At 42.6% G+C, this 428,005-nt stretch overlaps 7 protein-coding genes across 23 annotated transcripts; 4 read left to right on the top strand and 3 right to left on the bottom strand.

Annotated features, from left to right (window-relative positions):
• The first annotated feature begins 17,678 nt into the window (after positions 1 to 17,678).
• LOC119153002 (leukotriene C4 synthase-like) lies at positions 17,679 to 22,586 on the top strand. The gene is made up of 5 exons (XM_037398856.1): positions 17,679 to 17,961; positions 19,240 to 19,339; positions 21,054 to 21,124; positions 21,359 to 21,440; positions 21,827 to 22,586. Exons 1-5 carry the CDS (start codon positions 17,904 to 17,906, stop codon positions 21,951 to 21,953), a joined length of 438 nt encoding a protein of 145 aa, XP_037254753.1. The 5' UTR covers positions 17,679 to 17,903; the 3' UTR covers positions 21,954 to 22,586.
• Positions 22,587 to 30,775: 8,189 nt separating this feature from the next.
• HNRNPH1 (heterogeneous nuclear ribonucleoprotein H1) lies at positions 30,776 to 49,277 on the top strand. Of its 11 annotated transcripts, none has more exons than XM_037397234.1 (15): positions 30,783 to 31,705; positions 32,303 to 32,413; positions 40,069 to 40,128; positions 41,101 to 41,238; positions 42,119 to 42,274; positions 42,476 to 42,619; positions 44,107 to 44,245; positions 45,260 to 45,438; positions 45,661 to 45,732; positions 45,812 to 45,945; positions 46,118 to 46,253; positions 46,426 to 46,509; positions 46,644 to 46,694; positions 47,822 to 47,914; positions 48,389 to 49,277. In XM_037397234.1, the coding sequence occupies exons 1-15, from the start codon at positions 31,162 to 31,164 to the stop codon at positions 48,454 to 48,456; spliced, it is 2,109 nt and encodes a 702-aa protein (XP_037253131.1). In that variant the 5' UTR covers positions 30,783 to 31,161; the 3' UTR covers positions 48,457 to 49,277. The 11 variants fall into 11 exon arrangements, with proteins under 11 accessions (XP_037253134.1, XP_037253131.1, XP_037253129.1 ...); XM_037397232.1 differs by having other exon boundaries at positions 48,377 to 49,277; XM_037397230.1 differs by having other exon boundaries at positions 30,788 to 31,705; positions 45,833 to 45,945; positions 48,492 to 48,981.
• Positions 33,072 to 40,043, bottom strand: LOC119152248 (deoxycytidine kinase 1-like). The gene is made up of 7 exons (XM_037397244.1): positions 39,054 to 40,043; positions 38,231 to 38,346; positions 37,616 to 37,809; positions 37,207 to 37,354; positions 36,583 to 36,698; positions 34,910 to 35,009; positions 33,072 to 33,370 (listed from the first exon to the last, which is right to left on the bottom strand). Exons 1-7 carry the CDS (start codon positions 39,151 to 39,153, stop codon positions 33,347 to 33,349), a joined length of 798 nt encoding a protein of 265 aa, XP_037253141.1. The 5' UTR covers positions 39,154 to 40,043; the 3' UTR covers positions 33,072 to 33,346.
• A 1,027-nt stretch (positions 49,278 to 50,304) lies between the features above and the next one.
• Positions 50,305 to 65,842, bottom strand: RUFY1 (RUN and FYVE domain containing 1). Of its 3 annotated transcripts, none has more exons than XM_037397241.1 (18): positions 65,487 to 65,842; positions 61,998 to 62,171; positions 61,552 to 61,669; positions 60,795 to 60,896; positions 60,342 to 60,465; positions 59,852 to 59,910; positions 59,169 to 59,234; positions 58,457 to 58,526; positions 57,409 to 57,510; positions 56,846 to 56,962; positions 56,036 to 56,203; positions 54,437 to 54,534; positions 54,019 to 54,138; positions 53,161 to 53,290; positions 52,272 to 52,366; positions 51,794 to 51,842; positions 51,536 to 51,613; positions 50,305 to 51,035 (listed from the first exon to the last, which is right to left on the bottom strand). In XM_037397241.1, the coding sequence occupies exons 1-18, from the start codon at positions 65,752 to 65,754 to the stop codon at positions 50,892 to 50,894; spliced, it is 2,082 nt and encodes a 693-aa protein (XP_037253138.1). In that variant the 5' UTR covers positions 65,755 to 65,842; the 3' UTR covers positions 50,305 to 50,891. The 3 variants fall into 3 exon arrangements, with proteins under 3 accessions (XP_037253138.1, XP_037253140.1, XP_037253139.1); XM_037397243.1 differs by having other exon boundaries at positions 50,886 to 51,035; positions 65,536 to 65,754; XM_037397242.1 differs by lacking the exon at positions 65,487 to 65,842 and adding an exon at positions 62,437 to 62,621 and having other exon boundaries at positions 50,886 to 51,035.
• Positions 62,818 to 323,805, top strand: ADAMTS2 (ADAM metallopeptidase with thrombospondin type 1 motif 2). Of its 2 annotated transcripts, XM_037397227.1 has the most exons (22): positions 136,671 to 136,948; positions 137,895 to 138,256; positions 205,091 to 205,250; positions 262,280 to 262,479; positions 274,404 to 274,487; positions 284,999 to 285,155; positions 285,957 to 286,062; positions 287,717 to 287,860; positions 289,741 to 289,873; positions 291,329 to 291,442; positions 298,371 to 298,516; positions 299,943 to 300,118; positions 304,153 to 304,286; positions 305,076 to 305,199; positions 305,825 to 305,905; positions 307,352 to 307,515; positions 308,697 to 308,856; positions 309,529 to 309,661; positions 311,912 to 312,119; positions 313,391 to 313,520; positions 314,563 to 314,652; positions 318,987 to 323,805. In XM_037397227.1, the coding sequence occupies exons 1-22, from the start codon at positions 136,861 to 136,863 to the stop codon at positions 319,445 to 319,447; spliced, it is 3,555 nt and encodes a 1,184-aa protein (XP_037253124.1). In that variant the 5' UTR covers positions 136,671 to 136,860; the 3' UTR covers positions 319,448 to 323,805. The 2 variants fall into 2 exon arrangements, with proteins under 2 accessions (XP_037253125.1, XP_037253124.1); XM_037397228.1 differs by lacking the exons at positions 136,671 to 136,948; positions 137,895 to 138,256 and adding an exon at positions 62,818 to 62,880 and having other exon boundaries at positions 318,987 to 323,729.
• A 7,654-nt stretch (positions 323,806 to 331,459) lies between these two features.
• Positions 331,460 to 336,159, top strand: LOC119152934. The gene is made up of 2 exons (XM_037398739.1): positions 331,460 to 331,792; positions 333,181 to 336,159. The coding sequence occupies exon 2, from the start codon at positions 333,183 to 333,185 to the stop codon at positions 334,170 to 334,172; it is 990 nt and encodes a 329-aa protein (XP_037254636.1). The 5' UTR covers positions 331,460 to 331,792; positions 333,181 to 333,182; the 3' UTR covers positions 334,173 to 336,159.
• Positions 336,160 to 347,093: 10,934 nt separating this feature from the next.
• CNOT6 (CCR4-NOT transcription complex subunit 6) lies at positions 347,094 to 382,486 on the bottom strand. Of its 4 annotated transcripts, XM_037397086.1 has the most exons (13): positions 382,320 to 382,485; positions 380,238 to 380,561; positions 367,283 to 367,396; positions 364,534 to 364,720; positions 359,162 to 359,247; positions 358,054 to 358,158; positions 357,897 to 357,965; positions 356,261 to 356,418; positions 355,597 to 355,751; positions 354,522 to 354,676; positions 353,363 to 353,593; positions 351,868 to 352,070; positions 347,094 to 351,178 (listed from the first exon to the last, which is right to left on the bottom strand). In XM_037397086.1, the coding sequence occupies exons 3-13, from the start codon at positions 367,392 to 367,394 to the stop codon at positions 350,966 to 350,968; spliced, it is 1,674 nt and encodes a 557-aa protein (XP_037252983.1). In that variant the 5' UTR covers positions 367,395 to 367,396; positions 380,238 to 380,561; positions 382,320 to 382,485; the 3' UTR covers positions 347,094 to 350,965. The 4 variants fall into 4 exon arrangements, with proteins under 4 accessions (XP_037252983.1, XP_037252981.1, XP_037252980.1 ...); XM_037397084.1 differs by lacking the exon at positions 380,238 to 380,561 and having other exon boundaries at positions 358,069 to 358,158; positions 382,320 to 382,486; XM_037397083.1 differs by lacking the exon at positions 380,238 to 380,561.
• Positions 382,487 to 428,005: the final 45,519 nt, after the last annotated feature.

Here is a 428,005-nt window from a genome sequence, read left to right as displayed (position 1 = left end):
GAGAGATGTGCTCTGATGTGTTTAGAACATGGCAGTGCTGCTCAGGCAGTTGCTTGTTTGAAGGCCTTGCTGTAATACCAGAAGCTTTAAGCCACGCTGTATTTCCAAAATTAACATAATGGTTTTTTGTAATGGTGAAATGCTGTGTAAACACCCAATGTTTAGACATCGAACAAGTACAGAAGTATGGGGAAATGCAGAAATAACCATTCTTGCTGTACCGATGGGGAGAGGCCAAAGGAGGTCACTGGTTTGCGCAGGACCATGGGAGCGACTGTTGGAGTGAGATGAAGCTTCAGGAGTCCTCCTGCTGCATATGTACAGCAGTGTGGGATGGTTGTGAACAAGGCCCTGTGATGAGGAAAGCAGGCTCCTGTTACCCTATCAGTAATACCACTTTTTAAGTTTTATCTGAGCTGCTCCAGCTGAAAGCAGTTAAAATGAAAGCTGTATCTGAACTACCCAGTTTAAAGCAAGCTCCTGCGTGGTCTGTGGGCTGCAGCCTGCTCCAGCAGATAGGAGGTATTCTGTAGGAATACCAAATTCAATATTGCTAGGAGGAGTAGGAAGAAGGAAGAAAGAAAAGGGGGGTTTTTTGCAAACATAAATCTGGTTTGAGTTGATGCAATGAGTCAGCAACATAAGTCTCCCCACAGAGAAAATTCCACCACGTTAGGACAATGCAAGCAGGGCCCCAGCATTCAGAAATAAGGCTCAGCATAAATGAAATCAGCAAATCCCTGTTTACACTGAAGTTTGGAATCAAACGCTCGCATTTTTCCAGAAAGCCACGAAGCTGGCTCCTAAACCTCCCTGTTGACTGAGCTACACCGAGAAACCAAACAGAAGATGCAGACAGGCAGGGAAACAACCACAAACAACAGGCAGCACAGGAGATACCAAGTGCTTTAAATAAGAAACTAAAAACACCACAGAGGAATACTTTAAAGGGTAACAAAGCACGATACTTCAGCAGGCTCCCTTCTCAATCTGGGAAAAATCCATTTTTCCACCAAGTATCTTTCAAGCTCCTTTCTTGAAACAGGTTATTAACTCCAACATAACTCGCAGGGCAGCATTAACACCACCACTGCAATCACACAAGCACTAGGAAGTCAAATACACACACAGAGGCCTGTCACACATGCTTCCCCTTTCTCTCCCACCCTTTCCCAAAAAAGAAGACATTCTTTCCTTTTACAACCTGCTGAATCATGGCACAGGCAGGCAGCCCTGAAGCCAGCTCCTGCCTGTGCTGCTTTGTGGTCTATGGGAACAGAACAGTGTTAAGTTACAAAAAAAAAAAAAAAAGCTGCTAAAAGCATATCCTGCGCTGTGATTTTCAACATGTTTGAACTTAGATAAAAGGAATACAAAATCAACACAAAAGAGACAGATAATCCAGAAAGAAATAAAGAAAAAAAGAAAGAGGGATGAAAGGAACAGAAGAAACATGCACAGAGATTTAACTGCTTTGGCAGCTGATAAGGTGATATTTTTAGATTATAGAGTGCCAGGGCAGGGGCAATGAAAGAAAGAGGGCTGGCAGATATGACACAGCAAACGTGACATCGTCAAGCAAAACCATTTAGGTGTGTTTAGACTTTGCTGCAGGAGATTTGTCTCATTCCAAATGCTGTTCTCTGATTTTGGCAGTAAATTTGGAAAGGCAGAAAACGTGCAGTGTGGCAAAGCTGCCAGAGCTTGAACACTCAGTTCAGACGTGAGAGGCAATCCTCAGTTTACAAGTGAACCAGAGCTTTGAATAATTGTCTTTTTTGGAACTTTTCTTGCCCCGACTGTTACCAGACAGAGAAACCTCCTGCACTTTCAACTGGTACTGTCCATTCTTGATTCCCTCTAATCTCAGTCTCTGAAGAATTCCTCCTTCCTTAATCCCTGCAGGGCATTGCCACATCACTGGCCCTCTCCTTGCATTTCAAGCATTAGTAGTACATCTTTTCAGACTCATTCTCCTCTGGAAAACTGGCAAGAAGTGAGTGGAAAATCAAGCAACTCAGAGTGGCGAGACATTAGTGACACCATACTGACAGATAGCAGGCAGTCAAGGCAGATGACCAGCAGGAGAATGCTGACTTTTGCTCTTTCAAACTTTGAACCGCAGGAGGGAAGGCAAGCTCTCATCTCTGTACAGGGCAATGTCCATGCACCCTGGTATGCTTTTCAAGGAAAACACATTTCTTTAAAATGACATCTCTGGAGAACAAGCCTGAGAAAAGGATGGAAAAAGAAACATTGACATCAAAATGAGGGGAGCTAAGCATCAAAGCAAATAATAAAGTCCTGCCATTTTCAAAGCTTATAAATGTGAATGTAAGAAGTGTTATAAATTAATTGTAATAAGAGGAGGCAGATAAGTGGAAAAAGGAAGAAGCAACAGGGAAACAGAGCAGAGCACTAGCAGATGGATGGAAGGAGGCAGGGAGACCAAGTACTGAGATGGAAGAAGATAACCCATCCACCTGATAGCATTCACACAAGCTAGGAAGTGCCCCTGGGAACAGGAGCTTTACAGAAAACTTTTGGGACCCAGAAGCTCAGAGTTACTGAAGACAAGCCAACAGGTGCAAGTCTGGTCTGGACATAAGGTAGGGAATCCTGATGGTTTCCATGGGTTGTACACAGCTTTTGTGGCTCCCTTAGGCATTGCACCAGTTTGCTGGGCACTGTTTGGTTCCCACTGTGCCCCTTTCTACCAGTTCTTTCACCAGACCAGATGTAGGTTTGCTTGAGAGTGGCCTTCAAATATCCCCAAAATTGTGTCCTTCCTGAGGGTCTCACACTTGAGACATTTTTATCTGAGCATGGTTGCAACTCATGCAACAGGAGTTGCTCCCTCACCAGGGAAATGCAGATTACCCTTCACATGCAGACACAGCATCCCCCAACTAGCAATAGCAAAAAGCAAGACTTGCCAGCAATAGCAACAGGCTATCACCACCTTAGTGGCCTGAGTGCATCAGCAATGCCCAAAACCCTTTGCAAAGAACAAAATGCTCGTTCCACACAGCTCACTGAGTGCCAGGGCACAGGGAGAGGCTGAGTGTTATTAGCAACGAGGCCAAAAGAGAGAATGCTGTGCCGAAACAGAAAGTCTTTCCGCTTTAGCTCACGCATTTCAGATCAGCTGGAGCCGATAGTGACTGACAATAGCTCCTCTCCCCCAGCTGCTCATAGCTCCGTGGTAATTCCTCTAGGACTGGTACAGCAACTCGCAACTCCCCCTGTGCATTTGTACCGCCTTGCAAGTGACCAGACCGGGGTCTGTCTGGCTCAGGGCTTGTTCATTTATTTGTTTGTAAGCAATTGTTTTGCCAAGGAAGCTTTTTTGTTTGGTTTGTTTGTTTTGAAGAACAAAAGACGTTTTGCATTCTCAATGGTCAAGTTTCCAAATGTCTTAAGTTTTGATGGACTGATTGGGTGTAATTAATGGCAGTTGAAATGCCATTAAAATGTGAAATATCACAGGGTGAAAGAAAAGAGGTGAATGTGTTTATTATTTATGGGAGAGGGGCAGAACAACATTCAGACTGATTCTACAAAAGAAGGAAGGCAGGAAACCTCTTCCTCTCCCATGCCAGCATGTGATTCCTCCAGGGCAGGGGTCCTCAAACTGCGGCCCCCGGGCCGGATACGGTCCCCCGGGGTCCTCAATCCGGCCCCCGGTATTTACAGAACCCCCCCACTCCCCCCCCCCTGCTGGGGGTTGGGGGGGGGAAACCAAGCAGCCACAGATGACTGCCTGCCACTTCATCTGTGCGCTGGCCCCCTGGTTAAAAAGTTTGAGGACCCCTGCTCCAGGACATAGCAGGTCCCATGGCCAGGATTGCCCAGGAGACCCCCACCCACTCCCCACTCACCCCTTGGCTTCAAGGGACACAAACACCTTCAGCCCTGCACGAGAAGCCAGGCATCTGGGGCCAAATGCAATCCTGGGGTAACTGAGCTGGCTTTAGCACAGTGCTCTCCAACAGCAGCTGCCTGCCTTCCCCACTGCATCCTCTTCTCAAAAACGTGCAAAAATCGTGGTAGAGCAGCTGCATTCCTGACATGCCATGTAAACAGCACAAGGCCACCTCGCACCCCTGGCCCGTCCTAATCCCAATTTGCTGAAGTCAATAAACAGGGAATTAGCAGCACTTAACTCGGTGACCTCTCCAGACGTGCCACCCTCCCGCTCACAGCCATCAGCTCCTGGAGCTGAAGAGGCTGGGTCGCAGGAAGCAAATATTTCAGTAATTTTGCCTTTGTGTCTGACCAAAACCCTCATCACTCTCTTCTTTTAAGGAAGACAGAAATCCTGATGTGGTTGTTAGTCTGTGTGCTGGCTTTTGAGGTTTGGTTTTTTTTTTACTCTTCTGTATTGTTTTCACTTGAATCTCACACGTTTCACACGGAGCCCGTTTCTCTTTATATTACCAGCATGCCACCCTCCATGTGGCTTGCTCCTTCATGCTCGTGTGGCTGTGCTATGGCTGAAGTCGGGTGCCTGTCCTGGCTGAAAGCAAATCAGCTAAGAGACACTTGGTTTGATCTCAGCTGGATTAGCAGCATTGGCCTTTTTAGGAGCAGCACAGATGTAGGTATACTTGACCAATTTGTGAAACTGTATCTCTAACACCCAATGTAATTGCTGATGAAGGTAGGTTTGTGCTGAAATACTGCACTATCAATCAGAATGGCCAAGGTGGGACATACGTCCTATACAGTTGCCCTTGCTATGGAGCATCATCTTTTGATAGATGGCCCAGGTGGAAGACTGAGCTTGGCAACCTCTTAAATTGCCATTTAAATTGCTATCAAGACGTCTGTACGCTCTGAGAAACAACCCTCCCAGGGAAAAATTCCTCCTAGAAACAGCGCCTTCCTGCCATGTGTGAGGTGCGAGGAAGAGCATATGCCCACAGAGTGGGTCACAGCAGAGCTGCAGTGGCTGCAAACAGCCAATAAGGATTTCATGTGTGCTTGCTGCGTCCCTAATAACGCCTTGGTCATACATCAGAGCTGCAAGGCAGTGACTTTGCACATCTAGCTCCCCCTCCAAAAACAGTAACAGTGCTGCTCAGGAGGGTGATCCGTGCCAGGGGTGGTCCATGCCTGTGCTCACGGCAGGAAGGTTTCAGCAGATGGAGAGGCAAGGTAAGTCTGGGTGTGCTGAGGATTTAGGCCCATATGTTAGTTAGAACGTAAAATTGTCATTATTCAGGTGGAAATATTTCCCTGTAAATTGAAATTACTTAAGAACCATTCTCTGATGCTAGCTTCCAACTAAGGTCACAAACCCACTGGAGCCATTACAGAAGCTGCAATCACCAGAAGCTCTGGTCCTTGCACTTTTCCTTGGCCTGGCCAGTGGTGCTCACTCCAAGCTGCCTGCCAGAGCTGGTTTCAGATCCCTGGACTGCAGTGGTGTCTGTGTTTCCTTCCACTGCTTGGGGAGTTCCCTGGCTTAGCCATGCCTGGCAGGAAGGTGACCTGTGCAGCCACAGAGATGGTCTTCCCCAAGGAGCATCTGGAAGGTCTGTGGCACAGCCATCCCAGGCAGGCATCCCTCCCTCTGCAGGCAGGACACTGCTTGCTGCACCAGGGGGGCTGCAACGCTCCCAGCTAAAGCACCACCGACACATTTGCTGCCCCATGGCTGCTTCTGCATCCCGGCCCCCGGGGACCATCTGCATCTTCCCATTCTGATGGTTTTTCCTGTCTCGTATAGCTATTACACACAAAAAAAGCTGATGCACATTTATTTTCCAAAGAAAATGATAATGAGACTCTTTTTGCAAGCTGAGGTCTCCTGTGCTTTCCTAAGGACAGCAAAGGGGGCTGAACGAGAGAACTATGCCCAGGCACAGCGGAGAGAGGCTCTTGTTTCTCCCATCGGAAGGACCAGCTGAACACCCACTGTTCCCATCTGCAGCTCCCCAGTGCCTTCTGGTGGCAAAAATGCATTAAAATCTCCCTCCCAGACTTTGCTTCTCTCGAGCCGGGGCCAAACACTTGCACTGGGCGTGTGGTTCGGGGCCCGTCGTGCCCCATTCCTCACCACCCCGCAGAGTCCTCTGAAATTCCTCCTCTCTTCTGCAGAAAAAGGCTCCATTCTGTGCCAGAAAGGAAGGTGGGGAATAAGCAAACCCTGCCCTTCTAAGGGTCCAACAGCCTCTAGGGGTGAGACGTGTCCCCAACATGTATTTCCCTGCCCCACAGGGGCTCTCAGCTCCTGGCAGCCCTTTGCCAGTGTCCCCAGCAAGCGCAGGCACCTCCGAGTCTCGATCCTGCTCCGGCTGCCCAGCGTTAGCTGGTCAGGAGTGGTGGACGGATTTCCATCCCTGGTTGCCCGGAGCAGAGCAGCCAGGAGTGAGGAGTTTATAGGATTTGCTGCTGCTTGTGTTTGTGATAGTCATCTCCCAGGAAGGGATTAGCTGCTGGGTCGGGAGGTGGTCCTGCGCCTGCCCGGCCTCTGGAGTCCAGCAGTAACAAAGGGTGTGCTAAGATCTTTGTCACTGCTGGAGTGACCGGCTTGCCAAACCACACTGTAACCAGGGACGGCAACAAATTCGGCACGGATGTGGCAGCAGGACAAAGGAGAGGACCATGGGTAGCCCCTACTTCCCACCCGTTGTGTGGAGTTGTGTGCAGTGAAGGTGAGTGACCTCAGCAGGTCTAACGTGGCGGTGGTGGTCTGCCAGGGTTCTCTGTGGGAATACGCTGCATTTTCTTGCATTGCTGTGGCTGACAAAACCAAGATAATGTTAACAATGATGTATGCATTCCCTCCCTCATTAGAATGGTTACAGAGGAAGATTTCCTTTCATTCACTTGTTCTTCACAGTCTGAACTCTTGCCTGAAAGCATCAGATAATGGGCAAATGTGTGCACTATGGAGAGGAACTGGAGGTTTCTTTCATGAGAAAATCTATGTTTATATTGCACCTGAGCCAGCTGCTCCCAGGAGCTCCCCAGAGTGTAAGGTGAACCTTAGATACAGCCTGTGGTGTCCGTATTGTCTTTGTAGATATCTGAAAACCCTTTGGATGGGAAGCCAGGGCTGTCCACATCACTGGCAAGCGCCTATGAGAGCTCTGCAACCCTCCCCAGTGTCAGGCCAAAGGCTCTGCTTTGGAGCTGCTTGTGCATGACAACGTGGAGACAGAGGGACTTGATGGCTGTGTTTCTCCTTGCATTAACACCAAACATTTCTGGCCATCCTGACTCAGACCAAGGGAATAGTAGAGCCTGTCTCTAGGCTTACCTGCTGAGTTTGGGTCTCGCTGCTGCTGCTGTTCGATTACGGGGGAATTAAAGGAAATGATGCTTAATGTTATTTCAGAAATCAAACCCCTTTTTTAAAGCAGATCTAGGCAAGAGCATGTCAACCAAAGAAGATGTGAGAATCCGGAATCCACTGAGTTTTTCTTCCAGTTTGGAGTAAGGAGAGTGATTCATGTGGCCCTAAGAGTGTGATATTCTCGCTGTTCTTTACTGTCCTGAGCTCAGATTCACCCCAGTTTTCAGTGAAGCTGGCTGAAAAGCTAGAATTTGTTAAAATACCCTGAACATGGCTGTTCTAATAATGTTTCCAGGGAAAATGGTGAGTCATGGATTGGAAAGCAGCACTGTGGCTGTGTGGAAGTGCAACAAGTGGTGCAGTATTCTCTATAGAATTAGAAGGTGCAGGTGCTTTCTTATGTAGAAACCCAAGAGAGTGTGGGGGTGGCAATTTATTGCAGAACTGGCTGGCTATTGAAAAATCAAGCAGAAGTTGGGGGATGAGAAGTTTCCTTTGATATATAGGCTGATAGGACAATGAAGGTCATCTAGAATCAGTTGCAGAAAATGTCTGCCTGGCACAAGAGTGAGAGGAATGGTTAAGGTGACACAAGTGAAACATGACAACCTTTGCTTGCATTTTCAAGTCAAATAGCTTAGAGTTAGATCTTATCATTTAAGACCTGAATTAATCATGGGGGGAGTATTATAACAGAAAGAAATAGATCAAATTATAAAGGCAAGCTGCTACCAAGCATTTCAATGGAAACTCAAAAGAATGAGGAGGAATGAAGAAATAGATCTGATTAAGACTAATAAAAATATCAGCTGTGCCTCAGGGAATGCTGTTGTTCTCAAACACAAATTCCAGAGTCAAAAATATGGTGCTTTAGTTTTCCATCAAAAAACAGGCTAGGTGAGAGCTTGAATTCTTTCAGAGCGTGCTAACCCCACCAAGATGAAGAGGCTCGCAGCTGAGTTTGCCTTTGCAGAAACTGTGGTTTATAACTATGCAGTGCATATCAGACAAGCTCACTATGCTGGTTTTACATTTCCAGTTCGTTCCTTTCATTTATTCTATGTGTTTCCTCCATGAAACTCTCCTCTTTGCAAGTGCATATATGTGGAACTGGAATCAGTCACTGGCTGACATAATTAGCTTCTTTTGCAGTTTTTGGATATTTTGATCTAAGACTTTGTCCTGTGAACAGGTACATTTTTAATCTGTCTATAACTCTGTGACAAGGGTCTTTCCATTTGTTCCTGCTGGGCAACCCCCATCCAAGGTAAAAGTGGACTGAGCTGCGAAGTTTCTGTAATCCTAGATAGACTTTTGTTAGAGGTTGTTTTCTGATACCTTTTTACAAGGCAGCAAAAGGAATCAAAGAGATCCTCCTCCCTTCATGAATATAAAGATGTCGATCTGAGGCAAACTCAGAAAAATCCTCAAAGTAAATCTAACTTGAAACCTGTTTCTAATTGTTTACTGATTTTTAAACTGATTACAAAAACAGTGTCCGCTAAAGCAGCTCTTCATAGATTTTTTTATATATATACACACACACGTATATATATTAAAAATCTGTATATGTATAATAAAAATTGATAGGTAATAAAATACACATATTTTAAAAATCTATCTGTATGTATGTAGTTAAGAAACCCTGTATTTAGGGTTAAGAAGATCATTGGTACAAGAAATGTTAAATACTGAAAGGGTTGATCATTAGAGGACTTTGGGAGGAATTTGAACTCATTTTCACTACAGTTGAAAAAAAAAACAGTGTCCTGCAGATAGCAGCTGAATGTGTGAATATATTGGATTAACCTCTGGAAATTATGGGTGGAGATTTTTTCTGTTTGCTTTAGTGACAACCTAAGCACTGGTCCCTGGTAAGTCCTGTACCAACAGACTGGATTGTGTATTCCTGAACAGCAACATCTTTCTTTGACAGAAGTTAAAAATTCCAGAAACTAGTAGTCTCCTAATAAAATCTCCCACAAAAACTTGAATTAAGGATAACAGTGCAAGGACCTTATTGTCTGCTTGACATCCACCCTGCTATTTATCAGACAAAATAAAAGATTTTTTTCTTGAAGTGTAACCTGTTGGCATTTCTTTATAGAACAGGTGAAACTGATCCTTAAAGTCAGCTTACAATAAAAGCCCTTGTAGGTGGGCAGATACACTTTTCCAAGTGGAGGTTCAAGCTGACATCCCAGTTCTCCTGCCTGTCCTCACTGCCACAGGTAGCTAGCTCAGAAGGGATTTTGCTTGCTTGGTTGGCTGTAGCCAGTCCCATAAGCTCTCTGGTTGCTTCATAACCATCACTTCTAGTCTTGCCTGCACTAGAAAGTCTGGCAGACAGGCAGTTATAGACAGCAAGCAGTTACTGGTTTGGTGAGTCAATGAATTGAAATCCCATTTGGCTGCCTTGGCCCAGGCAATATCCTTATAGCACTAGGCTATATCAGCAAATGATGAGCAGTCACATGGGTTATTGTTAATTCTCTTTCTGTGGCACATGGCTATTAAGATCTTTTAAATAGATTGTAAGACACCAGTGCTCGTCTTGGGGGCAATTGCAGGAATTTGAGATTGAGCTCCCTTAAATCCCTTTCTTGTATATTCTGCTTTTATTTTTAATTTCTAGTGCTGTTATTCCTGCTGCCAAAGGCTTAGTTGTCGCACAGATACCAGAGCTCTTTTTTCCACGCAAAGGACAAGGCAAATTGTTCTTTGGTATTTGCAGAACTATAGCAACAGCCAAAAATTTAAGAGGGGTATTCAGGAGAAGACCAAGACAGTGAATAAAGTGCACAAGCTGTTACATGTAATCACTGAAACTGTACAGGGCATAGCATCCATTTGGGATCTCTGCAGGTGCTAAACAAAAGGACTAAATTGTGATGTAAAACTGCAATGACCAGCACTAATGTCAGGGCTTGCAAATACCAAAGACCAAGACCCTCTATGCTGTGTTCAACTGTGCTTTGCCATGCCAGACACTGGATAAAAGTCTACTCTGATCATGCAGAGCTAGGGGATGAATGCTGTCCTGCAGACAGAAACCTCTGTAGCCAGGAGACATCAAGCACTGGCTTGGGCACTGAGAATTTTCTTAATAGAAGTGGCTACTATCAAGACATGCAAAATTATTAGGCAGCATCCCAGTCCTGTGCAATGTGGAGCAGATGGATGGATGCTGGAAATTGGGTTTCCCTAAGTGTGATGCAACAGGCAGCGGGATCCGCATTCCAGTACTGTCCATCTTGCTTATAGCCGTCACAGGCACAAATCAAAAAAAAGTATGTCTATGTGGTTTGCAGACAATGTATTGAAAGCATGATGTCTTTTGAAGGGTTGTATCACTAAGAAAGCAGGTTTGCCTTAAAACAAACATTGAATGCACCTCACTGTAAGAAGGCAGTGGAATTACATGAGGAAACTGGAAGTAGTGGAATACTTCTTGTGCAAGGCCTACAAGAAATCTTCACATTATGGCAGGTCCTCTCTGCCTTTTTCCCCAGCAGAGCTTTGGGGTACTGATCATACAGCTCTAATCAGGAGGTCAGCATCTGCCTGGTATCACTTGGTGAATCTTCTTGTCAGCGCACTTACAGGCACCATCCATCCCACCGCCAGGTTTTGGGAGGCAGATAGTCTGCAAAGTAGCATGACTTCAATTGCCATTTCAGCCTCCCAGTGGTTAAAAGCAAGGCTGTGCAGGCAAGTTTGGTATTTAGCGCTGTTTCTGGTCATTCTATTCTTTTACACAATTGCATCATGCAACCACTTCACACCCTAAAAATAAACTCAGCTGGTTTTAAAGCAATTCCTTTGTCCCAGTGTGGGACTGAGCATGGCTTTGTGATTGCTGAGAGGCAGTTTCTCACATTTTTCAAAAGCTCCCAGTTCTTGATGAACTCATCAGCTACTTCTCAGAGGCCTCTGGGAAGAGCAGGATTTTCTAACTTGGAGCACCTGTCCGTCTGTCCTGGCTTCCCACAGCACAGCCCCCAGCTGCCTGCCTCTGTGGGCCAGCACTGCCGTAGCTGGAGAGGCTGAAGTTGCTCTGAAGATGCTGGAAGATGACTGATGTCAGGATGGGTGCTTGGTCCCAGTGTCACCTCTGGGACCACTTTTTGCAAGACAGGAGCAGGGAAAAAAGTCTCAGAAGGAGAATCTGCTTTTGATACCTTAAGTGGTGTCCCCCAACTTGAGACGCTGGGAGCAGGAGGTATCTGTCCTTGCTGGTGGACAGCAGAGCTGGGGCAGCCTTCATGCAGCATCCGGGCTCCACATGAGGCTGGAGGAGTTGTGTTCCTGTGGCACCTCTTCCCAGGGTCTGTCCCCAGCCCCACTCTCCCTATGGCTGCCACCATCGAGTATGTGCAGGTCAGCTCAACCTTGGCCAGGTTCTGACATGCAAAAGATACAGAAGAAAAAAATAAATAACAGCCAGTAACCAGAAACCTGTCTGTTCCCAAACTCACATCTTGCCCCCATGACCTGTAGCTGCAGCCATCTTCCCGGTCCTGTGCCAGCAGGAGGTGCAGAGGCCAGCTGTTGAACCTCTCCTTCAGGGATGGGAGAAGGGACAGAGCCCATTTGAGTTTCTCTGGGCTCAGCTGTTTAAGTGACCCAGGCAGCCTCTCCACACTGCTTGTGCTGCATTTGCAACCTCACAGCAGCAGCACAGTGTGTGTACTGGCAGCGCTGGTGGCATCCCACTCGGTACCCAGGCTCCCTTTCTTGTCTGGCTGCCCTGTCCCCTCAGGCACATCACTCAGGGCATTTTCTGGGCACACAAGAGCAAACGAGCTCAAAGAACAGCAGTCCAAACAATGTCCTGCTCTTATCCACAGTATCTGCCTTTGGTTCTTTCCAAAGATGTATTTCAAAACCTTCCAATACTGCTGACACCAGAGAAGATTTACAGAAACATCCGTCTGTCTTCTAACGCATCTGGCTGTGCTGCTCCCAGTACCTTCTGCTCTTGCATGAGCTCCTCTGCAGGCCTTGTTACTTGTCCCATGCTGATGGCTGGAGACTCTGCGGTCTCACCCTCCATGCTTGTCCAGCTCAGCTGTGGTCCAGGTTGATGGATAGGGTGACACGGAGCAGGACACTTGGCAGGACACAGGCTGCCATAGGGTGCAGTCCCACAGCGCCAAGCAAGGAGAGCAGAGCAGCTCTGGTGAGGATGACCAGGACAGACACAGCCCAGAGATGGCTGTGCCAGCCTATCACAATAAGTGATGTCCAAGGAAGCCAAGTTCAAGGGCAAGGCATATGACTGGACACAGGTGGCCATGGCAAAATATGAGTGGGACGGCTTGAGGTTAAATGCAGCTCCCGACCGAACCAGGGAGCCCCCACAGAATTTCTCTGCAGCTCACATTCTCTTCCCAGCCGTGTGGTCCCCACTTAGAGCTGGCCTTGAGCACGGGCAGCCCAGCCTGCATCTCCATCCACATCACATTCCACCTACTGCAGATCTCCCCCAGCACCACCTCCTTTGCCTCCCTGACATTTCTCCTTTCCCCTAACCCCGTGTGGGAGAGGACTTTGGTGTGAAAAGTGACGGTAACAGCAGAAGGACCACTGCCCTCCCGACTGCCCGTCCCTGTAGATATGACCCTGCAGAGCAACACCTCCCCAGTTCAAGCAAATTCCCCCCACGCTTCCCCCCTGCCTGGCAAGCTAAGGGTCTCACCTTTGCAGGAGACCTACCAGGAATGCCAGTCTCCCCCCTAGAAAATGTCCCCTCAGAGCTGCCCTCGCTGAGCCCCTCTCTGATGCCCTGCCCAGCAGTGTCTCATAACTGGGTAGTGCTGGCTGCCACCCGCCTTTCTGCTCCAAACAAGATGGAAGAGCTACATGGCTGTATTTCTTCGCCCCTATAATTTAGGAAAAGGGAAGCTGCACTCCATGACCACTCTTCAGCCTTTGATGTATTTTGATGTGCCCTGTAGCCTTGCAATTTTTTTCCCCACATCATTATAGGATAATACTAAGTGTCTGTTAACATAAGAACTGCCACAGATGTTTGAAAGGCTTGTTTGTCCCTCTGCAAAGGGAAATCCTCCCCCTCCCTGCCATATGCACTTACTGCTCCAGAGATTCGTTCTTCTTTGAGCTAACCAGAGATGCATCTGCCTTTCTGGCTTTGTTCTTCTTGTTTATTTGCTATTTCTGACATTCTGCTGAAAAAGTAGTAGGAAAATTGGCAAAATACATGGACAGGAGTTTCCTCATATGACAATAACACAAGACAAGGCAGGACAAGGAAGGGGTTTAATTTGCCTGTTTTAATATTTTTAACAGATGTTGACCATAAAAGAAAGGGTATTATTCATTTGCATGTATCAGTGCCTTTTGATGATGGGCTAAGGGGAGGATATTGGCATTGCTTTTATACTCATGTGCCCTCTAGTCAGATTTAATATGCGTACAGATAAAGCTCACCAAACTCCTTCAGAAGAAATCTTTAAAAAAAATTCTCCAAATTATCCCTAACTAACCAAATTAGTATATATACTCATTTATGTAGTTTCTCAAAGACTCAGCTTTCCATCTTGGTTTTTAGAAAATGGCTTTGAATGTTTTCCCCATTTTATCTTCAAGACGAAGCCCTTCACCTTTACTGAGATGAGAAACACTGTCAATAGGAGCGCTTGGCCACGGTCCTGCTCCATGCAGCGTCATTCAAGCAGAGAGCCAAAGCAGCCCAGAGATTTGTTTGGCCCTTAGAAATTTTGCTGTTACTAATGATTTGAGAGCATTTATGTGACCTCTTTGATATGCCACCAATATAGAAATCTCAGGATTTGTAAATCAGTCTGAAATCTGCCTAGATTAACAGGCTAACACACATCTCCAATATATACTGAGTTTGTACTCTGAGGGATGCTTCACACGGTGCCAGCCTGGATGTTGCTGCCGAAACCAACCACCTGCTATTTCACTTTCAGAAAGGAGAAGCCTCTGTATACATTCACATTTTAGGAAGACATGGTAATTCCTGTCATGCAAAGTTTTTATGGTTATTGCAAAATGCAGAACCCAGGACACATTTCAAAATTCTTAGGAGATCTGAGTCAGCTTTTGCCTTACTGGGCCTTGGTGGGAACCGCAGAGCAGAAATAGACCACAGCTGTCCCCATTCCTTGGAATGGCCCCATGGGGCCAACTGCATCTTTGTAAGGGATGAAATGCTCAACTGGCCTTTTCTTACCATATTTTTAGCCTGTCCTCCCACTTCAAGCTGCAAAATCCAAGAATTCCAGGAAAATCTCAACACGTGTTGGTTTAAGAGAAGCCTCTGCAAGCATGGGAGGTGAGGAAGGCGTGTCACCAGCCCCACCATCCCAGCCTGAGGGAGCTGCTAGTTGAACAGACTGAGGTGCTTGGGGCTGAGCTCTCTTTCATTCTCTTGAACTAGAAAAACTCTTTTTCTCTGTGTAGCTTTTAGTTCTTTTGAAGGAAAACCCCTGTCTTCTTTTCTATGTGGCTGTTAGAGTGACACTAAATGTTCTCTCAAGCTGTTCCACAGCCACGGGTTTGAGTGTGCTCAGTGGCTGCAAAAGAACGCAGAAAGAGAGGAAACACAACTGCCAACTACATTAGAAACTACTTCCATATTTTTACAATACGATTGGAAGGACGAGGAACCTGCATGCTTCACAGCTGAAGGGTAAGTTGCTGCAAAACGTTCCCCATTCCACTAACAGAAAGCTCTTAGCCCATGGTACTCCCATGAAATACATTTCTAGGGGGATGTTATTGCATGTAAATGGTGCTGGACTCAGTGCTGCTGGCTTCTCCTTGCCCCACTGCTCCTGGGGATTAATAGGTGGTGCAAACTCTGTGGATGCTTAAAATTCCTCCAAGCCTCTTGTGTTCCTTGTATTTCTTCCCAAGATTATTTTAATCTCAATTGGTGTTGCAGTCCAGCTCACAGTGTGGCCCTACGGTGGTAATCAGGAGGAAGAAAGGATTAATGGCTGCAGAAAGAGGTAGCGGAAGCAACCATGGGCACAGAGAAACACCTCTAGCAATGACTCAGTGGGAGGTGCGAAGAATATGGACCGTGCCAAATCCAGCTGCCCAGTGATGCAGGGCCACATTCACATGGTGTAACCTGGAGAGCAGAGTAACCACCAGGGAGTGGCAGAGGGGGACAGCTTTTCTTTAGCTGCTGCTCAGCAAACGCATCCTGAGGTGCGCCTGGTACTACAGGACTTGGCTTTGCTTAGGAGGAAATGCGGCCGTGTCAGCCTTGGAGGGTGAGGTTTTGAAATATGCTTATTCCAGTGTCATTGCAGGTGGATGATGACAGTGGTGACTCCTTGTCCCCACCTCCCTACCCTGGCTGTCCTCCTGCCCCTCTCCTCCCGCAGAGCCCAGGGATGCGGTGGCCATGTAGCCAGCTGGGCTCACCAAGCTGCCTGCAAGCAGGTCTCCCTTTGCTTGTGGACCGGGAAGTTTTCTGCCTGATCAACGGTGTGATCTGAGTCACCGCGTGGCTGCCGTGGCTGTAGTTGTTAGGTTGGATGCAAACAGCAGGGAGGTGGTGGAGGCTGTGGAGGGACGAGGGGGACCATGTATGCTGGCTGGAGCCTGCTGTGGCATCCCCTACGCAGGGATGCCGGTGGTCACTGTGGTCTGCAGGGTGCTGAGGCTGTCCTCTGGTGACAGTCCCATCATCAAAGGGCATTTAGTACTGGGAGGAGGGTACCTGTGTCTGTGTCTTGCAAACACTGAGTGAGAATGGAAAATAAGGAGAGTTCTGATGGTGACAAACAGGGACAAGAAAAATGTTGTGCCCTTTAGGAGGTAAAGACAGCTTGAAAAATTGTGCTTATGGGGGAGGGAGGAGGAGGGGAGAGACATCTGTGCTTGTTTATTCATTCATGTTTCTACTAGTCTTTATTATATTTAGACTACGCTAGATGATACTGGAAGTATTTTGCATCTAATGATGACCTGGGGAGCAGGAGTGCTCTGGGGCAGCCTTTACAGCTCCTCCTGGCCCAGGTTTCCTTACACATATTTGACACTTGATACAGGTTATGCTGCACTGTCATCTGATGGGGGTGTAAGTTTGGATCTTTTTTGTTTGATTGTATTGCTTTATATTTTCTTTTGCTAGCAGGCTGTAATCAGACAGGAGCAGAGGGAAATGAAACATCATTAAGCATTGCGAGACCTCTGCCCTTTTTGAGCTGACACAGGAAAGTCCTTAATTTCTTTGACAACTAAATGGGAGAAAATGAAAACACAATGTTCCTTGTTTTTCTAAACAGTTGCTGCACTGAAAAAGGATAATTTCAGAGATGAAAGAATTAATCTTAGAGCTGTTGGTTGAGAAGCGGTGCTGTCTGGTATTTGGAGAAATACTAAGCTGGGACATTGTAATAGCCTCTTCAGGTGCCTTTATCCCTTACAGAGAGGCAGAAAACTGGAACCAGTTTATTGCTTCTTAGAAAGTCTATCAAGGAATCAACATACAATGTAATTTCTGTAAATTGCTTTAATCTGATCTTATTTTCTATAATAGTCATGTTTAACGACCACTTTGTCTTAACCCACTTTCCTTTTTCCCTGAATGGAAGGCAAAATTCTTCAAACAAAGGAGAGGAAGGAAACAAAGCCAGCAGTCTCAGCAGCTCACAGCCGTGCCAGCTTTGTGCTGTTAGACAGGAATTCGCTGAGTGGGGTCTCTCCTGATGTGTGAAAACATCATTTTCCTTTTGCTATATCCTGATGAATTCTGCAGTTTTTGCCCACACAGAACTCTCTCTGTGTTTACGATGAAAGTTAATTTGGCTGAGGAATGATCAGAAACCTTAAGTGCACAGCTCCCAGGCTTTCCAGTACAAGGCTGGCTCTGAAATGCTTGCAGTGTCTGACAGTCATTCTGCAGGACCTACGCCCAAATGAAGCATCACTGTGCAAGACAGATCTATACCTTTTATACTTTACCACATCCTGTCTTATCGTTGCAGTGGGTTTTCCACTCATGGGCTTTATTCAATGCTGTCTCAGTGTCATTCTCTGTGCCCAACACGTGCTTTGCAGAGTCCATGCATGCAGTGATATGTACCATGAAAAGCCGCCTGTCCTGATGCTCAAGTGGTGCAGAACAGCCCCAATGGGGCTGCGGTTTCTCATGCAACATCAGCCAGAGGGATGTGCCTTGGCCTTTCTTAGGAGCGGTTTTAAGACAGATACCCCAGGGCGAGCACATTGCTGGGCTGTTGAGATTTCTCCCCCCCCCCAGTTCAGCTGCCAGTTCCCCTCTCTTATCTCTCATGTTTGCTCTCTGCTGGCTTTTCCGCTTCCTCATAACTCATTCCTGGAAAAGGGAGGGTGGGAACAGAAATATTCCATTAAGCTTCTCTCTGCTGATTCACATCTGCATAATGCACATGGTAACAGGCAAACCAGACTCCTGGGTTTAAGCACCACATACAAATCTTCGCTGTTTCATTACAGCAAACCTATGCTACCAGCTACCACCACTGACTGCCACATCAGCAAGGACTAAACCGGGGTAGAGGAGCTTCTGATCAAGAAATCAGATTTTCTAGGGTCTGGAACAGTCAATATGTTGGATCAGATTCATCTGCTGGCTGCCGTGACAGTCCTGGGAGTCCTGGAGCAAGGTAGGGACCATTGGATGCACATGCCCAAATGCTTGCTGGGAAGTCTATTGTATGTACCTCCACTGATTTCCTTTCACTTCCACATTTCATTTCTACTGTTGCACTGGCACTTGCCTGCTATTCGGACAGTAGACTGGTACCTTGTCTGGGTTTTGAAAAGTACTCAACAAAATGAGTGCCTGGGAAGCCCTTCACTGCAGTGTGGAAAGGTGGAAGAATGGGCTGCGATGGGTCTCCCAGCCTTGGTTCCACACTGCGTGACAATTTAATTCACCATCTGGGTGACTTATCAGTGGCATCAGTTCCCTCCCTATTCAGCTATCAGGATTTAGAAGGGGAAAGAATTAGAGATTGAAAAAGTCCTTGAAATTGGCAGTAGCAAAGTGCATCTGAACTGTGTAACAACTTCTATGGGTAAGAGATGATCTGTTAATCACATAAGAGAGAAAGCAGGTATCCACTAGTGGCATGTTACTGCATCCTCCTCACTTTGCTGTTGCACTGGGTCATTCCTTCTCCTTGCCTGAAACTATCTGGGATTTTCATCCAGCTTTCTCTGCTATGTGGGCGTGAAAGGTTGGGAGGAGACAGCAGATCTTTTGCCCCTACCTCTGGCAGTCTCCTGACCCCACCGTGCCCAGCCAGAGCATTATCCCAAATCTGGGTTCTTCACACATCTTCACCTGGTGTGCAAGAGCAGAACCACACTCAGAGCTGAAGTGTATGTTCATTGCATGTCTGCACAGAGATGGGTGCTAGGCTGTAAACCCACACAGCTAGCACACCTCTCAACACATAGTAAAACTTTTGAGCAATTGTTTATATTTAGTTGTGGTTAATTCTCATTGGTTCTTACAAGCCTCGGCTCCTTTTGAAGATACAGCATTCTTGGTTTTCACCACCCATGTTCTGTGGGGAGGGGGCTTTCTTTGCTCAGGGGTGGATCTCTTAGTATGCTAATTAGGGTAGTTCACACACAGTTCCAGTAATTTTCTGTTTGGTCTCATTAACCATTTGGTCCTCCTTGAGTTTATCTTGTGTCCCAGCTTGACATATTTGTGGTATCTACTCCTTCTCCCATGATCAGTTTTGTTAACTGTTTGTAAGGATTAACTCTTTTTTGTAAGGAAAATCCTTGATTTTCAAATTCTTTCTTGTTTTTCACTATAGATATTTATATATCTTCCCTTTCCCCTCCCCTCTTTTTTTCTTTTTTAAAGTAAATAATTCTTGTATCAAGAGGACTGACCACTGTTACTTTTCTCTCTTTTGCCGCAGCCTACTTCTTCCTCCAGGTCATCTATGCTAGGAGGGCATTTGGCATTTCTCCTCCAAAGAGCTCAGGCCCCCCTGAATTTGAGAGGATCTTTCGAGCACAGTAAGAAGCTTCTCTTATAAGATGCATGCCAGATCTCTTGTCTAATGGCACTGCCCCATCCCTGCTTTGCAATTCGTTTCTCAGGACTGTAATTCAGCTACTCGCCTTCCTCGGAGTTAAGTTAATGGGCTTAAGAGTTGGCATCAGGGCTGGTTGGCTCATGAGTCCTAAACACAGCAGCCAGCTGCTGATAGAACTCAGACGGGAATCTCTGCTGTAGAGTGCAGGGCTGCTAAAGACAGTTGTTGGTGACTGAAACTTCAGCTGGCTTCAGCCAAGTGGTGTCAAAGCCTCAGGCAGCTTTGTCACCAAAATCAGGAATAAAACCTCTTTAACACCACCTCAGGCACTCCTTTACTGCAGCGCTGGGTACTCCGTGGCATCTCCACAAATCAAGTACACCTATGCAGATTTCACTGTTATATTTATACACAAAAATTACAAGGTTGTACACTCCCAGTTACAATGATTGGTTAGTAATTTGCATATAATTATAATATCTGCTGTGTCAGCCTCTTCTGTTACTACGCTTGTGCAGGGGAAGGATCTTCACCTTCACAAGGGTCTGCTTGACCTCTGGGTGTGTTTGTTAGTGTTATAATGAAGGTAGTTCACTTTGGGACACCTTCAAAGTAAGTTTTGTTGCCAAGTTGGACAGCTAGATATCGGCCTTGCCAAGCTGTCCAATAACTCATCCTATACACAACAGAACCTAGGTTGCTCTGGTTATGGTCTAGAGAGTAAGCACTAAGGTTATTATGGTCTATAGGATAGGGACTTCAAGTAACACAGTCTTGGATAACAAGCAGCACAGCAACCCATATGTCATTGCTTAATAAGTGCTAACGTAATGCTAACATGGAGGTTAACTCCTTAAAATCAAGATGTTCCTATAGCTAACTTTCACAAATAAACAGAAATATAGAAAGATTCAGTAAAACTTTAAGATAATCTGCAACAGTTTCAGCCCTGCTCGGAACCCAGCTCAATGGAGAAGGGCAAGCTCCCAGAGAGTTCTCACCTGGGGCCGGGCCGGGATAGCCACAATCCAGCACCTCTGCTGTGACTTCTGTGCTAGGGCTGCAGTGGGGAGGGAGGCAGAGAGGGAGGAGGCTTCCACTTTTGGTGTAGCTGAGCACTGAATAAAAAGCAGCCGGGCAGCAGGAGCAGGATCCCCTCAGCCGTCCCCTTCCCTGCTCCTTTGCCAGCCCAGCCCAGCCTCATCCTCATCCAGCATCTCTTAGTCCTACTACTTTGTCTTTGGGGGGGACAGGGCATGGTGTACAAACAATCCAAACAGCTAAGTAATCCCTCCTGCTCCTGCACAAAGCCCAAGCTGTTCTGGCCTTATCTGCTTAAGATGCACTTCATCCTCAGCACATCCCTGGGGCAGACCTTCCCTGAGGCTTTGGGGCTTGTACAGCAGGGTTTAAGCTGTAGCACTTGGGAAGGGGCAGTGGGGCTCGTTCATGGGGTCTGTCTGTGCATGGTCTGACCTGGACATCTTTTATTTAATTTCTGGTGCCTTGGAGACCCAGTTTCTTGCACTCTTTAATTCCTGTGAATAAAGCTGGGATGGGAACTGCAAGGAAAGTTTTTTGGTGACATCACCTCTAAGAAGTGAAAGCCTCCAGCCTCTGGAAACTGCCAGGGGAAGCAAAAAAGAAGGATCTTCCTCCTTTCCCTTGTTTATGACATTCCTCTTTCCTGCCAGGGTGAACTCCTCTGAGTATTTTCCCATTTTCCTGGCACTTCTGTGGCAGGCTGGCCTCTTCTTCCATCAAGGTGAGAATAGACTGTTACCTGGTTTGTCACTGGATCTGTTCCCCTGAGTGCTGGCTCAGTCCTCAGGTCTTGCTCACCTTCTGAACAACAAATCTGGCAGTAACTCTGCCTCTGATGGGAGGGTAGAGCCAGAGGACACAAAGCCTCTGTTCCTTCACTTTGGGCTGCCTGCTTGACTCCAGGTAGCAATAAAAAGCCTTTGGAGATGGTCACCGTGATCTCTCTCATCTGCAGGTGTGGCTGCAGGCTTGGGTCTGCTCTATCTCTATGCCCGCTACTGCTACTTTATAGGATACAGGACATCATCCTCAAAGAGGTAAACACCTCTGCCAGCCTGGAGTATGGGGTAACCCCTGGGGGTTTGCATTTGGGAACATAATGTGTTTCGGGGAAGCTCAGGACTCCTGACTGCTTTGGGGTCTCTGTGTGACTCAGCCTTGCTGAGCTGGCCCCGACACATAACGTGGGCATGGGTACCGGGCTGGGGCCAGAGACTAAGACGTGGGGCAAGGCTGGAGCTGCCTGCAGCCCTTGCGGGTGTGTGTGTGCTCCCTCGAAGCAGGAGCAGGGCACAGGACCCCACGCGGTGGGCAGGGGACAGCCAGGGGCTGCCTTCCCACCTGTCCTCTGCAGAGAGGGAGGGACCACTCCCAGGCAAGAGCAGCAATGCTCAGTCTCAGCAGGCTCCCTCTCTCCCACCAGGCTCCCCGCAATATACTTTGGCACTGGAATTCTCTGGATTCTCATTGCAGCATCAGCCCTGGGCATCATTCATTTCTTCCTCTCTCACTACATGGGGCTAAATGTCCTCCAGCTTCTCACAGTATGAACCACCCCTCTGTACCTCATCAGTGTCCTTGCCTTTGAGTCCTGCTCCCTCCTGCCCACAGTAATAGACTGGCTGCAACTAATACAGCCCCCAGGGACAAATCCACCCTCACCTGAGTTTTCAGCACCTCCTTCCCTGATGCCCAGCACAGCCATGAACTGCTGAGTTCTTCAGGAGGCATTTTTCCACCATGGCACTCTTTGCCAGCTGCTCCATGCCTGATGTGGAAACAACAATGCTCCTAAACAAGGAGAATTTTAGGAAAACTGAACACATGAAAGAAAAATCATTGAAAACTCATCTCAGCCTAAGCTTCCCAGTGAGCTGTCCCAGGGAACTGCCATGTGTTCTCCTTCCTCCAACAGCTTGTGCCAGTTTTCCAAGGCCCACACCTAAGAAAGGCATTTGTTTGAAACCAGGTGTGGGCTGAGGCATAACAAAAGAGCCAAGGGGTAAACAGGAGCAACCACCAACCTGTTGTGCGAAAGTCTATTAGTGCCCTTGTGATGGTTATTAGCTGTTTCCTGTGGGCGATATTGTAAATCAGACTGCGCAAACTCATAACCACTACTGCATGTATAACTTTCAATACTGCTGAACGACAATGTGCACAAATAAAAAGGCACTGAGCTTGCTGTGCTGGGTGTCTCCTTGTGGGTCTGCAATTAGCAGCGAACAAAACCATGAGCATTTTAGTGCAAGGCAGCTGCCTTGGTTTCCCTGCCATGCAGTGCAACCCAGCCTGCAACCCTACATCCCACAGGAGGAGAGCTCTGTGTAGGGAGAAGCTGATTTTCACAGGTGCCGAGCTGAGCTCCCAGAAGGGCTGGATTTTCACAGGACCCAGCATCCACAACACCGATGCTTTTGGCCATTGGTCTGCTCATGTTAGCAACAGAGCTTAGAAAACGCCAGCAGTGCTCTGTGCTGTCATCACAGGGGGGTTCACACCAAACCCAGAGAGCAAAAATAACTGCATTAACATGCTGCCAGCCTAACCACATTTTGAAGCCCACCGTCCTCCCCTCCCTTCCCCAGCAGTAGGCATATCTAGACTGTAAGAACAAAAGGCAGGTGTTTTTTGGAAGAAGTGATTAATTTTTCACATTGTTTCATTTCCTCGCCTGCATCTTAAATTGGCTTATCCAGTAAAGCCTCTAGTCTGTTTCCCTTTGACCTCTCCTGCCTTGGAGTTGCACTGCTGTGTTGCGGTTGGCAAACACTGGAGGAGAAGGCTTAAATCCAAACAAAACCAACGGTACAACACTTGTCTCTGCAAAGTTTTCAGTGCAGTGGGGCTCCATCCTCACAGCAACTGCCAGGTGTCACAGCATGATAAAAAACTAACTTTTTTCCTAGCATCTTTGGTAATACACTTTGGAAAAAGCTGAGTGTCGATTAACCTTGCCTCAGCAAGGCTGGGCAGGAACAGAGATGCTACCTGTCCCCAGTGACATTTTAGTTAGACTTTACATTAAAACATCTCACCATCTCTTGAAGTTAATTCTCAGTCCTCACTTTTTTACCAGCGTAACCAGTCACCTCCCAGAGGGTTAATACAGAGGGACCAGCCCCAGCTGCTGGTGCAGGTCTTGGCTCCTTGTCAAAACCCTTCTGTCTCGGCTTAGTCCAGGTGGGTGCTCACCGGTTCTGCAGACACAGCTTCCATCTGCTACCCTACAAACAGTTTTCTAACACCGCTGTATCAGCCTGGAGCCACTGCCCACCTCAGCCTCGCTGATCTCAGCTCCGTGTGTGACAGGGCTGCAGAATGACTCAGTGGATGGAAGTTAATGATTCAGCAGCGAGGCCGTGGCAAGCCAGCATCTCCCCTTGGATGCACAGAGGACCATTAAATACCCTGGTGCAGCACAGCTAGGCTCTGGCCCCAGCTGCTTGCCATCGCTAGTTCTGCCACAGGAGAAATGCCCAGCATGTCACTCCCCTCAAACAATTGTCAGAGGGGTCGTTCCAGGTGCCTCTAGCAGCAGGAAAGCTCCTCCATCCAGGGATGCTGTCATCGCTCAGCTACTTCGGGGAAGCTCAGGGCTCCTTCGGGGTCCCTGTGTGACCCAGCCGTGCTGAGCTGACCCCGGGGCACAAGGTGGGCATGGGTACGGGGCTGGGGCCAGAGGCTAAGATGGGGGGCAAGGCTGTATGTATGCTATGCGATATAATAACTGTAACCAAGGGAAATCGCTTTGCACCGGACCAGGGTTCAAAGATACCGTCGATGGTTTTACCCCATTCGGACACTAGAAACGCATCTAATTCGTGTTTATATTGATGCTACAAGGAGGATTTATGCAGCCGGAGCCGCCGCCGCCGCGCAGCGCGATGCCCCCCGGTGCCGCACGGAGCCACCGCGCCACCCGCCCGCTGCAGGGGGCGCCGGGGGCTGCCGGCGGCGCGGACGGGGCTGCCCCTCCGCCCACCCGCGTCTGGCCGGTTTAACGGCGCTGCCACCGCAGCGAGACGAGGGTCCCCATGCCCGGCCCGGCGGGGCTGGCCCACGACGCCGGCTCCGCTCCCCGCTCCCCCCGAGCATGTGCGTCCGGGCTGAGCGTTCCCGGGCCCGGTGCGCTGCGGGGCCGGGGCCGGCCCGGGCGGGTCGGGGCAGCGGAGCCGAGGCCGGGCTGCGGCGGCCGCAGGCGCAGTGAGCCGAGCCCGCAGACCTGCCCCGGCCCGCCCGGTGCCGGCCCGTCCCGGGCTCCGGCCGCGCCGCTCGGGAGAGGGCGCTGCTGCCGCGCGGCTGCAGCTGCCGGGCCCGGGGGGGTTCCGGGGCGAGGGATCCCGGAGGGGGGTCCCGGCAGCTCCCAGCCCGCCGCCCGTGCCAGGGCCGTCGCTCCCCGGGAGGTGCCCCGGGCGTCCCCGGCCATGCCCCGGGCGGCGTCCACGCAGGCACCGGGCACAAACCCTCCCGCCTCAGGTGCCACCCGCGCTGCGCCGGGCCCTGGCCTGGGGGCTGCTGGGTGGGGGGAGGCCTGCAGCCTCGCAGAAACCCCTGGAGGTGGCTTACTAAGGGCCTCCTGCAAGCGTCTGACAGATTCTCGAGCTCCCTCCCGCTCCCTGCCCTCACAGCCACCCCTCCGCATCAGCAACGGGTTGGAAAAGTTTTGGCGTGAGATACGTGGAAGCAAATCCCCCCGATACTGCCACAGCCCCCCGGGCGAAGCGCCCAGCCGGATGGGAGGCCAGCAGTGAGCCAAGGAAGCTTGCAGAACCAGCGAGAACTTTTTTTATCACAAGAAACGTAGAGGCTGAACTTGTAAACAAGCCTCCTTTCCCTGATGGGGCTGGTTCCTATGCGAGCAAGCGAGTGACAATGACAGTGTGCAGCTCAGTCCCCAGATGAAGCAAGGTGCCGCCCGCTGCAAGGATCACCGGCATGCACACGTTCCCTTTCCTGTGTCTATAGGAACCTAGCCACCTTTCCATAAGGCTTTCGTACCACAAGGTGCACAAGGTTGTAGCTTATTTTTATCTTGGGAACTTCAAGGGCATCCACGTGTACTTTCCTACCGGTCATGTGCAGGATACATGCACAAACAGGTATGGTGAGCAGACAATGGCGGGTTTACACTTGGTCCCCAGCACAGAAATGCTGTGCGCTGGGACCGGGGAAAAAATGCACCCAGGCACCCAAGCCCAAGGAGGAGCGCCCCGCTCCCTCTGGAGCATGGCTTGGTGGGCCGGATGGAGCACACCCTTGAATTTCCCCTGGAAGCAGCACTGGTAACTTTCTTTAGGGTTGTGTTTTGGAGGGAAGCTCCTGTGGGGCTGGGGGAGGAGGGTGCAGCTGGTGGCCCTGGATTTGTGGCACTGGCATGTCACCCAGGTTTCCATAGCACCATCATCCATAACACAAGGGGCCAAAGGGAGGGAAAGAAGTAGGTCAGACAGGGCTAACAATACCCAGACATGTCTATCTACGGCTCAGCCTGATCCAGGAAAGGGGGTGAAACAGAGGAGTGAGAGAGAGGGGAAAGAGAAAAAAAAAAAGGAAAACACAAAGTGTCCATAGTTCGAGCAACGCATTTCTTTCCCTCAGAAAAATAAGGACCTTTTAAAGCCACCTTTGTGTATCAGTACCGAGAGAGACGGAGACTAGCACCCACCTCCTGCCCATCTGACAACAGACTACAAGGGAATTCAAATGCTAATTTGGAGCCAGACTTCTCAATGGGTCTTTATTCCTACCGCAGCTTCAGGATCAGAGTTCTGGGGAACCAGCTGGCTGGAGCTGTGAGGATGCTAGCCTCCAGACCAGTACTGCGGGGCCCTTTCCTTTCCCCTCTCAGTTCCTCACCCTGATTTTGTTACCCCCTTGTCTTAGTTTCACTTGTTTACATGCAAGTGACTTGAAAGGCAAGGAGAAAGAAAGGCAAGCATGCTGGAGTTGTGTAACTGAAATAACCACAGTAGTGACCCATTTTATGTGCTGAGTCTGCAGAGGCCTCGCTGTCAATATTGCTGCATTTTGGTGCTCTCCTGCTTGCGGAACGTTGTTTTGAACTGTGTGTCCATCAATGCCAAAACTGAGAAGAACATAATGGGTAGTAAGATCCGGAATCCTCTTGATCCACGTACACATATGGACAGGGATCTGCTGGGTGTGTGACAGGGCAAGATCAGAGGAAGGAATGCTTTGCTCAGGGGGAGTCGGAGGGTGTAGGTGCAAGAGCACAGCCCTCACTGGAGATGCTGAGATGGCCTGGGGTGAAGAGTGTGACTGTGGGTGACCTGTGTCACACTTGTGATTTGACAGCATCATGTCTGGCTGGAACGCCACACTGTGGATGAAGAGATGCAGCCGTGGATGGAGTCAGACAGGCCTGTGAGAGCAGCCCCTGCCCGCAGGCAGATACTCCCTTATCCAACTTAGTTATCCAACTCCCACAGCCCTGTGCAGTGAAAACTATTCCTTGGTCAGACAGCAGGGTAAAATCCAAGCAAGATCAAAGCTATCTGCCACTTTATATGTTAGCTGATCCAGACAGGGAGGCTAGGAAAATTCATGCTCCAAGGTTATAATTTGCCTCATCTCCACCAGTTCTATACCTCCCAGCAATTATTGCCTACAAGAGGGCACTAAGAATTCACCTTTGCCCTGGTACAGGCAGAGCCACTTTTTGTACAAGGTAGACAGGGCTTAACATGCCCTTTTGGGAATGCCCTCCCTCCAACGGAAAACTTGCACATTTGCTGTGGTAGCTTAGGAAAGTGCATGCCCAGCTCCAGCCCTCACTGATGTTGTGCCTGGCTGTGCTCAGGGATTTCCAGGGTCTAAGAGCTAAAGGCAGACGTTGGGTATGAAGAGCAGAAGTAGGGTCAGAGCTTAGGACTCACAGAGCACTCCTGGAGTGAGCAAGTAGAAGAGCAGGTGCATCAGCTGCATCGCATTGACATCGCACTAAGTGACAAGAGAGGGCTGGGTGACCCCAAACAGGGAAGGCAACATTATCTGCAGGGCGTGAGAGTCAGGATCGTCATGTAAGCAAGAATGAAACCAGTGAGCTGCTGTGGTGTCTGCTCCTGAGCCTGCAGCTGGCGAGTGGCTAAAATAGGCTCCATTTCATGAACACAGGTGGCTAGAATAACAAGAGCTCAGGCAAAGCGTTATCTGCCCCGATACAGATACTGCAGCATGCTCTCCCAAGACTGGACCCAGTCACCCCGCCGTAAAGTATTTACAGCTTTACAGCTCATGCTCCTTCTGGGAGGGTGTGAGGAATGCAGCAGGCTCGTTGCAAGGGATGCAAATGGACACACGCCCTCTCTCCTGGCGGGTACAGGGCTGAGCTGCCAAAGAGCTGTAAATGTTCTGCCTGAGCGAAGAAACCTTCTCAGAGAGCAGCCTGATGAGCTCAGAACAGCACTGCACGGCCAGATGGCTTCTGGATCAGAGCTGACTCATGCCCACCTAGCTCAGGCTTAGGCAAAACATGCCGTTACCTAAAGGATGCTGGCAAACGACACCTCTTCCACTGCTGTAACTGCATTCGCAGCGTGGCAGCTAGCTGTATCGGTAAAAAGCAAATGGTATTCTGCCAACTGCCATAATCAGAATGCTGCAAAACCAAAATGGTAACAGGCCTGAGTTACACTAACGAACAGAAAAAGATCAGACGGGTGAACTCCTGAGCCCCTAGAGGATGTGATCACTGAGGGAGCAGAACAGAGGCAATTATTCCATTTTTGCAGTGACAAAGGATGGTGAGCACAGCCTGTGGATAAGCTGGTGGTATAAAGGGAAGGGTGATAAATTAAAACAGGGCAGCAGTGGCCTCGGAGAGGAGCAGGAACTTGAGTATCTGCTTTTCACTAAAGCAGTGGCTATCAACCTCTCCAACTGGTTTCCAGACCAGCTTGGCTTCTTAGTGAACTACAGCCTAGGAAAGCTGGGAAACATGAGCTCTGCCCAGTCCCTGCTGCAGACCATCATTTTCAGAGTGATGAATAAAGATTAAAAGGTGGAAAGGAAGAAAGTAAAGGTGAACTGTCAACAAAAAGCCTCTTAAATTGGCCAAAGCAAAAGTGAGAGGGAGGGCTGCATTAGCAAAGCTGTGAACTGGCAGCATTAGCAGGTGATGAACATGGCCATGTTATCTAATATGGTAGAACACACCATGCATATTTAATAGCATTATTGAGCTTGTATTTGTCACAGCATCACAGCTAGAGGCTGTTTCTAAAGCTATATATAGTGACAGAAAGGTTCTAACTGAATTCTAGAGCTTTTGACTGGATGTCACACATACAGAGAAACCTACAAAGCATTGGTAGTATAAGACTTCCATACATTCCCCGTTTCCAGACCTCAGATGATAAAGCAAGTCAGCTACCAGCAGTATTTGTTGAGAGTTCATCAGGTTTGCAGATTAACTATGAGATTCTGAATTATACATGTTTATATACAAATGGGAGGAACATGCAACATGCATAGCTGAGGCACGAAGGATGAAGCTTATGACGGAGGCAGAACAAACGGATGACATCTGGGTAGGAAAGAGAAAGAGAAGGTGCATAAAGCGGTGGGGTCAGGATGATGGATAATGAGTTCTGTCATCTTTTCAGAGTGGCTACTTAAATTCTGAGCATGGTTCTCCCTGAAATTGCAAATTCTGACGCTAAAAGAATTATTGGTGATTATTTTCTGCATTGGAATATCACCTCCAAAACCTGCTTAGAAATCAGCACCTGCATCACTTCCAGACATGCAAAGTGTGTCCATATGCTTAGATGCCTATAAAACCCTTTGAACTAGAGCTGCAGATTTTCTTTATTATTTTCTTGCCCAAGAAAGAAACTTAAGCAAGCTAACACAGATTTATGGCTGGTGCCAAACAGGAATATCCTGAGCAGGTAGCAGGCTTCAAGGAAGAGCTGTACTCTGGTCCAGCTTAACACCTTACACGTGTCGTTGCAGATGGGGCTGATGCTCATGCTGTGCTGCTGTGGGTCTCTGCTCCCAGCCCGCTCACCGCAGCATAGCAGAGACGTAGCCACAATATAGCAACACTGTAGCAGAGCTCTAGCAACACTAGCAACATTGTAGCAGAGATATAGCCACAATATAGCAACATTGTAGCAGACACATAGCCACAATATAGCAACATTGTAGCCAAAATAGTCCCACAATATAGCAACATTGTAGCAGAAATACAGCTACAATATAGCAACACTGTAGCAGATATACAGCCACAATATAGCTGAGGGAATCTGGGGACCTTGCACAGGGATGGACTGACCCTCTGACAAATAATGTCTCCAGCAGACTTCTACCCAGGAGGCCACCTCTTTGCCCATTTTCTACCAGGTGGACTACGAAATGCAGCAGGCTGGGCTCGGCTTAGATTACAGCCCTCCCCAGGCTGACTTGAACAAGGAGAAATTTATCTTCTAGGAATGCAAGTGGGAAAATGAGAGCAGCTCCTGTCCCCAGCAGTCTGGGCAGCAGGTGTGCCTTTCCTCTTTGCAGGAACAGGCCAGTGAAACTGAAGTAGAACAAAGCCCTTTCAGAGAACAACAAGTACCTGAAGCTGCAGTGTGAGTTGCTGACAGACGTGCTGACAGACACACTACCGTTCAGCTGTGGCTGCTGGCGGGGAAGGTACAGGTGTCAGGCTGGCACCATAAACGAAAAAAGCCAGGTAAATTGACAATGCTGGAGTCCTAGAAGTCTCAGAATTGAGACCTGAAGTTTACATGTGTAAAATACATACGTACATAGTTGTTTCCTTGCTCAGGAAACCTGATGAAGTCCTGCACCAGATGTTTCCAGCAAGATTTTTATTCCCCATCTCATCCTTTTTGAGTGCTGACACACCACAGGGCTACCCTTCCCTGCAAAAGCATTTCCCAGAGGTGGCCCCGGAGGAACAGGGCTGCTGCTGTTAACCATAACTCCACTTGAATTGTGAATTATTTTCATCTTTCAAACACTGCATATATGTTGGCTAATAGTGACTCTTCTGATAACTATTTATGTCTTTGTTTGCTGCTCAGAGTCACATTCTTCCCCTGGAATTGGCTGTACCCAACTTCCTGTTGATGTGTCAAGTTTCAAGGCAGGCAGGTATTTTGCTGACGCTGAATAGCAATTACATCTTTGCAAAAAAGTCATGTGATCTTTCTTCTAACGCTGGAGGAATATGCACGCAGCAGAACTTCTTGCCAGTGTGAACACAGGATGATTTTAATTTGCTAACAGACCTCTAAAGGGAAAACTTCCATCAGAATGCTGCTTGACTGCAATAAACACACGATCAAGAAAATGTTGGGTGAACCAGGCTTTATTTATCACTGAAAATTAGATAGCAAGAATTCAGGGTACAGCCCACTTCAAAGCCATGAAGTCACGTGGACCTTGATGCATAAACAACAGACAACCCATTTCCGTCATTATTCAAATGCGGTAATGGGGACTAAAAAGACCAATCAGACTAATAAAATTATGTGTAGTAAACGTACCCCAGTGTATGATTATTAATATACATTATAAGGAGAGAAAAAATATAATTACCATACTGCTGGAAATGCAAAGGCTTCAAGAGGGATTAGCAGAGGGATTTGCTTGACGCTAACTGCTGGGTCAGTAACAAAGCTGTGAATAGATGCCGCACCTCCACAGTCCTAAGGTCACCGCTTATTTATTCAATCGCGCTGGCTCCCTTACAGCTATTTTAATCTAAAGTTCTTCCAGCTAATGGTTCTTTGTACCGGCGCGCTGCGGAGGGGCTGGGCCGGGCCAGGCGCGGGGAGCAGCGGGCAGGCAGGAGTGCGGCCCTGCCCGGGGCCCTGCCAGGGAGCCGGGGATCCGGCGAGTGCCCCTACCCGCCCCCGAGCGCGGTGCGGCGGAGCAGGGCTGGCGGCTGGCGGCCGCTGCCAGCAGCCCCGCGGAGCGCGGCGCCGGGGCAGGCCCTTCCCGCCGCCATCCCGCCGCGGCGCCTCGCTCCTTGACCCGCCGCCTCGGGGCCGCCAGCGCAGCGTGACCCGCCCCCCCCCCGGTGCGGCCTGCGGCGCCGCACAAAGCCTGCGGCCCGCTCCCCGGGGCAGGCCCGGCCAGGCCGCCCGGCGGGAGGGGGCCCACGCCCTGCCGTGTCCTGCCGCGTCCGTCCCGTCCCCCCCCCCGCGGCCGCGGGAGGCGGAGCCCGGCGCACCTGACGGCGGCGGGCGCTGCTGCAGTGCGCGGAGCCGCCGATCCCCGCTGGCCGCCGGAGCTCCGCGGCCGCAGCCCGCCGTGAGCGAGGGTGCTGAGGGGGGGCGAGCGGGGACGGGGCGCCACCGGCGCGGCGGGGAGGGGGTGGGGGGGGGAGGAGGGACAAAGCCGCCGCCATGTTTGGGGCTGGTGTAGAAAAACAGGCGAAGGCGGGGGGGGGTGTGAGGCCGGGCCGGGCCGGGGGGGGGGTGAGGCCGGGCCGGGGGCGGGCAGGCCGGGCCGGGGGCGGGCAGGCCGGGCCGGGCCCCGGGGCGGGGGCGGTGAGCGCCCCCCGGTGCGGCCGCGGCGGGACCCCCCACGGCGGCCGCGCTCCTGCCCCCCCCCCGCGGCGGCCGGACGTGACTGGCTGGTTCAAGTTGTCGCGCTGCCATTGGCTGGCGGCCGGGGCAGGAGCAGGGGCGGGCGCGCCGTGACGTCAGGGCGCTGCGCAGCGCGGCCGGCGGGTATTTATAGGGGGCGGAGGGCGCTGCGCAGAAGGAGCAGTAGGCGAGGTGGGCCCGGGCAGGCCGGCAGCTTCATCGGGCCTCATCCTCTGCGGGAGTGGGGAAAAAGCGACCGAAAAGCCGCGATCCGCCTTGTCTGGAGCGCCCCTGCGGCGGCCGCTGAGCTTTTGTTTCCGTTCGCGCAGCGCCCGAGCGCCCCCACCCAGCTTTGTGCTCTCCCGGCCCCCGTGGGGAAGGCGCGGCCAAGATGGATCCTTGTCACACCGAGGAGACCGAGGGCGAGATCCCCGGCTTGGGTAAGGCCCGGCGGCGAGCGGGGGGGCCCGTGGGGGAGGCGGGTGTCTTGAGGGGGAAGCGGGTGGGGGTGGGGCGGCCGGGCCGCAGCGGGTGGGGGAGGGGCGACTAGGCCCGCCCGATCCGGGTCCCGGCGCCGCCGGGCCCCCGCCTCGGCGCCCTGCTGGCGGGGGTGGCCAGTGGGGGGGGGGGGGGCCCCGCGCTGCCGGGGCCCCGGGCAGGGTGGCCCTGACGGCGGGGGCTTGGCTCGGCCGCGTGCGCTGCTCCCCTCCCCCCCCGCCGCGTGCGTCGTGGCGGCCTCGGGGCGGGCGGGGATCGGGGGAGGGGGGGGTGGCCGGGGCCGCGCCGCCCCCTCCCTGCCGGTACCGCGCTGCTGGGGGGGAGTCAACAAAGGTGCGCGTAAACTGCAGTTTGTTCCAGGTGTAACCCTTGCGGCTGCGGTAACGTCCGCCCTTACGTAGCGCAAAGCCCGTGCAAACAGCCGTAATAAAGCAGAAGTTGAAAGTAAAGGTCTCCGGACGCCATAACAGCCTCGTCTTAAAATGGTGAACGATGCCAGTTATTGCAAAACAGCCCTGCCCAGCGCCTGCTATCTGCTGGGCTGCCGGCCGCGGGCAGCCGGCTCGCTCCTCCGTTGTTAATATTAATAGTTAGTCACTATTAGCTTAAAAACCTTTATTAAACGGCAGAGAATATACACAGTACGTTTCGGAACACGCCACATTTTTAACTATACAGAAAATTCTATCAAACACACGGAGGTCAGGCAGGCAAAAAAACCCCAAACAAACTCAAAACATTTTGCGCTTCAATCCTGCCTTAAAATAAGCTATACAGGTAATGCATTCAGCTAAACTGTCTTAGGAACACATGGATTTTTTTAAGCTTAACTCTTGAACTTCAGGAAGTTGTCATGGAAATTAATTTTCATCTTCTTAGGAACTCAGGAAAGACTTGACCTGTAAAAACAAAACGCGTATATTTCATGCATGAAAACAAAAGCTAAATCCATTAGGCTTTTCCTTTTTTTTGGGGGGGGAAACAAATGGTTTGTTACAGGCTCCAATGCTCTTCTGCCTCGTCATACAATTCATGACCTGAAATGCTTTGCAGTATAGCAGATGGCTGTGAACCCATGATTTCTAACTTTGTACTAGGGGTAGAATTTAGATAACTTAATTACTCAAAAATAGAAAGCACTTACGAAAGGTAGCTTCTGGAATGCTTTACAGAATGTTGCTTTGTCAAAGAAAAGCAAGTTTCCCTCCATTACTTGACTGAAAAACAGGCCAGAGATTTGGTAGCACTTCCAGCATGGTGCTGTACCCGCTATTGTGAGCTGAAAGCTGAGCTTTTCGTATGCTGGGTGGTGAAGGGAGTTTGGTGGAGATAGAGCTGATGGCCTTTCAGTGGGGCAAGTTAATGAGAGAGCATGGATGAGCGTAGTCTTGGTTCATAACTCTCAAGCTGTTAATAGCTGGTTTCCACGAGGCTGTAACAACAACACCTCCGCAACGGAACGTCGTGCTGCCCTCCAGTTTATATAGAGCTGTTTAATTGGGAGAACTAGGCTTTACTGAAGAATGACTCTTCAAGCTATCTCAAACTCATGACCCAGAACGAGATGGAGAAAATGGTTTATATGGTTTGATAGGAGGGCACTTCCATCTTACAAGAGCAGTCTTGTTGGGGCAGTGGGGGGAAAAGAAGGTTAAAGTGTCCCAGCAAGTGGAATAAGTTACGTTAAAGCTCTGTTTGGCAGGTTAGACATGCATCCCTTGTGCCTTTTAAGTACTGGCAGGGGTTTTTGTTGCTCCCCCCCCCCGCGGACTGGGCACACAGCACATTGCTCTACCAGGAAAACTTCTTCAGGCATTTACTTCCAGAGTAAGTCTTGCCTTAAGCTGGAATTGGCAAACATCATTTTGACTCAAGTGACCTGTTATCACCTTCTTTCCTCAAATGGCTGTTGACTTTCCCTCCCAACTCTAAAGTGTCACTTAATGCATTTAGAACTGTGTACAAGCTTTAGTCACCCTCTACATTTGTAAGATGTGTTGTGCTTTGTCCAGGAAGAGCCTAGAATGCAAGGGAGCATAAATAGCTAACCTGACTGCAGGAGTTTAAGGACATCATGGCTGACATAAATTGGACAGTATCATTCTGTGAACTACTTAATGAACTGTATGGCAGCACAGAATTGGCAGAGTAGTCTCACTACTCCAGTTGCTGTGTACTTGCACCCCCCACAATTCCTCCTCTTTCTTCAAAAACACCCAATTTTCCCTTGCATTATGAGGCTAAGGGGGTGGGGTTAAGTTACTTTTTTCTAAGGAAAACAAAAAGCATTTTCTGCAGCCATGTAACTTACTAAGCCTATGAAGGAGGCTGATTCTACCTGACCCCAAACAAGCACTTCATGAATTTTAAGAATGTAAATTGATAACTTACTGCTGTTACTGCAGAAGAGCAGATATGAGGAAATACTTAATACTTACCTGGTCAATCAAATACTCCTGTTTAATCTTATCATTCTTAAAATCTTCATCAACATCCAAAACTAGGATGGGAATTTCTTTAAGGTTCTCAAAATCAACTCTGTTAAATGGAAGAGCATAATGCTAGTAAAAACAATGTAAGCCACTGTATGAAAACAGTCCAGCTCTTCAGTTGCTTTCCAAGTCACTCTAAGAGTGCAGCCTTACTCAGATTGCCATGTGCACCCGAGATGCTAATGGTGATGCCCCTGACTTGTGTAAAACCCAAGTCTGTCCTTAATTGCTCTTGTATAACACAGTCAACGTTGTATCACCATAACTTACGTATTTTACAAATTTGGCCTTTTAATATGTATTTTTATTGTACAAGTAGGAGGGGGGGGAAGATAGTTTAGGCTTATTCTTAATTCTTTTTAGTATGGAATCAGTTGTCAGGAATGTGACTTTGATGAAAAGGGAGTATTTTTATTTTAAATATCACTTGCTGGGTGGCTCTCACCCCCTTGTAGTTAACTGCTAATCCACTTACTAAGATGCAGTTTTAAAGCTTCCTTTCATGGGGATGACCTCTTTAACAGGTTATAAGACTGCCATTTAAAATGGCTCCGAGATAAGCAAGGCCGCCGTTTTGGCTACAGATTAGGAGCAGATGGGAGCAGTACTTGTGAAATTTGATGTATTGTTCTCTTAAAGCAGTAGTTAAGCCTCCCTTCCTGTGTGTGAAAGCATTTCTACAGTGTTGAAAGTGTGCTGAACAACACTTTAACTTGTTTGCAAACCTAAGTGTGTTTCTATGAAAAATACAGGAAATGCTTGCTCACAAGTTTGGAATGAGTACACAGTGTAAACACTCCGAAAATGCCACAATCTGCAGTGCCTTTTTGTCTCCCTGAAGTGTTTGGGCCATCCTATGTGAAACTTGAGAAAGATGTGACTGATAATGTACTTTTTCCTGGAATTGTTATGCTTACCATTCGGCAGAGTGTTTCAGGCTCCTCTAGGGGAAAATTCAAAGTCTTGCTTTTCTACCTAGAGATTCCTTAGGTGGGAGTAAGCTAGTAACCGTCAGTAAGAAAGTTGGGGGGAAGGTATGCAAAGCTTACTTAGTTGCCAACTGGGTTTCTTGTATGTTAGCAGTGCCTGCCAAAAGCCTTTCTGAATTATTGTTTATTTTTCAACTAGGATTAATATTTAAACCTTGTTGAAATACAGTCATACCAGTGTAAAGGTAGTTGGGACCTTGCCCTTCCTTGCATTGGCACTGGAAGCTGCTTGGCAGGTAACTTGTGTGATCTGCCACTGAACACCACTTCAGCTGTGTCCTATTGTCCTGTGTACTTCCCAGTTAACAACATTGATGTCCTTTCTAGAGTTGGGAGCTACATAGCTTTCTAGTTGAGGCCAATGCTTAACAAAGGCTTTAAATTTGAAATTCCATCTCTTGGCAATTTTTACTTCCCTGCCAAGAGATGACCTTCCCTCTACATAGAATCTAATAGCCTCTGTGCCAAGGAACCTGGAGTGGTGGGTCTAAGGAGAAGTCCTTCCATAACTGTGCCTCAGTGATGCTAGACTTAAACCTTATATTTATCCCTAATGAACTTTAACATAAGGTAGGAAAGAGGCTTGCCCTCCTGTAAGGTGAAACTCATCTACAGAAAATGGGTTCATACCTCATAGTCCTTTCATAAAGCCAGGCTTCATGTTTATTGTGGAGGTTTTCCAAATACTCAAGTTCAATTCCTTGTTCCTCTTCTCTTCCCCTCATCTGTAGCCTTTCCTTGCATTTCTGAGGTGGGGGTGGAAAAAAGGCACACACAAGTCTGGACATTAATCACAAGGCTAAATCAGCTAAACAGATCAAGTGGCCCTTAAATTGGAAGGACTAATGCTAGACATTAGCGAGCATTAATTTTAAATGCTTGGCTGAACATAAATAAGTTATTCTAGACTTAACTCATTTAAAAAAAACTTGAGCCACTTTTAGCTAAAATTGAAATATTATCTTTAGTTTGGGAAGTCAAACCTGATTCAGAAGTCTTTTCAGTCTTGCATCCTTCCTGAGAGTGGTGGATGCCAGCAACTAGTGTTTGCTGACATCAAAATAGTAGCTCAGAAGGGAGGGTTTTTAATTCAGTCTCTGAAACCTGAATTTGACAGGCTTCCCATTACGCTTGGGGTGGGGGGAGCTAAATCCGTGTTAAGTCATGAAAGTATTGTAATTAAGTTCTTGTACCCTCTTAAACTCCTGGAAACTGAAATTGGGGCTGAAACATTTTCATCTTTAGTGAACGTACCTGAGGTGTGGTTCTTAGGTAGATCATGCCATCCAGTTCTAGGTCTGATTCAAACTGATTCAAAAGCCACATGTGCCAGTCCTGATAAATTGTCCACTCAGTTTCATTAATGTTTCCAGACTCAAACAGGTTAGAAGCAAATACGTATCTGCAATGAAAGACATCAGTCATGCCAGGAATGACCAAAGTGAACTACTAAAACATTTCTCTTGAGTCAGAATTGTGATACTGGAAAAAATGGCTGCCTGCTCTTACTTTCTTAATACCACCCTGCTCTCTCACCTGCTGAACCAAACCTGCTCCTTGCAGATACTAGTTTAGTATCAAGTGTTTCCCCAGCTGTGTGTCTTTGAGCATAAAGACCTGGTGTTGTTAAATCTGAAGTCTTGTTGTGTTGAGAGTTAATTACCTGTCACTGTACACAGATCTTTCAAAAAATTGCACTGGATGTTCTGCTTCATGTAGCTTGGCTGAGATGGGTTTTAATTGCGCTCTTACTCTGCTCAAGCAAGCGTAAGTCTGAAATGTGTAAGCCCATCTTGTGGGTTTATCATACAGCATTTTAAGTAGATTTCCTCCGTTCTTCTGAGATGTTGAAAGCTCCTAGGGGAGAAGAGAGAAAGTTAATACTAGCATATTTGCAGGATTTTATTCCTTAATCTAGAGTTCTGGTATATTGAAGTAAGAATTCATGGGCTTTTTTTTTTTTTGAAAATGCTTAGGGATAGGAATAAACATTTGCTTCTCAGCTGATAGTAGTCTTGAATAGAGCATTCACAGAGTTTCAGACTTCAACGTGATTTTTGTAGAGTAGGGGGGTTATTGGGAGGCCGCATTCAATAGCGCCTTCCTGAGTAGCCTTCACCATTGCTGAGCGCCTGCCCAACTGGTACCATAGTGGGGACGGCTCTGGGATGCTCCAGGCTAAGTATAGCTGAGTTTTGGCACAGCTCCCTGGTGGGTCACAGCAGTTTCTCCGGTGACCCATCTCTCCCTCCAAGCTTCCCAAATCCAGCACGCCTACCTCGTACTCGTTGTCGGCTGTTTGGACGTTGCACCACTTGGCGATGGGTTCAGGGATGACCTCCCACTCGTCACTGTGTTTCTCCAGCAGCCTGACAAACGTTGACTTCCCCGCAGCTGCGGAAGATGCGAGAAGCTGGCGGGGGGTGCAGGCGAGACGGGCTCACCCGCAGGGCGGCACCGCCGGGCTCTGTGGCGGCGCTGCGCGCACCGCACCCGGGCGCGCTTCGGGGCGCTCGGAGCTGGGCCAGGGCCGGCCGGGGCCGCCTGCCCCGTGTTGCGGCACCTTCCGCGAAAGCGGCTGTAATCTGCGGCGCCAGAGGGCCGCGCCCGGCCCGGGCGGGCGATAAGCGCCGCGCCGCCGGCTTGCCTGCGCCTCCATTTTAGGAGCGGGCGGCCGGGCGCGCCGGGGCAGAGCGGCCGCGCATGCGCAGGGCGGGCGGGTTGGCGCCGGCGGGCCCGAGCGCGGGGCGCGGCCCCGAGACTCGAGCGCCGAGCGCGCGCGCGCACATCCCGCGGCAGGCGAAGGGGTGGTCGGCGGAGCCCGCCCGGAGAGCACGGCTGTCCCCTCCGAGCCCACCCGGGCGGCGGTTAGCCACGGGCGGGGGCCCCGCGGCCTGTAACGCGGGCGGGGGCGGCGGGGCTCCCCTCCCCCTCCATGGCGCCTATTTCTGGGTTTCGGCCCGGCGGCCCCGCCGCTCCCTCGCCGAGGTGCCCCCGCTATCCTGCGGGGCTGGGCGGGCCGTCCCGCACCCGGAGCGCCCTCCGTGCCCGCTCTCCCGGGACCCCGGCCTCCTCCCTCCTTCCCCCGCTGCCGCGCTCACCGATGTTCCCTTCGATAGAAATCTTCTTGAGGCGCTTCTGGAAGCTGAAGTCGAGGGAGCCGGTGGGGCTGCGGCAGTGCCGCTTGGCCGGGGTGGACATGGCGGCGCCTGAGCGGGAGCACGGAGCTCCGGCTGCTCCCGCTCACTTTAAACCTCCCGCCAGCCGGGGGGCGGGATGGCCGCTCCCACTGCCCGGAGGAGGCGGGGGCGCCGCTCCTCCCCGCCGCGGGGGGCTGCGGGCCGCTCGGCCCGGCTCGGCTCCTGCCTGCAGAGGCTTTCAAAATGGGCCCTTGGCGAGTGAAATCGTGCGGAGCTGCTTTGTTGAGGAAGTTACCGTCAGACGGTTCCATTTACTGATTTAATTTGCATTGACGTAAACTGGTTCTCCGTATTGCTTGATAACGGGCATAAACTTGAGAGTATCCATTTTTCCCAAAAACCTGTGGCTTTGGGGGAAGATGGTTGTTACAGTGGCGCAGATTGGTACCTGTTACACAAAGCATTTTGCGTAGTTATACAAGAGTTGAGGCCACGTAGTTTTGCAGTCAGCGAAATGGCTCAGCCTAGGGCTGTCGTTTAGGCTTGGTATTTGGAAAGAAAACGCGCATGGCTGACGGGTTCGCTACCGCTCTGAGCAGCGCTGTTTCCCGGCTCCCGAGTTCCCGGGCCGGCGTTGGCATGCCTGGGGCTTTACAGTCAGCTCGACTCCTGCTGTGGGTTCTCTGCCACCTGCGTGGGCAAGTTGAGACATGAACTGCTTGTCCTTCTCGGGGATAAAGAAGGGGATGGAGGATTCTTAGATGATAGTTCAGTGCTTTACGGGTGCAACTCTCTGAGGTCTTGCTACTGTAGTTACTCCTGTAACCTCCTGTTGCCTCTAAAATAATGAGATGCAGGGTGAAATCTAGTTAGGTCTGGTGTGTTTGGAGGAGATGGGAGGGAGTTATATTTTCCTTTCTTTTATGATAATTGTGACCCGTGTCTCTTCTTTCCCCATCTCCTACAAACACACCAGGCTTCAGTGACCGAAGCGAGCAGATTGTTTCACGTGGGGTAGCGTCAGCATTTGAAGCTGGTAAGTGCTAGTTCCCACACACCTCTCTGTGCAGCCAGACTCCTCGCTCTCCGTGCAACGCGTGGCGTGCTGGTGCGGGGGGGGCAAGCGTCGGTGGCGGGCACCGGCCCCCCCGCGGGCACCGGCGGGAGGAGGGGAGGGGGGAGCCGCGTGCGGCCTCCGGGGCATGCGCAGTGCGGCGCTGAGAGGCGCATGCGCGCAGGCCCGTCCCGCGCCGTGCGCGGGAGCCGGCGCCGCGGCTTTGTTCGGAGGGGTAGGCAGGCGACGCATGCGCAGCAGCGGGCGGGGGGGCGGCAGGACGCAGAGTAGGCAGGACGCATGCGCACCCCGGCGGGAGCGGCGCGGGCGGGGCGGCGGAGCGCTGCGGGGCATGCGCAGGTGGGCCTCGCGGGGGCGCGGCGGGAGCCCGCCGGGGTGGCCGCGCATGCGCCGCGCCCCGCTCTCGGCCACGCCGCAGCCCCTCTCGGCAGCCGGCGGGCAGGCGGGCTCCTCGGCGGCCGCTCTCCTGCTGGCCGCGGGCGCTGTGCGCGGCGGCGGGGAACTGCGCGGCGGCGGGCCCTGCAGGGCGGTGGCTGGGCCCGGGGTTCTTTGTGCGGCGGAAGGCCCGGCCCAGCGGAAGCGGGAGTACCCGCCGCCATTTCCTAGCGCGCTCTCGCCACAGGCTCGCCCGCTCGCTGCCGCCTGACTGGGACTAGGCGCTCTCCGGACAGCGGATCAGGCTCGGAGCCCTAGAACCACCGCGGAGCCCCACCATGTGTGCGTGCGGGGACGGGGGCTGGGCGCGGGCCGGGGGCGGGCAGGCGTGCGCCGGGCGGGAGCGGCTCCGTGTGTGTGAGGCGGGCCGCGGTCCGAGGTAGAGGAGGCTCGGGGGCGGGTGGGCGCAGGCCAGGGGGGCCGCCGGGCGCTCTGAGGGGGTGCGGGTGGCGGCCGTGCTGGGTGGCGTCTCAAAGGGCCTCTTCTGGTCTTGTCCAGCAACCACAGAAGCCGAGACGGAGCCGAGCCTCACCCCCAACGTGATGCTCAACACAGAGAGCAGCGAGGGATATGTGGTGAAGGTCAGGGGGCTGCCTTGGTCCTGCTCCACAGAGGAGGTGCAGAGGTTCTTTTCAGGTAAGCAGAATGGGGAGGGGGGGTAGGAGCCTGGGAGAGGGGGCCGGGCTGTGTTAGGTCTGGGTTCCTCCTGGGCACGCTCTGGCAGTGGGAGTGTTGCAGTGAGTGGTTCCAGAAAGCATCTGGGGTGCTTCAGTAGCTAGTGACGTTTCTAGTGCAACAAGTGCCTCAATTGGGACCTGGTATGGAAAGCTATGCTGTTGCTAGCAGGAGCTAGGCAGAAAGGAGCTTGATCTGCAGGTTGCTGGTATAGCCACAACTGCTATGGCTTCTTGAGGAGCCAGAAAAGAAAAGCTTCTGTTACAAAGAAACTTCACAATTCTTACTTTAGGTTGAAATAAATTTAGTCCTTGGGGTTGTCCTAATAGGCTCCTTCTGTTAAATGTTTATAGTGTGTTGCGTACTTCCCCCAAATTATTAGCATCCTGCAGTAATAAATGGTGATAGTTAAAATCTCCAGGCACTGAAGAAAGAATGTTAAAACTGCCTCAGGAGTTTGGGGTACTGAGCTTGGCTGGGATTTAGTTAGTTAAGCTTAGACTGGTTGTTACTACTACTTACTTAGCTTCATGCTGATGAGGAAGTCTGGAATTGGTTACAGTCAAAAGCAGATTGCATGTTCAACTCGAGGCAGCAAAGCTTTGAAAGTAGATAGCTAATTTGCATTTATCTTTAATGTTTTTCTAACCTTCAGACTCCACAGGAAGGGTAAGTTATTTAGTCCCTTAGTTTATTGGTCACTAGAAAAGTTAAACACAAGAATACTGCTGGTTTTGTCTTCTTGGTATAGCTTTGATAGTTGTTGTTAGTTGTCTCCTTTTAAAGGCACAGTGTTCCTGTAATAATGAAACTAATCCTGGCATTCCTGTTTCATTTTCAGATTGCAAAATTCTAAACGGGGCTTTGGGTATCCGTTTCATCTACACCAGAGAGGGAAGACCAAGTGGAGAAGCATTTGCTGAACTCGAATCTGAGGAGGATGTGAAATTGGCACTGAAAAAAGACAGAGAAACAATGGGACACAGATATGTTGAAGGTTTGACTCAGTTGGTCTAGTAGCTGATTAAATGTGTTTGTGCTTGATGGGTTTTTGGTTAATTGTTTTTCTGTCTCTTTTAAAATGCATGTGAAAGGACAAATGGACTTGTTTGTGTATCATAAGTTGGCTAGTTTCAAGGCAAATGACTTTTAAAACTTAGATATTCCAGAATGCATTAATTCTAAGTGCCTTTTACAGTTTTCAAGTCAAACAACGTTGAAATGGATTGGGTTCTGAAGCATACTGGTCCCAACAGCCCTGATACGGCTAATGATGGTTTTGTACGTCTTAGAGGACTCCCATTTGGCTGTAGTAAAGAAGAAATTGTACAGTTTTTTTCAGGTATGTGGGATAAAAGTAGTAGTTATAGCACTATTGGTCTATGCTAAAAAACCCAAACAACCACGGATTGCCCAGTAGTACTTCCAACAGGATACTGATGGATATTAACAGTAAATAAGCGATTCTTCATTAGTTACCTGGGATCAATTCCTGAAGTACTTGTTTGTTAAATGACAGAGAACTTCTAAAAGCTGCTCTAATTTATACTTAGTGGGACATACTGTTCCGAGTGAGGACAGCAGAAAATAAAGTGTCTTGCTTTCTAAATTAAAGCGAACATTTCAGCTGGGAGGATATTTCCACCCGCAGTCTCAGCTGGTTCACGGTGTTCAGTGAAGGATGTTGAACACTCCTTAACTTCTGGGTTCAGTGCAAGAAGCAGGATCTGAGGAAGGGCGTGCGTTGTACCTGCAGTTTCTTAGAAATGTAGAGTTAGTATTGAATAAGATTCCAGAAAAACACAACCTGCTGAGCTCTAGCCAAGTTACAGTTTTTCCCTCGTACACTTCCTAGGGGGGAAAATGCCCCTTGATGTTTAGCTTAAGTTTTTTAGAGATGAAGAGATAATGTCTTGTATTGACTCATTTTCACTTTTTTGCAGCTGTTGTATGTTTTAGGAACTGGAATACTATTATAAATGCCTAAGAATGAAATCTGTTGATTTATCTAAGATTTAACTTGTTAGTATTTTCAAAGTAGTAGATTTCTAAATGTGAGTGTTAAAATTAGCTAGAATGTTTTGCTATAACAAGATATGATTGAGCTTACTGTCTTGGTTTAAAATACAGTAGAAATACTCAGATTTTACAACTTCAGCACTTGTTTTTGGTTTTCTGAATCAGTAATAATTGTGAACAAGAGCAATTCCTAAGCATGTGCATTTTTAAGTTGTTTCTTACATGGTTAAGTAATTCAAGCTTTAAAAAACTGTTAATGTGCTTAATATACAAAATGTGCCTCTTCTGTTTGGAAACTAATACTTTTGAAGTTACTTCATGATTTTTTCTTAATTAAGCACTCCTAAAGATAAAAAAATTAATGCTGAAACTTGATGTTTGCATAAGACTAATTATTTTACCTGAGTGACTTCTAGTAAAAATAATTGTTATATATAAAGCTGTTTAACTTGCTGTGTTTTAAGTTATCTTAAAAAGTTCGTCTTAAATACTTTCACAGAATTGAAGAGGTTTGTAATAATATATGAACTTCTTAACACACCCTGCATTAGATGCCTTATCTGAGGAGTCGTCCCTGACACTCAGAGTGTTTCTGAGCTCTGCAGGGTGGGTTAAGAATGTAAACTGAATGGTATGTGATCGTGGATCTCTTTGTTGACATGCTTTTTCTTCTAGTGTTCTAGAATCAACATACCATTCACTTACAAGTGTTAAAATTCTGGTGTATTTAAAGCTATAAGAAAAACTCATGACTGGGCTTGTGATGTTAATATTGCCCCCCTACTGGGGTTATTTGTCCTTGGGTTGAAGGGTTGGAAATCGTGCCAAATGGGATAACATTGCCGGTGGACTTCCAGGGGAGGAGTACGGGGGAGGCCTTCGTGCAGTTTGCTTCACAGGAAATAGCTGAAAAGGCTCTAAAGAAACACAAGGAAAGAATAGGGCACAGGTGGGGATGGATGGTTGGTTGGCTATGTCACTTTTCTTATGGTAAACAATTAAATCCATATTCTCTCTTCTGAAAGTGTTAATGTCCAAATAGAAATACTTGGTCTCTAACTTGGTGATAAGTAATGGTATTGCTAATGTGTGCATGGCACAGACTGTTTGAATCTACCAAAACCAAAAGATAAAATTGGGCTAAGCTTAAGTTGTGCTTTGGAAGCTGGGTGATGACGGAGGTGAGCAAAACTGATAGCTTGAAAGCAACAAAGTTGAGAGACTATGGCTTTAACTTCTCAAATAGCACCAATTATGCCTTTAGCTCTAAAGACATGCACAGTACTTTTACTACCATAAGAAAATGTGATACTTTCTAAACTTGTTTTATAAGTTGAAATGTAACAAATTTACTTACTGTATTAATCTTCAACGTAATAAGCATAGCTTTCAAGAAATTGTCACAAAGGGTTTTTATATTCTATTTTACTTGTGACTATTTTTCATTGAAGCATGCACTTTTTTGCCTACGCTGAATCACTGAAGCATAGGCTGGGTTCACTAGCACATGCAGAGCTTTTTGTAGCGTCCTGATGGGTTAAAATCCTGGTGGAGGCTGGAATTTTAACCCTCTGTTTACATTGCCACATGAGCAAAACAGTGCTGAGTTGAGTGGACATCAGTCCCTCCTATTTTTTTTTTTTTTTTTTTGACTAACACTTTAAATTGGGGGGAGGAGGGTGGGGAAATCAATATTGCTCCCCCACCCTTAAGGTTGGGATACTAAGAAGTATGAGGAGCATGTAAACCCTTCAGTAATTGTGATTTCTTGAAAATACACTGATTTGAAAGTAATGTAGTGCTTATAATAGTATGTCATTGCCTATACATAACGTAAAGAAACCTGGCTTAAAATACACTGCCAGTTTCAAGGCTATGACTAAATGGCTTGTTTTAATGTGAAGTTGTGAGGTACTTGTGGAAGGAATTAAAGACTGACTTCTCTCTGTGGAAACACTTCTAGGTACATTGAGATCTTCAAGAGTAGTCGAGCGGAAGTGCGCACTCACTACGACCCTCCACGCAAGCTGCTGGCAATGCAGAGACCCGGTCCTTACGACAGACCCGGTCTTACGCGGGGATATAACAGTCTTGGTAGAGGAAGTAGCTTGGAAAGAATGAGGCGTGGAGCCTATGGGGGAGGTAAGTATACGAAGTCCAAGAGGGAGCTGCTCATCTGAGAAGCAGCAACACTTGGACATGGTAGTGTCTTCCCTGCTTTGTAACTCCTGGTTTGTACGTGTCCTTGGCTTTATTGCTTCTGGAAGAAGTGAGGCTTTGTGGTTACTGGTTGTCTGCAGTGTGTTTGTGTATATTTGGATATTTCTGTAGTTGAAATGAACATGTTGTCCGATCTATTCATAGGTTATGGAGGTTATGATGACTACAATGGGTATAATGATGGCTATGGTTTTGGTTCTGATAGATTTGGAAGAGGTAAGATTTCTCTAATAGGAATAGTAACTGAACTTACAATACATCTCAAAAGAAACTAAAATACATCTGAAAGACCTAGAATGGACTCTTTTCTCTGCAGGAATGTCGGACCACAGATACGGCGACGGGGGATCCACCTTCCAGAGCACGACTGGCCACTGCGTCCACATGAGGGGTCTGCCTTACAGAGCTACGGAGAATGACATCTATAACGTGAGTTCCAAATCTGCTTCCTCCTAAGTGCATGGCTTTAAGAGTCTGTGATCATTTTTGGACATGCCAACTGCGGTGCAGTTGACAAGTGTTCCCGTAGAGAAAATGGCTTGCTGTAAAACTGAACTGTTGCATTGGTGCGTTTTAATCTCTGTGACTGTTCCATGTGTAGTTCTTCTCACCTCTGAACCCTGTAAGAGTACACATCGAAATTGGACCAGATGGCAGAGTAACTGGAGAGGCAGATGTTGAATTTGCTACTCATGAGGATGCAGTGGCTGCTATGTCCAAAGACAAAGCAAATATGCGTAAGTATGACTGTTCTGAATACATGGCTTTAGGGAAAATACAGCACTGTGTAGCGTACTACATCTACTGTAACTGGAATGCTGAGGGTTTTATTGCAGCTGTGCTCGCAGTGAGATGGGCTGTTGTGGGTTTGGTGTGAAATGCTCTCATGGCAAAATTTTCTTCTTCCAGAACACAGATATGTAGAACTCTTCCTGAATTCTACAGCAGGAGGAAGTGGTGGTGCCTATGGCAGTCAAATGATGGGAGCAATGGGTATGTGTAAACAGTCTAATGCACTTTTAAACAAGCACTTGATATTTAACGAAGCTGGCTAATTTTATGCAGCTCCTGCTTATTCTATGCCTGGCATAAAAACTGAAATCCAACATTCTGTCTTAATCACACAGTCAAGGAATCGGAAGGGGTAGTCCAAGATTGGAACACTAGCACATTGCCAGGTATATAAACCTTTTGGGAATACATTCAAACAGTTAATAGGTTGAATAAACTGTGGTGCTGAATGTGGTGTGCGTGGTGGGGTGAGTGGCTCCTGGGAGTGTGGTGGAGGTGCGAGAGTGAAGTGGGAGATGCCTGTCCTTTTGTTCTCCTTCCCCCTGCTCCCTTCTGGGTTTTTTTTTTTTGTTTGTTTTGAGATCAGAACATGGTCTGGTGATGGAGGGTGTATCTGTGGCATGTGACCTGGCCTTGGTGGCAAGGGAATAATCTTGCTTGGAATTTGGAGAAAGAGTTGCTCTAGCAAACTTGAAAACTGCTTGAAAATCTAAAATGTGTTTGCAGCACGTTTCTGAATGTCTGCCACTACTGTGTCTATAAAGCAGATACACTTCTTGATACCTGGCTTGTCTGGCTCTTTGGAGATTAAGGTGGTGGTTGTTTTTTGGGGGGGAGGGGGTGTGTGGGGGGCTTGTTTCTCGAGGGTGGGGGGGTGGGGGTGTGTGCAGATACACTGCTGTTTTTATAGCATTTTGATGATAAAATGTTTGATGTCTAATGCTGATACTTTTAACTACAGACCAGTTTTGTTGGGAGTACAGTCAAGTTGAGGTGAAGAGCAGTAGTTAGTAAGCTTAAGTAGAGGTCTCCTGTATGGCGAGCCACGGCACTGCTGTGCTGCACAACCAGTCTGGAACAGGAGTGAGTGTGTCAGGACTGGGCACCAGTGAGGGACTCCCATAACGAGTCACGCACTCCTCGTGGGCAGCGGGCCCGTGTGGGGTCACTTACCACCAGCCCAAGTCTCTTGTGGGGTGTACGTTCTAATAACAGCAGGTTGATCCTGCCGCGTGTAGTCCACAGAAACTGCAAAAGTAAAAACGGACAGAAGTGAGTCACAAGAACTTGCTGTACTTCTTCATGTTCTTGTCGCTGTTTGGTGGCAGGGATGCCTTTAGAACCCTGACCGCTTTGTGGAGCTTGCTTCCCTGTACACTTCAGAAAGCTCCCTAGGTGAGCGAGTGAGCCAGTGCCAGGGCGCGGGGCTGTTAGTCACGTGAGGGGTGGGGGTGTTGATAACGAGCGGACGTTGACAGGTGAGCTCTTAACATCTTTATCCTTAACTTAAAAGGAAGCCAATCCAGTTATGGTGGTCCAGCTAACCAGCAGTTGAGCGGGGGTTACGGAGGAGGATATGGTGGTCAAAGCAGCATGAGTGGCTATGGTAAGAGCATTCCTTTACTGGTTTTAGCTGGGCCAAGTGCAGCATGTTTACTGGTGTTGAAGGGTCGTGCTACAGACTGGGCAGCACAGGCCCTGAGCGTTAGAGATGTGGCTGTTGGGGAATTTTAGAACTAACGGAGAGCTGGAAGGGGAATAGACTTTAAAGCAGGCACTTGGAGCTGGGGGTAAATGTGGGAAACTATTCTGAAAGGGGTAGGAAAGGCCGGTCGCCAGGCTTCTGTTAACTCGGATCGCTTTTTTTGCTTAGTATGGAAGCTGGAGAGCAATGCAGTTTAAATGCTGTATGGAAGGGGGGGGGGAGGGTATGTGGGAGGCCGGGTGCACTTGGCTTGGCAGAGCGGTGATAGCACTGAATGCAGAAGGGGGGCAGGGCAGAGCTGGCTCTTTCATTGAACAAGCAATAAACTTTCTGGGTATGGAGCTGTAAACTGACACTTTGCAGCACTGGGCACAGTAGACGGTATTTACGAGGTGGCCCAGCAAGGACAGGCGTTGGGGGAAGGATGCTACGAATCGGCCTGAACCAGCTGTGAACCTGCTGTCGGTTTCCCCCCCAGACCCCGGGAGCCAGGGCGCCATGAACAGCAGCTACTACAGCAGCGGGAACCGCGCGTCCATGGGAGTGAACGGCATGGGCGGCATGTCGAACATGTCCAACATGAGTGGTGGCTGGGGAATGTAACCAATCGCTGACTTTTGGTCACATCTTTTTTAAAAAACAAAAAAACAAAAAACTAAGTTTAACAGTTTTGCAATACGAGCTTGTGATTTATGCTTTACTGTAAGTGAATTCAGGATTGTTATTTTAAAACCTTTCAGGTTCAGTATTTTTGAACATACAGAAATGAACATTCATCTAGGATGTAATAACCAAGTTGAGTAAAGACTATAACTGTTAAACAATTTTGAGCGTTTCTCAAGTTAGTTTTGTTGTAGGAGTGTATTTAAGCAGTAAGCGTATTTAGGTTAAAGCTGTTTGAATTACGTTAAATGTTGCTCTTATACCATATTACATCCAACACTGTTTTGAATACATGTTGAAAGAGACATGCTTTTTTGTAAAGAGACAATATAGGAGCTGTGTCTGAAATTAAGTGAACATTTGGCATGTTAGTTCTAGTTTATTTCTTTTAATATCCTGTAAGGCATGTTAAAGCTTTTTTTTTTTAAGTTAATGGGGGAAACATGTTGAGATGCAATATGGCTACTTTAGGATTTTGGTCTTGGTGTTCGTATAAAATTCTGAGGCCTTGATTTAATCTTTCATTGTATTGTGATTTCCTTTTTAGGTGTATTGCGCTAAGTGAAACTTGTTAAATAAATCTTCCTTTTAAAAACTGGAACTCATTTCTTCTTGATCTCCAGTACCGCCTGCAGTAGTGCTGCTGTGCTCCTGTGGCATGGGTGACCCTGTTAGGGTGCATCTGCCATGGGTACTGTGAGTGTGCCCCTCGGGGACTGTCACCTGAAAGCTGCCCCTGGGGGTTGTGGGGGACATGTGGGGAGCAGCAGCACCTGTGGCATGTGTTGGCCAGGGCTGCAGCGTGTTCTGTGTGTCCTTGTAGTGCTGCATCAGCTCAGCACCGCAACAGTGTTTCAATAAATTCAGCTTGTCAAACGTTGTGCTGAAAGATGTGGTTTTATAAGCAGCTCAGTTACAGCTGCTGAGCGCTGGAACTGCCCCTGGAACGATGGGGAATCTGCTTCTGGGCATTTGCCAGGGACAATCTATTTGCCTTTTCTAATTAACTCTTCTATGGTGAAGAAAACCCCACCGTGTTCTGTAGCAGTGGAGCTATAAGGGTTAAAGTCCCATATATAAAGGGTGCAGCGTGTCCCAGTCCACCTGCTGGGTTCCTGCTGGAGCTGCAGGGAGCAGTGATGCTGCAGGCTTTGTCCTGTTCCAGGTGAAGCCTTTGCTGAGAAATGGGCTGTGCAGTCACCAGCTCGTGTGGCTGGGGAGCCCTTTGCTGCTCACCCAGCAGAGCAGGCGCTGCTGCAGGCAGTGCTGCCTTCACCACTGTTACTACCGGTGTAATGCTACTGCTTGTAGCCTGACACACCACAGCGTATCACAAACTGGTGCAGAACAGGCCTGGCCCAGCCTCAAAGCGGCTGCGCCAGGGAGAGGGCAGAGGCCAGTGCTGGCTGCGGGGCAGTCACAGCAGACATCGTGCTGCGCAGCAGCAGTTACTCCTGCAGAGCACTGGCTGCACCTGGCACCTTCCCTGAAAAGCCTGGTGCAACACACGTGTTGGTCAGTTACTCCAGGTGCATTTTGGCATCTCTAGTTTAGCCCTCTGTGCGCACAGCCACCCCTCTTCCAGCATCATCACTGATGGCTGTTAAAAATCAGAACCGGTCTTGCTCTCGTTTTTTGCAAAAGGCTTTATTGTGTAACTCCCACCCTGTGGGCACAGCAACTTCCAGAACAAGTACAAGGTGTAGCTTTTGACTCTGCGGTGAACAGAAGGCACATTCATTGACACTCATCATAAAGCTCTTTCTATAGGTAATTCATAGATTTGACTTTTCTCCGTACTTAGAGCAAATACAAAACTATACACTAAACGCGCCAGTGAAACAAACAGCAGCACCTACCGTGAAGAGGCAGAGGAACTGAAGTTAATGTGTGGCAAGATGGTGATGGCTACATGGATCAAATAAATTTAGAAATGCCATATACAAATTTTAATACAAATACCTATAAAAATCAGAAAAGTGAACTTGCATTTCAGTTTTATAGAGAACTTTAAGGGAAATTACAGTCAATACAGTTTTCTTAATTGGTATTCCAGTTGGAGACACATTAGCTTGCATCATCCCTAGAAATTATTTTACAATGCTCTCACTAGAGACCAGGCAGTCGGCTGCCTAGAAGATACCCGGAATTCAGAATTAAAAAAATAATGGCTACTTTCCAACATTAAAGTGGTCCTGTCAAGGGCATGAATGCCTTAGGAGGAATTAGAGGAACAGCGCTGAAGAAGTAAAGTGTGACAAGTATCGCAAACACGGACAGGTTTAGGATACGATGGCAGTGCCAGTTCGTTACTGGAACAGGTGTTGCAGAAGATGTCCCCACAGTTTCTGCAGTGATGCTACAAACAGAGTGAGATGAGAATAAGCACAGCTCAGTGAGCATCAGGGAGAGAAACTGGGCCTTATAAAAGCTTTCAGAGTCTGCTGACATCACCCTCCCATCGCCAGCGGGCCCAGCCCTCCCTCCTGTGCCAGGGCTGAGCAGGGAGCCTGTGTGCCCTCCGCACAGGCTGGGTCCAACCCGGGGCAGGAGCCAGCAGCATCCCCTGCGATAAAGGCACCGCGCAGGGCCCGCAGCATGCGGCCCTCAGTGCCCACCGTTCCACAGGGAAGGGAGATGAACTGCAGCACAAGAGAACACAGCCCGTAACCACTCCCTACCAAGGCAAGTGCCCAAGCAGAAGAACATTTTTAGGATGGGAAATGCCACATTACTTCTCTGTGTAATTACCATGCCAGCAAGATCTGAATTGAAGTAGTGTCAGTCTTCCCTAGCAAGATACGCAACAGTGCATTTTTGTTATCTGTAATAAAGAAATAAGCCACTGAACACCACTACCTTCCTTCTTGAGATAGAGAATTCCTTTTCACATTGCTTGCAGTGTGTTGCTTCATCATCCTTCAGCCAGGTATGACCCTAGAAAATTGAAATGAAAACCTCACAAATAAAATTCATAAAACAAAATTCAAAAGGCAGTTTACCAACACTGTGGATATTTTTCGAAAGCCATCTTTTAAAGTAGGAAAATCATGGTGAAATTTGAAGGTGTTAAATGCATATGTTTAGTCAAAATATCCAGGAGTACATGTAGAGTACCTTTAGCGCTTTATTTACTTCTTTAATATCTTCCATCTTCAACTTTGATCTGGGGAGGGAAAAAAAAAAATAAATTCCCTCCGCATGACTTTAAATTTAGTTGTGTTCGGTTTTACCTGGCACTCCACTGCCCAGCCACTGAATCTAAACTCTAATTAGTCAGGTCCCTGTACAGCTCCGAACCACTCCGTACCGCCAGGGAACCTGGTCACCTGGAGGTCTGCCCCAAAGCACGGTTCCACTGTAAGAATGAAGCATTTACTGTCGTGTTTCCTATCTCAGCCAGCTTACTCATGCGAGGACCTTCCCTCGCTTTCATTTCATGTCTGTTTCGTTTCCCATACATAGTAACTGCCTCCCTAAGATTCTCAGGTTTGCTGATTTTTATAACTAGATGCATTTTAAAATTATTAACATTAGTTTGATACTCCATCCATCAGGTTATGTCACTTCCAGGAGTTCAGTTCCTAGAACTTACTGGCTGAGATGAAGTCCCATTTCTTGAAGAGCTTGCTCCTGCTCCTCGCAGACCTTCTCTAACTGCTGCTTCTCATCTTGCAGTTTTCTCAGCTCCTATAAAATCGAGCACAAAATAATTTTTTGTGTGCACTGTCTGACCTGTAACCCAGATCAGTCTGTCCCAACTAACCGAGCAGTTCACAAGAACGAGCTCCTTTACAAAGCTGCCTTTTTCTAAGGCTTGATTCTTAGAATTACATGGGTGAACTACCCATGGGTTCTGCGTACACAACAAAATCATTTAACCACTATTTACCAGAAAGTGGAAGAAGTTTTTCAGGCTTTAAACATCCCTGAGCATAGCTAGAATGCAGCAGTCCTGTGCCCACACACGAGCGTATTAGAGAGATACTGGTGTGCAATTGTCTTCTGAACTGCTAGGTACACAGGAGCAGATTCTCTCTTTGGGTTAACAAGAATGCTTGTGCTTAAAAAATAAATCACATTCAGTTGTTCTGAATGCTCAAAAACATGTTCCTATTTTATGACAACAGTTGAAAGACTTCACACAGTCACTGAAAGCCCCAAACTTGCCGTCTCCTACCTGAGCAGGGGTAGCTCACCATGGGACAGCTGATGAGCTTCCCAACCCCAGCAATCCCACCTCAGCTTCAGCTGCTGACCCTCAGGCAGGGCAGGGAGCCAGAGGTGGCTCAGGAGGCTCCTAAGCCACCGTCCTTGCCTGAGCCCTGTACTAGCATTTCACGTGCAGACCCCTTATGTCAGCTGGGCTTTGGAACCCCTCAGGACAGTGGTACACGAGAAATACTTCTACTCCAGAGGCAAACATCACTCTCACTCTAAGTCAGCTTTAATCCTGAACATGGAGCACTGTGCACTGTGCATACCTTTTTCAGTCCTTCCATTTGCTGCAATTCTGTTTTAAGCAGAGTGGTAGCATCCTTCTCTTGGTGCAGTTCTCTTTGCAAAGTTTGTCTCTGTTCCTTTTCAGATTTTAACTCCTTTTCCAGCGTTGAGCTATTTAAAAATAATTCATTCTAAGAAAATATATAGCAGAAAAATATCCTATAGCACTTAAGGATAGCAACAGTATAAGAAGAAACACTGTCCAAAAGAGGCCAAAAACTAGAGTGGTGTACTGGGAAAGGGAACAGCAGGGATGTTATAGCAGGAGACAAAAAACTGTATTAATACTTTCAGGTCACAGAAAACAAGCAGCAATGAATGGCTAGAAGTAAAAAGAAGAAAACCCAGAACCCCCCCAAAAATCCAAAACCAATCCCCACAATTATGTATTTGACTACCTGTGATTAAACAGCCACATCTAAAAATTATACTGTACCCTGAAGTCTGAACAGTCCCCAAGGACACACCCCTAAACCCCTCCGAAAACCCCAGTCCGTTCAGATGACAGTCACTTATGTGTTCAGCCTATGAGCATGACCACACCTGGCTCCTGATTTAGCAAAGAAGCAACTGAAAGCTCTGCTGCCAGCCGGAACAGCCAGATTTCTACTGGCACTCTATGCTCTAAATGGAGTGTTCTGAAAAAAACATCTCAAAATCCTCATGCTGACTGCACCATACAGAAGTGTCAGGCATCCCTAGGCCTTGCATAGATCCATCAATACTCGCTGGACCCAGCTCAGACCTACCCCTCTTTAGACTTCAGCACAAAAGGAGTAGAAGGCACTTCTTAAAGAAATGGCAGAAGGGAAGGAAAAAATCCTGATCAGATTAAATACCATTTGCTGTCCAGTTGGGACATCTGTTGCCGACAAGTGTCAAGCCTGCCAGCAAGCTCTTGCTTCATCTTGTTGCACCTTTCTTCCGCATCCTGCCTCGCCTTTTCTGCATGCTGCAATCTACAAAGTAAGGAATACATACATTTCATTGTCAATTCACATGCTCCTTACCTACACCCTCCTGTTCTGTTCTTTTAGATTTATCATACTGTTCTTTATAAAAGCTTGAATTGAAAATGCTAGTGGAGGAAAAAAACCCCAAACTTCTGAAAGCGACTGTTTCTGCAAAAAACCCTGAAAGCAAGAGTCAGACCTGTTCTTACACTAAAGTCAGTATGTCTTTAAACCTAAAAAGGTTTTTTCAGATGGAAACTTTCAACAGACTTCAGTGTTGGCGATTTGAGTCTGTACTTATTACCTCTCTTCCATTTGTTTCATAGAGGACATCATCTCATTCGTTTTTCCTTCAAAAGAGGATATTGCTTCAGTTTTCTGTTGTAATGAACACTCTGCATTCTGTAGGAATAAGTGAATAGATATTCCAGGGTAATACATTTTAGTTTTCTAAAGCACAAAGTGTGTTTAATGAAAGTCTGCCACTAGATAAAGAATGTTTAGCACGTTACAGGCCATGCCTGGGCCGAACTGGAATGTACTGGAACGTACAAACAAAATGCTGATAATGACAGAGCTGACACTCCTCCACTTGTTTTGTTAAAAGCTCAGGAAAAAAAGCTTAACTGTAAGTTTTGGCCTACATGATCAGCTACAAGCCAAAAATCTTCTCTTTAGAAATGAGCTGGAAGAAAGAAATTATCAAATTAAATTGACAGGATAAGAATCTAAATTATTATTTGAATGTATTCACTGTACTCAGTGGGCATGGAACCAGGAAGGCACACCCCCGCGCCCCCCCCCCCTCCCCCCCCGGCAATAAATACTGCTTTTGAAAGCAAAGCTGTACCTCAGCACCGGGGGCTCCCTGGCCACTGCCTTGCAAAGGCCTGGATAAAGCCTGAACAGACACTGAGAAACAGTCCATAAAAACTGAGAGAAATCCCCTCTAGATTTCTGGTACCAGGTATGGGAGGGGAAGTCGTTAAACTTTTATTTCATTAATGGAGACAAGCTCTGTGTGTTTTGTGTGAACACTACTACTCCATCACTTCCTTAAACCAACACTAAACCCACAACCCACCCAAACAAAACCCCCCACAAAAACATCCCCAAGCCTCTGCAATAGATATGACATGAAGGATGGAGAAAGTAAACTCTAAAAACTGCCAGGGTAAGGCAAAACCAAGGAAGGGAGACAGGCCCAGAAAGCAGAATGTTTTTCATTTTGCTTCCCTAACCATCTTGCATCTGGAGACCCAGGTGTTATGCTAAAGGGGGTGCAACAAAATACCTAAACCACTCCCACAACTTTTTGGTGGCTCCAGAGGCCAGCCTGACCACAGAGTTCCTCCCTTCCCAAACCAGTGTTGCCTTTCCACCAGCTATAGCACTCAGCTGACCGTGTGGGTACAGACTGCAGGAGAGAGACAAAAATAACCAGTAGTTTACTATTGGTTTCTTATTGTTGGTTTCTATGGTAAATGGTGTTAAATATGGTGCACATGAAAGACAAGACAACACAGATGGGAAGGAGAACCAAGACAGTTCTTGGCTGCTGTAATTTCTTAAAGGACTAATCATTCAGCAGTTAGAACAAAGGACTCTTGCAAACACCTTTTCCCCTGAGGGAGCTCTCCATTTGTCTCAGTGTTTGTTGCACGATCCTGTCGCACACTATGTGGCATACTCAAAGAAACCCCCTTTCCTACCAAACATATCCAATAGCATATCAATAATGGAAGCATAATAAAAAAAATTAAACAATTCTTCCTCAGTTTTAAAAAATACATTCTTAAGAACATTGTTGCATCTAAGTGTTATTTCATACATCCCCGATACATGATTAACATGTAAAGACCACCACTACAGCTACTTTTTCTATTCTCCACTACGTACATACCTGAGATTTGTGAAACATCTGCAAGTTAATAGCCTTCACTTCTTCTAACTGTTGGCGAAGTGCAACTAAAGTGTCTTGTTTTTCATGAGTATCTTTTTCCAGAAGTTTCATGGCAATTTCCATCTCTGTTTTCATTCCAATTTGTAGCTCCAACTCTTTCTCTAGTTCCTTACAAAGAGATTTCCTAGTTACTGCTATGTAGTCACGTGTCAGGGATAAGCATTTTCAAAACCCAAATAACCCCATACAGAAACTATGTGTTACTCTAAGATAATACCAAACTATGATTTTACAGAAGAACTAGGTCTCAATATTTTGTAAGTAAGACAAAAATACTGTTTCAGCTCTACAGATCAGGGCAAGGGTGCAGACCAGCTGTCATGAAGTGTAGAGCTCAGCATTTAACATATGAGCCTGTCAAATGACACATTTCTCCTAGCAGTTGGAGTTGGGTTGACTTAGGTCACTAATGAGCAGTTTACTGTGCAAGTGACTGTTGTGCATATACTGTATTTTCCTCCATAAAGACAGTTGCCTCTCTTTGTGTTTTGATCTTAGTCTCTGCCGTAATAATGCTGGTAGGTTCTTAAACAGGGGAAGATCGTTTATTTTTAGCATTCCAAAAGCCCCAATTTCCAGTTCTTTACGGACACTGTTAACAACCAGCATCCAGCACCCTGCTTGCAATTCCTTTATGAATTCTGAGTAGCAGCAAAAAGTGTACAGCATACATCTTATATTTGCAATGCTGCTTCAAAGTATGCAGAATCCCGTATCTTTCATTTCACTTCTATGGTTAAGTTTCCTTACCAGCCTAATTTTTTTTTCTTCTTTCAACTGCTTCCAAACATCACTGTACATTTCATCAAGACCCTGGCGCGACTGCTTGTAAGTATCCAATTCTACTTTTGTATCCTCTTTTGTTACCTGCAAGAAACATCAGCAAAAAAGCCACATAAGACCACAAAGCTATGTATTACCACAAAGCTATGTATTTAAAGTAGGCCTTAAGTTCTTGTATGCAACACAATACTTTTATATGCTACTTCAAGTAAAATCCTACTGTTTTACCAGTAATAAGCTGGCAAACGTTAATAAGCTGAAATTTCAAATAACATAGTAAAAATAAAAAGAAAACATGCTAACACTTTCAATGCTTTTCCCCTTAGGCAAGTATGTGTTTCAGTGTGTAGTAAAGAACAGCAAAAACTAACGCCTGTGCAGACTGTACACATAAACAGCGACCTATGCAGTAGCATGCTGAAGTGTGCTTAGCATTCCAGTTCAAAGTGCTTTTGAGAGCACTAACTACAGCTGATCAAAAGATATCATTGAATTTAAGGATCCTCATCATCGTCAAATAGGTGTCCCACCTCTACACTTTTTTCACTCCGTTCACGAATTAATTCATTTTGTTGTTTCAACTGCTGCTGCTCTTCCTGAAGTGATCCAATTCGGTCAGTTGCTGCTGCAAGCTGTTTACAAAGAGAATGTATCTGTATTTAATCACTGTACAAGCATGCAACATCTGGAGGAATTCTAAAGTTAGTAGCTCAGCCTTTGCAGCAGGTGTGCTGCTCACTTCCCTTTTCGTCCCTTTCATTCTCCCCAGAAGCTGCCTGACCCTTCTGCAGCCACACTCACTGTACAGCCTAAATTAACAAGCCCACCAACATTTGTTCACTTTACTCCTCCTCCATGCCCTCATCAGTTATTTTTAAATATTAACTGTGCAAAGAAATGCATCCTAGTGTAAAAGGCTAAAATCCTCCACAGATAATAAGATCTGTGGTATTCTTTCTGGTATAAACTAGAAGTTGTATGGCAAGGCAGGGCTGACATTCACTGGTAGAACCTTATGGCATTTTCAAGTGAAGCTATCCCCAAAAGTATTGGAAATTGGACTACATAGATACACTCTGAAATATCTATAATGTGTGTATATATATATTTACGTAAAAACCCACCACCACCAAACCCCAAACCAGCAGTATCATGCATGCTGCTGGATTCTATTTCAGTTCCCAGCTAGGAAAGATTTCCTAATTGAAGGTTCTTTTTCTTTTCTTTTTCTATTTAACTCACATGACAAATACATACACGCATGTATGTGGAGAAAGAAGAGGGATAAGTCATGTTCATTATAGTGGTATGATTACTTTTGGGTGGAGCCACCACTGCAAGACAAAAAACTTAAGGAAACCTGTCTACCAAATACGTGCCCAAAAGCATTTTAACAGCTAGCATAATGTAGAAGCTTTGCACAAAGCTTTCCCCATGTGCCAACTCATGCCAGTCCTACCAATCCCCCACATTTCAGCAGTTTCAACTGAAATATTTTAGGTCTAAGGTATATTCTTAGGGAGTTCTGCCTCCGATGGAAAAGAGCTATGAGGAATGTTTAACAGACCAGACACAAACCTCTTCCTGGAGTTTTGAATTGGTCTTTTCTAAACAGTCTATTTTGTTCTGAAGATCTGCAACTGTGCAACTGCAGCAAGGAAAGAGAGATGCATAAAAACAGCAAAAGAAGTGCCAATGTTCCAACATTTATTCTTATCCTCAACCATCACCATCTTGCAATTGTTAACATTGAAACACTTTGGCGAGCTTGCAAAAAACCCAGAGGAAGGACACCTGTCCCTCTTAAGCACCGAGAGGACCGTGCATTTCCCTACAGCTGACAGCCTATCGCATTAGTTGGCAGCTGTGTTCTAGTTTGGGTTCTGCAGACTTAACACCTCTCAAGTTCAAGAGGGTAAGTGAGGCCTGCTCCTGTCACTGAGTAACCTGTTGGGGAAGAACAGAGACTCTTCCTCTAAAGAATGAATTTCCAGATGCACTTGTAATAGTTTTTTCTTGAAAAAGTAGCTCCAAAATATTTTGTTAATCACTAATAAGTCTCAAAAAAGTAAACTGTTACTACACAGACTTGTTTTCTGCATTGCATCTGCCATCAGAAGAGTAAGATTACAAAATGAAACTAAGATTTCTAAGATTTTGGGAAATAATCAGAAAAGGCATTTCAGTATCAGACAAAAGTCTACAATACTGACACCAGAGACATTCAAAGCCATACTGGAAAAGCTAAAGAGGATGAATGTTTGTATATTAGAACAGATGGAAATCCCACCTTAGATGTCGGTTCAGCTCTTCCACATAATGCTTCTGGTCAAGGACAGCTGTAATCCCTCCATCTCTAGTTGTAAAAGTGAGAATTTATTGGTTAAGAAGAAACTCCTTTATTCTAAAATGTTTGTTTGTACAAGGGTCTTCTGCACAGACATGCAAATGGAGCTGAAATCTTTTCTCCTTTTCTTACAAAAATACTTGTGCCTGAGCTAGACTGGAAGCACCAGGGAGATGAAGCAGCTGTTCAGCTGCTTCTAGATACACTGATGCCAACAGTTGCAGTCTCTTGGTTCACCTGACATTTCACCTAAAATTACTTTTTTTCCCCTCCATAACTGATCTCTCCCACCAAGACAGCTATTTAATTGAGAGCATTTCTGAAACAGTGCTTAGAAACTGTGGGTGATCTGGTAGATCATGTCTCCTCAAACCAAATAAAAACACAAGTCCAAAACTTTTGGTGCTCTTAATTTGGTCCCAGTTCAAGCCAGAAACTCTCAAATACCATGGGCTCAACCTCTGAAAGTTAGTGCTTCTATGTAGCTAAAAAAATCTATTTCAGATTTTCTTTTTTTGGATGGTTAAAAGAGTTTGAGATCTCTAGCACTCATGAGCTCCCACAGACTGGCAAGTGTGTCCTACAAAAACCATAACAATTTAGAATCACTAATTCACCATACGTACTGTTTTCCATCACTGTCCTGTGTTTCCTTAAGGTACAAGGAAAAATCGATCACTCCAACCTGTAAAATATATTTAAGATATTAACACACGTTCACAGTGCAATTCTGAATAGTAGCAGGCATTACTTATGATTTTTTGAAATACAAAGTTTAGAGAGACAGATAATACCTACATTCTTCCCAGCTGAAGCAAACATACAAGCTAATGTTGTCATAAAAGCATCAAAATAACCATATTCAGTGTGCTCAGTTTCCTAGTAGTTATTAGTTTTGACAGCTTTTCCATAAACTGCTACTTAAAGAGATGGATGCTTATGTGTGGGTTTTTTTTTTTTTTTTTTTTTTTTTTATTCAACGTGGAAAGCATGACAATCTTCAATACAGGACATTCTGGACAGAATTCTGGACCCATCTCAGTAAAGTATTTATGGATATGCTTAATTCTACTAGAATCTTTTATCTATTGATTTTATTTAAGTTTTAATCTTCACCTGGGAATCCAGGTCTTCTCCTTTCAAGCAAAGGTTTGCATCAATAACATTCAGTCCAACTAGCAGACCCACAATGACTGCTCCTTCCTCCTCCATCATCAACGCATCAGGTTCGTAAAATTCACTAGAAGAAATATTATAAGGCATCACTGCACATCAAACAATGATAATGGTACTTTCATCACTGAAATCATATAAACAGTAGTGTAGCCCTTATAAGGCTCAGCTGATCAGTCCCTTCTAACTCATGTATTGCACAAGGCAGAAGATGCAGAACTCTCACGGAAAATACTCATTCCTCTGTAAGATCACTGCAAAAACAATTAACAACTTGCTCTTCTGCAGGTTGCAAGAACAAGCTTAAAGTTAAACTGGTTAATTGATGACCTCTTACTACAGCAATGCAAGGTTTCAGTGATTCACTGAACACAACGTACACACGCCTGTAGTTACCTTAATAGATGCTTATGGTCCAAGAGTACTTTGAGATAATCTGCCAGTTTCTTTTGCATGAGTGCTAGATAAAGCCAAGCTCTTCCTCTTCCCACAGCAGTCCTAAAATGAAAAGTTACGTGTTTTGGTAAAAAAAAAAGCGTTTTATTAAGTAGATTTGTGCAATTCAAAATTCTCCCTTAAAAAAGGTACATGAAGGTTATTTACTAAAAAACCCAATAATAATAAAAATCCCTGGGGAAAGGAAGCATTGTCTCCAGAACACAGAAGCATTAAAGTATATCCACTGCTTTAGCAAAGGGAAAGTATATGTGAAGTCTTCCCAGCTTCGAAAGACAGACATATTTTCAACTACCACCATAAATCAATCATTGTTCCATCCTACCACTAAAACTAGTCTACTTCTATCATCCTGAATTACCCAAATTAAATACTACTAGCACATGCACAAAATGCCACTAAGTCATAAAAGCAAGGGGAAGAAGAGGAAAGAAAATATCTGTGAAGATTTTACAGTTATTTTTAGCAAGGTTATAGAAGTTTCCAAATGCTGTTTTCAATCTGACAGCATTGTCTGAATCAGAAGCCCTGAATATTTTGAGATATCCTCCTTATGTCTTGGAGAAGTCAATGCCTCCTACATACCCTATTTTTTGCTTTGGGAACAAGACCTCATTAAGGAAGGTGGGAGACTACACAAATGATTCTTTCTCCCAGCAGTACAGGTGAAATGCATCATCCCCAACAATCGACTTACTTCAACTCCGGCAGATTTTTAACACTAGTTGTTACATTTGACGCTTCAGGACAAAGTTTTTCCACTAGTTCCAAAGGACCAAAAAACGATTTGTTCTGTCCAATAAAAGTCTTCTTTGCTAAAAGGAGCATACAGAGAAGTTTGTGAGGGAAAGTGACAGGCTTCCAACTCCAGAGTTACAAATTTTAGTCCACGCTTTACTTTGTCTTACTGGCTCCTAGCATGTCAGCGAAAAGGGGGCATTAAAAATACTTTGACAGTTTAGGAGGCACAAAATACTGGGTATATGAGGAGGCAATTGCACAGCTATGTCGGTAATACTAATCAGCATCGCAGGGTGTACGCAATGGGTATTAACATCAAGCAGAAGTCACAGAGGAGACACGGCCAGCCACGCCAGGGCCTCGCTTCGCCGCCCCTCCTCACGCAAGGGAGCGGGTGCCCACCTTTCAGCCCGTGCTTGAGGCAGTGCTCCAGCACCACGAAGAACTGCTGCAAGGGAGGGAAGTCGGAGTCCAGGGTCCGGCCCAGGCTCAGGGCCGACTGGATGAGGATTTTGATACTGAGCTTCATCATGTTCATGAGGTTGGCGCGCTCCTCCATGGCGTGGTACCGCGCACCTGGGGGGGATGACAGAGGTAGAGAGAGAAAAGCTGCTTTTAGACGCGCGCTCCTGCTGACACCCTCACAGAGCGCTGCCTCCCCGCCGCGGGCTCCATCTTGCGGAGGCGAGCGCCTGAAGAGCTGGGTATGAGGCACGGCTGAGTCCCCCCGCCCCCAACACGCTGGACCCGCGGACCGAGAGCTGGCTCCGGGGGGAGCGAGGCCGCGGCGCCCCCCCGCCCCCGGGCCCGGCGCCGCCTCAGCGCTGCGCGGGGACCGTACCTGGGCGGCGGGGCCGCAGGGCAGCCCCCGCCGCGGGCCGAGGCGACCCCTCCCCGCCCGCGTTACCACGGCGACAGCGCACGCAGCGCCGCCGCCCCCCCAACTCTCGCGAGACCGAGCGCGGCGAGGGTGGGTCCCACGCTGCGCCGGGCGCCATTTTAGAACGAGCCGAGCGCCCAGTGCAGGCGCCTACGCGCCGCCAATGCTGGGCAGGCTCGCCGCCTCCAGACCTGAGGGAGGGCGAGCACAAACAGGCGGCCGGCTACCGCTCTTCCTTCAGTCAGCAACAGGCTCTGACAGACGCTGCCAACCTCAGACCAGTGGCCGCCTAAACACCCTTACGAGCCAGCTCTGTTGCGTTAGGAGGATCCTGCTGTCACCTGTGGATCAAACATGGTCACACTCTCTTGCAGAATAGCAGTGCAGAAGACCCGAGTCTATAAGGTAGAGCCCCTGCGTCAGTCACATGCAAGCTTGTTAACACTAACACCTTGCAAAAGTCTCTTTCACTACTAATTTTCATTATTACCTTCCTTTCTGTGCACGTATGTTAATCTACGATTAAAACCAAGCAAACTTCTATCCATATCAGGAGAGTGAAAACAGGCAGTCATTCTAATCAAGTTGATCTTAATGCAAAGCACACAAAGTCTGATCTTCTCCGTAGGCTATTGTATCCATGACTATAGTCAACGTAGCAGATGCCTCAAAACTGCATATAATGTCTTGAGACTGAGGATTAAAATGGCTGTAATGTTTTGAATTTATATGCCAATATTATTAGGTTACACATCAGGAACAAGAAAACACTGGCTGCACAAACAGAATCAGTGACTTTGAGTATTGGGATGTTTCAGTAGCAATGCTAACTTTTTTTGATGGTTTCCTGAATTTGAATTTTTAATTTATTGGGACTACTTTACTTGTAAGCCTTGCTCAAGCTACACACTGTATTATCCACAAGCCTTAGAAAAAAACCCACAAAAAAATCCTAACAAAAAACCTTGTGAATGCAGTGTTCTTCACAAACAGAAACGTAAACTCAAGTGTCTTCATAAGGTTTGTATTAAGCTAGTTACTTGAACAGTATTTTTTAGACTGTTGAGAATTTACAGTCAAGTACATCTTTTGCAAAACTGTGTACAAGGTGGTACATGCAAAATAGGCAGGTATTAGATATATTAGCCAAGCCTCAAAGATTAGGAATCGGGGTTACCTAAGTGCAGATGATCAGACATTATGCTGCAGTCTTTAAGAATGCAGTCACACAATCTCACATCTCATTCAATTCAACAGATTATTTTTTTTAATGTCTTTTTGAAGCCCTATGCCTTGTTAGCACACTTCAAGTCAAAACACTGAAGCATGAAGAAAAGCTAACTTAATTTTTTGGTCTTTTAAGACTGCAAGTCTTGATTTGTATTCTTTAGATTTGTAGCTCCTGGCCTTCTCTGCAAGGCAGGACATAGTTTCTTCAATGGCAGACACCATTTTTTACGATGCATCTTTCTATATGTCCAAATATACGCATAGTGTGCAGCACTGTTTACATGTGATCAACAGATCTGAAATAGCAGGTAGAGGTTATAAAATCTCTGGAAAAAGATGGCAGCAGGGAACAAGGTGTTAGTTTTCCACAAGTGGTCCTGCAGGCCTCAGCTTATTTCTTAAAAAAAACTTTTTAAAATTGAATTTATACAGCTTGGTCAAAGGTAATAAATTAATAGGTAGAATAGGCAAAATAGTTGATTTTGTGTCTGTTCACATTTCACATCTAAGTCATGAACAGATTTTCCTTAGGCAATTTTCTATAAAACTCATCAACGTATTATCTGAATACTTGAACAACTTAGGAAGATAGTGTTATATTCCCTTACTTTACAGATAAGAAGCTGAAAGATTGTGGTAAAAATTCCATTGAGTGTGGGAGCTCCATTTCAGCCAAAAGAATGTTTTATTCTCCAACCCTTGCTAAATACTGTATGTTGTTTTGAATTACATCTATTCACAGCATTGTTCCAAATGCAACTGAAGAAAATAGGGTATTCTGCCCTTTGTCAGGTTAGCTCATCCTCAAGATGAGCATCCAGGAAACAAATCTGTGAGAAGCTTGGTGTGAGACTTAAAGATGCAGGGAAAAACAAAAATCTGATTTTTTTCAGGACAGAACTTATCTTAAACTCTCACTATGCAACGTTGAGGAATTTTCACAAAAAAAAAAGTTCATCAGCAGTAGCTTATTACACCATGCAGTCACAATTAATCCCCACAGAATTCCAGTTTAAATACTTAATATTAAAAACAAAAAGGTCAGCACCGGTTAGCAAATGAGCTGCGTTGCTCCAGAACCACTCAGTGCTAGTTCCAGACTCTGAAGTTCAAGACTCCAGGCCCAATTCCTTCTACATTTAGATGTTTTTGTTTCCATGTTACAAATCTCACTGAGATTTAATTTCAATATTAATTCAACTAAAGCCCTTTTGATTCGGTTCTAAGAGACCTGTTCCACAAATCTGTATGGTTTCTATATCTATGAATACAATGTTTAATAAAGGAAGCTGTGGTTAAACAGAAGGCATTTTTAGCATTCTTAAAAAGTAATTTATAACAAATCTGTATCTTAGTTCACTTGTCCACTTTCTGGCACAAAAGCTATACAAGAAGTACAGTATAGTTCCTTCCCTGAACCAGGACCCTAGGAAGGATAACAATTTGGTTATATCACATACGAGTGTAGTCAGGCTGCTGCTGGGGTGAACTTTAAGGAAGAGGGAGAAAAGGAATCAAATAAAAGCCTACTGCATAAAACTAAAGTAAATTTCCCTAATTATATTAAGAGTTTAGGATTCTTCTGATTATAGTAAATTTTTTTTAAGTTCTGCATCCGTGTTGTTTTTTAATTTTGCTTAAATAAAACCCTGCAGCATTAGATTTTAAAAAATAAAGTCAAAGTATTAACCACATATCACTGACACTGATCAACAGCACTTACGGGAGCAAACTTATTTGCGCACCATAAAAGCAAGTTTACTAAATAAGCATAACCATACTTGTTTTTGCTGTGCTGTCATTGCTGACTGGTTTGGATATGAATCCTACCAAAGATGCAGACTTCAGAGCGCTGCCATAGCTCAGCGCCAAGTTTTCCGAGGCTTTCTTGGCCAGTGACAAGATCGGAGCGGACCACCTCGCTTCCTCCGTTTTCTCTTTTTCCTCGTTTTTCAATTCAGTCGCGTTAGGAATCTGTTTTTTGTCGATAATCTCGAAGTCTTCTTTTATTTCCGCGGCAGATGCGGTGCGGCTCTCCCCTTCGGCCATCTTTACCGTGTCATATGACACCAGTCATGAGCAATGGAGCCAGCCGGCCGCCCCCCGCCCCCGCCCCCGCCCCCGCCGCCGGCAGGTTGCAGGGCAGGTACCCGGGAGCCGGCTGAACGGTTTTAAAGCTGCTGCTTGCATAAGCAGGGTTGTAAGGCAAGCCCTTCCAGAACTGAGCACTTTTGATGTTCTGAGTTAAAGACTCGGGGGAGGGGGGGATTGAAGACGAAGGAAGAATTTACTTTTAAACAAGTTACAAAAGTAACAAAAATACACTTTACAGGATATGATTGCTCTCAGTGTTCCCAAACATTCTTTTCAATTAGAAAATTTGTAGTATCTTTTGATAACCCAGATTTGTGCAGTTAAGTTGTGACAACGTAAAGAGATCTTTATTAGTCCGCCTACAATTCAATTCATTGTAGCTTGATTAGAATGGTGGATTGGTATGACAGGTTCACCGTTGTGAAAAGTGCTTGCTTGCATCACTGACATTAAAAAATAACTGTAGTCAGTAAGGCTACTTCGTTACTGTATTTGGGCTGTGTTTAGTAGAAGAGATCTATCATGAAGGAGAACTGAAATCACCCTGGTACAAAAGTTCGATCGTACTGGGTATCTCAAATATTGATGTAGCCTACTAGTACGTGACTATTACCTGTTTTTACATCCAGCAACTGTATGTGCTTGAGATATATCACTCATTTAGCCATGAGATAGTAGGTGCTGCATGCTACCTTTCTTTGCTACACCAAGTTTAGGTTTTGTGGTTTTTTTTTTTAAGAAATGTGAGAAGGGGTTAGGAGACTTGAAGATCAATTTCAGTAGTCTTGCAGCAAAATAAATCTTCAGGTCTGTATCTTATTTGTTCTCCTACTATAAGCTACTTTAAGATTTATTCAGTCTTCTTGGCTTCTCAGACACTCAAACTTTAACAACTTTTGTTCCACAAAGCACAGGGAAGCTCTTATATTTTTGTTGAGAATTCAGAGATCAGCAGCCTCTTACTCACCCACAATTCATAAGAGCTAAGTGTAGGCTTTAAGCTACTTCTGTTGAATAGAGATAAGTTTTACTCCATCTTGTGGACTCCAGCAGTATTTGGTTGTGTTTATAAGGAAGTAGTATTTAATAGCTTTGTAGGTTGCTATCTTGCAATTGACTATATGAATAGTGACTTTCTCTGTGACTTGAGAAAGACTTGACATTGATTTTCTGTCTTTTACTATCCACCCGGTATTAAAGTCAGGGCAATACTGGCTAGAGAAGCAAAACAGAATTCTAAGCATTGCTATATCTTTTCTTTTCAATACATCTGAAGACTAGGGCATAAAAGTTTTGTGACAGAAAATCAGAGCAATCCAAGACTCCTGTTTACCTCTCAGTATGGTGCTCCCATAAGATAATGATGCATCAGACTCCCTTTCACAGCCTTATGATTAGCTACTTTGTAAAAATGTGAAGTGAAACTACCACATAGACTGTGATCATCTTTTCTTATGCTGCTGTGACAGAAACATTTGATCATTTTTTCAGCTGTCTACTGAGATCAAATAGGAAATTTTATACTGTACATAAGAAATTTGCTAAAATTTTTGTGACACAGCCATGCAATTTAATTGTGCTTCACATATTACTGTTTGGTCAAAATGACTTAAATGTTATGAAGTCAGCCACTGATGCATTAAATGCCCCCTTCCCTCACACTTCTTACTTTAAAGCAAGAAAGAAGTCTTGTAACATTGTAAGTGAGCCCTAACTTAAAGATGTTTGGTTTGTTTACAAAGTACAATTTCCTGAGGAGTCATTTGGGGCAGCCAAGGAAGATGCAGTTCATAGGGTATATAGCTTTAAGCACATTGAAAAAAAAAAAAAAAAAAAAGGGAAAAAAGTGGTGTTACTTTGGTTTTGATTCACAGATTTATCAAGGAGGGATACCATTCACTTCTAGCTTTGAGACTGGGCTTATTTTTATTTCTGTCTACTGCAGATAATAATATTTCACCACTGTAGACTCTTTAAAGACCACTAGTCCAGCTCTCGCTACTCATGTGAAGATGAACAGTGTTTTCTTTTGAAAGCCCATTATGTGGCTTGACTGGGCCTGCCAGAGTCCATAAACATCAATTCTGTGTGATCACAAAAATACTTAAAATTGCTAGGGCTCACTGAAAAGTTAGTCAGGGAATGAAGTGACTCATTCACTACTATTTTTGCCTTTCCTAACCATAGAAATCAATAAGGTGCTTCTAAATTATGGAGCTGCCTGAGCTAAGTGAAATTCAGTTCCTTTTCCATGCAGATCTTGCATGGCCTTGTTTGGTTTTACTGTGTCCCCCCTCTTCTTAACAGAGAGGGAAAACAACAACAACAACAGCTCACATTTGAAATATTTAAATAATGGTGAATTCAAAGTACAGAAAAAGATTATTCTGAAGGATTCCATTTTAATCAGGAAACTGTACATTTAAGACAAAAGTCTGGCTAGCCAAAATGGAAGATAGTTAATTTTAAAATAGAAGAAGCTATATTATTTGAAAAGAATATATATTATATACATATTTTATTGAAAGGAATGTTAATTTTCATGCAGTAATACTTAGCAAGACAGTTTATGTAGTTAATGGCTCTTTATCTCAGATTTATTGTTTTTGAGGTAATGTTTTAAGAAACTTTGTTTGCCATTTAACATTTCAAGTGAGTCACACACTTTAAATATTTTAAGTCAGCAAAAATGCCACTGTATGCTAAAGGCTGAACATTTGTTATTAGCTGTCAGTTATTCCTTGAATTCCTGTAACAGCTTCTCTCAGCAAAACATAGATTAAGTTGCAAATGAGCTAGTCAAATTTTTGACCTTTAAAAAGCTAGTAATAATAAATACCAAGTGTAGCTATAGTTGGAATAACATAAAAAACCCTCACACCCTGGCTCATTGTGTGTTTAGCAGCATATTACAGAAAATTCACTGAGCAATACAAATCACAGTATTCAGCGAGAAGAATTCAGTCATTGCTGAGTAAAGCTGGATCTACCAAGATCTGAGCAACCACTTTGTGTTAGCGTGGTGCCAATAGGTATACATGTATGTAGTGCAACTATCAAAAGTAATCTTACAGTGATTAAAGCAGCATCAAATACAAGTATAGGTTTCCTTGCTTGCATTGGACTATTCTCTCCCTTCCCATTCCTTAAACCACTGAATCATTCTTCCCCTTGGGCACTAGGGTAAGTGAATGCCATTGGAGGAAAAACAGGAAATGGTAACATTTTCCTCTAGGAAGTCATAAAAAAACCAGCCCGAAACCAACATTTAAAAAAATTACACAGCTGTAAATAAACTCCCCCATTATAACAGTGATTCAGTTATTAGAGGCAACAGTTTTAGCTGTTGTTCTACCTCTAGTGCAGCTAATTAGCTAACATCCTTTCCAATCACTTCTAATTAGAGTGATATTTTTAAAAAAGATTATTTCCAGTTGTGTCATCACACCTGTATTGAGTCAAAGCAATTGTTACTTTTTATTTAAAAACTACAACTTTATGCTACCTGATTCGAATGTACCAGCTAGTGCTATCCTTTAAAAGAATCCTCATTGCTACTGAAAGAATCAGCTGTTTCATTTCAAAGGTCATTAGAGTCACCGAGTAGAAATGGAAATAGCATTAAGGGGAAATGTGTGCTATTGTAGTAAATAAAGGAAAAGCTATAGCAGAATATTGAAGAGAAACTTGAGTTCAGATATTAGCATGGAATCAAAAGAACAGCAACAGAGCTGAGTATATATTTAAATCAGCTGGTTAAGACCAAATATTCACCAGATATATATCGAATGACAGTCTGAAGAAAAGTGTAGTATTTGCATTGTTTTACTCTGAACTGCTTTTTTGGGGAGGGAGCAAGCTTTTGATAGCAATATAATGGACTGGAATGTGCAATATCAGAAAGCAGGTAAAAACAATAAACCAATTTTCCTTTTTATTATTGAACGTTATTTGTTGTACCGTAAAAAGAGAGGCAGCAAGCAGAACTTCCCACCAGGTGATGCTATGCTACTACTTTATCCGTGGAGCTGCGTCCAGCATACAGCGGGGACGCACGGAGCAAGTAGCGTGTTGTGAAGCTACTTGGGGGAAAAACCAAATAGCTCACAAGGTGTCACCTTCCCAGCAGGGGCTGTAAATACCATATTTTTGTGCCAGCCTTAAAAATCATGTAGATTTTAGAGACCATCTTTAAGTGGTCTTCTGTTGGAAACAGAACTGAGCAACAACACAACGCCTCTGTAAAAACTTTCTTGGAACAAAGTTTTTAAAATAGGAAAAGAAACAAGCTAAGATGCTTACCTGAGCAACCCCTGAAGGTGTAGTGCTCTGTAATGTAAGCTGTGCTAACTGAGGCCATTTGGAGAAAAAGTAGTTGCCTGACTAGCTTTTATTGGAGGTTCAACTTGTCGCTGTTGAGTATGTGTCCAGGAATATTCTCTAACGTAATTCTGGCTGTTAATGAATTCAGGGTCACGTACCAGTTATAGTTTCATGTGGGATTATGAAATGATTAGTATTTTACATAAGATTTCGGTCTGTTAAAATTTGTTACATAACATTCCAAACACTTCACAAGAATTGGGATGCTTGGATAAATGGTATAATTTGGTCTAGAATAATCAGAAATCAGAACAAATCTGTTTGAATAGTGTAATTTATAGACTTCATAACCTGTATGGTTTTGGGTTACATTTTCCACATCTTATCTGTTGTTGTTTTTTGTTTTTTCTTTTTTTTTTCTTGGCTCTTACTAGCTTGGCTTTTTTCTACTATCGCTTGCAGATAATTTTGTTTCAAGTATAATTTTGAAGGTTTTAGAAAAATGGTGTAAATTGACTCAGCTGAGGGGCTTAGGGTCAAAGGAATTATAAACATGATTACAGGCTGAATCCTACTAAGATATGAATGCAGTATCCTTGAAATGTGCTGACATTTTTGCTACTTAATGCAGTTTCCAACTAAGACACATGAGAATACTTACATGTGACTTAATTAGCTGAAGAAATGGGCTCATATTATATTACTGTAACAGAAATGTTGCAAATTGCAGAAGAAAACATTGTTAGATATTATATGATAAGTCAATGAAATACATTATATAGTTTGCAGACAAGTCTAGAAAAACACCTTTATGCTACACAAAAACATTGTTAGTTATTTTAGTTGTATATTTTAAAATAAAATATTGGAAGTTCATAAAAAAAATTAATCTATTATACATGAAGGTTGAAAGAAATTCAGACTTCTACTTAAAAGAGAATTCCACCCACCTCCAATAACATGGGATGATTTGCTATGTCACGGCTACAAAAAATCATGATACAATCACTTTATCTGTGGTGAGCAGTGCCCAGTATTTTTCTGTCTTTCTCTTCTTGTCCAATTGCAGATGCAAGTTTTGTTGTTCTAGACTACACATTTTCTGAAAAGCTTTGTGAATTTGCAAGTTCACTGTATGCAACAGAAATCTATGCAAAATTATTTTAGAATTACTAGACAATGGTATTCTAAGAATGGCAGAGTTCTAGAAGAGTTCAAAGTTTTGCAAAGTACTGCACATATCAGATAACTGAGTGTTTTGCTGCTCCAGTCAAAAAGGAAAAAAAAGAAATTAGGCAAAGGATATTAAGCTTCCTACAACATATTTAAGTGGTAGGTTTCTTCTTCAATAGGAATACTAAAATAATCTTGTTTCCATTTAAGATACTAAAGAACATTTAGGTGCTTGCACACAATTCTGGTGACACTGCAGCTGTGCACCTGAAGGCAGATTGTGGCACAAACTGGTTAAGTCTTCTCCACAAGTAACTGAGGTCTTTTAACTGAGCTGCATCTGTGAAATGCAGTAAACCGTTAAAAAAGATTGCAACAGGTACTGTGAAAAATGCAATTCCTGGCTTTTTGGTTGCCTTTGATTGTCTCTGTTTTCTGGTTTCTTTGTGAATGCCACTGCATACTAATTAGTAAGATCTCTAGAGAGCCTCAACCAAAAGTGAAGTAAAAAAAATGTTTAGCTAGATTTTTGTTTTGTTTTTAATAGAAACAATATCTTGTCTCTCCCCTCTCTTTCCTCAAAGGTTTTATACTTGCAGCGCTGTAACTGATAGTTGGTTTGCCACATTTAAGGGTAACTCCCAGAACCTTTGATTCAATAGGAATTCTTAGGGGGGGGAGGGAAAATATGAACTAGGTGTTTTACAGATGTGCAAAAGCACCTTAATTACCCACAGAAAAAAAGGGAAACCCAAGCTTTTGGATAATGCAAGTGTATAGCTCAATTAGCTTTAGTGTTTCACTGTTATCAGTTCCCCTCACATTACAAGTTCAGCTAATTTCTCTTAAGGCCTTTCCATGCTTCAAGATTAAGATGGAAACTTGAGTTGGCAGGTTAGATGTTAACAGTGAGATTGCTTAGCAATCTCTCACCAACAAACCTTTAGAAATATCTTTGCTACTCTGTTCGAGGGAATCAATCATATGTAAGCATCTCATCTTTGGAAACAGAACTGAAAAACATAGGGCACTAGTGACTCCAGTGGCTTAAACTAATCTAAACTGGGCCACTAGAGTGCTGCTCTTCTCCTTTTCCTCCAGCTGTGTGTTCCCACTTCCTTACAACAGAACTGCTCCCTATCTGACCTCTTGATAAACCAATCAAAGGTAAAAAATGACAGGAAATTAAGGCTGTAGCTCTCTAGCAGCCTAAGGCAATCTAACTGCTCTCTGCCTTGTTGCTATCTCTTGCCTCTGGCCAAACCCTTTCCCTGACTCCCTTGGTTATTGGGTTGCTGAGCCATTTCAGTGCACTGAGTTGGCAGAAAACTAATACAACGAAAGTGAATAGTTTTTTTGCTAATTTAATGCACTGAAACAGCTCATATTTTCCAAATTATGTGTTTGAAGAATTGCTTGCTATATGGATGTTGTGTTCAACCCCCAGTTTTCTGTCCGCCCTGAGTTCTTCGCAGGGACTCCACATGGCAGATTAGTAAAACAGATGACAGACTTACTACTGAAGTGCTTTATCTTAAACGTCCTTCTCATCTTTTGTCAGTCATAGGGGCTCCTGGCATCATACCAGCAGTAAATGCATAGGGAAAAAAAGACCAGAATTAGAAAGAGGTAAATGCCAAGAGCTTCCAGTAACCAATGGATTAGGGACTTCATGATTAGGAGTTGCTCTGAAGTAGCCATATTTAGATAAGGAGAATGAAAAGAAAACATGTTCCGAATCTAGACTGAAAGCTTGTATGCCCAAAACAAAACTCTCCCCAGAAGCCTTCAAATGATTCTTTCAAATTTGTTCTATTTAGAGCCTCAATTTATGCTGTTCCTGACATATTTTTAACCTTGAATGCTGGCGGTATTGTCATATGGGCATATGTAACTTCCTTCCTTAAAACCTGAGAAACAGAGCAACCAAGGAAGCACTGCAAATTTTTCAGCTAGAAAAATAATTAGAAGGGTCTAATAATGCCAAATATATTTAGTGTGCTACAGGTGGCATTAACCAGAAGTGCAGACCATGGCAAATTTCTGTTGACACCTCACCTCATGTAATACAGATCTCTTTAAACTATCTCACGTGATCAAGAGAGTTCCTTTTTATACAGAAGACCTCCTTCTTAGGGGTGAGCTTTGAAAGCACACAAAGATGAAAGTTACAGAATTTATCAAGTGGTGCAAAAGCCGTAATTTATAATAGCTAGGGTGGCAATAAAGAAGCACAATAATGGCTTCAATGAAATGAAGTGGAGAACATTAATCTTTTTAGGTGAAACTTGTTTAAAATTTTGAGCTGTGTGAAAGGAAGAGATTTCTAATTGAATTGCCACTTTGTGCAAGTGGGGAGACAAAGACACCTCCAGTAGATGGCTGTGTTTTGTTAACAGAGAGTAGTAATTGGCATCCAGCTGTTAAGATACAGTGTCTTGCCATCTTTTCTTTTCCTCTTTATTCTATTAATTCCAGAAGATTTTCCACATTGCTCTGACTGCTGCTTGGAAATACAGTATTAGTAACTGTAGCAAAATTTTCTAGACCTGTATTTGAATAATATCCCTCTTAAAAACCAAAAGAAAACCCCCAAACTCTCATCTGAAAATGACCCTACTGACTGAAGCACAGAAGAAAAATGTGAGGCCCTAAAATAGTAATAAATGCTGAAGTTAAACAGTTTTGTTGTTTTTCCAATAAACATAAACAAAATGTTTATTTTTAAAGTATAATAAGAACAATAAAAAATCCTGCCATTCTCTGCCAATTACCATTTCAAGCGGTGATCTTGTCAGATTTCATAAGCTCCAAACTCAAGTACTGCCAGGATATGTTGGTATTGATCTCCCTTGAGTCAATGCTTTATAATGGTTTAGGGCATAAGGCCACCCAAGGTGCTAACTTTCACGTAATACTGAGGCCCTACTTGGGTCTTTAACCATTTCAGGGTTGCCGTATGCAGTCTGTAAATAATGAGAGAAAAAATCTCTTTTGTTTCACAGTACTGTATTGGTGTGTTACCATTGCTGTCTTGGAACTCTTACAAAAGGATGGCATTTCAGGTGCATCTCCGTAAGTTCCAAATATGATGGTTCTTGCCAATCAGGCATCCTTTCCCAGGATGAGCAAATTTCAGTTTACTATTAATGTTTTCTTTGTTTCTGAAAAATCCACAAGTAGTTTCAGGTAAAAGAGAAAACCAATATGCTGCTGAAAAAGATGAGTAAATGGGATATAAAGGCAGTCACAGCTGGCTGCATTATAGTTGTAAATTGAAAAGTCATTAAAGAGTTGCATGGTGTCAAAAAAATAGTTGGTTTTGCTTTTTGGAGAAAATATGTTTATATGTAAGACAAATACTACTTGATTATAAAGCTTCACAGTTTGATTAAAAAACTTCGAAGTTCAATACTAAGTCATACTGCATTTTATTCATAAGGAGAAGCCTTATGGCTAAGACACTGGAGAGGGACTTAGAATATCTTTGTTCTATTCCCAAATCTATGGTAGTTTATTTATGTCCTAACACTTACGTTGTTCATGATTCAGAAGTTTGCCTTAGTTTTCTTTCTACAAAATAGTCACTATCTTCCTTCATTTTGTCCACTTAGACTGCAGGCTGTTTGGAATGGGAACTTCCTACTGTGTTACTAAATGCATTTATCATTCCTGGCACAATCAGAGCTAATGTGGTTTGAGTAAGTAAATATATATTAATGCTATTGTTTTAACAAAGAGATATTGTAAAGTACTGCGGTAGAACTGGAGTGCTTGCAGTTAAGGTTACTTTTATGTCTGGTCATAGAGAAAACGTTTCACAGTGAAAGCTATAAATTTTCATTAACAAAACCAACTAAATTTGCCACAGGCTTCTAACTTCAGCTCACAACGTGTCTTTGAAAATAAAGTATCTTAGTTATTTGTTATTTGTAGAAACTGAGCTGCAAAATCCATATGTGCTTAAGAAATGATACAGGTATGATGGATCCCAAAATGAAGAGGAAGGAAAGGAAAGACAGCAAAGTTTTGACTGGATATGAGAGAGGATTTTGAACATATTTCAACTTTTTGATAAGTAAATTGTAGAGGACTAGGACTGTATGATAATAGAGGAAAGTTTTAAACTTTTTTCCTTATATGAGTGACTTACGTTTTTTTACCATTGTGCCTGTGTTTTGTAAAACCCAATTTAAGAAAAAACAGTTTGATTCCTAATATAGGCATTGCCACGATTTTAGCATAAAAATAACTTTTTTTTCAAGCTAGTCTCCAGTTAGTGCAGATACAAAAAAATAATGGATCTAGGGACCTAGGTGGCAAGTTAACTATTTATAAAAATAATCTCTGATCTAGATCTCTCTTCATTTGACTATGACACTCTGTAGAGCTTCCTAATTAGCCAACTTTTTAATTTCGATTTTAGATCAGAATTAGAACAGTGACCTCTTTGATTTCTGATTTTACTTTTTACGTAAAGTTTCACTTCTAGAGCAGCTCTGAGACCCACTGAGCACAAAGTCCAAAGGAAGATACTTGCTTTGTGGCTAAAGTGTCTCTGAAATTTATTAAAACCAGTCTTGTGATAGAGTGGAGGTAGTGCCTAGATCTGAAATTGGAGCCTCAGAATACTCTGTTCTCAGTTCTGCTTTTTGTAATTATCTCCTTCCTTATGTTACCTGAATGAGCAGAGTTGATGGTGTCATGATCACGTTGCTTTCTTAGCTAGACTTTTTATTGCTTCATAAAGATGAACTTAACTAGCATTAATTAAAGATATGATCCCTGCTTTTAGAGAAGGAAACAAAAAACCATAATGTGACCAAGTGATTTTAGATTTTGCTAATTGAAGTTCCAATCTCCACAGTGAATAATCGATAGGAGATCTGAATCTCTGTGAAGTAACATTAGTTTATACTTATTAACAGGACAGAAGCCACAGAAAGCTGTTAAGAATTTGCTTTGGGAAGTTTTGTCAGGGTAGGGACCTTCTTCATGATCACAGTTGTGAGTCTTACTGTTACTTTTATTCAAAATTCCAGAAAACCTTTATCGTCCAGGGCAGATGTAGAGTACATAGGTGCTGGTAGCTGCAAAGTGGAATGTGACCAAATATAACATACACTGTTCTTAGGGAGCATAGGAAGCAGAGGTGGAATTAGCACTGATAATCATTTGTAGGAAACAAAATATCCTCAGATGTTTTCCTGCACAGGTTTGTGGGAGTTCATTTTTTGTACTAAATCTTGCATTATGTCTGAGCCAGTGCAGTAGCTCACAACTTCCAAGAGGGCAATGCAACTTCTTACTCCTTTTCCGTGGCCTCATTCCCAGCAGCATGTTCCTCCCTTCATCTTCCTTCTGTTTGGCTCAGGTACATCTGACACTACCATGAGCTGATTCATCAAACTAAATGACCAGAAAATTACCCCCCCCCCCCCCAAAAAAAAAAAAAAACCCCAAACCAAACCACAAACCCAAAAAAACAACGCCTCAGTATTTTTCTGCTAGTTTGGAGAGTTGAGTGAGCTCACTGAGGGTCAAATGAGTGGCAGAGTCAGTGCAAGGATAAAAACAGGTAATTGGGAGAGGGGCCTTTATTCTCCATGGGAAATTACAAATTACTTCAGTTGCAGGGGAGGAATTTTTGTTTTTTAGTTAAAAATTCAGTGCACTCCTTTTTATTTTTTAGTAAGTCTCTCCCTCTCAGAATTAAAAAACCTCTTTAATTTTCCCATATGCATTATTTTTAAAACATGTCAAGTATTAATTAGTTGGAATTTTACATTTTTCTTCCCTGTTTATAGAAGACCATCAATACAGAAATCTAATCTTTGTGAATTGTGCAAGCTGGCAAGCACATCTGTATTTGCTTCAGTTTGAGAAAGCAATGTTCTATAGGTGGCACTTAACAATATACTTAACTTTAGCATATGCTTCATTTTGCTGACTTATCTTGCTTAGGAATAAAATAGTCAGAATTTGATCCTTGATAACACAGAAAATTAGGCATCCGCAGAAATTATGTATTGCCAGTTTTTTGATTAGTTCTCGTTCTGTTTAGCTGGTTAGACCTGTTAATGAACAGTCTGATTTGCATATCACTGTCTACGCAGACATACTTGTCTTTTTCCTTTGACTGTGATAGTTTCCTACCTGCTATACTGCAGAATTTGATGAAAATTCAGCTGCTGGGAGAAACATGTAGCACCAGCACTGCTGTGACTCAATAGCTGGCAGGTAGCCCTATGTGTTTGCTGAGTAAGCTGTTTTCCTGAGTTTGTAATTTAATGGCTTAAATTTTGTTGAAAAAATTAATATAGTGGTGTGGTATTTTTTGTGGCTTCTTTTTACTTAGCACATTTCTCCTACCTACCATTTTTCTGTTGTTTTAGTACCAGCCTAACATAAGAATTTAAAAGCAGTTGTTGCTTTTTCGATACCTGAGAATCTCATGCACTTGTTTTTATGAGGTATTTCTGACTGCTACACTGAATTCTAAAGGACAAAAGAAAGAACCTCATGTTATGTTTTTTTGATGATGACAATAGGAAGTATTAGGAAGTAGGAACTATGTCTTTATAGAAGTAGCAGTTTTTGCTGGATGGAATTCCTGTCTCTCAGAATTCCCAGACCTTTCAGTCTTAAAAAGGAAAAAATTTATTTTGTACTACTTGCAGAAACACTACATTGTAAAATAGGAAGTAAAATACAGTTTTTACAGGGTTTTACATTTTTGTTTACCCTGATACATTCAATTTTTATCTTAATTTTGAAATGTTGTAACAAGGCATGGGATTATCTTAAAAGAGCTCATTCTGCTGCTATCTCCACATTTGCAAAGGAATTTAGGAAACCCAACCTAAGAAACCTTATTTTAATACAGTTCTGAGTGTAGAGTTCATTATTGTCACTAAGACACTCAGATTTAGCTTGACTTAAATGTCAGAAAATATTATTCAGGTGTGGAAGGCACCAAAGATCACAGCTGACTGGTATATTGAATCTTAATTTGCAAGGAGACCATATAAAACTCAGAAGCTTTTATGAACTAAGAAAACAACCCTGACATTCTCTGTTCAGCTCTGGGTATTTGTTGCTGACTTTGATCTCCAGTGATAATCTCCAAAGAGCTGTGATTCTGGCTTGCTTAAAAATTGGTGTTACTTTCAAACTTTGCCTGTTAAGTCATTATTACCAAATAACTCTGGAGGGACTAGAACCTCATAAAAGGCACTTTATTTCCCATTATGAGAGTTAGAGATTAGGCAACAACATTACATAAACCAAAGCTTGTTTCTTCTCTGCAGCTCATTTTACTTAGTGTTAAATACATTCTGTGCATTGAAACTGTATCCTGTTTTGTTAACAATCAGCAGGTTTTGTGCAGGCCCTGTTATTTTTAGAAAATATCACAATATTTTTAAAAGATATAATAAACAAATAGTTGTGAAATGGACTAATGCATTAGACTAATGCATTATCCTTTGCTTGAAATAAGACCACAGTCCACACCAACGTTAACAGGCTCAGCTGGCAATTGGGGGCAGGGGGGAAAGCTTTATTCTAGCTTTTCTTCTCTGATATTTGTTCTTGGCAATATTATTTGTAATTAGATTGTTCCTAATCTTAGAAGGGATACACACAGTGAGTGAACAAGCAGACCTCGTAGATCATTCATCTGAACTGCAGCTAATAAAGTGCAGACTCTCTTGCTGAAACCATAGCTAAATTTAAATTTTTAAGGAGTCCATTATCACAACTAATTACACAATTTCCCTTTGTTATATGAGGACATTATGGGAGCAATCTGTGAAAGACTCTGTATCAAACTTCAAATTATTTTATGGTTAAGTTTATGAATTTACAGTGTCACCTTGAAAAATACTTAAGGCACTCAGAACTCTGAGATGAGTTTAGCTTTTGAGACAGCTCTGTTAAATGTTATACATACTTATGTTGTAATTTTATTGGCACCATATCTTTTGTGTTATAAAAAAATATTGGGATATCAGAATTTGTTTATTTCTTCCTGACACTTCCAATATTATGAAAACCAAAGCTGAAATCTCATATTAGAGAAACTGGAAAATATGCTCATGTCCATATTTAAACACAAACAAAGCAACTCTAATTTTCTCATTTTTACCTTGAACAACTAAAAACCATTACTAGTATTTTCTAGGCAGGTATCTACCCAAATCAGTGAACTAGTATACAAGTTTGCATGAAGTGCTGCAGAAAAAATGCCTCAGGGAACATTTCTGAATATTTACATAAAGACTCTGTTGGTATGCATTCTGTTGAAGTGTTATGTTGTGCTAGGACAAATGTGATTATGATTAACATTTGCTGGATGCTGAAAGTGATGCTTGGAGGGGATGAGATCAACTTATCATTATAAAGTTGCTTAGTTAACAGTTTGGTTGGCTGTAGCATACAGAACTTGATCGTTTTGTGTTACTGAAGCTTATGTTTATCACAATGCAGAAATAGGTGTAGGAGATTTCAGTCAGTGCTGAATTGACATTTTTATGCAGAATGGAGCTGATACAAACTTGTAATTTTCAGTCTGTAGGAAGTTCTGAATTAATTGTTTTGTTTTCACCTCAGGATAGGGAGCAATGCACTTTCAAAAGCAAGTTCTTAATGCAGCTGTGTTTCAACTGACACATTGCTGACAAAAATTGCCTGTGATAGTGCAACATAATTTTTCCAATGGTTGCTTTGCTATGTAAGACTTTGTTCTGTTCAGGTGTATTCTGGGCACTTTCAGATATGTAACTACACTCCAACTACACTCCTCTGTCCTTTGGGAAGCAAAGTAATAGCATTGTCACAAAATACACAGGACATGGATACTGTTAGTTTTACTTCTAAGTAAAAGGTTTAGTAACACAGTTGTAAATCGTCCTTTTACCTTGGATTTTTTTTATCACTGTCTACATTTTGGCATGTAGACTCTGTTTAATGGCCAGATTCTTTTATTTTCATTGCCATTTTTCCAATGCTTGCAGGAAAACATGTGGGAGTGTAAATCTTGGATCATAACCCCACTCTGGTATGTCTGTTCTCGAACTGAAAGAAAACAGATCTTGTTCCAGAGCTCATCATCTCTTTGTGGAGTTGTGCTGTGTTGTGGCATCAGTTTGACAGAGGATGGTCAGTCACACTTTTCCTGTTATAGCTTAGCTGGATATATAGGTTATCCATTTCTGTCTGGGCCCAGCTGTGTAAAACCTGCTGGAAACTGCTCCCCACGCCCCCCACCCCCACCCTGGTATTTCTCTGATATATTGTCATGTGTAGCTCTTCAATATACTTGGGCACATCTAGAAGCCCTTATGGTTTGAGTATCTGCGGGGGAGCAAGTAGAAAGAAGTACTAATGATCTGCATTTCACTCAGCTCAGAGCAAACACAGACTGGATACTCCAAAGGCCTCTAAGCAAGTGTAACATAACTGTGAATGATTTACAGAAAGGTTTGTTAATTGTTTTCCAGTTAACTGGTTCCAGGAGATGCTTAAAGAAGATGAGAAATCACACTATGTGTTTGCAGACCTCAGCTATTTCCATGGTCAGGGGAAGGGGCAGGCAGAGAAGATGGCAAGAGAAGACAATTGGTTCTTGATCAGAAGATGAAATTGTGTCAGAAATACTTTTGTGTGGTTTTGTATCTCGATGTCAATATAGCTTAGTAGTTTCACCTGGTAGTGCATGGACTGTTTTCTGTGGACTATTCTAAGAATCGACAAAAACAACCTGTTCTAACTGTGCTGAAACTCATTCTGTTGGGTTTTACAGCTCCATTGTGAAATGTTTCTGTATTGGAAAAAAGCTTAAACCATTATAACAAATCAATATTAGAGTGTTATTAGTGGGAAGGGTGGGTTGGGAAGACCCCTGTGTCTGTATGAGATGACAATAAAGAAGAGAAAAAGACAAGTACATAGAAAAAAAATCTAGGAACAAGCTTGACAAGGAGCTGGTAGTCCAAATCTGAGAAAAGCCCAGAGGAAGAGTTCATGTATCTCGATAGCATATGTAGTAACTAACCTTGCTGTGTTACTTTCAGTTAAAAAAAAAAGAAAAGCCTTTGATAGGTATGGCAATACCAGATGACTTCAGACAATGAAGCGAAGATGAGCACCAGGAGGATGCCAGGTGTGTTCTCCAACTCCTTGGAGTCTGAATACATTTCCAGCCAAATAAACAGTCTTCTGAATTTTAGTCTGGAAGTTAATATCCTATTTGTGATACTCTGTGTGATCAAACAGCTGTTCAAATGTCCTTTAGCAGCTCTTAACACCTTAAAGAATTTCATGCTGCTGTCCTTACTGTTGGCTTTGGCTACTTCCTATTTTTTCTTTTTGCCTGGCTTAGTTTTCTGCCACTGGCTGAATTGAATGAGCTTGCAGAGGGGTTAGAAATACACCTGAGCCAGCATCAGTGCAATGTTTAATTTTCTTAGATTATTAGAGTAACCGTGGCACTTAAATTTCGCAAGAATTCCTGAACAAACTTTCAAAGACACATTTGAACTATGTAAGTCAGAAGTGTAAGTGAGGGTGATTATCAAAGAAGAATGTATATCTGTATTTATGGCTCCCTGAGCTGTATGAAGGTCTTGCTGCAGTCCTTAGTCTTGCTTTCCTTAATTGCAGACAGTTGCAAACAACTCTTTGTTTGTATAGAATTAGTAAAGAATGGACCCTGAGACATTTTCATCATCTAACAGTGAGTCAGTCATAAGGCTCAAACACCAATACTTAACAGTATGGATTGCTCCCTATTGACTTTGGTAAATACCAAGATATTTTCATTTTCTTCAAGGAGTCTGTTCTTGCTGTCAGTCATAATAGAGCTAGAATCACTACTTTCCAAACAGATGTTTGCAGGACTGCCTGTTTTATTGATACTTGATAGAACTGAAATAGATTTCCCTATACATTTTTCTCTAATATGCCGTTGATATGCATCATCAGCAATCCCTGGTCTATGGAAGTAATCAGGAGAATACAATAGAGGTGGTTCAGAGAAAGTTAATGCAATAGGATTGTGGACAGTGTAACACTGTTGTAAAAGAATGCAACTTCTGACTTACAGAATTTAAACTTGATTGAACTAGTGACTGCATTGGATTCTTGTGATCAGATTCCAGCTAATGCCAGTCCGTGTCACTCCACTGAAACTGACAGCATGTGCCTTGGGACAGACCTTCAGCTCAACAAAACCAGCCCGATTCCACTGACTTCCCTAGAACCAGCGGCTGCACCAGCTATTAAGTGGCCCATTTGTGCGGCTCTATTAACTATCTGTTGTCTCTGCACTTCCTTTTCACAATGACATAGAAATCCATAGCAATATGGCTTTTCATTACAGGCTTTGTTTTCCTACTATTGCGTATATTAATTTTTTATTTTCTAATTTCTGCTTTTTATTCTGTCTGTATTTATAGAAGAGGTCATTACTTGTAATCTGTGACTGACAATTCTTCCCTTCAAAAATAGATTATTGACCATTTTCTAGTGCCTTTAGTATCGTAAAATCTTTTTTCTGAGTTTGCTGTTGGTGAAGAAGACATTCAAAAATAATTTTAGTATGGTTGGCTAAAGCCCGTAAGTCACATGCTATTTTAGCGTTTTATTGAATTCAGGAGGTGAAAGTGACATAGTAATGAAAAGTCAGAAGGGGGAGAAGTGGATCAATATATTGCTAAATTCTTATTGAAATTCTCATGCTTAGACTGTTCTGGGCAGTTTTATTTCTGCTTAACATTTGCTGAGTAAAAGTCATTGCCCTAGAGATGCAAGATTTATTGACACACAGAGATGAAAATGATTAGCTAAAAGGTTTCTGCACAAAGAGAATCAAAATCAGCTGAAACACTACAGGAGGCTGAGCTATCTCAAATAAGTTATTAATGTTCAAAGCTAAAAGCTGAGCTTGTTAGTATTATACCAATTGTTTATTCCTTGCTTCCTTTGCAGGGACCCTAAAATTCTGAAAAAAGCTTTCAGTTATATATATGGGTTTATATATTCCATACAAACACACACTTCGCTTGTTAGAGTTCATAAAAGCATTATTATACTTTCATAGATTTATTTTCTCATTAAGTACATGTTCATTTGCAGTTTCCAGCCTTCAAGAACTGACTTTATGGAATGTTCCTACAGTCCTGAAGCAGGTGAAGCTCTATGACAGTATATTCTGATTCATTAAAAATCATGCTCACTCATTTTCCATTTGATTTCATGTGCCACAAACTAGATGTATTGGTATACTGTATTTAGCTTTTCAAACATCTGAAAGATGGTAGCATGACTTGGCTTACAGTACGTGGGAGCCTGCCAGAAGTACTAGGCAGAACTTTTGCTTTTTGGCTTACTGAAGAGCAGGTTGTGTCTTCAGACTTAACTTTCTCTTGACTTTGTACAGGCAGAGCATAGCGAAGCCTGGAAAGTTTAATTGTCAGGCAGATCAAATTGAAATACAGCATGGTTCAGCGCTTTCAGAAGTCAAGTGTAGGGAAAAATTCATTCTTTAACTAGGTGGCATTCAAAAGAATTTTTTAGTCTTACTAATGCCGCTTACAATTTCAGTGTCCCTAAGTGATAAATTCTAGCAGGCCACATTTGCTTCCTTCATCCAGTTGCTGAATGGAGGAGTCAGCCTTACACATGGTCCTGAAGGAAATTTGTGGTACTCTGTAAGAACACTCTGTGTTCCCATCCTAGCATGCTAGCACAGAGCTGCAAGGGTACTTCTTGTTGCAGAAGCTGGGATAAGCACAGAAGGTGCTTGAAGCTGTTTTAGTGTCCTGGTGGTCCTCAGAATCAGAACTGAGTTTCATGAAGGAGATGTCTTGCTGTTCATCTTGTCTTGATCAAAGGACAGGGCTTTATCTTTTCTGTTACTGTTTCTCCTTATTAAATCTGGAATGTTCTAAGCAAAACCTACTAAATAAAAAAGATTAAGTACAACTCACAACTCGGAAAAAATTAAATGAGAGATTACTGAAAACCAGACAAACCTGGAAATATTGAATAATTATGTATATTGTTGCAGGAAATGTTGTATGAAATTTAATTCTAGGTTTCATGCAGGTTTTAAAGCTCTGAGCAGGTTTTATTTTCAAATAGAAATGATTAAATATAATTTTTCAATACTTTTACATGATTAATGCAACAGGCTGATCTTTCTTTGAGTACATCATAAATACTATCCACATTGGTGTGCTATATATGAAGAGTTTTATTTCTGCAGTACTTTATGAAATTATTTTTTGGAAATTATAGATAGTCAATGAATAATTCAAGGGAAAGAATAACCCAAAATCTAATAAACTCTGTGTATGATTGAACTTTGACATTATTACAGTAATGTGTATATACAAACCTTGCTGTTATTCTGGAAAAATGATTCAAGCAGAGCTTGATTTTTATGAGAAGAGATGTTTTCACACTTAACTTGTCTGAGAAGGAAAGTGACAATTATCAACTAATTGCTAACCTGAGCACTAATCGTATTTTCTTCTGTTTCCACAGAATTAAAAAGCAAAATATATAAAAGATAAATTGTTGAGGAAATACAGATTATTGCTAGGGATTCCAATCATTATAACAATTCATGTGAGTCTGAAAATACTCATGTAAATCAGAAAATGAAAAACCTTGAGCTAAGGCATGTTTCACAGGATTATAACAAAAATTCTGTGCTAGGCACAAAGTAGTCAGAGTAACAGACATGGAAGCCAAGTACACAATGGTCCAGCTGGAATGAGAAAAAGGAGTAGCATTGTGCTAAAAGCAGTTTTACCTTTTTCTCCCTTTGCTACTTTGGAGAAAGTAAAGGGGTGAGGCAGAGGTGGCTATGAAAGGTAGGCAGTGGGAAGAATGGTGTGGTTTTGACTGAGCTGGGAAAAACTGGGGCAAGTAATGACAGAGACTGAGGAGGTATCGTATTTGTGTTTCCTTTTGTGTACAGCTGCAACACTCAATTTCCTGTCTATACTAAATCACTGGGGTATGAAAAATACTTCATAAACTAATACATGCTTTAGACTGGTATGATAGAGTCCCTGTCACTAACATCTTGTATAACTCCTTACAAGAGGGTAGGGTAACTAGAAAGGACACAGAAGCGTACACCTAAAAGCTTAGAAGTAGCTTTCACACCTTTTTACAATGCCACAGTTGTAAAGGAAGAGGGAGCAGGGCTTCCTTCTCCAGAGGGTTAAATCCCAGTTAGCACGAGACTCCCACTCTGAACTGCCCTTCAGGACTTTGTGCTCTCTCCCTAACTGCACAGGTGTCCTGCAGAAGCTGACCTCCCAGCTTAGTATAGAGGCGATATCAATGCCTCTTCATTTTATGCAAGGTTTGGCTTCAGAGACATTTACGCAAAAAGCCACATCATTTCAATAGTCCTTGAGCCTGGAAAGAGACAGAGTCAAAATCAGGCCCACCTTGTATTTCAAACAGCTACAGAAGTTTCAGACTCTCCGTGTTAAAAAATGAAGTCCTATGGCTCCCCTCCCAGCAGTTTCCTACAACTATATCAGATCTTTCTCTTTTCTTTGTTATATATAACACCACAGTACTTCTTCAGTGGCCGTAAATCAAAGCTAATGCCATTGATTTTAGTAGGAGTATGTGAATTTACTCCAACTGGTGGGCTCATGATTAACTTCAGTGGTCCCGGAGAGATTTATGTTAGCTGGACATTTAATGCACTGATTTCAGTGGAGCTGTCCAACTTACTCCACTCTTAGGTGGAGAGCTGCCTAGCTCCTACTATTATTTCTTTCAAATTTGTTAAAAAAATTGATCACAGGACACAGAACAAAAAAAAATTATGAGCTTGACATGTTAATGACTGTCATGGAGTTTCCTTAAGGTGAATGGATCTTCAGGTTTAGAACTGAGTCTCACTTTCTCCTTATTGTAGATCCCCAGCTCTTAAGTTTGTCCCTAACTTGAAGTAAATGAAGAATCTGACTGAAGCAGAGTTAGATATGTGCCGTAGTACTGTGATGCTGTTAAAATCCCTCCACTGAGGACTGTTGACACAGTACTCTAACGTATATGAGAGTAGGATCAGGTCTTTTTCTGTTTGCCTTTCCTTTGATTAGAAAAAGAAAAAAGGGAATGGTGAAAAAAAGGTAAGTAGTATTTTCATTTGTCTGGAAAAGTAATGAGTACTCTTCTGGAATTGCCTCCTGGATTGTCATGAAACTCTAAAATTTTAATTTTTAGCTTATTTTCATAACTAATCACAATTTCACAACTATGGAAATTTGTAAGTATGTGTTGCAGCACAAGCAAGCTATCAGGCTGCAATAAGGCTTTACTATCGGTCAGATTCTACTATCTGTGCTCTTTCTTTTTTCTCCAGAGGCCAGACCACACTACTCCTCCTCCATCCAGGGCTCTGTTCTCTCTGCTTCCTTCACCGCTTCCAGCTATCTCCATCCCATACTCCTCAGTGCTATTTAACTACTTAGCAGTAATAAGCCACAGCTGCATATTACCAATATTAATTAACCTGCCTTCATTCCTCTCTAATTCTTCTACAATTCCTCTGCAAGTATGTAGGAATTGATGTACGCTAATTTTTGTTCTTTCCCTTGTTCAGTTTGAGGATCTGCATGTTGATGTATTTCTTTTGAGTTAATGTTTATTTCAGTAAGCTGAGGCAATTGTTATGATTATTGTGAAAGGACCTGATACATATGTAAACGAAATGCAGTGAAGTAGGAGAAAGGAACTAATTTGCTGTTGGAATTTGAGAATAAGTTATCTTGGCCAAAGCTTCTAGGTAAATATTATTTCATATATCAGACCTGCTTCTTCCTTGTCTTAATGAATTCTTGTATTGTAAATTTGTGTAAGGGAAATTGATTTGGAACACCAGCATTAGTTTAATCACAGTTACCTTATATGCTACTGGAATATTTTCAATTACACAAAGTGCAACATGAGTCCACCTTACTTTTAAGGAATCTAGGGAAACAATTGTCCTTGTTGTCAATGCATGATGCCTGGATATTTTAAGACTCCTGTCTGCAACAAAATTTGGATTATTGTCTAGTCTAAACCTTCCTTTGCCTGCAGAGAAATGTATAGTCCTTCTTAAATAGTTTTCAATACTTCTGCACCTGCATTGGGATAAGTAGCAAGAAACAGTGAACAGAGAGTATTCATAAAGCAATGTTACATTCAAATTTATGTCAGTTTAAAAGAGGGAAACTAGTTTGATCGTATCAAATTCAGTAGTGTTGATAGCAGGTTTGAGTAAGACTGATACTCTCTTCACAGGGACCAGCTGTATGTAATAAAAACATACTAAATCTATTTTTAATGAAAAAATGAAATATACATAGATCAAGATCCTGAATATTTGAGGATACAGTACATAATCAATCTGTTTCCTTCCTGTTTTTTCCTAATTCATAGGAAGGAAACTGAGGCAGAAAAATTGCAGGAGTTAGTTTGTGGTGCACCTGCCTCTCAGGAAACTGTGAATTCAAGTTTCCTGTGCCAAGTCATCTAATGTACCATTTCTCACAGCAAAAGTAACTTGAATACTGAGAAAAAGACTTAAGTATTTATTAGGTATTTCTCCTAAAATGTTTAAATGGGCTCTTGAAATGATATTGGGTTATGGGAGGTGGCTGATTCCTGTTAACTCTAGTGAGCTATGATGGGTGAGATAAAATAGTTACTGTGATAAGCTGAAGATCCAGGTTTTAAAGTGCAACTACTTTTTATTTCACTTTATTTTGCTTGCCAGGATTTTACATTGATAAACTGCTTAGAAATGTGGTGTTAGGAGACTTGGTTTTTTAGTTATAATATAGGGAAAGTGCATCTTTTTTGTTTGGAGAAAACTTGATTTTATGTGAATTCCTTTGATACTTGCAGTATATACAACACACAGTGGGATCAGTTATCAAAAAGGTGACTTTCTAATGCAAGTTAAAGGCTGAAATGATGAATCCCACATCTGTTAAATAGACTTAATTTCTGGTGACATTATAAACTGAAAAGGGCAACAAGCTCCTTTATCATCACATGCAGATCTCTCCAAAACAGATTACAATTTAGAATGTGTTCAAAATTGAATGTAAAACATCCCTTAGTCATTGCTAAATGATCTGAAGAATGCAAGTCACTCTGTTAGGGGAATACTTGCTGACTTTTTAGGATACATTTTACCTCACTGTGTTGAAAGATCTTGCTGGATTCAGTTTTACAATTATAAAGATGGACTCTTGGAGTAGATCAGGGGTCCTCAAACTACGGCCCGCGGGCAGGATACAGCCCCCCAGGGTCCTCAGGCCCCCGGTATTTACAGAACCCCCCCGCAGCCCCCCCACCAGGGGTTGGGGGGGAAACCAAGCAGCTGCAGATGACTGCCTGCCACTTCATCTGCGCGCCAGCCCCCTGGTTAAAAAGTTTGAGGACCCCTGGGTAGATAATAGTTATCAGTAACTTTTTGCGGTAGCAGGAATTATATGTTACCTGGCAAAAGTTAGTCTCGTGCTCTGGTAAGTTAATCCACTGTATGGCTGAAGGATACAAACATGAAAACCTTGTATTAATCATAATATAGCATTGAAGGACATAGTCAAATTCTGAATTCCTTATCCGATGATAGGCTGTGGAATTATTGCTGGTGTAAAATTTGAATCAAGCATTGATAAGTCATAATTGACTCCATCACTTTTTATACATCTGTGTCCAAGGTATAAGAAAAAAATTGCCTTTTTTAAAGGATGCTGCACAATGAAATACCTGCAGGTTTGTAATAATTACAAAATTCTGTAATTGAAATGGGACTTCCTAGTGCTTTATGATTTCTTTTCATGGAAATCTGCCCCATCTGTTTCACACATACTTTTTTTAGTCCATTTCCCTCCCAACCTTCCTTTTCTCTCTTAAAGGAAGTGATCCTAGATTTACTATTTCTACTTTTCTGATGAGTCTGTTATGGAATGCATCTAATCTTTTTCCTTTCTTTTTATTGCTTGGAGAAGATGAGATATATTCCACCTTTGCAACTAAAGTGAATTTGGAAGATAGTTTTCATAGCTGATTATTATTATTATTATATGAATTTCTAAACTATAATCCACATGCTATTTGTTAAAATACTTTGTCATGGATAGACTTCCAAGACTTTGGTTTAGTGATATTTTCAAAGAGATTATGATTGTTCAAAAGCTTTCTAGCAAAAAATACAGTTATGGAATAGGCTTAGGCCATTTGTTTATCTTGTGGTTTATATAATCTGCACCAGCTCTGTTCTGCATTTTCAGAGATTTTTTTTTTTTTTCTCTTCCAAAAGGAACTGTTTGTTTTACATAAGAGCCAGCTGTAGGCTCTGAACCACTGGAAATTAACAAGGTAGCATCTGTGAAACAACCACACATCCTCTTCAGTGCATTCATCTCAGCTGGTACTGTTTTTCTGAACTTGGGGAAACACAGGTCAGGAAAGCATGGTTATAAAGGCATCACACAATTACCTTTCCAGAACTGCATAGCTGAGGAGCATAACAAAAGTTTGCAGAATAAATGTTCTTTTTACTGCAGTTCTATTAAATAAAAATACACTGCAAAGTCAGGGCTAAGAAAAGGATAGAAGAACTCTAATTAGAGTAGCTTACTTATTTTCTAACATTGATATTTTGTAGTTCTCCCACTTCATCTCAATGATTTACAACATAACTCCACATCCTCACAATTCCTTTTGTAAATACCATAACTGATTACTGTTCAGTAAAGTGTGATTTGTTTTTGACATATGTAGCTAAGGGCTCAGTCATGGGCCTGGCCTTGCACTGATATAAAAACAACTCCAAGTGGCTTTGAAGATTGCAGCAAACACATCCCAACATTTTGAGAACAAAGATTCAAGAAAGTTCTAGTATCACTTAGAAGAATGTGCTAAGATCTTTGTGCCTTTTGAGAATGGGAATGTCAATAGTGGGGAAATCTGAGGTGTCAAATCTTCAGCATAGTATTAGTTTGATCATAGATTTTCCCTAGGAAATGATTTCTTCCTTCTGTTTTTTTTTTCTCCTGAGGATATTAGTTCTGCCTTTCACCTTACACTTGTGCCTTGTAGATTTTAATTAAAACCCCTTTCCCAGAATGGAAGAGAAATTATAAGTATGAAATTTTAATGAAATGCTTATTTTTATGAAATATTTATCCTTCTTCGTTCTAATCTACATTTTTCTTTGTCATTTTGGGACAGCAGGTGCTTGAAGAGCTTTTGTTTTGTATTTTCGATGAAAGTTTGATGTTATTTGATGTAAATAGCTTCTGACAAGCTAAGGGTATAGCTGGGTCATACCAAAGGTAGTCACCCAGAGGACAGGTTCACTGAGAAGTGCTGTCAGACTTGTTTCTCCTGCAGCCCATCATTTAATAGGCAAGATGGTATCACTCCTGTTTAATAAAATGAGTTTTACATTGGAGAAGCAGCAACGAATCTTGCAGTATTTGACATTTACTTTTAGGACAGAGAGAAGAGTAATGCAGTTGTCTAGTGTCTGTGTTATTATCACCAGGTGTCTAAGAATCAAACATTTTAGCAACAAGTTTTTTATGCAGTCCTAATAATTCTCTTTCAACAGCACATTGATGAGCAGAAGCTAATGTCCTTCTGTTCAGGTGTATGTTTTAGAGTCCTTAAGAGTTTATTTCTGAGAAAGTCTCTCTTTTCTGTTTTCTAGTAGGCTGATAAAATTTCAGGCAGTTATGAGTTTATAGCTCATTTTAAGTATCCACTTAATTGTATGTCTAGGAGGAGCAAGAAGGGTTTTATGTGGAACACAATGAGGTACATGATTAAAGAGGGTCTCTTTCAGGCCAGCTGATGGGAAGACTGAGGTCTTGTAGCCAGCCCCACAACCTGAGTTCTGTCCTCAGGGTTTGTGAGTAGAAGTACCTTTACACTGTTTGTCCTGTATTTTGCTGTAAAAATCCATTAGTATTAAAACCGACCAAGGCAGAGAAGTTTGCTCCAAATCGTACTGGATTACAAGTTGTACGTTTTGAGTTTGTGTAATCAATGGAGATGCACTAGTAGTCTGTCATACATGCGGACTACAGTATGTGTTTATCATAAAGTATCCTCAGAGCTGTTGACATAAAATTGCACTGTTTCCAAAATACGTTTTTTTTATAAGCAGCCTTACAAGTGAAGTCTGGTGTGCAGTGCTCTCTCTTCTTCATACAGGTCTAGCTGCTCAGTTTTCAAAGCACTAAGTCTGATTCTGTCGCGTGTCAATCTTTGTTGTTTCTTAAATCCTGTCATGCCTTCTGTCATCTAAGCAGTCTCAGTCTCTCTTGCAGTTGTTCTCAGTAATGTCTAAGAGTAGTAGAAGGGATGGCTGAGTAAAGAGAGATAGAAAATTATTTTTCTGTGGAATTTTTGTATGTTACATAAGAAAGAACACCATGGAACATTTAGCCAGAGTGACTTCCAAATGAAAAATCACAATACTTGTCTTTTAAGCAAAAAAGGACTCGCCACTTTGATCAGGAATAAATGAATGGGAGAGTTGCGTCTGTGGGACCAAAGCAAAAGTAAGGCATGTGTTGTCTAAGACATCTTCTCCTTTGAGAGCATTGGATTTCCTCCAGTTCAGGAGAAAGTGTAGAAGTCTGCATTCTTATTCAGTCCTCACTTTGGCAAACACTCATCCAAGCTAGTACCAGAACTAAAGTCTTCAGCCATAACATTGCTCTCAAATTCTCATAAAACGCACTACTTTTTTTTTCTCGTCATATCATATCAAGACAGTGCAAACATCAATGCCATTTAATGAACTGTGGTGCCAGCTCATTGGTTCCAGGCAGTAACTTTTTACTTAACTCTATTATACAAAGATTAATATTAGCATGATCACTTCATCTGATTATTATTTTTTAAGCTGTCCCAATTTTATGGGCGTTGTATGAATAAATTGTATTTATTTTTTTTTTTCTCCTTGCAAGCACAGTTCCCTAATATTAAATCTCCAACATCCTGCATCCTTTCTATCAGGGTGTGCTGTTGCTGAGCAACACCAGATTTGCTCTTTAAAATTATCCAGGTTTCTTTAGCCAGCTTTGTGAGTTGATGCAGCAGGGAAGCAGTGATATGTCTTAATGCTTTAAAAATATATGTATTTTTTTGTTCAAACTATTTAATAATGTTTCTTGAATTTGGGCTGTTGTACATGGGTATGTGGCTATACATTTAAAAATAATACAGTTTCAGATCATTTTTAAATTCTGCTATGGGGATTTTTGTAATTATATAATTGTACTTGTATAACATACATTAAGTCCTAATGCAAAAGTGCAAGAAGAGAGAAAAATTAAAACATATATGTATTTAGGGAAGTCCTTATTAGAAAGATTTTTAATTGATTTTTTTCCCCTAAAGTATATGTTTTTCTGCTTTCTGAATGTTATATGAATGCGGATTCTTTATAGCTGGAGCTTTAAGATGATTCACCTTCTCCTTAACCCTGTTAACCCTCAACTATCTAGGTATCATATAAGTTGGCAAAATGTTTCTTTTGGCCTTGTAATTGAGTGCTTTAGGAATTATTTTCCTGTAGATTAAGTGCTATTAACTGTTTCAACATGGGCTGTAATTTTAAACCATGACCACAGGACCATGTAAATCCTAAACATTTTATTCTTCAGTGTCAATTTTTAATGACAATAGTAAAAAGTTTCACTTGTAATACTTTATTGATCTGTTCCTGTGAATAATATGGCCATTACTAGCAAGGTGATAAAACATACGTGTAAGATTTGCACATATGGTCAACAGGACTCTGCTGACCCTGTGATTTAGTAAAGGTGTGTCTGAACTTGAAGAGTCTGAGTTCACAATGTGGAAGCATCTTTAACTGCCCTGGACTTGAGCTTTTGTATAGAATGAAGCATATGCAAAAAAGAGAACTCTTCTTAACTGGACCTAAGTTTTTATAGGATTTGGCATTGCAGACTTGATGTTGCAGCACTGTGGCAGAGAGAGTTAAAGGAAGCATTTTCCTTTGACTGTAATGGGAGCAGGATCAAAGTAATTTTAATGGTAATTGCTAATTTTGCTAGAACAAATGATTGCTGTTCATTTTAAAATGACTTTTAGTAAATATGAGGTCATGGGTTAGACTTTATTATTGAATCCTTTGCTCTGATTCTGTTGAAAGCAGGATCCTATTGATTTTTATGGGAGTAAACAAGGGTTCTTTCTGGCTGTTAGAAGGATTTTTTATTGTTCGCCACTGTTTGCAGTAGATGATTTTTTGATTATGCGTTAAATCCAGTTGATCACTTGCATTTTCTCACTTAGCTGGGAAAGAAGTGTAAGTGTTGCAATGAAAGTCAGTGGTTCCTGTGCTGTTCCTTTTCTAGGACATCAAGATAACAAGGTATGTGTTACAATGTCATTAGAATCAAATAACATTGTCAGTGTATTTTCTTATGGATCAGCTTTTAGTCACTTGCTTGGGTCATGTGGTTACTAATGTCTTCATTTTGTTGGGAAAGCAGCTAGGAATCCTCACACTGAAGAAAATGGGAAGTTAATTTAATTCAAACATCTTAAGCAGCCATCTGCTGAGCGTGCCAAACCTGTTAAGCCTCATGCACCATGAGGCACGTGGCCTGGTTCTCTCCTTCTATCTCAACCAACACTGATGCCTCTTCGTGGTTCTGTATGCCAGACTGGATCTGCTTGACCTGAGTCAGGGCTTGCATCTGGCTTGTGGGATTGCAAAGCAGGAGAGAGGTCATGATTACACGGTGGAAGCTGAGGCTCCTAAGAACCCTAGTGAAAACTACAAACCTCAGCTACAGCAGAGGACGTTGAGTGCCTTCCTCCTCCTGTTGCATGACTGAACACAGGGGAACACTTTGAGAGATGAATCTTGAGCAGTCTGCCCCGTTTGCACATTGCTAGAGAGTTGTTTACCAGGAGCTGAGTCTGTTTGAAGCATGTTCTTCCCTATGTTCAGCAGGAAGTAGTGTTAGCATGAGTTCAAACTTCTAGAACAAGGAGTTGGGAGAACAAACCAGTAGCAATAAGCTTGGAAAGCTGCACTTCCAGGCACAGAAAGGAGGAGACTAGGCTGCAACATCATACTTGCGTTCAGTTGATTTTCAGGTGACTGTTGCTAAACAGAGCAGTATCTTCAGCCCCTGCACTTCACCCTTAGCTGTATATGTCCACTGTTCTCCAGGGTTAGTGCTTGTAGAGCTATGCAATGAGTTGGATCAGGGAGCTAATATGACTAAAAATGAATATTTGTGTGTGTGGGGGTTGCTGGGTTAGTTTGCAGTTGCACCAGTTCCCTTATCATTCTTGCTGTGCAATCTTGGGAGAGCTAAAGCCAGCATCAGAGAGGCAATGAGAAGGAGCAGTGCCATAGAGAGGGGAATTTAGAAGTACCCAATTTCACTGGCAGACTGGATTTATGCTGGATTAAAGCAGCTGTGTAACCATGGCCACAGATCTCATAGGACAGCTAAAGGGTTTTACAGGTGCTCTCTGTGCTTTTCTGCAAAGCTTGTAAATACCTGCTTTGCACAGGAATATTGCTGTGAAAACTTCATGTGTGAACTTCTGGAGTTTTATGGAACTTTTTCATTGTTTGTATGATAAAAGATGAGGGAGTTCTGGAAAGAGACCTTTGCATAAACCAACAGTATAGCCATCAGCTGAATGTGTAAGTGGAAGAATCTTGCCTATTCTCCATCACAGCTTCCTTTTTTGCAGCTTCTCTTCTTGTGTGCTCAAGACAATGTAACAATGAGAGATCAGTTTTAAACTAAAAGGAGAGAATATTCAACCCCCAAGAGATGAAAAGAAGGAAGTACTTAAATGCAGAACACAGAAAGCTAGAAGAAATGCTTTGGCAGTCATTGCAGAGGAGGCAAGGAAGAAGAGCACAGGAAATAATGATAAAAAAATGTTGATTACCACATTTTTTAAAGCTGTGAGAGCTCCTTGAAAATGTTGACCCAAGCAATGATTACACCTAAGAGAAACAAAGGTAATTACTTAGGAGTTAATAAATCCAAGACGGAAGACAAAAATAGTGTCAGGGGAAAGTGTTAAAATGATGTGCAAAGGATGAAAGGATATTTTAAGTCCAGATGTTCCTTTATGAATTTATGGGAAATGAGCTGCTTTTGAATACCACTTTGAAAGCTCTCCAAGGAGAGAAAAAATGCATTTTCCAATTCTGTAATTCTAATGTAGCTGGGAGAAGTCTTTTTAGTAATCAGGTCTCAGAAGGATGTCCTCAAATACAACTTTGTATTTCTCTTTAAGAATCTCATTTCCAGTGATGCTTGTAAAAAAATTGGCTGCAATTAGGTTGTTGGTGTACTTACACCACAGTTTATGACACTAACAGGTAGTACCTGTATTTGCTTGCTTCACTGTGGTCTGCTTGTGGTTATTTATGTTCACCTATCTCCTATCTCTTTGCATGGATGGTAAGCTCTCTCTGGACAGAGATAATTTTTTGGTTCTGTGTTGCTACACACGTTGCATGGCTGGGTCCTAGCCCTTGGCTAAGAATCCTACTTTGTGGCACAACAAGGATAATGCCATTCAAATACTGCTAAAATTTACCATGTTTCAGAGACTTCTGACCTCTAACCTGTGCCCAGTACAGTGAATTTCTGCTGCCATTTCTGGGCTAAGTTTGGCTGCTTTGGACTCCTTACCCTCACTGACCCAATTTATCAAGCAGAGTGACAGTAATTCCATTAAGTCGAACAGCTAGTTGGAGAAGTGTAGAACACTAAAAAGTGAACCAGAAAGACTCAAAAAGCATTAAAGCAAAGGAAAATAACTCAATGTTTATTTCTGAAAAAAAAAAATCTGATTTTTTTTTTAAGTCAATCTCTTTATAAGATACTAAACATTAGCAAATGCTATATGCTTTGCTGAATCATAGCAGCATGAAAAGAAAAAAAAAAAAAAGCATAAATCCATGCAGTGGACCTGAGAAGTGACATTGGTCGTGTTCTTCAGGGTGAAAGACAAAGTTTACTGTACTATCTAGGTTCTAAAAAAGTCCCAACTTGTATTTAGTTTCCTTCTTACTAGAGCATTGAAGGTACTTGCCTATGACCAAAATCTCAGTCAACACCTTTCAAAAACTTACAATTTTCTTGGTGTCCTTTGTTCACATTTACATTATCAGCATACAAAGCCTTGAAGAAAGATCACGGTAACTGGAAGAGTAAAATGAGAATGGAGGAAAAGGTTTTTGATAAATGAGCCTGTTGTTCTTTACTCAGTTGTTAAAGGAATTCAAAGCTTCTGGCATACTGATGCACAACCTTGATCAGGTCAGGAGTGTAGATTGCTAGTTTTGTCTAGTGTACTTAAACTCTTATAAAATCAAATTATATCCACACAGCTAAGTGAACTTATGTTTAACTTAAATCATATTGCAAAGCATGCAAGAAAACATTTTTTTCCCAATCACATGAAAATGAAGCTAGCAAAAGGCTTGAACAATGAAGGATTTTTTAATTATATGTCTGATATTTCAGAATCTTTAATTTCAGTTTTTGAAAGTCACAAGTAGCTATGAATGCTACACATCATTATCTAAAACAAACAATTCATGATTTCCCTAAGCACATCCAGGAAAGAATGATCAGTTGCTGCCTACAGAAGATAACAAACAACAAATATTGTACTGTAGAAAGAATGAAATTTTGCACTGATGTGCTTACCCTATGCCTTTTTTAATTTGCACATTATTCAGATGGTATCTGAAGAATATTTATTTATACACCAAAAGTTAAACTCATTAAAAAGCGCCACCACACAGACAAGATATATATTTATTTTCCAAAATCTCATTAAGCTTAGGTATGTCTTCTACATTTCCTTTCATAATAATGAAGCACATACAGAGTTTCTTTCTGCTAACACTGAACAAGGAATTTTTTAAAACAAGGTGTACAATTCTTATAGACAAAACTGTTAGGACAAATGTATTCCGCTTCCCTTTCTTCTTTTGCCTTAGCGATCTGCAAAGAACTCCCTTCAACACCTTGCGTGGTCCCCTTCTTCAGAAGTAAGTACAAGTTGAACATGTTGTAAAAGTATACATTATTAGTAGTTGGAAGGGAGCACGAGAAACAATAACAAAGGCTTCAAAATATAAAGCTGCTCCCAGTAATAGTTTCATCTTAATGTGGAGTGTTTTGGGGGTTTGTATAATTCAAAATGGCACTAGATCACAGAAAAGCAGGTTGAATTTTGTCAGTCATATTACTTCCTCAGCAACAGCAACATTTCATCACCCTGCCTGGGGTGTGTGTGTGTTTGTCCACATGTGTCTGTAACTGCTTAGCCGTAAACCTGCAAGTGAGTCAGCTCATAGCTCTTAGTGTTGCACTAAACAGTCAAAGGCTCGGAGTTACATTTCAGGGCTCGAAGTCCTCACATTCTTATTTGGGAAAAAAGTGCTCTCTGATAGAGCAATTCAGCTGAAATTGGCAAAGTAAATGTGGTCCTGAGGAAGGCTTCCAGATTCTGTCCCTTATTTTCTGCTACTTATCTTTAGAAATGGTGAGACCTTTGTTAGATTTAGATCTAATCGTCATTTAAAGTATGCCTGTTAATCACGCTCCCCTCATAAACTAAAAGGGAGTTTAAACTGTGAAAAATTGTCTGTTTGGTTACTGCATGTCCTTTACTCCTAGTGGAGTAGATGGAAGATAGTTCCTAACACATTAATGTGCATGATTTTTAACACATGGAGGATCAAAATTACACGGAGGAGATACTTTTACTGGGCCTCACTTTTTACCTACTATCATCAGTGGCAAAGTTCCCTTAGGAGAACTGAGCCTCAGATTTCCTAGTCACTTATTATTCTTAAATACTTCTTAAAAACATCATACAAATCTGTTAGTGATTGAAAAAATGTATGATCTTTACATACTTGACTTATCTAAATGCTTTGGCCTATCTTCAAAAGGCTCTCATTTTTCAAAGTTGTTTTAAACTGGAATGACATTTTGAATTCCTCCTAGTATGAGTAATCAGCCTGGCAAGTATTTGTTACATTGCAAAAAAAGGTAAATAAAGGATGCAACTTCAGAAAGTTTTTTCTTTTTCTCTTTCTCCTGAAAGATTCTGTAATTTAATACAGAGAACACCACCAAAGAAAAAAGTTGTATCTGTCATCTCTCCTCACTTTTAGGGACTTGTTAATGTGCTGGCAATATTTATTTTTGGCTTCTTTAATTCTCTGCAGAATCACCTTAATGTTCGTTTATGATAGTCTTTTGAACAGATGTACAAAATAAAGCTGCTTAATGGAAATGTGTGATTAATACCCAGGTCCACCCAAAATGTCCTGGAAAAGTCTAGTGTCTGTAACTGTGATTAAAATATCTCTGTAAGTTCTATAGCAAGTTTGCCAACATCCTTATAGCTCAGTCTCCATTACAGGGGGGGAGTAGTCGATTAAATAGTAGGAGTTACACTTCTTTATTTTCATTATTGTGATAAAATGTAAGTATTCTTTAATAAGTATGTGAGGATGAATTCAGCAGTAGGTCTTGGAGACTAATGAAAACGCTAACTTTATAATCTTCCTAGAATTGCCATTTCCATATTCCAAGAATACTTAATCAGGACCATTATGGCAGTTCCCGATTCTCTTTTCCCAAGGCAAGTACCACTAGCTGACAGCACTTTCTGAAAATTTATGGAAAAGGTTGTGTCATTATGTAACATGAATGTCCTTTATCGTGACCAGCCCAGCATCTGTGCAAATGTGATGAAAGTGTACTTTGGCTAGTGAATTATACAGAATATGATGAAGCATCAGAATATTAACAGAGAGCTGTCACATGCACAGGAAATGGCTCTTTCTCCTCTAGATTTTACTCCCTACTAGAATGAGAGTGACTTAGTTTTATGAAGATCATCAGCTTGTAATAAGGACTTAGTGTGCAGGGCTTGTGACCTTTGCTTTAAAAAATGTTATTGAGTTTCTTTCTAGTGATGAAGTATTCACTGCTGAGGAACAATCCTGAGCATGATGATGAAATATTACAAATGCCTAGCTGAGGTTGTACATCTCTAAAGGTGGTATTTTTTACAGCTGAAATATATTATGCTAAAATACTCCCAGTTGGCCTAATTAAAACTGAGAAGCAATTGAATGCCATAGTTGCCATCTTCATGTTCTCATGCTCTTAACCTGTATGATGTGCATTTATGCTTCGATAAAGTTCATTAAGGACCACATAACTTAAATATGAATGGCAGAACTGGTAATCATTGGATTATAAACCCATAACAGTATTTTACAGTAGTTATAATGAATTTCAGAAAACTCCTTTCGGTAACTTTGGGTTTAATCCAAAGGTATCATAAAGCATTAAATGGTTCTTTATACTAACAAATATTGAGATTTTTCTGTGTTGTTGTACATGTGAGGTACTGCATAACTAGAGAATCTTTTCTGAAGGCATTAGAGTGAACTAAAGAGAATTGGTGATCACACATCTTCATCTATGTGTTTTTCCTAATGTGATTGCTCTCTGTTCCCATGAGAAGTCAATTCAGAGATGTGAAAGTTACCATCTCCTCTGGTGTGTTTCCAGCTTCTTATGACCTCACAGAGACATGATTTAGATTTAGTTCTATGACATCTCAGGAGCAGCATGGTGGCACAGTTTTAGTGGGCAGATGTAAAAGGGAGCAGAGGTTGCTGTTTGCAGTGCTATGTCATTTGGTCTCGAGTGGAGAAAAAGGATGTTCATTCAACATCTTTCACTGATCGATATGTTTTTAAGGGAGGTGCAGCAGAACTGACCACAATGACAGTAATTTTTGGAGAGGCTGAAGGGGCCAGAGGAGGGCACAGGGCACTGTAAGACAGCACTATCATCCTAAACAGATCAAACTCTACTCTTTCCCCCAGGAGGAATGACTTACAGAAAATTCCATATTGAGGCCTTTCCAGAAGGAAATGGCCTTGTCCGTTTGTCTTCAGTGCAGATGACTGAATGCAGTAGTCCTTGCTCTCCTGTTTGGTTTGCAACTGACTTTCACATTTCCAGTCCTGGCTCTTACTGGATGGGGACACAAGAAGTCACAATCTTAATTTTTATTATACCCTCTGTACTCATTTAAGGCATTGCTGTCTGATTCAGATCTCTTGCTGAAGGTATGCCAAGAGCTGTCTTTCAAAGCTGCAAAACACTCATCAGCTCACTGATTTCCTTCTTAATTACTACCTCTTAGTTCTCAAACAGCCAGTTTATACAAGCCTGCTTTCCTGTTTCAGGGGTATCATGCTATGGGATCATGTAGTCATCAAAATAAAAAAGATTATTTCATTGAAAAGAATTGATAATTATTCAATAATTAAAACTCAATGTCAAAAAGAGAAGCATTTGAAAGACAATATTTCTTTGGCCGAGTAGTTTTCTTAATTATAAGACCATCTACTCAATACCTTACTGGACCTTTAAGAACAGATAATTGTCATATTCTGATAGGTATTCTTCATTTTTCTTCATTATTTTTCAATTTTCTACAGGACTTTTATATCAAGAAGGTTTTTTTTATTGTTGATTTAAATAATGGCTTGTATCCTTACTGTTTATTAGGCTTTAAAATGCCTACCTATTTGTGTACAACATCTTGCTAAAATGAAATTGTAGCTAATGATACGTCATAAGCAGGACAGTGACCTCTAATGGTAAGTAAGCAACTCACATGATGAATTGCTAAGGCTTTTCTCATTGTAATTGTAATGAAACTGCATTTTCTGTACCTTTCTTCAGGGCTCACAGTGGGCATAGGCAGAGCAGTAGTCACCTAAGGCAGCAAGACAATTAGGGGCAGCAAAAAACAGCCCCGACCTACTGCCAGAGCACTGGCAAGCTGGCTCTTGATGCTGCCTAAGGAGAAGCCAGTGTAATAACATGGTCAGTTCAGGTGTGAGTGCAGGAAGCCCCTTTGAAAAATCTGTCACCCCATGTTATTTCACCTCGTCCCTTTGAACAATGTCAGAAGCAGCCAAGTTTTGCTCCCTTTCCAGATCTCTGGCCAGTTTCCTCCCCCTTTCTTCCCCTTCCTGGGAAAGGTGTGACCTGGTCCACTTTCCCTTCAGTTGCCAGTGTTTCTTGCTTGTATTGCTGTGCTGCGAAGCCCTGGGCCAGTTTTGCCTTTACTAAAGAGGCACTGCAAGTGCTTTACAGGAGCGGGTACTGTACAGCTGGGAAACATGACACAGACAATTGATCTGCTCGATGCCAGAAGAAGACGAGTTGGGAAATGGAGCTCTGGTAGCCTTTCTCTTTTTTGTGGTTAAACATGGCAAAACTTTTACCTTTCTCTATGCAAAAATCTTTACTAAACACAAATTCTACTCTGAATCTAACATATAGAAATAGTAGCTTGGTAACAATTTTTAACTTCAGATATATTTCCCTTTAGTCTTCGTAATACTAGATAATATTAGAAAGTTATCTATTGCTGTTTGAATTGCAATAATGCCATTATGGTAGATGATGTACAGATGTACTACATATGGATCTTTCAGCACCAGTTGCTACCTGGTGCAGGCAGTATTCAGCAGTGCCAACACTAACATGGTGTCTGTTTTGCACTTGCGGAGTATAATCATCGGCTTAAGATGAGAAACATTTGTTAAGGTGGAATTAGATCAAAGTAGCACATTGCTTCCCCAGTGTAATCCTTAGCTTTCTGGGCAACAGAGTTTGAATTTTTCACTTTTAGCTGTGTGAGAAAGTGGAAACGATTTGGCCAGGAAATTTCCCAGAACACCCTGAACAGGACTGCTCTGCTCTTCAACTTCTTTGGTGAAACTTACACTGTGTCTCAGGAATTTCTTCTTTTATTTGTTGCTGCAATTCACATCTTGATTATTCTTACAGTTGGTAGAGATTTTATTTTGCCGCTTAGTGTATGAAACAGATATTGGCTGCAGATCTTGAAGACACCTGGGAACTCAGAGTTTTTTTCACACTTATTTCCAATATTACTGTATTTTTTTGTGTTTCAGGGTTTGTTTTTTATTTATTTTATTTTATTTGCATAGTACTAGCATCTAGTTTGTTTTTAATTAGTACCAGGAAGGCAGTTATGACAAGAAAATCAGTCTTGACACCTTCTGATTTCATCAGTGAGATACTCAAACTCAGAGTGAAAATCTCAAATCTGTCCCTGAATAATTGATTCTATGCTGAAGTCAGAAGGGTTTTATTATTCCAAATTATTTTGCAATACTTGGTCTTGAAGATTTCTAGCATTCTGGGTCAAAACCTTAGGAATTTTTTTTTTATTTGGGCCTTAATTTGAAAATGGATCTCAAAGAACAGACTGTTTCCTGCACACATCGCTATATAGATAGGCCACTGAAAACAAGTCAAAAGCTTACACTAATATTTACGTCTGATGTTTTAAATATAAATAGGGAATCTAGATGCACTAGGAACTGACAATCAGTAGACTGGAGAATCTTCATTAAAATAGCTAAATTTCTCTACTGGGTTTGTTTTTTTTTTCTGCAATAGCAATAATAATGTTAGAGGTTGATGGTGACCTACCAAAAAGAAGAGACTAAATTATGTGAAATAATCTGTGGCATTCCAGATTAGAATTATTCTGTTTAGCTTGATTAAAAAGGAATGCACAAATGTGGTGTGAGGTTCTGAAGGATGGGACTGGAATGTGGCGAAGTTCATATTTAACTTACTGTTCCAGTTAGGAAGAATCTGGATGCATAGCCAGCCTCTCCTAAATGTCCTGATCATGGAGTTTATGTAACTTCTTACTGCTGACTTTGGATTAGTATTGCTTGGTTTCTTTCAAAGCACTCTGAGTCTTACCCCTTTTTTTCCTGAAATTTTCTGTCCGAGATTAAAGATACAAAGACACTGCTAATCTAAAATAATTTCTTATATGTTTGACTTATTAAATGTGATTTTTCTCTCTCTTTTCCTCATTGTTTATGTTTTGTGTTCATGTTTTCATGCTGCCTCCACTGCCACAGCCTTTATAATTGGTTGAATAATTAGGTCTTCAGGATGTTCATGGATGTAAAACTACCCACATTTAGAGTCTTTCTTACAGAGTAACAGCCCTTACATTTAAAAATAATCTGAAAGCAATTATTTTAAGTTATTTTGCATGTTTAATAAAGTTACTAAAAATTTTCTGTGATAGGAACAGAGCATAAACCAAAATTACCTAATAAAATAAATCTTTTATTTCTGGAAAAGGTAAAGGAAATGAACCTTATACAAATAAATATTTGGTGGATGGTGGTTTTGGAAGTAATGTTTGTTTTAGAATTAATTTATACAGTCTTAAACTGATGTATTCCACAGAACTGTAGCTGACTTAGTAACACCAGTTAAAGGAGAAGGTAGCAGAGTTTATGACTTCCTAAATGTATTTCTTGGTGAAGCCAGAAGGCAAAATATTTTACGATTCATATGATGGCAGAGAATAGATTGTAAGTGTGCCAAGTATTTGACATTGGATCAGAAGGGATGGATAAAACCATATTTTAAACTGTTTCAGTAGAGTTCAAACCAATTGCTGAATTACCTGTGGTAGAGATCATGAAAAATGTACTTTATTGTTCTTTCCTGGTAGCTGGAGTATTTCTTTTTGTCAAAACTGCAATCAGACTACATCCCACTCCAGGCTAACATTATAAACTGAGATTTAAGGAAGCACAAGCAGTGCTGTGTGGGCCTTCCTCATCCTTGGTATAAGCATATTAAACTAGAGTGATTATCTCTGAGTTTTCTAATCTACATTAACTGGATCATTTTGGGATAGAATTACAGTTATTTGATATGTCATCTCACAAATACCAGAAGACTTAATTTAACAAATAAACACTTTGTGACAATTCCCTAATACTAAGAAAATCCAATTACTGTTTCATAATCCTGTAAAAAATTTGCAAAAGGTTAGGTTGTCAGACAGTTAAGTGGAATTTCAACTTTAATGTGAGCAATTACATTGAGTACTCTTGTACAGTCTGTAAAAGAAGATAGAAATATTTACTATTGCTCAGCTGCTGTTATTTAGTTCCTTATAATTTTCTACTTTTTTTTGCCTCCATGTTTCTATCTTTTTATATAGTATATGTATATGCCAGATAGAAAGAAAAGTAATAGAATATAGGAATTTTGGAAATTAGTACATGGTTTTCTATAATGCTGTTTCTGTCAACTCCTATTTAATTTTTCCTGCTTTCTGCTCTAAATACATGGTGGACTTTAGAAGTATATGCTGGAATGGACTATTTATACCTTGCCTTTTAAATCCTTTGTGATAATAAGTGATACGGAGAATAATACTTAATTTAAAAAAATCTAGTTTTGGTTCATAGAGTTTTTTAGATGTGATATATACAAATATATTTTCCAGATTTGTGTTTTCACATCTCTGCAAATTAGAAATGATTGTTTTATCAAGCCATAAACAGCTAATAATATGATAATAATACATTTCTTCTCTGTTATGAAATGGCAATCAGTGGACAATCTGAAGCTAATAACTGTGTAGTGTATTTGGAACGTCATAATTATTTGGGGATTTGTAAAGTACCCATGGGCTTCTTTGCAGTCACTTCTGGGGACACTGATGGGTGTGTTCAGCAATGGCAGAATGAAAATATAAGAAACTGCTGAGTATTAGCCTGTAAAAACTTGTATACAAGAATATTACAAGTATTGTAAGTGACCTGACCACTGAGGTGCAATTATATACTAACTCTGGTGGATTTTTAGAATTTCCTGTATGACTGTATTGATCCAGCTTAAAAGTGGGCAATGGGAAGAGCAAACAGGAAAGCACTGTCGTAGATCTAGCTATGGATGCATGAGTATGTATTTGAAAGGCTGTATGGAAATAGTTGGCTGTTTGTATCCTGTCTGGTGCTGCAAGCCTTGTTCTGTAGAAGCTCAGAGCCTAGAAAACAAAAAACCCTTACCCAGTTAACACATGCAATGAATGAGAGCCTTAAATGGCTATGAATTTTCAGAAGGTATTTATACTTTTCAAAAGCCATTTTCAGAGTTGACACCCATCACAATGAGATGGAAATAGTGTCTGTTATAACTGCAGTGGCCTATCCAGGAGGCTAGCTGAAGCCGTGGTGCACTCCTGGGCACAGTTTAATACACCTCTGTGCCACAGTGTGGAACACTGTGTAGAATGGTGGAGCACAGCCACAGTGTTAGGAGTGTGGCCTGTGTTCCAGCTGCCACAGATCACATCTATTTGCACAGCACACAAAGTTGGGACTATCTAGGAAAGTTTACACAGATGAATTTGCTACCCAATACCACCTGAATAAAAGCACTGCAGGATCATATGGTGGCCTTTCAGTATGGGGACACTGTGCCCAGGATATCCTCCTGTGTCCTCTGTAGTAGCATGAATACGCAGTTTTCTCTTCCCAGTTGAAGATGTGGCCTGCTGCAGTGCGCGTACTCAAGGAAAGCTGCTTCCTTGTTTTGGTTTTGCAGTCACTTCAGTATTAATGACTGTCACGTCTCATGAGTGGCCCATTCTTCGGAGCTTGGGGTGCATGTGGCTGTAGAGTGGGTCGTGCATGGTTGCCATATGAAGCTGTGCTCAGGAACAAGCAGTGGAGCTGTGCTGATGCAGCTTGTGCTGTTACCCTAACCTGGCTGTGGGAGAAGACCAGCAGTTGGATGGCCAAGGATACTGACAGTACCAGGTCTCCTTCAGAGCTAGCTGCATGCCACCTCCTGTCACCTCTTCCCTTCATTACCCAAGATCAGCCCTGTGAAGATTTTCATGCGGAGTTTGTAGGATTGGCTAATTTGCAGCTGTCACTACAGTCTTCTCAGAAAGGTCTTCTCTGTATGGCAGAGGGCTTAAGCGTGTTTCTTCTGTATAGGCTTGTAGGGTGGTTTGGCCAACTGAGTGCCTGATTGTGCTGGATCCAGAGGAACCCTTCAAACTGAACTTTTCTTTAGTCTTTTTTTGGAAATCAAAGTCCCAGTGAACATTTGTTGCAGACAGTGGTATCTAATTTTTAAATATATTTGCTATGAAGAAACTTAGCAGAGGAAGCAGTGTCTCCTGCATTTGTTCTATTAATACTAGAAGAACTTCTATACATATCACTGATTTTGTGGTAGATGATGATCTCCTGTAAAGATTTTATAATGTGGAACTTGAAAATTCACAGAAGGTATCTTCTAAAAGAAACTAATTTCTATGAAGTGTTGAGACTTTAAAAGTGTATTTGTAGCCATTGAATTATACAACAAGCAAAGACACAAATCAGTCACAAGATATTATTTAGGCAACATTATTTCAGCTTCAAAGTTCCTGAATTGGAAAGTTTTTATATTGCAAGCATGTCTATGCACTATTTAAAAGACAGAGAAAAATAATCTGTGATAGAACTTTTGTCTGGCTTATGCCTTGAACCACAGGTTCTGAGGACAGCACATACTTTTTATGTGAAAGGGAAGAGAGTTCAGATTTAGGACACTAACCACTTGGAGGCTTAAACAGTCTAGATACAATGAAATTCTGCAATTAACCTTAAAATCTGCCTCTGTAGAACTGCAGATTAATCAGTCTTATATCTCAACCATGAACAAGCAATATAGCGCATTGAACAAAAGAATAGGAGATTTCAGTATAGCAATGAGTTGGATTCTTAGTGTATCTGTAACAGGAATTTTAATCCTGTAATTCCTCTGTGTCACAAGCTTGAATCTCTAGGTCATAGTAAATGATCCCCAAGAAATTCTTAATCTGTTCAAAACCCGTATCAGATAAAATGGGCATAAATACCTTCTTTGACAAGTATATATTATTTAGAAACACTTTTTACTTAACTGTAAACACTGTATGGATCAAAAAGGAAATATTGGAATAGCTGATTATTACAGTGTCACTGATGGGCTGGAAAAACTGTTAAATTTGTCAAAAGCACTCTGAGACAGATTTTAATTTTCTTTTATTGGTACATGCATCAGAATTTCAATTGGAACTGAAAAAGGAACTTGATTTGCTGTATTGTGGAACAGTTTCATGTGCCACATTGTCCCCACTTCGGTCATTGCTCAGGAAATTAACACTGATTCACAAAGGAACCAATAATTGTTTTGATCCTCATAGTAACAGAAATTCAGGAATGATGACGAAGGACATTTGGAAAGGTCTTTCTTATTGTTTCCATTCTGTGATTTAAAAGTTTGTTTGATATAAATGTGCAGAGAAAGTTTACATTTTTTCATTAATGACATCTAGATGCCACCTAGCATGAAGTAAGTATAAAACACAAAGGACAATAGTAAAATGGAAGCAGTAATATGATTCTGCCTCAAATAAAGTGCTGATACAGATGTCCCAAGCAGTCTTTCTGTGCATTTCTGGAATCAAGCTGTGTAGTTCAGATAAGGAAATCTGAAGTGTTGCAACCTAAGTACAAATATAATGGCATTCTGTGCACAGCAAAGCTTTTCTACTGGTTCCCTCAACAGCCTAACTGGTGGAGTTACGCCCATGGTTGGCAAATTATGCCTTTTAGTAAAAAGCATAGGTGTACAGCAAACTGTAAAAAACACGAATCTGCTTCTGTCTGCCCCATCTAGTACCTCTGAAAGCCTCCTTGACAAAACAAAGGGATCAGAACACCTAGTAATGCAGGTAGATAAAAACCTTGACAAAAAAATTGACAAAACAGGGAAAAGATTTTTTTAAAAATAGTTTACAGGAAACCACTGTAGGAGCTGCAGTTTAAAATATATGCAGTCAATAATTACATTTTTATATTCAATAACTTTGAAATTTTATTGACTTTGGAGGTGATGCATTTAAGGGTTAACACTGTGCAGCATATAATGTCCACTGTGGCTCTCAAATCAATCAAGTATGAATTTGTATGTCGCATGCTGAAGGATAAGTACAATGTGTTGTGACTGTTTTTCTGCCTTTCTTCTTGAAACAACCAGATTTATTTGAAATGGGTGAGCTATTATATTCGGTCTGTTCACAGTGGCTCTTTTCCTACTTTCATACTTAGCTGCCATTAACATTAATGAGACGTATGCACAGAGAGAGGAAATTAAATGTCTTAATTTTCTTGCATCTGGTAGACAGCTGTACTTTAAAAGCACGCCATACAGGAGAGTGAGTAAAGGATAGCACTTCCTTTTATATGCTGATGCCTACTGTAATAAATACAGGCTAGGGAATGGAGTATTATGATATCCAACTACTGCTGAAAATTTTACAACTAAATCCTTGGACAGCATGTTTGACAGAAATTAGCTGTATTGTATCCCCAAACCACTATTTTTTGTTTCTGTCTGCAAATTAATGTTCAAAACTCACTGTGGAAAAATTCAAATAGTACATGGCAGCTTGGGAACATCCCAACTGTACAATCAGGCAGAGTTAGTCTGGGAAAAGATGTTCTTTCTCTAGTCAGTGCATATTTATGGTGAATCCATGGTGTTTATTTTTTTTTTCTGAAAGTAAGATAGCAGCATCATTTTCCTAAACCACCTCTGTACCCAAGAATCTAAAACTAGTTCAGTGTTATTAAGCATTGCCTGTGACAGTATCAGACTCATAGCAGCAGGAATCAAACCTGCTGGTTCTTAGACAAAACCAGGTTAAACAGTGAGTCAGTGACGTTATTAGCTGTGACTGATCTGCCCACAGTTGGTTCAGAAACTTTGTACGCATAGCCATGCAAACATATATTTAATTTATGATCAAACACATAGTATAGATCAAAATACAAGTTAACAGGGTGATCTATGACCTGTTGAAGTTAGTGTATACTACTGATACTGGTGGATCCAATGTTTTACTCAGGATGCATTTCCATGATCAGATTGAAATGATCTGTGATGAATTGCCACTGATCTGTCTTAGTCTTCAGCCAGCCCAGGACAGAAGGTGGGATGGAGCTTTTTGGTGACACTGCAGTTTTAGATGGGATTAAACTGATTATGAAACCACATCCTTACAAAGCAATAACAGTATAACAGGGATGTAGAAAGCAATTTATTGCACTATCATATGAATGAGCAAATTATTTCATTCAGTAAAGATACCAAATTGCAGTTTATCCTAGCACATGTCTTTCCATGTCCTGCAGTCTACCATTCACCATACTAGTTGCAGTGACATTCCTAATATCCCTGGCTGTATGGGTGTATAATAAAACTTCTCTTTTACCCAAAAGACTGCCATATCTGATTAGGAAAAAGTAAGCTTTAACCTCAAGTAATCCTCTTCTTTCAACTCCTCACTCAGATTAATATGTGTAAGTTCCTTCACAGAATCCCTAATTACTTCTAAATTTTTCCATCTGTGGATACAATTTTCTTTCATTTCAGTTTACAGCGGAAAGCTTATTTTGGTGTCTGCATTTTTAGTATGCACAAATAATCCTCATTACTATTCAGTTTCTGTATGCTTTTGAAGAATTGCCAATTTACAAGTGGTCAGTCAGACTGCTAATTCAGACAGTAGTCAAAGTGTGCTATCTAGTTGACTATGGTCTTTTTTGCAAATTACGCTGTATGAAGATTAATCTAAAAGGGAAAGCGTGCACTGACAATTCCTCAGAATGGCACGTGGTTATTTTTGCTTTGGACTCAAATAAGCTGGTCCCTCGCCACAGTGGCAGATGTATCATCTGACTTACATAATAAATTTGCCACTTTTAATTTTATTTGGGAAGATTTATAGAATTTAGGGCTTTTATGATTTGGAACTCAGTCTGTACATAGTGTTCTTTTCGCACAGAGGGAGGAACAAAAGGTCTTGTTTTATGACTTGGCTGGTTGTTCTGCCTGTGATAATTTTCTCCATTGTGAGTGTTTTTCTCTAGTAGCATTATGAATGATAAAAGTGAAACAGAAGTAGCAAATTGCCAAATGGCAACTTGATTTTAAAGACCAGAACTGATAATGAACGAACTGAAAACTGTTTCTACAAGCATAAACACCTAATTCTTCTCTCACATGGGTGTCAGTCAGAATAATTCCAGTGAAGCTGTAGTGATTTAGATTAAAAGAAAAAGTATTTAGCAACATCAAGTTTTCACTGTTTCCAATATGATGCTGTGTTTGATGGGACATGGTAAGTGATGTCAGAATTAAGTGGGTAATGTCAAGAACTGAATTTAAACAGAAGTACAGCCCAGAAATGTCTTGTTCCATTTAAAAGATGTGATTCTTAGTGCATTTAAGCTTAGCTGGGGAAAATCCAATTATTATTAAATAAATGTTTACTGTAAACATACAGTTTTGCTGCAGCTAGTTTGAACATCTTTGAAGCAGTTCTCAGTTGACTTTTCTCACTTTTCCTTGTTTGCACCACGCATTTTATTGTCCCATCCTGTAGTCTGAGAATCACAGTCAGCTGACAGAGATTCCTGCTATAAACGTAACTTTTTTTCGTTGAGTTTCCAGAGACTATAGCGCTTCACTGCAGCAAGAGAGACCTTCCTAAAGAACAGGGCACTGCAGAGATCAAGAGTATAATTGCTCGACTGCTGAGCACCTGAATGTTTCTACAGGGATTTCGAATGCCTTGACTTAAGGTGGGGTAAAACATAGGTCATGTTTACAGGGTGTTATTATTCCTTTGTAATGATGCCACCGTGCCTCTGCTTTCCTGTGGGAATGCTCTGTTCCAGAATAATCCTTTAAATCCTTTATTCTAAAATAAAATGTCTGCAGAAAGGAGATACATGGCAATACTTAGGGTCTGATACTTGATCATCTGTTGTTATCCTGGTCAGTATAGCCATGCAGACAAGATTTTAAACAGTGTGGAAAAGCCACGTGGCTTCACATGTGGCTTGACACTAAAACCTTTTGAGGCAAGACTGGTTTTTATTCTATATTTGCATAGCACATGGGTAATCTTTCCTTGCACTCCAACTACTGCTGTCATATATATTTTCACAATAGTAATGAAGAAAGGTTCTAATACTCCAGAGAATACAGAAAGAGGAAGAAGATGTAGTTAAAAGGAATGACTGTAGTGTGATGCAGGATTTATACAGACTGAAAGTAGAAAGATGGAAGAATATGCTGGACTTCATAAAACTCTGGTGTTGTATAACTTCATACAAATTTCAAAGGAGTGTGAATTTATGTCCATATCATTATCAGATCATTCTACTTTATTATTCACTTTTAATTAAAAAAAAAAGCCCCAGAAGAGTATGTTTATCCCTGCAGAGATCTTTCAATAAAATAAAAAGAAAGGTAACAGCTAAATCAGTATTCTGTATCTCAGGTTTATGCTGGTCAGAAAAAGAAAAGAAAAAAGGGACAGAGTAAAACTCTGTCTGATCTCATTTTACACTCAAACCTGATTAAGATTTGACATAAGATGATAAAAGTCACAGTCACTCTACACAAATATAATAAAGCTAAATACTTTTTATGGGTATAATAAGGAGACTTTTTAATTTATATTTCAGTCTAATTTAAGCCACTCTCACTAAAAACATCCCCCTGACTGAGATCCACTAATACAGATTGAAATCTGAAGTAAAATGGGTAGAAAATAAAATTAAAATAGTGATTATTGCTGTAGGATGGAACAAAACACAGTTCTTTCGAATGGATCGAAGTTGCTATAGGGTTGTGACTGGCTCCAGCCAGGAACAAGTGAGCAATGTTCATTTTCATTGGACTTCACAAAACAGATCAGGGAGATCATTTGAATCAGATGAATCCATCTGAACCCAGCTCTCCTTTTTATCCCTTGTGTTAGTAAAAAAAGAAAAAAAAGTAATGGGCTGAAATGAAACATTTTCAATACATTTGCCATTCTGATTCATGCCCTCTCTAGAAGAGGAAGTGCCACAGGAATAAGAAAGCCCTTCTGCTGATCCCTTCACACTTTGGAGGCTGGAGGTAAAAGTTACTGGCCGTGGTAGGCAAGATTCCCAGAAACTTCACTGAGAAATTGATTGGGTTTGAGGAGAAAAAATGAGGACAAGACTAATTCCATAGGAGTTCTGTCACTGCTCACTAAACTGAGCAAATAAAAGCAGTCTTTCAGTTGACTTTCATTAAATTTTGGATCTGGCCTTATAAAAACATAGTGTTTCATCTTGGTATCACAAAACACTTAACTAGATCTGTCTTTGGGAGGATTGTTTATACTGCTTAAAATACACTACTGACAGAAATACAGACTGAATTATAGCTGGCTTAAATGAAAAATTTTCTGCATCTTATCTCTTTCCTTATGGAACCATTTTACAACCTTAAGTGAAAAGCTAATCTCTGTAAGGTTTTTGAAACATCTTATAAATTTTAGTGAGGAATTATATCCCTATCAAATTCCATAGAGAAGTTAAAAAGCCCACTACAAATGTAGAATTCTCCGGCAAAATCAATAGTTCACCAAATATATTCTACACAGTCCAATAAAATTTCCATGAAATGTTGCTGTTTCATCCTACTTGGAAATCTTTGGTTGCTCAATTAACAGAGCAAAACTGTTTCACAATGCTTGTTGTCTTTCTGGTAACTGCAACCTGTAACAGAAACTGTTGAGCTCCAAGGTGGGAATAATGGCATGAAATTCTAAAGGCTTTTTTTATGGTGGCTGTGAAAGTTACTACTCCAGTCTGCAAAGCTCACTCTTCTGTATGAGCCTGATCCTACTCCTGATGTATCTAATTTAGCATTTTTATGTGTTGTTCTGAAATGTTTCACTGGCTATTTGAGGTCAAGCCTCCTGGATCCTAGGTTCTGATCTACTTAAATTCTTACGGAAAATTTATTTCTATTCATATATCTTCCCACTGCTACAGCTTAAGATGCCAGCTTGGAAGTAAAATTTTGCAGCATTTCTCCAGGTTTGATAGATACTGATTTGCCCAGAACTGAAGCAATAAAAACTGTCTGCACAACCAGGTGTCCTAACTGAAAAGGAAAATAATAGAACATAAAATACATAAAACTAGGTTGTGCTGTACCACAGCTTTGAAAATGACGCAGTAAAAATCTATTTTAAGAGACACTTTGAAAATGTGATTAAAAGTTATGTCATTTATTTAGTTTTTGTCCAGGGCCCAAATACAGTTATACCTGAGTGTCACTCTAGCTCTGCTGTGATACTTTCTGTAAAAATAGTCATGGATCAACTTGATCTCTGGTATAACTACATGGTGTTAAACCCTGTCAAATATTCTTAGTGCACACATAAAAAGGGACAGGAGGTAATTTGTGCTATCAAAGCTTTATAACATGCAATCCTGTGCAAGGGATTGTTATTTTATAAAAGTGATGATTGTCTCTTCAATAGCTCTTCTCTCTTCTAGACTTTTGGTTGAAGCATCTGAAGTAATTCCTTGCTGGGCTCAGTGCTGTTTATTGACTGGGGGGCTGACTGAGCATGCTGTTGCTGGGAAACTGGGAGTGAGAGGCAGAAGTCAAACACGGCAGGTGGAAGCAGCATGTGGCAATGGTGGTGTTCCCTTTTGTTTTTAACAAGACTTCCCTGATTTGTTATTAATATGTATCTGTTGTAGCAGTCTATCAATAGACTGAGGAAGGAGGTACTTGGCTGTCGTTGGGAAGTTAAGAGCATGCTCAAAGCACAATGAAGTGAGATTTCAAATAAAATACTATATTATTGCCAGAATATTAGGGAAGAAAATGCTGTACATATTCCAAGAGCATGACAACTGTCTAACTAGTGATTTTGTATTTTCTCTGCTTATTTTGGTAAAGTTGTACCATTTTAGTGGTCTGTGATGTATGAAAAAATGAATGAAAAAAAAAAGAAAAAAAGGATAGACTAACTTGGGATGGAGAACCTTGTTTTTTAATGAGAGGTTTATCAAGAAAATATGAACATCATTCCAGACAGAGGTCTGCAGATGCTACTGGTGCATAAATAAAAAATAACAGAAAGATAAAAATGAGGAACAGAATACGTACAGAAAACTATTTATTTTGCCAAGAGAAGGGCATAGTGTTTGTACATCGTGTTTTTGCTAAAAGAACAAACATTTTTTAAAAAAAGATAGTAGGAGATAAAGATGACAAGAATTTTCTCTTGGAGTAAATGTGTATATGATAGCTGGCATCTTGCTGTGGGATAAATCAAGGTCCTCCAGAGTGAAAAAACTAAATAGATTTGCCTAAAAGACTAAAACACCCTGAATGAAGTCATAGGTTCTATGTTCTCTGTAGGCTGATTCATGTTCTCTATAGACACCAAGGGAAACCTTTAAAACATATTCTTCAATGGCAGAACCCTACATAAAATGGCAAATAACATTTCTGGGTTAGAGCCAGCTGAGTTTTCCTGTCAGGCCCCCAACTAATGTAGGATCTACAGGGAGTATGCTAAACCTAGAAGTCAATACATTTGTTGCTGCATTTGGAATAAAACCAGCAGAGAACTGTAGCAAGGATAAACTTTAATTTTAGATATTCATTCCAAAGATAAAAAGCTTTACCATCTTCCAAGGGACAAACTGACCTAGGATGTTACAGAAACTTTCCTCCTGGTGGTTTTTTTTTTTTTTTCCCCAGTACTTACATAATAGGAAATGAAATTTTCCTGTTTCAGTGGTGGAGATTACAGTAAAAGAGCTGAGAACCTTCACATGGGAAGGAATATGTTAGAGCTATTTAAATATACCATGGCTTCCTTCATGTACCGTCAAAAAGATAGGCTGTTGTTTTTTGTCTTCTGAGCATGACAAAGTAGTATGAGGTAAGCTGGCTGCTGTAATGCATGGCTATGGTCAGATGATCTGAGACACTATTTATGCCAACATGTAAAATACAGATGTATATAAGAGTTATACATTGAACTATATAATTAATATTGGAAATTAAGGATGTGCCACTGAAACGAATTTAAAATTGCTTCCCAAATTAATAAGTGTATCAGATGAAAAAGACAAGAATACTTCTAGATACAGTATCAAGTAATATTGGAGGTACAACTGATTATATAATAGGGGAATCATTAAAGCAAGGCTCATAGCAGCAATAGATTTAGGATTAAAACAAAAACGAAAGTGAGAAGTACACTGCCAAATAGTCAGACTTGGAAAAGAAGAAATGTGCCCTGAAAACATGCTGTGCTTTATACTGCAGAGCTTTATTTGAAGGAAATATCTCATTAATGAAGTCTGGGGCAGAAAAATGGTGAAATAGGCCAAAGATGACTATAGTAGGCAATAATACCGAGAGAATAAGGGCAAAACCCTGCCTCATGGAAACCAGTGAGCTTTTGTCATTGATTGAGTGGGATCAACATCTTTGAACAGAAGTCAGTGGGAAATAACTAGGAGAAATGCCCAGATTAGATGCATTGAGGAGATTTACATTTGGTTTGAGAGGAGGCAGATCCTCCTTTAAATAAAATAATTGTTAAACATGACCCAATGAATATAAACTAAGAACGGCATAGCTGTCCATCTGCAGTTGCTAAGTCCCCATTCTGCCAAACTTATAAAATCAATAGGACTATTCAAAGGGCAAGGTACTGCTCATCATAATGCAGTAGCTTGCTAAAAGACATTAGAAACTGTTTCTGGGGGCCTATTTAACTTGTGCAAGGGTTGATGACAAATAACTTAGTGAATAAAATGTCATTTTACATACATTTACTTGAAATAATTCTGGTTTTTAAGCTTCACTTAAATGTAGAGTTTCTATGATCCCCTTGGCACATTACAAATGTGAGTATAGCTTAGCTAGTGTAGGTACTGTTATTCAAAACTTCCATTACTCTACACTAAGAATAACTTCAAAACAAGATAATGTCCAAAATTCATGAAACCTTATGAGGTCATATATATTTGGAGTCATGCCCAGTATATGTATTGCAAGCTTTCAGTATGTTGGAAGTGCTAATACATTTTAAATATATTCCATCAGATTCAGCCAAGGCATGGGTATGAGCACAGAATGATGCAAAAAGAAGTATGTGCCAATTAAATCTAGTAGCAAGTCACTTCAGTCAGTGTAGGCAGTGTGCTGCTTTCTTCCAGGTGAAAACCCAGCTGAATGACATATCCACAAGTCATCTGCTTGTTAGAAAGTATGGCAAGAGGAAATCTGGCTTGTGTTGTGTTTTATTGGCAAAATGTCTGCAGAAAGTGAATCAAAGTAGCATAGGCGAGCATTAATGGAAACTTTCTGAGTTTCTTTTGCTTTGGCTTCTGAGCCATGTCAAGGGAAGTGTATCAGAAATGACATCGTACATGACATGGAGTGGATGTAATACTGCGGTACCTACCACCTTTCTGTGACGGTTAGCAACACCCTTTAGAGAAGGTGTTCCAATAGAAGCTGCAGTGCCAGGTTCCATGCTGTGTCCCTTTCCATGTCCTGTGACCCCGAACACAAATGTGGCTGGCAGGTGAAGGATACCTGGGGTCCAAGAGTAGGACAGAGGCTGTAGTACCATTGCTTGGAGTTGCCCTAGCTATGGGAGAATCTTGGTGTGAGGCTCACAGTCAAGTTAGGTTAGCTGGATAGATCTTGGAAACTAACTTTTATATTTAAATGAGCAGGTATTTGAATGGCAAATATTTATGCTCTATTTTGGGAGTTGAACGTATGTTGTCCTTTTCAGATGGAGATAGCAAATACTTGTGAAGAAACTTCAATTATTCAGCTGTAGGGAATCAGAAGAATTACACCCAAAACTTGCAAACAATAGGTTAGACAAAGTCATAATCTTTTTAGAGAATATTTTTAAGTAGTGGAATTTTTTACCATGGTGTGTAGTCTCTCAGCCTTGCATTATTCTTTTAACAGAAAATTTCACCTAGAAGCTTTTGTAGGTAAAAGGTGAGAGAGGAAATAACTCTGTCTACATTTTGCCAATGGAAATTTAAAGAATAGAGCTCAATGGCTAGATTTGCAAAGTTACTTAGTTAAAATCCCCTGGAGTCAGATGTCCAGATGCCCATAAAAATCTTGCCTTAAGTGACTTGCCTACGGTCACAGGGGAAGTCTGTGGCAGAACAGGAATTTAAATTGGCTATCTTGACTCTCTTAACATCATATTTCCTCTGAATTAAACCATACTTTTTTCAGCTACAGATTGCTAAGCGTTTCTGGTTTTATGAAGACCCCAATTCTACAGTAAAAGGTGTGTCTCCTTCAGCTTCCTATATAACAAAACCAAGAGCTTAAGATTAACCCATTCATGCCATCCAGATTTAGATTTTTAATTCAGTTGCCTGCAGTAGGACCTCTGAGTCTGCATTTAACCAGGAAATTATACTGCGAAGAGAGTTACATGGTGAGGATGCTCTGAATTTCCCTCTCCAGGCTGCATTGACAATATTGGGTGTCCATATTGTTGCCTAATGTTAGATAGCTGCCTAAAATGAAGAGTCATTGGAAATGTGTGAGTTGTTATTTGGGTCTCTAAGAAAAGTGAGTCAGAAAGGAGAAGAGATGAAGTCTTAAAGTGAAATAGTTTTTTACTCAGCATGTTTTGGAGGAGCTGCTTTATTTGCCACAGTCACTATTCAAAAAGGAAAGAAAATCATCAATAATATTCAAAAGCTAGAAGAGTTTTATAAGTGTCACTTTGTGAAGTCAGGCTGAAAATCAGTTAAAAGTAAGGGCCATTTTTATTAAGTAACTTCTTTTATCTTAGTACTTATTAGAGAACAATGTATTTCAAACTAAACATAACTACCACAGTAAATCATTGAATAAAAATGACGAGGAAAAAACCACCTCACGAAATCCCCTTTTAACACTACAAAGATATTTATTTTAACATATAAATATATACATTTGTTACAGATGGGTCATTTTAGGAGTTGAGCTCTATCCACCATCTTTATGTATAGGTATGCCATACCATGTACTGTGCTTTAGTTAGGGTAGGTGATTCAGTTAAGTGATCAGTCAGATAATTTATTTATAAAAGCTGTTATCCAAACTGTGAAAACTGAAAGACATGAACAATTAGAGCTTTTTTTAGCTATTCTTTAAATGCTCTATTTTTGAATGAGGACTCTGCTGTTAAGGGCATGGTATAATTTTTCTATTTTGTCATTAAAGGGGACATTATACACATAGTCCTCAGTTCTTTAATAGTCTGGATTCTACGCTTACTGTTGTCAGTGGATCAACATCTTTGCCTAAATTTACTCAGACCATAATTGCAGCCAGTGTAAAGAACAAGGGAGGGGCCCTGACTGCTTATTGCGAGGCTGAGAAAGGGCAGGGTGTAGGCTTGTCCGTCACAATTACATGGTTCCAAAAAAAGCTCCTGACAAGCAGTACTCACAGCAAATTTTTACACTGAAGTTTGCTTTTTATACATCTAAGGTTTTATTATGGAAGAGATGGCAGCTGAAATTACTATTGATTAGAAAACCAATTTAGTAATTCATATTCCTGTTTAGATTAGTAGATAAGAAAAGTGGCATAAACCCCCAACTGACCATATTCTGAATAAAATGGATAAATGCACATTTTTGGGAAGACATTTGTTGAAGGCAGTATCATGAATTCACTGAAAAGCCACCTCTCTTCAGAGAGAGCTAATGTTCATGTTTTAAACTGTAGACTTTACTCAAAGGTAGGCAAAATCACTGCACTGCTAGGTGGGCTGCTGCTTGCAGCTGGTTAGATGTAGTACCCAGTAAGTCACATGTATAGAAACTCAGTGCTCCCTGGAGGTAGCTGTCAGTATTGTAATTTAATCACCCTGGGATCTGCCATGGGAAATAATAAGACACGAGGAGAATAGTTAATTCTATGTAAAATGTCACGGAAAAACCGAACATTAGGCTCCAGATAAAAGTTAAAAATTCTCAAAGGGAAAGGAATGTCTGTACTCAGCGTGAACATAGTCTCCCAAACTTTAATCCCCATGCTTCCATTTTGGAGTTAAATAGCACTGGAATTCAGAATATCGATACCAAACTTACAGGCTGTTTCATTTTTTTTTTAAAGTCCTTAGTATCCTAAAATGTTTTAATGTCTACAGAGGAGGCGGGAAAAAAAAAAAAAAGGTGTACTTGAATCATGGCTTCAAGGAACTGTCTTGTAGTTCAGCGCTCCCCAAAGAGGAGGCACTGGGAGGATGCCGAGGTACACCTGTGTTATGGGCATATGCCAACACCCGGCAGTACTCACTGGGTAATGGAGAGGCTTCAGATCCCTTACGCCCAGGTAAAATCTCACTTGGGCAACAGCAGCTACTTCAGACAAAATGATGGCCACAGTCACTTTATGTCTCTGAAGCAACACTGTATGCCTTTCATCTGCAGGCAGATTAAGCACTGGCTCAGCTACACCTGTTCCCAATGCCTTCTCTCTGCCATGGGTAAATTTTCAAAAGTTTAAGCCCGCTATTGCTTGGAGTTTCCCTAGGGCAGTGTGGCATTGCTTGCCCTGCAGCTGCCCTGCTTTCTAATGGTGCAATGATACGCTAAACTGACAGGTGTTGCAAACCTAAGTGAGCAAGGAGAAATAATAAAAAGGGATCTAAAGAGCTCAGAAATACGTGCAGGAAGCAAAATGAGATTCAAGCTGGAGAAGTGCAAGCTAATATATCTGGAGGAAATAATAAATTCAGTTCTGGCCAGCTCAATAGCAAAAATGTGAAAGGAATTTAGAGACAACCAACAAAAAAGATTAAGAGGCAAGACACAGTAGCTTTGCAGAAAGGTGAATAGCACCAAGTGGGCAGTCCTGAAGCCCTTACTCAGCTAATGTTAGGTGATCATGGTATTTCAGAACCTATTCCTATTCTCAGCCCAATAAATAATATAATTAGTATTCAGATGAACAGGTAATGAGGACAACCCAAAGGTGAGGAAGGTTGAAAGATAGGAACTGACCAAGCTGAACTGCAGGAAGCCAAGTGAGACACAGTATTTCCCATGGAACAAGTCTGCATCGGCATCAGGACAGTCTTAAAAGAAAACCACACTTTATCTCTAGTTTCTTATTCCATAGGTGTTTGGGCTGCTTGTGTGTTGATCACCTAGAAGTGACTTTGTTGAAGTGACTTTGTTTCTAGTGGCTGGAAGAGATAGAGGATTGATTGTAAGTGCTCAGGTAAAAGAATGTAAGGGAAATGTGGGGGTTTGAAACAGAAGGCAGAAGGTTCTCTTGCATATATGATTAAAATGGCTTATGTCTGTTTGACTTTGATTGTAAGGTGTTGCTTGTATGTGAAATGGTCTAAGGAGATTACTACATTTATATTTGAGCTCAGATTAAAATTTACATAAATTCTAATTTCTCATATTGAAGCTAGACTATATTTATAAAATGTTTAATAAAATTCAACACAATAAGCGTTTCTATAATCTTGTATATTGAGTAATCCCCTATATTTTAAAATTGCATATGGGAAGTAGAAAACCAGCTGCTATGGTCATTGTGTAATTCAAGACAAGAAGTTGGTGAATTGAAAGATAACATTTTCCGGGACACCTGAGCCTTGCAGGGTATTTAATTTTGAAAATTCATTTATAGCTGGTACTTTCAGTGTATATTTCAGTATGAAGTGCATATACTTCAGAATTACATATTTTTTCACTATGATTATATACTTCATTCTTGACATTTGTGTCCCTTGTCATTAAAAACATCAGCAATTCCATATACTTTCCAGCAATTTCTTTACTAAACACCTAGATACAAAAGTAACAATTGCCATCTTGTATGTTGTGAGCTATTTGAATCTCTTAATGAATCTGCTGTCCATGCACAATGTTTTAAATACAGGCAGCTAGATATAAATCATGCATTCCTGGAGGATGATTTTAGGTGACTAGGAAGCTGAACATCTGTTCTGTAAGTGAACAGAATGGCAGCTAATCTCATATTATCAGAAAGGCAGTGTGTTTATTCCCAAACTTTTTGTTTGATGCTTGGCTGTGCCTCAGTGTGGATGATGCAAATGACATCTTTTGAGAAGTAAGTGCACATAAGTTTTTGAAACATGGGCATGTCTGATTTAAAATCCTTTGCCACAAGTCGGTCATGCCAGCTGTTGGGAAGTGCTCACCAGTAACCATATGTTGCAATCAAGACAGGCAATTACTGTATGTCATACATGCTTTAAATTGAACAGGAAAAGCTTGTGTTTTTAAGGTAGAACTCCACAGGAACAGTACTGTGCCACTCAGTCTGTACGCCAGCTATTAGAGGGCATTGATGCTAATAAATACCAGCAGCACTACTTTGCAGTCATACTTCTTAGTTTGTGAGAGATCACTGAGCCAAATAACAAAAAGTCATTGCATACCCTTGGGTTACAATTCCACGTCTCTGCAGGAATAATTTACCCCAGCAAGAATTGGATTGGGCTGTGTTTCTGTTACTATTATTTCCGCTTCACAATTGTTTTAATTGTGACTGAGACCTCAGCCATTTGTTAACAATTTGGGTTTTTGTCAAAGGTGTGGCAGTGAATGTGAGTTGTTTTGGAAGAAAACAGTTGGAACAAATTACTTTGATTGCTCTATAGAATTAATCAAGATGCCAATAAAAACAAGAGTCCAGATTCAGACTGTGTTCCTACAACAGTGGGAGGTACGACCAGAGTGTCTTTGTGGAAGTTTTCTCCATGTTATTCTGTGAAGTTGGTGAGAGCTGTGTGTCTCATGCTGTTGCTCCATCAGCCTCCAGTAAAATAAAGCACAGCCTCGCTTTGCTGATTCCTGCTGTTTGTGAGCCGCTGGCATCCTTTACCTTTACATGAGTTTTAGGTTCCCTCTCTTGCTTTCATACCAGTAGTGCACTTCTGATAGATAAAATGAAATGTTCTACTGCAGAAAGAAGAAACTGTACAGAAATGAAATGCAACTAAAAAAGAAAATAAATCTCAGGGGTATGTGTGTGTTTACAGCCAGTCTTCCCCTGGATGTCCCTTTCATCTAATGCAGAAATGTAAATCAGCTTCATGATAATGTTTTGAAGGCCTTGAGCAGCTGCTTGCAGGTGAGAAAATATGGAGAAAGTAACATTCTGCTTGCTTTTAATAAGAAACGTAGGATTTGGGATTGTAATGTGGGTTGTTCTGTATAATAGAGGATATCTAGCAAGCTTCCCAGTAGCGTAATTTTTACAATAGCTTCCAACAAACAGTAGAGACTGTGAACAAATTGTTTCTGTAAATATTGTGGTATGGCCAATACAGAGGTTTAAGAATCACTACTTGGTTGAATGCCATTGCTAACAATTGATGGTGGAAGTGGCTGTTCTTATCCTCCCAACCATGTACGTATCATCTTTGAGCTAAAGGAGAACTTTGTCTAGTTAATATGCAAAAGCAGGCACACCGCTGAGTTGCCTTTAATATATCTCGTGCAAGGCCATGGGTCTTGAGGAGGATCAATGCAGTAAATACAAGCTACCTTCAAAGATTTGAATGACCACACGATATAGTTTCAGCTACTGAATTACATTCAGAAGATGTATACAAGGTGTTTTTATTTTTGTGTGTGTGCCAAAAGAAATGTACAAAATCACTTTAAGTGGATTAGTAAATACTGATGAGACCTTGTGGTCCATGAGGAAGACTGTGAAAACTCATGTCTTTTTTTCCCATAAGTGGTGAATATTACCCCCTGCAATAACTATTCTTTGCGTTTGGTGTATGGTAAGTTTGGGACTTGTTTATAAACCAGCTCACAGAGCTGTTGAATTTTGTATTTTGCATTCACAGCATTCTTAATTTTGAAATAATCACCTTAGATATTCAATGGATTAAGGAGGAAACAATAGCTTTTCATACAATCAAATACTATGAATGGGTATTTTTACTGGAGAGGATTGTTTGGGGGCTGTAATCAGTCAGCAATGCCTGGATTTGTTGTGTTTTGATGAAAAGGAATTGGATTACAAAGCAGCTTGCCATTGCCTTGGAGAAGGCTGAGAACATCAGGGTGCTGGACTCCTCAGAAAACATGGTTATTCTGCCGAGACTCTGAAATGGGAGCTGAGCTATGCTGAAAATCTAGCTCCCTATGAAGATGTTATGAACTCTAGAAATCAGTGCCAAAAAAGTCCCCAGAATGGGGACACATTCTAATCATAACACACTGAACCCCAGCCATGATCAAATAATATACTTCTGAACTCTGATGTGCAGTCCTGTGTTACTGCATCTGATTACATTTTATCTTGAGGCTTCAGATAAGCAACTGCAGAACGATTCAGAATGAGAAGCTAAAAACGCTTGCATTTGGGATATCTCAAAAACTATTTTTAGATAGCTACAGAAGAAATTCCTCTCCCACCCTTCTGAAATGTGATCATTACAATAACATATCTTGCCAAAGAAAGCATCTGTATCAACACCTTCTAACGTAAATGAACGGAAGTACTGACTTTGCCTATTATTATTATAAAGGTTGTTAGTACTGCTAATAAAATGTTTCTTAAGCTCCACAGCTAGATGGGTTTCCTGTGGAATTGTCTAAACCCTTCCAATGCTAACTGTTTTCAATATTAAGAAAAGTATTTGCAGTACTGCTGTACCAGAATAAGGCCACCTTTCCCAGGAAATACAGCTCCAGTTACAGTTGTATTGAAAAAAGGCCAAAAAGGCCAGAGCAGAGCACTTATAGACACATTTCCTTGTCATATGTGGAATGCTAAATTATTGCTGACGTGCAGCACTTGTGTTTAGAATTGAATTTGCAACGGGAAGCTTACTGAAGCAGGACCAAAAGGATGCCAGCAAAAGTGCATGAAGACAGAGTCCTACACACTTTTGCCACTCAAAACCTTTCTGCCCCGCATATACAGAACACTTTATTTGCTCTTGGTTTCTTGTCTCTTTTCCAAAGCCCACAGGCTGCCTCGCCCTTCATCTTCCTGGATTCTTTACCATTTTCTGGCAGCCATCTGCTGCGTCTCAGTCGGAAATGTCTGCTCCTCTGTCTTAATTGAAAAAAACTCAACATTTTCTTCCAGTTCTTTTGCAGTGGATAGCACATCATAGACTTGCTCACAGTAAGCTGTATCTTTGTCTCAATAGTGTGCACAGAGAGAAAATGGGCAGATGCAAGATCAGCTTGCAGAGTAAAAAGTGGATGAGCCTCCAAACAATCTTGTATTCAAACCCAAATTGATTGCTGAACTTTCAGATCAATTTTAATTTCCCTTGATGCCTTATTCTAAAATAAATATGCAAGCTTTTTTTCATCAGTATTATCCAACCTTCTATTACTGCCGTTGCCATGATGTTCCAAGCAGCCATGCGGTATGTGTGTGAGAGATCTGAATACCTGCAGATTGGTTACAATAACAATCTCTCTGGTCCCTCAGTTTAAACAATTTAAAATGTCATGTCAGGAATGAAAAAATATGAACCCCTGCGCAGCTAAAGAGTTCCTAGGAAGAAGATGGAAACTGTGGGTTCAGAAGCCTGTTGAATGAGATGGGGATGGTGCTGAGAAGGAGATGACCTTTGCCTTGAAATCTCATGTCAAGTTCGCATGATGGCAGATCCTGTAGTTTCTGAGTGCAGGTCCATGGAGCTCAACTTCTCTTTTGTTGTGAAGAGAAACACCATGTAACATGCAGGAGCATTAGTACATAAAGGGTAATAGCTGGGTATTTTGGGTTAACTTAAATATTAAACTAAGTAAAATAGTTTCATTATGAATGTGACAGTTTGACTAAGCAGCATTTAATGATTATAACAGCAGCGGCCAATTTTTTTCTTTTGTAATTAGCCCTATTAGGGTGAAGGCACATGGCTGACCTTAAAACAAGAATCAATATTTTTTTTTTGCTTTTCTCAGTGTATAAGTATTTAGCATATGATGTGTACGTTTTCCCTTTTTCATTTCTTGCCTCATTTAAAATACTGTTTGATCAACATCTAATGTGAAGTAATATCTAAGAAAGGATTGAATGCAGATGTTTAATGTAAGTTGCATGTTCTTTCACTGTTCTGATGTACCAAATTACCAAATCTTGTAACAGTGAACAAATGTTTATCCAAGTGAAATGCAGATTCATTATGGTAATGTTAGATTATGTTCTGAGGTAATGATTACATGGTCCATTGAGACTTGTATTCTATTCTTGATTTTTCAGCTGACCTGCTGTATGAATGTAGGCAAGTTATACCCTCACTCCCTGCCAGTGATTTTCTTACCACATTTATTATGTCTTGTTTATGTAAACAGTAAGATGTGTACAAAATAGTGAGTTGTTTACTGTATTTAATAGGATTTAGCACAATATTATCTGGTCTTGTTTGAATCTACTTGGCATTACAGTGATTCAAATAATTACTTATAATCGTGGCTCTTAATTCACTGCAATTGCCAATGGCATATTTTCTTTAGAGAATCTGTACATTAATCCTCTCTAATACTGATATTGTCATAATCATATTAAAGTTGTAAGAGGTTGAACTGCAAAATTCAAATCTAGTTAGTTAATGGCCTCAGAGAGCTTTGAGAACTATTTTCAGTTAGGCCTTAGTAAAGGTCAGAGCCATGTGAATATCAGTTTATGTAGTAACACTGGTCACCAGCAGCTCAGGTTGCACTGCAGTCCTCCCTTCAAGTTTGAGAGCAGAATTTTTAGGCACTTGCCAGGTACTGCCCATCCTTCAGTTACCATTAGATTTGCATTTTGTTTTGAAGATTATTTCCCTTTTCCTCTCGTGCTTGCCATGTCCAATTAAAAACAGGAGAGAATATAAACTTCATGAAAAGCTTTGAGCTTGTACGATATCATGGCAATGTCTGTGCTAAAACTGAATTTAAAGGATGAAGCCAGGGAGAGCACCATCAGTAAGCAAGACAGGTGTAACACTGAAATACAGAAAATTCTAAACAAACTTGGAAAAGAATGAAGCAACTCTTTGTCTTAGTAACCTTGGAAAAGAGAAATACTTACTCAGACTGGTTGTAAGGAGCATTTTCTTTTCTCTCTTCCAACAGAACTTGGCAGCTACTAGCTACAATACAATGCCACCTGGGGGAAGAAATACTGTAGATTTCTTGAATACACTAAAAAGCAGCTGTTTTTCCCTTGTCCCTCAAAATCAGAATTGCTCATATTTTTGATGCATACATATCCAGTAGCAAGTAATGTTTGAGTAACAGCTTAGAGTGAAGGGATGAAGGAATCATGGAGATGGTATTTGTAACTCTCTAAGAAGATTCATTTTTCCATGTAGACAAAGTCAGATTTGTGTATGGTTTGTGCTACAACTGCATTTCCACTTTTGTTTGCTCTTGATGTATTTTATAATCAGTATAATTTACTCAGAGTTATTTCTTCCTAAGACAGCCAGTCAGGAATCTAAAAAACTGTTCAAACACTACCTGTAGTATGGCTCTGGGGTTAAGAAAAGAATTGTTACTGATGGTAGTGCCTGAATGGTTTGTAAGATCCCAGAACTACAAACTATGGTGAAGTCTGTGCTTTTGATTAATTTATGTAAAACAGGATAGAGTTTGGGCTTTACCATTATTAGAAAATGGCTATAATACTGAAAACTGTAAAGATTCTACATACATTTTAGCACTCTATGTGAGATGTCCCATGATTACTATTGTACTAAATTATTAAATTAAGTACTGCCAGCTGACATGATACACATAACATTTCTATAGATTATTTCAAGCGTGTTTCTAAGAGAAGATATAATTCAGAAGAATATTTGGCTCTTGTTAAAAATTTTAACCAGAGTCACTTCTAGAACCGAAGGAGTTGATACAAGTTTCTTCGTTTGTGCATCTGTGTTTGTGTGTACACAACCACCCTGAAGGCAGGTTTTACAAAAGGAAGGTACAGAGGTTAAAAACTGATTAGTTTTAAGAATCCTCCTCAGTATCATGCACATCAGTACGCACATATTCTACAGAACATGTATTTCTTGCAAAACCTGTCAGGCACAGAATGAAATCCCTCTTATGAGGACAGCTGGAGAGTTATGCAACTTCAGGAGGATTATGCAGATGTGTATATGCTGTGAAGTTGCCTGATGGATTACGAGCCTGTGTAGGTTTGATTTAAAAGGAAAACCAACTTAATTCTCTTCTGTAGTGTATGGAATGTTTCCAGAGAAGGCCGGAAGCCTGGAGTCTACAAAACTGATAGTCTGACTGATTCATTGGCCTGTTTTGGTGCCTTCAGTCTGACCAGCAATGACAGACCGACCGTGTTTAGGCAGGGTGTGTGTTGTTCTGTACTCTATTCAACAGAAGTTCTCAGTCTCCACAGAACTTGCCCAAAGTTCAGTGTAGAAAGCTTATTTATAATTTAGTCCTGTTTAAATATTTTTGTAATATGTCATCTAATGATGATGGATATTTTACAGTTTTATTAAACTGTAAGACATTAGGTAGACATGTTCTATCAAGAATTGCATCAGTTGTAATTAAGAGACAGATGTCATTTTACCTACTGTTTCATTGCAAGAATTTGTCATTTTAGTACTCAGGCACTTCCCTAGCAGGACTGTGTGCAAGAATAATCAACAGTTGTAAACAGGAATGCTAGAAGCAAATATGCAAATGAAAGGCACAGCTATTTCTGGTGGCTGATGGCTCTGTCTGCTCAACCAAAACATGCCTTCTAGCTGCAGAAAGCTGCAGGGAGTCCTGCAGGTCTGCTGTGCTGTTTTCAGAAGTGCTTTGGAGAAATGAACAAGCCTCACACTTGTGAACATAGACAGATCAGAAATTAAAGAGTTGTTCCTGCTTTTAAAGAATTCATCTTCGACACAGACAAGATACACGGACCGCTTTTGAAGTTCAGTAATTCATGTATCACACTGCCTAAAGAAGACAGAATCCAGAAGTTACGATAGGTGGAAAGATTGTCAGGGAATGCAAAGCATATGCACTTTGATCATTGATACAGTATCCCTTATGTAGTATCACATCATTACTGTGAGAATGAAAACAGATTGATAAAATACTACGCTGTGGTTGGTTAACTATTTTGAAACTCAGGCAGCCCCAAAGCCCCCAAATTACCACATGATGGCTGAGGAAATAAACTGTGGGGTATCACATTTAGTAGACATACTTCATGTTTTTCACCTGCTTCTGTGTTTAGGGATTCTTTGCTGTCTGACTATGAAATGCACGTTAAATAATTGTCAAAACCTACATGTTAGAGGCTGGGATGCTATAAGCACAGCAGGCTGAAATAATTCAAAAACACATTGTCAGTAGGTGATTCTGATTGTATTAACATCCATTTCACATGAGGGTCACAACTCTGAGTTCAGTGAATTTACTCTTGATTTATATGTCTATAAAGGACAGGAACAATCATAAGATACTCCCTGTGATACTCTGAAATCAATACAAAGAACCAAAGAACAAGGAAGGCTGCTAACAAGCTTTCAGGTCATGGACTGAACACTGCAGTCTACTTGTCAGCTATTGGTTGAAAGTGGAGCAAAAGCCAGCTATAAATTTGTGAAACATTAGATATCTGTTTGAAAGTGATTTTATTACATTTGTGAAATGAAGAAGGTCATTAGAAACATCCAGATTTTCCCTTTGTTCCCTTGGGGCTCTGAAATGCCTAATGTATGATTTGCATTTGCTGCACCAAGCCAGCTTTCTACAGCTTTGAATTTTCAGGTGAAAATTGTTTCTTATTATGCTTTCTGAATGTGTTTCCTTAAATTTCCATTTCTGTGAACTTGCTTTATTATTTCCACTAAACTGGACTTTCTTAAGCTGCAACAATTTTTTGCATAACCTCGGCTTTATTAGTTTATAAGGCAAACATACAGCATGCTTACCCAAGTTAGAGCTATTCATATTACAGACTAGACCCTATCATGTCATTTGAAGAATAAGCTGAAGAACAGCCAGAAACATTTGGTTGTTTTACTGCATGTGTTTCAATAATAGCCCTGGGCTTACTAGAGATTTTCCATGCTATTTTCTTTCAGTGCTGGTGTGACACAATTTATAGTACACTCTAGGAGTGCCAACTCACACTCGAGTAAGTTCTGTTCTGGGGTTAAAAAGAAGGCAGTCATAGGACTCAATTTCTGCACTACAAAGGTGAACAGGAATTACTCTAGTCTTAGTCCTTGTCTTGAGTTTTTCTCAGTGACAAATGATGCAAGAGGCTTGCTTTAAAATATTCCTAAATAATCCCTGCCCTCATTTCTTCATCTGAATGACTGAAGGATGAGGCAGAGATTCCATGCGCAATGTCACATAATTTGGCAGACTTGGAGACTGGAGCTAGAGGAAATGCAAAATTCACAACTCCAACACAAATCTCCTATTATAAAGGTAGAAAATGCACATTCCCCAAAATTTTCCATCTCCTGACTGCCTGAGAAGTGTTTTCCTCTATCTTTTAGGCTCTGTGATTGTGACCTTCCCCCTGAGTTGGCAGTTCTCACTGAGTCAAATTCCATGAACCTTCTGAGCTTGTTTGACTTGAGGCTGCATATTCCATATTGGACAAGATCCCAGTAATCTCCTGTGCTTTTCCTTCTGAGTTACTTATATACTTAAACGGCAGCTACAGAAATTTTATCATTTTTGTGACTGATGAAAAACCTCTTAGAATAAAGGATTCTGTATAGCAGTAAATTTTCCTTAACCTAATTTGTAAAGACTTTTCTGATCAAGCACAATGCTGGCATATGAACTCAGTATTTCTGCCACTGCTTAAAGCTTAAACTCATCTCTGAAGATACAATTATTTACGGTTTTTGTCCCTTTCAGCTTTGTAGCTCCCAGAAAGCATGATTAAGGGAGGGAAAAAAAAAAAGGCTAAGTTGCAAATGCATGGCATCTCTCGAGGTGGTAGTGTAGGCGGTGAGAAGGGAGAAAGGAAAGAGCTTGAGACTTCTGTTGTTAAAGGTAATAATTATTCAGATAAACTGTTTATAGACATAAAGAATAAATACTATTTGAAAAGTGTGTCTACAAGTAATAGATAAGGATTGCGGGGGTGACTTTTTGAAAGATTATACCACCTGTCGTGATTTTGGTATGAAAATCCTTATTTTTCTACTTGTTTCACTGAACTGCTGCACTGAACTTTGTACTTAGGCAGGTCACTTTCTTCACTGTCTTAGTAACTCAATAGAGCTCAGTCTCCACTGGGCCTTCTAGGCACTACTTCAATACGAATATACAAATAATGATTCTGAGGCTGGAAAATCTCCTGGTCTCTTTGAAATGGGTATTTGTTTTTAGTGAAGATATAAATTACTAAGATGTCCTATTATCAGAGTTACAGCTGTGAAATAGGCAACTGGAAAGCAGAATTTGTTTTATTTGAAGAGAGAATTGAATCTGAAGATCTTATAAGGCTTAATTTAAAAATTTCTCATGTTTCTTAACTCATGCATTTGGGGAAAGTCCTGCTTTTTGTCTGTACTCAATTAGATTTATATAAAAATATTTCAGAGGCATTTTCTAGCAGTTGTAAAGAATATTTTTGCTTTGTTTCTTAATGTATACTCCTCATGTGTATCCTTACTCACTGAAACAATGCTTAGACGGAACAACCGATTAATGTTGTCAGCAGTGGGTGAATCAGTGAAAATGAGTGGTGTGGTTTTTTCTGGAGGGTGAAGAAGTCTGCATGGCTGAAATGCTTCTGAGATGATTTCTTTCTAGCAGAACAATTTGTAAGTATGGCTGGTTGAAACTGCTCCGTCAAAATTCTTTCTCAACAATAAATTAATATGTTGACTAGAAACATGTTTTTCCTCCAGACATGTTTCTTCTGGAAGATGTTGATTCTTCTCCTTTTAAAAAGCTGCAGTGCACACAGCCAAAATATTTCGGCCAAACTTGCTAGATGTTTTTCAGGGAAAATTACGTATAGCTAGATTTGCACTGGGAAAAAAAATCTAAACCGCTTGATTGGGGCCTAGTTGTCCGCAGCTTTCTTTGTAGGTGAAGCTGACAGTTAAAGAGATGCCCAGAGGGTGACAGATCTTAGGGCCATCTAACTTTTGTTCTGTCTCCCAGATCTTGCACAAATCTGAATGTAGTGACTTGCCCAAATTTGTGGCATAAGATGTTAGATAAATTCTGTCTTTCTTTAAAGGCTGAAGCATGTTGACAGGCAGAATGGGAATGCTTTATTGTCACTGACTGTGTATTTGATGTTTCTGAGATTTGAGACCTAGGAGAGTTATTTTGGCACTGGATTGACATGAACAATATGAAGAAGGGTAGAACAGTATTGAAAAAGTGTTTGGTTCGTTCAGTGACTCTATTTTCTCCCCTCAAAATAGATATCTCATAAACTGGAAAGGAACTGGTTAGTAACAAATGAGAATTCTTCAAGAGGGAAATCAAATGTCCCAGTACTAATTAGTTGAAATTAAGATCATTCAAATATTTATATAGGGAAGGCAAGTATTCCGGGAACATGCTGGGATAAATCACATGGCTGGAATATTAATAGCGAGGCAATAAATCTGCACAGAAATAATCAAGGTGAAAACGTAGGGGAGGGATTGTACTATTTATCAAAAGACAATTATACTAGCAGTTAAATACAGATGTTTAGTGAAAGAAGTGGTAACAATGAAATTTTATGTGTTATGCTGACAGAGAAAATGTAAAGGGGAATTAAGATGGAACGTTTACTGTGGGCCACAAAATCAGGACAAAGTGGCTGAACCAAATACAAAAGAAGGTAAAGGAAACTTGGATCCCTACTCCTAGGTTTTTTTACTTCTTCCCCTGCCTCTGAGTGCAAATGAACGTGTGCATACAGTTCAGCTGCAAGCCTGTAGTCAGGTAGGAGCTTTGGGCCAGTGCAGAAGGAATCTGAACCTGTTCTATCAATGAGCACAGACCCACGAAGGTGTCCACAGCTGGTCCCTATATGGCCAGCATCTGGCAGATTAATCTTTTAGCCCGTGCAATTTACAGGCAGCCTGATCTTTTTACTGTCTCAGGCTGCAGGTATCCTACGTGGGCAGCAGACACACGGAGCGAGGTTGGGAAGAATGCCTGCTGCTCCTTACTGTCCTGGAAGGCTGTACACTTGAATCTTAGATAGCTAAAGGGAGAGTTAAGTCCCATTGTCCAGCAGCGACAGGTTTCAAAACTACCATGTAACTGCTTAATTTTGTCAATAAATTTCCTTAAGCCACTGAAGTTCTGGGGCATGTCCTGTGTGGCTTCTGTCTCAGCAGAATCACCCAAGTCTTCTGACGACCGGCCTGCCTGGGCAATCTGGTGGGGGCTAAGGAGCTGTTCCTCAGAAATCTCAGGATAAGCATGCAGAGAAGATGTCAATCAATATTCATACAATCAGTAGCTCCCCTGTTGTAGGGAGGATTTTGTTAGTTACCAATTAAAGATGTACATATTTTTTTGTAATAATACCATATTTCTTACTCCAGGAATCAAAGTGACTAGCCTGGGTATTACTGCTTTAATTTAGTTTCTTATAACTTTTTTTTTTCCCTGAGAATATTTCTTTTGTACTTTCTTAAAAAAGGAGTGGAACTTAAATTATTAAAAAGAGCTTGATGATTTGGTAATTTATTAATTGTTACATTGGTCTGTTTTTTCTGTGATGGATTGTTTCATTACTGTGCTCAGGTAAAGGGGGGAAAAGGCAGGACTGTTCCAGTTTTAGTTACTGCTCTTTAGCATATGCTGCCTCAAACTTAGCATTAAATACATGGTTTTTTTTATAGGTAGTATATAATATTGCCATGTAATGGCAAAAGGGTTCAGATAATATAGAGCCTGGAAATGTCAAGTGTAGAGGAAGTGAACTGCCATGCTCTTTTAATTTTTATTCTTTTTTATTAATTTTTTTAATGTTGCATATTCAGAAAGTAGGCATACCACTTCAGGGTGAAATCAAAGACAATGATCTGCATAAGAAACAATGCAGGCAACTTACAGTCCTTTTGCAGAAAGGTATTGTACTCCTCATAAGGAGGTCAGAAATGAGAACTCTCCTTTCTGGGGAACCTCTCATGTAAAACCTTTGGAACATGAGGGCTGTAAGCAGACTCTTACCTGTTCAGGTGATGGCATGCCCTTTGGAGAACGCACAGTTCTGCAGTCCAGCGTCTCCCCTCACAGCCCCACTAACATTGGGAAAAGACGGATTTTCCCTTGAAAACAGAGATCTTGGAAATCTCAGCTACAAGGTTGCTTGTTGCAATGTGCAGTTATACGTGTGTTGAATACTTCCATAGCAGCAGTTGGTGATTTAAGCTTAGGATCTTTTCATTTTACTAAGCAAAATTAAATGTTGAGAGAACATCTCCACAGGGAAGGTTTGACTGCAGTTTATACAGATGTACCCTAGCTAGAACAGGAATCGATAGCACAGACTTGGTGTGGACTAGAAGATCTGTAAATCCAGGTAAATACTCAGATAGTCTGTGCTGAACTCCATGTTGGTTCAGTTATAGTGCCGTTCATGCCTCAGCTAGCTTGTTTAAAATAACTTTGGATATTTCAGCATAAGTTGCTAGAACACCTTTCCTTCAGACTAGGTACTCATTCAGGACACATACCATCATTTTCTCCTTTCTGTATGCCTGTCTCCAGCAAAGGCAAGCATCTGTGTGATTGTAGTCATGTTTGGCAGCAGCATAGGCATACCCTCAGATCAAACTATCAGAGCACAGTTACAGTATCTAGTCCTTCTCCCTTCATTCCAGTAAAATAAACTTGATGTGACTTCATTCATACCAATTAATTTAGAGGTTTGTGGACTATGAGTAATGCAGCAGTACATACATTTAATGTTGAATTTTTCTAGTTAATTCTAAAAAAATTTGAAGCATCCTGCTGGAGACAGCCATGGCATGGCCCTACCTAGGCAGCGACCTTGACTGCCCATGTCAAGAATCCTGGGCAAATAGTTTAGGAAATGGGCAAGAACTAGTTCTGAGGAGGGTATTCCCCTGAATTTCTCTGCTGTAGTAGTGTTACAGTAGGGATGTAAGAACTTACAGTAGGGATGTAAGAACTTGTCTTCTTGAATTTTACTCATTCTGGGCTCTGTGGTGGTTGGCATGCCTTGGACCACCTCCTCAGGGTCAAACACAGATCCATTTTTCCTCTGGAAGGATAATGGGGTCATTGCTGCACATGTGGCACATCCTCAGTTGGTCTAAATTGGCATTGTGAATCCATTGCAGAAAATCTTGGCTCTGTTGAAGTCAATGGCAAAACCTCTCACTGACTTTAGTGGGGGATCAGGATTTATTCCAGTGAGTTCAGTGGAAACACCAACTGCAGATCTGGTTGTTTGACACTTGTTCTCAGTTTGGTTTTGTTTAAAATCTTAAAGAAGGTTGTAAAACAGCCCCACCAACCCCTGGAGCCCATGGAGCTTTTGGGTCTCGTCCCGCCCCCCCCCCCCCCCCTTCCCCTCGATAAGATAATAACATGCACATAGAACTTGGTTTCTGTATAGAAATAAACTACATGAAGGCAGTTACTGATTCTTTTTATTTGTATCATTACTGTGCAGTACAGCTGTTATCCATGTTAAAGCATATTTTCTAACCTCAATTTTTTTCAAGATAAAAATTCATCTTAATTAGTAGAACTATTGGCTGGGTTGTTTTGTGTTTCTACAATATACTGTCTCCTTATTTTTTTCTAGATGCATCATATACAAATAAGAACTTGGATTTCACATACAGGGCCAATCCTTCTCCCTTTCAAGTTTAGAAGCAGAAGTTATTTCAATTTGAGCAGGATGGGATGGATGGAACATAAAAAAGCCACATCATCAGCTTAAAATATAAGTCCAATAAAAATGAAGTTGGAACTTTACCAGCTATGTACTGAGGAAAGTATATGAGATTTTAAGTAAGAGAAGCTGTTCAATATGGACTCACAAACAAAACAAAACAAAATACAAGCCGACAGAAAAACAAACCAAAAGGAAGAACTGGGAGAAGCCCGGTGCAGCCAGAAATCCCAAGCAGAGGTAATTTGAAAAGATAAGTAAAGGGATGTTTGAATGTAATATAAAAAATTATCTACTCCACTATTCAGAATAATCTTTCCCTTTTAATCCTTAACCTAAAAAATGAGAAAACCAAACCAGAACAGCAAACCAAGCAAGCACAAAACCACATACTGCCATAATTAGGCTTGGGGTCTGTAAAAACTAGTCACTGGCATTGAGCAGTACTATCTAGCTGTTACTGTTCTATACCCTTCACTTGTGTTCGTAATATAGGGGAGGAAGGTAATAATTGGACCCTTAGTTGTAAAGGAGCAAGAAGAGTGAAGGATACCCAGGAAAATTCCTTGGCAAAGGACCAGCTTCCTGCAGGAAGCCATTGCATACAGATTTCCAGAGGGATATCCATGCAGATACAGTGCGAAGTGGCCTGTGGTAGTTGGGGCCATGGACTGGCGAGGACAGTGGGCGAACAAGAAGAGCTGTTAGGGTTCTGCAAGGTTAGAGTGGTGAAAACAGCAAATGATAATGTAACAGCTGAGTAAATATCTACATTATCTGAAAGGAATAAGTGGTATGGCATTTATCCTGGCCATATGGAAACAAATATAACTTGGTTTTTTCCATAAGGGCCACTCTTGATTATTTAATTATTTTAAAGGCTCTTTTTCTATATTGTATTTATAGTACTCCTGAATGCTTTCAGGGTCTGGCTCTCCATTTGCAGGATACTTAATATAAGGTTGCTTTGGAGCAAGTAATTTCAGTCTTATTAGCAAATAATCCAAATGATTTTTCCCTTGAAATGGCTGCTTGGAGTAATTTATTCGATCAGACGAAGATCTCTGATCGCGGCTTGTCTGCGTTGGTGGCACTTTTTCCATTTGGTCCTTGCTTTCAGCGGGAACCCAAGACTCCAGCAAAACTCACGCCGAGGTGCCGTAAGTTTGCCTGGTTTGGCCCTGGTCTCCCTGGACCACCAGTTCCCTGGGAATTCGCAGCCCGGAGCGGGGGCGGCGCAGCCCGCGGGCCCCAGCAGCGGGGCACTGGTCCCAGCGGCCGGCGCCGGGGTGCCGCTTCTCGCTGCAAACCGCGCCCGGCCAAGCCCGATCGCCGCTCCCGGGGCCCGGCCCGGGCAGCGCCGCCGGCAGCGGCAGGGTCCCGGCAGCGGCAGGGTCCCGGGGGCGGCGCGGCGCTCGGGGCTGCCCGGCGGGGCGGCAGGGCGGGCAGTCCCCGCTCCCCTCGGCCCGGCTGCGCCGTGTGGCAGCGCCTCTGTCAATCAGCCTGACTTCACTCCTGCACGCCCTGTGTTTCCAGTATTATACCCCCGCCGCCTCCTGGTGTCTCTGCTTCGCTGCGAGCCGGGAGCGCGGCCGCCACTGCCGCTGCGGCTGCGGCTGGGCGAATGCGCGGGCGGCGGGGCGTGGGGCAGCGCTGAGCGGCGCGGAGCGGCGCGGAGCGGCGCGGAGCGGAGCTGCCGCCTGGCCCGCCCCGGCTGCGGGAGGCGCGGCGCTCGGCCGGCTGCGGGCAGCCCGGGCGCCGGCCCCCGCGTCGGGCCGGGACCGCCGCGATGGACCCTCCGGCGGGCATCGCCTGCCTCCTGCTGTGCTGCGCGCTCGCCCTGCCCGCCGGCGCCCTGCGGCGCCCCGGGGACAGAGGTAGGTCTCTGCCGCGACGCCGCGGCCGCCCCGCCGCCTTTGGGCTGCTCGCCCTGCCCTGCCGCCGCCGGTGCCTCGCAGCCCGCCCGTCCGAAGTGGCGGCTCGTCGCCCCGCGGCTTTCCGCTCCCCTTGAACTTCTTCTGCGGCTACTTTTGTCGGGTTTCCAGTTGTTTCCTGCAAGCGGCAGGCGGGGACGGGGACGGGGAAAGGGACGCGGGAGCCCCGCCGGCGGTGACAGCGCTGCGCCGGTGCCCGCGGCCGCCCGCAGCCTGCCCCGCGGAGGGGGCGAGCCCCGGCGGGCGGGCGGGCAGGGCTCGGTGCCTGGAGTTCCCCGTGCGGGATGAAGCACATGGCAGGTCGTCTGCCTCCTCCTCCTCCTGCCCCGGCCATCGCCGCCGTCCGAAACTCCGGGGGCTCCCGCGGAGACCGCTGCCGATCGCTGCCCGTGCCCTCCCCGTCACCGGCCGGCTCATCCCCGCCGCACCGGGGGCAGTTTGAGGGATGTGCCGTTCTCTGGCAGGCTTGCAACCTGCATAGCGAGCCCCTGCCCCTGCCCCTCCGAGATCCCGGAGTGGGTCAGCTGGCCACCTGGGTAGCCCCAAAGTCCCCGAGGTGACCCGGCCACTGACCGGGTTGGGTGGGGGGTGCGGGGTCCCGGCTGGGTGAGTAAAGGGTGGTGGGACCCTGCGGTATGGGCAGGAGTGCGGGGTCCTTGTGGTGTGGGGAGGCTCCCGCTGCCGGCTGATGTTCTGGGGAGCAAAAGGCAAGTTTGAATGAACTCTGCACACTTAGTGCTGGTGAATGAAGTGCCTGTACAGAGTGCAGTGTCCATCCGCCTTATGTAAGTGTCTGCTGCGCTAATGAATAATGGAATAAAAATCCCGCGGCATCAGGATGTGTTTAAGTTCTAGTATCTCTTTCCTCTCTTGCTTTGTCCCTGTAAAGATCCAATTCTGAGGAATATAGAGGATTACAGCCTTGTCATCCCCACCAGCACCGATTCAGAGGGCAGGTTCCTATCCCACTTGGTGTCTGGACCACCAAAAGCACGCTTCAGGAGAGCTGCGGAGGACTTGCAACATGAAGCAGCAAATGAGCAAATATTTTACAATGTCACTGTTTTTGGAAGAGAGTTTCACTTCAGGTTGCGGCCAAACTCCAGGCTAGTGGCGCCTGGAGCAACAGTTGAATGGCAGGAGGACTCTGATGAGACTCACATTGAACCTCTCTATGGGAATTGCCTCTATGTTGGGGATATCACTGATTTGCCAAACGCTTCAGTCGCTATCAGCAATTGCGATGGACTGGTAAGTTACTTTTGTTATTTTATCAAAGATAATTACATTAATTTCCTACAGTCTTTAAATATAAAATGTGTGGACTGTCAGAAACTCACACCTCATATGGTAACTGTGAATGCAAATTAAGTAATGTTCCCTGGTGTGGGAATAGCTGCGCTGCACCAGGCACTTCTTTACAGACAGTGGCACTACAAGTTTGAGCACATGCTCTGTGGCAGCTACTCTGGAACAGAGCAGCTGAAGCCAGGATTTGTATTGGTTTGTGGTAAAGTTACTTGAGGTGTCTGACACTTTGAAACAGAAGATGAAGTGGCACATGCTCGGCATCCGCTTCCGCTTCTCACTTCCAGTCTGCAAAGGGAAATTTTACAAGAGTTAATCCCAAATAATGGGCTGGACTTCCCTGGAAGCAAATTTGGTAGGTAAAGCATGGTTTTTTGCCCTGGAAAATTTTTAATTTATTCAGTCTTTTCATGGATCTTTCATTCGGTGAGTTTCATTGCCTAATCCAGTGATTGATGGAAAGTCACAAAAGAGTTTGAGTTTTACGAGCAAAACAGCTCCCTGTGATACATTTTGTGAGACTGTGTGTTTTACAACTTGCTGCAGTTCTCTGTTCTGGAGTGCATGGTCAGCAGTCAAATTACAACTGTTTGTCCCTGACATCCTAAGCTGTCATACTGTCATTTGAACAGTAATTACTGCACGGCAATTTGTTTAGTGAGAAAAGGGCTATGTTTTTGATCATGAACAATTTATCCAGCCAGTATTTTCTTGCTCTACCCTTGAGAGTTCCTAATTTTGAGATTACTTAATTTTAATGCATTCTGTTCTCTGCATAAAAAGCCAGGATGAGTCAGTTGTATTTCTATTTATTTTATCATAGAAAGTTGTTAATTTGCTGTGCCAAGAAGATAACATGTATGGAGATAGTATGTCAGCTATCCGAGAATGGAATGAAATCAAATGCTTCTCCCTTTACTCTTTCCTGTGGTTTCTCCTAGCCATGTGCATTCCTGTTTTGAGAAGCAGGTTTTAATGTTGCAGTTGTTTGATGTGGACAGCTGGCACAGGGCAAGAGGCACACCAGGGCTCAGCAAGAAGAACAATTCAGAAAGCAGAGAATGAGCCTGCAAGCCTGCCTCTGGTAGGGAAGCAGAAGTTCTTTGCTCTCCCTGTACCTAGCACTGATCGTTTTTGACTTGCTCTGGGCATTGCAGAACTGGGTGGAGCCAGAGCCCTTCTTCCTTGTTGATCTCTGCTGAAAGGTGGAGGAAGATCCTGTTGACAGCTGCTGTTTGCCTTGTGCAACCTCATCAGCACAGGTGTGAACTGTAAGGGCAGTGGTGAAACTTACTCCTTCCTCCCCGTGTAAGCCGGAGTGTGGACTCCTTATATTTGGAGAAGAGAGTTATGACAAAATACAACAGGAGTTAAAGCCAAAGTATGGATAAGACTCAAAAGATCCAGCACCTCATGTTACATGTATAAATGACAAAGTGTTTATAAAGCTCTGCTCTTCTCACATTTTGTAACTTCTCAAATGCAAAGGAATGAAACCAGGCCTCAAATCAGTGGCACTCATAAATGGCTAGAGTCCAGAAAGCTACCAAAAGAATTTTAGTTTTCAACCTATATCTACAACCTGTGTGCCTGCTTCTTTCCAGCATTGTTGTTTTCATTAGGAGAAGCGGGAGAATTCGTTTAGTGTGGGAGCTGCCATGTTCTAATCTGGATGTCACACTGGTTCTCGAATGGCACTGCAACTTCTCTGGTTCTGCTAATACATTTGGAAATGTCTTACTGTTTCTTCCAGTGTGTATCTACATTGTAAGTGTTGCAGGGCAGAGGCATGTTTGGTTTTGCCTAGGTTACTGAAGCTGTTCTGCAGGAAGCATTATCTCAATAACTTTAAGCATCTGGCCATAATGATTTCCCTGAGATTGTGCAGTAAGTCTGTTGTGGAACAACAAATTGAACTTCAGTCCCTTGGGTACTATGTTCTGTCTCTGCCCATTCCCTCCATCTCAGCTTCTTTCTTTCTGGTGGGGGGAGAGTTTAAAAAAGGTATCAGTAGAATTACACGAACTCCAAGAAATTATACTAACGTTTTCCCAAAAGCCACCGGTCCATGGACAGCGATAATGAGCAGCTAACCCACTGAAGTTAATACTGCGCTTAACTGTCTCTTCATTTACCTTTTTATTTGTTGTGTTTGCAGGGAGTATTGAGGAGTCTCTGGAGCAATGTATTACTAACAAGACATTTTTAGAGACCACTGGGCTGTATGTTATTCTTGGGTTTATTGGTATTTCAGATGTGAATGAAGACATGGACAAAGTTATTCTCGACTCGTTTTCTATGTCCATCTTTTTCTTCACACCTAGTTTACTTCAGTGTGAAGTAAACTAATTTCTCAGAGGAGAAATTCCATAGTATCATGGATTTTCATTCAGTTGCCTAACAATACACACACCATGGCCGATGTTTCTAACATACCCCAAGTATTTCCACCTCCTTTTCTAGATGACTCTGGAGATAGTGATGGTGGAGCTCTCTGACAACTGAGTTGTCAACTGAAAAGTGTTAGAGTTGTTTGTTATAAATGTGCTTTGTTTAAATCCTAGTATTTTCTCAAAGTCCTTGTGTCTGAAGGTGGTTTGACATCTGTCTGTTCTTCTGATGGGCTTCCAGCTTTTGCATCCAGACATTAGGGCTGAAATAACATTTGAATTGAAGTTTCAAAGTTTGATCTTTACATTGCAAACTTTCGTTGACTGAATCTGGTTCAAGTCAGTGAATGCATCTGCCACCTTGCCAACTTCTGATGTTATTTCCTCTGAACATCCCCTTTGGTTTGCACTTTACTGCCAACTGTGTCTTATTTTCTAATTATTGTCTGAGAAGGGTCTGTCTGGTGGTGTTGGTATTGCCAAAATGAGAAGTTGTTGGAAGGAATTTACATGAAAATAGTAGCTCTGCAAACAGATTTTTGAACTGTACTATAAATGATGAAGTTTTTTAATCTGCAATAATTCTAAAAAATCAAAAGGTACAATGAATGCATATACAGAATTATCTCCTGCCCTGACTGAGGAGATACACAGTTAGTTTGGGTACTCTCAGCTTTCTGTAATGGAAGTCAGTAACAAAATTAGTTGTGTTGACCTAAAAATCAGATCAGAGACAAATGAAGAGAAGTTCTGAAGTATGTAGTCTAGGTGTCTTTTCAGGGCTGAAGCGGGTCTTTACAAATCATTGGAAAGTTAAAGCTAACCAGAAGCTTTTTTAATGGCTGTCTGAATTATTGATGTGATTTTTACCATATTAAACCAAAAAGTTTTGTGAAACCTTTCCAACTTAAGAACACCCCGGGCAACTTGGTACCATCTTGGCATGGTAGCATTCAGACTAATTTTCCACTGGGTGGGAAGAACCAACATGGTCAGCTGTCTGTGGCCTGCAGACTGTTGGGGAAGATACTGCGCTTTGAGTATGTTCTTGGTCCTTGGCCACATCCTTACTAGTGGATGCAGCTGGAGGATGAGGGAGCTGGTTGTCCTCTCCAAAGATTAGTTGTGAAGGAGAATGGAGACTGTAAAAATGCCATAAACCAATAAAGAGTTAGGATTATGGTAGTTCTTCCAGATTATTGCCTGAATTATGGGAACTTGCTTTCTTCACCCCAGCAGATGAACCTGATATGCATCTGAATTTCCTATTTTGTTAAATACTTTTGCAGTTCTTGAGGCAGATGTGCCAAAAATGTCTTCTTCAGGTTGACAGGATGGCAGTAGTTGGTTGTGGGACTTCAGAGACATAAATTCTCTCCCAGTCTCCTCATAACATTCATAGTCTGTGGGCTAGAATGTGTGCTTAAACAGAAGCAGATACAGGAGAAACACAATATCAGCACCACATCTGGTATGGGTAATGAGCACATGATTAAATTAGGCTGCAGTGCAGAGTCAAACTTACTGACAGGATCCTAAAAGACTGAGGATCACAGCTTCATGTCTAATAATCAGTGTGATCTAGCACCCACTGAAGCAGAGGAACATCAGTTTCAGTAACACAACATGATGTCTTAGCTCTGCTTCATTAGTATAATCCTCTTCCTTTTTAAAAAGTTAAAATATCATCTGTCCAAAAATTTCACTATCTTATCATTAAAATAGAAAGTTGTTAGAAGTAGACATATAGAAAGGAAGCTATTCAGGACATCAATGGTTGTGTGTTTTCTTACGGAACTGTAAGCATTACATGTCTTGGGGTACCAAGCCATAGTCACCTTGCAAGTATAACGGACATAAGCGTTTCGTCGTATGTGATGAAATAGGCAGGGTTTGCTGTACAACATTTCAGCCTTTACTGTTTGCTGTAATAAGTCTTGCAGACTGAGAGAAGCCTGGTGGCTGGCTGCTTGCCCAGTTGCTATTTCTTCTAGAAATGCTTAAGACGCCAGCAGTGCTTTTTAGACTCATGCCCAATACTAATAGTAACTGTAGTACGGGGTTGACCTGGGTGGGTTTGTGGTGATCCGTTCACTTTACTGGCCAGTCATGAATCTTCAGGAATTAACCAGTGCTTTGGCTGCTGTCAGTGTAAGTGCATGTCTGTCAGTTGTCCCAGGACTTTGTTATGTATTATTTGTACTATTAGTATTTTCTTTACTATTTCAAAATCAGATAATGGAATATTTTTATTTTTTGCAGTCTTTATTTCACAAGGGCGTATTCATATGATATAATTTGTAAATTGTAAATGTAGGAGCTCAGGTTCCAGATTCGGTCAATGGCGTTTCCCAAGAGTAATTCCAACTATCCGTGTGAAATGCCCACATTTCACCTTCCAGGGGGAATACTCCCCCCGTCCCTCCTGCCACGTTCTCTGCATTCCTGAAGACATTTAAACACCTTGTGAAATCTATCCTTGTTTAGTATAATTCAGCTTCACTTTGAGCATGAGCTTGAGCTTTTTGAAGTAAGTGAGTTTTAGGGTTATATTCTTAAATACCTCCCTGACAGAGGTGCTTTCTTGGAATTGGCCACAGAGCTGAAGCTGAATCTAACTCACCTTAGGTGGATCATGTAATATACCTGGATAAGAGGATGAAGGATCTGCTCACAACGAATACACCAGAAGACAAACATGCTTATATAACTGTGTTATTTTTCGTTTTAGACATCCATCTCCTGCTTTCATATGGATTTACAATTTAGTTTTGTTTCTTTTTTATCTGGTTTTTGGATTACACTAGTTTGTGATGTAGCAAAAAAGCAGAACTCAAGGTAGCACAATATTGCCTTCAAAGTCTGGTTCAGGTTGACTGCCTGACAGTTAAAACAGATGCCTGCTACAAATTATTCCAGTAATTCTTTTTTCTATGCTAAGTTCTTAGCATTTACATTATGATCAGGTTGCATCCATTTTTAGTGGATTAAAATTTGGCATATATAATCTCTTCAATTTGGGAGTATTTTCTCTTTAAATTAAACCAAAATCAAACCAAAGTTGCCATCTGTTTTTTTGTGTAATGGCAAAACCCACTGTGGGCTTTTTGCTTTTTGGACAAGTAGAACTATAACACAGAGTTAGAAGAAATGCAAATAATCCCTGTAACACAGTATAGAACAAAATTTAAAAGCCATTCTCTTTAAGAAAACAGCAGCCCCTTCCTCTGCAGATGGTTGGAGTGGGATCTCCATTAACCCACACGGTCTTTTGAATTTAGCTGGGGTTTCTGTATGCTTAAACCAAGCATGTATGTACTTTTTAGCACAGTCAAAATCTGACTGGACATCCACATCCACACACATGATATAAAAGACCTGCGTGACAGAAAGCAGTGGAGCTATTTTGATGCCTAACATCCAAGCATATCCATATATTTTCACAGGACAGAGACTTTGCTTCATAACCCATTCTCTGTGTTTCTGCTGTTCATGTCCCTGGCCAACATCAGCCACTAGTTGGACAGCCCCTTCTGCTGTGTAAATTGCAGAGACTTTTCCTTTTAAAAGTTACAGTCTGAAACACAGAGACTGTAAACACTATGATTCAGCCTGTAAGTGGAGTAAATTATCCTCATTTTGCTGTCCTTAAAAGAGACTCCGTCTTCAGTAAGTGCTGTTTTTTTCTTTGTATCTTCTGTGCATGGATCATCTCACCTACATTTTATCTGAGAGCAGAGTAAGTCGTTTTCTACATCATACAGGTGGACACCATCTGGACAGAATATCCTCAGGCAATCAAAACTGGTATCTTTGTGGTATGTTGTAGGCCTTTGGATAAAAGATAGGTATTTCCTTATGTCCTATTTGACCTTGTGTTTCATTGTCCTCATTGTGGTAGTATCTCAGCTGTACTATTCTCTTTGACCACACAAGAACTAATTTTCCAACCAGAATATTAAACCATGTGCGTCCAAGAAAATGTGCTTAATGGCTTCTTCTACTTTCCATCTTGAAAGATCCAAAAATAGTAACTAATTTTGATAGGATCGTAATTACTTTCTGGGGTAAGCAGAACATCTATTTTGAGAAGTCTGCCCCCCTTCAGCTTTCAAAGGTGTGTCCCTCGAATAATGCTATTAGCTTACTTAGCTACCAGCTCACTGCTTCCTCATGGTGCAGCAAGGTGTTCCAATATTCTCTGAGAATTTAGCAGTGCAGACTCCTGCAAATGGCAAGACATTCCCACATTTTGAGCTAATTACATGTTTACCTTTTGCTGCAGAAGGTTGGAAAATATTTTTTTTTGATCAACCAGAATTCCAGCTGTTGCATGGAGCAGGACCTTTTTTCCACAGACCACACTAGTATTTTATTTGACCTACTTGTGAGTACTTTTTATTAATGGTGACTGTTGCTTTGTAAGCAGGTCATGCCATTACTTAATTGCACACTAGGACGTTTCTCATATTGGCTCTGATTAAAACAGAGAATCAGGGAGCAGGTCTTCAGCATCTTGTGGGGGGTTGCACAACCTTGCATTTGCTTCCTGTGAATGGCTCTGATATGCACACCCTCTTTTTCAGATCACTTTCTCCCTTTATTGCTTTCCTTCTTCCAAAGTTTCAGTAAGTTCTTGAACGCATCACATCTGGTTTCTTTAGCCCCTTTATCTGTGTGTGTTTAAGATTCATCTTTGTTTGCAGAGTCTTGACACAGCGGGTTCCCAGTTTTAATAGTCTGCAAAATGAAAGGCCCACATTTCACATGCTATTTTCAGCACCGTTCTATTAAACTGTAACATTGAAAAGAAGAGTGTCCTCTTCAAGTGCTGAAGAGCACGTTGCTTCCTCATATCTCTCTGCTATAGATCTTCTGAGTTATTCCCAGGTCTTAAAATGTCTGGTACTTTCCTCAGATCTGGAGTTCCTGGAGTCCTAAGTGTGAACCTCAGCATCAATTTTTTTATTTTTTTCTTCTAAGTAACCATTTTCTCTTTAAAGTAAGTGTTTTTAAGTAAGAGTTTCCCTCAAGGAAAAGACAGAGATGCAAGCTGTGGTTTTTGAAGTCTCAAAAATCAGCAGGCCAGTGAAAATCATCCCAAGTATGTTGTTTTGAAGGTGTTGTTTTACAGAACAGATGAGTTTTGTCTTAACACCTCATTGCTGCTGAGAGAGGGGTAAGCCTGTTCCCTGGGCTGCTCCCTGTCCGGTGCTCCCATTCCGCCCCTGCTCTGGCACCCTGCTTGTGTCACTCCACCATACATTAGTTAACCCAGTGAGTGGGTCAGTGGCCAATCCAGTGAACTGCTGCGTGCCAGTTTAGGTGCTTGAACTGGTTCTCTGCGGGGTGGGATGGACGTTTTTATAGGCAAAGAAATGAAAGTGGGAACACCCTCAGTTGTGCTTGAGGAGAAAAGTGAGATTCCTCCTTTGGTAACAGATTTGTGAGCTGTATTGTAAAACCAGACCCTTATTCTCATGATTTTGAAATAGGTCTGTTTAAGGGAGCTTTACTTGTGCCTTTGAGTGTCAGAAATTGGAACTCAAGCTTTGGACAAACTTACTATACTGTTCTGTGGGTGATGGCTTTCCACTTTGTAGCTCCGCTTGATTTATTTATTTATTTATTTATTAACTTTGCAAGAAAATTACACCTCCTTTGGAAGGCAGTGTTATGGGATCAGAGAAAGGAGTGAAGTTTGCTGCTGGGGAGAGAGGAGTCATTTTGATGGTGGAAGGGAGGGTGGGAGAAGCAGGGGGAGGGAAACCCAAGTTGCTGAATGGTAAAAGTGAAGCAAGAAGTGGAGATCTCTTCTGTCTTCTGTGTACTTCTAAGAGAGTTTGTCCACTGGCATGTGTTACATGTGGCATGGGCTGCCTGCCCCTAAAGTGGAGAACATTCAGTTGCTGAACATGGTAACTTCAGTATCATTTTAGCCTCTCTGATGCCACAAAGAAAACCTGCCCTGACCACTAATTTAATACTTGCCTTTCCTCCCCCCGCCCCTTCATGTCCCTTGTAGGACTGCATCTACTGATTGGTTTGTTTTCCGAAACTTTTCCTTGCTAAAATTGAAGTCCCATTTGTACAACTTGCTGTTACTCTTTGGTCTTGGTATCCTAAGTGTGTTACAGTTTATCAGCGTTCCCTTCAGGTTTATATTCTTTCTTACTCCCTTTGTATTGGTTTATGTCAAATTTAATATTTTGCCTCTTTATTGCTGCACCTGTGAACTTTATCTTCAAAATAAATAAATATAATTGATTCTTCACTTGTGCAGTGCTCCATGGAAAATTCAGAGGTTGAAATTGCCCAGGGTCTGTGGTACTTTCTGACTCTTACACCTGCAAAATACAATATTATCACTTTTCTTTTGATATGGTAAGCTATAAATAAAGCTACATTGCTTCCTTCCTACAGTCATTCCCTTTAACTTTTCCTTTAGTTGCCACCTCTGTGTTTGAATTTCATTATATGGTCAGATTACTTTTTCCCAGCATTTAACCTCTAGCCCTGTGGACCTCAGGGGACAGATTACAATCTATTTTCCACTGAAATTAAGCATGAAATCTACTAGTCCTGTAATGAGAAAGTCGGTGAACATCATTGATATCTTTGTGGATAAGAAGAGCTCCTTCTGCCTAGATAAAGCTAATTTAATGCATTTAAGTTATTTCTTTTCAGTAGGTGTACATATATAGGTAGCTGCTGTTATTGCTCTTTAATGAAGGTGAACTATTTCTACAAGATTTTTGAAGCAAGAAAACTAGGAGGAAATACCTGGCATATGGTCAACAGTTAAACTGGTCTTTAAAAGACATAAAAGCAAAATACCTTTTTGAGGTTTTAGGACAGCACAGTGCCACATCTCGCTGTAGACCCTGAGTCTCTAAGCTCTGTGTGGCTAACTAGCAGGCTGGCCAGCAGCTCTTCCTGACCTCTGTTCTTTTACCCGATCACTTACAGTACTTAAAAGAAGCAGTCCATGAAATGGTGGGAGAGATTGAATTTTGTATCCAAACACAGCATGTTTCTGCAGGAGCCCTGAGCATAAATCTCGGCCTGCTGTTGTGCCTGCTTCCCAGTGTTGCTCGGTAGTCCCTCTATTATGCCTTCATTCTCCCTCTGTGCCCTGTGGGCTGCTGGGCTGCAGCAGCAGCTTCCAGCACCTCCAGTAGGAGCTCTGGGCATGTATCAGCCCCCTTGGGCAGAGCCATCCAAAGGCACCTTCACACTGCAGGCTCAGGACAGGGACTGCAGATTCACTGCTGCTCTTGCACAATTTGGCCTGTAGGAGGGATTTCTTTTTGAAGTTGTGCTTGTGAACATGTGGTTTTTGGCATGATGTAGTGAATATCGTAGAGCGTAGGATGGAGAAAATCAAAATACTATGGCAAGTCCAACAGGAAAGAAAAGGCTTATTAGAAGTATTTCAAAAGCTAAACTAATACAAATACAGTAAAACGATAGAATTTAGAAGGGAAGAGGGGAAAGCACAGATTTTACCTCAAAGACTTGACAATTTTGCTGGTATTTCCCGCCATAGGCAGAAGACAGCTAACATTCAATACGTGTCCTAAGCAGATGTGTCTTGTATGTTCTGATGTGGTCAAGTGTGTGTCTCCCAAGCCTGATACAAAGGCCAGTGTCCATGGCCATCACGTCAGTTGAAAGGCAGACCCGTTTACAGGACAGAACCTGTAGTTTGGAAGTCAATAAATAGCCTGCAGAAAATGCAGAGATTAACTAAGGATAGGTGGCAGTACAGGCTGTGGTTACTGTTTTAATAGTGGTTTCATTTGTTTTAAATCATGACTTTTGAGTAGATCATGTTCATCCAACATGCATGCAGAAGAATATACTTCTTGATTCTTCAGGGTGTTAACATTGCTAGGCTTTTTTCTTTCCCCAAGCAGAGGAGCTGTGGAAGGAATGTGAGAGATGTTGTTTGGAAAGCATTCTGCAGACCGGAATGTATTTAAAAACAGTCTTTGAGAAATAAATCACTACCTGATGATGAAGACAGCTGAGCTGTGCCAAGAGTCTTTCACGTGCCAACACTCTCACGTGACAGGAGTTATATTGGAAGCTGGCAGGCTTTGAAGCTTGAAAGGCTGAAAATGTCTAAAAATTTTCATATACTTAAACAAAGTAAGTAATAGCTAGATAAAAATATGGCTTTGAAACTTTTCAAAACACCTCTTTGTAGAACAGTGTGAACCTACCTAAGGTCACAGTCTTTTACCTTTTGGGAACAAACCCCTCCTCCCAGAAGCACAGATTTTACACCACCTCAGTTCAGTACCAATAAGGAGCTTAGGGATGAAGAAGTCTTAGGGATGAATTTGGATTGATTTGAGATTTATAATAAAGCTTGAAACCAGAGTTTTCTAATAGTTTTAGGTTTCATTGTGAAAATGCAGATCCGCCATTCATCAGAAAACCAAAATATTTAATCCCCAAATAAATGCTAGAGGTGTCTGTCAATATTACATTTGTTTGCAAAGGTACAGCACATCAAGGCTGACATAAGCAGTCAGTGTAAAAGTGGATGATTTACCACTCTAAAAGAGGAATGTGAAGCTCAGTCTGGGTAAGTAATAGTCAAGCAAAGAAAGACAAGACCATTTACAAGATGTTTTGAATTCATTGAAACTCCTCAGTAGAAAGGGGTAATTTAGCATGAAAATAAAGTTGTTAGTTTGCTCCAGTCTAATTAAGGCCAACAATAATCTTATGAATCTTATAAAATAGAATAAAAATGCGGAATCTATGAAGATACAGCATATCTTGCATTTATCTAAACAGAGAATCATACAAAACCCAGATCTATGTCAATTTTTGTGTCATAGTCCAGCATCATTTTGCATAAAGGCCTGGGAGGTCCCATGGCAAGTAGTTGACCTTTGGGTTTAGTCCAAAGCTGTTGAAGTGAGTGTGTTTAGTTTCACTGGCTTCATTTGGCTTTGTATGGGCAGGTTGATTAGCAAAGAATTTGGGACAAAAAGCAGGCCACGGAGTATTCCACATCATAACCTTGTCTTTCACCTTGTTTTCTGTCCCCTGGTGCGGTGGTGGTGAGGGAGGTGAGTACGAGAGACTCAAGTGCAGCTGTTCTTTCCCATTGCTGTTTATATCCCGTATGCTGGATGGAACAGGACAGAACTGTGTGCTTCTAAAACTGAAATAGCTCTGCTAAACCTTCTTCCCCTTCTGTCTCACACCACATCCCCACCACAGAAGAGGTGATGCATTAAGCAAGGGGGAGGGATCAGGAGAAACCCTTCTCTTGTCCATGCCAGGAGGATGAGGCAATTCCAGCTGCCTTGAATTTGCAGGCTCATTCTGACAGCTCTTCTGTCTCCTTCTTATGAAGATGGGGCCAGAAAGGAGAAAAATTTTTCTGCTTCCTGAGACTGCCCCGCTTCACTGCTGTGCTGCTGGAGGTGTGCTGATGGGAAGAGCTTTCTCTGACTATCTAAGGTATTAGATCTGACCTCGATAAAACTAGCATCACTTGCAAAAAAACCCCCAAAATGCCAAATACAATCCCCCCAACAAAAAACCCAAATCATGAGAGAGAGCAACACGAGAAAAACTAATTGCACATCTGGTCAACAGACTTTCGTGATAACGCAGCAACAGCTAATTGAAACTCCTGGATTGTAAATATGTTTTCAGCCAAACTGGAGTTTACTTTCCTGATGCAATCTCCTTTCAACTCCCCAATGCCTTCTAAGATACTAGTGGTCAGGATTCCAACAATCTGTCACTAGATGGGAAAATTAGAAGTTGGGTCTATTCAATTATAATGAGCCAAACCTCTGCTAACCTGCATCATCGTGTCCCCACGGATTTCTGGGAGCTCTGTCACTTTGCATTAGCGGAGGACCTGGCCTTATGTAATTAGAATGCTTTCACACTTCTGGTGACATGCCCTCCTCTGACAGTCTGGATTACAGGCTACCATGGTTTGCAGAGATACACTCGTTCTTGGGATGCAGCAGGACACACAAAATCTGTGAATGTGTAGATGCTATTAACATGAGATTTTGTTAAGTAATGTATTCAGAATTTGTTTACGTACTTGGAAATAGTGAAATGCATTGGAAGGGGAGACCAGGGATCCTGGTGTCTTTGAAGGTTCTCAGAGTCCTTGGTCACGAATGGGCAGATAGGTTAAAGACACAGCCGTGGGAACTGCTTGTTCTCACGCACAGCGTGGGCTCAATGAGGGTCTTATGGCTTCCTATCTCTGAATTGTCCATCTGACGTAATTTTTGTCACGTTTTCATGTTATCATGCAAGCCTGTAGAAATCATGACACCACTGGCAAAACTGTTGAATAAATACGGTATTAGTAATGTGAAACTTACCCGTGATGGATATATTTAGGTCTTTGAAGGGTTTAGCTGCTTCTGGCAATTTTGTGTTCCTTTGGGGTGATTGAAAGAGGTGTTTGCTTTGACTTGTGGATTTAAGAAATGTTCGTGCCTAGGTAATGTTTTTATAGGGCGCTTCCAGAATGAACTCCATAGAGTCTTTAACCCAAGGATATGATTTAGGAATATTGAATCACTGCTTGCAAGTCCTACAGTATATGCTAACTATCCTACTGTGGGAAACTGTTGGTTTCTTCTCTTTTTGTTTTGTATTTGTTTATGTAAAGACCACTTTGCACTGATGTCAGAGACCTATCAGGTCAAATTTAATCCTCTATATAAGTCTTCCATACCACGGAGTCCATTGCTTTGACTTAATACAATGTCAACATTTGCAAGGAGTCTACTAAATCCTTAAGATTAAATTTTATTTTGTTGTTAGGACATCACATTCTTAATTATAAAAGGCAGAGTCACAAGCAGAACCTCATATATAGAGGCTGCTTAGTGACCTCTGTGCTATTGGTGACAAATCATAAGATGCTTTGAAGTATCCTTTGAAAGAATGATGAAGATAGACTGACTCCTGTCTCTTCTGAGGAAGTTCTGATCTTTCATAGGCTGCTTTATGGAGGAGTTGTTAGCACTCAAAGAGGGGAACTGAACATGGATTAGAAAGTCCTGGAACATCTTATCAAACTGAAAACTTAGAGAAGTTTTGAAATATCATTGAGGTGCTTCAGGGGAGTTGCATTTTTTACTACTTCTAATCAGTAGACTGTAACCGTACAGCTTTTCTGTGATGCTACAGTGTCATGAGGGAGCAGAACACCGTGACAGAAACACACATTGAGCGTGTTGTCATAAAGCTGTGCGTTTGGCTCTTTGCTATCTTGCCAACCTTTTGTACAATTTTTTAAAAAAGCACTAAACAAAGTTCTGTTAAACTTCATGTTTTGGTGAACCACCTGATGAATATTGCTGGGGGGTGTTCTGTCATACCGATCAGAAAAATACCATCATCACTGGTGCTGGCCATAGGAGTGCAGGTTGCCTGAAGTTTGATACAGAGAGTCCTGTTGCTGTTCCCTGTGGAACTGTTCTCCATGAGCTTCTTTAGCATCCGTGCAAGTTGGCCCTGTGCGTGTTTTCCAGCCTTGTAAAGTGGTGGCAGTGGGGGCAAAGCAGAAAGGCAAAAGTGGGCAGGCAGGGACGTTTGCTCTAAACCCTTCAGGTGGTGATTATAGCTCGAATATCGCTAAGCACCTGACTTAGTCCCTAATAAAGAATTTTTTTTTTTTTCGTCTTCTTGGACTACTTTATCTGCTGCATTTGGCCACAGCATCAGAGGATAGCTACAGAGAAAAGTATGGTTGACTCTGGGAATAGACTTAATCTGTGAAGAGTACTGCAATACAGTACTCCAGTATACTATTTATGATTTTTGGTGCTTGAAACATGAAAGCACTAGGCAGTGCCAGAGGGCAACACAGTGCACTGGCTAGATCAGCCCTAATAATCATGTTTTCTAGTCTGTGTGGAGGCAGCTTTCTCCTTGTGATGATGTCCTCCCTGAAGCTGGTTGTAGGTGATAGCTGAGCCTGTAGGTTCTCCTTACCTTCATAGAGCCAGGGACCTTGTCAGCATCGCTCCTTTGCCGAGGAATGTGGAGAAATTGTTGCCAAGCGGTGGTTAATGCGCTGCACCACAGTTAATGGGTTTGAATTCCAAAGCTACACAGATTGTTTGAAAATCTATCTCACCACAGGCTGCTGCTGGGCTGGCGGGCAGTACCGCTCTCCTTTTCATGAGCTGGAAATACTTCCTTCACTGGGGAAAAATGCACTGTGGTTCCTGCAGAGAAGTGTAAGGTTCAGAGGATCAAGATGACTGTCTCTGTGTGTGATTTGGGAGAAAGGGATGGGTCAGAAAAAAGGCCAAAGGAAAGAGCAGTTAGAGACATCTGATCAGTGTCAGCGGGGCAAGATGCTGAGTCCTGACACTGGAGTGTTGACATAATGAGAATAGCTTATGAGGAGCCCAATGCAGCAGGAGTGAGCTGAAAACACTGTATTTCTTGGCTATTCACAACAAAATTGTTGTTCAGTGAATATTTTCCTTTATCAAGCACCTTCAGAAAGGAAAGTAAAGCAAGACGTGGTGTCCCCATTTATCCTCATGCTAGTCTGCAGGGCAGGGCTTGAATACTGACTCTGTTTGAGAGCAAACAGAACTTGTTGCATCTCACAAACCAGTACATGTATTGGTATAAGGTGAGTCAGGGCTGCCCAGAGGCACTGGGCAACTGGGAGCAGAGAGCTGGAGTGGGCTGCAGGACAGTCCCCTCCAGAGCTGCTGTGATTGATTCCATGGGAAGGGTTCACAGCTCCAGCCCAGAAGGGACTGAAGCACCTGTCATCCTCATTCTGAATTTTCTTCCTTCTCTACTAACATTCTACCAAAGCTGTTTTCACGGAAAGTTGTCTCCCAGTCTACTGTGCTGCCAGGCTGGACTAGCGTGAAATAAAAAACCCTGCCCAAACCAACAGCACAGGTTTTGTTCTTTTGTTTGGGCTTTTAGGAATTTAAAAAAGTATTCTGTGGCTCTGCCGCTGAGTCAGCACTGGTGGGATGTGATTTCTGAATGTGATTTCTGTGGTCAAACTCTGCAAAAAGCTTTGCTGTTCAATGTGCCAGTCAATTAAAGCATGCTGCTGTGTAAGAAATGATACAGTGGCTTTGTGTGGCTTGGTTGGTATTGCCAAAATGGGTCAAAAGTATCAGAAGAGGGCTTAATATCCCTGTTTACATAGGATCATTTTGCTTGCTTTGTGGTTCATTAATTTCTGCAGCAGCTAGGGTATATTCTAAAAGCAGAAAGCCTCTTCTCTAGTGAGTACGATAAAAATAGCTGGTGCTCTCACCTGCTAATTTGATTCAAGTGGTTATGGAAGTTCAACTGTGTTACATCTAATACTGACTGCTCCACTGAACAGAGCTTTCTTCAGCTGGGCATTGACTGTCTTAACGTCACTCGGTCAGGTTTGGATGTTCTCTGGCCAAACAGCCTTAATGGGTTAATCACAGTGAAGTTTTCTTCAGAGCAGCCCAGCAGATAGCTGTGTTAGCACAACTAAGGTGGTGCCAGAGAAATAACAAGTGTGCAGGGGAAAGACCCTGTAAAGGCAGTTGCATTGCCAAATCTATCTTCCCGCAGGGTGAACCCTCACGTACTTGCACGATGCAGGAGCCACAGGAAAAGCTTCAGGAAGATGTAACCTTTTGCTGTCCTAATCGTGGGAAGGTTTTTCACAGGGAAGTGGTACATACATTTAGGTTCCTTCTGACACTTTAATCCGACTGGCAAAAAGGGGCTGTCCAGCTGTTTTTATAAGATGTACAATAATGAGATTTACTTTAAAGCAAGTAAAAACCTTAGGAAGGTTTTAAGATTGTATTTTAAAGTGTAAGCTTGGTGTATCTATTCTTTTCCTAAGGGTGTTTTATTTGATTCTGGTACTAATTCAGGAGTTGGTCCAAAGCCCATTAACATAAATGAAAAGAGTTCTATTGACTTTGATGGGATTTGGATCACGCTGCACTAATTAAATAGTAAAGTATCCATTAGCAGTGAAGAAAACAGAATAGAGGAGAGCCAAATACTGTTGCGATGAACCCTGTGAAGTTGAGTGAACTGCAGCCAAAGTCTCAATATCTTTACAGATGAGCTTTTCCATATTTCTCTGCCTAAGTCCCTTTGAAATAGATACAACTGTGGATTTTTAAGAGAACTGAATTTGTATCCTTACGTTTGTCCTGCCCATTTACAAGTTTGTGTAGATACATTTATTCAATGAAGGTAAGAATAAGAAGAAAAGGGAAGTGAGGTATGACAAAAGAAAAAGATAGACTTTAAACAATATTGAAGTCAGGTACTAATAATTTGCACTTACTTTTGCTTGAATATTCTTGTCAGGTTTCTAAGGGCCACAGAGTTTCTAGGTTCCAAAGAAAGGAAAAGAGTTTTTCAGTGTGACTGATGCTGTCAGTAGAAGGTAAAGGGAAAAGTTCATATACTATACATCTGGAAAGTCTACATAAAAGTGGGTTACATTTTTTAAAAAAGTATATATATGGAACTAGCCACAGAATCAGTCATGTAAAAATACAGTAGTAAATGAATTTATGTGCGCTGCTGGATGGATGCAAAAATGATCTGGCTTTTACAACTCAGAAACACTGTTCCTCGTTCCTTCTGCTGTGACCCTTTTTGCCTGGGTGGCAGCAGCAGTCCTTGAATTCAGTAGCCTACAGCACTGTTGGGACATGGAGGTCAGCACACACAAAAAGCATTTACGGGAGTTTCCTTATGACAGTGGGATGGTTGGAAAACCCCTCACATTTTAAACAAATCAGATGTGTTGGAATTTAACTGTAACCATGTAAGTGGAAGTTTTGAGGACATTAGGTGCCCATCTGTGTTTGGATGTCAGTTCTCCTTAGGCGTCTTTGAAGATACAGCCCTAAATGAGAATTTTTCTAAAAACATCTTCCTGGCATTGTTTCCCTGCTAATGCATTTACAATGAAGGGTAGCATTCTCATGCCAGTTCACAAGGTTATTTTCATTTCTGATGTTTGTCTTCAGGCGTGCTAGCATCTACTGAACATCCTATCTCTTAAATTTAGCAAAAAAGAGGTTTTCCTTGCCTTCGCTGCTCGGGTATTTATGAAGTAATAATGCCTGCAATTTGTTTTTAGATTTTTGTTAAAGTTATCAAGCAGAAATGTTGATCATGACACGATGATACCATGACACCATCTTCTGTGTTTATAAACATGTCTTGACCTTCTACGTGCAAAAATCACAAAGGTCTTGTCAGGTGCTGTTGCAGATTGGAGATAAATTTAAGTTGAATTGTAGATTTGTAGATTTGTCACTTTTGTGATAGCCAAAAATTCAAACCAAATAAATGCCCTAGTAAAATGAAATTTTGTAGAATACTCAAAGTAGGAAAAGCTGAAAGAATCAGTCTCAGGCCTAAGAACTCAAACTTTCTTCTGTGCTTCTGAGAATAAAGTGTCTGGAGTAGACCCCCACCTCAGCTCTTTTTAAATCTTCCCTTTCATATCCAGTGGTTACACAATAGGAAGTTCACAGAAAAAATATTATTCTGGCTATATGTTTTATGAGAGAAAGATTAATTGGAAAAGGTTTTTTTCTTTTGAGGAAATGGGTGTGTGGGAATTGTGTCTTAGAATCAGGCTAGCTTGTTGATGGAGCCTGCAGAGTGAAACCGTTGTTTGGGGAATTTAACATTGTTCTTGTGCTTGTTGAGAAGGCAAGGGAGTGCAGCAGGACGGATGATCATTGAAGGATGCCACTGCACAGTGATACCCCAGAAGGGGGGGCATCACCTTGCAACAGTGGCAGATTATAAAAGTGGGATTATAATGCAACTAAGAGCTGCTTGACTCTTCAAAGATGCAATTCTGTGAATTTCTGATCAATTACATTCAGATATTAGTTCTGTTGGCCAGTGTGGGTACACAGATAAGTAAGGTTATAGAAGAGTTACAGGATTAATTCTTCGAAGAACATGACCGTCCGTTGAAGTAATTTCATTAATTATAAAATGAAAATTAGATGGAGACTCCAGCACATGGGAATGTAGAGATGGATTTGCTGTATATGGACTGCAAAAGAAAGTCCTTCCATATAAAATTACTTTTTGTTCTGAGGCAAGGGAAGCAATCCAAAATACAATGTAAATGCTTTCATCACATTTAGCTTCATTGTTTCTAAATTAAAATATTTCTGTCAGAGAATAAATGAAAAAAACCTAGTTTTTCCCCACCCAAAACCTAATTTGGCAACTGTTGGTCCGAGGGTTTTTTTCCTTCTTTAATGTAAAATGTTGCCTTATGTTCCAGGCAATACAGCGTGTGTTTCCATAGCAACCTCTTCTTGTGTCTTGAACTTGTCAGCATCAACATGTGACATTTAAACTATAAAGCATTTACACATACTACTACTTCTTTGGACCTGAGTAAGATCTGCCAAAACCTGTGTTCTTGCAGGTAGTTGAAGTTAGGGAGAGGTGATGGAGTCAGATATTCTTCATACCTCCTGCTTGTTTACAAAGAATATAAGAAGTCCTGTTTCACTGAACTCAAAATAAATCAAGCAACGGGACACAGAGTCCTGCTCCAGCTCAAAGGCTGGTCCACCCAATGGCTAACTCAAGGTCTAGTTTTTTTCCTAGGGCTCTTTGTGGGTTCTGTGTCTGATTCTCTGCACTGTGTGTTTTTGGGCTGTCTCCCTGACTTTTGGCAGGTGCACCTGCTTCTCAAGCTGTACCATGTTCAGTAGAGTTATTCTCGACCATGGACACACATGGGCTTTGGACAGTGATGTACACCAGATCTCTCTGTGCTGCTGTCTTGGTTTGTATTTTAAACCCTGTGAATGGTGAACTCTTTGCAGGTGAAGTGCAGACTAATCCAACTGACAATATTTGCAAAACATTTATGAAATAAAAGAAGTGAGGAAGGGGAACAGAAAAGACCTAATCAGCTAGGAGGGAATAGAAGGGATGGTATTCCAGTGAGCAGTAAAGATGAGTTAGTTTGACTGGCCAGACATAATCGTAAAACTTGTAGGTAGGAGGGAGGACTAATACAGTTCTATGAGATGTGTTTCTACTGTCTTCCTTTTTCTGTATGTAGCATGGCTTGGCTGCTGATTTGAGCTTCTAAAGTATGTATTTGCAGATATGGGCAAGCTGCCAAAAATGTGACTAATAAAAAAATGCCTATTGATCTCTTTTGAAAGACTATCTTAACATTGCTCTTTGGAAGATAGCAATCAGTTCTCACTGTAGTATCTATACAGACACCTTTCTGAAGGATAGTTCTAATTGTTCCAGACGAGAGGAATACTTTTATTGGGTTTGTGTGGCAAGGTTTTCGTAGCAGGGGGGCTACAGGGGTGGCTTCTGTGAGAAGCTGCTAGAAGCTTCCTCCATGTCTGATGGAGCCAGTGCTGGCTGGCTTCCAGACAGACCAGCTGCTGGCAAGGTTGAGCCCATCAGCAACAGTGGTAGCACCTCTGGGATAACGTACTGAAAAAGAGGAATGAAAACTGCACAACTGCAACCAGAGAGAGGAGTGAGACTATGTGAGAGCAGCAGCTCTGCAGACACCAAGGTCAGTGAAGAAGGAGGGGGCAGAGGCGCTCCAGGTGCCAGAGCAGAGATTCCCCTGCAGCCTGTGCTGAAGACCATGGGGAGGCAGGCTGTCCCTTCAGCCTTTGGAGGTTAGTGGTGGGGCAGGCGCCCACCTGCAGCCCAGGGCGGTTAGTGGTGGGGCAGACCCCCACCTGCAGCCCAGGGTGGTTAGTGGTGGGGCAGACCCCCACCTGCAGCCCAGGGCGGTTAGTGGTGGGGCAGACCCCCACCTGCAGCCCAGGGTGGTTAGTGGTGGGGCAGACCCCCACCTGCAGCCCAGGGCGGTTAGTGGTGGGGCAGGCGCCCACCTGTAGCCCAGGGAGGTTAGTGGTGGGGCAGACCCCCACCTGCAGCCCAGGGAGGTTAGTGGTGGGGCAGACCCCCACCTGCAGCCCAGGGAGGACCCCGCGCCAGAGCAGGAGGTGCCTGAAGGAGGCTGTGACCTGTGGGAAGCCCCTGCTGGAGCAGGCTCCTGGCAGCACCTGTGGCCCTGTGGCGAGAGGAGCCTGGAGTGCTGGCAGCAGTGGTGCAGGGGCCCAGGCTGGAGCAGTGTGTGCCTGAGGGGCTGCACCCCATGGCAGAGATACACGCTGGGCCCTTTGTGAAGAATGGCAGCCCACAGGAAGGACTCATGTTGAGGAAGTCCATGGAGGACTGTCTCCTGTGGGAGGGACCCATGCTGGAGCAGAGGAAGAGTGTGAGGAGCCCTGCCCCTGGGGAGGAAGGAGCTGTAGAGACAAGCTATGATGAACTGACCGCAGCCCTGTTCCCTGCACTGCTGGTGGGGAGGAACCAGAGAAAATTGGGAGTGAAGTTGAGCCCAGGAAGAAGGGAGGAATGGTGGGAAGGTGTTTGAAAATTTGATTTTATTTCTCATCATCCTACTCTGATTTGATTGGTAATATACTAATTTCCCCAAGTCAAGTCTGTTTTGCCTGCAACAGTAATTAGTGAATGATCTCTCCCTGCCTTTATCTTGACCCATGAGCTTTTCATTATATTTTCTCTCCCCTTTCCAGTGAGGAGGGGAGTGACAGAATGGCTTTGGTGGGTGCCTGGCACCCAGCCAGGGTCAACCCACAACAGTACTGCTCTCCTGCTTTGGCTGTCAGTGTGTATTTGGATTTATCTTTCACCTAATTACATAGGAGAGAGCTGATTTGCCCAGAAGTGCTTGTCATGGCCTTAAGTTCTTATTCCAATGGTATATCTCCACATTAAAATAAAAACAGGTTAACGGCTCGTTTTGGCTTGATTTGTGACTTTATGGCTTGGAGCAGGAGACTCCTTTCATGGATGACCCTGTGCATTCCAATGTGCATGTAGATTCTTTCCTCTGTATTTACTGAAAATAAGTATCGCGGCGACATTTAACTATTAGAATTATGCCTAAGTGCCTCACTCACACCCCGCTCCTTACGGCATGTCTCTGTGCCCTTGGCGGGCCCACTGGCCCACGCACACACACAGTTCCTGCATGAGCTGTAGTCCTCCAGCCCTCAGTAAAGTGATGGTATTTCCAGGTATGAAAGAAATCTTTCCCCATGAGTCTTGGGAAGAGAAGTGATGGTGTAATGAACTTTGGTGATTTGTCATCTAGGACTGTACATGGACTCTGCTCCAAAAGCAGAGCAGGTACTGTTTGTGCTGAAGGAGTAACACGGCAACAAAAACCAGGTATAAAACTACCCAGGCAAGTATCTGGTCATATACCACTTATCCAGCCTATGTTTACATTCTGGGTTTGATAACTTTATCAGGAAAGATGAGAAGTAGATGCTTGAATTTCTCCTGGACTTTCTCGATAAATAAACCAGTACAGTATGTTCTTGGGCCAGTGCTTTGATCCAGCTGGGATGCAGCCAAGGGGAGAATAATTTCATACTTTTAGTCTGCTAATCAGGAAATGAGATAATTCATATAAAAAGTCTTTTTTTGGAAAAAAATAAAAGGCTTCTGGTCAGTTTGCAGACATTAATTTTCAGATAAAGAATTTCTATTTTGCTTCTGAACCAACCAAACATTTAGTACAAATAACATAAAGCTTTGTGTGTTCTGTGTTCCTTAAATCCAGTTTTAGACAAGAGTGGCCTTTCCTTGCTTTCAAAATACAGCTGATTCTCTTGAAATTCTGTGTGTGCAAATACACATATTCCTGTCTTCTGTTAGTTCTCTGCATCTTTTGCTCACTGAAGTGTAATCCAATAAATATCACCCTCAAATCCTCCTTGGAGGACTGGAAAAGTTCTGTTCCATTGTTGCTGAGGGAATCACGGAGTTTCAGTATTACCTTTTTTTGCCCCGATTTGTAAGAAATGTTGCCTATTCTCCAGAGCTGTCCTTACATGAACTCTTGTAAAGTGTTTGTCCTTTCTTTGAGTCATATCCTTATTTCATTTGTGCCTCTTCTGCGTATTGAGTCCCAAACTAAATGTAGCATTATCCACTGTGTTCACTCCTTCTGAGTGAAGGAAGTCGGCCTGCCTCTTCCAAAGGACTTATGAGTCCCAGCATTTGTGCCTGTCCTTTTTTGCTGGTACTATCACCCTTTGAGCTGCTGCTGAGCTGCAGTTCCCTGGGTTCCTTCTTCATAACCAGAAGCGCTGCATGACCAAGGTGTTAGTTCAGCCTCCCCACATAAAGAGGAGGTAAAGTTGGGGGTGTGGGAGAGAGACTTACTGGGTCGCAAAGGGGAAGGGCTCCAAACGGCGACGTATACACCCTCCTCCCTCAGTGACAGTGTTTTATCTCCCTCTTTTAAGCTTCCCCAGACCGTACATATGAGCTGTTTGAGAAGGAGGTAGGTAAAGCATCTCTCCCTTGGCCATTTGGAGAAAATCAGTTGAAGTGGCAATGTAGTGCTGGCTCAAAAGGCATCAGCTCAGCTGAATTCAGCAATAAGTGACTGTAGTATTATTTTACCTACATAAAATAGCAGTTACATCAGTTCTGAAATTGAGAATTGCTCAGTTAGTTGGGCCAGTACAATTAAAAACTAACAGATGAAAGTGAATGTAATAGTAATTCTCTTTTTATGAAGTGTTGGGTTCATTATTCTCTTGTTGTATTTGTGGTTGCCTCGGTCATTACTACTTGGATGGTTTTTAGGGGATGTTACCAGAATAATTTCACTTTTAGGGAGACCAAGAAGGGCTTAAGAGAGCATAAAAGCTCCAATTCAGCAATGTATTTGCGTTCATCCTTTATTTTAATCCTCTGAATAGTTACCTTACCAAGCACATATTGCTCATTCCTTTGGAAAAAATAAATCTTTTTAGTTTCTGGATTAAGGTTTATGGAAAGTACTGGAAAAGAAAGATTTCCTGGAGTACTCTGTGTATATAATTATGTTTCACTATATAGTCGTAACATTATATTGTATTTTCAAGGTAGTCCAAGTACCACCTTTTGCAAAACACAGTTGATCGTCTTCGTGGAACTCACAAACTGAACATAAAACATTGATTAAATGAAATTTGAGCTGAATAGTTTATTGTGCATCGAAAATCCCTGAAATACATAAAAAATGAAATAAATTGGCAAATGGTGCTAATAGAGTGTATGGGAAAAATGGGTAAAATAAGTAAATCTTTCTTATTTTCAATACTTACAGGGAGCATAATATCATTAAGAAAGGAAAATGTAAAACATGTGACAGCAGATGCCGGACTAACCACAGTACTTGAGCTCTCACGAGAAGCCCCCTTTTCATGTTCTGCGCAGTCTTGGCCAAAACATTCTTTTTGGACTGAGAGTTTTTCATTCCTGGTCTTAGGCCAAAGGTAAATTCTCCTCTGTGTGGAAACTTTCAACAAAACCAAGTCAATCACTTCTTGAATTCTCCCTCTTGTCAGTGCTCCTGCCACTTTACCGCCGCTGTGTGAATGGTGCAACAGCTGAGAGGGGTCTGGTGAGCGTTAGCTTCTTCTGTGGTGTTCATGGTGATCAGCTGAAGTTAGTTCAGTAGTTTGAGTTGTCAGCAATGAATGTTTTTGCACATGTTCACAAAAGTATCCTTTGCCTTCTTTTTTTAATATCGCAAAGAAAGTTTATGACGCTGATGACTGATCTCTTGTGCAACACAGACCACAAAATCTCCTGTAGTCGTGCCTGTAGCCAGCCTGATAAAGTGTCCGAGACTCAAAACAAACTTCTCAGAAAAAGATTTTGAAACTTCCACTGATACCAAAGGCTATGGTGGGTTTTCCAAACTATTACACATATACCTACCCTCTCCATAACTCAGTCCAAAGTGCAAATTTTAGTAGGGTTATGTAGGGAACTAGAAAAGATAAGTGGCACCTAGTGAACCTTCTACGTGCACCTGAGCTACGGTCTTCACTTGCTTGACCTACAATGAGTTTGAAGTACCTAACTCACTGTGGGGGGGGGTTGCATATCCTACTAGCTGCCTCTTTGATATGTAAATCCCTTTGGATATGTAAGCCCACACAGCTGAGTTTCTGAACTGTGAGCTGTTGGCTTTTGTTGGATCTACTTTGTAGACTCCCGAGGAAGTGAAAGTGTGCTGGGCTTCACTGTCCTCTTCTGATTTTGGTTCCAACCTGTGCCAAAATGCTTTGCAGTTGTTTTAATGCTTTTTAAAAAAAATGATTTATATCTTCCCTGTGCAATAGCAGTGATGAGCGTAAACTGTTTTAGCAAAGAAGGAAAAGTGGAGCCAAGGACTCTGAAGAGGCCAGAACTCTTGCATGAGGCAATGTGAACAAGTCAGGCAATTGAAGAGGAGCTAAAGTACGTTTCTAGTGCTGTTTGAAGGTAATTTTCAGTTTCAGTAGGACTGACTTGGTTGAAGCACATTCACTTGTAAACTTCTCTGAGGTTAGAGATTTCAGAGCTGTTTTCAGCTGGAGTTTTATTTGGGTGACTTGATACCTTGGTGGTGTCTTCCTGTTACGTAGGTCGTCCCCTGCTTGCTTCTCTTGAGATCTTCCTTATAGGTTCAAAATGGTTCTGTACCATCAAAAGAAGTCCCTTTTGCAGTTTATCTTTTGGTCTTTACCTTTCTGTTGGCTTTTCTTGGCAAGATGCTGGCTTTAAACACCCAGATTTTTCTAACTAGGCAAGAACGGTGGATGCAGAATGGGTCAGACTGGGATCCTAGATAGGCTTAAGTGTATAAGATGCTGAATCTAAATAGTCAATTACTTGTTGTGGCTTTTTTAATTTCACTCAGTTTTTCTCTCCTAATTGTTTATAAGGTATTCATACTGTGTTTTTGCCTAATTGACTGAAGTTAACTCTTCCTTTTCCAAAAGGAAATGGGCCAAACTATATGGTTTCAAATGAAGACTGTAGTAACATTGGCATTTTTGCTTCATCTTGATCACAACATTTAGTAGTGGAAAAACTGCTCATAAAACTACGTGATAAAGCACTATCAGACTTTTGAGGAAGACAAAAGCTAAATGGAGCTGGCAGGAGACAAATCTGGCCACTAAAGCAGTTATATCTCACAGCAAGTCTCTGCTGTAATCTAGGTTTCCACTCATTGAATGGGTAATAGCAGATAAAGAATGATCTCTTCTTTAATGTAATAATGTGGGCATTCATATTTTTTTGAGAATTCAGACTCAAGTTCTGAAAAAACAAAAGCTTTATTTCAATTTGGATGGATATATTGGAAATTTTAATTACAAAAAAGAGAGCCTTTTAATCTAAAGAAATGTGTTTCTACTTGAATACAGAGAGACAAATTTACTGTTGCTTTTTCTTTGTTTGTTTAGTTTTGGGTGGTGGTTTTTTTGTTATTGTTGTTGTTTGTTCTTTTTTTTAAGTGCTTGTCTGTTGAAGGCTGTAATTGGCTCTGGAGAAGGCCTTTTACTTGTGTTTCCTAGTCATGGATGTCTGCACTTATCTCATTCTTGGCATCCTCCCATTTCAAAGTAAGACGTGGCAGTAAAGTATTCTGAGGCTGTGCCAAAGAGCAGATTGTTGTAGGAAAAAAAGTGTTTCTTATATGTTATGCTGAACTTTTAAGCTTCTAAGGAATTGTGCTAACCTGTTTTTCTTACAATATCAAAGGAGAAGGTAGTTAACCACCCAGATAACAGGTTGCTTACTGGTGCCTCTGAGTACAGCACATACATTTGATTGAAGAACAACTTTGGTCTGTGCCTCTTTACCTGTCCCATTTTCAGAACCTGGCTCAGTTGTGTTGGAAGAGCTCACTGCAGAATGCCAGGAGGTGTCTGACATCACCCGTGTGTGTTCTGGACAGCTGCTGGTGTGAGAAAGGTGGTCACCCTGTAAGAAACCCTGCGCAAGTCAATTTGCTTTTTTAAAAAAAAATAAATGACATTTTTTGTTTTTTGAAAGCTACATTTATGAGGTGGAAGTACAAATGAATGAGGGGTAAAGGAGGAGGAAAAGCTGCTGATTTTAAACATGTGCTGAGTGTTGATCAGCCTTCGTTACCAGCAGGGTTTTGCAGAAAAAGGATCCTCTGTTAGTTTCCTGTGGGGTGGGTTAAGGCGTTAATTAATGAATTTGGAAGTAACTATTCTAATGTAGTTCCTGTAGCTGAGAATATGAAGTGCAGTTACAGGAAGAGAAGGTAAGGGGAAGAACTTCTCAAGTTAAACCTCCAATGTGTTGATTCATAAATCCACGTGTATTAATCTGTGGGAATCTACTTTGGAAATGGAAGGGACAGAGCCATGTTTTGTTAATGTATTAAATCTGGATTGGAACAGGAAAAAGGGGTGGAAAGTCTGTAGCTGGCAAAAGGAGATTGCTTTGCTTCAGTGTCACGTGGACTAACAGCAGAACTTAGTGTAATGCTGGAGGAGGGCAAAGTGGGACCATCTACTGAGAATTAAAGCAAGAGATGAAGGGAGAACAGTATTTTTAATCGTGTTTCATCTGAGGCATATGTTCATTGTCTCAAGACAGATTTTGAGATTTTGTCCATATTTGAACTGGAACAAGAAAACAGTTTTTCTCAATCTTTGGATCTGACTTGCGTCCAAAGCAGATTTGGATGGGTGCCCCACCTGAATTGTTAAGGACTTGGAAGAAATGTTTTAGTCTTGGCCTATTTCTGGTTAAAATACATTCTTCTGCAATGGAGAAAAAATATTTTTTTAAAAAACCTTGAAACAGACAGGAGGAGGTTCTATTCTCAAGAGATGAGATTAAGATTTTGAACGTCTTTTAAGCTGATCTGCCTGTGGTAGGCAGATTACTAAAACTTGGCTGTTGGGCAGGTTTATTTAAACTCACAGTAGTATCTGGTATTGAGAAAACTGTACCATCAATGCAGGGAAACATGAGTATAAGCACAACCTTTGCCTGGTTTACTTGAAAAATCTGACAGTGCACCCACTACACAAAATGGTTCTCCCTCTGATTGTTTCCTGTTTTGTTAATTAGGCTGTTTCTGCTCTTCCATATCTCATTTCTTCAAGTAATTTCATAATGAGTCAGTTGAAATTTTTTCAGGCATGGGAAGGGATGGGAAATTTGGTGAACTGGCTAACGTTTTCCTCTGATATCTGTTTTGATATCAATTATGATTCAGTTTCCAATTAAGCAGGTCAGGGTGCATTAGCAAGTCTCCAGTTCATGGCTAAATACTACATAGAGAGATGGCATAAGGCTAAATTCAAGATTATCCAAAGTAATTAGGACAGAAAATTATTTAGTTTGCCTTACTGGAAATAGTCTGACTTATTGCTGAAACGATGCCCGCCTTAGTTCAGTTCTCTCTGTGGTTCCAGGCAGAAGAAAGCCTTTTCCAGCAGATTGTAGTCTTTAATAAGGTTGTGTTATGCAAGTGTGTAAACTAGGATGAGGAAAGACTTGAGCAGAACTCCCTGAAATAGTATGGACTTAAAATGCAAAAGAGATGAGCTTGCAACTAAAAGGCCAAAATTACAAATGATTCGTTGGACAGTAGGATCTGACATAAGAGAATGGTAGCTAAAAATACGGGTTTTGGCCAGAAAAATTAGACATGTCCTTATCTATTACATTTACTTACAGTGAGTTATTCATGTCCATGCTTTATACCTTGATTTCTAAATATTTCTAAAAGCATTATAGGTAACATTTATCCTTGTTGTATTGACTTGCCAGGACAAGTGAAAATGCTATTTGCTAAGCTTTATTACTGTGGTAATTTGGCCAGGCTGTGTAGGATGTACTTGGAATGTAGCAATTTGTATACTACGGCAAAAGTTCATTTTTTCAAATTAAGTTATGGAATTTGGCAGCATTTCTTAACAAAAACTGTATGCTGAGTTGGATCTAGGACAAAACCATTACTTTTAATTTGAAAAAATTGCTTTGCATTTATCAGAGGTGCTTCATATATCTATCATCAGAAATTATCAGAAAAAATTATCTGAAAAGCAAAAGTTATACTGTAAAGTTCCAGAGTCTCCACTGCCTTTTTTTGGTATTATTATTTTGTGATGTCTAGGATTCTGCAGGATTAATCATATGCATCAGTATTACTCTTACTAATAGGACTTTGGCTCAAGTTCTTCCAGAGGGAGCGAGCTCTTCCCCCTCCTCCCATATGAAAAATGAAATTTATATATCTGAAAGACTGCTCCATGAAGAGTTCCTGTTGTTCTCTCTCACTGTACTGTAGCTCTTCAGACCTTGATCGCTGGTGTCAAGTGAGGCTTTCCACAGTTGTCTCCAGGCTATGGACCAGATCCAAAAACAAGGCAGCGAATTTTGCAGCTACTTATCTAGAGGTTTCGTATCTATGATATCTCTTTTTTTGTGCATTTTTGAAAACTGCCTTTTAAAACCATGGCAAAACATGTCCAATTATATTGCCTTTAAAAGCTAAGGTCCTGTTATGCCTGTAGTAAATTACTGGATGCTCTTCTACCAGGTGTGCATGCGCTGATTTCTCCTTTTGGAGTCTCTTTTCCTGCACATCTGACAAAAATCTGTGGACTATGGCCATCACTTAGCACTTTGAAATCAAACCATCTTTCATTACGGTTGGTGTTTCTGACCTTTAAGACCAAAATTCTGAACATGCCCCCTTGTCGGCATTGGGTTTTATGCTGTGCCTCAGGCAATAATTTGCTGAGCCACTCCTGTGCCTTCCAAAAGCCATTTGCCTTTTGTAATTAAAAAAGCCTTCAACAGAGATAGCTGTGAGTAAAGTACAGCATACAGTAGACTCCTAAGGCTTTTGGCTTTTTTCTGAATTAGGGAAAGGTTTTGGAAAAACTTTTATTTCTGAGGCTTAAATAACAGCAATAAGAAGTGAGATAATATTTTGTGAAAAATTGATATAACTCATAAAAGCCATGTACTAAACAAGATGTTATACTTAACAAAGGAGATAATTCTTAGAGATAACACAACTTGATGGTCCATGTAAAGTCCCTGTTACATACATGGCACTGCATTGCTTAATTTTCTTGTTCTTAAATGACGACGGGATAGAGCTTTCTGTGATATTCTGGTGGTTCTACTTAGCAGATGTACTCATGCATAGCATACTGATAACTGGTTTTGCTTGGTGTATGCTTTGCTGTGTGAGATAGTGGTGTTATTTTACTCAGGGATAAGGTATCTAAGGTATTCTTAACCCCTTCTTGAATTGTCTTTGAATTTGAGGTGCTGCTTAAGATGTGACATCAGGGCTGTAATCTTCTTGGGCTGCTGACACAGGTAGCTGCAGTCAATGGTTAATCCAGCTCCACAATTTCAATGGAATGAAAGCAAGTTGGGTGTTCAAGCAGCTTTTAAAATTGCGTCATTTTTAAGTGCTCAAATACAGATTTGAAGAGCCAAACTTACACAGACGCAGCTGAATGTTCCAGTTTTAGTTTAACTAGGGGTGACGGTGTTTGTTTTGTTTTCCTCACAAGATGCAAGAAGATTTTAAACCATTGCTACTTTTGTGAAGGGGGAAGTAAGGGGTGCTCAGGAGACAGGTGTGCCAGCAGAGAAGAGAGGTGATCAGGGATGTGTACAAGGAATGTAATGTCCAGGGTAAAATTCATTGTCCTTTTCTCTAAGGATGAACCCTTCTGGACTTAACTTTTTGTTTCTGAAGGGAAACCTTTGCTCAGATGGCAATGATGTATTTCTTGTACTAATCTAAATCTTCAATCTCTTCCCCAGTGCGGTCCCTTTGCCATCAAATTTTTATGGACGCTGAAGTAAAAAGGGAAATTAAAAAGCATCTATTTGTTTACTCTAGTCCTGTCATCTGGAATAAATGTCCCAATTTATCCCAAACCCTGCTTACACTAAGAAAGTTCAGTTAGCTGATGGTAAATGAACTTGGGTCATCGTTCATTAGTCTCCGTAGCTGGACAAAGCTTTTTGCTCTACCTTTTTTTTTTCCCCGGTTACTTTGATATTTAAATGCTCTTACTTGGTCAGGATGGGTGTTTTTACTCTGTCCCCTGAGGCCCCTCATGAAAATGAGATGTTGCATCTTAAAATATCCTGTTAAGCAAAACTGCCTGAATAAAATACAGATCTGTGTTTTATGACAATAGCTGACTGTGCAGCAGTGGGGAACGTGGGTCCCTCAGGATTTGCACGCTTCTTTACCTTCTCCTTTGATCATGATGAAACAGATGAAAACTTCCTTTTATTTTTAATTACCATTCCCTTGCTCTGTTGTAGTTTGAAAGGTGATTTTAGAAAGACTTTAAATAAATTATACTAAAAAGACCACAGTGAGGCACTGGCACATCTGTGCGTCCCTCCCGTTGCCTGGGGCCACGTGGAGCATCTGTACTATTTGCAAAAGGAGAAGGAGAGCCCCTGCTCTGCGACCTGCACAGCAGGCTCCACCAGCAAAGCATCACTGGAGATCAGTGCTGAAATTTCTTCTCCTCTCTTCTCTTGTTGTACTTTGCTGTTTGGCTCCCAGAGGCAAGGTCTACCTGTTCTGTGATGCTTCTGCCTCCCGCTGTCAAAGCCACGAGCGGATGAGAGCCATTTGCTTCTTAAACGTATTTGGATACTCTGCACATATGTATGGAAAAAAAAAATATAAATGGAACACCCAGGAGTGTGGGAGGAGCATGGGAACTGAAAGCCTGTTATGTTAAGACAAATTTATGGCTAGAGCAGAGTTGTAGTAGGCTTAGACAGTGGGCTTGCTGTCCCAGCTAATGTTTTATGCCTAGGACAGTTTTGATGTTCTGTTGCTTCCATCATGATTACAAATGCACAATCTCTTTCTTCACTGCTCCCAGCCTACAATTTAAGAGAAACTCTGCCTGAAACTTAGAGCTTTATGTGTGAGTTTCATTTTTTTTCTTTCTTGTTGCACTGTGATTTGCAGGCATTTTCTCATCACGGTTCCTCCTCCTTTGATCTTTCTCCAAAAGTGGGGGGGGGGGACGGGGGGGACGGGGGAAGAGTGGCTATGTCTTTTTTTAATGCTTATTTGTAATCCAACTGTAAGAACTTAATCTGTTTGTAAGAATCTCAATCTGATCTTTCACAGCCTCCATATTACCTCTTTTATTGTACCTGCTAAGACTTTCATCTCAAGATATTTTCCTTTGCTTCTGAAATAATCACTGTTATGGCCAAATACTACATATGACAGTGTTGACATCCAGTCCGTGCAGATTACTCGCGCTGCACAGAATGTACTCGTGTGTTTGGTGTCATCCTGCAGCGTGACGCACGGAGCTCGGCTTTGCTCTGTGCAAAGGAAGTTTCCTTGTAAACTGCAAGAACTTCTAAAACTGGATTAGCCAAAGCTGAAGCTGGCCCTGGCTTTTATAGGAAAGCAGCTGAAGGACAATTTTTACCACTTTCTCTAAATTTTTACTTCACTGCATAGCTCAATTTACTGTGATGGAACTTTACTGAAAGCTACTGAAAAGGCTTGTGAATAGTTGGAAGTGGTGCCTGGAGTAATGATGGGTTGCAGGTATATCCATGTTGGGTTTGGTTTTGTTTTTTTAGAACTTAACTTTGGAGTTACAGTTTATTTTGAATGCCTACACTTTTCCACTGCAATAGAATACACATTTTATTAGTCTGCTGTGAACAAGGTGAATCTGAATAAAGTTAAAATAATAAGGACATTAGTCAGATTATGTTCTTATTAATGTTTCCAAAAATTATTTCCTTCCCCTTTAAAACCCATAGGAAACATGCTCTATAAAATGCTTCTATATGCAAAATGCTCTATAAAAAGAGCTTCAATTGAATAATGTTTTTTTATTTAAGGATATCAAAGAACTTGAGATAAATTAAATTTTAAGAGCACAGAATGGAAGAACCCTCCAGAGCTCCTGCATGCCTTCTGCTGCTCCTGCAGACGGTTGTGTTACACGATCCCTCTCTTTGCAGCACCCATGCGAGGTTGTCCCTTTTTTCATCTGCATTTCACAACCCAGCAATCTGTGGCAAATACATAGATGGGTCAGTGGCAGGGCTAGGACAGAGATGGGGTTTTGTGTTACAGTTACACTATGCTGCCCTCTAAACAGAAAATTCAGCAAGTGTAGAAGTCTCCATGGTAGTTCTGCCAGTTTCTACAATCAAATGTGTGTTTTGATCATGGAGGTTACAAATAGCCAGTAATTTTTCTTACTGTAAACTTTTGAAGCAAATGGAACAATTCAGCTGAAATTTCCTTTGTGATACATACATTTAACTTCAACAATTTAAATCTGAAAAGTCTTCAGTATTTTAGGATGAAGACGTTGGGAAGTACAACTCCCTGCCATGCACTAATGAAAATAGGCAGTAATTCTGCTGTGGTCAGTGAAATTGTTACATGAACATGAAGAGCCCAAGGGCCCATTTTACGATCTCATGTCTGTTTAGGAAGCCTGGTGAGCTGGAGGATAGAGTTCTGTCTCGTAGACATGAAGCCACAAGTCATTATGAGCTTCCTGCTCATTCAGGAATTGCAGTAACTGAAACCTGCTGCTTCCAGCACTGTGTTGATTTTGCAGACTCTGTGCATTGCAAGAGTCTAACAGAAAGAGAAGATTCAATAAAAGTGGCATCCGTTCTCCTTACAGGTAAGTCCTCGTTGAGAAAATAGCAAAGAATAAATATCCAAAGGCAAAGGAGGTGTTGACAAACATCATGGAAAGCTGCAGAGAATGAAAATGAACATGCAATAGTAATTACTGGCTGGTGTCCTTTCAAGCCAAGATTTAGTTCTTAATTAGGAGGCTGCCTCTTGGGCTGGGGATAATTAGCAAATTTAAATGCAGAAGAAGGGCAAGATAAGGATCTTTCGTAGTTCATTTGTTCGTTACCAGAACTTTTGGAAAACGGCTGAAAATGATAAGTTTTTGCAAAGCATTTTCTAAGTAATTTTTCTGATCGACTTCTTTTTTGCAGCTAGTTTACCAGAATATATGCACTCTTTTAACAACAAAGGTATTGGTAGAGCTCCTGAAGGGTCATCACCCTGATTTGTGACTTTAAGTGGATTGCTAACCTCTTAGCACAGTACTTGAGAAGTATGGAGTAGGCCAGAGGAATTTCCTTAGTCTCCAAAGGTACGAATGTTGACGTTGGACCTGATTTTTAGGAAGTATGAAGCACTCTGAAATCCCATGGATGTTAATGGAAAAAGTATGGAATAAAATTTCTTCCTGCAGACACTGTCTTTCTTCTAAGAGTTGTGTGGAGCTGATTGGAAATGGGAATGGGAGGCAGAGGGTGCTATGTTAGTTCCTCAATGTTCTTGTATTAACACGCCTTGTCAGGTGGCACTGTGACAGTCCTCTTGCTTGCCTGATATCAAGGTAAAGATGTGATGAAAACCATTGATCTTAAAATGCACTTGGGTAAGATGGGAGTGATACTGAGGAATGAGAGTGTTTTGTGTGGTCAGCAGGTAGGAGGTATGAGGAGAATTAAAAACTCTGGAGGGTGTTTGTCCTTTGCAGAAGGGTTATGCAGCTAATTTTACAGTGGTTTGAAACTGTTGCGGTTTCATTCATCAGTAGTAGAGATGAGATGGTAAAAAAGAGACAAGGTTTCTGGCCCTTAAAAACACAGGGAAAGATGTCTTCTGAGTATAAAGATGTTTATTGAATATAACAGTGTTTGTGAAGTACACGTGTCAAAATTCTGATGTAAGAGTACAATATACCTGTTAATGTATACATAGTGAGTGGCATTGTAAATTCTAGGGCATATACAATGAATTATCCCAGTGACCTAAATAATTTTCTGTCAGAATGCTTCTTTCCTCTTCTTCAAATAGTCTGTAGCAAATCTTCCATGTGTTTCACTGAGATTGATTCTTAAATCCTCACACTATTTACCCCTTAAGGTTGAAAGCTTGAATTTAAGGTAAGCTGCCATAGAAAAATGCATGTTTCACTTCCAGGCAAGCAAGCTGCTCCTAATGCTTACCTGTCTTTATGGGGAAAGATGTGGGAGACATGATACTTTGCCATTTAGGCTCCATTAAATGTATATGCTCACTGCTATAAAAAGGGTGTTTGATGTTTTTCTCACTGCTTGCAGTCTGTTGTGCCTTAGCAGGTGTATTTGGTGGAGTTCTTTGTGCCATAACCTTGTCACCAAATGTGAAAAATAACTGATCAAAATTGTAACACAAATGGGTATTGTGAAATAAGCTTATCATGGCATGCTGGTATTTATTATTGGTCTATAATTAAATATTCTTGTAAAGTATGCAGTTTGCGTAGGGTAACAGGGGTCGTAGGCAGGAGCAAATTTCACATCCATAAGATATTCCAGTACGCAAGCAAAGCATAAAAGGAAAAATATGCTTAAACAGTCATTATTTGGTTGCAAAACAAACAGAAAGATGAAATTTTCTGTTTTTCTGGCACAGTGTTAATTTTGCTAATCCCTTTGAAGAACTCAAAAGACCTGCTATATCATTGTATTATGAACACACTTTATAGATATTACTGTTAACTGTTATTTTGCACAGAATGTGGGCAGAACCTGGTGTAGAAGAGGTCCTGCATGTCAAAGTACAAATGCTTATGTAGCCTCACGGTATCTTCTGTAACCTTTGATCCAGACAGCTCTTGGGCTGAGCACCAAGGCTTCTGCTCTCATTTGCTGCGTTTAAATCCTCCTGGGGATATGTTGCAGTAAAGTCAACTTAAAGCATTCCGGCTCAGTCCTGCTCCCCCACCCCCCAGTTACAGGATCATGATTTTTTTTTTTTTTTTTTCAATATCATTTTTAGTTATTCATATTCTCATTTTGTTTCTTGACCCTGAGCATGCTTCTTCCATTGGATTTTCAAGTTGTTGTTTACATACTGCAATTGTTTCTTTATTTAAATATTTCTTAAAAGATAACTGTATGAATATGATCGTGTATGTTTAAAGACAGGAACTGAAACGTGACCCTGTGAGGTTTCTGATAGAACAAGAAGAGTAAATGTACAGTTGCTTACAATTACAAAGACAATAGATTTCAAATACGTCAATAATTAGAAGTTGATTTCAGATTTGAGAGTCTGTTACCTTCCTTCTTTACGGTATTCCGGTCCTACTGGGAACGGGAGGAGCAAGCACTCTGGTTGATACTCAGTTCTGCAAAATACCGCTGTAATTTGAATAATCAGTAAGGGCTGTGGAAGAGTTCCTTCAGTGTGGTCTCCAGGGTGTCCCTCCATCATGGGCTGCCAAACACAGCTCTGTGCCACTCAGCGCTCGACCCCGCAGGCAAGGTCCTTGCAGTGGGAGCTTCTCCCTGCCGTAGTGATCTGTCAGGTGTCTCAGAGCTGTGCTTTTTTAAGAGCCCATCAATGGACAGTGACACTTCTCAGCCTGCCAGCAAATATTTGGGATGTGGTAGGATTTTCCGCTGGTTCTCATTTGTTTGCTGTAGATGGACAACACACAAAATGTCCCACCATAATACATTGTTTAAATATTTAGAGGTAGAGAAAATTACCTGCTTTTGAATCTAAGTGTTTCAGTTCATGTTCTGCGCTCAAGGTGAAAATCCAGTCAGACTTAGAATTTTGATTGCCTTCAAGATCTGGGGTTTGGGGATCTGCAGTTCTGATCTGGTCTGTTTTAGGCCTGAGATTTCCTTGTAAAATTTGGAGTGCTCAGAAGCAGTGGTGTGTTAAGCAGCAAAAACTGACTTAATGGTGGGAAAATGGAATGACTTCGTACTTGGATCTGTCTCATAAATGAGACATAGGAAGCATGTTGTGTGTGTTGTTTGGTTTTTTTTTTTTTTGAAAAGCACTAGTATGTGTTGCTGTATAAAAACAATTTAGAGTAGATAGAATGGGGGTGTAGGGTATCAAGAGCTAGTCTCTGTGTCTGGAATTGTGGGGTTTTGTGAATGCATTGGAAAAGTCTTTTTCTCTCTCTGCTTCATCATCCAGTGAGGTCTGTGATGTGTTTTGAAGAGGTTTATAAAGGTATGAAAACCAGCAAACCTGTGAGCAGGAAGGTTACTATTGTGTTGTCTGATGACCCGTTTCCCTGGAAATTTGTTAGGTGCATGCATCGCAAAATATATTGATAATAATGGTAAACCAAAAATTAATAACCACTTCAGCATTCACCAAACACCAAAGTAAGTATTCTGTGCTTTCCACAGCCCTTTGCTCGTTGGAATTGATTTTCTGCTGGAGCGTGCTTGCTGTGTAGCATTGGAATGAATTCCTGTAGTTTTACAAATTGGCTAGATTAGAAGGTACAGCTTTACGTGTCAGGAGTTGTTGTCACATTGTCTAGATAAATGGGTACTGCCTGTCTTGGGTTTTTGGCTGGTTCTGAAGGCATATGCGTGTATGCGGGGTTTGGTTTTTTGCTTCTTTTTTTACTTACAGACCTTCATGTAAATTAATAGAAACTGTCAGGGATTGTAATTCATATCTGGCCACTCTGAACAGATGTCTACGGTGCTTTGACTGCAGCTCATGCAGCTGCTAAGAGCTTCTAGGTGATGATATGCTGACACTTAAACCAAAGCAGTGACCCATAGGAGTGTCAGTGCTGACATTTGTGGAAGATGGATGGGAGAGCTCCTCTTCCTCTGGTACCTTCAGAAAGGCACAGCAGAAGGTCTTCAGGAAAAGATGTTCCTTTCCTTATCCTCTCCTACCCAGCAACTCCATGAACATGATGTTCTGCTTCAGAAGGACCAAACAGACTTTGAAGTGGTAAAATTGGAGAGTATTCTTCCCTTTCCAAATACCAGTTTCCCCTTGACATCCCAGGGAAACACCTTCATGTGAGCTCTGGGAGTGGGTGCAGAGAGTGGCTGCAAAATGCTGAACTTGTCTGCTTAGGGAATATCCAAATGAAATGTATCTGACTGAATATGTGCTGCCTTTCAAAAGTCTGTGATGGTGTGACTTTGGGCGTGGTATGTCAGACTGAGGATCTTTTCCTTACGTGAAGGATGGCGTTTTTGTATTCAGTTCAAGGTGTTTGATAGTCCTCTTTGCTTGAAGGTGGTGTGTTCAGCTGAGGCCTCATTCTCCTGTATGTTTAGAAGCACATGTGACTGTACAGCAATCACAGGACTTGATGAAGGATGGTGGCGTACTGTCTGTGACTTACTTTGTGAAGAACCATTTGAACTATCTGTGGAAATTGCATTTAATGCCATCTCTGACCTGCAGCATCCACTTACCAGCTCACTGCCTTTAATGATATTTCATTCAGGTTTTTTTTTCCTGGAGAAGTTATGGTTAGCTGCCAGTCCAGCTTTTATTTCAACATCCTACCTGTAATATGTATACCTAAAGACTTTCTTTAGGTTATATTACAAAAAATAAAGCAGTCTCTGTGAAATAGTGGAAAGGCTTCATAAAGAGGTTTTTTTTTTTTTTTAATGCAGTCTTAACTGTTGAACAGTTTGTGGCTTTTCCATGTGAGCTGCAGGTGGGATGCAAATTTTCTGCACAGCTTAAAGAGCTGGTTGTAGCCTGTGGTTCTTGACTTTCTTAAGTCTAGGCTGTCTGGACAGTGAGAGGGCACTGATGGGTGTTCAAACACACAATGTCTAAAGTGAGAGGGGGGGAAAAATGGTTTTTGTTTTTAGAGAGACATATAGAATGTAAAAGCCTGGCATGAGAATAGGAGCTGGGCAGAGTTGTCTTCTGCCAAGTTACGGTGTATCTAGAGAACGGAGAAAATGAAAGTGATGTAGGAGCCACTTAATGTGATCTGTGATCTGTTTTTTTGTTGTTGTTTTTTTTTTTTTTTTTAAATAATAAATTGCTATCTCACAACTGGAATATTTCCTCAGCAAGCTACCTTGAAACATATGAGGGAATTTCCCAGTAGCACTTGTGAATGTGTTCAGACATGGTTGGAAACCACTGAGGCCTGAATGCGGTCCTGGGGAAGCGTGTCAGTGCTTGTGAAAGTAAGCAACAGGCTAAGAGTTTGCCAAGTTGTAAGACAAAAACAAATTAAGGGAGGATGGGTAGGGTCAGTTCCCAGAGCTGGGCGTGAAACGTAGCTGGTGAATGTGCCACTGATCTTGCTGAGAACAATTGCAGAACAGTTTTACAGTGCTGAATATTTGAAGCTTTTTATCTTCAAACTCTGTGATTTTTTTTAATTTGCTGTAAATAAGTTTTATATATGCCAAGATTGTCAGATAAATTCCTGATTGATTCAGCTAAACATGCATTTAGCTGACCATTTTGTTGAGATGAATGCATATTGCCACTTATATTCTCAAATTGAGAAAATGATTGTAAAGTCTGACTCCAACTTAACTCATTCCATGATTAAGTTTTCAAGACAGAGGATGTTCTTCATATTATTTATAAACTCATCTGTATGTTTTCAACATTGTATAAAAGCTGCTAATAATAATTCAGAGAAGCTTTTGAAAAGAAGTTTTGAATCAAATCTAACAAACTGTAAGGGAATACCAATTTCCTAGAGAGGCTGTAACCATTTCTAGGTTCCCATCTTAATGTAAAGCCTTAAAATATGCGATGATTTCTTACAAACATGCACTAATACATGGAAGTTGGATACAAACTACAACACGAATTTCAGAGTGAATGTGAATTTATTTTGTAACTTGGTTTGATGTACAGAATGAAAAAGATGCTTCAGTTGTACTCTGAACCACAGAAAGCAGAGGAGGGAAGCTCTGAGCTGCTAAATCCAACCTAGAGTCCTCACGAACTCAATTTAGGTGTATTGCCCTCGAGTCAAAGGTATGATTGCAGCTTGTGTAGACTACATGCACTAGCTTAAAAATAACTTAGTATTGGTAATAGGATTGCTGAGGCAGCAAGAGCTTGATGGAGAGGCTGCAGCCCCTGCAAAACAACCTGTAACTGCAGCCTCCCTCCTCCCCAAAAGGGTGATAAGCCTGAGCTGAGTTCCCAGTGAACTGAATACCCAAGGAGCCTGCTAAGTCTTAGCCTGCACACCGGTAGGAAACAGTCTGTAGAGTGTAGAGGGAGGTTCGTGCACTAAATCCAGTTGCTCAGAAAATGAGATTTGGTTAAAAATCCTGAGATTTGTTGTTTAATTTCTCATCATGTTTGGGTTTATATCTGTTGCCTCCTCTGAGCTTCTAAGATTGCATTAAAGTTCAATCACTTCTTTGCAACCACAACAGCTAGAGCTGTTTTGTTTTAAATGCAGGAAGAGATTCACAGGGAGTTATGCTCCTGCCAGAGCAGGCTTTAAAAGAAACTCCTGCTGGTATCATAACAGCAGTGATAAAATTGTGAAATGAGTTCTTTCTTCTAAGCATGAATTGCTTGAACTTCATAGTGGTAGAAAAAATATTTCACTGGGATAGAAGAGACTGTGGTTGTGTACAATAAACCACTAATTTTGCCGTCTGTCACTTTTCATCAGCTGTAGTGTTCTGTCACCTTGAATTATAACTTGCAAATCTTGCATTCAGATCGGAGTTCAACCTTGAACTGAGCTAAAGCGGATGGGATCTCTGCAGTGAGTTTGCAGGAGGTATGAACTGAGGCTAAACAAGTAGATGGGATCTCTGCAGCTAGTTTGCAGGAGGTATGATGTGTAATACCAAATACTATAAAACAAAGCTATGAAACGCAGAACTATTACAGAAGTTAGCATGTGGAGAGGAACAGCTAGTGAGTTGCAGTGATAATACGTAGCATTTTCACAAAACTCTGGGAGGTCGGACTGTTTGTACGACAGTATGGGAACTAAGTGAAACTGCGTGCTTGGACCCCGGGAGTGGAATAGGGACTACCACATACCTGTCTCCTTTTTGGGCAGTTGAAGGGTGCTGCAAAGGGCAGAACAATTCCAGGGGAGGGGAGATGGAGAGAGATACTGAGATATCAAGGTCTATAAAATCAGGAGAAGGCAAATAGGTAATCACTGTCCCATGTCTTTTCGTATATAACTAAGGGACATCATATAAAACTTACAGAAAGCATTTTCAGACAAACACAAGGAAGCCAACACAGAGCACAATAAAGCCATGGAACTGCTTGGTGAGTGATACCGTGGATGCTAAAGTGTTGCATGAGTTCAACAAGCCAACAGAGAATCACAGAAGAAAAATTGATAAAGGGCTGGGAAGTATCCACAGCACCAGCACTGCTTCAGGAAATCCCTGACTAGCACTTTGCTGGAAGTAGGAAGTATATTCTGGAGAACAGCACTACTTGCTTGCCTTACTCTTATATAGTTTCTAAGGAAGCAGTTCTAGGATGCCTTTGGAAACGGGATATCAAACTTTTATCTTTGAGTCTCAGAGTACTGAGAATATTTGCTCTTACGTTACTGTGACTGGGAACCCTTGGGGCTTCACAGGCCATCAGTAGGCTCATGGACACTGCTGTTGTATTTTTCTCTATTTAGACAGAAACATTTGCAAACTGTTGTCTGTCGTTGGCCCAGTAAGCACAGACATTTGATTTTGGTCATCGTGTATTATGAGAAAAAACTCTGCATTTCTCCAGAGTCCCATCAACACCCCCCATTATCGGTGTTAGGAGTGGCTTGGAGTTTTGCTGTTAATGCAGTTCTCAGTAGCTGTCCTGTATTATACTGTCCAAATACCCCGCCACTCTCCATGTATCAACCTTTCTCATTTTCTTATTGTAGTATTTCTCCCATCTTCTGTTAGTTGCCAGCAAAGCTTTTCAGACATTGATGAAAATGTTTTCTTTTTCTAACTCGCCATTTGCTTTAGCAGTATGGGGTTTGTGTTCATTGTGTTAATTTTAAGATACTTTCTTGTCATAATGACTGATTTGCAAGAAGTCCAGAAGATAAAAAAGCCCAAGATGGGAAATTACATTTGGTTTAATTTCTTGGCAATTCATTTTCCTGGTCCATCTAGTTAACAGTGCAAAATTTCAGCCTATTCCCAAGCTATCAACATTCTTGGGTCTTTTTATGGCTGAAAATCTGTTTCTCACGATCCATGTCATTGGGACAGGGCAAGAAGTGACTATGTAGGCTGCTCCATCCCATGCTTTTATTGCTCCTTTGACTAATGGATGTTCAGGGACCCTTTGCTAATGGGATGTTTTGCTTATTCATAAAATTTCATCAGTGCCATTTTCTGAAGAAATTTCTTGGTCTACGTGCAATGTTGTACCCAGAGGCATGAATTTGGCAGGCTTGATAATAAGTCTGAGTATTGAGGATTGTTATGTCTTCCTCACCAGTATGTCTAAATAATGGTTCATAATTAACTCTGGCAATCTCTCTTGTCCAAGCAAAATTCATCATTTTGTAATTCTCTGGGGGTTTTGCCAGCTTTCCCGCGAGGAGTGTTCGGACTGTGTGTGAAGAGGTTGCAAGGCCAGCTAAAACAGCCAGCATATGATTCTTCCAATTAGTGTATAGCAAGTGTGATGTCCGTCCTTGCTGGGAGCAGTCCTTTTCCACTCTGGCAGTGGGGCAGTCATCAAAGAGTCCCTGTTTGTAGTAAATAGCGCTTGACCTCAGTGGCAAATGAAGCTATGAGGCTTTTCTGATCTTACTTGTTTTTTGTGGCATGTGCGAGGCTTGAAAATTCAGTGGAGGTGGATATGAGTATTCATCTTGAGGAATACAGACACTAGGTGCAATTCCCACCGTGGTAAGAATTTGCTTCCCATCTTTCTTACCATCCCGTGGTTGCAATGTATTTGCCATCTGTAGAGGAGTGCTCTCAGTTTTATTCTAAACCCTACACTGGGAATGGAGTGGGTAAGATCATTCACCATTCTGCAGGAGAAATACCGAGTGCTGTGTTGCAGGGACGTTGGCCTCAGACCGAGAAGATCTGTGTGTTTCTTAGAATGGTTCATAATCGCTGTATATTGCCATCTGGTCTGCATTTTTCCCAGGCTTGCTCCTGCAAAACAAATTTACCAAGGAAGACCAGTCCCATATGTCTTTAGAAGGGTGGATTGAAAAAAAGATTGTAGTATCTTAGGGTTTCTATCGCCCTTCCCAGAAATAGCCATACAGGAAAATGCTGGACCCAAGTTCTGACCGGGATGGAAAATCCTGTGCACTTGGGTCATATGCAAAGGATTTGTGAGTCACATGGAATTTACACGTCACTTGCTGAACTCAAACCTTGGAAAAGACTAATCTTCTATTAATTTATGTAAACAGGAAACTGTGTTCAGCCATTCAGATGTTCTCAAGCTGCACACTCTACCCTCTTATAATGTTAGTTTTCCCTAGAGAATAGCAATGCCCTGTCAGCGTGCCAGTCCTACTTTATATTTCATACCTGTACATCGACTTTGCCTGCATGCCTGATTCTCCTGCCTGGGTTAGCATTATTTTATCTTTCAATTTGAAAACTATGGACATCTGTAAAAACAAAGTGTAATATATGGTAGTGGTATGCTACTGTATTCATTTGAATTAATGTTCCTTAAAGTGCAAAGGCTGCAGAATTCATGTATTGCAGGATGGTAGAGTTCTTTGCATTTAAAGAAAACAAATCCTGTTTTTATGAAGGCCGATTTATAACTGGCTCCAGGTTCGTTTAATTTTGGTGGTGCAATGAGAGGGAAAAGTGGTGGCAAAAACTTAGATTATCAGTCAGAATTCACAGACTGTACAATCTTGTTTTTGTTGCTTCTCTACCAACAGGAATTCTGTGTGTTTGCATTCTTGATCCTTCTCTTCTTCCTTGAGGAAACACAGCTGTGGAGCAGGAGCCGTGATTGTACTGCATTTCTGTGGATGGCAGGGGGAGTTGGGGTGTACTGTATGTAAATGAGATTGTGTTGTTTCTGCAAGTTAGGAATAAGTGCTTTATCATATCAGTTAACATCTGTTTTCCCATTAGTCAGTTTTTCTGCCCCCAAAATGGCCAAAGCCAAATGTCCCAGTCCCAGGCATCTGAAGATTAATAGCGAGCATAAAGTCATCCTACTTTGAATCTGTGAGTGGTTGCTTCTTGCCCCGAAATATGTATAGTAGCCTTAAGATTTCTTTAACAATGCTTGAGGATTGTTTATTTGAGGCACCAAAAAATTGATCAAAACTCACTAAAATTGTGGGATCTTAGCTAAAGGCATATCGAGCCCCTGACAGGATGCTCATCTGGTGGTAAAGCGAGTGTAGTTGCTGTATGTTCATCTTCTGGGTAGGATTAAGCTATGATGAGCAAACACCTGTTCCAGATGAGCATGTTCCCCAGGACTTAATGAGCTTTAATTTATGTGTATTAACTTTGTGGCACTAGTTGAAGCATTTAGTTCTGCATTTTCTGCTCACCCCTCTAGCTTTGGATTGTGATGCCTCCTTATCTGGTAGGAAGCCTGCTAAGCTATGACTTTTTTCCAAAACTACTCCAAGCACCTGAAACATCTCTCACATAAATTTTCCCCTTACACATATTTTGAGATCTCTTTTCATGACTGGTGCCCACAGCCTTGTTTTTAAATCAGTTGTAGCAACATCTACATGGTGCAGTGGAGTTGTCCTCTCGCAATACCTTCACACTGCCCAGGGACCACTGTCCCCCTTCTGTCGGGCTGTTGAGGTTCAGATCCTGGTTTGCCTGGGGGAAGGAGGCACGGCTCAATCACAAATCAGAACACACAATTTTTACTTTTTTCTAAATAATATGGTTTACAAAAAGTGCTGGGCCCGATGCGGCTGACAGCTATGAATGGGGTCGCGTCAGCCTCTCGCCTCTCTGCTCCTGTGATCACAGGTGAGAGACTCCTCTGGGTTAGGAGCCTTCCCCACCTGCTCCTTCAGGTAGCGCAAAACTCACTGCCAGAGAGGACAACTTCATCTCTGATCTGTGAAGCTTTCCAGGGAAACTACTTTTGTATTGTTAATAATGTAAGTTGACTGTTACTTACAGATGGTCTTTCCCTCTGTCTCTACATGAACAAATCAGCCATAGAGTGTAATAATGCCCAGAGCAGATGTGTTAGAGAGAGAGAGAACGGTGACGGTGGGGAGTATTGACCTGAACTTGTGAGTTATAGGGCCGATACATACATACCATGAGCTGGAGTATTATACGCATATGGGTTCCTGTATGTGGTTTCAATTTATGTGGTAATTTTCTTCTTTTTATATATATATTTTTTTAATCTCCTTTTGCTTTCTGTCACTATCTTTTAAAGTTCCTAGAAGAAGGTAGACAAACAGTTTGCTTTGGAGCAAGTAGCAGTACTGTGGGGTTTTTTTTGCTTTTGGCAGTCTGCTAGTGTTTTGGGTTTCGATTTCCTTTACCTACCAGATATATTTATATATGTAGATATTAAAATAACACAAAATGTATTTTGTCTGTTTCTGTTCATCTTTAAAACAATGTGCAGCTGTTGAACTGCACAAGTGTTCACTTGCCGCGGGTCATTCTTGCTGGCTGTGTTGTATTGCTGCGCCCAGGCAATGATCTCAGAGAACAGTGTGATGGGATTGGTTCCATCTCCCTATCCTTTAAAAAAATAAGAATAATAAGAAATAATTGCAGGCATATATGTGGTGAGGAATAAACTGAATTATATTCTTGGCTTGGTCATTTTTCATCACCTTGTATTTCCTGTGATACAAATTTCTTGTTCCAAAAAAATCATTGGTGGCAGCTGGATAGCAAACCACTTGTGACATTGCAGTTGTAAACCTTGTTTTCCTCCTCACCATTTGATTCATTTCTGTTTGACCTTTTTGCCCCTTACTGTAGGTTCTGCTTTCTCTCCCACTGAGCCTTTCCCATCTTTTCTCTTTTCTTTCCTCCTCTTGGTTTTGAATCATGGGTCTTCCTGTTCCATCTTCACTCCTGCTCACAGCAAATAGAGGATTTATCTTAGGCTTTTTTCAATTGTAGGTGTGCTGAGACGCCATGGAAGATGTTTTCTGGGGTATTAGGCTGGCATGGAGTGAACAGCAGGGATCAAGTCAGCAACATGTGGGGCCTCCTTTGCTTTTGCTCCTCTAACTGCCTCTGCAGCCTGTCTGTGTTCAAGAGGTCCATAAACTGTTGGTAGGTCAGAGTGTGTGCTGTGTTCAGGCCATACAGTGCTGCCCTGAGACTTTACTCTCCAGAATTTTGAGTCATCAGATTATTCCTCCGGCACGTTAGTCATATTTCTTGGAAATATGGACTGGAGGCTGGGACTGTATGGGGCCGGGGTGGTGACGTAGCAGAGGGAACGCAGCTGTAGATCCATTAGGGTTAGCTGGAAGCTTTTGGTCCATTTTCTTTCTGAAAAGAATACTTCCCCCCCCCCGCCCTAAATTTGCTCAGAAATGCCTATGTGAAATTTGAAATTTGTAGAGAACTTGGACATTGAAAATGTTTCTATTTAATTGAGAACAGAGGTAACTTACTTATGCTGACATAAATGACCTATTTCTCAGGAAGTGAATATGGACCCCCTTTCCAGCCTTCCAAAGAGCCACCCTCCCTGCTCTCCTCTCCTCTGTCCATCACCTATGTGAAGAAGCACAGAGTGCAGCAATGTCACTTGTCCCTGCTCTGTGAGCACAGGCTTCACCCCTGGTCATGGTGACCTGGAGGGACAGAAGCTGCTCTGAGGTACATCACTACCTGTCCTGGGTGCTCTTGTTTATTCTCAGGTAATGCAGAATCAAGTTTCTTTTCCTCCTTTCATATACTTCCATGGGTTTGCTTGAACTGCCAACAAACCACTGACAATCTGGCTAAAATTGTAGGAAAGAATGTAAATATTAAATTTGCGTGGCGGTTCTCCTTCCTTCGGTGCTGCCTGACATTTGGGATCCCCCCGTGCCCAGAGCAGCACACGCTCGGCTTCCCAGCAGAGCAGAAGCTTCTCTGCTGATGTACAGACAGTGCTGTCCTCTGGTGCGGTAACTTTGTTCTCAGGGCTGGGACTACAGCAGTGCTCTGTAATGTGCTGATTTGCAATTCCCTGACATATGCTAGTTACAATGATACGTTAGGTTTCCAGAAAACAGCCTTCCTAATATACATGGGAGATAACACACCAGACTGTTATGAGGGAGATCCGAGACATCTTATTTAACTTAATATCAAACCAAATGGAGAAACTTTGCAGCAATGACTGCCAGATTATCCTCTGAGGACCACAGCCTGGCTATTTGGCTGCCAATAAAACTACATATTTTTGTGTTTACTAATGGGGGAGAAGTGAATTCTCCATGGTGAGTAATACAGATAGCGGCAGCTCCAGTTCCTCTTCATTCATCTCTATGTGGCTTTCCCCAAGCAAAGGTCAGTGAATACATTTGGTTTGCTTGCCTCCATTGTAGGATTTACGTTCATTAATCACCAGAGGGTCTGTAATTGCGTCCTGGCAATGCGGACTGAGAGACTTGCTGTTTCAGGAGCCTGTACGCCTCTTTGCTGTTCTTGGGGGACAGACCCAGGTGGTGGTTTAGTGCAATGGGAAGGTCAGACATGGAAAGTTTACTTCCTTAGCCCATTATTCACCTTACCTTTGGCATGTTCTTTCACATGGCAGGGGAAAAGCTCTGTGATCAGGGCTTCATCTTGAGATTTATGAGAGCCAGCCACTGTCAGGGGAGAGGCGGCGGCTTTTAAGTCTGCCAGTGATTGTCTTGAAGTAGGTCAGTAGGTCATGCCCAGATATCTTCAGTTTCCTTTGAAATACAGCAATTGTAGGCTAGGTGTTGATAGGTCTTTTAAACCACAGGAAAGATAGCATGTTCTGCATTTGTGTAGAACAGGAATTTCAGATGCAGAGCAGATAGTTGTAACGACCGATCTTTGTATGCTTTCCTTCAGGGTTCAGTTACATTAAGTTTATTTTAATGAATATGTTATTGAACTTTTCACAGTAGGGTTTAGTGAACAGATTGGAAATTCTGAAAAAGATATTAGAACTGGGTGAATAATTCATAAAGAGTAATTTATTTTATGAATGTCACCTTTTTCTATTTTGAATTGCCTGGGAATAAAGCATGACTTGCTTGAATTTAGTTGTTAATTAAAATTATGCACCTAGTAACTTCTGACAGCAGTCCTTACTTTGTAGCTCATTCACAAATGATTTGTTGTGAGCAGCTGATGTTCAGAAGCTCAGCTGTTACACTGGACACAAAAATTTCAGGATTTATTTTTCCATTTTTTATTAGTTTATTTTAACTTGCTGATCTTTGCTTTGTTGAAAGAATTGACTAAGATTCCAGAGCATTCTGATTCATGAGTATATGAGAATATTGTAATATTTGCCAGAATTTCTTGTTCAGGCCAGCTGTTCTGCCAAAACTTTATTTCATTAGAAGGCAGATGAAGCAATTTCATTAACAAAAATAAACTGTCAAATTTCTTCTTGTCTTGTGCCTACTCTGAAACTTCTGATTTTCATAGCAACTGATATACAAAGGCTGTCTCCACCATGACAATGTTACCAGACTCTTAACGTTGACTTTTTCAGGCCTAAGCTTGCAGAGTGAGTAAAGAAGAGCTCTGACTTTTTTGTCTGTGTTCCTAATAATGGGTCAGAACAAGTCCATGTCGGGTCCAGAGTTTATCAAATTTTATATAAGATTATTGCTGGTTTGTGGGTTGTTTGTGGCTGTGTGTTTTTAAAACAATATTGACTCATTTGCACAGTAGCAAGAATCAGTTACCTTCAAATATTTTTTCTGTATTTTTCACAAAACTCGACATCTAATGAGAACCATGTATCTTTGCACTTTTTCAAATCTGGAAGCTAATGTAATACTTCCAAGCACACTGATCTGTAGAAATTGCTCCAATCTTTCTTTTGCCCATTATAACGGGCTTTACTAATGCACCAGATTGCAATATACAAAATTAAAGGCATTAGACATGTATACTGCTGCTTATTTGACAAGGCGCTGCCTATTGCCTACGCCAAGTTTGCTGGCTGCAATCGCTCTGGCTGCACACTCTTTATTACACCGTGCCGAGGTTGGGAACTCCTGCAAGTTTGGAAGCGATGCTGACCTTATGAAACACCCTGTTTTGTTGCCTCTTTTTCAGTCTGTCTCAGTGATCAAGTTGTCATTGTAAATGCAATTTAAAATCCCATGAGAACTTCAAGAAGTGTGCATAATTTACCCCAACTATGTTTTATTTTGTTGGATGAGCACTGGAAGTGCAACTTCAGGAAAGCACAGACTGGCAACCCATGCTCCCAGACTCAGCTGCTCCCCTGCCAGGTAGACACTTCCTGAAATAGCATTGCCTACAGGGATCTTTTGTCGCATTTGAATTGATAACTGGCAATCTGTTGTAACCTGTGTTGCTTTTTCATCATTTCTTGCATGGTTATGCCCTCTGTTTGACATGTGCCTCCCATATGGAGCCAGCCTCTGGGGCTCTGTGCCTTGGATTGTGCATATTACGATTGGACTCAGTTTTAAAGGTCTTTTCCAACCTAAATGATTCTGTGATTCTATATGCAAACTGCAGGAGGCAGGTGCCTGAGCCGCAGTGTCCCGAGCTGCGTAGCAGCATGTAGCTGAGCAATGTCGTCTCTGCCATGTGCATCTGGGTAACTACACTTGAGTTATGCAAGCTCAAGTTCTCCAGCTGCTGCGTATTGGCAGATCGTAATTCTTTCTCATTACCTGATGTCTACCCCGCTTCTGGTTTGCTTTTGTATCTAGTCCTTGTGTACTGGGCTGTAGTTTGATCATAAGCACTGTGTGGGTTGTATATTTATGCATTGTGGGTTGTGTATTTATGAAACGCCTAACTCTTTACTCCTGAACTACTTCAGCAAAAATAAATGATAATACTGCACGTTCAATATTTATTCTCCCCTTTCCACTGCAACAGAGTCAGAGCAATAAGATAGGATCTGTTTAACATTTTCTCATTTGCTTTGTAGAATTCTTCCTGCTTTTTCTCTGTTTATGTAGGTGTCTAGTATTGTTCTTAACTGTTGATTGCAATATTTAGGTTTTCACAAAGTCAACATGTACTCAAATCTGTGCAGAAGATTCTTGGTTAATAATAGATCAGATGAACATAACCTGTTTTCATTTGACATTATACATCTGTAAACTGTGTATACAGGAGGCACATTGTACTGTCTGAAATGCATAAGACAAAATTACAAATATCTATGTATTTTTTTCAGTGCACAGCTCCTTGCACTTGGGTCACAGGAAGGAAGAAGAACAGATTCCAGTAAACCAATGTGTATTATTAATGAGCATTAGCTCACTCAAGAGGACCTAGATCTTATCAGTATTGCTCAACTAAAAAGATGCAAAACAGATCAGTGGAGAACAAATGGAAAAAAATCAGCCAATTAATTCACTTTTCTTCTTCTGCATTGTAGTAGAATGAGATCAGACACCCATAGGTGTGCCCTGCATGAAGGGACATGCTTTAAGCACAGTGTCCAAAGTCTTTGCTACAGCCGTGTGTTTTGATACTAAGAATGCTGGCTATTCTCTTTCAGCATTTCCAGCAAGAACTGAGTGTATGGTTAATCCTTCCCTTGCTAAGAAGAGTTGCAGGGTTAGCCCGACTAGTGAGTGAGGCAGGAGTTACTGGAGGAGAAGGCAGCAGATGGGGAGTCTCTTTCTAGGCTTCTCTATCCACATGTTTTCCATATGAATCAAATGGTTTTAAAAAATATTGTAGTCACATTAGACAGTGTGATCACATGGCCTGTGCTGATCTCTGTATGTATATGCACTGCAAAGCTGGTCTGTGGTACTGATATTCTAATTTAATGTTTTATTTTTTTCCCGTTAATGTCACAGGGGCCTCCTAATATCAGGCCTTGGCTGTCGTTTTGGAAGTACATGCACATGCCAGGTATCTGGCGGTTCTTTGCATGCGTGCTTCACTGAGGGAAGATCAGGTCGAGGTCTGAAAAGCACATTTACTTACTCTTTTATGCATATGAAAATAAATTGTATTTCAGCTCTTTTTTTAATGAGGTATAGTTAAGAGTCCCTGCATGTTAATTTCAGCCCTCTATAAAATTTGTGCAAGCACTGAACAGAAACCTACAAATACCCAAGTTTACCTTGGCAGAGTGCAAAAAGGAATTTGAAAGCAAATGGGTCTTTTGGCAATTTCCCCCTATGAATCACTTGTAAAATCAGAAAAACCTCTGTTTGCACACATCTTTCACTTGCACCAAGTGTCTTGATAGCTGCAGAGTCACGTGCAAGTCTCAGAGAAGCACAGAGTTCCAGACACTGCTGCTACCTGAAATTTGTAGTTCTTGAGGTTTCGCGTTTATAGCCCCATGGTTGTTTGGGCACGGGGGTTGAGCACTGAGGGCTCTGGCCATAGTGAGTGACTTTGCTTTTCAAAAGGAAACATTAAGTAGAATTTTTAAGTTGCGATTTAGTTTCCCCCATGAGAAAGAAGCAATAAAAAATGGATGGTGCAGAGCTGAAGAAATGTTTGTTTCTTAATTGCTTCCTTTCCAAGGAAGTTAAAAAGGATGGAAATTAGAATAACTGCTGAAAGGAGAATTCTGTTATCTACTTCTGTAACCCCTGTTTTCCAAGGTTTGGCCAGTATTTATACATCTCTCTGCTGAGCTGTATTTTTGGCACCAAAATATCGGTTGTGGTTTGCATAATCATGTGATTCCCTTCAGTAGCTGCCTGCAAGAAAGCTGAAGTTATTCTTATTTTTAAAATGCAATTAATTTTAAAGCATTTTTCTAATTTAAAAGAAAACTCTGCAAGTTGTGGAAGAAAGCAAAAGTTCACTCCTGAGAGATATGTAAAGGGTCTTAGAAAAAGTCAAATTAAAAAAGGAAAAAAACCACTGTTCTCAATCCCTGTGAGACTGAACTAAAATGACTTTTTCTTTTCCCCCAGTAAACGATAGAAATTCAGTGGAAAACTCTGTAAGAAAATCCTTAAAAAAAATGATAGAAAAATGTTGACCTTCACTGCTCTGCTCACTTCTCTTGCTCCTCTGTGCCCAATGTAGGAAGTAGCTACCAAAGATTGTTTCTGTCAGAGCTGTGGTTAAGTGCCATTACCTGCAGTGACCAGTTCTACATGTACAACACATTTATGAATACAGAATTTAGTGAGTGATGAGCAAATTGGTTCATGCTAAAATAATTTGGTTCCCATGAACATAGTGATGTGTTTATAACCAAGGCTGCATTAGTATATTTAAAATTTTGTCTGTACTAATATTGGTTGATAAAGCAAAGACATCCCAAATGTAGTACATTGAAGATCACAAGCCCAACATAAAACCAGGAGTCTGAGGTCTGAGAGTACACAGATGGTTTAATAATCCCTCTCTTCACATGCTATGTTTTTTCCCAAAACAAGACCTCAGGGCTAATTAACCTTCCTGTACTTCCTGTCTTCCTCCTTTAAGATCATCCCCACAGGTTGAAAAATGGCATCTCCTTCTCATGGTAATTTACCATATTTCTAAATGGGTGTTAGCTCAAATGGAAACAAAAAATGGTATCTGAAAACTCCTTAATGAGTCAAAGTGGGCTGAAGTACTTTCCCTTTGGTCCCTCTGAAATGGGCTGGTGATTTTGTAGAGAAAGAGGAAAGGCTGATAGCCTGGAGTAAGAGGAAGGCAAGAATCATATCTGAGGGCTAGAAGAATTGCCATTTAATTTTAAACCTTTGTAGAAAGACAAAGCAGGGGTGACCTGAAATGTTCTGGTAGCCTAGACCTCTTTCAAACACATATCTGGTTGCTGATGTGATCCGTTGGAAGTATAAACTCATCATCATCCTCTCTCTTACGAGGCACCTGTGCCCAGAAGAAATCTGGACCACTATACTGAGGGACACTGCTGGAGATGCCACTGAAGGCCCTATATGTTTGTTCTTCATGGGCACATAAGTGCCTACTTGAAGAATGAGTAGTCTTCTCTGTATAAGCATGATGTGACCTTGCCATACCTGGATTTTTAAATCCATCTGTAAACCTGAAAAACCTGGATGTTTCATCCATCACCAGTCAAAACTTGCAGGGATGGCTTGCTCTGTGTTTCTGCCACCACAGGAGAGTGCTTGGCAGGCCAGGGGTTAATTCTCACTGCACAGTACTCTGTTCCAGAAGCTGGGTCTGATCGCAGTCTGCTGTCATGAGACTAAGTGGCCTCTGGCTTTCCAAGACGGAACAGGTTCCTTCCACATACTGTAATTCTGACTGATGGAAGGCTGCTTAGGAGGTTGAAATATGGCTTGGAATGACAGTACTTGTCTTCAGGCTCTTCCGCCAGAGTAAGCGTAGCTTGTTCTTTTGTGCTCCTCATTCTCCCCACCTCCCCTTGCACTTTACTGCTTTCCCAAGGTTTGTTATTCCTGTAGACCCAGGGAGAAGGTGGCTGTTTGCATTTAGTTCTTGTGCTGCTGACTGGGAGATGCTGTGTCTCCGCCTGTCCATGCTGCCTGAGTACCGGTTCGGCTCCGGGAGATCTGGCGAGTGGCCAGTCCTGCCCGGCTGCTGACCACAGCGTTGCTCCATCACTGCCCTTGGCTGCCTGGCTCTCCGAGGCGCGCTTCTCCACCAAGCACAGACGCGAGGGAAGAAGAACAAAGCAATCACATTTGTCTGTTTACTAAAGCAAATCTAAGTGTTGTGCCATCTGTTCTGCAACTACACAAACCCCAGCGAGCTCTTTGGAAAAGGCAGAAAATATGTTCAGAATCTGGGGAAAAGATGGATGTGAAAAGAAGATGCTGAGAATTGGTAGAAGCCTGGATAACACCAGAACAGACCAGAAATAACAAAACAAAAACTTGAAGTAGAAAACACAAGAAAGAAAAGTGCCTTAAAATGGGGGGAAGTCCAACACTCATTAAATTTTTCTCCTGTGCCTTCCCCACTGCCTTTCGTGTGTGTGTTCATTTTTTCACGTTGATTCTACTCAGGAGAGCAGATCCAAATTTGGATTCAGTAGTTTGGAAATGCTGTGATGCAGCAGGAGCCTGCAACACCGCACCCTGCCATGCTGCTGGGGGGGACTGGTCCCTCCCCGCTGATGAGAAGTGCCGGGCGGCTTGGGGTTGATGCTGGCATCCCCAGCCTAGCATCGGGCCTCCTCCACCTGCTGCCAAAAGTCACAGCTGTGATCTGAAGCACAGCTGTGTGTCACTTTGCAAAAGCCAGGAAGGAGAATTGCAGACTGTGTGAAAAATTATAAAATCTGGAAAACTTTTTAAAACAACCTTTATAGCTTTGTGAAATTCCTCCCTCCCCAGAGTTCCGATGAATGCCGTGGAAGTCTAATTGTGTTAAGCTCCTTATCGCACTGCAGCGGCTGGCCTGGGTTGGTGGCCATGCTGGTGGCGAGCAGCTGGAGGAGAGCATTGTTCGTTGCCAGCTCTTTGCAGCAGAGTAGCAGAGGGATGCAGCACATAAGGTTGTATCCGTTAAAGCTCCTGCTTTGTAAACTGAGAACTGCAGTATGGTTGGAAGTGACACTGATGCTGACAGCTACTTGGAGTATGAGGTTTTGCTGGTAGGAGAGGAAAGGCTATCTTGTGGTTCATGCTCTGGACTGGGCCTTCAGGACATCTGGTTTTCCATCTCTGCTGCTGAGTTCCTCCATGTCCTTGGAGAAGTCCTCCAGTTTTCCCGCATCCTGTTTCCCCAGCAAGGGATGAGGGATTGCTTTCCTCTGGCACAGTGCTGTGAAGCTCCATAGGGTTGGCAGTTACCATAGAGATAAGGTACCTAAATAGAATTAGAAACCTGTTGAAGGATAGCTATGAAACCTGATGGTGTTACCAAAAGAACAGCTCAGTTTTGGTGGTGTTGCGTGGGGCAGCTACAACAGGTTGTAAAACTGTCACAGTAGGTGTAAGTACTGTGAAACCAGGGTCAGCTGGAACAGAGACTTGTGAAAATAAAAAGCTACCAGTACAAACTCAACCCGTAAATATGAAGTAATATCACTAGTTAAACAAATAAACTAGAAGAGATTTTTCTCTTTAGGATCCTCTGGGCATTTTCATTTAATAAAGTATTTTGGTCTGGCAGGAGTCCAGGACCAAGAAGTCCAGACCTGCTTCTGTTCTTCCTGGGGCACCCTGGAGCTTCTGAGGCTCCTCACTGTTTGTATTAAAGGTCTTTAATTTGCTATGAGATATCAGCTGGAGAATGAAAACTATGGAGTTACTCTGTGATTTGTTTTAGGCAGAGGGAGGCAGGGGAAATCATGTTTTAATTTAGTTGATGCTCTCTCTTTAATGTGAAATGAAGAGATGACTTTCAGGTATTCCTCATTGCACCATTAATTGTTTTCCTGTCTTTCTCATTCAGATTATTTAATGTCTTCAGTCTCCCTGTGTGAAATGTGAGTCGTTTTAAGGTTCTGGTCATTCCCATTCAACTTCTTTGGAAACGTCTCAGTTTGGTTGTGTTTGCAGGCATCCTGAAGCCAGTGTTTTCAATGCAGCTATGCCACTGACTTGTGTAACAAAATAATAATGCCATCTGTCTTATCTTTTTTTAGCTCATTTTTAATCATCCTTTCCCCCCCCTCCCTCTTTCTTGGTGCTGGTTGGCTTTGATTATAGAGTGAGAGGAAATCTTCATTGAACTTGTTACAATAGTCATCCGCCCCTCACCTGAGTTAGAAGTAGCTAATTTAGGACTCTGTAAGATGTGTAGGTTGGTTAAATGCTCCTGCCAATGCATTTTAGTTTTTTGTCAGTGTTAGCTTCCGTTTAACAGTTTCCTGCGTATTCATTCCTTGATCTTCCTGAATTGTGTCTGTTGGGCTCCTGATAGTGATATCTCTAACCAGAATCGTGTAGTTAGCAGCAAATTTAAATTGGAAAAGTAGGGATTTTGTTGACCTTTGTTGTAGTTTTTCAGAAATGTTGGAAGTTCATCCTGAAAGCTCAGTGGCTCACAGGTCATATGGCCACATCTTATCACCAGGGTGTTCATCTGTCTGGTCTGGGATGCACATGAGTTGGTTGGAACCTCTATTTTCTGCATGAGGTATGTTCCGCTGTCAGGCCCTGGACACCACCCCCATGTTACCAATGGGTATCCTCATCAGCATTCTGAATGCCCTCGAGGAACACAGAGCAGCAGTGTTTTGCCCTGTGGTGGGTATTCGTTCTTCCTCTAGGCAGGACTTAGAGGTACGATTGCAATAACTGACTTGGGTTTGGGTGGTGGAGCTGAAACAGATTATTTGATAATTTCTTTTGAAAACTAGCATTTTTTTGCATTTATAAGGGGAGATAACTGGCTTTCTTACTCTGATATTTCCTCTGATCCAGATTCCTGGCTTGTAGTTCTTGTAACTATATTTGGACAATTGACTTTGAGAAGTTTGTAAGCATTGTTGTTGGCTCAAGAACTACAAATGTTTGGGTTTTTTTCTGTCTGCCTAGTAGTCTAAATTAATAATGTCTGTTTAATTTTAAAGCAATCTCATGAGATTTACAGGCAACTTTAAATAAGAAAGGCACATCATTTTATGGAAGACTTGTAAGGTATGAAAACTGCCTCTCGAAGAACTTCCTTGATATCTTTTGTGGTAATAGTATTGTCCAAATAAACACATGTCACTTGTAAACTTACCAGAATGTGTGGTGGCACTAACCCAGCTCTACTGGTGTGAATATACTAGCCCACTGACATATGGTATGTAACTTGATTTCTAGTAGTTCTGAAAGATTTACAGGCTGATTTATGCTTCTTCCTTTGCATTTATTTTCCATACTCTCTTACTTTCAGGCAGTGCTTCTTTCGTAGGCTCCATTTGACTCAGCATATGTTGTGTTCAACTTCTGACTATCTAGTTGCTGCAAAAAGGTTGGGGCTTAATTTCTATTTTTTTGAGAAAACAGGCACTTTTCTTTTAACTTTTGCATAAGGAGTGCTTTTTGTTTTCCAAAATAAAAATTATTAACAGTCTACCTTCTACTTCAACACTTGCTATTTTTTCATATTTCTGCTGTTATTGTGGAATTGTGGTTGTATCCTTTAGGGTTTTGTGTGTGCATGTGAGTATTTTAAGTTCTTTTCTGCTGCTTGGAGTTTGGTGAAAAGCTTGAGTTACTGGAGCCGTAGTCTAAGGAACAGGCAGAGGGAACATTCTTGTTCTTCACTTCAGACAGTATTAAATTGTTTTATTAATAGCTGCGGCCTTGGTGGAGTGGAGGAGAAAAATATCACAGCAAAAGTCATAAAAAATGGGAGGTGATCAAGATGAGGGAAAGAAAATCACATGAGCCATACTGTGTTGGACCAGATGTCCATGTGAGTCCTTATCTTCTCTACAAAGCTGGCCAGTAGTGAGTGATTGTCTTTGGTCCCTTAGTGTCAGTAGCCTTCTGTTTTCTTAGTAGATACTTCCTATGGCAAGGGGTTCCAAAACTGAAATGTGTGTTGTATGAAGCCGTACCCCCATCACCTGTCACGCTTGTTGGTCTTTGAATCCACACACTGAATCTACAGCTCATGTCCTCAGCCATGATGGACTGTCTCTTTTGACTTGTCCTTTAATCAGACTGGGAACGTTAAAACAATGCCATGATGAAACTCCTGGTCTGAACTTGCCACTTGTCAGTCAGAACCTCCGTCCTCATGCCCACAATGCCCACAAGCACCAACTCCTCAGTGATTCCTAAGAGACCTCCAGACATGCTGTGAGATCCTCAGCATTTGCTTTAGCAGATTGCCATATGGATGCATATACATGGCCCTTAAGGAACGGTATTCGTTTATATGTGAGTGCACTTTATCTCACTTGTAACAGTGAGCAGGTTGCTTCAGGTGTCTCTGGGTGGTCTGTCTGGCTTCTGTTTTTGTGGCTGGTGTGTGAAGGTAGGGGTGGAGACCTCCAGCTTCTTCCCAGCAACAGCCAAGCTCCCACTGCCCTGAACTTCCCTTTGCCTCGCTGGCTCGGTCAGGACCAAGCAGAGCCTTGGGAGAGGCTGGGCTCTCTTCGCTCAAGGAGAGGGCTTGAAGAAGAGGCCCAGCTGATGTTTGATTTTGTTTTTCCAAGGACAGAGATCACCAGGTACTGCCAAAGTTCCCAGAGCCTGGTTTGGGCTTCACTGATGTTCTTTATTTCTTCCTCTGCAAAATTTATTTGTTATCGTGCAATGCTAAAATGTATTTGTTATTGTGCAATGCCTAAGCCTTGTTCCTTGAACTGTATGTACTAGTATAATATAAAGAATAAGGAATGTTAATTTACAGATTTTTAAGGACAAGCTTTTGAGTTTTTTTGTTTTGTTTTGGGGAGGTGTTATTGTTTTTTGAGCTGCATAAGACTGCCTATAATGTGGCAGGCTAAAATTTCTGTCAGAGTTTCTCTTTTTGTTTTTGTTTGGTATGTCCAAGCTTTTCTCATCAGCAATTCTTATTCTCTCTATGCTTTCAAATCTTGGAGAGTTATCATATGCTTCCCTTCTTCTTTGTCATACAGACAAATAGTGCACATTATTCTTTGATTTAATCCTTCTTAATAAGCCTGTTCCTCCAGGGATTAATTATTTTAGTTTCTGTACTGAATCTTGCACTTTGTTGACATCTTGTACTGAGAGCCTACAACTGAGTGCAGTATAAAATTGAAAGCTCATCTCTCATTAGTTTTTCATGCTCTCATTTGGATAAACCCTTTCCAGGTTCATTTCTCCAATACAGGGTGAGAGAAGGAAGGTTAAAATAACCCTGTCTATAGGATATGGAAAGGAAAAGAAGTTCCAACTCTAGCAAACTTTTGGTACTTTTGTTTCCCCTCACCCTTATGTGCATCCAGTTGAAGTAGAACTTGCATTTAGCAGAGAAGGACCCTGTCTGGCTTCCAAGCCATGGGTAGCTGCATTAGTCACCCCTGGACCTGTGGCCAGATTTGGGTTTTGAGCTGCTGCATGGAACAGTGTGAACTGGGTGTGAGATGCTCTCTCCCAGGTGGGAATTTTTACCTGCTGGGGGTCTTGCTTTCAGTGTAGTAGCAGACATCAGAAGCTGTGGACCAGAGAGACTTGGTTCTGCCAAGATGTGTGTCTTTCTAGGATGGTGATTTTGGGGGTAAGCTTCCTGAACTGCTCGCTGTGTGGTTGCGTGGGCACTGGGGCTGCTGTGCGAGAAGGGGTGGTAGAGCACAGCGGAGGAGGAGCAGGTGGGAATGGCCCAGGCCAGAGCTGCAGCTCACACACTCATTGGAATATGAAATGTTGCTACAGTGACATCTTCTAAAGGGAAGATTTAGGATTCCTACAGTGTAATTTGAAATGACTTTAAATGCTAAGTTTCAACTCGGATGAATTTAATATATTAAAACTTCTTTTAATATAATAAACCTTTTTCTCCAGTTTGTGGTCTAGATCCTTTAATCTTGTTTACCATAGCAAAGACCTAGACTCTGTTTCCTACCCATTAACGGATCTGATCCAGCTCTGCTGAATTCAGGATGAAGACTGGTTTTGGGAGGCTGCAGCGATGCTTTAGTGAAAGTCTTTGGCCTCTCCTATATAGAAGGTCAGACTAAGCTGCTTTAATATTTATGAATCCATTTATGAATCCTGGCTTTGAGATTTATGAATGTGACACCCGTTGACTTCAGTGGGTGGTGATTTGGGCCTTAAGCAAATATGTTTTTTGGAAAGGAACTTGTGTAGCAACCATCCCATTTTGTGAGAGTTTGAGCTGAAGACCTTTACAGTGGGACCGGTTTTGTTTTCTTGCAGGATGTCAATTCATTTTTATTGCTGAGAGTAGGACTCAACTACACATTTTGTCAAAGTGACCTCAGAAATGTTTTCTTTCAAATGGTTCCTCGTGTTAAAACTGGGAAGGTTAATCCTTTTGGATCTTGCTGTTAGCAAATTCATGGATTTGATATTCATGCTTTTCCTCCCTGAAAGATTAAAATTGAGAAACTCTGTTGCAGGGAACAGCAATTACTATTCCCTGCTTGCAACAACAGCAATCAAATTTACAGTCCCCTGAGTCTGCAAGATCTGCCGCATTTATCATTTTCATTCTTAACAGCTATTTAATAACTCACTCTTTCCCACTTGGAATTACACATGCCTGTGGACATCAAGCCTAAAGACTTCCCAAAATATTCTTGCTTAAGCATTATTTTAGCTAAAAGAACTGCTTGTCTCTGTTTAAAAAGCTACTCGGCTCTTGCAGCTGAACTCAATGGAAATGAGGTTCCTGCTGTTGTGGTGGAGGCATCTGAAAGTTGGAAGCTAACCTTGCAAAGGTGCGATGCTGTTTCCCTGTATAGCAGCTGCAGGGAAGTCTGCTCTGAGTTCACCTGCTCTGAAGTTTGTTACACTTTTGCAGGCTGCACTCTGTATTTGCCACAGATACTAATCTTGCAGAAAACCATGTTTTTTTTGTATTACCTAAACCTTTTGAAAATGAGATTTATGTCTTGTGATGTACCAGGATTCAGAGGTGAGCAGCTGCTAGGATGAGGCAGAGACAGGATTTACCAGAGGGAAGTGGTCCTCAGGGTTCTGGTCCTGGTCTCCTGCATTGCTGCTGGCCCTAGGCAGGCACTGAGCAACAGAGGTGATGATTTGGTACTTTTCTTGTAAAGGCAGAGAAGTTGAAAGCAATGTTTTTACTGTTGTTCACTGGTAAACACCAGGCACTGTGGCCAAGATGCTTGTCTTGAAATCTGCTGGTATTGCTTTGTGAAATCACTTTAATTGTGTCTGTTTTCTTGATGGCTCAGTGAGAAAGAGACACAATCTGTCTCACTATTGTGTCTCTTAACCACAGAAAACCCTTTTGAGTTTCTAAAAGGAGTTATACCATACATATCCAAGATTTGGGTCCAGATTCTCATCTGCTATAAATGAATGCAGTTCTCCTAACTTCAGGTTATATTGGCTGCAGATTTGTCCCACTGCTATTATTAATCACACCTGCAGTTGTGTAGTGACTAAGCTAGGCTCCAGGGTCAAAACTATTTTTGGTAGCAGTGGAAGTATGAATGGATGGATACCCATCCTCCCTTGAGCTACCAGGACTGTATGAGAGCAGCCTTTCGTGAAAGCACTCTGGTACAAATAGCTGTGGTACGGTGCTTTTCATTAGTGAATCTCGAAGTGCATTAAAAATGGGACCTTATCCCCATTCTACAGTGGATAAATAGGGACCCTAAGTAACATATAGTTTTTACAGGGTCACCCAGCAGGCTCTGCCTCTCTGTCAGTCTGTCTGTGTAATTGCTGTGTGTTTACATTATTTCCTCCCTCATTTTTTTGAGGTTATGTGAAAATAGAGCAACTTAATTGCAAGCTGACTTGAAAAAAAGTGGAAAAATACTCCTTGAGACTTAACAGTAGTAAAAATAGGTATGCTTAGTTAAAAACTTTCTTTTTCTCCCCTTCCCCATCCAGACTGGGACTGCATAAATTGGTCTAATTTTACAGCAGCAGAATACAGCACAGTACGTGGCAACATGTTCCAAATGGTTGCTACAATTCTTTCAGTACCTTCATCCACTGTAAAGAAAGATGAATTTGCAGCACTGCCCAATTATTCTTCTGTAATGCTTCGGTAGTTCGAGGCATGTTCTCAAAGAATTAAATGCAAAAATGACATAAGAAGCTCTTTTTTGCATTGTTATCTATATGAATGAGCTAAATAGAAATAAAATGCCAAAAATCAACGTACTGTGTGATTGGGAATGAATACATTGCAGAACTGAAAATGTTGAGAGAGCCCATGTGGGCAGGGGTGAGTTTGGAAGGTCCGTGTTATGTTCTTAGTTGTGCTGCAGACTTCCTGGGTGATCTTGCTCTGCTCATTGGAGCTCCTAGTGCATCAGGTTCATTCTAAGGTAATTGAACTAATATTTCCGTACTTGACATTAGTGTTGGGAGGACACGTCTGTTGTTGTTTGCAAAAGGATGTTCCTGTGGTTCTAAGACCTAGTGAAGGATCGTAAATAAAAATAACATGTAGAATTTGCTTTCAGATTCTCTGCTATACTAGTGCCAGTGTTGGTCAAACATGTGGTTGTGTATTTAGGGTACAGGCGTACTGATATAAAAATAGAACAAAACCTTGTCCAATATGCTGCCCCGCAAATATAAATATTTTCTCTTTCAAGTAATCTACAGAGTATTTTTTGGCAACTATACAGTGAAATGCAAGTCTCTCCTCTCTGCTTCTCTGTGAATTGATTGTTGAGAGGATCCCATGTTGCAAATTCCCCTCTGGAGGCTTCATTGACAGTGCAGGGAGTGCAGGCTCTGAACCCAGGCGCTGAGGTTAAATATCAGATAGTTTGAACCTCCATTTGGTCTCAAGAAGATCACTTGAAATTCAGAACTGTATTTAGACTTTGTTCATGCACAGATATGTCATGTGGCTTGTTACCTTTTTCAGAATCAAACACTAAAAAAAAATAGAGTGCTCTTTATTTACAGAAGTGCTGTTTCTAAGAGTTTCTGAAACACTGTTTTTGAAGGTTACAGATTTAATTAACTAAGCAGACACTTGGATTTTTTTATATTAATTTCAGGTTTGTTCACATTTAGTTTTTAGCTTCTTATCTGTATCATGTGCTTGGAGATTGGGAAGTAAATCTTTCTTTATATGGCAATGAGAAACTTTGTAAAGCTGTACTAATGAGGAAGAAAATGAACATTAATTAAACTTGCAGTTACAGGATGGGCTGAGGCTCTGGAGTCCTGAAGTAGCAGCTAGATAGGTTACTTCATTACAGCCTAGAACAGGGAGCTGTGATGGGAATGGCAATGAGGAGACAATTAAGTTGCTCACCAAGTGCAGAGCCAGCAAGACATTTAATTATCCACAGGAGCTAACACTCTAAAACCTGGAGTTTTCTGTAGATCCAAATATACAGGCAGTCTTTCTGTCAAAATAGACTTTTAAAGAATGTCTTTAGAAATGCAAGAGGGGTTGGGGATGTTAAGGAGACTGGAGAAGAGACCTGTTTTTCAGCTGAGCTCTGTGGTGTGGTGGCAGACTGTTGGTAGGTCTCCCGGGCTGGAGAGGAGGTCTCCCGCGTGGTGGATGGGACTAGTGTAATTACCTTGGGCAGACAGCCCGTGTGGCCACTGCCATTGCGGGTATCTGTAGATCCTGAGGTTCTTGAAAGCCTTGGGAGCAGGTCTTCAGGGATGTGCGGGAGCCCTGTTACCCCAAAAAGAGATTAGTGGAGCTCTAAACCCTGGCCCTATGTATTGCAATGGACTCGTTAGTGGCTTATCAATGTAATTCTTGTCTTAATTAGACAGGACAGTCACTCTCTGCCTTCCTTATGAACTTTTTCCCGTGTGGCTTTCACTTCTAAATAACTGCCTTACTAACCTTACTAGAGGTTTTGATTCTCTGAACTGCAGTTTCCTTTTGTCTTCTGCTGTAGTCTTTAATGCATATTAATGAGTGCTAAGCAGTGCTTGACTTGAGTAATTTGCAGCTGGGCTCTGGAAACCCCTGGAAGGAAGGCCTGGGGATGTCCCACTTTGGGAAATGGTAGGATATTATAGGCTTTTTGCTACAGTGTGGTGCATTCCAAAGGCAAACACTTTTTCAATTAATCTATATTTTTATTAGTCACAGGACACAGTTGCTGCTGCTATTGTTATTTAGCAATATTCCCATATTCAATTTAGTTTCAAGTTAGAACTCCCAGAAGAGGAGGGGAAGAGGTAACAGTGTTTTTTTCGAGAACTGGAAATCCTTTCCACAGAGGTGCTCAATCCCACACCTAGTTCTGCATTACCCAGCACATGTGTGGCTTCAGGGTGGCAGTGCAGGGGAGGGACTGCTAATCCGTAACTCCTGGAAATACGGCAGTCCTGGGGTGGGTGATGAGCTGTACAGGATAGAAAAATGCTGTTGCTAGCGGTTACTTTTAAGCTCTAAGTTTGTGAAAGTAACTACAGTTCTTCTGTTCAGAACTTGGGGAAACTGGTAACTGAAAGGCTTAATTCTGCCTTCACGTCCTCTGGAGTAAATGTCTAGACAATGGCCCAAGAATTTTCTGAAGTCCTTCTAGTCTAACCTGTGTCAAAGGGAAGGCACAGATTTGATCAAACAATACAGCATTTCTGTTTTAGTCATTGAGAGGCATTCTCCAGGAAATTGCAGAAACTTTAATGCTCTCTCTCTCTTGTCATCATAAACTTGATGGTTGTCTGACAGATGTCTTGGCATGACTGACTGGCACAAGGGTGATGGCATCTGTGGGTAAGAACAGGACTGATGAGTGAAGGGCATGAGCATACCCCTGCTGCCAGATGCCTTTATGTTGCTTGCTTGGCTGTGTGCAGCACTGGTGTTGAGTTGGTGACTAAAAGCAATCTCCCTTTCATGGTGGCTGTTTGACGGTGTTCTGAGTAGTATCAGAAAAAATGCATTAGGCAATTCATCTTGAGCTTTTCATGTTCAAAGCACTTGGCAAAAAAAAGACAAATCAGCCCTTGTAATTATCTTGCAAGACTGTTGTTATGCTGGTTCAGAGGTGGAGAAATGGAAGTAAAGAGGTTAAATGTCTTGCTCGAAGCAGCCAGGAAATGTGTGGTGGAGACATTCAGGAGCCCCACGTATTTCTTAATGAATAATTTATAACTGTGGGTATATTATTAGGCAGATGGCTTGAACTGTGGGTTGCTGTAGGAACTCTGCCTTGCCGTCTAAATGAATTTACCTAAAGTCTTAAACAGCTATTTTTTCTTATTTTATTTCATGATAATGTGTTGGCTAAATCAAAGACTGTGTAGGATATACAATATATATATCTAATTCTTTAACAAGTCAAACACACACTAACTTTTTCCTAATAATTCTGACCAAAAATAATTGATGTGTTTCTCAGGACTAAAGGAAAAGAGAAATTCCAGTGTAGTCCCAAGATTAAAATGAGAAAAGAAATATTCAGCTGTGTTTGAAGGTTAAATTTGTTTCTTTCTACTCTCCAGTGGAACTGGGGAGGATACTGCCATGGGGATGTTCATCGTGGTGTTGTGTCTATCCGAGAAGCAGAGTATGAAACGAGTCCCTGATGGATGGCCTGCTATTTGGCAGTGTTCAGTGCCACGTGAATCCCCCTTCATGCAAAAGGGCAGGAAACATCAGCATTTGACCGCTGGTTTTATGTCTTGGGAACCAGCATTCAAATCTCTTTTGCTTAGTCTTACAAGTCTGTCCCAGGGTGTAGCCTTTGTGTTCTTAGGGGGGAGTCTTCACTCTGACCAGATGTTTTCTTTTCCAAAAGGCCAGTATGCCCCAAAAGCTGAAGTTCACCTATAAAAGTTGTTTTTCTGTTAATCAGTTCAACTACTGATTATAGAAGTTGCCTATCTGTTACTTTTCTTAGAAGATCAAAATTCTTCCAAACTCCCATCAGTACCTCCTGCTGCATACAGTGTACAGCAGTGGTTGCACCAGGATCCTGAGGTATGGTCTGCACTTTAAGATCTGGCACGAGCTGCTTAATTAATAGTAGGTTTAATAAATCCAGAAATACACATGAACATATGTGCAACCATGCAGCTTACTAGCAAAAAGCAAAATCACTTTTTTTTTTCACATGACAGTCAAGCGCTCTGTATTTCTCCTGGGCGTACGTATGGTGTGTGCATCATACTCTGTGCAGTTGAGCATGCATATGCTTGTTTCTTCTTAATTTTTAGTTGTGCATTTCTCATAAAAATACTTCACATTTTCTGGATATAATATTTAATGTCCAGAGGAAGTATGCGTGTATACAATTAAAATATAGATTAGATTGACATAAATTCTGAATCTTTTATGTATTCCTCTTTACAGTAAAAGATCAGTTGCTGTCTCTCTGGTTCAGCCCTTATTTTCTCAGTTGTCTTAGCTTCCTTGAGCTGCTGAGCTTGTCTCACCTTTTTTTGTATCTGATGTGGAATCTAAATTAGATAAGAAACAGGACAGGATTTCGAATTCAGTTTCCTCTATATAGGCAGGATGGCATCAGTTTAAATTGCTTCGATATAATTTTGCTTCTTTAATCCTTCTCTTTCAATCTGTTTTTGTATACATTATATATATGTGAAATCTGGGACTGGAAATCTTGCCTAATGTAAGTTAAGACATGACAAATGAACCTGACATTTTTCCAAGGAGGGAACCAAAGAACATACTGTATTTATAGCAGTAGGAATATAGTTTGCTGCTTGTAGAAGAAAAATATGCATTGTATGAGAACTTCAGTGCTGGGATACGATAAGAGTGTTTAGATGATGCTTCTTTCAAGTGAGGGTACTCAGTTCAAAAGAGCCAAACTGGTTCTGGAATCTTGAGGTGGGGCTTCACCCAGCAGAGGGTTTTGGCTCCCAGGAGCTCAGATAGCAAGATGATGTGTGTCACAGCGTCAACATGGTCTGCTGTGCCCAGTGTGAAAGTCCAGTGACTCCAGGATCATCAGTGGGCTTAGTGGGAAAGAGTATGATGAAGGAGTTTCTGAAGGTTGGATCTGGGGCTTCTCTCAATAATAATTGAAACAATTTCTTTCACGTTAATAGTAAGACTTTCTGTTTACAAGCTAAGAGTTCATGACTTTAAGTTCTCAAACACAGATGTGCAAACATATGCAGGAAAACTGATTCAGGCCAACTATCTCTGCAAGGCAGCTACTGGCTGCTGTGACCTTCTGCAGTAGGGCAGGACTGCAAGAAGAGACAAATTCAGGCAATCCAGGTGCCCAAGTTGATTGACCTGCATGAAGATAATGAAAGACTTCTTAAAGTTTTCAGTCTTTATGAGGGTTTCCCCTGAACATGGTGAGAATCATCTGGGTGATGTTCATTTGAGGTGCTCTGTAGAAGTGCAAATTTTTCTTTTTCATACCAGCATGTCTGAACAAGTTTTTATCTCTTAGCAATGCACTACTGACACCTTTTTTTAAACTAGTTGTGGCTAATTCTTGAAGAGTATTTTGTCAGCGAAACCCTTTGCATCAAGGGGTAAATAATCACCAGGCTTAGTTGTCTGCATGTAAGAGAGTACTTTTCCATCTTGCTTCTGAACAGAAAGGCTCTGTTTTTTGACTGTTGAACTGCACATCAGGATCCACTTATGACACTGAACTAGTTGATCCTTTATTTAGAAGGTAGTAAGCACTGGAGCGGTCTGGGCCTGACAGATAGCTAAGGTCATAGTAACTTCCATTGTAGCTGGTTTCTAATGGAGTGCATTTCCTAGACAGATCCTTAGACCTGTACTTTGCTCATGTGGTGCAAGGAGAAGTCCTTTTGGTTCGGGGTTGTATCTTTTGTCCTTTCTTGTCAAGTTGGGGAAATGATGCTTCGTTTTGCTCTAATAAAGAATTCACCTCGTTTCCTCTCTGCATCCTAATTGCTCTCTAGAGAGCACTAAAGTGTGCTTAAGCATATTGTAACTGTTTACTTACAACGTCTGCTGTATGTGCAGTAATGCAAAATGTTCGATCTCTGCCCTGTTGCTGCAGGCTGGCATGATTCGCACAGACAAGGACGAGTTCTTCATTGAACCTCTGGAGAAGGGGGCCCAGGAGGAGGAAGAGGGAGGAGGCAGAACGCACGTGGTCTATCGCAGAGCAGCTGCCAAGAAGGAGCTTCCTATTGAGAATGCGGATGCCGTGTATAAAGGTAAGGCAGAGATGTTAATGCCAGCTGATATATAAAGTGTAGCTGAAGGCATGTAGCCAATGTGATCTGCTATCTCTGACTTTGTTGTTCTTGAAAATGGAAATGTGTTCTTAATTCCTCTGTGGATGAAAAAGTAGGGAAGGAGTTGAACACTTTATTTACCTGGGGTAAGCAAGCATTGCAGCAGCCAAAACCATCTCCAGGATGGTGGAATTGTATATGCTTGAAAGAGTTTCCTTGGTTCTGGAGATAGCATAATGTCGTGCGTCCCAATGAGTCCCTGGGTCAGAGCAGAAGGGGGTGGTGGATGAAGCAGCAGTGCAGAGGTGCCTGTGCCTGCTGGGGACAGGTAGCAGTGCTGGCTTTACAAAAGCTGCAGCAAGAACATGGAGGCTGACATGGTACGTGGGCTTCTCGCTGACAGTGTCTTCACTGGGCTGGATTTAGTGCCAGCCGTGAAATAATGGTATCTTCAGATATGAACACAAACGTTCTTATTTATGTGTTTCCAAGTGTGGAATTTAACATACTAAGTATGTGATAGACAGTGATGGAATAACGGGAGCTAAACATAAACACCTGTTCTATGTAGTATTTCCTATTTCTCCAGTAACTGCTTGGATGTTGCACCTTTTTTTCTGAATAAAGGATGCAAATCTGGTAAGTGCATGTTTTGACAGCTGATGTTAACACTGAGATTAACTGGGTCATTTGAGTGGAAACAACAGAAGAGCTACATTTTTGTTCCAAATGTGTGTACCAAACTGCAGACTTATTTGCCACTCATACCCTAGTATTATCTTATTTTACTATAATATGTTTTAAACTATAATGCAGTGTGTTAGAATGTCCTTTGTAGAAATTTTCCCAGTGATCCCCATCCCTCTACTATGGCTACCTTAATCATTTTCAAAAGAGAAAGAGTATGGTACCTGTTGTAAAAATGCTACTCTACACTCTATTCTTGCATTTAGTAATCCCCAGAAACCATCTGAATCACAGAGATGGGGCACTGAAGTTAGGGTCAAGTGAACAATATAAATTTCTCAATGTTCAAGTTGGAACGGGGAGAAAAAAGAAAGCAAGCAATGGCATTCAGCTAACTTTTTTGCCTCACTTTGGCCATCAGTATGGTCCATGTACCTTGTGACTGACACAGGCTGCGTTGGGCTCTTCTGGTTGCCTTTGAACTTGTTCTGGAGCAGAGCTGGGGGATACAGGAATTTGAATGCCACAATCACATAATCATAGGATGGAAGTTGCTCTTTTAGTAGGTGTTTATAAAATTATTGCAGTGTTGGAAAATATCAGCCAGCCACTCTGTTTCCTCTTAAACAAAAGAGACTTGATTTTATTCACACCTTATGGCAGTATTTTTGTTTTTGGATGGTAAATATTCCTCAGGAGTAGGAGTCTGGTACACAGAAAGGCAGAAATTGTAGATCCGCTCCAGTTACTGGCATGTGGTACCTGCTAGAGGAAGGCTCTGACAGCAGTATCTGAAAACACCTCTCTGAAATGCAGCGCCGTGCTGCGTGGCCGCTTGTGGAGCGGATGGCAGGGCTGCTCGTGGGCTGCCCACCGCGGCTGGCAGCAAAGCTACATGCAGTGTGTGATGCCACCGGACTTCTGCGTCTGTCACCTCTCCTGTGCTGAGGGCTTGTGTAAGGGCTGAAGTTTATAGGCACTGGTACAAAGGCACAAAATCATAATAGCCATCAGCCAGCACTGTAGGATTAAAAAGCAAAAGTGAGGCTGAACTCGGGCAGGCCAGGCTGAGCCGTAGCACTGACCGTGTCTGGAACAGCAGGTGTCGGTGACGGGTAGGAATAGTTGTGATTTTTCATATTTCAAATTTTAAAAATAAGGAAAAAATCCTAAGAGTAGTAATATTCCCTTCCATCCACCATCTTTTGATTTGTAAAACTGATTAAAGATTAGTTTTTATTTTAGAGCAAAGCCCACAATACTGTACAGGTTTTTTCCCCCGTGAAATACTCTTTGTCTTTAACAGAACCACTGAATGTCCACTCCGAAACTGGTCTGTTCTCTGCTACTTTTTATTAAACCTGGCTTCCCACCTCTGATTTGCTCTAGGCAACAGGCATGGAAAGGACATGCTTTCAAAAACTGTAATTTTATTTTCCAGTTTGTCTTTTTCCAGAGTGCATCTAGTTTTGGTTAACAAATGTCAAAATATTTAGTGACTGGGTGTTGATAAACATGCTGTGCTGCGTGTTTCCATAGTGCTTTAAATTAATCAATGAGCTTATTTAGGAAATACTTAGTAGGGCACTTTCAGCATGCTGTAACTGTTTGGGGGGGGGGGGGGGGGGAAGAGGTTAATCAAGAGCACTCCCCCTCTTCCACCATCCCTGGAGACAACTGCATTGTTGCCAAGTCCCATAAATTTACATGTGATGAATTGTAACGCTTGGACTATTTTTAAAGTCCAAGCCTCCAGGAATCTCATGAATATGTGATGATTTTTTTCTCCCTAGGTGAGCTTCTGGCTCTTTTAACTTTTGATAAAAACTTTGTTGTTTCTGACTGTGTAAATAAAGTGAGTAACACAAAGTGTATAGTAGTCCATAATTTTTAAGACAGCATCTTTCAAAATCCCATGATATGTTAATTTAATCCTATGATTTGGGAGGGGATTGTGAGTCATGATTTTTGAATGCTTGGGTTTGGATAGATAGATACAAGTCCCTTATAAATATTCCTGTCTCTGGCACTCTTTTCACAAGAAATAGGACAAGCTGTTCTCTCCCCAGTGAAACAGGAGGTGAACCAATTGAAAGCTCCATGGACTTGGAGTTGAGTGGGTCAGTCATCATCTCAAGGATGAGGGGCTTGCGCTGGGCAGCGGTCGTGCTGGACCTTGCACCGCACAAGGGCTTTGGGATTTACTCCCACCGTCGGCAGGTCCGTTAGGGACTGCTGGGAGGGAAGTCTCTGCGGGGGAGAACCTGGAGAAGTGGGGCTGGGGCTGTGGAGCCGGAGGTCCCAGCGGGGTGTAGGGAGCCTCCTGCGGCGCAGGGCATGGGGCTCTACAGGGCTAGGGGGGCTCTTCGTGCCTCCTGTCTCCATCCAGAAATGAAGAGCTCTTCATGCCCGGCACACCGCCTGAGCGGGTGGTCGTCTTTAGCCATTTGAGACTTTGGGGGCAAACTTGCTCTGACTTTAATTATTCTCATAATGAATCTATATGGGGCCATAGTCTCCTAAATGCAGTTGTTCTGCGTGTTGGTTTGTTGGAGATCCCGAGTTAATGTGCGTGGCTGCCCAGACAGAGAGCTCCAACACAGAGCTGCAGGACAGCAGCAGAGAGGTCCCTGAAGTGGACGGGCAGCTGATCTTCCCCAAAAGACAACTAGGACTAATGGAAGATCCATTTTCTATTGCTGTGAGGGTGGATTCATGCATAAAGAAAAAAATCTGCATTTTCCCAAATGTGGAAGTAAATTCGAACTGTGCTAACAGGTACGGCAAGGGGGACTGGACAGCACTTTTGTCTAGCATTTTCCATGTGCTGGTATCTATCTTGTATTATAGTAAGGGAAGCTGAGATTTTATTCCATCTGTTTAAAAAATGCAAATAAGCAAAACCCACAGCCTCCTAAGCCTTGGAGAGATCAAGGTATGCATCTTCTTTTATGAAGGCTCTGCTGACGTGCAGGGTTTTAAGAAGTGGAATGTGCTGGGAGAGAATGGACATGAAATGAGCAGCAGAGCTCTAGTCTGATTTCAGACCGTACCAGGTTTGCCTCTGTGTTTACGTAAAACGCTATCAGAATATTGGGAAAAGTAAATACTTCTTTTGGCAGCCTGAATCATTGTGTTTTGACTGGTGCAGGATTATCTGGTGTTTGTGAGAATCACAGAGTAAAGGGTGTAATATTTCTACTTGGTTTTCCCCTCTCAAAGAATACTATTTGTTATGTACTGGAAAAATGTAAGCATCATATTTTAGGCAAGTAATAATCTGCAGCAGAGTAGTACTGTGAAATTCTGTGCGAGCTCGTTACAAATTAGGCTAATTGTTTTGGAAAGAAATATTGTCATGTAGTGGTTGATGTATTGCAGGTATGGTGGGAATAAACCCTATTTTTTCTGGCAACTGCTTTTAGTACTTGCATGCATATAATAATTTATCTTTCTCTAGATAAAAATAAGCAGCATGTTGAAAATATTTTAATATTTCCAGTTGAATTCCTTCTTACAAAGAAGAGAAATGTTGCTTGACAGCAGTAAAACTTCCTACATGATAGAACTAGAATAAAATAGGCATGCTAGGGGAGGTTGTTTTTTCTTCAGACTGCTGGGTTTTTGCTTAAATATTCTTTAGGTGTTTAGAGTTCTTTAGGTTCTTTAGATGTTAAGTGAAGAGATGGCAAGTATTTAATTAATGGTTATGGCAAGGTCTGGAAAACCAGCTTGATTTTTGCCTCTAAAGACAATCTGATTATCAGGCTTGTAAGCTTTAATATCCATTTCCCCAGCTAAATTACTGTGTCTGTTATGTTGATCAACGGAGAGGAAATGATTATACTAAAAATTCCTTATGTTTGCCTTCTCTCTCAAAATCATTGTCTAAATATGCTGCTTCGAGTTTTATTGTATTGCTTGACTGATGAGAAACAGAAACTCAGCTTTACTTGACAGTTTTATTTACTGTGCAGATGAAAGATGACCTTAGCCAAGAACAGTTTATTACTGAAGGAAGACAGCAAGGTAACTCTCCAAATGTGCTTAAACCAGGCAGACTGTTGTTTCTTTACTGCTAATTAAATCCCTTGGAATGGCCAAACCCAATCTGACGCAAGTCCCATCATGAATATGCTCTGGGCTGACGGGGTGGACGGACTCACAGCCTCTGCTGGAGACTCGTGATCCCTTTCCCAGGGCAATACTTGGGCTTCCTTGCGGTCAGACCTTCAGAAGCGTAGTGGCTTGGTGCTGAAAGATGGGATCATTTTCTGTGACCCCATGGTGTACTTCTTGGGGCAAAACCCATCCTTTTCTCTGTCTTTTTTTTTTTAATTCTACTACTGTTTCCTTTATGTCGAGGATGGCTAACATCCCCTGGGCCATCAACACATACCAGTCAGGTAAAAGGACAGAAATAAGTTGCTGCTACTACTCAGCAGAAGCAACCAGCTCCTTTCTGACAGATGCCCAAACCTCGTCAGAGCAGAACTGCTGCTCAGTCCTGTTAGTGACATCTGCCCCTCCACAATGCAGAAGGACAAAAGCCTTTCCTCTTCCTCACACTGATGGGACGTACTGGAGTCCTGAGGGGCTGGGGGCCGATTCAGCAGGAGAGAAATCCATGTCAATTTAAGTGTAAACAACCAAACACTAGAAGTTACTGGAAAAGATTAAGAAGTTAAAAATATGATAAAGTTGTAGCAACTCAGTTGCCAGAGCTTTGCAGGTTTTAGAGATGATATTTCAGAGGAAGACTACTCCATCATAGTCCATCAAACTGTCAATGCCATTGATTTACTAATGTATTTAAATTACTTTTTCAAAACCAACGTACATCTGGTGTATATTTTTCTGGATTGCCTGAAATGACACTCAGATTGGCTGCAGGTTGGCTGGTTGCCATTCTAATTTACAGAAACTTTCCTGGTTACCTTTGCAGGGGAACAGTTCCTTCAGGAAACTGAAGTTTCTTCAAATTCAATCAATATTTCCTCTCAGCATGTACTCCTGCTGATTAATTACTGTTCCCTTATTTTGCAGTCAGTAAGGCACTGATGACAATATTTTTTGTCTCCTTGCTACATCATCTGTGCATGATAAATACATCTGTCTTTCTCTCCTGTCTTGGGTTTTCTCTGAATTTCACATTGCAGATTCATGGGGCTTTTCTGGGAAAGGAAAGATTGAGAATTCAATTGTGAATCAACTTTTGAGTAAGAAGCAAGGTTATGCACTCATGAAAAAGCAAGTCTTCAGAGAGTGAACTTAGGCCGTTGGGTGTCACCCTTCCCAACCATAGGTGCAGCTGATGAAGCAGTTTTTTGCTAGCACAGGCAAGTAAGATCCTTGCAGCAATTTTAATATGAAACTTTAGGATAAATCTAAAGGTTTCTATTTTTATAACAGTGCAATAAATCATCTGGGATGATTAGGTGAAGGCTAATGAACAATGCTCTTACATGTCCTTGGTGTGAAATACAAGCAATAACCTTTTTTTTCCGGAGTTGATAGAATTTTCTACCATAGACCTCCCCAAGCAGGTGGCCTTAGCTGGGCCACAGAATGGTCTCAGGTGAAAAGTCAATCCTTCGAAGTGCTTCTGGGACAGTCAGTTTTCTTTTGTCTGGAAGTAAAATTATTATGAAGTTAATTGATTTTTTTATTTTTTTTTAGTATTAGTAATTTTGTTGTGGTTTTTTTGGAGGGGAGGGGAAGTACTCATGTAACTGCAGCTGCGTGGTGATGCGCATGTGTATCAGGATGACTGTAAAGCTGTGCAGGCTACTCTTACAGTGGGCTTTTTTGAATATTTGAGTGCTTTGGAAAGCATATTGCATCTTCAAAAGGCTTGTGCTTTTAATTAAACATCTCCTTTTTTCCAGATGCTAAAAATCGCTTTCAGAACAATTGAACGCTCATTAAATCTTTTCTCATTATTTCTTCATGACATCAAATCTGTAGTCCCTGCAGCACTGTTTTGTTTCACCAGTAGCATCAATCCTCTTGTACCTAAGTGAAAAGCAGTGGGGTGGCGTGGAGTGGTGCAGAACCCTGCTGCACGGCGATGCTGGGACGGGGAGCAGGGAGCTGCCACACAGGCCGGCTCCGCTGTGGATTCCTGGTGCTGAGCTGTCACCTCCCTCTCCCATGCGCTCCACAGAAGTGCAGTCATTCCTGTAACGAACACTTGCTAAACCTGGAATACAGGAACAGAATAACAGTGTCTTAAGAAGCTCAGTTTCTGTGTTTGTCCCCACCTTTCTCATGAGGTAGCCTGAGATCCACGTAGACTTCAAGGAGATACTTAAGCACATGCTTAACTTTGAGCAGGCACTTAAGCCAAATAAATTCCAGTGGGATTCAGATATGCGCCTTAGGCTAAATGTTTTTTTTATTCTGAATGGAAGTGGGTTCTGTTTTGGCTGAGGCATGTTACTGGAGCAAGATACTTCCATTCAGAAATGCATGAATTAAAGGTGAACAACTTAATTATTTGTGCTTATTTAAATATCACTCATTTACTGGTATCATTAGCTAATGTCAAAATAAAATTAATTTCTTTCTCGGCTGATGAGTTAATTTTAGCCTTTCTACCAATTCAAACATTATGATAAGGCTCTCCTAAGTGATTGTTGTGAACAGCTTACAGCTGGACTTGAACATTACCAAATGCTGCTAAATATAATCAAACTGATATTGGTCTACAAAACAACAGTTTTCAATTCTCATACAAATACTCCTGCAAAATTTTTATGAAAAATGGGAAAGTGCTCATTTTATTTTATCACATTCTTCTGTCAATTAATTCAGCACTGGGTGTGTGTGAAACTAAGCTTGATTAATCACTTGTTTATGTTTACATGTAGTCAACAGTTGCTTGTTTATAGAGACAAAACATTTTACAACAGATTTCATTAAGGTTCATTTTTATTCTTCCTCATAATATCCATCGATCTCACAGTCCTTAATGAATTTAGCCTCTCAGTCTCCTGGGAGGAAAGAGAGAACAAAATATTTGCCTTTTGGACAAGAGTAACATAAACCTTGTTTTTACTGAAAGCTGATCCTGTTTCTTGCTGGTAATAACCCAGTGGAAGAGCAGAGTTCATTGGAGCACCAGTTCATAAGTCAAAACGTTGCCTTCAGAGCCTGTGCGAGTGCTTGCATGTGAGTGTGTGCAGCCGCCCACAGGCATGTGAGGAGTTTTTGCTTATGAAAATGTATGTGCACACCCACATGGTTTTTGCAATTTCACATTTACGTTTTTTTCCCACAAAGTGTCATCCTATTGGGGTTTGTTTATTTGCAAGCTGTGTTCATGTTGTCCAACCTGCTGAGAAAGACAGAGGATGGCAATGGTCCAGCGGGTTCTGATGTCTCTGCCAGGCACAAAGAGGGAGAAACTTCTTCACAGAAAGACCTTAATATTCTGACAAACTGAAAGTGTTCTGCAGCCCGTATCTCTGTTTAGGAAGTGGATTTTGGAACTGAAAGTTCAAAAATATGAGTAGCATGTAGTGTCTGCTGTTTTGTACCATGGGATTCAAGCTCTGTGTTTAATAACAATACGCAAAATAGCATCTGGTATGCGTCACTAAAATAAGCTCTAGTAGAAAATGCTGATAAACATTTTCTGTATATTTCCTGACTGGAAGTGGCATAAATTTTGTCTGCTGTCCATGATAATGATGATAAAATAGTTTGATCAGGCTAAAAGCTCCAGGCATCATCAAATGAAAGCAACGGACAAGCCCAGAGTTGCAAGGTAGATGGGTATCCTTGAGACATCTACATTTCTGTCATTTCTTGTAACAGTAGAGCCCCATGTGAGGCCTTGTGAAGTGGTCCAAGGATTAAAAATGTATTCCAGCTGATTCTGACTGTTCTCAGCTGTGTGAAATCTGCTCCTCGGTGGCCAGCCACTGAAGCAGTGCTGTGTGCTGCTGGTGTCTCAGCACTTGCAGAAGGGACACTGGAAGGGTCACTGTGTTTATAACAGTGCGAGACCCAGGTGGAGAATGAAAAACAAACCACTTGGTCTTTCTCTGCACTAATTTAATTCATGGTGGCTGCTGTACACAAGCATGTCCTACAGGCAAACGCTGTTGCTCATGAGCTCAACGCTGGTTAAAGGGAGAGTATTTCCGTGCCTCAGAGCTGGTGCTGCATAGCTAATCCCCGAGCTAAAGGGCTGTTTTCTTCAGCTGACTGTGTATATGGTAGGTTATGCATTGTAACGCATTTAATCACTGCATTATGCACTGTTCGCTTTAAAGGCTGTTTTTCCCACTGCCCTAAATCCATCTCCCAGCACAGGCACAACTGCTTGTCCTGCCTCCCTTCCCTGTTGCAGTCACAAGTCCCATGCACTGGGCGAGACACAGCAGCGCTGGGGCAGCTTAGCAGCGCAGACAAATACTGCTCGCCACTACTCCCTGCTGAGTGAGCTGGCAGAGGGACACCGAGAATTTCACCTGCCTTTTGCAGTTAGGGTGAGAGAGGGATGCAGGTCTTTGGGCCTGATTCTTCCCCTGGTGTGTGCGGGTGCAGTGATGAGCAGGGAAGCATGTGCTGCTTTGATGCTTTTGCTTTAGCAAAGCACGTGTTACGCTCTGTGGGAGGCTGGGGAATATACCTGTAGTAACCCAATGGTTGGTATGAATTAGGTGCATGGTCTACAGAGTATTGGTTTATAACTAGAGCCTGTGGTGGGTAATAACTTTCTGTAGCCGTTTTGTAGCTCTTGCTTATTTATTTGTGTTCTCTGTGTTTTGAATTCCCTAAGCAATTCTTGGGGCTGCCTGGATTTTTTAGGTAAAAATAACTCACTTGAAAAGCAAGCAACAGTGGTGTTCAGCTAGTGCAAGTCTCCTTTCCCCTGTGCTTTCCTGAAATTATAAAAGGCAAGAGGATCTTAGACCAGGGAAAAAGCCAGCAAAATTAGTGATTTCAGTTGAAGCTGCACTTTGGTACAGTAGTAAATTACTTTCTTCTTGAAAATATGTGTTTTTCTATAGAACGGAAACACTATTTTGAAACTGGGATAAGTAACATAAACTTGCAGAAACTATGTTACTGCAAATTATGAGTGCAAACTCTGATTTTTCTAGATTATCACGTTACAAATGATTTATAATTATTTTTCAAAATATTTTGTCCCAGACTGTGTATGGCATAAAGTCTCACATGCATGTTTGCCGGTAATAGTTTGAATTTAATTGTCTTTGTTCATTTGAATATAAACCTCAGGAGCTGTGTTACCTAACATTTGCGTGTTAGATTTTAAATGTTCTGTTGACAGGACTGTCTTGGTCCATGATGTACTCTTAAGCCAAGCAATGATTATTTTGTTAATGCAGTGGTGCCTTCTTGGATTTGAACCCTTTCTTTTAAAGGCCAATTAGTGAGCAGTAGCCACCAGCAGCTTCACTGACTTGCCATCGCATCTGGGACGTGGCATGATGCTCTTGCCTAGTTCAAACCCTGCAACACTGCCTGCACAGACCTGCATCCTGATCCTGTATTGCTGAGACTCTGCTACTGTAACAAGAACAAGGGCATAGTTTCGTAATTGGTTTAAACCAATCTAACACTGTGCTAATGGCAGACTAGTCCCCTCCCCTGCTGGCCACACGGTCCCTCTGCCAGCTGTTGCTATCTGAGCCGCATTGCTGAAAGGGATGCAGTCACCAGGTAGAGGCTATTGGATGGTCCAAAAGCACTGAGGCAGGCAACTGAATCCTTGCATGGCTTTCCTCAGTGCCAGTGGAGACCCTTCTCTCTGCTGGCTGAGCATCTGGAAAGAGACCCTCACAGAGACTGGCACCCGGTTCTGTTGTCCACCTGGTGCAAAGGGCGAAGTCTCTTGCAGACCAACTGGCGCCTCTTTCGATATGTGATGTTGCACGGCTCTTTGGAACTGCAGTGCTTGTTAATGGGTTAAATACCGCATACTTTATTTTCCAGCAAGGTCTTTGATCAAAAGCCTGGTATGCATCTTTGCTCTTCCTTTTATCTGTGAGTTTTTGTGCAGTCACTTACTTGTTCCAGCTCTGTCTGTGTGCTCAGACCATCTGGCACGGCTCACCTGCCCGTCAATGTGTGCTGCTTTCAAGGGGGAAAATTATTAATCACAATCTGGATGGTGAGGGGATTAGGGATTGGTTTTATTTCAGCTCCGGAGCTGACAGTTCTACAGGTAGATAGTTCTTCAGAGGTTTCTTATCAACCCTTTGCAGTATTGTCTGATGGGTGTGCGAGGAAAGGCAGCCAGAAATCCTGAAGGGCCGAGCATCAGGGAGGAGTCAGGGCAGTGGTCCTTGGCAGCTCAGCCTCCGCAGTCCCTCGCTGCGGGCCCGCTCGGAGGCTGTCATGCTGCAGGAACCTTGCAGTGCTAAGGCTCGCTTTCTTTAGCACTGCTGGGCTTCAGACAGTTGTCCTTGGAACGAAATCCATTTCCCTGGGCTTTGCTACATTTTGCAGGTTTTGGCAACTACAGACTGTCAATTTTAAAAAAAGACATGTGTTTGTGGTTTTTGTTTGTTTGGTTTTTGACGGTAACCCTAATATTTTAACATTGCTTCAACAATTGTAGCTTTTTAAAAATTGGAGTGATTATTTACAGAACATTTAAGGAAGGATTCTTTTATCCAAAGAACGAGTCACACGTGAGACATGCTCAGTCCTAAAAGTAACCTGAAAAGAAAAGCCTAATAGTGGTTTCCATGAACTGCCACCTGTGGGAATTTTTTATATTTATAATCTTGTCAGGTATCTGTGCGCTTTGTGACCACGTCTGTTTGGCTGTCAAGGAGATCTTTTTTCCTGTTGTACATGTGGAGGCATATTACAGTTGTTGAAGGTGCTTGCTGACTGTGAATGGTGAGAGACACTGAGAAATGTTTTATGCCTGAAGCAGCTGCCTCTGAGATGCCCGTCCCTCGCCTCCCTTCACAAACCACCTTGCATGCTTAGCAGGGAAGTCACCAGAGAAAGTTTACCTTGGTGGTGTAGGGATTTTTTAAAAAAACTTTTAAATATGAACCATCATTTTGTTTTCTCTGTCTGGTCTCTTTTTTTGTGAAGCACCTGCAGGATAAATTGGCAGTGTCATTTAAATGACATGGGGTTTTGAATAGGTCTTTGGATGTGGCAAGCAGTGACATTTTGGAAACTTCACTCTCCCATAGGTCAGCAAACGCAGGTGACTTCATGGGAAAGCGTCTGGTATGACTTGCAGCAACAGTAACCAAACAGTGACATGAGAAATTGCCCTTGACTGACTATTAATATATATGAAATTAATGGGCACTGAGAATTGCATCCTTTGAGCTGTTTTGTTGTTGCTGAGTGGGCAGCAATCCTTTTTGTCTAATTAAGCTTCACTATATCACAGTGTTCAGAGTTCATTCATCTTACTGGGTTTCTTTCGTTCTAGGGTTTTCCTTTTTTAGAGAGACACTGTTATAATATATAGTAACGAACGCATCGCAGTTGTGCATGGTTTTTTCCCTGTGGAGCAGGGCAGATGTTTGGTTCCCATTTTACAGAGATCTCTGCATCTCAGTGTTCCCGTACACAACTATTCACATTGAAGCTGGGTATGCCAAACCCAAGATATTTGACACTTGAATATATTTGTTAGGTGGCTTTTAAAGCAGATTTCTTTTAAATACATAAAAAAATTGATTTCATGGGGATTGGGGAACCAGTTCTTTCAAGGATCTGAGCTTAAAATGATGTATTGTCTAAAGCCATAGATTAAATCTGGGCTTGAATCCTTGTTCACAGGCTCACTGGCCATGCTTCCTGCCAGTTGGACTTAGGCTTTTCCCAGTCCCTGTTAAGAAAGTGCTGACTAAAGAGCAGGCTGAAAATCATACATTTTAACTTTATATTCTCCTTGCAAGCTGAAGTATTTTTTGCTTTGTTTTTCTTTAAGCAGACCCTCTGGAGACTTGTTAAACTATGAAATGGTTAGAAAAAGGCAGCCCAAAGGCTCTAGCTAGGGGTATTAAATGTCCCAGGCAGACCTAAAATGCTGCTCAGTCTCCAGTGTAAAATATAACAAAGGGGGAAAATCTGATTTTGAGTCACCGTAAGATGACTTGAATATAATTTCTAAATTTCTAGGTATTTTTCGGATATCCCAATTATATGTGTGCAGAGAAACGGATGGTATTGACATCTCCATGGCAACCCATTGGAGTGTTTCAGATACTGACCTGCAGGTCATAAATTACTGAAGCAGAATATTTTGGAAGGCTGGCAAAATCTATCAGTCTGCTGCAAAATGTACAGGCAACAGCACAGCAACAAAATACATATGAGAAAACACAGGCTTTGGGATAAAGTCTGGGCTGAAAGTTCAGTGGAAGTTTTATTTAAGACTCCACTGGTGGTGAGTAACACCAAGACAGCCCTGAGGGTTAGTTTCTGCCATTTTTTGGCTGTGGATCTGGTTTGTATTTGTGGCTGGATGTGTGATAGTGGTGGGATGATTGTAAAGATGTTGTAGCTACTCCTATTATGCTTTTATTAGAGGTGCTAGCGGACTTCAGGAGAGCCTCATGTGGCTGCTTTCATGCTGCTGTTACACTGGCTGCTGGCGATGGCGGTAGGGTGTGGGTGGAAGGGCACACGGCCTGAATTAGTTAAGCCTTAGATCTATGTGGAGGTGTTTACCGGTCCGTAATAACTGATTGCCTGCTCTTCCATTTGGGACCCTCTTGTCAGATGTCTCACAGAGAATTAAATGGCCTTCTGTGCTGCTGAAACCCTGGCGGAAAGCACTGGCAAAGGGCAGAGCGTTCTTTGCAAGGAAACCGGTCTGTCTAAGCCCTGAAGATTTGCAGCAGATAAGATTGATCACACTAGTAGGGTTTACAGTCCTTATGGGTCTCAGGTCAGGCAACTGGAAAGCCAAATGTCTCTGAAGCGACGGTGTGGGGGTTTCCAGGAATCTCTTGGAGAAAGAATCCCTTAGCTAAAAGGCCATGTTTCTTCCTTACACTTACTTCTTTTTAATTTTTTTAAAGTTTTTAAAGGAGAGCTCGGAGTCTTTGCAATGTGAGATGGAACTGTACTCCCACCAAATAATTTACAGTGTCTTTCAAAATCCCTGTAGGCAATGCATGTTATGTGATAGCTAATTCTCACAGACCTTATATGAATGCATTTTCTGGGAACCGCCTTTGTAATAATAAATTACTGGTTGGCAAGTGGGTAAGGTTCAGCCAAGCCATGCACTTGATCCCGTTCACACTGATTTTAATGGAAAAGTTCCCAGTGAGCTTAGTGGGGGCAGACCCAGTGCAAGGCTGTGGGAAACTGGGTGGCGGAATTTGCCTGAATTGCAAAGTGCCTTTGTCTGCCTCTGTTTTGATTAATTTTGTACATTCTGGATTTTTGTGATTTACTTTGAGATTCATTTGAACACATTGAAGCTAATCTCTAACTTGAGAGAGCTAATTCTAATGTTAAAAATCAAGCATTGAGAATATGACCTATGTCTTCCTAATGATGGAGTGTATCCATTGATGTGATGAAATGGACCCAGGTGTTCCTAACAAAGACACACCACACTTCACTCTTTGACACTGCTTTTATGTCTGTTGAGAGACAGCAACATTTTTCATTGTTCATGAAAAATTATCAGTGTCCCTTGGAAAATATTCTTATTTTTTACTGGTTTTTTTCACTGTGTTGCTTGCATAGACTGTACGCTTGTACGTGCTGTTTTATAGTTGCAACAGATGTGCTTTCACCACTTAGCACACAGGCTTGTGACAATGTCATACACATTAATGTAATTTGCTCAGAATTCAGGCAGAGTCTTTTTTCTGTCTTCAGCAGCTCGGCCACCAAGAATTGATCTTTTTTATTATTTTTTTTTCTCTCCCCACTTACGCTTTGTTGATACCCTTCCTCATGTCAAGAAACACATAATTAGTTCCAACCAGTTCAACCAATTTGTCGCTAATGAATATGATAAGAAGCTTCCAGATCATAAGCAACCAAGTTATATGTCTTGGGATTTCAGTGCAAGCTGCTCCTTTTTCTTTTTAATGAGTGCAGTCTTGCTTCCTATCACCTGCTTAGGTACGCCTTCCTCCAGTGTTTGGTACAGATGCATTCAGGGCTGGGATGTAATTTTGTTAAGCTCTGTCAGTAATAATCATGCCTCCATTCCTTCTGGTGCTTTCTGATTATATAATTTTCTGAATTTTCATTGTACAGCCCTCTTTTGGGATATGTGCTTCACTGTACTTAATCTCATCGTTCCATTCATGCTTTGTTTTTAATCCAATTTGCAGGACATACATAGTGCCTTCCTTTCCCATAGTACTTTCCAAAAATCACTGCCTTGTGGTCATGTAGCAGTACCTTCTTCTCATCCCTCTGCTCCAATTTTCTGAAAAATGCTCAAGTGATTTCAATAATTGATTGAATTAGCATTGGGCTCTTCTTCTGTATGTTTCTTCCGTTCACCAAAACTATTCCAACTCTACAGTGTGACTGTAAGAAGCCTAAAATTTTTCTTTTGAAAATTCCTAAAATTTTAACAACTGTTGTTACTGGTTTGTCATTCCAATTCTTCTGTTTTTATCTCATCCAGCTGAGCCACTTCTTTTTTTTAAGGAACCAGTCATACCCCCTCAATATTTTGACCACTGTATACCAAGATGTCATATTGCATGAGGCCTTTGCTGCTCTCATTTTATTTTCTTCCAATTTATAGTGAAATTGTTGGAAGAATTTGATATAATTGTGCTAGCACTTAGGAGGATTTGTTGTTCATGGGCAAATTCAGCTTGAAACACAAACCCAAAAGGTGATCCTTGCTCCCCAAATCCTAAAATATCCACTAAATCTAAGCAAAGCATATCTCAGTTCTGTTACAGCTGAAAAGGGGAGAAACACGCTTCCCTGTGTGCTAACGCCAAAAGCATCTTGCAGTATTGGTCTCTCTCCATTCTTCCAGAAGTCACTGTCGTGTGCAGGTACCTTTCTCACTTCCATTATAATAAATGTTCAAGTTTTTCAAAACAAATTTCAAGTTCTTTAGATAACCAGGAGAAATTACTGTCTTCAGCCTGTATAGAAATGGATCTCAAGAAGGTAATTTTATTGGTTTCAGGATCTGAGGGATCAATAAGGCACCTACACACTTGGAAACTCCTGGCCTGACCTCTGCATACACGTTTGGTGCTCTCCTCGTTTCTCCCCCTCACTATCACCTTGATGACAAAGTCAGGGTAAACCCTCAGACTTCATTTATCTTTTTGCTCTTATAAACCGCAAAGTGATTAACAGTATGTTTCAGAAACACCACCAAGAACTCGGGGTGAATTTCCTTCCCTTGGAAGCGCTGAGCTTGGGCTGCAATAGGGGGCTGCTGTGCAAATCCAGGCTGGGGTCTGCTCTCCCTTTGCAGAGCGGTCTAAAGGCACACACCGCTGCTTTCATTGCTTGGTGCTCTCACCCTTTGCCAGAAGAAAACTTTCGTGCTTAGAGTACATACACGTAGTGCCCTGTTGCTGCCGGCTGAGGGGCTTGTGTTGGCTCCTGGGCAGACTGGGTGAGGGCAGCGGCACAACTCACCTTATTGCTGGGGAAGAGCAGCTCTGGTGCACGCTCCGTGCACGATGGTTCCCTGCCAGGGTGCTTGGTAGGCAAGGTGGAACGGCACGTAGCAGAGTGAGGAAGCAAAGGAGGAGTGCCATTTAGTGTCTGGTTGTGGAGAGAACTGTATGCTTGCAATATGTTTTGCCTTCTGCTGGCAGTCCTGGTGTGAAAAGCAGCATAGCTTAATTAAGCAGTGTCAAGAGACTCGATTCTTCCAATCTGCCTTCCAATCTGAAGTGTTGTTCTTTGCTGATATAGCTGTATCTTGCAAGAAGTCTGTATCCTTATGGCTAAATGATCGAGCTTCATGAAGAATTTCAGTGTCACCTGCTTTTTGATGTATTTTAATGAGACTTGGACAAATCTGTTAGGCCCTGTGGACTGTCACTCTGTCCAGGATTTTCCAAACAGGGATCTGTGTGTGCTTTGACCACCGTGAATCTGCGCTGTCCAAGTCATGTGGGACTTAATCTGCAAGATGTATGGGACTTGGTGTGCATGTCCTGCACCACTGGTCTACCTGCACACTGTCAACCCAGTACATACCAGTTGTGTCCTGCTTGCTGTGTGTGCTCAGGAAATTTTAGAGCGTGCTCTGCACATGTGACACTGTGCTGGAGGACATCTCAAATTTACTGGGTACATGTGTGGCTCACTTGTTCCAGTACATTGCAGCTGCACTAGATTTATTGTGCATATGAAGTTGGTTACCTCATGACCAGTGCTCTTGCATGGAGGAGTCGTCCAAAACACCAGTACATTGGTCAGACATCTGGACATCTAGAAATGTGAGACAAACAGCCAGTGTTCTCTAATTCCACCTGGGCAAAATTTCTGGGAAGATAAAGAGCAGAAGTAGGAGGGAGCCTGGATGAACAAACTAATGTCAAAACCTTAGTCTCAAGGATGTACTGTTCTCAAGAGCTTTGTTAGGATCGTGTTTGATAAGAATCAAGTTTCAGTGGTTTTTGGATTGTGTTGCTGAATAAGATGAAGCTTTCTTTGTTAAACTAAAAATGAAGAATACAAAAGGAACTTGGTTTTGGGTAAAGATTTTTTTTGTTACTAGAACCATCTTCCCCTGAAATATGGAAGATCCTTTCCAAATGTAAAAGTTATGCAAACATGTCTGAATATAGAAGTGAAACTGGAAAGCAGTGGGTTTCTTTTGCCAGTTTTGCAAGAAGCCACCCACAAAAGTATATCTTGTTTTTTTCTGTTTCTGGTTTCGTATTTTTTTCCCCTCTGGAAAAATACAATAAATTTTGTCTAAATTAAGAGCCTATTTTGATTTTATAATCTTTCTTATCAAAGCAGGAATGAAATGTAGTTTGAATTTTCCAAGTGATGCATAATTAGCTGAAGGAAAACAAAATTAAAGAAGGAAGTTGAAAATTTGGTGCAAATAGTGTATCACCAAGGCTCTAAGTTCTTGATCTGACAGGCTCATACATACCAGCCTTTCTCTACATGAGTGTGGATAAGCATTCATTCAGATCATATGGTTGAAGGCATTTTCCTTGCTGTTAGTTGGTTTTGGCTGTACTTTTCTCCTAGCTTTGAGTGTTTGATAATGGTTTGCTGAATTAAAACGAAAGTCCTGTTTTGACTTGCTATTTCCAATCTGTTTCTTGACCGTTGGTATTCTCAAATTTTACTCGTCTGGAGAGGCTGTTACTTTCCATTCTGCATATTCACTTCCCCTGACCAGTTAGGTAGGAAATGTGCTTAATTTCTGTGTAACGCAGGATTCCCCGCGGAGGGATGCTTTGCAATGGTTACAAACAATTCCTCTCTCTTTGCATCTGTCTCTGCCTCGCGCCGCTCTGCATACCATCTGATGTATGATTTTTCAGTGCAAGCAAAACCTTGGAAATGTGGGTAGAATGTGAGATGTTTATCGTTCTTTATGATTCAGAAGCCAAATACTCCAGATCTTTGAGGTCACTTGTATAGCAGTATCAGTATCCACTGTCTACTATGGAAACTATCTCTCCGGTCCTTCAGTACGCCCCAAGCCTGTCTACCGCCACTCCTGCGCATTGTTCAGGCTTATTTAAAGAATTCCAGAGAAAGAAATTCAACAAGTTGTGCTTGGAGCCTACATTTTAGTCTAAATGATCTCACTGCTTAAAAATATTTTCTTGGGTCTAAGGTTTAATAATTTTTCACAATTTATCCTTTGTGGCTAACCCTCCCCCACTTTCTTCTTAAAATTCCTTCCCTTCCATGTGCCAGTGTTTTCTAGACACATAAGCTGTTATCAGGTTGTCTCAGCCATCTTTCAATCAAGATGTACTTTTTAGTTCCTGTAGATGATTATTTTTTTTCTTCATCTTTATGTAAATACAAAAATCGTACTAATGTAACCTCCTGTAGTTAAAATGATGCAACTGTGCTTGTGTTGTTGTGTAACTTACTTCTGTGGGAAGACAAATTCTGCTTGGGATAAGGCACCTTTATCCCACTACCCACACTGTTGCTTGTACTGATGATAATCATCGCTCAGAAGGTAAGTGATCTAGGACAATAAACCAGAAGGATGCCTTTAAGTGAACAAAGATTTCCACACCCTTGAAGAAGAAAAATAAAGCAAATGGGTAGGCAGCTTGGCAACGTAGTCATCGGCTGAGTAAATGTGTGTCCTTGAGCAGAGTTCATGTTCTGCTGTGGTTTGGTGGTGTTTGGAAGGAGGAATGACTCTTATTCATATGTTTGTATTCCTGAATAAGTCTCAGTGATTAAAACATCCTGACAGAGCAGAGCTGTTTTTTGTACATTCAGAACTGGGACAAAGCAATATTCAAATGTGGAGGACTCTGTTAATCCTGCAGTGCTGTCCTGACACTGGGTGTAGTTATTTTCTTTAAGGGATACTTTTCTAGAAGTGTTGTGGCTGCATGGTGTTAGAGTGGCATCACATCCTGACTTTGACTTAAAAAAGTTCAGAGTTACCGAATACAATCACAAACAAAAACCTTAATAACGCAGGTGTTGAATTCCGAGGTCTGTGTCATACAGAGCTATGTAAGAGATACTGAGTCGATGACTTTCCTCAATTACACTGGTGGTGGGCCAAAACCCTCCAAAGCCACTGACTTCGTTGACATTGCACTAAATATCTACCGGCACAACTGAGAGTTGACTCTAGCCCCACCTCTTTCTTTTCCATGTGCTAGATTGTCTCCAAAAATGGGGAGAATGTTGTTCTCTGCAAACAGAAAAGTAGATCATGAATGTCTGTGCTGCGGTATATACGAACCAAAACACAGGAACCTGTGCCAGAAAATTCCTAGCTAATATATCCAACCTGTTTCTTTAAATGGATTGCTCAGCAGTTCGCTGCGGTCCTTGCCAGTTAAATCATGAATGTCAGCAGGAACTGGTGGGAATTAATGTTACAAAAAGGGAGCTCCACTGTTCAAGGTAATGAAAAATCCAGAAGTGAGCGGCACTTGCTAACATCCACACGTTTTCTCTCATCCAGCACTGCTGTGCTGCAGCAGTTTGGCAATGGGGATAAGACTGAATCTATGTGAAGTTGAAAGCAATAATTTTATTCACCCAAGTGCTTTGAAAATTATTTTTTGCTTAACAAATAATTGGAAAGTCAAAAATTGACAGTCAAAAATGACACCATGCCAAATGAAGGCTTCTACCCAAAAGATATTAGAGAATTTGGGACAATCAAAGCTTTGTGAAGCTGTGGCTCCTCTGAGCTTACTGGGAACTTTCCCAGGGACTCCCATTTAGTAGAGTATTATGGTATGTTTTTGGCATGTAAAAGTACATCTCATTGATTTTGCGAAGCTATTCCCTCGTTTGCTGCTCTTTAGTGGTACTGAAATAACACTGTGTTGCAACGAGAGATGGGACTTCTCAAGGACCAGTGGATTGTCCAACAAAACTGTGAAGGAGATAGAAGGCACTGATGGAGGTGGTGTTCACTGTGCATCTCCAGAGGTCTCTGAGGGCTAAGGGTAACAAAGGAGCTGAAGATGCTTGGTACCCCACAGTACTACAATTTATAAATCTTAGAATCATAGAATCGTTCAGGTTGGAAAAGACCTTTAAGATCACTGGGTCCAACCATTAACCTAGCACTGCCAAGTCCACCACTAAACCATTTCCCCAAGTTACATGTCTATACATCTTTTAAATATTTCCAGGGATGGTGACTCCACCACCTCCCTGGGCAACCTGTTCCAGTGCTTAACTGGCTTTTGGTGAAGAAATTTTTCCTAATATTTAATCTAAACCTCCCTGGCACAACTTCAGGCAGTTTCCTTTTGTCCTCTTGCTTACATCTTTGTTTCTGTCTTCTACTACTGTTTTCCATGGCTCATCTTTAACAATGCCAGAAGTGTTCTTGAGGTTGGCATAGAACAGCCATGCCCAAGAGATAAAGGTCAGCATCTCAGCAATAGTTCTGCTGTCCTCAGCCATTGCCTGAACATGGAGTAGATTAGTGAGGCTTCCACAGAAAGAGAAACTAGCAGTAGGCTTCTAAGGACAGGGAATATCTAAAAAATGGTCCAAAGTAATAAATCCTTTCTTGTTTCTAGAAATCGCACAGTAAAAATCTGTGTTCGGTACTAATCATTTATTAAGTTTTAGGTGTTTTGATGTAAGTACCATTTGGTTATCTTTGACTGCTTTGTAAGTGGCTCTATTGCGCTGACACTGAGAACCAAACCTCTGTTGATATAGTGTCTGTGGCCTCAATTTGATTGATCTGAGCGTACTTTCCAGTATAAATATTTTTTATTACCAGTAATAAAAATATAAATATGTATATGCAATAATGCTGTTAGTACATCATCTGCATTTTGTCCCCATTAGATGTTGGCACCACGAGTTTTTTGCCCAAGGGCAGGGCAAGCTGGCCAGGGCTGGCTCAGTGCTGCTGACTTGGGCAGCTGCTGTCCTTGTAATCCTGGAAAAATCTACCTAAATCCTCCAAAGTTTCATGCTCCCTGCATGAGACTGGGTGTGAAATTTTAATTTGCACTTGTCAGTCTGAAGTAAGGGGAAAAGGGAAAGCAAAGGAAAAAAAGCAAGGCATATGATAAATTTCACACTTTTGCCTGAACAAAGCAGCGCGGTACTTTTCTCCAGGCGTCTCAATGAATGTCTATGTGGGCAGTTTGAAGCTGGTGGTTTATCTTGAGAGATGGCAGAGTTGTAAGCAGAGTGGGTAGAATCAGCTATCGTTGATGATGCTTCCTATTATTGAATTCTGATTTAATTTTCCTAAAAAACTGCCAAACTTCACTGGTTTGGGCCACATTTTTTTTATGTCAGGTGCCTGCCACGGCCAAGTTACACTGGAGACTTCAGCCAGATTGGCTTTTGGCAATGCTGTTGAGGTCCTGCTTGATGAATGGAGTAAACAAGGCTCCCCAGGGGAGCATCTGCTTGGGATTTTGTTTTCTTTTTGCTCTCCAGAGTATCCCTTCATGCCTTCATTCCTGATCCCTTTTCAGATCCTGCCCTGATGACTGAACTTCCTCCAGGCTTTTCCCCTGACACTAATCACTGCTGTGCTTGAACGTTTCCCAGCCATTAATGCATCTGTTTTCATAGCCCTCCACGAGAAGAGAGTATTTTTTCCACATCTTACAGAGGAGGGAACCGAGTAACCAGTGGTTAAAGCTTAAGCTTTCCTTGCATTCTGGCTGGCCCATTTGAGGCACCTTTTTTAAAGTGATTTAAACACGTAAAACACACTGAGCAACTGTAATGGCCACTTGCAGATAGAAGAGATTGAGGCTTTTGAAAATCAAAGGTTGATATTTCAAGCTGGATCGCTTGATGAATGAAGTGGTACCTGTAAGGGAAAATCTTTGTGGTGCAGGTGATAGGAGTAGAGTTCAGTTCTCCAGCACATCACTTTGTATTCCTTCCTTAGATGCTTTTCAGCACACTTCTCATCTTTTGCAACAAGTGATAAAAGAGATTCCACAGAAAATTATTCACTACCCTCTTCTGATTCATGCCTACACATGCTTATAGTTTGTGTGGTCAGGGGTTCAGTGGAAAAAAATGAGTATGTGAGCATCTCGTTAAATAAGCATCATAATACATAAGCGCTGGTGACCAGGGTTAAGGTTGCACAGGCATTAATTAAGGTATTTCCAGTAAGCAGCCTCTAAGGCTGAGAAAACATTTGACACTGCTGCTTTAGAAATGCTATTTAAACGTGGGATTTCTATTTTTTCTGTATTAGAGAGCTGAAGGACAATCTGTACTTAATGCAGTTTCCTACTGGACTTGCTATGATCCAAAGTGTTTTCTGATGGATGCTTGGGCAGTGATTGATTCCTGAAATACTTCCAGTGGGAGTTAATCTAAAGCTGAGTGAAATCATTGGTATTCTCTAGCACCAGACTACTGGAGAAGGCCTAAATAATCTATATGGATGCTATGGATAAGTGGTATTTAATAAATGCCAGTCTAGCCACCTTTAACTGATTTTCCTTATTTCAAGAAATGTTTTTCTTTAAAAGACAGTATCAAGAGACTATGCAGTGAAATAGTCACTGAGGTTTTTCTTTGCCCTGATAAATTTCTAGAGATTTTGATGACAATTGCTGCTGCAGTGCTAGGGTGGGGCAGATACTTGTCTTCTGAGATTTGAATTAGACCAATTTGCATGAGATGTCCCTGATTTTAACAGAGACTAGAAATTGCCGTAAGACAAAACGTGCTCGCCGCAGCCTGTATTTTGAGCGGTGTGATTAAAATGTACTGAAAAAATAAATCATGTCTGCTATGCTGGACAGAGTGAGGCATTTGAGTGTACAGTCGTTAGCTAAATGGCACATTACTGACTAACCAGTGGTTTCAATGAGTTGAAATTTGCTAGAGCTGAGATTATGGAAACACCATTGAGCAGAAATATGGGTAGTGGTTGAAAAGAAGTGATAATCTTTCTGAACATTCTGGGTTTTGAAAATACACTCAAGTGTCTCAGCTCCATATAACACACTACAACCGAACACACCAGTTAAGGCTCCCAGCCCCACTTGCGAATGAAAACGATTGCAAAGTACTGATGTCTATCCAGTGAAAGCAAACATGGGATGGACAGAGATCGTCTGTTCAGCTTTATTTCCTTCTACCTCCTGTTCTGTTGCTTGTAAAAACTGGGCACCCATTAGGCAGCCTAGTGCTTACACAGAAGTGGGCTTAGTTGTTCATCAAGAAAATAATGCCATGAAGTGAACCTTTGGGTCTAGGGCAGGGCCTCAGAGGAACTTCTCGTGCATGTGGGAAGCTATTGAGGCTCTAGGAGGGGACAGTGGGAGCCTATTTTGCCCAGAGCGGTGCCTGGGGCGACGTGCCAGCCCAGCCCCAGCTGCTGGAGCAGTCGGGGAGCAGGGGCAGCATCGGCCAACGGTGTGGATCTTGGAAGAATTGCAGGCATGTGAGCACAGTTATTATGGATAGACTCTTTTGAGTTTCGTTTTACAGGAAAATAGTCTTTCTGTGCCCATCCCCAAGAATTTAAAATGAAGGTTAATATCAGGTTTTGCAGTAGCTACAGTACAAAAGCACCCTGCGTAGCACCCAGCTCTGACACACAGCTGCACACCCCATGTCCCTTGGCTTCCACCTTATGCAGTCAGCAGAAACAGAGAAATTCCTCTGGAAAAGGACTTGGAGCATCTAGCCTGGTGTCTTTTCTGTGACTTGCTGTCTGGAGATGCCTTTTTTCCTTTGCTGACTATTTATAGGGTCTAAGGTGAGTAGATTCCTAAACAGCTAGCGGCATCAGATGCTAAAGCTGGGCACAGTGACTCACTGCACGGACAGTGACCTAGTTTGAGTTGTCTGCAGGGGAACGTGTGTGAGAGATATAGGGAGTGCTGGAAGGATAACAACAGCTGTGGAGCTGGGTGCGTCAGGGAAATTCTACTCTATCTACGTAATATTTTTATAGGAAAAACCTTTCATATAACAGATTCCAGGATGGAAAGGAGCTCATGAAACTAAGATTTTGTAAATTGTACATAACTGACTTGACCTTCCTACTGGGTATACCGGGTGGACAGTTCTTAAGAATAAGTTGTGCAACAAATGTACAAACCCGGGATTATTTAAAGGATATCTCACTGGGGTGGCTGCATGAAGTTTGTGCAGGATTTCAACCCAAAGGCCAGCTTCCTGGAACTACTGAGCAAAGGCCATAGACAGAATAATACTGAAAAGACAGAGAAGTCAAGCAGCAATTGCTGGTATCCAGGAAGGAATAAAGGCAAACCACCTCATCTCCTTTTCTGAGTTAACCTGCAGTTTCTCTTTCTTATTCCACACAGCTAATATTGCTGAATTATGAAAGCTTATTTAGCCAAGAAGGTAGCTTCCTAAATGCTTGTAATATTTACTTGTAAACAGCTATTAAAATGCTAACTGGTATCTCTTGTGTATCTACTTACACAATGTGCAACCATGAGGTGAAGATGAGTGGAAGTGAGGAGGCTCCTTACCCTGGCACCAAGTTGCTTTTAAAGACATAAAAAGCATAGCTCACCTGCAATGCTGCCCAATTAATTTTACAGATCTGTACTCTTGTGCACGTCCTGGTGAAACAACCAGTTGATGAATGGCAGGAGCCTGGTAAGCCCTTACTTTCCATTTCATTTTTCCAGAAATTCATTTCATTGGCTTTATTTTTCTCTATACTTCACCTCTGCTTTGGGAGATGCAGTGGATTTCTAAGGCTATCAGGCCACTAGTTTGGTAAGTGGAGTGCGTGTTATATCACCAGAATTCTTCCGTGTGTCCATGAGCTCAGTGAGACGATAACCTGAGTCCATTCAGGTCTCCAAATAATCAGTAGTGTTCTGCTTAATTGTTTTGCCATGGATTTCAGTGAAGTATTCTGACTGATGTGATGCAAGTGGCAGGAGAGTGTTTGGCAGTATGGAGGGCAGTATGGCTAAGTTTCCTGTGGATGTGGGAAAGCAAAATTTAATATTAAACTTTTTTTTGTTCATAGCTAGAAATGCCGTTTTTAATAAAGGCCTTGTCTGTATTCCATCATATAAATGTGCCAACCTGCTTTTGTGGTCATTTTTCTAAAGCTAATCTAGTTTTTCCAGATATAAAAAATTTTCTTCAAGTAAAGCAACGTGTGTCTAAGAAATGACAAGTCAGTTAAAATGCCTCTGTTTTCTGTGGTTTAATTAGTGAAAACCGTATATGTTTGCAGAGAAAATAGATTTTATGTTGGCTTTTGTGAATATTAGTAGGCTGCAAGATTTGACAGCTTTAATGTAGGTTACAGAGTTTCAGTTCATTAGTGATACCAAGAAAGCAATTATACTTTCTAGGAGACAGGTAAAGTCTCCAGTGGCAGATTTTTAGGTTGTTGGCATTTGTCACTCTGGATGGGTGAAAGACTCCTGGACACACATATGTATATATATACTAAAGAGAATGTCTTCAGAAGAGCTAAATGCATGAATTGACTGCTAAGAGAAGAGAGGAATGTCGTCTTTGGCTTCCTTCATTAGGGCCACTTGTGACTGCTAACTTTCTAGTGTGTTAGTTGTCATTGAAGGACTAAATCTGGATTCTTCTAATCTTTCCCCACCTTCCCCACTTCAGAGTACAGCAACTGAGATACTTTTTTTCCCTGTTCTACATTAAAATCACTTTGAAATGTGTTTGATGGGAATGGAAGCTTTCTTATGCTTGGTGAAGAAAGAGGTTTCTTAGTTGATCTTCCAGGCACTGGTGAGCTGCAGGACTTTTTTGGCTGTATACACTGCTCTTCAGCTTGATATCCTCCATTTCCTATACATAAATCACGCGTCAAGCTGCAAACACAGGCTCCAGTAGGATAACCAGCATTCCCCCCGTGCTGCTGCAGGACAGCCCTGGAGTACAGGGCTCCTAACTCTTGCTCAGACTCCAAACACCGGGGCGGACAGCCATGGTTTGACTTAAGTGGTCAGGATTTCATTACAGTATCTCAAAGCTTTATCAGTGTGTACGCTGATCCTGTGTTTCCTGTTTCATCTGCTGCCACAAAATGCCAAGCTGCGTCACCGAACAAACTTTTTTTCTTCCTCTTTCTCCCTTCAGCCCCTGAAATAATGCTGAATGCCTCTTCAAATCTGAACTCAGGCAAAGTGACTTCTCAGGACATCTTTCTCTCTCATGAAGGACTGTGTCCTGGGATGTACTTGCAGTTGAGTCCCCATAAGCCTTTCTTAGTGCATAGTCTTCCCTCAGAAGCAATTTCAAAAATGAGCATCTTTTACACCAGACAGTTGACTTTGGCAATCTGTGGAAGGGAAATCATATTTCCTAGCCAGTTTGGCTTGCTTGTGGATTTGCAAACAAGCATTCTGATTATTTTTCCACTGAGTGCAACAGGTGGCCTACATTTTTGAAGGTAGCTGCTAAGTTCCAGTTTTTAATACTTTTGCAAAGGCCTCATTTTCAAAAACTGCTGAGCCGTGTTTGCTCCATGAAGACATTGCAGGCACCAGGAAGCGCTTATTGCCTGAGAAGATCCTAGCTACTGAGCTTGTATTTGGATTTTGATAGATAAAACTATTTCACTAGACATGGTGTAAAACACCAGCAAAGCTAAAATATAATTGGTTTAAGACTAAATTATAACATCATAATGATGAAGCTGACTGTCCTTTATCACAAGAAAATGATTTTTCATTTCTGTTACTAATCACACTTAAATCCATCTTGGGTCACTGGAAGGTCATTAAGTTTTCCATTTAGATATTTCCTAAATCAATTTTAAAGCACTGTATACTATTCTTAACTCTCTGAATTAAGAGGAGGCATAAGTTAAGCCTGAATGGGCCCTAAATATGCACTAAAAATAGTCTGGGATGTAGCTGACTTTTTCATAGTGGATGGAAATCTGGGTGGTGCCAACTAGTTATTTATGCCAGCAATACTGGTTTTCTAGCAAAAGATACCAGAGGTGGTAGGGAGGGAGAGCTGGCAGGATTTCAGCCATAAGCATATTAAACTGGTATGCGGCAGGATATTACAAAATAAATAGCAGCACCTTTCAATGATGACATTTTTGATCCCTGAAGAAAATGACAAGATTTTCTCTTGATTTCCATTCGGGTGCATCTACCAAATCCAGGTTGTGTTATGAAAGCACTGAGCCCTTCTCCTTGCACTGGAGCTGGGTGATGCTGAACCAGACCAGGGAGAGACCACCTGTGCCACCCCGTCCCACCACCCAGTATTTGCAGGAGAGCTGGCACCTGATGGCTTTAGCATTTTAGTGGGATACCTGTCCTACAGTCGTAGGAAACCTTATTTTTTTGGCCCGTGTTTGAAGGCCTGACCTTTTTCCCAGTGGAATCAATGACATTTTCTGCCAGCTTTAGTAGGAGCCAGATTGATTTTTAAAACTTAGTAAATAAATATGCTTTTTTATTAACCAAGTGTTCAATTTTTACAAATGAGTGGTATTTCCCGCCCTGTATAACAAACAACAACATTAAATGGTGTTGACGAAATGATGATTATAAAAACTTATGTGAAAATGAGATGAACTGCATTTGACATTTTCCATATTGCCTTGCAGTTCTGAAATTTTATTTTCACATGAATAATGATAACTGAGCCTCTGAACGTATAAACCTTCACATATAAAAGCATCATAGCAAGTTCTCTGGCACTCCATATGTGCCTACAGGTAAGGACATTAGTGGACACTCTGTAGTTTTAGACCATAATATAGCAAGAAATCCACTTTAAGATTAACTTTTTGCTGTGGAGCAAGTTCTGTGCTCCACAGAGCCTCATTTTAGCCTTTTTGTGGTCTTTAATAGGGCTCCGTTTAGGTAGTTCACAAATATATATTGCATATATTGTATATTGTATTCCATATTGTATATTGCATCTGGGTGCATTAGAGAAAACATTGTGCACGTACATGGGATATTGGCCCTATTATAACTGGCAGAATACTGTGCAACTATCTTGTGGAAAAACTTCGCAACTTCAAAAAATATGCTCATTTAATGAAACAGGCATTATTATAATATCTTTTATCACTGTTCAGATTTATATGAGCAAATTGAAATTGCTGAAGTCAAGAAGTAAGAATAAAGCTGAATTCAGTTTGCTGGAAATGTGGCTTATCGGTGGCAGTGTGTGCTGAAGTTGGGCAAACACTTTGTGTCTTAGAATTGACTTCAGAGTACACAAAATGTTTGTTCCTTCTGGAAAACTTTCTTGGCCTAAGGTATGGTTCACCTTATTTCAACTCAGACTCAAGCTCAAAATAATCTTGCAGGCCTGTTGTTGTTCTTGGAAGCAAATAGGGAAGAACATATGCTAAGTATTGGTAATGTCAGTTAAGCCCTTAATTAGTGATAAACGAACCTCAGTTTTTCCCTGTGGTTCACTTCAGATACTGCTCAAAAGCTCAGCAATTCTCCAGGTTTTAGCCAATTTTTTTTGAAGCATCTCAAGTTTTGCCAAACTGGGTTAGTTACTTGAGTAAAGACTTCTCTTCTGGGATTTCTAGATTGGAACGATGCAGTAAAATCCCTGGCAGTGTTTTGGCACTTTGGGGTGGGGATAAGGAAGGTAGAAGCAGGTGTTTCAAAGATAGAACATGTTTGGATCTGAGATTATATTCTCTGTCAGCTCCATGCACACTTCTGAATTCAAGAAAATCTTAGCTCAGGTTTAGAGAAGATCAGCATTTGCCGGTGCTCCAGCAAAGCTGTGTTCCTGCGCTTTGAAGACAAGTCGATAAAGGTTTGGCAGAGCTTGTAAGCGCTCCAAGGAGGGGACTTGGACTGGTGGAGCAGCAGGGCAGGTTTGTACCTGCTCTGTAGCAAAGCGATAATGACCAGATTTCAAATGAGAAGACAATCTACTTGTTGCTTTGTCTTCTTAGTAAGCGGTGGTCGGTCGGGGCAGTGTACAGCTTCTCAGCAGCAGGGTTGTCTGGTGTGTGACGAGTACCTGCTTTCTGAATGTCTTCAGAGGCAGAACAGGGTGCTGGGAGGAAAGGGGGGATTTGGTCGTTTGTCTCTCTGCTGTGTCACCTCATAAAGCATGGTGCCATAAATAGCACTCCTTATGGACAGTGCTTGCCTCCATGTCTGGAAGAGGAGTGAAAACACATCTTCGCAGAGCTGGGATGTCTGAAGAGTTAGAAAACCGCAATTAAAACCTTGGTTTACTAAAAGAACCCCAACACATTTCAGCTTTGTTTCAGAGCTTTTCTGTGCTCTGGTTTTAGCTGAGTGCTTTTTAAAGTAGGACAAAAGCCTTAGGTTTGATTGAGATGAGCAGAGCTCCCAGCGCATGACTAGGCCCCTTTCCATGTTACCTTGGCTGGCCTTTGCTGCAATGTTTTTTTTCAATGTCCTCTTATAGGCACAGAATTAAAGGTTATTTCCATTCCTGCTTCTTATCGCTTTGATCTTTTGCCAGCTCTTAACATCTCCAGCAGATTTGTTCTGGATCTGTTATTCCCATACCTACCCTCTGCCTGCGACATTCTCTGACATTTCGATTTCTGCACCACCCCTTGGTTTCTTTCTCTCCGTTTATTCTTTAAGTTTTTTTTTTTATTATTTATCTATTTTTCTTCTCACTGGAACAGCTATACACAATTATTGATGTTTGCATACAACTGCTACCAAATTCATGAGTCTCACCCCATGAATCCCAAAGCCATCAGACTGCTCAGAATATTTTTGCATTTTCTGGCTGCTTAGCTAAAAAAAATAATATTTAAAAATTGCTCTTTAATTCTTTCTGCAATACATCTTCCAGGTGCCTTTCCTCTGTGGTTTAATTGTTTATTAGCTTCGGGAGCTTTTCTGAAATTAGTGTCAAACCAGGAACGGCAGATTCAGGCTCATTAATGGTGGTATGACTTCTTTCTGTCTTTATCTGGGGGAAAAAACCCACCACCACCAAAAGGATATATTTGGGGAGGGAGAGGAGGAAGAGCAAGCAAAGGAATGAACGTAAGGGAGAAATTAAAAAGGAAAAAGGAGGAAAAAGGAGAAGTTTCTCTGTTATTTTTGAATTACCGCATGTCTGTTTCTCTGTTAAATCTATTTTTCATGGATTAAACAAAAGAATGGTGTTGTCTGAACCTGTTGTAGCATATAACAATATCTTTGTCTAATGGTACACAGCCATGACCAGGAGGTAGGAATCCCACACTATTCATTATCGCACTGTTTTGTCCTGTGTGTTCTCAGGCCAGTCATTAATGACATTTATCACTCTTCTTCCCCCGCATAATGTTCCTCACGGTGAGCTGAGCCTGATAAATCATGTTTGAAGAAGACAGCACCCGAAGTGATACAATTTACAGCTTTTACCCTCTGGTGTACAAAATACAACACGATGTTGTTTCTGAGTCTTGGAAGGAGGTCCACAAAGCCAGTGGAATTAGAAATTAGAAAAAGGAGCTTTATATTCTTTTTGGTGGGGAAAAACAGACACTAAACTTTTGAGGATGTTGAGTTTTCTTATGCCTGCAATCAGAGTATACCTGAAGTGAATAAGAGCTGGAAGATCTGCTATTATTAAAGGTGGAGAATAGTTAGTGGGTACCTCCAGAGAACGCGCAGTGGTGGAGGTGGGGATGTGGTGGCACTGGTCTGGGACATCTACTCTCTATTCAGTCACCGTGCCTCCCAGGGCTGCATTTTCTCTCTGTGTACCATGGTGTAACAATACAAGTCTCTTTTATAAGTATTTTGAGATCTGTAGATTAAAAAGTTGGCTACTGCTTCTGCTTTTGTTGCTGCTGCAGATGTGCTTGTTAAATCCACCTGGAAGCTCAGGCAGACCATTACTGACCCCTTCAAAAAACCCAGTGTGGTACTGTTTACACAGAGCATCTCTGCTGCAGGGTGGCACGGACTGTCACCCACCCTCGGGCAGTGCCCCAGGCACTCAGGGCTCATCTTTGCGGCTGTGTTTGGGAACTCTCCTCACCAAGACTTGTCTCTCACCCGGCATGACAACATGGCAGGGATGGCTGAGCTGCAGCTCAGTTGATTTAGGAGTGAGATTTAAGACTCGCTGTCTAGACGTTCTCTGCGGTGGATTTTCAGCTTCAGACTTAACATGTTCCCTTTTTCCAAAGTCATTTAAATTGACTGACCTTCGGGGCCTGTTGAAAAAAAAGTAATCCATCATTTCTAGAAATTGTAGTGATATTTCTTTTGTGTATTTGTAATAAATGGCTTTAGCCTTCTCTTCTGTCTTCTTTATTCTTATCTTAATTCCATCTCTTAAATTTATGCTATCTCCTACTGTAAAGTCAGTGCTGAGGATCTTGTTGAATATTATGATGAATATAAAAACCAGTTGCTGTTGGAGTGCTCTTTCTAACGGATACATGAGTATTCAGGTCTTAGAAGAATTTATCCCCTGCTTCTATAGCAAAACAAAGAAAAGTGTGTGGGCATGTAGGTTTGGATTCAGGTTTGGCTTGGGAAAAGGTGCAGAACATGAATTGCTGTTGGGCTTTGGGTAAATGCAAGTTTTGTTGAAATGGTCGTTAAACAGAGTCTGAGGTCTTCCACGGCTCTGCTTGCTGACGAGTCGGACTAGCTGCCTGGTTTTGGCAGAACGAACCTGTGGCTTTATGAAACATGTTTTAATGGAAATGTCTCATGGCAGAGATTAACAAACTTTTGTGCAGACAGTGTTGCTTTATGGCGATGGCTGTGTGTGCCTCTCCCAGGGCTCGTTACCCTCTGTGCAGAATACAATTTCTGTTACTGCACTCAACTGTAGACCATTCCTACACTAAACAAAACAAATTGCTTATGCTGTTACTGAGCCAACTTTTACTTAATATATGAGGCTGGGATAGCACAGGATATATTCTTGCTTTTAAACAGTGTCTCATTAGCCATGGAGACAGCATCCTTCTGTGTTTCAGGTTAGATAAGTCTAACCTTGTTTTCACCTGGCACAAATTTAACTGACTTACTTCCAGCTCTGGTAGAAAAGAATCAGAGTAATTTTTGATTGGTAATAACATATTGCCAAAAATTACTATATATATATTGAGATAACAATTGGGAACAATCTAAAGAGATGATATATTTTAGGGGTGATGCAATTATCCCTAAAATAAGAGTAATAAAAATGAGTTATATCTAATAATGAGATCATACTCAGAAATCCTAGCAAGTGAAGACACAGGAATGTAAAGGAAGCATAAAACATATATTTTCCCTTGAATAGTACTTGGAAAAGACAGCAGGGTTTTCTGTTCTGAGGTGTCACCTGCCCCATTCCTTGGAACTGCTGCTCCAGTTCTCACCACAAGCAATGAGACGAGGACAGTTCTGCAAAGCAAGCCTGATGTCCTGCTGAGCGTCAGCTTTCCTGGTATCTGAAGGTGGCCCATTATGCTGAGGACTTTGTCCTGGACAGTGGCAAAGTGTTGGGCTGGTGACAGGATATAATTTGTGACCTGTCCTGTACAGCCAAGGGTATGCCAGAAATTTCCATGCCACAGGGGAACTTTCCTAAGGATGTGTGTGTGTTTGGGAATTACCTGCAGCAGCGGCAGCAGTGGTGATATCCGTAGGGCTGCTGATCGGTCTGTGTGGAACTGCTGCGTGAAGGAGGCTGGTATGATTAGAAGTGGGTTTTTTAGTTCTATAAGGAAAATTTTGACTTTGAAGAATAACAGAGGAAAATGTCCCTTCACGTTCATTAAACAAAATAATAAAAAATGGCATGAGATGCGTAAGTGGGAAGGCTGAAGAGAGCTGCTCAATTGTTTAGTGAGAAGGAACAAATACCTGGTGCGATACATGTTGCCAAGGGTCTTAGAGAGCCAATTTTTTTGATTAATTTAAAATGGTGAGTTAAAAAATAGATGTGTTTCTGCATTGTCAGGGCAGGATGCTATTCTTAGAGACTAAGCTCTGCTACTTTGGGCATGACATACCGTATCCTTCAGATGAAGATGGCTGGAGCTTCGCTCCAAGTTCCAGACTTGGCTCAGCCTAACGTGTGGAATCGCAGCTGTGACTTCTGAAACATCCCCCAGACTGTGCAGGTACGCACTGACCGCACAGCAAACCCCAGAGCGATTAATACATTCACCCTTTGCCAAGCCTGGGAAAGCTTCTTACCATTTCCTTGTGCTAGGAATAAAGCATCCGTATTGTCTGGGTTTCAGAATTTTGCTAAAAAATTCTTTGTAAGAGTTAAAGAACAGAGAAGCTTCACTTGTTTAATTTACTGACTTGCATTCCAGATTTCTGAATGTTTCTCCAGCTTCCAGTGATTAAATAGCAGTACTGGTGCCTGGACAGACCCATGGGGCCCAGCTGTGCTTTTACGGGCACGAAGTTCTCTCCTACAATGTGCTCTGATAAATAGCCATGGTGTTGCTTGCTCTTTTCCCATTACCAGGAGTTCCACAAGAGCATCACTGCAGCAGGCTGGGATCAAGCTTTGAAATAATCCGCTCAGAGAGATTGGAACTGGTATTTAAAAAATAGTGGGACATTGATTGTGAGCTCTCTGCTTCTTCTAGCAAGTTAGAAGCAGAGATCGTGGTTGGAGTTTTGAGCTGACTTGTCTTTTGAATTTGAGACCAATAAAATAACATGTCAGTTGAGCTAATGATAGCTTCAAGTGTACTAACAAAACAGTATTCTGGTGGTCTTGGAAAGCAAAAATACAGGCTGAACATCTCACAGTCCTCTCGGTGACAGGATTATCTCTGGCACAGATGATGTCTGCTTAGTAATGCTTATGTTCTTAGTTGCATTTTGGTTATTTTGCAAAGATTAGGATGAAACTGGCTTTCCAAGCTAGTGGGAAAATCTCTTATTAGTGTCAGGAGTTGAAAATATGCCTGTGAATTTTGGAGTGGAGAGTTTGTTTAAGGCCTAGCACTAAACTGGCCACAAGACAGGATCTTGAAAAGAGGAAGGAAGAGAAATATGAAATGCCTTACGGGAACCGGAAAGGCTGAGCAATCCATGAACATCTCTGTGATGTTATCCCTATATAGTTTTCTACTTCAGAAAATGTATATAACGTATGGTAGCATGTACATAATCAGCTGTTGCATCTTTCTTTTTCTCTCTTGTGCAGTTTTATCCTGCATGTCAAGCATCTCTCCAGAATCTCAGTCTGTTTAATGTTCAGGATACTAGGTGATGACTTAGATCTCTACATGAAGAATACTCTACTGTGTCTGTCTGCAAACAATTGAGTTACATCTTTATTAGCTAGTGAAATAAAAGGATGTATAACGGAATTGCGGATATTTTCCACTGATGCATAGTTTCAGTGTGACTGCGGCTCACGCTGTATGATGTTTGAAATGGCTTTGCTGGTTTTTTTCTGTCTCTCTTGCTCTGCTGAGCACATACCCACTTCTCAGAACTATTGACAAGGTTACTTGAATTCACCCACATATTTGGATTAGTTTTTCACTGGTCTCCATGGTAAATAACAGAACTAAGGGCCTTGGCAGAATGGAAACTGGAAGAACAATGCAGGAACATCTGTGCTGCTTGCACACGTTATTTGAAAATCTCTTCTGTCTAGGTATCAAAAATTTGTGACAGCTGTGAAGGTCTTGCAATTCCTTTACTGTAACTACAAGATTAAAAACCCAAAAAGGCTGGAATTGTATTTAGCGCAATCACATCCAAGAGGCTTTCTGAAGGCAGCTGCTGTGGAAAAAATGTAAATGCTTTTTATGGCATATTAAGGAACAGGACTAGAAAGAAGTTAGACTGGGACTTTGAGAAATTAAGTCCCTCTCTTGCTTGCCGTGGGTTGTCACGCCATCACCTGCCTGTCCCTGGAAAGATGCTACTTTAAACACTGCTGTGCTGTGGGAAGAAGAGCCAGCAAGATAGAGGAGGGCTGAAACGCATGCTGGTGTATGGAAGTCACTGCAGGATATCGCAATCACCTGGGCAGTTTGGAGGCTTTCATCTCTGTCCTGAAAAATAAGAAATACCATGGAGAACAGCTGCTGAACTGGGTGCTTGTTACCAACCAAACAGGTCGCCTCTCACCCGGTGAGGCAGGTCAGACTCGCGTGGCAGTTTGGTGCCTACGGGGATGCACAAAGCGCTGGTTGCTGTATGCCGCTTTACTGTGGCAGACCCTTGGGGGGATCACCGGACTGGTTTGAGAAGGTGTCAGGTCCAATGGACACCACCTCACTAGAGCTGATCACCTGAATTATGCCTCGTGCAGTTTCTGTTCCTTGCTTCTAGCGTGGAAACCAGGTGAGAAAAAACCATTTATTGAATGTGACTGCTTCAGTGTGTCACTGCATCTTCCCCATTTGTAACACAGTGTGCGTGAATATGCTGTAGGTAAAAATATACAGTAAAACCTGCATGGTTTATATGAGTTTTTTCTTGATGTGGGTAATAAACTCACTGGAAAATGTGGTTTCAATTACCTGTAATATCCATTAATGCGGAGAGCAGGATGAGAAAGGTAACTGCCAAGCCTGTCTGAAGGCTTGTTGGGGCAGTGGGGCTCCTGGGAGGCGCAGGCAGGGTGCTCGGTGTCCTGCTTAATTTATTGCTGCCCAAAAGCTGTGCAAGGGCAAGGCAGGGGAAACATCCACAGACACCGTGGGAGGTCTGGGAAGGCTGGGTTCTCCCTTTTGGGTGCCCTGTGTTGCTCTTTCAAAGTAGAAAGCTCCTCTGACCCATGCTTGGTGGCACAGAGGCTCTAGGTGTGATATCTCCCGGCTGCTGGCAGCCTGTTCTTCTGAAAGGCCAGCTGATTAATGTGAAATTTGCTGTTATTTGATATACAGCATCTTCTAACAAAGTCCAAAGAAAGATGTGGTGAAAGGTTTATATGTAAGTAATTATAATGCTGCAGTATTCAGTGCAGGCAGAAATTAATATACGAGGTGAAAATGTCAAAATAAAAGGTCAGGAATGTGAATTACAAAGAAAGTTGTGCATTAGCTAAGATGCAGTATTTGTTGGCAGAAGCTCCCTCCAGTATAAAAAAGGTTAGGAAGGGGGCTTACCGAGACGGAATATTTCACACACAATTAAAATTCCGTATTGGTTATCTTGAAGAGTCATGTTGCATAGTTAAACTAGCACAATTAATATAATGAAAAATTCATGTTTATAGCCTCTGGCTTTTGCCTGGGGATACTTCATAAGCCAAAAGTGACCCTTTCCTTTAGAGGTGATTCCAAGAGCTTGACATGATGTAGGTGGGGCAAGGGAAACCTATTCAAAGAAAACAGAAAATTCTTAAAATAATAGCCACAAGCTATAAACACAACCAAGAAATGTTTAATAATAATATTCTTCATAATAAACCAAGCTATCCCTTTATATAAGAAGGGCAGCCATGCAGCATTAAATACTGATTTAGTAGGGCTAAGAGTCGTGGAATCACCATTTCTATTTTAGCAATAAGCAATAATAATAAATTGTTTAGGAGGATGCTACAAAAAAAAAAGTGTTGGAGGAAATGCACAATGATTGATTTTTCAGAATTAAACTGTACAGACATATTGAATCAATGAGCTCTTTGTGCTTAAAGCTTCACCTACTCTGGCTGCTGAAATTGGAAATTTATGTTGTCAAAAAAATTTTAATAGCTATAAATTGCTATGCTGGTGTCTTTTAAAGTTAATCCACTTGCTTCCAATATGAAACTGATTGTTTTCTGGTTTTCTTAAGTTGCCTCATAGATTGAATGAGTTGTTTGAATTGCTGGTTTTCCTTCCAGCAGGGATTTGCTATTAAAGCTGTTGTCCTACTGTATGTAGATTTCAAGGATTATTAATTCATTTACTTAATGTATTGTCCCAAATTAGTTATGCAAAGTAATGCAATTTAATGGTGGAGTTATTGATCATTTCTGCTTTTGTAAATGTACTTTAAAAAGGCAGATTAAGTGAATCTTAAGAAAATCTAAAGTACTAAAAGGATTTCTGTTCTGGCAAGTTTCTGTAGGCAGTGTGCTCTGGACCTCGCATAACCTGGCACGGATCAGTGGCATCTGGTGCTGTATTGACTCTTGGGGGTGCTGCACTAGCAGAGTCAGGGTGTGTGGCGTTCTGCTTGGAAGACTGAAAGTGACTCTCTTCCTCAGGTGCACAGAAACCTTTTGCACATAGTTTAACTTTTGTCCATCTTTATTGATAGTTGTACCCGAGCCTTTATTAATTTGTAACACACATGCACTGTATGCATTGTAAGAAAATTATGTCTTCTAGCTAGACAATCTCAATAGGTGTGCTGGCTGCAGTGAGTCTGCCTCCTGCCTGGGTAATGGAAGTGCTGCCCACAAACCACGGATGTCAATACCAAGTCTTGTCTGTGGTTTCACACCAGTTGCACATACAAGGTCCAAATCCAAAATGGATGTACCCATGCATTTACTGTGATGTAATTCATTTATCTCACATAGTTTTTTGTTCTTTAGACCACCATGAATCACTGTAACTATCCTCTTATTAAATCCATTGCTCCATAAAATAGTATATCCCCTGATTTTTTCATCTATTTTAAGGAGGCAAAGTTTGGCCATGTGTATAACTCTCCTCCTCCCATCTTTCCATCATTTGCCTCTTGTCTCCTTCCCCAGCATCCTAACCCTCTGCCCCACACTGGTGACCTCAGCCAACCGACCACCGGCACCAGGCATAAGAACAGGTAGTTTCTTGAATTATTAAGATATTAATTAAAAGCATTTTTTTTCTCTTCAGCTACTCCTGTGTTATATGAATGGGATAGTTGTGGTGTGACCAGCTGGGGTTTTATTTGCCTGACATTCCCTGGGATAGGTTGCAGTGGAGGAATTTTTTGATGGCATGGTTCATTTGTGGGTATACTTCTCTTCTGAAAAATGACTTTGCAGAGAGGACATTGTATGCATTGCTGTGGAAATGCTGCCAGATTTCATTACGCTGTTAGTAGCAGAGCATTTCTTTGATTGCTGAGCTATGTAAAGTTGAGCTTGGATCACAAAATCAAGTTGACTTCTCTCTGGCTCACTCATCAACCACAACAGAGCCTTGTGCTCAGAATTTAGGTAACAATCTTGTTGCGTCAGTCCAAATACAGCCCAGATCATTTTTCTGTACGTATCTTGATCCTGGAGTAAAAGAAAATCCAAAATAGGTCAGCTACAAAACACAGCTAGAAACAAAGACATGACTTAAAATATCTTTTTAAATCAGGCATAGGATAAGTGTAAATCCTAAATCTCCTTAAATTGTTTTTTGGCAGGATTAATAAACCTGTGCCTTACATTACCTTGCTCACCTTCTTTGGCTGTTCTCTGTGGCAGGCTCCTGAGGCCAAGGCTGCCGCTGCAGTTTTGTTACAGCCCCACTGATGTGACTGTCAGTTGGAGGTTTGGAGAGCGTGGTGCAGTCTCTGTCCTTCGGCTGTTCCCGGTGTTACAAAATCACCATTTCCAGAGCAGTTCACCTCTAAGAGAAGGTGTTCCCTTCGAGTGCTGAGCTCTGCCTGCCCCTCTGCTTTGGCAGAGCTTGGGGGGGTTGGTGGCTGCAGGATGCTCCTGCACCTGCTCAGGCTGGCAGTAGATCTAACATTGTAAGAGGAGGGGACCAGTTTCGGAAGGGGAGTGGGCTCATTGAGGGTTGTTTTTTTAAAGCTTTTTATGGAATCTGGAACATCTGAATCTAGAACTGCAACATAAAAAATTAGTTGTCAGATGATAATGCCTTTGATATGAGTCAGTTAGGAAAGCTGGAAATGATTCCATGTAAATGGTCCTATTATTTAAATAAGAAGCAGAATCAATATTTCTCGTCCTTCTCTTTCAGCAGTTTAGATTATCCTTCTTAGGATAAGATCCATTCTGAACACATCTTTGGATTTTACTCCATGTTCATCACCACAATGTTTGAAAATCTTTTACTTCAGTAGCTGTAGTGAAGTGCTCAGCATCTCAGGATCTCTGTTTGGAGCGAGGTCCGGCCTAATAACTGATTTCTAGTTCTTTGTTTTCTGTGTGCTATATTTCTGCAGGTACAAAACTATTCCTGTCTTTTTCATTTTGCTCATCGTTATTGCTGTTTAATGATAGATGATCCAAGGGAATACACAAAATGAGGAAATCTTGGGAACCTCTCCTCAGGGTGTTGTGGAGAGCATATATGGGAATGCACAGTTTAATTAAGACTACCTGGCAGACATTCAGGCAAGGGAGGTCATGCTTAAGTAATTTGCTGGAGTTGTTTGAGAATATAACTGCCACAAGAGATAAGGGGAAGTCAGTGGATGTGGTATATTTAAATTTTGAAGGAGGTTTCTGCATCCTGAATGGGTGTCCATCCTGTGGCCTGGAAGAAGCTCAGGGCAGTGGCAGGGAGGGCACTGAATGCAGGACCATGTCCGTGTCTGTTGGGAAGTGGCTTAGGAATAGATGCTGCTAATCTTATGTGCCAAGTCCTACCTGTATTACCATGTGCGCTGAGGAAGATGCTGTACTGGAAGTAACGCAGCATGAAGTGGGAGAGCTGAGGAAGTGGAGAGCATCCATGGATGCCAATGGGAGAAGAGTGTACCAGTGTAAGCCACGTTTGAAAGATCCTGGAGACAAGGGGACCCGCTAACCGTGGCATGCTGCCTGCTCCCCTTCTGGTGTCTGCTGCCAGCCCCATGTGAGAAGCTGGGTGTTCCTGCCTCATCCTGGAGTCCAGGGGCTGGCCCTGCTTGGTCAGAGCACCTGGGGAAGGGGCTGGTGCAATCCCACCCTGCCTGGGATGTACACAGGTGCCTGGGGAGGAACGGAGCCCTTCCTAAGCCTCTGCCTGCAGCTGGGTGGGGAAGGAAGGATACGTGATGTATAGTGGGAATTATCTGTACTGCAGCTGGAAATCTTGGGTTGTATCTATGTTGTGTATTGGTGGTATGCTCTGACCTGCTGTGTGTAGGTGGCTGTACAGGAACACGCCAGGGTTCCCATGCTGAGAGCCAGCAGTCACTCCTGGTCAGAGCCAGAGTGATTAACTCACATGTGTGTAGTGCAGCCAGCCAGAAAAATCCCCTCTCCCTTGCAAAACAGGGAATGAAGCAAATGGACAGCATAGACACACCGTGGTATATATAAACTTTTTATCCAGGTGTTTGTGCTACATATATATGGAGTAGGTTTAATCACACATAGCAGGGAGTTGTATAAGAACTATGCTGGAGGATTAACCTTGATTTAATGGGTACAATTTTTTTTATTGCTTTTAAACAAATAGGTTAGCGCTGGGTCCCTAGACACAGCAGCACTCATGCTAAGTCTGAATGACAGAAGATTTGAGTGGTTTCATCCAGAGAGGTAAAATATCCAGAGAGGCTTTTCACAGCCCTGGACCCAGTTGACATGATGCTAAGAAGTGCCCAACTTCCAAAATCTCAGAAAGGCTGTGAAGTTAAGCACAGTGTTCTTCAGCTTTATGTTTGAACTTTTAAATCCCAACCTGCCAGTCAGAGTGTGCTTCCTCTGAAGCTGAATTACATTTAGCATATGGGTTTATTATATGAGACTTTTTCTCAGCCATGTCAGGCATGAAAGACTGAGTATAAATAATGTGTTTAAAAGCTGCATAGAACTGCTGTCTGTAAAATAATGTGTTGCTCTGAAATTGCCAATTAGAGCTCCTGTTCATTTTGTTGTGGAAAAAAGACATGTGCTGTGACAGCTTATCCTTCTTTATTGTTATTTTTTTTATTTTCAGATTAGGAAACAGAAAATCCCGGTTGTTTCTCACATTTCTAATTGACATTCTAAAGAGGCACATTTAGTGCAGAGATGTGCATGAGCTACTGAGTTTTATTGGGTTTTAGTTATGGCTAATAAAACCCATTTTCTGCACAGTTATTTAATTTGCATCTGTAATTGCTGCAGTTGTACATAAATTAGACATGCAATCGGAAGCCTAATTCAGCTTGTCTGCTCCTTATGCTACATCCATAATTATGGAGCTGTGCTAGCTTGATGTTAGGAGCCAGAGATGTACAGCAGTTTGAGGAAGCAGTTGGCTCCAGAAGAAGAAGGCTTGTTGTTATCAGCTGCTTACATGATGATGGTTGTGCCTAAAACCCAGCCTGGACTGCAAATGCCTCGTGATAACATGGTGCCAGCACTGTTGGGGGTCATGCCCTGCCCTGCAGAATTTGCAGGCTAAGTAGATCTGGCATGAGCATTAGCAGCAGCCACACGTCATGGTGCAGAGAAGCAGCGGTGCAGAGCCCGGCGTGGGTGCTGGCTGCAGCCCTGTGTTGGCTGCTCTGGTACAAGCTCAGCCCCTGCCTGGCTCCTCCTGGCCTCTTTCCCTACCTTCCCAAGGTGCCAAGTGGAAGAGCTGGGAAGTGGAGAAAGTTAGCTGGGATCTTGTACTTTTATATCAGCCCCCTGCTTCCCCAGAGAGCAGTAAATCTGGGTAAACTCCATAAACTAAGAGCTGGTGTTACTTGCATGCACATTATTCTGAGATAACGTGTCGGGAAGGCAGGGGTAGAGAGAAGGCTGTGCTGGTGCCGGCCGAGCTGTGATAATCCCGCATACACAAAATGGTTCTGTTTGGCCCTGCCAGCCTGATCCTTTCCACTGTGCTTGTCTGTTGTGGCAGTCTCTCTCCTCAGCATTTTTCATCAGCCTTCCAAGATGTTTGTGTCACCGCCTGCGATCCCGCCCCAGTGCAGAGGTGCTCCTGCTGTGCTCACCCCTGTCGGGAGCAGCAGTGAGGCTTCAGCCGGTGCCAGAGCCTGCAGCCCTGGGCACCTGCTTTGGGGCAGAGGTTTAATGCAGCTCCTTCCTTCACAATTACCTGGAAATTTTCATCCCTAGCAGATGGTCAGTCGGCTCTACCCAGCATTACCCAGAGCCTGTGAAAGACGAGCTGCTGGTGCGGGAGAGCATGAAACCACCAGCGGTCAGCAGCCCCCATGCTGGCAGCTGTGCATTGTGTCTTTGTCACTTGGCTCTTCCTCTCTATTCAGTCCCCTGTTCCTCCCAAATACATGTTTTGAGACCTGTATGCTTCTGTGCCATCAACGCTTCTTTTTTGCATCTCTTCTTGCAGTTCTGCACTGGCGTTTCCATCAATGGTCAGCACTTGAAAGCACGTCGGAATGTCTCTCCCCAAAGCCCTCTGGCTCCATTGTCGTATTCCACATGTGCTTGCCAAGCAGAGCAACTCTTCTCCCCAAACCCAAACAACCCTTCTTCCCCCTCACACACACGTTTTGGCGTGAACCTTTTCCTTGGGTTATCTACAGGTGGTAGATAACGATTTCCAGATGTTTACCTGTTGGGGTTTTGTCATGACTTGTCTTTGGGGAAGGGTGGTGATTTTCTGGAGGTTATTCTGAGTCGCAAGGAGAAGGTGGAAACGCGGCTCTGTTCAAGTTAAGCTGCTGATACCAGCGTGGCAGGATATTGCTCATGGGCCACTGGGCATGTTTTTGGCCTTGATGAGATCGATAGCTGCAGGTAATGTCTGGATTGAACTAAATCCAGGGCTGGAAGGCTGGGAAACAAAGAGGAGCTGCATTTGCAACTGGACAGGAAAGTACTTTTTTTACCCTGTCTTTGCCTTGACTAATGGTAACAGGGTTTCTGCAATAGGCGTCAGTCTCCCTGGGTGAATTCAGGACGTATCTGCAAGACCACATGCTGTACTCTATAGGATGGGTTTTTTAATCTTTTCACAAGGAAGTTCAATCGGTTGCCTTAGTTTCTCTGTTGTGAGACTTCAAATGGACCTGAAATTTTTGACGTTAAGAAATAATCCTGGCAGGTTAATGCTTCAGACATTTTGTTCTTTGCTGAATTCCCTCATACTTCAGGTGATCCAAATACTGATGTTCTGTTTTGTCTCCCAGAGCATTACTTGGCTTTCCAGATGACTTTTTAAAGCATAATTTTAGTGGAATTGTCTGGAAATATTTAACCCCCCCAAACATAAAAACCCCAGTGCAGAGCTGACCGCTAAGGCTCGGTCAGGAGAGGTAGCTGACACATGCCACGTGTAATGGTTGCTGCACTCATTTCATACCGCAGTTTGACACCCCTACTTTGTGGGTTCACCTTTAAAAGGTTTTTCCGTTTGCTAGCTACTTTGCTTCCCTTCTTTTCATACTGATACTTTTTCATTGTGGTGGGGCTTTTTTTTGGTGTGGGTTCCCCGCCGCCCCCCAGCTGACAGCTCAGAATCAGTATTGTCTGCTTTTTAGGAAGGCTGAGAAAGGTTGATAAAGACTTGGATAACAGTCTCCCATTCAAATGGCCTTTTGAGTCAAGGAGTAGGTAATAGCCTAGAGCTAGACAGTCTCTGCAAAAAACAAGCTCTCAGGCTGGAGGGTTGAGGATCTCCCTCATATTGCCCAGTCACATCAAACTCCCACAGATTCCAGTCCTTCAGCAAGGTGCAGCCCTTCAGCTCTTTTCTGTGGACTAATCCCTTTAATGCATGTTGTAATTCAGAGAACTAAGGCATGGACTAACTTTGCAGCATTTGCAACTTCACAAGCTAGAGCTGGCTTCTATCGTTGGAAGATGAACACCCCACGGGCATGTTCTCCTCTCCCTGCCTCTGCTGTAGCCTGAGCTGGTCAGGCACTTTGATATTGTGGTATATATGTTCACTGAAATGAAACAAGAGTCCTTGTTCCATTATTTGTTGGGGTTTTTTTACCCCTCAAAAAGCCTGTAGTTCAATTTGAAAATCATTTCAAAACAATCAAAACTTGGTTTTGGTGAACCAGTTATTCAGCAAAATGTGACAGTTGCCCAGCTGCACTGCAGTATTTCAGAGTAAGACACCTTGGACTAAAACCAGAATGTAAGAAACCTTTCTAAATGCTTTAGAAATTTTTGAGAAGATTAGCCAGAAATAGATTGGAAAGAGTGAAAAAGTAATAAATTAAAATTCTTTGATCCTAAGAGAAGTATAGCAAAGGTCAAATGGAAAACTTTGCACTGAAGGCAGCCTGGAGCTCAGATGAAGATAAGCTGGAGAACCAGGCAGTGAGAGCACCTAGATACCATCAACCCTCTGCTTTCTTTTGGAGCTCAGTGGGACAGTAGCAGCTGTTGATATGATTTTTTTAATAAAGTTGAAACCAGTGAGAAAGTCATGGGTATTGATTAGTGTCAGCTTCAATAAATACATGTCCGGTTCCCGCACTGCAGAGGATCATTCGGAGTCCTGCAAGTCCAAAGTAATTGTTGAGGACTCGTGGGGGCTTCCAGGGCAGCGAAGCCAAGTAGAGTCTTTATTGACTGTGGTATTTTCAAATCTTTTTCTTATTGCATAATTGAATAGCACTGTCATCAGACAAGTAAACGCTGTTTTGTGTGACTTTAGAAAACATGACTTTTCACCACTGATCTGTGGTCTCAGATCTGCATGAACAGATGCTGTAGGTGGACTGAAGGGAACAGGGGTTGTGGTACTGGTGGTGCTGAGGAGCCAGGTAGGAAGCTATGCTCGTAGGGTGCAATAATCTGTTGAGGAGACCCTGGCACCCAAAGTGTGCCTTCTTTAGCTACCAAAAGATACTACTTTTCCCTCCAGCCTTGTTTCCCCCATGCTGTAAGACCTGAGTCAGTTCAGTTAGTGTTTAGCTTTGTAACTTCTTACTGGGGTAATGGGAAAATACAAAGAATTTCTCTGTTGAACTACTGAAGGAGTAATATTCTCTTGCTTAGCAAAGAACTGAAAGAGGATAGAGTCTGTTCCGACCAGATGAGAGGACCATGTTATTACTTCTGTTAGCACAGTATGTGTTAATATTTTTAGTGTTTGTATGATCAGTACTTTTAGATAAACATTTAATTTTTTGGAAGAATAAAGAAGATGGATATAGTCATGGACAGCTTTTTGGTTCCTAAAATGAAGCATAAACTATGGTGTTACAGCCAATGATTTATGGAAGTTTTTTGTGTTTGTTCCATTTCTTCCTATGGTCATTGTTTAACCGATCACAGGCATTTTTAGAATCAGGTACACTAGGATTGGCTTGGTTAGCCAGTTCTTAACTAGGTAGAAACAAGTAATAGAATCCAACTAATCCATCTCCAGTATTCGGATAAAACCTGTAACTCATTGCAGAAACCCAGACCTTGAGTGACTCCATTTTAATCAGTTGTAGACAGTGTTAATTAATAGTAGCGTTTACTATGTATGTCAGCAGAGCTCTCGGTTAACTTGTTAATTGCTTTAGTAACTGCTTGGTCAGGCAATTTGAAAGGTTTTTTTGGTGTTGGCTTTGACATCTCCCATTTACTCTGCAAAAGTAACAGGTTAGAGGCTAAATTGTCTTTATACACTGTTCCAGTTCAGGAGGCAGAAACTACTTGAAGCTTTGGAGCGGCTGTCTGGTTTTACCCTTAACAGCTTCTCCTGTTTCTCAAGAGCCATTGACTTGTCTAGTCTTTTTAGCATCAGTTTGGGTTAACGCCATTTGAAGAGAATTTAACTGAATCTTTAAAAATGTAGTATCTCAATTTGCCGTTCCATCTGATACTTTTCCAACACGTTTGACTCTTTTTAAAAACATTTCTAATAGAAATGTTAGCTCAGAAATGATTTATCCACCAACTCTCCAACCACCATTATACCACGTTAAAATACAGAGTTCTTTCACTTTAGCAATGATTATGTGTGTGTGTACCTGTATATAAGTGTACCTATATATGTGTGTACATAAATATGTGTAAAAGGCTTCCCATCCCTTCTTACTGGACATTGTGCTTTCCAAAGTCTGATTTCATTGCCTGTAGTAAGAGCAGAGTAGTCATTAATACTAAAGCAATTTCATAACACTCTGCAAAGTGAATACAAATGCAGTTTCTGACCACTTTAAGCCGTATTTACACAGACAAAGATGATGCTGTTTTTAATTCAGGAGATAAATTCCTTGCTACATAATTCTTGAAAGGCTTTTATTTTGAGGTGCGGTGGGTCTGATTTGTCCCTATAGGAGAGTTCTCTATCACCTGCCAAGGAGCATTACATCCTACCAGCTACATCTCATTTAGTAGACAAACGACCTCAGTTTGATTAGGCTGCAAGCCAATCTGAAGGACAACTCAGGCAGCGCTGAGTACAGCTTGCTTGTCAATAGTACGTGAATAACCCACGAAAATACAAAGGTCCTGCAGTGGTGATCACTCCTTTGGAGGAAGGGGGATAGGTGGTGGAAAGAGGCAAATGGAAACTCTCTTTAGTCCTGGCACTTGCAACTGAGTTGGGTGGAATTTTTTATTGTCAATAGAAGATACTGAATTTTCACTGAGCTTCACACAGATAAAGAAAAACCCTGAAAATGTTGAAGAATTTCATGGCAGCAGGTCTGAAACAAACCATTTCCCTTCTTTCCCTTGAAATATCTTGTATTTTTAAACAAGTCCCTGAATTGAAGTGCTTGATTTCATGTCAAATAAGTAAAACATGATTTCAGATGAACTGAAATGATTTGTTTGTTTCTTCAGTTTTTAAAAAAATCGGTATTCAAGTCCATTTGACCCAAAAGGAATTAAAAATATCTTAGACCTGCCAGAAAACTAAACAACTGCATGTTGACCTTCCTCTAATCCCTCTAAAGCCCACAGATATTAATGCTAAATTTATCTTGGAAAAGAAACATTAAAGCCCTGTTCGCGTGCGCAGGGGAGACGGGTTGCCTTGCAGACCTAGGCCCTCATCCCAGTGCCCCCAGAACTCCGAGGCTGTTCCCAGGCTGCGGCTCTCAGGGCTGGGGAGTGAGAGGTGGGAGCAAGCTCTGCCGTCGCCATCCTAGGGGCAGTGGGGAACTGCAGCATGGAGACCAACCATGAGTTCTTTTTACTTTCCTTTTTTGCATTTGTGTTCCAACTTTGACCTCTCGATTCGCCTTCTCCCCAGAGGGTTTTGGTATCCTTGCATCCATCCAGCTTCTTTCTTTCTTTTTTCCTTTCCTCTCCCCTCTCTCCATCCCTGGTACATGTTCATGAAGTGTGCTGCATTTTGGAAGCATCCCTTCTCAGCCATCATCATCAGGACCCCGTCTCCCACCCACGCACCACAATAGGAAGGGCAGTGTTTAGCAGTTTGCCTTTTGTAGCGCCTGACAGAATCAGAGCTCTTGTAAAAATAAGAAAAGAAGCCTTTGCCCTTGATTTTGAAACTCCTTGGGAATAAACCTCATGTGCTTTCACTAGAGCAGAGACTCATTCTCTTTTTCAGGGCTTTTTGCTGTCATTTTGAAGTTTAAGAAATTTCTGCGTCCTCCGAGTTAGCTTTGTCTTTCTTACAGTCTCTAATCAATTGCAGCTGGTTTTGTTATTGCAGAAGGTCCAAGCAGATTTAGCAACAAGGATATTTTCAAAACATAGGTAAAATTATAACTCCTTCTTGCTCTGATTCAAATCCTGCCAGAGGAAGCAGCCAAGGCATCGTACATTGCGCTGCCTTTGCTCAGACTGGCCACATGATGTTTTCTTCTTGTGAAACTCAAATTAACCTTTTTTTCCTGACTGCCGATTTCTGACATAACATTCTGAGATGTACAAGAAGTTGGTTGAACTTATAGGTAGTTTGAATTGCACACATTTTTCACCCTAGAATTTTGAAACTTTCTTCCTATGCTTTTCTTCACAAGGTGAAACAAGCAGACTGTTTACTTTGTCTAATTAAAAGATCATTATGATTATATAGAAAACAGGAGTGTTTGCATTGTCATTTGTGTGACACATTATTTACACTGATGAGATTTATACTAGGTTTGTTATACTTGACATTGAAAACATTTAATTGTATAATTTACAACTTAGACTTTCTACCCAGCAAGAGAGCTCCCCTTTTAAAAGGATGGAATAATTCCACTTTGAAACCTTACCAAAAGGCAAGATTTGTTGTTATGTGGTTATGACTAAAAAGCATTGGAAAGTATTTGCTTTAGCCATTATTTTTCAGTAGTATTTCCAGTGATGTGTAGTTAATTTATGTATTTCTTGGGCTTTTCTCCCTCTTCTCACCCCCCCTGCCCTGGCTAGGAATGTGACTTTTTTTTTTTTTTTTTTTTTTTTAAACTTGTGTGATTGTTAATGCTTTTTGTTATACTGTAATTAAACTTAATATCCCCCTCTTGCAGAATAGTTGTCTTACAGAAAGACAACTGCCATCCCTTGTAACCTGTTGTTATTCAGGTCCTGTACCATGCTTTGGCATTTCATTCTGATAAAAATGCAAGCGGGATTGTTAGACATGTCACCTACAAAGCCAGGAGGTCAGCTAGGCAGCTTACTTAATGTGCTAATTTGCTGTAATTTAATCATGCTTGGAATAAGGATTGGATGTTCAAGTATCTTGGTGGCAAACTAGGACTCAAATAGCCCATCAACACTTCGTTAGAGCCTGGCTGAGGAAAGTAAATTGTGGGTCAGATCCTGATCCTTTGCTCCAGGGGAAGCAAGAAGGCTTTGCGTTTGGGACTTCGGGTGGGATCTCTGGGGCTCCGAGTGCCTATGTGGAGACATGGCTGAACTCTGCAGTTTAATTAATTATGCATTAGCTGCAAATGAGATTGAGAGTGTTGAGCCCCCTTCGTAGCTCTACATGAGTCATGTTAAACAAAGCCCACTTGGCATGGGTGCACCCATGCACTCGAGGGTTTGCAAGGGACAGAGCCCTCTTCCTGGGGCAGCTTTGCGCTCTCTGTACGTGTGGGATGTGGTAAATCAGGCAACAATTTGCAAGTCACTGGCTCTGGAATACAGGCCAGTTTACAATGACTTGCCAAAATATTTGCAAGGTAAGCATTTCCCAGATGCAGCCAATCAAGTCAGTGAAACTTAGAAGTTGGCCCATAAATTAATTTTCTTCAGAGTAGCTCTTTTTGCCCCTTTGTGAGCTTACTTTTAAGCACTGAGTTAGAAACCTCCTGCTTATTCATTATTTGGTGCTAAATTGTAAAACCTCTGTTTGCATTATTAAGGTTGATAGCTGAAAATTTTCCAAAGGGTAAATTTTGCTGTTAGAAAAAACTTATGTTCAGTTCTCAGAGAGTTCCATTTCAACCATGTCGCACAGACTGGTTTGCCTGGCTGGTTTGCCATTCCTTTCATCTCCCCTTTTTGACTATTTTGTTGTAATATGAAAGTTAAAATTGTAACACAATATGTTTCACCATTTGGGGGGGGGGAAGTTGTAGCTCAGGCTTTTCTATTACCTCAATCTCACTTAATCTTTTAACAGTGCAATTATCTCTCATCTTTATGTTATTCATTGTGTGACTGTGGCCCTGATGAGATCAATTTAGTTTTCAACTTTTCTTTTTAGTATTGTAATACCTTTTCTCTTTGTTGTGACATGCCAGAAAAGATCTCCTTGGCAACTTCTAGCTGTGGTTATTCTTAGTGCCTCTCGCCTGGCTGTTTGCCACATCGTCCACCTGGCCATTGTCACGGCGCTAATTGGTTTATCCTTTGGAAAAGACAATTTCCCCCCCCCCCCCCCCCCCCCCCCCCCGGTTTTGGAAGTTTTTGAAAGCCCCCCCTCTATTTTGCCACTTTGGTAGGTTTCAGCTTCGTTATTCTTTATAACTCTGCTTTAGGCAGGCACTTGAGCGTGTCCTGAGGTTTAAAGGTGCTGCGCTGTCGCATGGGTGACAAGAAAGAAAGGGAACAGTGATTGTGCCTATTAGTGCAAGAATGTGCATTTGATCTGCGAATATGGGACAATCGTTCTGCCCCAAGAAATTTACAAGAATATTGCTCTATAAAGGCCCAAATATACAGTATTTGAAATACTGTTAAATACTTCGAAATCCTCCTGACTTCATACGCCATGACCAGCTCATTCTAGCGGGAGTTCAGCTGCTGTATCTGCTGGCCTTCTCACAGCTCGAGTCTGAGACCTATTTTTGAGAGCCCAGCCCAGCTTACCCTGACACCCCTGGCAAACTTCCCCCGGACAGATGAAAGGTGGAGCAGGCTGTGTGTTAAAATGTGATTTGACCAGAAAGAGCATTACCGTAAATTAAGAGGCAGGGAACTCATAATGAGATCATGTGGTTAGCAAGGCACGCAGCCCAAAAGTTTCCTTTTACAGTACTGCTTCTTTGCAGATAAGGGCAGGATGAGGATTCATAACCTCGGTAGGATGCCTGATGCATGCCTGGTCTTTAGACTACTAGTGTGGTCTTGCTTTTGGTTTATATAAAAAAGTGGAAGAGGAGGAATTTGAACACACACCCAAAGAGAGTTCTGCTACGATAATTGCTCTTGGTTAAGGATTTACCAAGTAACAGCCACTGTGTTAACCTGTGATTCAAGAAATCACAAGAATCCTGTGAAAACTGAGCTCCAAGTTAAAACTGTGTTGCGGCAGTGTCCTCCCAGGGATGCCTTTTAAACAGGGCTAACTTTCTATCGTGTATCTAGTGCACTGTGTGATTTGCTTCTCTTATTTAGACCATTTTCAATTTGCTTTCACCTCACAGGAGCTCTCTTCCATCTTAATTCACCTCGCTGGATTTACCCAGTTTTCTTGTGAATGATCTATAGCAGAAGGGTCCAAATGCAGACTGTGGTATGGGAACGGGATTTATAAATTATGAAAGACGAATGTAGCTGAGCAGGATGGTTAAGGGGGTGAAGGAAGACAAATAGAGGACATTTGGAAAACAAAATAGAAAGCAGAGAGGAAGGTGAGCAGGACAGTAAGCCCAGCAGAAATAACTGTAAAAAATATTTAAAAATCAGAGAAACAAACAAATGAAACAAAATGCAAATGAACAAAACACATCACAATTGTGCGCATCTGGAATGAGAAACAAAACCACGAACTGAGGAACTTAAAAATGGGAGAAAAAATTGCCAAGGGATAAAAAGCAAGATTTGTTGACTGTTCATTGTTGCCTCCAACCTCCATGGGTTGGGCTTCAATTTACCATGAAGGCAAATGAGGATTTTGGTACAATACACGAACAGACTAATTGGGGGCTAATTGGGGTGTCAGTTGATCACAGAGGACAGACACGACAGAAGCCTACGGCATATAAGTGGCAGGGAGCATTACAGAAAGATGACTTGGGATTTAAAGTGCAATTCCCAAAAGAGCAGTTCTTTGTCGAGCTGTTGAGGGCGTTTGGTACTTTTCCAGAGGTGCAGATGTACTTGAGCAGTGGGAAGCTGAGAGCTAAAGCCAGTCCACCCTGCCTCCTCCTGCTCCCCTACCACACAGCCTGTTCCTCCTGCGTTCGCAGCACCAAGTGATGGATGGCCTCACGCCTACGCCGAAATCCCAAGTCCCAGGCTCAGAGTGGCATTGCCACCAGTTGCGGTGCAGCTGGGCAGGGGTGGGTGCCCCTGCTTCTGCATTGCCGCAGTGCTGCGCACGCAGATACGCTTGCTACCGCAATAGAATGGGCTCCAGCTGTGCTTCACTGGGATTCAGTCTGAGTCACTGGGGTTAAAAAGAAAAGAAAAAACCCAACAAAAAACTTGGTGGTTTGCAGCAAGCCACACAAAGGAGTGGGAGGCCAGGAGTCCCTTCAGGAGCGTGTCCCAGGAATGGAGATGGGCAGCAAAACAGTGCGTCAGAAGTGCTGATCCTTGTGAGGCTGCAGAGAAGGTGCTCAGCAGTCGGCTCAGGTGTTTGTCTGTTCCTGCCGTGACAGATGAAGTGTCTGCAAAAGCAAACAAGCTGCATTTGAAATGGTGGCTGGCTGGCCTGAATGCTGCACAGTCATATTTGAAACGAAATTCCAGTGAGTTGCTGTGTTGACAAGCCACAGATGATGGCTGTGAACATGACACGCAGTTGTTTCCCAGCTGCCTGTCCTGGTCTCTGCTCTGGGCTTGCCAGAAAGTCCTCTTCCCCCTACCACAAAGAGGAGGTAAGCAATTAGAAACTGCTTTATTAGGACAATATTGCTGCTGTGAGACTGGGGAACCCTAAAGCTGGTGCTATTAAATCGCAGTAGCTTCTTAAGGGACTCTAAGAACTGTAGGTGCAGCTGTATTTCCATGAACCTTTTTGAAAGGGATCATAAAAAAACAAAACAAGATCACAAGTCAGCAACTATGCTTCTGGTGGATGTCCTAAAGGGAGTGACAGAAAACACAGGGAGAGGCGTTTTTTGTGGCAGGCAGCATGTTCATGCTTCAGTAACTCACAGCATCACTTAGAGCTTTGTCTGCCACGATGGGTAAGGCAGAATCAGGAGATGTCATGTAATTAGGTTTCTGTAAAGCACATGATATCAAAGATTAATGAGCAAGGCAAGAACTCTCAGAGAACAGGGTGTTGTCAGGCATCCCAAACTGTCACAGATGGAGAATTCTTCTGAAGGCCTGCAAAGGCAGACCTGATGTTTGTGTCCGTGTGAATTTTCCCTGTCCTAGAGTTGGGGATCGGAGCCAGGCTGGAGGATGCTGCCATGGTACTGGGTGTTCAGACCTCTTGTCCCAGCAAATGTGGAAGCTCAGATAGAGCCAATACAGAAAATAAAATACCAGATTGAAAAGTGGAACAGTTTAGGTAAAAGATTAGGGTATTGGACATTGCTTAGGAGAAGGGAGCGGAGGAGAGGGATCTAGTGTGACATGTAATGCTGTAAGCAGTTTGCACCTGCACAGTATAAAGACCTGTCCTCTTTAGGTTTTGATGTACTTTACATATATTAATGCATCACTGGGGCTGTCACAGCTGGGGACGTTGGTTCTTGAGTCAGCAAACAACTAGGACTTTGCTGCCTAGAAGCAGTTAGCATCACTTGCCTGCATTAACTGCAAGCAAACATGGAGGGCACCCAAAAAAGCCCCAGACTGCAGCATCGAATGGGATTGTGCACATGCTTTTCCCTCGGCAGTTTTGCTGCCTAGCTCTTGGCTGCCTTCTGCATCTCCCGGCACCACGGGGAAAATCAGTGTCAGAGGCAGGAGCAAAAGCCAGGCTGCCTGGCTCCTAATGTTATGCTTAAACCAGAAGCACAGGTTTCCCTTCTGTTGACAACTTGGGCACTTTTTATTCCTTCAGTGGAAGACAGTCTGCAGTGTTAGGAGAAAATCACTGAAATACCAATGAGTTTTTAGCTGGCTTTAGAAAAAGGAGGTATTTTGAGGGATTTTTCTGTGAAGTGTTACAGTGCTGCTGTCCTTTTTATTTATTCTGGGTGAGCAACACAAGAGCAAAATACAACCTTGTCTCTCAGTGGTTAATTTTCACAAATACGAATTTTTCTTAGCAGGAGCAAGGAGGAGGTTTCAACACAGGCTATTGTTAGCCCCTGCAAATGCCAAGTGTCTGCTCTTGGGAGATGGAGAACAAAGTTGGCACCAATAATTAGTGTCTGATGCAGTGATTTGGCAAAAGTTGCTGAAAATGAACATCTGATGGAGAGGTCTTGGGATGATTTAGGAAAACACAGTGCAGTTTGAGATGACTTTTGGGGTGTTATTGTGCAATGTGCAGGGGTGATCAGAAGGAAGGTAACGTGGAAAATGTGAAAGAGTTGTTTGGTGTCTTAGTTCTTTGAGTTTTCTTGAGACTTTTCAGCGCAGTGTTAGCAGTACAATGGTACAACAAAGTTACTGACCTTGACTAAGGGAAGTTGAGATGCCTCTGTCGTAAGATATAGGTATTAACTTGATTTGGATGTAGCTGTTATTTAGAAGCAAATCCAACATGAGAATAACACAGCCTGGGCCAGTAAATCTGGCAGTTCATCATCCAAGAGACTGGTGGGCAGAGCAGCACCAGAGCAGGAGTCTGTGGTCAGGCCGTGTGTGGAGGCATCCCTGCTGGTCCCAGGAGAGCCTCCCAGGAAAGGACACTTGGTGGGAAGTTGGGATATGAATCAAAAATCTTGCAGCTACTGTTGTGAATGTTTTGAGTAGTGCTGCTGGTCTTGGGCCGATTCTAGCACCAGTTGGAGCCAGTGCAGCTTGCTCACTGCTGGGAAGCACATCAGGTTGGTGCCTAGAGGTACCAGTGCCCACTGGGCATGTTGTCTTGAGCGGGTAATGCTGGAGGGGTGAAGGTAAGTCTGGATGTGGGAAGTTTTTATGCTCCAAAGAAAATTTAAAGTAGTTGGTTGGCACCCACTGGCAGCAAGATGATTCCCAGGGAACCTCCTGATAACTTTTCTCGGGACTCGGCAGGACTGTAAGTGCTATAGTGTGACAGTGATGAAGTGAGGAGCAAAGAGGGAGGACAGGCAGTTTTCACTGAAGAATGGTAAACACAGGACGGTAAGATCGCTTTTTGCCTCCGGCTGATTTACTCGCAGCAAAATAAAGATACTGCACTAGGAGCTAGTTTGGCTTTGACACATAAGGGAAAGAAATGAAAGCACAAAAGCTCTAGATACCTTGACAACCAACCACGCACCAAAATATCAGCACCCCCAGCCAGCAGAGCTGCCCGTCCGCAGCCGCAGCACAGGGCTCAGGCTCTCCTCGCCTGCCCAGCACTGCTGTTCTGCAGTAGCAGGTCTGATTGCCTTGGCCTTGCTGCTGATTACTGTAGTTTTTTGTGAGCAGCAGGGAGAGGACATGACCTGCAGCCTCTGCCAGCCCAGTCTTACTTTTCTAGAGAGCTTTTGGGATTTATGGTCAAATTTTACAGTAACTGTGACTTGCCTTATAGATCACGAACATACGATTATCCTGTGATCCCATAGCAAATCCCTGAGACTGCTGTTGATAGCTAGGTAATTACTTCTGGGCAGTAGCAGGGATTAACACTGAAGTTTTCCTACTGGAGTAAAGTGCAAGGTAGGGCTGGAGTGGCTGCTTGGCAGGTTTTGAGCCCTGATAGAGAGCTGTCTCCACTGCCGCAAGGCCAGACCCGTTCCCCCCCGCCACAGTAAACCTGGGAGTGACAGCTGGGCTCTGCGTGAAGAGTAAATTTTCCTGCTGAATCATGGATTCTGACCAGACTAATTTTAAAAACTTGTGGACCCAGGAGCAGAAGCTGCAGGGAGCCTTGAGGCTGGCAATGAGTGGCTGTGCTTATCAGCTGCATTAAATGCCGCCCTCTCAGGAGAAGGGCATTGTGGCTCCACGGGGAGGTAGGACCACCGCGTGGGGCCTTCTGTCCTGGTGAGCGAGGGGAGCTCTGCCAGCGCAATGCGGTGACCAGCAGCTGTGGGGCTCACGACAAGCATGTTCTTGAATCCTGGTGGAGAAATGGTAAGAAGCTGCCCAGGCAAACACGTCTTTCAGGGACTGTCCTTTGCCTGGAGGTCTCTTCTAGGAGGCACAGAGGCAAGCATCTCACCGTGCAAGGCGCAGCCTGAAGCACGGGGCAGTAAGGAACGCTGCAGTGGGGGCTGGGGGAGCTGGGCGTGCATCCCTCCTGGCAGCTGGAGGCTGTACAGGTCCACAGCGGGGAGCTGTGCGGGGCTCTGCTCAGGCTGTGCATTGCCCAGCACCTGCTGAAACGGCAGCCTGGGGCAGTGGTCTTAAGGCAAGAGCACAGATGTTCTTGTAATGAGCCTGGTGATCTGGTGACTCATTCATCCCTTTCCAAGCAGCCAGTTTTCATGTGAAAACTTCAATAAATGAAGATGGAGAATCCACTTTCATAACATTTCCAGGACTTGTTTCTTATTTCTGCTTTGAAGGTGATGGCTTTAGCTTCCTCCCTTTGCTTCCTATTATGTTTCTGGGAACTAAGCATGGGGAGCCTTTAATCAATCCACAGCGCTCTCGCTGCCTTTCTTTGCTTCTCTGAGCAAGTCTTCTGACGTTCTTAGAAATCAAGAGGTTCTCGGTGGGGCTTCCAGGGCTCTTGTAATGCAAATTATAATACTAATATTAATGCTAACCATTGTTATTCTGTAGGGTGAAATGTCAAGATTCCATATTTTCATGTTAATTTTTAGTAGGTAGGTGCCACATTAACTCTATCCCATCCTGTCAGAAAACGTGCTTTTCATATCACAGGGACTGTTAGAAATCATTAGTAATAAAGTTGGCCACTGTTGTGCCTGATGGATTGGTCTTTGACATACAATAATGCAAAGTGACACGGCAAATTGGGAATGAAGGATGAAAGCTGTTAAAAAAATGGTGAATGTGGTGTATCTAAAATGTGTTCCTGAGTTGTAATGATAAAGAGGATCCATGTCACTACTGTTGAAATGCATGTGTGTGTATCAAGGAAAGGAGCGGATGTGTTGCAGTGGGAGGGATTAATTTGTTAGTACCTGCCTGGATAGAGAAAGGTTATACTGGCAACTGCACTTGCTGTGAAATGGGATTCTGTGGGCAGTAAGATCAGATTTTGAAGTATGGTGTCTATCTTTAATTGTTCAAATATGAAGGATATCCTTGGTAGCACAAGGCCCCTGAATGGTGTACTTTTGTTAAAAGTACTTTTAAGCAGTAAGTATTGTACTGCAGATAGCTCCATTCTTCTCATCAAGACATTGGTATGACTTGCTCTCCTTTTGGCCTTGCATTTATTCCACAATATCACTTTGTGGAAAGTATTGCTTTACTTTGCGAAGTAAAAATATTTTGTGTCAGATTTCTGTCTCATTTAGGTAATTTTTAATTGACATTAAGTGGAACTAATGCTGTTATATAACACACAGAACATAACAAATGCTGCCACTTCAAATTTATACCAGTTTAGCTGAGACCTGAGCCTGAACCTCTCTTGGTTGATAACTCATTTGTCTGTTTAATTTCAGCTAACCTCACTAATTTGGATAGTCTCGACAGTGCGTTGAGCTTTATTGAAGACCAGGTGCATAGATCGAGGCAGCGCTATCGAAGGCATGCAACGGAGGATGATTACAACATCGAAGTCCTTCTGGGGGTTGATGACTCAGTTGTTCAGTTCCATGGGAAAGAACATGTTCAGAAGTACCTGCTGACCCTGATGAATATTGTGAGTACCACCTCGTTAACTGCACTGTGGGAAGGGACTGAAAGGACAGCGAATGTAGGTTGGTTTAGCCATTTGAATAAGACATAACAGATTTTTCTCATGGCAGAAGATAAAATAACTCGAGGAGGAAAATCCAGGCCACTTTCAGAAAAGCTGAAAGGGGAGAAAGGAAAGAAGGGAAAGGAGCCAAGGAAGAATATGACTGTGGGACTCTTAAAATGTTCAAAGTCCTGCTTGTGTGCTTTGGTGGATGGGGACACAGGGTCAGGGGCTCAGGTTCTTGGAAGTTATTATGCTTTAGCTGTATATTCCCTTAACCTAAGCTCCCTGCTGAAAACCATGGTTTGGAGACCTGTCTTCAAATAAGATTCTATTAGGAACTTTGATTGGTTTATACATTTTTAAAACTATTCAGTCAAATTCTTTGATTCCTCAACAACCACTTTGGGTCCCAGGCCACCTCCCTACTCCTTGTTCACCCTGCAGTAAAATGTTATGCCATATACCACTGAACTTTCTTAGTAGTTACTCCATGACTGACATCTTTAGGTTTCCTTAGTTAAATATTTAATCTTCAGAAACATAGTCTGTGCAACAGACTATATAGTGTAGTAATGATGAAAGGAGACTAGAGAATGTCATATTTGAAAGAACCATTTTTTCATTCTAAATATCAATGCAGCAGCCCCAGCATCCCTGTAGTACCCTGGTCAGTAACCAAGGACTCTATTTTACGGGAAAACAATCAAGTTTTTTAAAATTAGCTATATTATAAATAAAAATCAAAATATGTTTTATTCTTCTGGCCAAAAAATAGAAGCGAGTGGTAGCTCCCTTCATAGGCAACTGATTCAGGGATGGCTTTCTTCCTTCTCATTCTCGTCTGGAGCAGGAGTCTTTTCTGAGCGAAACACGCTTCTGTAAAGTCTTTAGGTTCAGTGAATGTGTGTTCTTAGTGAAATATCGTTGAGTAAAAAATTGTGGGTCTGCTCTGTTTTTAACAAATAGAGTATGACTGCTGCAATTTACAGTCATGTCAAGAGGATGAGCGTCTGTAGGTGAATTCTTGGCATTACAAACCATAGAGGCAGATAGATGGACAGAAATCCAGGCTGTTAGGTACATTTGCCTGGGATGTATTTTTTTCCAAGATATATTTTTTTTAATTATGAAGGTTGTTTTTTTCTTTCTTTATTACATTCTCTACCAATGTGTGGAATGTCACTGTTTTTCACTTTAAATGAGAGGTGGAATACAATTTAAGAAAATCCCTGGTGTGATATAAATTCAGTTGCACTGATTTTTTATAACAGTATTGTAAATAGTTAAAAACCTTTGCTAACATTAGAGTTATAGGGTACTTAGTGCCTGGTCTGATGGCTGTAAATACATATATTCTAACAGAAATGACATAGTGAATTTCATTTATTTGTGTGGTTTGTTTCCTCTGAGGCTTAAAACAAAGTCTACAGTGAAACAGATGGTTTTATACATCTCTAAATTAACAAGCCAAACAGGCCAAACCAGGAATGTGGCAAATGGGCTGAAATAGATTAAACAGGACTCTTTACTTATCATGTCACTTAAATCTATTTTTAAGAGTTAAACTACAGTAATGACAAAGAAGCCGTAAATGTTCCAGCTCTGGAATATACTTTTTTCTAATTTTAGCAAACCATCCAGCGCACAAATTGTGAGAAATGACAACTTTTAAGCATGCTGTCTCTGCAAGTGGTTTAGAAAGTGCAGCCTGTGTAACCGTACCCACAGGGCCAGCAGTTGATCTGTTGGGAGATCTGAGATAGAAACGTGTCTTTTGGGGACTGAGGATGTGTCCCTTGCCTTGTGTCCAAATACGAGGTGCTGTTTGAAATCCCCAAGGCCTCTTCAGGAGGCTCTGGATAGTCTTCAGCTGCCATCAGTGTTGTCCTGTTCTTTCTGGCAAAACTCAGCTGGTTTCTGGAGTCCCTGTTTTTGGGGGAGGGATGGGTGATGGTAACCAGTTCTGTTTCCAGCTCTCCAAGCACTGCTCCAGTATAGAAAGGCAAGAGGGGTTTGTTACTGCAGATACCAGGCAATGCTGGGAACCTGTATCGTGTCGAAGGACATCACAACACAGAACTTCTTCCTCTCAGCAGAATAACTCCAGCTGGCCGCTCCTGCAGCTCTTGCCCTCATTACTAGCTGGATGTAAGGTGTATTTCAGCGTAGACTATTGCTTTGATCTCCTTTGCTGAAATTCGCACAGTGACTCTTCCATTGTGCTCCTTTCTACCTCCTTGCATAGTTGTTCAGGTTTGGTTTTTTGTTTGTTTGGTTGGTTTTTTTGGTCGTGTTTTTGGGGGTTTTTTTTGGTAGGAAATGGGCCCAATATAAAAAGCCTCAGGATCTCTAGTTGTTTGGGAACACATGTATGCAGTATGTTGCTAATGAGATGCATAGGTCCAAGAGTAGCTGAAAAAGAAGAGATAGCTACAAAAAATTCCAGCTGTCTTCTTAAATCTGGTGGAAGATCCTACCATAACCATCCGATTGTGCATACCCTGCTGGTTTTATGGTTGTAATCAATTAGCTTTGTACAGTAACAAGGCGTTAAGCATAAAATCAGTTAGCTTCGTACGGTAACAAGGTAGTAAGCATAAAGTCACAGAATGCATAGTAAGTAAATAAAATAGTAGTGGAAATATTTACTAAAGATAAGAGGGTGTCCAAATAGGTGAATTTCTGTGTTTCCAAAAATGAAATAAATCCCAGGTGAATCCTCTTTTATGCCCAAGCTCCTGGAGGCACGGTATCACTTCCCCAGAAGGAACTGCCAGCATGGCTGCTTCTCCCCACTGCCCTTGGTTTCATTGTGTGGTGGTGTGAGCAGTTGTCCTTAATGAACTTTTCCCAGGGATCTTGGGTGGAACCCTACCACCAACCCAATCAAAACAATATTTTTTTTCAAGCCCAACGCAATGACTTATTCAGTAAAATCTGTTTTGTGCTGCTGAAGTGATGTGTTACAGTCCACACCTAAAAGCCATAAAGTGAGAAAAAACAGGGGCTGGGTGTCCTGGGTATCTTGAATAGCTGTGCTAATATTTATCCCGAAGTTTGGAAGTGAAGTCACTCCCAAACGAATGGTGATAGACGCCAGAGGATTTTTAACACTTTGGGCTGCAGCCATGTATCGCCTGACTGTACGCCAGCCGTTTCACCTCAGTGAGCTCGGCCTCTTGCCACCCCCTTTTCATCCTCCAGTCATTTCCTCATACAAAACCTCTGGTTTCTCTTGACATCCTCTCTTTCCTCTGGTCAGCACCATTAGGACATTCAGTCAATCTTTGGAAAATATGCCATTGTTTTCGTTTTAGAGACCCTCGGCTGCCTCTTGCTTGCACCATTTTCTTTTGTACGTCATGCTGTGTTTTTTCCTGGGAAGGATATTAGCTTGCACAGTGCTTTTCATTTCCAAGCGTGATCCCACACATTGCACAAATTAACTTTATATTTATAGCATGCAGGAGCATTGCAACAGAGGAGAGATATTTGGGCCGTATCTTGCTGCTCTGTAGTTTACTCAAGAGCATGGAAGGTAATTTAATTTCAGCAAGAAGGCAGCTAAAAAACCCAGGGATTTTGTCTGCTCATACAAGTGTTTGGGAAATATTAGAAAAGTACAAGTCTAGAAGTGGCATTGGAGAATAATCTTGTTGCTTGGGAGGCAAAAGGATTTCACTGCAGGATGCTTTGGGAGGAGGAGCAGGGTGCTGGATGCACATTATTGAGCTAAGTGGCCGGGCCGGGCGCTGTCCCCGGGTGAGCGGCCGGGGCATGGAGTCACATCCTGCTGGTGCTGGGCACACGGGTGTTCCCTGGCTCAGGCTGGGGCCAGCCCTGTCCCGCGTCTCTGTCAGTGCCCCGGGCGAGGGCAGCCAGTGCCCCTCAGTGTGGCTGCGGGTGGCACCGGGCTGGGGGCAGCGTCGATGTGCTGGGGGGCAGGGGGCTCTGCAGGGGGCTGGGCAGGCCGGGCCCAGGGGCTGGTTGTGTGGGGCTGGAGCGTGTCCAGGGACGGGCAGGGGCTGGGGAAGGGCTGGGGCACCAGCCTGGTGGGGGGCGGCGGGGGGAGCTGGGGGTGCTCAGCCTGCAGAAGAGGAGGCTCAGGGGGGACCTTCTCGCTCCCCACAGCTGCCTGACAGGGGGGTGTAGGCAGGGGGGGTCCGTCCCTTCTCCCAGGTGACAAGTGACAGGACAAGAGGAATCAGCCTCAAGTTGTGCCGGGGAGGTTTAGATTGGAGATGAAGAAAAATTTCTTCATCAGAAGAGTTGTCAAGCATTGGAACAGGCTGCCCAGAGAGGTGGTGGAGTCACCATCCCTGGAGGTATTTAAAAGGTGCTTAGATGTGGCACCTGGATACATGGTTTAGTGAGACTTGGCAGTGTTGGGTTAACGTTTGGACTCGATCTTAAAGGTCTTTTCCAACCTAAACAATTCTAAAGTGGGTTCTGGTAGTAGCCAGCCCTGGGGCTGAAATTCTCTGGTCATTTCGTAGTCCTTTTAAAAATGGTTTCCAGGATGAAGCAGGACGTTTGCTGCTTGCTGTGAAAGAGCAGCAGACCTGAGACTCACCAGTACATTTATCTGGCTGAGCCTGCGTTACTGATTAGGGTGAATATTTCAGCCTCTACAATCCTGTGTTTAGGGTCACATCCAGGATGGATATCTTCAAAACAGACTTCCCAAAGAGGCAGAAGCAGATTAAGTGATCTTCCAATATTTCAGTCATTCCAAATAGCAAAGTCTCATGAAATAAGCTTAATTGCAAATGGTTTTGAACATACTGGCTCTATCTGTCTTGACTTCAAGTCTTCAACTTCCATGCCCCTCTTCATATTGTGGGTTTTTTTCCCCATTGAGGTCCCTGTTTTAGCTTTTTCTTGTATACTTTTTCTTTCTTCCTCCACAATATTCCTCAACTCCTCAACTACCTCGTTTTCAAATGCTGGCACTTGTCATCCCTGCATTTTTTTGGAAGAAGTCTACAAAAGTATGTAACTTTTTTGATTTTTTGGACAATTTTCAGGGGAAAAAGTCTTTAATTTCCTTTCCATCCCTTTACTGTAAAAGATGTGATATTGCGGTATTTAGAGGTTGGCCTCTGTTACATCTGTGTAATGGATATATGGCCAAAATGTTTGCGATGCTAAACCCATCTCCTCAAAGGAGACAGGTGCCTAACTGCCATTCTTTCAAACAGAGATAGACTCTAAATAGGATTTATGCCTCACTTTGGGCTAGATTTATCTGAATATTTAGTCATTTACTTGCCTTTGAAATCAGTGAGAATCAGTTTTAAAAATTAGCCCATGGGATTATGCCCTCCTGGACTTTAAGTGAACAGAACAAATACATTAAACAACTTTTCATTGGAATAATTGAAGTCAATGGGAGTTATGCAGCTGGGGGCTTTGGAAAGTCCCCGGAGTCTTTCACCTGCATCTTTCAGCACTACATATCTTTGAAATTGTGGCCCTGAGGCACTTTTGAATATGTTATCCATCCTCTTTAATAGGTTGAACATGATACTACTATTATAGATGAGATTTCTGCTTTCGTATCTCTGGCTGATGAGGGATGAAGATTTGCAGGTACAGAGCAGCAAGTCCCTAATGAGAGGAAAGGGCAGAAATGCCATCGGTTTCTAACTGGCAGTTGGATGAAAACCTGAAAGCATGTCTAATTCAAGCTGTTAAAAAGAAAGTGATGATTGAATACTTTGAAATAATGGTGCACCCTGTATTCAGAATCATGCTTCTTAAAATAAAAAGCATTTTTTTTAGACGGGAAGAATATTTGTAATATAGAATTGACTGCATTTAAAAAAAACCTAAGTAATTCATAAGCACTGATACTCATTATTTCAATTCAGTTCATTTCAATATGTACACTTCAGATCTGAAGGAACTCTAAGAAGTTCCACAAATAACAAATGCAAGTCCAGGTCTATTCATCTGAGCGACTTCAGCTGTCAATAGTTGAATTGCAGCTTGTTTGAAAACTTCAATATATGCATGTGAGTTAATTCCATGTTTTGACTGTTCATTATAAACCAGTAGCTGTGACTAGTGAGAAGAACAGTTTCTAAAGAGGCCTCATGAGATTATTTCTGTTCATTATCTTAATTGCCACACTACAGTGGAAGTTGTACTTGTGATTGGGTTTTGAGGAGGTCTTGCAGAACGCCCTCTCTGAACTCTTACAGGTTTTACTCGTTTTCACAGGGGTATTATTTCCAGTGTCAATTAGGTGAGCATTGCTCATTATTATTAGCTGGAATGTGCCTTGATGCCCTGTTGGACATAGCACAGAGCATCACACAGGTTTTGGTACCATCCTTGAAGTAGATGGTAGTTACAGATATTTTTTCCTTTACTCCAAATATCAACATGAACTTTAGCTGTAAAGGTTGCAGTTAGGAACTTTTGAGTTGTGACAGTGTGGTTTGTGTGATGGAGTATGGGTAATTAGTATCAGCTTTCAAATTTTGGATGCTTTTCTTAACCAAACCACTTAGATTTGAAGAGGTCATCATATTTATTACATTGAAACCATGCCCTTATCCCTTGTAGTACTATAATAAATGAATCTGCTTGATTATTTTATGATACGATAGTTGATTTTATTAAAGTGGTCTTGAGACAGTAATTCAGAAAAATACTGAGTCATTTGGTGCAAAGGTAATTTACAGTGTTTAGAGAAACTTCTCAGAGCGGTGGTTTGTGGGCAAGAATGAGGAGTTCCAAGAGCCTTAGGGAGGAACTAAGAAAAATAAATTAGTCATGAAGTCAGAAAACAAAGTCTATGACCTTTCTAAAGCCAAAGTTACAGTCGAAGATGAGATAGAGACCCGTAACATGAAGCTACCCCGTGTATTGCCAACACATCTGCTTTGGGGAATGTTTTTCATTTTGATCAGAAGCAGCTAACTTGGACTTGGTAACATCTACTGACTCTCACACCACGGAAGGTAAATCAGGACTCGGACCCATATTTGCATACAAAATGCCAGATTCTTACCTCCACTTCAGGATGTACGTTGCCAAGCTCTTCTAAAACTGCCTGTTGCCTGTGGTTTTGAGCAGAATGATATATGTTTTCCAAATCTGAGATCACGGTTTGACCTTTTAGGTTTCATGTGTAGGGTGTGCTTTCATTATTCTTTGTCCCTTGTGACGCTCAACAAAGATTTCAGAAAAAAAGAGTTCTTCTCTGAGGAAATGAGGAAATGCCTTGTAAGGACTAGAAAGGGAGACTGGGAGCCCTGGATTTTGCCTGATGACTTTATATGTGACCATAGTTTATCTCACGAGAAATTGATGTAATGTTATTCCTGTGGGATTAAGATGAAGCTTTGGGAATGTTAGAAATGTTAGTTTGGGATCTTCAAAAGCATAAAGGAGGCGATGAGAATAAAGAGGATAGTGGCGTTTGAAGTGGGAACACAGAAAAATAAAGTGAGAGGGGAACACTTTTGGGAGTGTCAGATTACAAAACTTTGTGCTCAGTATCCACCATGACATTTCTGGTTCCTATTCTGTAATTCAAAACAGCCATTTCTTACAGAAATAGACAATCACTGGATGCCCACCAGGCACTGAGGCTTTGCTGCAGATAATTATGATCTGATGAATGAGCTGCATCTCGGGCTGGGCTCAAACAATGGCTTGCCAGGAGCTCTGCCATCCCATGGGGAAGACATTGATGCTCTCCAGCTCCTCCGCTATCGCTCTGGCAGAGATCCACACGTGGTCCCTGCTCCGCCCGAGAGCACGTAGCCATCGGTAGTTTCTGCAACAGTAGTTACATAAGGATGTTGGGTGATCAAAGAGCAGTCTAATTGGGTTGGATGGATCAGCAATTTGAGGTGACTGAAAAGCCAGATGCATAAACTGCATCTTGTATTGTGCCCTCTCCAAATGATGAGATATGCCCTCTGATGGCCGCTGTAGCTGGGTCAGATCCGTTTGAGGTTGATGGTAGCCAGAGGTGGAAACTGTGCGATGTCCGCCAGGGGTACGTTCTCAGGGAGCCTGGGGATGCGGTGCTCAGCCAGCCGTACGGTGCAGTGCATGGCGCTGCAGAGGGTGCGCCTGGGGACGAGTTCAGCCGCGATGATTTATGGTTCAGTGGGATGGAGCCATGTTGTGATGAAGTGGGCTGTCTTTTGCATAGCAGACACTAACAAACTTTGCAATGCTGGTAACTCCTTCAAACTGCATGAATGACTTTGCCAATGACTTGCCAAAATATGCAGATAATTCTCCTGTTGTGCATTGGTTTAATTAGAGATTCAGGGAACCACTTGACTTTCCCTAAAAATCCTGCCAGCTGTATCAGTAGGTAACCCACTCCACGCTGAGACTAGCAAAACTGCAGCCTCTTTATTACTATTTGTATTATAGCACACTTCAAAATTCACTTGAGGGACTGGGCCCTGCTTTGCTCAATGTTAAAAACTTTGCAGTGCTTCTGTTACAAAGCATGATGCATCTCACAAATACTTAGCTTGTCTTTAGTTGGGGTTTTTGATGTATTGTATGTGCTTACTGTGCTGACTTGAAACTTGCTCAGGGCAGAAGAATTATAAAATAAGCAGGGAGGGACAGAAGAAAAAAATGAAGTCTTTGTTTTTCTTATGTAGCACCAATCTGTGCCAACCTGATTTCTGAACAGAAACTTTAAATAGAAATGCATGTTTTGCTTTGATTGAAGTATCCCAGAAAAATAAACCAAAGTTATCCCAAAATAGTTTGTGAACTACAATAGCCTGATGAAAGTCTCTTTACAGTATTCCACCATGCTTTGAATTCTTTGAGATTTACCCAGCCTTCCTCATCACCCTCTATAAATGCTGAATCACTGTAGGACATCTAACAAGATTTAATTCATTCACTGCCTTCAGTTCAGGAGCTGTGTGATATTGGGACAGCCTCTGTGTACTTTCTTTTCCTATGCAGCAACATAATTTTAGACTTACTGATGTAAGAACAACAGGAGATCGACTATGATTTTTCTTCTGTTGATGTAAACCAGGATGTCCTACTGAAGTACACGGAGATGCAGTGCTGTAAAAGTACTATGTAATTGTTTTCACACCGATGTGTATTCATTACACAGACATCTGAACACATATATTCATTATATTCATGATAATTTCTGCTTTGAAACAAACATTTCAGCAGTTGTGCTGGATGAGAGCCTGGAGCTTTCTGATACCACAGGTTGGTTGGTCATTTTGTCATTTTGTGCCCTATACAATGAACTGCGTTAAATTAACTCGCTTTCCTGTTGAAAGGAGCAGGTAGAAATCTGGAGAATCTGAGCTAGGGATTGTGGAGGCCCTTTCGGTGTGTGCACTTTTCATGTACATTTGAAAGCACAACTTTCAGTTGCTTGGATCTCTTACCTTTAATAATTTCCTGAAACAAATAGGTGCAATTTAGGCCGTGCTGAAAAGAAGAAAAGCATCTATTTCAGTGTATTATCTATGTGCAGTGAGATACTTCTAGTAAAGCCACGGTTTGTCTTAGAGAAGGGCGCAGAGGGTTCAATTCAGCTGCTGTGTGAAGAGGGGTTGGACTCATCCTTATTAATGAAACCAAGACCCAGAGTTTTGAATTGACCCACTGTCTTGCAGAAAATCCAGTATTCCAAGAGAACTAAGCAGCTTTTTACAGCGCTTGTGCTTTTCTGTTCATTCACAGTTTGTTTGTTAGATGTCATTTGCAGGAACAGTCAAACAGTGTTTCAATTCTGTTCCATTAACGTTTTCAAGCCAAGTTTCATTTTGGCACGCAACAGCGATACGGTTGTTCCGTTACTCAACTATTGTTAAAAGAGGCTTAGGTTAAATTCTGGAAGTTAATGAGAGAGCGGTGTGCAGTCATTTGGATTATGCTTTATGAACTAATTAAGTACTTATTTACAAGCTGTGTTTACTGTCCTCTATACACAGGAGTTTTTGTTTGGTAATAATTTCATGTATATGTAATTTACAGCCTATTTCAGCCTCATATCCTTAATGTGTGTGCTCTCTTCCCACTACATGAAGAGCGAGGCAAATTAATATCCTTGCCTCCCCTGACAACACGCAAGGGTCTTTTTCCTGGGTGAAAGAATTTTCGTGAAGCGATACGCATTTTTATGCTTTACCTCTTTATAATCTGTGTTTGGTAATGGTCCTCAAAGTAAAAGATATTTTTAAATACAGGAAAATAAATCTTATATAGACGTGTAAATAAATTATCTGATTTCCAAAGGTGTTGTTTACAAAGCAGATCTGAACAGATCAGCCGCTTCTATGCTGTAATGTAAATAGTGGCCCCTGAAGCTGGTTGTAGCCATGGGTTCCTCACCCACCATCTTCTAGCCAAGGTTCTGCTCAGCAATGAGCAACGAGCCTGGATCCCGGGCATCCGACAGCACGTTCCCTAGGTGCCCAGGCAGATGCCTGCTCCTGGGGCCGCCGTCCAGCCACGCTGCCTCCTTACCACAGGCAGAGGATGCTCAGGACTTCCGAAAACTTGGGTTTTACCAGGCATAAAATTAGGATGGTATCCTAAAATATCCTAAAATAATGGATAAAAAATATCCAAAAATACTGATAAAAATGAATTAAAATTGACTTTAAACTGTCAGTGAGGATTGCTTAGCAAAACCTACACTGATGTATTTATTTTTGATGATTTTTATAGAGGTAAAAGACAGACCACTAAAACTAGGGCTGATGGAAGAAACAGGACATTATTTACTATGTTTCTAATGAAAGGTTTTCTGAAAGTTACTTACTAGCTTGTAGTAATGAATCTACTTTGTAGGAATAAATGAAATTTAGGTCCAGCCAGCAAAGCAGTCCAGTTTGGTGCAACCTTTACCAAGGGAAGGAGGTTTTAGGAAAGATGTTTGCCTTGCAGGGAAACTCATCTGCCTCTTCTAATTTGTAAAGCTAACCTCCTGCTGTTTGGCTGCGTCTCATGCAGTCTGCATCACCAAATACCCACACCAGCCTCTAACAGTTAATATTTGCCTAGCTTGCTGGTAGCAGTGTTTCCCAAGTAATCTTTATACATCCACATTTCATTCTCTACTTCAAATATTTACAGTTTTCTTTTCAGTGTTCCTGCGGTGATTTCCCCATGTGCACGTTCAGTTATGTAGCTCTAGTGTGAAGAGAGAAGACAGTTTTTAATTTGCTGGCATTTTGTAGCTTTTGTTCTGCTTGCAAAGTTTAACGCTGATTAGTTTTGACACACAATAAAGGCAGCCCATGTGGCCAACCACACTTTTTGAAGGAGGTGTATCCTCTTGTCAAAGTGTGATGTGATGTAATGGGTCCCAGATGGGAGAGTTACAGGGTGCAGCTGAGCCCATCCAGCAGATGGCTCTCAGGAGAGAGGTCCTGTCCCTCTGCTCACTTGTCGCCTTCCCCATGCACAGTCTGGCCCAGCAGAGAGCTCTTCAGGGTTTTGCTTGGATTACTGGGCTCTGGGCTGGGGACACACCACTGCCATGAGGTAGGGAGGAGCTGGGAATCTTCCCTCTTAGCATCAGTAGCTGTTGGATTGGCTCAGCTGCATTGTGTAGGTGCACTGTGATACGTCTAGGTATGCTTAGGCTGCCACTTAAATACCTGTTAATATGAAGTCTCTGATGATGTGTTGATTTTAAATGATCTCCTGAATTATGAGCTGTTGGGAGGCTACAGCAGAGTTTAGAAAAGAAAACATTCCCTCTTACATTGGTGGAATTTTTCCTGTATTATGTAGAATCACAAAGTGATCTTTGGCTTAATGGCAGTGCATAAAAGGTACGGCTGTATCACTGCTTTCATAGTTCCTTGTTGCCAATACCATGGTTAAAGTGCTGAACTCTTTTGCAGGTTAATGAAATTTATCATGATGAGTCCCTGGGTGCTCACATTAATGTTGTCTTGGTGAGGATAATCCTGCTGAGCCACGGCAAGGTAAGTAAAGGTTAATTTAAATAGAAGACATCGATATCTCTGAACTTCATTCTTTTATGAACAGTGTAGTTACTGGTGATGTGTATCAGCTTTGTATTTTAATTCATACATTGTCCTTACCGGTCTATGAATATAAAGAACTTCTATGTTTACATATATTTGTTTATCTTTTGAACATCACATTTCAAATACTTTCAATTTCTTCTGGGTTTTCCCTGTGTCATTTTAAGCTGCTGCTTAGCTCTGGCAGTCTATCTTTTCAGATTTGTTTGAAATAATCTGTGAAACGTAGTTAACATTTTGGTTCCTAAAGAAAACACAAGGTGTTGTGGTAGAACTGTATGTAAGTGACAGTAAACACAAAAGCGGTTCTGCAAGATGCTGAGGGCTACAGCCTTATTCCAAGAACTCATTTAAACTTGTGCCTAACGTTAACGGGACTACACATGTGCTTAAAGTTAGGTGTGAGTTCTGTGGGATAGGGGCCAGAAGGCAGGAGCTCTGCAGATCAGGTCTGTAATTAAGAACACCAAGGGTTTGTTCTCTGTTTCTGTGGAAGGGGTTACTCTACAGGTGAAACTCGGGTAAAGAGGAATGAAATACTAAATGGTTTTCAAAAGTATTGAACTGTTCAGTACCTGTGTCCTGTTTTTGCCAAATTAACATGAAATTCCATGGAAGCAGGAACAGGGCGATGTGACTATGTTGACAAATGCTTTGGTTAAGGACATGCAATTTTAGTGCGCTCTCATACAGCAGCATGCCCAGCTGCTCAAAGCAGAGTGTTAAAATCTGATGTACCTTTCTGTGACTGGAGTTGCTGGCATTTGCATGTTCATGTAACAAACCTGGGTTCTGGAAGACTCCGCGTGTGTTCATGCAAGTTCCTGAAGTGCTATCAGTGAAGAGCCAGCACAGATGGTGTCAGTGGTGAAGCTCCACTGACATTCACCAGTTTACCCTGCTCAATACCAGCTAAGAATTTTCCTCCCTGGCACAAGTGAGGGAGGTCTGAATTTTAGTCTGGACTTTGCTGGAGACCAGTTACTGGATTTGGTTTGAATTGTTCTGCTGGAGCTTCCCCATGTGGGAACACACCAATCCATCTCTGCCCTTCCTGCAGTGATATAGATGATGATGTAGTTACATGCTTGGGATAAGCTTAATCAGATGTGTGTCCTAAAATAAAAGGTAAAAAAGGTCACATTTGTCATTTTGTGATCGAAAGTTCATGGTGTAGTTAACTTTAAATTACAAAATAATTGAAATATCTTTGTGATTGCTGCAATTTGAGGGATTGCAGATTGACTAATCATTCCCATAAAAGTAGTAGTAGCAGCCAGCAGAATTAGCACATGGGCTAGTCACTTCTTTGCTGTCCTTATTTCGTAAGTATTTCATAATTGTTATGTGTGTCCGTCTTTAGCTCTATAGAACTGCACCAGTCTGAGCTCTGATAACATCTGCCATTTTTCTGCTGGCAGATTGTAACTACTGTAGACCTCATTTAACCTGAAGAATCTTTATTTTTTTGTGAAGGTTTAAGTGTTGTCCATTGATAATTTGAAAGTTATCAATCTCATATTAATCCTCTTTAGAGAGGAGAGTGGGTGGAGCATGAAAACCTTCACTTCTTGGTGGGTCTTTGGCCACATCACAAAAATAACAGTTGCGGGTAGCACTATGTAATCTCCTTGTGGGTAGTCTGCTTCTGGGTTCTAGATCCGTAATCTGCAGTGGACAACGTTTTAGTTCCTGAGTTATCCTGCTGGTTTCAGCAGGGCATAAAATAGAATAATTCTAGCATCACAAGCTTGCCCTAAATAACCATGAAGATAATTTTTCTTGCATTTCTGTATCTGATTCTTAATTTACATGAAAGGCAATTTATGGCTTTCTGAAAAAAGTAAGATGAATGTAAAAGGTATCATTTCAGAGCTCCTCTGCATGGTGGTGTGGGGGCCTCCATGCCCTGACTGTATAAGAATACATTTTTTTTATGTTCGTGTTTTTGAAGCTCTTGTTCAAAGGACTAGTACCAGGGAGTAGAAGGTGAGGAGGTTTCTCTTTGTAGGGTTGGGCTTATTTAGCGGTGGAAAAACAGAGAGAAAAGGTGTGTAGTTCTTGCTTTCTGAACCTGTTCTGAGGAATTAGAACAAAGCCTTCAATATTTTACTGTCCCACACATCAGCACTAACAGTTTTTAGGAATAGATCTTCAAAGTGCATAATAAAAGGAAGGGCGTGTGTACAAGTTAAGGCAGTGCAGGAATGAAGCAGCCTGGTTGGCTTCACAACATGAGAATATTCTCCCAGTTTTGTTTGGGTAAGCATTTCTTTTGAAAGCATGTAGCTGGTATCTTCAGATTAATTTGCTTCATTGTAGGCAATTTATATATATTATCAAGGGTGCCATTTAAATAATCATAATAATTGCATTATGGTTCTGTAATTGATGAAGTATGTACCATCACTGTCAGGTTTATGACAGCACTCTGAGCTATTGCCAATTCTCCACCCCTGAACAGCCTTCTACTGTAGTGTGGTTTTCTTTAAAAGAGGATTATATTACTTTATACAATATGTCATCTGTTGATAAGAATAATACGGACAATAATACTTGGGTTGCATAGCAACCAGCTTTTCAGTGGTTCTTGCTTGAAGGTACTCTGCTCCTTGAAATGTACTTTTTTAATATTTTCAAACACAGGCAACCGTACATCCAAAAGTTTCAATAATTTCAGTAATTGCATTAATTGCCCTGATAAGATGAAAAAATGGAAGACGTTCCTTGGTGATCACATGTTGAAATGACTTCAGGGGCAAATTCAGAAGAGCTGACATGGTTTTACTGAATTAGGACTTTGTGTAGGTTATCGCCTCCGGACTTGGAGCGAGGGAACAGCAGCCAAGGCGTGCCAGGCTGGGACGCGGGCAGCGTGCGCAGGGGTAGGCGGACTGCAGCTACCAGCCCTTTCCTGACTCCCTACTTTCCTCTTAGCACTTCAAAATGAACAATGCTATCTGACATGCCAGAGCAACTGATGTGAAGGCTTTGACCATGCCTGGCTGGTGCCCGCTCATTTATTAAGAAAGAAGGTGTTCTGCAAAGGCTGCTCCATGTCTGTGGTGGCTTCAGAAGCTGCCAGGCATTTGTCTGCATTTTCATTACTTTGACTCCCAAAGTCACAGGCTTTTTTAATGTGATGGGATACTGCAAGTAAGTAAACAGGGTACCTGTGGTGTATTTTTCTTCAAATGAGAAAAAGATGAGCTGGCTTGCTTCTGCCTTCTTGACTTCAGTAGTAGGAAGATTGGTTTCAAATTTTGGAAACTGTGGATACATTTGAGATGGAATATAATTCCATGTTTGGACAAATTATTCCATTTAGACCTATTTTGGTTCTAACGGCTCTGTAATCCAGCTAGCTGTAGAATACTCAGGGGAATAAGCAAAGCAACCACTATCACCAAGTGCAAAGGAGATGGCAAGAGATGAGCTGAGGGTGGATTAAAAAAAACCCTGACTGGTTATTATGAATTTTGTTTGGAAACATTTAAATCCTGAGCACTACATAAAATCCTCTCATCGCCTCTTTGAGGTGAATGAATAAATATGATTATTCCCGTTTTACAGCTAAAAAACTAAAGACGTTAAGTGTTATTTTCCAAGGCCACACAGAAGGCCGCTGGCAGGCTGGGGATAAGACCTCATAAATTCCTGGCTCCAGCCCCATGCTCTGTCCATCAACAATGGTGACTTTGTGTGCAGATGAGCTGCCCTTGCACAGCGGCGGAGAAAAGCACACGCGTTAGCTGGGATGGGTGTAATTAAGATAGTTATTAATGAAAAAAAAAGTCAGAAAGACTGTTGCAGGAACCACAGAGGTTTCAATAAATACAGCCACCTGAGGATTTTTGAGCATTATTTCTTGGGAAATGTGAATGTGGCAGGGCAGGACACCGCTGAACTCTCCGTTGGAGCCACATGCACAGCTTGAGTCACCCGTATTCTGACTGGAACAGGGTGGGATGGGCTGAGGGATGCTGTGTCTGCTCTGCACGCATCTGGGATGGCAACCATTAGGGAGCAAAACCCCACGTTAGCGATGAACGAAGGCTGGCCCCAGCACAAGTGGTTGTACTTGGTCAACTTGAAAGAAGAACCTGACCACGAAGGCAGAGGGCCTTTCAGAAAGATTAGGGGAGGGAAGAAAAACCGAATGGCTTTAAGATGGCAGTTCAGGAAGAAGGTAGTAAAATCTCGTAGGAAAGGGCTGTTCAGCTGAAAAGGATTTTTCAGTTGTTTATGTCTGAGGTATTAGCAGAGCTCCTGTTGCATTCATTTGGGACAAGATTTTACCTTCGATCTTTTCATAAAATGGTGCCCTCTTTATCTCTGCCATCTGACCTTTTCATGTCTAAGCTTGATGCAAGCAGGGGAGATGTTCTCAGCTCAGCCAGGATGGAAAACAGTGGTTTGGTCTGAGCCAGGTTTTTCTCTCTGTTTCCCAGAGGGTGGCACAGGTGACACAGCTGGGATGGAAGGAGAAGTCGGGTTTATCCCTTAAATCTGGTGTTCATCCTTAACATTTTGCTGTTGACCCTGACTGGAGGGAAAGGGATGGGTGCTCCCCTTGTCTCTGCTTGTCCTGAGAAGACATGAAGACTGGCTGAGAGTAGTTGTGCCTGGCAATGCAAGGAGTATGTTAGCTGTACATTAGGGCCATAGAATAGCTGTGCTTGGAAGCACGGCTGGCATCATCTAGTCCAACCTCCCTGCTCGAAGCTAGGTCACCTAGAGCAGGTTGCTTGGGACCTTGCCCAGCTGGCCTTTGAATGTCCTCAAAGGCAGAGACTCCACAGCCTCTCTGGGCAACCTTTCCCAATGTTTGGCCACTCTTACGGTAAAACTACAGTAACACTCCTGCATTTAAATGGAATTTCTTATCTTTCATTTTGTGCCCATTGCCTCTTTTCCTTTCTCTGGATACCACTGAGAAGACTCTGGCTCAGTCATCTTCATTCTCCTCCTAATTTGACGAGATCCCCCTGAGCCTTCTCCATCCTCTTCTTGTACTAGAAGGTCACTAATGTGAGTTGAGTGTCTTAGTCTTCCACTGACATTGGTAGATGACCCCAGCCTTTGGCCATCTCCAGTAACCATTTCTGCACGGGCTAAGTTGCAAGGCCAGAACCTACATACTACATAGCATTTTGGCTGCTGTTCGTATTTTTGCACTGTTTTCGTATGTCTAGTGTGGGGATAAAGATGAGAGGAGATACTATCACTTTTGGGTTTTATCTGGGTAAATTGTTGAATTGGCTTATTTATGTATTGGACTCATAGCTTATAATTTCCCAGTGTGTTTTTTTGGGACCTTGAAGACTGTAGAGCTGGCTGATAGATAAACAGTACTTTGTATTCCTGATCTGCTTACATTTATACAGAATTAGAGACTGAAAAATGTTTACAAACTGCTGCCATAAGAAAGCTGTACAAATCCTTTGAATGCAAAATGACAGTGTGCTGAATGAGTTATTTTTGTTAGTTCGGTTGCCATGGTCACTCAATAATTATATTTATTTATTTATTGCTTGTCTTGTTCAGGATGAGGGAAGAATATGTAAGATCTAATCGAATATCCAATAAACAGTAGAAGTGCCAAGTAGGAGCAATGTAAACAGTGTGTTTTGCAGAGACTTTACACATTCAAGAAGGGAAAGTCATATGTTAGATTGTTTCCCAAATATGCGCATTGCTATGGTCCAACTTTTGCTACCATGGTTTGAAGCCTAGCGAGTTAAGCGCATTTCTCCTTCTTCTGGAGCTACTGAAGAGCAGCAAAGCCTTCTCCGTTGGTACTCTTGGAGCACCACCTAATGGATGAGTTAGGAAAGGTCCTTTTCCAGCAAGCTTCTGACCAGCCTAAATTTCTTACTTAATTCAAGTACTTGCTCATCAACACCATCGCGAAGTTGTACCCAGTTAAGCCAAATGGCAGATGAATAAAACGGTCAAGGAAAGCTGCTGTTCTATGTGTGATACCAGTGTGTCTTTCACATGTATGGGCAACGTGAACATTCTTGAAAAGTTTGGGTAGAATATAGACTAAATTTGCAGTTTTCTTCTAAGTAGCTTTGAAATTGTTAAAGAAAAAAAATCGGCATATTTCTTACTTGCCAAACAACCTCCACAAGTATTTGAAGGACCTTCCAGTCAGCTTCATAAATGATGGTCTTTGTAACAGAGAAGTGAATATCACACAGATAACTTCCCAAAAGACAAGGCATGTAGCAAAGAAGGCTCAGAGGCTTCTGGATCTATGTAGTAACGACTTTCAACCATTTCTTACTGCCCTGCTCAACCGCTTTGTACAAATGGTAGTTGCAACTCCGTTTTCTTCTATTTTTGTTCAGTTTTTTTCTGCTGCTTCCATCTAAGAAGGAAGGGAGTAGAGAAGAAATTAAGGCAGAATCAAAAAAGAAGAAAATGGAAAGGCTTTAGTAGATGCTGCATTTCTGAGAGCAAGCATCTCAGCTGGTTCTCTAGGGCAGAATGTCCTCGTAACCCTGTGTGGTGTCTCCTCGCCTGGGGGATGTTCTCCCAACTGAGGCCTTCCCACTTCTTGGCTGACATCTCCATCTGTTTCCATCAGCAGTTCTCTGAAATGCCCACGGATTTTTTTGCTTTTCTTGCTGTGAGAAGGAAAGTTTCTCTTTCCATTGGCAGTTTTCCTGCTGATCAGCTGAGTAATGCTCTCCACAGGCCTGCTGTCCTGTTTGGAAAGAGGTCCTTCCCAGCCAGGTCTGAGCTCCCAGCCAGCTGCAGGACCTGTGTCTTCCTGACAGTGTGGGCCCTTTGCTGGCCGACAGTAACACCTACACCTCCAGATGCAGCCTGCTAGCCCCCAGACTTTCTCTGTTTGCGGTCTGACAAAGAGGGATTTTACCTTTACTTACAGCCCGTATTACTGTACGCAGTTCATCTCTTTTCCTCCTTCTCCTTTCGCTTCGTCCATTCGGTAAGGGGCTGGGCCTTTCTGAGTCTGATGAAAGCTCCCCATTGACTTCCAACAGAAAATAATATCAAGTGTTATCTGATATCTCTATGAGAGTAAATTTTTTGGACAACATCCTTACAAAACATATTACATCTGCCCTGTCTAATAACAAGCTGTGCCTGGTCCCATGATTTCCTAAGCTCCTTCCTTGCAGGATGACAGTGTTTATCTGTGAAGGCGAGGCAGCTGGAAAAGGGAATAAAAATGCAATATAAAGACATGTCTGGCTCAGGAAATCTCTGATCTAAAGACCACTGGAGCCTTGGAAGCTATTTGGAGGAAAATACTACGTTATACTTGCACTCCTCTAGTTTCCTTCCCGGGGCACCCCACTGCCTACTATCAGCAGAGGACTGTGGCTGATGTGGTCCGTGGTCTGAACCAGAGCAATTGTGAAGCTGACTTGGACCCTAGACTGGCTGTTCCCTGGCCACGCAGTACTCACTGTTAGTGCTGTTGGAGCCTTTCTGATTCGGAAGTCCTCGACAAATTGCAAAAAGTAGGAATTTAGGGCAAAATTTGTTGTGAATCAAGTGGGTTTCTCTTTTCAGGCTGCTACGTTACAGTGAAGGAAGATGAGGGATTAGCGGGCAGATGATTTGAGCGCTCAGTGGACTTTAGTACTCAGCAGGTAGACTGAGTTTTTCCTCTTACTCTGTGGAAGTACTCCTCACTGACACAGAACCTCGACTTGCTATTTAGATCTGTAGCACATACACGCTTAAAATAATTACTTCCTACTGGATGCCTTGTTTCCCAACTTAGAAGAGCAGTAAGGCTCAATTTTACTTGCCACATTTCTGATGCTAAAATTGTGTCATTGGCAAAGAAGTCAAGCCGTCAGCTGAAACATGTTTTATAGACTTGTGCATTCTCAGTTTCCCCTCTTATGCCAAAGGGATTTTCCTCATTTTCCCCATTGTGTTGGAGGCAAAAAACCCCACAATGCTCCACATTAACCAGTTGGTGCTCCTTCCATTTGCCTGAAGACAAACTCTGAAATCACTGTTTTGATAAATAAGCATTGAGATGCTCTTGGACTAAACCAGTGGTTTTGCTCTCGGAGTTGACTTAAGTATATGGTAAAACCAGTTGTTGACTCATGCCAGATGCCAATGGGATGCCCGGACGGTGGGAGCTGCTGGGTGCGCTGCGGCAGGCTGGTCTGGCAGACTTGCTGTTCATCAGAAAAGTGCTGCAAGCTGCGGCATTGTTCATTCAGAGACTAATCTTTCACTTCTGTGCTGGAGTCCACCCGCAGGGTTTCAGTTTAGTGGGAAGGGAAGAGGTGATATATGACAGAGGAAAGCTGTAAAACAGTGGTTATTTGGAAAATAATGACTTTTTTATATTCTGTGCTTGTTTACTGATCATGCAGAGATTTCTTTGAAAATATTTGGATACCCTTAAATAAAACACATGTTGATAGTGTGTATTTTTTTGTTTGTTTTCTGATCAATGCATCTTACACAATGCAGTGATTTTCATTTGGTAGAAGGTACAGGAGGAGGTCATTATGAGACAAAGAACTATTAGCAGATGATACACGTGACTTGAGATTTCTCAACTTCATTTTACAGCATTCTTTGCTTTTTTCAATCTTGCAGTAAGATTTCTCACAGAAGTCCTTGAAGGATTGATTTCTTTTGTGAAGCTTTGGAGAAATGAGAACAACATGGAGATGATGTAGATTGGTTTTTTGTTTGTTTGCTTGTTTGTTTTTGTTTTACCACTGATGGATGTTATTAATGACCTCAACAATAGTAAAACCTTATTTAACTGAATAGGATTTTTGCTTGAAGAGCCAGGATTTTACCCTGTAATAGTCACTCAAAGTTTGTTTAAGTCTGTTCTTATAAATATACGAAGATGCAATAACGGTACCACAACTGTCCCACCATTTAAATACAGTTATTTCCAAGGGAATTATGGCTGGAAGCAGTATGATCCAGCATGGGATTATGTTACAACTTTTTTATTCCACAGTGGTATCAGAATCCAAACTGTGCCTCTATTTGGTTTATTAATTTGTTTTTCTGAACATTTGCAGGATTGTAATATCCCAGTTTTGCCAAAATTAGACCTCAGTTTGGCAGACTTCTTTTCTTTTTTATCAATTCCAGTTGTTTTTTCACAACCCTTTGAGGATTTTCTTTTTCATGTAGTCAATACTCTGTGTACTTCATCATGCGCTCAATTAGAGGACACGTCAAATACATCTGTATTTAAACACAAACTATATTGCTTCTCTTATTTTTGGCCCAGGCTAGGTTTTGCTCTACATTAAGTATTTTGGAATGACAAATGCTTACAGTACAGTATAGCATGTAAATTGTAGTGGTTTGTGTTATGATTACAGTGTTGTCATGGAAATATAATTTTTGCAAATGAAAAGCCAGGGTTTACATATGTAGTTCTTACAAATCCTGGAAGGCCTGGGATGGGTCAATTAGTCATACATTTTATAGCATCCCACATACAATAAGCTTTCTTAAGTCTTAGCAATGCGCAGTATTAAGTTGAATTAGCTGGGAATTCTTAAGTACTGTTTTGAAAAGAGGTAAATCTAGTAAGTGGATTTAAAAATACCTTTCTCTTTCTTGTTCAAGAGAATTGTCCTTTGCATCGCACCTAATGTTAGCTCATTTGAGTCAGCTAAGCCATGTCGGCATACCACCAGTGTAACGTGCGGTTTATGGGGAGAACAGTGTACCACAGTGGGCTAGATTCTGAACGATCTTCAGATAGGGAATGGGATAAAGGGAATGCACTTTAAAAGGCAGTCATTGGGAAAGTCCGTTTCTGAAAGTACTGATTCAAGTACAGCTGAAAAAAGTCCACTTAGTTTTTACCTTTACAGAGCACCCAGTAGTGTTCAAAGGGCTGACAAAACAGCCCTAACAGCTCGGTTTCACGTCAGAAGTGGCTGATGAAGCAGGGCAGGGTGCTGGCTGGCTGCTGCTGTTGTGATTTGCTTCCCTTGACCATTAGGCATTACCCGTCCCCATGCTGGGTTTGTCTCCACCAGCCAAGAGCTGCTGCAGTTCCAACAGGGGCGTGGGCTCCATCCAGAAATTGTATGTCCAGACTGGAAGCAATGGTGCAAACTGGTGCCAGAGTGGCACAGAAATAATAACACTCAGCACAATACAATATCAGTTTTGTCATTAAGATGTCCATATTTTTATTTTTCTTCTGTTACATCTTTTTTTTTAATTATTTTGGTATAACTTAGACCTCATTAAATGAAGAAACCACATTTAATCTAACTGTGAACTTGAACCAGTAAATTTTTTTCTCTGAAATGTAATTGTCTCTTTATTAAGAACAAACTTGTAATGGAAACGGGGTGTTTAGTCAAGTGCCTGAACAAGTTGGAAAAAAATTGCCAAAGCTTTGAATAAACAGCTATTGTTGTCTTTTTCTTTTTCTTCCTGCACATGTGCAGTCTATGAGTCTGATAGAGATTGGGAACCCTTCACAAAGCCTGGAGAACGTGTGTCGCTGGGCCTACTTGCAACAGAAACCTGACACTGGGCACGCGGAGTATCACGACCACGCGATCTTCCTCACGCGGCAGGATTTTGGTCCATCTGGCATGCAAGGTGAGATGCAGATCAGGTTTTGTTTTGCATTTGTATTTGTCGCTTAGCAAGGCAAGGCATGCAGAGTTTAATTGTGTATCTTTTGTTGACTTTTCATCAACATTTTCTTTCCCCAGGAGCTCTGCGTAGGGCCATTTTCAGTTGTAACTGCTTCACTTATTGTTTTATCCTTTCTTACTGGTGGGATTATTTATTGGATCACTTCCTTGCTGTTGATGAAGCCAAGAAAATGGGATGTGTATGTAAAGAGTCCTGAAAACACCCAAATATTAAAAAATAGGTTTTGTAAATTAAGGAGTCTCTGAAGTTGATGCCGTGTTCCAGCAGGATTGCCAAGAAATATCATTATGAAGAAGGCTGGAACAAGCAGGGCCAAGTGCTGTCCACTTTTTCCTTTTTTCAGGGCTCTGCCTGATTGGGTTTGTTCACTGGAGAGGATAAATCTGAGAGCTGCCCCGTGCCTTTTGGGCTGGCCAGACCTGCTGTCAGCACAGCAGCATGAGGTGTCCTTTTCCCCTGGTGCTTCATGCACTTAAGAGAAGACAATTGTAGGATGGTCCTAGAGGTAACAGCAGTTTTCTTGGTGAGCCAGGAATATAGTTCTAATTTGTTCAGCAGGCTGTTTTCATCTGTTTCATTGATGAGGGAGCACACTATTAAATGTCCGGGGCAGAGGTCTCTTGAGAGGACCACTTCAACTATATTTGTGTCACGACAGAAGACATCTGTTTGCTCAGAGCTTCTCACCACATTGCCTTTCCATACTTGTCCGTTTTCTGGAACGCTTGCTATTTCTCACAGGCTATGCTCCAGTCACTGGAATGTGTCATCCTGTTCGAAGCTGCACTCTCAACCATGAAGATGGTTTTTCATCTGCATTTGTGGTGGCTCATGAAACTGGACATGTGTGAGTAGAACCGTGGATATCTTGTGTCTAATCTGAAAACGTCTTTGGGACTGACAAACACCAATGACGTTGGAAAGATGCAACTTATGTTAAGAAACAATATTCAGGGTTAGCTCTGGCTTTAGGTCTCAGCTCTCTCAAAGCTTTCTTTATGATCTTAAGTAAGCTTTATATTTTGGTATTTTGAAATGGAAAAAAGAGCTAATAAAATATCTTCCAGGGCTGCTGTGAGAGTAGATTGAATGATGTATTATAGTCTCCTGATGGAAATGTAAAGTACTCATAATGATGAAATACGAACTCATTGAGTCAGTGGAATATATGATTCTTGAAAACAATCCATATTAAATAAGCACATAATCTGTATATGTTACTGCTGGTAAAGGACACAACACTGTATAGAAACGAGGTGTCAAGCACTGAGGTTACAATTCTTCTATCTCTCTCATATAAAAAAATACAATCCTTTTACTCATTGATGTGACTAGAACCAATGACCGGGCGGCAGCCGTTGCCAGCGCTTTGCTTTCTCCTGGAGTGTTGTAGTTTGCCTGTGTGCAGGGAACACCCACTGATTTCCCATTTTCTCTTTGGTAGAACAGCAGTTCCCAAAAGGCTCTTTCCAAACAGTTCTCATCTATTCTGCTTTCCCTAAGAAAGCCTGCAGGCCCTTTTCTCTTTGTTGTATCAGAATTATTAAGGGCTTTAAACAAAAAAGTGTCAAAGTTTATTGAAATCACTGTAAACATATCTTAATTAGACAGGGACATAGAATTGTTACCCAGACGGTATTTGATTCCAGAATTTTTGAATTAGGATTAAAAAGAATACACGGCCTTAAAAGAGATACCACTGAAGAATGTTTGTAATCCCTCAGATCACATTCAGCCCCAATCTGTTAATTTGGTTTAAATTATGGACAGCTATCGCCCACGTAAATCAAACAGTGCTTGTAAAGAAATGCAATATAAGATCCTAACAAAGGAAAGGAGAAAACATATTCATAATAAAGTAAAAAGAAATTTAAAAATACCTGTAACCTGGGTTAATTTTCTGGAAAGCACCCAACACTTGCCAGGCTGTTTCACATTTAAACAATGCAGGATTGCTACTGGGCAACAACAGCACCTGGTCTGAACTAGCTTTCAGTGTGGTGTCATTTTTTTTCTATGCAAAAGACTTGGCTACAATTGTAAATCGCTTCAAATTCAGCTAAGGTTGATTTTTTAGAAGTTAGATAAGCTCCTGAATAGCTCCAGATTGGAGAATGAATGATTTTCTGTTAATACTCCTGGAGAGTGGACTAGATCCTTAATCCAGAAATGGATCTGTTTAGCCATAGTAATTCACAAATGCGGATGTGCACAGAAGTCCAAAGAAGGCATTTTTAGTCTATTTTGAAAGTGGATTAAGCTAATCATGTGAAACTGCTCTCAAGGGTCAATGCTTCTACGTGGGAACTACTACAGACTAGCTCTTTAGCTTCAGCCTCACCCTGTCTTATTTCTCATGGCTTTGCTCGTGTGGACAAGGGTCGTGGGACTTAAGAAGCTTGTTGCGGTCAACTGCTGATGACATTTGGGAGGTACAAGCCCTTGGGCACTCAGGGTACACCTGCGATGTAACTGTGCTGGCTTTCTCCTGTGCGGGGCAGTTTAGGCATGGAGCACGACGGCCAAGGGAACAGATGTGGGGATGAAGTCCGCCTGGGGAGCATCATGGCGCCCCTCGTGCAAGCTGCGTTTCATCGCTTCCACTGGTCTCGTTGCAGCCAGCAAGAGCTGAATCGGTATCTCCAGTGAGTAGCTGTTAAGCAGCCTCTTTTCTTTGATTAGGAAGCATGTAGGAACAATTCTGCATCTAGCGTTTGTGCTTTATCCTTTTGTTAATTACTGAAATGGGGTTGAATAAAGCAAACGAAGAATCCCACCCACCCTATTGGGAATGAGATGCCTTCCCATCAATTGTAAATTATAATGCAAGTTCTCAATTAGTTTGAGCTCAGTCCATTTTAAATTGTTCTCCTTTCATTTACATCTCTTCATTTTCTGAACACTGATAGTATATATGCTGTCCTCTCAGGGCTTATGAGAAGACACTATTATGAATCTTATTGCTCACTTCCCTCCCTCCCTAACGTAACCTCTAGCTGGAGGAGTGTTCTGCTACCCAGCAGTCTCACATCTATCTTGCAGATAGCAAATTTGGTTTCAAGGGCCATTTGTTGCTTATGCTGCCTGTCAATGATAAGATGGTGCTGCCTAAAGAGGAAACCCTGGCCTTTAAGTGCTCAGGGCTTTTCTTGACTTCAATAGATATCTAAAGAAAAAGTGTGGTGCTAGAATTAATCCTTCAGTTGTTACTTTTCCCTTAAGTACCCTAAATGCTATTGAATACATCTCCATCCATGCTCCTTGCATTCTCTTTGAACCTGACACTTTGGGTACTAGACCCGTGCTGGAGTTCCCTGACAAACTCTGCTGTTTATGACCAAGTCCCCATATGGAAAAATATGGGGAAACTACTAAGATACCTAGCAAAACCTGAAAATGAGTAGGAAAAAATGCAGCCAAATACATGAAGTAAACATGAGTCAGTCTTTTTTGTCAGTATTTTTATTATCTTAGAGATCTTAGGCAAGGCAATAAGGAATAAAAACATTGTGAGGGAAACATGACTGTTTCAATTAGCAAGATCCTTCAGACCTTTAGCCATTAAATAAAAATCATCTGGTGCAGAGGGCTGCTTTACATTCTTTTAAATACAGCTATTTTTAAATATCTTATAACAAAGCAGAATAATGGTTTGCTTTGAAGTAGATCTAACCAAAATTCTGCTTTCAGCTATTGGTATCTTCAAGGCAACCTAAATGGTTGCAAGAATAGACTGGTGTATGGTGTCCTCATGTCTTTTAAATAACTCAGAGACATTTTGGAGATAGTCAGCCATGTTGGTCTTGTGAATTAACCACTGATTACGCTGTGTTAACCATTCAGTGCTATTAACATCAACCCTCTGTCCTCCACGTGACTCAGGTGTGATTCCAGTACGTTATGTCCTCACAACTTAGAAGAAGGAGAGGAGAAACTCCCATACTCATCGCAGGAAGGAAACTTTGTACAAAGTATGGATGGAGCTGAGAGTTGTCAGGAGAAACACAGAGAGGGAACAAACTTGAGCATTTAAAGCAGGCAGGAAAGTACATGTTTGTAAATGCACTGCTGTTTCTCAGTAAGGACACAGGAAAACTGCAAGCTTAGTGGTAATCTCAGATGGTTGCCCTGGCCTCTGCTTCTAAAACTTCACTTGAAAGACAGTTGCAGGCAGCAAGAAATTTCACAAATGGAAAATTAATTAAACTTTCTTTTCTTCTTGGTCTCATGTGGATTCTTCCTTTGATTCCTTTCACATAAGGACCCTGGAGACTGACAGGAATTTACCTGCAAGCTAAATGGAAATTACAATGGAAGGGCTTCAGAAAAAAAATATAGAATCCATTAAAGTTGGATACGACATGATAAAGTTAATTTGAGCTTAATTGCAATATTAGCTGCTCTTCACGACCAGCATCTGAGAAATCGTAGGTTCTGTTTTGTTTGGAACAAAAAGGCAATGAAACCACAAACACTGTGCAAGTCTCATAGCCCCATCTGTTACTGTAATTTTTGCCTGTTGCAGTTCCTATGATTGTCTGCGTGATGATCCCTTCGAACACGACTGGCCTTCCCTTCCACAGCTGCCAGGAATTCACTACTCCATGAATGAGCAGTGCCGTTTTGATTTTGGTTTGGGGTACATGATGTGCACAGCTGTGAGTACTTAAGTTTGGCTTCTGCTCTTTCTCATCCAGGAGTGTTGTAAGTGTCTCTGAAATGTCCTTAATGAGGACAGTGTAGTGAAGCCCACAAGGAAAGACGTGCCCACTGAGCTGTAAGCAAGGAACAACAACTGAAGTATCTCTGTCTTTTTTCTTTAAACTGGAGTTACAGAAATAATTCTGTAGTTTCATAAATAGTTGTAGACTTCAAGCAAACAAACTTGCTGCATTATTGAGCCTCCTCTTGCTGGCAGATAGTTATTCTGCTACAAAACTGCCAGCCAGATGTGAAAGAGGTGGATTTGGTGGCACATCTTGTTGTGCTAACAAAGGGCAGTATGTTTTTATGATCCAATTTTATGGAAAGTGTGATGCATTTTGATGCCTAGCATGAGAAAATAAGTGTGGCAGCAAGCAGAGCAACTCGCAAGGACTTTTGATGACATTGTGGACTTTCTTGTACCAGGAAAACAAGAGACAAAATCTAAATGTGAAGCAAGGCAAGATTAGCCAATTCTCAGTGGATTGGCCTCCGAAAGCAGAGTCTTCTGCAGCAGGGCTGTGCCTCCCTCCTCCAGCTCCTCAAGTAGGACAAAATATTAAATGGAAAGAAGGTGTTTTCAGCTGGTTGTGGCAGCTGCTAACACATAACACTTCTGCTTTTCATTCCCATCTGCGGGAATATGTATGCCAAGTGGTGTCTCTGCATAATGGATGAGAACCTTTAAGTATCAGCTGTGGTATGTGTCTTGACACAATTCCCACTGATGCTGCCTTGGAAGAATGTCCCAGCCAAGGAGGGTCTTTTCTTACAGCCATTCTCCAGAGCCTGGGGACAGAGACTTTCTGTTCTTCTTTGTTCAGAATACCCAAAAGCATGTCCAGACATCATGTTTTAGTGTATTGTGTGGTGGGTGGTTCTCATCTTCTCCTATACAAGCTCTTCTATTGTAGGTAAAATGCCAATTTATTCATTGAATCAGGACCCCGAACTCAAATTTCCATCCTCCTAAAGAGGTGATTGCAACAGCTGAGCTACATACAGTCTGAGCAGCTCGTTTCCTTCTCCCATGATTTTTTGTTTTGTTTGCCAAATGAAGCAACAGGATTTGGAGAAGCTGTGAGAAAAGGCAGTGTGTGTCTTACTGTCTGGGGGAACTGATTTCCCCAATGCCCAGTCTGCCTTTGGTCACTAGTGTAAAACCATTTTTGCCCAACTTTGTTCCATCGAATGCAGGTGGCATCTCACTTCAGAGTCACTGATGATTCTGTATGAAAGCTCAGATATGCTCAATCCACAGACACCAGAGTGTTTCTCAGGAATCAGTGATGACAGCTGGCATTTTACAACTAGGAAAGGGAAACCCCCACCATGCTGCAGCTTCTATTGCAGTTTCCAGAGGGAGCGCTCTCAATGCGATGTCCATTCTGATTTTTCTTGTGTTTCAGTTCCGTACGTTTGATCCCTGCAAACAGCTGTGGTGTAGCCACCCCGAGAACCCCTACTTCTGCAAAACAAAGAAAGGGCCTCCGCTGGACGGGACCATGTGTGCACCAGGAAAGGTGAGTGTGGGTGCTGCGTGTACCTGGCACGCTCAACGTAGTTCACACGTGTTTCTGTGCAGCTGGGGATGTTCCCCTTAAAATCAAGGGGAACAAGCGAAGAACCTATCCTGAGGACCTGAAGTCTGCTGAGGTGTGGGGCGAACTCGTGCATGCAAGTAATGCTGTTGAGCAGCGTGATGGGAGGAGGCATGGGCCAGGGCTGGCGTGTCCTGCATGGCAGCTGTGTGACCATCAAACCCTGTCTCAGGAGGTCATGGAAGTAGCTGCAGATTGCTCTGTGCTTCTTCACAAGTCTTTGTGGCAGAACCAAAATGGGAAATTTCCACTCACCTGTGACTTTTGTGAGGTTGGGAAGGGTGGGGGTTGTGTTTGTGTCGGTGATGCTGGTAGTGAAGCTGACTGGCCTCCTCAGTGCGGGAGGTGCAGAGAGCAGTGTGGTCCCAGAGGTGACAGCCAAGCTAAGGCTGCTGTGGCTGCCCTGAGGGAAAGGATGGATGTGGGATGGAGAGCCAACATGCCAGCGCAGCAGGACTTTGAGGAGAGAAGGGCAGATTTGTGGAGGTGGATTTGCTGGCTTGATGAGAGTCAAGGGAAGCCTGAGGAACTGTGGAGGGAAGGTGTGAGGTGGCAATGGTTCAGACAGCTCGACCCTCAGCCACCATGCTGGACCTGCTCCACGTCTCAGTTATCCTTCTGTGGATGTCACACCTGTGGCTCATAGTGGATCTGAACTCCAAGTCCTTGAAGTCTGCTGAAAAAGTCTGGCTTCCCTGGGCTTTGGATGCAGTGACTGAGGGGGAGAGGAAAGATGTCGCTACTTGGCAAGATCTTTTGTAAAACCCAGTGGATGACATCATTATGCGATTAAAATGAACCGTATTAGCAGCTGCTGTTCTGTTTTGACAATGTCTTTTTTTATGAAAACGTAATGTAATGCTAAATCTAATTCCCTAGCAAGTCATGCTCTATATAAACAACTCCCTTCTGGTTTTCCCTTCTTTAGATTATTGCTGTTGTAGCAGCTTTACTTCTTGTTTTTTAAAAAAAATAATTAAATTAGAATCCAGCGTCTTAGAGATTTTGTTTGGATTTGCTGTTCTATATCTTGATTTTTGCCTTAAAAATATTTGTGAAACCTCCAGAAGAATACCTTTATATTCCATTTTGTTGCATCACCCTCTTCCTCAAGCCATTCATTCATATTAGTATTTGAACAGAAATGAGAAGAAACAAAGAACTTGTAAGCATACAGTTAAGGATCTGTCAGTGCTTCCATTATAAACAGTTTGTCAGGATGTTATGCAACTCAGCTGTAAAAATTTTCTCTGGACTGGAACTTGGGATCCAAGGCTTCAGCAAACTGTGCAGACAGCCAGGCTTTTTAGTTCAGTGGAGATGCAAGACAGTACGTGCACATTCTGAAGTTTCAGTAGATGATAGGACTATGACTGTTTTATTCCCGAGGAGTAGCCTTGTCCCAGTTTTTGATAAATAAACTTACTGTAGCCTTCCAGGAGAACCTGAGAAAATGATAGAAAATGAAAACTATTTTGTTAGATAAGGCTCAGCAGTCTGAGCTAAACATTTCCTTTCAAATAGCACGAGTTATGAAGGTTATACAGCTGACTTTGTATGTCTGAGCTCAGCATTTGACCAGCGTGTTTATTAGTTGTTGGTATTTTTAATACAGGCACATCAGATCAGTGTTTTTCCATCTGTTCCTTTCCTTTTCATCCCTGCCTTTGATCTGGCCTTCCTCTGTTCGCTCCCTTCATCGATTTGGACAATACCAGAGGCTCTTACCTGAAAGGATGGGGACTGTAAAATGCGTCTGTTGCCCAAAGCTGGGATCGGTTGCAGTGTGGCAGCCTCTTTAAGATACATCTCCCATGATACCTCATCAGCACATGAAGAAGAGGAAAATAACTTCAAACTTAATCCACTATTTTCTTTGGAATAATGCCAGAAAAGAAAAGAACAGAAACATAAGCAATCGAAGATGCCGATTCAAAAAGATCCATTTGTTTCTCTCTTTAGAGACTTGCAGTTTTCATGATTTCATACCACTAATTCCCAGGGCCTATTTTAAGCTCAAACCAATCACAACACTGCTGATGTGTCACAGAAACATCCTGGCGTGGCAGCAGCTGAGGGGACCGCGTGCCAGAAATGAAAGCGATGTTCGGGAGGCCGACACGGCGTATGGTGCATAGACGTTCTCACCTAAGCCTGGTGTTCGGATAGCTGGTAATGGGTCCCCTCACTCTCCCAAACTGAGCAGATGCTGCTGAGGAGAATCTAGCCCAGCTGCCTCCTCCCTCGCTGTCATCAAGGGGCAAGGACACCTATGGGAGACGCAAGACCCATGGCACAGCAAGCACGCTGCCACGGGCCGTGTCTCTGCACACTCAGGCTGCGCCTCGGACCGAGGCTCTGACCCTTAGAACGGGAAGGAAGATCAGACTTTCTAATGCTGTCTGTATGTGTGTATGTATACACATGTATAGATGTATATTTAAGTAAATATATGTAAATGTATGTAAGCTTTTCTGTGCCTGTGGTTATTTGAAACAAGTTTCCAGAAGAGTGAGGTTCTGCCGTTTCAAAAACTTTTTAATAAGTCTCCTTGTGCAAATGGAGCCATTGAACAACCATTATGTTAGTTGGCAGCAAACTGATCATTTGCTGAGTTTAGGGATAGAAAAATAAAATATTCTCTTGGAGCTTCCCAGCTAGAGAAGAAAACTGTTGTTTTGATAGAAACCTAAAGGAAAGAGAATATTTTGTATTGCTCCCAGCCTGAATATTTTAAAGCTAGATTGAGTTTTCAGTAGCAAGCAGGAAGATCCTGTCAATTTTTTGATGCTTCAATGATGCAGCAACTTGCAATTACTTTTGTGACTGAATGGTCACATTAACTTCCATGAAATAACTCCGGTGTGTGAAGTTAAGCACATGGAGGGTTGGAGTCTTGATGTGAAGTCAAAGACACTCCATAAATTGCTATAGTGAACCATGCAGATGAGGCAGAACTGTGCAAAGCTTAACCCTGCGTAGCATTCTGTGGATTAAGAGAAAACATATGCTTTCAGCTGATAATTTATTTACTTGTATACAGTTCTGTCAGCTCCACTGTTAGGCTCCAGCTTCTGAAGCCCAGGCAGCCTTCAGAAACGTATCGCTAGTTTTTGTTGTCCCATTTTTTTAAACTATTACTCTTCTGGGGAGACATTTATATTGGCTGAAGTAGCTAACTGCTCTCCACAGGATAGAAATAAAGCGTGAAGCCATTCATGCAAGATCTCATGCTCAAGTCCGTCTGCTTGCTGCAGTGACTAGCACAAAGGTTTGCACCACCTGAGTCTCCTTTGATTTTTTTCTTGGAGAGAGGCATGAGCCTGGTACCTGCCCCTGCCAACCAAGCTGATGTTACTCTTGGATTTGGTTTATGTGCCAAGGATCCAGCACAAACCTGGCAGGTCTGCTCTTTGCTTGCACCATGCTAATGAGATGATCTGAGTCAAACTTGGAATGATTTTTTAGTCTGTCAGGAAAGGAAGGGAATGATCAAATATTGAAATAAATAGATATTATTGAGAAGAAAAATGGACCAAGAAGAAAGGTTTCTGAAAACAGTAAAGTGTACTCAAAGCAATCCAGATAATTTCCCACTGAGAAAGCTGACCTCAGCTTCTCTCAGAGACAGATGGGTAAGTGTATGCTGTGTTAGTCACCACAGAAACAGTGAGAATACTTGATTCTCCACTGAAGAAACTTTTACTGGCTCAGGGTAGACTTCAGAGTTGGAGCTTTCAGTTTATCTCTTGCAACTAATTATTCTTAAACAGATGGAGCGGAGCAGGCCAGCCTGCAAGTGATGGGAAATACAAATAAATAAGTAACCTTCTCCTGACAGGATCTCTGGAGAGCGGGGAGAGCTGAGGGCCACCAGCCGTGATGCAGTACAAGGGGTTACCTGGTAGATAACTGGGGTGCCAAGTGAGGAGATAGGGGAGTTGCCAGTTGCTGCCCGATACAAAATAGGTAGAGATACCCATGGAAGATCTGCAAGTCTTTTCTTGAAAAATTAACTTGCAGATGCGTTAAGCCCACAGGAACACTAGCTGTTTTTTTGGCATGCAGAGCAGTTGTTTCAAAGAACTGCTGAAAACAGCAGTGGAATGTTTTACTGCAAGAGATTTAAGTTTCCTCTCCTGGAAATTGCACTTGTTTTGGACTGTCCTGTTTGCCAGAAAAATAGGCGAGACTGCAAGAAGTCATCTTGTCTTCCACTAAGAAAACAATTTGCATTTACCCACGGGTGTTTTTTTTCTTATTTAAAAAAGAATAATTGTTTTAATATGCTTCTCTCTTTAAATGAACCCCCTTGTTTATGAAGGCAATAGTGGTTGGAACTGGCTCTTTTCCACCTCATTATGTAGTTAATGTAGTAGCAATAGGAAGGGCTGGCTCTGGCTTCCTTTATTACACCGGAGAGTGCTCCATCTCTGGTTTTACCTTCTCACACATTTTCTTGCATGGGTCTGCACAGAGTAGGACTTCGTTGTGAATCATTTTGTTTTATGTAGGCTCCTTTCTTTTAATCTACAAACAAAAAGGCAGAGCTGGGGATGACTCATTTTACACAAATGCTTGTCTCCTGATAGCTCTGCCTCAGCTTCCCGACAATCGGCGTATGACCAGCTCCTCCAGTAAGTCAGTGCTGCTCTTTCCTTTACGCAGAGAAGTCAATAACACTTTTCCATGTTTGCCTTCCAGTCCAGTGACCAGTCATAGTATCAAACAGGTGGTTTGTTACTGGTTGGTGCAAACCCAAATCCCCCTGTTACTGCCTAAAACAGGGAAAAGAGACTGGAAAACACAACATCACATGTCCCTCCCTCTCCTCTGCGGAGTCCAAGCACTGGATCCTGGATCATTGCATAATGAACATATGCTACGTGGCTCTTGAAACAGATTCAGAGATTGCTGTGGAACTTACACCTGAGGGATGCAGAACCCTGATAAAAGGATGTATAAGCAAGCACAGATCAGGAGCTGTCATATCTCATCTGCTTCCAAGACCAGCTGAAATTTGTATTGACAAGCTGATGTGTTGCCAGCTTCCCCTGCATCTCTGAATGGTCCCATTGCTACACAGAGCCCGATGACTCAAACTGTTCATTCAAACAAACCTCTCTAAAGCCATAAGTAAACAGTCCCTGAAGGGTACAGCGCTGAGCTTCAAAACCAGAGAAAGTAAAGGACATATTAGCATTTTGCATTTCTCTCATGCTTTGCTGAATTATCTCTGGTTCTGTCAAACGCTAAGAAAAATCTGCTTGTTACAGCTCCAGAGCAGGACTGGTATAACTGGCTTTGTGCTAACTCATCTATTTCGTAGGTTTTGACTTCGAATATTTGAAGTCATGAGAAAGAATAAATAGCTGAAGCTTAATTTCTACTCTTTTCTACTCCTTGTCCAACCAAATCAGCACCAAAATAAATTACATGAATAAAGAGCCAGTCATTGAGCAGATTAGCAAATCAGTAAGCTGTGTCTTGTCACCATTTTACTAATGATGCTCTCTTTAAATTCAGCATTATTAATGATTATCCATCACTTTTAAATTTGTCTTCCAGATCACTAATCGCTCTATGCTTAAGAACGCTCTCCTGTTATATATCTTCTGATTTTGTTTTTGCTGGCAGCATGCATTTAGCCATATGCTTGGCTTGTGCTGCCTGCCAAATTCCTGCGTTCCAGGGCTTGTTAAGCTGTGTAAAATGTTGTTGTTGACTTGAATGTTAAGGAAAGTAAGTGACTGATTGCACTTGTTGTTATAGCCATCTGTGTGCCTGAGCCAGAGCTCTTATCCCGACAGTAACCGTTAACGCAGACAAACTGCAACAGTCTAATGCAAAGGCATTTCTTGGGCTGGAAATATTTTCCAGCACCCACACTTCATCAGTAGACTTTTATGAAAGGAGAAATAGTATGAGAAAGGGCCAGAATCTGTGATCCTTGAGAAGAATTCATCCTGACTTCAGCTAAGAAAGAATGCCTTGATTAGGGACTGAAGAATCTGGTGGAAAGGCATTGGCAGGTTTCTTTAACGAGAGGAGACAGTAGGGAGTGTCAGTACTGAAGCTATGAAGGCTCTTACAGAAATGTGTAAATACCTTATAGGTCTGGGGAATGTAGGAAATTATGTGTTTCAATCTCTGAAGAATGACTGTATTAAAAATCAGGTAAAAGAAAAGAGAAAGCCTTGTGTAGGGCGTGATTAATTGCGCAGAAATGGAACTGTCCAGGGCTGCTCTCTAATGAACACTTCCTCATATTTTGGTCAGGTTTACTATGAGATCTCCAGGGAAACTGAAAGAGTTCTTTATTTAACAGCGCTAACGTCTAAAATGTGGGCTGCCTTTAATTTCACGCCACTTCGTTGATCACATTTATTGCAGGAGTGCGTATGCTGAGTTCGGAGCTGCTGGGGAGGACAGTGCTGCAGCAGGAGCGCTCACAGGGATGCCTGAAGTGGCTGCATGCCATGGCAAAGGCAGAATTGCACCTTTAGCCTCCATGATTCTGCCATTGCCCTTAAATTAATCCGTATTTGTTGTGTTAAAATCACCGCTGCTGACACGTGATGAAGGAACGTTAATGCTGAGAGCAGTTTAACAAGTTTGGTAGGCTTGCATTCTGCAAGTGTATATGTGCATACCTAACATGCATAAGTTTATAAAATCTGAGTGAGCTTGGGATCATGGGCACGATCTAACACTGAGTCTCACTACTTTCTGCTGGAGAGGCAAAAAGATATCCGGAATTTGTGCCTAAAATGAAATCTGTTGTACCACAGCTTCTCATATGATGTAATTTAATCATCTAATCATTTTGACATCTAATTTTCTCTTTTAGCATTGCTTTAAAGGTCACTGCATCTGGCTAACACCGGACATCCTGAAGCAGGATGGACACTGGGGGGCATGGAGTAAGTTTGGCTCTTGTTCTCGCACCTGTGGCACTGGGGTGAAGTACAGGACACGGCAGTGTGACAACCCGCAGTAAGTCAACATACACCCATATGTTTTTCTGATGTGGAGCAAATGAATGGTGAGAATCCTTGCTAAATTACTAGTGCAATAATGCAGTAATGGATGTTGAGCGGTGCTTGTTAAATCTGACCTATAGCATATGTTGTCAGAAATTCTACTTTTGGCCCTTCACAAGTCATGAATCATCTTTATTTCTCAGTTTATCCATCCATTAAGCTGGTTATGCAGCTACAAGGATCTTGAAAATGCTATTACACTACTGCATAAAGCATAAGTAAAAGTTTAGAGCCCTATATATGTCTTGTTTTATTATGTGCGTATGAAATAATGGCAATGATTTGCTGGATTTTTTTTTTTTTAAAGCATATAGCTTTATAGAATATTTGTTGAATCCACCTTTTAGGATATTTCAACAAGAAGGTCTTGAAATATTTTCGAACTCTTTTCCTTCCAAGTTGGAACAAAGCTCCAGAGATCAGAACCTTCCCCAAAGTTAATTTTAGTAATATTGAATTGTTTTGCTTCAGTAACTAGATAATGTAGAATGACTTAATTTCAATGGCATTGCAAGTATAATGTATTTGATATAGATTGGTACGTACAAACGATATGAAATGTGTAAGTATTGCTGTCTTATTGTGATATCATCAAATGTCAAGATCCTAACAGTGAGAACAGGAACAATTGTCAGAATTAAATGACTTTACCAGACAGAATATTTTTAACTTTCTCGGTTTGTGCTGATAAAGTGATTTAATTTCTAGTGTTAAAAATTATAGAATCAGTGGTTAAAAAAACAAAAAACCACCAAGTTTTATGAAGCAGCATTTTCTAATGGAACTTGTTCTGTTAACAAAAAATTTACTAGTTCTTGTTTTAGCCTGTGTTACAATGGCAACATGAAAGTGACCTTTTTAACTGTGGGCAAAGTTTTAGTTGTAAAATCTATTTTCATGTAGGAAAAGCCTAATGTACTACTGAAAATATTTTCTCTGTTTCCTGGAAGAGGGTGCAGACCCAGCTATAACTCCTGAGCTCAGTGTTGCCGGATCCGACAGCGATCTGAGGCATGTCTGCCAGGGGATGCTGCACTGAGCTGGGCTGCTTCTGAGTTTGCTGCTGGCTTAGGGGGGAATGTGAATGGGTCTCTTCAGCAGGTTGTGCTTTCCTTTCCTGGGCTGCACCGAGAAAATGGCTTTTCTTGCCTTTATCAAGTGGTTTGAGGCTCTACTTGCAGAAATTGCTTTTGAAGAGATAAATAGTGACAGCAAGTTTTTAAAAGTAATACAGATTTTCCGTATCAGAAATACGTGACTGGCTTCATCAAGTGCCTAGTGACATGACTGGGAATTAAATTACTCCTCAGAGGATTTGATAGACGCTTGATTCATGCATTAATGGCAAAACTAACCACGAGTGTCTCTCCCCTCCACAGTCCTGCCAACGGAGGCCGCACATGCGTGGGGCCGAGCTACGAGTTCCAGCTGTGCAACACTCAGGACTGCCCCAAGGACTTTGAAGATTTCAGAGAGGAGCAGTGCCGGCAGTGGGATCCTTATTTTGAGTACCAGAACATGAAACACCACTGGCTCCCCTATGAACATGTTGATGGTGAGTGGTCCCTTTTTCCTGTGAAAAGTAAAAGCAGTTGCAAACATGAATAAAAATGATATAAGGAGGGGTAAAACTTCTAGGAAAATCATACCTCACAGATCTGTTATGAGTTGTTTGGAGGGATCAGTGAGTATCAGTGTATGAGTGATCCAATTCATATAATGTACTTGGATTTTCAAAAAGCTTTGGACCCTGTTCCCCTGTAACTGCTCTTAAATTATCATGAGATAAGAGGGAATGGGCTTGCATAGGGGTGGGTGTTCCACAAGGATGGGTGCTGGGAGCATGGATGCTGCTGAGCATGCATGGCAGTGAGCAGGGGAAGGGAGCGAATGAGGTAACAAAATCTGCTTGGGATACAAAATTACTCCAACTAATTAAAATAAGAAGGCCCACTGTGATTGCTGCAGAAGGACCTTGTGACACGAAGTGACTGTATGTGGCAAATGAAGTTTGGTGTTGAAAAATGCCAGTAATGGATATGGGGATAAAAAGTGGTAAGTGTGTACATGTGGACGGCTCTGTACACAAGGTGGGCTCTGCAGGGAGAGGTGTGGCAGCTGGGGATAGCTTTAGGAAAACATCAATTTGGTGACTGTCAAGAGCGGAATGGAAAATACCGATCTGCCTCCGTGTACCTGCACGGTGTGCCTGCGTTTTAAATACTCTGCCAATGCAGCTTTCAGATTGTGCCCATCTCACTGCTGCCCCGTGGCTAATAAACCCATGGTTGAAAAGCCCAAACAAAGCAAACATAAGCAATGGCTTCTGAATGAGGAGAGTTTAGATAACCTTGGATTTTCACTCTCCAAAAGCGATGATTTACATTAAAAAGATAGAGTTACAGAATTGTGACTGGCATGGAGAGACTGAACATGGAATGATTATCCAGTTTCTCATAACACAAGCCTCAGAACATCAAACAAAATTATCAGGTGGCAGATTTAAAACAAATAAGAGGAAGTACTTTTCCACACATAGATAATTAAACTGGAATTCATTGCTGCAGGAAATTGCAGAGGCCAGAAAGTTTTAAAGATTATTTAGAGAGGTTCTTGAAAGTCCCGTAATCCAGTAAAAGCTATTAAACCCAAGTTCCAGCCATGACTTAGGAAGTCCCCAAGCTGCAGTTTATGAGGAACTTGGAGAATATTCTGAGAAAAGTATCGGGTTTGTTCTTACGTCTTCCTGCAAACACTGCTGGTGCTGTCGGAGGCAGGTGTTGGGTTGGATCGGTGCTGAATCTGAACCAGCATGATCAGTCTGATGTTCTGGCATCTCAGCAGAGGTCACCTCTTAGAATAAAAATGTTCCTTTTCCCATTAATGCCTCTGCTTAACTGTCAGCTGGCTGACTGGGGCCACGACGGCTGTTGCCGTGCTATTGCCAAGTTGTATTGAAAACATGCTGAGAAGAGGTTTGACCAAACAAAAAGGCGGAGGGCAATGATTCTCGACTTGTTTGACAAGTGGTGAGGGCTGCTCGCTAGCTTTAGACCTGGTCACTTCATTTGAATGATGTATCCTTCAGGGCAGGGTTGGCCTGGCAAGGGGCCAGTACTGGGCACCTGGGCTGTCCTCAGCCGGACACCCATCTCTGGGAGGGAGAGGGTCACTTTGGGTGAACCATTCCGCATTCCGGTGAAAGGATGCTCTGCCAGGAGTTAACAGCAAATCCCTTGTAATTAATTTGCCTGACTTTCTTCTCAAACAGTTTGCAGGGTTCCCTCATTCTTTTCATGCCATCTTGTGCAGTCTGGGATTTTCAGATGTGCAGATGCAGCCTCACAGCTTAATTTCATGAAATAGCTTTGCTGGCAGAGGGAGAGGGGACGAACGCTGTGGCCCGCAGGACCTTTGCTTCTGCTTTAGCCTTTGGAGCAGTCTGCTGCAAAAACCACTGAAACTAATCAGATGTTTTTCTATTAAATTCAGTGGCTTCTGGGTGAGAAACCAGCTCACTGATGTCTGAGCACTGCTCACTGGGCACTGCTGGTTTCCCATATAACTATGGTATGACTGCAGCCACCTTTAGAATTACATTTACCTGTGCAAGGTTATTAGAGGGAACAGCTTTTGTGTGAGAACAAGGCTGGAGGGTGGCTTATGCTTGAACTCTAATGTATTTTAGAATCCCTTTTGTAAAGATAAGGCATATCAGTGACATACTTTGTGAAGATAATACAGTTGTGGCTCAAAAGTGACATTAAATCCATATACTTCACACACAGCTCAGCTGGACGTGTCTGACACATTGTGCATGTGATGGGGACAGAGAGGAGCATCTCATCCTGTGGCCAGAGAAAAGCCACCAAGCTGGGGTACACCCCAGTGTGTGCTTGAGCGCCCTCGTGCCACCTCGTGCCATGGCCTGTCTCTTGTTCCAGGCCCCCTGAGCATCCCATTTCGCAGCCTCTGCTTGGCTCACATCCCCCTGTGCCATGCATCTGCCAGGACACTATAGAGACATTGGCTGTTAGCTCCCAGCCTCAGCTAAATGAGAAGGAAACACATGGGGAGCAGGGAACAGACAGGCACATGGTCACGTCCATGCTCCTGCACCTCTACCATGCCCAACACCAGTGAATAGAAAGAAAATAATTCTTTGCAATTAACAGGGTCCAATTTAACGGCACTTGCACATTTACTGTTCCCATGGACCAATGGGAAAAGAACCCTCTCTAAAATAAAGCCCTTGTACAGAGATGTTGGCACCCAGTCAGACCTTCTGGTATTTTCATTTCATCGCGTGTAGTGAATGTACGGTATGTGTGGGGTGGGTGTGGGTACATACCCAGGGGGTGTGTGCATACATGACTATGTCTTGTGCATGGCTAAATATTTCTAATGTATGCAAACACATCAGGTCTGCAATTATTGTGATCTTAATAGTCCCCTGTTAAGAATCTGCACTAAAAAAGTACCTGTTTTAATAGTCTAGACCCTACGTTTTTAGCCTGACATCTCTGTGCTGTTCAGGAGCAGTAACAAAGGTCTCTGATGTACCAATACCCGGTGGCCATGAGGACACCAACAGCAATAACAAGGACTTTATTAAAAGAGGGCAGAGGCCATGGAACTGCACAGCGGAAGAACGCAAAGGGCCTGTGAAGATTTATTTTAATTGAACTGCTATAGCAGAAAGGTCGTTGTTGTTTTAAAGGGTGGGAAAAGTGTCCCAACTTTTAATCACATTAAAATAGCAGAATCTTTATTTTTTTTCATCTAACAGAAAGTCCATCTACTCTTCACTGCCAAGGAAAGCATAGTGAATCCCATTACGGGGCTGGGGACAGCCAGAGAGATGGGTAAAATGAAATACACTGTCGGAATACAACTTTATTCAGCCACTGACTAGTCATTTCAGCTTTATTTTTTGTTCTTAGGTCTTTGGAACAGATTAGGAGAAAGAGGTATACTTGTCTGGCTGGTTGTGCATGTGTTAGCAATATTTTATTTTTTTTCCAAATCTCTTTGACATCTTACCTTGTTTAATGTTTTCAACTAACAAGCACAACAATGAGGGAGAATTAACTTTGTGTTTAGGAGGAAACGATATGGCCCAGCTGCCTCTGAAGACATTTTGGGTGCCAGATTCACTCGGTGCTGAGCAGCTGCTTTGAATGGCAAAATGACTTTTGCTTTTCTCAGATTTAAGTGCAGTGCAGGAGAAACTGATGCGGGCACCTGCATCTCTCGCAGGTAGTCACGTAGCATGCAGAAACCTCTGCCAGATTGCATCATCTGACACAGGATTAAATAGAGGCCCCCCCAGCAAAGTAAATGATCTGTTATTTTTAAGACTGTCTCCTAATGATGACATATGGATGCTTTATGATTCAGTAGTTTCCCAGTGATCACATAGCCTTTGAAAGGGGATAAGCATCGATCATTTATGTGGGTACCGTATTGCGTTCTGTGATGTATGCAAGGAAGAAGAGAGAGCCAGCGCTATTGAAAATGCTGTTCACAAAGTCAGTAACTAAACTGTCAGAGCTGAACACATACAATTTGGGTAATTTCATTTTTCAGCTAAGGAAAGGTGCCACCTGTATTGTGAATCAAAGGAAACAGGGGACGTGGTGTATATGAAAAGGATGGTACACGATGGGACCCGCTGCTCCTACAAAGACGCTTACAGCATCTGTGTGCGGGGAGACTGCTTGGTAAGCTTCTGATGGCTTGTTTCAGAGCTTAGTATTGTGAAAACAATTTAAATGGTACCTTGAGTGTTTCCAAGAATGACTAAGTATAATAACACTTTGGGCAATAAGGAGATTTCATTAGGATTATTGTCACAATATTATGTGTGATATTCACAGTTGCCATCACATTGCATGTGACTCAATTCCAACAGTGCCTACCTACACAAGTAGTATTTAATGCAGTATTTTAAGATGAACTATTACGATTAGCTTTCAATGAAAGCTTTTCCTGCTGAGGTTTAGTCGGGGTGGAATGTACGGTGAACTAGGAACATGCAGCAGCTTTCAAGGAAAGTGGTGTTAAGATATGGCTGACGTGCATTCTCTCAGTATTTGATCAAGCTATTTTTGAAAAATCAATGGCAGTTTCTCTAAGTTGGGATCTGCCGCAGGTCATCTTTCAATGGAACTAGCACTGGTGGAGGTGCTTATCCTCATATAGATGCCTGGATTCTCCTGGAATTTCAGCATCTGCTTTAAGATAAACTGAGGCTTAAGAGCTTTTCCTTAACCGTGCTGCTTTCCTTCAGTAAGAGGACCACTGATAAGCATAATATATAATCACCTGATTGACAGCTATTATAGGAATGGGAAGTATTATAAACCCTTTAGATGTTTATCTTCCAGGAAAATACTACAATTTGTACTTTGCTGAAGCGGAAGTCTGGGTTTTGATATCTGAAGTGAAGGCTCATTTGAATGAAAGTATGGATAAATGAGAATGATTTTTTTTTTCTCTTTTGTGCACAGAAAGTTGGGTGTGACAGGGTCATAGGGTCCACGAAGCAGGAAGATAAGTGTGGTGTTTGTGGAGGAGATAATTCCCACTGCAAAGTGGTGAAAGGAACATTTTCAAGGGTGCCAAAGAAACAAGGTTGGTGCACTCAGTGTGTTTTGTCCCAGGGCATTCAAGGTATTTTTGTTTGATCTCTTGTTTGATGGAAAGTATCAGAGCAATCACAAATCATTTACAGCATCACTAATTCCAATAAACTCTCTGGACTTTAAGATGTGTCTAGAATTTGAAAATAAGACTTTTGTCCAGTGGTCAGTTAAGTCTGCTGGTATCAGGTACTGTGCATGCATAGAGGAGGGCTTCAGTGCTCCATGTTGGAGAGCTACGGACTTAGTTGTGCTGCTGATGTCACTCAGCTGCTGTCTGAGTCACCGGAGTGCTGCAATAATATGTCACCATCACTCACTGTCAGACAGGAGCCTGCATGGTCTCTCTCTGTGGGTGTGAATGGCATTCAAAGCCCATTTTAGTCTGAAGCAGAGTCTTTTGTTGATACTTAAGGCATTTTTATTGTGACCCAAAGTCCTTTGTCCCTGTTATGTTCCATCACCTGGCTCAGAAATAGGGATGGGAGTGACACTGGATTGGATTAAGCTTGCTGTAATACATCCTGCTTTTAAAAAATTATCAAAAAACCTTAGACAGACTCTTTCTGTTCGTGCCATACTAACCAGTTACTATCTTTTCGAATACTACAATAAAGGGCACATAAAGATGTTTGAAATTCCTGTTGGCGCGAGACATTTACTTATACAGGAAACAGACACCACCAGTCATAATCTCGGTAAGTATGTAACAAGTAGGAAAGTTTTCAGTCAGAATATTTTTTTTCTGCTGTTTATTTTTGTCTCTGGAGCCTGACAATGTGTTTATGCATTCGTTTACCCATTATCCTCCCACACCACATACCTCCTTGAAGTCTGTTAAATAAGGAAACTTGTTTGGCAATTTGATTTCCCTGTGCTGTATTCCCTGGTGTCCTAGCCAGAAGGTCCCTGCATTGGCATGAACGTGCACGAAAGCTTCTGGAAGAGGAGCTGAATTACATTATGGGGTGCAATGCATTACCTTTGTGTGCATCTCTCGTAACGTGCTTCCTGTCCTCAGTCATTTCCCAGCTACATCCAAATCCATTTCAGATTCTGCCCCATGGCTAACAGTATTGACGCAAGGCTGCCCGATCAATCCCGCAGCTTAGAAAGTAATTGAAATCCGCTCCTTGCGGTGCCCTGTAATCAATGCAAAGCAGTGTCTCATAGGCTGTTATTAATTGGAAGTAAATTCATAGTGAATAGCCTGCTAATTGTATCGTGAGTCATCCCAACTTCCCACCGGCGAACGCTTCCCTTGCTGCTCGGTGCTGCCTGGCCCTGGGGATCAGGAGGGCGATCGCTTGCCGGGGCAGACCAGGTTTTTCTTTCAGCGTGGGGCAGGCGAAGCACAGGGGGCACGAACAGCTTGCTTTCTGTCGAGACCAGTGCTGAGGGAGCAGCGTGCTCGGGTAGCTGCTAGAGAGAGAAGGCAGTGAAAATCTGGTATTAAATAGCAAACAGTCCCTGCTTCTTCTAATGAGGGGAGCAAATTTTCCATCCTGGGAGAAAACCAAGAGTGCTAATACAAAGGTGGCTGAAGTCTGTCCAGGTGAAGGGTGGGGAGAACTGATGACAGTTGAACCAGAGGAATTGGGCACGGTGTGCAATGGCAGGTGCCTGCAAAGCAACAGGACCTTAAGCAGGGCTGTGTCGGTGTCAGGGCTGGATTTGAGCAGGAGAATTAATATGTTTTCTAGCATCTCTCTCTTGCTGTGGGGACCCGCTGGGGGTTAGCCTTTCTCTCACAGAGCAGTAACAGCCCCCTGAGCTTGTGAAAGAGCTGAGTAGCTGTGGGACCCCCACTGGCTCTCAAATTGGCTCAGATTCGGCCAGTGGATTCAGAAGTTGTTAGCTGGGAGCAGGCAGATGGATGCACGCGGTGCAGTCATGCTGGCCTCATTTCTCTGGCAAGGCAGGCTATGAAAAGGGAAAAAAAAGGACGATTGATGTTTCTGGAGCTGAGCAGGAAAGCACTGGGAGTTCAGTGAAACACCTGAAAAAGTCTTTCCAGACCCGTGAGGGAACAGGGGGAAAAAGCACACTGGTCTTTTCTGCTTCGCCCACTGGGACAAGAGCAGAACAAAACTTGAGATGAGAAGCAAAACCTCTGGTATTCACTTTTCTTATGTCGTTCCTAGCAATTAAAAATCGTGAAACAGGAAAATTCATTCTAAGTGAAGACAACTATGTGCCAGACTCTAAAGTATTTATTGACATGGGTGTGGAGTGGGAATATCGGAATGACGATGATAGAGAAACTGTGCAGACCATGGGTCCGCTGCGTAATGGGATAGTTATTCTGGTAAGTCAAATGAGAAACATCTTCCATGGAACACAACGTCAGGGTTACAGAGCCATAATGCACTATAATATATTTTAGATTCCTCTTGTGAGTTACAAGAAGGCATCTGCTTCAATTATAAGACAATAGAAGATGTATTTTAATTCCTTTCTCCTAATTCATTGCTCTGTACAAGACTTGTTATAACTTGGGGTTATGTGTTGAGCAACCAGCTCTCACAATCCATGATTTCCTGGGGATGGCCCAGCAAATGGCCACTGTGTAGACTCTCCAGCTTACTTATCCTATCTGACATGTAAACATTAGTTAAAAAAAAGGTCAAAAAGGTTCATATCAGATAGGTCTAATAGCTCCTCCTCCCATCCATGTTTTGAAAATTATCCTGCAAAGGCAGATGCAGGATTCTTGTGCTTCCAGGCTCCCTTTGTGAGGTCACAGCCAGTTCTGCACTTCCCAGACTCACCCGACTATATTCCTTTTTCATTGCAAAACAGCAAACAATAGACTGCAATGAGGAAGGGTAGATTGATTCAGAATCCCTCTGAAAGCAGCTGTAATGTGTTGATCTACACCAGCTGAACGTCAAAGGAGGAATAAATACTGTGTTTTCAAAGGACCAACATTTTGCACTTTATTTACATTGAGTTCCATTTTCTTGCATTTGTCTTAGTGCAGTGTAATAGCAAAAACTCTTTCTAAATAGTTTACATTTGTCAGAATTAAGTAATAAGCTTCATGGAATTCCCAGGATTATCCTAAGATTTGTGTTTTATCAAAAATAAACACAATTTTTTTCACTGCTTTGAATCATCTGTGCATTTGAATTTGCCTTGTCTTTCAGTGGAACTATCCATTATCATTTTAGTACGACATTTCCTTCCTTTATGATGGGATATGGAAAAAATTTAGTATCATGAAGTCAGTCCAGTGCTGGCAAGAAAAATCAGTCTAAATCAACAACAGTCTTTCTTATTATGCAGTGTAGAAACTCTGTGTCATAAGGATACAGATACTTTTTCATCAGGGAAAAAAAATACGTGTTGAGTGAAGCTAAAAGGTTTAAATCCCTTCAGGGATGTTTTTACATCTGAGCCATGATGATTGCTATTTCATGTCATCTCACATAGCTTCTGATATCAGTCTTTCATATCTTTTTTCCCTGCATCTGTTTTGCTTACTAGGTGATTCCTCATGGTAGTGCCAAGATATCTTTGACTTACAAGTACATGATCCATGAAGATTCCTTGAATGTCGATAACAATAATGTTTTGGAAGAGGACTCAGTGTCATATGAATGGGCTTTGAAGAAATGGTCCCAGTGTTCAAAACCTTGTGGAGGAGGTAAAAACAAAAGCCCAGAGCATTCAAAATTGATTAAAACTGAAAGAAGGAACACAACGTGTGGGATTGCCACAAGACATTAGGGAGACCAGGAGCATGGGAGGGTTTTATTTAAGTTAAGAAAGAGATGAATAAATAGCAAATGGAGTTAAAAATCTGACTTAGATGGTTTGAGGCACAGATCTGGGGTGGCTCATTTCCAATTTATGTTTATGAAACTGAAAAATCGTACAAATGTGCAAGATTTGGATGCGGGTCTCCACGCTGCGAGGGTGGCAAACCTCAAGGTGTCGCGGGGCAGCCCTTTGTGAAGCTGCATCCTGTGATGGGGACCCCGGCTTTAGGGGCAGGGGTGTACCCTGGTGCTGTTCACCAGGCTGGTGGTCAGGCTGCAGCGCCGAGTGTGGCTGTGCAGGTTTGCAGAAAGTTTTTGAAATGCTAGATGTTGTTTTTCTCATAATAGCCTGTAGTGAAAAATAAAGGGGATGAGTAATTCTGGGTGCTACATCTACCTGAGTAAGTGTTTATTCAGTGCAATTTACAGTTCCTTTTGTAGCATGTTCACCTTTAGTTCCATTTGCAACCTTTGACAGCGTGTGTGCTGTTTGTTTGAAACTTAAGTCCTGGGTAAGATCTACCAGTACTGAAAATAAGAGGAGTGTCTTTCTTCAGGCTACCAATTCACTAAATACGGCTGCCGGAGGAAGACAGACCACAAGATGGTTCATCGGAGTTTCTGCGAGCTGATCCCAAAGCCTAAGCCCATACGCAGGGTGTGCAACCTCCAGGAGTGCTCCCAGCCCATGTAAGCATCACTCCCCGGCGACAGCTGCAGTAGGCATGGTACCCAGCTTCACCTCCATTCACTCACCATCATTACAGAGACGAAGGGCTGTGGGGATGTGATGCTATGCTCTGCTTGTAGAAATACTGTCTCTGGGACTGCTGGTTCCTATTACTTCTGAAATATGTTGGATTAGAAAAGAAGTGCCGTCTTGGTCCAGACATTTGTGTTCAGGCCATCTTGAGGTAATAAAAAATAGACATAAATTCAGTTTATGCCAGTTGATTTTACACACTGTGAGTTAACCATGTAAGAACAAATTTACAGAGTGCAACATAAGAAAAACCAATGTCATGCAGCCTCTCAAATCCAAGTCTTCCTGAAGTTCACAGTGTATTTTTGGACATGTAAACACAAGGAAAAATATTTGACCTGTTAGATTTCTCTGGCTGCCCTGATACAGAGTGGTAAGCCTGTTGTACCTTCATCGTTGCTATACATAGTTATCAAGTGTTATAAATATTTTAATTCACATTTTCCAGGTATGTTTTTTTGACTGGCAGCAGGTTACTCCTGTCACATGTAGCACTCATATATTTTCGTGTTGCTACTGCAAGAAGTATGTTGATCCCAGCTTTTACCTCTGGGGATCAAGTCTAGATTCTAGGAAACAGAGCAAATAAGTAGAACATATCACACAATATTTCCTAAATTCCTTTCAAAAAAGATTTGAAAGAAAGAAAGGTCAAGAAACTGTGCCCCATAAACTCAGCATGGGTCAAGTTTTAACATTTATTTATTGGAAAACCAAAGTAATGGCCTAACTGTATCTCAGGCTCTCTGGGAAGGACTGTATTCTCCTTTCAGCTGCAAATATAATTGGGCCCAGGTACCACAAAGACTCAATAGGATCCTAAATTGTACTTGGATTCCTGAATGTTTCAGTCACCTCTGTTTCCATAGAATGGCATCAGAGCATTTTGCACTTGTACATAGCAGAGGCAATTATTTAAGAGACTTTATGAAGCTCCTACTACACCCACTACACTAATATGCTGCTGCTTCATTCCTGGGAAAAAAATCATTTTTGTTTCAGAAATCACCTCAGGATTCATGGCTTTGTGCTCCACAGTACTTGCCTTCCTCCACAGCTGTGTAATTTCAATAGGATACAAAGAGAAAGCGGGGTGAAATTGCCTCTTTGCTTTTTAACTCAAGCGTTAGTGCGTTGCCTTGTGGCCATGCTGTTTCTTGACTATTTCTAAAGCCAGGGGTTTATGAGTACTTTAGGACAATTGCTTCAAACTGAAGATACTTCCTCAGACTATATATATTTTTTTGATTAAGTTTATCCTATGAATACGGTTTACATTGAACAATATTTCTTTCTTGCAGATCTTTGCATTCTGTAAATATTTATAGACTGTTGCATATCTTCACTTACTTGTTTATAACCAAGCTTCCAGTAGTGTACATAAATTTCCTTTGGTCCTGTCTCTCCTTGTTGCTCTTCTCTAAGATCCTTATAATTTGTAGCTGTAATTCTTGAGCCAGTTTGGATGATCAGAATTTTCAACTGTGCCACATTACAAACCATACGTTTCATTTTTCAGTGGGCAAACTGATTTATGAACTCATATTATGAGGACATTATGAACTCAAACCTTCTGGTTTTCAGTGGAGTGTTGCCTTCCCCAAACCCAAACATTTATGATACTGAGGACCCCAATGTGCCCAAGTTCAGCCCACACAGCACTGACGGTGTAGCTGGGGGGGCCAGTACTTCTGCAGGTGGTGTCTAGCATGACCAGGAATGTGGTCCGTGGGGTATCCAGATACAGCTCAGATGTTTTGGATTCACTTCTGTGGGAACTAGCTGTGGGGATGCCTGGTACATGCTACATTACATGTACATTACAGTTCATGTGCCAAGACCTGCGAAGCTCAGCAGCACCCTTGGGTGGCTGCTTTTGACATAAAAACTACCGTATTTTTATGTGCAGTCTTGGAGGGGCCAGCTTAAAATCAAAGCAAATGAAGCAAAGTAAGAATAGTGCTTATCTCAGAGATAATGAGAAAGAGTAATTTTAAAGATCTGGGTCTTATTACTGATTTTTCAGGGACACGGTCAAATAACCCTCATCATAACCCATTACGGTTTTTCATATTTTCCTCTTTTTCCATATCAGAACTAGTTTTACATCTTGTGTTTAAGAGTTACAGATCAACAGACAGAATTTTCTCAACTTATTCTTTTTTTTGCTAACGCAGATGGGTTACAGGAGAATGGGAGCCTTGCAGCAAAAGTTGTGGGAAAACAGGATATCAGGTACGATCTGTCCGCTGTATCCAGCCCCTCCACGATAATACAAACCGGTCTGTTCATACCAAGTACTGCAACAACGACCGTCCAGAAGGCAGGAGGCCTTGCAACCGGGAGCTTTGCCCAGCGCAGTGGAGAATAGGACCCTGGTCACAGGTCAGTCTCTTTTCAGAGGTCTCAAGCAATGAATTTTTAAAATGCAGGGGAAAAAATCCTGGCATTTGTTCTGTGCTTTCTATTCAAACACATTGACACAATAAATACCTGCACAGGGGTTGTATTGCTTCTACCGCTCCTAATGCCACAGAAAGTGAGTTAGATGGAGAGATGGTGGTAGTAGAACAGCAGTAAAGCCATCCTGCAGTGGTGCTGGCCGGCTGACCTACACCCTGTGAGCCACCCACGTAAGATGTCAGCATCAGGAAAGCCGACTTCTACCTGCTCTTTATGCTGCTTACAGTCATTCACCTGTTGACTTACGCTGAGAGAAGGGAAGTTAATTCTTTTATCGCTGTTTTATTTTCTTTCAAGTAAAGAAGACTTCAAAGTCTTCAGACCCTGTGATTAAGGGCACCTAAGGAAGTTAGACACCAACACTTGTGGAGATTCAAAGGTGTGAGCATCTTCAATGTAAAGGCCTTCAGCAGATTTAGCTGCTCATCCTCATAAGGTTCTGTCCATAACCCGAAGGACAAAGTTTTTCGCCTAGTTTACTATGGAAATACAGAGCATCTATACATAAACCTTTTTAGTTTGCCATTGCTTTGGGCAAAACAGGATTCAGTCACTCTCATAACAAGTGTCAGGAGCTGGGCTTTTTCTGCATTCCATCCCTGGCTCTTTGGCTAACTCATTATGTGAGCAAAAAATGCAATGTTGCTGTCCTTTCTTGCTGAAGTATTTACTAAAGCAGTAAGAAGTTCCACCTATTCATATTTGCAAGTCTTCGCAGTCATCAAAAGGCAGGAAATGTGAGTAGAATATTGCAACATGGAATTGTTCTTATAATTTTGATATGCTGGATCCTTCCAGTTCACCTCAGCGTTTCTCCATTAAATTGTTCAAAAAGCATGGCTGCATTTGGAGAAACATTTTATTTTGGAACTGTACCATGCAAATAAGCACAAACAATTTTTATCCCCACTGGGTTGAATAGGTGTCACGTGCCATCCCTGGTGCACGCCGTGAATAGAGGCCTCACGTTTACAGTTGATATTTCATTGCTCAAGCTTTTTCTGGGAGTGTGTCACGGTTACTGGCATAGCAGAGAAAGCAGTGGTTCTCCCTCTTGCTTAGGTTCTGTGGTGGTTCAAAGAACGTACCGTCTCGGCTCAAATCAAGGGCAGTGGTTTAAAATTTAAAAGCTAATTTCTAACCTGTTGTTTCCAAAGGGTGGCTGGGGCTCTAACAGGTACATCTCCTTCCAGTGCTCTGTCAGCTGCGGCAATGGCACGCAGGATCGCCCGGTCCTGTGCCGGACCAGGGACAACGCTATCGGCCTTTGTAAAGAAAATAAACCAGAGACAGTACGGATTTGCAGACTACCTCCATGTCCAAGTAAGTGCTTGACTTCTCTAGCATATGTTACTTGCTGAAAAAAGGTTATGTTGATTGTACTTGTTTGAAATGCCTTAGTCGGGTTTATACTTGTGTGCTACATCTGCCTGGGATGGTGGTTCTCCATAGCCCCGGTTTTAAGCAGGCTTTCTGAATGTAGCGCTGTTGTGTGGCCGATGGGCTTCTTGGGCACGTGCTTGTTCTCTTCACACGGTGCGGAGCGCCGCTTGCCCCAGGGCAGTGTGGGCGGCTGGGGCGGACCTCAGCACAGCAGTGCTGGCTGGATCTGGCCAGCAGGTGACAGGTCCCTTGGGTGAGAAGCTCTGCCTGGGCCTGGCCCTGCACCCCTGAGACCTGCTGGGCTGGGCAAGAGGCTGCTGGGTTGTGGTTAATCAAAGGCAGCATGGACAAAGATGCCTCTTTGCTTTCCCCATCTTCAGCGAGACTTATTTTCCATTCTGTCAAGCACAAGTTCTCTTCAGGGGTTATCTAACTCAATTTTTTTTAAAGTAGAATAAATTTGTTCCTACTTAATCCAGGAAACTAATGCCTTTATCCTTGTTAGCTTTTCAGCTGTGCAAATTATACTGGTGAGACTGTTTTACATATTCCTATTTAAGTAATTCATATTTTTCTTTCATTCCTTGTGTATTTCTCAGGGTTGCTTTTGATTCCTAATTAATTAGAACCAAGCTGTCAATTATAGTCTCCAAAACAAAGATTTTAAAGAGGCGTTGTAACTAAACCAGACGGGATGTATCTTAGGACATACTTAATGCTGCTGTGACAAGTGCTGCTGCAGAAGTGGCCTTCAGGCTATCTTGGGTGTTGTCAAGAGCTGGGCACAAGTTGTAGCAAACTGGCAAAAAAAAAAAAAACCAACCAGCAGCCTCTGCCTAAAAGTGCACAGCCCGGTCACAGTCCTTCCCCAGGCTCTCTGCCCTCGGAGCCCACTCACTCTCTTAGCTTATCCACTTCTGAGAGGTCAGCTACTTAATGCTAACGTATGTTGTGTTACATCTGTTTTTTTCCTCTATTCAAGGAAATGTTTCTGATCCTTCAAAGAAAACCTACATGATACAATGGCTGTCAAGACCTGATCCAGACTACCCCATCCAGAAAATATCTTCAAGTAAAAGACCCATTTATAACTCTGCCTTTGCCCTTAAATGCATGCCACACCGAATGTGGACTTTGCCTTTTGCTCTCTTCTTCTCTCTATGCGGAAAGTTCCCTTGACTTTGCGAAGTTTAAATCTTGGGCTGAATCTTTTTTTCACACCAGGCACTCGGTGCTCGGTGTCTTTCTTCTCTGGAGCTTGCGTAGCACTGGTGGTGGAGGTCTTGAAGTATTGGATGTGTGAAGTTGGATCTCCACAGTATGTTGCAGTCCTCTGAAAGGGAGCTGGGATCAGTTTGCTTGTTGCTTGGTGGTGGTGAAAAAAGGCTCTTACTGGTTCATGATGTTCAGTTTGATAGCAAAACTGAGAACTTATTGTGAATGTGATCACATCACAATAATGACACCTTGTAGTGCTAAAGTTCTCCTTTATCTAAAACCCCTAGATCTCATAACTCTCTAGTTTCAGTTCGCCGACAGGGTAGTCTGATGAGTGAAAGACCTTTTTCATTCCACTTTCCTTTGCGGTACCGTTGCTTTACTCACCCTTGCTACTCATTTTTTTATTCCTGACCCTCATATTTATGTTTGTAACCCGTGGAGGGCTCACTGGGAAGCAGAAGCTCAGTTTCTGTCGGTACTTTCCATGCTGCTATGACGCCGTCCGCTCTCGCCAAACTCCCGGTGGTGGTTTGAAATGTTTCTCCTTGAGAAAAGCTGCATTCCTTTTTCCCGTCGCACAATTTTTGCCAGTTTTGCGTACTTTCACTTTAGAAGCAAAACTGAAGCAGAACAGGCATGGTCCGTGCTGAAGGTTGCGTGGTGGTGTTTTTCTTAACCTGGCAGAGGCAATATGATGTTTTCATTGACTACGATGTCTCCAGCTGCTCAGCATGGAGCTGTTTATACTCATTGCATCTTTGGTCTTTTTTCACCATGTGCATGTCTGACTTGACTGGTGCGGTTGTATGTGTGTGTGTGTATGTATGCTCTATAGATGTGTCAACTGGCAAACATAACAGTGTGAACTACTACAGAATTACCTCAATTTTTATTGCTTTTTTTGCTTAGAAGAAGAATTTTAGAAAAATGCCTTAATGTTGAAATGTAAATGGCATTAATTTACCAGATCCAGCTTTAAATATAAACAGTACACTGGTACCTTCAGTTAATCTTCATATGGAGTGTTTTTACTTGAATGTTAACTATTAGAAGGCAGTAAATTTAATCCGAGGTTAATTTGCACAGTGCATATCCATATCTTCATCAAGACAGGATTGTGACCTGACTTACTGAAATTTAACTGGCATTCTTGCTTCACCTTCAGTGTTTGTGTTGAAGATTTGGAATTCACAAGTCATAAACCTGTTTGTGACAGTCAGTACCAATAGTAGAAGCGTATCAACTTTAAAATCGCAGTCTTGGAGCAAATTACTACCTTATTGCATTGCTCATATTTTTTGGAAAAGTGGCATTTTTGAATCTTTGGGTCGTCAACAGTGTAGCACTTCAAACTTGTCATTATCATGTGATCACATATTTAAATTTTGCTGTTAATATGACAATTTCCTGAAACATGTTAACAATTTACATGAAAAAGTGAAAAAGCAAAGACACGTATCTGGCACTGAATACTGTTATGTAAAATAATCGGTGTTTAACTGTATAAATATATTCATGACTGTTACCTTTAAATAGACAATGTTTAGTGATGTTTCAAGAGATGGGTGGCTATAGAGAATGGTGCAATAAGGTATCTGGGCATTGTGCACTATGTCTATATGCACTTTGGTTTATCAGGGATATTTTATTAGTGTTTTGTATGTATTTAACATAATATTAAAGATGTGCCAATTCAGTTTGCTTTTCAATATTTTTTTATGAGACTAATGTGTACCAAAGTGACTGTGAAACTGATTTATTTTTTTCTTACTGATGTTTTGAAGATATACTTCCAGTCTGTCATGCATACTGCAAGTAAAAATAAATGAAAGTTCAGCAAATCTGGATATTTTGGTTTGGATGGGGGATAAAAATTTCGTTCTCACATTCATAAATTACAGAGTTTATTTATATAACTTCTCAGATGTCACTAAACATATTACATAATGCAGTTTTATTTTCATGTATTTTTAAGCTTGACATTACGTATTTTTCATAGGAAAAAAAAGGCATTTTTCTAAAGGTGCTTTTAGGGATTCTTACAAAGCCAAGAACAGATCTGCCTTGTGGAAACTACATTTAAACATTCTATCTGTTGGCTTTTATTTTGCAAGCCATTTGGAGAAGCTTGCGTTAAGATCGTGTAACACAAGGCATAATATTCAAAGGGGGACTCTACATGGTATGTAAAAACATCTATAAAGCTGTATAGGCACATGCAGTCCTTTGTGTAGAGTTGTGCATGCAGACATGAACGGTTCCAGCTCTTAAAGACTGGCTTGAAAATGTCTCTAAAAGCAAGGCAGAGGTCTTAGGTTCCTGAGGAAGGAGTTGTTCTTTATTTTCAGCAGCAGCTGAGTTTAGCATTTGAAAAGTATGAAAATGAATTGACATGTTCAAAAATAGGAACCAGAATTTTGCTTTTCTGCAACAAATGCAACACCAATTGGGGCATAAATACAAGGCAGGGAAGGTGTTCCCGCCTTCTGCAGCCAGCACTAGCATTTTGAAGCAGCAGCAACAGTTATTAGTTTATTTTAGACTGATATGTTTGCCAATTAAACACCTATAATGCCCTATTTTGTTAACTGAGGATGAGTGAAGAGGCAACACCTACACTTTCTGAGTTCACTTGGTATCTCTGAATCTGCTCTGGTTCTCTGCTTTGCTGTAAGGTTGCTGGCAGGGTAAGCCAGTGTTTGTAGCAGGGTGGTAAAATAAAGCTCCAGTAACACACCAACTAGAGCACGCTGTCTGCCATCGGGTACACTCTAAATAAAGGCAAGTAATTAGAGTTACTCATCCTTTACTGTAAGAGTAGATGGAAATGGAGTGAGAGCAGGGAGAGGATCAGAAGTGATTTCATCTCTGCCGCAGCTCTCTGGCCACAGAGAAAATGTTTTGTGACTGTTTATGCCAAGTGCTGGTCAGTCTGCCATTCCCCTCAGCCCTCTCCTCTCCTACAAGCCCTCTGACTCCTCCTGCTTTCAGTGTGGGCTGCATGTTGGGATTTTTCCTTCACTGCAATTGCTGATAGTTCCTGGCTCCATCACTGCAGCCTGGAGGCACAGGAGCTGCAGACGTGTGTGTAGGACAGGGGACAGGTAGCTTTCTCTCCAAGGACCCTGCTAACCCCTCACCATCCATCCGCTGCCAATCCATATGGTCCTCTACCTCCTCTAAGCAGAAATCACAAGGGCTTGAGTAATCTCTGAGTAGGCTTCTATTTATGTTTCTCAAACAATAATACAGTTTGACCAGTTCACCTTTAATGCCTAAGCCTACATTTTGCCACCTGTATTTCAGCATTATTGCAGTGCAGATTGTTGTAGCAGCTACTGACAGCTTAAAGCCTATCAATTATTGCTCGCTTTTTTATTTTTTATTACAGTTTTCCAGTCAGCGACACAAAAACTGGGACTTGTTACTGAGTCTCCCAGTCATTAATGGGCTGGCTTGCCTGCACCGCACTGGTGGTTGTTCTGAAAATATCCGCTCCCTTCTAGCAGGAGGAGAGAAGCGTTATGATAAATGCACCGTTTTTCTCTCGACCAAGGGACATGCTCAGGCAATGCTTCTGTTTTCAGAATAGAGGTACCTGGCAAAAATATCACTCCAGTGGGAGATAGGTTACTTCTGAGAGTTACACGGTACACATCAAATTAAGCCTTGGCTTTCCTGAGACAGTCCAGATAAATGCAAATTACCCTGACTGTGGTCAGTCACCGTTAGACTGCAGGAAAGCATTAAAGGGAGCGAAGAGGGGAAAAAAGATTTCTCAGTATAAACCTTGGTGACTTTCTGGGGGTTTAATGTAGCGTTAGCAACAACACAGTACTACTGGTGTGTTTTGAACTCTAAGCCAAGGCAGGAACACAGTTCGTCATGGCTGCATGGTCTTCAAGGGTAGCACTTCCAGAGCGTGAAGCCAAACATTAGTGTTACGGTCTATAGCGTGGATGGGGCTGGTACAAACAGTTCAGAACAGCTTTTGCATCCCTTGAAGTGAGCTGAGTTTTCGGTTTAATACTAAACCTGCTTCTGCTTATAGAAGACTCATTTGACTGTTTCCCATCCCACTTTAAATACCAAACCCTCTGCCCACTGCCAAAGCTTCAGCTGTGTTTCTTTTTCTGATTAATTTGAAGATGCTCTTTATTTATCCGTTCCCTTTTTCTCTTTCAGAAGATCATTGTCAAGGAGACAAGTCAATGTTTTGTCGCATGGAAGTTCTCTCTCGTTACTGCTCGATTCCTGGTTACAATAAGCTGTGTTGCAAGTCCTGTAACATGTACAGCAATATAACAGAGGACAGCAATGTAACCGATTCTAACGTAAATAAGAATAATGTCATTGAGGAGGAGCACCTGACAACCCTCAGCCCTCCCACGGGAGTGTCCACCACGCAGTCTGCCACCAGCCCTCCTGTTTCCAAAACACGTGCACCTCCTTCCAATGCAACTGAGGAGCACCCAGAAATCAATGCAGTGGATGTTCCCTATAAAATCGATGGGCTGGATAATGAAGTATCACAGCACAACATCATTACACGGAGAAGGATACCTTATGAAAGGACAAGGAATCAAAGAATTCAGGAGCTGATTGCTGAGAAAAGGAAAAAAGAGACTCTTAGGAAAATAAACTAAAATGGAAATATGGCACAAACAATGTTTTTCTCTTATAGAGATGTTACTGACATCATACTATTGCCCATGTCGTAGAGACTAAAAATGGGGGGAAATCAAAGTGGTGCTATGGCAGAGATGCCGAATTCTCAAGCCTACTATAAATGGAAATGACAGATTGTTTCATAAGTGCTAATGGGAACACTTTGATGGCTAGGTTTACAGGGTATGGTAGAGTATTAGTGCAATATGATGACAGCCTTTCACTGAATCCAAACTGTAATACCTAGGCCAGGTTAGCAGGTTTCTTGTTTATGGGCTCTTGTAAGTCTTCCATGCCTGTGTAAAACTGCTTGGGAACAGTCATGGGAGTTACACTTAGGATGGAGGAAAACAGTCCCAAGACATAATAAATCCCTTTAACACTGACAAGCAGGTGGTCAGCAATCCTGTGATGCTTCTGTGCATTGCACAAACCCGGGCACTAACGCAGCCCCCAGTTCAGGAAGGTACTTGAGGACATGTCAGGCTCAGTTTAGCTGACTTTGGTAGAGCTGCTCCCGTGGTTACAGCTAGGCATGTGCTTACATAGCTTTCTTAACTGGCGCTGCATAAGAAAATATACAGAAAATTCTGTAGCCATATATATTGAGTAAATTAAAAAGTGGCAAACAGTAGTTTACGTATTTCCATACACAATTTCAAAGGATTCTCCTAAACTTTTGAAGACGTGCAAGACATTTAGTAGGGTAGATCCAGCCAACTTGGACTGACAACATCCTAATCTTTCTGTTTACAATAATCTGTATTTTTTTATAGTCTTTAAGTTCCTGTAATGCAACAGCCTCAGTGGGTTTTGTTGGTTGGTGCTTTTTTTATTGGTCTGATTTTTTTCCTACCCACATACTGCTTAACTTAAAGATGACTGGATTCTTGTTGCCTTTGGTGCTTTGTTAAGACAACATGTTTTTTTCTTCCGTAGGATGAGGTTATTTTGGAGGAAATAATTTTGTATTATCTTCCTTCCCTTAGGACAGCTTTATTGGTGCAGAAGTGAACGTTTGCTGTGCCCTTACATATGTCCGTACACACATACACACACACGTGTACTCACAGCACCGGGTCTGCTAGAAACTTTTTAAAATGTGTAACCTGACAACCCTTTGAGTACTTCCTTTCCCCTCAGGGTCATCATGGTTTTCATATGTCATTTTGAATTCCTGGTTGGAGATCAGAAGATGAGTGCAGCTTGGCTCTCACACTGCAGAGACAGGAGCGTGGCTGGTTCCTGCTGCGGGTGGCACTTGAGCAGTTTTTCTCCTGTCTCCTGGCTTGGACTCCTCCATTTGTTTCCTCTTTGCTGGTAAGCCTCCTGCAGAGCCCGGGGCTTCCCTGAAATCCTTCTTTTACCACTAGGTAGGTCTGATGGCTCCTAGATCAGATTTTCCAGTCTGAGAGTAAGATCTCATCCTCCAGCCTGAGCTGGTCTTAGCTTGCAGCAGTGCCAGTAACAAGCCTGTATGTACAGTCACATAATTATTGGAAATGCTCTGAGTTTCCAGCAATGTGTAACGTCTTTTGTGGCCTGGCTGCTGGCAAAGAGCTTCACAAGTATTGCAAGGTGAACCACAATGGGTTCTTGTGACCCTGCTTTCTGCCCTCGACCACCACAGCTGAATGAGCTGCCCAGTCTCCTCTTCCAAAGCAGCCAGTCCCGCTGGAAGGGAGGCGAGAGCCTGCAGGAGCAGCGGTCTTTGCAGCACTGAGATCTTGAACTGTCCGGGCCTGAACTGTGGCCAGAAGTCTTTGAAGGACAAGACCTGATTTAAGAAAAGTACTTTATGGAAATACTAGCCAAAGCAGAGGAAGAATGTTTTCAGCTGGTATGATGGCACTGAGCATCCCTCCTTACAGAGGACTGGGGTGATACGCTTGGGTGAGTGTTTAGGAGCAGCTCAGGTAGTTCAGGGATGGGAGTTATGCTGAAGACTATGAAGACTGGGAAGCATAATGGGTCTGGTAAAAGTCCAGAGCACTAGGAAACATCTGGGCCAAGCAGACGTGGCTGCAGATGTGAAAGCAGCAGCCAGCACAAGCAACAAAGTAATCTGTTCTGGTTTTGAAAAGTAAAACTAAAGCTCTGGTTTGGCTGGGGCAGTGGCAGGAGTCTCACCTCAGACTTTTTTAACTACTGAGACACTAAGCATTTTCCTGCAGTCAAAAGTTGCTTACCTTTAGTTGCCCATGTGGTAGCCCTTGCTCGCCCCAGCCCTGCTCCGTGGGCTGCCTGCTGTTAGGGAGCCACGACGCACAGGCAAGTCAGACGCTGGCCCCAGCAGCCTTGCGCCAAGGGATTTGTGGTGGCCTACAGACAGGACAAGTCTTAGTAACAGCGTAGGGGTCGGGTCACATCTGTGCAAAACAGAGCAATGTAGTAATGAGCACTGAAGGGAAAAAAACCCCACCATGCTATTTATGAGCAAGGAAGATGTGTCTAAGTCAACATCATTCCAGCTGCTGTGCCATGGGAGACAGCTGTAGCTGTGCTCCAGCCTGTAGACAGGGTATTTCTTGCCTTCCACATTTCCTTTACACAGATGTGGTTAGTGTAAAACTCATCTTTTCCCCTTCAATTTATTTGCCTGCTTTTAGCTCTGTCGACAATAAAAATAAACCACAACCTCCAGCTTTTTCATAGCCTGGAAGCACATCCAAGCATCCAGTAAACTTAGGAAAAACCCTTACAAACCCAAGGGTAGAGAGGGGTTGGGGGCTCAAAGTGCCGCAGGTGGGGAGGTAGAAGTTGGCTGCCTGGAGGGTACCGGGCTTACTCTGGGACTTTGTACAGAGACCCATTTCTCTGACCTCCAGAAGCCTGAGATAACCCATCTCATAGTTTCTGTTCTTAACTTCTGGAACGGGCTCAGTCCACCAGGCACCATAAAGCAACGCCAGGGGAGGACGTGCCCACAGCTCAGATGGTGCCTCACAAACAGCCTCTTCTGTCCAAAGGACTCTGAAGTTGAGTCCCAATGGCAAGTGGGGCAGGAATGTATTTGGTGCAACTTCAGGTAACCTTTCAGCAAACAGCAGAAGGAAAGGCCTGTTCCAGCATGGTGACCCAACATCTAAAAAAGGCCAGGGTGGTTCTGCACTGAGTATTTCCAGCCGTGTGTCCCAGCAGCCAGGACTGCTGTGGGCTGGGCAAGGCTGAGCTGCCGGGGCTCGCTCCGTCACATGCAGCACGGACACCCTGGCTGAACCTGCAAAGCTCAGAAACTTGACTGCTTTGCTCTTTCTCTAGAGTGAGTCAGTTTGCAATCTAACAAATCAAAAGTATTTTTCCAGGTAAGGTGGAAACTTCTGCTGCATCTTGGAGCAGGAGCAGTCTCCCAAAGGCTGGTGTGGTGCTGCGCTGGGGCTGGTGTTCGTTAGGGACCCGACGCAATGCCTAGTGGCATCTGCATTTGAGAAGGGCTTGCTCCCTTCTCAGTCTCACCTTTTGGGAGATTTAATTTGGTTTATTTCTCCCTGGTTTTAATTCTACTGTCTAGCTGTTATTTGGGGAACACTGAAATGATATTTGAAGGAGCAGCTTCAGTCTAGGTGGCTCAAGACAGTGACATGCTGATGGAAAGAGACTGACTGGTCCATCTCCTTATGGCACAGGGTCACCAGCTGCCTTCTCTTTACAGTCTTGCTGCATGAGGGGGGAAAAAAAGTCTCTTCAGACCAGGAAAGATGCCTTCTTTTCAAGCTGGCATGAATTTTTCAGAAGGTGAGGTTTTTTCAGCAGTTCCCCATGCTGGTCATTTCCTAAGGACATAGACCTCACTTCTACTGGAAAACAGAGCAAATCTCTATTGATAAAGAAAAAGCAGCCCAAGGGGTTTTGCTTTCAGCTGATCTTTGTTCCATGTCATGCAATGGAAATAGCTGTCATTTTTTGGTTGGTTGAGCTTTGACAACTGTTCCGCTTTTTTCTACAATGCTATAATTGGGCAAGAGCATCATTGTAGTGTGTCTTCTGTAACCATTTTGCTGTTGCCCAGGTACTGCATTTTGAGACATAATGAGCAGAGTGGTATTTTGTTGTAACCTAAACCCCAGAAACTAAAGCAGATTTGTAAGTAAGTATATTCCTGCAGAGACCATCTCAGAGATCTGAGAGCTAAAGCGATGTGCTCCTGTTAAGCATTTTGTGATCTAACCGTGCAAGTACACAGCTTTGTAAATTGTCATTTTTCTGTTGGTTTAAACATAAAATTCAAGTGACAGCCCCTCATGAAAAAAAAAAAAAAAAGATCCCAAACCAATTCTGGTTCTCTTGGCTCCAATCTACTGCCATTTTTTTCACCAACATTCCTTTAAAAATTTCCATAATCTGTTATGAATGCATCACTTTTTATATTCATATATCCATTCAATATTTAGTCTCACAACATCTCCATAGAATGCTTTCAGATATTTTGAGAATTCTAGAAATGGTGCTTTACCAGTACTCAAAGGGGTTTATGTTTTATTTTATTACGTAATGCATTTAATGTCTTATTTACTCACCTACAATGCACAGTATTAGCTATGTTCATCTGAGTATCTATATGCAACTTCCATTCACTTACATATGCCTTAACAGAAATTGCAATAAATAGCCATTTCTTGTATATTAAAAATGTATATACAAATTAGAATCTTTAATTTTATAATTTATTAAATTCAAATGTCTGTGTTCTTTTGCAAAGTGTTTGACTTTTCCCTGTGCTTTTTTCATTGAAGTAACATTATGCGGAGATGCTGGGGGAAGAAGAACCAGCATCTTCAGACTCAAAACCAATTCAGTTTCTAAAACTTGATCTTAATGAAGTGGAATTGGGATACACCTGCTGCCAAAGTCTTGCATCCTTGCTACAACATCCGTTATCCAAGGCCAAATATGAAGTCACTGGACCAAAACCTCAGTTGATAACGGCACAGAAATTAAACTCACTTAAACCTGCTTGAGGCTCTCAGCCTTTAAGTTCGGCTGAAATCCATCCTGGTCCGTGTATCATCTGCTTAAAAGGCTCAGGTATTTGGGCTTCTATTCAGGACTGATGGGCAAATTTCGCTTTGCATGTCCTATTGATAAAATAATTGCTCCTTTCCATGAAATTCTTTTGCATACATTTTCCTGCCATAACCTGCACCCTCACAGCCAAGTTTCCTTTAAAGCATAAATGAATCTCTCCCATCTAACTGAAGTTTGTTGCTTGAGGATTTGAAAAGTCCCCGCTTACCTTGATTATTCAGTTAGCACCATGCAGTGCATTCAATCCAGTGTGTTCTTTAACCAGGTAACGAACTACCTCAGCATTTTTAATATGGAAAAGACATTTACTTACTTAAATGCCCTGATAAAACAGTGGATTGGCTATAACCTGGGTTTCATTTACTGTGACAACTGATATAGTATCTAATTTCCAGCTGTGACAAGGGTGATTTTTTAATTCACTTTTGCTTTCCCAACTGAAAGATTTTGGGATTTTTATAGCGGCCATGGGAAAGGGTCTCACGTCCATACCCCAACCACAAGAAGCACCCATGGTGGTGTCAAACACATCCAACACCCCTCCCTCCTGCCCCGGTCTTCCTCTCTATGTCTTTAATGCCTAAAGATGACAATTACAGGAGGCCGTCTCTTCCTGTCCTACATCAGCTTTTTGGCCCCTTGGCATCCATCCTTCAGAGCTGGGCAATAACTGGTGCCCAGGTGGCAGCCTGGACAGACAGACACAGGTGTACACATGGCCCAGGGGGGGTGGCTCTGGCCCCTGCAGGTACCAAAGCTCCTGAGCAGCATTTCCCCAGCGTGGGGGTGATGCTAAATGCAAAGGGAACCGGCAGAATATTTTTAATGTAGAAATATATTTTTAGCTTTGAAATTTGCCTCATCTCTAAGGGGAAATACTGTGATTGTCCCCTGGGCCCTGCTGGGGGACTGTCACCGCTTCGGAAAGCCCATGACAGCTTAACACCTTTCTCCAAGTTTACCTGTAGATGGAGGCAGGTACCTGGGGCTGGATGAGCCTGGGAAGCCGTGTTGTGGGAACAGCCCCAGGAGTGTTTGCTCCAGGAGCTTCATCCAGTTGAAAACCTTATTCTCATGTCCCTAAAACTGAGTGGCCCAGCTCAGGTCTCACTGGAGGTAGCAGCTCCTTCTAGGAAGCCTGGCGCTGCGGGGGGGTAAACACCACTGACCACAGCGCTTGCTGGGCTTTGTTTACCCAGCTCAATGCAGCGTGTGCATTAAAACAGAAGCTTGCTGGCAGTGGAAGGAAAGGGAACATTATCCTGAAAGAGGGAAGCTGAAGGGACAGTGCCTTACCTTGTTCACACAGATGATGCCCATACAGTATCCTACTCCTACAGCATCCACAAACACCACACACTGGTGTTCCGCCTGTTCCTGTACCTGAAGCTACGCCTGGCTCCGTGCATCCCCCCAGAGCAAACCCACCGCGTGTGATACATCAGTGGCAAGCCACAGACTCAGTGCTAAAACCACGCATTGCACTGCAAAATGGGTCTTGACACTTGCAACCTCTGTCTCCCATGCCTGAGGACCCCATCCTGAAGAGATGCTGAGGGGAGACCCTGCTGTCTTCATGGGAACCACCGCTCTGGCCTTGGAAGAAGCAAAACTGGCCCATGCACTGCTGAGGCTGTAAGGGGGGTGGTGCCGGGCACTGCCAGGGGGCTCAGCTGTTTGATAGATGGCGTGAGACAATTTGTGTGTGAGGGGATCCCTTGCTGCGGCACAGGCAGTCGCAGGAGCTGCAGGATCACCTGGAGGGCAGCTGGTTCAACAAGGAGGAATGGGCTGGGGTTGGAGCTTTCCAGCAGACACCCTCAAAAATCTGCTTGCAAGGCTAACACTAGCAAGAGGTAGCTTGGGCAGAGCAAGGAGCCTGTGCTGGTAAAGCAGGGCCTCCCTGGGCAAATATTCGTGTCTTGGGAGGACGACTTACAGCTCGGCGGTGCAGAAATAAGCAAACAGTCAGGGAGTCCCATGGCTGGCTCTGCTGAGCACTCTCTGAAAAAAAAAAACAAACAAACAAAAAACAACCCACAACAAAAAACAGTTCAAGGAGCAATCCCAGGCCAGGGAAGCAGTTGTTCAGGTTATTCTCAATTACACCAGGCAGAACATAGCTCCTCCAAAGTGCTGTGCAAACCTGCCTGCCCCCACAGGCAGCGAGGGGGTGCAGCATGATTTCAGCCACCCACCGGAGGGCTGCTGGCGCAATGTGTCCCAAAAGTGGTGCAGAGCCTCCCTGGGGGCTGAATGCCTGGAAATCCCACAGGAGCTGCACATGTGTGTGAGTGTGCATCACTCTCCTGTGCTCGCTTCCCCTGCACCCTCCCCACCACTCTTCCCCAATCCCTCCTTCATTAGCAGCTTTCCAAAGCCAAGCAGGGATCGAAGCGATGAAGCCACAGAACACCACCAAGTGCAAGTGCACTTCTAAAAACTCATTACAGTGAGGAGCAGAGTAGGATGGCACATGTGGAAAAAGCCTCATCATAGTTAATCTGCTGGATTTTACACTTCCATCAGCAGAGTGGTCCCACCAGCCTTATGTGATTGTGTTGCACTTTGCATCTGTGCTACCTGGAGCAGCACTTGGGTTCCCTGCAGGCTGGTGATGGAGAACCTGCTCAGGCTGCTTCACCTCTCTGGGTGCAGAGTTTCTAGTTGAGTTACCACTAGATGGTGGCACGGCACAAGAAGTGCGATTATGAAACAGCCGCTGGACTTTGGATGAAAAATCCCTTGATCTGGTGAGAAGGGCTCTCTGCATCCCGGGGTTGCAGGAAGGACCAGATGGAGTAAAACCCGCTCAGCCTAGTCCCCATCGCAGTGTGGATGTGTTCCAAGATGCTGTTGTACTGCTGCCCATGCCTCACCAGCAGCTGGGGGCTGAAGAACAAGCATGAAACCTGCAGGAGAGAAACACAGACAGCAGCAGCAGCGGAGAAATAAAGCTGCCATCAACCCCGCCACCCAAACCACAGAAAACAGTTCAAGAATTAAGTTATTTTCTGGGAGTTTATTATCTAAACACAGCCCAACTCCCGCTGATAACAGAAAGTTTAGAGGATGGTAACATCGCAGGGTTTTCCACTGAGGGTTATCATTAACTGGTCTGGCAGTTATATAGTATAAAATATACAGCATAAAATATAATTAACTTAATCAGGCAAAGCTCTTTTATTTTATAAATATTTTTATATTAAAAAAGTGCAACAGCTATGGGAAGACAAACCTGTCTTGGGTGAGCTGGCAGCTTGGATTAGCAGCCAAATGCTGAGCAGTTTGTAACAAGTAATTTGTTCATCAAAATGGGGTCTGTTTTCTGTCTGCAAGTGACTGGGATGTTCTTGCTGTTGTGATTAAATATCTCTCCATGAAACAAAAGTTGTTTATGGCAGGTTTATTCAAATTATTTGGGTCCTTTGTGAGCTCTGCCAGGGGTTCTGTGGGACCAACTAGCACAGCTTCCACCAAAATAAAACTGATCTCCATATTTAAAAGATGGACATCAGCTGTTTCATAATGGCCCCAAAAATGAAAACTGGACTTCTGTGCCGTTGAGGTCTTCAGAGCAAAGGGAAGCAAACGCAGCTTCTCCAGGAGCTGAGCAGCCACCCAGTCTTCTGCACGGCACATTTGTGCTCTAACTGTGCTCCGCCTGGATTTATTTTCAGCATGAGGAGAGGTGGATCAGCAGCGTGGCACGTTGAGACCCCATTCCCCCTGCCAGCAATGCCAGGGGGCTTTGGAAAGAAGCTGTGCAAGTGAAGTACAATTCTTCTGCAAGGCCTGACTGGCACGAAACAGCTTGTTGGTTGTAATATGTAATGGCATTTGCACGGCTCGCTGCTTTCCTCGGTACAGATTTCTCAGATGTTCCAGCCACCACCAGCATCCCCAGGCCACCCTGCCCAGCTCTGGCTTCAGGCAGCCGCTGCGAGCGATGCGGCACCCTGGGCTGCTGGCAGCACTGGGGTTTTGTGGGACCGCGGGTAGGAGAAGGCTTCAAGTGATGGCAGCAGTGTCCTCACCGAGCCCTGCCACGATCCACAGCCCTCAGCTTCCCAGCCTCTTCAGGGGTGTGCCTAAAAGGGACGGCTTTGCATCAGCATTCAGGCACTTTAGGATGGCCAGGCTGGGGTCTGGATGTGTGTTTCTATAATCTAAAACGATGTATAGAAAAAAGCACGTTTACGAAGATACAAGATAACCTTATGCAGAACAGTAATATAAATTAAAAAATATTTATATTATTTCAAATAAATACCATGGCACCGAGCAGCCACCATGGTTCGCACTTTCTGAGACTTCAAAGTACTTTAAAAAATGTCTGCGCCGGCACCAAGCTCTCTGCCAGCCGTGGGCAGCCGGCGCTGATGAGAGCCAGACTGATGAACCCGTGACACCAGCATGGCCTAGAAACTCCCAGCGAAGGCTCCCTGGAGTAATTTTCTGAGCTTAATTGAAATCCCAAGGAAACAGAGTGCCTAAATCAGTCCCGAGCCTTTTCAAAGCCTCCCAAAAGGACTCCACCCCTGTTCCCAGCTGGATGGAGAGCTCAGCTCCTGCACACAAGCTTTGTGCTAAATGGCAACGGGCTGCAGCAACCCAGCCCTCGCAGCAACCGGGGTTGCAAAAGACCAAGACATACCTGGTAATTTCCAGAAGACCTGTGTGCATCAATCACAGCATTTGTACAAGCAGCCGCCACCAGTCACTGTGTGAGCTGCAGTCAAGGCAACAGCTTTGGGTGCGACATTTCTAACTCAGCTCTGTTGAGTTAATACAAAAAAGGCTCATTAATGCTTCACGGGAATATCTTTGCTGTCTACTGTAGCAGCTGCTTGCTGTAATTCACAGGAGGTTAACAGGCGGGGGGGGGGGGTGTAGCGGGGGGTGTAATTAGAGAACACAAATCATCTGGAATCTGGCACAAATTGGGTCAAACCATTTTCCTGTCCTGAACTTTTAATGACAAACATGCAAGAGAGAAGCATCTCGCTGCACCGAGGCTTAGAGATGCTCAGGGTTGCACTAACCCCGTCCCTGGCCAGAGCTAACGCTTCAGCCAAGCCTGGCATTAACACCACTCCCTTCCTGACACGCGCTGACATGATTTTAGATAGTGGCTTGCACCACAGGAGAAAGGTGTCACCATTGCCCAACCACACACCGGTCGCAATATTTGCTAGCTCACCGAAAAGCCCCATTTTTCTGCAGGCAGGGGTGTGGCAGGATTGCGTGCGTGAGCCAGTGGCCGTCCCTTGGGGGTGCTGGTGCCTTTGGGTGCTGCAGCTGCTCTGGGAGGAGGGAGGGCAGAGATGAGCAGAAGCAGAGAGGTGCCAAGCAGGGTAAAAATTGCTAAATAAAAAGAAAAAACCCAGTAATTTACAGAATTCACAGTTCTACCAGTTACTGGGAAAGCTTGAAAACAGCACCCTAAATGTCCCTTGGAGATGGGTTCATCAGAAAGGGAAGGGAATGGACCTTCAGTTTAGTGTCTTTTGCCCTGATTTTGGCAGCAGGCACAGCCTCCCAGCGCATGAGCTCCAAAACTGGGATGCCTTTCAAACTGGGATTTTGCTACTGCAGCCCGGGGCAGTGATGTCTGTGTCCCAATGCCCAGGGCTCAGCTGTGTCACCACAGGCACAAGCACAGCAGCAATGTGGTGGCATCATTGAGCTGTCACAGTGGTGCCACCAGGCCTGACCTGCATCCAGATGGTGAGCTCAATGCAGCTGCCCAGCTCCCCCAGTACCCACAGGGTGCTGGTTTGCCAAACCAGGCTGGAGGAGCTCTTTTCTGTACAGATTCATTACTTTGGAAAGCATAAGGTGATGTTTTCCCTCCCAAATACATATTCCTTGCAATATTCCAAAGCAAAAGTTATTTATGAAGCATCCTCATAGCCCTGGTGCCCCATCAGGTGGACGTTAGCTTTAGCCAGCAGCGCTGGCGTCACCCCGGAGACCCCATTTGGAGTAACAGTATTTTCCCCTAGAACACCCCAAATGGGAATTGACTTTGGTATCCATCTAGGGCTCCCAAAGATTAATTGGTTTGTTTATCCGAACATCAACAAGCTTCAAAAACGCCCAAAGGAGAGCTGGGATACACAAGTCTTTTAAGCTGCTTATTGCTTTCCACTGGAGATAAAAAAATGATCGAAGATGGAGATAGAAAGAGGCTGGATGATGAGCGTGGGCTCGGGTGCCCAAATCAGCCGCCAAAGCCAATTCCGGCCTCAAGGCTGGTAACACTGACAGCCTCTGCAATAAAGGGAAAGCAGCGATTTTTAATCTAGGGTCTCTGCTTTTCTCCCCACCCCTCCCAGCAGCGCGGGACAGGCGGCGGGGGTCCCCGGGTCCCGCAGGGATGCTGCGCAGCGCGGCCCCCCCGCAACCCGCAGCGGCCGGGGCGGCTCCCGCTGAGGGCGCTGCTGCGGACCAGGAGCAGAAGGACCTTCCGCAAAACGTCTGTCCACCTGCCCCGCGACCAGCGGCGGCGGCCGCAGGGGGAGGCCGGAGCCACGCGGGGTTGCGACCGGGTTGCGGCGCGTTAACGAGGCAGCGCCCAGCGCCCCGCACGGCCCGGGCTGCCCCGGCCCCTGCCCCTGCTCCTACCCCTGCCCCTGCTCCTACCGCCGCCCCTGCCCCTGCCCCTGCTCCTGCCCCTGCTCCTACCGCCGCCCCTGCCCCTGCCCCTGCTCCTGCTCCTGACCCTGCCCCTGCTCCTACCGCCGCCCCTGCCCCTGCCCCTGCTCCTGCCCCTGCTCCTGCCGCCGCCCCTGCCCCAGCCCCGGCTCCTGCCCCGGCCCCGCGCCCGAACGCCGCTGCGTGGCCCCGCTGGGCGGGGGCGGTGCTGGGGGCGGCGGGGGCGCTTAGAGCCGGCCCGGGGCCTCCGCAGGGCCAAGCTGCGGGCGGGGCGGAGCGGGGCGGCGGCGGGGCTGCGAGCAGCCGGCCCCTGGGCGAGCCCGGCACCCGCCCGCTCGCCAAGCAAGGCCGAGCAGGAGCGAAGGCAGCCCCGGCGGTGGCGGTGGCGGTGGGGGTCCCCCCCGGCACGTGCGGGCACTGCGGCTCCTCGGCGGCGCCGTTCCCGCACCGCACGGCGCACGGACAGCCCGGGGCGGCGCAGGCCCGGCGAGGCCCGTCCCGCCGGGGAGGGGCCGGCCCTGCCCCCGGTGCCCGTGCGCTGCCCCGGTGCGGCCCGGCGGCGCTGCGCTGCTCTCCGCGGCGGGAGCAGGCGGGGAGCGAGCGGGCGTTGCTGCCCACCGCCCCGCACCGCACCGCAGGTAGGGGGGCGGCCGGGGCCGCTGCTGGGAGCCGGGGGGCGGGGAGCGGGGCCGCGCCGGCGGGGGGGCACGGCAGGGGTCGCCTGTAAATCGGGAGGTTAATTCCCTCCCGATGGGGGGGGCTGCCCAGCAGCGAGGGGCGAGGGGCGGCAGCAGCAGCAGCAGCAGCAGCAGCGAGCCTTCCTCCCGGTGCTGGCCGGCAGGGGAAGGCAGGAGCCGGCGGAACGGAGAAAGGGAAATAAAAAGGCCGTGAGGTTTCAAACAAGCCGCTGCCAGCCCAGCAGCTCCCAGCTCGCCTGGCTTCACCACTAGCACCTGGGTTGCGCACCAGTACGAGCCAGCAGGGGCTCGGGGGGCGCTGCCCGCGGGGGGTCCCGGGCCCACCCGCAGCCGGTGCCACAGCGCCAGGTTTGTTGCCAGCAGTGACAGCAAGGCACTAAAACAGCTGGCGAAGCCCTTCTGCCTTTAATCGCACAACAAAGGTGTATCATGTTGGCAGATATTCACCTATTCCATTGTGGGGGGTAATTAAAAAAAAAAAAAAAAACAAACCAGGAAGGGGGTGTGCGGCCGTTTCTGCCAGAAGGGAAGGTAAGCATAGCATAGGGAAGAGTATTTTGAGAAAAAAGTAAAAATCAGTACAGTTAGCAAACACTGCAGCATGAAATATTTGTAAAAAAGGTTTACCTGACTAGTGGGAGCAGTTTGGTGTAAATCTATCCTGAAAAGAGTTGAGGGTAACTATTTGAATATAAAGGGCATGTGTTAAATCCCTTTGACTCTACGTAAGCATGCAGAGAAGGATCTACCACCCCGTAACTACATGCATGAACCACTGGCAGAGACGAAAATGAACAAGTCTGTACATTATCACCTACAGCTCCTAGAAGAGATCAGCTGTATTGTCACTCTATTTACATGCTGCTCCCCACAGCGGTGGGTCAGCTCCTCTCCTGTTGAGTTCAGCTCTTGCCTGCTCACACACAACGTGAAGTCAGAGCCCTGTTACAGCAAGCAGACCAGCAAATAAGGGGAGTAGTTTCCCCCCTTGCTGCTACAACACGGACAGTGAGATGAGCTGGTGCACCTGCACCGCACTGCTTCATCTGCTGGCCCCTCGCACGGCTCCAGAAGGGAGCACCTATAATGCATCTTATATTTCCTTCTGCACATAGTCACTTGGCTTCTGTTATATTGGCTCTTTAGGAAGCCATGAATGTAAAAGTACTGCCAGAAAACTTTTAAAATGGAGTTTCTATAAACACCACTCTTTGCCACGAGAAAATATGGGGTGGCTCAGGTAGCATGGACTTTATAGAAACAAGCCTGGGATTTCTTTACTACAGCTGGCTTTCACATGCTGACCATGTCGGGTCTGTTCTTCGCAGCCATGGCACCCCGGATAAGATTGAGCCTTTCAAAGCCTCTCCCAACTATACGCGAAACCCACGAGGAAGCGATGGAAGATTCAACCAGCAACGCGAAGCGCACAAGCACTGCGGCCAGCCCAGACTCGTACTCCAGCGATGACTACATTCAATCCATCTGCCACCTTGCCAGGCCCACCTTCGCAGGCCTTCCTGAGAGCAGCCGTAAGGTTCAGGACAGAAAGACCCTGAAGAACCTTGAAGATGTGTGGTGGTCTCCATCCCGTGGGGGGATGCAGCAGGAGACATCAAAATGTAAATTGACCGATTTAATTTCAAACGTGGTGCCGCTGGGAAAAGCCATGCCTGCAGAAGGTGACTTCTGGCCCAGAGAGGACCCCCTGGCACAGATCTACACCTGTGCGGGGAAGCTCTGCTCCTCCAAGGCTTTATTGAATGGTAAAAGCTCCAGCACTGGTTACTCACGGTGCAACTCTTCTTCCCCAAACAGTGAGCTTCATCCCCCAACCATGAAAGAAAAAGCCACAGAGAAACCCAATTTTCCACGGGTGTTCAGTTTTCCGAGTCTTCCCTCCCCAAGATCAGTGCAGAAAGAAGCAGTCTGCTCAGAGCTGAGGTACCTCAGAAGAGAAGAGGGAACAGTTTTAGGGAATAACCACAGACAGAAAGAAAACGGCCCCGTGTTCGATAATGGTGGTGAGCTATCGGCATTTTCAGCCAGAGGGAAGCTGGTAGGAAACCCAGCCTTGCGCTGCTCTGTGAGAAGGCAGTCTTCTTTGTTCAACACAGCAGGCACCGACGAAAAAGAAGGGAGAGAAACTTCTCACTGTGACAAAAATGTAATGGGTGATGTCCCTGCTAAGCAGAGATACTCGGAGTGTTTCCAGGTACCTAAAAAAGCCATGCTCCATAGCTGGATTTCAGAGCACAGATGCATTTGGAAAGAAGCAAAGGTAAAAGCTTGCTTGCTCCCAGCCATTGCTGAAGTGTAAAGAAGTGACCGGTCAGAATAATTTCATTCACAATATACAACCACCCTGTGCTCTAGAAGCTCTCCCTGGAGTCCTTACACAGAAAACGGCTTGAATGTGCATGTAAGTCAGGCAGACTTTTGTTACCCATCATATCCCATCAGTGGGCAGAGGGACAACTCCAAGCCACATCCACTAAAGAAACAGCCGTTAGTTCTCATTTTGGAAAGACAAGAGTTCATCAAGCATCTCCCCCAGCCTCTTACTCAGAACTGCCCTGAGCATGGAGAAAAGCTAGAGAGGGTACAAACCCCATCTGGAGAAGCTCTGGAGAAGAAGTGGTCTGCTGGAACATCAAACTGCTGCTGTTTCCCAGCAAATGCCAAACAGCCAGGTGTTCCTTGCACTTGGGGACAGTTATTCTGAAAGCAACGTTTTGGCCACTGCTGGACAGCCCTGACTGCGCTCTCTGACACACACGGGTACCAGCAGACCCGTGAGAGATCCCTGCGCCGACACCAGAATACCCCTGGCTAGGTCACCTCTTAGTGCAGTAGCATAGAGAAATATTTTTTTTTTAAAATCATAACAAGTCTTTTATGAGGCTTTGCTAGAGGAGAATATTACAGCTCCTCCAGGTGGAGATTTGCCTGTTGCTTACCCTGGCACAGTTCTGTTACCTTTACTCCATGATTTACTCTTGGCAGGAGGAGAGCTAGGAGCCCTGGCTGGGCTTTGCCGTGCCCGTGCTGCGGCTGTCCTGGATCTCAGCTGTAAAAATGCAGGTGTCACGCTGGTCCCTGCCCCGTCACAGCCACACCAGGCCGCACGCCACGGGCACCCACAGTTTGCTGTGCGGGGGCAGGAGCCCTGTGAGCTCGCACTCAGCCCCGCAGGCTCCACAGCATGCCAAGAGCAGCTCTGGCTGAGATGCAGCCTGGGGACACTGGGCTGGCACTCACAGGACCAAAATGTGAAATAATAATTTCTGGGTTTCCCTTCATATCTGTTCTTCTGTGTTCCCACCTACCCGATTGTGATGACGATGCTTACCGTGCTTCGCCTGGTGCTGTGAGACTGAAACATGAAAAAAACCCCACATGTGTGTGTTATGACCATCCAGCACGTAACATATATAAAGCAATTCAGTTGATGTGAATGCTACGCGGGGTGTCCATAGGAAGAGAAGCATTGTGGCGAAGTCCAGGCATGGCGTGGTGAGCGCATGCCCGAGTCATCCCTTGCTGCGGTGCGGAGGCTTCTCCATCCAGAGAAGCTGCCTCGCATCGGCGCTTGCTCCTGCAGAGCCGCCTGCCGTGCCTGCGTTGGGTACCACGCTCTCTGTAGCCAGCCAAGAGAAGCAACTGAGAAAACGGCAAAGCAATAGTAGCCTAATTATTACAACTACTACTAGGAATACATCTTTTGGCACAGAGGAGAGCATGGGGACCAGGCTGTTTGTTCAACAGCAGCTAAGATGGGAAACACCACTGGAAAGTTGCAATTATAAAAATGCTCACAAGCAGTTTCTAAACCACCCTCGAGCAGATTAAATCAGAAGGCAGCTTCTGCTTAGTGCCAAAGTGAGTGTAAATATGCTTGAGGATCAAAAGGTGAACGTATTTGAGCTTCTCATTCTCACATCTCTTACCTCAAATATTTTTTTCTCCTGTTGAAACTCATTAGTGCTATGGAGCTGAACTGCTTCTCATCTTTGTGTTTTGAACTAACCACACAGCAAGAACAAAAGTGAAGGTGGCTCCAGCATTTATTAGAGCTGATGGAGAGAGTTGGATCAGGGAGGTGCCACCCCACTCTGCCTCCTCCACACCTTTCCCTCCCTTCTCAGGTTAGTGCTGGGATTTAAGTGATGCTTGTCCACATTGCCTTGATGACATTTTAATTTCTCTCCGTGTGAATACTTATGACACTAATGCCTAGCAAGTCTTGTGCCAACTGCATGTATCACTGCTTTTGACAGCGGAAACAAATAAAATCCTTACATCAAGTTGCTGTTGCCATTACTGCAGAACCACGGGTGGTCATTTTCAGTGCAGGGCTGGCCCACAGCATGTGGGCTGGTGACTTGCCACCCAAACACCTCCTCACCCCACCAGGGCACCAACAGAGCCAGCTCCCAGACTTTCCCCACACATCCAGTGCCTTGTAGAGCTTTTCTGCCCTGTCAGGGTCAGGCTCTCCATGCCCAGGGCCCAGGCAGTTGCTTCCCTTAAGGCCAGCCAAGCTGCGCATCAGCAGGTCCCCCAGGACAAGCGCTGCAGCTAAAATATTCAGCCTCATGGCGGGGGCACAAAAGGGCCTTTGCACTTCACCCCTTTGGCAGCTGGTGCCCAGCACCGAGTCCTTCTCAGCCGCACAGTCCTGTGAGCCTCTAAATCCGTGAAACCCATCAACTTTTCCAGCAGAGCTCCCTGGATGTCTAAACTCAGTGAGGAGGGGCAGGAGCACCGATGTGCCGTGTCGGAGGAGAGCGCAGCTGCGGGGCTCATGGCTTGGCCATTCCTGCTGCTCGTGGCTCTGCGGATCTTGCCATACCCAGAGCAAAGCAGTGCAGGAGCAGGAGAGAGCTGCAGCTCGGGACACCCTGGGAAAAGCCCCCGACCCCTCTTAGGCAGGAGAGGGGGCAGCGCTGTGGGCCAGGGCACTGGGCAGGCTGGGCTCAGTGCTGGGGGCATCTGTAAACACAGCGGGGCTCCAGGTTTGCTCAGCAGCGGGTGCTACATGCCCGTGGAGCACTGGGTGTGCGGGGTCAGGTGCAGCAAGGCTCAGAGGAATGAAGCTTTGGAGCAAAGGGGCTTTTTCCAGAGTGCACTTTTACTTTAGCAAAAACTGAAGTGCTACTCAAGCAACCGGGTTTTGTCAGAGGAGCCAAAGCTGCTGGGAGGCAGCAAAGATGGGGACAGATGGAGGCACAGGCAAATTAGGGTCACAGGAGTGACGGGGCAGCAAGGCGAGAGGAGGGAAATATGGGCTGGCGGAGCCTAGGAGCGGGGAAGCTCCCAGCAGGATGGTGGGGGCTGGGGCTGGGAGCACAGGGATAGGGGCTTCCAGCTGTGCAGTGACAGAGGTGAGAAAGAAAACCTGGCTGACACAGGACAGAGAGAGCAGATAGCAAGGGGTGCTTCCATTAGCTTCAGCCATCCTTCAGGTTCAGATAAATCCTGTTTGGAAAAGCACAGCCCTTACCTTCACCATCGCCTCTGCTGGAAATGAGCACGTTGGCCCCCATGCAAGCTCCGGGCAATTAAATACCGCAACAGTTCCTGGAATAAGCCACTTTTGCAGCTGTAAAACATCACCCACCTTCCACACGCACCTGGGGCTGGCTCGGCGAGGGGCTGGGCTGTGGGGCGGCCCTTTCACCCCACTGCTGCCAGCATCGGCTGCTGCAACAGCCCCTCAGCTCCCTGCCCCCGAGCGCTCTGCCAGAGGTGACCGAGAGCTGCCGAGGGAGCCTCAGGCCTACAGAGGAAAATAAATGGGATTCTGTTAGATGGGGTGACATGGCATGTAGTCATACAGCATTTTTCTCCCTGTCCCCCTCTTTGGTGACCGCACACGTGGTACACCTGGGGCCACTGGGAGATGCTCTCCCTCTTTTCCTCCATACATAACAGCAGCTGAGGAATCACCACTCAGGATAAACCTGCAGAAGTCACAGCCTGTTCAGAAGTGCTTCCAGACAAGAAAGAAAACCTTATCTAGGAATTTAGGTCACGGAGTGAGATAAAAGCCATGCCGCTTCCCTGGCCAATCTCATGGCAGGCTCTGCATTTGAAGTCACTGGCAGAAAAATCTCATTTATTGAGATCATCAGAACTGCCAAAGGGATTTGGATTAATTTGAATGGGGAATTGGTATCCAAATCCCACCGGCAGCTTTCAGTCTCAGCCTTCGCAACCGGTTCACAAGCAATCTATGGGCTAACGTGCAATTTCGCTTTCATGATCATGCAGCCTCTTCCTACCGCAAACAGTAAATGCATTTGGACACAGAAAATCACAACCAGAATTTACAAACTGGTGACTACGAGGTAGGAACAAAACTATCCCACTCTTTCCTCAAATACTTCTCTTTGAAATGGCAAAGGTACAGATCAGCTCAACCCAAAGGTGAGGATGCAAGGGCTCGGTGAGCCTCGCTGGTGGGGTCTGGTGGTTAGACCTGTACTCCTGCAGCAGCCGCAGCACACGGGGACCTTCCTCTGCCACCAGAGCTTTTCTGTGCCCACATGGACAGCCAGGATGACAGATGTTGATCGCAAACTAAAATACGAGCCAGCCCAACATGATTACAGACAGCGAGAGGTCACGAACAGGTCTTTCTCAGCAGGGATGATGAAAAGCAGAGACCAGCTGCAGCAGATTTAAGGGCTGCACACAAACAGGTGGATGCAGGAGGTGTGTGAGTCAGGTCAGCAAAACCAGTTTCTAAAAAAGGTCTTTAACTCTGAAGTTAGAATAAACGCAGCTATTTTTGTTTTAAGAAAAAAAGCGCCAGATCTTAAAGCTCCAATTTAAGGCATCATTTAAGCAGATCAGACGAGCCGAGGCAGAACACAAGGTCGCTCTGCTTAAAGCAGGGGTTTGTGGATTGTGCATCCATCAGGCTTTCCCCATGCCCTGAAGTGCCTGCAATTGGGCCTGATTGCTCACCGAGGGCATATTTTAATTAACTTTGAGCCTTTCTAAGTGGAGAGCAATGATAAATGGTGCACAATGAAGTTAAACTGCATTTAGTGACCAAGCAGGAATCCCTTCGCTTTGAGTGAGAACCTCATATGTCCCATCAGCAACATGATTAATGGCAAAGTGGTTTGCATTTGCAGCTGTAACCATGGGCAGAAGAGAGATCCTAAATGATGCCTGAAAGCTTTTCTGCTTGTGCTGGAAGAGTCAGATCATTCAAGCACAGCTCTCTGCCTTGCTCGCCAGGGCCCACATGTGTTTTTGTGGCTGGCGCCACTTATGTGGGCCACAGTTGAGAGCAGCGATGGCCCCTGAAGCCCCCACATCTTTCAGCTTTCCCATGCTCTGGGATTCTCAAGTATAATTTAATTTGCCTGGCACAAGCTAGAGCTGATGCAAAATACATGTTGTGTAAATACAGATACAATGTTCCTGGCAGTCGCAGCCTTCCTGGAACTAATGCTCCTGGAGGCAACACTTCTGGGGACTGTTGTGAGGAGCTGTAGAACTGGGCGTTTTTGGAATACCGTGTAGTTGCTACATAACGTTTGACCAAATGCCATTTTAAATCAAAGGGAGCCTGTAAGTCCTTTGGAATGGGCTTGTAATGGGAACAATTTTCTGCTTTGTTTAAAGCACAGATTTCTAATAGCAGCTGATGAGAGAAATCAAATTATTAGTTTGTTTATTTGTGTGTATTAGCATTTTGTCAACCATTTCTTGTCTTTGCTTTTAAATTAATCAGGCTGGAAGCCCATCAGCCAGCTTCGAGCTTAGCAAAACCTGTGCATTAACCACATTTTATCAGCCTGCACTTCGCACCACTTGCCGTGGCTTTTCCCCTCTGCGATTAGCAAGTCTCTGTTCTGCAAAGCGAGGTGGCCACACAAGGTGAAAGCAGAACCAGCCAGCAGGGAGACTGCCACATCTCATCTGATGCTGGAATATGACATCCATGAGTCAGCTGAGTTTAGCTGAATGTTTTGTTATTTTTTTCCCTTGGTCACAAGTACGTAGGAGAGAAAATGGTTTCTGGTTTATACCAGAGGTGCTGGGCTGCAAGTTCTGTATCTTCCCAACGCACTCGATGGAGCATTGGGTAGAGCTAACCTGGCTTGTGGCTCAGCTTCGGAAAAAGAGACATGCCACATCCTGAGCGTCCAGGCTCCAAAGCAGTTACACAAGAAATACCAACTTTGTTTGAGATGCTTGTCATGTTCTCCCTCGGCTCATGCTACAGAAGCATCAAACTGCGCAGAAAAAACTGTAACATTTGCTCCCAGATGCCCTTCGTGCGTCAGCAATGGCAGCTGCCCACCAGGTCCTGTCCTGCTGGGTGCTGTGGGTGCACGGGGAGCGGCTGTCCCCGACGTGCTGAGCCTATGAGCCTTCGAAACCGCCACCGTGAGATGGGCTGGGTGCTTCAGGTTAAGGCTGATTTGCACGAAGAGCAAAGGAACCTGTGCATGGTCCCTGCTCACAGCAGAGCCAGTGCTGTCAGCAAAAATATTCCTGGTCTTTAGGGGAAGCAGATATAAGCACAGGCTTGGGCATGCCCAGTTTTGAATCCAGAAACATCCAGGTCCCACTCAGGACGCCAGTTTAAGGACAGATGGATGTCGGAGCAGCTGGCACTGTTTGCAGCGAGCTGCAATTTGGTAGCACGGAGGTTGCAACATGCGTTTCTGCTCCTGCTTGGGAAAGGCAAGTAAGGATGAGCTGGAGAACTGGCCCCGGCGTTCCTGGGAACACTTGCAGCACCGCTCCTGCTGCCAGGTGACAGCATGGCTGGGGCACCCTGACCTTGGAGCTGCTCGGTAGATGGGGGCAAGCTGCTGGGGGGGGCGGGGAGGGCAAGGCACCCCAGCCCTGGGGGCTGGCAGCACAGCTGCCTCTGCTCAAACCTCTGTATGAACTAGGGCAGGAGGAGGAAAAATGATAATTAGGCGATTCAGAGAGAAAGTGCCAGGCCTTCTTGCTGCACAGGGTCAGCTCCTGGAATTAATTGCAGCAGGATGTCAACAAGATAAAATTTAGCAGGATTCAAGAGAGGATTAGACAGTCCTGTGATCAGAAACATTTGTGCAATGCTAACTGGGTCAAAGAAATACAAGAGAAATTGTGTTGTGCTTCCCTCAAGGGCTGAGCTGGTACCAGCTGGATTTAAAACAAATTCCTCACCACCTCCCCTTCCCAATCTTTTTATAGCAACAAGCAAATAGCAGGATCTATTGCAAAGTGTCTTGTCTTAGAATAATAAAGCATCGCCTGTTCTGGAAGTCCTCGAGAGCCACGGTGACAACTGGTCCATGCTGCGGCATCTGGTGGAACCCTCCTCTTGTAATTTTAAGGATAGGAAATGGAAGTTTTACATTCTCCGCTGCCTTTAAGCTTCAGATCCAATAATTTCTCAAGAAGAGAACGAACAATAATCTGCTGCACAATAAACTGGCTGCAGATGAGCTGGTTCAGTCTCCACCCTGAAACCCTTTTCTCAGCGTAATTAACCAAATAAATTATTTGACTGTATGATAGCATCAACCAGAAAAATGTGCAGGGGTAATAGCTGAATCCAAAAGCCAACACTAGTGGTATCATAGGGGAGTATCACAGGGGGCTAATGGGAGTCATGGTTTTCACCACCAAAGGGAAGAAATCGGGTCTTGCTGCAAGTAAGCAAAGCACAACCCGCAGTGAAACACAGGCTTCACTCTGCGGGCACGCAGGTACGCACTAGCTGCTCCATGGAGGTAGACACCATGGAGGTAGTACTGGCAGCTGGGGTGCCCAGTATAATTGTTTCCAAATTTTTCATTTTTATTAGAAAGATGCTGACAGGAATCTATAGGGTTTGCACATTTTCCTGACACTGTAAAAATTCTCCTGGCACAACTGGCCAGAAGGCATGACACATTGCGTGTGACAGCAAGGGTAGTGCAACCTGCTCCAAGCTCATCAGTTCATTACATTTTACGGTCTTCAACAAAAGGATTCTGAGAGAAATGTCTTGCTAAGGCTAATGCTGACAACAGAAAATTACCTGGTAATCTCAATCAGCAGCAGAAAAGACAAAACCTTCTTCCTGCGGTCCATTGCAAACAATATGGGGTGGAAAGGAAAACACGTCAGCATTTAAATATCATCCCATTAGGGTTGACAGAAATTTGGGATGCCCGATGCCTTCGAAATTTTGGTATTTGAAAATAAGGATGAAAACAACTGCTGCCAAAATTGCCCAGGAAACAAACCCTCCCCACCAAATTCTGTTGCATCCAATGCCGTTTGGTCAATTCTATCAATTCCACTCCACAATGAAGTTCAAACTGTTTTGCAAAATTGTATTGTGTTCTGTTTTCCTGCTCTTCCAGGAATAGCAACACTTAATACCATCTGTCACAACTTTGTCAGACTCTGAGACACGGCAGGGCCGCAAGGACCCAGATATCAGAAGGGTCTAATTAGTATTTATTAGAATTCTTTCCCTTCTCGTTAACCGTATCAAGGGCTGCATTTACACAGCAGTTTGTCACACATCTTTTTTTTTTTTTTTTTTTTTTTTTTCCTAGAGAAATGTTTCTTGCTTGGAGCATAATAAAACAGTTGGCTATAAGACATTACTGCTCCTGGTACAAGCTCCCAAACTAGTCTAGCTCCGTTGTACTTCAACAGACAACACCAACTTACTTATCTTCACAGACCAGGGCCTTTGCAGACTTACTTAAGGAGCCACTGTTTACAAAACCTTGTACGAAGTGTTCCACACCAGCAGTATTTTTAAAACCACTACAGAAACAAAGGACTGCACCATACACATTTCTTTTACTGCTGGCAGAGGAGGGACACGGGCCGGGCCGAAGGCACACGGCTCACCCTGCTGCGGAGAGATGCTCTGCGCAGGACACGGACACGGCTCCGCGCTCTTCTCACACCACCTGATCTCCCCGACTGCAGAGCACCTGCAGCCTTGCTCAGCTCCCTCCGCACGCTGCAGCTCGCGGGAGGTGATGAGGTGATGCTCACCTGCAGGGCACGAGGCAGCAGCACCAGCGAGGACCCGAGCTGGGGGCGCAGGCGCAATGGGTGCTGCAGTCCACACGCCCAGCACCTTCAGCAGGTTGCTGGCTTTTTGAGTTACTTTTGTTTTCTGTAGAATGGGAATAATTCTTAGACTATTTGCAAGATCAGCCAAACCCATAACAAAAAATCATTATATACAAACAGATGTTTCACAGGCAGTAAAGAATCTCCGCGGTAAGAGGCACGCGTGCTGCAGCGCTGGGCAGGTGCTTTCTCTTTATCCAATAGCTCCTACAGGACACGAGTAACACAAAGACAAATGTAACGAAAAGGCTGGATGTCCACTGAAGGTGATGTAACTAGGTGAAACTGCAGCTTTCACCCCATCAGATGTGAAAGCTTAATTAAATTGTACAGCCGTACCAAAGACTCAGGGCTGGACCCAGCCAAAAATGTGAACCCAGTTCAGCGGAATGCGAATGCCTGTGCTTGGTGCTGCAGGTCAGATGCTCACCCTGCCCGCCTGCGGGGCTTTGGTGGGTTAGGACAGCTCTCAGGAAAGACAACCTGTTCTACATGCACATGTGGTAGCTCCATTTTTCATTTTTCGTACACCCGACTGCCTGTGTTCCCAGTGAAAGCCCAATGGAATTAATGGAAAATTTTCTGTCGGCTGTCTTGTGCCAAGACCCAAATTCCTACCTTTTGTTCATCTCCCTCCTCCCTCACTGGTCCCTGGATGAAGGATTCCACCCGAGGGAGAAAATGTTGCACAGAGTAATCCCTGCCCTTCCTGTAATGCATTGCCTAAACTCACAGCAGAAGTATTTCTGGTTTAATACAAGCAAGCGAGCAGGAACAGCCCACACGGATACGGGGGTACAGCTGCCCAGGGAGCAGCTAAAGCAGTATAAACCCTCAGCTGTTTCACACACTGTCTTAAAACATTGCAAAGGGAATAAAAATACATACATTCATGAAGTGAGAAACTGAAAATCAAACTGCAGTTTTGAAGGATAAGCCTGTTTGACTTGCTCTTCTCTCACTGGGCAATGCACGTAGACTCTGTACTGGATGTAGCTGCTGTTATTCACTGGAAAACTCACGACCACGCTGAGACAAAGGGAGCTCCATCTTCAGAGGGTTAACCAAGACAGATCTCTGCTTCCTTTGCCCAGTAACCTGTAATTCATTGTTCTGAGATTTCAGCAGCAGCTTTTCCACAGCCGGCAGCACACGTTCCCCATGCCTTGCGGGAGCACACGAGTGTGACAAGCGCCTCGGTTCGCAGCACCCCAGCACCACACAACCACGCTGACTGGTGTGCTCCCGCGTGTCGCTGGAGCCTGGCTCACATCCCCCCGAGCCCGGGAAGCTGCAGAGAACAAATCAACGAGAACAGGAAAGGTGCAGCCTCATCAAGCGACTGGCAGGTTAGAAGCAGCAGCCCTGCCACGGGTGATGCCACAGGCCAGACACCGTGCCAGGCGGGATGCTCCCCTTCGCCCCGTGCTGCTCACGGCAGCAACTCGCGTGCAATTCCTAACGCTCCTCTCCCTCACTGCTTTATCTGGGAGAGGTGGGCGGGGAGGAGATGGTTAAAAGAAATCCTTGTGCATCTCTAGGCTTTCCCCCACCTCATCCCTGTCTTGGTGGTGTCATGCTACCAGGGTCAGCGAAACCAGCCCATAGCTTGGTTCAGGTCTTCAGATACCAAAGGTCTTAGCCCTCTTGGCCAAAAAGTGGACTGTTAACCCGTATACTATTTTTTGAAAAGGAAGAAGGAAAATAAAATCAATAAATCCAGGCCCTGAATAGCTATCAATACCATTAGCCACCGTGGTGAAACTAGTGCACACGACTGGCACCCAAAGGGAGCAGCCTGTGCCTTGAACTACAAAAAACTAGAAAAAAACCCTAGAAAAAACTAGAAAAACTAACTCACTAGGGGAAAAAAAATAATTCTATGAAGCTTAAATCTTTGCAGTCATTAAGACCCAGCAGGAACATATATATGTTTTCATTTTCTGTAATGTATATCTTTTTTACAACAAACATCTAGCATTTTTAAAGGACATTAATACCGTCCACTAACACACTGGGAAGATTTGACCAGAATGTACCTTCCTACCTTTTAAAAATTGATAATCTGTGGGAATACAAGGCTTGTTTTGGAATAAGAAAATATTAAAATACGCCAAAGGTCCCTATAGCTTAATTAGCCTTACTACTTTCCATGCAAACAGAGTAAGTGAACATTTATGAGAGTGAACAATTAGTGCCTCTGGGTTAGGAGGGGAAGATGAAAAGCAAGAAAATAACCAGAACACTCACCTTAAATGAAGTACAGCTTCTCCCAAAAGGTCACCCGATGCGTTTTGCATATTCTTGTCCTTTCCACTTACCTTTTTCTCAGTTCCTTGTCCTTCCCACTCCCTTTTCAGGCTCAATTGCAGACATTTCAAGGCTCCTCTGCTGTATCCATGTCAGTAGAAAAGAAATGCCACGCGGTCACCTGCACTGATTTGGGAAACTCCCACCCCTTAAGGCACAAACCCAACTTTGTACTATCACTGCAGAGCCAGTGGACACAGGGTACGAAGGATCAGTAACTATGAGTCTGGCCAGTGTGATTTTGTATTCAGTTATATTAGAACAGCTGTAGTTATTTTACTGCAAATTAAAGCGAAACAAATTTTCACGTACCTGGCTTAGGACCACAGGATACAAGCTCAACTCAGTCCTTTGAGTAAGAGATGCTGGTTTTCATATACGCTTTCTGGACAGGGCACCAGGCTCTCCATTAATTTTGGCACATTAATTAATGTTTGCCGACAGCTAGATCTCCCAATACTTACGTGCCAGGTTAGCAGGTATTATTTAAGAGCTCATAAACTCCAGTTTGGAACCATGTAACTGACAGCTGTACTCATCTTAAAAAATAGCATTAAGCAGATAAAATGCAGCAAGCGAAGGCCCTAGAATGATATTACCACTGAGGAGCAGGTAAGTCCTTTTCATTCCCATCGTGACAGTTGGATTTATAAGGCAAATATTTAATTGGCATGGACATTACCAAACCAATAGCTGCCACTGGAGAAGGTTCGTTCCAGGGCCTGAATTCCCACAAATATTAAGAATAATCCTACAAGCCACGCTTTCTGGATTGTGCGCGCACGGTGCGCACCAAGGCTGTGTTGCACGCACCATCTAGCGGCAGGACTGCACATGTGATGGTGGCAATTCCAATCTCACCCATGAGACGGAACAAAAAAGCCCTTGCAGAAGTCTAGCACGGGCTCATCGCTCTGCTGGGGACTTGCAGCTGCTTCAGGACAACAACTATTAAAACTACAAACAAGCTGAACACCCCGGGGCACGTGGTATTCGTGGAAACACTGAACTAGATCATCTGTTTCAAAGCAAAGCAGTGCCAACATACTGAACTCGAGCTCTGAAGAGATGCAGGGGTGCCAGTGAGATGTCTGGTGTGCTTCACTGCTTCACACAGCACATGTGCTCAGATGTTTTGCTTGCTGCTAATGCTGGGATAAAACATAAGAGTCTGCACTGTTCTGCATACACTCTGATACAGAAGAAAAACACACACACACACACATACCAAAAATAATGCAGTATTAAAATAAACTAAGGAGAAGAGTTAGTTGAATCTCATTCCTGGGGGAAAATAAAATAAAATAAAATAGATGCATGGAATCTTCACTTTGTTCCTCTCCCACGGTAATTTAATGGAATCTTTGAATCCCTTCCCACTGCCAGACCCCAAGCCTACTTTAGGTCTTCTGGTGGGGGGAGGGAAGAGCAAGGAAGGAGCAGGGTCTACACGACCCAGACAAAACCTGTGGACCCTTCACTGCACAGCTGACCTTACTGACTCACTTGGGAAGGTCAGAAGATGGCCAGAGATTAAGACATGGGGCTGAGATCTGAATAGGTTTGGACGTGGGTTTTCCACAAACTCAGGCGGCGTTACTGACCAGGTCTTCACTTGGCCATCCAAACCCAGCTGATCCAAGCAGCTTTCTGGTCTGCAGAGCTAGAAAGCAACAGAAAGTACACAAAAATCTTTCTGGGATTATCAAGTTCCTTACATGCGTCCATTTTACCCTTACCACACTTCAGTCACTCCGGCTGTATGCGCAACTCTTCAGGAAAAGCTTTAGGAATTAAGTTAAAATATGAATTAGACTTCAAGAAGGTTTGAAACAGATATTGGATTTATTGGTCAGCTATGAGTAGGAAAATACATTGGTAAAGAAAAAGAAGACCCTGTATATAAATATAATACTAACTAGTTAAAATTTGACCAAGAAGAAAGTTCCACTGAAGAGAACAGTAAAAGCCCTTGTTTACCATCAGACCATATTCAGTTTCCCATTTATCTTATTGAAGAGCTGCCTATAGACAAATGCAACATTCTTTGAGCTTAGTGCAGATAATGTGCTGGTTTTTGTTACATGATTGGTAAACAAGAGTTAGTCCAGTGCATTACACATTATACAGAAGTACTGTGAATAAAGACTAAGATACTCTATTTTAGACACTACTTAAACATACCAAGACACTTAAGTGTTACAAATTTATGCAACCAAAAGAAAAGAATAGCAATTAACATACTAAAAAATACTGTGTCCGGCTGGATGAAAAAGGCTTGCTACTTAAGCGGTTAACTGATTTTCTTTTCAGTTTTACAGTGTAATTAGTTCTTTTTCCCGCAAATGGTGTTGTAATTATTTTGTCTTTCATACAGGTTTTGTATGGTTGAAAAAGCAAACCATCAGCTATTTTCTAAGTCTGCTCTTAAAAAAATAAACTTGAGAGATTTGCTAAAGTTACATCAAATATACATACATACAATGTTCTTAAAGTCAGTTTTGACAAACGCTAGCCAAATTTACCTTTTTTATTTTTAAAGCTGCTAAAAGAACAAAATAATTACAACATGCACTGACTTATAGGCTCTTTTCACACACCCCTCCCCCTGCTACTTGAGCTAAGTTAAAAGCAGTAACTTGTGGCATTAGTCTTGTAGTCTAATCAACTCTTTTAGTTAAAGGTGTGTTTCATCTTACACTTTGACACCCAGAATTCTCGGTAAATTAAACTAGACAAGATGTGGCTGACTGTACTTTAAGTGGAAAAAAGCCTGGTCTAACCTAAATAAATCCTTTCAACCCCAAAGATGTTCTGTGATTTTTGCTATGTGTGCTTTTACAACAAGAACACTGAAGGTACATTATGGCAACACCCCAAATCACCTCGAATAAAAATATTGCAAATAACCATTTAATGTTAAAAACTATGAAGCAAACATTTTGATTTTGTGAAGACATGGTTTATTGCCTTATTCTATGTTATAGCTGGAAACTGAGACTTCTGAGTTAGATTTGTTTGTCATGGGAATATATTTTCTTTGAGATTGTTTGACAAAGTTTATTTCAGCTCTGTTTCGGTGCCATCTGGCCTTTCCCTATATTCAAAGTATTTCTCCTTCCTTCAGCCCCACGTCATGGCTGCAGTCCAGTTAAAACCCAGTGAAGTCAAAGGAGTGTCTTCAATGTATTCAGTGGGTTTTCGATAGGGACCTGATGGACTAGTATAAAAGCTGGAGGAAATGGTTACTTAAATGGACCCTTAGACTGTAAGGTGACTAAGCAGGAACAGTTGTGTCTCCAAAAGCACAAGGGGCCATATTTCAACATGCTGTCATAAATTCAAATATTTTTTAAGACTAAGCAATACAGGAGAACACATACTGGATAAAGCTCAAACCTTTAGAATCTAACAAGTGCACTCAAGCTCCAGCATCTATTAAAGTAAATTATCCCCCTCTAAGAAATACAAAATGAGTAAGTGCTTCCCTTCCCCTTCTGTAAAGCTTTCTGGACTCATTACACAATCCAGATAATCAGAAAAGAAAAATAGTTTGCTTAGTTTGACAAGCTAAATTGGCTTATCATAACTGGAAATTGTCATGATGTACGTTACCAAGACATCATTAAGGAAACATGAGTAAAACACCTTTTATTCACACTTTACAAAAAAACCCAAAAAAACAAACAGAAAAAAAATAACACTACGCATTAAGTCTACTACAGCAATACTACCAGCATTTCAATGTACTGATTATAAACTGGACATGTTTGGTGTTTTCACAACTAAAACCAAAACAAAATAACCCCAAGAGATTAGGTCCCAGACAAGGATTCAAGATCAAAATTTCTCCTATTGAAATTTTAAAATGTACATTTTACATAACCGAACTGTTTGTAATTTTTTACTTCCAGCTTAAAACAGAACGGTTTGAGCACACTTATGTGCTGACTACTTTTCAATAAAATTTTGAATCGTTATTACCAATTCACTCTTTATATATAAAAATTCACAATATTTAGAAAGTTTTCTCTTAATGCTCAGTGTCCTTTTGCTTCCCTGCCCGCAGCTGAAACAAAAGCTGTTTAAGACCAAGCTCTCTATCTTAATTTTTTTTTTTTTTTTTTACATTGATTATTCAAATTGTATTAGTTTAAGGAGATGATAAAATCTCCCTTTTAGGATACAAATAGACAAGTTAAATTTGTAAGCTGTTATGTACTTGGCTTCATGACACAAATGGCACTGAGGGTACACTATAACTTCAGTCTTGCTTGACACTTTAAGATAAGACTTGGTCACTTTAAAAAAAAATGATCTGAAGAATTGTCTTTGGGACCTGTATTGAAAAATGCATTTATTTTACACTGCTTCATCAATAGAAAATGTAAGGTTGTTTTTCTTTTTTCTTCAAGGAATTATACTTTCTGAAACAGAGGAACACGCTTAAATGAAAGAGAATTCACATGATAGTAATTCTTAGTGGGAAAAACGGCACTGTGCAATGACACTGAAAGAAGCAGTGCATGGGTATTAGAAGCTAGAAACTGTGTACCCATAACCTGAACATGTTCAAAAAGTGTGATATTCAATGCTTCACAAAGGAAAAAAAGATGCCACAGCTTATACAAAAGTATCTTCATAAAATTTTCACAAGTGTTAACATTATTTAAAAAAATAAAAGAGGATGCACAGGATCTCTCTGCATGCACAGGCAGTGCTAGTTGAGAACAAATTTAAGCAGGCACAGTGGAGATAGGACAAGTATTTAAAACAGAAATGAAGAAGCTGTACACAAGTATCCCTAAATTTTACTTCAAAAGTTAGAGACGAGAAAAATATCTGAGTGTATACACATCAGCAATAACCTTCAATCCATACAGGTCTACTTATATTCACTGCTTAGCTTATCTGTTCTGTGAGAACTCTATGCTTTTTTCTTTTTAAATCAGAAATAGAATTTATTTAGTTGTCTCTGTAAGGTATCAAGATTTTATAGGTTTGGATTTTCAAAGCAACATTCTCAATTGAACATAAAAAGTAGTATAAAAGGGCTAACGAAACCCTAACAGTGCAAATCATTAGCAGAGAAAACCTGTGACAACCTCTTTTACAAGCTGGCCTTTATAACACATGAAAACAGATAAAAATTTAGCCTTAGTTTACAATACAATCATTTTCCAAATCTGATTTTTCTTTTTTTAAAGTACAAAATCTCATAAATCAGTTTTTCTGTTGTTCATATACAATCAATAAAGGCTAAATTCAAATTCTATATTTTACAAACAAGTCTGAAAAAGGAGGGAGTGAAGTACGGAAGAATGTTCTGTGGATGTTCCTACTGGCCTCAAAAAAGTAGTGCTACAGATAACTGTGCAAAGAGAGTATACTGTATAACAATTCCCTATTTCAAGGCATAAAATGTCACGTTGGATAAAACAAACAGGAAGGTTAATTGTAACGTATTAAGGGTGCAAACGCACCAATCGCTGTTGAACAGTATACAAAGTATATAGGGCTCAGAATTGTGTCTGTTGATAGCACCTGGCTTTTACTATGTCTTTAGCAAATAATTAGATTTAAGATTAAGATTATTAAGAAAAAAAAATCCCTGTTGGCCATACCTCACTCCTCTATATTCAGATTTTACAATTGTACAAGTTAGATTGAGGTTGCCCTCTAAAATGTACTTGACTACCTCCTGCCAGGGAGATGGATTCCGTTTACAGGAGGCAGGAAAGGCAGCAAAAGCTCCAGTTGTGCAAAAAGTGAGAAGTGGTCAGAAGGGATAAGTGGATGTGGACAACCACTTATATTGTTCTCTATTAACCAATGATGATCCAAAGGTCCAAGAATGCCAAGTATGTTTAGCTGAGGTTTAGAGTAGAAGATGTAGTCAATAATACCCTAAAGCAAGAGAAGAAATAAAATCAATTATTAACATATAATTCTTGGCCCAAGTTATTCTTCCAAACAAGGGGTGAGCTCAGTATTATGAGTAAGTGAAATGCTACCATTCCTTCTCTATAGCACATCAACTTAGGAGACTTCTACTTCCTGCGTCCCGTGGGTTCCTCAGTATAAACTAGGAAAACAAAAGAAAAGTCCACCCCATATCACTTCTGCTGTGCTTTTGTGGGTTGTAATTTCCAGTCTCCTACATAGCTTCAAATCACATTTATCGGATTTTGAAGAGGAAAGGAGCCATCTTTTTTTCCACTGGGCAACAGAGCACTGAGAGCTTTCCAGGAGCAACACGGATTATTTCCTTGCAGTTGATATCTTAAGTGCCCCCACTGTACTATTTAATTTAGCTTGGAGTATTAAAATACAAAATCTTCATATTTACAGGGAAGGTTAACAGCACCCCAATTCTTGCAAATCTATTCCAGGTTACTAACAAGAAGGAAAATTTGGTTTCTAAGAGTCTGAAATCTTGGGCTCTCTAGTTCGCGATGTTTTAAACATAAACTTGATGAATTTACTGTGAACTACCCAAGCAGATTAACTTCTTTGTTAAACGATTTTGTAGAGCAAATCACGTTAGTTAAACTTCAGAATGGAAAGCTTTTCTGAAATATCAGCCAAGTCCTTACCTTGAAGTCAAATGTGTAATTTGTATAAGGCATTAGACCATTCTCATAGGCACTCTTCAACTTGAAACCATGTGTAATTCTTCCATTTGTTGTTCCATTCTTTCCATTACAGCTGAAGTTAGTAAGACTTTCATTGTATCTCAGTTCCTTAAAATCTTTGTGGTTTGTTTCCACTCCACCAGTGCTCAGGTACTCAACAACACCTATTAGGAGAGACACATGCCCACGTGAAGGTATTAACAAACATTCAGCAAATGAATGTGTAGGTACTTTGACTCATACAAGCAACATATGACAAGACAGTCAGCTGTAGTTCTTTTAAAATATGGCAAGACAATATATACGTGGAAAACCAAGAAGGTTAACAAGGAACGGACTTGGGGGAAGATGAAGAAAAGTGGAAGTAAAGTTCTGTAGAGGCTAGGTAGTCAGCTTCCTCCTCTCCTCCTCTCTATGCTCAAGTCCTGGCCTTCAACATTTGGCTAAAATGTTGCAAAAAAGCCAGCTTTTGAAACAGTACTTCAAATAAAGTTAAAGAGGCTGCAAAGCAAGTTGACAAGATTTGTGTCTTGGAAAACTGTGATCATACCTCTTTAATTTCAGAATAGCTGTGCTAAGGTTCTGGAAGGAAAACAAACAGTCAGACACATGAACTGGCTATTGCAATAGCCACTAGCAATACTTGCCTTCCTGGGATCAGAATGAATCAGATTTCTAGTACTGCTGAAAAGTAACTGCTCCTATTAACCCTAACTGATATTAGGATTTGCCATGCAGAGACAAGAAGGAAGGGAGGGGGACCAGAAATGGAGATTATTATACTGGACCAACTAGCAGTAAGAAGGAAGTACAGCTCTTGAGTTCAGCACTTCAGCTGGGTGCCTGAGAAAGCCAAGGCAGCGATCACTGAATCTGTTCTTACCTCACACTTTCTAAAAAGTTGCCGCCAAGTAAAAAAGAAAAAAAAACAAACCCCACAACCTTGCATGTTAGTGAAGAGCTCTGAAGAATCCTTTCTGTTAGGATATGTATTGAATTTCAGAAGTCTTAAAATATTTGGGATACAGAAAATTATTGTATGGTGGCAACTTTACAGAGAAGAACCCACCTTCTCACACTTGAAATTAAGAAAACCCAATTATCAGCAACATATTCATGTTTCCAGTTATTTTGGGAAGATATTTCTTCCTTTCCATTCCTGTATTGTAAGATAACAATGAAAATGCTGCTGGAAGACCAGACATAGCTATACTACTGCACAGACAGTAAGGTCACTCACAAAAGAAACAATTTATCTTTTCTCTCTTCCTTCTATTTTCTTAGTACCTTTAGAGCTTATGTATCAAACAATGTATACTCTAAGTTGAAAACAAAAAAACCCAAACAGTGAGACCTTAACAAAAACAAACAGTGAGACCTTAACATTTACATTGTTGCAAACTTGAAACAGTCTACAAAAAAGAAAACAAAAAACAAAAACCAAAAAAAATCTTACCAGAGTCCGGTAGAGAATTGAGATCTGCACACAGTACAAGTGGAATGGTTCCAAGTTCTCCCGAAACACCAGGTTTGAGACTACGAGAAGCTTTGTCAATAATGTTCTTTACCTCGGACAGGAACATCATAGTCTGAACCAGCTTCACATCAGAATAATCTGGGTCCCAATGCATATGCGCATTAGCTACGAGAACCAGCTGCTTTTCCATCCCAAGATGTGGCTTTCCAGCTAGAATTTAAAATCAATTATTTACCTTACATGGTCAACATACTGCTGAATTTTAAACAAGATGTTTGAGGTGAGGAAAGAATAAAACAAAATACCAGTATAACTTGAAGAGGGTTAATACCATTTAAGAGGGTCACACAACTCCCCTAACATCCACTGAATGTTTTAGTTGATGTAAAACATTGGAAATAATTATGTTTCACATTCAAGACCATTAAGAGATGATCTTGTTACAGGTAATGCTTATGTACCTAAGAATACTGTGAATTAACAATAAATAACAGAATCTTAAGTAAAGGCAAATAGTGTCCTTCTAAAAAATTACAAGTTTTCCTCAGGTTGTGATAGTAAAACAGGCACTGCTCATATCTTATCAGGCAATAAGCAATGAATTTTAAGTTATCCACATTACAAGTTACCTCTCTTGCTAGAAGTGCTTCTTAAAAGGCTTGCTTGTTAGAATCTGAATTAATAAAATATCATTTGGATAAATACAATACAGGTTGAGTAGGTACCCACTGCGATACTTACAAAACCAATTTACATTTCCTAAATTAAGAATGACAGGGCAGAACAAACAGGTTGTATAAGAATGACAGTGAAGAAAATAACAAGCTAAAATGATGCAGATACATGATCCAGAAACACAGGACTAACACCAACTGATTCTTTAATAACTGTATACAACTTCAAGCAAAAAACACTCAAACTCATGTCTTTGTATGTCTTAAGCATAGAGTGGGAAAAAATAATCATTTAAGAATATGACTTCTCCTCAAGTCATCTTTGGAAATAAATTTGTCTGAGCATACAAAGCACAGTTATATGCATCTGTAGAATCTAGTTTCTCTGGTTTACTGTAACAAAAGTACATTTTTTCATTTACAAAATACAATCTATTAAAAAAATAAAACTAAATAGGACTTACATGACATTTCTATCAATTCCTTTCGCAGTTCTAATAATACAGCAACTCCAATGTTATCTTTTGTCATAACTCTGTTCAGCATAGCTTCTGAACCTTCCGAGTTTGCCATAGCTAGTTGATTGAACTCAACAGTATGTTTTTGAACCAAAGTAAATCTGAAAGAGAAACATCATGTATATTTTTTTCAGCAACCAGACACAAAACGAAATGTTACAGGTAACTCTTTTAATTAAAGCTCAAACACATTTATGATGCCAACATCTCAGTCAATCACATAATTTCATAAAATCCTAAACTGAAATCAAAGGATATAGTTTTCCTAGTGATTTTTATGTATTTTATATTACCTTAGTTTCAATTAAAAGATTTTTCTTTCCAGACAGAAAAAGAGAGAGAGAAAAAGTAGTGCTTGTTTCCAATTCTGTATCAGTTTCTAGTTCAAAGATGCAGGTTTAATAGAGAGGGACTAAATTTTTCTAAGCCAGAAGGTATCAAACCTGGCATCTACATTTACTTGTGGAAACAAAGGAATGGAAGCAGCAAGACAAAGCAAAGTTATTACCCTCATATACAAACAGTTGTACAATATGACACAACCAGTAAGTGCTGCAGCTCTTAAATAACGGCTTTTTTTTGGAAGTGAGCAGTGATATTAAATGCCTTTGTCTTCTGCTTTATGAGAAGACTAATGTATCTAAAAGTCAACGTCATCTGAGGTCTTACTTCAGCAATTTTGGGCATTATCACTCCTTTCCTCAAAAAAAAGCAAAAAATAACAGTATTTATTTTCATTTTTTATGATTAACACCTAATGGTTGCGGGACACACATTCAACAACTGAAGTACAATTTAGTGAACTCCTAACCTGCAATGCTCTAACAGAATGAAATCCCAACTTAAACACAAGTTCAAGGTAAGATTTTCTATCGCTAGTTGTGCACAGAACGATTTCTCTCCTACAGACCACTCTAACAACAGGATTGCTCTGTAACAAACAATGAATGGCTACAAAAAGGGCGACTAATGTGAAACTGGGCAAGACACAATAGAAAGCTTTGCAAAACACATCACTTACTTTTCTGTTTTGAAAAATATTGCACAACCATCAACATGTTTTCTTTCCTGTTCTGACATTGTCCTAGCTCTAGATTTTGGACTGAAGAAGCCATTGTAGCCACGTTCTTTCAATTCTACCAGGAAAAAACTGTAGTACTGTTCCGTTTCAACCTCCTATAAAGTTATGAGACAGCACAGCATGAATGTACTATTAGCAAAATACAGAAGACTGATACTACTTAGTCTCTTCAGAAGTGTAAATCATTTTCAAATTAGATTTAAGGAAAAAAAATGTAAGAATTAAGTACATCAGAGAATGCAAATTTGAGAGCAATATCCCTATCTTAAGAAAATATAAATGAATTTCTGTAATCCCCAGAGTTATGATTATCTCAAGCCTTTTATTCAAGAACGTGTCAATTATAGCCCCACATACAAATGCAGGCACAAAAACACCCCCACATACATTTCTTTGATCAGCAGCTGCTGGTTCACATTCCAACTACCGTGGCTGAAAAGCATTCTTTTGATGTCAAGCAACAAATAATGTTCTAAACACCACTTCTTTTTTCTTCTGTTTTTGGAAGGTTTTGAAAACAGATCATTTACTGCAAATACATTTAATGTGGAGAAACCAGCACATGGGAATAGAAAAGGAAAAGAAATAATGGTGTATCTTTTACCTGAAGACTTATGATGTCAGCATTGCAGCTCAGGATTTCCTGCATAATAGCTTTTTTTCTGTATTCCCAGTTCAATGCCCAAGATGGACAATAGCCATACAGCTGCCGTGTAGCATATTTATCACAGAGTACGTTGTAACACATGACAGAGAACAAGGCTGCAGAACAATAATTTTACTTACATACTGATAAATTTAACAACAACAAAAAAATTATATATACAATTACGTTCTTGGCTTTTGCTTCTGCAAATTTACCAATTCATGCTTCATTTGCTTCAATCAAAACACAGCATGTGTACCTATACTAACAAAAAAAATTGTCAGTCCTTCTAGGAAGATAAATCACAGGTTTTAACTTATGGCAGCTGTCTTCTAGTATTTAGTTGGAAAACAAAAACCAGCCCCCCCTTCATATTATTAATGCAGTAAACAGCAGACGTATGTACTTTATGCTAATTGGCACTCTACTGTGAAAAGCCTAAAACAAAGTAAGTGTGTTTGAACATTTACATTTAATAGCTATACAAAAGTTTGCAACCTCTTCAAATAGATTAATTAAAAATCTATCTTACGTATTACCACCACCAACCTGCAACAGATCCATAGGCAAGGTATGGATCCCTTCGCACAATGAAAAAGCATAGGTAAAATAAAACCGCAAATGTTTCCACCTCAAGAAGTTTACAATTCAGGTGTAAAGACAAGAAACATCTACTCTTCATTAGTTTGGAATAGGAGTGATAATGAGAGAGTTTGGGGCAACTCGACAGGTAATCCAGCAGCACAGATTTTGAGTTTTGTTTTCTCGAGGGTTTTTTTTGTTTGTTTTTATAAAGCACTAAGGAATTTGCAGTAGGACAATGAGATGCTTAAAAGCTTATTGGGAGCTCCTCTCAAACACGGAGTACAACTCAGAAAAAAGGAGTAAGACAGTTATTTGAAGATTTAGCAAACTGAGGCAACAATCTTGGGCTGACTGGGGGTCAAAGCCCAGCATTTTGAAATAAATGGGTGACAGCCAAAGACAAGCTGCATTAACATAGTTATCTTCAAAGCAACCGCCTTAATAAAATTAATAGGGGAACATACATCAGTACTGAAAGAGAGGACGCTGCAGTAACTGAGAAATACACTAAAATTTTTGGTGCACAGGTAAACAGAAAAGGCTGCATTTTAGACGATTCATGCAGGAAAAAAACGTAAAAAAATTAAAAATAACCTGAATCCAAACAGCAAGAAAAGTGCTGAATCAAAGACAAGATACTGGTTACTTAAAAGAAAAAATTTCTACATTTTTGGGAAATCAGCTCACGTTCTTTATTTTTTTTTTAATTCTTCAACAAATGTTCAATTAAACCTGTTATAATTCAACTATATAACTAATTGTGGACAACATTTCCAATTCCTGGGAGAAGGACATTAATTAAAAAGAAATTACTTTATAGTAAAAGATGGGTAAATCTGGAACAGATGTTCCAACCGAGATAGAACTACTTCAGCTGGCCAGTCAGCACTGCACAGATGATTGGTTATTTAAGCATTAGGGTTTTTTCAGTAGATAGTAAAGATCAACACCTTTTATTAGTGGGGAGGCAGGGGGTGGGGAATCTTTAAATCCTTAGTGTGTTCAGTACCTGTTGGTCTTGTACGGTCTGGTTCTTGCAACATAATCCAAGATCTTGGAGGTGGCTGTTCCGTTGAAACTACGGGAACATTTTAAAGTAGAGATACAAGTGATAATCACATTTATTTTACACAGCAGAAATAAATGTTTTAAGAATGGTCACTTACTTCTTTTTGCAGTACCTGCCAAATTATCAAGCAAATAGTTCAGTAGCCTTCGTGTCCCATCTGGTTCCTGATAAAGGTTCAGAATATCCTGTGTAAGTGGATTTCCTGCAAAGAGATTTAAGGAAACGCTGAATAAAACAGACAGAACCGTTATGAATTTATATATCAGTGTTCAGCTGACATCTCTGAGAAAAGATACTGCATCTACTATGAACTATTTAAGAGGTTTCAGGTCTTACAGCCCAAACACTAGATGTGTGAACAGCTCTAGTGAAGGTAACCACATTCTCTCCTGCATCTGTCTTGTGACTGACCACCCCAAGGGCGGTCACTGGATGTAACAGTAGTGACGAACTGGCATGGTACAACACGCCAGCAGAGCTGAGGAGGCCAAGCACAGGAGCCACCTCTGCTTGCTCTGCTCAACGCAAGTGCAACATCCACCATCAGTTTATTTGCCAGTCATATCTGAGTAGAGAGTCCACCATCTGCCCAGCGCATAAGCCGATTGTAACAGTTTTCACGTACAGCACAGATGGAGGTTATCCAGTTTAAAGGGGGAGAAAACCCAGACTTTTGAGACTTAACAGTGTTTGCAGGTATTGTATCACTCAGTGCTCCTGATTTTGTGATACAAGTTCCCCTGAGGTCAGCAATTTTATCACTGTAATCCATACAGTTCAGAGGGAAAAAAACCAACCCAAAACCAAACCTGGGGAAAGATTTAAATTACTGCTTGCATAGCACAGTACCCTACAGCAGTACAAAGCACGTTCCCTTTTTGACTGGAGTTGAATATCTACAATTAACTGCAGGCTATTCCTTAGTTAAAGGAGCACTGTATTCAACCCCTATGCAAGCTACAGAAAGCTACGCTCACTCTGCAGAAAGAGATGCAAACCTCTTTAAATGTGGAGTGCTTCACCAAACTCATTCTTTTCTTTTTCTAAATAATCCCTAATTAACAATATTTGTAAATGTGGAGTAAGTACCTACATCTAGGATTGCTATTCAGTAACATTTTATGAACTAGGAGGCTACAGCCATTACATCTCAGAAACGATATCATTAAACAAGCACGGATACCAAGAAAAAGTTGTAATAATACCTTTCAGACCCAAAGTCTGTAACTGGAACAGTTTTCCCAGCTCGAAAGGTAAAACTCGTAACAGGTTGTTATTTAAATGTAGTTCCCTGTAGACAGAGCAAGAATCACATAGGGCTGAAAACAGACCAATATTTGTCTTCAGCAGTATAGTACAAGAAGTTTAACTAAAAGGAAAAACAATTAACTAGTAAACCACAACATTGAAGAACTCGAAGACTAAACAACAATAGTCAGGGAAATCCTGCTGTAAAACACATCCAGAGACAAAATACACATTACATTGAAGTACAGAGGAAAGTAGCTGTTTGGTGAGTTCACCTTAAAAAGTCAGAAATTTTGTAAACATTGGAAATAATTAAATACTTCAATGACCACAAGTGACGAAGCAGTAACAAACCAGACCATGAAACAGTTCAGCTATGATTAAAGGCCAAAGGGAAATTACATCCCAGAAAACAAATAAGCAAAAAATTGGGGACTGTGGCAGTATGATTAGAGCTATGATATTACCATGTAACAGTCATTTACAACAGTGATTTTCTGCTGGGTTTGTTGGGTTGTTTCCATAATTTCAGTGTTAAGACAAAATATATACTTTTTAACTTACAAAACATGCTGACAGGAACAGAATTAATGTCCTGAACTGGGCAAAACCCTGGACTTATTAAGAGCTTTTCACTTCCTTAAACATATTCCAATCTAAGCAGTAAAGACTTCCCTCACCATATTCAATATAAAGCTGCTACTTCAAAGTGTTTACAACTTGGTGCCTGGAGTCTTGAAAAGTATTTTGGGGCAACAAAAAAGGGAAAAGAAAAAAAGAAAAAAAAAAAGCAAAATAAACTTGGATGCCAAGAGTTACTCTTTCAGATTTCTACAAGACAGCATTTGAAGCAGAGACACAATTCTTCTAGCCTTGCATTTCAAAAGTAAACTCTGCCTTCTGTCTGGTCCTTTCCTAACAAGGGCTTCCTGAGAAATTCTCTCGGTACCCCTGCATATTTAGAAACCTTGGTAAAAGCAAAGTGGCTTGTTTTAGAGGCACTCTGGGGTGTGTAATAGTGGAAGAAGATACAGGAGGGGACTTTCTTTTTATAAGTCACTGCTCAACCGACTGCCAGACTACAGGACACGTAGTCAACTGTGGGGTTTTTGTTTGGGTTTTTTTCCAATACAAAATCCCATAGACAAGAGCACATGTTTTACAGGGAAACTCAGAAGCCCACTGTGTCATTTTAGAGTTTCTAAGTGCGAATGAGGCACCTGGCACGTAGAAAAGAGGATGAGGTTTAAAAAAAAAAAATTGAACAAAGTCAACACCTCCACTAGTTCTCAGCACATTGGAGATATAAATAGCTATTATTTTTAGGGATGATATTCTATATGACATTATACAGCTACTAGTTTATTCTTTAGAAAGCTACTTTTCCTCTAAGAGCTTTTCAAAGCACTGCAGAAGTCTAAAAAAAGTTCTGTATAAATTACAAAAAAATATACTGAATTCTTCTAGAGGAAAAACACTGAGCTGGAAGAATGGCACAGTAGTAGGTATCACAGTTTCTCTTGGATGAAAGAATTACTTTTGCTAATGATCCCTGCCTCCACGGAACCTGCCCTCTCTACACAGCAAAGGGGACCACAGCAAATCCCACACAGCAAAGTCCATAGAATCATTTAGGCTGGAAAAGACCTTTAAGATCATTGAGTCCAAACGTTAACACAAGACTGACAAGTCCCACTAAACCATGTTCCCAAGTGCCACATCTACAAGTCTTTTAAATACCTCTGGGGATGGTGACTCCACCACCTCCCTGCACAGCCCGTTCCAGTGCTTGACCACCCTTTCTGTGAAGAAATTTTTGCTAACCTCCAATCTAAACCTCCCCTGGCACAACTTGAGGCCGTTTCCTCTTGTCCTGTCCCTTGTTACTTGGGAGAAGAGGCCAACACCCATTTTGCTACAGCTTCCTTTCAGGTAATTGTAGAGAGCAATAAGGTCCCCCCTGAAGCTCCTTTTCTGGAGGCTAAACACCCCCAGTCCTCTCAGCCGCTCCTCATGAGACTTGTGCTCCAGCCCCTTCCCCAGCCCCCTGCCTGTCCCTGGACACGCTCCAGCCCCTCAGTGGTTTTCTTGGAGTGTGGGGCCCAACACCTGAACACTGTATTTGAGGTGCAGCCTCCTCAGTGCTGAGTACAGGGGGACAATCACTGCCCCTGTCCTGCTGGCCACACTCTTTCTGATACAAGCCAGGATGCTGTTGGCCTTCCTGGCCACCTGGGCACACTGGGGGCTCACGTTCAGCCACTGTCGACCAACATCCTCAGGTCCTTTTCCACCAGGCAGCTTTCCAGCCGCTCTCCCCCACATCTGTGGTGTTGCGTGGGGTTGCTGTGCCCCAAGTACAGGAGCCAGCACTGAGCCTCGCTGAACCTCACACAACTGGCCTCAGCCCATTGACCCAGCCTGTCCAGATCCCACTGCAGAGCCTGCTGACCCGCAAACAGATCAACATTCCTGCCCAACTTGGTGCAAGCATCCGCAAACTTACTGAGCATTGCGGTGGGTTGACTGTGGCTGGGACATCAGGTGCCCCCCAAGACGCTCTATCACTCCCCTCCTCAGCAGAACAGGGAGGGGAGAAAATAAGATGGAAAAAAAAAAGTGTGGGTCAAGATAAAGACAGTTTAATGAAGCAATAGTAAAAGTTGCAAATGCAGAAGCATAGGAAAACAAAAGATGTTATTTCCTACTTCCCATCAGCAGGCGATGTTCGGCCACTTCCTGGGGAGCAGGGCTTCAGTACGTGTGTAGTGGTTGCTCCAGAAGACAAATGTTGTAAATAACAAATGTCCCCTCTCTCCCTCCTCCTTTCTCTTAGCTTTTGTATCTGAGCAGATGTCATATGGTATGGAGCGTCCCCTTGGTCAGTTTGGGTCAGCTTTCCTAGCTACGTCCCTTCCCATGATCTTGGCCACCCCCAGCCTACTGGCGAAGCAGAGGGGAAGGCTGGAGGGACAGCCGTGATGCTGTGCGAGCCCTGCTCAGCCGCAGCCAAAATACCAGTGTGTTATCACCCCCTTTGTAGCTACCGCTACAAGCACAGCCCTATGGCGGCTGCTACGGGGCTCAGCCAGACCCGATACAAGCGGGCACGCAAGTTCTTTCAAGCATATCAAGAAACTCTGCTTTACAGCTGAGCTTTCCAAGATAACGTTACAGTGTTTATTTTTTCTCCTGTTTCTGCAAAGATCAGAAATTTTACTGCTCTGACACCTCTTCCTTCAAGCACATGCAGTAAAAAGGGAGATGCAAGGAGCCTCAGGTGAGCTTTGCTGTACAGACCAAACCCAGAGCTCAGATGTGGGAGCTGGAAGACCCGTTATCAATTCTCACATGTGAAAGCACAAATGATTTCTGAGACTCAGGGTATTAGCTATGCCCAGTGTTGAATTATTGTTAGTTTGAACAACTTCCCAGAAGCTATGGGAAGTGTCTGCAGTAAGAGCCAGCCTGAAGCATAAAACTCCAGCACAGCTGAGCCCTGCAGAGCGCTATCACATAGGATGTGCTTATGGGTTTTTCCTGACTTTCACCCCAGTGAAAAAAGAAATCATCTGCATCCTGTGGAAAGGATCAGCTGCAATCACTGAGAACAGAGAGCGCACAGTGGGTTAATGCACTAGCTTTTCACATCTAGAGATGTGGATTCAAGTGTTATGTTTAGGTCATAAATAGAAAACTAGTGCGATCCTAGACCTTAGCTATACATTTCACGTTCACAAGATTTAGCCTTCTCTACTCAGAAAAGACTTAGGACTTGAAAGAGCTGAAGCTTCATAGAATCAGCTAGAATAAATGGGGAAAAGTGTTGGGAAGAAAGCATAATATGTTTTGACACTACTGATGACTATACATTTGCTAAGCTAACTCCATGTATGAGTATTACTCTTACAACCATATTTTAAAAGAAAAAAGACTGACAAAAATCAAAGGATGCTAATGAAGTACAAAGATGAATGTGAAAATATTCTAGTAAATGTGGGATTTCTAGCTCACAATACCTGAGGGGTGGGTAGAGGAGGGAAGAAACCTGTTACTAATAACTGCCTTTAATTGAAACAGTAATGCAAAGCTTTCTTTAGAACAGACTACCCCACAGCTGAAAACAACTACACAACACACTACAAAACAGAGCTGCCAACTGTGCTCTAAAAAGCAATGTCCCTTTGCTCACCCTCCAAGGTTGAGACTAAACACCTTGGAATATGAGCTTTTAGTACCAATTTAATTGGCTAGTTTAATCCTCCCCAACAGAGTGAACTTTTCTAAAGTAGATAACACAATGACTGATATTTCTACATGCAAACTTGCTTTATTTCCAGTTTCAGAGCTGTGCTGGCAGTCCATTTCTCTATTGTCTTCTTTATTTCTCATAACATTCTCATTACTTTTAGACTCAGTGTTTTCTGGATTTGAGAAAGCTGTCCATAAGTGTCTTCAAAATTAAAAGCAATGAAGGCATTTACTGGTGTCTAATAAACCTAAGATAAGGCTCTTCCTTTGCATTAAGGGCAAAAGAATGCTGCCTATAAATATTTGCTCTTATACAAACCACTTCTGTATTTACAGAACAGTGTTTTTACAAAGTGAAATGCTGCAGACTTCATTATAATCTAAATAGGCATCACTATTCATGTTTTACTTCCAAAAGGAGGTATCATTCCATGCAAACTTTGCACATCTTGGTACTGTAAAATGGGAGGGAAGAAAGATGCTTTTAGAACATTTTTTTCTCCTCCCCAGTTTACACAGGAATGCAGTTAAATGACAGCAAAGGTGGGAAGGAGACAATATTACACAAGTTGCAGTTGTTGTAAAATAAACAGAATAAGAACTATTGTTAAAAATACTGAAGAGAAATAAAGAGGAAAAAAATGTTGCTAGCATGATTATGTATGTTTAATATGACCTTTCCCCACCTTACTATGAGTTAAAAGCAATTTTTCTTGTGCATCAGTATTTCCTAGAGAAAAATGCCACAAAAATATTTGTAAAAAAGTCTGGTAAGAGATGCGTAAGAGAGGAAACCTGACTTGGAAAAATATGAAGTGGGTGGTTGTCATCAAACTGAGCACTTCCAAAGCTCATTCCGTACTGTCGTACATCGGAACAGGAGATCTCAGAAGAGCCAGTATTGCTATACCTGCACAGGCCATACCAAGTATTCAGGGAGACAGGTAAAAAGAAGTGAGGAAGGAGGAATTTCCTTATGCTTTTAGTTTACTAGAATGTAAAATTTATGTAGCACCAGCTTAGACTTCAGCAAAGATAATAAAGAGAACAATTTTAACTCCTGTTAAAATTTACATACCTGAGTGACACCATGTTTCCGAGCTCTGCTGGTAAACTGCGAATTTTGTTAGAGGACAAGTCCAGATATACCAGATTGTGAAGCTTGGCAATGTCTGAAGGAATACGGGATAAGGAATTGTCACTGAGATGCAAAGCTGTCAAATGGGTCAGTGTCCACAATGACGAACTTAAGCTTCTCACTTTCCCTGCAGAAGGATGGTACAAGAGAAAACAGCACATTTAAAATACATAGGTTTATCAGTAACTACACATTTTGTAAGTACGGGGAGGGGCAACTGGAGGGGGAGTTTAGTTTGGGTTTTGTTGTGTTTTTCATTATTGTTGTTTTATTCAACAAAAAATCCATTAACCACCGAATCTATAGATCAAAAAAATTCAGCAATGCATAAGAGAATGTAAGGAGCTGCCAGGGATGCTCAGATTGCTTTCTTCCAATTCATATTTAAGTTTTAAACATCTGTCTTTCTCAAGTTCCATACAAAAAAAGATGTATTTACTAAATGACCATGAATTCAATAATTAACAGAGGTCTAAGATACAGATTTTTTTTCAAATATAGTTTGTGTTTGAGATAAAAGATACTCTTCAGTTTGCCCATTATTTCTACGCAACATCTTTCAAACCAAAAATCTTTATTCTATGGCATTAATCCAGGCAAGAACAGATAGAAGCACTATATTTAGGGTGACTAAGATGCTTAGTTGAGAACATGGATTTCCATCTGGCATTCAACTAAAAGCTGCACAAACTATTGCCAGATATTTAAAAAAACGGTATGATTTTTGTATAAACTGAAGGGTGGAAACATGGCTTTGTGTGACAGAATCAAGATTTTTACATTGCCGCATGCAAGGAATGTGAGATATCATCAGAAGGTCTCAAAACATTTCTTCTTTCCAAGATTCTCCCCCACGCCCTGCCAGGAGTGGATCCTTTTTCATTTACAGAAGTCATCTCACTGTACCAAAAAGCATTAAAAGAGTACTAATGCCAGTTTGTCCAAGGGAAAAAGTTACTTGCAATGGCCTTTAAAACCCCCACAACTCACCAATATTAAGAATGGTCTGGTTAATATTATACCAACACACCCCCTTTGTAGTTCCTTTACTTAAATGACTTTCTCTCAAAATAAAAGTAGTTGTATTTACTGCCTGGGGAAAGCTATGCTGATATATGTGTAACTGGGACTCAGCCCCTGGTAAAAAAAGGTTTAATACAGATATAATTTCCAGTGAGCTATATGAAAGTGAGTGGCATAAAAAAGCCTGCAGTGAAAAAGCTCAGTGATTTAAATGAGAGCAGTTAAAACATTTGTGGCTTTCTGTATTAGATGACAAAGTATTCTGCAAGGAAAAGACAGCATGAACACTAATAAAACAAAAACATTGTCACATTTTATTTTGCAAGGCAAATGCATACAGCTCTTAAAAAGGATTCATGCTACTGTAATGCTCATTAAGACATCTTCTGGAAGGTTTTAAATACAAATCCATAGTTCTTTGCATTTTTAAAACTGAATTAACACCTTCCCCCCACAACACACCCCAATGCAAACAGGTGACTGTGATCAAAGAAACCCTTGTAGCTGAAAGGATTTCCAGCCAGCATCACTGATCCATCCTTTTCACTACCTACACCCCTCTTGGCTGGAATCAGTCTATAGTGAGATTACCAAGCATGAAAGGAAAGAGCCATCGCTTAATGCATTTCCTGTGCAGAGGCAGCAGATGTCCAAGTGGATATCCAAGCCTAATGCTGATACACAATGCTGATTCCTGAAGCAGCCTTTAACTAGGTTTCTGCATCTGTAACCTTCAAGTAAAGAATGCTATTCACATGTTAAGGCACGTGGCCCTTGAAGCAAGACACAGATTCAATGATCTGGACGGAAAGCCTCTTCACAATTCAAAGAATTCTGTTTCTATTCTTCCTTCCATAAATTTTTCTGTTGGGCAGTCATTTAGAAATACCACATGGCAATTTTTGCAGTCACTTAAAGAACTGCCATATTTAAACAAAATTTCAGCATAAGTTTACAATAACACAAAATTGTTTTTGAATTCTTAAAATATTTGCTTCAATTTCCTTGTAAACACACTTATGTAGCAAAATCAGAATTTACTCTACAAATCAAAAGAGACTCATGTCCCACACCAGTTAGAATTCATGTTTATGAATTCTGAGCATTATCTTCTTTTCAAGAAAAGATCCAAAAGTCAAAGAGTAACTCAAAGCTAGCACAGTTCTCGGAGGGGTTTTTAATTTTTTTTTCTTTAAATCTCAAGAACAGAGCAAAGATTTACAACTGCTTTTAAACTGAAAACTTCTGCTTCAGTAGAAGCTATACTGTCATAGACTAATACAACATTGTTGTTACATTACTTGAAGTAACAGCATATGTCTATATATCAACCTGAACTTCACCCTCTTCTCTTTGACAAATTAGATCTTAAATCCATGCTTTCACCCTCCCCATCTTCTTAAAACACAAAAAGCTCGCATCCATATCCTCATCTTCCCAACCTTTAGGATTCCCCACCTGCCTCAACTTACCCCTCCTATAGCTCCCTATGTTATCCCAACCTCTGCCCTTGACACACTCAGACACTGGCAGCTGCTGCATTGTTGTGCTGGCTCACTTCAAGGCAGGTAACTCCACTCCAGACTTCTTGTCCAAGATCATACTACACAGGCTACTCTTAACTTGCAACAAGTTCAAAACCCAAGACCATTCCTCAGTTTCTTACCACTTATTTCCAACTCTGCCCAGTGTGATTTCTTCCCATTAGCTGCTTCCTCTGAGGACATAATTGTGTACATCCTCCGTGGATCAGGTGGATCGTACTTTTCCTTGGGCATTCCTGTTGAAACAAAAAGAAAATTAAGTGATTAAGGTATCATATACTGAGAATTCTTTAAAAGGTAATTTCTGTTTCAGTTAAATGTCACATTGGACATTTGCTCCAAATACTTTCTAAAACTTCAGATAAAGATAACCCGTGCTCATTTACAAACTTCACCAAGTGGGAAAGACTGCTATAAAAGAGAAGAACACAGATTCCTGATACTCCTGCAATGGAGGACGACATCCTAAGCCCCCACCCAATAACTTAACAAAATCTGTACACCATCATAAACATTGTGCCCTGCCACCTTTCATGAGTATGTCACCGTGTCCTTCAAAATCAATCCATTCTACTGCAGGTTCTATGTTCTTCAGCAATGAAACTTCAGAAAGTGATCACCATCACCACCACTGGATTCTCCCTCATATAAACTATAAAGAAAACATTTGCTAATAACTCTGACTATGTATCAGTCCTAGGTTTACTGCAATTCTTAACTTTTCACACAATTCAGCATCCAAGAAAAGAATTAACGGTTCACAAAGATCCGCAATTCTTTAAGCCTGCAAAAAGACAGCATTTACTCCAGCCCTCATCCTACTCTTTTCAATCTGAAAATATTGTACCCAAAGTAGACCTTTCTATCACTTTCTTCAGCCAGGTGTTTAACACTGAAACATAACTCCATTTCACTCTCTTTCACACCATTCCTGGTAAGTTTACGATAAATGTTTTTTCTTGTCTCTTTTTACCATACCCAATCATGGACTCTGAGAGAGAAATAGCAAAAATTCCTCTCCGAAAAAACCTCCTTCCTTTCAAAAACAACCTCCTTCCAGCTTTCCTGGACATCAACATACTCACAGTGTTTCACTGCAAGGGTGGGAGGGGAAGTAATTCCTGGCTCCATAATAAAGCCCTGTGCCATAACCCTCCCTGTACCATGAGCTAGCTCTCCTCTGTCCCAGGAGAAATACATCTGGGTTTTAGTCAGTTTAAGAGGAAAACCAGCTTATGTAGATTTTAAATAGATAAATAAATTTAAATTTTAAATTTATTTAAAACAAACACATACGTTTTAAATTTATTTTGAATAAATAAATGAATACTGTACTGACTTGCAAATTAGCTGTATTTTCAAGTTACATAGGACTTCCAATATAAACTGCATTTATCACAAATAAGAGCAATGTTTTTGCACTGCCCTACATATATATAAGAGCTTTTATAGCAAAGATTTCACTATCTTAAGCTATCACATCCAAATACATACAGAAAGGCACAAGCAACAAGCTATAGAACTATTTATATGAAATAAGAGAAATCAAAACAATGCTAGCTCAAATCACGTTTACAAACATATTATAAGCAACACCGCGCAATTATTAAGCAAAACACATTACAACAACCTTATAATACTAGCCAATAACACTCAGTACAGAAGATGCCGTGCTGGTGAATATCAAGAGCACACCTACCTACCAGGTCTTCTAAGACTTTCTAATTTTTTCATAACCCTGGACAAAGTGAATACATCAGAAAAATGTGTAATTATATAGAGAATGAACAAAGAATAACTGTTAATAAATTAGAGCATCAACCAAACATTATCTGTACACTGAATTTACTGAAAAATGTTTACTCCACCTGCTAAATAAACAACAGAAAACTCTAAAAAACTTTCAGCTAATTATGCACCTTGATTAAAACAAAGCTTTTAGAGCCCACAGGCTTACTTTAATACAACAGCTCTTTTACTAATTTACACTCCTCCCTCCTTTTCCCAATCCCACAACTGGTCAAAACCAGATATCTGCAATGAAAAGAAATTCCCCTTTAAAAAGTGAATTGTGGGTAAAAGGACGAGATTATAAATAGCAGCTGGGTGGAGCTCCTTGAAGAATGAAGGCACTTGAGCACCCAGGGTACTGGAATCACCAAGTGTAACACTTTCTTCTTCAAACTACGCTAATTAAAGGAGATAAGACTGGACTATAACCACCGGAAAGGTAAAAGCTTAACTTCTCCCTACAATTACCTATACAACTAGTACAATAATATATAGCAAAGTAATGTATAAAGCATCCCTTCTGAAATTGCTGTATATAATTATATAAGATCCATGCCATATGGGAATGCTCCAGTTTGTCAGGAAACATTTACCTTCCTTGGTCATTTGATGCTTTCTCCTCCTGCAGCTCCCTGAATTAATAAATATGTTCCAATTTTTCAAGAAATGAAGCAGGTATACTAGAGACAGAAATCTCATTCAGTACAGAAACACGAACGTTCCCCAGAGCACACTCAATCACATGCACTAATTAACAGCTTTGCTGGTACCAGCAGCATATCACTCCTCACTACCAAAAGAGGATGACATACTTTTCCAGTGGGTTTTTGTTAATGTGTGCTAAAACAATTATAGAGATTTAGGCATTTGAGGTTTTAACAGTGGATTCTGGTGACCCCATGTTCCCAGTCCATCCATGGCATTGCTCTCCCTCTCGTTAAAGTTCCTCCTCTTGGTGGTTTTCCCTCACTGCTGCATCTCACAGTGGATGATTCCCTGCTATTTAGGATTACCAGGAGGAAAAAACAAACAAACAAAAAACCCCACAAAAAAACCCAGCAGCAAATGCTCAGGAGCTTCCTGGCTCCTGGTGACCGGCAGCATCGCTGACATGGGCCACACCAGAACACCAAGGATACTGTCACACCCAGTGTTAGCGCATTGTTATCCATCAGGTAGAGCTGGAGAGTTCTCAGGGTCTGCCAGCAAGGCTAAATTTGGGTCACATTTCACAGGGTATCATAAAACACAAGCACAATACCTTGAATTGCATTTCAAAACTTCACAGCATGGAGTAGTTCAAGAAAATCAGCCTCTTTCACAAATCACTCTCTCTCCTCCTCTCTCCACCTCTCCGAATCCAAAGCTAGAGCCTGCTGAGCTGCCACAGTCAAACGGAAATGCTGAGGTAAACGTCAGATTAAGAGATACAGTTTTGTCAGACTAAAGCCATTTTCAGTCAGACCCACAAAATGGAGTTGAACGACCTCAGAGCCACTGAGAACTGCAGCTTTAGACTATCGTGACAATAATTTTCAAAAGAGCTCACACCACCTGTAGCTCTCAGTGGTGCGCGCAGTGGAAGCGCCACCGGACGCCAGACTGCCACCACAGGCAGCGAGTCAGTTCGTGAAGGAGAACACCTTTAAAATGTGACATGGATGCCCAGAACACACCCCTGACTATGTACCTTTAATGAAGAGGACGTTTAAATATGTTTGAATGCAAATGAAATGGTTTACTTTCTTGTACCAGGTTATTAAAATTGTTATTTAAATAGTTGTAACAACAGAAGAGCTTCAGCATTCAAGAGGAGCGTGGCTGGCCATTCCCAGCCCAGGTCACACAGTCCCAACACAGAATTAACACCCCCCTACCCCAAAGAAACTGAGCTAAGGGGGGCCGATGAGGTCCGCAGTGCCGAGGGTCCAACACAGGGAATTAGACAGATCTCGAGCCTTCAGCGCAGGCGCGGGTTTAAGCCCTTGTCTGCACAGAGGGCACTGAGGGAAAGGCAGCGGCCGGGGCGAAGACCCTTCAGGGAAAGGTGCAGGGCGAGGACGATGGGGGTCAGAAAGAGAAGAACACACCTGAAGGCTGTGAAGCCAAGGGAGGGCAACCTGTTAGAAGAGCTGACAAAGTCGGCTAAGACAGCAGGTGGCTGATGGAGCGCAGGCCCTGGCTTCACTCAGGAGCACGCCACTGGAGACAGCGCCAGTGCTCGCAGGTTGAGGTGCGCCTGCCCCCGCTGCCGCTTGTCTCTCCACGTTAAAGCATCGAGTGTGGTCAGGCGACGAGCAGCCGGGCGAGGTGACGGGTTAGGGAATGCCCTGGATGAGACAGCACAGCTGCCGGCAGCAGGTGAGCGGCCGTGCTGGGCTCCGAGGCGCGCTCAGGGCTGCAGCACCGGCACCACTAAAGGCCTGTGCCCGGTGCCAGCGGCCTGGCAATGGCGACGCTGCCTGAAGGCCCAGCCTTTCGGCTGCACCGCTAGCTGCGTGAGACCGAAGAGTCCAGAGCCTTGCCTGACCAGACTTCTGAAATGGTAAGTCTCTTAGGCTATAGCATGTGTAAAGTGGAAGCTGGACTACGCGGCAGTTAATGCTCCAGATGACTGTGTAAACTACCAATAAATAATGCCTCTTGAACGGAGAAAAGATAGTCTGCCTTGAGTGACAGGGCAGGAAAGATGATGGTTTTTTTCCTGTCCTTCCCTTCTGCTGGTTTTATGAAATTGAAACACAGTGGGGAGAAGGCTTGAGACTAAGCAGTAAGTTAAAACAAAACCAAACGAGAAAATACCACAGCATTCTCTGTTTCCTGAAGTGCCTTCTATAATACCACAGATAAACTAACTCTGTTTCAAAACTAAATGTATTAGACAACTCCTGTAGGCCAAGTACCATCGATCCTTCTTTATGGTATTAGCTTTACTATAAATGCAGATATCAAGTTTGCCCCCAAAGCTCTCCTAGAAACACCAGCTTCTTCCATATCAAAATTGAAATTAGCAAAGAAAACTTAAATTCTAAAACTTTGTAGAAAACAATGAACAAGTGAGAGCAGCATGGGTTAGTGTTCAGACACAATTTTATCTGATCTAATCAACTACTCTGAAATAAATATTTCAACATTTACTAAGCAGCCCCTACAAATCCCATTTACAAATACACGAGTACCTTTAGAAATGTCTCAAGATCACTATGCATTACAACTCTGCTTCTGAAACCTCTTGACACATTCATGACTTGACTTCCCCACCCACCCCTCACTTGATATTACTTATCACTAATAACCTGATATAACCAGGAAATAGCCAGGAGGAGGAAGTAAACAATGCAGCACCACACCTGATCAAATGCAGAATTACCCAAACTTCTTACTTCAAGTAAAAACAGCGAATAAACTATACAAATCTAAATCTAACAAAGTCACAAGTAAGAAGATAAGTATATTTTCCACTTATTGATGCAGTACAGTATTACTTGCAAAATAAATTACTTTTACGGTGCTGAAAAGTAGCAGGATAGAAAGCAATCTACAGTACTTCCTATTAATTATAAGCCATTAAGTTGCTCAGAGATTCCATACGAAAATGACAGCACATATGCGATTCTTTCTTTCTCCAAACCCAAATACCGGAAGCTCATCCCACACCATTTATTTGTAACATTGTGCCTTTAACCATGAAGCTCTTTTCCAAGCAATCCAAAGCTTCCTTTGAAAATGGCTTCCAACAACTCCCCTGACGTGTTAAGTATTTTTTGAACTGACTGACATGTCTTGAATTCAAAGTTAATTTAGGATCCTCCTCACCCCCGACACTAGCCACTTGCACCGTGGTTTTTCAATGCATGAAGCAGAACTAAGCTGGCCCTGCTGCAGTTCCTTCCTCCCCAGGACTGTGTATTTCCACTTCACTCTTGCATCAGCACTGACTTTTGTCTGATAACAAAAGGAGCTGGTGAAGAGAATTAAACTGCCCAAAAGCTAAGGGGGAGGAGGAAAAAAAAATATTTGTGTATTACAACTAGCTTCCTGTATTATTATTCCTGTATAGCACTAATGTATGTGGGGGCTTGCAGCACAGCTGTTTACAGGACTGAAATTAGGACAACAACATAATTGTCTTTCTGGCCACACCTACCCAAAATCTCTTCTCACGCAGCAGGAAGCAGAATCTTGCTTCCAACTACCCTCACCCATATATCAGTTAAATAGTAACACGGAACAAAGTCTGAAATCCTAACTGAAGGCAAAGTACACTGCTTTTTAGATAACTTAAAGTTGTAGCACTTCTAGCAATGTATAGGCTAATCAGAAATGTTAATCTGTATTTAAAGGGTTAATCTCTACCGTTGAGATTTATCCAAATGAACAGAAATTACTGCTTTAAATTCCAGACAGTGACCCTCTTCAAAGGGAACAGAAGCAGATCTAAAAAATAACTACTATGGAAAAAAAATTAAGGTAATTTCATAGTGTTGTATTTAATTTTTCACTACAAAAATTAAGATTTGCTCATTCCACTCAAAAGACCCACTACCATTCCTTTAAACAAGTGCTTGTCAAAAACGAATCAAGCTTGCTGCTTTCACTTCCAGTCACTGGTGGCCTTTTACTCAGCAAGTACCAAATTTCTACAGAAACCTAGTAACATTTCAGCTTGAAGTACAGGCAAATGAAGCAACAACCCTGTGTAAACAGGCACTGTCCCTGGCCGGGATGACACAGTGCAACATCTGTCTTCTCACAGAAAAGCAACAGCAGCTTGAACAGGCTTATGATAAAGGTCAGTCCCTACAGAATCCACGCACTTGAACTGATGAGTTGAGTCAATGACTGTATTTGTCCTCAGTCTATACCATACATGAACAACTAGATAGTCATCTTAATAATGAAAAAGGATGGAGAAAATATTCATAGGGAAGCCAACACGATAAGGAAGTAAGCAAGTACTTAACACATCCCAGATAAACCTCAAGTCTCACATGAAGTAAATTCCACGTACTTCAGCTAAACTCTTATTTAAGATTATTAGGGACCATCCCACCCTCCAGACATAAAACTTAAGCTAGAGAATTAAATGCTTTTTCTGTATGCCTAATGCTGTTTCTACAAAGCTTTCTTAATTTCACGTCAGTGTTATTTCTATCAATGTCTTATTTTACAAAAAGATCTTAACACACACCCTCAGTTTTCGATATCCCAACTACTAGCAGGTATACAACATAATATGGAAGAATACCTGCATCCTGCTACCAGATACAGTTTCTGGGTTTATTTTGCTACAATACATAACCATGCAAGTAGATAAACCAAAGTTCAGAAATGCAGGTGTAAGCCACTACCTAAAAGAACAATCTGAAAGAATGAAAGCATCCTCAAAATAGAGGATTCCATACTAAAGCACATCAGAACCAACATTACAAATATTCTGAAGCTGAATAAACAGAAATTTGAGGACTTGCCTATCTATTGAAATACCACTTACATTTAACTTTGTAGGAGTGAACAAGATTGCTCTACTGAAATATACAAACAACAGTGCTGCAAGAAAAACAGATTATTTTTTGTATTGTTTTTTCCTACTAGTATGCTACTTTTAGGTAAACATCATGTCTGTTGTGTAAACATCTATTATTTGTTGTCTAGGGCAAACACTCTCGGCATTTCATTTTTAAAAGGCTGTTCAAGTAATATTTTTTTTTGTACAGTAAGTATATAGCATTGAAAAAATAAGACTAGGAAAAATCCGACTGGGAAATTAGCTAAAGGGTAACACCTGAATTTTTCAGAGTACATGCTGTGAATTAAAAATTTCCTTTTACCTAGTCTGGCAACGGATGGCATGTAACAGCTGTGTGCACAGGTAGAACTGTAGCAGCACAGGGGAGCAGCACAAGAATGACTCCTCAAACACTCCGCACCCCAAGAAACTCAACTATAACGTGTTATAGTTACGTGGGAAAGTGTCAAGAACCCTTTAACCTAATTTATAGCTTAATGTTGGAATAATCTAAATTAAAAAAATAAAAATGCTGTTGAGTCAACACAAAGTCAATTGATTCATTCCAAGTGCTTTTTCATTTGGTAGGATCACATTTTAGTGGCTGTTAGCATATTAAGATTTAATGGCTTCATCAGCAAACTAATGCTTCTTCATCATATTTTGAGGACTTCTAAAACCAGAATTTTACACGACTGCCAATACAAAACCACAAGCTACCCTTCCATTTTTTCAGACTTAGATAATGCAGTGGGATGTGAACATGCATTACAACTATGTAATAATAAATACAAGATACTGATTAAGCCAATACACATTAGTTCATGTGAATATATCTGAAACATAACTAATCAGATGAGTTATTTAATTTTGCATATATAAGTTCTACTATGTGACAAATTCTTTAATATTCTTCAAAAAAATCTATAGAACACTAGAAGTTCTGTAAAACCTTTAATTTAGCCTAACTGACTAAAATGAGACATACCCCCCCCTGAAATTTAAGAAAAGCAAAACATCACAGTTCCCATCAGCTGGGCCAAAAATGTCAAAGGATGTATTTGCTGTTTTCAAATCAGGGAGACTTGATTAGAATATAGAGCTACACAGCACTCACTTGATCAGGCTTTAAATTTTGTTAAGTCAAAAAATCAGTCAATTCATATTTTTAAGAAGACCATATTATCAAGTCTTGACCTGCAGATATTTCAAATTTAATTAAGATTTCTTTGCTGTTCTTAAACACTTGTTTATAGAAATACAAAAGGGCTGGTTACAAGGTGTGTGGCAGGGCCATGTACCAAACCTCTACTTCTCCTCCTGCCCAACCTGCCACCCCTCCACTCCATTTGCAGTTACAATTTGCTACCCGATGAGCAACCTGCAGCCCAATATTTTAATGGTGTAACCCCTTAAACCTTGGAAGCCATGAAAAAGTTATTTACCATTGTTTCACTAGTGTAAAGAAGCAATTTTCACTTCCATGTTCAGTTGCTATAAAGACCAGTTTGGTTTCAAGAGAGAACTCTAAAATGGCCAGAATACCAAAGGTGTAATTCAGCACCGAGGTCCTTGACTGTTCCATCTTCTAGACAGACCCAGAAGATAATCTATTTTGTCTGACTCATGACAAACAACTCAAATTCCCACTCCCTACCCTGCACAACATCTAATGATCAGAAGTACTAGTCCAAGTGTTCTCAGTCTAGCATAGTCCAGATGATTAGAATAGTTCTTAATTATCAACAATTGTCTGTAATTATGCCTATAGTAAAAGGCTGCTGTATACAAAACAAACATTAAAACAAAACCAAATTGCAAGGCAAAGACCGACCTTTAACTGGTATCCCTAGAAACACTCTGGTTAGCTAATGAGTACTATACAACGTTCAGATTTTTTCATTTTCTATTTTAGTGTATTCTGAAATGCCAATACATTAAAAGATCAGTCAGGTTCACTAATTACTTTCAGAATTTATTTGCATTACATAAGTATATACTGTATGAATAACATGGAACCTAAAAGATCAACTTTAAAAGAAAGAGTTTTGCCATAAAACATTTAGCTTCAAGTTTAAAAAATGCAGACAGGCAGTTAAGACCAAGGCTTAAATACTTCACCTACAAATGTCTTCAGAAAGCTAATGAGAATGGTCTTACACTCCAAAACTTTAACACAATACCAATTCTCATTCCACTGGCTGTATTCAGACAATCACATTTGACAATTTAGTTATGATTCTTCATGATACATGAAGAAGAACATTAATCATTGTTTAGAGTAACTACTGCACAATTTCTTATCGTAGTCCAACTCTGTAAGCTATTCTAATACTGGCACATACACCACAATGTTCCTTACCACATTTTCCTTTACGCATCTGCAGAATACTTACCACGTTTCTGTTTTGTGGGTGAAAACATTAAGTCACTGCACAAAACATTATTCTCTTTCTTAGCCTTGCAATAGAACTGAGGAGTAAGAGATAACTTAGCTACTCTAAATGAAGTTTGGACATGAGCTCATTTTCAGCAGAGGTCTGAATGAGAGCTTGAGAAGAGATGTCAGTATCTAAATCCAAAAATCCTTGCCCTCCTAAAAAACAATTTCTAGATATTTAAAAGCTTGTTAATATTAGGAGTTGCTAAACTAACTGAAGTTCAGGGTATTACAGAATTTCTTCATGCAGCTCATGCTCTAGCCATTTAGCCACTTCCTGATAGAAGCAACCAGACTATTCATAGATTGTTTTTACTTCAAATTAAACCAACAAGCCTGAGAATGTTGTTTCACAACCATGCTCTTGCACAGCAAAGCCAACTCAAGATTTCTTTCCTGTCCCCGTGTTCCACTTCATCGCCTCTCTCTGTTGTGTTGATGCAGCTGTTTGTGAGACAACACTCAAAACCAACAACACCCAGCTAAGAAAGTGGGGTTTATTGTTGGTGGCTTAAAAACAATAAATTAAAAAAAAAAATCACCACTCCAGCCACATCACGGCTTGGTTTTCAGCATTAGTTCCAAAAACAGTTGTATTGACGTAGATTATGGGAAGTTAATGAGCAACCAAAGCAGCAGCTTTCCAAGTTGTGCCAGTGGAGGAAAGTCCTGGCATACTGTACCAGAAGAAACCACAGAGTGATCTAGCCCATTGCTCCCTACACAGAAAGCAACTATGCCATAACTAACAATTACTATATGATCAGTTCTCAGATCTCCAGAGGTGGATCTTTCATGATGTTCCTCAGCAAACCAAGGATTCCTTCCTAGTTTTAATTATTCTTCACAGAGATCACTTGTTTCTAAAAACTCTTGTTCCTGAAAGTACTATTTACAGGTGAGTTGCAATTAAGGCAACACTAAAACTCCTCTATCTTACTTCACAGAACCTTTGCTGTGTCACAAAGCTCTTCTGTTGGGTGGACAATTAAAAGAACATTAAAAAGCATTTATGATCAGAGTTTGGCATAAAACAGCTTAATATTTTTTATTATTTAGTCGTTCCAATGCCATCTCCTTGTTCTGACTGGTGATAAAACATGAGCCAGTGCACGCCCAGACCTAGTAGCGCTTTACATTACTCTCAAGCCTGTCTTTGTAGGTGTCAGTTCAATGTGGGTTTTGTTTCAAAAAGCACATGAAAGGATCTGTCTCTGAAGCACAGCTGGTGCTTAATGTTTTTTTTTCTGATTCCTGACTCTGCAAACTGATCTATACAGAGATACTTTTGTGGAACACCATTTAGTTCAGGTCACCTTGCAGGATCCACACCTCACTCTTCAATATAATCCAAAATAGGTCAAGCAGTAAAACTGCACGGATTATTTGTAACATGCAGTATACTAAATTACAGTATACTTTATGGTCTTTTAACCTACTGCAAGATGCTGTACCCTAATGACATAAGCTATCAGTCACATGGCTTCAGTGTGTTCTAGAAATCCCCTGTCTTCAAACTGAAACTATGCTATTGCCTTGCTGAGGAAAGGGGGAAGCTCAAAGAGCTGAAGGAGGCTTTGGAGATACTGGTATTATAAAATGGTGTAGAAACTTTAGGATGGCCTTCAGGGAGGAAGCCGCTGCATTTGCAGAATAAAGGTTGCATATAAGGCACATGAACTTAGACACACAAGACAGCCATCAAAATGTCCAGGCTGGGATCACAACATCCAGATGGCAACCTCCACAGCATACCTAACAGCTTTCCCAGTCTCAAAAAGAATTAAAAAAATCAATCTCTTCCTGCAGAACTCCATTATAGCATAAATCAGAATACTAACAGCAAGTATTTTAGTTCTAAAGTAAACAACTATGTATATATTTTCTGCTTCTAGGCCCTCCTTGATTCTTTCACTTAAAGAAAAGCCCTCTGAGGCATTAACAAAAGGATTCATGTTGCAGTCTTACAAAAGAAAAAATTGAGTTGTTGCCAAATTTATTTTTTTTTAAATAAACACCATCTTGGAAGTGTAATTAGCAGCTCAAAAGTACATGTTAAGCATTTAAACAGCTTTTTCTATGGGACCTGCCAAAGCATTTGTAAACTCTTCAGGACTTCAACTGCAGAAATTGCTCAATGCAGAAATTGCGAGTGCAGGTCCCAAGCTTATGCCAAGCTTCCCTGTTGAGTGGACTCCTACAACCCAATTTAAATGCAGAAACGTGAATTATATTACTTAATACAATGCTAATAATCTTGCAGGATATAGTACAATAATGGCACTTCCAAATGTGAAGCACCAACACTGAAGAAGGAATACAAAACAGATGAAACCTGCAGTGACTCAGTTTGAGCAATTTGTGTATAACGCTTTCAAAATTACACCATGAAGAAGTCTAAATTAGACTGAATCAGTAATGTCAGTAAAGTATTTTGACACTGAAAGTAGTGTAAAATCTCAACATACGGATTAAAAAAAAGCTAGATAAGTTGTATGCAACAGGGCAAGCGTCACCCTCTGTCTCATGCAACTAGGACTAAAATCTAGAGGTAGGGTCTGTTGAAATTATTCTCATGGGGTTTTAAGGTCAGTGGTAGTTTTTTTCAAGCTCATCATACACAATTGTAACCTCTGAATATACATATTTCTCCTAGCAAAAAAAAAACCCACCAAAATGCTATGGAAGAAGTGACAATTCCTGTATATTCCTTCAATCCTGAAAGGCATCTTCATTCATAAAGATACCATCTGTGTACAATCTTCACTTAATGCGGTGCTATTTGGGCCAGGGTACATATGTAATGGTATATACACATACACACATGTACAGCCAAACTTACGTGACAAAAAATGAAAGTAATTTAAAACTCAACAGACTGTTAGCAAACAGAACAAACGCCTCTGCAGCAAGGACCGCCTGCTGTAACAGGCGCTGCACAACTGGAAGAAGGAATTCTGGTTCACTGCCTGGCCTCCTAGGCACGGTGATAATCCAAATCCGACGACACACTGCACTACAAACAAAAATACCTAGCTTTTTGGTGATAGATTAACAGGACCAATTTTATTTACACTGCCGTGCTTTTAAAAACAGATGGTTATGTTCATCTGTTGGGAGAGGATTTTGAGTTTTCTCAATCCTGGGAGCACTTGACCCCATTTTAAAGAGTGGTTTCCATCAAGAACATTGCACTGGCTTAGAAGAATGTCTTCCTCTATCTAGCCATGCCTGATCTTTAATGATTTTTACCTTGAAAGGCACCATGCTCATTCAGTTTGTGACCCTTCATAACACGCTTTCAAGTCTTCGTATATAAAATATCAGAAGTATTTACCTGCCCATGCAGTATTACAGGCTCATCTATCTTTATATTTCAGTTCTTCCTCTAAAATTCAAGCAAAGTAAACAGCCTGAACACATCAAGACTGTATTCAGAGTTCAACTTCAAAATGCAAACAGAAAAGAGATGCATGGTAGTATCCTTTTTATAAATGGACTGATCCAAGCGATTCAGGTGAAAAGTGCACTAAGAGTTAATCCAAACGCGAAGGGTTCCATTTCAGTAATAGCATGAATAAACCCCCACAGAAGGCTTCATAGCTAGCAGCAAACTCCAGAGTCCAGACGAACCAGCAGGAAGAACAGAGGGCGGATAATCCTGTAAAATTACCCCAGTGGAAATGCTGATAAATTCCCAATTACGAGACCTGCTTTAGAATGAAAAAAAAAAATGCAAGATACAATACAATTACCAGTCAACACTTGCACATCTCTGTATTTAAGCCAGACAAATACCACGGGTATTTCCTAATCCCTCAAATTTTGAATTAGTTACCCATTGTGGCGAAATCTAGATTAGGAAAATAAGCCCCAGAAATCAAATGAAAAACCAGAAGACCTGTAGCTCTAAGTTACAAGGCAAATAGTCACCTGTAAAGTTGGTTTTTTTTCAGTAATACAATTTTCCATTGCAGTTGTGAAAACACAGATATCAGTATTTAGAAAAAAAAAAAAAACCACAAGAAAACCTGTTTTATTGTACTTGTTCTGATTATATTTCTGATGTTACACAAGGCAAAGTAGGTCTCATAAGGATTTTTAATGTTTGGGGTAAACTGCTGGTAAAATAAGTGTTTGCAATATACATACGTGAAGACAGGTGTGTACATACCTACTTCTTTAAGACCTGACCCTAGGCTTGAAATAAAATTCCGTAAAACTTGACAGGAGAAAAGCTGCCCCGCAAGCACCCCGGCAGATCCCGGGAGCCCGGAGGCTCGGACCCGGCCCACCCCCACCCGAGGGGTTCGCACTGCGGGCCTTTCGCCCCCTGTACACCTGCCCGAGCCCAACAAACGCCACAAAATACACCCCGTCCCCATGAGCTCTGCTGCGGAGTCACCGCCGCTCGGGCGGGCGGCCACCCCGGGCCCGGCTGCGGGGGGCTGCGGTGCCACCGCCCGCCGCCGCTCCCCTCTGTTTATCCCTGCATGCGTCCGTCCCGCGGCCTCACGTGCCGGAGCGCGGCCCGCCTCCCGCGCTTCCCCATTGGCTGCCGGGGCTGGCAGTCACGGCCCACGCCTGCCTCGCCGTTTCCCTCCGCCGGAACGAGCGAGGGCCGCTCCGCGCTCCGGTGCCAGCGAGGCCGCGGCCGCCGCTGCCGGCGGGGCGGGCGGCTCCTTCCGGAGCAGCAGCGGCGCTGCGCTGACAGGCAGCGCTGCCGGCCCGCCGTGGGGCGCAGCGGGCGCCGGGGAGCCAGCGGCGCGGGGAAGCCGTGCGCGGAGGGTGGACGGGCCATTACCAGATTGATGTCATTTCCCTCTGCCTTTGTTTAATTATTTTAAACTCAATTGCACAGCGAGAAAAAAAAAAAAACATGGAAAAAAAACCAACCAAAAAAAAACTTCAGGCTTCCAGATGCCATTATACTAATTTCTCTTAATTGCCTTCCCGATGCAAATGAAGCGGGCTCCCTGCGAGGCGCCGCCCGGCCCGGCTCCCTCCCGCACACGGGCGGGCGCCCGCTGCCCCCGGCCGGGCAAGTTCCCCACGGCGGAGCCGCCGCTCCCCGCCCGAGCGCGGCCGTTCCCCCCCCCCCCCCCCCGGGCGCGCTGCCCCCCCTCCCCCCCGGCCGGCCCCGCAGCACCAACCGCCCGGGGCCCTGGCTCCCCCCGGCGCCACCGCTCCCCCGGTAGCCCGCTCCCCCCCAGGGGGCTCGCCCCCCCGTGACACCCCCAACCGACACGACGCGGGGAGCCCCCCCTGCCAAACTCCAAGGCTTCGCCCCCCCCCGGCCGTAAAACGCGCTCCCCTCCCCCCGCAGTGCCGCCCCCCCGCCGGGTCCTGCCCCCCCGGGCGAGAGCCCCCCCTCAGGCGAGGCGCGCCGGGCCGCCCCCCGCGACGGGGCCGCCCCTACCTGTGGCTTGCAGCATCCCCGTCCCCCGCCGCCCTCGCTCCGCGCCTGCCTGGCTCTTTGTTTTCCTGCCGCGGGCCGGACGGGAGAGCAGCTCCACCCCGCCTCACTCCTCACACCATTGAAAGCAAACAAGCATCATGGCGGCGCTGCGGCAGCGGCTGCGGGCGGGCCGGCCCTCCTCCTCCTCCTCCTCTCCTCCTCCTCCTCCTCCTCCTCCCCTCCTCCTCGCCCTCCGCCCCGCCTGCCCAGGCCGCCCCGCGCTCCGCGCAGGCTCCGCGGCCGCGGAGGGGAACGCGGGGCGGGGGGACCGGGGGACACTGGAGGCTGGGGCGAACCCGGGGGCACCCGCTGGGGGGGCAGCGCCGGGGCCGGGGGCGAGGAGGGAGGGGGCGGCGGAAAAGTGGATGAAAGTACCGTGTGGGCCGGGGCGTGATGCGGGGAGCGGGCGCAGGGGTGCTCGGGGGCGGGGGGCGGCAGCCGCCGGGGGCCAGCTGCTTGTCCTAAAAAAACCAACTGAAACTCCCGGGAAGGTCCCAGTCAGGGCTCGCAGCGGGTGTGCGCAGGCAAAATGTGGGTGCTGTGCTGGAGGCTTCTGGGGAAGGAGGGTCTGTTCCCTGTTCCGTGTCCCGTGTCTTTTAATAGCAACGTTGCACCTGAGAGCCTTTGCTGTGACATGTACACGAGCAGTGTGTGCCGGGAGATGGCCACCAGCACTGCCATCAGCACCGGGAGATGGCCACCAGAACCGCCATCAGCACTGGCAGGTGGCCACCAGACCTCCATCAGCACCTCCATGAAACTCGGGTTACCGCTCGCCTCGCTTTTTCACTGGACCCATTAGTGGCTGCGAACCAAAATATTTGGAAAAATAAAGGACATTCTTGTTGAAAGTGCTGTTATTGCTGCCCCTGTGCAAGATGAGAGGTGCTAGGTGAAGTGATGGTTGGAAGTCGTAAATAACAACGTCCAAATGAAGGATTTCTTCTGGTTTTCAGAGAGTTAAAGTGTTCAAGTATTGGTGATGTATGCACGACCTCATCAAAAGGAATAGTAAAGAAAAAGACATCACCCCAGATACACAACCCCATTCCTGGCCTGGGAAAGCTAAATACGAACTGAAGCCCTGTCTGTTTAGGTATAACTGGATATGTAGCTGGAAATAAACAGCCCTCATGCTGTTGTGCACCACGGTGTTCTCTTTTAACGTAATTTAAAGGAGGATGATACTTGGCCATGCTTCTGAGGAGCACCACCACCAACCATCGAGAGCAGGGCTTTGAAAAAGATGACCCTGGCACGCGGCGTGCCAAGCTGGATCACAGAACGTCCTCTGCTGAACAGCCGAGCCCTTTGGCACTCTGTTGGAAATCATCCTGCTATACTTCAGATTTCTCTTCAGCCTTATCATATCACGTATCTGAAATGCTTTTGGATGATAAACTATCGCCTTGCCGCATGGCGCAGTCCTGTGCTAGAGATATCTGAGCTAGCTCCGTTATGGGATGCGGCACGGGCTCTGGCAGGAGCCCTGTATCTGCTTCCCGGGCTTGGCTGGCTCTGGAGACCTGACAGTCATTCAGAACTAGCTCGCGGAGCTCTACATGTCACTCTCCTGCGCTCTACTTCTTTTCTTTCTGATAACCAGCTGTCCCGCACATTCTTCAGTTAATACTTTCTAGGTCAGATATGGCCTCAATAGACTGTATCGTTTTGCCCAGAGCTAATTCTCCAAAAGCAGTAGGAAAGTCTTTGAATACGTTGCAGGATTTTCCAGGAATTGCTGTTCAGCAAAGAAAATTCAGCTGATCATAAGTCTCAAAAAACGCTTGCAGGGAAGCTTCGTTCCTCGGGGATGGATGCTGGGGTAATGTTACAGTAGACTTGGAAAGGTCTGCTGGCAAGGGCCTTTGTCGCTGCAAGCAGAGGACAAATGGCAGAAAATACTAGTAATTCTCAAATAACTGAGATAAGCAAAAAAGTACATTAGAGGAAATAATTTAAAAGCAATTAAAAATAATTATGTATTACTGCCCATATAGACTAACAGGAGATCACAGCAATTTGGCAGCTTTCAAGTTAGTTAACCTTATGATGACTTTACAGGTTATTTATTAAAAAAAAAAAAAAAGATTTGAAGAGTCTAAAGTTATGGCCTTTTACGTCAACAATTTTTCTTTTGAACTGCCAGCTTGCCTGTGCGGTTTGAAACAACAGAATGAAGTAAAAACAGGTACGTGGGGTTTTTTTAAAGAAACTGTTACGCTCCACTGAATTTCCTGTGCAGAAGTGCTGTTGCTCATCTGTACCTATGATTAACTTTTGCTCCCTCTAAGTGTTATCAGACCTGTAACCAGGCAAACAGCGGAGCAGATGGCCAGTGCCAGTATCGGTGTTTCTGGTCTGGGTGCTTAATGAGATCTGAGAGTGTAATATGAGCTTCTTCCATTTTGTCTGTCTCGCATGGCAGATACACTTCAGGAAAGTGCTCTTGTTGCTCAGGGTCACAGATTCATCAATCAAAAGAGAGCCCTTCCCATTAATCTTTTACCTGCCCATGACAGTTTCCACACATTTTAGGAGTTGCCATGTTGCATGGAGTGCTGTTGTCCTGAGTTCAGGGCAGTACTGCTGTGAAAGACAATCAGATTAGAGCAGAAATTAGTCACTTTTTAAAACACAATGTTTAATTTAACCATACTCTGAGCAGAAGTTTTCATTCATTAACCCTAAACCAAAAATACCTTCCTGTACTGTGGAATAAGGCTTCAGCTGGGCCAAATCTGGCTTGTGAGCCACAACCAAGTGTCCCACAAAATGAAGGGGAATGTCCTACAGCCTTTCTGACCGTACACCTTGAGACAGAAGTACTTGCTGTGAGTCATTTAAGAACTCCTAGCACCCATGCCATCTCCCCTCTTCAGGCACACATCCAGGGCGGGAGCTGGGGAGCATGCCGGGGAGGGCACGGGGGGGCTGCTCGCTCCATCTGAACAACCCTCACAGCTGTCCTGAGGTCCTGTTGCCTCCGTGTGCTGACAGAGAGATGTGAAACTTGCGGTAGAGAGTTGCCTTTGTGGCGGAGCTATGGTACTTTTTGCTTTGTTTAAATCGCCGAATTTGGTGAAGCTATACTCTTTTGAAGTATCTATATACGGCTGTACAGTAGAGGCTTGCTTTACTTATAAATTCTTTGTAGTAGAAGATACATCCTTCCTCCTGCGTGGAGGATATGTCCTTTCTCACCATCATACGTGATGAGTGAGCTGAAGAAACATCACCCCATCCTGAGGGAGAGCAGGTACAGAGCTGTCACAGCACGGGTGCGGGGTTACGCCGGTGGCAAGGCTCAGTCCTCTCCGGTCCCCCACTTTCTGTGCCCAGGAAATGCAAAAAAACCCAGTGGAGGCAAGAAATGAAGCAGGGGAGGAGAGCAAAGTTATGGCAAAGCACAGGAGACAATGAGGAGGGAAAAAGGGAATAACTGGGAGGAGGAGAGGGATCCCAAATTGGAGGGCAGAGCTTCACGATGATCTACATTGTCAATATATCCAGGTAGAGAGACAGGGGTCCGAGCTGCAGGATAGCTGCCATGGCTGTTGAGATCAGGGGGAACACTGCTCTGAGCATGGGATCGTCCTAAAACGTCAAGTCCCCTGAAAAATGAGGACTTGGAGCACTCATTGTACATCTGAAATCATTGCATGCTTAATGATTTCAGCCTTAAGTTTTATGGCCTGTTCTCCATCTACCAAGTGAATGTGAGAACATCTTCTGTCAAAGTTGCATAGTAAAGATAAATCTTTGATGTTTATTGAGCATTAAAACTACAGTGAAAGCCCCATACAAAAAGCATTGAGGCAATTAATATTCCTGCTTTCCTCTTCATGGAATGGAGTTCAGTGGCTTCCAGAAGACTTGGATGGAAACAGATAATTGAAAACTCCCCTTATGCGTATCCACCTCAGAGCTAAATTAAGGAGTTTTAATCCTGGGATGGCACAGTTTGTAGGTGTGGGCTTTGCAGCCTTAGCATCACTTTAATATGTGTTGTTACACGAAAATGGACTAAGTACTTAAGAAGTTGAATATGATCAAAAGCTTTCTTTCTAGAAATATCTGCATTTAATAGGAGGATTTCCATAGTGAGAGAAGAATTCCTAGCTCCTTTTCGCCAGTTATGGATATTACTACTTAACTCTGCCACCACCTGAGATGCTCATATGCCATGTTTAGATGACTTTTATTTAGGTGTTTGATTTGTTATCGGGATTGTAGCAGTTTAAAATGTGTATTGAATCTTGTTTTCTGCATCAACCTGGCAGGTCTATGGAGCATTTAGTTATTAATATTCTCTGGTGCGTGTATTTGTGCTATACTGTGGTAGTGAAGTAACAGACCTAAGAATACCATAATTCTTACTTGTCCTAATCAAATATTAAAATCTGGACACTGTTAAGAAGCTGGACTTACAAACCATGATGTTGTTCTCCTTCCTTATTGTCATTTTTTAGGTGCAGGCTGTTTCTTACAGATTTTTGTCTCTAGAATCACCTCTCCAGCTCTTGGTGACCTTTCTCCGAGACCACCATCTTTTCATATTAAAACTAAGTTAATGATATGAAAGAAAAAGGTATGCCCTGCACACATTCATTACACGAGCAGAGCTCCTGGTTGCATTTAAAGCACTGCAAAGGGAGCACAAGGCTTTGGCTTTCGCGGCAAGAGCTTTTATGTAGGTGAGTGAATAGTGAAAATTGCTATCAAATACTCGAATGCCTAGTTACGGAGTCACGACTGAGAGGTTAAATGCCAAATAATGGCATTACTGATGTAAGGTGGCAGGATTCTCATTAGCGGAAAGCCAGCTGCTCAGACTGCTTGGCCGGCTTTTTGGTCCTTTCTACCACATCCTCTTTGTACCCATTTTGGCGGGTTTTTTCCCTTCTTCTGTCAGCATCTTATTTTTCATCTTTATTCATTGTTGTTTTCCACGCTTTTCTCTAGCAACAGAAACATATTTACTTGCAAGCTGATCCCATCTGTGCTCCTGCGTTGTAAAGCTTCCCCCTGCCGTGGCACGGCATGTCTGATTTAGTTTCCTACGACCGCTAGGAAGCTCCAGCCTTCAGGAGTGCCAGGATTTCACACCGTGGATCAGGCAGGCAGAGCACTGCTGCTTGGGCATGGGTTTAAAAATAAGAGGGGGTGCGTTTTTTCCTGGGTAAGAAAAAACTGTAATACTCTAATCATTTGATGCCTGATAGTTCACTGAAACGGAAGACTGCTGAACTTTTAACTTAATTGGGTCTCTCATGCTTGCACTGTTTCCTGCTCATGAACCAGAATATATGGGGACTATAACTCAAATATACACTAAGCTGTCCCTGCTGTAGTCTCCTACCTTGCAAATTAAGTAGGATCAGGACCCAAAAGAGATTAACTAAGGAGACCTATGTCCTGGAGGAAATTACCATGAATTACAAAATGATGGTTTCTCTCTTAATAAAAAATGAACTAATGCTCTAGTGTGACGCTGTGGAGGTCTTCAGTTTATAAAGGTACTGTCTTTCAGGAAATATATATGTTAATCCAGCTGTCATGCATAAATTCTCGTTTGGGGCCTGATCTAATTCCCATTGAAGTAGAGATGGACTCAATCTACTTAAATTTCTCCATGCAGTTTCACGGCTTTCCACTATCTTCATCTGTTGTATCACATTACTGTGTGTGGGTAGAGTTGCCACATTCCACCCATGACACAACTGTTTCAGTGGCAAGTGAAGTGATATGTGCATATGGTATATGCAGTCTTTACACAAACCGTATGCTTTCAGACAGCTCTCTGTGTAATTGGGGGAAGTTATGGAGGCTTCTTGAATATAAAGTCCACTTGCTACGTTATTAGAAGACGTTGCAAACTTTGTTTATCGTCCCGATGACCTTACTTTTGATATTTGAGACAGAATGAGTGATGTATTATTTAATTTTTGTAAATTAGTAACTCAGATTAATTACTTTGAATAACAATGAAATGGCTGCATGAAGATTTTAGAATTAATCTCTTTAATTTTGTTATTTCTTGCATCAAACCTTAGGCCCCAATTTTACTTACGTAACAGTAAGTGACTTCGCACAATTTCCAATTATAGTTATACATAGTCTTCCTTTGGCTACCTGTTACACATTTCCAAGATGTTAAATGTCCTCATTGCTGAACGTTTCGTATAGGAGATCATTATTAATCTGAAGAGTTTTGGCTAAGGACAGTCTCTCGTGGGGAAAAAAAGTCCCTCCACTGAACTGATAAAGTACAACTTTAATCATGAGGGCTATGCACACTAATATTCTTTTTTTTTTCTATTGGCAGTTAAAAAAAATACAGAATTATGAACAAACTAGCTAGTAGTTAAGTGTGGCTGTTTCTGTATTACCTGAATTGACAAACTTTCCCTAGGACACTAGGTTTGCAAAGAAGGTATATGACATAGTATTGGGTGAAACACCAACACAGCCAAAATAATTAAATACTACAACTCATCAGCTTCTCCTGGAGTTACACGTTAGCTTGCTTCCCTGCTGCAGAGCTGGGTCCGTTGCTCTGGGACACCCCAGGGCAGGATTCACCTAAATAAGAGTGGGCGTTTATTGTGCGTGTCCGTGAGCTGCTCACCATGGGCTGCCCCTATAGTCAGTGGAGGCTACAGTATGCACCCTTGGGGCTGTAATTTCTTTTTGAAGGCTTTGAAGGCAGGCATTGGAGCTGAGATGATGAAACTGGACAAGGTTTGTTTCCAAGCACTGGGAGATCTCAGTGAGCTGAACTGACGCAGGGTATTCACTGCTGCAAGGGAGGGGGTCACTCCGTCCCCATAGCTGTGCGGGTAAAAGGCCACACCATGAAATGGCATTTGCTCGGGAAAAGATGAAAATCATTGCCTGCTTTGCAGGCAATCACTGCAGGTGACAGGAAGAAAATTTGTCCAACATTTACAGCTGGTGATTGGTGTGGGCATTAAGGCTTTTTCCGCTCCTTCCAAAATACTAGGCACTTTGAATAAATGCCTTCAGCAGCCGCAAAACACCAGGCTGAATGAGCCACCGATCTGACCTGCCGTTGTTTCCCTCGTGTCCAGAATTGTTGGGCTGTGAGATTAAAAAAAAGGACAGGAAAGTTTGCAGGACAAAAATCAAAATGTTTGAGCCTATGCAGCAGCCTCAGGCTAAATCACAATTCCAAAAGTGTGGCTTTCACTATCGAGCCTACTCCTGAGGAACTGGCAAATGGCTCAACGAGCACAACACGGAGGCAACTAGCAGCCTGAGTCATTTTTGCATGTGATTGTTGAATGTGACAGATTGAGAATAGCAAGGAGTACGAGTTCACGCTATGAGAGTGAAGTAACCAGCATCCAGTTGCTGGCTCAAGCCTACGGAGAGATGTGGAGTGCTGCGGCAGAGAAATGCCATCAAGGTTTAGAAAGGAAATGGGTTTAACACACATGTGTTTTCTTCCTTTGCTCATTTTATTTCCCTATAGATTATTTCTTTCTTCTCTTTATGGCAGATGAAAACTAAGGGAAGAGCCCTTGAAACACATTTGTAAAGCCTGATTGTCAGTAACTTACTCCCCTTATGCCTTTTTTTCTCACTATCTTTTGCCTTTCTACTTTAGACCGGTGCTGGATTGGTCTTTTTATTCCTTGGTAGTTACTGCTCCAGCATGTTGTCTGAACAGAAATGGTGTCAGATAAAATTGGGGTAAATGGGCTTATAGGAACGATCACTTCCACACCAACCCAGGGGCTGTTTGCTTTCAGAGCAAACTGCAACAGGCTGGGCAAGGCCAGGGAAGGTAGCGATGAAATTACTGCTGCGATGAAACCTTCTGTTTGCAGTTGATCAAATATTATATCTGAGTACTTTACTTCATTAAATTAGCCACACTTTATTTGCATACATGTTCTTGGAAAAGGTAACATCCTTCCCAATTTCTTGTTTGTAAATGTTCAACGTGTGCTCTCTGCTAGCACAACTGAGCACATGGCTGCTCCAGACAACCTGTTATGTCTTCGGCACTGGGCTGGCCTTTGAAGTTTGCTGCTGCTCAGCTATAACATTGTATGTGAGGGATTAGTTCTGAGCTTTGTAAAACAGTTGTAAAGTGGTTGATTAATGAGCTGTAGAGGTGTGAGGTTGTTGGATGAGAGGCACCGTGGACCAGTGGTACCAGTGACATACTGCAAAAGAAGCAGATGTAAAGGCTTTGAGATGTGTGACTTTGATGCCCAGGGCCCTGGCAAACACAAACCTCTGCACAGGCTAGAAGGACAAAGGTGGATTTTTGATGTGTCCAGAAGTTTCTTCCATTCTTTTTCTCATGTAAGGTCTTATGTGTAACCTTGGTTCAGGACATACGTGGTTCTGGCTACATCAATTGGAACCGGATTTTTTTCCTGTTTAATTCCCTACTTGTCGAGACTTTGGAAGGATAATGATTCCTGGGAGTCCTTTGGCTGCAGTGAATGGGGAGTACTTAAGCTGACTCCATTGATCTTCATTCTATTTTACAAATAATACGAGTATTATGTTAACACAAGAAAAGCCTGCACCTTTGCTGCCTAATGTGCTGGGCACACTCTGTGTGCTCACCACAGCAACAGAACGAGGTTAATAAGTTCTTGGTACTGGTGAGCCCTGGGCTGTTATTCCTAACAGCCCTGGGTTGCCGCTGCTTCAGGTCCGCGATGCCGTCAGAGCCGACGACCCGCTGGCCGATGTGTGGAAGTGACTTGTACAGAAATTTGCCTATTTAAACCAGGTTCGTTCAGTGAATCTTTTGCCCTTGTTTGCCATGCTATGATGGGGGTCAGGGACGAGCTGGTGGCGAGGGACCCCAGGCCATTGCTGTGCAGAACTGTCCTGGCTGTTTTCTCCATCTTGGTACCTCCCTGTTCATCCAGGGACCTGCCACCCGCACGGAGCTGCCTCCAGCCTTGGGCGCCTGCGGGGCCGGGAGAGGGGCCGGGAGCGGGGCCGGGCGCTGTGGAGGAGGCTGCTCTTGCAAATCCCGGACAGCAGGTGGTAGCACATGTTCATTTCATCACTTTCTATATATTTCCAAAAAAAAAAAAAGGAAAAAGGAGCATTGGGCTCGCAAAGCTTCGTCTTATTTTACAAAAGGGGTAGGAGGCGGGACGACCGCTTCCCAAGAGGTGAGCGTCTGCCTTGCTTCCAAGTTTTCCTGTTTTTTCCACGAAAGCTAAGCCCCTCCCTTCCCTGACATTTCTGGAGATGGTTTGGAGTTCCCCCGCTGTGTTACCCAGCTGCCGCTGTAACGCGGCGCAGGACGGTGGGTGCGGATCCTGCCGGTGGTGCTGAGCACGCAGAGCAGCGGGCCGGGGCAAGCAGCGGGCTCGGGCTGTGTGTACCTGCACAAGAAAGCTGCCTTCAACGGGTTGCATCAGCTGGCAGTGCTGGAAGGGAGCAGCCTCCTGCAGCCCAGGATGCTCCCGAGGGCTGTGCTGGCAGCCAGGGCAGGTTCCAGCCAGCTCCGGCCCAGCCTGCCCTGCAGCTGTGGGTACCGTGCCCGGAGCCCTCCGCTCTGCAAATATTCCAGAAAGTTTTGTGATAAGATGATGCTTCCTACTGGACTGGCGAGAATGTCTGCACAGACCAGACAAAGACACGGAGCGGTTTTGAAACATCCAGCCCAGTTAATGCATATGTCCACAACACATTCATCCCATGATTTATTTAGTACAGACACTTGCTGCTCGCTTTGGAAATATTTCAGCTCCAAGAAAGGTGCAAACTTTTTTTTTTTTTTAATAACTGGACTTTCATACCATACTTAACTTACATGTTATAACAGCCGGCTGTGGCCTGAAAAGCAGAGCTTCAATGAAATGTCTTCAGTGAAATTAGGGTGATCTAACCTCAGATCTAATCTCAGATCTAACCCAGTCTTGTTTGACTGGGGTTTATAATTGCTTTCAGACTGCCCTTAAAAGCACCCACATCTGGACAACAACATCTGTAGTTTGGCCACTGGGATCACAACAGTTCTCTCCTTGGCAGACCTGGGCCAGAGCACAGCTGACACCTACCCCGAGGCTTAACCCTCCCACGTGGGGTGTATTTTCAGGTGTAGCTGGTCGTGTAAAAATATTATACATCTAATCTATTATATTTGTATCTATCTATTTATAGTTGTGAAGGCAGAAATGTTAACATTTTATGCTACAGGAAAATGGATGCTGTCACAAGAATATGTGATCCAGCTTGGCTCTGCTTATTCTGAACTCTTAGCTTTTTTTAGGATTGAACTACAAGCCTACTGTAATTAAATTGTGTTGGAGCTTTTATGTCTTGATTCTGACAGGCCAGAACTTCTGCAGCAGCAGGCTGGGATCCTGTTCCCAACTTAAATGCAGAAAAAGTAACAGTTCTCCAGGGAACTGACCAAACTTCCAAATCTTCCAGAAGTTTGTTCTGTGTAATTTAAATTAGTTCTTAATACATTGCAGTCACTGTGTCGTCTGTTTTTCAGGGCAAACCTGTCTCAGGCAGGTGCCTATTACATTATGTGGCAATATTACCTTTTCTTTCATTACACTTTGGCCAGTAAAGCCTCATTAATTCTCATCTGGATAATCTAGAAGATGGATTATCACTGCAGTCTTCCTGTTTTCCAGAGTTGTAGTTGAGCCAAACCCCAACTTTTCCAGAAAAGGGGATATTAATTTTCTGTCCCAATCAGCTGGTAAATCACACGGTAAATGTTAATAGCAGGAATGGTTCCTTAATGAGGTTGCATGTTTCTAAGTTATTTTTTGTACAGTTTACAGAAAAAAAATTACTAGCTAGTAAACTATGGGCCTATGAAAGACACATTTGAAGTGGAGAAGGGAAGTTGCTGATGATGAGTTATTTGTTCTCAAGTGAGTGAGTGTAGAAGTAGCAACTGATAGGAAGGTACTGGTCAAACGTAGCCGGATTCTGACGTGTAATTACAACATGCTGCTTCTGAAGGGTGGTGCTTGCAGAAATATCAGTGTTTTTAAGTAAAATTCCTTTCAGGGCAGGATGATAGGAAAGCTCTGGGAACAAGTCCTAATGCCTAACGTAGACTGGGTGTCCTGCCAGTAACCTTGACTGCAGTGACGCGGGAGGAACCACCCGCTGCAGCAGTGCAGATGGCTCATGCTAATAGGGATGTCCCCAGCAGGCTGGTCAGTTCGTTCTTATTTAGTTTCAGTACAACAGGGAACGTGCTGTTAATTGGTAGAAGGATGTGGATGTGCAGGTGGTGCCCAGCTCTGTAAACAGGACCTAAAACCTGAACCTCCCCTTCATCTTCTCATACCTGGGGCTGATGGCTTTGGGTGCTAGACCAGGCTCTACTGAACAGACTTCTTCCCTTGCAAGGTGTCTTTTATAGCTCACAGAAGAAGAACCCGAGTTGTAAATAAACACTAGCATGACGGTGGGACTGGGACAATCTTTCTGGTTTTGCTTACTGGTGTAAATGATTTTAACTTTGTTTCTAGGCTATGTCTTTTAAAAGAAAAATAGAATTGCTGAGAGACAAGCCACAGAGCCTCATTCAGGAACCTCTTGAGGTGCTTCAGTCTGAAAGTCCGACTGAGCTCCTATATGTTTTTCACTCCTTTGGGGAGCCCTGCCATTCGACCCCTCTTGGTGGTGGTTCACACAGTGCAATAGTTAAACATGTCCCTTGACTGCCTTTGGACATTGTTTTCTAGCCAAAGTGAGAAAGTGTGCATGCCTAGAGACTAAAGGGATGCTTCACTTCATTTTGGCAAAGAACGTGGTGCTCATATCTTTACTGATGGGTGAGCAGGTTAATGGCTGTCTCCTTTGCTAGCTTTGCAAAGCTGTACATCGGCTCCAGCTCCTGCGGCTCTGGCTTTTTGCTGGAGATGTCACAGGTTCAGTTCTCTGGCTGTCGGCCAAGACAGCTGCTATCTCACATATGGAGTCCTGCTATTAGATATAGATAGGGGCTCAGAACACTAGTAATCAGAGCAACTCCACCCTATGTTGGTGGAGATACAGTACCCTGCTCGGAGATTCCCATGGAAAACTCCAGTAAACCTGATAAGAATCCATCAACTGACCTTTGATGTCTGCAGGTTTCAGCTGAAAAAAAGTTTAGCTCAAGGAAATGGGAAATCTGATGTGTTCCCAAGCGGATCTGAAGCAGGGCAAGCTGAAGATTTATTTACAGCTTTTACTATAGATTAGTGGGGTTTAGTATGGTCCAGCAGAAGGAAAACATTTCTTTCTATGAAGGATGCTGTTGCCAGTTACCCTACAGAGGCCAGATCCTGTAAGTCTTGTTTTGTTAGAAAAAAAAAGCTGCTCAGCCAGAGCTTTGCCCAAAGAGATTCAGGGCATGCCATGCCTGTGTTTTTCCCATACCAAAGAGCTTTCATTGAAGTATTTGTGGTGCTCAGGTGATGCTTGTGCAGGTCAGAATAATTCAGGGGATTTTATTCTGTGCATTTTTCTAGCGTACATCCCTGGAGGCTTGTACAGCCCTAAAGAACACACTTGCCCTGCTGCAAAACTATCTCCACCAGCGCAGAGCTGAAGGAAGAAAGTCATAACAAAATACAGCAGGTGAAGTAACCTTCTGGCTCAGCGCCATGAAAGAGTTGGAAGTGAAGGAGGAGCAGCCCAGGCTACAGACATCCAGGGGAATCGGAGGCGATTAGCATGCAGGAATGCAGAGGGGAGATCCGCTCCAGACCCCAGCAGTAATAAAGTCAAGCTGCAAAAATACCCTTTTTTGATAGGGGATTTCAGGAATTCTGTCAGTTATCACTGAAAACCAGACTGCAGCCTCAGCCCTGCTTTCTCCAAGTGTGAGGATGTGTAGGTTCAGATCAAAGGACCTGGTTCATACTTACTTTGTAGTTGCTTATCATGGCCCTACAAAGCACTTCAGTGCTCTTGCAATGAATGTGAATAATTTCATCGATCTCATTGAAAACCGCTGGTGTATTAAAATCAGGTGTTGGAGGTGCTCGCGTGGCTATAAAGGCCTCTAGGAAGGAAAAAAGCAATTTAATGGAGACATTCAAGTGCTTCTAAAAAGAAACTCCTCCATTGTGCTGGACTGGCTGAATTAAGATTATCAGACCACCTCTTCCGGTCAGATAAACAAAGCAGATAATGAAGAGTAAAAAAGCATATTTTAAAAAGAAATAACTTCTTTAAGCATCGCTTCCAGTAACTTTGTTAGTGATGCAGTATAGTTGATGCCTCATAGGGTGTGTTGGGTTGTATTACACTATATTATATGGTGGCAAAATTGTTCTCATTTGGCAGGAGAAAATGCTTGATGGTATTTTGAAGGGCCTGTAGCTTGTCCGTAAAGACATTTTTTTTTTCTTTAACTGCTGTACTGCTACGCACAGGAAAAGTGATGTTCCATATAACCAAGTTGTAAAAAAGGAAAAGGCATTTCTGGTTTTAGCTCTAACTGATCACTAGTATAGGCAGATGTAAAAGGCTTGCTTTTGTGGGTGGTTTTTTTTTTTTTCTGAAAGATGAATATTAAAAGGATTGCTTCATATTTTTAAATGCACTAAAGATACAAAAGGTTGTATAAGATATGATGTGATCCTCAGTTTTTTAGTACAAGTTCTGCCTGCTCTGTAGTGTCTGGTTTATGGTGTTGCTCACAGCGGTGACTGTTTTCATGCAGATGTTTTCCTTCGGCATCACACGTAACAGCTGAACACACAAATCCCAGCCTTTCCCAGCCAGAACTGATTGATTGCCTCATAGGTAGCTAGTACAGAAAGGGATTTGAACATGTTGCAGGGAACTCAGCAATTGTTGTTTTGCCTGCTTTGTAACCAAACCACAGAATTCATCAGGAGGTTCCGGATCAGCCAGATGCTCAAGTCCAGCTGCCAGCTGTGGGGTAAATACTGTCAGCTTCAGCAGGCACCTGGAAAATGGGAGTGTTAGGTGGTCCAGGAGCAGTAGAGCTCTGGTTGAGCTAGACCAGATGGGATGCCAGCTCAAAGTCATCACTGGTTTTGCCTTTGCTCATTTAACATGTTTCTTCCATCTAATCAATAGCTGCCTTAGAGCATAATTCAGTTGATTGAAACAGTGATAACTCTGTACAGGTGGTCCCTGTGCACTTAACAATATTAGAAAGGGCACTATAATGTGCTGTCTCTCTTTGGCACCATTCCCTGAGGTAGATATAGTAACTCCAGGGGGGACTACTCCTCACTTCCAAGCATCTACAAGAAAGTATCCCAGATGCTCATCTCTGGAAGACAGCAGAGAAGCTGAATTGGAGAACAAGCAATTTAAAAAGAAATGGTATAAACCTATTTGCACTGTTTGCCTTTTAGAAAACCAGGTTGCCTGTGCCTTTCGCGAAGTGGCGCAGGATAGATTCCTGGTGTGGTATTTCATGCGGTGTCCTGAAGATGCTGGAGTCTCATTTCCAATAACCAGCAGCAGCAGGGACAAGGCTGGCGTGCCCTGCGGTTTGGCTCTGCTCGCAGCGAGGCATTGCAGAGCTTCCCCACAGAGGACATTACGCTCCTTAAAAAGTTCAGCTCGACTGTGCCAGCCGTGAAGCCGAGCATTACTCAGATCACTTCATTTTCTACAGTTGTTCAGTCGCTTGTAAGAAATGGAAAGGAAAAGCAACTCTGTTATCACAGCTGCCTTTATAGGGAAACTGGGTGGATTTTATGACCCTGTTACAAGTGTTTTATTACTTAATAGTAATTCCTAAATTCTTTTGTTTCCATTTCATTTGAAAGTAAGATGATTTGGGGATAAATACCTGCTTTTCAACCAACGGTCTTTTCTTGGGTGTCAATAAATCTTTGGAGGTGTTTTGATTTATGCACATGTGAACCCACCTGCCAGGGCTTTCGTAAACCAGCACCTCCCTCTTCTGTCACTGTCCTCCCGTACCTCCTCCTACCCTGCACCATGCCTGCTCTGAAAGCGATACAGCCCTTTCCCGTCGACGTGGCAGCTCCTTCCGCTGCCTCTTTCCTGATTATAGAGTCTTGATCCCCTGCCCTACTTCGCTCAGAAGACCAGGACTCCTTACCCTCAGTTCCCATTTTTATTTTTATTTTTGCTGCAAAGTCACTTTACTGACGAGCTAGTGGCCACCTAACAAAAAAACAAAGAAGGAGAGTTAGTGTTAGTTTGGCAAAAACACCCCACAAACATTAGATGTTTTAAAAACATTATCTTGTATGCTATCCACCCTCCTGATTCTTATCATTTATAAATTTACAGCTCTCCAGAAGAACACGCTCCTTAGCACAGCAGGATCCTGATTTGATCCTAATTGCAACTGCTGGGCCTGAAGACGTTGTTTATAAGCAAAGCGTACACGTGCACGCAGTGGCAAGTGTGAGCCAGCCTGAGATGAGTAACCAGCTTATCTGGCAGCCGTCACCTCCCTGACCCACGTCATGCGAGACCCTGACGTACCCGCAAAGGCAGGGCAGGGGCACGCAGGCACCAAACCTGCCTCTGTACAAAACCTTGAGAGCTGAGAAGGCCAAATTTTGCTGGGTTAAACTTGGGACTAAGGCAAGCAAAGCTCTGCAGGGACCCCGCGATGTCACGGGAGGCTTCCAGGCAGCCCCCATCACCTGCAAATCTATTTTTGCATGAGGAAAAGCCTCACCCAGGTCCCTGTGGACACGAGTGGGTGGAGGGTCCTCAAGTGGCCCTGGAGATGTCCCAGGGTGGCCGGCACCACCAGCAGCCTGACTGGAGTAGTGACTCGGCAGAGTTGAGCTCCCCTTCACGTTGCTCCTGAGAGCCCATCTTCTCTTCCTGCTGCTTGTGGGGAATCATGGAAAGCAAAGCCAAGGTGTGAAGGTCGTCCACACGTTTGTCTTAAAGGCAAATTACTTGATGCTCTCCTGCAGCCTCTGCCAGAGCATTACAAGAATAAAGGCTCAGCTGTGTTATAAACAGCTTGAAACCTTGTGTGTGAGGGTAGTTCTGGGGTAATTAGGGTATTTCTGTACTTTAAGAACTCTGTTGATGTTGACCTTAATGCTCCCTCGTGCACAGATCCCTCATTTGACTGCGGTCAGCTTTTCATGGCAGGTCACTTGGCCCAGCTGCCAAGTGCTCCTTTGCATTGTGGCAGTAACCTGCAGTTAAGGCACAGAGCGATGGATTCCAACCCTTTTTGACATAGTGACCCCCTAAAATTTTTCTAGTGGAAACACAGCCTCTTATACAGATTTTACATACGTAGATTGTGAAAGGGAATACAGAAATTTGCATCTATGTCTTCCAGACCACTTAGTATAAGTCTATAGAACCTTAAAAATTTGTAAGCTGCTGATTGAACTCCACTAGAAAATACTATGTTGCATGTTGAGAGTCCTCTAAAACCTTCCTGCTCTCCCTCCCAGAAGAATAGACAAGTTATCTCATAGATTTATGCAATTCTTCTGCGTCACCGCCAAGGGCCCAGATGAGCTCAGCTGGCAATGCCCCCAGCCGAGGCTGCCAGAGGTAGAGCTAATGCTGTGCAAACCCCACCGTACCTCTCTGTGCTTCCCCCAGGGGAAACTGCAGCGAGATAAGTCTACTTCGTTTCATATTGGCTGGAATTCCTGCAATGTCTAGTTTTATTCTCATAATATTAGCCAGTCCCTTTAGATTTTAATGGTTGCTTTTCCAATGGTGTGAAGGTGTAGGAGAGCGGAGTTCCCTCTCGGTCACTCACATGGTCAGGAAAGGAGCACAGCACAAGAAGGTCAATGCTTGCTGAGATTCTGCAGAAAAATGAACTGAAAGATATTTGAAGTTATTTATTAAAATATTTTTAGAATGAATAATCATAGATGCTTGTAGCCTTCTTCCATTGAACAAATCCTTGTCTACAGGATGATCCCCTTTGTGTCCCACAGTACGATAGAGGTCAGCAGTGCCAGCGCTTAGGGAAGATGTGCTGAATGGTGGATGCATGGAAGACTAAACACAACCTCCTCCAGAGCCATCAGCGACAGGCTCCACTCTCTATCAAGCTGGGTGGATTTAAACAGGCTATAAAGTGCAGGATTTTTCTTTAGCCTCTGAGTAACCTTCCATTTTTTATGTTTGTATATGTATCGGCAGGTGGCATCTGATCCATAAGACAAGTTAATTGAAAGCCTACTTTAATCATAAAATGTGGGAAATAGCTGGAGGGTGAAATATCAGGCTGGGATTATGAGACTAAAGCTATGTTTTATAACAGAAAACCTTGTGCCTGGCAATTGTCCTTGTAATGTTGCAAGAGCCGGAGGCATTGAATTAATTCCCAATACAGCTGAATTCTAATAATCCAAATAGATCAGGGGACCCAGCAGCGATACATCCCCCACTAAAGCTCGCAAAGCCACTTTCAAGCAGCACGTCGGTGCTCCCCGAGGTGCTGCCCTGTGCGCAGCCACCACTGGCGATGCCTCAGCCAACATAGTGCCGTGCTTCAGTGACATACCGAGTGATACTTGGCTTTGTTGTTTTAAAATAAAGACGGGACATCCAATTATTTAGATAACGCAAGTAGGAGGACATAACTCATGCTGAGACAATGGAGAGTGGGGTACAAAAGGAAACAGGAAAAATGAGGTTTCTGCAGAGGAGCTTGCAGTCTCTAGCCAATTCTACATGTATTTTAAAGCAGCTACACTCCCAAAAGGACAAAGACAATAGTTTATGATCTGAATTTATGATCTGTCACTTGCTGATGGTGGTGTGTCAGTTTTCCTTCTTTTACCTCTCGTGCTTCTATGAGTAGAAGTCCAGGGGAGAAGGTTTCCAGGTTTATTGGTGTTGGATGCACACACAGGTGTCTGAGGAACTCATATTTCTGCCAGCAGGGCAGAGGGAAAATGCAGAGAGGGGTTGCTGGTAGGTGGATGGAAAAGGAAAGGGAAACCACGGGACAGCAGTGCACAGGCAGGTCTGCGCTGGGGTTGCTCACTGACTGCACTTTGGGGCTAAAATTCCAGGGCCTCTGGTATTTAACATGACATTATTGCTAACATAATCAGTTAGTGGCAGATTTATTTAATTTAATTTAATTTGGTTTAATTTAATGCAGGGCAGAGCCTAGAGACTGGCTCACATAACTGCACGTATGTTGTTCCATTAGCAGCTTTCTGCTTGGACAGCAATCATAATGGTCTTCTTCCTTAAAACACATTGACTGTCTCCCAGACCGGCTGCCTAAGAAGAGTCACGGGCTGGCGGGTCACTCTGGCATATTCATCATGAACAGTCAGTATCTGAAATTCAGGCAGAGAAATGCTTTCTGCTGGGATGAGCGTTGCTGCTGCGCTCGGAGAAGGGCTGTGGCAGTACCAGTGGTCTGAAGGCAAGCTGGCCTGCTGACACTCTCAGTGCAGGACACGTCTAAATCAAGCTTAAGGTTATCATAGGCATTTATTTTAAATCGACAGAATAGGGTGTGGTATTTTGGGTCATGGGTGGAACGTGGATTTTTGGGTGTTTTCCTGATTTATGATTGGAAATACTTAAAAAGCAATTTCTGTTTTGCAGAAGAATAGCTATGTCATCTTCCTGTGAATAACAGAGGGTGTTCACATCTCCATGGCAATTGGACGCGATAAACTAAACAGATGTTCTGAGGTTCTTCTACAAGAAAAGTCCTGTAAAGGTTTGAGGTTTAGTGCTCCTAATGCACATATATCTCTTTGCCTTCACATTTCTCAAAAATAACAAAGTCCGCTGTAGGGCATGCTACAAGTCACGGGAGGAGCCAATACAGATCTGAAGAGAATTATGGCTGGAAAAATTTTCATTAACTTTGTTTTAAAAACGTTGGAGACGATTTTAGGAACAAGGCACTTGACTCAACATGCCTACCCTTTATTTCCATCTGCCCTAATCCTATCTTCAGCTTTCATTTCATATCCTAATTCCTTTCCTCTTTCAGAAATGAATAGAAGTATCTTTTAAATTCCTCAGCCTCAATCCCTTGCTCTCCACAGGCTGCAGTACAGCAGCCCCTCAAGGAAGAATACTTGTGCTAAACACCCTCCTGCCAACACCAACAGAAGCATGTAGATGGCTTTTTACCAGCACGTTTTCATGGACATGCATGCACACACACATACATACGATTTTGGGAAGCCATAAGAGACCACAGCAGTCAAATGAATTTGAGCCTTTATTTGAACAAATGTCAGAATTCCTTGACCTTCCTGGCGCAGCTGCAGAGCTCTCCTACCCCAGCCAGCTCCCGTAGGGCTCAGAGTGGCTCAGGGGGACTTTTGGGTTTGGGAAGGTGCTGTGGAGGTTTTGGGTTGCATTTGTTAGTGGCGATGAAGAGGAGGGGGGTGTTGCTGTCTAAGCCAATTTATCCTTGTTGGTATTTCACTGGTGCCTAAAAGCCCGATATGAGAGCGTAGCTGCTTAGTGCTCTGTGCTGTGTACAGCCTCGCACACATGCTGCTGTCCCAAGGGGCTTCAGCCTCCAAACAGACAAAGCGAAGAGTGGAAGGGGAATGTGGGGCAGTGGGGAGTGCTTCCCCACCCGCCTGGCTGGTCTCTGCCTGTGCCAGGGCAGCACCACAGCCTCCCAGCCGCCAGCCCAGCAGCTCAGCCACAGCTCTCTTTATCTTATCTTTTTTTAAAATTTTTTTTTTAATTATTATTTTTGCATTCTTAAATGCATTTGATGGACTGCAATTGCTGAAACACCCCAGACCTGGCGAGAGGCTCTCTGATGCGCAGCTGAGGATTGAAGTGTAAACAGAATATTTTTTGGAGAGCTAGCCCAGCTCCAGTGATAAGCCTGGGGGAAGAATGGTTCAGACCCTGTTCTGCACATCCCAGCCAAAGTGACTGCGGACACACAGGGCATCCAGTAGTTTTGGGAGTTGTCAGATTTGCTCTAACTTCATATAAATTGTAGAGAAGAGAGTATTTTATCCTTGAAGAACAACAGAAGGAGGTGTTGAAAATACACTCACCACACTTTCCGTCTTTTCGGTACCCTTTAATTTCAGGTGCATTTTTCCAAGTTGTTTTTGCCGATATAATTGTAAGGTGGTGGAGTTTATCATCTTCCTGGATGACAGCCATACCTGGAAAAAAGCAATGAGTAAAAGCCGCGTTAGCAGTCAGCCCTGGGCTGGTTCCCACTGTGAGCCGAGCCCCCTGCTCTGGAGCTCAGCTCTTTGCAGTTGGCAGTCCATTTATGTAAAAGCTATTAAAAAAAACAAATATTTTTTTCCCCTAGGAATTCAACAAAATTGAATGTAATCAATTTCCACATTTCTAGCAGGCATTTAAATTATTTTTGTTCCACATTAGTTAATAAAGCTCTCAAGATGGAAAGCTGTTTTCCTGCCACAATGAAGCAATAATAATATTTTGCTCTTAAAACATCAGCATTCATCTGAGGGTCACAAAACACTTTGCAAAGGTGGAAAAATACAGGGCTTGGTATGTATACATACATATATATATATATATATATATGTAGGCCATCTGTCACGGGCATTTCTATCACAATCTGTTGCCTCTAACTGCAGTCGCAGCTGGTCCCGGCTGGGGTGAAAGCCGACCCTCACCAAGGAAGTGTGTTCGCTTCCAGACCTCTGAATTCTTGACAAGTGTATTTAAAAGTTTGAAAACGCCCATCCAGTCTCTTCTTCCCTCTACCACCAGAAAAGAAAAAAGATTGGGAATTTTTTGAGTATGATTTTTGCTAAAAAGCCCAAGTGAGAAAACAAAACCCCTGGGCTCACGTTGGCTGGCAGATTTATTAGGGTGAGCTGGGGGGAGCTGATTTTCTTGCAGGGTCTCAATTTCATTTCTAAGCTGAAAGAAAATAAATTTTGAATCCTCCATTTTTTTATTAAATGCTAAAGCTGTTTTCTAGCCAACCCTAAGTCTAAGAAAAAACAAACAAAACCTAACATGATCCAGTCTTGGGTGCCAAAGAAAATCCTTTCTGACCTGGGTAAGAGACCAGTGTGCTCCCGGCGGGCGCAGCAGTGCGGGGAAAGGTTGGGGCTGGATTTCTGGAGAGATTTTTTTCCTCTCCAGGAAAAATTGATGGGAGGCGCATCAGCCTGTGTCTCTTCCCTTCATCCAACCAATAATTCAGGCTCGCAGTCCCTGGCCAAGTCTTCTGTGGCAAGGGACTGGCTCCCCCTCGGCTGAGCGGTTATGGCCAAGTCCCTTCACAGGGCCTGGGGAGATTTATCTCCTGCTCTTACCCTCGCACTCCTCGCCATTCTCTCCTCTCCCCCCGCACAGCCTGAGCCTGGCTTGGCCTCTCTTTTTTCAAACTTCTGAGATGCTCCTTCTGCTCCAGCGCCTGAGAAACGTGACCACACACCGTGAGGAGCGCTCTGCCCTGGCTCCTTCCCCTGGAGGCGGATTTGCTGGGGAAGGGGGCAGTGAATAGGACCTTTCAGTCTGAAGCCAGAAAGCGTCGGTCGCGTTCACAGGGTGACGTTTCGAAGGGAAAGTCGCATGATTCTGCCTGATGTCAAATGACGAAGCTTAGCACTCTAATAGAAAATTGTTTCCAGTTGCTTTCCAGCAAGTGAAATGAATCCAGCGCAAACCAGCCCGTATTACCCATGTTCACCCATCCGTGAGCAGATGAAGTTGCATAATGGAGCGTTCAACGCTGAGTGATTTCCAGAGTGAGAAGATAAGGGGATATATCGTATTTAATTACGAAAGCAGCAGAGTCAGTTCAGAGATTTAGACTTATGAGCAGCTGTGAGGGTGGAAATAAAACAGACCTCTTTCAAAATATACTTTAATATCCTTTGCCAAATGTCTATTCTTATTCACCTTTCCACAAACACTAGCCTTTTTAATTAAAAAGGGAGCAAATTCCATTATTATGAACTGCTGACTGTCAGTAGGAGAAGAAACATCTGTCCTGGGTTAACTAAACTTTCATAAGGATTTTATTTTCCCAAAATGCCTCCTTTTTATAGGCTTTAGCTTTATTAATACTATAAATGTAACAAATTGTATCACTTTAAATATCCACCACATTTTATTCAAAATGAGCTGTACACCTGGCTTTTAATAACCGTGGATGTAAGGCACTGAAGAGAAATCTTTATGAAATGCAGTGAAATTTTTATGAAATGCAGTGCAGTCACTGGAAGTTTTGGCATTAGCTTTGCTGGAGTCAGCTTTTCCCTTCTTTTCATTTCTTTCTCCAAACATAGGGACAGTATCTGTTCTCTGATGCCACCTGGACTTGAACAGGCTGGCCAGGCCATCCCTTCCTTTCCATCCACAGGTTTATCAGCTTCCCCAAACCGGCACCAGCACCATCGGCTTTCCTCCCTGTTGCTTTGCTGAAGGCAAGTGCAACCCAAAGCGGTCTCCAGGCCACCTGCCTGGGATGCAGCCAGATTAAATGCAGGCAGGTCTCAGGTCCGAGGCTACATCTGCACACTTCAGAGATCAGCATCATCATGTCAGTGTCGAAGAAACGTAAATTAGGCTGCCTGGAGCTTGGCAGTAACACAGCCGCTGGTTTACTGAGATGGGCAGGAGGACTTCAAGCTGTACCGCAGCATCAGCTGGTGCAGGATGCATTCCCCCATCCCTTGGCAGAGTCATGGCCCCCACCTCTCCCTCCATCAGTCCCTCCCATCCTTGTCCCCTGCAGCAAGCTGGTTCCAGTACAAGAGCTGACTCACCCCGAGCTGCCTGGACAATCTATAGTGAATGCTGCACGGTGTAAGCTGGACAGATACTAAATATCCATCTTGGACTTACTCATAGCTTCCAGAAATGCTGGTTTTATCAAACTGCGGTAGCTAAGAAGAGCTCTTTTCCCTCTTCAGAGACTCAGCAGTCACACCATTCCAGGGCATGTCCTAAAATGGAGAAAAAGATATGCACCATCACTAAGAAAACAGAGGTTGTAAATATCGAACAGGTTGGGAAACAAGTGGTTCTTCTGTGTTTGATCCACATTCTTCAGTGCTGGGCACAGCAACAGAAAATTACCTGAATGACTCCCATCATCAGTAAAGATGCTCATCATCTATAGAGTCTAGGAGAGGCTTCAGACTTTCTGGATAGCGGCACACGTTGCTATATAAGCACAAAATGCCTGGCTTGGATATTTTATTTAGCTTGGTTTGTTTTCCAGTTTCCACTTCAGGCCTTGGAACTGGCCTGTTTTTCACACCTGAGGCTCACAAAAGGTCTGTAGATCAGTGCTAGACACGAGGGCAGGGGGCAGGAGGTGGCTGGCAGGGAAAGCAGTGCCCTCAGAGTCCAAAAGGTAATTATTTATGTCCAAAAATGTCACTGGCTGGAGCAGTGATTGGAACAACAGACCAGAGCACTGAGAGCTGTTTCATTTGAGGGAACAGGACTCCTCCAACAAGCGTTGCACTCATGGGTGGAATTTCTAAAGTAAATGGAGCCACTGCTCTGCCTCTTGTCCCAGGGCCCTGACCCAGAGCCTGCTGCAGCCAGCGGGAGTCTTTCCACCAACTTAAACACACTTGGGATGGACTCTGAGGTACAGAAGCACTAGATCTTGTGCACAGAAAAATAATCAGAAAAATTCTGTTGGCTGCAGTTGTTACCATCTTGCATGTTTGTGGATTTGCCTGGCCGGACACATGGTTAGAAGAAAGAATTAGGACTACACACATATACCCCTGGAGAATTAACTTCTCTTATTCCCTTCTGACCAAACCACCAACCCCAACAAACATCTTGACACCAGACTCTTTTCTAAAATGTTTGTTAATCTGCAATGGAAATGAGACTAAAAGGACCAAATGCCATTGCCAAACCGGTGAGGGTGGACTGCATAAACCAGGGGCAAAAATCTGCTCAAAGAACTCGATAAACCCATATTGCCCACAGAAATCTTTTAACTGGAGATACGTTCAGCTGGTGGGGGCTCAGGGGGCTGGGATCCTTACTCCAGTTTGGCCATGGGCCCACTGGTTTATGTGGGCAAGCCACCTTTGTTCTGTGTGGCTCACTGGAGGCACTTGGATTACTCGGCAATTAGATGTTCCTGGCAGCCCAGATGCTTCGCAGCTATTGGAGTTTTTTTCCTTCGCATTCCTGGGCACTCTATAGAGAAATCTTGCATAACAGAGGCTCTGGAGGCACAGTCAAGTCAGAAGTAAATCCTGATGTCAGAGTGTCTCCAAGCCTTTCCTACAAACTCGATACTTACATTGACAGATCTTTTGCTCGTGCCCAGTTTTACGCCCACTTAACCTGCTTTTATACATCTGTTGAGAGAAATGGTTTCTTGCTGAAAAAAGGAAGGTTCATGTATGATGAAATAATGATAGTGCTGGTGAAGCAGCCTTTAGTCAGAGACCTGAGCTATGGGAGTTCATTACTCATAGTGAGTACAGCCTTACTGTTGTCACTACACTTCCTCGCTTAGGATCAAGCTGAACAACAACGCAGCCAGCCTGTCTTCACTGCGATTCATGGAGTTCACCTGTCTGTGCTAGGCTTGGGTTTGCCCCAATATTTACTGTCTGGCAAAGATCCAGTTGCCTTTTTTTTTAACTTGGGCATTGGCAAATGACAGTCAGGAGGAATATTAACCTGCAGCGGGTATACAACACCTTTGCTTGCCTTGAGCCAATGAGAAGCTGTGATTAATTTAAATCCTTTAAATGTTCAAATGCAAATGCAGAAATCTGAATTAATATATTTTGCTGGCATCACTATAGGATTGTGCAACAGGAAATTAAGAGCACAATAACTTAAAAAAATCTTATGAAGAAATAATGGCAGTGGAATGGGTATGAGTCAGAGCGAAGGTTGGGCTGTTTGGAGAAGCCTGTAAGAGTTGGGTACCAGTTCGGTGGGATCTGGGGACCTATTGCCCCTTAAGTTTCTGGAAAATCCCAGCCTAAAGCAGTTGCAAACATTTTATTGCAAGTTTATATCTTCATAATAAAAATTCTTAATAAAATTAGCTTTCCTCTGACCTTGTGCTGAGTCCCACTAGAGCCTTTGCCTGTGGGTATTCCTGGAGTCTATTGTCTGCAGCAGAGGCTCTGATTTGTGTTGCATGGGAGGAGTGGAGACGGTCTCCCGCATCGTGCCAGAGAGATGCTACAGTTTAATTGCTTCTTGTTACTGATACTGGGCAGCAGCCTTACAAAATGCAAGCTGTAAAATGGATCTGGGGGTTTTGATCCTGTGAATTTTGGTTATGCACTGTCAATTGATCCCTAGTGTCATTCATCATATTAAAAGGCGACATAAGTATTATTTATACATGATGGTTACCCTACTAAATTACTTACAAAGATTTAATAGGTGATAGATGTTTCCATGAGGAACAGGTGTCACGAGTGAGTACAGTCATACCAGCAATAAATAACGAGTCATAAAAGACTAACTCTGTAACAACAGATTAATCATCATTAGCGCTCTCTGGAATATTTATAATTTGAATCAGAGCATTAATTTTCTGCCTACAACCAGCGACAGGTTAACCAGTCACTTTTATCACCGAGCTACATCTCTGGAGGCCTGATCCTGATGCTGTTTGCCACCCCATGGGGCTAGAAATGATGTTGCTCCAAAATCTGTGAACTGGTGCTCCTGGCGCAATGTGCTGGGCTCCTCCATGGCTACCAGAGGCAGGGGACATCATCCCGCTAATTCACTCCTAAAAATACCCAAAATATTTACTACCCTGTGCACTAGTCAGGTCCAGGGGGAATGAGTTTGGGAGTTTGTAATGTCTCTCTTTCTCATGCTGCCAGTCTCTCCGCCGTCTGTAGTAGTCTGGGGTTATGTCTGAGCCCGCGGAGCTGAGGAATCGTGTGTGTGTGTGTGTGTGTGCGAGCCACTGCCGGAAATTCGGCATCTGGAATCGATTGTGCCACAGTCATCCTGAGCTGAGCTGGAAGCCAAAAGAGCTCCAGACTGCATGGGTTCATTTTTTTCCTCCATGCTTGTGGATTTTTAAAGCGCAGAGCAAACTCAAAAAAAATCTAAATCCCAACATCTCTAATCCTCACAAGCTGACTTCACATTCTTCAGTTTTAAGGGTCAAATTGTGACCCTTTTGTGCAGAAGCTGGGGAAATCTCCCTCCTCCTGCCCTTTTGAACAGCACCCGCCATTCCCAGCCATACCGCACCCACAAAAAGCCAGCTTGGGAGAGGACTGCCCCTACCTCCACACCGCCAGGAAAGGATCGGCAGCCACATTTCATGTCTTGGCACCACTCATATAGTAGTGAAAGGACCACAAAAGAGGCTGAAAAGAACCCCTCCAGAATCCCACATCTATCTCCATCATAGGCGTCATCCCTGTGCTGTCTGCCGCCTCATCCCCTTGGGTGAATACACACCAGGAAGAAAGATGGGGAGCAGAGGGAGGAAGAAGGTAGGAAGGGCAGATGGTGGGGTGCTGTCTGCAGATCCTCATGAAGCAGCTCTGGGACTGCTCTTGGTTACCCTGAGGGCCATGCCAGCCCTCTGCTGCCTCCAGAGTGCCAGGAGCAGAGGAGGATTTTTGCCCCTTTGGCATTGCTGAGCTCAGTTTTGCTCTGAGAAAGAAGTTTCTCTCTGAGGTTTTTGGAGGCTGCAGCATGATGCTTCTGTGCTGCAGGAGGCAGGGGCCAAAGGGTGGGTTCAGTGGCCATGCCTGGAGGCCAGCACACACAACAGGGCACTGGGAGAGGAGCTGGAGCATCACCCTGCTATGGTTCAGTCTGTGATACCTGCAGGACCAAACAACAGCTTGCCACCTTTGTGGCACATGCTGCAAGGGTTTACAGTGGCATAAATCTGGGAGTAAATAATTCACCCTACGGCACAGCCCCCTCCAGGGTAATGCCACAGTATGTGGTGCCATTATTTGGGATTTCGCCTGTCAGAAGCTATTCCAGAACCGCACTGCTCAGGTGGTGAGAAAACCCCTAATTCCCAGCCTGAACTGCTCTGTGGTCAGTGAACCTCACCTGTTCCCCTGCCAAAATTGCTCTTAGATAGCTCTTCTCTCTCACAGACATTCATTATCTGTCCAAGTATTTATAGAAAGCAATCGGTGTCCATTCTGAGTCATTTTGACTGAAGATGTCGTTTCTCAAAATCTGTCTCTGAGGAACACCCCGTGTGACGTGGGCAGCCAGTAGTTCCTCTTTTTACTGCTGATTCGGTATTTCCCTTTTCAGTGCAAAATTGGTGTTTGCTCTTTAGATGGGGAAATTACTTAATCATCACTTCCTTATTAATACCCATTTCCTCCGATTATTTGATTTTTCTGGTGATACCTACCAAAGGCTTTACTGAAGTCTTGGTAGCTGAGACCTATCACATTCCTGTTGTTTAGAAAATCATGTATCAAGGAAAGAAACCATCAGTGTAACTGGTGTTACCTTTGATAACTTGCAATATAGATTTACCCTGGTTTTCTACATCTGAATATGGAACAAGACTTCAGGCACGCTCAGGTGCTCTGATAGTTATTCCATGTATGAAAATGCAGTGATTAAAGTTAAAGGAGAGATTTGAAGGAGATAGATACCTTCATCTTCCAGAAGTTAGATAAAACATCAGGAAATTAGGTTTGGAGCAAAATGAAAATGCTTCGGGTTGTTAAATTAAAAGAAAATCCTCCATTTTCTTACATGTGGGACAAGCTAAAAAAGTAAAGCTGTGTTTCTCCTTTGAGGTTTCCTTTTAATGAATGACACTTGGAAGACTTTGAGACTTGACAAGGTAAATGGAACTGTAGATCTAGTGAAGGAGACCGTCCCCTAAAATCCATGATTTCTGCCTTTTTGGTACTTTCTGGTCACCTTTCCTTCCCCTCTCTCATGAGCTGCCAAGCCGGGGGGGGTGTGTGTGTGTGTGTGTGTGTGTTGGTGCCAGCTGGCAGAGAGCAAGGAAGACTTCTGCAATGAAACACATAAATGCTCTTATTTCAAAACACTAAAAAAAGCAGCAGGAGGCTCTGCCCATGTATGATGAGCCTTGGGGTGTGGAAGGGACTTGATCTGCCTGTCCCTGGTCAGAGCTGCCTTGTGCCAAAGAGATGGAGAGATTCAGATCCAAGCCCCCAGGAACTACACTGGGTTCAAGGCAGGACTTCGAGAGCTCTGTGCAGTTTTGCCAGCCCGGATATCCAAGTGGGTCAAATAGTGTAAGTTACATGGGAATGTCTTCTGTCTCTCTTGCCTGCTGCTTTCTGTGCCAGTCACTTTGGACATCCTGTTAAGCAAGTCACCTGGAGCGCAGCGTGCTGGCCCATGGAGGGTGACCAGCACGAGGAAACCCAGGCAGCTCTTTCTCTGTAGATACAAACCAAGGTTTGCTCATGTGGCCTCTTGTATACTGGTCTCATGTACAGCCTCGTATGGCTAATGACAGCAGGGATGCCCAGGTGTCAGGGTTGAATGTCACCCTTTTTCAGAGGTGTAGGGCAAGGCAGTTCTGCAGTGAGGTCTGAATCTGGCTGGTCATCCTGCAGCTTTGCCATGAGTATACCCAACCCCCTGCTTTATGGGCAGAACCGTGCTGCAGTTTACCAGGATAGATTAGCTAAAACTAAACATTCCAACTGTCATAAGAAACCAAAGAGCAGCCTATTACAATCTTTTACTTTACTGCCTTAAAAAAGCACAAGTTGTAGGGATAAAATTCCCCTCCTAACCCCTAAATTGACTTAGTGATTCAAACACTCCTGAGCTATCAGCTCCCTTGATCCTGCCACACAGAATTTGTGCCAAACTCCAGCCAGCAAGCGATCACTGAGGGATATTTAAACTGAGAAAATAAATAAACCCTGGTGCATTCTGAAGGGATGCAGATTTTCACTGCGTATCAATCTTGACATCGTACATTATGTCTACATGCAGCAACAAATCTGTTATCTCCTGGCCTCAAAAACATGCCACATGCAAGTTACAGAAAAACAGCTGCTACAAAAAGGGGATGTGTAAGTAGTTATCATCAAAAATATTTCCATGAACCTAAACAAATGTGAACCACTATAATGCCTCACTGCTTACCACAACAGAGAAAGCAAATCTGGTTTAGAAGGGAAATGATGCACTGCACTGCTCTCGAAATCAGGAACATCCCAGCAAGACCTCCCACAGCAACAAAGGAATTAAGAAGAGGGCAAAAATAACAAGGCAGACAGCATTACCTGGGCTACACAATCAGATCCAGATTCATTTCTGGATTATAAAAACATTTATGGATTAACCCACTCTAACGCTGTCACTAGTGGCACTGCAGTGTGGTACTTCCAGCATCACTCCTGTGAGCCTGTGCTTACCACAGGCTGATTACACCATACAAAGTGAGGTCTCCTAGATACAGCCTTCAGTGCACTACCCCAATTACTAAAATCCAGCTTTCTAATCAACCATATAGTTATGGTTTAGGAGAAGGAGCTAGATCTGGAATTAAAAAGCCCATGGCTTTTAAATTTGGCCCCTGGGAGCGTTGCCTGCTGCAGATTTGGGCAGGGGTTATTAGGTTACATGAACTGCCATGTGAATATGTGACTAGAAACGAAGTGGGCCCTTGAGCGCACAGAAATTGCCCATCTCTCAGTTACAGGACCTCTCTGAGAGGTTTGAGAGGACGTGGTCAGCTGTTGGCCATCAAGTCATGTCGATGGAAAACAAATGCCCCTGAATGAGCTCTGTGACACTGCGCCTAGTAAATGATAGCTCTTCCAAGTGGGATAAGGACCAAACTGTACAGAAATTCATTATGAAGCACTATATAACAGAAGATTTATTCTGAGTCATGGGTCTTAAAATCTCAAAATGTAGCCAGCTATTTGTCCTCTCGGCTTTTATATTTTCTTTAATTATTTCAGCCCTCACCTTGTGATAGACATTTCTGCTAAAAGCTACAGCAGGGAGTGCCAAGCTTCATTCCTGGTGTGACAGTAGAGTCTCAGACTGTCTGTGTTTGGATATTGGAGTCTTAGGGTTGGAACTATTCCCTAATGATTTTGGCTGCTGCAGTGGCATATCGGGCTCTAATATCTTGACTTCGTCCACTTTGGAAATCAGAGGGCATCTGCCTCCCAGCCGTCTAACGGTTATGCACTGAGGAGCTTTCTGCCCACATCTTTGCGGGCACATGAAGTTTACAAATATGTGAAAATGCCGTATAGCATTTTTTCCTGACTAAGTATCTACCACATTATAACTCTGTAATTGCTGAGTTGCTCTGTAAATGCTTTGCAACATAAAAAGAAGAGCTTATGAAAATTCAGAGGAAAAGCTCCCCAATTCCCCAAAGAACCAAAAATGCGAACAACATATTCTGAAAGTTCATCCTCATCAGCCAAACTCTGATCCAACACAGATGTAGTTGAATATTGTAGATGGAGAAGATTATCATTTCATATATTGTTTCTCCTGCTTTATCATTCTCTAAATTTTTATGGGCTAGCCACATCTTGCTTCATGTATGAATGTAAATACATATGTAAATTAATACTATTGTGCAAAGACTTTTTCTGATACCAATAATGGGATGTTTTCATCGGGTTAGATGTACAGCATACTAAACCGCACGCTTTTGACTTTTGAGTATTATACTATTTCCTGATAATGAAAGTATGCAACCCCGTTTTATAGCTCTCCATTTAACAAAGGAAATCAATGTTTATTTTGTATGTCTGAAAATCCAAACTCAATTAAAGGAATGACCTATGAAATACTGACTCAGGAGCTTGTACAGAGACTTTAATCACACATGTGGGAGAAGCCCCCCCAGAAGATTGATTACACTGCCCATTGAGAATGATGCCAAAATCTATTAACTTCAACAGGAACAAGAACTGGCCAAATCTCCAAGTGCTCAGCTGGCCTTTCCGGTCTAAGGGTTGGCAAGAAAGTTCCAGCATCTGCTGCAGGATCCTGTCTTCTGCTGTGTATACAGAATTGCTCCTTCCGCAACAGCCCACATCTAGGAAGAGCCCCTGCTGCAAAGGGCAGCCAGCTGGATCCGGGTACCCAGCAGTGCATAGCTCGGATCCCTCAAAGTATTCATCCATCCTTTTGGTATTAATTTTACTGTACTTGAGCAATATATGAGTGGGCAAAGGTCACCACTGAAAACAGCCGGTCTGGCCTTGTAATGCTGAAAGGTGCAGCAATTTGCAGAGCATTGGTTGTGTATTTCCCATTCACAAATATGGCAAGTTTCAAAAATCTCTAATGTCAGTTATTTAAAACACCACTATGAAACTTTAACAAGCCTCACTCTAGCAGTTCTATGTCTGATTTTTAACATGTGAGAAACAGGAGTCTTTTTGCTGGGACAGACTGCATATTCAACACCATTGGTGGTGAAGCTGAAGTCAATGAACCCAATTTTTCAGTTGTGTCATTTTCAGTGTGATTTAGTCACTTTCAGATGAAAAAGACATTAGGTAGGACAAAAAAACACACTGGGAGTTACAACCCATGAGGGTGGCCTGTTCCACTCCTCTGCTACTGATGAATTGCGTAATTTGATGGTCAAACCTATTGAAACTACACAACATACCCTGTTTTTCAATTTCATAGACAGTGATGTAACTCCAAAACAAGCAATGATTAATGAAATGTCATTCGTCCCACCCAATGCAAGAAATGTCACACTGCTCCAAGCTTTGCTATTAGACTGAAGAGCTTGTGCGGTGCTGTTTCTGTAAGACGTGGCAGCTGGTCTTCTCTGCCCCAGAAAATTTCATGTAACATGGTAGGGATGCTCTAGGCACATCTGGAGAGTGATTCAAGTAGTTACAATTGGGTAAATGGTTTCTTGCTCAATATCCTAAGTCATTATATCTGCTAGGTTTTGTGTTTTCTTTAAAAACCAACAGAACTGGGTTATGTCATGCAAAGGGACTGCTGAAAAGGAAGTATCAGAAGAAAAAATATATGAATTTGGGAATGTCTCATTTTATGGAAAGGTGACTCTGTCATGTCTCATGCATCAAAGACTACTTCATGACTGACTGCTGTGGGAGGGTGCTTGAACCCCGGACCAGGAATTCTCATGGAAACCTCAAAAGTTCAGACAGACTTGTTCACTGCTCAGCCTCATCATCTCTTATCCTTATTAAAGTAAAAATATCATATAAAGCAGGATATCACACAGTAAAGCTTCCTCTAAATTAACTCATACTGAAGGAGTGAGAGATGGAAAAGAAAAGGCGAAAGCTGAAGAAAGGCACAAGCAAATGCACAAGCCAAGTTGCTGTGTGCAATGTGTCTGCCTCCAGGGTCACGCAAATCAACAGCGCATGTTTTAGATAATCTCTTATGGCTGTAACTCAACATGTCAAAGAGCAGTTCTGCCCTAGAGCCCTTCACTTTTTCGCCCCATAAGAAGGTAACAGGAGATTTTTCTGTCATTCCATTAAATTTCTCTTCTACCATGATGCTAACACTAGTAATTCGATATATATCAGCTTCTGAAACTGATATATATTGAGGGTCTGTGGAGGTAGAAATCCCTCCAAGCTTTGATACTATTTCAGGGATTTATTAGGACACATCCATGGGCAAAAGACAGCACTGAAATGTTCACAGCCCCTGGGGTCTGCAGCAGGCAGTCTCCTTTGGATGGCTGCTGTTGTGCCAAGCACAGGTGGGAACCGGGGTGAACGGGGCTGATGTGCACAAGCTTGACCTCTCTGTTGGTGTCACAGCTTTTTTTGCAAGTAATATAACTACAAGGATGGTTTGCTGAGGAGGCAGTTAGCCTCTAATCCCTCATGGAAGAGAAATGTGACACGAATGAAGCTGGCAAAAAAGCTTTGAGAAGGAGCAGTCACTCGGCAAGTTACTGGGATGAATATTTTTGTCACCAAAAAGTGACAATTATTTCTTCACCTATGGGATCTCTGTCTTCTCCTCCAGGCAACAGAGTAACGTTTACATTCTGGTATTCCCCCAGAGTGCAATATAGTGACATGACAGAAATGAGAGAGATACCTTGGATTTGATTAACCCTCTTGTATTGAAGGCATGAAAAAATAAAGCCAAATCAAGAGGAATTTCTTCAACGTCTTCATGTTTCTAGAAGCAGGTTATCATTTTCACTCAGTTAGCCTGGCATGGGGCAGCACTGAGGTGTGAGCTGGCAAGCAGAAGTGTTCCTTGGTAGGATCACCACCAAAGCAACCAAACGGAATAAATATGCTTGGACTGCTGGCAATGACCTGGACATGCCAAAGATCCAAACTGAGTCCTAGAGGTCCATTGTCAGTGAATCATTATATCACATTGCTGTACTATAGACATAGGATAAGGCTCCACTCGCCATCCATCATCGCATCTTTAACACAACTACAAATACGTAAGACTAAGAGCACTTTGACCCCCAATAGGTTCAATCATTTTTTTCCTTAACAGAGGTTCATTTTCCTAGTTATTCTCCTGGCTGCCTAATGAAAAATACTGTAGTAAGGAAGAAAATGTTGCAGCAGCTCCTGCTTGTAATGAAAACCACATTGAGGCAGAGCCCTGAGGACTGGCTGGGGGAGGTGGAGGCGAGGGGGCTCCCTGGCGCTGCTCACAAGTATGATTCAATAAGTCATTTCCAGGGTAAACATATAAATCTGTCCTTGAACAGAATCCAAACAATCAGAAGTATCACCTTTGCTTTATTCAAAACATCTCTGCTGCTACCGAGGAAATAAAAGGAGTGGATAAAAACAAACACCCTTTGGTGGAAGTTGAAAAAGAAAACATTCAGTGTAAAGATTCGGATGGCCACTGAGTAACTTTGCTTGGAGGCTAAAGTTCTGGCTCATGCTGATGTTCCTGATAAATACCCTACCTCATAGTGGCGTCATGCATGCACTGATGTTGTTGCTTAGAGTGTTAGGATTAGATGTTAGGATGGATGCCCCAGAGAAAAGAAAAAACAGATGGGAAAGAAGAAAAAAAATAATCAACAATTCTTCCCCCGAAGCAAATATGGTTTAGCTAATGTGCAAGTCTGGATTTGTACAGAAAGCAGAACCTACTATCGCATCCTGTTTCCCCTGCTGGGAAAGTTTAAGACTGACTCAGTCGAACAGCGAAGATCAAGAAGAAAATTATTTTTATGAGGGTCAAAACTGCTGTGTAACCTGCAGTGTCAGGTTAAAAAAACAACTGTTGAGCTGGCATAATGCAGGATCTCCCACCCCAAAATCTAGCTCTATGTATAATGTCAGTGAGGCTGTCATCTGCTACAACTAGTTTCTGGTATGGTTTACCCTGCTGTAAACCTGCTGTCTGTATGAGAAGCTTTTCAGACCTAGCGCTATTGTCTGCTACCTTGTTTAAAAAGCCGATCCTCATCGTTATCTTAAAGACCTTTTTCTGCAAAGGCAGCGATGATCTCAGAGAGTTGGAGTTACAATGGAAGACCGTATGTTACAGAGGTGTTCTCTTCTGGATAGCGATTCAAGCTGAGCATTTAAAAATGGTGATACTTGAATTCACCTCTTTAGCTATATTCCAGGTCCTATTTCTGCTACAGAATCCTAAATCTTCCCATTGTTCCCTACTGAGATGATAGAAACAATACACGCAAGTCTTCTACTGTTGGTCTTCATTGGGAACACCCAGAACAAAACACAATGTTCAGCTTTAGCTCTTTCCCAAATTGTGCTATTCAATGCTTTTCCTTGCAGACCCTTCCTTCAAATACAAGGCTCAACCTATGCTGCTAGTTTAGCCCAGCTACACTTAGAGTTTGTCTGTTTATACAGGTTTATAAACCGGTAAAAGGAGGACTCAGAAGATGAGCCAGGTTCCCCAAAGTATAGTTGTACACAGCAAAAAGCCAACCTAGTCATGGCCAGTAAAAGTCAGGAAGATGCCACCAGACAGTTCATCCTCTCTGTGTAATCAGCTGGGTTCTGCCCTTAGGATCTATAGGCAATTCAGCAACGCAACTACAAGTAATTTTCCAGCAAACGCGCATGGGATACTGCATATTTCTGTGGTTCTTCTACAAGTCTTTGGTAGCTGCGTACTTATCTTTCCATCTGGTCAATCCTACTCATCAGTTCAAAACTGTCAATTTTAATGTAAAATAGTTAGCTAGAAGATGGTTTGGACTTTCTATAGGTCATCTTTTCCCTACCTCTTGCTTAGCTGACTCCACTCTTGAGCCTGTATTTATTGCAGAAAATTATGAGATGTAATTCCCACTGGTGCAAGACCTGATCCTACGACTTCAACAGGTCATTTCCCATCTTGACTACAACGTCTTCCTGCATTAGCTCACTCGTATGTGTCACTAAGACACACGATCCCATCATTGACTCTGTTTCTGCGCACAAGGGGAGAGGCAGACAGCAGGGTGAGTAGTTAAGAAGGAATTAAATTTTTTCTGTCAGTCTTTCACTAGAGAGAATGTTTAGAGGAGTTATTGGCATAGTCATGTGAAGTGTTTTCCAAACTAGATTTCATCAAAAGACTTCAAAAAGAGTTTAAGGACATAAATTTAATATTTAGATGATTTTGCAAGGAACAGATTAACTCAGCCTTGCTTTAGAGCTGAAGTAACTTCTAGTAAGAGTAGAAAAAAGCCCAACACATTTTGTGCAGACAGATCCTCATTATCGGAACTCGTATGGCTCATGCGGTGTGTGTCAGGGAAATAGTCACTGGCGGGGACCAGAAAGTTGAACCCTACACCAAGAAGGGATAACACAGAGCACCCACACAAGGAAGAGCTGGAGGCACACTGGGGGCACCCCAGGAGGGCATGAGCATGAGATGGGTTTGGCTGGGAGGGGGTGGATTACAGTACGCACGTACAAGTGTCTGGGAGAGGGTGCACAGCTCTTCTGGCAGAGGGAAATGCCTCTTCCTTGTGTCAGATACACACCTCAGGTCAGGCAGATGTATTGGGAATCTGCTTTATCATCTGAACATCTTTCATATCAGGTCATTCTTGGGTAGCTTTCATGTTTCAGTGGGTTTATTTCCCAGTTCCCTAAGGACATCCTTCCCTCTGCTCTCTTCCCACGTATAATTTGAAAGCACAGCTACCGAGGGCTGGAAGTGCTGCTGAATTGCTTTTGGAGGCTCCAGACCTGAATTGCCAAGTTGTCTAGGCACAAGGCATTATGATACCAAGCAAAGTGGTACCCAGGTATTTTTAATGATCTGGATTTAAGTGACGTACCTACATGCATATAAAAAATTCAGTGGTGAAGCATGAGGTTGAAATAGGATCTGCTGAAGCCCATTAAAACCCTGAACGATCTTCCCCAGTCTAACTGGTGCTTTAGAGCTACAGGAAAACGCCACAAGCTTAGATCTAGGGCTCACCTTGGAGACACCTCTAAGTAGAAAGCAGGCTTGATAAGTATTTCATGTCCGTGAAGGGGTATGTTCTGCTTTCATAGCACTTCCTGAAGGTCAGGAAATCTGCTGCTCAGAGCCTGTTCTGAGCAGTTTGAAGACCGTGAGCTTCACATCTTGGCTAGTGGGGTTGTGCTTCAAAGGTAAGTTGGGAGCAGGTTATGTGTAAAATGAGGCTCCTAGTCTACGTCCATGGATACTTTATTATTGCAAATTGCTGTTATGTTTCCTACAAGAGTGACTGCTGACACGCTGCATCCAGCTGCTAACAGCGGGGGTGCTGGGGAATATAATGCATGTGCTAAGCCATTTACTTGGAAGCTTTTTAGATATCTAAATGAAGTTGGAAGAAGGAAATAATTTCCATGGAAGACACCTTCCTTCTGTTAGCTTCCCCTCCCAACAGCATTCTTCTGATGTCTCATTTTGTGGAAGGAAGCAGAAAGGCTTGTTGCAAACAGTGAGGATACTGCTTTACCACAAAAGATCTGGCAAAATATTCTGTGGGTTTAGTCTCATTTTGAGCAGTACAGGATCAAAAGACCAGCTTCTTTCTTTTCTTGAATCAAAATATGGAAAGCAGAGGAACCTAACTATTTCCATACACATAAGGCTAAAGCTGAATGAATGCAACAAAATCTTATCAAACTGAAAAGATTAATTCACTCCGTTGCTATCAGCACAAGAAAGACCATTAACTGGCTGACTACTGGAATGGATGAACATTGATTTCTGGAAAAGTTTATGTCCCTCAAAGCGGTACAAACAATATTTCATCAGAAAATTCGCATAGGGAAAAAGCATATTCTAATTCATTGTTTCTGTATTCTAACACTTTAAAATTCATTCCACAGAATCCATTTGCCCCAAATATTGTACTGCAAATAGTGCAAATGAACATTTTCAGAAACTCATAGGCTGAACTTTGCCTTATAGTATTATTACTCTAACAATGATGTCCATATAAGACGCAATCAACTGGCAAGCAATGCATCAACAGAAAAGGGAAAATATAACTAATATTGGTGGATAGTTTTATTTTGTATCTTACTGCCTACTGGCACATTAAAGCTTAATTAACTTAGGATGGATAATTCTTTTTTTGAAAGAAACTCCATCTGTGGAACATGCTTTGTTAAATCTAAGCCAAATTTGGTAGAAAGGAATTGTATTTTTGCATGCCAGAAATGTATTTCCTATTAATTTTGCAGACATGCCTTTTAATTTTCTGCTCAGTGAACTGAACTCAGATCCGATAAAAGAGAGTCATTACTGAAACCTCCTCTAAGTTGTCACTAAAAGCTATTTATTAGAGGTTGTCCTTTAATAAAAGGGGTACAAGAACTGGATGTAGCTTACTCAGGGGGTACTTCTTAGTTTTTTCTGTTGCAAGAGGTTACCAAAGAAGGAAAAGTTTTTATTGCATTTTGGTATGGTTTCAGTAGCAATGTGCATCACATGACAGCAAGAGCAGGAAAAGGGAGAAGGGTACTGGAATCTCCCCCTTTTTTTTTTTTTTTTTTTTTTTTGGCTGCAACAAAAGCATTCTATCTCTTCTTGGATATGGTTTCTAAAGCACTGAGTAACACAGTAATAAGAAAGAACTACAAGGTAAAATGAGTTAGAGTCTTCAGAAGCTAAATTTGCAAAGGGCAGGTCCTACCTGTCTAGATTATCTGGGAGACCTCTTATATGGAAAAGTGAAATATTCCATCACCTTTTGTTTTCAAGTGTGAGCTGAGAGGTGAGATATGGGCTTGTGGTTGGGACAGACACTACAGGGGCTCCATCCTCAGTATCACACACTGCCTCTGGCTTTCTTTGGGACCTTTGGCAAGTCCTTTACCCTGTAAGCAGGAATAACAGTTTTTATTCATTGATTTATTTCTCTCCTCTGCAGATGCTTTGCCCTGTTAAAACCAAATACAAACGCTGAATTGTAAGTGATGTGAATAATCTGTCCTGCATACATCTCCGCTTATTAAAACCCATGTGCACAGATCTGAGATCACAGCCTATAAAAGACAGCCCTTGCCCCAATTACAAAGTGTATGTACTGCCCCCCAACATTATACTTCTGCGCTTTGAAACTTCTAGCAAGACTTCCTTTCTTAGGAATTTTCCTAGCAGCTGATTGCTGAAACTTCTAGCAATAAATACTTCCTTTCTTAGGAACCTTCCTAGCAGCTGATTGCATATCCAATGCAAATGGACAGATATGAGTGTAAGCAGACACACAGGTACTGGATGCAAATTATTGGTGGGAACGGATTCCCTGAGGCCAGTAGTTAGGCTTGAGTAAAGTAAGTAAGCACCTGGCCCGGAGCTGATAAGAAGCAGTAAAATCCAAGAAACCACAGGTCTGAACAAGAAAGGAAGAAATAGGCTCCAGCTTCATTCTCCCCTATTTTAACTCAAGAGATGATACATAGGATAACCCTGGGGTCCAGGTCCCACTAGCTATAAGGCAAAACCAGGTAGTTGGTGCAGTAACGTGCAACATACACCGCGGCTTGTCTTGAATGTTTCCATGAAAGCTACTCAATTTTAAGCCAGTTTACAGAAGAGTGACTTTCAGAAGAGCCTAATGGTTGCAACATTCGCATATGTAATTCATGCTTCTGAACGCTCAGATGTCATCCTAACTCCTTAAGCCATCTCTATGGAAAATGGAACTCAGGTTCCCAAAGCAGCTGTGTATTGGGGATTTTTCCTTGAAAAGCTTATAGTCCCCACCTGTGAATTAACTCAGCTGGTGTAGATCAGGTAAATTACTCTGTTGTGTGCCTGAACCTCTCTTACTTGTGGGTGACCCTTGGCTATATTTAAGGGCTGTAGTCTTTACTACCCCCCAAAATCTGTCTGTCTGGTTATGCTTATGAAGGAGAAATGATTTTTTTAAATTATTTTATGTTTTACATTTGGATCTATCAATTTAAAGGCTAAGGAGGAAACTTATGTTGGTTTAGTATTAGTGGCCAAATAGGGACCTACCAGGTTTAAGGCAATTAATAAGTTATGGTTTACACCATCAACAGAGTAGGAAAGGAAGACGAGAACTGGATTTTGGATTTTATTAGTCAGTAAAATAATTGAAATAGTATTTATTCCTGTTCATGAAAGTTTATAGGAGCTCTTTCCCTAGGTGGAAAGATGTGCTCTCTTCTGGGTTGTGCTTTTTCCCAGTCTATCTGGGAAAAAATATATTCAGGTAGGCCATAACAACTGAAGCACAAGCTATCTATATGTTGCTGGGTATTTCTGAGTTGAAATGTTTGACAGGCTCTATGTTAAATATGTGGGTTTAGTTTCTAAATGTCTATCTCAAAGCCTCTATTTGCCCTGTGCCTTATTAAAAGAAAGGCTGTAAGAAAGGAAGTGGGGAAACTTGAAAGTTAAAAATGTTCTAGGGGTTTTCCCAGAGAAAAGAGCAGCATGCAGGAAGCCTTCTACAGTATCAGCTCGCCTTCCCCTCTTACTAGTGCATTAAAATTGCTATATGAATTCTGTTGATTAATTGGTTTCCCTTTCTTTAAAGGTTTTAAATGCATCTAGGACTTCTAAAAGAAGTAGTTGCACTTAAGCATAGGGGTCTCAAAGAAACCAGAATTAGATGTAGCTGAAACTATTTGCCTTGCAATATTTGCCTCTGCAGTCGATAAGGATGTGCTTACTGGGCTGAGGGTAAGAAGCAATCACTTCAACTGTATGTGTCTGAAGAACGTTTACCTAGAAACCACCTTTCAGAGACAAAAGATAAAACCTCTGTCCTGTTCAAGAAAAGCATCAGGCGGCCTGGTATGATTTGCGGTGCGGAGGCTGGCAGAAGCTGGCTCAGGCTGGTGCCTTTGCTGCTAAGTCTCAGTGATGATGTCCTTGCTTTGAAACAACCCCTAACATGTGACCAGAAACTCTGTGCTGCTGGAGCTGTTCTCTGCAGGTAAGGTATAGAGAGGTCATCCTGACCCTCTTGAAGTCACTGAAGATCCTATACTATTTTTCAAGAGGAAGGAGTTTAGTGCTCATGCTTTAACCGGGTCCTTTGCATCAGATCGGTCTAACTGGGGGGTGATGGTTGCTGCTCTTGCAGAGGATGCTCCATAGTGTCAGCAGCATATCCAGGTAGCAAACCAAGCTATTGCCCTTACAATGCACACACGTCATTAGACACCCACTTGTAGATGGGTGTCCCTGACAGCCTCAGAGCTGAACAAAGGGATTTGTCCAGTTTTTTGCAGTGGTAATGCAATGACTTTGTTTGGAGACACCGTAAGTCAATGGACCCTCTTCTTGTTTACATGCATACTGTCTCCTTGAGAGCTCCCGCTGCCCAGGTGCAACAGCAGAAACTCTGAGCTATTTAACATCATTGTGTACAGCATCCCAGCTCCTGCCTCCCAGGTTGGATGATAAAAGCCGTGGTAGCGTGCTTTGACACCCACTGGCTCTTTATTATAAGATTTTGCAAAAACACTGAAGATGGGACACCTGTATAACCTGTCTGCCCGATGTGATCAGGGTAATATCGCTGTTTTTTGCAAAGGTAAAGGTAATCATAAAGCTTTGCATTGAACCTACTGGCTTTCTCTACTGTACTTCAATAAGCCTGCAAATTCAGGGGTGTAGAAACACAAGTAACTGTATAATATTTTCTTGCCCTTCATACAGCTGTGCTCAGTTGTTGACAACATGACTTGGGAGAAAGCAGATAGTTTTGCAGTCCAGAAGTCTGGAATTCATTAGTGGAAATTTTCAGACATGGGTTGGTTTGGGTTGGTTTTTTTGTTGTTGTTTTTTGGGTTTTAATATTTTTTTTCATTCCTTGGCTTAGCTACAAGAAGTCAAAGCAAACAGAGCTGAAAATTCATAGTGAGGGGTATGCAAGTTTCTTTGCTCTCTTTTACCAAAAAAAGGTGACTGGACAGAAAAATCAAACACTTGTAAATTTCTTTTTCTTGGTTTGCTTTACCTGTGACAGTAAACCTTTACTGAGGAAAGGAGCTCTTAGGAGCTTCTCTGGAATTCAGGTTTATTTGGAGAACACCAACATGGTACTTGTTACCAAAGGGCTGCAGTTGTGCTAACCTCCTAAAGGAAAGGGGGGAGATGGAGAAGTAATGCTAATTTATTCACTGAAGAGTCCAAACTGTGTCACTTTTCCTACAAGGACCTTTTTCTTCTGTAGAGGAACCCTGCACAGACATAAAAACTGCATGGCAAATGTTAACCTGTGACATCCTGACTCGAGACAGGAGCAAAGCCCTTCGATAACGAGGTGCCGTGTCTTGGAAAGGTGGAACTCTGTGCTTGCACTTTTTACCAGATGAGTTTGTTTTCTAGGCTCTTAGCGAGAGCAAAGTGCAGCATTTCAATAATGTGACTGCCTGGAAGAAGCTGGAGTTGGAATTATTTTGGCAGGAGTGAAAAATCCTTCGTGTGAGTAGAAGTGCAGGAGTGCTGCAGCCCTCCTGAGCCAGGCACCAGCCCCGCTGCTGGCCTGCCGCGCTGCCACAGAAGCTCTTAGCTGGGTTCTGCTTTGAGCTCTCCCTTCTCAGAATCTCCTATCTGCTTCTTCCACTTCATGGGCTTTTCATCTATTCCCACCATCCAGATTTATTGCTCCAGGCTCTCCCTATGTGGGGGGGCAATGGTATTGTCCCAGCTCCTGGCAGGCTCATTTCAAGAGCATTCTCCTTGAGGTCCGGTGTGCCAAGCCTGCCCCAGGGACCGCCGTTCCTTGCTGCATTACTTCCCAATATCCTTTAGACAACAAGTAGTTCCTATCTTGTTATGCTCCTCTGATGCTCAGCCACGGGTGAGGCTGGGCTCTGGTCCAGGGCCAACAGCTTTCTGACAAGCACAAACAACCTAGTAACAAATAATAAGGTTTTGGAGAGCCACCTTTCCAATAAGTAAAGGGGAGGTGGAGAGAGAAAACATCCATGTGAAAACTCTTCTGCTAAAATCTTTCAGGACACACTGTGGATCTGCTACAAAGGATACGTCAACACGAGCTTCTGGAAGCTGTATTGGTCGTGAATGCAGAGGTGGTTTACACACCTACAGTCTGGGAAATCATCTAAGCCTTACGTAAATACAGGCTAACAAAACTACTTGCCTTGGGACTTTAAAAGTGTTAGGTAAACTTTGGGATTGGGAGACTCGGTTGTTTAATAAATAAATAAATAAATAAATAAATCCCTGTTTCTCATTCTCAGTCCTCTTGGCTTTCCAGGCTGAGTTAGGTGTTACCCTCCTATGCAGACATGGGGGGAGCAGATCCAACGTGTCTGTCATAGCAGCCTTGAAGCAGAAGTCATGTCCTAGGAAAGCTTTGCCCATATTCAGGTAGGATGATGACTCTTGCCAGTTGGAGCGAAGGTCTAGCTAACCCCTCGGCAGCCCTGATTGCTAATCTATGATGTAGAGGAGGTGCTGTGGCTTGTTACTTCACTTAATGTCTGTGCTCCTCACTCTGAGGCAGCCAGTAAATAATGTCACTAAGAGAAAACAAAAATGGAATATTTCTTTGTAATTATGGCAGATGATAATCCTCTATTTCTTGGAAAAGGCAAAGACTCTTAGCCGGGATTTCCTTAGTATGACCCAGTTCAAAAAGCAAATGACATTTCATAGAAATCACTGCAAAGCTAAAGTAGCAAATTTCTGGTCCTTAGTGCCAAGGGTGTTGGTGCTTGCTTGTGAACCGACACTCTTCCCTTCAGTTCCAGCATGGAAATTCTTGTTCCAACTCCAGTAGCGGATGCAAGACAGACTGTGAAGCTTTTCCTTCTGCCTTCTTTTAGTGCTGCTTGTTGTAAATGAACTCGGAAGATATGTGATACAAAATACAATCGTTCCTTATTTGAAAATTTCACATGAACTTACGAAGTTTTTAGCACATAAAAGTTAAAACTACATTCATTTAGGTTGTTTAGAAGTAATTTCAATTTTTCATGCCAGGTAGATTTATAAATGCACATACTCCTGTTAAATGTTGACCATTTCATGCCTTTAATTCAACACCTATCTGTGTTTGCCTCCAAGTTAAAATGTAATCAAACTGTATTATAACAACACATCTGAGGCTGAGCTCTGAGCCTGAACTGACTGCGTTGCATTCGGATGTTCTCTTAGGCTACGACAATGCCATGTGCGTAGCCCTACAAGCACCAGTTTAAAAGTTGCTATGGTTAGAAGACTTCAGGGCTGCTTCCCTCAAAAACACGGGCAGAACCTTTGTAGCTTGTAAAGGCAGAAAAGACTTGTGATCACCCCGTCTGCCTGCTGCAGAACCTGGTGGTAACTGCCCTGACGTGGAGTTGATGTCCTGCAGCAAGATCATTTATGGGGGGTGGAGGAGGCTGGTGCACACAGCTGTACAAATAAGGGATTTAGCTGTTTTGGTTTCAAGTTTGCCAGCCAGTTTTGGTCAACTGAATTGAAAACTGCCTTTGCTGTTGAAATGTACAGCATATAAAGAAGGTTTCAGACCTGATTTGAAATTAAATGTCATGACTAGGGGAGAATATTTTAGTAAAACCACTTCATTTTAAGATGTAACTAAAATACAGAAAACACAAATATCTACTCCTTTTTGGTTTTCTGGCAACTCTCTTCTCCCCTTCCCCCTCAAATTCTTCCCTAAATTTTCTCCAGGTTATAGTGATTTAGTTGTTTTGGGTTTTTTTTTTCCTCTTTAACTTGCAGAAGCAGTAGGAAGCATTTAAGAAATGCATGTTCAATTTCAGCACACAAGTCAAAGCAGCACAGTTAAAAGTGGAAGTACTACTTCTATAATCAAAGAAGGTGCCTGAGAGAAAAATCTTCCAGGGGCAACAACCATCATCTTCCCTCCCACTTGCCTAGAAACAATGATGGGGTAAGTTGAGGACAATGTTTTGCTTCAAAACTGGATTTCCTGCTTTCAGTTAACCTACAGCTTACCTCATCTGGCATGTCCACACCAAAATAATCATAGCCCAAAGACAATACCACAGGTAACTGGTTGCCAAAGGCAACTTTACAGTGCAACAGCGTAAACATCCCCATGGGGATGCCATCCTTTCACGCATCTCACGGGATACCCTAAACATGAGGTTCTAAATCCGCTTAGTAATTGGAGCTATTAGGATTAGATAGAGTACATCTGAATAAACAAACCCCAAAGGGGACTTTTAATTTTACTATAACACAAAAATCCTATGCTTAGTAAGAGAGAAAACTATATTTAAAAATAAATCAAAAAATAAGGGGAAATACAAGGGATTTTTACTGGCAGTAAAACAGTGTAATTCATAGCTTGTTAACTGTGTAGTTTGCAGAAGTTGTGAAGGGATAGGTGTGCAGCTGGACACCAGCCTGATGGGGGGAGCGGTAGTGGCAGAGGTAGGCTGGTGTGGGACAAGCACTCTGGGGGACGAAGAGGGGGAGCTGCCATATCACTGCACAACTTCTCCTCTGCTTCGTGCTAACTTAAGGTTTACAACCTGCATGCTTTTCATAGATTGTGCACTGATGTTTCTGTCAATTTATCAACACACTTCTACTCAGCAGTATCTCTATCACCCTGTCCTATAGCAATACTATGTGTGTAGCAAACAAATTATTTCTTCTTAGGTGCTTCCTGATCCCAGGTACAGAGAATCTGTACAAGAACTGAACTGATTTCACATATGGCTGGCGATGGAAAAGTTATCTTGAAATCCCCTGTATGCAATGTCTTTATTTCTACCCTTGCAAATGTGCTTAAACCTGATTTTGACAACTGGTAGATTATGGCAGATCTAGTAACCCCAAAACTCTAGGAACAGAGATATAGAGGAGTCATTAATTGGCAGTGAAAGGAAACAAATGCTTTTATTTAAGCATAGTTTATGCCATTTTCCTTTGAATAAGCTACCAAAAGAACAAGATCATAAGCTGTTACAAAAACAACTTAAAGAAGCTGTAGCTGTAATTTGTGTCAAGCACTCAAAAAGGAAAAATACAGAAACTAAGCAAGAGCAGGTATCAGTGCAATAGCTATGATTCCAGGACTGAAAATAACCCACCTGAGATGAGTTTCTTCAATCATTTATCAGTTACTAAACAACAGCATCGCCTATCTATCATAACTGTTAATGTATTTATTAAAGCTGGGGCATCTGGTCACCTGTAGGCATTCAGTGGTGTTTGGGCATCAGCCGCTTTACTTTCAGACTCTTCTTAAATAAACAGTAACATTGTAGCTGCAATGTTAAACACACCCTAAAAATTACAGTCCTAAAAATTACTGCTGTATCTTGAATCTGGGT

Source organism: Falco rusticolus, chromosome 8, assembly GCF_015220075.1.
Source record: "Falco rusticolus isolate bFalRus1 chromosome 8, bFalRus1.pri, whole genome shotgun sequence".
NCBI classification, from domain to species: Eukaryota; Metazoa; Chordata; class Aves; order Falconiformes; family Falconidae; genus Falco; species Falco rusticolus.
This window is presented reverse-complemented; position numbering and strand designations above follow the sequence as displayed.

Bases quoted from the DNA above. Each gene is read 5' to 3' on its own strand.
- CNOT6 (XM_037397083.1), bottom strand. The intron at 364,721-367,282 runs GTAAGAAACTGA...ATCCTTCTGCAG, and splicing joins GGCAGAGTTGGAAATAAGTG to GGAAAGTGAGAAGCTTAAGT. The intron at 355,752-356,260 runs GTAAAAGATACA...ATAACTTTATAG, and splicing joins CTGACATCATAAGTCTTCAG to GAGGTTGAAACGGAACAGTA.
- LOC119153002 (XM_037398856.1), top strand. From the start codon at position 17,904: ATGTTGGATCAGATTCATCTGCTGGCTGCCGTGACAGTCCTGGGAGTC. The intron at 17,962-19,239 runs GTAGGGACCATT...CTTTTGCCGCAG, and splicing joins CCTGGGAGTCCTGGAGCAAG to CCTACTTCTTCCTCCAGGTC. The intron at 21,441-21,826 runs GTAAACACCTCT...CTCTCCCACCAG, and splicing joins AGGACATCATCCTCAAAGAG to GCTCCCCGCAATATACTTTG.
- ADAMTS2 (XM_037397227.1), top strand. From the start codon at position 136,861: ATGGACCCTCCGGCGGGCATCGCCTGCCTCCTGCTGTGCTGCGCGCTC. The intron at 285,156-285,956 runs GTGAGATGCAGA...TATTTCTCACAG, and splicing joins TGGTCCATCTGGCATGCAAG to GCTATGCTCCAGTCACTGGA. The intron at 289,874-291,328 runs GTGAGTACTTAA...CTTGTGTTTCAG, and splicing joins GGTACATGATGTGCACAGCT to TTCCGTACGTTTGATCCCTG.
- LOC119152934 (XM_037398739.1), top strand. From the start codon at position 333,183: ATGGCACCCCGGATAAGATTGAGCCTTTCAAAGCCTCTCCCAACTATA.
- RUFY1 (XM_037397241.1), bottom strand. From the start codon at position 65,754: ATGGCCGAAGGGGAGAGCCGCACCGCATCTGCCGCGGAAATAAAAGAA. The intron at 58,527-59,168 runs GTGGGATTTCCA...TCCTTGCTGCAG, and splicing joins GAGCTGAACCGACATCTAAG to TTGCACAGTTGCAGATCTTC. The intron at 51,843-52,271 runs GTAAGTTCTAGG...TTCCCTCCCCAG, and splicing joins ATGGGACTTCATCTCAGCCA to ATCAAAGTTGAAGATGGAAG.
- HNRNPH1 (XM_037397229.1), top strand. From the start codon at position 31,162: ATGGTTCTTTGTACCGGCGCGCTGCGGAGGGGCTGGGCCGGGCCAGGC. The intron at 40,129-41,100 runs GTAAGTGCTAGT...GGTCTTGTCCAG, and splicing joins AGCGTCAGCATTTGAAGCTG to CAACCACAGAAGCCGAGACG. The intron at 46,695-47,821 runs GTATATAAACCT...TTAACTTAAAAG, and splicing joins GAACACTAGCACATTGCCAG to GAAGCCAATCCAGTTATGGT.
- LOC119152248 (XM_037397244.1), bottom strand. From the start codon at position 39,153: ATGTCCACCCCGGCCAAGCGGCACTGCCGCAGCCCCACCGGCTCCCTC. The intron at 37,810-38,230 runs GTAGGCGTGCTG...CTTCTCCCCTAG, and splicing joins CAGCCGACAACGAGTACGAG to GAGCTTTCAACATCTCAGAA. The intron at 37,355-37,615 runs GTAATTAACTCT...CTTTCATTGCAG, and splicing joins AGATCTGTGTACAGTGACAG to ATACGTATTTGCTTCTAACC.